General features: G+C 38.8%; 1 protein-coding gene and 1 long non-coding RNA gene across 3 annotated transcripts; one reads left to right on the top strand and one right to left on the bottom strand.

The window, feature by feature from the left end:
- Positions 1–36,747: 36,747 nt before the first annotated feature.
- Positions 36,748–252,230, top strand: PID1 (phosphotyrosine interaction domain containing 1). 2 transcript variants are annotated; one of them, XM_019737408.2, is made up of 4 exons: positions 36,748–37,085; positions 120,803–120,916; positions 139,903–140,049; positions 250,056–252,230. In XM_019737408.2, exons 3-4 carry the CDS (start codon positions 139,915–139,917, stop codon positions 250,530–250,532), a joined length of 612 nt encoding a protein of 203 aa, XP_019592967.2. In that variant the 5' UTR covers positions 36,748–37,085; positions 120,803–120,916; positions 139,903–139,914; the 3' UTR covers positions 250,533–252,230. The 2 variants fall into 2 exon arrangements, with proteins under 2 accessions (XP_019592967.2, XP_019592966.2); XM_019737407.2 differs by lacking the exon at positions 120,803–120,916 and having other exon boundaries at positions 36,749–37,085.
- LOC141567474 (uncharacterized) lies at positions 224,638–484,986 on the bottom strand. Its single transcript, XR_012490114.1, has 5 exons — positions 484,689–484,986; positions 240,241–240,416; positions 237,863–238,024; positions 233,391–233,630; positions 224,638–224,927 (listed from the first exon to the last, which is right to left on the bottom strand). It is a non-coding gene; the product is annotated as an uncharacterized LOC141567474 (long non-coding RNA).
- Positions 484,987–513,322: the final 28,336 nt, after the last annotated feature.

Below are 513,322 nucleotides of genomic sequence, written 5' to 3'. Positions count from 1 at the left end.
GTCTCCGCCCCTCCTACCAGTCTCCGCGTGGTTTCTTCTTTAAATCCTTAGTTACAGGATTTTTGTTTAGCTAGTTTTTAAGCAGTTCTCCAGGTTGGTTGTTCTATAATCAAGATGTATTTTTGATGAGGTCCTGGGAGGAGGTAAGCACAGGGTTTATCTACTCTGCCATCTTGGCCTGAACCTCTAAATCTTTTAGTGCTTATATATAGAATTTGTACATTCTGGACACAAGTCCTTTGTCATTGACCTGTTTTGCACATCTTCAGTCTGTGGGCCACGATTTCATTTTCTTAATACTGTCTTTTGAAGAGCATGAATTTTTATTTCTGATGTAGTTCAAGTATAAGTTTTTTCTTTTGTGATTTTTATGGTCTGTCCTATATAAAAAAAATCCTTGCCTACTCCCAAATCGTGATGTTCTCTTGTGTTTCATTCTAGATGTTTTAGCCTAGACATCTTGATTTAAGTCTAAATCTAGGTCTAGAATTTTATGATTGGGTTAATTTTTGCAAGTGGTGTGAAGAGCCAAGGTTTATATTTTTACAAATGAATATACAGTACCAGTTGTTGGGATGAAAATTCTTTTGAATAGCCTCGATGTCTTGGCCAAAAATCATGACCATATATGGGAATGGGTTTCTTCTTTAATCTTCATTATTTTTTTCTTTCTATAGGTTGGTGCAAAAGTAATTGTGGTTTAAAAGGTTAAAAATATTTGCAAAAACCTCAATTACTTTTGCACCAAACTAAAACTTGTTTGTTTATTTTGCTCTTCTTTTTTCATTTTCTTAAGATATAAGCTAAGATAATCACTTTTAGACCTCTGTTCCTTTCCAATGTAAACACTTAGCGCTGCTAATGTAATTCTAAGTGCTGCTTTAACTATGTTCCGTATTTGGCATGATTTGTTTGCATTTTTATTTAATTCAAAATATTTTCTAAGTTGACTTATTTCTTCTTTGGCTCTGGAACTGTTTAATTTTCATATAATTTGAAATTAGTTTTCCAAAAATTGTTGTCATTGATTTCTAATCTAGATTTTTTGTGGTTAGATAATGTGGTTTTTATGATTTCAATCCTTTTAAATGTCTTCAGAATTTTTTAATGGTTCAGATATGGTCTACATTGGTGAATTTTCCTTAGGCTGTTGAAAAGAGTGTGTACCCTGGTATTGTTGGATGCATAAATGTCAGCTAAGTCGAGTTGCTTCATAAGATTGTGTATATTGATTTTCTGGTTACTTATTTTTAACAATTATTGAGACAGCAGTGTTGAAATCTCTGACGATAATTGCGGATTTGTCTATCCTTTTATGTCAGTTTTTGCTTTATTTATTTTAAATCTCTGTAATTAGTTGTATACACTGTTAGGATTATTGTTTTGTCTGTTTGACACATTGATTCTATTTATCATTATGAAACTATTCTTACTCCTGATAATATTCTTTATTTTATAGCTTACTTTGTACATTATTTGTATAGGTCATTCTAACTTTTTCTTTATTAGTGTTTTCATTATATATTTATTTTCATCATTTTACTTTTAGTTTTCTATGTAATTATAGTTTAAGTGAATTTCTAGATAGTGCATATTTGGGTTGTGCTTTTTTTATCTGACAATCTACCACTTAATTGGAGTGTTCAGTCATTCATATTTAACATAATTATCAACAAGGTTGTATTGATATGTACCAATTATTTGTTTTATACTTTACTAATCTATCCTATTTTTCCTTTTTTCTTTTTTCTGCTTACTTTTTGATTAATCAAGTATATTTTTGTATTCCATTTAGTTTCCTCCATTGTCTTTTGCTTATTTGTTTTATTTTAAGGTTTACCATATAACTTTGAAAAGTCACCCTTTAAATATGTTATATCACTTCACTTCATGAAAAAGATTTACAAAAGTATATTTCTGGTTTCCCCCTCACATGCTTTGTGCTGTTGTTGTCATAAATTTTACTTCTATATATGTTTAAACTCACAAAATGTTACTTTTTGGCTTTAAGTAGTAAATTATCTTTTAAAGAACTTAAAAGTGAGAAGAATTAATTTATACTTGTCCGTATATTTCCCATTTCTGGCACTCCTCATTCCTTTGTGTAGTCCCAAATTTCTATCAGGCTTCAAAGGGGATGGTTTTAACAGTGGGTCTTTGGGAAGGATTGCTGGGAAATTAGGTGAAAGAGGTTGGAAGTAACCAGACCTGAGAAGGACTTTAGTGCCATCTTCCAGATTTTAAACTTTACCTGAAAGTAATGCAGGTTATATGACCAAATCTGGATTGCAGGGAGATCACTCTGGCATCAGTGGGAAAATTTATTTGAGGAGCTTGAGAGCATTCAGCTGTCTACTGCAATAAATCAAATGACAGTGCAATAAATCAGGCAGTGATGCAGACCTGGAGGGATGTCCCCTCTGTGGAGATGCAGAGGAGAGGATCAATCCAAGAGAAATTCAGGAGCTAAAATCAATGGCACTAGGTGGTTAACTTGATGTAGGAGGCGAGGAGCATGGAGACGTATGGGACAGCTTCCAGGTTTTTAGATAGGGTGACCAAACTGATGGTCATGACTCCAGCTGAGATAGCACAGAGCAGCTAGTCTGAGGAGAGAGGTGATGAGTTCAGCTTGAATGTACTGCGTTTGTGCTGTTTGTGGGAGACCTAAGTGAAGCTAGATGAGTCGCAGCTCTGAGAAGACGTCGGAGTGGGGCCTTTAAAATACAAAATATCTGTGAGTATATGTCAGATTAGACTCTTTACCTAAGGCAGAGTTTGTCAGAGTAGGTGGTCCTGGATCGCCTGTGTGTGCTGAGTGAAGGAAGCAGATTTCTGGGCTGCCAGTAGGACCGAGAACCTCCGTCAACAAGCCCCACAGTTGATTCTTATTAGTTTAAATAAAACAACACCACCCTCATTTAAAGAGCAAGAAGAAATTGAATATACAAGGCTTCACTCTCATATTTTTCTCTCCTATGCAAGAGGTGTGTGAAATCTTGAGAATCCAAGCTGGAAGATATGCCTAGCATTGAATGTCAAGTGGAAGGTGCTGAATACAACGTTAGTAAATACATCTGTAAAATGAAATGAGAGAAAGAATTTGTGGTGGAAATAGGTTCTTTTCTTCAAGCCTCAAGAAAAAAGCACGTGGGAGCTGGCAGTAATTATTTAAGAAATAATAAGAGGTGACAAAACTGGTCATTTTAAGCATTAGGATGACTTATGTAAGAAAGTAGCAGTGCAACTAGTTTTCCTAATAGGAAATAATCACATGGCATAGGAGTACAAGGACCGCCCATCTGGGTGAAACCATGGTCGTTTCAGCATCTCTCTCCCAGTGGGAGAGAGGATGAATTCCCGAGCTCCATGAAATCCTTCTTGAAGTCACACCACAAGGTTAAAGTTTCACCTCCTTAAGTTCTCTTTGTGTCCAATATTTATTGTGACTCTATCTGCTTATATAACGGTGTGTATGAGTACGTACATGACCAATTATATAAAGATAAGCAGAGGAAGGTGCTAACCTGAGCTGATCGTGTGTGATTAGCATGAACGGATTGACTTTATTTATGAAACGTAAAGAAAGAAGCCAGAGTTTTCAAATGGTGTAATATCAATTATTGATTTCTCCTTGGAATGTCTTTGGAAATTTCAGAAAGATGAAAACCATGTTTAGCGCATGAAATAATAATTCAAAGGCAGTTAAATAAGTGTATGAGCTATGGTTACCTTTCAGTGCCTACAGGAGTTGTAAGAGACATTGAAAATAATATTATTGAACGTGTTCAATGTCCTGTTTTGTTTTACGTATAATAATTCCTTTAATCTTCCTAAAAGCTCCATCTGGGGTAGGTACTGTCATGATCCCATTTTATAGATGAGAAAGCCAAGGCACAGAAGTCACCCCGGGTCACAAGCTGGGATTTAAGTCAGGGAAGTGGCTAGAAACCTGCACACCAGAATAATGAAGAAGACAATCAAGCTTGGAAACAAGGTAGGATCACTGGGAAAAGAACAAGGCTAAAGAATTGAAAAGATGCTTCAAATAAAATGTTTGGGGCCAATAGGAAACTCCACGAGTAACGGAGAATAAAAGATGAATTCGAAAGACATGTATCTTACGTTAGGAATGAAAAGGCTTACCATAAAGCTGATCGTTCAGGTTCCTTCCTGAAATTCTACCATCTGATGATGCTAATAACCAAACTGTGAGGCAATCTACATCCTCTGATTACTCCGGCATACATTATCCCCTGTGATCAGTCACCAAAGATTTACCTGTAGATACACAGGAACATGCCAAGAAGCAGAGAGCATAAAACGTGATTAAAACAACTGAGGACACAGATTAGACACCAAGATCATCTCAAAATAAAAATGAGAAATAAGGCTGGTGAAGTTTCTCAGAAAATGGGTTCTAGAAAGGCATGGGGGGGTCTTGGAGGTCCCTGCAACTGTTTCTGATAACAAGAAATGAAGGTTTACTGGGAAATCAGCACCTGGGTGGCTGAAAGCTCTGAAGCCTGCTCGCTCTGGGACCAGATGGGCTTACTGCCAGGGGCTGGGAAGGCTCCCTTGGCTAAAGAATCTTCATGACATTTGGGAAAAGACATCTGTATCAAAGTACTTCTTGCCCACTTTATTTAGGAAACAACTACAGGCTCTCTTGCTACCATGGATTTAGATTATACAAATATTTGCAAGCATTTATTGCCCTCAGGCCAGGAAGGCTAGCTGACAGAATGAAGCACAAGGCCCAGTGAGGAAATAAATGAACGGGGGAAGGTCGGCTGCTGAGGGACCTTCTTCACAGGAGGAGGGAAGTTGCCACATGGGGATTGGTGGTTTCCCAGTGGCCTCATGGAGAAAGCCCTTCCCAGGAGCAGGCAAATTGGGGGCCACAGTAAAGGTGGGTGAGCTTACATCTGTGTTTGTGTGTCTGGCTTTTGACTTGCGTGTTTAAGAAAAGAAATTGGGGTCATATCAGTGAAAGGCCAGGTCTCCAGTATAGTCCAGTATAATCACTAGCAGAAGACAATAGGTATATTGAACACTGATGTGGGTGGTCACATACAATGCTAGCCAAAGTGAAATATAGCTTTATATTCAAGAGTAATGGAGAGTCATATTTAATACAATCCAACACAGAGTAATTGGGGAGGAAAATGGTAAAAAAATGTTAGAATACATCAAGGTATAAGAAAAACCCATAAAAAAGGTTACTACAAAATTTGAATGATAAAGAAGATGAAAGAAAGGAAAGAAGAAGGCAGAGTTTTAATAGAGTGATACATGCATGGTGCCGACTGGTTATGTGGCATCTTTGTGATTTTTCAGAATTTGTTTTGATAACTGTAGGGATAATCGGATTCAAAGACAGGTGATATCCACATTTCCTAAAGATTAAAGAGTACAATGCCTTTAAAAATACATTTTAATAAGAGGACTGGGGAATGATAAATAGCGGACATTTAATCTGTTAGGGAGGGACAATGTTTGCAATTTTGTACGAGTCACTCTCAACATCTGATGCAGTGTCATGAACCAGCAGGTAGTTCACACATGTCTATACAAATAATAAATATTTTAGTGAGAAATATCCCAACTGTTAATGCAGGGAGACACAAGAATATTTAAATATGTGTTATTTTTGTTTAAAAAACATCTGCAGAAGAAAACAGATTAAAACATGTTAAGTAAGATTGTATAGTTCGTAAATCAAAAATGGAAAAGCTTGAGGAAATAGAATTACCATTCTGATAATGCAGTAAAGAAAAACATCGAAATGAGTATATTCAAAGCCAAAAACCTAAATCACATAATTTTAAATTTCATTACAATTTTGAATTTGAAGACATTGCTAAGCGTGTTATCTCAAATAGCTCTGTGCCTGCACAGATTGGAAATTTGGGCTAAATGTGCAGCATCAGAAACATCCCTTAGCTCCTCTGGCTCCTGTCCCAGCCCCACCTGGCTCCAGCCTTAACTGGCTATCAGCAGGCCCAGCCTGCCCAGTCTGAACCACTGAGTATCCGGCTTGGACTGTGTTAGTATCTCCTTTATTAAGGATGAGGTATAGGGTAGGGGTTAGGACAGTAAATTCTATAAATTCAGGAGTAGTCCTATCTTGTCATGATGCCCACACTAGCCCTGGGTTCCCAGCTCCCTGCCTGCCCCACCCCCTCCTCCCACCCCCCACTGTGGAGGCCAGTCTGTCCTGAAGTCACTTGTCCATGCCTCTGGGGTTTGGTGCCATTTTACGTCAGCTCTGAGCACAGCCCCGAAGTGACCCCTTCAAATCCTCCCTGTGAGGCATTGCCCATGAGTAGACCCAGTTTCCAGGGCTCTGACCCTCATTTATGTCCCAACTCAAGGTGGCTTTTTCATGGGCTGCTGGACTTTCTCTGCTGGTGGCTACTCTTGTCTCCCTTTCTCATCTCTGGATTTCCAAGCAAGCCTTGTATCAGTGCTTGTGTGTAGCTTTGGACCATCTTTTAATGGAAAATAAGTTATTCTTATTTTTCAGGAATTGATCGTTTTTACTGACAGAAAAATCTTTTTCATCAAGGATCTAGAGCTGTGCCTGTATTAAAATCTGTGTCAGTCATGGCTCTCCAGAGAAACAGAACCAATAAAATATTGTGTGTGTGTGTGTGTGTGTGTGTGTGTGTGTGTGTGTGTAAATATAATGTGAGCACTGGCAAATCCAAAATCTGTTAAGTCAGGCCAGGAGAGCTATGGCTGAAACCCAGTTGACAAACCAGATAAAACACCTTTATTTTCCTACATTCAATAGGGTGGCTTGAAATAAATGCAAAGGCAACTACTTACAATCAGCTATCAATTTTTTTTTCAGAATAAAAGGACTTTTTTTTTTAAAGGGAATCTTCTAGAAAGTATATTCTCTCAGACCTCCCAAATCCGGCTCAAACTTGATATGAGGGATAACATTGACAGAGGAAAATCCATCAAACTGGAAGAGGAAAATGTAGTAAATTATTTATATAAAACTTATTTGGTTGAAAGTGCTATAAAGCTAAATTGAACTGTTGATATAAACTTGAGAATATTCTGTAGATTCAGTTAGGAGAAACAGAATGTACTAAATTTACATATGTAAATATGTAGATTTAGAAGAACGTGTATAGGTCAGTGAGGTATGTGAAGACACAGGGAAAGAGAAAGAGGCTGTCAAGAGTATGTTCTTAAGATCCCAGCATACAAGCGAGCCAGGAACTTCATTTGAATCAGATCAAGTGGTAAGAGATCTCAGTTAAGAAAACAGACAATGTCAGTGTTACTCCTTCCTGCTCAGGAATGGAGTTCTTTCCTCAGGCTAATGATTTATAATGAGCAGAGCCACCTGCAAATGAATTACAAAGTAGTTAGGAATGAAGCAATACTCTTCAAGTTTCCATTTTGAAAATAAGATTTGGGGTGAATTCGGAATGGGTCTGAGAAGACACTATGGAGAGCATCTCGGGCATGGTATGGTGTCACTCACCAGCACAAATAAGCCCAGTCAATTCCTGGCTTGTCTGGCACTCTTTGTGTGGAAGAGGACCCAAGAGGATTAAACAAGATCATGGGTATTAGGCCTATGCTATAATGTTATTTTAGGGAGAAAGAAATCTCTAAGGGTAAATTTGTGGCATTCAGAATAGTTAAGGAGTGTGAATTGTTGTGGCTACACAGAAAGCCTTGAAAAGCAAGCATACTTACAAAGGACTTGTTGGAGGAGTAGATGGATCAAGCAGAACATGGGGAGGGCACTATCAGGTGACTAAAGCTAAGAATTAACTGAGGTCAGAGTAAAAGAATAAAGATAGAGGGTATGTTCAGAGCCAATAGGATGGACAAAGCCCAATCATTTCGGACAGATGATCAGATTCAAACTGATAAGAAAGAAAAGGGAGTGACACTTTTGTTTCTATCTTCTCCAACAAGAAGAATGGTAATAAAACTGGTTGGTTCTATTATCTTTTCACAAGATGGCAAGAAAAGTTGATCATAAGTGGGAAATATTGAAAGCTTTTAGGAATTTTAGATAGCTTTTATTTATTTATATAATTGTTTTATTTTTCAATTACAATTGACATACAATATTATATCAGTTTCAAGTGTACAACATAATGATTAGTCATTTATATAACTTATGAAGTGATCTAGTATGCATCTGACACTGTACAGTTATTACAATATTATTCACTATATTTCTTATGCTATATTTTACATCCCCATGACTATCTTTGTAACTACTAATTTGTTCTTAATCCCTTCCCCTTTTTCACCAACCCTCAATCACCCTTCCAGATGGAAACCATCAAAATGTTCTCTGTATCTGAGTTTTTTGTTTGTTTGTTTATTTTGTTGTTTAGATTCCATATATAAGTGAAATCATGGCATTTGTCTTTCTCTATCTGACTTACTCCACTCAGCACAATACCCTCTAAGTCCATCTATATTGCAGATGACAAGATTTCATACTATTTTATGGCTGAGTAATGTTCCATTGTATATGTATACTACCTCTTCTTTATCCATTCCTTCATTGATGGACACCCAGGTTGCCTCCATATATTGACTATTGTGAATAATGCTGCAATGAACATATGGATGCACATGTCCATTTGAAGTAGTGTTTTCGGTTTTTTTGGATAAATACCCAGAAGTGTGATTACTGGGTCTTTCTTTATCTCTTATTATAGCTTTTGTTTTAAAGTCCATTTTGTCTGGTATAAGTATTGTTACTCTAGCTTTTTTTTTTTTTTTCCATTTTCATAATATATCTTTATCCATCCCTTTACTTTCAGTCTGTGTGTACCTTTTGATCTGAAACGAGACTCTTATAGGCAGCACATGTAAGGGTCTTGTTTTCTTATCCATTCAGCCACACTATATTTTGATTGGAGCATTTAATCCATTTACATTTAAAGTAATTGTTGATAGATATGTAGTTATTGCCATTTTATTATTCATATTTTATTATTCATTTTGATGATTCTTATTCTCCTCCTCCTCCTTCTTCTCCTTCTTCTTCTTCAAGTCCCTCTAACATTTCTTGTAATACTGGTTTGATGTTGATGAACTCCTTTAGCCTTTTCTTTTCTGGGAAGCTCTTTATCTCTCCTTCCATTCTAAATGATAGATTTACTGGGTAATTTTAGTTGTAAGTCTGTGCTTTACATCACTTTGAATATTTTGTGCCAATCTCTTCTGACCTGCAGTTTCTGTTGAAAAATCAGCTGATAGTCTTATGGGAACTCTCTTGTAGATACAAACTGCTTTTCTCTTGCTGCTTTTAAGATTTTCTCCTTGTCTTTAACCTTTGGCATTTTAAGTATGATGTATCTTGGTGTGGGCCTCTGTGAGTTCATCTTGTTTGGGACTCTCTGTGCTTCCTGGACTTGTATGTCCATTTCCTTCACCAAGTTAGGGAAGTTTTCCATCATTAGTTCTTCAAGTAAGTATTCAATTCCTTGCTCTCTTCTCATTCTGGTATGCCAAGAATTCGAATATTGGTACACTTGATGTTGTCCCAGAGGTCCCTTAAACCATCCTCACATTTTTGGATTCTTTTTTGTTTTTACTGTTCTCACTGGGTGTTTTCTTCTACTTTCTAAATCACTGATATGATCCTCTGTTTCATGTAATCTACTGTTGATTCTCTTTAATGTATTCTTTATTTCAGTTATTGTATTCTTCATTTCTGACTAGTTCTTTTTTATATTCTCTGTCTCAATTTTTATGTTTTCTATCTCTTTGTTAAAGTTCTCACTGAGCTCATCTACTCTTCCCCTGAGTTCATTGAGCATCCTTATAACCAGTGTTTTGAACTCTGCATCTGGGAGATTGCTTGTCTCCATTTTGTTTAGTTCTTTTTCTGGAGCTTTTTTCTGTTTTTTCATTTGGGACATGTTTGTCTGTTGTCCCATTTTGGCTGCCTCCCTGTGTTTGTTTCTATGTATTAGGTAGGGCTGCTATGTCTCTTGTTCTTAGTAGAGTGACCTTATGTAGTAGGTGTCCTGTGGGGCCCAATGGTGCAGTCTCCCTGGTCACTTGAGCTGAATGCTCCAGGTGTGTTCCTCATGTGGGGTGTGTGTGTCCTCCTGTTGTGGTTGAGCCTTGGTTTCTATTTGCATGTCAATGGGAAGGATTGACCCTGGGCCTGATTGGTTGTGAGGACTGGTGGTGACTACAGTGGAGGAGCTGTTGTACAGGGGCTGACCCTATGGAGCAGGATTTGCTATATCAGGGCTCTTGTGCCTTTTCAGTTTACCTTTTGGGTGTGTTGCCTGTGGAGACAGCTGAGTGGTGCTCTGGCTTGGTTTGTAGCTGGCCACTGGGCATGCTGGCCCCAGGGAGGGGCCCTGCTGCACGCTAAGTTTAGCTGCAGCCTGTGTCCTGCCCAGGGCCACCTGGCATGAACCACAAACCAATCCGCAGAAGGCAGCCATATGCATTGGGCTTAGAGGTACCTGAGAGAGGCTCAGCTGCAAACTGAGTCTGGCTGCTACTAGTGCCAGGCTTGGGGCTGCTCAGCAAAAGGTATGGGACATGTCAAAGCTGGATGTTACTTGTTTGGGTTTTGTGAGCATTTGAGAGATTTTAGGAAAGTCTGCAACATGAGCCAAGATAGGCCATTTGTATGGAAAAGCCACTGGAAGCAGCGTGCGTGGGCCTACAAATTGGATGGTGTGGGGTCTTAGGGAATCAGCAGGGTGGGATGAATGGTGTTAGCCAGGTTGATAGAGACTCATATATGGGGCCCCTACCATGTCTACAACTCTTGGGAGCAGGAAGGCTCAACAAAGAAATCATGGATTCTGCCAACACTGCTGTCTGGGAAAAAGCTGTCCCTCCCAGCTCTCACCCTAAGGCCAGACAATTCACTGCCTCCCCTCGTATGTCTCTGGCATCTTTCTTTCAAGTCGTTGCCCTAGTGTTGGAGCTCAGAGCAAGTGAGTCTTTCAGCAAGTAAGTTTGTGTGTGGACCCTTTAGTAGAAGTGCCTGGGACTGCAGCGACCCTCAGCTCACTCAGACACATTCTCTGCTGGTTTTCATAGCCAGAAGTTGTGGGACTTCCCTTCCTGGCACTGGAAACCTGGGCTGGGGAGCCTGGTGTGGGGTTGGAACCTCTCACTCCTCCAGGGGCCTCCACTGAAGAGATATCCCTCCCAAGTTTTAAACATCACATGTGGGTGTGGGACCAGCTCTTTCCGTGTCTCTGCCCCTCTCTCCAGCCTTGAGGTGGCTTCCGCTGTATGTCCTTAGTTCTAGGACTTCTGCTCACATAGACTTTAGGCAAGTCTCAAAAATTGTTGTGCTGTAGTTCAGTTTTGATGTGGTCATGAAAGGAGACAAGTGCAGTGTTTACCTACTCCACCGTTTGACTGGAAATCCTCCAGATGACTTTAGTTTATTACTAAAGTGAACACACCTGTATGTGAGTTCGGAGCCATGCTCAGGACTCTGAACCATCTAACCCTGAAGAATGAAAACAGAGCCAGGATATTAGTGATGAACAAATGCTTTACCAATTTTGAAAAAGAGGAATTCGGCAAACTACACACTGGCAAATCTGATTTTATTCCAGGGAAAGCGTCTAAAATAGAATATTAAACAGATGGCATGTGAGCACAGAGAAGAGGAAGCAGTGACTCACTTGGCCAAATCATGCCAAATTCATAATTATCTTCTTTTTTTAATTACACTCCTACATTGGTGGAACAGGAAAAATTGAGGGAAACCTTTAGAAAAGCCTGCTTTTTTTTTTTTTTTTCAAAAGAACATTTGCCAAAGATTCTCATGGTAGTTTGGTAAACACAATAATGAACTATTAGCTGGATGTTGGGATTGTCAGATGAAATTGTGAATGGTTGACAATAACTTCCAATAATTGGAATAGGTTGGTTAATAGGTTGATGTCAACTGGAGGAAATGCTGAAGAGAAATGTCACATGGCTTAATTCTTGGCTGATTTCAACATTTCATCAGTTGCTTAGCTAAGGACATAGAAGGCCACATAAAATTTGCAGATGATACAAAGCTGTGACAAAAAGATCTAATATGACAGATGCAAAAATTGAGATTCAAAATTATTTTGACATCTAACACTCTAGGAAGAAACCGATGAGATAAAATTGAACAACGACAAATGAATGTAAAATTCTATACTTAAAACTTCATGGATACAGAATGTTAATGACCTGCCTAAATTTCCAACCTCTCTGATCCTAACTCTGACTACAGAATCAAATGTCTTTGCTATTTTGCTCCACTGGCATGCCCCTTGAATTTTCCTGGCCTTACGTGGGATTACGAGAAACCCTTTATTTTCAGCCATGGTTGGACTAGCTCTGAAGTTATGATTGCAATCCTTACTTACACAGAGTGTTCACAATAACTGAACTCCTTCCTGTTGCCCCAGATTCCATGGCCCTCATCTCTTTGGCTGTGTCCCTACATCAACTGCTCAACCCTTGTCCATTTGGATCATCATGATAGTTGACAAGATGGAACTCAGCGAACCCCCCTATCCTGGCCCTGCTTCAATAATTATCGTTTATCTTGGGTTCTGTTTGGGCTTTTGTTTGCAGTACGTAACTTCTAAGTTTGATGCAAGATTCATATCACCTCAAGGTCTTTCCTCCCATAGACTTGCTGGAAATACAGACTTAGGTAAAAGGCATGAGAGTCATCAGCTAGGTTGAAGGTGAAGCCAAAGATGTGACCATCATGGACAAGGAGAAGGCATAGAGTAAATGAAGAGGAGAGATAAGAACTGAAGCCCGAGGGAAACCAAGGGATTTGTGATTAAAGAGAGCACGCAAAGCAAGTGGAGAAGAAGCTAGCCGGAAGGGTGGGAGGTAATCAAAGAAAGTTAGTTTCACAGAAGGCAAAGGTGAGGACAATTTTCAGAATAAGGGATTGATCAATAGTGCTAAGTACTGCCAAGATGCCAGTCACGACAAAAGACTTAAAATATTTCAATTGGATCTACAAAAGCTGGATCTCCAATGACATTGGAAAATGCTGCTTCATGGGGAGAAATGGAGGAAAAGCCTAATTGCCAAAGTTTAAGAGGGAAAAGGTTTGGAGAAATGGAGATAGTGAGGATAATCTTCTCACTTGAATAAGGGAAAGAATAACAGAGCAGTAGCTAGAAAGGGATAAATGGCTAGATGAGGGAAGGGTGTGTGTGTGCGCGTTCGTCTACACACTTGTTTATGTATGTGGCAGGGAAAAGTCATTAGAGGGAGGAATGGAAGTGCCATAAAATGTGTTTTTTAAATTTTGATTAAAATATAGCTAACATACAATATTATATTAGTTTTAGATGTACACCATAGTTATTCAACATTTACATACTTAAGAAATGATCACCATGATAAGTCCAGCAACCATCTGACACTGTACCACGCTATCACAATATTATTGACTATATTCCCTATGCTGTATATTAAATCCCAGTGACTTATTTGTTTTATACCTGGAAATTCAGACCTCTTATTCCCCTTCACCTTTTCCTCACTTTAAAAAATTTTTAAGTTACAGGTGACATTCAATATTTTATATTAGTTTCAGGTGTGTACCTTAGTGGTTAGACACATATATAATTTATGATGTTTTTGATAGAGGAAAATCCCTACCGATCCTTCAATATAACTTCCTGTTCCTTCCCCCTTTTTCTTTTCTTTTTTAAATCCCATTTATTCTTCCTTCCTCTCTGACATTCTGTTCCCCTCTGTATCCCTTATTTTTGGAGATCAGGAATTGTGCTATATGTTTTTCTGTATTCATACCACTATCATCCCAGTGTGTTGCATTGACTGGGCTCAGTGAGCTGTCATGCCTGAATGAAGGCATGAGCTAACATTGAATAGGGGCTGCTCAAATCACATGCTGGTAACAGAATCAGGTGTCATTGGCGTGGCACTTTGCTTAGCCTATACAGTGCTTGGCCTACCTTATTTCCATTCCCCATGTAGCTCAGAATTCTGTTGTACCCTTTACCCCGTGCCGTTGGGATCCATGTACTATAATCAGTGAACTCCAGGCTAGCTCCTGGAGCTGCCAGAACATTTGGAGGTGACACAGAGACTGACTGCACACATGAGTAATCTGGCCATTTCTCTTTTTGGTGGGGGAGAAAACGTCAGTTCTTTAGTTCACTTCCCCAATTGGCATTCACAGCTCTGCTGCTCTCGTGATGCTTAGGGGTAAATGTTGCAAAAGAATATTTTCAAGTTCCGCAAATTTTTGTGCTTAAAGAAATTGCTTTCTAATGTTTATTCAGCAACAAAGACTTTGGCAAAACCCATCTCTATTGGGCTGGGGCCACAAACAAGTATCTGTGTAAGAAAAATCACTAAAATTAGGTGTCATTTCTATGGCTAGATGACTCACCTAGTGTCTTTTCCAGGCACATATTGGTTTGCTGATTTCGTATGTTTCCTCTTGCCCTCTTGTTTTATTTTCTGATTTCACTGTTGTGTTCTGCAGTAGTCATTGATCAGGAGTTCTCCAAGCATCAATTTATTAGTTTTAGTAAAAGCACATTTAGTAGAATCATCAAATAAAGGTATCACAAGTGCTATGTTGCTGTAATGAAGATGAAGAAATTGCACCCATAGCAATAACTCTCACTTGGCCCTTTCAAAAGTATAAGATGACTTGAGAAAAAGAAAGGACTTGATATTTATCTTTCTTCACCATTGTTCTCCAAAACCTCCAAGATGACCGCAAGAGCAATTTGCAGCATTAAAACACTATGCATGAGGGCCAGCCCAGTGGCTCAGGAGGTTAGAGCTCCATGCTCCTAACTCCGAAGGTTGCCGGTTCAATTCCCACATGGACCAGTGGGCTCTCAACCACAAGGTTGCCAGTTCAATTCCTCGAGTCCCGCAAGGGATGGTGGGCTGCTCCCACTAACAACAGCAACTGGACCTGGAGCTGAGCTACGCCCTCCACAACTAAGACTGAAAGGACAACTTGAAGCTGAACGGCACCCTGCACAACTAGGATTGGAAGGACAACAACTTGACTTGGAAAAAAAAAAAAAAAAAAAAAAAAAGTCCTGGAAGTACACATCCCCAATAAAGTCCTGTTCCCCTACCGCAATAAAATCTAAAGCAAAGAAACAAACAAACAAACAAAAAAACACTATGCACTAATTTTCTACATCTGAGACAAGACATACTGTAAGGCTCACAGCAGCCAAATCAAATTAAAAACATAGAGAAGCCGGTTACTGTATACCTGATAATTCTATCTAAGGAGTGAAAACTAATCAAAAGATGTCTCAGGCATGTTGGATTCACCCCTTCCTACCCTTGCACTTATGGACCATATATGCAGGTCATATATGTAGGACACAGAGGAAAACAGTAGTGAGAATTATCTGAGTGTGGCATAAACTGATGGATATTGAAGGCCAGTGGCCCAGTTTTTAATGCTACCCCCACCCTTATCCCTGGTTTACCTTCTAGGAGGCTGTGTCTGAGGTACCAGAACAAGTAACAAAGCCCGTACGATGCAAAAGCCACCCAAATTACACTTATTTGTCAGTCTGTAATTCTTCCTTTGTGCTTTTTGGAGGTTTGTCACAGAACTATCTTACATGCAACATTTTACTTGAGTGACTTTTTTCTCTAGCACTGCAATTTAGAGGCGCCACCCAAAGTGTAAACACAGGTCAGAATTCCAGTTTCCTTGTATTTGGGTATTTACTAATATAATGAATATACACGTATGTCTTTGTAACATCAACTAAAAGTTAAGTATATACAATGTAATTTCCTAAATTGATGTGTTGTACCCTTTACAAAGATTTAATGAAGTAAATAGATATGTGGGTTCTTTGTTTTAATTCTGATGATTAATATTGCCTTCTCTGTCACTGTGAGCTTTCACATGGAATGGGTCAATTACAATCTTACCCCAGCCAGATTAGCATGAAAATTTCTCCGCCGTCTCTGTTTTGGTCTCCATTTCTGATTTCCATCTCCTGGGAGCATCAGTTCTGACTGACTACTCCATTTTGCTAAATCAGAGAATGCATATTTTTGACTTCTTTTTTCTTTTATTAGGGAGGTTAAGCTATTATTTATTTACTGTTTTTCTTAGCTCAGATCTTCCTTCAGTATTGAATTAGGCCTGATTTTTGGAGGCGAAATCTGAGGGGTTGATTGGAACTTTAAAAATAATTACAAAATTATGTTATATAAATTCATTTATAAAGAGCCACTATGAAGAGTCCTTGATGGCTGTTAAAATTGTAGGGGTTGTTAGTTTACTTAAGCTGAACAGAAGAAACTTCATCCAGATGGGAACTTATTCAAAACAATTTTTTTGTCCTGTTTTTCAGAATACTCAAAATAAAGATTATAAAGCCTAAGTAGCTTACAAGTGCCTTTAAAGGACATGGTTTAAATGTTTAGCCCAAGGTAGAGAGGAGTTTATATAGAAAGTTGGACAATTAAGTTCGCAAACTCATCCTAGAAAAAGTACTACATACCTCTTGCTGACTATCACTACGGTCACCTTCAAAGTACTCCCCTTGGGAAGCTATGCACCAATGCCAGTACCTAGTCCACCCTTCAAAGCAATTTTGGAACTCTTTTTCTGGAATGGCCATCAGAGCTGTCATTGTATTACCCTTGATGTCCTGAATGTCATCCAAATGTCTTCCTTTCAATATTTCCTTTATCTTCTTGTAAAGAAAGTAGTTATTGAGGGCCACATCAGGTGAGTAGGGAGGGTGTTCCAATACAGTGATTTATTTACTGGCTAAAAACTCCCTCACAGACAGTGCCGTGTGAGCTGGTGCAAGAGCCATGAATTATTGGCAAAAAGTTCAGTTTGTCTAACTTTTTCACGCAGCTTTTTCAATGCTTCCAAATAATAAATTTAATTAACTACTTGTCTAGTTGGTACAAACTCATAATGAATAATCCCTCTGATATCAAAAAGGGTTAGCAACATTGTTGCAACAAGTTTGTGAACTTAATTGTCAGACCTCATATGCAGAATTCTAGGCTCACTTAAAAACTGGCTTTTATTTGATTTGATTTTCATAATGACAAAGATTCTCTGGACTTCAGTGGAACCCAATAGATTGGTCAATGATAGGTGACAAGATACACAGAATTTCTCATGTGGACCATTTACCTGTTTATTACAACCAGACAATATATTAATGTGATTGACCCATGAATGATAACTCAGATTTTTTTTTGATTTTTTTTTTTGACAAAAGCTGTTTGAATTTCAGCATTGTAGATTTTAGTTCATGATACTGAATTCTTTTAACATCTCATATGGTGTTATGGACTTAATTGTGTCACCTCCCCAAATTCATATATTGATATCCTTACCTCCAGTACCTCAGAATGTGACTGTATTTGGAGATAGGATCTTTACAGAGGTATGTAAGTTAAAATGAGTTAGGTTGGCCTCTAATCCAATCTGATGGTGTCATTAAGAGAAGAGGAGATTAGGACACACACCACGGTTGTGTGAGCGCACAGGAAAGACGATATGAGGACACAGAGAGAAAACAGCCATTGCAAGCCAAGGAGACAGGCCTTAGAAGGAATCAAACTGCCAACACTTTGATCTTGGACTTGTAATGCGAGAAAGCACATTTCTGTTGTGTAAGCCATGCAGTTTGTGTTATTTTGTTGTGGCAGCCTTGACAAGCTAATATATTAATCATATCAGCTGTTGATTGGTCTTATTCATAAATTAGGGTGTGTTGGGTTATGCTTAATGTGCAAGAAATTTAGACCAACTTGAATTTCTGAACCTAGAATGAACTAAAAATTTTGGAGTAGAAATTTTATTTTTTTCTAAGCAATCTATGAAAATTTATCCCATCACATGACAGTAGTTAAGATGTTTATTTTCAATGAAGCAAAACTCCCGTCCTACTCTCTACATATTTCTTTCCATGAAGAACCAAAATTACTTGTTTAAAGCAGTGAACGTTTGCTGTTAGTAACACGAGCAGTTTGTAGCACTAGCATTTGTTGTTTTACAGGGAGCTTACTGTATGCACACCTGTATTGGCCAGCTTTCTACCTAGCATTTTTATTAGTCAAAGGATCCATTGTGTGAAACATCCTGGTCCAGAGTGGCTGAGAAGTGCCACCACAATTATCAATGTGGCGAGTGGGCCTAAACAAGGCAGTGGGGGTTACCCCAACATCTGTGGACATTGGTACATCCATTCGCTGCTTCAGTCCCTTTGTCTATGTGGTCTTAGGTCATAGTGGTCCAAGAGCTGGGTTGGACCATCTGTATTCCAAATAAATGGCAAAGTTTGTTTTTTCATTTTGATTTAACGTGCGTCTAAAGGGGAATGAAGCCAGGGAAGTGTCTCTGCAGCTGTCAACCATTTGCAGGTTTGGCGCGGTCTGCCACATGGCCCGCACAGAGTCACCCAACAGCACAAGTGACGCTGCCCTCTGTGCCTGCTCCTTCCGCCAACTCCATGCTCATCCTAACGTTTAACTGTATACTTTAGTATGTCAATACAGTCCAGAGTATGTATGAGCAAAGGATCATCCAAGTGTTTCTGAAAGCACTTAATTACTTAACTCCCTTACGTCATCAGTTAGAGCTTTTAAATGCAAGCACCACAAATGCACTCTGGCTAAACTAATATATACACACACATACATGCAGTGGGGAGGTCACAAGAATAAATAAACAAACAAAGCACAACAAAGTATAGCAACACCAACAACCAACAACTAAAGAACCAGACCAAATAAAAAAGACAAAACAGGCAACTCAGAAGAATCTCGATGGTAGGAACTACTTGAGTTTTGTGAGGGTTTGCTGTTGAAATTAATCACCTGTACAGTTTTGGTGGCTTAATCACTCTCCTATGGTTCTAAGCCTAGGGAGGGATTGGGCCCCTGACATATATGAAGTCACCTGCCCACTCGTTGGCTAGAGTTGCATGGCACCTTGAGTGACAGTTTCATCCACTGTGCTCAACGAGGTGGAGCCCACTCATGAAAAGGAAATCAGGATGTAAATTTCTAAGGAAGGTGGAGAGGAAGAGGACCAGCCAGAAGGCTACAAAATCCTATCTCGAGCTCCTTTTATGGGGAGTTACATTTGAGCATCACATCTTTAGTTTGTGCACACTTGAGCTGGTGCATATTCCCTACAGTGTTTCTAAATGCTCCTTTCCAGCTGGCAGCTGATCCACTCACACTGTCCTATGGACAGCAAGGGTCCTTTCTGCTGTGTTCTCTCTATGAACTATCAGTTGGCTGCTCTCAGGGACAACTCTGGGTGTTCCACTCCAGTACATTTGGCCCTGCATTTGTGGCAGGCTGGTCCTAAAGCACTTTGAGATCTTTTGGCACAATGAAAGCCTTTTTCATATAAATATTATTATGAATTGTTATTATCAGAAATAAGGAACATCTTGATAGCATGAGGAAAAGAGGAAGAAGCTCTGGTTGGGAGCCAAGCAAAGCAGCTGTGTGGAGCAGACACAGAGCGCCGAGCTTTCAGACCTGCTGCAGAACTGTTCCTGACTGTTTGGGTTTTAGCAGAATTTCCTGGGAGATGACACCACAGAGGTTCTTGGTGCTGGAACGCAATTCCATGAGCTTTAGGGCAAAGCAAGTGTTTCCCTTAGGATGACTGCGTTTGCAAATCTCCTGAGGACTTCATTCTATACCTCCGAGGCTTCCAGATGAGAACGTGTGTTCCTGTGGCAGAATATTTCCGCCCTCCTTGGATCTAGGAGTAGGAGCCCTTTAGTGTCTCTTCCTTCTGGTTCCCAAACGTCCAGAGAGTTGGGTCGAAATGGAGGAAGGTTCACCTGGGATTGAGAATCATCCAAAGTCACAACAAAGTCACCATTCCTATTATGAATATGCCAATCACAAAATCTAGTCAAATCTTACAAAATGACACCTCTTTTTTTTATTACACTGTTGCATAGATTTTAAAGCATCCACCTCTTGAAGAAGAAATGGAGTTATATTGAGAGCAATAGCATGAAACAAAGCTATATACTCAGTGTGGTATGCTTGGTGGTTCAACCGTCTCTCTACTGAGGAAGTTGTGAATGGAACCAAGAGCTGCCTGGCTGAACTGATGGACATGGTGTACTTGGCAGAGGGTTTCATGTAGCACTGATGTAACTTCTGCATTCCATGGGGAGAGGACAGAGAGCAGGGAGCTGCAGGAGAGAATCACAGAGTGCTTCTAAGAAGACTGCACTAGGGAACATGGCTGCTCTAAGAAACATGGCTGCTCACCTATAGCAGCAAACCATGGGAGTGAAGTGAAGTCGGGGCACAGTGGGCTTGCACCCGGGGAGTGTCTGAGGGGTCCAACAGCTCAGAGATCAGAGTCCTGGGAGAGCTGGGAAGACTGGGCTTTTGATCATGGCAGCACCATCTAAGGCAAAGTTCAGGGGTGGAAATCCAGAAGAGGAAATTTCTTATTGTCTGACCCTTTCTCTGCCTCCCAGGGCTTAGTTGACATTTAGTTACATTGAACGTCTGGTGAGATTTTCATTTCCAAGCAAAGTTGGTGTTTATTGTTTTTGAGTCCAAAAGAGAGGAGGAAATTTTATTTTCTTAGAAGGGTAATATCAGTCCCCCTGGCCTACAACAGATCTTCTTTTAAATGTTGGGTGAAGATTCTGATAAAGAAGAGAAACTCCTCTACCGCCACTCCCCCCAAAACAACAGCCAAGGGGCATCGTTCTGTAACGCACAAAAGTTCAAGTGATTTCTATGGGGCAGAGCCCCTAAACTATAAGGCTGTTTTTCCTCCCTGATTGGGGAGGGCTGGAGCTCAGAACAATAGAGTGGATTTTGTCTGGAGTGATGGTGATGGGGTGGGTAGAGAGATGAAGTGGGAGAACTCGGAGAGGAAATGTTCAGAGGAAGCACAGAAATGTCTAATGGAGAATTTTATTACATTTTGTTTCTAGTTCCCATCTCTTGGCGAAATTTTCAGTAGAATCTAAATGACTTTCCAATGTACTGTGTGATTGGATTTGTTTGGAAGATTGGGCAATGGGCTTTTGGTCTCATGGAGGTAATAATGGTGATGGTAGTGGTGCTGGTGGTGGTGATGGTGGTGGGGGTGGTGTGTGTATGTGGTGTGTGCAAGCATGGGAGTGTGGAGGAGGGGAGGAATGGGGAAACCAAAGCCACCCAAGAGAGACCTGCCACACAGCTTACACCCTTTTCACCATCTGTCACTCTATGACTACTACCGTGCTAAGTTCTTCATGTGTGTTATCTCATTTAATTCTCACAACAATCCAACAAGGCACTAGTATGTTTTCTGTTAAGTCTGTGTCAATAGCTTCCTTTCTCAGCTAAGAGGCTGTGAGCATCTTGCAGGCAAGATTGTGTTTTATTTATCTTTGTATCCCTATCGTCCATTTTGGGGTCTGGCACATAGAATATGCTCTGCATATTTGTTCAGTTGAACTGAATAGAGAAGGAGATATGATTGAAGATATAGATTGAAGCTAGATTGGTTCACAGATCAAGTTTGGATTCTGTCTTAATTGTTGGGGTGATTAGGGATGTGCCAGGGTGAACCAACAGTGTGGAAGATTTTTGATCAAATAAGTTCGTTCTATTTGTCTTGGCTTATAAGCCTCCAGCAGGTGAGACTTACACCTTAAAGCTCGAGGTGACTCAGGACTATACAGTGCATGAATACATTGTTTTTCTTGATACATTATTTTTGATGATGGATTGTAATGTGAAGTCAAGTTTGAGGCCAACGGGTATCTAGAAGCTAAAGTTTCTCTCTGAGCTGTCCTTTGGTTTGTAAAAGAAATGGATGCAACAAAGCCTATTAAAACTCTGAGGAAAGTTATTATTTTTAACATTAAACTTTCTACAAAAAAATGATTGGTTGCCCATTGATAACAAAGATTATTATTGTGAGCATAACAAGAAGGGAATGGCTTAATATATTTCTTTACATCTCCTCTCCACTGCTATGTTTTCTTCAAGAAAACACCATTTGTTTGTCTTGCCCAATTTGGCAGGAAGAGATGAATCACAGAAGTGCAGAAGTTACAACTGGAGCTGAACCACGATAATCAGCTGTCCCAACGTCTCCCAACTTCAGAGTCTGCCTAGGTGATAATAGGAGTTCATATGCTTATTTCAATTTTTCTAAGAACTGAACAGAAGCCATGCATTTTCTTCTGATAAGATCACACAGGCTAACTGCAATAAGCTTATTTACTTTCGGCAAATATTTTAGCAACTTGTGCTAACCTTATTCATCTCTTGGTGATTATAAACTCTGATTAACTCTGGTCTGTGTCTTGGAACAAAGACATGTGAAGACAATTGAATTGTTATTTTAGAAGCAGTTCTTTGGGTGGTAAAAATATTGTCAAACAAATATTCCTCAAGAAACACACAAATAAAAGTGACCTTTGGAAAGAACTGTTGGAAAGCAATTTCATTCACTCCCCTCACTTTTACTGATGGGGAAATCGAGGTCTGAGTGTTAAGTTGGCCCTGAGGCCAGTAGTTCTTCTTCCCCGTCGTCCTCTAGGATGCTGTGCATCCTTTGCTGAGCTGATTGGAAATGCCTCTCCCCACATGTTTTTGTTCAATCTGAGGAACATATATTCAACAAATTCTGTCCCTGGGTTCTGCCCCTTTCCGTTTTCTAGTGAATCTAAGGAAATGCAAACCCTTTATTGTTGGCACAGTAGGATGGAGACTAAAGGACACCTGGTTGCATGGAACTGTGACAATGTAGTTGAGGTGACAACAAAAGGAAGCCCCTAAGTGTTTGCCAGAAATCTGGTGGGATATTCTTTAATGCATCGTCCCAGGCTTTGTTTGAACACGTTGGGGTGCTTGTTCGCATCTCACTTTCTCACATGTCATGGTCATCGTCTTACTACTTGGCTGTCTGTGAGCCCCGCTGCTTCCTTCTGAGAACTCAGAACCTGAAACCGCATTCCCTATCAGCTAAGACATCAGCCTGGGCAGAGCAGCCTCAAACCACTTTTAAACATTCTTTTAACCAGTACTTTCTCCAGTGTAATGAAAGAAAATATTATGCTTCTTAAAGGAAACAAATTGCTGTTATTTGAATCAAAGGAAAGTACACAGCCAGCCGGCATTTCTGCAAGACAGAACACATGTAAATTGTGGCTAATTCTAGAAAATGAAATGCAGTAAGCACATTACTGGTGTCTGAAGGGAAAGAAAGACGTGTAAAATACTGACCTTTTGGACAATGAAATAGAAATTGTGAAAAACCTTGATAGTTTTTTTTTGCAAGTTATGTGCTTCTATTTTCATTGAAAGAAACTCAAGACCTGAGGACTGAAAGATTTAGGAAAAGCTGAAGGAAGTGAAATATGATGGAAATGTGACATCCTTTTATTTAATTTAAATGTAGTTAATTAATTTTAAAATAAATGTAGCATCCTTTTTCAACAGAGAGAAGATGCATAACAATGTCACTTCCAGAACCTAGTATGTGAAATAAAGAGAGACCTCCTGCCTAGTTCGCTCACCTTAGTGACACCCCAGGCTCCGTGGCATGGTTGCATTTCAGTCAAGTCTCATGACATTGATGGGAGATTTGGCCAGAGCAGGGTCTTACGTCTTCTTTTCTTACTCGACTTTTCCACTTGGGATAGGAAGTTTGTTTTTCAAAATAACTGTCAAGTGCAGTTTAGGAAAGATGAGGTCAGCCAGCTTCTTCTGCTCATGGAAATTAGGTGGGGGGAGTCTTCCCAGAGGTGCTGTCCAGGGACCTACCTCACTCAACAGCCATGGGAGGCGTCAGTATCATTCCTTCCTCAGCATCCATGTGCGTTTCTGCACATGCTCCTTAAAAAGTTGAAAACCAGTCTTTTGAGTTCATCTGGTCTACGTGGAATTTCGTTGTCTAAAAACAGGGCTAGTAATATCTACCTCTAAGCATTCGGGAAGGATTTTGAGGAGACGTGCACCAATTATATCAAACAACATATTCTGCAAGTGCCTTTCTGTCTTTACCTTCTTAACCCTTTTCTGCCTCCACAAATTTTTTTTACAAGGTCTTATTTAGAAATCTCAGTATGAGGAAAAGAAAAGTTAATATAAGAAGGTTAGAAATAGAAGCTTTCTGGAAACTTCCATGATATTATTTTTAGTAAACCCAATATGAAACATTACTGTAAACTTTTTTCCTCAGTATGTTAATTCTCATTTTATCTCCCTGTCAGGAAAAGAATTTCTTCACAATAGACTTTCCCTATCACTCTGGGAATTATTTTTACGTCTCTTTCTTTTTCTTCTTGAAAACCATTGGGAAAGAACTAAAAGCATAGGCAATAATTCTTTGCTTACCCAAAGGTTAACTTTTCAATATGAGAATGCCTTGAAATATACATATACATATACATACATACACATGTATCTATCTATCTATCTATCTATCTATCTATCTATCTATCTATCTATCTATCTATCTATCAATCATCTATCTATCTATCATCTATCTATCTATCTATCTATCTATCTGTCATCTATCTATCTATCTATCTATCTATCTATCTATCTATCTATCTATCTATCTATCTATCTATCTATCTATCATCTATCTATCCATCCATTTGTCTGTCATCTATCTATCATCTAATCTATCACCTATCTATCTGTCATCTATCTATCTTTGTAACCTGGAATGGATAAGGAATGTTAAATTTACCAGGTGGAATTCCAGTGGGTCTCGTGTGAAATCATGTGTTTGGAATTAGCTAGTTCTGGGGAAAGCTGTTGACACTAATACTACCACCATTCGCAGTATAACACCACGTTTTCAGCAACCAAGGAGGAGTCAGTGTTTTATGGGACGAGGCTTCCTGTTTTAATATCTCATCTGCCTTACAGCAACATATTAGGCTATAAAATAACTTCTAATCCCACTCCTTTTCCTCTTCCCTACCCTGTCCCACCCTTACCTACTGTGTTTGGAGTTCAGGATCCCCAAAGGGCAAATCACACAGCTATTCCTACTCTAAAAATAGATTTGAATGATAGTGAAAAAATTTGAAACAGACATGACTGGGTCTTAAAGAATTCCATTAGTGTTATTGATGTACCACATTATACACTTTTAATGGGATCATTAGCCAAAGATGAGAATAATAAAATTTTAAAGCTGGAACAAAGCTTTGGTAAACTAATCCAAACAATTTATTTTATAGATGCGAGAAATGAGACTAGGAGAGGTGAAGTGACTTTCTGAAAGTCACACCTGGCTCGGCTGGGGTTAGTACCCACTCCTGGGCTCTATACACGCTGGTATCCTCATGGATGTTTGAAGACCTTCATTAAAGCTTTTCTACATTTCATGAAGACATCACAGTATTCTGATTATCTAGGGAGCAAGAGATGTTTATGAATTTATGAATTCATGTGAAATATATTGTAGAAAAAACAAAGGACTCTCTTGTTATATACTCTTGTCATCAGTGAGCTTCTTTGGGGGGGGGGGGTATTTAAAAATTATAGCGTGATGAATATCAGCCCTGAAGTTTAATACTGAAAAGCTCAGTAAGTCCCCAGAGACTAAAATCGTAAAACGTTGCCACACTATCCCTTAATTCAACACAATGTTTTAAAATCTGACTTGTAGTTGCATTGGAAATTTGATACCAGAGAAGGGGAGACGGAAGTATGGACTCCCTGTAGGTAGCCTAAGAGAAGCAAGAGTGACTGCTGAGTGTCACACTCGCAATGGGGACATGTACATGGTGCTCAAAGTTTATGTATTGTCAGTGGCAGAGAATGTGGCCTTAAATAAAAATACTCAAAATTATAAAAGTTAGGGGACATTGTGTTTATTTACATTGATTTGGTATTTACAGATGCAGTGGGAATGTTTTTATGGTTTTTGTCTCTGGTAAGTTTTTGGAATCATAGGTGAACTCAGGTCTGTCTGACTCTGGCACTGGAATTCTTACCTGTAAGAGAAAGTTGAGAAAATTATAGAACAAGTGAAAGGCAAAGTTAAAAATCGCCTACAGAACCATCATCTAGAGATAATTGTTATCAGCAATTTGAAGGTTTCCTAGTTTTGTTAGTTTTTCTCTTGCCTTAAAACATTTTTTTTTTTGCTGTCTCTATCTCTATCTCTATCTCCATCCTTACCTTTATTCCTATGTAATTTAAAAAAATCATAGATAGGAATGAAGCTGGGGGATAGAGATAGATGGTGTATGTGTGTGTGTGTGTGTGTGTGTGTGTGTGTGTGTGTGTGTGGTCAGGGGTGTAGGAAGCAGGGGACCTGGGAAACAATGGGTATCTTTGACAAACTGGACACTTTTTGGAAAGTGGTGCCTTTCAACGGTTGTGCAGACTGTGGAGGAAAGGTATTTGACTTCATACATGGCACACTAAGAATACAGATTGCAACAAAATGTGTTAAACACACACACACGTACAAACACACACAGAGCTGAAACAAATGTTTTGTGAAGCAATACTTACCTTTATCATGTGTGGCATACTCTGATATTTGCTCTTCTTATCTTTTCTATCCCATTTAATTTTTTACAATGCTGATCCTGACTCTCTAAACCGATTTCACAACCTATGAAAAATGGATTGAGAAACCCTGAATTAGGGGAAGTAGAGAAACCTAAGTGCTCAGGTAGAAAGAGGGTGGTGGACATGCACTCCCTCATTTTATGTATATTTTCTGAACATGAGGGGACAAGCCCTGACTTCCAAACCATCCCCCTCTGCCCCCACCAGCAGCTGGGCTACATTTCCGACCTTAATGGAAATCCTATGATGTGTTCAATTTTGCGTTTTACTCCTTTCCACATTGATTGTGACTTTGGTTTCAGCTATGAGAAGTAAACACAGAAACATTTGGGAGAAGAGGAAGAATAATACTGGGAAGATATTAGCATACGTTTAACATTCTGGCATTGTGTTTTTCTGTGGTCTGGAGTGTCAGAAGTACACAGCCCAGAAGGGGGCTGGGCTGTCACACCTCCAGGGTGAGTTCTATAAGCAGAGTATCTGTTCCAGTGACCTGTGCATATTCACCCTTGGTGGCACTTCAGCTGAAATGTATTTACACATACGTAGCATAGAGCATTAAGGGAAAAGGGCCGGGTTGAAAATTGCATATATAGTATAATCTAAACTATATAAATATTTATATGAATCAGTTTTCTATCTGTTTATTCAAATGCCTAAAAAGATATACCCAAATGTTTTAAAACACTGGTTTCTTGGCTTGATTTGGAGATGGGAAATGGTTATTTTCTTCCTGATACTATTGTGCATTTTCCAGCTTTTAAAAATTCTGCACGTATTACTTTTTATAATCAGAAATAAAAAAGTGTTTCTTTTCCCCCAATGACTTTTTAGATGTTAATGCTTGATTGCCCTTATGTTTTATAAGAGGACATCGTCACAGTTAATCTTAAAAGCATCTTTAATTTCTCTGAAAGCCCACCTCAGAAACAGGTTGAGTGGCTACTGCTGTCCAGCTTTCTGCATTCACACAATCTCAAGCCCTAAGGACCTCGGTGTATGGTGCAGCCTCTGTCCCGGAGCCCCCTGAGTTAGCTTGTGAAACAGTGGGATTGTGACCATTGCTCAGTGTGTTTGGATAGCATTCTCACAATTTCTCTCTTATCTCATGAGCAAGCAATAGAAAGATTCTCTTTTGTAACTCTACACAATTACATGTATGTACATGTACTCAACAATGTTTGCATGACATGGCGACCATCCCCCAAGCACCTATTAGCGACCCTAACCCCTTGCTGTCTGTTGCCTTTCTTGCTCCCTTTAAAAACCTTGGAAGTTAATGCATTTCACTGTAATTAAACAACTCGGATATTTCCTGCCATTACAAAAAATGGCATCAATAAATTTGAAAACAAAACAGGATAATGGTAGAGGAACATCATTGTAAAACTTAAATTTCTGGAAGCTCCTAGAAATATCCTCTGTTGAAATGTTGAGTTGGAGCCTGGGTGCTGTTTGGTGTGTGTAGAGAGGGAGAGGGAGGGAAGGAGGGAGGATTGTGCTGTGCAGGAAAGGACGTGGTGATACTAACCCCAGCAGTAAGGGCGTATGTAGTCTGAGTAAGCGGAAATCAATTTCACTAAATTCACAGTTTTATAACTTCAAGGTTATCTTGTATCTCAGGCCAGGTTCTCTGACAGACAGACTTTGAAGTGAAGATTTATGTTCGGGAGGTTTATTGGGGCGTTTTCTACAGAGCCACACCTGGCAGGGGCAGAAGCAGGACTGGGCCAAGGAAGAAGCTGAGCAGCAATGCAGTTGTAACTGAGCCTTGGCTGGTTTGGAGGGCACTCTGGAGCTGGGGTGGCTCTTCAGAGATGCTGCCCACTGAGACAGGCCTTTGTATCCCTGCATCAACTAGTTAGCACATGGGGACTGTCCCCAAGGAGGGGACATAACCTTGGGCAAGTCAGCTTCCTGTGGCTCAGGCCGGGACTCAGTTGTGAGCTGTCAACAGTCAACAGTCAGAGAGGAAGGAGCAACTCACTCTGTAAGTTGTATAAATGTCTAACCACTGTATAGCGTGGTTCCCCCAAGATAAGACCTAGCCGGACCATCAGCTCTAATGCGTCTTTTGGAGCAAAAATTAATATAAGACCCAGTATTATATTATATTATATTATATTATATTATATTATATTATATTATATTATATTATATTATATTATATTATAGACCCGGTCTTGTATTACATTGTATTATATAAGACCCGGTCTTAAATTATAGTAAAATAAGACTGGTAAAATATAGTAAAATATTAATTTTTGGTCCAAAAGATGCATTAGAGCTGATGGGCCAGCTAGGTCTTATTTTTGGGGAAACAAGGTGGTACACATGAAATGAATATAATATTGTATGTCAACTGTAATTGAAGAAATAAAAACATGGTCTAAGAAATTAAACTCTTTTGAGATATAATTTACACAGAATTAAATGAATGTATTTTCAGTGTACGGTTTGATGACTTTTGACTCATTACCACCACAATCAAGAAGTAGAATATTTCCATTATGCCAGAAAGCTCCCTCATATCCATTTGATTTCAATTACTGCCCCCCCACGCATACTAAGAAACTACTGATCTTCTTTTTGTCATGATGTGTCTATAGATAAGCTTTGCCTTTTCTAGAATTTAATGTAGATAGAATTATGTAGTATATAGTCTCTTGTGTCTAGCTACCTTTGCTCGGCAGGCTGTTCTCAAAGTTCACCCATGTTATCGCTTGAACTAGTAGTTTGTTCTATTTTGCTGTTGAAATACATTCTGCAGTAAGGATGTACCACAACGTGCTTAACCATTTACTTGTTGATTGATATTTGGATCCCAGTTTGGCCTATGATGAATAAAGCTGCTGGGAACACCTGTGTACAAGTCTTTGCATGGACAGATGTACTCATTTGTCTTGGGTACATATCTAGAAATGGAATTGCTGGGTCATGTAATAAGCATATGTTCAACTTTATAAGAAACTGACAAACTGTTTTCTGAAACGGTTGTGCCGTTTTACACCCCAAGCAGCAATGTTGGCGAGTCCCAGTTATCCCCTTCTGTTCCCCCCTAGATTCTCAAGGTAGAAGCTTAGATATTTGATTCTAGATATCGTTTCTTTTCTAAATATAAGCACTTAAAGCTATAAATTCCTCTCTAAACACTGCTTTAGCTATGTGCAGCAATATTGATAGGCTGATGTTTATTATTACTTAATTAAATTATTTTAACATTTCCCTGGTGATTTCTTCTTTGGTCCATGGGTTATTTAACAATGTGCCATTCAATTTCCAAATATTTGTGGATTTTCCAAGCATTTCTATGTTGTTGATTTCTGAATTGATTCTGTTATCGTCTGCATGATTTTAATGCTTTAATTTTCCTTTTATTTTATTTCTTTTCCTTTTATTATTTATTTTTCAGTTACAGTTGACATTCAATTATTTTATATTAGTTTCAGGTGTACAGATAGTGGTTAGACATATAATTTATGAAGTGATCTCCCCAATTAGTCTAGTACCCATCTAACACCATACATAGTTATTACCATATTATTGACTATATTCCCTATGCTGTACTTTGCATCCCTGTGACTGTTTTATAAGTACCAATTGTAATTCTTACTCCCTTCACCTTTTTCACCCAGCATCCCAACCTCCTCCCCTCTGGCAGCCATCAGTTTTTTCTCCATATCTATGAATCTGTTTCTGTTTTGTTTGTTCATTTATTCTGTTCTTTGGATTCCAGATACAAGTAAGACCACAGGGTATTTTTCACTCTCAGTCTGACTTATTTCCCTTAGCATAGTAACCCTAGATCCATTGATGTTGTCACAAATGGTAAGATTTCATGCTTTTTATGGCTGAGTAATATTCCATTGTACACACTGCTCTTGGTTCAGAGGGGTCACTGAATCTGGGGTGAATCTGGGGATTCCAGATTTCCAAAACCATTGATCTGTGTTCCCAGCAAGACTCAGGATCTCACTCCTTCCCCTAAGAGTCCTGCACTCAACCCAGTACTTTTTGGAGTGGAGAATTCAATCTTCTCTGGAGCTGCACTCCCCATATAACGAATTCCAGACAATCCTCAGCTTTCCCCACCATTTAAATGCAGGAACGTGAGCCTATTTATATGCTAGGTAGGAGGCAGCCTGGCTTTCACACCTTGCTGTAGTCACCAGCATAATTTCTTTGTCTTTCTCCAATGCATCCACAGCACTCAGCATAGCCATCTGACACCATAATCTTCATAATTACTGCTTCGCCGAAACCTCACTAATGACCGAGACACTGCAGCCATCCATGCATTCCGTCCCATTTGTATCCCATTTCAGTTCATTACCACTGTGAAGGTTTTAACCGTCACCCAGCTACAGCGTTCCAGAAATGACCAGTATTCTATCTACTGCCATCCAGCGGGTGGTCCAGCTCCAAAATCCCCACTTGAGAGCTTGAAAGGAGGTGAGGGACGCAGGTGGGGACAAGGAGAGAAGGCTAACTGTGAGGTGGCTGCAACCAAGACTTTGGCTGACCCAGTAGGAGGCCTCCCGCTGGGGTGGCCCTGGCCACTGTCCCCCACTGAGGTGTCTGCACTTCACATTAACTGGACATTGGAAGTGGGCTGTCCCCAGGGAGAGAGCATAACCTTGGGCACATCATGTCTTTGGTTGAAGGCAATATATATAGAGAGAGAGGGTTTGTTGTGAAATCAGCTCAGATGGAGAAGCAAAGAGACAGGAAGAGAGCATAAGGCATGGCTTCTCACCAGCCCTGGTGAGGATACATTTGCTCATTCTTTAGCCAGGACTACGAGGGCACCAAGGACCCTTAGAAACCAGTCTGCAAAGAACACTAGCAGTACAGAGTTGCCACTGTCAGGACTAAATGTGGTGAAAGCAGATCCAAGCACCACCCTCCATTCTGGTCTCACTCCCCAGGCTCTTCCACAGCGTGGAATAGATGTTGTGTTTGCCCATCCAAAAGGATGGGCAGAATGTCGTTTACATGGACAGTGTCTCAGAGAGCATGAGAAGGGCTGCAACGAAGCAGATACCTTCACGTTCATTGCAAACTGTGCTAGACCAAACACTACCTTGATCAGCATACATCTGAAGCATAGTCCACATCCCATCTCCCTTTCCAAAGGCCTTACAAGAAAACTTAGCAAGCATGGAAGCATGACCCACGTATGCTGAGATGAAGACAGAGGTGGGCATGAGGGAAGTGTGAAAGCAGGAGTAAAGCAACAAAAAGGGAGTAGGTCTTTATGTTAGACAGCTGGACTTCATTTTAGTGCCAACTCTGATAAATCAGTCATTAAGAAATAATGAGAATGATGTGAAATTTAGTGGGAAAGACCAACACTTAGTGATGTTTTTCTGGATCATTTATGTACCACTACCTAACATGCCACCTCACAATTTAGGGATTAAAAAAAAACAACCATAGTATTCGCTCATGATTTCGTGGGTCAGCAATTTGGGCTGGTCTCAGCCGAGTGGTTCTTCTGCTGGTCTCCTCTGGGTCCCCAGGAGGCTGCTATCCTGTAGCATGTGACTCAGCTGGTTGTTCTAAGATGAGCTCACTCACGTGCTGTCAACTTAGCCCCCTCCACACAGCCCTCATCTCAAGGAGGCTAGTCCAGCTTCTCCCTATGATGATTTCAGGTTCCAGGAAGGCGACAGGAGAAGATGCAAGGTCTCTTGTGGCCCAAGCTTGGAACTTCCACAGTGTCACAGGTGTTACATTGTGTGGATCAAAGCCAGTCACAAGTCTATTGGAGAAGGTCATGGAGAGGACATGCCTGCCAGTTTATCCCAGAGCTGGGCCTGAGCAATGAGAGCCTCCTCACCCCCTCCCTTGTCTTTGGAATGTACACGCTGCCCACCGTTTCCCACAGTGGGAGCCATTTTCAAGGACACAACCCTGAGAGACCAATGTGCTACTCAGACCATCTGGACTGAATACATGACTGAACCCCATTACGGTCTCTATATAAACTTTTATGATTCTGGCGGGCAGATGCAGAAATCTACAAGCTTTGTATAGAAGTTAGCTTTCTTATTACACCTGCCACCTACCCATCTGGAGTGGTCTGTCTCTTTCTTCCATCTCTTCTTGACCTCTCTACATGGGGGCTGGTTTACAAACCACAATGTCCAGCACAGATTGAAAGGGTGCAGATAAATTCTATCTCATCATGAGAGAAATAGGCAAGGGCGCGACTTCTGGGGGAGGAGGATGTGTGTGGCCATCTTTGAAATTAACCTACCACGTCTCCATGGTGGGTGAGGATATGAGGAAGTTTTGCATAGAATGATAACACACATCCTGGGCACTAACCAGTCCTGTGCCATGTGCCTTTTAACCGAGTTGGCAGATGAACTGTGAAGATTTCATTTTAAGGGAGGAAAGGGTTTATCTTAACACCCTAATAAACACCTATCACTATGTAGGGACAAGAGCCAGGGACTCCATCACTACAGAAAGGTTTAAATGGGTTAGTGACTTTTCAGACTTTTGTATATTGCTCCTCTGAAGCTGTTTTTGGTGCTTTTTGAAATAAGGGTTAATGACACCATCAGAAGGACTTTCCAATGCTTGCTCTGCTAAATATACAATCATAATAAAACTTTCTGGTCATTTGATTTGATTAGAAAGGTAAATGAGCTTAAATACGGCTTGTCATTTTTGTTTGAGAAAATAAATCAAATAATTGGAATCCATGACTATTCCAAATGGAAATAACCACAAGAAACGTGGACCACTTTGTAAGAATTTGATCATTTCAATAATTACAAAGGGGAGAAAAGTAAAGGGATAAAAACGAATGCTTCCTGTACACCTACTGTGTGCCAGGCATGTTGCACACATTCATTCATTCATGACTCCCAGTGATTCTAAGTATTAGGTAGTACTATCACCCTTTATACAGATGAAAAATCGGAGGTTCCGTAAAGCAAATGACTTGCCAAAAGTCATCACCTGGATAGTTCAAAGGCCGGAATTCAATCTGAGTCTCCCCGTTGTCCTAGCTCCTTTTCAATTCTTATTGAGATCGATACGTATTTTATGTATGTATTCAAAGTATGCATTTTAGCTTACCTTTAAAAATCCGTAATTAAACCATAAGCATTTTTCAGCTGCAACACAGCTTCATGATTTTCCTCCTTAATAGCTGCAGAATATTTTAATATTTCTTTGATATGTTGGACATGATTTCATTCACCGTTCTCCTGATTTAGACATTTAAGTTGCTTATCTTAGGACTCAGAATCGTGAAGTAGATTTAATCTGGCTTACAAAAATTTCTAGGGATGGTTGTAGTTCTTTCCCTGGACGAAACTTTATTTTTATAATTCATCAGGGCCTTGTGAATGTTTTTTATTTTTATTTTTTGTCATTTTCCTTGAAATGGTATTTATTAAGGTTAGACCCGCTTAGATAATTATGGAGGATTAAGTAGTTGAAGTTAGGCATATATTTATGTTCCTAACATTTCCACTCATAGCACTCAGACACCTGCTTATTTCAAGAATGATTCCTTGCTCAGAGCAAACCTGTTTCCATTGTGAAGCTGCAACTTCAGACTCACCAGGAGGGTTAGGAGGTCACCAGGTCCCTGAACAGGACTGGGAGAGATCACAATGCAGTCCCGCATCTCGCCAGTAGATGTCTCTATTTCATTCACCCTCTGTTGCAGGTTCCTCCTGAATGGGAAGGCTTGGGAGTAAAATTGATGGGTGGGAGGTTGTCCCATCCCTTTTGTCACCTTCCACCAGCCTCCACTTCCACTCTCACGTCCGCCTCTCCCCCCAACCCCCGCCCCGTTTCCTGATTCGTGGCATAAAGGAAATTGAAACAGGAGTGTTGTTTGAGTTTAAACACATTTTCTACTTTACCAAATCTGTTTTCAGTGGGACTGGTAACTGAAAGGAATCTCTACAGAGCCTAAGACTTTTCTCTTTAAATAGCACCATACTCTGAACTAAAAGCTGTATTACTGAGTCACAATTAATTGCACTCTGAGGTGAGAAGACAGGATTTAACGCTCTAATGCGATGTGAATTTACGCTGTTATCTCATCCCACTGCTATTTAAAGCAAAATCACTTTTCCATGGAGGCATATGCAACTAAGGAAGCTTTCAAAGCTTAAGTCTGAAGACAACTGAATATTCCTGTTTTAGCTTCCTGAGAGGTTATTATGCACATTTGGGTTTTCTAGATTTTCGTCATGAAATGCATTTCTTTCTGCTTTGGGATTTGATAAAAGAGAACGAGGAGGCTGAGAAAGTCTATTATTTTCATCAGGAATTTTCTAGGTGTGGGAGGTATGCAGCATGAGTTATTGGAAAAGTAGAAAATATCATCTCAAAACAGAGACCACATGACCAAACATGTGAGAAGTATTTCCACGTGGGGCTGACACATCAACACCTCATGACAAGGGATTTACGGACAGGTCTAGAGCAAGTGGCAGGGACTGGGGAAGGACCTGAGAAAGTAAGTCCTCAAAGGCTTTAGGCAGGAGGGGGTTCAGGGGTGTGTGGGAGGTGGAGGGGAGGAGTCCTGTGGTCATCTGGGGAGACAGAGACCAGCCTCTAAGAAGCATTTCTGTGGCCTTGCCAGGTGCTCCTAGGGCACTGAGGGTCCTGGGCCTGTCTGGGCGGGTGGTACCAACCAACAACTGTGTGGTCTGGAAGGAGCTGCCTGGGGCCCTGGGGAAGAGCACGGCATCATGGGGGCCCAGAGACCTGGATCTGAATCACCCCTGGGTGACTCTTCTCTGGGTGTTTCCCCGGATCTTCTGCTCCCCACATCTTGGGAGATACAGGTTTCTATCCCTCAGACACTGCTGGGGGGATCTGATGAGTTGAGTGCCGGATTCTGGATTGCTCTGATATCACTCCCTACACTCGATGATGGATAGATCCTTCTGCACAGGGGGTGTTAATTTTGCCAGTGCACAGGCTGTGCACATGTCCCAGTGTGGTGTGCTGTCAGGACCCTTCTCCTGCCAGCCCTGAGGCTCAGGACCCCACGTACACGGTGTTCTCCTTCTCTCTCCAGTCCTTCTGTCCACCTTCTTCCACACTCTTCATCAACCTCCCAGAAGCAGCTGGGCATCCCCATCCTGCAAAGTTCACCTGCCCCCAGCCCCAGATGGCTGCTCTTTTCCCAGGTGTTTCCATGGTCAGAGCAGTTAGAGGTGTGTGACAAGAGCTCTGACCTCAATGACATCTGAGTGTGCACTTTCTAAACCCTGCACAGAGTGACCTGGACAGTGACCTAAATTCCACAAGCCTTATTTGTTCTATCTATAGATGGGACTGTTGATACTTATCTTGCCCAGTTGTCAAGAGGATGTGAAGAGCCAGGCCAGTTTAGGCAAGGTAGTTATTTCAGGGGTGGGGTGGCCCCTGGCTTCTCTGGGTTCAGCAAAGCCTCCTGCAGCACCTGGCTGAGCTCAGCGACAAAGGATGGGGGGTCTTGTGTTGTCCTCCTGCAGCTACAGGCGCCCCAGTCTCCTGTCAGCTGCCATCCCTCAACACATCCATCTTGCGGATCTTACTTCCTAGATTCCCAGGGCCCCCTTGTAAGGACCTCTCCTCTCCGCTTCTTGGCTCATCAGCCCTGATTTATTTTCTTCCCAACATTTATCACCACTTGACTTAGCACTTGTTCGTGTTTTCTTGGTTGTTGACTCTCTCCCCAACTCGACTGAAAGCTCAGGAGAGGAGGAGCATTCTCTTGTCTTCCATTCTGCGCAACTCTAGCCTCAGAACCCAGCAGAGGGACTGGAGCATAATAGGTGCTCAGTTAACTCCAGTGACAGGAATGAATGGAAGTTTGCCGCCCAGTACAATGCCAGGCAAGTCACCGGCGGTTCAGAGATCCCTGCTGCCCAGAAGCCTGGGACCCAGTGTCTGTCTTCTGGATGTCTCACTCTCCAGGCCCTTCGTTTCCCAGACAGTCTGTCCCCTCTCCCAGACCCCAACCCACCCGAATTCCCGCAGGGAGTAGGGGCGCCGGCTTTGGCCTTCCCACTCTCCTCTCGCCAGGATCTGGGGGCTGTAGTCACTGCGTCCCCTGACCCCCCGCAGCCCCGGGGTGTTGGCTGTCAGGCGGGCGCCCGCCCTGGGCATGCTCAGAGCGCGCAGGTCCAGGCGGCGGCTGCAGTGGGGGAGGAGGAAGAAGAGGGAGCGGTTGCCGCCGCCGCCGTGCGCTCGCGGGCCCGAGCGGAGCTGCGCAGTCTTCTCCCAGCCGGCGCGCGGCCGTGCCCACAAGTTGCCGGCAGCCGAGCGCGCCGCCGCCTCTTCCTCGCAGCCCCCTGCGCCTACCCGGCGGAGGTGGCCGGCTCTAGGACGCACATCCCGCGGACACCCACCCCAGATGTAAAGCGGGACAGCAGCCCCTCTACCCCAGGCGCTATCTACTGAGTCTCGCCAGCGTCTCCTGTGCCCAACCCCGCGGCTGGAAGATGTGGCAGCCGGCCACGGAGCGCCTGCAGGTAAGGGGCACCCCGGCGGCCGGGGGCCAGCCTGGAGGAGGAGGTGGCCCAGCCGGAGGAGCCGAGGTAGCGCCTCTGCCCACTTGCAGGGATTTGCCCAAAACCATCGTGTAAGACGCACAGATCAGAACATGATGCTGTCCGCTGAACCCAGCACCGGTCGCCCGGCAGGGGCTAGGGGGTGGTAAAATTGAGCAACGCATCGCTTCGGGCGTCACAACTTTTGTCTTGGGGGTGCTGGTGTGCGTGTTGGAATATATAAGAATGGACTTTCTGACCAGCAATTTTAGATTGCATTCCACTGACACAATTTTACTGGTCTGGGGTGAGGGATTTGTGCATCCAGATTTTTTCTTTCTTTCTGTTTGTCTCCAGGAAAGACAGAACAGATGACTTGTGAAAGCATCCATTTGCCAATATAATTTGGAAATATCAAGCTTTGTTTGGCTTGGTCATGGTATGCTACTTATTTTTTCCCTATTCGTTGGTGCTTTCCCTTCGTCTGCTCTGACCCTAAGCTCCTCCAGATATTTGAAAATCAAAAGTTAAGTTCAGACAGGAATCCTTACATGCGGGTCATCCCCTCGAAAGTTTTCTTCGTTGTCTACTGAAATCCATTTCTTTTGGATTCTGAAGCTATGGAGTTGGGAAGGGGGTCAAAATGAGAAAGCTGCGTTTTCAGAGGGGATACTTGGGACCCTTGGGATTGCCCTGACTTGAGGTTTGATGACTGCCTTTTGCCTGCATGTTTTCTCAAGACGGAGGGCAGGTACTCTGCCAGATGAAATCCACTAAGTCCTGCAGTTAGACATTTGGCAGGCTCAGAGCCACAGTGTTCTGTAGTAAACTTCGAAGAAGTGTTTAAGTGGGAAAATACAGCACCGTTGGAGGCAGAGGGCGTCTGAAGAGGGGCCCTGCCTGACTTGGGAGGTTTCTCATTGAAAATTCAAAGCTCCAGACTGTCTGTCAGACGCGGGGAGAGGCTAACCTGTGAGTTCTCAGACTCAGGATTAACCTGAATAGGGCAGAAGCAAATGCCCTATGGCCCCTGTCCACACCTCTGTAGGCCTGCAATTTGTGTGTGTGTGGGGGGTACGGGGGGGGGGGGGTTTCACATGAACAGAACGTGAGCCACCAGGCCAATCCTCCAGGGTCTCAAACAGACTAAACAAGAAAAGGGACCATTAGCCTAGAGATGGGTTGCTGGGTGACCAGCCTCTAACCCCTTCCTTGTATTATTAAGAGAATATCAACATCGGGCTCTGAATCATGGGCCAGAGGTGATGGAAATGTATTTCAGCAGTGGCACCAGTTGCCAGTTGTGCATTTGAATTCCTCTTTCAGTTTGGAGCGTGGATTCTGTTCTGAAGGAGGGGGTGACAGAGGGGTGGTGGGATCCCCAGCAAGTCAGGAGGGTCGCTCTTGGAAGTCCTTAGGGCTGAGGCCAGAGTTCCTTAAGGTGGTTCTTACGCCTTGGCAGTTTGTGGATTTCGTATCTTGACGTTGTTTCTACCAGCCTGCTCCTCTAGGGACTCCTGTGTGCTCCAGCGCCCGTGACCCTTGGCAGGAGAAAGCTCTGGCCTGTGTTCCGCATGGCGATCGTTCCCTGCTAGAAATGTCCTCCTGGCTCTTCTGTGAAACGTACACGTGTGCATTTGGCAAGAGTGTGGTTTATTACAGTTTGTGTTTGCAATGCACTTATTTCATTTCAAAGTGTCATGTTGAAAGAGCCTGGGTTTTGGCTTTTGGAACCTCAGGTAAACATGGCTTATCACTGACGAAGATCAAGTCATTGTTGGAAGGTACTTATCAACGTGGGGCTCAGCCTCATGCTCCCCAAATTTAAATTAGCAAACAGGCCCAATGCTCTTTTAAAAGTACGTCTCAAGCCCCGTGATTGTCAAAGTGAGCCAAACGGAGAAAAAACTTCGTACGCATGGCTTCTTCCCAAAGGGCAGCTCCACACTTCTTTAAAACACACATTTTGTATGTTTTTACTTTTTGCTGTGGGGGAGGGAGTTGTTGAGTGTGAGGTGGTGAGTGAGCTGCTTGTAATAATATTTTATTTACATTCCTTGTGGTTATCTTTGTCACGGTCTCTGCCGTTTGGGATTTTTTTTCCGTCCCCTTTTTGCCCTCAAGGCACCACCATATAGGAACGCTGGTTTCCGATTCCTCAGTGCATAGAAGGCATTAGCTTGCCCAGATTCTGTGGCCATGGAGATGGGGATGGAAACCATGTTTGGTGGGGACATAAAGGAGCCCCACCCTCCTCACACAAATCTATTTGACCTTCTCGTACAATCTCATTCATTTTTCTTCCTCATCAATTTTTAATGCAAACGTTCTCATTTAGATGAGCCGGAGTGAAGAAAATGCTCTAAGGACGCTTTCCCAGTGTTTCCTATTAGAGCTAAGGAGTCAATTTATTGTACAAATACCTAGAAACAAAAGAGGTGCGGGAAGAAAAGAATGACATCTTTTCTTAGCCGATTTCATTAGTTCCTATTAGATGATGCCATTCAAAGGGTCTGCGGCCCAGGGAGTGTGGCAGAACTTTTCTGAGGCCAAACAGTCACCCTCTGACTAATTTGAATTGAGCAGATGGCATCTTTGATCTGGTTGGATTATCGTTAATCGATGCCCACTTCTTTGCCAAACAAAACGATGCTAATATGTTGCGATTTGAGGTTTCGCTGTTTGACCCAAATCCAGTACAGGCGAAGAGACCTGTTGCCCCAAGCGGGCCCGAGCTGGGTAATTTCTCATTCAGACACACAAACCGCAGCAAGTTCATCTGCTCCCTTGAATGTTAAAACTCCTGTTGCATCCCACTCGAGCCCTCGCTGGGAGCTTCTGCCGTGAAAAATATAATAGGAGCAAAAGGGATGTGAGAGGGTTTAAGTCACCACCCCAACTTTTAAAAATGAATACGTCTGAATTCTTCCCTTTTACCATCTCCTTTGAGCAGCAGACTTCTTTTTCTTGGAGGGACCCAGGAAAGTCATCCATTTTTAAAGAGGCAGATTTGAAACAGGGTCTACTCAGAGAAGTAAAGGGGGCTCTTCAGTGGAAAAAGGCTAAGTATGTTTTTTTTTTTTTTTAAATAGAGATGAGATTACTTCTGGCCTTGGTATTTAAAATTTGCATGAATTTCCTGATTGTCTTAATTAATGGGCTAGGTGGATCCATTAGAAGCGACAGCCTCATCCATGCAAGAGTGTGGACTCACGTAGACGTAAGGAACATGTATTTGTCTGAGCCTGTCTTCAGTGAGCTACGAGATACATTTGTTCTGGAAGTCAGGAAAGTAGGAGAGCTGGTGAAAGATGGAGACTGAGTTCGAAACAAAGGAGCCCAACATATCCTTGCCCGTGGCATGGATATTACATGGATGGAGTAAAGTGGGATAGTAAGAATGTGTGGGAGACAAGTTCTAGCAAATTCTAATTATGGAGTCTATGTGTAACCATCTTATCATGAGGCGTTCGGTAAAGGTTCCAATTTAATCATTTGCTTATCTTCCCTGAGATTAAAATTTCTCAACGGCAGATCCCCAAAATACAGAGCTTTTACCTATAATAAATAGATTTTGGCTTTTCAGACTGGGCCATTTTCTTTCTGCCACCACTTTCTTTTTAACTCTCATTTTGGTCAGTGGCTATATGTTAGCACTTCCAAAAGACGGGATGAAAAGAGGAAGGGTAGGGAGAAAATCAGAGCCTGAAGAACATTTATTTTGTTTTTTTTGTTAAGCTTTTGGCTGATAAAAAAGTTTTTAACCAAATAATATTTGGAGGTTTAGGAGGACAGAGTTCTTCTTCCTCCAGGATTATCCTGCCCTTTCTCTGCCTTGTCACTACTGGTAGATCTTGGCATGGCTTAGAGTGTGGATTGTTCTAGATTTATTTCTCTATTATTATGCCACTTCCACTTTCCCCCTGAGAAGTGAGACAGAAGAACCCTCTAAAACATCAGCTGGAGACTGTTAGACCTGGCCGATCAGGCAGAGAAAAAACCTGGGCAAATATGACCATTCCTAGGCAGACCAGATTGGCAAAGGGAACACAGAACGAAGAAGACAATGACCACAGCCTGCCTATGAAGCAGGCTCAGTGCACGTGGCAGGTACTGTGCTAAGGAGTTTCATTTGAATTATCCAGCTCATTTACCTCCCAGGACCACCACCTTTATGTCCGTTTAGAGATCAACTGAAGGCTAGAGAGTTCACCTGGTTTGCCCAGGGTTGGATAGCTTGAAATGAATGGAGCTGGAATGTGAGCTGGAATTTAGGCTTACGTCTTAACCGCTTCTCTCTAGCGTGGAAGGATAAGAAAAAGCCGGATGCTATACCCATATTGGTACTCTTGTGATTAATACATAGAATTAGAACAGTGGAGTCTCATTGGCTCAGAAAGGCTGCTTTCGTGTTTCTTACTGCAGCAGTGTGCTTGCCTATGTTGGCCAAATGCTACCTACCTTCTTTTTGGTGGCCCAAATCTCTGGGGGAAGTAAGCTGCTGTGTTGTACTTAAGCTGAAATTCCCAAGTGCCATTTAAGACTCTCCTCATTTATTCAAACTAGAGGCCTTGAAAGCTGGTAATCAAGTCTGATACGGCTGCAGGCATTCCATGTTTAGACCAAAATTGGGGAGGGGGAGGGGAAGGGAGGAGGTTGGAGAGTTCAGGAGCAATTGCTTAGAAATAAGCAATAACTACTCATGCAGAGGCACAGGTTTCTCACTAAATCTATTCTAGATTTTGCTATTTATTTCATCCTTCATAGTTGAGTGAGCACGTAGCTTTGGACCGTATGGTTCCTAAAGAAAACTTGGAGTTATTATTAATTTGAGGTCTCGCAGAAGCAAAATGCTATCGTAGGTTGTTGGGTCTTTCTCTGAGTTTGTCAGCAAAATTTCTACCAAGTGAAATTGCAAAATTCTAGCCTTTGAAAAAAACCTCTCTGCCTTTGGTTACCCATTGCCTAACGGGGCTGTTTCATGTTGACTGCACTAGGTTATCTTGGGGTGTTAGGCAACTTTTGCATTTCGTTTGATGTTCCAAGTTCGTCTGTCCTCTCCTCCCCCTTCCCTCTGTATTGACTCCATTCTACCATGTAAATTAGTCCTATAAACTGGACCCTGGAAGAGTACGCCCTGGACAGCACAGAGGCTACTGGAGATCAGGCTTCCTTCCACAGGGCTATTTTCCTCCTCAGGAACTCGTTAGTGGTCAGCAAATAAAACTAGTCCAGAAACCCTCAATGACTACAGTGTGCTTTGCTCAGCCCCCTTGGGCACAAATCTAAACAGAAGCTTTGTTTAAGTAGAGCAAGAAGAAATTGTTGAGATGTTTGTCCATGGACCTCCTTAGAGATCTAGTGGAATTAGTTGCTATCATTTTATGTTAACTTAAAAAAAAGTTTTGATCTCAATTTAGCTGCTAACTGGTGGCAAAGCGTATTCACCGGTCCAAGCCCGCAGGCCAAGAAATGGAAAGGGCAGTATCAGGGATCAGGCACAGACTTGCTTTGTGCCTTGGGCATAGTTCAATGCTGACAAAGTCTCAGTGAGCTCTGTCACTTCATGTTGATGCCAGTTGGGTCACTCATCTTTCCGAGGTCTCTACTCACGCCTGTTGACCAAAGGCCCCCTCTGTCTTCCCTCATTTATGGCCACTGAAGTCTTACTTTGATAAGGGACGTTCCAGTAGTGAGAAACATACTACCTCCTTTTGCTTGTTGAAGCCTGTATATTAGATGGGTTTTTTATTACTTGCACCGTTGGCATTCCTAACTGACATGGCTACTAATGGACCAAGATTCAGATTCAAACCCTGGGCTCCGTGTTTTCATCATTGTTGTGGGTTGATCCCCCCAAAAGATATGTGGAAGTCCTCTCTCCATTACCTGGAAATGTAGCTGTATTTGGAAATAGGGTTTGTGCAGATGGAATCGAGTTAAGATGATGTCATGTTGGATTCTGGTGAGCCCTAAATTCAGTGACTGGTGTCCTTCTAAAGAGTGATTGGAAAACACAAAGGAGACACAGGACAGGAAGCCATGGGAAGATGGAACAGAAAATGGAGTTATGCTGCCACAAGCCAAGGAATGCCAAGGGTTGCTGGCAACCACCAGAAACGAGAAGAATCCAGGAAGTATTCTTCCCCAGAACCTTTGGAGGGAGCATGGCCCTGCCAGCATCTTGACTTTGAACTTCCAGCCTCCGGAACTGTGAGAGAATAAATTTCTGTTGTTTTAAGTCACCCAATCTGTGGTAATTTGTTACAGCAGCCCTAGAAAATGAATATACCGTATTTTGCCATGTATAATGTACATCCCTGTTTTTGGCCCAAACTTTCAAGGAAAAAAAATCTTTCATTTTAATTTTTTAATTCAAATTTTTATTTGTCTACATTTAGGTACTTGTTTTTTGTATTTTAAAGGAATTTTAACATTCACTTTTCAACATATTATGGTATAAGAAATTTTATGTAACAAATAATTACAAAGCACAAGAACAGATACAAGGTACAAGAAATTTTATATACTGGCAACAGATCTACGATATTTACCCATCATAGAAAGCCAAGAACTCTTCGTCTTTGCAAGTTTGTTGTAAGTTCAACAAAACCAATTTTCATATACCAAGGTATTAGTTTGCATACAAATATTGTTATTGATTTTTAGAGTTACACTTTTGACTTGTAAGCATAAATAAAAGAATTAAAAACATATATAGATATGTAATTACCCATGTACGACCCATGTATAATATAATGCACATCCTTATTTTTCCCTCACAAATTTGGGCAAAAGAGTGCACATTATACATGGCAAGATATGGTACTTACGAAACTGTGCTGCATTTCGATTGTTCCGTCTCTGTATTTGTAGAAATCTAGGTATGCTGAATTTTCGTATGCTGGGACAAAATGAATGTGTGCATATAGCGTGCTCTTTTTATGCTGTGTGAATTTATTTACATACAGTGGATTTGGAAAAAAAATGAAAACAGACATTAGAGAACAACTAGACTATTTCTTCTCTCTCCCTCATCTACTTCTGGTCAATATCTGAGGCAAAGGCGGCAAACCCTGCGTGTAACATGGGCTGTGCTGCTAAAGGAAAGGCCTTTGGAAAATACGGTAAATTTACAGTAAAATTACTGAGGAGGGCCTCAGTAAATTTGCTACAAGAGATAGTTAACTTTGGTAATTAAAATTATGGGCTGGGATGTGAGACAGTTACTTCACGGCAGATCTCAGTGATACTTTTCCAGACAGGTGGAGTCCAAAGGAAGGCTGGGATTTATCCTCCAAACAGTCCAGTTGTTGAGTCACCGGCCTCTGGGGTTTGCTCTTCCCAACCAGGGAAATACGTGGTTGACTTTAGAGTCCATTTCGGCCTGCAGGACAATCTAAGCCTGATGGATGATTAGTATCTAGTTGAATACTCTGTTTTGTTTCCACTTTCACTTGGTAACAGTATACATTAATGAAGAACCTATTCCTAGCCTCCAACTCACTTGTCAGACAAAAAATAAATGTGACGAGGAGGCTTAACTCTTGCCTTCCTGGGCCAGCTCCTCTTCAATGCAGTCACCACGAGGGCACAGATGGTTGCAGTCCTGCTATGGGGGAGAGCCTGGATTCCTGCAGAGCTGTCCTTTGGGTCTGCGTTTCTGAGAATGAAATCACTCAAGTTTTAAAATGCAGTCTGAGTTTTCATTCTCCTCCTAGGGACGGAGTGGATACTCCACATGTGCATGGGAAAGGGGGAGGTGCGGAGGGAGAGTTGCCAAGAGAAAGGGGCTCCTGCATTGCCATCCTTCCTCAAGAGTAGATCCACCCTAATCCTTTCATGACAAGTCTTTCCCACAGTTTCTTTGTAATTGTGGGTCTGAGGATAAACACACAGATTCCGGAGCCCCTTCTGCCCATCACATGCTTTGATGCCTTTATGTCAGGACAGGGCCAGCTTTTCCTCGGGGGGTGTGTGGGGGTGACATCCTGGTGTACAAGCCACCTGTAATGTGGGATGGTGGAAGCTGCTGTTTACTTTCTAAGACTTCTGAGGATGTTCCCTAGGCACCGAGTGGAGGCTGCGGGACCATCGTACTGATGGTTGGCTGCTTTGCTTTTGACTGAACTTCTAGGTAGCTTAGTATATTAGTGTCCTAGGGCTGCCATAACAACCTACCACAAACTGGGTGGCTTAAGCAACAGCAATTTATTGTCTCACAGTTCTGGAGGCTGGATGTCTGAAATCAAGGTGTTGGGAGGTTTGATTCCTTCTGAGGCTGTGAGGGAGAACCTGTTCATGCCTCGTTCCTCCTAGCTTCTGCTGGTTTGCTGGCCCTCTTTGGCATTCCTTGGCTTGTGGCAGCACCACTCCGGTCTTCTCATGATGTTCACCCTGTGTGTCTGTCTCTGTGTCCAGATTTCCCCTTTTTGTAATAAAGACCAGTCATATTGGATTAGGGGCCCACCATAATTTAGTATGATCTCATTTTCATTTAATTAATTACATCTGCAATGACCCTATTTCTAAATAAGGTCACATTCTGAGGTATTGGGGGTTAACACTTTCTACATATGTATTTTTGAGGGATACAGTTCAACCCATAACACTTAGTATAGAATTTTCTTTTGAGGGTCCTTCATTCATCAGTATATTTCTCCCTTTTTGAACCAACCATCAGAAAAGGCAATGAGAATGTGAAATGGATGATACAGATGTGAAATGAATGGCACATCTGCTGTGTGTCATGACTACTATTTTACACTTGAGTTGATTAAACAATTATAAAATAATTATCTGTTTAGGGTAACAAGGTAACAACTAAGTTTAGAAGTATGTAAAGAAGTTCATAATCTTGTTCCTTCTCAATTCTACCCATGAAGGAAACTCATGTGATCTGTCAGTTTTTTTTCCAAAACTTTCCCCAGGTCTTTGCAAAAATATACCAATATAAAGATAAACATTTAGGCTTTCCTCACATATTTCAAGAATGAATATATATATATATAGTCACTCTGCAGTTTTTCTTTTAAAGACTTTATCCAGAAAATGTTTCATGTGTATCTTTTCTACTCGGCACAGGTAGATCCAGGTCATTCCGTTTAACACCTGCATGGAATTTTGAGGTGCAGTGGAACTGTAATTGACTCAGTTCTCCCTCTGTCAGGGAATATTCAGGTTGTGTCCATGTTCTTTTGTTTTTCCCCTGTAAATAACACTGTTACCAGGATCTGAGCTTTATCCTGTGCTTGTGTTTCTTTAGATGGAACTGCAAAAATCAGAGTTGCTGAGTCAAAGTGTATGCATATTTTAAATTTCAGCAGAAGACCTTTTTTGAGAGTTCTGCTTTTTGATCATAAGTGTATGTGATTTTGACAAAGGTGCAAAAAAAAAAAAAAAAAAATAGTTCGCCGGAGAAAGGATAGTCTTCTTAACAAAATGATGCTAGAACAATTGGATATCCATATGCAAAACAACATCAACAACAAATCCCCAAACTTCAATCCTTACCTCTTCCATACTGTTTACAAAAATTCATTCAAAATGCACCATAGATGTATGTGTAAAACCTAAAACCATAAAACTTCTAGACAAAAACAGCAGAAAGTCAGTGACTTCGTATATATCTGTGTAAACAATCAAGATGATGAACAGATTCACCTCACCCAAAAGTTTCTTTGGTTTGGGCAAAGGTTTCTTAGAACAAAGATATTTATAAAAGAGTGAAAAGATAAGACAGAGATTGGGAGAAAATACTTGCGAATCAGATATCTATCATAAAAGATTTGTACCCAAGATATATGAAGAAGTCTCAAAACTCAATAATAAGATAACCTGATTTTGTTTTTAATTGAGCCAGTAATTTGAACTAAAGCGTCATATGGATAGGAAGTAAACACATGAAAAGATGTTCAACACCATTGGACATTAGGGAAATGCAAATTAAAACTATAAGGAGACACCACCGCACAACTAAATAGCTACAATTAAAAAGGCTTTGACTGTACCAACTGTTGGTGAGAATTGGAGGAACCGGAATTCTCATATACTGTGGGGAGGGATGTAAAATGATTGAAAACAGATTACTAGTTGCCTGACGCTGGGATGGGAGGAAGGGATTTGAAGAAATGTTTGGGGGTGATGGAGACGTTTATCACATCGATGATCGTAACGGTTTTATGGGCTGACACCTATGTCAAACTCTCAAATTATGCAGTTCATTCTATGTCAACTGTATCTACATAAAGCTGTTAGAGTGTATGTGAAATATTCATTGTCTGCCAGGCACAGTGCTAGGTTCTGGGGAAACTAAACACTATATAGTTTCTGCCTTCCCAGCTGTAAATTCTCTATAGCTTTCATTTTTCTTTCAACCGGAAATTAAAATTCTAATCCAGAATGTAAATAAGGAACTCTATATTTTTCTTAGAGTTCTGTTCCCTTTTTCAAACATTCCTTCGCTTAGTTCTTGAAATGACATTTTCCATCAATCTCAGCTTGCCTAGGACCCTGGTGAAACTAGTAGGCGAGCATAGGAAGAAATGTAGACCAAAAGGTGGAAAGTGGGCACCTAGCTGACCCTTCCTCACCTGGGATGGCCCCTTTCTTGTTTGTGCTCGCAGTGGTGCGTTTCTGACCTCTTTCTAATGTGTTGGTTGTCCAGCTGGCATAGTCCTCGAGGCCTTTTTTAGCCTTGCATCCCAGCTCCTAACCTAACTCCAGCCCAAGTGGTCTGGAGACTCAGGAGACCTTGTTGTTAAAAGGGTGAATTCCTGGGATCATGGCCCATGCTGGAATGGGCTGCCTTCTTGCCATTTCTCCTCATGATAGAAAACACAGAATTCACCGTAAAGAAGCACACGTGGGTCTTGATTCTAGTTTGTGCATGTCCTATGCCTAGCGGGTACAGATAGGGTCTGGCTTTCTTATGAAGCAGTTCTCTTCTCACGAATACGGCAACTAAAAAATTTAGATAGGATGCAGCAGCTTTACCAATGGCCATTGAACTTTGGTTAAGAGCTATTGAGAAGCATTCACAAAAATAACTTTAACTTAGTTTAAAAATGTTGTTCCCCTCAAGGAGGAAAATTGGAGGTGTTTGACACAACATCTTTTAAAGGAAAGGGCAAGGAGGATAAGCCTTTGTTCAGTAAACATAGGGTGATTCTGTGGCATGTGGTCCCATCTGATGTCCAGTTAAGGTGATGGGGGCACCACTGATAATGAACGGGAATAGCAGGCCGGGCGTCCCCTGGCAAACCAGGATTGAGGTCACCCGTGAGTGTGGCGGGTAAAATTCTAGACTTCTCTTGCTAACGGTATTCCCTTTGAGGGTGGAGGAAAGGCATGAAATAGTTGAGGTGAGGGGCAGCAGATGGGGCAAGAAAGCCAGGAAGAGGGGACATTAGGGAGTCAAGGAGGTAAAGGGTTTACTGACGGAAACTCAGGAAGAAGTGGGAGGGAAGAGGGAGTCACACAGGCACTGAGCATGGCCCCTCGCATGTGTGCGGGCCCCACCCATGTCAGCTGTCTGTCACGTGTTTGAAGCAGCTGTTGGCTATTGATACATCATTCCTTTGAGCAAAAGCATCAGATGTTCACAGCCTGCTCAGCGTTTCTGAGTGCTTTACTGGATTATCGGCTTTCTGGGAAAAGTAATGTTTTTCAGATGAAGAGCCTGGAAACTTTGAGGGGAAACATAAAGCATATCCAAAACCACGGGGGTGGGCAGTTTGGGAGAAATGGGAGGGGATGAGAGAATATTTCCTTAGGCTACAAGTCAAGCTACCTGTGGCCCATGTGGACTAGTGAACAGTGGGAGAGGCCATGGGGTTTTTAGTCGGGCAATCATGGATACACATCATGGCAGCCTCACTTACTTCAGATCCACGGATAGTGCCAGGCAGAGAAGCGAGGTTTGGTGTTTTCCAAAGCGTGTTCCATGGAGCACGAGTTCTGCAAGCTGCTCATATGAGCCTTGCCATGCAGGGGGCAGTCTTTAAATAGCTCTGGAAGGCACCAGGTGAAACAAAGGGAGTCTGGTTTACCGTAGGACTTCTCATAGCCTGAAGATGCCAATGCCCCGTGAATTTCCACGGGAGGGGAGAGGATAATCCCAGTCCCTTTGCAAAGGAGCTTCCACCCTAGTCCGGGGCTCTTAGTACAGAACTTGAACTCATTCAAGTTGACAAACTGGGCCTGAGGTTTGGCTCTTGCTTACAAAAATGTTTCCTTTGGCCCCGTCCAGGATGTATAAAAGCTTTACAAATTAGTCTCTAGGATTGAAAAATTAGAGGAATTTATAAAAAAAATCTGGACTTTCCAATTCTCTTAAAATATTGGAGGGTCAAAGCACAGTGGACCTGGATTCTCACTAGTGACCACTGAGAAGCCGCTGCTCCATTGGGATGGAATGTGGCGTCCAGCTCATTTCAGCATGTCTCCTTAATGCGTGTAACCTTAGGGCCCCTGAGGGGACATGAGTCTGGGACCCAGGGCTTGTTTAGCTCCTTCATTTGGCTGATGGGAGAACTGAATCCCAAGTTCATGCAGTGTTGGAATCCGGACCAGATCCTTGGTCTCCTGACTCTTAAAGGCCAAGGTACCACATAATAGTGTGACTAAGTTTATTTGTTTAGCACCATTCATTGCTCCCCAGGCACAAGCCTGGTAGCCCACCTTCAGCTGCCTGGAACCGAGTTTCTCTCACCTCATTTTGGCGAGCCATGTGTTGGAGTTTGTGGGACTAGAGTGGGGAGACACCACTGCCCCTTCTCTCCTGGGCAGACAGATACCCAGGAACTGCAGATTCTCATTTTCTGACCTTGAGCCTGTGGGAGGGCTTCCAGGAAGAAGCGGGAGGCTTCACCGACTTTGCACTCAATGCAAATCTGTTTCCTGCATGTGGCATTCCAGGCAACTAAAATTTCTCATTGTTATGGTATTGGCTCATTTGGGGCATTTTTACTGCCAAACATTGGAACAGATTGCTTCCAAAAAAGGGGGAACTTTAGAAGGTGGAGAGTAGTTTTTAATTCAATGGATTTCAGTGTTTGCCTGACAGATTATCAGCCTATGAAGCACTGTTCAAATGCTGTTTCATTTGCAAACTGAAAGACATCCATAATGGTGGCAACACAATTGTATTTTTAAGACTCTCTATCCACCCCCCGCCACACACACACACACACACACACACACACACACACACACACAAATACCTACTCAAAAGCACTCTGCAGATGTTTCCTGAATCATCCTGGGAGCAGATCTGCTGCTGCTTTCACTTACCTTTCCAGGTATGACACTGTCCTACTTAACTCTGCCCATTCCCTGCAGTTATGGGATTCTGATTATTTCCAGCATTAAATGTACATGGAATGAGCTAGAAAGTGGCTTGATGAATCAGACCTCCCGCTCTAACCATTCTGCTTCGTTCATGAAAGCCCAGAGCTGTGCACTGCTGGTCCCCCGCTTTCTGTTATCCCTCCGGGTTAGGCTCTCTAACTTATAAGTTTGAGAAAGTTGCCAATTGCTCGTTCACTTGCCCCCTCCCAATACAAGTTTATGAACTTTGCTGACAACTACTCTAAAAATTCTCACTATAATCAGACTTAGAGTTAGGTCTATCTATTATTAATCGATCTATTTATTCTTCTATCTAATCTAATCTAGTCTGATCTGTTTTTCCTATAGCACCATTTAAAATCAGAAATTCATCTGAAATAGTTTCCACTGCACAAGGTTAACTTTGCAGTAGCAAACAAGGAGAGGTGACGCTGGCTGCAGAACACAAAGGTCCTGGCCAATCAAAAAGCTCGGAAAACACAATTATACATTAGATCCATACATAGCTCTGAAAAGGTTGACTTTTGGTTAGTAAGGAAAAAAAAATTCAAATGCTTTTGAAATACCTTCAGTAAAAGATAGACGTGCCACTGAAACATTAAAACAAGACTGAGATAAAGCCCCTCAAATACCAATTATATCAGAAAGGAAAGGATTTAACTCTACCTGAAAACTTAGAGTAAGGATAGCTACTGTAACTGAGCCTGAAACTGAAACTTTTAGCTCTGAGCTTCCTAGTAGCCTAAATAAGAAAAACAGTACGATGAGTTACTTAATCCTCATTACCTACCCTCTTTCCCCAAAAATAAGACCTAGCCGGATCATCAGCTCTAATGCGTCTTTTGGAACAAAAATTAATATAAGACCCGGTCTTATTTTACTTTAATATAAGACCTGGTCTATAATATAATATAATATAATATAATATAATATAATATAATATAATACTGGGTCTTATATTAATTTTTGCTCCATAAGACGCATTAGAGCTGACGGTCCGGCTAGGTCTTATTTTCGGGGAAACACTGTAATAGAAGAAGATATATCTGCTTATCTGGAGCCCCAACCTTTCCTTAACTTGAAGACCCCGGAAATTATTATGTGGTTCTTTATATGGGGCATGGTAACAGACTATTGGGCAATGACATCAGTTGTAGTTTTTGTCCAAGTTTTCCCTTGAAGTGGTAAAAGTAAACAATTCGGTAGGAATGTAAGAGTGTTTATGTAGAAGTGAAAGAGGACACCTGTATTTTTTTCTGCCCCGCTTCATTTCCCATCTTCTGGTAATAGCACCTTGGTTTCGCTTTTGGAGGCTGTTCTTCCCTCACTCCACTGGGGGGACTTTATTCAGTTTAAGGGAGAGGGCCTGTCAATCACTGTGCCCTCCTTTAGCTGTGGGGTCGATGTATGCCCCAAATGTCTAGATTAATCACACACTTTCCCCAGAATTTGGAATCCTGAGCAGGGTGAAAAAAAGACTGACGGTTGTCCAAACTGGTAATTTTGACCAATGTGATCTGAAGAAACTCTGTGGTCCTGCCGTATAGACCCCCAAAAGTTGACTGATTCCTGTCCTTTCTGAGAGTGGTCCTTCTGCCCTCCTTTCAATGCAGTGTCACTCCAGTAATTTTATTTATTTTTTGTGCTCGTGTGAGCCAACGTCGGTGTCAGTTATTTGCAGCCCCAAACTCTGATGAATATGCAGGTAGAATTTTCCATGAACCCATTGATGATGTTCAAACCTCAAATTCTGTTTCACAAAGTGTGATGCATGGAGCAGAGCATATGTGCGGGGAAAAGTGAAGCAGTCATGCTTGAAGGAACTCCAAGATACCAACCAGAAACCCATGGGTCCCTTTTTATGGGTTTACTTTCCTTGTAAAAAGTGTGCATGCTTAACTGGGGAAGAAGAAAGTATACAGACTTTTTTTTGCGTTGGAATTTTTTTATGCACAGACCCTGACTTTAGTAAATGCCACTGAACAAAAATAATCCTGATGACACTATCACCCTTGTCCCCAGTGCCCATGTTCTGGCCCATCGTTGGAGAAAGGTTTTTGTCTTCGTCGTTTATAAGGGTGTAGCCCTGCTTTGGTATCTGCTATAAATCTTAAGGTTTTTATAACTTGGATGTCACTCTCACCTCCCTGCCAAATTTCTGTACTGAAAAAGCAGAGTGTCGTTTTAAGTAATGGCGCTTTTACTGTATCCAAGATAAATAAAGTAATTTTGGTACACATTATAAAATGAATCTGTCTTGTCTCTGTGTCGGGGGTAGAAATGGTGTCAGGGATGCAAACAGCTGTTTTGGCCAAAATAGCCAAAAAGACACAGTCTCAGGCTGTCTGAGTCTCAGTTCCTGAGACACATTTGTAGTTGTTGGTTAAAAATGTGAATGGCTCCGTAAGTTCACTCTAGGACAATGTGGGTTCTTTAGCCCAGAAAGTGAAATACCTCCAACTTTGGCAGGCCTGACCTTCTGGGTAGAGAATGTAGTTCCCTAGTTTGTCTTCAAGACCTGCTTTGCCACTTTGATTTAATACAAGGCGGAAATCTTCAAAACAAAGCTCTCTGGATCCAGGAAAGTTCATCTGGCATCGGTTAGCTTGGGCATTCCCCCTCCCACTCCCCCCCCCATATCTTTTCTCTAGGAGCTCCATGCTTTGTAGAAAATGAATGGCTTTGCAGAAGTGCGAATTTGGGAGAGTGTTGCACAACCAAAGAAAATTCAAATTAGTATTCCCCCTATGGGGATCCTTTTGGGGCAGTTGAAATTATATTTAAATATGCACGTATAGTGTACAGCCAGTATCTGTTATGGGATGTTGACAGACTGTCTGAATGCTACAGCTCAATGGTTTTCTGGAAGTAAAGCAGTCTAGGAAGGAAGAATGCAGATTTTGAAAACTTACTTGTTGGTCTTTCCTTTTCTTTTCTGTGTTAATGGTAAATAACACAGACTCAGTGCTGATCTCTTTACTCCTTGGCCCAGAAAACTGGCATTTTTTTTTTTTTCCCGTAATGTAATTTAATGTCCTTGTTGAACAGAGGCTGACCCCTGGTTATGTGTGTGCTGTGGAGAGCGGGGGACATGTGCTGGCAGGGTACCTAAGAGCAGGGCAAGCATTCAATGAAAACTTGGAGGGAGTCTTTTGAAAATAAAACTTAATTTGCAAGGATCTCAACTCTACACATAAGGTAGGCTTACTCTGCGATTTCAGGCAACATCTGTGTTTTCTCCCTTTTTTTTTGACCCTCTTACTTTCTTGCTTCTCTCTTACTCCTTTCCTCACAATTAATGACAGTGAAGTTCCTTCCATTTCTGAGTTTCTTGGAACTCTCTTGCTAACTGCTGAGTCTTTTAGACATTTGTTATAGTTTTCCCAAGGGGCAGTCACCACCTCTCCTTTCTCCCGTCTTCCTTTTCAGTGGCTGTGGGCTCGTGGTGGGCTGGAAGTCACAACTGAATTGGACAAAGACAAATTTGGCTGTTGCTTCAAAGTCATTGCTTTCTTGGGGCTTCTTAACAAATAATTCTTTCTTTTCTGGCTTATGGTTAAGAGGGTATTTATCTTTACATTAGATGACCATCAAAACTCACTTCTTAGGTTGCGGATTTAGAGAACAAATGGATTCGTTTGGATGCAACAACTGGAAGAAATTGACACATTGTTAATTTCTTGCAAAATGAACTTTAAAAAGTCTGTCTTGGAACTTATCAGATATCTGCTTTCTGTATATTAAGGACCTAATGCTATTTATCTTTTTTTATTTCAATCATTGGCCCCTTTAAGTGAGAAATTTAACTTTGATTTGAAGCTACTAATGCCTACTGGTAAATAAAAAATGAGTGATAGAGCAAATTGTTTTTCATCTCTTGCATTTCTATGGGCATCTCAGACTCAAGGGAATTTTTATGTAGCATAACAATTTCATAAGTGTCAACATGTTTTTTTTTTAAAGCTTCACAGTATAAAAAGGAGCAGAAGCCTGCTTTGGAAATTTAAAACTAGATTAAAGTTGGCCAAAGCAGAAGGCAAAGTCATAGTTCTGTGACAACTCACATCCTTGGGGCTCTGGGTAGTGTACGGACAGTGGAATAGATCCAACTGAAATGCTCTTATTATGGATTAATAAGTCTTGACCTATGGATCTTGGAACTCAAGAGAGTCATAGAATTATTTCAAGACATCTGTGAACCCTACGTGCATTTCATATACATTTCCTATAGCCTAGAAACATATACCTTGCAAATATATCGACTACTTTTCAAATCCTGTGTGTTTTATCAAAAGAAACATTTATTTAAATTCATTTTATTGACTCATGGTGGCTTTTGGAGTGTGTGCATATTTTCCGTTAGTGAAAACCAAAGTACTATGTGTAAGCCAGCAGCATTTTGGATTTTAAAGGGACTGTGATATTTGGAAGAGTTGGGCACTATAAATTTGATTAATGCTGATTACAGAGGGGTAAAAAGACATTGACTTTGGTTGTGATTTGTCCCAATGCTTCTCCTTATGTCCCTTTCTCACAGGCTTTACTTTTAACAAATGTTTATTGATCTTTCATTTTTGGCTGAGGCGCCAAACTATAAGGTGGGCCCAAAGAAGGGGTTATATGAACTCCACCTGCTCAAAAAGGTTTTCATGAGTCAAATATAAAGTAGATTGTTATTATGGAGGAAACTTCCATCCTAAGATGCTGCAAATGGCAAAAGATAATCTGTCCCTTTTTATTAGGGACACAACAGCATCTCTCAAGCCCTAACCAGGATTCTAACATCTCAGGAATGAGGACTATGCCACGTGGGCCTGTATATTGCTTGAGAAAGCAAATATTTTAACTGATCACATTTTTGCCCCAAATCGAGTTGGAGTTCCGTTAGCAAGGCCAAAGGGGAAAATGGCAGGTGTTACATTTACCACAGGTGCTAAATTTAAAATAATGGCAGATGTGGACAATATGGTCCCCCCAGATTCTGTGAGCTACTTTATTTGCCCTAGAACCTTCCTACTTTCCCCCTACAGTTTGTTGCAATCATGTTGAAATTGACAAAGTCCTCTGACCTGAACAAGCAGTTGATGGAGGTCTGATATGGTATCAGATGGTTTTCTAGCCCACCTTTCAATGAAAACATTTGTCCAATGGCCTGTGTTGAGAATGAGAATTGCCAAGAGGACCAAAAAAGGAGACTGTGATTAAAATGAAAAACGTATCTGAGTGTTCAGAAGTTTAGAATTTTTGATTGTTTGGACAGATGCTAGTTGGCTAATTTCTTATTTGGGAAAATGTTACTTACTTTGTATCTCTTGTTTTTTCTTCCCTCCTCTTTCTGCAGTCTTTTGCACATTGGATGTGAGAAGATTGTACGGAATAAGGCCAATGAATTAAAATGTCGTTGATTAGGCAGAATCCGTCTTTCCCCCTTCTGTGGTCAGTGTTTGTAAAGAAGTGTCCTTATCAGATGCTAAGGAGTAGCTTTGATGCTTGGGTTCAAAGGCATATACTTATCCTTACCCGCCTCTCCATCTTTTCATGCATCCTGGACTATTTTCCACCCTTTTCTGTTGTGATGTTTGATGCCTTTGCTAGTGTTGCTTCCTTGGTTTGAAATACTCTTCCTCAACCCCACATGCTCTACCCAGGGGACCATACTCCTGCCATAGCAGATGAAACTGCCCCACTTTTGCCTTTCCTGATCTCCAGTTGCAGTCAATCATGCCTTTCTTCTGGGTGTCCATAGTTTCTTCTTATGCTGCAATTGTACCACTTAACCCATCCAGTTTTTCTGTTTATTAAGGTTATTTGTGGACTTCCACCTTGTAAAGATCTCTAAAGCCTCAGAGGATGGCGGCGGGGTCTTGATTCCTCATTGTACGTCCGGGTGCACCTAGCATAATTCTTGGAATGTAAAGCTGGGAACACAATACAAGCCCAATAAATGTATTTATTTATATAGTGCTTCAGCAAACTAATAATATTTTATCATTTATCTGCCATCTCTCTTAATTTCTGTGAAAGAAAAGGTGAAAGGTAACATGACATACATGCCTTTGTAAATCAGTGAGGATGCGAAAAGTAGAGGTTGACTTTTGTATAAGGAGAAAGAGAGGGAGAGAGGGAGAGGGGGAGGGGAAAGGGTAGGGAGGGAGAGGGAAAGAGAGACTCTTGTATTTATCTTTAGAGCCAGCTATTAAAGGTGATGCACACAGTTCTGTGCCCATATTAAGCTCTTTGGAACATATCCTGGATCTCCTTGACATTTAAGTGAAAATATCATACATTGTATCTATCTTGTACCCAAGCTATTGCCTGTTTATGGTAGAGATAAAATCTTTATTATATTTCAGGAATTTCAGGAATGCAAAAGACTTCAACAGAGCTATTCATAATAAAGCATACTTAATTAAAATATAAAATATAGAATGTGCCTTGTTTAGAGTTACATCTGTTTTTCTTTTTTCTTCTTTTTATTTGGTAATTGATTATGGTGGAGTTTTAGATGGGAGAAATAATTTTAGGTTGCTTTTCTTTGTGTTCAGAAAAACTGAACTGAACTATACTTGGGCACCATCAAGAAACCTGGAGGGTTGCAGGGTTGCTAAATACATTATTTGCTGTGCTATAAAACAAGGAAGTTCTCAAAAACTTTTTTTCGAAAGGACACAGAAGCCAACTTGGCTTCCATTGGCCAAATACGGTACATATGGAGCCTCAGAATAAATAACCTGTTGTGGATTATCGCCTGCTGAATAAAATAAGTATCTGTGAGGCCATACTGTAATAAACTGATATGAACAAACAAACAAATAGGTGAGGAAGGAAAGTGCTTCTTTGTTATACAATGTCAACTAATAAATAAGGCAAGAATGATGGAGTTAGAAAAATCACCATTTTGCAACCATCATCATAATAATTTGAATAGGCCAGGACCATTAATGCATACAAAAACTAGTGGATGGATGTTTTACGAAGAACACAATACGTACATCATCTTAAAGTACCTCCCCGCAAATTATCCATTGAAAATTATCCATTCAGTGGAGAAATCAAGTGGGCATCACCTCAAGTAATAAAAGTCGGCGTCACCCAGAATGGGGCAAACCATATCATGTATCTCCTGAAATGGGCACTGAGAAGGATGGTATTCCCATACCAGGTGCCCATATTCTACAAAATAACTGGCTCGTGCTCTTAAAAAAATATCAATGCCCAGAAAGACGAAGAAAGGCCAAGTCACTGTTCCAGACATGAGAACCAAATGCAGTGTGTGGTCTTGAATTGGATACTGGACCACGAAAACAATTGCCATAAAATAGTACTTTGTTGAGATGGTTGGCGACATAGTTGTACTATGGTTATGCAAGAGAATCTTCTTGTTCTTGGGAAATATATACTGAAGGTCTTAGGCATGAAGGAGGGATGCCATCTGTGGTCTATATGTTACTCTCAAATGCTTGTGAGGGAAGGAGGGAGGAAGGAAGGGATGGAGAGAGACAAGAGCAAAGGGAAAGGAAAAGGGAAGAAGGGAAAAAGTGAAGGAATGAGAACAAGAAGATATTAAAAAAGAAAATGTGGTTATGGGTTGATGGTGGGTAGATCTGGTAAAGGCTATAACTATTCTTGCTATGTTTGGTAAATTTGAAAATGTTTCAAAACAAAATGTTGAAGAAAAACACGTTATGTACACATGTTCACAAATGTCATTTCTAGTGGTTTTGGGAAGCAATGGTCACGGAGGACATGGGCTGCTCTATTTTGTTCCTGACCACACACCCATCACAGAGCCCAGTGCCTGGTAGAGGTAGGCAGTTCTTAAATATTTTTGGTGGCTGCGTGGACCCCAGGGCCTTGGAGTTTCTTGAGCTCTGGAATATCGATCTTTGCACAATTGCAAATTCCAATTACAAGTACATATTTTGCTATTTTCAGGTTCCTTTGCAGCTAGTGATGGCCATAGAGCAAGTTAGTTGTAGCGAATGGCATCTCACAGCGAGGAGGCCTGCTTCACCGCTGCTTCTTCCGTTGTCCTGGGAGAAGGAATGTGAATGGAAGGGCTCAAGTTGAGAGGCCCTCTTAGACCATCTCAGGAGAGCCCTGTACTAAGGATGGTGCAAGGATGGCGCTGGGACCTTGATGCCAGGAAGCTGTCGCTCTAGCCCCAGGCTGCTTAGCCAGACTTCATTTACCTGAGAAAGAAAGAAGCGGCTGTCTTTTTCAACCACTATTACTTTGCTTTTTCTTTCATTTGTAACAGAAGCTAATCCTGAATGATACACTGTACTTTCTAAAAATCATTACTATTTAATTTTTGTTCCTTTTCGAGCTTTGTATTCATTTTGCCCCATACACACAGAAATTCTCAGGCCTTTTAAAACATTTCCTTTTTCTTTCTGTTTTCCTGGAGTAGACTCTTGTGATAAGGATTCTGTTTCTGTCCTTGAGCAGGTGGATTCGTTACTGTGGTTTAGGATACTTTTCATGCTGAAAAGTACCCTCCTTTCTCCTCTGTCATGGCAAACCTTCTCCATTTTGCAAATTGCTAAATTGGTCTGAAAGGACTGTGAGAACTGACTTTCCCTGGGAGATTTCTTATCCTGACAGACCCAGCTGGAGACCGGATGTGCAGAGGTAAGCGTTTGGAATAATCAGAAAATAGGAAATTTTAACTATTTCCAGTTGCCAAAAACATTTTACTTCAGTTGAAAGATTCGGAACAGGTTTTTAAAGTGCTCCTTCTGCCTGGTGAGTTTTGTTTAGCAAATCTTTGTACTTTTTGGAATCTGCTCATGTTTTTACTTGTTCAGCGGACAGTTCTTCCTTTGGAACTATTTATTGTCACTAAGATTTGTGGTGTATTTGGTCTCACGGATAATAACTGGTTGTGCGTGCCCACAGCACAACATAAATAGAGGAACTGACTCCCAGCTTGTTTATTGTTAGACTGGTATGTAAGCAATGGGCTTAAGGCCGCAATTACGTGTATATGTGTTTCTGTTCCATGAAATTTGGGAACTCTAAAATGGACCTTGTGAGGATATTGCATGGTGTTCAGTTATTTCCTTTCACGTATTTTTTTTTTTTTTTTTAAAGAAATGTTACATGAATGAAGGTTGTATTTAGTTGCATGATTCCCATAGTAACATTATTTCCTGACCTGGTGGCTCTGTTTGAAGCCTGTTTTGAAGCCTGTTTTCCTCCTGGTGGGCTGTATTGACTACGTGCCCTGGTTCATGTGACTCTGAAAGATAACTGATAATCACTTGAATGTAAAAGATTATATTTGGAATTGCCATGGGTGAGGTCTTCCAGCTCTTTACACTCCAGTTAGCTAGATAGGAATGAGGGATTGCTGTTGTATGCAAATTTTGGTTGTATTCCCATAGAAAAGAGAACAAATAACTCATTTGTCTAGGGTCAACTGAAGAAATCCATGTCACAGTTTTGTCTGCAAAACAAAACAAAGACTACATCAAAGGAAACTGACAACCGACAAACAAACGAACAAACTAAAACCATATTGTAGGGGGGCGCCTGATAAGAATGACTGAAGTAGTCTCTCTGCCTAAGTGAACCAGCCTGGTATAATAGGAACAGAGCAGAGCTAGGAATCAGACATTTCTATTAAGTTTCAGCCCTACTAGATTCTCTCTATATGACCTTGGGCAACTTACACACACCTGTGAGCTTCAGTTTCTTTATACAGTAAAAGGAGTCTGGTAACAGAGTGCTTCTGAATGTGACATGAAATCATATATGTAAAAGTGTTTTGTAGACTGGAAAATATGTTCATGTGTTTTTTAGCAGTCAGTTAATTAAAGGAGTGATATACCCTCCCCAGACCTCCAATGCTGATTTTCCTGGTATGGAGCACTGTAGTTTGTATTCTAGGTAATAGTAATTGTTAACGATTTGTCAGACTTTTTATATAATGTGCAAAAATGTATTCTGATTTAAATGAGTAGCATTTCTGTGCCCTCAGGCTTATTACTGCTAGTGAAAGCTCATGAAAGAGAAAATAGGCAAAGTAAAACAAGTTGCCTTTCTCCCTTGCACTTGAGCATAGATAGACAACAGTGGCATTTACCAGGAGGCCTGGGGTGTTACAAGAAGCATCATTTTCAACTTGGCCCTGCTTGGAATAGAGAGGCACGTGTCCAAGAGAGAAACTTTATGAGGTAGTGTGTTCCAAACAACACAGAGAAAATGGAGTGTAAGAGACTTCGTCACGCAAAAACAGGTGGGTTTTTAAAAGTGTTGTCAAGGAGAAGATGCAAATACCATAATTAGGGTGAACAGCTCTTTTGAGTGTAAAGGAAAACATGCCTACTGGCAGAGATGGGCTGTGTTACAGGACAGACCCATCCACGTGTGGGATTTTGATCTTAGTTGAAAAGCAAGTAACATTCCGTAAGTTCTGGTTATGGGGCCTTGAAGTTTTCCGGGAAGATTTCCCTATATCTCTGAGCACCAAAGTGGCTATTGCCACAGGAGGTTTCATGCCTAATGCTGCCAGGAGCAAAGCATGGGTTGAGGAGGATTTTGTAGGAACCTTCTGATGGGACTTCAGAGAGCAGAATCTGCCTCTCAGGAAGGATTGAAAAAGGAAGAGTATGTGGTTTTACTTTACTGTAAAAGAATGGAGAATTGCTTTTGCTGCTTAGCCAATATGTTGAGATTATGGGGGTGAAAAGATACATCCTTTGGGGAATACAAAATACAAACCAAAAGGAGGAAAAGATAAGCAGTCTTTTTAGGAGCCGTTACATAACTTTAATTGAGTTATAATGAAGAAAAATTAAAGGATTTTGAAGGATTGATTAAAAAATTTTTTTCATGTGGTGGTCTGCAGAGTTGGAATTTCAGGAAGGAGGGTCATGACTATTTGTTGATGAGAACAATCCCGGTTGTAGCTTTGTGGGGACTCCCTGCAGATAGCCTCCATTCCCAGGTTTAGTTTTCACAGCTGGCTGCAGTTGCTTGGATGACCAAAAGAATCAGGAGTACTTGGTTCTGAATTTGGAAAAAATGATGCCAGACTACTTAAAAATGTGACTGGAAAAAAGACTATTGAGTACGAGGTTCTTTTGGACTAGGCTGAGCGCTCAACAAGGAATCCTGGTTTCTCTGCCTTACATTAAAATCCTGTCTCATGCAAATAGTGGTGAAGTGAGGTTGCACTCATTTTCTGTTGAGAAGTTAAAAAGTAACATACTTTGTTTACACAATGCTGGGTTTTGCTTTATTCTTATGTTTGTATTAGAAACGAGTAATTTAGTCCCAGAGAAAGCACACGTGGGGCTTTCTGCCAAAACCCAGTGCCAAACATGAGTTTTGCGATTAAAGTATCCAATATTAATCTTTGCTTGACAAAAACCAAATTAAGGGTTTTTTATTGTTTGTTTGTTTTTCTTTTGTTTTGTTTCTATTATCTAAAAAGAAAGCATTTTAACCAAAATGTCTGAGTTAGGAAAAGTTGAGAGTTACCAAACTGGGCTTTGACCAGTATAGATATGACCTTGATCTCGTCAAAAGGAAAGATTTCCCTTCCTCTTGGTATTAGAGAAATGCAGATAAAGATAACTGGGCTTAATACTAAGCCTCCTTGTTTCTTGTTTTCTTTGATTATTATCCTTGGGTAGTGGGATTTGCTGTCAGGCAAATACTGCGTTCCATTTTTGCTTTCCATCTCTGGGCTTTGATATTCAAATGCCACATACCTGTAGACTGTTAGCTACAGAAATGAAAAGGTGGTGTTCGTATATGAATTCAACACATATTTATTGAGCACCTATTGTGAGCCAGATACTGTGCTGGGCATTGTCTTTGTCTTAAGACAATGTTCGTAGTCTTAAGAATGCGGTAGACGTATAAACATGCCATTATAGCACAGTGGAGTAAGTGCTATCATAAAAACAGAGGGGGCAGTTGTGAACCCTGTCCTAGATGGGGACCCTTCACAGAGGAGAGGGTGTCAGCTATTCAGAGATGAGTGGGCATTTGCCGAATAGAGAAGACGACTAAGGCTTAGGTAAGAACATGTGGAGAGCTGCGAATTCAGGCTTTTCCAAACAAGCGTGAGTGTACCGCTTGAGGCTGGAGCATGGGAGAGGGACTGGGCTGAAAGAATATAGAAGCTGAAGTGTACATGGGGCACGATTGGGAAGGTCTTGTATGGGATATTTCTGAGCAAGGACTTTATCTTTTGTAGGAGACAAAGGACTCAGATATATTGGTCTCAGGAAGATCATTATGGTGGTAGCATAGAAAATGAATGAGAAGCAGTGAAGTGAGGAGGGTGTTGGAAATGGTGCAGAACAAAACGGGGATGAAGTTATCATCTAAAGCAGTGACTGTTGGAGGGGAGGAGGTGGCAGAGGGCCTGAGTGAGTTAAGAGGCAGAATGCACTGATAGTAGATTAGGTAGGAGAGGAAATGTGGAAGGTGATACTGAAGTTCCTAGTCTGGGCAGCTGAGTGGAACGTCATGCTACTTAGGGAGCCAGACAGGTTTTGTAGTAGAAAGAGCAGATTTCAGGTGGCAGGCGGACAGGGTGAGGGGAGAATCTCACGTTTTCCTTTTGGACCTGTAGCTAACTATTTTAGCTTGTGGGCATGGAGTTCTATTTGTGATGTGGAGTATACTGAGTCATAGCAAGTGGTGTGAGTTTTGGTTTTAGCTGGCCTCTAATTAGGCAGAATAGGAAAACTATATTTTACTTGTTGGATTAATTTTTTTTCCTACCTCATGAACTAAAGGCAGAAATCTCTGTCTTTAAAAATAACTACTGAGTACAGTTCTGTACCTGCTATTGTGCTTAAGAGGAAGCTATTGCAAATATTTTGCCACAGGTGAGGAAACAGATGCTTATAGAGGTTACGGAATTTGACAAAAGTGGTGAAGATGGAATCATATCAGGTCTGTATTACATGCAAATATATCCTTACATTTGATTCTTGAAAAATGATAACTTGTGAAAACAATTATTGAAAAAATAAACGATCCTATTTTAATAGCAGCAGATAAATTATAAAGTGTTTTGGTTCTTATTTGGTCATTTAGGCTGGTCATTAAAACTTTTCTGCCCATATGGGAGAAAGTAAAGCTTGATTTAAGTGTGCTGTGATTTCTGTAGTACTTACAAGTTTACCAACTCTTCAGAAAAAATAGAATTTGAGTATCTTTCAGAAATGTAATAGAAGAATTAGTTACCTTGAAAACCTAGGCTCACATAAAGAATGCTTTTTTCCTTGTTTTTAAATTTGTGCAGCACTCAGATTTTCTGTGGCTAGGTAAACAGTATTTTCTAGGCTTTTTTTTTTTTTCTTTTCTCCTGTGTAAAAGAATTTTTTCCCTTGGACTGAAGGCAAATTTGAAATACACCCATTTTGTCAAAGTGTAAAACCCAAGCCTCCACAAGTTCAAGGTCATTAACCAATAACTTAACTGCTTTTTTAAAATAAAAATCAACAGTCCTCTTATCATAGAATGACAATAGAATCCAGAGTCCTAAAATGTATCATCCACCATTATCAGTGTAAAAAAAAATTCTGGCAGGAAATGTAACATATAGCCAAGAGAAAAAGGATTCAATAAAAACAGACCTTAAGGGGACATAGATATTGGAATAGCAGAAAAAATTTTGAAGCAGCTATTAGAAATGTGTTTAAGGAACTAAAGTTTTTGTCATAAGGAGTGAGCAAATGGGGAATCTCAAAATAAAAAATATAAACTATACAAAAGAACCGAATAGAAACTCAAAAACTAAAAAGTAAAACACCTGAAAAAAAAAAAAGGCTATATGGACATAACAGCAGATTGAAGAATGAAAAATAGGGAAATGAACTTCAAAACAGATCAATAGAAACCAACCTAATTCAATAACACAGAAGAATAAAAATTGATTGAAAAAAAATTAAAAGAGCCTTAGCAATTTGTGGGATGCATCAAGAAATATAAGATAGATTTCATTGTAGTCCCAAAAAAAGAAGAAAGAAACTGGGGAAGAAAAAACACACGACAAATAATATTTAAAAATTTCCCAAATTTAGTGACAAATATTAGCTTAGTGACCTGAGAACTTTAGCAAAACCCAAGTGAGAGAAACCCAAAGAAAACTACACTTAGGCAAATTGTAGTTAGAATGCTTAAAATCAAAGTAATGGAAAAAAAAAAAAACAGCTAGAGGAAAACAATCTATTACATATTGAGGAACAGTGATGTGGATTATCACTACTTCTCATCAGAAGTAATCAAGAGCAGGGGACAATGGGAATGACTTCTTTTAAGTGATAAAAGAAAAGAATAATCTGTCAACCCAGAACTCTGTATCCAGAGGAGATATGCCATGTGCCTGAGAACAGCATTTTCTGCTTATGTAGTTTCGGAACCTCTGAAGTAAACACAGTTAAACAGGTTTCTATACTGTTATGACTTCTCAGCAAATTGAGCAGTTCTACAAAAAGGATGTCACACTCCAGTAATGAAATTTGATATTATTTGTTCTTCACTTTTATGTTCATGCTATCTCAGGATGAAGTGATTTTGAAAATAATTGGCAGGATATCTGTTTGTATCTATAACAATGAAAATGTAAATGAAATTTTACTTACATTGTATTTTCTTCACTCTAGTAGTACATTTTTAAGGTTGAATGTCTTTGGGTTGCTGCCACGTGAAATATTTTTCCAGTAGGTCTAAATTGTTCAGTGTTGCATCTTTAGCTTGCCTAGATGTAGATGAAAATAGAACTCCCACCTAGAGTTCTCAGTGCATATTTTATGAGCATAATAGTGCCAGGAATGTAGGTTTGGTTGGATTACAATGAAATCATTATCTTTTGTGTCTCTGTCTTGTGGGTATTTATGTGTATTCCTATGTGGAGTTTAAACATGATGTGTTGTAAGTTAATGCTACAAAAAAGCAAATTAATTGTAACGGTAGTCCAGAACCATATTGTAAATGGCTTAAACCATCTAGTTAAAATAAAATTTAAACTTCTTGAAATAATTCAGTGAAGGATTAAGTGACTTAAATATCATTGCTATTCAACAACGTGACCTTGTCTTTGAGTATATTAGAAAAGATGAAATAGTGCCATTTGCAACAACAGGGATGGATCTTGAGATTATAATGCCAAGCGAAATAAGTCAGAACAAGTAGAAATAAGAAAGAACAAGTAGAGAACCATATGATTTCACTGATATGTAGTATATAAAACTGAAAACAACAAAAGAACAAGAAAAACAAATGAAGAAACAAAACTCTTAGACACAGACAATAGTTTAGTGGTTACCAGAGGGTAAGGGGGGAGGGGGGTGGTAGATGAGGGTAAAGGGGATCAAATATATGGTGATGGAAAGAGAACTGACTTTGGGTGGTGAACACACAATGTGGGATATAGATGATGTATTACAGAATTGTACACCTGAAATCTATGTAACTTTACTAACAATTGTCACCCCAATAAACTTTAATTAAAAAAAAAAAAAAAATATATATATATATATCTCCATTAAAAAAGAAAAGAAAATGGAGGTTAAGAAATCATCATTCAAAAGGTTTGTTTTGAATTTGTTGTCCTCATTGCCTATTCCTAAGTCCAGTCCCAGCTTCCCTGGATGTCTAACATACCCCTGTTCTATGGCTGACATTGAACTCTCCACAAGGACCACATTGAGGCTCCTATTGCATTAACATTGATGGACAGATGAGATTGTGCTTGTCTTCTTGCTTGTGGCTGTTAAAAGGATAACGGAAGTTTGTCTCTCTTTCTCCCTCGTTTCCTCTAGGAATTTGTGAGTCTTAGTCTCTTTCTCCTCTAAACCAAAGATACCTAACAAAAGACTAAAAACTTCTTATGTTACAGTGGCTCTCTAATTGGTGATCGGAAGACCTTCATCATCAATTACTTGGAAACTTGTTAGAAATGCAAATTATTGGCCCCTCCCACTGACATACTGAATCGGAAACTCGGGGAGTGGGGCCCAGCAATCTGTGATCTTAAACTAACTCTCTGAGTGGTTCTGAGTCTCACTGAAGTTTGAGAACCATGGCCCTACAGTAAGGAAACATTTTTGAATAGTTTTTCCATCCTGCTGGTTATTCAACAACAAAGGTAAAGCAGAACCCAAGAGTCATTGGTGGTCGTTGTGGCAGGGTTTTGGATGAGTCCCTTTCAAACCAAATGATGTCTTTTATATAGTAACAATAGTAAGTGCTACTCATAAAAAAATAATAGAACCTGAAGTTAAGAGTACATCTTTCCTGTGGGCCAAGCCATTTGCCCGTCATATCTCCATTAATTCTCACATATCGCTGAGGTCCGTACTAATGTGACTGCTGTTTTATAGTCAGGAAACAGGTTTAGGGAAGAAGTTGGCCAAGGTCAAGATGTTTAATAGGACAGCCAGGATGATGATGCTGGTCAGACTTGTACTAGCAGCAATGTCATGATCCATTGGTAATGTCATGTGACATTTGACAGTGCCTGTCTCCTCCCATCCCTGCCCATATCTCCCCGGTGAAGCTAGGGACCTATTTGTAAATGGAAGAAGTGGAGCCAGAGTTCATGTCTTTGCAGATAAGCTTGTGTCTTACTCATTTGTGACTTACCCCCTCTCACAAAGTAATACCCAAAGTGGCTTTGATCATGTAGAGTGAATCTTATACTTTATGCCCTGTGCAAATAAATTTTTGTAGCCTGTTTTCCTTCAAAAGTTTATCTCATTGTGGAAGTAACCAATTCACTGACCTTTCATCTTTGGGCTCTAGTTTGTGGTTTTTGAAGCTTTCCAAGATCAACTGAACAAGGAAGTGTTTTGGCATTTTAAACAGTTCATACAGTATCAAGCTGGACGATTTTGAAAGTAATTAATGCCTGAATAAAGCCCTTATCCTACTGAGTTATGGTCCTTCCTTTAAAAAAACAAAACAAAACAACAGAACTTTATTGGGTGATTAGAGGCAGCCGTTCAAATTCCATTCCTGGTAAATGAGGCGTTTATTTTATCACCCAGATATTTTTGTTTTCTTGACCAACAAAGAAATAGAACATTTTAAAGAAGTAAGACAAACCATGTTAAATACAAACCATGTTAAATTTCTCTAAATTGAAATTTGATGTCATCATTTTTAAACATGAGAGAGGAAACTGGAATGAGCCTTCAAAGTTACTGATTCATTTGATGCTAGCCCCATGCCTCCCAACATACAGATTTTATTTAGTAGAGGAGTCTAAAAGAAGGACATTAATTAAAGTGGGAATGATTAATTTTATTATGTGTAAGTCAGAATAAATTAATTCCAATGTCAGGATAAATTAACTCCAGTGTTAATAATTCCATAGACCTCCTTTCCATGGTTTGCTTCCGTAGTTGAGTTAATCCAACATTCCTAAGAATTCAGAAAAAGCCTTTGTGTTTTTGGGGGAGAATAAGGAGTGAAGGGCACAAAAATGTATAGTTACTTAAGAAATGTCACTTATACTCCAAATTCTAATTTCTGTTAGGGTAACCTCCAATTTTAAGCAAAATATCCATTTAAAATGATAGAAGTTACTCCTCCTCCGTGCTCTCCCTCTGTATCTATGTCCATTTCCCTCTCTTTCTCTCTCTCTCTCTCACCACATGTAGGTGGAAACAAATGGACAATGTAGCACTTGCCTGAGATTCGAAGACTGTTCTTTTTTTCTATTGCGCAAAGTGGGTCATTGCAAATGATTGCTTCTTCTCCAATGAAAACTGTGTGATAGCTAGAAAATACTATTTGTTAGGTCAGTTTGGTATGGCACTATTTTTAGGCGATGCTCTTAAATGAATAAAAATGGTAAGTGGAAGTGTTCATGTGACATTGGTTTACTTCTTTTGCACCCAAGTAATTTAGAACTGTAGTGCTCTTTTTACGGGTCAGCTGTTCCCTCTGCAAAACTGAGAAGTATTGATGACTGCATATTTTCTCCTAATTTCTTTAATGCGTTCACAGAATGAGTAAAAGCTTGATTTGAGTTTCTGTTATTATTCTTTGGATGTAAAGGGATTTCTTAGTTTCCTGAGTGGATGATTTTCTTACACATGACCTACCACCGAGGTCTTCTATCTGTTTTAATTTATTTATGTTAGGGTGAGATTTTACAATATTTAAAAAAAATTAAGATCATTATCTATATATTAGGTTCAGCAACATATGTATGTGTGTGTGTGCATGCATGTGTTCAAAGGGCTAAGCAGTAAGTATTTTAGGCTTTGTGGCACATTCTCTGCCATAACTCTACTCCAGTGCAGTGTGAAAATGGCCATAGGCAATACATAAAGGAATGGATGACATGGCTGTGTTTCAATAAAACTTTATATATAAAAACAGATAGGTTGATTTGGCCTGGGCTATAGTTTGCTGACCCCTGCTGGATATTAAGAGCTGTGGAAGTATTTGTCCTCCATAACTTGCCTTCCTCCATTTCAACCTTTTGGCCCATTTCTTCTCCTCGAAGAGGACCATGTACTTTCCTTCTTCCCCATCTTCACTCAAGCTGTGCCTCCTGCCTTAGAATCCTTTCTTATCTGTTCAAACAGAATATTGCTCCTTGAAAGCTCCTAGGATATGAAGGTGACCTGGCTGCAGCCTCTGTTCACCAATAATAACCAGGGCTTATTCAGTTGGTCTGACCATCTTGACTAGGCTCCTCCTTCACCATTTCAGGAAGGTCCCTCCTGAAGTTGCACTCTGAGTAGAAAAGCATGATATTCTCAGGAGCAGGAGGCTGTTTTCTTGGTAAGGGGAGAAGCAGTGGTTTTGCTCCATCTCCATGAAGCCCCGGCTGACTATCCTGTCTGGAAATGGCCTTCCCTGTCCCTCAGAATCCCCTCGAAGTTTTTAGACCTATCATCATGAGGTGCTTCCTGCTTCTCCCTCCTCCTCCCTCTGTTACTTGCTTTCCTTTGGGGTGAGTTCTTGTTAGGGGGACCTCTGTTCTTATAAGAGGGCCTCTTTCTTTTAAAAGTGTATACCTGAAATGACCCCTTCAGCGACTGTCTCCATGTATATCGTTTTCTTAAAAGCTGACACCTATTACTGATATGGTCATAGAGTAAATTGTTTGCAGCCTGGTACAGGTCATCTTTGGGGTGATGTGTTGTCACTAGCTCTCATAGGTAGAGTGTTGTTCCAAGATGATGATCATACCTTTTTTTCTCCAAAATACAGGCTTTGGTTTCTCACTCCATGGAAGAACTCCTGAAGAAGAAATGTCTTCTTGTATGTTGCCAATTTTGCTACAAGCTGCTTCTTGTATTCAGCCAACCACGAGGTCCTTTTTCTCTTGCTCCCAGGATGCCTGGAAGCCATCACAATGACTCTCTTTTCAGGGAGACCCTTCTGGTTTAGGTTTCCTCACTTCCAACAAATGACTATTATCTATTTTCCTTGAATGATTTTAATCTCTTATCCTTGCATGCCATCCATTTGAAGTACCTCATTAGTTGACAGTGTCACTGTCATGACCTTATCCCTTCGTTCAAGAACAATGATAACCCTGGTCATTTATTGCCACAGTGGCAGAAAAGGACAATTCCAGTGTTCCAGTGGCTATTCCAAGGGTTAGTGTCAGCATTGAAAAAAAGGTGTTCACAAGTCAGGAAAAATCGGTGAAAATCATCTTAAGTTTCAAATGGAAATAAAAAAACCCTATTGGGAAACATCCATCTGGCTGCTGCCTCTCTTCCTGCCATGTCTCCCGGGAAGCTGCTGCCTCTGCTCTCTTGGTCAGCCCACTCCAGGATTTCCTGCCCTGTCGCTCCCCTGAGTGTAACTTTCAGGACCACAGCCTCTGGGCAGTTCCTCTCCTCGGCCTGCCGCTCTGGATAGCGTTGTGTTAGTTTTGCTTTATTTCTCCTCCTGAGCTTGGTCTTTTCTTTTTCCCCAGTGGAGAGATTTCACTGCTTACAAGGGCTCCTTCTTCTCTAGGTATCAACCTTTGGATGACAGGGGGTCGGGGGTGGAAAACAGCCTGTAGGAGCTGAGCGGTAAAGATGAGCAGAGAAAACTTAAAGGGAGGGTGTTGAGGATGGGAAGGAGAGGAAAGCCTGGAGAGGGCGGAGGGTGGGTGAGGTGGGGGAATACTATTGATCAGAGTATGAAAGGACAGCGTCACAATTAGTATTTCAGCATACTGGATGACCAGGATACTGAAAACTGGACTTTATAGGCACTAATAATGAAAAAAATAATAGTTACTATTTATTAAAGGTTATAAGTCACACCGTGCAAGGTACCTGAAATACCCAATCTGTGATAATAATAATGGCTTTTTAAAACAGATCCTTTTTGACAACAACATAGCCATAAGAAATTCCAGGCTTGTCTACCTAGTCCTGTTAGTTTGCTGTTCAGTAAAAGAGATGAGCACACACCTGTAGGAGGCCAAATGTCCCCCCAGAAACGTCCGCACTCTCATACCTGAAACTTAAGGATGTTACATGTTAGTTTCCTTTTACTGCTGTAATAAATGTTCACAATTTAGTGACTTAAGCAACACAGGTACTATCTTACTGTTGTGGAGATCAGAAGTACAAAAGGGGTCTCGTGGGGTCAAATTAAGGTGTTCGTTGGACTGACTTCCCTCCGGAGGCTAAGGGGCATATCTGCTTCCTGGCCTTTTCTAGTTTCTAGAAACTTCCAGAATTTCTTGGCTCATGACTCCTTTTTATCTTCAAAGTTGGTTAAGACTTTCTCACACTGCATCTTTCTGATACTGACCCTCCGGCTTCCCTGTTTCCCTTGTGAGGACCCCTGGGATTACATTGGACCCACTGGATAATCCAGGCTATTCTCCCTATTTTAAGGTCATGATTAGCAACCTCAATTCCATCTGCAGCCTTAATTCCCCCTTGCATTGTACTATGACATCTTGACAGCTTCCGGGGATTAGGATGTGGACATCTTTGGGGGCCATAAAACCACCTACCATATTACATGGCAAGAGGAACTTTGCAGGTATAATTAAAGTTATGGATCTTAAAATAGGGAGATTGTCCTAGATCATACAGATGGGGCCACATGAATCAAGTGAGCCCTTAACAACAGAGAACTTTCTCTGGCTGGAGTCAGAGAGATGTGGCCGCAGTGAAAATGTTAAATGGTTCAACTTGCACAATGCTGCTGGATGAATCTTTCTTTTTAAAAAAAGTTTTATTCAATTTATTGGGGTGACATTGGTTCGTAAAATTATATAGGTTTCAAGGGTACAATTCTATCATACATCATCTAGATATTGCATTGTGTGTTCACCACCCAGAGTCTTTCCGAGCTTGCTTTTATTCCATCTAGTTTTTGCCCAATGGCTACAGCGAGTGTCTTTTGTCCCTGTTGTAAGTCCAAAGTGCCACATCAAAATCTAGCAGTCCAAACTCCCCTGTGAAGCTTGGATCCTGCACCTGAAGTTTAACTGGTCTCCTTCTGTTTCTGCTCGGGCCCTCCAAGGCTGTGTGTTCTCTAGTCTCTGTCTTGATTACTTGTCTTGCTTCAACATCTCTGATTTCTCATCATCTTTCAAAGTTCATTCAAGTCACACCTTATCCATGAAGCTCTGGCGACTCTGGCCAATATGCCGATTTCTCCCCAGAGCAGGTATAAACTTTGACATACAATATTCCACTTATTTATTAGGTGTCATACACTGTTTTCTGGGTGTTTCTTACATAAATCTGAGCCCCCCCCCCCAAGGTATATACTTCTTGAGAGAAAAGACATTTTTCCTGGATCTTTTAACATGTTGTGTTATATTTTATGCTCATTAAATGCTGATTGGCTAACTGAAAGTGATTCTAAAAAATAAGTGAGACATGTATTTGGTAGGAGAGGCTTTCTCGTTGCACAGTAACCATCAAAAATCTCACACACTGGGTTCTTTTGGTTACTGGGACTGTAAGACCTTCCATTTCTATGACTCTTTTTCTCATTTTAGTCCCCACTCCCACCCTGCCTATGCACATCTAGAACTAGTAAGTGTTTTAGAAAACCTTGTGGTGACATTCTGGCTGGTCTGTCACCCTCTGAAAGTTCTGTTATTAAATTTTATTATTCTCATCCTGTTGCTCTCCCCTGCATATCTAAAGTCTCTCATTCCAGCTTTGACCAAGTAATCTGATTAAAATAATTCATATTATGAAAAACTGATAGGAGATTTTAACCATTTTCATTTGTTGTTTTGTAGCAAAATCTTATTTTAAAATTTTATCTAGAGGGATTGTGGTTTGTGAGGAAGTCTTCTGCCTTCTCTTCTTGCCCTTACTGTTTATAAGAGGATCTTGGCACTTCCCATCGGAACATTTACAGCTCAGCTTTATTGATAAATTGGGCACCCATTTGTTTTAGTGGCCACATGATGATATTGAAAAGCAGACTTAATAAATATATCCTCCAATCTCAATTTAGAGTGATTTTCTGCTGCTTTAGTTTGCATTGCATATTTCACACACATTTTCCAGCAGGTTCTTTCCTACAAGTGTGAATGTGCATAGATACACCCATGTATATGTGAATATCTATACGCACATTTGTATATTTCTGGTGGGGTGTAGATGGGTGAGGTTGAGTATGGGTGGGAGCAGTTAGGAGGCACTGCCTTCTCATTTCCATCTCTGCACATTGATGAGGAGGTGAAAAAAGAGGTGTGGGAAGTGGGGAGTATAAAATGGCATCCCACCGCTGGAATATTGAGATGCGTCAGTGGCAATCCATGTTATTAAGACATGATTATGGAGGAGAAATGACAAAAGTTTGGGAACGTTGATACAGCTGAGAGTGTGCTGCTTTGCAGCCACACAGATTTGGGTTGATTTCTGGCTTTTCTACTTGATCAGCTGAGCGATTTGGGGCAGTTTTCTCAGAATGCTGGAGCTTTATTGTCCTCCTCTGTAAAACGGGTCTAGTAATACTTGCCTTGAAGGGTTAGAGTGTAGGTTAAATACCTGGGACCTGGTAGATGTTAAGTGATTGGTAGGGATTGTTTTGTCCGAAGGTTGACGTGACACATTCATGTGATGATATATCCCAGGAGGACGTACTGTACAAAGGGATCTGCTTTAAGGAGGGCAGGAGCACCATAATATGTAAATTACATAGAAGACCACATTTGGGGCTGGGAGGGCAGTTCCCCATAGACCAAAGGGACAGTTTGGGTCTGTTTATTGGGTTAAGGGCTGTGTGCTGTACTTGAACTAGACCTCGTCTGCGCATGGCATGGTCTCCTTGGCTGTTGGTGGACACCGATTGGTTTGGCCTTGAATATGCTTTCTAGCCAGACAGGTGGGCCGAGGTGCCATCGTCCCTGATGGTTGGTGGTTTGCTTTCTGCTAGAACACCAGTTGAGGGGGTGAGCACTCAGTGCCTCGCATAGCTGTGTTTCCCCATTGCTGGTCAGCCCTTGTCAAAAAGGCAAGAGTAATTTACTGATCTCCATGATTGTCTTGTGAGGAGGTATTGATGAGACTTTTCAGTTTAATAAACATTGCTGAGTGTTCTGTGAAAGAAAGAGAAACAAATCAAGAGAAATGATTGTATATTATTATACATGTATATATACCTAAGGAAAAAAATATATAGAAAGGGTGTATGTTTATGTGTATAAAATATATCCTTTTTGAGATTATAATATACTGTATTTTGAAAAGAAATCTGTGATTTGATATGAAAAATGAAAATATGAACTTTTTTCATCTCTGGTAACTCATATAAGGCTTCATGAACAGATATTATAAAAGCCCCTAAGGCAGCAATAAATTCCTCTTGTTGGTTTAAATCCCATTAGGGTTCAAGCTCGTGAACCAAATGTTGAAATCTTACAGCTGACAAACCAGATGACTTAAAGGGCCTTTATCCCAAAGGGGTTTATGGAAGTTATTCACAGAGAAACTTCCAATTGTAAAAGAGATAAGCAAGCTTTGGATCTGAGTGGTGTGTAATCTGAGCATGCAATAACAGCCAAGAAGGGTTCAGATTGCAAAATGTAGGATTTACTAAGGAATTTCATCACTTTAAAACTGTAATGGTCTCTGCTTCATTGACCAAGTTTATTGTTATTTTTTTCTCCTTTTCTACTGTTGACGTAAGAAATGTCCAGACCTGTGGAGAATTTCTATGAGTTGCCAAACTGACGACAATTGCTGGTATGCAAAATCTCAATGGATTGAGTAAATACTCCAGTTTTACAGGCTATTTGAAAAATGCTATTTGAAAAATGGCAGTTTTTTCAGGTTATTTGATACATTAGAATCAAAAGAGGAGACATAGGAGGGTTATGTGAAATCCATTGGTGCTAGATTAAGGGGGTGGGAGAAAGCAAAGTGGGAACATCTCTGGGATTGGATAAAAAGTAAAACAGTGAGTCACATACTTATTTTGCATTGGTCAGTATAGGATCATTAATAGTGAACATTTATAGCACATAGAGATGGTATTTGGGGAACAAGATAATGAGGGGTTCTGTAATGTTGTGCTCTGGTGCCGTGGGTATGCTCTGAGAAGTCTGGAAAAGGAGTTTACTTTGACATTTCAAAGGCATGTTATCTTAGATGCAAAAGACCATAGACAAGCTCACTTACGGTAAAGACTGACATTTGTCAAGGAAGTTACAGGCCAAGGATGTGACTACTGGCCATGACCCGCTTTTAGTTAGGGATTTTTATGTTCAGACCATCCTATGTGGTTACTTTCAGTCTCTGAGTTTGTGGGGCCAGCCATGCTGGCCTCCCCTGAGCTTAGTATATGGCCCCTTTTTCGTTCATACTCTCTCTCTCTCTCTCTCTCTCTCTCTCTCTCTCTCTTCCTGATGGTGGGAGTACAATATGGCACCTGATTTTCACACCAAATTCCAATTCCAAACACATTTAACTACCTGGAGATACATCTAACACTCCTTGACCAGGTTTTAGAAATGTTTACTCTGTTTTAGATTGGCACCCTTCCTCAGGGCAAGGTTAAATATTGCAGTTACTCAGGAAAGTGTGTAAATAATAAATTAAAGCATCAGAAAATTATCAAATGATTGGGTACACTGACACAGTCAGTTGTTTTACTTCATGAAGTCTTAGCAGAGCTTTCTCCCAGCATGCCTTGTGTCTTTATACAACTCTTAATATGTACCATATGTGTAAATAGAAGAGCTAAATAAAACTTAATAGATCACCTGGGTGAAGTTATTGAATAAAACATCTGCTTTCAGCCAAGCTCACATGTGCTCTTTGTAGAATCAGCATGTTATGATATAGGCTGCATGAAGCAAAGAGGGCTTCTCACTTTTGAAATTTTGAAGGTGAAATGCAGCTTCAGCAAGAAAGAGGCATATATGGGAGAAGTTAGTTGGTAGATATGAGGTGCCCAGCTGAAAATCTGTGGATATCCTACATTTGAGTTGTCTGTTTGGTGGAACATTTTGTTATGAGGAAAATTATAGTACAATGTATTTATCATCATAAACTGACCATAACATCACTTTTAAACATTCCCTTTGTTTGGGATAATGCAAGGATATCCAATCCTTTTGCAAGTTGGGGTAAAAATAACCATGATGCATTTCAGAAAATGCAGTGCTGTGTGACGTCTGGGGGCTGTAAAGCTTCAAGGTTAGCTTGCCGGTAGCATTCTCAAATGAGGTGGTACAGTTGGAGAAAGTATGTGTTCCAGAGCAAAGGCGGGCGAGAAGGTGGGGTGGAGGGGGGTATTGCCAGCCGTTCATTTAGTCACTCACAAATTGTTCATCAGGTCCCATTGTGGGTCACAGTCTTTTCTAAACCCAGAAACTTATTGATGGCCTGAGGCCATACTAGATGACATTGGGACTAGGTTGAAAGGGGAAGTCAGCGGACCATTCCTCCATTATTCTACTTTGATGAGACTTCAAGCTGTTGCCTTCCATCCTCCGCCCCCCTCCCCCACCAAGGACATTCTAGCATTTCTTTGAGATATGGTGTATTTTTCACACCAAATAATATAAAGGACCAGCAAGAGATATGTTCTCTCCCTGAGGAGAATTACATTTTTAACAGGCTTTAAAACTCCCACTTTGCTAAAGCCAAAGATATATTTTGTGGTAAGAGTTCAGGCACCAACAAGTGGTATTTCTGTGTTTAAAGGGATCTTTCCATTAATCTTTAAGATCATTTCAGGAAAACGATTACCAACATAGTTTTAACAGATACTTTTTTGTTTAAATATGAAAGATTGTGAAAACTTTCATCCACATACATTTCCTGGGTGTTTATAAATTTCATATAGATATATATATATATATACACACACATATATACACATATACACACACTCAAAAGGAGTATGTGCTCATTAAAGAACATTTTCAAAGCAGAAAATTTATCCATATGTTTGGACTCAAAGATGTTTGTTGAAACTCTTCAGCGTAGTGCCATTTGACCTATAATTTGTCATCATACTTTTGAAAAATATAAGTTTATATATTTGTAAGATAGATGTGCACATATTAAATAGTAAGTGTAAAATTTAATTTTTGTGGTTATACTATTTGCTTAAATATATGTGAGCCTTGACATGAAGGTAAACAAATTCTTTTTAGCAGTTGAATTGTTCTGTATTTAATGGTTCTAATGACTCGGGTTATTTTAGAACTTAGGATACTTAATTTATAGACCTTATCCTTGTAGATTGATGACCATGACAGGAATATGAAAGCTTCGAATAGAAACACTTCTAACAGTGGTTTAAGCAAATAGGGACGGGATTTCCTCATGTAACAAGTGTAGAGATGAGTCATGGCTGGTATCAGTTTGATTCACTTCTCAGCCATGCCATCAAAGTTGCAAGTTCTGTCTTTCTATTCCGTTGAACTTGCCTTTTGGCAAATCCTCACGCATTTGCCTTTTGGATGCAAGATGGTGGGTGCAATCCAGTCACCGTAGTTATGTTCAAAGATGAAAAAGGAGCAAGATGCAATACCTTTATGGGGAACATGAAAGGTTTCCCAGGAGTTCCCAGTAGAGTTCTATTTACATCTAATTGGCTGGCATTGTATCTCAAGCCTACCCAGCCTATTTAGCATTTCCAGTCTCTGAAAAGGGAGGTTGAGGTAAAGGGGAATGGATAATTGCTGCTACCAACAGGGACGGCAACATTAATATATTGGAATTGCTGCTACTGCTCTGCCATCAGTGAAAATGTCGACGGGCTTAGTGCATAAAGTGAAGTAATTTGACACAGTGCTTTCCCATAGAGCTTCGTGTGATGTTGAAAATGTTCGGTGAGCTGCGCTGTCCAGTTTGGTAGCTACTGGCCCTATGCCGCTACTGAGCACTTGCAATGTGGCTATTGTGACTGAGGAACTGATTTTCAAATTGTGTTTACCTTTACTGCATTTAAACTTACATTCTCATATGCGGCTAGGTTAGTGGCTACCATATTGGGCAACACAAGTTTTATCATTAAATCTATTTGAATAATTTTGGGGAGCAATGTGGACATTTGAAAGGTCAAGTCCTTTTGTGTTTAAGTGTGATCGTATTAAAAAATACACGTTGCAAAATGATTATTTCCTTTTGTGTACATGTTTATTTTATATTTATTGATTTTTGCTTTATAAAGTCAGTACACAGATCAGTTTCTCTGACCAAGCAGAGATTTCTTTGAAAGGAAATTTCCATTCTGGAGATTGCTCTTTTATAGTTAAGAAAATATGACACCATTGCAAATTAAAAAAAAATAAATTCTATACACCTCGTTTTTGTCCACATCAGCACTATTGCAATAACCATGGAACAAAATTATCCTTAACGGGGGTCACTCTAACAGTTTAGCTCCTTGTTGTCTGCTGTTGTATAAACTGTAAATGCGTTTTCTCCCCATGAAATGGTCCCATTTCTGAAATGTGTGAGTTTACTTTGGATTTAATTTTATTCCTGGCAAGTTTCATGAGAAAGAAATCTTCGAGAAGACCAGGGAGTTTTCAGTACTGGGAGTCGCCCTGGTTCTGATTTCCTGGTCTACATGGGTGTTGGTGAACATTCTGGCAGTGCTCTTTGGCCAAAGTTCTGATGGAATGAAAATGTCCACATTGGAGGAGTGCAGACCTCAACTGTACTAATGGGAACCATCACTGGAGCTAGGAGGTCTGGAATCTTGGGTGGGATCACGTGGAATGGGGAACTGTCATCTTGTGGTAAGTTTTGTCAGGCAACATGACAGCAATAAGTCAGTTTATCCCCCAAGTTAGAATGTTCATGCTCCTCTTACATTCAACAACGATGCATCGCTTGCTTTCTGTGATATTCAGAACAAGAGTATTGACATTTGCTGATGTGAAGCTCTATACCCTTAAAAGCAACCCTTAAACCTATTCTAGAAGGTTGGGAAGTGTGAGAAGTGCTTGCGTTTTGACTGGACCACAGACCTGGGTGCAATGTGGACATTACCATTTGAATGCCAGACCTAGAGTACTTGGAAGGACAAGGACAAGTTTGCTTGTCAATTGAAGCAAGATCTAAGATTGGTATCAGTGTCTGGGCTGAAACACAGATGGTGTACTGAAAGGATTAACTGAGGTGACTTGAAGAACAGACTGTCTACGAAGTGGGGACAGGGTGAAGGGGGTGCCTAGGAGACAATGAAGTGTGAGAGACCAGCGTTAGTAGGATGCTGTTACAGCCTCTAGGTCTAAAAAGGACCCAGTGTGTCTGGACCTCGAAAGAGAGGCCGCTGAATAGGACCTTTGTCCCTGGTCGGGGAGAGTAACCACTGAGAAAACCCTGGCGCTAGAAGAAGACTATGAAGAAAAGTAATACCTTTATAGCTTTCTCCACTTGGTTCTCATTTCCTTCCTATGCCTACCATTGCCGGGTGCCTCTCAGAATCCTGAGGGCCAGTGAAGGATACAAGCCACAGAGAGTGGGGAATGGCGCAGGCTGTTAAACACTTGTACACACATTGGCTAACTCTGTCCTCACTACAGCCTTCACTTTACTAGTGAGAAGACTAAAGCTCAGGGAAGTTATGCACATTTCTTCAAATCCAACCATTGGTCAATTACCAAGTTCCAAGTCTGAACTGTTTCAGACTCTGGCATCCAAGCTCTTCTCTGCTGTGAGAGGGACTGAGGAGATTAATAAGAACTTGGAGAAAAATGGAAAACAAACCTTATGGTAACAGGTGTCATCATAATGGAAGAATGTCACTGCTTTTCGTTTCCAGACATCATTGCACTAGACCTTCACGATATTCTTGGGAGTTTACAAGGTGAGGTATTACTCTCCTCATCTTACTAATGAAAACTAGCAGAGGTTCAGGCCAAGTGACTTCCTACAAACAGCATCTCGGAGCTGGCATTTGAATATAGGTTTTGTGATTCTGAATCCATTGGTGAGGCAAGCATACCACATTGCTAATTAGAAAATGCTGGCAACTAGACAGTTTAATTAAATTAAGCCATAAAACAAAGCAAAACAAATAAAAAACCATGCTATACAGATATTCTACTTAAATATCAGTCTCCATTTTGCTTTATGGATCACTATTTCATTTTGCCCACATTGAAAAGCCCACAAACAGTAATGGCCCATTGGAAAAGAGGTAGATAAATAACGTGTGAATCGAAAACATGAGGAAGGAGCATAATAGTTAAAAAAATGAGTAGCCATTTCTAAAGAAAGAGTTAATTTAAAATTTGTATGCTATATCAAACACCAAAATTCATTCCAGATAGGCTATAGAGTGATATAAAAAAAGCTAATGTGTGGAGAGGAGACCAGGAGATGATGTGATAGAAGCGAGTAGTGTTGCTGGTTGTCATGCTTACTGGATGCTAAATGCCGTGTTGGGGCTTTAAAAGGCTTTTCTCATCCAAGTTTCTCTACAGCCTGGCACTGGAGGTTACTTCCCACTTCACAGATGAGAAAACTGAGGCTCAGAAGCCTGCCTGTGGCCTTCTGGCTGACAGTGGTGCAGCCCAGAGCCTTCATTATTCTGACTCCAGGTTCAACACAGTTAACCATGGTGAGGTCGTAGGATCCTTTCCATCCTGGCAACTAGGACACAATGAAGGATGAAATTAGCAGTTTATTTTCTAGAAAACGTGTTAGATTTCCACAAGATGAACAATTATGTAGCTGAAAGCCAACAGTAAAGCAAACTGGGAAAACATTTGCATCAAATGACAAAGCGTTACATTTTACAGCAAATAGTTTAACTGATACGTAGGAAACATCATGTAGATAAATGGATTAAGGGTATGAATAAACATTAGACTATGCTTCGTAAACACATTTGAAAAAAATTAAGCTCATTAATAATGAAAGAAATGCAAATTAAAATAATAATGAGGGGGTATTTTACATGTTTCAAATGAATAATAGGTTTTTTATTTGTTTGTTTTCTAAGACCAAAATTAGGGAAATTACGAGGTTGTCGGTGTGGTGACAATGGAATTTGTATGGCCTCTTTGGAAGAGCAATTTGGCAACAATTATAAAGAATCATAAAATTTCCACATCCTTTGACCCAGCGATCCCACTCCTGGGAATTTATCCTGAGGCAATTATTAAAAAGACATGAAAGCCATGTGTAAGAAAATATTCACTGCGGTCACATTTATAATAGTTCCAAAAAGTTGGAAGCCACCTAAAGGTCCCACAAAAAGGAAATGATTCAGTAAATTATGGGTCTGTGTAGTAGTCATCAGATTAATTACGGAAGCTATACAGTAATATAAGAATACTGATGGTGTTAACTGCAAAAGGAATGAAAAAGTGTATTTATACCATGCCTTTAACCGCAACAAATCTACATAGGGGTTAGCATTGAGAGTAAATACAGAAAAATAAAAATAATGGTTGTAACACGATGAGGAGGTTGGTGGCTCATCTGAGACCTGTGAATGCGTGGGATGTTTGTGGCACTGGCTTGTGGCGTTCTGGCTACAAGAATGGGGACTGTCCCCAGATCAGGCGAAACAGGTAGTCGAAGCCAAGTCACATACAGTTTCAGATACCATCTTAGAGTTTGAACTTTGTCCTGAGAGCCACAGAAATGTCATCGCTAAATTTATGTTTGGGGAGCTCTGACAGCACCTAGAGAACTTCAGAGTGGGAGGGAGGTACCTAAGAGGACTTTTAATGGCCTTGGCAGGGGGTAAGGAGAGCCTCCAGCGGGACTGGCAGTGTGGAGATGCAGAGGAGGGCGGGGAACGACCTGAGAGAAGTGTTGGAGGCCAAATCACCAGCATTTGTCAAGTGTCAGATGTGGGAGAGAGAGGAGAGAAAGAGGACTGTTGCTGTTTTGCTTGATGGGGGCGCTATTCAAGGAATGAGAAGCAAGGTGCTGGGCTCCATTTTGAATGTGTTGGGAGTAAGGTCATTATGAGGCATCCATAGATAGTTGGAATACAGGTCTTGCATTCAGGAGAGAGGGAATGGCTGGTGGTGGGACTTGAACAAGTTGGCTTGTGGGCACAGTGGAAGCTGGAAGAGTGGAGGATGCAAAGGGAATGTGTGTCTCAGGAACAAGAGGACAACTGAGGGCAGAACCCTGGGAAGGTCCAAGGTTTAGAGATGGATGGAAAGAAGAATTGATGAAGTCACTGGAGAAGGAGCACTTGGAGGTAAATTGGAACTGGAACAGGGAAAGTAGGGAGCAGACAATGGAGCTAAACCGGGCTCTAGGTCCAGAAGGCTGAAGTGCCATAGGAGGCCTTGGGTCGGTCATTGGAGCTTGGAGAGTACAGGTGACAGTGGAGCGTGGAGTGGGGAAGGAGGGGGACAGAACACAGGTGACTATGGGGTGAGAAGCTAAAGGGAAGTGATGAGGTAGATACGTGACTCTAAAGTACTCAAGACTTTAGTGGCTCAAAGATACAGTGACGAACTGTCTCAGTTTGTCTGAGACTTGGGGCATTCCAAGACTACAGAAATTTCAGTGTCCCAATCAGGGAAGTCCTGGGCCAACCCGGACAAATTGGTCATCTTACTTACACAAAAACATGTAAGCAAAAATATCTGTTCTCAAAGAGAAATCCAAGCTGGATGAGGAGAGCAGATGTATATACATAATGCAGTTAAGTCGCAACACAAAGGAACAAGTCCATGCCAAGCTGCCAATTTAGTGGGATGGAGAGTTTGCGAATATTTTGGAAAATATTTTTGGGTTGAAGCAATCTGGTGAAATTTGGAGGAGAAAAAGTTGTTTTTCTTTTAAATTTTTAGTTAAAAAAAAATCAAGTCAGAGTGGCATAATAAAACTGTAGGAAGTAAAGCACTGGTGTAAACATTGACAGTTTTAAACGAAATGGCTTCCTTATTTGAGTTTTCCAGTTGCTGCTTTACTTATTTAGTTTTAATTTTACACAACAGGGAATAAAAAACCTGTCCAACACCTCATTAATTTGCATTAATGGAAAAGTGATGTGCTGTTTGATAAGTCAAAGTGCTAAGTTTAAAGACACAGAGGGTCTAATAGACCCCTGGTCCTAGAAAAGACCCAGCTTATCTAGTGGAGCCAACGTTACATATAGAATCATTGTTTTCCAGGCTGGGCCCTGACTGCTGCCACCTCTTGGGTTTTAGAATTCCAGTCCCTGGTCTGGGTCCCCAGCCTCATTGCCTCTTGGTTCACTGGAGAGGATGGGCCATTGGAGTCCTGACTTCCAACTCTCTGTGACTCATTTTCCTCATTGGTTGAGCAATCCTGTTGTTAGAATGAAATGCAATGTTTGTGAAGTAAAGACATCCCTTTGTCTGGGACTCTTTCACCTGGCCCCTGCCACTGGCTATTCTTGTCCATGTCACCCAATGTTTCTGGGCCTCAGTTTTCCTGTAAAAGAACTTTCGAGACACTGTGGGGTTTCAAGTCGATCCCATCTATAGAGTGGTTAACACAGGGTCTGTTCCACATTTTTATTATTCTTAGTTGTGGCCCAACCATTATTAGTCGCGTGACCTTACAAAAGTTCCTCACAATTCATTTTCTTATCTACAAAAAAAAGGTCTGAACTAGGTGATCTCTAGGGACTTGTCCGGTTCTTGAGTAATGCATTTTTTCTAGAGTTTGAAGCTTGGACTGAGGATTATTTGTCTGTTTATATAGTGATTTGAGAGACTGACTTCAAGAGAAGGGTTCAGTTGAACACATCCTGACATTTGAAAATGAGAATTTAGTGGAGGAAGAAAGACTTTAAGAAGGCTACAGAGAAGGGAGTGTGGATCAAGATAAATTAATCCGACTCTGTGGAGATCCAGACAGAGAGCGTCTGTCCAGCGAATTAGTAAATGGGCATTGTTTGCCTGTATCCCTGCTACCATCTTTCCATTTGTCACGCAGCCCTTTCTCCCCCACTGCTGAATCTGGCCTGTGCCTTTGGACCTCAGCCATCTGTTCACTCCTTCTTCTCCCTGAATCCCAGGGCTGCTCTGTAGATGGAATCTGCTTCCAGCCTGGGCCTATCTACTCTATCGCAAATCCTGAACATGCAGTCTGTCTGCTCATCTGTCCTCTAAGACCTGTTTGTACTATCCTGCCTTTGGGTAACCTTTCTGTCTTCCAGGTAACTGCTGACCCTGATCTTGGCCTCTATCCTGCCCTGTTCTATCGCTGCCTAAGCTTCAGCGTGCTTCCATTATTGAGTTCTCAAGTTCACGCAGCAAGATTTACCCTGTGATACCAGCGTGTACAACTTGACAATGTGTGGACGTGGGATGAATAGGATCAAAAGGAAGTGAAACAGGAGGAGATTGTCAGTGGTTTTTCTTTTTTTACATTTCTTTTATTGTCATTTTTTTTTTCTCCTCTTTTTTGTTCAGGGAAAAAATTGTGGGGAAGTTCATTTCCAGTATATGCAATTCACAAGAAACTCTCTGTCAGTCTATGTCATGAGTTTTTGTATTAATATTTGTTTCTTTCGAGCATCTGCTGTATTCCCGGAACTGCCTCAGGGCCATGGGGAAGGAATTGGTACTTTAGTGGAGGAGAAAATAATAATCAGGTAATGAAAAGAAAGGGCTATTACAGAGGTGTGTACAAAGGTTTTGGGGTGCTCAGTGGAGGAGACAGCCAATTGTCTGCAGTGGGGCTTAGGGAATATTCCCAGAGAAAGTAACATTAGGCCGAATCCTGAAGGACTTTCCAGGTAAAGAAAACAACATTTTCAAAGGCTTTGTGGAGTGAAAGTCTGCCTGGCATGTTTAGAAAGGACCAGGTTTGGGGTGACTGGAGGGCACATGAGAAGGGGGTGATGAAGCTGTAGAGATAGAGCCCAGGCCATGTTTAGAAGGACGTGGAATGCTAGAATAAGGAGAGTGTCTGGTGGTGACGGGAATTATTGGAAAAGCTGAATGAGTTAAGTCTAAATGAATGAGATTTGACTCTGAGGAGCTTGGGAAATGACTACTGATAGTTTCATGTTGGTGTCTCGGTATTGTTTGAAGCTTTTGAAGGTCTTGTTTATAAGACCCGTAATCCTGGCTCCTCTCCACACACCATATATTGGTGTTCTCAGCTGGCCCAGCATTCTGCCTGGGTCCCACCTTTTCTTTGGCAGCCTGCCTGTCTTCAGGTGGAGCCCCAGGCCCACCTGCTGTCTCCTCCCCTTGTCTGACTCTGAGGGAGATTAACGAATCTTGTTCACTTCAGAGTCAGGGCCAAAGGAGAGGCTTTGAATAGATCGTTTCTGACTGTATTTCTTCTACGTGCTGTTTGCTCTCCAGAAAGGCACTATCATTAATTAAAGCACCAACAAACGAAGCAAATCCTAAACAGCTGAGCTTCATATTTTCAAAGACCCATAAACCTCATCAGCATAAAATAAATTGAATTTGGAGCTTACCTAGTACAGACATTCATTTGATGGAGTGTTTCAGGCTTTGCTTGACTGTCTGGTATAGAGTTCTCTGCAGTCGTCCCAGAGCTCTGACGGGTCTCCCTGTAGATCCTGGATAGAAATGGGCTCTGTCCCTAGGACCCTGCTCCAGCAGAGAAGCTAGCGGAAGGTAAGGGACACCTATAGCTAGCCTGTCGCAGGAGCCTGGAATATGGACCTCTGGGCTATGGTTGTACAGTGCTTTTATCTATTTAAAAATTAAATCTATTTGTACTTGAGATCTGTACATTTTACTCTGTAAACTACAAGGCAATAGAAATTCTAAGTAAAATATGGTAGTTTATTTAAAAAAAATCTTCTCATTTTTTTAAAAATGGGAACATGAAGGTGCATTTTTGTAGGAGAGAACTTCGAAAACCAAAGGGATAGGGACAATAATAATATCATTTGTGACTTTGGGTCAGTTACGTCTATTTTCTGTGTACCAGTTTCCTTATTTGAGAAGTGGTATGCTAGGTGTTTGGTTTTACTTCTGAATCTTGTTTCTAGTTTATTTTTCCTTCACAGTAGAATCATATTTAGTGAATACTTTGTAAAAAACAGTTTAGAAGGTCAACAGCAGCAAGAGTTACAGTTATTTACTTTTTAATAACTTGAGAATTTGAGGATTACCCCCACATTTTTTTGAAAGATCAAATCCAAAGGCTTTAATCTACTGACTCTTTACATGATAGCATCTCCATCAGTTTTCTGAACTCTTCTCTGGGTCATGTGGTTATTTAGATGTTGATTATCTTGATGGCAGGACGTCCTTCTTCCTCGAGTCCCTATGTTGCTTTCTTGGCCCGCCATTTGGGGAACTAAAACCACAAGAGTCCCTAAGGCACAAGGATGCTGGATGTTAGGCTTGACTGGCAGGCAGTATCATACTCTGAACTTGGAGGAAAAACCTTCGGGTGGATATGAGTGTCTACTTCTCCTTCACAGCTGCCTACGCACGTGGTCCCAGAGCACATAGAGGGGACCAAGTGACAGGCAGTATATTTGCTGTTAACCTTTTAAAAACACTTTGTTCTTTGTTCTTCAGCTGCCTAGGAGCCTGCAATCAGGGTCACAAGGCCAACTTTTAAAGATTTCATCTTTTGAGAGCTCTTCTTAAAGCCAGTTCTTGCTGTCAAAACTGAACAAAGACAGGTCACTGAGGACACAGCCTCTTCCATAGGAAAAGTGGTCTGCTGGCCTTTTCCCGGTCGTCGGTGATTTCCAAACCATGTTCAGCAGAGGTGACTCAGGTGCCCCACGAGTGGTTTTGATTTGGGTTATATTTTTAAAGTATATTTTCACTGCTTAGAAACTGAAATAACAAGGCAGTACAAATGGCCGACTGTATTATAGATCACATTTTAACAAGTGGTGACCACTAGCCCATTAATTGGAGACCACGAGTTCCAGTTCATGTTTTTTTTTAAATTAAAGTTTATTGGGGTGACAATTGTTCGTAAAGTTACATAGATTTCAGGTGTACAGTTCTGTAATACATCATCTATATATCACATTGTGTGTTCACCACCCAGAGTCAGTTCTCTTTCCATCACCATATATTTGATCCCCTTTACCCTCATCTACCACCTCCCGCCCCCCTTACCCTCTGGTAACCACTAAACTATTGTCTATGTCTATGAGTTTTTGTTTTTTCATTTGTTTGTCTTGTTCTTTTGTTGTTTTCAGTTTTTAATTTAATTTTGTGATGGTCCAATAGCAAGTTCCGGTCATGTCTACACACTTTTTGAACTTCCGGTAAGATGTCTTGCTGACTAAAGTTAACTCTGCACAGGTTGGTTTTGAATTCAAGCCTGCACCTGTTCACTATATAACCTTGTCATGAGAACACATGGCTGTGGCATGATGGAGTGTTCAGCTGAATGCTAGAAGGGTCCAGGGGTACCTGCCTGTGCACGTTCTGCTCATGGTCAAGTGGTTTTGTGAGAATAAAGAAGCATGCTGTGATCTGGTATATTTGATTAAGTAAGCATTAAAACTTTGAGGCAGAGTTACCAAAAGATAGGTGATGCATTGGGGAAAATGTAATGCAAACATTTGACCAGCGAAGGGTCTGTTTTTTAACATTCAAAGCACTTTCACAATCAATAAGAATAAGACAAGTGATCCAGTAGAAAAACGGGCAAAAGACTTAAATAAATTGAGTCACAGAAAGACAGTACAAACTTCTAGGAAGCATGCAAGAAGCCTCATTCAGGTAAAGAACTGAAAAATGTAGTAATAAATAGTAAACTCCCCCTGCAACTGCCAGGTAGGTAATGGTTACAAAGTCCAGTGCTGTTGGATAATTGTCACTTTTGTACCTTATTGTTATTTGTAGGAGTGTAAATTGCTTCCACAACCCCTTTTTGGAGGGTTTGGGTGACATGTGTCAAGAAAAGTAAGGCACACTCTTTTGACACAGCAGTTTTCCTTCTATAGATTCATTTCACAGTTGCCCAAAATAAATATTTTCTATGTGATTGTAATAATAACAATATACCCAAACTGCCAGAAACAACCTAAATATCCGTACATGTTTAGTGAAAGTATGGCGTCATGATTTACTGCAACACTGTAGCGCTTAGAGAAAAGAGAGAGAGAGGAAAGAAGGAGAGAGAGAGAGAGAGAGAGAGAGAGAGAGAGACAGAGAGAGACAGAGAGAGAGTATGATGAGATGTGCTGTCTGCTGTTGTTTGGGGAAAATGTACAATATATAGTAAGAGAATAAAGTAAGCTACTAATAAAATAGTCATTTGGTGTGATCACGTTTATATAAAAAAAGGAAACAGAAAAGAAAAAAATCTCATTATGCTTATAACTGCATTGAAAATGTCAGGAAAGAGATGCAAAAGAAAAAAGGAAAACAGCAAAACGAAAACCCTGCTGATAGTGGTTAACTTTGGGATTTGACATTGAAATTCAGAGAAAGCGGAGGGGTCTTTTATATTTCACTATATGCCCTTCTGTGTTAATTCATTTTGCTTTTTACACTGAGCACACTGATATTTCGTGATAGGAAAACTATTTAATAATTAAAAAAACCCTTCATTCTTTTGCAGTCATTCTCTAATAATGCCCTAATTGTTTCCCAGATCTGGTTCTAGAATTCTACTTTTAAAAAATCTTAATACTTGCCAATTTGTTTTTAATTGACCAAGTATGTGAAGACTTCAAGAGCCTTCGCATACTTACTTAAGAAGTAATTACATTTTGACTGTCTTGTCCTGACAGTTCACTGGCCTGTCAGTAGCAGAAACCGTCAGAGCACGAGAACACAGGGTTGTTCCCAGTGGGAGAATCCATGCTGCAGGTTCTCAGTCAAGAGAAATGGTCATGAAAGTGGACACCCAGGTCAGATGTCTTGGGTTTAAGTCTTGGCTCTACTAGCTTTTGGAGATATGCTGTTGAGCAGATTATGTAGCCTCTTTCAGCCTCTATTCTGCATCTGTAAAAAGGGCCTATTTCTAACACCCCGTGCATTGGGTTGTATGAATGCAAAGTCAAACTACTTATAAAACAGAAGGGAGTCTAGAGCACAGGCCTAATCACTCAGATATTATTCTTTCAGTTTATTTTTATAGGCATGATTCCCTCATCTCCACATTTCAATTTTCTTTCATTTAAGACCATTAGACAAGATAAAATGGAAAGTCTCTTCCAGTTCAAAATTTAATGGTTGGATATCTGTATTTCTGGCATACTCTTTACTAAGTCCCGTATGGCTTCAGATTGTATCTAGTTGTTGTGGTGTTTGATAGTGGATTTACTGGCTTGATTTTGTAATCAAAGGTCCTGGCTAGCTTAAGTGATGACACATTACATGATTTATGGGTATTTGTTTTTCATTGACAAAAATCATATATGTTCTCTACCTAGTACTGTCAAGTATTTGTTGTGCTGAGGACTAAGAATGGAAAGAAGACAGTGTCTGTTCTTGAGAGGCACATGGGCATATGATTTGTAGAATTTGGGGGAGGTGCTGCCCATAAAATGGATTATGTCAGTCAACATGTTATTGTTTGAGAGGTGGTCAGAGGATAATTGTGAGCGATTTATTATTCTTGCAAGGGGCCCTGGAGCTTCAGATGGGCAAATTGCCCTTTCCTGAATCAACAGTTTCTCTACCTTTCTGGATTCTCAGTTTTGCCTTTCTGTTTGGCTCAGATCCTCTGAATTTAATTTTCCTAATTAAAAAAGCCAGCCCTTGAGGCAGACAGATGGTGTAGACAGATGTATCCCTTGAGAGAAATGACAGTGTGACAGGCTGGGGAGCATGATGAGTTGGACGAGAGCTGTGGTTGGGTCAGGTGTTGAGGAGGGTGAGAAGGGCCACCCCCTGGGTGCTGGGCCCCGGAGTTGGCCTTATTTATCTCACTTACTTCTCACAGATACCCTGGAAGTTGGTCATTTTAGCCATGAAGAGTGGAAGCCTAGGGGGTTAATTGACTTGCTAAAAGTTACAAAGTTGGTAAATCGCAGAGCCTGGATTAGATGGAGCTCAGGTCTGATTTACTTTTCGACTCATGCGTTTTTCCTCTCTCCCTCTAGTCTCCTTGGTTAACTTTGTTTTATTTCATGAATCACAGAGTATGTACTTAATCCCTTCCCCTGATGTCATTAAGTTGTGTTGTTGGTTACAAAGGGATTAGATTTGAGAGTGAGTTTGGAAAGGGAGCTCGGGATCATGGGGTGAGGGGGAGGTGACTGTACTTAATGGTGGGTGGGCTGGGAAGCACAGGCAAGGAGAACGCATGTGATCTGGGGGTTAGAAATCCTGCCTTCTGATTCTGTCAGCCCCACTTGCCTGGGGGGGGGGCTTTGGGACAAGCGACAGCCTCAGTTTTCTCATATGTAAAATGGGAACAGTATTACCTGTCTGGCAGTGTTTATATGGAAAATAAATGTCAGAAGCCTGTAAAATGGCCCACATATTTCTGGCCAAATCCATTGCCCCCGCTCTGCTTCATAAACCTTCAGATGACATCAGTGCCCATGAGGTCCAGCCCTTAAAAAAGAAACCTCCTGGCATATATTTGTGGACTGTTCCTATTAGCATTTGTACAAGGATATCTTTGCATGGAAGTAGACTTAAAATCGCACATTGAAAGGACACTTCTCCAAATTTAGCTCCCTTTCTAATTTTAAGAGGAACGTAAGAGAGCTACTTAAGACTTGTCTTCAATTCTCATAGGAGTGTCCTCTTTCTGCTGTATGGGAACCTGGGCTGTGTTTTTTTGGACAGAGGAGGGAGAAATAAATCATGTTACATGTGACAGCTAGAAAACATCTTCTGGTGATGGTTTCCTGCTTCATCTTTACATGAATTTCAAAAAGTTGTCCTTTGAAGGGGAATTATGATTTTCTCCAAGAGAAACTTTTAGACACCTGATTCAAGGGCACGGAGGACCAATCTATTTTAAATATGACCTAGGAAACACACTGTCATGGGAAAAAAAGAAATCAAATAGGTAGAACTCTTAACCAGGTATTTCTTCTTTGTTTTCTACTTTTTTCCCAAGAAAATGCAAATTCTAAGAAAAAGAAGCTATAATAAAGGTCTAACTGTAAACACAAACTCAGTAGGTCGGGGTTGTTACACATTATGCCAGTGTGACACTTTGTATATTTGAGAAACTATAAAATTAAAATTGACTTCTGGAGAGTGACCTTGAGACCCATTAAGTTTCTTGCTCATTAGAGAAATCTTCACTTACTTGAAGAATTTTATTCAACCTCAAGTTGACTGAGATATAATTTTCTTAAAATTCCAATTAACTGAAATTTGGTAATAATGCCAAACATTTTACTCTGTGTCACCACTGGATGGTACATATAATTTTGCTTTCTTTCTTGAAAAGTTACTTTTCTGACAACCTCATCCATCCAGAACACAACTAGAGTCTGGCCAGAAACTAGGAAGAAACCCTCTGGGATTCAAACAGCTGCCACAATGCCCATGCATCGTATTCTGTGGAAACAATAGAGTGCTCACAAACGTATATCAAAAATATAGTGTGGCACTGTTTGGTTTAGAGACAGAGAATCATATAGTATTTCTCAATGGCCCATGAGAGCATTTCTCCATTTATGCCCTTTAATATAATTGATGTTCACTTCGGTAGTAAATATGATCAATAAGCAGCTAGATTTTACACACTCTAACAAAGTCACAAGTATGCAAATAAAGATTTTTTGCTCATCACAGTCAACTAAAGATTTGGTACTTGGAGACATCAACTCAGTATTTAGACCACTGTCCCCAGAATAGTTCTTGCCTATAAATGTACTGAATGATTAAAAGAGTTAAGAACAAAAGGAATATAGATATTAGATTACACAGAACACCTCATTCCTCAGTTCTTGCCTAAATGAAGTGTTACTATAATTTCAATCTAGCAAATGCTCCTTTGCTAAACCCTCTGATTTATTGATAACTCCCCCGCAACCAGCCTCCAGTTTTGTTCACACGTTTTGTTGTATAATCTCTTTTATATAATTGTCTCACAACCCACCTACCATCTCCTTCTCCTACTTTTGAGGAAAGAATACAACATCACCACAATAAATATTTCTTCTTTATAAGGCAGCTTTGTTTGGAAAGGGGCTTTAGAAAATACTAGTTAATGAAATCTTCAACATAGGGCTGTCCACAGCCACAAAAAGTATGATTAAATTTTAATTAAAGTATACTTAATTAAATCCTATTGGCTGAAAGTAAATGGAAAAAGTGATTAACCCTCTTTAACAGTTTTCACCCAGCTTTCAGGTGCCCTGCCTGGTGGGTATTCCTCCTGCTGGCAGACACGAGGACCTTTCTGGAGGGAGGGATCTTATTTCCTGATCTGCCGTGGTTCACTACTGGCTTCTAGCACCATATTAGTACATGATGTTCAGCCCCTTTTCTCACTTTTCCAACAAACTATCTGTATGTAATAAAATAACATTCTAAGACAAAAAGCTATGTTCTTTGCTTTTTATCTTTACCTGTATAGCGAAAGGTATTGGGAAAAGTATGTTGGTCTCTTTTGACTCCTCTTACTCTGGGTTTTTGTGGCAAACCCTTCCTTCCAATATAGAATATTCATTTTCCCAATGTCTTTCCATATTTTAACCATTTTTTAAAAGTTCATTTACTCTCTTCCTGATACTGAACTTTCTGGGAGGTCATCTCAAATGGAAAGAAGAGCAATAAGTAAAAAACTGGAAGGGGACTCTATAAAAAGGAATCACCTTGTTTTTGGGAGACATTTTGTGGTTTGAAAAAAAGTGATTATGTGAGAGGATTTTTCAAAATGTTTGTACATTTTTTCCTATAGTAAGCTTCCCTTAATAGAAATGTGATGATTATCCTTTTCTGAATCTGATCATCAGAGCTCTTCTGAGTGCTCTGGAAAATCATAATTTCTGCCCTTAAGCAACTGATAAATAAAACTAAACTTATCTGAATAGGCATGGAGCACCTATTGTAATCTGAATTAAAGATAAACATGTATAGGAGAGAAAAATGAAAGTATTCCATTTACGTTTGAAGTAAGGACACTTCAAGGATAAGGAAGGATCACTGTTTTTTAAATCCAAAGGGGAGACATCCCAGGGACTGTATTAAATAAGTCAGACTAGGTTGCAATAACTAAGAGGCCCTGAAATATAAAATGTGCAATACACTGTAGGTGTTTGTTCTCCCAAGTCACAATACAAAGCCACGTTCCTGGGCAATGGGCAACTCTCTTCCATGTGGTGATTCAGGGAACCAGCCTTCTTCCCTGCTGTGGTTCCACTGCCCCTGTGGGATCAGTGTTATTTGTATAAGTAGAACGATGACATGAAGATACGTAGCTGCTTCTCTAAATTCTTTGCTCATAAGAGGCACATATCCTTCTGCTCACATTCTATGGGCTAGAACTGAATCATCTCTTCATAGCTAATTCCAAAGCAGGTGGAGAAAAGTGGACCAGCCAAGTGTCCAGGAAAGAGGGAAACAGATTCTAGTGACCAGCCAGCATCCCTGCCAGATAGACTATCTAGGTGAAGGTTTGCAAGTGATTGGCCAGTAAGCAACAGTGGGTTTGTATATTTCCTTTGGACAACATAATGCTTGTAGAATTTAGAAATTATAGCAAATACCAAAAGACCAAGAGATTTCATATAAATATCTGGCCTTCTGGCTTCTCTTGGGCAATTTGAGACTCTGGCAGTGTCTATTTCATGTTCTTGCTTGCCACTCTTGTCTAGGCTTGAGAGGCAGCTCTACCTTAGAGTGGGTATGCGTCTTTTTTTTTTTGCCACAGTTCTGGCCCCTCCCTATCATTCCACTAGAAGACCAAGCATCAGGTACCACTTATCATCTTACATGGAGCCGGCTTCTATAAATCCTGTATGATTCCAGGATTGGAAACCAGAGTACTGATTCACAGCTATGATATCAGCTATGATATCTCTCCTCTGTCTCTCTTTTCTTCCTCCTCCTCCCCCTCTTCCTCCTCCTCCTTCTTCCTCTCTCTCTCTCTCTCTCTTTCTCTTTCTGTCTAGCTCTAGCTCTAGCTCTAGCTCTATGTCTCTCATTATACCAGAGAGGTTTTAGCAGACACTCATCTATAACTCAGATAAGCCTAAGAATTAATATTCTGGTTGGTTAGGAAAGGTTTTAGAGAGTTTAGAACGTGCACATGCTATTGGGAGGGAGGAAGGAAGGAAGAAACAGGAGGGAAAGGAGAAGGAGGAAGGGAGAGAAGTGAAGGAAAGAGTGAAGGGAATGTATTCTATGCTTTTGAAAAACACTTCTAGGTCTATGCATAAAAACCCACCTGCACTCTGCATAAATATGTTTTATAAAACGTATTCTATTCTATCTATGATTTGTAATTGGAAATGGGATCTTTATCCTCTAAATCCAGAGTGTAGTAATATAAATGTTTCTTTTTATGACAGTTGTTACCTGGACCAATTATATATATACAGGTGGGAAGTGGTAAAAGATAAGATACAGCAGTGAGCTGAGAGATAATCCTTCCCTTCTGACTGAAAAGGTCACTCACCAAGATCTGTGCACCCACTGTACCAGACATGCACCATCTCATGGGTAGTGACGAGGCTCTTGTCCTACTTTGCAAAGAAGTGTTCGAGAAAACTAGAGTCCAGAAGTCACCTGGCAGGGGCTGACTCACTAAACTCACAGGTAGGAAGACTCTGTAAAGCCATCTACATCATGACGCAGTTTGTGGTGGTGATTAAAAGAGAAAAACATCAGGAACTGGAGCCTTCAATTGCTTTTGATCCAGATAGGGCCAGAGCTGTGAAATGGAGGATGTATTTAGGGGAAGCGCTACCCCAGCTAAGGAGAGTCGCTGTGAGTTAATCCCTGAGCCACCATAGGAAGGTAGCAGTGACTTCGTAGTCTTATATCTGGTAGCAGATTGCTGTTTTCCAAGCCCTGTTGTAAGAAACCCAGTGGTAGGTGGTCGGGCATCGCTGCTGTACTCAAAGTACCTGAGGCTGTGAAAATGAAGACAGTGGTTTCCAGTCTTCACTGCAGATCAGAATCATGAAGGAAGTATTTAATACTACAGATTCCAAGGTTCCATCTCCGCCCTGTTGTATGAAAACAGCTCTGCCTTGCTGGCAGGTAGAGAAATTTGCATTTTTGTGAAGTGATTATTACATGGCCAGCTTGGTACTACGGGTCTGACAATCCCCACCTGAGAAGTGCTGGGTGATGTGACTCGCCTGAGGACAGGTAGCTAATAGCAGAGCCAGGTTCAAACCTAGCAGTGTCTTTTACTGCAGACTGAGTTCATTCTGGTGGAGCCACGGTTAGACTGTTTGATAATGTTTGATAATAATCAAAGACTGTAAGAAAAGAAACTCAGATTTGTTGAGGACCTTCTGTGCTGACGCGCTATTCATGAGCTTTTATTTCATCCTGTGCTAGCACCACAGGGTGAGTAGTTTCCTTTCCCTTTTTGTAGATCAAGATGCTGAGGCCAAGAGAAGTCCAGTGCCACATTCTTGGCCCCACAGTTTTGTTGACTGGAAGAGTAGCATAGGATTCAAATCTAGCTTATCAGTAGGGTGACCCCATAGCAATGCCACACAAGTTATTTCTCTCGATGTCTGCACTTTAAATCTTACTCTAAGTCATGTAAAGCATGTTTATTGATTTAAATTAATAATTATATTAGTAACAGGGAAAGAAAAATTAAACAGAAGAATTTCCATTTTATGCCTAAAGAGAACCATGCTTTTGATCTCCCAAACCCTAACCCAAACACAGTCATCTGACACCTTGATTCTCAAAGTGTGGCCTGGTGTCAGCGTCACCCAGGGGAGCCTTATAGGAATGCGGACGATTATGTGCCATCCTACACCTGTTGACCCAGAATCTGCATTTGAACAAAATTCCCACGTGATTCCTAAACACATACAACTTGAGAAACTCTGCGCTACCCAGAAGTTGTTGGAAGCCAGATGCTTCGTGAAGAAATAAACAGGCTCATAGTCCCATCTCTGCCAGTGCTAATGTGTAAAGTGTTGGTTGACAGAGCCTGGGGTTTAGCCCAGCCGATGGCTTGTAGGTAGAACTAGGGGTACCGATATAGAAAATAAAATGTTTGATTTGGTCGTATTTGCAGAGTTGTCAGTGTATGTACTTAACTTATGAAGTCAGGGTTAAAGAGGTAGACTTGGAGCCATTGAAGTTAGAACATAAAAACATACAGCAGAGTACTTCTTATGGGTGTGTGCGTATCCAATGCTCTTTGATCAGGAAGAGGTTTATTGTTGAAATTCCGCTGGGAGAGTTTATAAACTAAATTTAAGAGACTTGTCAGATCCTAGAGTCTAATTTAAACAAGTTTCTTATGCCCTGGCTATTGTTTCTCTATTACCCAGATCCTTTCCTGATAATGCTAAGACAGACTATAATGAACATTGAATAAAAAAGCCACGCTAACCATTGTTCGGAATAGTTGTTAGGATCATTGGTATATTCTGCAGTTATGCTAACAATAACTTAGTAGTTGTAATTATATTTTAAGCAATAATTTTTAGCTTGCTTTTATGAGGCATGTGCCCAGAATGGGGCTTACAAATGAAGTTGAGCAGCAAAATCACCTTAGTAAGTGTTGTTGTTTTTTTTTTTTTTTGGTATATATTTGTGCTTTTTTGGTCTGAGTAAGAAAAATTTCCATTTCACCCAAAGCACGCGGGGTCTATTTCGGCATCAGCCTGATAATGAGGCAGTAATTGGTGTGTGAGCCGTTCATGCTCCCAGTTTTCTCACGGGGCATAATTTGTCTCTTATTTGTCAGGGATGGTCCTGGGAAACAGCACTCCCATTCACGATGGTCAGAGCCAATGTACAAAAACATTATCATCGCTGGGATTAGCCGTCCACTATGGATTTATGTCAAGAATGTTAATGATTTGTTTATGAATAAGTGGGCCTGTCGCATGGTGAAACAGTAGCCGTAGAATTGCTGAATGGGCAGTTAGTTTACTTGCAGAGGATTCTCGGAGGAAATAAATACTCTTGCCAGGCTTTTTGCATCTCTTAAATTGCCACTGTGTATTGACTTGGGGAGTTGAAATGGTGGCATTTACCTTACAAAGTCCTGCGCTCCCTGGTGCTGATCTTGTAACTCTAAATTGCCTTGCTATCATAGGGAGAAAAAATATCTTCTTAGGATTGAACCTGTTTTTTTTTTTTGGTTTTGTTTTTTGTTTTTTGTAAAAGATTGTGAGACAATAATGATTTAATTAAATCTCTCAGTGAGCAATAGTCCCCTGCCAACCCCAGGGCATGAGTTCTTTTTTGAAGTGCGTGTCAGTCTATGCAAGACATGACTTTGCAGTAGATTTTAATTGCTAGGTAATTTCAAGTATTGCCAGGTAGAGTACTAGAAATGAATAATAAATTAAGATTATGTAATGATTCATATTCACATACTTAGATAGGTTGATGTCAAAATATATATGTGTGTGATGTGTGTGTGTGTGTGTGTGTGTGTGTGTGGCTTGCAGTATAAATGTGTGAGTGGCATTTAATGACGTGTATTCTATCTACTTTATACACATTCACCTTTCTGTAAATGATGATACCGGTATTGACTTTCTCTTAAGAAGAAATTTAAAGTTAAATGTTATTCTATCTATGTAGAGAATATTAACTTCTTTTTGCTTTGGGATAGAATTAGTATAGTCAAGTTTTTCTTGACTTACATTCAAAGGGTCTTAACAACTTAATGACCGAAGTAAGTTTATATCAAGTTCTAATTGTAACCTGAGAAATTTCCTACCACATATATGAATTAAAGGATGTTAACATCTAGGTTCATATATAATCAGAAAAGTGTGTAATATTTGTTTAATAAAAGTGACATCTGCATTTACTAGCCAGACAGCACCCTGACTATTTACAGTAGTCGTGACCATTCTGTGGTTATAAAGTCATCTTAACAGTAATCCTTGCTATTCTGTGGTGATAAAGTCATGGAGTCAAACTTCAAATCAGGACCGTTTGGGTCCAGGTCTTATATTCTTTCTGTTGTCCAACATCACAGGATCAAAGCCTATGTGACGTCATCCCTCATGTCCCCCCTCCCCTCTGTATTACCATCATGATTGCCCAGGTAAGTGGATGAATTTACTGAATCATATTGAAACAAATGGTGGGTTCAGATGGCCCTCCAGGGATCAGAGAACTCCTCGACACAATGTGAAAATCTTGTGTAAATCTGTGCTCTTTGGGTTTTATCTGAGTTTTCAAGGGGTCTGCACTCCCCCAAAGAGCATTTATCCATAGGCCAAATTATTAATTCAGTGCATGTCTAATCATATTGGAGTGATTGAACATGTGTTGTTTTCATCTTTTCTTTGTGTATGTGTGTCTATAAATGTGATTCTGAGGCTAAGAAACTGATCTTGCTAAGTACTCATTAATAAGTTGCTCTCATTCCTCGCTAGTCATACTTTATATAAATTTTACTCCACTCCTAACCAGCAGCTATGGGAATAAGCAACGGATATATAGACTTGCCCTCTTCCGACCATTCTAAAATTCATCACCTTAGAAGGGACTGAATACAAGGCAACTGTGTATTGATCAGGGCTCTTCCAGAATTAAGAGAAGAACAAGTATGGTTTGTCACATTTTCAACTTCATTGAATTCCATTTTAATACTGTAATGGACCACAATAAAGTCTGTTATCCTTAGGCAAGTGGTTGGATTTGGAATAGAGTTGTTAGCAGACAGGTTAAAATTACATCCAAAGGGTATGTGTTGATCATCCACTGTGAACAAGGAATTATTCCCCATGCGTGGGGAGGAGAAGATGGATGAGGTCTGGGCAGGTTGCTCAAGGAGCTGAGTATGCCCCGCTATGTGCAGACTGTGATTCACCTGTGTGCGTGACTCCTTCTTAGTCCACTGCTCTCATTTCCATCCCTTCAATGTTAACGCATGATACATTTCAAGGCAAGAGCACTTTACTAGAAATGCTAAATTATACAGTGAACATTTCAAGGTAAGAACCCTTTACTAGAAATGCTAAATTACAGCAGTCTAACATACCATCTATGGCACAGAATGACTATGTAGTTAGATTATTTATTTTTCTTACATTCATGTACCTTGGTTTTAGGATTTCCTTTCCCCATCCCCTCCATAGATGTGATTATAATAAGATTGATTTTGCAGAGAGCTAAAAACCCATCCCTTTAGCCTGTAGCCTTGCCTCTGTATCAGGAGTTTTTCACCTGGCTCTATTAACCTCAAGGTCTGTCACCCTCAAGGACACTGGCTCTCAAGCACTGGTGTTCATTAGAATCACCAGGGGCTTTTATTAAAAATGGAGACGCCTTTCTCTAACTCAGGAAACTTCTATTATAACCAGCAACCCTAAGGATTCTGATGCAGAGTAGGCTATGTAAACGGACTTTATAGAGGAATGACCACAGACCCTGAAACTGTTTTCTAAATTTGGCTTCGGCTCATTTTTCTGGAGACAGAACCCATTGTTTTGTTTAGATTCTCAAAGGGGTCTGAAATCCAAAAAGTTTTTGAGCTATGATAATTATAACCATATACTTATTACATTTTGAGCTCAGGAGGTAAATGGATTGAATTCACAGGCAGGGTAATGAAATCACATTTTAACTGGACCACTGTTAAACTGAAAAATAACAATACATTTGAAATACCATTTTATGTACTTTCTCAATAGCACTTAAAAGGTAGTAATGGTTGATGACCAGTTGGCATTTGCAGGAAGATTAAGTTGATGTTATAGATGCAGAAGTACCTTATGTATACCTTACCTGAGCTGGGGGTGGTGGAATGTGTGGCTACCTTGTGTTGTTCTGGTAGCATAAGCAACTTGAAAACTCTTTCAGACAATTCACTATCCCATCCCAATACCCCTGGAAGATTTCGCTCATGCCAGAGCCGGCATCTGCCATTCATTTGCATAGGAATAGAATGGTAAGAAGGCATTAAAAACTTAGGACAGACATGGGACTAGTATAGATGAAAGTAATTGACTTGAATGCTAAGAACAAATTGATATTGTGGTTCAAAGAGAGAAGTGAATACAAGCCAGATCAAGGCCTATCCCGATGAGTGGCTTGGTCAGGTCTCTAAAACTTCTTGGTTACAAGGGCTCTTTGCAGACTAGTGATAAGTACCTCATATTCTTCCGACACGTTTTCTATGCACACAGTCAAATTAATAGGTAGTTTTTCTTTAGGGATGAGATGCACTTTTCTCTTTTAGAAATATTTAACAATTATTCCCTGAATTTGTCAGGGTGCTCTTTGCAAGTGAAGACACAAATACTTTAAGTACTAGCTTCACTTCTGTGTCTTTTCACGTAATAGCAGGTGGCAGAGAGGGAAACACAGGTCTAAAAATACTGTGGGAACTGCAGAAATGTGGCTTTGGCTGGTTAAGACAGGAAATATTCTTCATCCTCAGAGTCAGAAAAAAAAATGCCATTGAAGCAAAAGTCAATATGATTTATCATTATGGAAATGAAAATGAAAACTACAATGAGATACCTACCACTTTACACTCATTAGGATGGCTGCTGTCAAAAACCAAAAACAATAAAATCCCAAACAGAAACTAACAAGTTTTGGAGAGGATGTGGAGAAATTGGAACCCTTATGCATGGTTGGTGGGAATGTAAATATATAACCACTGTGGAAAACAGTATGGCAGTTCCTCAAAGAATTAAAAATAGAATTGCTAGTATTCAGTAATTCCTCTTCCGGGTATATTTTCAAAAGAATTCAAAGTAGTCTCGAAGAGATATTTGTGCACCCATTTTTATTGTTGCGTTATTCACAATAGCTAAAACATGGAAGCAACCCTAATACCCATTGATGGATGGATGGATGGATGAATGGGTGGGTGGATGGATGGATCAATAAACAAAATGTGGCATATGTATGGAATGTTATTCATCTTTAAAAAGGAGGGAAATTCTGACACATGTTACAACATGGGCCTTGAGGACATTATGCCTAAGTGAAGCATCAGTCACCAAAAGACAAATACTGATGATTCCACTTGTATAAGGGACTTAGAATAGCCAAAATCATAGAGACGGAAAGTAGAATGGAGGTTGCTAGAGACTGGGGAGGGAGTAAATGAGAAGTTACTGTTTAATGGGTACAGAGTTTCAGTTTTGCAGGATGAAAAGGGTTCTGGAGATGGATGGTGGTGAAGGTTGCACAACAACACAAATATACTTAATACCACTGAACTTTATACTTAAAAATGGTTAAGATGGTAAATTTTATGTTATGTGTGTTTTCCCACAATGAAAAAAATATATGATTTAAAGGTGTTTTCACACAATTAGAAAAAAAACATTTTTTTTTCTTAGTTCCCTGTGTCTTGGGGGCCAGAGACCCCTTTAAAAAGAGAATGCAGAGTGCAGAGATTCAGGTCAGGCTGGGGGCAGCCAATGAAGAGCCCTCAGTGAACATTCAACATGCAGAAATGGCTGCTGCATTTATTGAGCAAATAAATAAACAGCATCCATACAGGGTGTTGGCCAAAGTGTGGATGAAATGTGGATGGGGTTGAACTGAAAACTGGATCATTTCTTCTTCTCTGTGAACATGATACTTCTACCAGGCCTTCTTGTCCAAATAATTGTAATACTCTTAGTTTTCTGGGTTTTTTTTTTTGTTTGTTTGTTTTTTTGACAACAGTGGCATTTCCCTAGTAAGAGATTTCATGGTACAGAAAGATAACGTAAAAGAAAGCAAAACTCGTGAAGGTTCTACTGTTAATTCTTTGGCGTCTGTTCTACAGTCTGTTTTTATACATACATATATAGGCACACACATTCACTTATAAAGGAGGAAACAGGTGAGGAATTCTGCTTTGTGACCTGCTCGTTTGGGTGAATATATGTCATGGAATACATTTCATGATAATATGATTGGTTCTTGGTTTGTGTTTTTAATGGCTGGTAAGAAATTTGAGAGATTGTTAGATGTTACAGTGCACATTGTATCATTCTAATGGTGGGGAGGCAAATTAAGTCCTGGAAAAGGAGCAATGTGGCTGAAGTGCAAGGAGATGGGGGCACTAAACAGACACAGCAGAGTGTGAGCCTCTTGGGAGGTGTTGGAGCTCAAGCTGGTAGCACAGGCAGCGGCAGCTGCTAAACACATGGGAAGTTTGGGGGCAGGAGATCTAGCAGAGGCCTTGTATTCTTGTTGGATGCCGAACCTTGTCAGAGACTTTGGTTCAGAATCGTTTACTCACTTGACAAGCAGGTCCTGGGTGCCTACCATGTGGTAAGCAGTGTGCTATCTCTGGTCATATTGGGTTGGAAAGATCTTTTTCTTTTCCCAGAGGAGCTGCTGGTGTAGTGGGGGAGGCAGATAGAGTCACTCACAATTATGCTGCAGGGGAATATATGTTACATGGAGATTTGGACTAGCTTCTCAATAGCTAGCAAAAGAGGTAGGGGCCTCAGACAGGGGAGAGTTTCTTTATAGCATCTGTATGGTACAGGGCCCATATTGATGCTGATTCAGCCATCTACTATTTTCTTAGACAGTGCCTTTTTGGTGAAAAAAAAGAAAAAAACACTTTGGGTTAAACTTTCCCAAAACAACTTTTTGTATATATCCACTTAATTATTTGGCCTCTGTAAAGAGGGGAGGTGCTGGCAGTTGTGCTTACTTGAGGAGGAATTATAGTAACTTCATTGCTGGCTATGGCCTTCCTTCCTGCTGGACGAGTTGGGGGAGTGAAGCTGCAGAGTTACTACTTAGCTAAATAGCTTCACAAATGAATCAAATTCCCTTCTCCAAGTTCTCTCCAGTAGAATCCTTGTCTCGTGTTAGAATGAGGAGAAGTGGGCCTGAGTTTCAAGTTGACCTTCTAAAAGTGCTGATAATAGTATAATTCTCTTAAAATTGTGTGTGTGTGTGTGTGTGTGTGTGTGTGTGTGTGTGTGTGTGTGTGTTTGTGTGTAGCATATGGAGGAACATTTTGCTGTTTGGTATCAAAAGTAAGTTTCTTTGATACATGATATATGTTTCATCATACACAGAATCTCTTAATTTGCAGGATGCTGAAATATTGCTGGAATACTCTTAGAATTGATTGTCTTTGATGAAAAATATGCTTATATGTTTATGTTTTCTTATTTTTAATTAGAAGTTTCCCATTCATCTTAAAAAGATATCTTCTTTGGGACATTACACCACTTTCTTAAAATTCAGTCGTGGAATTAGTTTATAGATTTCATAAATCCCAAAATTTCCTGATTAAGGAAGCTTACCCTCATTTAACCTTTCTAATCTGTGTGCCTGTTATTTGAAAAATTTAATTTTGTTCTTTTTCTTTTAGGCAACCTCAAAAATGCATATTTATTAAAAGTCTGGTATGTTCCAGGCACTGTTCTAGATACGAGAACAGTGGTTCCAATACAATTGTGCTGGAGAGCCCTGCTCTCCAGAGCTGATAGTGCCATGTTGGGAGACATAAAATAAATATAACAACAAAAATTGAAAATGTAATGTAGCATAATAATCTAATGTAATCGAATGTTATCTCACACCAGGTAGTGCTAGTACTGTGTAGAAGAAAATAAAGAGGTGACATGATACTCGGTGGGCCGCTGCTTTAGCTCAGGAAGAGAAGCAAGGCCTCTGTGAGAAGGTTGCCCTTTGAAACTTGAAAAATGAGAAGGTGGTTGTCTCATGCCTATTTAGAGGTGGCACATTGCAGGCAAAAAGCACAGTACTGGCAAAGGTATTAGGTTGGGAGAAAGCTTGGTCAGAGTGTCTAGAACATTGTGAGGGAACAGGACAGAAGAGGAAAAAGAGGTTGGAAAAGTAGTCAGGAGTTAGACCTTGTCCTCCATGGCAAGAAGTTTGGAAATTTATACCATGAGTGATGGGGAGCTGGTGTGGGTCTTCCCCAGAGAGTGGCCATGGGATCTATTCATTCAGAAAGATCATTGTCTGACTGTTGTTTTGGAGGATGGACTGGAGCAAACAAAAGTGGAGGCAGGGAAGCCAGTTACGAGGCTGTTGCACTAAGTCTAGAGGAGAGATGATGCTTCCTCAGGGGAGATGGTGAGCAATGGCTGCATTTGGGATCTATGCTGAATATAGATCCAGTAGAATTATCAATAGCTAGGGAATGGACCTTTAGAGAAAGAGAGAAAATCAAGAGTGTTTCCTAGGATTTTTGCTTACACAGTCAGGTGAATGGTGGTTCCATTCACTGAGATGGGAAGGGTTCCAGGGAGGAGATGGTGGCATATTTTTGGAGAAAGAACTGTGTATTCTGTTTTGGCCATATTAATTTTGAGGTACTGATTCAGACACCAAATTAAAGATACTGAGAAGGACAGTGTGTCTACAAATCTAGGTCACAGGGGAGAGGTTTTGTCTAGGCATACGAGTTGTTGGAATATAGCTGAGATTTAAAATATAGAGATTATCCAGGAGAGAGTGTGGGCAGAGAGGCGGTCTGAAGAGCAGGGCACTAGTTCTTGAAATGTTGTGCTACCAAATCAACTGCTGCTGAGGACAGATGTTGAGAGTAGATTATTGCCTTACACTTTGTGAATGTTTGAAAGCTCTTTATGCTGCATATATAAATCCTAATAAATTATGAAATCTTTATGCAATAACCTCATATGTTTTACTTTGTATCTTCCTAGTACAATGGTTAGGATAATAAATTTGGGGAGGATTTGTGCATATAGTTTCCCAGAAATATTTGTTTGAAAAGCTGAGATGGCTTTCTCAGTGGGCCAATATTTTATAGACTTCTGTTACTCTAAACCTGAAAGCCATCAGAATTTTTATTTGTAATTGTTTGGATTTGCACCAAAGACTCAGAAAATTTCATTTCAGTTGTTCAGTGCTACCACCACTTTATAACCTTGGATTTTGAACCATAATACTAGATGTTGAATTGATTTTTTTCAGAGTTGTCTTTTTGTTTTTAATAAAAGAATGAAATGCATTTGAAATGGTTGTAAAACAGTCATAAAAGGAAAAATGATGATTGAATAAATAGCAACATTCCATTGTTGGAAGAATTACAAAGAAAATGTACAGCTTAGGCAAAGCATTGGTATCCTCATCCCCCTGCTCTGTGAGTCTCAGAAATAAAAGCAGATGAATTGTATTAGTTGTCCTCTGTTATGGTAAGAGATTTTTATCTTGTCATGGTACCAGGTTGTAATTGTTTACCATCCACCATGATACGTTTTAACACTAAGTGTTCATTGTTTCTGTAATTTTAATTATGTTATATTTGACATGTATAATAGCAAATTTTGTTTTGTTGGTGCTATAAAAAGAGAAATATGTGATTTATAGTATACAATTACATAAGCTAGGTAAAGTATAACCCTAATTACTGTTAAGTGGTGCCACATTCTTATAATGAATCTTTTCTTGTCAAGTTTGTTGGAGTCAGATTAGTATATTAATGCCTAATGATTTTTCACTATATAATGAATGTAATTTCCAGAGGGCTTTAAAATAAAAAATCATGTCCAAAAAGCTTTTTTTTTTTTTTCACCATAGTAATTTTATTATAAAAATTTCTGCAAAGTTTCCATGTACCATTGAAGGCTACTAATTTTGATTTATATCAAGTAAATCAACATTATTATTTATATAATTCAAATTCTTGTGTGTCTTTTTTTCTAGTTCATTCTTCAATTTCTGCAAGTGGTTGATTAGTGTCTCATTATTTTATTTGTCTATCAGTTTCCTTTGCATTCTAATGTATTTTGTGTTATATCTTTTGATTATATATTATTTGACATGTAAAGATACATGATCATTACAGTTTAATTGACAATTGTGGTCTTTGTCAATATACAGTAATAAGCGTTTTTATGTTGTAATCTACAATTAATACTGTCTTACCTCTTGTCGATTTGTTCATTCTTTTATTTTTAACTCACTTATATAATAGTATATCAATGTTACTTACTCTGATGTTCTTCCTTCCCCTTCTCCCCTCCCTCCTTCCTTTCTTTCTGTTTAGAACCATACGCATTTATTGGGGCACATTTTCTGTGGATCAGGAGACCAGGCACAACTTAGCTGGGTGCTCTGGTTAGGATCCCATGAGATTGTAGTTAAAGGTGCTGGCTGGGCTGTGTTCTCATTTAGAGGCTTAAGTAGTGAGGGGTCTGCTTCCTAGCTAATGTGGTTGTTGGCAGCATTCAGTTCCTTGCATGCTGACCGACTCAGGGCCCGGTTTCTTCATGGTTATTGGCTGAGAGAAGCCTCCAGCCAAAATACATCCTTCCTACCCTCACAAAAACTTTGTGAGCTAGGAATTCCATTATATGGATAAAGGAAGTGAAACTCAAAGCATAAACGTGACTTGCACAGATTAAGTAATTAATAATGGTGGAGTTGGGGTTTTAAATCAGGACTGTCTGACCTTGAAGCTTGCTCTACATTGTCTCTGCAGGCAGTTTTATAAGCAATATGACATTAAGTTATATGCAGCCCTGTCTGAGAAACTTTAACAAGGTAATTTGACCCATGTAGATTTATTGTTACCACTGATGTGTTCATAACTATTTCAGTTATCTTATTTTGAGCTTTATTTTTTACATGCTTTTTTATACTGCATGTTTTAATTAATTATTTTAAATTTTGTTTTGTCCAGTAATTTCGAAAGTACAGATAATTTTTTATCTTTGAAGGTTTAGATCTTTGGGTTGTCTTTGAAGAATGTTTTAGAAAAGTTTAACCTATATTTCTTTTCTTATGAAAGTTAACAATGATATTGTATGTTCTTACTCCCTCTAAGTATAAGATGGAATTCAATAAACTTCTATTTTCTTTTCCCCCTTTACTTTCTAGTATTTGAAAAAATATAATGGGTTTATATCTAGGCTGTTATGATCGAATTCTTTTTCTTGCATTATACATCTTCACTTCCAAGAAATAGTTTTGACTTTTACCTTTAGTGTTGTTTTTTTTTTTTTGTGTGTGTGTGTCTGTATGTACACACACACACACACACACACAAACATGAGGTCTGGCAATAAAGTTCACGAACTTGCCACCGTGCGCTTACATTGGCAGCACTGTACAAACAGCTCGGTAAGGTTTCATAACCTTGGTATATCAGTGTCTCACAGCTGTGTTTGTGTCGACGTGTGGGGGTGTCTTGCTGAGTAGCGTTCATTATTGATATTGCTTGCCATTGCTTGAATTGTCTGAGCTTGAATTAGAGCAATGAACAAACATTGAATTTCTTGTTAAACTTGGCAAGAGTGGAAGTGAAATCAGGGATATGGTTAGTCCAAGTTTATGGGGATAATGCCATGAAGAAAATGGCAGTGTACAAATGGATTAAACGTTTTTCTGAGGGGAGAGAACACGTCTCTGATGAAGAGAGGTCAGGGTGGCCAGTAATGAGCAGAACTGATGAAAACATTGCAAAAATTCGTCGGATTGTACATCAAAATCATCAGCTGACTGTGAGAAGCACAGCAGGCCAAGTAAACATCGACAGAGAAGCAGGAAAATCTTAACTGAAAATCTTGGCATGAGAAAGGTGTGTGCAAAAATGGTTCCCAAGGAGCTCACTGAGGAACAAAAGCAATGGAGAGTCGAAGTTTTCAAAGACCTTTTGGAGACGCAAGACGATGTGTTGGGTCATGTTATCACTGGTGATGAAACATGGGTGTACCAATATGGCCCTGAAACAAAGTATCAAAGTGCCCAATGGAAGTCAGCCAATTCTCTGCGACCAAAAATGTGCCGTCAGTACAAATCAAGAGTCAAAACGATGTTGCTAACCTTTCTTGATATCAGAGGGATTATTCATTATGAATTTGTACCAACTGGACAAGCAGTTAACCAAATTTACTATTTGGAAGTGCTGAAAAGGCTGCATGAAAAGGACGAAAACGAGCTGACCTTTTCGCCAACCGTTCATGGCTCTTGCTTCATGACCATGCACCAGCTCACACAGCACTGTCTGTGAGGGAGATTTTAGCCAGTAAACAAATAACTGTATTGGAACACACTCCCTACTCACCTGATCTGGCCCCCAATGACTTCTTTCTTTACCCGAAGATAAAGGAAATATTGAAAGCAAGACATTTTGATGACATTCAGGACATCAAGGGTAATACGACGACAGCTCTGATGGCCATTCCAGAAAAAGAGTTCCAGAATTGCTTTGAAGGGTGAATTAGGCGCTGGCATCAGTGCATAGCTTCCCAAGGGGAATACTTCGAAGATGACCATAGTGATATTCAGCAATAAGGTATGTAGCATTTTTCTAGGATGAGTTCATGAACTTACTTGTCTGACCTCGTATATATATATGAGGTCATATATAACATCTCTTAAAATAAGATAACATCTCTTAAAATGTGTATAAAATGTATACACACTTTAAGAAAGGAAAAAACTGTATTAAAGTTGTAATACTCAATATATACTGATAACAAAAGATGAATACAAAATACAAGTCGTGTATACATTTTTTTGGCACCCCCAATATGTGTGTATGTGTGTGTGTGTGTGTGTGTGTGTGTGTGTGTGTGTATATATATGATAAACCATATATACATATATATATGATAAACCAAAGAACCATAAAAATAGGATACTACTGGGGAAGGAGGAACAGGTAGAGGGGCCAGGGATAGAAACTAGAATTTTCTAAATATAGAAAATAAATGGTGGAACCATATAAATATTTTTACATAATTATAGATAAAATTAAAGCAAAATAAAATATATAATCTCTAAAAACTGAAAGGAAAATTTAAGCAATGAAGGTAACTTTGTATCAAGTTGGTGATTTAACCTCACATAGAACAATTAGTACAAATGACTTTAAAGCACACTTACCTGACTATCACTAGTGAGATATAACCTAAAAACAACAAAAAACCCTGAATCTGCAAAGATCTCTTAAAATATTTTTAATAATCATTTGCATACTGATCTTTTTATAGTAATGATATTGGCATTGTTATTCTGAGCCTATTCATGTATATATGTATGCATGTGGGTGTATAGTATTAATATGTATGTACGAGGTGTGATCAAACAGAATGGTGAATGTTTAAATAAAAAAAATTATTACAGTAAAAGACACACTGCCATTAATCCCCCTCAAAATGTTCTCCCTCACTTCAAACACACTTATCCCATCGTTCTTGCCATTTTCTGAAGTCCTCTTTCGTGAGTGTCTTTAGTTGTGCTGTCATGGCTGCCTCAATGTCTTGAATCATTTTGACTTTGGAGAAGAGCCAGAAGTCACACGGTGCCAGATCCAGTGAATAAGGTGGATGAGGACACACCGTAATGTTTTTATTTGACAGAAATTACTGTATACCAGAAGTGATGTGTGACACAGAGTGTTGTCATGATGGAGGATGATTTATGGCATACTTTAAAATACACTGTCTCTCAACTGTAGCTGACACCTGACTGACTGCACTGAACAAGTTGAAACTTGTCACACACTATTACTAAGATTTGATGCATGGCTTCTTGCATTGAAGATCCCTGCCTTTCCATTGGATGGCACTCAGCAGCAGCATTCACCGTATTTTTTTACCACAACGGAAAAGTTCCGTGTCACACATCGCTTCTGGTATATGGTAATTTCTGTCAAATGAAAACATTACAGTGTGTCCTCATCCACCTTATTCACCGGATCTGGCACTGTGTGACTTCTGGCTCTTCCCCAAAGTCAAAATGATTCAGAACATAGGGGCAGCCATGGCATTACAACTAAAGACACTCACGAAGAGGACTTTCAGAACTGCTTCAGAAAGCGGGAAGAACGATGGGATAAGTGTGTTTGAAGCGAGGGGGAGTATTTTGAGGGGGATTAATGGCAATTTGTCTTTTACTGTAATAATTTTTTTAATATAAATATTCACTGTATATTTTGATCATACCTCGTATGCATAGTATATATTTATAAATAATCATTGTTTTATTCTAATATATTTGATTGTACAATATCCTTTTCTCTATTACTCATTTACCCTGTGTGTTCATATACTCATGCTCACATTTACTAACAGATGTATAGTAGGATATGTATTATATTCTATTATATGCATTCTGTGTCATTGTAAAATAAAACAAATTAATAATTAAAATAATGTCACTAAGAAACCAAGATTTTACTAAATATCCATTTTAAGAATTAAATGTAAACCCTGCAATTCTAAATTTGAATTTGAAGTATTTCTGTATTTAATGTAATTCTATTGTCATTTCATTTCAATTTATATTCTCCTTAGTTTTTAAATTCTCTGTTTCTTAGAAGTGATGTCATCTTATATACTATTGAATTTGCAAAACGGTTTTCTAAAATTTTCTTCATTTCTACAGTAAACAATATGTGGAAGCCTGCCTCTTCATCTAAGTGTTTAGAATGACATTATCTTGTTCTTGGATATTTTTCAAAGACTCTGTGTTGATTTCTTCTTTCTTTCTTTAAATAGAAATGCCCAAGTTCATAAAAATTGAGCCAGTAATAAATCTTAGGTCTTCTGCTACTTTAATCCAATTACTTAGCTTTTTTATGTGTCATTTTTTCATTCTTCTGATCTTGAGATTAACTAGCCATTTTGAAATTGTTTTTCAAAAACTCAGAAAGTTCAATAGACTCTTGGAATAGCTGTGGGTTTGCTCTAAGCCCAGAACAACAAATTAAATTTAATTCCCTCCTAGAATTTTCATTAGGTTTTCTGGACCATCACTCGGTGGCAAGGGACTGGGGATTATTCTTTTTATGCATGCAGATAATAAGTCCTCTTCCGCAGTGCCTTTCCATTCCGCAACTTCCGTACTTCTTCACGCCATCGCTCACCCTCTTGGGAAGCCATTTTGAAAATAATATATGGCTTCCTTTTCATTTTGTGAAACCAATGTTTAATTTGGCTGGGAGCATATTGTCTTGACATCAATTTTACTTGTTTTTATTTCTGTAAAATCTCCAAAAGGTCATTTTCCGATAAGGATACAATATAATTTTATTAAGTGCATACTATTTATTTATTACATGTTCATTACACACACACACACACACACACACACACTTACTCACTTACACATGACATGCCAAATAACAAAACACAGCCCTTTTCTGTAATACCTTAGAGACTTAACTCACAAGAGTGCCAATATTATTACTTGTGTTTGCTTGGGATCTGTGTGGTAGACTACAATGGCTGCACATTAGTTGCTACTTCTCCCATTGGGAGATGGAGTCTAATTCTACTCCCTTTGAATCTGGGTTGGCTTTAGTAATTTGACCAACAGGATGTGGCAGAAGTGACTTTATGAGACTTGTGAGGCTGGGTCAGATGTCTTGCAGCAGCAGCATCTGCCCAGGCATTTTGAAACATACTCTCTGGGAGCTCTGAGTCACCAGGTAAGAAGACTGACTCTCTGCGTCCTTCCTGGAGAAGCCATGTACAAGGGGTCTAGCTAAAAGTCCCACTTGATTCCAGCCCTCTAGCCTCCTCTGCCAAGGCATCAGACATGAATGAAGCCGTCTCCGCCAGCCTGTCCATCAGCTGAATGTCACTGAGTCATCCTAGTCTGCATTTTCTAGAAGAAAACAATCACCCAGCTGAACCCTGCCCAAACTCTTGATTAACTAAATTGTGAAATTTAGTAAATAAAACAAAACAAAACAAAAGGATGTTGTTTTAAGCCACCAAATTTTGGAGTAATTTGTTATGCAGTAAGTGATAACCAGAATAGGGTATGTACACGAATCTCTCAAATGCAGTTTGAATATGGTGAATACATGGCATATTAATGAAGCAGCATGGAGGGAGGGGCTAGATGATGTAGGTCTGAGTTCCAGTTTTGTTCTTAATCATCTGTGTGGCTGTGAGCAAATTACCTGACTTCTTTAAACTTTATTATTTTTTTTAGATTGAAAACAAGAAAATTGAACTAAATAACAACAAAAACCAGGACAAAAGTAATAAATCTCAGTGTAATAAAAGCAAATACTTACTGAATGCAATTGTGCAAGGCACTGAACTGTAACTGTTTTAATGCATTGTCAAATGTAATCTCCATACCAACCTGTAAACTCTCAATATCATTATTATTATTATTATTATTATTATTATTATTAATACCGGTTTACAGATGGCGAAACGGGCTTAGAGAACTGAGGAACCTACTCATATATGTTCTGTAGAATATTTTTTTAACCTCCAGTTTCTATGTTCTATTTTTAAGATTTTTCAAATTATTGCTTGTGAGTTAGTTTCCTATCTGTGATAGTTGAAGAATATTTTTTATTGTACAAAAAGAAAGTTCATAGTCATAAAGTAGTACAAAATCAATCATGTAAAGAGACTGCAAGAGTATTCAGTGCCATTTATCCTGAATTAATATATTGGGATGATAGAAAGAACCAGAAACGTGAAAAGGTTCTTCTTTTGGCCTTTACTCAATGTTGTAAGGAAGTCACACTAGAAATGGAAACCCTTATACATGGATATGTACTTGATGCAGCAATTGACACATAGGCCATGAAAGTGGATCTTGGCCGAAAGAATATAAAAAGTACACCAAGGACGAGGGGTGAAATGTTGTATGTAGAGAAAGAACTATGTCTTCATCTTAAGTTGAAAATGAATTTCTCTATTTGTAGTATTTTTTTCTGTTTTGGTATTTTTATGTCCTCTATCTTCTTCTAATAATTTTTTCTTTTTATTTATACTTGAATCTATAAAGAGTGTGTGTCATGCTCATTGAAGGAAAGAAGGAAGGAAGGGAGAAAGAAAGAAAGACGGAAAGAAGGGAAAGAGGGAGGAAATACATCAGGAAAGCCACTAACATTCCTTGGATAACTTTAGTTTGTCAGGCATTCTGCTAGGTGCTAGCACTTGTTATTAGCATAGCACATATGGTATATGCAGGTTTAAAATTTAAAACATTTAACATTTCAATTTTTGAGATTGGTTGGGTTTTCCTAAGCCACATAGCTAGTCAAAGGTGGGACTGGATTTTGAATCCAACCTCTAAATCCCTGTTTCTGATAACACAGTATACTTGACTTTCTCTCATAAGCCTGCTCTTTAGTTGATGAGATTTATTTTACTTACGTTTGACTTTCCAGTTCTTTAAAAAAAATCTTAATCCAATTTGAGAGTACTGATTCACATATTGCATAGCATTTCCTGGTGCTCTGAACCTTCAGTCAGTTGAAGTATTGAAGTAAGCTCAGGAATGAACTTGCTGAGTGGATTGAAAAATACCCCTAAAGCCTGTTAGGCCTTGGTTGCAGGGTGTGGATTAGCTGTTGAACTCACATTTATTTGTAGTGAAGAGCTCTTTGAGGCACTGATGGATGTGTCATTTCATGTGATTTAGTGCAGATTGCTTTCTGTGTGGAGCTGGGCTCTGCACCATGGGAGAGCAACCTGGTTATATAAGAATTTCTTTCCATTCTCTTGAGAGAGGATGTTCTCATCGTTGGAAGCACCCTCTTCTGAGAGCACTAGGACACCTGGCTGAGTTGCTGGCTGCCTTCATTTGATACCTGTGAACAATTTCCTCTAGCCCAGTTTCTCGAATGGGGCAGTTTTGCCCTCCTTCCAGGAGATATTTGGCAATGTCTGGAGACAACTGGGAGATGCAAATATTATCTACTGGGTCAGGCCAGCTGCTAAACACCTAACTCCAGGACAGCTCCACAACAAAGAATTATGGGGCTCAAACAGCAATAGTCAATCTTTTTGTTATTGTTATTGTGACCTTGAGCCATTTTAGACATTTCCCCCCAATAACCCCTTTCCCAGTGAATTTAATATATTATAATATATAATGGTTTATGTAATGAGTTACATCTGTGCTTTATACATAAAAAGAGTTAAGACTTTTTTTCAGCCACCAAAACCCTTTCTTGTCCCCTTGGGGTCAAGATGGCGCCCCACAGAGAGCTCCTGTCCTAGTGGACCACCTTGGGAAGTGAGAGGCTTGTAAAGAACCCCGTCCACAATAAATCCTTGCATGAGACAGAACACCCCCCCCAAAAAGCAAGAAGAGCCGACAAGCCTAGGAAATTAATGGGAATGCTTAGAAACACAATGTCAGCTCGGTGCAGTATCATCAACTATGAGTTGTAGACAGGTGGATTAAAAAACATTTCTCACATTCTCTTTCTCCTGCCTCTCAGCAGACAAAAATGCTCCCCAAATTCTGCCTTCCCCCAAACAATCGACAGGACAATTTTCATATCCTTTGTCTATGCGCCCATCTCCCTCGTAGACGGTCAATGAGTGAGTGTCTCTGTTTTTGTCGGTTCATTTAAACTGTACTTAGTGACATCTGTTAAATGGCTGGCGGTGTGCCCCTGGGGCAGAGGACATGGACCTGCCCCTCCTGCAGCCTGTCGTGGAGCCCAGTGCTGGTCCAACTCTAGTTATTCGCATAACACAATCAATAGCATTTCGATACCTATGCCACCTCCACAATATTTATGTAACTGTGGGCTAACTGTAGTATTTACTCTCTATTATCATTAAATTAACACACCTTATTAGGTAATAAGTTTATTTAAAAAGAAATATTTATGTCACTACCTTGCATGGGAAACCAATGTCACTTGCCATAAATACAAGGAAGCAATTAAAATAAAGTGAGAAAAAGTACACGAGACATTGTTTTCTGAAGGCTCTGAGAGTGGAGCCAGTACCCTTTGGGCTAAAAAGGAATATTAACATGGAATAAAAGTGTTCAAGATATACTGAGACTTTCTCGCTGCTATTCTTTGAAAGCGTATTGAAGTGGGTATATTTGGGGTGGGGTCTCCCAGGCTTCTCCTTGGTATTCCTGCTTGAGGATCATGGCTGCTACCTGACTGGACTTCCCCAAGAGAAGTTTGTGATTCTGCTTTGGCAAACTTTCATTGACTAGTAGAACTCATTCTGTTTTAGTGCATATTTCAATATAAACGTAAACATTTCACTCAAAACAAATAATCATGAGGTGTTTAAATACTATGCACTACTAAAATTACCTCATGTACCCTGGAGGCCTCTCTCACGTTCTGGAAACACGTCTCAGGCTAAACCCAGTTAACTCTGTGCCCCTCCCTGTTCGGCCCCTTGACTGTTGGCCCCATGGGATATCATCAAGAGTCAACTACAACCACTTGAGCTTCCTTATTTCCCGTTGTGGTTCTGGTGCCAAGCACTGGTTATCTGTCACTTGCATGGTGGAATGAAGATATGTCCTTATTGACCATGCTTGGCCCCAGGTAGTCCAGAGGTCGCATTGGTGAGAATTAGGGTTGGGTGCCGCTCCATGGGCGCACACCTGCTGAGCAGGGCTGTGGGTGGAGATCAGCCTCCACCTGCCATTGGCTGAGGGGTGTCCTTGCACAAGGACAACCTACTCAACCATACCCAGCTCCTCAGTATAAAGCTGCTCTGCATAGAGGAGATGCTGGTGGACGGGAAAGGAGAGGACTTTTGCAGGTCCTTGTGGTTCAGGACTAAGCAGAGAAGCTCAGTTTTTCCAGGTATGCCTTTGATGTATTCTCTTTATTCTGAGGAGCAGTTACCAGCAACTGTCACTGAGATGAACTTCATATAGAAGGAAAATAGACTTTCCATAAATGTTTAAAAGTACGCTTACTAAAGACCGAGGAGATTTAAGGAGCATTTATTTCGTATAATCGTCTCTTATTACAGGATAAGGATGAAAATCAAATTATTTCTTTAACAGAACAGTGTTTTGAGTGGTGCCGCCTTACTTCCTTCCCTTCTTTATTCCTTCCTCTCCCCTCATCCCTCCCCAACTTTCCCTCTTCTTCCCTCTCTTTCCTTTTTTCTTCCTTTCGAGAAGTAAGTGCACTCCAAAGTCTCCAATCATGCAGATGTTTTCCTAATGGGTCAGGCACTGGTAGACCATAGCTGACAACCAGGAAAAGAATGGAAGTCTTTCATAGAAAGTTAAAGCAGGTACGGTTCAAAGTCAACTCTTACTGTTTCTGTTTTATGGATGAAGAAACCTAGAGTGCACGAGTGACTTACCTCAGTCACACAGCTCATGTGGTTGTGCTCGTGTGTATTTTGTAACATAATTTGTGCTGTATATCATGATTGATGAGGTAACTATGGTTTTAAAAGCCAATAGTAGGCATAGGAACGTGAAGGGTTAGAGTCATCCCAGTGATGGAATAGTGCCAGTTTTTTATTCAGCACATATTTTCTGAGCCAGTTCAATGGCATGATGGGGCAAAAGCCTGATTAGGGTGGGTTTAGGAGAGAGTGGAACTGGAAAAAAGGGTAAACAAAACAGAAAACTGAGTTTTGGTATAGAGGGATTGAGAGAACCGGGGAAATAGCTGTCGAGTAAGGAGTCGTGTCACAGGGAACAGGTGGTAGATAAATGGGCTGATGTCCCTGTTTGGTTAAAGAAGGTGGGACTCCAAGGTATTCATGGCAGTGAGCTGAAAATATGAGAGATTGTGGTCCAAGAGTTGGATGCTTAAAATGGAGCCGAGGACTAGTGGCCTCTACGTACCTAAGACTTTAAATCAATTTGCTAACATCGTTCCTCTGTTGTTCTAGGGAGGCTCTTTTATTACTTTCAACGATGACATTGAATGTCCTTGCCCTAGGCAAATTCAGAGGGTTATTAATTTTCATTACAAAACAGTACTCTGTTCATACTGGTGATGCCGGCTCTATTTCTTTATCATTTAGGTGAGAGACAGCTCTGGTAATGTTTACAGAGAGAAAATACAGCAGAATGTCATTTCCGAGCTGCTCTATTGCTGTTCAATGGTTTGTGACTTCTAAATGTAAAAATTAAGATACTGAAGATAGTGTAATTATGAGTTGGAATCCTTTGATTATCAGTGGAGATTCCTTTCGTAGAGGACTATTTGGAGATAAGTGTCACTTCCTGGCTTTCCTGTCATCATTTGTTATTCATAATATGGTAGCAAATCTAATTTCCGAAGGTATTTACTGATGGGGAGATGCTGATCTTGTCATATCCTCCCAAATTCTCATTGACTTTTCATGGCCTGCAGGATATATAGTATATAGTCTTTGCTGACCTGACCCATATCTACTTTTTCCAGCATTGTCTTCTGCTGTTCATCTCTTTGCACTGTGTATTTCAGCCAAATAATAATAAGCTGGTTCCCAAATAATAAGATTTTCTTCTTGCTACTGGGTTTTTCCTCTTCCTGTCCTTGGCCTGGGCCACTAATATCCTGTTACCTCACCTGACCTTCAAGACCCTAGTCAAGGGACACCTCTTTAAGGGGCCTCCCTTTAGTCTTGTGATTCTCAAACATAGCTCATATCGGAATCACCTGGAGGGTCTGTTAGAAGGCAGGTGACGGAGCCCCATCCCCAGAGGTTCTGATTCGTCAGTATCTGAGGTGGGGCCTGAGAACCTGCAGCTCCACTCAGTTCCCAGGTGATGCTGAGGCTGTGAGTCTGGAATCCATGTTTTGAGAACTATGCTAGAGGGTTAAAGTCTTTTTCTCAGCAACATTGATATTTGCGAGACTTTCCCCACCCCGGCACCCCCAAAGCTTCATTCCCTCACACTGCAAATATAATATTAGCAAATAGTTATTAAGCAGTAATTATTTATCTAATGCCTTCTGTATGCACACAGATTATGCATATGGGTTGGATTATTCATGTTGAACAAACCACATTATTTACAACACTTGATATTACATTGAACGTAATTTAATCTTGGATGAGTCAACAGGCACCTCTGTTCTATGCATTGTCGAAGGTATATTATGAATGTCAATCACACTTTTATGGTACTGTAGAAAAAATTAGGTCATTTGAACTTTCTACAAAAGCTGATAAAGCAGAGCTTTAAAAGAAGGAGACTTCACGTTTGGAACTTGTGTATAAATGGCATGTGGACGTAATTATTGGCATTTATTAGAACTACAAGAGATTTAGCAGTCCTTTGGACCTGGCTCTTGTGTTTGGTGCAGAGATGGTCTTGGGCTGGGTGGATACATGTCCTGCGAGGGGCTCTGCTGAGGAGAAGAGGGAGAAGATGAGTCTGGGCAGATTGGGCTGTTTTTAAGCAAAGGTCCTTATGGTCAAGAGGGGTCCAGCTGCTTTGGCAGGTTTGTGTTGCTCCGTTCAGGGCTATGTCCAGGACAAACAAATGACCTACCCGCAGCTGCCATTACTTAAATCAGCTCAGCAGACTGTGTTCTCATCAGCTAGATAAAATCTGGCATTTACTTTGTATCTAGCGACCTTTGCTTTTAGGAGAGTAAAAAAAAAAAAAAAAAAAAAGCTAGGAATCTTGCATGGTTGTTTTATAATAATGTTACATTAAAGGGAAAATACAATTTCTGATAGCTTAGTAATGAGAATGGTTCCTTTTTTTTTTTTTTTTTTTTTAGGGGATGCTATCATCTGTACATAAATGGTGTAAAAATGTCAAGGCATCTTTTACTGAAAACTTCTTTTGAGCGATCTGTCAACCCCAACTTCTCTCTCTTTGGTGTTTCCTGTTCATCACTCCATTTGACTTTATACCTTTGAAAGGAAAGCATTTTCCTAACGGGGTATGAGACCAGCAGTCTGCGGAGTACAGACTGGAAGAGATGGAAGTGAATTAGTTCCATTTCTGAAAGCGCAATGGGGGCTGATAGGAGCCTTGAGGGTCCCCAGTCTGCAGGCTCTCTCTTCTAGAACCACCCGTTCTCTGGACAGTTTCCCTCCCTTTTGCCTTTGCTTGTGGGAAATGAAGGACTTGCAAACCCTCCGTTGTGTGAATAGGCTGGGGCACAGCTAAAGAGAGGCAGTTGCTGAAGGTCTTGGGACCAAGTGGGGAGTGAATTTTCACCCTCTCCAAACATGTGCAAACCGGAGGGGTGAGCATGGGAATGAGCCAGTGGTTAGATGGATCACACACACTTTCTTTGGACATGGTTTTTGTATCCGACCTTTACAGAGAGGGACTAGCTTTGGGTTGGGGCCTTAGTGTCTAAGTCAAACCGAGTCTCACCATGAGTCGGCTTGGCTCTCTGCATGGTCAGTTCACATGTCCTCCTGTCCCTCCGTCTTCTGACTCGTGCCCTGTGCACATGGACGGTCCCATTTCCTCTTTCACACCTTTTTCTGATGTCTCCAGACCGCAAGAGATCCTTTCCTCCTCTGAGTGTTTAGACTTGCATAGTCTCAAGCCCGTAGGTTGGCTCTATGTAGTTGAAACTGAACTGGTAAAAATGAATTTGAATTTGGGCAATTCAAATGTCTTTGTAAATAATAAAATACATTTCGCTGAATATGGTTAATACATTTCGTTGAATGTAATTAATATACAAGAAATAAACAAAATGTTTTTTATCGTGGCCAATTATATATAGAAAGTGAACCGTGGAATATAGGGCATGATTTCAGGGAGGATTTGAGTAAGTGAGAAAGATAGATCTATAATAAAAATTAAAGGTGAGAAAATAGAGTAATCACCAACCAAAGAATTGTTACCAGTACTTTTTTAAGAAACAAAACAAAAAACAAACAAACAAACAAAACCTAATGGAAGCAAATATGCTGAAAGCTTTCTGTACCAATGTTTAATCAGGATGCCTTTTGGCATCACCAGCTCACTGGTTTGGGGTAGACGAGGACTCATGCCAGCTGGAAGGGGCATGGCCTTACCCACTGTGATGGTTGGTTGTGTTGTGGTCACTCTCCAAGGATGGAGAAGCCTGAGGGGGAAATTGCAACCTAAATTGGTGCGCCCCTCAAGTAGGAGAGGTTCTACCTTTCTGCCTTTATTCTGATAATATAAAAACATAGCAGTAGAGGGGTTTGATAAAAAGAATTGGTGGAATATTTTGATTCAGTGGTTATGCAATTTAAGAAAGAGGGAGAAATAAAAATGCAACCCTAGTCTCTGACTTTGACCTTTACATTGATCCTGGGGCCGAGAATGGCACCCTGGGGAGATGAGAAGGTTCCTGGGGAGAGGCCCTGGAGAAGACAAATAGCTCAGTTCTGGGTATTTTGACTTTGGGCTGCATATGGGCTAAATTATTTAACTTCCTTTTTCCTCAGTTTTGAGCTCTGCAAAGTGGGTTTAATTGTAGTTTCCATTTCGGAAGGTTGTTGCCAGCATTTCCTGAGTTATTACAACAAATATAGCACCCAAGACACAGCTCAATAAATGTTAGGCAAGATGATGGTGATGATGATGGTGAAGTAGTAAGACGTCAGGGGTTTAACTGGGTAGTCACCCTCCCTGGCCTATCTGATCAGCACTTTTTCGTGTTAATCCTTTCCTTACCAGAAGTCAGAAATGTCAGTCTGCAGAATTTACTCATCAATTAATAGGTCACTAGTGGAAATATGTCACTTGGTGTTTCAGAGAGGTAAAAGGAAGAAATATTGGAATCAGTGTTTTAATAAGGAAGGGCAGAAAAGTAGCATGATGGCGAATTGCGAGAATGAGAAAAGCAAAAGCAAAAGCAAAGTAATAACCAAAAGAAGAAAAGAAAATAACAATCCTAGTAATGAATGTCATTAATTAAGTAGTAATTATAGCTAACATCCCACCTCGTGCCCTGTGTCAGGACCTGTGCTGGTTGCTCTGCCTGTTTCATCCAATTAATCCTTATGCAGCCCTATGAAGTGTAGGTATTGCAATTGTCTACATCTACAGATGAGCAAACTGAGGTTTGGGAGATTAAATGAGCTCCCAAGTTCATGCATCTAATAAGAGGCGGAGCCAGGATTCAAATTCAAGTAACCCTTGCTGTTGTGGAAGAAGTGGAGCTTCTTAAATGCATTCTTGACCTACTGGTGGATTCTTCCTGGCCCAAAATAGCCAATTTTGCTCCTTTTTGTTAATTACATGACTAGGAAGAAAACACATGAAAATGTCATGTGAATGAAATATTTGGGTGCTCAGCGCTTACGTAATTCCTTCCTCTTTTTCATGGTAGGGTTGAAAACATTAATGGCAACAAATGACATGGTAGATGGAGACTTCCATCAAGAATTGAAGTCAGGCATGGCTAAACGGCAGACTGTATGTTCTAGGAAAAGGTCTTGCATTAGTAAGTATCACCAGAGCTATCACTGTCAACTAGAGTTTTCTAAACTTACCGGAATATAGGCTTTTGAATTTGGTAACCTCGGAACCTAATAAAAACAATATATAGCGCACACTGTACTGGGAATGTGTGCCGAATCCAAGAACTAAAAATCATACGCCCCCAAGGCAGAGTCTGTTGGGTGTGTGACTAGGCGCCGAGGCAAGACAGGGGAGCTTGGAGCCAAATGGAACCAATCGATGTGCTCTTGGATGTGGACCTAAGGTTGTTTACTAAGCCCATTCACTGGTGGGAAGTCAAGTTTCTTTATCCTTCTTTGTAATTTAATTTGTAATTGTCTTTAAAAAAAGAAGGAGGTTGCAGGAACTTGAGGCTAAACTGCAAAAATTCAGATTTTTATGAGCATGTTGAATGCAACTAAGGAACTGTAAAGTTGTTCTAAATTTACATGCTAAACATGCACCTGTTTTGAATTTGTAGCTCTGATTGATATTACTTTTTGGAATAAGTTCAGGGAGCCTGTGTTGTACTTGAGGCATATGATGGAAGGCATGGGGATAGTGAAATCCGTCTTAAGCAATCACAGAATTCCCTCCTGAAGTTCCGGTTCTCATCAATAGGAGATTTTATGTGGGAAATTGCACCCAACTCTCCCAAACTTGCCTTTGTGGTTGCAAATACAGAAAAACCCATTTAGGTCAGTTTCCTGTGAGGGGAAATGATAAATTGTGTGTCATTTGCATCCCACAGTTGTAATGCCATGGTTATTCATGGCAGCACTGTAAAAGTATCTATTCTGGTAACTCTGAATCATAAAATTCAGTGGCCCAGGTTTAGGTCAATATTTGATTGAAGTTGGTGACTGGAAGCAATGATAAGAAACGGTCTTGTTTTATATCAAAAGATAATTTGTTCAAGATCGGTGGTCCTCATAGAGGGATTGACGCAGCAAATCCCTCTTTGGGGAATTTAGTGGGAGTGGATTAGAATCACTTATTTATTTACTCCTTTCCTTCATCCCTCATTCTGTTGTCCTCCAGGATGAAGGTAAGAACAGTGTGCCCACCATTGTATCTGAAAATATTTTCCACTTCTGTCTTGTTCTGAACTGCTCCTTTAGGGCTGGCTGTTTATTTTCTTTCTTTGTAAGTTTGTATTAAGCGTCTTCCTGCTTCTTGGAAATGCAGTTCTGTTGTTCACAGAGACTTGTGATGGTTTCTATTGACAACCTAATTGACTCATCAATAAGAACAGCCTTACTTAAAATTAAAAGAAAATAGATATTTGACAAGCAAAGTATGACCTGTGACCCTAACAATGAATTAGTTCCTTGAGAACTACTTGTTTATCCGATGTTTGCTTGGGTTTCTTAGTATGCGACACAGTTGCAATGACTAAAGCCTGGTTAAGACTGGTTTGTGAATTTGTAGTGACTTTGCTGTGAGACTCATTGGTTGTGGTAGTGTCTACAAGCAGCATTTCCAGTTATTTATCGCTGTATAACAAATCACCTCCCAAATTAGTTGTGCAAATCAATATCACTTACTTTGCTCACAGATCTACAGCTTGAGTAGGGCTCTGCGGTCAGGTGAGGTGGCAGCTGCACTGAGGCTGAAGGCTCTACTTCAAGGTGGCGTATTCATATGGCTAGCAGCTTGGTGATGGTTGTCATCTAGGAGTTGAGCTAGGTTGTCCTGTTTCTTCTCCACATGCATTTCTCCTTGGAGCTGTTGAGCTTCCTCACAACATGATGGCTGAATCCTAAGACTCAGTGTTGTAAGAGACAGCAGCTGGAAGCTGCCATTCTCTTAAAGGCTGAATTAGAACCGGCATAGATCCTTCCTCTGAGGTGAGGGGTGTCAGAAGCCTGCAGCCATCTTTAATTGATCACAGACCAAACTGGACTGCTTACCTTTGTCTCTATAAACTGTTTACTTTCATACCTTTTGGCATTTCTCAAGGTATTTCTTTACCTGTATTGTCCCCCTTTCCTTTTTTTTTTTTTTTTTACCTCATGCATTTTGATTGGGGGTAAAAATTGGTTCTTGAAGGGGAGGCAAAAAGTCTTAGATTTTACTATGGGGCTAGCTATACCACAGAACATAAACGTATACACAGCATGTCTGTGATATGAAAATTTCATGGGGGTAGGGGAGCAGTTAGGAAAAATAAAAGTTTGAAAAGGCTCCCTGGGGGCAATAATGTAAAAAGCTTTAAGAAACACTGCTTTACTTCCAGGTAAGATCTGTATCCTCTCTTCCATAAAGTGTGTCCCAACCCAATTCCAGCAAACTTAATTGTCCCCTTTCTTACACTTGTAGCCATTTCATTTCTGTATCTGCAATGTATTTAAGCTGGTTGTATGATCCTTTCTCCCTCACCTGACTGTGAACTTCGTGGGTGCATATACCATGGACCTGTAGAATGCCTGTAATCAATATTTAGTGAATTGAATTAAAATGGGCTAAGGCGAAATTAGGTTTTATCTTGTTTGGGTTCTTCCAGAAATAGACCCTGAGATAAGGATTTAAGTGTAAGTAGTCTTTTGGAATATTCAGGAAACATGGGGGCGGGGAAAGATGGGGGGCAGGGAAGTGAGACAGGGAAGGTGGGAGCTGACAAAGGGTGTGCTGTCAAGTCAGCCACTGCATGTGAGGGAATGCTCCTGTGAGAAAATGCTCAGAAATGGAAAAAACCAAAAGCAACGCCAAACCAAAACAAGAAAGTTCCACAACTCAGAGTTAAACCTCTTGTAGGGCTAAGGAGCTAGGATATTTTAACTCTGGCACTCATTGATTGAGGCCTCCCAGGTATGTTCATCCACTGCATTTGGCTTCTGGGGCTTTGGCAAAGCCCCAGACAGAGAGAGGCTGGTACTGACGGAGGAAGTCACCTGGGGCACCGGAAGTGGGGAGACCTGAGGGCTAAGGACAGGGCACCAATAGCATCAGCTGCAGGTTTCCTTAAAACATTATGACTAAACTCATCAGAAGAAAGGTGATGAACGGTCTTTGTTTGAAACGGGACAACTCTTACTTTCTCAGTGTCAGTCTCCTCAACATTGAAGTTCAGCTTCATGAAGACAGGAAACGCGCCTGTCAAACCTGTCTACCCAACCGAGTGCCTGACTCAATACATAAGAGGATTAATGAATAAATGGTGAATAAACCAGCCCTGTGATTTAAGAGATGTGTTCTTTATTGTGTTGGAATTCAAGGGAAGTCAGGGCAGGTAAGACACAACTGGTAATGAAAGCTGACAAGTGTCAGGTACTGTTTTCTTTAAAGACCTCTTAGAAAACAAACGAACAACAGGGTGAGTTTGTTCCTGGGGGTGCCCGGGGCTGCTTATTGAACCACTGGCATTTTTGTGACTGAGCAGCCTAGAGTGAGATTCAGGTCCACTGAACTCAGACAGGCCCAGGCTGGGTCCTGACCACTTACTTTGGTGTCTAGTCCTGAGGCATTTAACATTATCCTGGGTTCAGGTGCATTGAAAACAAGTAATATTGACCAGCTGTGGCCAGTGAAATACCTATGAACGTAGAGTCCACATGGTGAGTACCTGTCCGTTCTGTGATGGGCTGAATTGTGTCCTCTCCCCCCCACACAAAAAAAAACGGTCCTAATCCCCAGTGCGTCAGAATATGACATCATTTAGAAATAGGTTCCTTGCAGAGGTAATCAAGCTAAAATGAGGTCATTAGGGTGAGACCTAATTCAATATGATGTCTTTACAAAAAAGGGAAATTTGGACTCAGACATAGACATAAGTGGAGGAAAGATGATGTGAATACACATAGAGAGGAGACAGCTGTGTACCTGGAGTTATACATCTATAAGCCATGGAACGCCAAGGATAGCTAGCAGACGCCACAAGCTAGAGGGGGCAAGGAAGGATTCTCCCCTAGAGTTGTCAAAGAGAGCATGGCTTTGATGAAACCTTGGTGTTGGACTTGTAGACTTCAGAACTTTTAACAGTACATTTATGTTGTTTCACGCCACCCCGTTTTTGGTACTTTGTTATAGCAGCCCTAGGAAAGTAGTACACTTTCTTTTCTTTTTTGACAAAGAGCTTTCCAAATGGTTGTTCCCTGCCCCCCTTCTTCCTGCTTTTCACTTGCTTTCTTATGTGCACTGTATTGATTAGTATTTAACATTTACCTGTCTGTTCTCTTGGATTAAGAAGGTTATTGCATTCTTAAGCTACTGGAGAAGGCAGAGAAGTCCTTCTTTAGGTGTTTGGACCTTTTGGCTGTTATTCAAAAGGTAGTCATTTTCCTCTGAAATGGTTTGCCATCTCTTCCAGGATCCAGTGGGAATGAGCCTTTCTGCTATTGTGGTGGGTGAGACTGGCCTAGGAGAGGCCTATACCTCCTACGTGTGGCTTCCTGTGGTGTTGCAGGCTCAGAGCCTTTCCTTTACAAGGAAACCGGTGTGATTTCATTGAACCCAAGGGAGGCCACTAGTCACGGTCTCTGTGGCTAAGAGTCGTCAGCATCCTAATAAGGCTGGGTATTTTTCTGGTTGTGGACTTGGACCAGAGCTCACTGTCAAGGTGATTTTCAGAATGGAGCAGTCTCATTGATGCTAGCCAGTAGTGATACTTAGTCAAGGAATGGAAGGAGTGAGGTAAGATGAGAACAGTGTGACTCGGGCATGTGTTTAGTTTGAAGGCATTGTTTTTTAATTCCAGTAATGTTTCTCTACACTCACTTAATCATTTGTTTATTCCTTAAACATTCATTTAGGGACTACTCTGTGTCAGGGGCTTTGTCCGAGACGAGGGATACAAAGAAGAGACCACATATAAACAGTATATTCAGGTGTTATAGGTGATGTGAAAATACTGATTATTGTACAAGGTACAGTTTAGGCATAAAGCAGGCAGAGGTGGGAGGTGAGAAGTTTCAGAAAAGTCTTTATAGGTGTGATCATAATTGGAGGAATGTCAACAAAAGATTAGAGTTCCTATTTCCTGCAATGTGGAACTCTCTCTCTCTCTCTCTCTCTCTCTCTCTCTCTCTCTCTCTCTCCTAAAGATATCACATATAGCAAATGAATTCTCCATCCTCTGTGGATGACTTTGCAACACAGAGCTCTCCACTGAGCCCTGATAAAGGGAATTCTGGCTTGCCAAAGCTCTGGCATGTCACTCACCTTCCTGACCACTTGAAGCCTGGGGACACAATTATTTTTAGTTTCCTTCCAACCTGCCAAGAAAATGTTCAATCCTGTATCAACCAAAATGTAGTCCTACAGAGGAATTTTGTGTAGCAAAAATGAAGTGAAAATAAAACCCAATGTGTGTGGATGCAAATATGTGTGTTTATAGCATATCTGCTGAAGAACACGGTATTCACTGACACCATAAAGCCAAGCCCTTCAAATTGAAGCTTCAAGTTGCCCTTGGGGCTCAACTCAGGGACCAAATGATGTTCCCTTAGGGGAATATGAAACAGTCTTTGGGATCTTAAACTCATAACATTTGGTTTGGTTTCCAAATCTTAAATTGTTTTGTCTGACTCATTTTCATTCTTTTAAAAGTGTGTTTATGCTGTTTAGTTTTTATTCTATGCTCTGTGCCCTCATTTATTGCATGGAGGAAGATAAGCAGTCAGCATCTTTCTGGGTTATTCCTTCTAGAGAGAGTTTCAGTGTTCATGCTTCTCCACTAAATTGTGAGGGAAGATAGGGCCAATATCTCTCTAAGAAGAAGCGTCTGGGATCGGAGCTAGGAAGCATCCTGAAGACATAAACACCTGAGCTGGAAAGAAACAGCGTTTGGAGGGGAAGGAACTTTGGAATTTACAGATAATGCTAATATGCCCTTTGTAATATTTTATATATATCTTTCAAACACAAAGCACTCTTTAGTGCACTTAGTTTTTAACTGATTTAAAATGAGTTTGACTCCTGGCTTCTGCATAGGATGCATACAGCTGGAAAGAGCATCACTTTTATCTGACCAACTGGAAAGAGCCAGACAATTTACACAATTAAAACTTCTCTTGAACCCATCAAAGAGCCAGGGTCCTAGTTCTTCCAACTAGCCAGAAATAGAAAACAAGGCCTCCCAAAAGAGACCACTTGTGAGTTATGGCTCACCTGTGGCAGAGCATGGGAGGAAGATGGCCTGCAATGCAAGAAGGTAAAATTATTATTCAGCTAAATTTATGATTTTATTGAATAAAAAATTATTCAGCTGAAATTAGTAGCAAATTTTAAAGGTCAATTGTGGGCCAGTATGAGAGTACAGAACCTTTGGTTGCTGTATACCCAAGTGGAATTCACACCAACTCATAGGCTCTTCTAAACAGACCACCACCACAGGGGCTCATGGGAAAGATTGAGAGCCAGGCTAGAGGCCAGCGCTAACCTCCTGTGATAATATAAGCCTGGAAGAGGAGTGTGGTTGCCACACACACAGACCAGCTGGACTCTTCCCCCCTAAGGATTACAAGACTTCACAGTTAAGGTGGAGTGACAAATCCTGGGGCTCTTCGGGTACAGGTAAAGACCCATTATAATTTGTGGAGACGAAAAGGAAAGAAAATCTCTATGTCTGGAGGAAAGGCGCAAATGCTATAAGGCAGGGCAAAATCAAGATCACTGAGAAAGCCTGACTTTTGAGACTAAAGGATACAGGACCTGCCTAAGACTGAAGTAGAACAAGAGAGAAGAAACTTCTCCTGCCTTCCTCCCCTGCCCAACTGCCAGACTAGAAAGCACTAGTATGAAGCAATTGCAGTCAACCTCTGGGGACAGGGAAAGAGTGAGGAGACCCTCTTTGAGTCCCAGGGATACAGAATAATCTGAAAGCTGAGGGTGGAGCAAGAATATCCTTTCAGCAAACCAGACCCCACCCTAAAGATAAGCTAATTCTAGAGGAATTGAAATCTGTGGAATGGCAGTAAAACCCACACCCAGACTGATTACAGACTAGATTGACTTGGCACACTGCACAAATACCTTCCCAAAAGAGATATGGTCAATTGCAGGTATAAAGGCTATTTACCTCAGACTCTACTGCCATGATGTCCAGAATTCAATCAAAATATATAAGACACACAAAAAAATCAAGAGAAAAACAATCCATGGTGAGAAGACAAAGCCATTAACAGAACCAGACTCAGAGATGATTCAGATATGGAATTTAAAATAATTGTGATTGATATATTAAAGGCTCTAGTGGAAAAAGTGACGAGTATGCATGAACATTTCAACAAAGAGAAACTAAGAAAGAATCAAATGAAAATGCGAGGGAAAATAAGAACAAGACAGCAACCCCAGAATAACAGAGATAAAGGCCATCTTTAATGAGCTTATCAGTAGACTCAGTCAAGCCATAGAAAGAATATGTGAACTTGGAGACAGACTGTTTTGATTGTATTGATTTTCTGTGTTATATTTCATTGATCTATCCTCCAATATTTATTATTTGGTGTCTTCTACTCACTTTGGGTTTTATTTATTCTTCCTTTTTTTTTTTTTTAAGTTGAAGCTGAGTTTATTGAATAGAGAACTTTTTTCTCTTGTAATATTGGCATTTTGTGCTATAAAATTTTCCTTAAGTACTGATTTAATGACATCCCATTTTTGACATGTTGCATTTTCATTTTCATTTTCATTCAGTTCAAAATAGTTTCTATATACTTTTCGATTTATTCTTTCATGCATGGGTTATTTAGAAGTCTGTTATTCAGTTTCCATATGTTTGGAAATTTTACAGAGATTTTTCTGTTATTACTTTGTATAACTTGAATACTAAATTTACTGGGTATTTTTGTTTTTGCTTTTCATACAATCCAGAACTTGGTCTGTCTTGATAAATGTTTTATGTACACTTGAAATCTCTTGTTTTTGGGTGAAGTGGTCTATAAATGTCAATTGTCTCAAGTTGGTTTTTGGTGTTATTCAAACCTATGTCCTTGCTGATTTTCTGCCTACTCATCCTATCAACTTTTAAGAGAATGGTATTGAATTCTCCAATAATATCTGTAGCTTTTGTCTATTTATCCTTGTGGCTTATCAGTTTTCATTTACTTCTTTATATTTGGAATGAATATCTTACAAGCAGCATAGAGCTGGATCTTGTTTTTAATGAATATCACTATATTTGCCATTCATTAAGAGTATTTTTAATACCCCTCTTAGATTAATTTTATAGATTTTAATCCATCCTCTTATTATTTGTTTTCAATTTGACTCATCTTTTTTTTGCATTTTTTCCTTCTATATCTGCCTTTGTTTTTATGATTCCATTTTATCTTTGTTAGTGTATATAAATTTTTGGTTTGTTGTTTTGATCATTGCCTTATGGTTTATAGTATATACATTTAACTTATCACAATATACCTCAAATGATATTAAGCCATGTCACATATCCTGTTAGATTCTTACAATAGTATATTTCCATGTTACCTTTTCTGACTTCAGTACCAGTGTTGTAGTAAATCTTATTTTATACATGCTAAAATTCCTACATTATTATTATTTTTAATAATTTTAGAAACAGTCAAGTATCTTTCAATGAATTTTAAATAAGGAAAAAAATTGTAGTTTTTATGTAGTTACTCTTTTATGTGCTCTTCATTCCCTTGTGTGGATTTGTATTTTCATTTTTAATTTCTGCCTGATTGGCTTCCTTTAACATTTCTTATAAGACAGGTCTGCTGATCATGAATTGTTTCAAGTTTCATATGTCTGGAAAAGTCTTTATTTCACCTTCATTTTGTATACAGAATCCCAGGTATAGAATTCTAGGTTCACACTTTTTATTTTATTTTAGTATTTTAAAGGTGTTGTTCTACTGTCTTCTCCCTTGCATTATTTTCAGTAAATAATTAACTGTCATCTTCATCTTTGTCCCTTTGATTATATTAGGGAACTTGATTATGATGTGCCTTGGTGTCATTTTCTTCATATTTCTCATACTTAGGACTTGTTGAGATACTTGTATATGTGGAGTTATAATTTTCTCAAATTTGGGGAAATTCTAGCTATTTTATCTCAAATATTTTATTTGTTTCTCCATACTTCTCTGGTATTTCAGTTATACATTTATTAGCTCACTGATAATTTTATATCAGTTATACAGTTACATATTTATTAACTCACTGATAATTTTTTCCATCTTTTCCCTCTGTGTTTTATTTTGAATGGTTTCTATTGTTTTGTCTTCAAGTTTACTGTTTTTTTTACTGTACTGAAATTTGTTATTAATCATACCCAGTGTGCTTTTCAAATCTGACCATGTAGTTTTTATCTTTACAAATTAGATATGGCTCTTTCTACATCTTTAATATATCAACTTATCTTTTAGAATACATGAAATATAGTTTTAAACCCATTGCCTGGTCATTATAACATTGGTGTCAGTTCTGCATAGGTTTTGATTAATTTATTCATATCTTCATTATGGGCTCTATTTTCCTGCTTTTTTGCATATCTGGGGATTTTTGATTGGGTGTGAGACATTTTGACTTTTACTTTGTTAGTTGCTGGAGATTTTTGTTTTCCTATAAATATCCTTCAACTTTATTTTCTGGAATTCAGTTAAATTATTTCAAAGCACGTTGATCCTTTTGGATCTTTTTTTAAAGACTTACAGATGGAACCAGAGTGGCACTTTGTCTAGTGCTAATTATTCCCCACCACTGAAACTAGACCTTCTTTAGTACTGTACCCAGTGCCCTGTGACGCATGAGTCTTTCCAGTCTGCTGGTAGGAACAGGGAATATTATTGGCCCTGTGTGAACCAGCACTCTAATCTCTGATCCTCCCACTGGTTCTTTTTCTTGCATTGGTTAGTTTCCTTTTGTGCATACTCTGATTGGCATTCAGCTGAATATTTAAAGAGACCCTCTGCAGATTCTGTCTCTGTGCAGATTGCTCCTCTTTTTTTTTTTCTCCCCAGGCTTTCATCTCTGTCTCCTTAACTCTGGGACTCTGCTGGAACCTTCCTGCATTTCTCTCTGTACTGCAATTTGCACTCTTTCAAGGTAGTAAGCTGGACAGTTGTGCCACTTACCCCATTTGTTTCAAATCTGTCAGGGATTGCTCTCTTTCATTGTCTGATATCCAGTGTCTCACAAACTGTTGTTTCATGATTTTTTCCAGTTTTGTTAATTGTTGTAAGTGTCGGGGTTGATTTGGTCCTTGTTACTCCATCTCGATTGAAAGTGGAAGTCAAAAAATATTGATCTTTAGTAGTTTAATTATATTCTGTGCAATAAGATACACTACCGGGGTATGTGGGAATACATAGAAGAAGAATTGAGTCCTAATTCCTGGAGCATACTCATTGTGTGGAATGACAAACAGATATGTTGGCCTATTTATAGTATTACTTCTCTCTATCATTCACTCACTCACTCTCTTCTTAGTTGAATTTTCATAATTTAAATATAGGTACGAATTAGTTCAGCTGTATGTAAATTTTTTTTTTTTTTTTTCCATGAGTGAAATTTTTGTTCTGTGCTCGTAGCATTTGTCATTATACATCAGGGGTTGCAAATTTCAAGGCCTATAAGGGTCAAACAAATAATATAGGAGTGAAGTTGGTAACACATAAGATGACTATAAAAATAGTCACTTGTATTTAGTATAGAAGAGAATGCTGGCAGTGGGGGAAAGAGAGACCCTGGCAAATTGCAGAGTAAATAAGGAGCTATTTTCTTTTGGTCAGGAAGGAATGCAACTTGCTTTTGTAGATCTTCTGATCTTTCATGAGAAGTGGAAATGCAAATTTTAATCATATATACCTCAATACTTGAATACTACTTCGAATTTAAGCACTCTGTGAATCAAATAAAACATAGTTATAGGCTAAATGTGCCTTTGAGCTGAGAGCTTGCAACCTGTGTTTTATAATACAATAGTTTAACTGTTAATACAGAGGGTGCCCCAAAAATTGTATATACATTTTAAGAAAGAAAAAAACTATTAAAATTACGCTGATGGTAACCACTCTGAACAACACTTGTAATTGCAGAAGTCAAACGTGACTTGTATTCATCTTTTGTTATCAGTATATATTGAGTATTACAATGTTAATACAGTTTTTTCCTTTCTTAAAATGTGTATACATTTTTTTTTGGCACCCTCTGTATATAGAAAAGTAGTTTAGAAGATGACAGAAAACACTTAAACTAGGAAGATAGCATGTGAGTGTGTGTATGTATTTCAGATCAGTAACAAAAATAAATAAGTGATTATATATACATATATGTATGTACACATGCACACCCCCGAGGGAGCGTTTCACACGCCTTGGGGGCTTTTCGCATATTCTGTGGGCGTGGAGTTAGTTATTTTTGTGCCCCTCCCACATAATCTTGAGAGAATCTGTGATATGTTAAAAAAAAAAAGCTTCCATAATTAAAACTGCATGAATAAATATGGGTATATGAACATGAGTTATTTTCAGTTAGTTTAATAATAGCTATCATTTTTATATAGACAGCCTTTTAAATTTATAAGTGTCTGGAGGTAGGCCTTTAAAATTAAGCTGGAACTTTTTTGAATAAGGCAATTGCTAGGATAATTTGGAAGAAGGCAAATGCCATGTTGATATAGGTCTTTCTTTTCTTGAAATACCATCAACATAAAACTGCATTAAAAAATTAATCCTTGAAATCAAATAGTGCAATTTTCTATATGCCTGCTAGATTTGGGGAGACTGTCCAACCCTGTTTTACTTTCAAAAAGGACAAAAATAAACAAAGAAAACCATTTGCATGAAAACATTTAAATAAACGTTGATTTAATTAAGTAGAATTTTCTTTTCTTCACTCATGTAATTACTCTCAACCATTTAACACATTTGCTGTTTAACAGAAAAAATATTTTTCTTTTATTTTTTTATGTGAAAATGATAGAAGTATTTAAAAGAAGAAATCTAATAATTTACATTAAAAACAATAAACAAAAGAAAGATTGTATTACAGGTCTCAAAAGAATAGAACAATTGTTGTTTTTCTCATATTTAGGACCTGATTATGCCTTTGTTTGAAAAATAAGTGCTATAAAACATTAGGAAACCACAACTGAGTAAATTCTTTCATACCCCAAAGTAATTAAAGGAAGTGTGACAATGAACGCATGTCAAAGCCTTACTGATTTTTGTGTGCTTGTATGAGTTGGCAGTTATTTGGGGTGCTGAGGTTTTCCATTAATTTTATTCACCCACTTGTTCCTTGTGGTTCTCTTAAAGAGAACATCTGTGGTATTTTTGAAGCTTGATTAGGGCATTACTGACCCTGTAATTAGCAATTTAAAAATGACCATTATAGCCAGCCTTCAAAATGCAAGGATGAACCAGGGATTAAAACCTTAATGCCTTCCCTTTAATTTGTGTGAGGATAGTGGTCCAAAAAGAGGAAGCAGCATTTGCCTTCCCAAAATGCTTTATATTTTGGATACAGAATCAATACAAAGGTGAGAGCCACCTGATTTGAATTGGTAAAATATGGAAATCCTTGCCTGCTAAACTGTCAGAGATTAATGTCTGAATAGGAGAAGGATGGGCCAACTGTAAAATTATACAGGGCTTGGTGATCCCCCGATCCGCATAATGGGGCTTGATTTAGAGGCTCTATTTTAGGATCACACATAAAGCACCAAATGCAGAAAGCTGAGCTTTGTTTAATTTGTCTGGGGGCAGTGCCCTAATTTTCTACAACACCATTCTCCTCCCTTCTTTAAGAATGAATAAAACATCTACTTTATGGAACTCTGTGCGTCTTTCATTTGGGAACAGTCACTTTTCCAAGCTCCGCTGTTAGGTTCCTCTTTTTATAATGCCACTGGATTATGTATGATGTTTTAGGTTGCATTGTCTTTATTGCCGTTGCATGTTCAAAGAACAAGCACTGTAATTTTGGACTTGATATAACACAGCCTTTTAAAGTTGACCGATGAGAAAACTGAGGCCTAGGCAGTACAGGGCCACGTGGTTCTGACAGAGCTGGTTGGAGCTCTGTGTCTTGGTTACCCTGCAGGAGAGCTTGTCACCAGAACCGGGCATCACTGCAGGTACGCACGCCATGTGGCTGTCTCGAGACTTGGAACTTATCTCATTTTAGCAGTAGCTCAGAGGGCTTTGTCATAGACATGAATCACTTGGGGATTATAATACCTTCTTCAGATTATTATTTGGGGCTTTATCATTAAGGCTCAGCTTGTTCAAATAACTAAGTGCAAGATTCATTTATTTTTTTTTTTAAAGATAATGTTGCTATTCATGCTGCAGTTTAAGATTTATGAAGTCTTTTTTAAAATGTTCATTAGTGGCTCCCATTTTATTTTCACAGATGACTTTTCATTAAAAAGTAATTTGTATTGACGAGATTCCTTTAGTTGCAAGGATCGGACACCCAACTCAAGCTCGCTTAAACATAAAATGGGATGTACTGGTTCATATTCTCAGTGAAGACCATGGATGGGGTTGAGCAGATACAGCTGGGGCCAGGGTTCGGCAATGTCAAATCTCTGACTCTCCATTTCTCAGCCCTCCTTGTCTCTGTGTGGTTGCATTCTCAGACTGACCTTAGTGGTTAGGAAGGTCGGCATCAGCTCTGCACTCAGATCTCCTCAGTCTAGTAACCCTGTCTGTCAGTCTCCTAGAAGAGTGTGTTCAGCCAATTTTGAGTTTCCTCTGAACCAATACCTTTGACTGGGGACAAGTGGTACTCAGATGGTCAGCCTGTGTCACATATTCTTTCCCAATGTCAGAGGATGGGGGATTGTGACCCATAACCCTATTCCACAAAGTAGTGTAGAATAGAGGAGAAGGTTCCCCAAGAAAGGGGACAGAAGAGCGTTCTGTCGATGTAAGAAATGCCCAAACTTGTGAAGAATTTTTGAGTTTATTTAAGCCAAACTGATGACAATTTCTGGGAAGCAAAATTTCAACGATTGAGAAAATGCCCCAGAGAATACAGTTTTGCAGCTTATTTGATACATTACAGTCAAAGGAGGAGACATAATGAGGGTTACATGAAATCCATTGGTGGTAGATTAAGGGGGTGGGAGAAAGCAAAGCGGGGCCATCTCTGGGATTGGATAAAAAGTAAAATGAAGAGACACATACTTCTTTTCCATTGGTGGGTACAGGATAGTTAATAATTAACATGTGCAGCACACAGAGATGGTAATCGGGGAACAAGACACCAGTGAGGGGTTCTGTGGTCTGCTCTGGTGTGTGTGTGGGGTGTCCTGAGGGGTCTGGAAAAGGAGAGCACTGACATTTCAAGGTATGTTACCTTAGATACAAAAAGACCACAGACAGGCTCTCTTACGGTAATGAGTGACCTTTGTCAAGGAAGCCACGGACCTAGGATGTGACTACCCACCATGACCTGCATTTGGTTAGGAATTTTTATGTTCAGACCATCCTATGTGATTACTTCGGGTCTCTGAGTTTGTGGGGCCCGCCATGCTAGCCTCCTGTCAGGCTTAGTATGTGGCCCAGTTTTTGTCGACGGTTCTTATGATAAACAGCTACAGCTATCACACTTCTACCACCTGAAGATTTATACGACCAACTCAGAGTTACATAAAAATGTTAATTTTCTCTAAAAAGATGCATTATTGTAGAATCAATGATTCATCAAATAATTCACATTTTATTTCTCTCTTTACCTTTATCCTTTCACAGTGGGCATAAAGGACAAAAACCATTAAAGAAAAAAAAAAACACTTTTTTGAAAAAGGAATCATTTTCTCTATTTTACTTTCAAACATTGTCTTACCCTCTCTCCTTAGCTCTTCTCACCAACTTGTCACATAGATACGCAGTTGTCATTTGATTTAACAGTCTCTACCTACTGTGAGAAACCCTTTCAAGCAGAGACTAACATTTTACTTCTGTTCCAGCTGTGCCTACACACTGTCTGCCTGAATGTAGGTGTTCAGTAAAGGCATGTGGAATGAATTGGTGAGTGAATGCATGACACACACCTGCCTGGCTGGAGGTGCCAAGGCTTTGAATAGTTATGTAACTGAGGTTGCACAACTCATTGTATTGAAGTTGGAATTTGAACTCTGTTATCTTCCTATCACCAATTTAGGTTTTTAAAATGTTTATTTTCTTTACTTGGCTCCTTAGCCATATAATCAAGGGTGTGTGTGGCGGGTGTGTATGTGTGCCAGTCTGCAACTTTCAGTCTCTCTGTGTGCTTAGCGACTGAACCAATAGTTAGGACATTGGTTCCCACAACAGGGACAGGAAGACACTCTCAGAACTTCTGGGCAGTGTGGTTGTCTAGCCCTCATGAGAATAAAATCACTTCTAGTGCCATCTTCAGGAACTTCCTGTATAGCAGAAGTCAGGCTGAGTTGTGCTGTGGTTTCATGTACCTCTTGTGGAGCCCCAGCAAAATGGCAGACAGGGGAGAATGTCCCTACTTGCTCATTATGTCATCTTCTGGGTCGCTGTTCCCTTATTCTCTTCATCTTGGGGCCTCAGCACTTTCCCACTGAGACAAACAATCTTCAGCCATCTCTCTTAGTGATCCATGTTTCTCCTCTCAGACCACCTTGCAACCCCAAACCCCACACCCTCTGTTGGAATTGATTAAGAACACAGACAGAATCTTCCAGAATAATATGAAGACTTGCCCTACATTTAAAAAAATACAAATCAGGGGGCTGGCCCCGTGGCTCAAGCAGTTAGAGCTCCATGCTCCTAACTCCGAAGGCTGCCGGTTCGATTCCCACATGGGCCAGTGGGCTCTCAACTACAAGGTTGCCAGTCGATTCCTCAACTCCCACAAGGGATGGTGGGCAGCGCCCCCTGCAACTAAGATTGAACACAGCACCTTGAGCTGAGCTGCCACTGAGCTCCCGGATGGCTCAGTTGGTTGGAGCGCGTCCTCTCAACCACAAGGTTGCTGGTTCGACTCCCACAAGGAGAGTTGAACCAGTGCCCCCTGCAACTAGCAACGGCAACTGGACCTGGAGCTGAGCTGCGCCCTCCACAACTAAGACTGAAAGGACAACAACTTGAAGCTGAACGGCACCCTCCACAACTAAGATCGAAAGGACAACAACTTGACTTGGAAAAAAAGGCCTGGAAATACACACTGTTCCCCAATGAAGTCCTGTTCCCCTTCCCCAATAAAATCTTTAAAAAATGCATACAAATCAATACTCACTGGGAAAATAAGGGCAAGTCTCTCTCCCATTTAAAAAAGTATTAGGGCTAGCAGCTTTGTATCCTAAAGGGTGGCTGTATCAGTCAGGGTGAAATCAGAGAAACAGAACTAGCAGGAGATAGATAGATGGATGGATGGATGGATGGATGGATGGATGGATGGATGGATGGATAGATAGATAGATAGATAGATAGATTTATTCAAGGAATTGGCTTATGCAATTATGGGGGCTGGCCAGGCAAGTCTGCAATCCTTGGGGTAGGCTGTCAGGAAGGGTGGATGAACTCTTGGGCATGGACTGATGCTGCTGTCCGAAGGTAGAATTTATTTTTTTGGGAAGCCTCAGCTCACCTGTTCAGGTGGTTCAATTGACTGAGTCAAGCCCACCCAGATTATCTACATAGGATAACCTCCCTTACTTCAGTTCAAATGGTTATGGACTATAGTCATTCTGCAAAATACCTTCACAGCAACACCATGATTACTGTTTGGTTGAATAACCTCGCCAAGTTGACACATTAAACTGACCATCCAAGTGACCAGTTGGAGTTCTAGTAGATTCCATGTGGACTGGTAAACTGTTGTAAGCCCTTGGGATACTTCATGGAGTAAAGCAGTTTCTGCTCCTATGGCATTCATATTTTAGTGGAAGATGACAGAAAATGAAATAAACTACATAAACTTATAGTGGTGATGCATAGTGGTAAGAATAATAAATCAGGGGAAGGTACTAGACAGTGATGAGTAGATATGTGTGAAGAGCTGGCTACATAATTTGTGGGGCCCAGTGCAAAATGAAAATTCAGTGTACTCTATTGAAAAAGTAGAAAAAAGTGTCATTCAAGGTATTAAACCCCCAAACTTGTTCTTTCTTCCATGAATCTCTCTCTGAAATAGTCAGGGTGGTTTTTTGTTTGTTTGTGTTTTTTCCCCCCTATTTAATGTTCTTCTAAGTAAAAAAAAAAAAAAGAAAAAATTAAAATTTAGATTATTAACATGATTTTACCCTTCATCATTATATTGTGAAATGCCCACTGTCCATACAAATATCAGAGCTAAATTACTGAAATTACACAATTTTCAATTCCTGCATTTTGTTCTTCCCAGAATAGTGGAAACACTCCACAAAAAAACTCACCTGTTGTTGTTTCAGTTCTAATAGGTGCACATTCCCCTGACCCTTTACCTTTGGTTTACTGACCATCCGGGTGGCCAGTGAGAGTTCTGGTAGATTCCATGTGGTTAGTGTAGAGGGATGGAAGGAGGGGACCTGTTCATTTTCAATATAAGTGGTTGCCTAATACAGGAAAGTCATACAAATGGAAAGGATATGATAGCGTTCCCTGATCATCCGTGTTTCTTAGAACACAACTGACTTCTTTCTGCATTTGAAGCAAGTTTTAGTTCTAAAGTGTGGCCTCCTAAGGCTGTCAGTGCGCCTGTGTACTGAGTCAGAGACTGGACATGCTTACCTTGCACTCGGTTTGTGTCTTACTGAATTCTATATAGTGGAGGATGCACATATTGTGAGTACCTCCTCTGCTCACGAGGTACTCCACTGTTCCATCAGACTTAGCTTTCAAAACAGAAGTTTAAAGGTAAAGTTACTAAAGCTGTCGAGATGGTGACATGAAACCAAAGGCGTAGACTGCGCACAGAGCCCTCCAAAGCACAGGACCCTGTGAGACTACATAGGTTGCATGCCCATGAAATCAGCTATGTGTATATATGTTCATGTGTGTATGGATGTGTGTGCTATTTTAGATAAAGCTGATAAGGAAGGACTATCTCATAAAGTGACATTTGATCAGGGTCCCCAAGGAGGTAAAGAAGCAAGATTTGCAGATACCTAGGGCAAGAGCAGCATGTTCAGAGGTTTCAAGGCACATGTGGCTTTTGTTTATTTTCAGAAAGTAAGGAGGCCATTGTGGCAGGATCCACGTAGGTGAGAGAGTGAGGAGTAGGAGATGAGATCAGAGAGGCAATGGATCCCTGAATCGTGCGTGGGCTTGGAGGCCAAGGTAAGGACTTAGGATTTTTCTGTGAGAAGAGGGAAGGCTTGAGAGAGATGTGCAGAGGGATGACACTCCATGATTAGAAGTTAGAAGGATCGCTCTGGCTGCTGTGTGGCAGCACTCTGTACAGGCCAAGTTTGGAAGTGGTGGGACTGGTTTGAAAGCCGCTAGACCAAGCAAAGATAGGACCTGGGCTGTGTGATAGATAGTGGTAATTAATATGCTTGGATTCTGTTCACATTTCAGAACTAGTGCCAACAAGCGTTGCCTGTAGGATGGATATTTACTTAGAGTTCTGAGATAACAAATAAAATAGTTCATTAAGAAGTAGTGAATTTCCCAGAGTTCCACAGTCAAGGCATAGCAGAACTGGGGAGGCCGAGAACAGACGTTTCATTTTCTTGTTCATCAGTTCTCATTTTCCATTATCTCTAGACTTTCCCCCAAATTGCTGCTATAGCATCCTCTTTTGAACATCTTCATTGCTTTAGCTGAGTTCGTCATGGATTACATCTCTAGGATTTCTTCTGTATATGTCACCTTGGAAGACCTTCTCAGAACAAGATCGTGGGTGACTTCACCACTACCCCATGTTCCCATGATGTCTGCATCGGGGTTGGCTGTCTCCCATAGTTTCCCTTTAATAATGTCCTGACAGTTTCTCCCCCTCTGTTTCACCAAATATCTTTTAGCCTCCCCTATTAAGACAGAGTTAATAAAAACAAAGATTTTGCTACTGGGTTTGATGTACAATTGCACCACATATAATTTCAAGTGATTTAACTATCTTTGGCTTTTTTTTTTCTGCTTTGCAGCACTTTCAGACCATGCTGAAGTCTAAATTGAATGTCCTAACACTGAAAAAGGAACCCCTCCCAGCAGTCATCTTCCATGAGCCTGAGGCCATCGAGCTGTGCACCACCACACCCTTGATGAAAACCAGGACTCACAGTGGCTGCAAGGTATGTGGCACGTGGCCAGCAGAGGCCTCTCGGTGGGGCAGACCAAAGGACATGTAGCCCTAAGACACTTCTTTCGCAATGGTAACGTTAAAAAAAATGAAAATATAAAATGACTAACAAAATAAGCTCATTGAGTGATGGTAGTATGAATCCAGATCCCAATTTATTTTTCTTAATGATATAATTCATAATTTTGGGTTACACATTAAAGACATAAGTTTAAGGATATGTGATTAAAACAGTGTTCTTGCCATAGTTTTTACAGGCCTGTGGAACTTTGGGCTTCACAAGAAAGTTCTGTCCTTAATAGCAATTCCTCCCTTTGTATTTGCAGTCTGAATAATACATATCTTAACAAGTATAAAACAAAACAAGTTTCTCAACAGTTGTACTCTATGCGTCCTTTGGGGAGTCATTGTGCATTTTTGTTTTGCTTCAGCTCTCAAAAATTATACTAATATTCATGCTTCAGAAGCCATTAAAAACATTTTTCATTTATGTAAGCTATAATGACGACATAGAAAGAAAACTAGAAATGAAATGTATAATTTTGGTAGGCTTTTGGATTCTCACAAGATACTCCTTTTCACATGAGTTGATGAATATAGAAGTTGGTTAAAAAGTAATAAAGGAAATATTTTATGCATATTTTGTCATCAGAAATTTGTTTTGAGTAGTGAAAATAAAATGAGGGGCAGGAAAATGCATGTTTGCATGTGGATTTCTTTTATAACTTTGGAGATACACTCCTTTCCTTATTGCTTTTCAGCTTAGGGAAGCAAAGAAAGATCCATTGCTCTTTCTTGTCGGAGTGTTCTTTTTCCTCCCCAGTTCTTGCCTCGCTGTGGTGGGATTGGAGCCTACTGCAATCACACACGTCCATTCATTCCACAAATACTCATTGGGTGCTCACTGTCTGCTTGACACTGGGGCAGTGTGGGTAAGACCATTGGCATCTTTATGGGGCTTAACTGCTAGTTGGAAGAGGAGGGAGAAAATACAGGTAAACAAGCATCCACTGATGAGAAAGCCAGTCTGTGAAGAACTTGTGGAAGAATCTTTTGGGCAGAAGGAACACGGAGTGCTAATTCTCAGAGGTGGACATGGTCTTGTGTATTTTAGAATGGAAAGCAATGGGCCCATTGTAGTTGGGAAGTGGAGAATGTGGTGATGAGTGGTGGGTCCGGGCGGGGGTCTAGGTATAAAGAGCGTTATTGTCATGGCGAGGAGTTTAGACTTTGTTCTGTTCACTATGGGGAACCATCAGAGGGATTTAGGCAAGTGTGTTATGTGACTCCATTTTGAGAAAAGCGATTCTAAATGGTCCTTTTGCTTAGGTGGATGTCTAGCTTCCAAGGGCAGTTGCCAGTGGCTCGGCTTCAACTGATGAGAGTGGATCCCCACAGCTGACCTTAGATCACAGTGTATGCCATGCTTTTAGTGAATTGATGATGTGAAAGAATAATACAACTGTTCACTAAATTTAAAAGTGATATGAAATCAAATGGGTTATACTTCCTTTAGAGATTTCCTAAAGTCATTTTGAATTCTGTTCCAGTTGGGGAGAATGGTCCCTCAAAGGAAGATGAAATCTATAGGGACAAGTATGAAGAGAAGAGTTTAGTTTGATAAAATCTACTGATTATGTTTTAACAGGAGGGAAAAATGCAGTTACGGAGTAAAGGGACTTGCAATCCAATCCAGATATGAAAGAGGTGTGTGTGTGTGTATTATATAATATAATACAATATATTTTATGTGTGTATATATATATATGTGTGTATATGTATGTGTATATATATATATATACACATATATATATATGACTCCATTTTGAGACAAGCGATTCTAAATGGTCATTTTGCTAAGGTGGATGTCTAGCTTCCAAGGGCAGTTGCCAGTGGCTCGGCATATATATATATATATATATATATATATATATATATATATATATATATATAGAGAGAGAGAGAGAGAGAGAGAGAGAGAGAGAGAGAGAGAAATATTGGCTAGGAGAATAAAAGCCATCATTTTTCTGAAAAGGAGTATATGCTTCAGGATTCATGGCATAACTTTTTTTCCCTGTGTACTGCCTTAGGTCATGTTCATTTATTTCACTTCTAAAAGGATGTTGAAAAAACTAGAAGGCATTCCGAAGAGCACGGCAGGCAGAGCGAGGGTCGGCCTGGCGTCAGTCTGTGTGGCTAGCTAGAGAAGGGCACGTCAGCAAGGCCTTCGCTGGGCACATGGGAGAGCGTCTGCCTTCCAGGTGAAAAGCACATTCCACCGGGCTAGACACACTTTATGAGCTCTCCATCCCTAGAAATCTTGAAGAGGATACTGCAGGCGTAGATCATTATAATCTTGGGATTGGGGATTTGGGCCAAGACCTCTTGAAGTACTTTCAAGGTTTATAATTCTATGTGAAGGGAGAAAACCTCTAAAGCCTCATTCTTCAAATTGTATACTATAACACACTTGACACATTTGAATTTTTGTTTATATTTATTGGGGTGACAGTGGTTAGTAAAGTTACATAGATTTCAGGTGTACAATTCTGTAGTACATCAGCAATATCTCACATTGTGTATTCACCACCCAGAGTCAGTTCTCTTTCCATCACCATATATTGGATCCCCTCTACCCTCATCTATGAAATAAGTCAGACAGAAAAAGTAGAGAACCATATGATTTCACTGATATGTAGGATATAAAACTGAAAACAACAAAAGAACAAGACAAACAAATAAAGATCAAAACTCCTAGATACATTTAAATTTGAACTAAACATACTGGAGTTATGGCCTTTAATTCTCAAGAACAATATTGCATTTGTATTCAGAGTCATATTCTTTCATTGAAAAACAAAAGAAAGTTCAATTTTTGTTGCTTGATATTTTTGTTTAAAATCTTTATCCCCCCTCCCCCCATCATCCTCTGGAACAAAGTGCAGTGTTTCCTCTTTGATTCTTGCGAGTAACTGGGCTCACAAAGTACCAGCTGCAGAAGGAGCTGTCCGGGGCTCACGCCTGCCAGGAATAATGAGCACGGTGGAGCCCGCCCAGCTGCAGGGCCGGCCTACGAGCCCTCCCTCTTCACACAGTCCTCGTTTTTTTGGTTTTGTTTTGTTTTTTGTTTTTTGCCTAACAGCTCTCAAGTTGTATTTGTGTAACTTTAGGTTTGGGGAAGGAACAGAGGCAGGAGGAAGCCGAGGAAAGGGGAGTTGAAAATGGGTTATGGTTAGCACCGTCGAGGTCCTGGCTGTCTCAGATTCCCCATTTTCCTCTGATCTGTATTCTCTGTGGGTCCTGGTGGACTGCCCTGCCAGGCTATTCATGTTGCGGGCAGCTGGGTTTTTGTGTGTTCTCCTCTATTGCTGCCACTTTTTTTTTCTGGAGTGGAGTCCTTTAACTGTACCACCCACTGCATAACATTAGGCCGTTCCCACCAGTCCCCTGGCTGGAGCTGCCGGCAGCATCAGAGATGCTGTGTCTGATTTTGCGTGGCAGCAATGGCTTGTCATTCATGTTTTCTCCTGCCTGGCACAATGGAATCCTAGGTGGCTTCAGCTTGTTAGCAAACATTGGTTTCATTAATAGTCATTGAAAACCTACTGTGTACACGGAATTGTGGGGAAAGGAATCAAAGTAGGTGTTGTGGGTAATACAACTTACAGCCAAGTAGAAGCAATAAGTTGAGAGTACTAAAAAAATTGCAAGGGCTTCTGATATTCGTGTGTGTGTGTGTGTGTGTGTGTGTGTGTGTGTGTGTGAAACCCTTAGAGGGCAGATTTCTGGACCTTCTTTCCAGAGATTTTGATTCAGGCACTCAGCTTAGTGGTGGGGAGCAAGAGCCTCTACTTAGTAGGTTGGTGCAAAAGTAATTGCGGTTTTTATAATGATTTTTACCTTTTTAAACTGCAATTACTTTTGCACCAACCTAATAAAAACAGACCATGTAATTTACATGGTGCCTGGACCATGCTTTGCGTCTGAGGACTTGAACCACAGAGCCATGTAAGTGACATAAGTGAGCACACACCCTGTTAGGTGGGAGATGGAGTGAGAAGTAGGTATGTGTGAGCAGGTGGCCTTTGTAGGGTTAGAACGGGTTTGCCACATAGCTGACCAGGAGGCTGACGTCTAAGCAAGGCCCTTAGGGCCTGCTCTCACCTAGGATGCTATAGTTTCCAAGTGTGGCCTCCTGCTGAGTGAGGCACTTGGCCTGGCCTCCTGAGAAAACTTGTTTATGGCCCTTGCTGTCTTCTTCCCATTGGTGAGGGCAGAAACCATCAAACAACCTAGTTTCCAAGAAAAAATTCATGATTCTTAAACCATAACAATTTTTGAATGACTCTTTTTGAGAGTCTTTGCACTCAGGAGTGGCAGTAGTAGTCCCTTAGTTCTCAGAAGGGATGTGATAGGTTTACAGTTTCATGGAACGGAGAAGAGAAGTTTCTGAGCAGAAGGCTTGGCAGGCAATCCTTAAACCCTACCATTTTGTGCATGTGTCACATGGCCAGTTTACAAGTGAATTCCACAGATCCCACTTATAAGAACAGCGCCTGATTTGAATTTAAATCTGTTGAGAATTAGAATCACTTGTATCTATTTTCTACACTTATATCTTTGTGTTTATTTAATCAGTTACGTATTTAATTGATGAGAATTTTTAGTTATGTTTTCTCTTTTTTTTCTCTCATTTTAGCCAAAGTACCATTTTTTTTTTTTTTTTTTTACCCTTTAACAGAAGGGAGAAACATTAATTATATCATGTTGTCATCCTTATCAAACACATCTTTGCAGCCCTTTGTTGGGATAGGTCATTTCGGGCATTGCCTGGATCCAATTAAGCCAATTAGGCATACTTTCTCCCTGCAGAATAAGTTTCTGATTTTGATATCAAAACAGAATACCAATAAACTAATAAGATATAAAGTAAGATGCAGGCCCATGATCTTTATTGGTTATTTTCCTCTGAATTCAGAGTGGATGATATTTAATTCTCATTTATTTTTCTCTCCATTCTTTCTCAGACTTCCTTGTAAACACCAAAGCACATAATTTCTGCTTGTCTACAAAATATAGGAAGGTAAAAGTTGATACAAGCTGACATCTGTTGTTTAAGAGACAAGCTTTTCTTTGCCTGCAATTTTTACTCTGTCGACTTATAAATTTTCTGACTTTCTCGCTCCCTCCCTTCTTTACTTTTTTACTCCTAATTTTCTTCTTTCATTTCTTTCTTCATCCACCAGAACATACCATACATCCTTAGGATGTTCCAGGTATTGCTAGGAACACAAAGACAAGCAGTAGTTTTGGATGCTTTGGGTTGAAATAACAGAAAACCTAACTTGAATTGACTTAAATTATTGAAATGGATTTGTTTGCAAATATGCAAATCCACCAGGAGGGACTAGAGAAAGAAATGTTAGAGAGGCAACAAGAGTGTTGACTGCAGAAAAGCTAGGCTTAATGACTGGTGGGAGGTAAGTCCACCGTGTGGGTAGGGCCCCGGCAGTGAAGGGAAAGGCAGTGTTTTCAGGTTGTCAAGGCAAGGGTGCCCTTCCCTTCAGTGCTGTAGCCCCACCCCTTCCCCTGAATACTTATGGAGGATGTTATTGCGTAGATGAAATGAGCCTCAGTTTGAGGACAGGCTACTCTCTCTAGGGCCTCTGCACAGGTAGTCATGGATGACCATCAGGTATCATGTGGTTTGACCTTCTGCATTTGCGGGCTTTTGTCTTACTGGTGTGGAGGGTGCTCTCATTCACTGGAGAAATCCCGAGTTCCCCCTTTTCAGGCTTTCCACTCCATGTTTCTAATTTGGCAATCCATTATTCAAGGTAAGGGTAGAGAAAGAGAAGCATGATGTCAGAAGAGATAATGGATTCAGTCTTGCAAAATTTGAGATCATTAGCGGGACCACCAAGGGGCGGCACCCAAAGGGCACCTTGCTACATGAATTTGGAGTTTCATAGATGTCTGTTTCCTCAAGGAGAATGGGCCAGGAGAAGACTGAAGTGTGAGGCAGGCGTGCACACACACAAACTTACACATATAAACATGCACCCACCTCTAATATTTAATGACCAGAATGAGAAAGAAGAATCACTGGAAAAGGAACGTGATGAAAACCAGAACAAGTTCCTCCTCTCCCACAGGCACTGCAGCTGTTCTCAGCTTTATTCCTCCTTTTCCATCCTCCTCACTGCACCCACTCTCCTGACCACCTGCTCTTGTCTCAGAAGCTAGTCAAGCAGAGAAAACGGCTGTAACTACAGGGACAACTGAGGCCCCACTATTATTGTTTTAGGATTGGTCTTTGTGTATATGTTTGAGATACAGACAACAGGCTGCTGCTCTGGTACCTAGCATGGAAGGAGATTTTGTCTTATGGTTTTCATGTGACCTCCTTAGCTCTGAGTCCCAACTGATGACTTTCAATTCTGTACTGTGTTCTTCCCACTGATAGCGTGGTGGCTTCTGCACAATTTTTTTATCTTTCGTGAGCTCACTTTTAATTTGATGACTGAAAATCTTTTCATACTGGAAGTGTCTTTATGTCAGCTGACAAAAGTGTTCAGAATGTACGTTGTTACTCTACCTGAATGCTTATGGAGTGGGAGTGCCAACTTCTTTATAGGGTCACTTTTCCCCATCATTGATGGGCGCAGTAGAGTTATTTCCCCCACTGAGGAATTACTTAGGGATTTCTGACACCTTCAAACTACTTATCTTCTGGTGCCCCCCATACTGAAGCCTGGGGCTGAAAATAGCCATTTTACTCTAGGGAACCAGATTTGGCACTGAAGCTTAAGCTTTGGATTCATGTCAAAGACAGTATCTTTCTGAATCTCCAAATTTGTGATGTCACTGCCTACTTTTGTCTGCTTTAAAAACTCTTGAGAGATTGGCAAAATTTATTAGTGAAAACATGGGAAAACAATCTAAACGTCTAGAAGTGATCTAATAGTTTCTCTCCACAATACTATGGAAAACATGCAGTCATTAAAAATATTGTTGTAGAAGTTATACAGACATGGACATTGTTCATAATGTATTAAGTGAAAAAAAGAAAGGTAGTTGCAAAATGTTATTAGGATCCTATTTTTGTAAAATAAAACCAAAATAATTATATGCAAAGTTCGAAAGAGAAGGCTCACACTAAAATATGAACAAAAGTGATCTCTGGATAGTTAGCTTATGGGTAAAACTTTTGATTTTCTTGCTTTTTGCATTCCTTAAATTTTCATCAATGAGCAAACACTGCTTCTGTAATAAGTTTGTAAAAGTAATTATTAAAGAAAAATATTTTCTTTGGGTAAGAAGTTTGCCAGGAAAGATATCTGTAAGAAACTCCATTCTAAATGAAGCATTTTAGAAAATATTTTGTTTGGCTGGAGTAGATATTCAAGAAGTAAAAAAATTGTGTTCCTTGTATGTCTGAACACTTCATTATTCTACCCTCCTTTTTTGGAATGATTGGCCAAGTATAGAAATATAGATTGAAGTAATTTCTACTTAAAATTGTGAAAGCATTCTCCATTGACTTTTTTTTGGTTTTAGGTGTACAAAACAGTGTAATATAGTTAAACACACCCCTCACAAAGTGATAACCCCTTTTCCCAATGTACTATCCCTCTGACATCATATATAGGTGTTACAATTCCATTGACTCTATTCCCTATGCTGTACTCCACATCCTGTGACTATATATATATATAATTATAGTTGATGTCCAACATTATTCAGCTTCAGCTTCACGTGTACAGCACAGTGGTCAGGCATCTACACCGTCCATGAAGTGGTCTCCCTAAAAAGACAGGTGCCCATCTGACACCCTACAAAATCTTTACAACATTATTGATTATATTCCCCAAACTGTCTTTCATATCTATGTGGCAATATTGTGAACACCAATTTGTGCTTTCTAATCCTCTCACCTTCTCCCTCATCCCCACCCCCCTCCCATCTAGCAGCCATCAATTTTTTCTCTATATCTCTGAGACTATTTCTGTTTAGTTTGCTCATTTATTCTGTTCTTTAGATTCCACATATAAGTGAGATCATATGGTATTTGTCTTTCTCCTATGTCTTCTGTGTCTTGGTGTGAATTTTCCCCTGAATTCATCCATTTGGAAGGTAGTGGGTTTTTTCAATTTGGAAACTCTTATTTCTTGGTATTTTAGGAAACCTTAAGTAAAATTCCTACGTTCCCTCCTAATTTTGGAACCATGTGAGAAATAAGAAACATGGTATAGATAGATTAGATAAAAATATCAGTTTTATAAAACTTGCTTTGGAGCATGTGGCTTAGATGTGTAGACTCATTGAGTTTTCTAAAGCTTCCAAATCTTTGTTGAAACCTCTAGCATGTTACTGTTTCCTCTCCCATTCATTTTGTCCTTTTGTGCTTATGACTTAAAAAATATCCATTGTGGTTAGTTTAGTGAGGTTTGGAGAAGAGATAAATACTGAAGGTTAATTTGCCATCTTTATCCAGAAATCCTCTCTGAATTGTTAAACCTTCTCTAAATGGCTAATTTTAGCTGTTTGAACTTTCCTTGTTTTATATCTTTATCTGAGATGGAAACAGTGATCCTTAATTTACCTTTAAGTTTAAAGAGCTATTTATAAAATACTTTGAACTTTTTGCAAGAGCATAGCTGTATAAATAAAATACTGTTGTTGCTCACATATAGCTCCCCTTGGTTTGTATGGAAAGGTCAATGAACTGGAGACAAAATGGTAGCAGATGAGGTATAGCTATTGAAGTGGCAATAAATAACCCATATCGTAAAAAAGGTCATAAACTTTTCTCTTAAATTTGAACAACTATTCTTATTACATCTCTGAGTATTTCAGCTCCTGACTACTCAGCAAGTAAATTATAAAAAACACTGTAACAACAGGTGCAGATGTGTTCCTTGGTGTGCTGGCTGTTCATTTCTTTGTTTTTACTGAAAATATTATACATTCATTTCTTGGCATGAGAAATGATGTCTGGGCTTCTGTGCATATGAGTTCTCTAAATGAGACATTAGTCAGATTGGCGTTTATGAGTCACCAGCCATCTTCATAAGCCAAATCCAGGAGTTATAAAATAATTTACTCTGGAGGTAATGGGGATAAATTAAGTTTATCATCCAAGGAAATAGGAAAGCTACCTCATGAGCTAAAGATCCTACTGAAATTATTCTTTCCCTCCACATTGATGAATTATGCTTTCTCTTTAAAACTTGTTTTTGTGATGCTTCTGAAGAGTGCTAGAATTCTCATATGTTACTATTTCGCTATGCCTGCAACATTTGTTTGGGCAGGAACCGTGCTGTCCATTATTGTAAAGACATTTTACTATTTGTCTGCTCATAGGATGGTACAAAACAGTTAACTTTTCTTCTTAGAGAGCTCATCAGTTCGTTCTTGTGTATAAACGTCCCTTCTCCTCTCATTCCAAAGGTTTCTTGAAGTCCTTTGATTCCCTTGCTCTTCCTTGCAGCCCCATCCCACAGAGGTCCCTGCCTCGGGGGTAGGGGAAGCCACAGGGGGCTTCAGGGCCCTCCATATAAATCTACAAGATAAACACATCCTTATCTTGATAATAAAATGGAGTCCTTTCTATAGCAGAAACCTGGTTTATTCAACAGAATCTTGATTTTGTTTTTCCTTAGCAAAGGTCAGCTCTCAGAAAAGAAGAAAGAGCTTAGGGAGGGAGATAACTCATCCTGCCATATGTATACTAGAGCCTTGCAGAGAAAAAGAGTCAAAGGAAGGGAATTTAGTGACCCACTGGGACAAAGAAAAAATTAGTTTATTTGTTTAGAGTTATCAAAATCGCCTACTATGGACTTTATGCATTTTTTTCTTTTTTAATTACACATTCTTTTAAACAAAATGAATGCTCACTACTGATAATTGTAAATTTATTAAAATATAGGTTTTATGTACTGGATACTAACACATTTAGATTTTTTAAATATACATAAAATGGAAATTTTAGAATGATCTGAAATAAATGATCGTGTATGTATATATTGTTAATTGTGATGGCCTCATATCATTATTAGTTTAGACAAGGCTCTTCTTTAATAATAGTGGATGTAAAACCAAATTTTAAGTGGCTTTCATAATTTCAGTATTTTTTAGCTCATCCAGTGGATCATCAGTTTTCTCCCCAGAATGAGGTAGAAAAGGTCACATGCCCGGAGAAGGACGTGGCATCAGCTCCACCCTTTTCTTGTTATCTACTGTGTGAGCATTCTTTATAGTATCTGCAACCTGTCATTTATAGGCAAGAATCTCAGCTGGGTTTTGTTCAAAACAGACTATATATGACCCATCAGTCCACTGAGATGGGCACACATGGACTGTAATGTTCTGAGAAATCATGCAGTGAGGTGCCCCTGCCAAATCCTTTCCCACCCTAGAACTCCCACCCTTACGAGACTTCCAGTCCTGTGTGTAACGCTGGGTACCTGACATGTGGCCTGGCTGAGGTGCCGGTGTGAGTCTGTAATAAGTAATGCTGAACTTACGTCTTATTTGAAGATCAGAACAACTGAAAATAGAAATTCGAATGCATTCTATCCCTAACCTGGGGGTTTAGCTTGTGACCCCCTGGGAGTACGTAGTATACTTTGGAGTTGAAGGATTTAGGGAATTGTGCTAAAGACATCGAGGCTGCTTCTTGGCCTGGGTAAGAGGGTGCCAAGATCATTCACTGATGCGTGATTAGTGTTTCGTGAGGAGAAAGTGATGGGCTGGTGTCAGGTGTTTAGATCCAGTCCAAATTCCTCTCTTATACCCCAGGAGAAAACCTAGACCTGTGAGGCTGAGTGATGTTCTTAACAAATGGATGGCAAATTCAGAATTACCGTTTAGCTTTCTTCATTTCTGGACTAATCCTCCAGTGACACTGCTCTTTCTTATTATATCATGGGAGAGATAAGGAAGGAAATCATAATCGCTTGCCTGGATGTTAAAGACATCACAATGAAGTACAGCTCCTCTAGCTTTGGCCGAGTGCTGAGATTCATTGACAACTAGCAGCCAGTTATTATAGCCAAGGGGGCTCAGTAGCTAGGGCAAACTCCACATTTGTAGATCAAGTTTTCTTTTCGGGAAGTAGAAAGAGACTTTCTCAATGCTGGGATATTTAGACTTCGGTGTTTTGTGTGTTGTTTTTTTTTATTCTTATTTTTATTCTTGTTCGCTAGGTCACAGCATATATTCCTGGATGAGAAAGATGCTAAGATCAGCACTATGTGAAATATGGAAAAGTCCAGAGTCTATGAAAGGGGCAGGATGTTATTTTCATTGCATTTTCAGGATAAATAGATTCTTCACCTGCCTCATTAATGCTTCGTGGTTTGTCTTTCGGCTTCAGCTTTGACTCATTAAGTAATGATTATGCCGTCTCTGTGAAGGAGGAGGTGGCATTTGAGACATTGTCTCCTCTTTTTTTTTTTTTTTTTCTGTTAAGTGTAGCTAACGGTTGGCCAAGGGCCTTGACAATGGTGTTGAAGCAAGATTAAGAATAGAAGCATTCCAGGGGAGTGTTGGTGTAGGGGAGCTGTATTTTCTCCTCCTCCACTCCTTTTTCTTGTCCACTCCACGTTTTTCTTTATTTCACCATTTCCTTCAGTCTCTTTTCTCTCCTACCCCTTTCTTCCCTCTTCCCATTATTCTCCTCTACCCCTCTCCTCCCCACTTCCTGCTTCATTCCCTACTCCTACAGCCTGGATCTCATCTGTCCAGCAAAAGCATGGAGGTCCTCTGATTTAGGTAGGTTTAGATCACCTGCCCAGCCTAAAGAAATCATTTGGGCCCAAACGTGGACTATGCCAGCCTGGAAAGTTCTGCTGTGGTGGAGCTGGGCTTGGGCAGCTTGCTCAGAACTAATTACCTGGACACTCAAAGGGAAGTCAGATGTGTTGGGATGGTGGAAAAGGAAAATGGACACTGCAGAACAACAAAAAAGTGTCCACAGCCAGCAGTACCTTTGTTTTGCTGAGGAGGAAATCCTTTACACAATTATATACTGTGAGATGACAATGCAGAGCGTTAGACCTTAGGCCACAAGGTGTCTTGTTTCCTCTCCAGTTTTGGTTCAATGATCACCCAACAGCCAAGTGGGTATTTCAGTGAATGTGGAGATGATATGTAAGGAACTTCACAAGAGGCTCTTGGAACCCATTTTCAAGAGAAAGGATTTCAGTTGGGCTTTGGTGATGGATAGGTAGAGGAGAAAAACTTCATGAGACATCCTGAGACATTTGTGACAGCATGGGTGAAACGGGGTGATATGATGCTAAGTGAAATCAATGAGACACAAACAGACAAATATTGCATGATCTCACTTGTAAGTGGAATCTAAAATAGTCAATTTCATTGAAGCAAAGAGTAGAATAGTGGTTGCCAGGGGCTAGGGGGTGGGAGAAATGAGGAGATGTTGCTCACAGGGTCCAAAGTTTCACTTATGCAAGACAAGTAGGTTCTGGGGATCTAATGCCCAGCACGGTGACTATAGATAACAGTATTGCAGTGATACTTCAAATTTGCTAGGGAAGTAGAGCTTAAGTATTCTTACCACACACACAAAAAGAGAAGCTCTATGAGGTGACGAATATGTTAATTACCATCAGTGTGATGATCATTTCACATCGTGTACATACAGAGGGTGCCAAAAAATGTGTTCACATTATAAGAAAGGGAAACTGTATTAAAATTGTAATACTCAATACATACCGATAACAAAAGATGACTACAAGTCACGTTTTGACTTCTGCAATGACAAGAGGTGCTCAAAGTGGTTCCCATCAGTGTCCAGACACTCCTGATTACAGCAAACTACTGCTTGAGCAGCGTTGATCGAAGTGTCCACTTGTGTACATTTTTTTGGCATCCTCGTATATCAAAACATCAAGTTGTGTACCTTAAATATGCAGTTTTTATTTGTCAATTGTACCCCAGTAAAGCTCAAACACAGTTTAGTAACATTTTGACAAGCACTGAAGTTGTTGAGAAGACAGCTTGCACACCAGGTCCTCTAGCCTTGGCACTTGCTGATGTGGAGGTCACCACAGTCTCCTCCCTCCTGCAGAGAGTCCATGAGAAGGGGCCGGGGCTGCTTTCTGGGTTGATTTGACAATGGAGGCAACAGGCCATTTGCTGTCACTTATCCTGTAGGGTTTTGAGAACTTGTTTGCCTTCCTCCAGGCACGAGGTTTCTCACTACTACTGGCAGAAGGTCCCGTGATTTCTGCTAAATGTAGTGAGGGAGACCCGTGCCCCTTTGTTTGCATCAAGTTCTCTTTTAGGCATCTGCACAAAGGAAAAGCTTTGTCTGCTTTGCGTAGCCAACAGCTGGTGCGTTTCCTTGTGCTCCAGCAATGTGTCTGCCTCGCTTTATTCCAGTTTCTCAAACAGAACAATGGGGAGCCCGTGCAGTGCAGCTTTCAGCGGTCTTGATGTACATATATTTATGCATTAGCCAAGCAAAGTGATTCATTTAAAGAAAGCATAACTCTTCGTGCTGGTTTATGGAGGTTCAATTTCCTGCATAATTAAAGCAGATGCATTGGACATAAACCCACGTATTCCACCCATTCCTCCATGGAAGTGTCTGCTTGTCTTTGTTATTACTTTGCTTATTTTTGTCTGTTAGCCCTTGAAGATTGATTTACTTTACAGTGTACTTAGTTTAAGCCGTTGTTCATTTCTCTGCCTTGATCCAGGAATTATGTTGAAACCATTAGCATCCAATTAGAAACATCAGACTGAATTTAGTGTGTTGATTTGAAATTTAGTCCTCTGGTATGAGATAAATGTCATATTTTCTGTTAGAAATTAACTTAAATATGTTTTACAGTAAAGAATGATAAAATAATAAATGATGATAATTTCTTTTCTACATGTTCAGGACTCCTGTTCTTTTTGTGAAAACATGTATGTCATAATTAAGCTACTTACTCATACAAATATTCATAGTGTATTTAATAGAAATCATTCTATTCTCTCTGTTCTTTTGTTCCTGGGACCTCCTCCATTGTATTAATTAGAGCAACCTTTTTTTTTTTTTAATGAAGAATCAGAAAAGGGCAGTGCCTCATGCAGTTTACTTGAAATTGATGATATATGCAAAGACTTGTGATTAAAACAAAAGAGATCATGGACTTAATTTATTAAAGCTCTTAAATGTAAAAAAAAAAAAATCCCTCATCTCCTCTTTGCACTTTTCCTTCACTGTTATGAGCAAAGCTTAGTGGTAGGAAATACTCATTTGCCTTAAGGGAGTTGAATTTTTCTGCTGCATAGACTTTAGTTTATGGCTCATTTCTCCAAGAGAAACATGTTTACCATAAAGATTTGTGATGAGTTCTGGAATAGGATGTATGAACCTGCTTTTTAATGTTTTCCATCACTGCAGCGTTCTCCATTACTGCAGTATATAGTTTTAGATTGAGAATTTTGAGGGGATGTCTGTCTGAATTTTCTCAGGGTGTCAAATAGTATCAGTAATATCCTTAGGTTCTGTCCCTTAAGTCCAGGAAAACCAGCCAATAGATTTAAATCAAAGAGAGAAAGTGCCAATGCTTAACTGATATTTTAAATGGGGAGTAGAGAGTCCATTATCCTTAATTCATGTAAAGAGGCAGAAGAAGCTATTTTCATCTATAGGAAATTCATTTGGGGGCATTAATATATGGCTGAGTCCAAAAGGGAGGGCATTTATATGTCTGAAATGATTCTTTTCATTAACCAGTGAAATATCGGAAAACTCCATTGTACTAGTTATCTGTTACTGCATAAAAAAGTACCCTAAAGTTTTAAGCAACAGACATTTATATCACACCATCTCTGTGTTTGAGGAATCTGAGTGGGGCTTAGCTGGCTGCCTCTGCCACGGTTTCTCTCCTGTGGTTGCCTTCAAGCTGGTTTCCCCTGGAACCAGCAAGTGAGAGAGCGGGAGAGGATGAGCAAGACAGAAGACAGAGTCTTTTTGTAACTTAAACTTGGAATTGACATCTCAGAAGCCAGTCATAGCAAGGTCCAGCCTGCACTCAAAGGGAAAGGATTATACAAGAGCAGGGACGATATAGGAGGTGACGATAGTTGGGTGCCATTTTAGGAACTGCCTTCCACATTTGCTGACCACTTTTTCAGATCTCATTTCACTAATTCATCAACAAGCATAAATTGAACTTGTTGCTCACAGTCTAGTAATCTAAGTACTGTGATTAACGTGATCGCCCTTTACCCTCCTTAGACCATGTCCATCCGTAGTTTCAGGTATTCCTTGCTGCTCTGAAGTTCCTTCTTGATTCATTAAGATGCTTTCATACCCTGCACCCCTCCTCCGACCCCCACTCCAGTTCAGTGTTGTTTTGAATACCTGAACGTGCTAGACTGGCCTTTCTACAGACCTAGTTTTTGCTCTAATTATATCTTAAGCATTTGTGTAAAGTACTTTTGCATCAAATGTGCCCAAAGAGGATGTCACCCCTTCATAAGGTAGTCTGTTTGGGTATCAATTTAAAGACCACACAACTCACATTCTGAATTTATGATGTACCATTGTTTTTCTTCATGTGGAGCTCCCATTTTCCCATCAAAGTTGGAGGGAGGTGTTAGTGTAATTTATGATTGACTGAACCCAACAGGAACCACGTGGGAGAGCCCTGTCCAAATCATCAGAAGTAGATATTGGTGTCGTTTAACTAGCGAGTCAATGCCGGAGGCATTGGCTAGATTATTTTTCTTGTGTAGTAGAGAAAGAAATAGGCAATTGACTAAGTTGTTGCTCCATTGTGAGCTAATGAAACATTCTTGAAATGTTAATGAAAGTTCTGTGTGAGGTATGTTGGTTTATCAGCCATTCCTGTCTGTTTGCCATTTGGCTATGACATCATGAAAAAATATTTCTTCTTTATCATGAAGAAATATCTGCACTCCCATGTTCATTGCAGCATTAGTCACAATAGCCAAGAAGACGTGGAAACTACCCAAGTGAGGAGATGTTCCATTGATGGACCGTGAGGGTGTTATGCTCAGTGAAATAAGTCAGACAGTAAAAGACAAATACTGTGTGATCTCACTTATATGTGGAATCTAAAAATACAAACTCATAGAAACAGAGAAGATTGTTGATTACCAGGGGCTGTGGCATGCAAGAAATGGGGAGATATTGGTCAAAGGGTGTAAACTTCCAGTTGTAAAATGAATACATTTCGGGGATCTAAGGTACTGCCTGGTGACTATAGTTAATGTACTGTATCATATACTTGGAAGTTGCTATGAGAGCAGATCTTAAATGTTCTCACCATAGCAACAATAACAAAGTGATAATTATGTGAGATGAAAGATGTGTTAATCAACCTAATGGCGCTAAACATTTTGCAATATATACGGGTATCACATCATGACACTGTACACCTTAGACTTCCACGATATTATATGTCAATTATGTATCAATAAAGCTCGGTAAACAAGAGAAACGATTTTTGAAGTCTGTTATATATGCATAAAACTTCCTGCTTTTTTTTTTCCATGATGTTTACTCCCAGCCCCAATGACCTAGCTAGTTAATTCGGATGATTATGTCTCATTTGGCAGAAGGGGGAGTTTAACACTTTACTTTGCTAATGAGATGGTTGTGGATGAAGGATTTAGAATTGTGTGTTCTGTTTTTATCTTATTTATTTATTTATTTATTTATTTATTTATTTCTGCTGAGAAATAGTGCCTCTTTTGAGATGAGAAATTTTAATCAAGCAGACAGTGTAGGGATTTTCTCTTTTCCTAAGTGACTACATGGATGACCTGTGTCTATTCCACTCACTAGGCTAACGCATGTGTGAGGCCATAGTCAAGGATTTTATCCACATAATTAACCTGGACTTGGTCCCTGGCCACAGGATTTTGGAGTCAGAAGCGATTTCTGATGCCACCTTTCAGTAGTTACCTGTCCTTCAGTCACTTAACCATCTGAGTCTCTCTTATATCATCTGTCAAATGGATTGGCGAGGTTGTTGGGAAGCCTAAGTAAGATCGTGACAGGTAGTGGGTGCCCAACAAGATAGCTACTGCTTTTCTCACTTTTATTTTTATTTTTGAAATCAATTCAATTGTTTTTTTAAAAAGCGGTTCTTTTATTAGTTGTTTCATTCACAACTTTTAAAAAACACGTATCATAAAATTGACCATTTTCACCATTTTGAAGTATATCACTGCCAGTGACATTTAGTACATTCACAATGTTGTGTAATCATCACCACTCGTTCCAGAACATTTCATCACCCCAAAAGGAAAGCTTGTACCCATTAAGCAGTCACTTTCCATTCCCTACACTCTAGCCCCTGGCAACCGCTAATCTACTGTCTGTCTCTATGAATTTGCTTTTTCTGGATACTTCATATAAAAGGAATCATACGGTATGTGACATTTTGTGTCTGGCTTCTTTCACTTATCATAATGTTTTCAAGGTTTCCCCTTTTTATTTTATGTACTGTTTCACCAATGTATGCTAGTCACAGGAAGAATTAAATGAGGGAAATAATTCCAAGTGTGTGCTCTCCAAATGGTGGGTAGTATCATCTTTGTAGGACAACAAACTCTGTGAGCCATCCAAAGACAGAAAGTCAAAGTGGGACTGATGCCAGCAAATGCATTTCTAAATCACCTTCTACTACAACAGCTTCCTTTCTTTTAAACCCCCTACCCTTTCCATCCATTGTTCTCTCTTCCCTCTCTTATACCTCCTCATTCCCCTTTCTTTCCCATCCCTTCATATTTTTCCTCTTCTCTCTCTCTCCCTTCCATCCATTCTCTACTCTCACCTGTTTATTTTTTTTCCTTTTTGTCTCTTCATTACCTCTTTTGTACTCTTTGTGTAAAGGCAAAACTACAATCAGTTACTACTTGACTTGAAGTTTCTGTTTGTGGGTATTTATCCCAAGGACATAGTAGGAATCATTTAGGTGAACGTTTGGGATCAGATAAAAAGTTCAATATAAGGAATGGGCATTAAAAATGGTGATACATCTCTTAGAAAGAATACTATATAGTCATGAAAAATCATGCTTAATTTTGTATTAAATTTTGTATTAAGTGACAGAGTATAGATTTAGAGATGAAAAGACGTTTTTACAAAATAATACTGCTACTCATACTGGTCCTCAGATTTTTAATAACTCACCTAATTATTACACGTACTCTGTGTGCATCTTTATGCAGAACAAAAAAGGTATAACATTTAAAATTATAGTAGTCTTATCACAGGGGATAGTTACTAGTGGCTTATAGTTTTCTTCTTTGTGCTTTCACTAGCTTCAGAATTTTCAACAATGCACATACATGAACTTTTAGAATCAGATAAAAGGACAGTAAGCATTGTTATTGCAAGTATGTTAGTGGATTAGCTCAATCCTTGGTTGTGAAGCCAGAGGTCAATCTTTAGCATAAAGGAAGAACACACACTGACTGAGGGCTCTCAAATGGGATGATTTTGTGCCCAGGGGACATTGACAATGTCTGGAGACATTTTTGGCTGTCACGATGAAGGAAGTGCTACTGGCGTTTAGTGAGTAGAGTCCAGGAATTCTGCTAAACATTCTAAAATGCACAGGATATTCTCTCCCCACCATCAATGAAGTATTATCTGGCCCACATGTGGGTAGTGCCAAGGATGAGAAACCTGCTTATTGGCTAGTTAAAATATTTTAAATTAGCTCATTGGATGATATCAGTGGAAGCGGTCACATCACTTGGGTTGTCTCTAATGGGTATAGAGAATTAATTTACTTTCAAGTGACACTATGCTGAGCTAATTATCTAAGGATTTGAGATAAAATCAAACTGTTTTTCTACTCATACACCTGCTATCTGACTGATGTATCTTTTTGTTTTCAATCCTGGGCTCTTTATCTTAAGAAGAAGCCAGGCAATATATTTGAGGTTAGTACGTGGATACTAATTTAGGTCACAGAATTCCATGAAAGAAATGAGTAAAGGTAATTGCCACATGGAGAATCCTTAAGTCGTGCATAATGAAGAGAGAGTTCTGACTGAGGGAATAGTGCCACCTACTGAATTGTGTTTGTGTTTTCTCCAGGTTCTAATATATGCAGGTTTATGCCTGGAAGTGCTTCTTTCAATTATTGATTTTGCACATTTTCTAAAGCAGTTACCGCCAGTACTTTAAACAATATTTAGTTATTATTGGATCAAGGTGTAATTAGAAACAGCTGTGAGTACTGTGTGCCATCCAGCTCCTGAAGTAGCAAAGTCAATTGTACTTGAAGACCTTGGATTGATTAATAGAGATTGTATCTGGCAGTTAAAACAAATCTGTTTCCGGTTTGAATGCTACCAGCCGGTCCCATTTTACCAAGATAACCAGAAACATTAAAAATACATTAAATGCAACATTTCCGAATGTCACCAAGTTTTTAAAAAAGAAATTAAAGCACATAGTGGTGGTCATAACAATATTGTCAGCATTTCATCATTTTTTCAGAATTTTAGATTTGATCTTTACTCTCTGCATATTTTTAAATGGACATTTTAAATGTTCTCATCTTTTGCCTAAGTATTTAAAAAATTTTGTGCATTACAGTGCAAACATTTTGGTATATCTGTTTAATAATGACTGCAATTTTAGATAACTTAGAAAATCATTTTGAATTACATGTTGAACTGGATGGGTCAGCTAATTTGTTACTATGGTGAATCTCTTTATTGGGAATAGTTTGTCTCATAAAATTATATGCTATGTAATATGTTAATTCTTGCTCTTAATCAAACATTTCATTACATAATGAGCTTGGATTAATTTGTATCCTGAATCTAAAAGCTCATTCATACAACATTCAAAATGGAACACACCAGCGAGGAACTAGCATTTTGTTTCAAAGTTTTCACAATATATGCCAATAGTAAACATGAGGATTTGTGACAATTTTCAAGGCCAGAAAAGCATACAGTGACAATGAGGGCAAAAGCTGGATTTCACATGTTTATTTATACTGACTTGTTGGTTGGAAAGCTAGTTTTATAACATTGACTGTTCACTTTATTGCTCTGGAATGGGGACTGCCTGTCACGTGAGTACAGAGGGGCCAGAGTGTGAAGCGGGTCCCTCTTCATAATGTCATCATACTTGGGAGTAGGGGGGCTGTGGTCCACAGAAAATGACTGGAGACTTGACTTTGAGAAGATGGGAAGTGGCCATATTCCTCTCCTGATCCTTTATTGTCTGAGTGTATCCTTCCTTTCCTGTAGCCAATTGTAAGTTTTTCTTCTCCCAGATGTCAGCAGTCTGTGCACCTATAAAAGGAGATGGTCCTACTAAGTGCCAGTAAGTAAATGAAAAACAGGGTACCCTCTGGCTTCCTGGATAACACAGAAGTTAATATTCAAGGACTGGATTCAAGAACAATGCAGATGTCCGTGTCTGAACTGTTCTGTTCAAAGACAGCTACCTCTGCCTCCAGAGAGGGTTTGCACCCAGCCCCAAGGATGATATTACTAGAACATAACTTGCCTCCCCACGCTTATCGAAGTTGTTTGACAGTGATTGATTTGGCGATAGATAAATATTTAGTACTTCTTTTAACCTAGGCTGACTCTTGGTGCCCCTTTCAGAGAACACTGAACCACTTTAAGAACTGAATTTTGCTTGATTGACCTTTTGATTTATTCAGAGCAATGTTGACTCCTGAGACCTTGGCTTTAATTGCTGAATAGGATTAATTAGATTCGTGGCTGGCATGAGTGTTTTCTGGTGCCTTTTGAGAGAATGGACATTTTGCCTGGCCTGTAGTTGCATAGAAAGTGAATCACTCCTAAAGTCTGGCTATCATGGTAATTTTTGTGTGTGAATGGGATTTCTTTACTCTTTTCACATTTTTCTGTTTGCTTGCATAGAACAAGCTAGTGTTTATTTAAAGGTTATTTATGCTCACGTGTTAAGGGTTGAATTGTGTCACCGTCCAAAAAAATTAATGTCACCTCACCTCCAGTATCTCAGAATGTGACCTTATTTAGAATAGGGTTGTTATAAGTATAATTAGTTAGGTTAAGGTGAGGTTATATTGGTGTAAGGAGAGCCTCCGATCAAATATGACTGGTCTCCTTATAAAATGGGGGAATTTGGGCACAGGCACAGGGAGAGTGCTTTGTAACTCTTGGAGTTATGCTGCCACAAGCCCAGGACATTCCAGAAGCTAGGAGAGAGACCTGGAACAGCTCCTTCCCTAGCATGGCCCTGCCCACACCTTGACCTTGGACTTCTAGCCTCCTTCGCTGTGGGATAATAAACTTCTGTTGTTTAGGCCACTCAGTTTGTGGTAGTTCATTATGGCAGCTCCAGGAAATGAATATGTCTGCCATTACGGACACTGCCCTTTCTCGTTAAGTTCCACTAACATTTATGAGCATCTACATTGTGCCAGAAGCTGAGCTAGGTGCCAATGACACAAAATGAATTAAGCCTTCCAGGAACCCAGTCTAGTGGGAGAGGTGGAAAGAAATGGATTGGGAAGTTTGAAGTCCCTCTAAGTTCCTAGTCACCAACTTTAAATAGAGACATGAAATTACCTAAGAAGCCTACTAAATAGGTCCCGAATTAACCACCTTCTATAGTGACTATGCAAGTCACCACTGTCCTCATCTCCACTCAACCAAGAACTTTCTACTACTTCTCTTGTGAGGTTTTTTAAAGATGAGATTTTTAAAGACTTTTAGGTTATTTTCTTTAAAGAGAGTAAACAGGACCTTTCCCAAAGGGCAGTTTACTTTTCTTGCTGTCAATGTCACACAGGCATCGCTTTGCCCCTTTCCATGTGGCCCTGCGCTGCTCATCTCTCGGGTGCATGGCTGGGACTTGCACACTCAGTAGTGGAAGGTCTGCCCGCCATGGGCACATGAGGGCACATGTGTGTGAGCAGGAGTCCAGAGGCACCGAGGGCTATAAAGCTATTGAGAGGACACCCCCTCATGACATCATTAGTTGAGCTTCTAGTCACAGTTCAGTTATAGCTAAGGTTTGAGTGTCTGATGTTTAACAACTTTTAACACCAGCTGATAAAAGCACACTGACATTTATTTTGGTAATAAAGCTGAACAGATGCAGGATTGCCAAGGGCTACTTAAGGGCAAAGTGTCCTTGAGAAATATCTTCTTCTTTATGTGACCACTTCAGTTTCTGGGTGGAGCCAGTCTGGTTCTTTGCTGTAATTTGTGCAAGTGATGTTGCTGGACAGTTGCCATGGTTACTTGAGCCCACTGGGCAGCAGGACAGGTTTTCATTGTAATTAGTGTGAACACCATAACCCAACTGTGGGTACTGCTAGCCACCTCCCTCTTTAACTCATGCAGTCACTGCAAGGGGGATGGAATAAGAAAGAGAAGCAGTCCCTTTTGTATTGTTCCCTCCACTCATATTCATGGGGAGGAGACCATGGCCAACTTGGGGGATAAAGACAAACCAGATTGTTGTTACAAATGTGCTTCTTCGTCATAATGTTTGCATCAGCAACTATCCCAAGATAGTAATGAATAAATACTTTCTAGATAGTGGGGATTCAATTTAATAGACTTATGTACAACTTCATATGTCATCTGGTTGAGAGAACTACACGGCAATGAGATGAAAATAAAAAAAAATATCTACTGCTATAGAGATAATATTTCAGTTTTGGTGTGTAGAAGTCCCTGTGTTTGCCAATACAAAATTTTAAATAATTTAACTTCCTATGGAGCCATCATGGCTTGGTGGAGCTAGCACAAACATGGTGGGCTTTGGAGCCAGGGGGATTTGGGTTCAAGTCCCAGCCCTGTATTTATCTAGTTTTGCATTCCTAGGGAAATCACTCAGCTTTTCTAAGCCTCAATTTGTTCATCTTTTAAAACTATGACATAAATACCTATTTACGGTGTATCTGTAAGCACTGGAAAGAATGAACATAAGTGATCTGAGATTAAATAATAGACACTCAATGCATGATGGTGATTATTATTATTATTATTATTATTAGTTTTTAGTTTAACAATTAATTGAAATAAGCAAAAGCTCACAGTTCTTACTGCAGTGTTGGTAGAATAGTCATTAAATAGCTTTGGTTTTCCAACTATTGTCATCCTGGAGTAAGTCCACTATATTGAAATGAAAGGATTCTTTGGCTTTGAAGTCCCCCACCCCTTATCAAAGATTCTCCTTTTAGCAATGAAAGTAATAAATAAGTCTCTTTGCACATTTCACCTTTATACACTTGGAACTTTGTGTGGTTATACCAGCATCAGAGAGACTTTCCATAATTGCTGAAATGCTGCCGCTAGTTAAAGGGAGAAAATGCAGTGCTGCCATTTGGGCCAAGATTTTTAAATGTTTTTCTGTTTCAGTTTCTAGAGGGAATTTAGAGGGAATGCGTTTTCCTAGGCTTGATCACGCTTCCAAAGAGGGCTCTGTGATGAGGGTGCAATTATTGAGTCTCGTTATAGCCTCCTCGGATATACCTAAAGCTGTTGAGACTACGTGACGTTTTGGGGACTCTCGTGTAAAAATCCCAATCCATTTACCTTTTGTTGGAAGCTTGCTTAGTCATTTACGCCCTCACAAAATGTGTAACTGTGATGTCCCGGGATGGGGGAGGGGGCGGGAGATGCAGACAGAGCCCCTGACGGCTCTTACTGCACAGGAAGGATGCATAGGCTCATCAGTGGCACCGTCACATCTGAAGGAAACATCTGTCCTCAGAGGAGTGTGAGCTGCATGGAAGCTAGGCAAAGGGAAGGCAAGGAGCAGGTAGGTGGCAGTGTTTTCCAGACTGTCCGAGAGACAGAGAGACAAAAAGCAGACAGACAGACAGACAGACAGGCATTGTCTCTGGCATATTGGAGTTTTCCAGCCACATAGTGGATTGGGTTAGTTCATTATACTTTTTCATTGTCCAGAACACTGGTTCTCAAAGATGAGGGGTGCGATTTGGTCCCCCAGGGGACATTTGGCGATGTCTAGAGACATTTTTGGTCTTCACAGCTCGGGCAATGTGAATGGTATCTAGTGGGTAGAGGCCAGAGATGTTGCTAAGCATCTTCATTTTTTTAAGCCGCTAAAATGTGGGATATTAATTAAAGAAGTTGTTGGTCTGTTCTGACTAATAAAACAATGAAAAAGACAAGTGCAAACATGAGGGGACGCTGGCTTGTGGCCATCTATTTGAGACTACGTGGAGAAATTCATCTCAACCATGTGCAAAGGTACAAAATTAACGGTGCGTCTATATGTTCTAGTGTTTATATGTACACATGTTGTCGTTTGAATCATGTTTTAAAATCAAAGCAGCCATTAAAACCCCTCTATCAGTATTTTACATGATGGGCAGAAGCTTATTAATATCTTAGGCAGTTTTTTAGAGACTTCAGGTTCTTAAACCCAGCGTGAAGATTTATAAATTAACAGATTTATAAATTAACATATTATCCCTTAAATGCTAAATGTTGCATGTAAGTTTAGGTTTTAGATGAGAAACGTGGAATACAAAGATTTTCTTTCCCCCAGACCATTCCCAGTTGGTTGCACATCTCAGGAGCCAATGCTTGTGACTCTCCAAGTTGTAATTTAAACTTCCTAAATTACCTCCAGACCCATCTTTTTCATGTACCACAATGGGAAAAACTCAGTGCTTTGGCTCCAAATGTGTTTCTCTTTTATTTTTCTCTCTCCAAAACCCTACCTCCTTTGGGGAAGCATAATTATTATTTTGTGGAAACTGAGCAGGAGCATTTTCTATGAAAGCTTTTTGTTTTTCTGTGATTTTTCTTTTTTTCTTTTTGAGAGACCTTTGCCATTGCATCTGGCAGGTGGTGTGGCTCCTTTGGAGAGTCTTTCAAACTCGTGATGTCGCCACGTTTTAAGATCTTTGTGGGATGGCTGTAAGGAGAAATTAAGCTTTGCAACTATGCAGAGAATTGACCTGGCAAACACATTAGAGGTAGATTATCCTTTATTACTCCCTAAATAGCACCTGGAGAATGTGTTGTGCATGGCCATTTCAGAACCTAGCAGGAGCTTTGTTGCCAAGAAACAGAAAGTTCAGATTTTGCTCAATATGCTTACTACACTTTGCTGGAGAAACCCTCAATGGTATACCAGCTGCCTGCATGAAGACCAGCCTCCCACAGGCATATGAGGCACATAGGTGAATGTATATGGAGTCTACATGTCAACTACGGTAAGTATGCGATGGCCCATTTTTAAATATTTGAGGAATGGGATGATTTTCAGAAAAAATGTCTATTCTCATGTTTTATTTTATTTTCATGAATATAGGGCTCCAATATATGGTTTTAGGGCATGGGAGGAAAAGGAAAGGGGGGTCCACTTATACACCTCAATAAAGTAGAACCTATATTCTAGGCATTTTTTTCTCTTTGGGTTTTCTTCATGTTCTAAGTGTCAGGTTCTACAACATGGTCAGATCAAGTTGATTTGGGTTGTCAGTTGCCTCAGTAATTAATAGAGAATTTTGAAGGGTGTTGAGGAAGAACTGAACCAAAAATGAAAGCAGCTCTTTTTGCTGCCTATAATATTAGTTAGGATGGAATGTCGTGCTATGGTGACAGACATTCCCCCAAGTGTCATTAACCAAATGCAATGCAGGAGCCCCAGGCTTATGGAGACTACTTCATATGGCTTTTCACAGGGCACAGTAAGGAGCAGTAGAGCATGGACAGCCACACATGGGTTCTTTAATGCAAAAAAGAGACACATATCACTTTTGGTCAATTTTACTGGCAAGAGAAAGTCTTATAGCCAAATCTAATTTCAAAGAGAGAGAGGAGTGGGATTGTTCTGTGTACTAGAAATAGAAACTGGATATCAGTAAATAGTAGTTATATTTACTTCGTGTCCCATTCCATTGGACACACACCACATACATACAGATGTTTAACCCTAAGCCCAATTATGACATTGGCCCCCAAGGGAAAATGAAGTCCCATTAGGGGCAACTTTGGGGATGTAGCTCCGAATAGGAGATACACAAAGAGTCAGATTCTTCTGATTCATGATCTTTACTCGACAGGTAGTGGAAAGACATTTTGTTTTAGGGGCCACCCCTCCACCCTAGACTCAGTTATAAACCAGCTCAATATAATCCCTGAACTGAGAATATTTAATTTAGTCATGTCTTTTTAAAAAATAAATAAAGCTCAGATTAATTTTTTCTTTTTCTTTTCTTTTAAAACAGTAGGTCAAATATCAGTGACACATACATCCACAGATGTGAGACACTTTCCCTGAATCTCATTTTCAAGGTCTGTTGAACAGACTAAAGGCAAATATGAACCAAGACAAAAAGACTTTAAACATATACGTATAGAGTTAAAGGTGATACTATCAGAATTTACTGCTGCAGATTTAACCTCCATTTTTTCTTTTTTGTAACTACTTAAAGCACTGAGATAATCTATCAGTTTTTTTTTCCTTTTTCATCTTTTGTTACAATTCTTTTTTAAAAAAGAACTTGTTTACCCAAAATAAGCAAAATGCCAGTTGCCTGGGAGAAGTTGAAAGAACACCACAGCAGTAAAATGGAGCCACCCCAGGCTGTAGGAAGCCAGAGTAGATGGATAGATTATAATGAAGGAATTTGATTGGCTAATATCTGTATAATGCAGCCACCAACAAAAACAAAACTCTGGACTTCTCTTTTCAAACTCCTCAGTAGGTCAAAAAGAAAATAATAAAATTAACTCAGCGTGATGACTCAAGAGCAAACATTTCAATTTTACTTTGCCTTTGCCCCAGGTTTTAATTTATCAAACTCAGACAGAGAAAGTCTCTCATGCTACCATCAAGTCTTGCTGTGTTTTGTGTAACATATAGCAGAGCCCAACAGAAATCTGACCTGCCAAGGTAGCATTCCCTGAGGGACGTTCATTACCTGGTACTGGTCTACTTTGTGCAAATCAGATAGCTGATAAGAGATTTGTATTCAGCATATATAAAGAAATCTTACAACTCAGTAATAAAAAAGACAAATGCCCAATTTTAAAAAAGAGCAAATAATTTAAATAGATATTTCTCCAGAGAGAATATACAAATGGTCAATATGCACATGAAAAGATGCTTAAGGTCTTTCAGCACTAGGGAGATGCAAATCAAAATTACCATGACATATCACTTCACACCCACTAGGATGGCTAGAATAAAAAAGACAGATAATAACTAATGTTGGTGAAGATGTGGAGAAAGTGAAACCCTCATACACTGCTGGTAGAAATGTAAAGTGATACAGCCACTTTGGAAGACACTCTGGCAGTTCCTTAAAATGTTAAATTAGAGTTATCATGTGACTGAGCAATTCTACTTCTAGTAATATATACAAAAGAGAAAAAAATTCCAAAAGAAATGAAAATATATGGCCCTCAAAACTGATACACAAATGTCCATAGTAGCATTATTCATGATAACCCCAAAATGCAAACAACTCAAATATCCATCACTTGATGGCCAGATAGACAAAATGGGGTATATCCATAAAATAGAAAATTGTTTGGCAATACAAAGAAATGAAGCACTGATACATCCTTCGACATGGATGAACCTTGAAAACATCATGCTAAGTGAAAGAGCTAGTCACGAAGACCGTGTATTATGTAATTCCATTCATATGACATTTCCTGAATGGGCAAATCTGCAGAATCAGATAATAGATTAGTGTTTACTTGGAATTGGGTGGGAGTGGGTGTGTAGTGGTGAGTGACTACTAATGGGTATGGAGTTTCTTTCTAGAGGGGTGAAAATGTTCTAAAACTAGCTTGTAGTAATGGTTCCACAACTCTGTGAACATACTAAAAACTATTGAATTGTATATGTTAAACAAGTGAAGTATATGTTATGTGAATTGTATCTCAATAAAGTAGGTTTTAAAAATAAAAGTAAGGTGCATTTCACCTAGCTCCAGTATTGACGCAACCCTGCCTGGCAGGGTTTGCTGGCTCAGTAGTTTATAATGTTGTACAGTGGGTTCCAATTTTTGGTTCCGAGCTGCCTACTAAGGAACTGGTAATAGCACTTAACTGCTCCAATGATCACCTTCTCAGCATCTCCTTCTGGTTCCATTCCACACCATCTACACTGACATGTCTCATTTCTTGCTTCAGGACAGGAAGTTGGCTAAAATGTTACCATATTTACTAATGGTCTTGCTTGAAATACAATCTGTAAGCCCTCAACCCTGATATCCACTAGTGACTATGGTAGACTTGCTTTCCTCCTGGATGCTCTACAAATGCTAGCTGTATGCTTTACCAATGAATACAATTGGCCATATGATGCTGGAACTTTCTAGAGCTTTATCTCATTTGAATGCCATTGGTCTGTGTCTTGGTTTGACTCTAGGGTGGCACCCACTCCCATGGTCAATCAGAATTCCCCAGGCATGGTGGCCTTGGGGAAAAGAGTTGCAAAACCCTTTTGGAGGGAAGAGGACATTCCTGCTTGGGATTTCAGTGAAAAACTAGTCAGCTATTGCTGTGTGCCATTGTACTCTACACAATGCCGGTGGACTTTCCCCTAGCAGAGCCACACATGGATACAACTCTTTTAGCCATTAAGCCTAATATTGTACGGCCTACATTTACTTAACCGTGGTAGGCACATGATACATTTCTTTAAATTAATTAACATTTGTGTAGAAACCATCTCTGTTTTCTGCAAAAGAGCCCTGAATTGTTATAAATTATGTACACATTTCCATTAACTTTTCAGTTACAGAAATTCTTTATTATCTCAATGGATTTTACTGTAAACTATAAGAAAAGTGAATACCGACTCTTAAAAATGTTTATGAAAATTGCTTTTTTATTAGAAATGACCGTCTAGCTATTCGTACAGCTCATTCTTGAACTTCATTCAGGCCTCTTTTCAAATGGGACCTTTTTTAGACTCTTGCCTTGATCAGCTTGTCAAAAACCACAGGGTCCCCATTACTTTCTCTGCCTTTTTCCTTCATTATTTTCTTTACAGCCACAATCACTCCCTGTTTTCTATTATATTTATACCTTTATTGTTTATGTCCTCCATGGAACGCAAGCCGCATTAGGGCAGGATCCTCTTGCTCTTATTTGCTGTTCTGTCCCTACTCCGAGATCAGTGTCTGGCTTCTTGTAGGTACTCAATAAAAATTTACTTAATAAATAAAAAAATGCCAACTCTTTCTCTCTTTCTCTCTGTCTCTCTGTCTCTCTCTCTGTCTCTCTGTCTCTCTGTCTCTCTGTCTCTCTCTCTCTCTCTCTCACACACACACACACACACACACACACACACACACTTCTCTCCCCAAAATATATAATAGTTTGAGAAAAGAGAGCCCCATAAAGCATATAGCAAATGAAGCCCATTTCTCAACTGTACCTACTCATGAGCCAGCTTCCAGAAATCTATTGTCTGTCATGTAGAAAAAGGTAGAGAGAATGTAAAAGTTTGGAAGGGCCTTCTTATCCAACTCCCTTTCCCAATGAGGAGATCAAGGGTCCAGGTGGTGAAGGGCCTTTTCCTTGGTCACCATAAAAGTGAGTGACAGATCGAAGACTATACCTTGGATGATGTGATTCCTAGTGGCATAGTTCTTGAAGTTAGAATGTATAGAAAAACACTTAAGTTACATGGAAATGTTTAGCCCTCCTTACTAATGATGAGGGTTATATTATATTATAATTACAACCCAGATATCAGTGAAGGACCTTCCTCCTTTGAGATTCAAAAATACCTGGCTGAGCTCCTATCTCCTGGGTGATACTCTCTTCAGAGATTTGTCGGTGTAGGAAGAGGTGCATTTCTACTTCCTTCCCATTAGTTCAAGGTCATTCACTTTTTTTGTAATGTGCTGTTTCTTTGCCACCTCACCTTGTTCCCATGGGGTCTCTCTACATATTTTGCTAAACCAAAGGAGAAATTATATCATTGCCCTAGGAAACAAGAGTGGGTTACATCAGCGATGGCTTTAACAAAGGAATAGATAACATGAGGTTAAGTATTTGAATGACTAATCACTACCATTTTAGGGTGATATTTTAGGGTACTAAATTCTTCCTCATTATCCTGATAAAATAATATGTACTCCTATAGAGGTGAATAGTACAATAGAAAGTACAGTCTTCGGTGGGGACCTTGGCCTTGCCATGCACTAACAATATAATTTTAGACAAATTAATTGATTTCTTTAAGCTGTAATTTTCTTGATTGTAAAATGGAAAAAAATAATACTTACATTATAGGGTAGTGAGAATTAAATGAGGTAATATATGTAAAAGTGCTTTGTTACAGAAGGTTCAATGCAAATAATGTCACCATTGCCAAGACACACATTTTTATGGTAGTTTTATTTCTTTAGAAAATGACTACACGCGTTCCCCAAGCTTCCTGTTCAAGGACATTTCTTACTAGCTGAAACTGAAAATGATATTCCCTTTGGAGTGAAAAAGGCAGTTCAGGTAAAGAAAATGAATTATGTGTAATAAATTAGAAAGCAACTTGAGAAATCGTCTGCCCCAACTGGATTTTTTTGAGCAGATAAGTGTATTTTCATAAAATTGGCTAAATACTTTTGTTCATGACTCTTGCTCCTGAGATATACCAGATTTCTTTTCATAGTTACACTGGTCAAGAGCCTAGTGTTTTGCCAACTCAAAAAGACAGCATTTCATAGTCAGAGATCCTGCCCTTTTCAGTAGGATTAAGGTAGTTTGCCTTCTGGATATATTTTACTTAAAGTCCTGTAATGTTTCCCACTTTTCTCCAAACAAACAGCATGTTAACGTTGTTTGAATAGGCCAGCAAACATATATGTGGCTTTTGACTCCTTTCTCATTTGTGTAGTGGTTTCTGGATAGTGGTTTCTCTCCCCTATTCTGTGTCAAAGCATTGTCATAATAGCATCTCACAATATGGGATCAATGGGATTCCCTTTCTCCTTCACAGAAGAAAGAATGAGATGTAGAGCTATTAACTGACTTACCTTAGTCTCAGCTGGTTAGTGACAGAAGTAGGATAGTTTCTTCCCTCTTGTCATTCTTCTGACATACAGGCATGTGAATAACTAGAAATGACAAATCCTTTAAGTCTGGAGAAATGGAGAATATTTTAGTGCTCCTCTAAAATAATATTGTTTATTATCACTAATCCTGTGTGGGGCAGTGATAATTTCCTTTTTCTTTTGTTAACCTATGTTTACATTGGGAGAATGAAAATAGGTGGTTTGAATGCAGAAGAAAGCAGAAAAAGAAATTGAACAAATCTTATTCCTTTCCCATTGACTCTTCCATTTATTTATTTACTCATCAAGCATTTTTTGAGTGCTTACAATGTGCTGGGCTCTGTAAGCTTTCAGGAAATGTTTCAGCCTCATGGCACTTCCCACCTGTCAAGAGAGAGACGGACAGGCAGTGCATTATTAACCACTCAGTAAGTGTGATTGTGATGAGAATAAATGATTGAAAGGAAAGTACAGGGCACCACAAGCCCCTCTAATAGGGCATCTCAGCTGAGCGTGAGAGCTCAGGGAAGTGTCCTGAAGAACGTCCTTTAGCTGAGACTAGAAATCTGAGTAGCAATGTGGCAGGTGGTGGAGGTGTGGTGGCAGAGATGGCGAGAAGAGTCCAGGCAGAGAGGAGTGTGAGCAAAAGTCCTGTGGCAGCAAGAATCTTGGCATAGTTGAAACACAGAGAGGCTTTAAATCCTGCTTTGAAATGTGTAATTTACAGTAAATTTTTGAAGAGAGTCAAATTTTTGACTGGTTTTATAGGACCTTCTTTAATTCTTAAGTACTACACCGTTGAAGACAGAGGAGAGCTGGCTTGTTTTGGTTGATGGGTTAAACTGTTCACATAAAAATGCTACAAGAATTAAGTAAGAACCGAATTCTCCTCTGGATATAAATTCCAGATTTTCTATTATTATTTCAAAAAAATTAAGATGGCTGCAAATCCAAACTGATGTTTTTAAATCTCTTAATAACATGTGAACAGTCATATGGAAGGAGAGACCAAATTTTACCTTTCAAATTAAATAAGTCTATCATTGACTAAGAGTCATTCAGGATACTTGGTTTTTATAGATCCAACAAAACTTTATGGATAATCGACTGTGCAAGTTTGTAGAGATTCATGAGACACAGGCCCTGGTGTCAGGGAGCTCACAGATGAACAGGGGGAGAAGCATGGATACAAATGGTAACATTGGACAGAGGTGATTTCTATCACAAAATGTGTTTCAGGAACTCAGAAGAGGAACATGGAATTGTACAGGGAAGGAAGCACAGAGAATATAACAATGCGAACTGAATCACACTGAATAGTCAGCATTGAGGAGTAAAGACCTCGAGGAAGGAAGAGGTCATTTGGTCTGTTTCGCAGGAATTTGCCTCTAGTGAAATGAAAGGAGATGCCAAGGTAGAGGGGACCTGGATGGTGAAGGACCAGCAAGCCAAGGGAAGAGGCTATGGATGAATTTCAAGCAGTTGCTTGATAGGTAATTTACGTGTGATGGGAGGTCACCAGTGACAAGAGTTAGAGTGGGAAGCACGTTTGCAGACAGGGGACTAAAAAGATACTATTGCAGTGGCCCAGTGCAGAACAGAATGACGCAGTACAAGATAAAATGAGCAGTGAAAGGATGGCCTCACATCTCAGAAGCATCCCTAAAAAGTGAGAGAAAAAGATCTGGGTTCTGATATCAATTTTATAGCTGTATTAGAGTTCTCCAGAGAAGAGAGATAAATTTATTTAAAATAATTGATTGACATGATTGTGGAGTCTGGCAAAATCTGCAGGGCGGTCCAGCAGGCTGGAGACCCAAGGAAGACGTGATGTTACAGTTTGAGTCCAAAGTCTATTGGCAGGATTCCTTCTTGATTGGGGAGGCCAGCCTTTTGCTATTAAGACCTTCAACTGATTGGATGAGGCCCACCCACAATAATGGAGGATAATCTGCTTTACTCAAAATCTACTGATATAAAAGTTACTCTCATTTAAAAAAATACCTTAACAGAAATATCCAGAAAAATGTTTGACTCAATATCTGGGTACCATGGCCCAGCCAACTTGACAGATACAATTAACAATCACAGTAACTAAAGGCTTAGCTGACCTTAGGCAAGTTACTTTCAATTTCTGGGTCCCCTTCCAGCTTCCTCATGTATAAAATGATGACATTGGACTCGATATCATCTAAGATCCTTTCTAGCTTTGAACAAGAATACTTTTGTTTTTTCTTTACCATGGACTTAAGAATGGGTGTTGCCTAATTTATTTTGTGATTCTGTCATTTTAGATCTGGGAGCTACCTTTGGTATCTATGCCAACACATTCATAAAATGTATAAGGACGTACAGTGACTTGCTTAATTCATATAAATAAGTGACTCCATTGCTCTCATTTCAGGATGTGGTAGATATGTTCTGCCAAAGTGCACTAAATCAAATTTCTGTAGCTTAAATCATGTTTGAAATGTGCTAAGAAGCTTTCCTCTTGAAAAGACTCTTCACCTAGGTTCCAGTGGGAATTCAGATGTTAGCATACATTACAGGATTTTTTTGTGTGGTAGACATCCTTGGCATGGAGAGAGTTTTCCATCACTAAAGACAAAGCGAAATACTGTTCATGTAATGAGGCTCAATTAACCAATTTTGGGGAAGTGGGATTTCTTGCACAGTAGTGACATCTGTGAGCTGATTTTAGGGTTCCATTGCTCCCCTCCAAGTGGCAGGCTTTTAGAGATAGAATGGCTCTTTCTTCTTAAAACATGTTAAAACACTACCCTTTCTATTTAAGAGAAGTGTTCTAGATGTGAAGTGCATTGATTCAGCTGAGCATGTTGTCAGGATGGTTTAGAAGTTTTAGTGGTGAATCTTAACATTCATTAATCAACAAAAAATAATCATCGGGAACATTTTCCTGTTACCAGAGAAACTAGGAAAATGTCTAATTGACTGTTTTTGTCCTTTCCTACCTGTTTAGGAGGAGATTTTGTTTAGTTTTGTTTTGTGAAAAGTGTATGTGGACCGATGTGGGCTGAGAGCTTTGCATGGATGACATAGTTGTAGCATGGAAATAATAGAAGAGATACCCTTAACATGGCTAGTGGACATTTTTGAATTAGTGATCCATGCCCTCCAAGAGTTAGAGGAGTGTCATATACATGGCAAGATTTTAGGACCTTTAGAAACTAATCTTTTCCCGCAGTCACAATTCAGGTATGATACTCATCTTTGAAGACTTTGGCCAGCTTTTCTCTTTCCATGCTAAGTTCCCTAGAATTTTGTCTCTAACATTTTGAGACAATTTTTGAAAGATCATTTTAAAGTTATTTCAAATTATTTTCATTCTTATTTTGATGTCATTTAATTTATCACGTATCAAGATTTTAGACTCACTGCTGCCCTTGGACAGGCTGCTTCAAATCTATTTTACTTCTCAATCAATATATTCTTTATTAAAAGGCTTACAGGGATTTAAAATAAGCCCATTAAAAATTTTTAAGCCTCTGTTTCATTTTGTTTCTAATGTTTTGTTGACACGGAGTATTCATTTTGCTTAGGGAAATAAAGGGTAAGGAAAGTAATTTCTTTTCTATTACTTAAGTTGGGGTGTGGGCAGTCAGAGTGGCTCTGCTTGAATTCCTTTGTCTTAATCCTTTATCTTTCCTTCATCCTTTTTTGTTTTTTAAAAGGCAGATTTCAAATAAATAGCCAATGCTTCAATTGAAGATTTCTGGGTCAGACAATATCACTCTTTATCACTATAACTTCTTATGATTTAATTCCTGAGATAATAAAAAATTCAGTCTAATGAAGTGTCAGTTTTGTTATGGAGATCCATGGGGGTGCCTCAGTACTTTTCCTTGAAACTTCTTCTCCACTTGAACCCCATCTGTGCCAGTGTTGGGGGGTGGGGGGTGGCGGGGGCGGAGCTCTGCTCCATCACTGGTATCTGTGGCTCTGCTGTCTTTCCTTGTGGTCTTGGGGGAAGATCCCTCTGAACTGCCTGGGTGAGTCACAGGGGACCTGAGCGGAAAGGACAACAGACAGGATGGAGGGGATGCCCAGAGGAGGAAGATGTGCCATCGCATTGACCACCCATCCTGTCCCATCGGGGTTACTTCTCACACTTCAGCAGGGACTAGACTGTTTCTAAAATGTGAGAGGCTAGAGTGTATTTAAGGTTTCTTTTCTTTTTTTCTTTTTTAATTCCCAGGAAAAGTAAACAAGGTATCATAGTTACGACATTTTTTGTTGTTGAGAAGGTTGAAAGTTCAACCCTTATAGAAATTATCAATTCCATTATTATTTACCTTATGTTTTATATATATTGTTTATAATAATTATTATAGAAGCATTTGCATGTAGATATTTGGGGTTCCTTATTTATCCCATACAGTTAATGATTTTTCTCTCTGTTTTCATGTCAGATAAACACATTTTAAGAAAGGATTTGCACCTCTTTATTTGCAGGTCTGGTAGCTCGGGCAAGCGGGCAGAACTGTTCCTACCTTCCTCGGCCCGTGAGAATGTCCTCCCTACCGCTGTATCTGGGGAAGTGCTCCTTGCTTCTGCCTCCCATCTTCTCAGGGATCCTCTCCTGCCTCCTCCTTCCTCACTTATTCTTGCCTTCCCTCAGTACCGACACTTCCTGTTAGATGGGACTCTTATCCTGTCCTCACTTTTTCCGGGTTTCCCAGCAGTGGGTGCAGTGTCGTCACTCCCACACCCATCTCTGGCTCCAGGATCTCCAGCCCAGCTGGGTCCTGATCTACCCCTGCGGCCAGAAGGGTGCTGGGATGTCCCTAGCACATGCCACAGGGAAAGGAACAAGGATACAGAGCACATAATCAAATGGCCTTGGTACCACAGTTATCAATCCTTTAAAACCGATCCAAGAGTGCTGCTGTGCTCGAAAGGGCCTTGGGTGTGAGCATGGCTCGCAGGGTGACAATCCTGGCGTGTGCCCGGCAGGCGAGGCGGACACTCCAGCAGATCTTTGCAGGGAACATGAGAAGGTGCAGCAACTTCTCCAGTTATAGGGCAGTTAATTGGAGTCTTGCTTAGTATGCTCTGTACGATGAGGTGGAGAACCTTAAGCAGCTGGAGAATTAAAAGGAAAGGAGTCTGGTGTGTAACACAGGACAGCGGCAGTGACTGCTCTGCTCACAGCAGGCACCGCAGCCCAGGCTGGACAGTAGGGGCAGCTGCTGCTTACTCGCCAGGTATGGAGCGGTTGGCTTTGCTTCTCCCATTCCTTAACCCACCCAGGACACTGAGCTATGCCATGGTGTAGTTGATTCCAGGTGTTGCATCCGTGTCCTTTGAAAGTTAAAGGCATAAAATGTGATTGTGCCAAGTAACTATAACAGAAATAGATCATAATCCTATTTTCCATTCATGAGGCTCATTCCACTGACCCACCCTCGGTAACCCTCCCATAGGGCTGATTTTGGGGGTGATACTGATGGAGGTCCTAAATCATCCATCACCTCTTGCCTGATGCCTCTGTGATGAGGAGCCTGCATCTTGCAAGGCAGCTGGCGGGAGGTGACGATAAGTTGGTATCTGTGGACTGGCCCATGCGCCACTCAGCTCCATAACCTTCAGTACATTCCCATGCCAGCTAGTGTGTGTCTGACACACAGGCTCTTCTGCTTCCCTAACCATCTGGAAAATTCCATGTTACTTTTCTGACTTCTTGCCATGAGCACACAAAGGTAGACTGTATTGGAACGCAAGGGTTTCTGCAGCTTGAAGAAGCTGAGTTTGCACATGCCCCAAAGGCCTCTATGGCCTTACCTTAAAAAGGTTCAAAGAATCTCCTCAAATAGGTGATTTGGCTGCTGAAAGACCACAATGACTGTTATGAGGATTTTCTGGCAGAAAATGTTTTCAAGGATTGAAATGCATTGTCTGCTTTTATTTCCAAATAATCACCGGGACCTATAAGCCTTGGTATTAATTATTAGTGAGCTTCCTCTCATAACGTTTTATTACACTGAATTATTATTATTATTATTATTATTATTATTACCCTGAATGTGATCTGACCGAAACATTTCCTATGTTTTATACTTTATCATCATAGCGTTTAGTTGACAGAGGGCTCCCTTTTAGAAGTATCCCAATTTTTGCTGATATTACATTCAGAATACTCACAGTTTCCTTACTCCATTATTGAGCCTGATTTGTGAGACACCCCAGAAAGGGAGAATTCAAGCTTTTTATTTCCTATCAGCAGTAGCAGGACGATGAGCTGCCCATCACTCGTACAGCAGTATCCTGGCTCCTTAGCACGGACCACACAGCTCTCCCCATGGACTGGCCTCTACCTGTCCCTCCAGCTTCATTTCCATCACTCTTTGACTCCTACTCTGTGATCCATAGTTGCCAGAACCCCAAATTCTTTCATACCTCTGTGCCTTTGCTTATGCTGTGCCTTACCCCTAGACTGCCTTTCCCTACCTTATTTGCCAAGATTCCTCTGACTCATTATTTAAGACTGCACAGATAGCATTTCCTCCAGGAGTGACCCCTGGCCCCCACCCCCATGCCCAGTGGGCCCTGTTTGTACCTGGGAACTCCTTCTATTAGAGCACTTCTTCCCCATGCTGAAATAGACCTTGTCCCTTCTCTCTCACCTCTCTTTTGTGCAGGGTGAGGCCACCATTTGCTCATCAATGCATTGGTGTCATCTGTCACCCACTGCAGTGAGCGCATCAGCAGTGGCTGCAGCCAAGCTGTCATGGGAGCAGTGGGCTCTTCTAATAAACTGAATTAATAATAGATCAAAGCCACAGCTGAAAAGATAATTAAAAAACATCCTGCTTCTGATCCCTTGGATTTTTGGGTCTGGACCTCCCCTAGGAGTCTAATCCAGTTAGAAAATAATTGCATTCAATAAATGTGGTGAAACACATAAAATATTCTTTTTTCCTTTTTCCTTCCCTTTTTTTTTTTTTTTTTTTTAAGTTTCAAGACTGTGTACAGTTCTTGCCAAAGTAAAAAAGCTGAGAAGGATAAAGCATTTGTGTGCGTGCGTGTGCATGTTTCATGAGTTTCTTGTTATTCTTGTTTTAAGGTGACATAATTTCATGGCCATCGAAAAAGTTGTCAAATCAACACCCTAGAGGAGAGCATCTCAAATTTGAACGTGCGAACTAAACACCTGGGGCTCTTGTTAAAAATGCAGATTCTGACTCAGGAGGTCTGGCAAGGGGTCTGTGATTGTGCGTTTCTAATAAGCCCTCAGGGGCCATCAGTGTACCAGTCCATGGACCATGTTTAGAGTAGCAGGGCAGTTGCATTCAGATGGTGTTTCAGTATTTTCACCTGGTGAGACTATTAAAGCTGAATTGTTTCCTTCTGTTTCAAAATGCTGAAATGAAAAAGCACCACAGATGATTCGATTATAGGAAAGTTGAGTGAAGCTCTTATTGTCTGTGTAGGCTTACGCAGGCTGTTTTGGAGTCTAGGCAAATGTGAACAAGATGTGAGGCATTCTGACTCTTTCAGCTGTTTTTCCTGGTGGTCAAATTTAGAGTGAAAGGAGGCATATCTCACCTTGCTCTTCAGTAAAATTTCACTCAGAGTATTCGATCATTTTGTGGCACTTCCTAAACAAATTCATTGCCTCCTATTCCCATTGGGTAAGGAGTAGAATATCCTCGTAGGGGGGTATCCTTGTATCCAGAGATTAGGAGGCCTTTCCCAGTGGTTCCAGAAAACCCCTGTGCATTAGTTTCCTAGGGCTGCCGCAACAAAATACGGCAAACTCGGTAGCTTTAAACAACAGAAATTTATTATCTCACAGTTCTGGAAACCAGAAGTCAAAATCGAGGTGTCAGTAGGGCTATGTGGCCACGGTCCCTTCAAAGGCTTCGGGGGAGAATCCTTCTCTGCCTCTTCCAGCTTCTGGGGGCTCCTGGAATTCCGTGGTTTGTGGCCGCATCACGCCAATCTCTGCTGCTGTCCTCACATGGCCCTCCTTCCTGTGTGTCTGTGTGTCTTGATCGTTATCCCGTGTGCCTTGTAAGGATACCAGTCACATCCTAAATCATGGTTTTGTATCCCTAGATTCTTAATTACATCTGGAAAAACCCTATTTGCAAATAAGGTCACATTCACAGGTACCGGGGGTTGGGACTTGGATCTATTTGGGGGGTACTATTGGATGCACAGCACCCTAGTTCCCTGCCTGAATCCACTGTGGATCCAGGATCCCAAGGTTGGTGAAGAGAATAATATGTGCAAACACTGTGTTCCGTGCAGAGCAGGGCGGGAGGCGCGTTGTACCTGTGTGTTGGGGGTGGGGAAGGGCATCAGAAAGGTGCCTACACCATCATTCCAGCCCTCCAAGGAACTTGAATGATACTTAGAGAAACAGCCGTGTTTCTCTAATTATCATTCACAGGTCTTAGATTTGTATATGTGGCAGAGCCTGTTCAAAGGACTTTTAAAAAGTTTTCATTTAATCTTTGTGACTCAAATAGCTGTTATTGAATGATATTGCAGACTGTCTTTCATTTATAAGTTTTCTTTATGATAATTAGCCTCTGTTTATTCATTTCTTCTTTTTCCTTTTTTATTGATTCCTTGTGCCAGCCTCTTTATTACTCTTTCCTCCTCCCTTTCTGACTGCCGACTAACCAAGCTGTCTAGCTGTTCCCCTAGCTACCTACTGATCTATTTAGTTATTTTTACTCCATCTCATTCCAGAAAGCACTAAGGCATTTTTTTAAAAAAATATGGGTTATTAATGCCTGTAAGTCTTGATTTGTTGTTCATTAAGTATTTAGATAGTAAGAAAAAATTAGTAGCCAACACTGATTAATGAGAACATAAAGTATTTCTAAGGCAACTGAGAAAGATCATTCAACTGGTCAAAAAATTCAGTTTATATGCAGTTTTTCAGTGCCAGCTGGTTGTACAAAGCATGATGTATTCCCCTTGTGTAAAGTAAGTTTCATATTTCACCACCTGTCATCTCCTTGGCTAGCTAGTTCTACAGGGGGCAAGATGGTGGATGTGAAGTAAATTCTTAATTGTATCGTTTCTCTAAAGTTTCCTCAAGATGTTAATAAATTGTTCAGCTGTTTGCCATTCGATTGGGAATATGGTCTTATCTTTCATAGCAATGGCTGGATAACAAATGAGTTCATAAGCAGCCACTGGAAAATTCATGGATGGCAAAGTACTTAGTGCCATCAAGGATGGTTCACTGTGTCTTAATATACTGAGTCCCAGTCGGCCCTGAGCCATCCCACAGGATTTAGCTGTTTTGTTTTAGGCTTTCTTTGAGGATTTGGAATCATTTGAAACCAAAATTCCAGGAATCAATATCATTGCATGCAGGGTTCCAAGGCCCACAGAAAGGAATATACAATCTATTGATTGGTGAACAGTGAGAACTAAACCATGATGTTAAATGGCTGCCTTAGTAGCAGAGAATATGTGTCTTATGTCAGACTTACTACTATTGAAAGTTCATCACCAAAGACAGTGTCCTACTTTGAGTTTTCAAATTATTTGGTCCTGACATATGAACTTGAAATTTGGGTGTAGGTAGTATAGATCCTTCAGCAAAATAATGTACAGCCATTTATTTCTTTGGGTACTTTCCAACATATCCAACCTACACAAATTACACTGCACAGAAAAAAGGGGTAACACATTGAACAGCATTGGTGTTTAAGGGTAAATTGGACTCTGACTGCCTGGAACAAATCTGGGCTCCTCTTCTCACCAGCTCTGTGGCTTTGGGCAAAGTACTTCTACCTTCAGGGCCTCAGTTATCTCATCTGTCAAATGGGGCTATTTAGAGTCTCCATGTTATAGGGTGGATGGGAAGATTAAATAAGGAAATGCACGTGAAATAATAAGCACAGACTTACCCTAAGGGCAGTGCCATCCAATAGAAATGTAATATGGACCACACTGGTAATTTAACATTTTTTGATAGCCTCATTAAAAAGTGAAAAGAAACAGGTGAAAATCACTTTAATAATATATTTTAAGTAACCCAATACATTCAAAATATTTTCCTTTCAACATGTGATCAAGATTATTAATATGATGTATTACTTTATCAATCACTGGTTACCACCCCTAGTGAGTCTGACTCACATGGTCTGGGGTGTAGCCCTGGTCTGGGGGTGCTTGCAGAGCTCCCAGCTGATTTAAAATACAGACCAAGAATCAGAGCAGTGTCCTCAGCAAATCACTTCACAACACCCACAAAACGGTTGATGCTGTTGGCTATAACACCTTCACAGTGTTATTGATAGGAATTAAGGATGACACTGATAATGAAATGGACTGTAACACATAAAATGCCACGGGAATGGGAGCGCGGTGGTTATTAATAGTGGAGTCAAAATATGGAGGAGAGGCTGTCCTCAGTGGACTCTCCTCCTGGAGATATGCGAGGGGCCTGTGCTGTCTTCTCTTTGACTCCAACCACTCCTGTCTCTTTCTTGAAAGAAAGTGCATTTTTGTAGCTGCAGCTCATGTTTAGTGCACATTCTCCTTGTGCCAGGCTGTGTGGATAACGGATGGAGCACGTTTTAAAAAGTAATAGTCTTATTCTTTTATTGCTTTCAGTTTTACATCCCACAGATGAGTGAAATCAAATAAGCAGAAACTCATAGACACAGACAATAGTTTAATGGTTACCAGAGGGTCAGGCGGCTGGGAGCAGGTAGAAGAGGGGAAACGGGGTCAAATACATGGTGACGGAAGGAGATTTGACTTTGGGTGTTGAACACACAATATAGTATACAGATGATATAGAATTGTACACTTGAAACCTGTATAATTTTTAACCAGTGTCACCCCAATAAATTTAAGTAAATAAATTAGTTAATTAATAACTAAAAAAATGATAAATAATATTCACTAGATGCAAGTGCCAGCTCCAGCTGCTTACTGGCATTCTCTGGGTCTCAGTTTCCTTATCTGTAATTGGGATGATATGTACATGCCTGGGCTTTTGCGAGGACTGATTTAAATGATGTTCATAAAGCGTTGAGCTCAGGGTCTGACCTCCCTTCCTGTCACTCTGCTGGGCCCGTAGATGTGTGTGCGTCTAGATGACTCGGGGAATTGCCCATACTTGTAGCAATTTAAGTCGCTAGTGTTCCTTGGACAATTATAATAGCTGGTGAGCACACACTTCCCCAGAGCCCGCACTCCTTGGCCCCCCTCTCCCACGCATTTACATAAGAGCTCTTTTTTCCCTTCCCCTATCTGAGCTCCCAAGAGATCTGGTCTAATCCATGTTCAAATGGACTATTTCCTTTTGTCTTGAGGGGAGAGATTGGGTTTAGTGTGGCTGAATCGGTTATTCAGCTTTTAGCTGCCTGCAGCCGGAAGGAAACCCTCTGTTGCTGATGGAATCTCCACTGGTGGTGTGGCGGGGAGGGATACTGCCTTCCTACGTGTGTGTGCTGTTGGACTGAAGTAGGCCCAGATCAGATTGGAGTCCAGCTTACAGGACGTGCCCCCATCTCCCTGGTTTATGGAAATTCCTTCCTATTATTCTAAACTGAGATAAGTTAAGCAATAACATGTTACAACCTTCTGGGCTTTCTTGCACAAAGATGTTTCAAAAGGCCATTGTCCAATAAAAACAAACAAACAAACTTTATTCTACAAAATGCATCCAAGGACATAACCATCCTGTGACTGGCTTCCCACAGATTCTGTTTGGGAACTTTGTGGGGCCAGGGCATTTGGTTCTGTGACGCCAGAGAGACATTTGTGTCTATGCTTTGCTTTACTTTTCTATGTGAAGAAATTCAGGCCTATAGAGAGAGTTGGGGACCTGTCTAAAACCACACACCCATGATATTTACAGCTAGCATTTGTGGAAGGCCTTTTTAGCCAGGAGGGATGTGAAATGCTTCATGTGGGTTATCTCACTGCAGTGCACCCCTATGAGTTAAGTACTACTATTATACCCATTTTATAGATAAGAAATTCAACTCAGAGAGGGAAGTCCCTTCTCCCAAGTTTCGTATCTAGAAGCAATGGAGACAATGAGAACCTGGGACTCTCAGTGGGACATTTCTGTGTAAGCCCTGCTTGTATTAGGTTTGTGTAAGTTGGAAGCTCACTGTGATAATTAACAACCTACTATGGGTTCAGAGCAACTGGGGAGATGCCATAGTACAGTGTATGATTAATTACTAATGAGTGACATAGTCAATAATTGCTATGTGACTTTGGACTCATTTGTGCCTAATTTAGTTTTTTCAAGTCAGATAAAACATTTAGTTGGCTGTAGTCACAGCTTCACAACCCTCTATATTTTCTACCAGGGAGTAAATTCTTAGACTGTTCTTCATAGCATTATCCTATGTGCTACTCACATGAATGAAACAATTCTTGAAAACATTTACATTTACAGTGTTGCTTTGTTAGGCTAATTAATAGCTTGTATGTGCAGGGGCCATTCAGAGGCAATTTAGTTGAAAGTTTGTAACAGAAGCTGAACCAAATAAGCAAGTGACTGTGACAGGAGACGCAAATTCGTTACTGCTGTCATCATTGATTGAGTCCAACACATTCGGTAATGTTGCTTCAGAGGAGGCTGTGGAAGGATAAATTGGATAGCTGCCTCTTGTAGAAAATATAAATAAGCCGGTTAAGGTAGAGTTCTTGAACATGGAGATAAAAAGCCTAATAAGAAGTATCAGTCTCATACAGGAGAGCATCTTGCCTTCTTCGATGATCCAAGGGCAGGCAATGCTTTCAGCCATTGTCAAATCATCTATCTTGGAGAAGTTCCTGGTTTATAAAATCCAGCATATTGGTCCAGGCTATTTCTGTAAACAGTTGCCTTGCAACTCCGGTAACTAATACCTTAAACATTTATTTTGTTTTATTTTATTATTTGTGCCCAGCAAATTGCAATATAGATTGTCAATGAGGGCTCCTCTCCAGGGTCCAGAGACTTAGCTCTTGCCATCTGGTCATTCTGTTCACCATGCCCAGGGGCCGTGGCTTCCTCCCCTGAATCCTTTGTGTCTGGATGACAGACAAAGGGAGAGAGAAAGTGTGATCCCTGTGCCTCCTCCTCAAGGTGACCTACATCAGCTTTACCTTCATCCCATTGGCAAGTGCTGGTCACATGACCCCACCTTGCTACAGGGGGCTGGTGACTGTCATCCAGCAGTGTGTCCAGGTCCAACAAGGGATCGATGTTGGCAGGCACCAGAAGTCTCTCCCACACATAGAGTTGTTGTTGTTTCTAATAGAAATCTATTGTCTCTGGAGCACATGCCACCTTAAAGTGAGGAATCTAAGCCCTAAAGCGGTTAAACTCTGCTAATAATTTAGTGTCTGTTGAAAAGGTTTATTCTCCCCGCCTGTCAGATCTAAAATTTGAACATTGGGGTAACTCCCTCTTCATCAGGTTCCTTGGTCCCAAGAGACTGGCTAAAATCTTTGCTAAAACTGTGAGTAACCCTGAGGCGCCAGTCCCCGAGAGATGACATTTTGTCCATTTTCTTATTGAAGGGAAACCATCCTGTGTTACATGCTGCCTGGCGGATGGAAATCAGTTTTGCTGGCCTCAGTCCTTTCAGAATGCTCTATACCTGGTCTTGCCCACTCTGAGCATCAGTCTTGACTCTAATTGTCAGGTAGAGGCCTCCCAGGACAGATACTGTATACATATATATATGTAACAATACCTAGCAGGTTCTTTTCCTGTGGATTCTAGCAGCATGACAGAGGGATTTGATGAGATGACGGAGCCCTCAGTCAGTGATGAGAATAACAAACATCTCCCTGCCTAGTTATAGTCAGCACCGGCAATGATGCCCAGCAGTGTCTCTCATCCATCTTTGGGTTCTCTTCCCTGAGGAAAGGTGCAAGCTCTGAACTAGTTTGTGGAGGAACTGTCTTTGCTTAGATCTCACCTTTCTCCTTACCTGTGGACCCATGTGGTTCTTCCTCTTGATCAATTTGCTTCAAGACCCCAATTACTACGTCTCGGGCTCTATATTCATTTCCTATTATTGCTGTAACAAATTACCACAAAGTTAATGGCTTAAAATAACACATTTATTATAGTACAGTTCTGTAGGTCTGAAATGGTTCTTGATGAGCTGAAATCAAGGTGTCCACCTGGCTACATTCCAATCTGGAGGATCTCGGGGAGATCACGTTTTCTTGCCTTTTCCAGCGTGTAAAGGCCACCTGCACCGCACCCCTTGTTGTGTGGCCCCTTCCTCCATCTTTAAAGCCAGCAATGGCCGATCAAGTCCTCTTATAATGCATCAGTCTGGCACTCACGCTTCCTTCCTGTTCCACGTGAAAGGATCCTTGTGACTACTTCTGGCCCAGCTGGATACCTCAGGATAATCTTCCTATTTTAAAGTTGGATGATTAGCAGCAATCTGTGAATATGTTACATTACATGGTACAGGAATGTTAAGGGTTCTAGAGCGTAAGATGCACACATCTTTGGGAGGCCGTTTTTCTGTCTGCCATGGGCTCCACAAACCCCTTCGGTCTTAGATGCACCAGGTTGAGACTAAGAGGAGGCACTTGAAGCTGGTGATGGCATGGTCTATGGCATTAGAAGGCCTGGGATTTCTGCCTTCATAAAGTCCTCTTTGTGACCTTGAGCAAACTAGCTTCTCTGGGCCTCTGTTCCTTGAATTATAAAATGGGCATGATCAGAGGACTGCCCTCATAGAGTCATCATGGTTTTAAATGAGATATTACACACAAACATTTTGCATACTGTTTGGGCCATAGTTAGAGGTAATATGCTAGCTGTTAGTAATTATTGAATTATTGTTGATCACCCAGGGCATGGCTGTGTCCTGTGAGCTCAGTTTCTGCAGACACCTGTACTGGCTTTTGCATCCTCTGGGTGGAGGTGAAGTTATTCTCTGGAAGCATGAAAGTGCTTTTAGAAGTAGAAACTCTGTCGATACCTGTTACCCTGTCCTGACATTGCACGATCTTGTTTTTTCGTGCTATGTCCAGTATCCTGTGCTCACACCAGGGCAAACACCCCTTTTCCATACTCCCCAAGTTTCTCTGGGAGGGAAGCCCTTGTTAGTCAGTTTCACCAACTGCTTGGATTGTGCACAACACAGACTCTCTCAGGTAACAGACCACTTGAGGATGTATTCAGTGGGAACAGATCAGCTGTATTTTCTGAGAAGTGAAGATAGTGCACTGGGTCTGTTTGATCGAATGAAGGGCTGTCTAGCTGACATTATTCAGTGACGTCAGACTTCCCTGAGCATCTGGCTTGCCAAGGAGCAGGTAAGAGCAGGGAAGGGTTTCTGACTTTCAACTTTTTGTTGCTGATAATTTCTTGCAGAGGGGCCTGGACTCTGCCTCCAATTTTCATAGTTGCCCATTTCCAAAGCAGGTCTGGGGGAGATTTTATTTGAGCAGCAGGGCTTTTAGTGGACTAAACCACCTTGGGGCGTAAGCGGATCTTGGCTCTACCTCTTATGAATGAGCATAGAGAGTGATTTCTCTAAATTCTGTAGAAGCAGTAGATAGAAGATGAAGGAACCTGGTGGTGTGTGTGTGTGTGTGTGTGTGTGTGTTTAAATATTATTGTATTGTTGCCTGTGCCAGAAACAAGACAAGAAAAAAATTATATATATATATATTTTTTTTATATGTATCTATATTTATATATATGTATCTATTTTTTACCTGAGTTGCACTGTTATATATGAGAAGCCTGTTTTTTTCAATTTTTTTTTATCATTAAGGCGTCATCATTTCCTGTGTAGTTTTCTCATTCTCTTTCCTTGAAATGCTGTTTGATATGATAAAAAAGAATCTATTTTAAATTGTAAATTAGCATATGTAAGCATTTCATTAAACTGTTAACATATGATCTTACTGTAAACTATTACAATCCTATTGAAATCGAGTTTGGAGTATAAAATAAATGTGAGGGTACGAAGTTCTATTTTTACAATAGAAGATGAAAAAGTTTTATAAAGAGGAAAGGGGATGATCACATACTTTCAAATGTGGGTGAGATCAATGAAGTCTATTCCCCCAATCATTTTATATTCCTTTCAATTTGTTCCTTTTAGGCAACGAAAGGATTTCTTGATTAAGAGGTAGGTCTTCTAGTAAAGAACCGCAAATTTCACGTTCTGGTCAAATGATGTGCCTCTCAGGCTGAGTTTTAACTTACATTGAACAGTCACATTCAATCCAACTACCATTCTGAAATGGGATTTTAATTTTTATATTAATGTGCTTACTCCCAAGTTTTAACCAAATGAACTCTCCCACTTCTTGGAATTTCTTCATACATGTTTACTTCAATATTCATGGAATCCTGCGGTAAGTTAAGCTATTTGTGCCCTGCCTCCTGGTATTGACTTTCCTGCCTCAAAATGGTCTGCGTCAAAGCCAGTGGGTACACATCTGCCCATGTAAAGTGGTTAATAAAAACCACATCTGTTGCGTAATATGTAGGAAAGTAGGGAATAAAGTAGGAGTCAATTCTGTTTCTGCCCCACCCCTCCACCTCACCCCATCCCTTATTGGTCTTTGAATTAAAATTGATTTTTTTTTTCTCTTGTAGACACATATTCTAAGAATTCCTCAGCTAGCTTCTGAATTGCTGATTATATAGTGCAAGATTTGGGGAGTGGGCTTGGGGGGAGGTTGACCTTTTAAGCTGCGTCCGTGATTGAATGATTCTAAACTTGTTGGGAAAGAGTTCTGGTTCCTGAAAGTTCCCAGACATGCGCCAACTTCCCCAGTGCAGTACGGTGCACTGGGCAGGACCCCTGCCCCTAGCTGCTTGCTCTGCTCTGGCAGGAAGAGATAAAGCCCTCAGCATCCCTTTAGCCTCAGACAAATGCAGTGGAGCAGAAAGCCAAAAAAGAAAACAAAATGAATTGATGATGATGAGATTCAGTTGGGAAAAGAAATACAGAAAACTGGAAAAAAGCATGAGCACCGTGAGAGCAAATTGCACCAGGCTGCCAAAGAAAATAGTCTGTTTAACTCCTAACTTGCTTTGAATAGGAAACCTGTGGTGCAAATAGCAGGAGAGCTGCTGTGTCAAGACAGAATTAAGGGCAGGAGCTTTGAAAAGGCCACGTGAACTTGAACTCAGAAAGGGGAAGAGTTATGAGATGGGGGTGGCTGCAAGAGTCGACAATGAATGGAGACAGGAACTTTGCTCTTGCATATTAAATTTTACTAGGCATCTATTATTATCCCAATGTCTTCTCCACCAGTCCCAGGAAAGAGCATTTGCTATATATTTAACCACAAGAAAGGTGTTTCTTCTGAAAGAAGTAGAAAATGTGGGGCACACAGTGGGTACTTACAACAAGTGGAAAATATGTAAGAATGTTTTAATACAGTTTATATATAAGTACATTGGACAAATAGACTTATTTAAGGGCACTGAAAAGTCCTGTCATGAAGAAACAGTTCCCTTTTACAACAGTTTCCAAAATGTATTTAACCATGATATCCCTTTCCCTCCCTTTATCTTTTGCTTTTTACAAAGGCACTGGTTGGTGAAACAAACTTAGAGAGAGTGCTTGTCTGTGTCTGTCGTTTTACAAGTGAGGGAATGGGCCAGATGAAAATGTATTTGCTCAAGGTTCCTCGCTCTGGAAGAACTGAGCTTAAGAATAGAATCCCGTGTTTTGCACAGAACACAGCCATTGTTAGCGGTTGGCCGGTAACACTGATAGAAGTCCTAGCCTCCAACAGGAGCACTTTTTGGATGTCATACAACATACACTCATGCTTCAGTGGGACCCTGAAGGATGGTTTTGCACTGAGCAAAACTTGTGTTGGACCCAAAGCTCATGCCTGTGGTAAGAGACCCAAGAAGCCCTGGCAGTATAGAGCTTGACCTCACAGAATTCCTAGCTCTCGTTTCAGAATGATTCAGATAAATCTTGTGTTCCATCTAACTTGCAGCAAAGTTTTTGCTTATTAAAAGCAGATCATCTGAGGATTTCCCATTGCTTCTCTTTTCTGTCGAATCAGACCACCGTGGTTTCAATGAAGGTCCTGTTCAATATCTCTTTAGTCAGAATAAAGAGGAAAGCGATAGGCTTTTTCTTAGGTTAAAAAAGGAAAGAAAAATTTGTAAGTGCTACTTATAGTGGAAAACAATGATTAGAAGTTGCTTCTAAGAATGACTTGATATAACCTAAGTAGCTCCAACAGTTAGAGACCATTCCTAATTGTACTTCCCATGTTAAGATGCCATTTTATTTTTTATTATTTTTATTTTATTTTATTTTTCAGAACTACATGAAATTTTTTTTTTTTAAGACAAAAATGCTGTAGGGTTCATATATTATCTGAGTCTTATGCTTTAGGTGAAGGTAATTGGGAAAGAAACTCAGCAACTTCTGATTAAAGGCATATATCTTCCCTCATAACTACAAAGACAATGTGAGGCATCCATGTTAGCAATGATAATCCCAAATTAATATGCTCAGGTTTTTAGTCAAAATGTTCTGGACCCTGATTTATATCTAGTCTGACTGTTCAATGCATTCAAAGCTCAGTATTCCCATTGGTAACTGAGAGCATTGGTATATAAGATAAGGCATTTGTTACTTCTATGGTGTTCTACTACCGAGTCAAGCTTCTTGAACTCGAGGTTTTCAGTAAGGCACTTGTATCCCAGAATCTAGGGAGATTTCACCTATACAGTCAGTGGAACTTTGTTTTCATAAACCTTCATGTATTTCTAGCTTGAAAGTTCCTTCCAGGCTTCATTTTATCTTGTAGCAGTGGTAGATTTGAAACATGGCTGTTTTTGTAAAAATGTTTTATTTTTTAATCAAACACAGGGTAATATGAACAAGGTATTTTCACAGCTGAGTTCTCAGTGCTGGGGATTTATGGTGTGTTTCATATGTTCTTACTCTGCTCTCCACTCCTGACTTGTTTATTTTTCATAACACATCTGAATGCCTTCGTGTAAGCAGGACTCTCTTCTTGACATCCAACTGTGGGGTTATTAGTACAAGGGTATGTTACAGGGACCCTTAGTGAGGGGTCAAGAGACACAGTTCAGAAATTATTTTCTTTTCTGACCAAACATATGCATGATATTTTCCTCCCATGGCGATATAACCCAGACTTGAATTTCTGAAAGCTTTGAGTACTTAAGACTTCGGTGCTTTTGATAGTACCCGTCTGATGCTGTTCTAGAGCCTCACATTATTATCTTCCAGCTGAATCCCTAGGTGGGAAAGATAAGGAATTCTAAAACTCAAGTAAAGAGTGGTAATGCAGTCCCAAGTCAGGTGTGTAACCATAAAGCTGTCTTCTTTATGTCACGTGGTCAACTTTTAGTGAAATTACCCTATGACACGGACCTTAAGTGGGTGAGCTGTCTTTATGGATGATATGTTAAGGGAAAATTGCTGAGTAAAGAGTGTTTCCTTTGAGTGAAGACTACCAATTATCTTCACTCAATTTGCCAGGAATATTGCCTCCCAAACAAATTATTTAGGCTCATGCTGACCCTGTCCCCAAAGTGCCATACTCCTTTACTCAATAAAATGAGAATATAAAGGAATATATTAGCAAATGCCGGCATTGTGATTTCCTTTCCTAATTCAAATTAATCCGAATTTGTCTAAAGCAAAAGAGGTAAAAGCACAGTGCTTCCTCAGATCTAGCCTCTAAATGAATGTTCGCTTAAATTTGTAAGAGTGATTCTAATGCAAATATGGTTGCTTTGCTTATAGACAATGGTGTTCTACTACCGAGTCAAGCTTCTTGAACTCGAGGTTGTAGACAATCTTGCTTATAAGCAAAATTATAGACATTGCATGTAGACATACCTTTGTAACTTATGGGAGTATTCTCCAGCATCATTTGACATGCTTCCAGATTTCCCAAGTGTTAAAAGTCACATGTAATATGAAGCTCTTATAATTTACTTTCTCTCACATTGGACCGATGCAAAGCTGTTTTATTCTTCTGAACTTCAAAACTTGGAAATCAAAGTTGAGTAGAACCAAATAGATCAGAAAAATCCTGTAATTACACACATTGAAGGGTGAGTAGTAATTTTATGATGATAGATCAGGTGTTTTAGGATGATGTCTCTATCTAGAAGAAGTATTTTTTCAGTCTGTAGCCTTCATGAAGGACTGATGGATGAGTCTGTCTGGAATTGAGCAAATGTTGGGTGCAGCCTGTGTGTGATGACAGATTCTAATGTCATTAATGAGCACCTTTGTATGGATGGTTTCTGAGCTGAAAAGAAATTTGCTTATCAATGCAAGGGAAAACCATTGATATGTTAATCTTATGCAAGCATCCCCTCACTTTCTAATTCACTCCTCCCAATAATGGAATTGTAATTGGATTCCTAAAGGAACATGCATAGAAAGCAATTTAAAAGTAACTTGTTAATCAGAAATTACTCCAAATGTGTGCAACAACAACAAAAAAATGAAGACATGTAGCCTTTGTCCCAAAATACAAAATGGGTAATTTTCCTTAAATACTGTAATTTGATGGAGGCTTACCTACCACAACATGTAAGCCTCAGTGATGCTTTAAATTCTATTGCTGGAGAATGAATTTAAATTCATTCGAATTCATCTCTTTGTGTCAAGCTTTTTGCTCTCACCTTGGCCTTGAGATGGAAAAACCTAAGATAGAGGTAATTTACCAAATCTTTAATACCTTAATCTTCCTAAATGTTTTCCATTGTTGTGTCTCTAAGAGAAGAAACCAGGGTTTTCTCTCTGTTTTTATGGTTTAGGGACTAGGGAAGGACCGGAAGTGCAGCTTCCCTGTCCTTTGAAGCTGGAAAGGGGAGGGAATCACAGCTCTGTGACTCCCTCGCTGTGTGGCTTGGTGTGTTACTTAATTACGCAGTTGTTACTGAGCTTACCTGCAGAATGCTATCTGCCATCAAAGAGGACCTGTAGTGTGTGACTTATGCATCGTTTGTAACCTTGATAGAGAACATTTTCAATAAATGTTCTGGGATTGCAGCAAAAGTCAGGTTATAAGAGAGTGAACAAATTGTGCAGTAGCTTAAATAGGATTTGTAGACTGTTCTTACCCAGAGTCGGGCGAGGAAGAAAAGGTTTTAGAGAGATAGAAAGACACTAAAAAATGTTACTAAAAATGAAATGGTGACAGAAGCAGTGTATTTGATTTTATTTCTTCCAAGGACATATTTAGGCATCAATCTAAGTGATTTGTTTTCCAGGACATCTCCAAGAGCTCTGTTGATACAAATGTTAGCTCCAGTCATGAGCTAAAGTTGCATGTGACTTCAGGAGCTCCCAGTCGGCACTGGGAGAAGAGAGAAAGGTTGAACTGTTACATGATTGACAGCACTCTTGGGTCTTTGCCATCGCACAGGACCCTAGTGGTTCAGCCTAGTGAGAAATAGGATGCACTTCTTCTCAACTTGGACCATGGTGAGAGTGCCACCCTTGCACAGGAACTAGAGAGAGAAGGCATGTGGGGCTGGCTCTTCAAAGAAGGCCATCTGAATCAGTCGTGGCTCTCTTTTCGTTTTAATTGGTTTTACTCCATTAATATTTTCCCTTTGTTTTCTCTTTTTGTGGTATGAACACACAAGGATTGGGTAGTTAGTTGAATTGCTTAAGCGTCTTTCATCCTTGTTTGCCACTTGTTTCAGATAGATACTCTGTGCTCAGCTGTCTGACTCCCTTACCGGCCTGTATACTCCTTATGTCACTGTACTGTCTTTCCATGCTGGACCATCAGCTTGCAGTGGGGACCCTTAGATGACTAGTCACTAAGTAAGGACTTAAATATTCAGACATTAGTTTAGAATTATAAACCTATACTTGAAACAAGTAGGGAAGAACTTGTTGATAAACTTGTTAGATTTGTCTGTGAATGCAACAGGCATTTACAACGACAAGAGTTCAGCGTGGCCCCCGGACAGTTGGCATTGGCTTCAAGAAGAGGTTAGGCGGGCCTGGGACCTTCAAACTGAGGTGCACGTGCAGTGGGGAATCATGCATCCTCGTATTTGTTTATACCAGGAGTAACAGGTTCATGGAGGACAGATCAAGTCAGGAGCGTAAGGGTAATTCATAGGCAGCAAATGCTTTCTACTCACAGGTGCCAATGACAAACCCAAACGGGTTCCAGCCAAAGCGTTATGATTGCCACTCATTGTAAATACCAAGGCTGAGCTTCAAGTTGTCTGGTTAATGCAAGTGTCTGATAAATTTTTGAGAGTGTGTTGATATTTCCTGAAAACATAATAACCCGTCAGCTTTTTTTTTTTTTTTTTTTTTTACCAGAGGGAGGTTTTGCGATTCTTATTTGGAATAGATTTTCTTAGTTATTCATGTCAGCCTAAATACCTTGCTGTTTTTAAAGGGAATTGCATGCCCTTTAGATTGGAGTCTTATTTTCTAGAATGAAAGAATCTATTTTATCCCTAATGGGTAATAATATCACGTGAATTGTGTCTAAATGGGAGTATGTTTATTTTTGTGTTATTAAATATGCAGTAAAAATAATTATTTATAGATACTTAGCATAGAAAAGAAATATCTCTTTGAAAGCCCTACACAGAACTTTCTTTTGTATAAGGTGTTACGCAGGAGAAACTGTAGTAGGTAACAAGAGGATGGGGAAAAGACACAGAGATGGAGGCACACCAAGCAGTTATCAGAGCTTTCAAACTTGGTACACAACGGGAGTCTTAGCAAGAGGGTTTAACATGAGTGGATGCTCCCAGTTCTCTCTTTTACTCCCATCACCACCCTGGCTCTTTAAAAGGTCAAAGCTATTTGTCAGTCCCACAGTACCTGGCATGTAGCAAATGCTTGATAAATATTTGTGTGAATGAGTCATGTAATGAATGCATTTGTGAATAAATGACTGATGACAACTCATCAACTGACTTTTTCTCTCTCATTTCTTGCCTGGCTTCCATGTCAGCCCCAAACTACTGAAATACAGCACTTGTGTATTAACTAGGATTAATTGCAGAAAACAAAACGACAACAACAACAAAACACTAAATATTTTAAGTGAAAAAGGACTTATTGCAGGGGATTGGGTACTTAAAAACTGTGGGAGTGGCTGGAGAGGCAGGATTCCGGAGGCCACTTTTACTGTTGAGTTCGAGAACAGTGATCTAAGGATCCGGAAACTGGAAGCTACAAGCCATTGACACAGTAATTTCCCCTTGACAACCACCCACCTTCCTTGAGGTTGAGATGGAGACACAGCCAAAACAACTGGGCAGTGATCTCCACCACCCTTCCACATGTCAGGAAAGGGTAGAGAGTGGTAGTACCGAATTCTCATCATGACTGACTCAGTGCCTCAAATGCATTCAAGTATTCAATAAAAGTTGGTTAAAATGAATTAATTAAATTAATCTGTTATTCCACAGATTCCAGGTTTGTCTTACCTGAGCATTTATTATAGATTCTGTTCTTTTATTTCTAAGTCGATTAACTTATGTGGTTAGACATAAAATAACAACGAACACATTACTAGTAGGCTAGCATTCAAGGGTTCTGATTGGAAATCACATGAGAAAATTGTTGGGGGTCATTGTCTTTATTTTAGGCAGATTTGAACTGAAGGTCTGGATTGAGTTTGAGCTTTGCACGGTAATTGTAGCTGAGATCAGATTTAACTGGGATAAATTAAATAATAACCTTTGACCAGGAAATAGCAGCAGGAACTGCTCACGTATGTTACATATTTGGGGCGCAAAATTGTTTCAACCAAATGGGTCTTTGACGTACTTAGGGAACCACAGGCCACAATCAATCTCAATTTCAGTCTCCCTCTCTCGTTATTTTCCTTCTTTTTACCCTCTGCCCCCATTTATCCACCATGGAGTGTTTTACTGCTGTCCACACAGAAATATACCTTTCAGTTGTTGATAACTGACATTTTCCAGCTGGCAAAACAGAATTCACCACTGCAGTCTCCAATCTATATCGCCTTTCTTTAGAAACAAAAGCTCCTTCCCTAGACAAATTACAGAGAATGGGTTCGTTAGTATTCCATGTATTAAATGTATCCTTTTTGGTAATTAATTATGTATTCCATGTATGTTTAGCATTGCTACTGTTAATTAATATTCCTCCTAGCACTTTACAGATTTCATAAAATAAAATCTGCAAAAAGAGTCCCCTCATGTAAAGCATTGAGGAAGCCTTTATGTTTTTTCTTAATTAGTATGACAGTAAGAATTGCTCACTTGAAGAAAATGTGAGTCTTGAGATCAAGGTTACTCCAATGGCTTGATTATTGCTTCCTTTTCTTTCTAAAGTAGCCCAGTCTATTCAAGGTTAATAGAACAAAAATCTTAGAAGAGACTAAACCAGTGTAAGGCTTAAGTGATTGAGGCCTAAATGTAGCTCTGAAGAACAGGAGGTACCAAATACATTTTAACCAGTGCTTTTCAAAGTGTATAAATGAGCCAGTGGTTTCAGATGTCTTTAAATATGTAGAGCTCTACCAGTATCAGTAAAGTAATAGCCGCGGGCAAGCAGCCAGGGGGCATCATTGATGACCAGCTAGGGCTACTGATGGCATAGAAAACCAGGAACAACAACGAAATCTCTTCTCTCTCCCCTTCACTCCTTTATTTTACTTCCGAATGTCTTCTAGCATGAAAATCAAAGCTATTTTCCCCCTCTGTCTTCTGTGTGTCAATTTGAAGTTAGAATTGAGATATCAAACAGACTTTCAAGAGCCAAGATGATGAGTCTCCTGAGGAAATTATGGAAGTTGCCAACGCCAACAAAACTTTGATCTTAAAAGCAAAGGATTTATTTTGGTGGTTCTAATATTGTAAGTTATTATGTGGCTTATAAATGTAAGCAGAAGAGAACCTTGACAAAGATAAATCTCTGTAAAGACAAGAAAACAATCTTAGTCAGTATTCATGGGAACCATTGAACTGGCTTTTGGCAATTACTCAGGTGCTTGGAAGAATGAGGCTCCAGTGTATTTGTTGCCCCTGATTATATATATATGTGCATATATATATATATATATATATATATATATATATATATATATGCTTTTTTCCGTTTTGTAGTTTAGGACAATAGACACAACTGGAATTAAGGGCTTGGTGTGATTTTGAAAACTACAGGCAAATTCCTATGTATTTAGCCACTTACACTATAGGTATTTAGCCTCCATTTCAGCTCCATGGTACCAAATCCCTTTCTCTAATGATGGACAGTTGAGAATAAAAGAGTACTTATTGTTCTAGGACTCTCCTTTCTACTAGGAGGCTGTGTTTTGTCCACACCTTTATTCCATCACAAGTATTCTTGTTTCTTTGCATTCCTTTCCTCTCCTTACTAGGGACAATTCCTTGGGCCCAAGGCATTGCTTCCTTCCACATCCTATCCTTAGGCCTTGGCATATCATATAGTAATTGCTCAAGACATGTGCAGAAGCAAAAAAAAAAAAGAGTAAGCGCTGACCTTCCCCAGATGCCTTTCCTCTCACAGAAGCCCACCTGTTTCATTAAGAATCTTTGTAACCTTCAGAGTATATGATGCTTAGAAACTCCCAGAGGCTGTTAGCGAGAGGAGCCAAGTTCTGTCTCTTGGGGGTTAGTTCATGCTCTTGGCCATTCTCATAGACGTCGTGGAAGGGGAAGACCCCTCCATAGCTTCCACTCTGGGGTCCTGCACTGAGTGAGATTAGACCAATGGCCACAGGATTCCATAGTTCTCGCCTTTGGAGCAGGTGTTGACTTTCCCTCTGTGCTTCCATTAGGCTGTCAAGTAAAATGGCTTTGAGGTCAGGGACATCCAAACCCTCTTCTTCCTCTTGGCTGTGAGGCCAGGGCCATTTTCCGACTAAGCCTTCTGACTCTGCCTCCTGTGGCTGCACAGCTATTGTTATGATAACTGAAACATTTAAATAAGGAGTAAAAACTTGGCTTGTGAATGTATCTCTGTTGTAAATGTTTAAGGTCATGACAAACATTTGAGAATCAGAGTGTAAAGGACAAAACCCCTTTGTATTCACTTCCTGTAGACTCTGCTCACTGAGAACATACAGAGGAGAGGAACTGTCTTGATCTCCAACAGCAGACATTGGTTTGCCTATTTTGGAACTAATATAAATGGGATCCCATAGCAAGTCCTCTTTTGTGTCTGATTTCTTTTCTTTACCATCATGTCCTCAACAGTGACTGTTAAAATTATGCTGAGTTCCACTGCACCTGATTTAAAGAATGCATGCATTCTCTAGATCACGATAGACTTATTTATTTTTTTTTTTTTTGTAGCAAATATCTGGAGTGATAATCATATTATGATGTTTGACTCTTCCCACAGGACAAAAACATCTAATGTAATTTGATAAGCAATTATCTAGTGAATTTGATCAATAGTGAGTGCAGTGTGTATAGCTTACAACGGTGAAAACTTAAATGTGTAAACTGTCTTCTTTACTTAACCTGGTATTATTTGTAGTTACGTAGAAAGTTCAAACAGTATTCATTCTGACAGGTTATGGTTGGAAGTTGCATGGTAATCACTGACTGTCTTCTTAACATGCATTTGTATGCATGCATGTGTGCACACGTGTGTGTGTGTGTGTGTGTGTGTGTGTGTGAGTGAATGCGCACTCATGAATGCGTGTGTTTTGCTGTTGTGATGGAAAGGATATCATGTGCATACAGGTGGTGTGCAAATAGGAAATATGCTCCCCTGAAAGATGGTATTTCTGTTTCAAAGAGTAAGCTGTACAAATATTATGTGTAAATCACTATCTCTGTCTTGCCATTCCCACCACCAGGCTTTAATTGGCATCGTTAGCTAGTATATCTTCCTTAATTGTTACCTAGACTTCCAGCTCCCAGTAAGGCCTCAATTAAGTATTTTTAGAGATGAACTATCAGTTTTTGCTGCATTAACAATGATGTCACTTAAATTCTCTGTTTGTTTTACTTTTATAAAATCTTTGAAAATAATAGAAGCTTAGACTAATACCTAGAAAATGCAAATAAGAAATCATCTAAAAGGAATTATATTAAAAAAATAAAGATGAATTGATTTTTTCCATGTCCACTATATTTTTCAATAGGTCCTAAATTTAAATATAATTAAGCAGCTCAAAAAAGTATATGGATTATAGAGTCTATAAAATATTGACTTTTATTTTTAATGTTGTTGATCTGAATATAATTGTGTTTTTGAAATAAAAGGCAATTTTCCCCTAAATTGATTTTCAGAAGCTATAATCAGTCTCTTCTGAAGGCCTCTTCCTGCTTCCAGTAATTTCAAGTTTGGTCAATTTACAGTATCATATGGATTAATACAATTTGGTATAATGCAGATCAACTCAAATTGAAAGGAATTTTGTGGTCTGATGAACCATGTATCTGACTAATTAAAGGACAAAGGAGCATGTCTGATGGGTGAAATTTGCTTTTCCATTTATGTCACAGGTTACTTGTGTTATCAAGATATCACAAATATATAGTTGAAGCAATGTTTGTTCATGTGTGTCTTCTAAATACCATTTGGCTGATGTTTCCACAACAGTCAGTCACGTGATCCTAAAGCTCCTAAAATATTTCAGAACCTGGATGCCATGATTGGTTGGCCCGTCAGCGCTCTCTTGGTTTAATTCAATCTAACACACCTCAGTCAAGTACTTCTTAAAAGTACAAGGCATGAAATTGATGGCAGGAATGCAAAGATGAATGAGACAGCTTTCCTGCCTTTAAAGACTTACACTCTCATGGAGAGCAGAGAAATCTAAAATCAGTGCATTAGATAGTTCATGAACTTCCGGAAGGACTGAGGAAATCACATCAAAACTGTGTGATTAAGTTTCCCTCATTTGCATGAAGACAATGCTTGCTCTTTGTTTTTTGCAAACATATATAGTGTGAGGATGAAAGAGATGTATATGCAGTTGGCTTATTATGGTGTTTCTTTTTAACCTATCTGTATCATTAAAATAATCACAAAAAAATACATGCAATTATCAGTTTATTTATAAAGAAAATGTGGTACGTTATTTTATTCCATTTTACTAGTTAGGGAGCTTTGTCTTAAGTTCTTTAAAGAGAGACATTCAGAATCCAAAAATGATAAAGAAAGAGGAAAGTGGAAGGAGAAAACATCTTTTAAAAAAGAGGTGACTTGATTTCCTACTAGCACAAACCACCTCCTTTGAACTATGAAGGGAAATAAAGCAATATTTTTCTTGGGCTGTCGCCTAAGAGAGACATGAACTGCTTGCTAGCTGTAAATTATGCAGCTTTAATGCACTAGAGAGAGAATCTGTGCTTCTCGCAAGACGACTTGAGAGTTAATGCTTTGCATTTCATCTGACATGTGATGTTATGTTAGAGTTTACCTCCAAGTCCCAATCATACTCTTTGTTGAAATGTTTGCCATGTCTGCTCTGAATTTGGTGAACCCCTTTTTAATGGTTATAAAACAAATGTGGTGATGGTTGGGAATTGGTTGCCTTAATCTTGCTTCAGAGTCTGCGTCTCCACATTTGTTATTAATCAGGAACATAATTATATTTGGAGCAAGGGAAAGGAATCATTTACTGTGGCAGGCCAGGATGAGACAGTCCCAATTCATATGGCTGTAAACCTACCAGCTGAGTCAAATCATTATTGCCAGCTCAATCATTTTAGGTTAACCTGGAGGCAAAGCAGAGAACTGTCAACACCATTACCAGTTAGAAAGAAAATATTTTTTCCTACTTAGTGGCGTGATGAACAGTAAAAATGTCCCATACAGATACGCCAAAAGAATATTTTCACTTCAAATGCAGTGATGGCCATGTAGGCATTTAATAAATAATAATGATGATGGTAAATAACACAAGAGGCGGCCGATAGCAGGAAGATGAGTATTCCTTGGCTTTCAGTCTGACCTTGCGCCCTCTTAACCCCAAGACAGCCAGTGTCATGAGCAGGAAATCCAGATACCTTCAGTTTTGTAGCTCTAGTTTGGGACTTGCTTGGAGCAACCACAGTGATAAACACTGGGTCTGTGCCAGCCAGCAGAATGTAAATATTTAAAGGGTCCGAGTGGCAGTGAGCTGTTTCAAGAGTCTTCTGTTTATAATCATTCACTGAAGTAAATGTTTCCTATTATCCAGACAGCATGTGGTAGGTTACTGAACTTCACTGCCTGGCTAAAGTAACATGAAGAATGTAAAAATCTGGCAGCCATTGCACGTCTTCTTCAATATGCAGCCAACCCTTCACATCATTCTGCCACAAGGGTTGTCCCTCGTGGCAGGTCCCATGTGGCGCTGGCTTTTTGAGCAAATGCACGTGACCGAGGATGTTGCAATCTGAAATACCTTTGACGGCTCCCTGGGGTTTCTAGGCAGTGATTCAACTTGGAACAAACACGTTGACTCTGAAGAGATAACCTTTGGATCCCAATATCTCCCCTGGGTCAATTTCACTTTCCTTGGACCAAGAGATCTTTTCAGAGCAGAATCACTTCTGATCATCGCCAAAGGATGATGAGACACCCACATATGTTGACTGCTTAACTAAGGAGAGTTCTGAATCAAGTATGTGTTTGCTGATAGCATGCTTTTCACTTGTATTTTAAATAATAAATATTTGCCCTTCATTTTAATTGTGATTGCCTCAAGTTCTCTGCCTTCACACTAGTGTTTATGCCAACGTTGATTCAACTTTTGGGCAGACTCCGAGACTCCTTTCCCTTATCTAATTTAACATCCTCTTTGCTGGTAACTTTGAATCTTGTGTTTCTTTTACCCAGCCTGGGCAGTGACAAGCTGAAGCACAGCAAGGGCTTCCATGGGCAGGAACTCAGCATGAGTGTAGTGATCTCTCCATAGCTAGGTATGAAGTAGCCCCTCAAATGCACATTGGATGCATGGATGATGAAATGGATGGGGCCCATATTATCAGAAAATATGGTATTAGTTTAGACCATGGAAAGGAATGGGTTCTCTGAACAGCAGGGCAGAGATTGTGCCCATGGCCACATTTCCTCCTATGTGCTTTTCCCAAATTTGCCATCCTCAGTACTCTTTTCCCTCATGATTTTTGTGGGTGTTTTGGGGTATTTTTTTGTACCATTCACCTGCTTTATGAAATCACCTTAGGATGATGTATTTGCTTGGTTTTAAGACCCTCATGTATATCAATTAATGCATATCAATTTAATAACAATTTTGGGGGGATCGTCTTCAAAACAGCAGTAGTCTTGGAATCCTTTTCTCGCTTCAAATCTCACTGAGTTTTCCCTCTGTCACAGTGGGAGAAAATTCTCTGTGAAAGGACTTACATGGTAAGATCCACCTGGATAATTTCCCTTTGTAAGAAAGTCAACTGATAAGTCACCTGAATGACACTGGCAAAATCCCTTCTGCCCTGTAATGGAACATCATCACTGGAGTAGCGCCAGAGAGTGAAGTCAGGGCTTCCATATCAGAATTAGAATTTTGCTTAACACAGGAGGTGAGGGACAGTGAATACCAGGTTAACTCTGCCTTGCAGGTTTTATCTTTTTAACTCACCAGCTGGGGTGTGAGTTATCTCCTCCTTTTTGACCTCGCACACCTTTCAGCTTCATCCTCTTTGTTTCTAGAGTCCAAAGGAGGCTCCGAGTTGCTTACAGGTACCAGCAGTTGCTCGGAGTTGCCATAGCGGTATTTCAGAAGCTCCTGGTCTTGGCTCTGTGGCAGCTCCAAACTTGGAAATAAAATTTTGGGGTGTATTAAAAGATACTGAGGTTTCATGCACGTTTTCTGTGAGGTTAGGCTGATGCTTCTGTGTTTTCCTCATTTGCCCTAAGTATTGCTAAGATTAAACAGTGTCTCTGAAAAGCCAGATGGGACTACAGTCTGAAAGTGCTTCTGGCGTACTTTGCTCTCACCCATCTCTCCTGGCTTTCAGAATTCAATGGTATTTTTTCTGAGCTATTTGGCAAATTCTTCTGCTTTTAGCTGCTTTGCCCAGTCAGTGCCGACATGCACCACCTTCTGCATGTACAGAAGGTTTGCCCAGCATTTAACTTTATGGAGCATACCTTCCCCTTGATGAAATAAACACCTTTAATAGCAGGCATTGAGGTGGCTTTATAAAGTAGAATGTCTTATTTTGTAATTCAGGACAAGGAAGCTTAGGGGATCTCATGTTGCACCGTCTCTTTGCTCCAGTGGTTTCCTTGTGTTACTGCCAAATGGTTCTTCCTAAAATACCATTTGCATCAGTATGCCATTCCTTTCCCGGGCTCCTCAGTGACTCACTGCTGGCTGCCAAATCAGCCCAATGCCTCCTGGTCAAATTCATTTCTCCCTGTTCCCTAGATTAACTGCTATCGTCTGGGTATATCTCCAAATTTTCTCTCTACTACTTCTGAACCTATTATGTATCTTAGCACTGTACATCTTATGTTGTATTATTATGGCTGTACATATTTGTTCTTCCCTGCGAGACCTTGAGCTTCTTAAACATAGTAACCATGTCTTACCTCTCTTTATAACCTTGAGCTTTGTATAGGTCTAGGTCTGCCATGTAGTAAATACTCAGAAAACGCTGGCTAAATTTACTTGCATGTACCTATCAACAGTTTATTTAATAAATATTGATTGAGCCCCTAGTGTATTCCCATACTATGCTAATGGCTGAAAGATGTAAGATGGATACGATGTGACTTCTGGCCTTGAGAAGATCCTGGGTGCCTGGAGAATTACATGGATTAGATAATTCTACGATAAGATCTCAAATTATCCACTTCCTTCCTCTCTGTCTCCTATGGCTTCAACCTCACTGCCCAGCTCCAGAGTATCTAATTCTGTTTCTGCTTAAAAGCCCTCTTCTTCCCACCCTGCCCCGCCCCACATTATGTTTGGGGAAAAATAAACAGCTGATAGATTTGATAATTTGATCCATGGCTCTGTTCTTTCAACTTCTGGATTTATTAATTTTTGGAATTAATACATCTGATTTCCTTCCATGCCACTATTTATTTCCTCAAATGTAATAACAAGATGCTAAAACTCCCATCCTTGAACTTCAGGGAAGAAACATCTAATACTCAGCCTTCCCTCACATGCCTTGAGTGTCAGAGGCACCGTAACGGCCTGAATAGAGAATTTGAGGAACAAATTATAAAAACCAAAATGGAGCTAGGGAAGATAAAATGACGGGTAATAGAGTGACAGAAGGAAAGGGACTCAAAGGACATGCTTTCATGAAACCTTTTCAGAGTTTTCCCATCTTTTGCTCCTCAAAGGATATATTTTTGACAAGTTGAAAAACAATTTAATAGAATTTTTTATTATTATTATTATTTGGAAAGGAAAACACCCTTTAATTGTTGAAGAGTCCTGTTAAATAGGGAAAAACAGAGATAATGAATAAATATTTTGAATAAAACAAACCTTATAGCTGTCACGGCAAATAAGAAATGTTCCAAAGAAACCTTTCTGGAGCTTTTAATACAATTCTAGGGCCAGTCCTGCCACCCCTCATGCTTATGCTCCCCCTGGGCTTTGATTTATAAATTTGTTTTGGTTTCTGATTTACAATAACTTAGAAAGAAAAACAGATGTAGTTTAAATAAACTCCTTTTTGTTATTTTCAATTTGTCTTCTCCTTTTGTATTTTAAACTGGTGTTCCCACAGGTACTTGATATTGCAAACAATTTCACCTTGAAAACTTAGCATTCATTGCTTGTTTTGTTTAATTGATGTTAAAAAAGCATTTTTATTTAAACAACTTACCTCAGCATTTTCATCAATTTTCCTTATTATGCTCTGCAAAGTGATTTTTTTTCTCTGCAGAGGAGTTGGGGAACAGAGTAAAAATTCATTATGACTTGATATCAGTGTACATTTAATTTAGCAACCAGCCAATAAGATGGATTTTTAAATTGTACCTCCCTGGAAGAACTTTAGTATCACCACATTTCATATTATGCCACGTGAATAGGGCTATTTGGTTGGATCTATGTCTATTTTGCCTTTGAAAATAATATCATTGTATTTGTACAGGTCTTGGATTATATACCACTATCTATTAATATGTTGTCTTCATGTTACATGTTATATCTCCTACTCTAACCCTAGGTTGTCAAGGGCAAGAGCTAAGGCTCTTTGGGTACCTGGCTGCACCCAGAATGGTACTCTGTGTCAAGAAGGTATTCATAATTCTCTGCTTCAAGGAATTCATAAATGTAATTTCCCAGAATTGCAGACATACAGTTCTCAATTACAACAGAGGAGAAACTAGCTTAAGGAAAAGGGGAGTTACAATATATTTTGGACTTACAAAGTGGGAGGGGATGGCAGGTAAATCAGAGCAAGTGAATGTCAAATAGGTCATTTGGTGTCCAGGGCTAGAGTTTAAGGGAAAGATATGTATGTACTGGAGATATACATTTGTCAGTTGGCAATGTGAAAGTCTTGGAGTCATAAGAGGATGAATTCCTTGAGGAAGAAATTTTAGATTTCAGCCACAGAGACCACCCACAATGGAAGGACAAGTAGGAATCAAGGGCAGAGCGAGAGAGAATTAACGAGAGAATGGTGTGTATCATCTATAAGAATGAGAAAAAGAGAGTTTCACGAAGAGCAGCAAAGTGGTCCAGGAGAGAAAATGGGAAAAATGATTTGGGATTTGATAATGGGAATGTTATTGAGGATCAGGGGAAAGAGTCAAAGGATTTTCAGAAACAGAAGCCCTACCTGGGAGGCTTAAAAAGAGAGCAGTGGTTCTCAAAATTTACTTAAGACTCATCTTGGAAGCTTATGAAACACATAGGTTCCTGGGCTTTACTCAAGGAGATTCTGCTTCATGAAGTCTGGCATGGATTAATGAAGCTGCATTTTTAACTAAGCATCCCTCCTGATTCTGGAGTGTAAGTGGTCTGCAGACCCCTTTTTGAGAAATGTTATGGCAGGTGCAACTGGTATATCCCGCTGTTTCAGGAAGTGAGGCAGGGAAATGAAGGCAAGAAACAAAGTGGTGGGTGGAAATAACAGCAAGGTGATGCAAAGACAGTGCCCACCCCCCACCGCCAGGTGAAATGATGCTGATTTAATCACAAGGGGGGAAGGGACCAGTGGTGGAAGGCAAGGAAGACACCAGAGAGGGTAGGGACAAGTATGAGTGCTAAAGATACTTCTCAGGAAAAGAGGAAGGACTGAGGCATTGCGTTGATCCTTATTAAGGATTGGGGCCCAGTTTGAGTGACAGCCATTCACTGAGCTGTCAAAAATTGTCAAAATAGGGCATCAAAAGTTGTAGCGAATGGTGACCAGTTTCCCTGTGATTGTTGTCTTTGCAACCTTGCTCTGTATACAGCAGGCGTTCAGTCTCTCTCCTTCTTTGTACATTTTGCACAGCCTTGTGTCTGTTTTGATTGCAGACATGTTTCAAGCCAGTCTTTAGAGTTTCATTGCATTTATATTTCAAAATTCCAACATTTAAGAGTATGGTGTTCTTTTTCTATAAAAGCAATCCATCAGTGTTCACTAATTCGTGGTATTCATGACAGATGGGCCAGGCTTTTCCGAAAAATATGAAGTGACTAAAAATGGTACTAGTATATTTTACTAGAATATTAATATCGATAAAAACTCCCAGTGCATATATATTATGTAATTATAAATTCTATACCTAGCTATATGGGCGGAAAAACATTAAACACATAAGCAAATAGTGGTTGGACTAGTTTTGTCCCTGTTCTTTCTGAGATTTCTTCAACTGAAAGCTCAAATCACCTTGAAATCTCAGTATTTTGCCATCAGTTTACAGGTTATCGGTCATTTACAGAAAATAGAGTTGTTGGGTTTTGTGTTTCACAACTCATTTACATAGTTTATCATCAAAATTATATTCCTACAAGCTATTTGACATCCTGGACATGTTTTAAACCAGGCTAATCGAGTCATTTATACCTTAAATAATTAAAAATAGGAAAATGCTTTCTAACCCTTGGCATCTATCTATCAAGGTACCTTAATTATGAAAAATCAGGTGATTGTAATTAATGGAGAAAATGATCATCTCTTAAATTCATTAGTTCTTTGTACAAATGTGTATTAGTTTTACTAATAAACACTACCATATTTTTTTTAAAAAATATAAAATGCCCTCATGTTGATTTTGTGTTGCTTGCTACCCATTCGCTCTCCCTTTCCTCCCTTTCTCTCTTTTTCGAATTTGCACTGGCCTTTAATTTTAAGTCCATCCTATTGCTGCTGTTCCACCCCCTTTTGTTGTTGTTGTTATTTCTCCCCTAAGTGAATCCCTTGAGGTGCACTTTGCTCTGGATTTTCAGGAATGGGTCTGTGTCCCCCAAATCCTAGAAGAATGAGTAGCCATTGATGGAAATCAAATATCTTAAACCTCATTAACTGAACAAACTATAGCACTTGCTGAAGCTTCTTGTTCTGTTTTTATAAACAGGTTTTACCATCATATTTGCCATTGGCAAGCCCTGTAAGACCTAAATGTAAAGCTTAATTTGTGAGTGTGTAGCCATTGATTTATGCTCCAATGCTTTCTAAGCTGTTAAAGCCTTCACTACAATACCTTTATTGTGGATGATGAGGGAGTTAATACCGTATTTCCCCTGAAATAAGACCTAACCAGAAAATAAGCCCTAGCATGATTTTTCAGGATGACATCCCCTGAACATAAGTCCTAATGCGTCTTTTGGGTCAAAAATTAATATAAGACCCGGTCTTATTTTGGGGGAAACACGGTGTGGCCTCATGATAGAAGGACATGAGCTTTCTTACAATAGCCATAAATGATACTGTTTATATGTGCTTATACATACTAACCCCCCTGGGTCATTCTGCAGCCCCTGAAATAAGAAAATGAGGCTTATTTTTTATGTAAACTTTCTTTCAGCTTTTTCCCCAATAGCCAAAATCTTTAAGAATGCAAATGTTCTGGCTTCCTTCAAAATTGCCTTAAATGCTAAAAATGTATTCACCAAGTTGGGGTGAGTAATGTTAACTTCAGTTTTGCTTAAATCCAGCAGAGGTGTGTTTTGGATCTGCCATAAGGCTGTTGATTTCTTTAAAAGGTGGGATTCTGATTCTCTTGAACCCCAGGACTTCTAGACTTCCTACTGAATATTTACAAGTTAGGGCGGGGCAAGCCCCCTGCCTACATGAAGGCATGGTGTTAGCTCTGTTAAAGACAGGAGAGTTTGGATCTCCTGTGGAGACGTGCTTCCTCCAAATTCCAGCAACAGAAGCCGGGCAGTTCATGAAACCACAGTCTAATCCTCCCATTTTTTGATAAAAGTTAGTTTTCGCAATAAATTGTCTCTTAGGCCACCTTTAGTTATTTCGTCAAATGCCAGCTTAGAGATGGCAGCAATTCCCCAATTTGTGAAGATGACCTCATGTTAGGCCCTGCAATTTAGTTTAAGCGTCTTGCTGTTCATATTACAGCACTAGGATGATGGAGAGGGCTTTTAAGCTTGGATTCCAGCTTTGAAAGTACTGTGATACCTCTTAGAAGCTCCTTATTTTCCCAGAACATCTTTTGGAACTCAGTTATGATCTTTCCCACCTGATTAAATTCCCATCTCCGTGCTCACGGGTGTATGCAAAGCTTGCATTAAGTTTGGCGAGTACATTAGGTTGAAAACAGCAGAAGCACAACTGCCAAATCCTCAAGAATACGTGTTTTTAATGTGCCAACTTTAAAGGAAAGCCGCTACTAGAACATCAGTGAACCTTAAAGACTGTCACTAGCTTTGAGCCAACATTTGTGGTTTTATACAAAGTTCATAGACATCTGGATATTAAAATTATAATAGTAAAGCTTGTAAGACTTTTTAAAGCTGCCATTTCCATATACATATTATTTTTTCTTAGCCTATTATTGTTTATGAACATTTAAAAGTATAGAAAATTGTCTGGTTCAGAATGAAATAGGGTTGCGTTATTTGATTCCTTGACATTCTTCACGCTGTACAGATGGACTCAGTCCTATTGTGCCTTCGAAAATGCCTGTTCAGAAACTCATAGACACAGACAATAGTTTAGTGGTTGCCAGAGGGTAAGGGGGGCGGGGGGTGGGGGGTGGGAGATGATGGTAAGGGGGATCGAATATATGGTGATGGAAGGAGAACTGACTCTGGTGATGAACACACAATGGGATTTATAAATGATGTAATACAGAATTGTACACCTGAAATCTATGTAATTTTACTAACAATTGTCACCCCAATAAATTTAATAAAATAAAATTAAAAAAAAGAAAAGAAAAAAAAAGAAAATGCCTGTTCAGCTGACAAGAGAAAAATGTCATCATTGTTTGTGTAGATTTGTGCATGATCCCATGGGTGTTCAAAATGATAAAGAGGGATCCTGACCATTTGAAACTATCAAATGAAGAATTTCAGTATCTCGGTGGTTACAGAAATTAAATTACATTTGTATGGAGCATGTGGGAAAATGTTTCCATTCATTGAGAAATGATGTTTAGAAATAAAAAACAGGCTTCCTATAATGGGCCACCATTTATTTTTCACCATAACGTCCTTTGCTCCATAGATTCCAATAGTTTCACAACGCTGGATGTCGTTATAAACTAGGAAATGCTGAAGAGTTTTCTCTTACTGTGGCCTTTCCCCAATAAATAGACTCTTCTTTTCTATAGTATTTCAAAGTCAGAATTATAATTTCCTCTGGGGTGGGGGTAGGGTTAATCACACAAAATACAACTTAAAATGTCTATGAATCCATGTATGGCAGAAAAATGTTTAAAAAACAAACCAAAACATCCCTGCTTTTATATACATACAGAAGTTGTTAAAGAACAGCCTGCTTTTATAGATGATGTATTACAGAATTGTACACCTGAAATCTATGTAATTTTACTAACAATTGTCACCCCAATAAATTAAAAAAAAAAAAAAGAAAAGAAAAAAAGAACAGCCTGCTGGGCTCCATCTGCTCTTAGTTTCCCCCATCTGTAAAATGGGATGATACAGTATTTACTTCATAGGGTTGTTGGTAAATGACGTAATGCATGTAGAGTCCTTAAGTGAGGGCCTGGAGCTCAGTGAGTACTCAGAAAATATTCAACAATAACCACAACAAAAGCAATAGTGACAACAACCCAACAAAATCTCAACAAGGAGAAATATCCTCACTTGAAGTGAGTGCGTGTAGTCACTTATATATTATACTGCTTCAAGGATTCTGAGGTGCTCGAATAGGCTGTTGCAGGTGGGAATGGTGGCTTCTCCTCCAGTCAGTTTGCAGACAATCCACCTGGAAGTCTGTGGATGAAAGTGGTCAACTCACAGGTGCCTCTTGCCCCAGGATTCTTGTTTTCAAACCACAGTGAAGATGCAGTTAAAGAACATCATTTGCTTTTCTTCTTTACTTTCAGTAATATTTATTTATTTTTTTTAAAAAGAACCCAAGAAAATTAAACATTAAAGTGCACATTTGCTTCCCTTCATGGAAGAGATGTGTCTAAATGTAGGTGGAGATTTCTGAAAATTGCAACGTATGAAACATGTGCAGACTTCATTTCACTGAGCCTTATATGGGCTGTTTGGAAGGTTGGTATAGACTTGTAATGAGGCGTCTGACTCCATTTTTTGATGTTTGCTGACAGCTTTTAAGTCTTCTGCCTACACCTGGGTGAGCTGGTAAGAAAGCCTGGGTGCGCCCTCCCTTGGCACCACCAAGAAACCACACTCAGAATCCTCACCCAGTCATACCCCGTCACCACTTTAAAATCCCCAGCCAGTCTCTTTTCCTTCTCTCTCAGGCTGTTGCTGGACCTTCTTTAGAAGCCTCCCCATCTCTCCCCAGAGGCCTTTTCATACCCTCTTGGTGTGGGTGGGGCCTCATCAGTCTTGACGTTGAAAGCCAGTTTTGGATGGAAGCCCATCTTCTTCCTGCCAAGTGGCCACAATACTGGATATAAGGTTTCTTTTCAGAACTTCACATCTGCATTTGATGTTATTTGTGTGTTCTAATTAGTGTCAGAAGGAAGTAACAGTAATAATAATAATAAAGTTTTTACTTTCTGCTAAGTGTCATAGAAAGCCTTTACATACGGAATAATTATCTCATTTAATCCCCACGACAACCATTTGATCCTTATTATCCCAATTTCAATGATAGAATGGAAGTTTACAATGACTAGATAACAATTTCAGTGTCACATAACTTGTAAGTAGCCGAGTTAGGATTTAAACCCAGGCAGTGTGTGTTCAGTACCCCTGTGCCATGTTGCCTTCCTTTTCGTATAAACCTAGTATACAAGTTTTATGAAGTACTTCATTGGGGAAGTCGTACCTGCATTTCCTTTTTTTCAGCCCTCCCTCACATATTTATAAAAGATTATAGCACATATCCGAAGCTCTATACATATCGGGGTCTCAAGCAAATCCTCGTGTGCCAAGGGAAAGACCTGGCTTAACTGGCTTGTTTCCATCCAAGCAGACATTGGTCCTATGCCTGGCAGGTGGCCAACAGATGTTTCTCGAAGTGAAATAATATGGAGAAGTTTAGGTATAAGTGCTTTCTGTGTTCCGTTTTTCCTCTTGACCACTCTGAAAAATTTGTCTTGATTTGACCAAGCAAATTATTGATTCGTGCTCATGAGTGAAATGTTGGTCTCACAGAAATCAGTTTGAATAATAGAACTACCTTTTTTTCCCCAATTATATACCGAAAGCAATACATCCTTTGCCTCATAAAGCAGGAATGATGTTTTGGTGTTTGGCATTTCCATGGTTGCTTGCGTTGCAGGCCACTGGAGTTATACCTATTTGTGTATGTGTCGGGTTTCCCATTCAGATGGTGAACCCAGAGAAAATAAGGACAGCATCGTACTGAGGTCTCAGGCACCCACTAGTGTGAAAGCACTAACAGACCTTCACACATGGCCATTTCTCAGTAACTGTTGTTAGGTTGTTAAAGAACTATCAAACTGTGTCTAAAATGCTTACATTGTACCTGGGAGAAATAGCCACCAGCAACCCTTCAGTTCCATTTGCTTTGTGCTAATCAACTTTGGTCCTTACGACAAAGTAGGACTGTTTTCTTCATTACCTGCAGTTTCATAGGTAGTAAGTTCTAGAACTGTGACTCACTCCCAGCCATCAGTGTCATGTCAACAGCCATACCCTCTGCTGTGCCTGCCACCACTCCATCTTACTACCTAAAGTTGAAGTCTTGAGACACTTACTATCCCTTGAGAGAAATATTTTTTAAATGTATTCAGCTGCATTTATTGTAAACTTACCTGAAAACGCTTTGTTTTTGAAAAGATGGAATATGGGAGAAAATTATGTAATTTCCTCACCTGACCTAATTTCCCCCCTGTCTCATGGAAACCACTCTCATTAAAGGAAGGGAACAAATTTTGACTATGGTTATTTAGGGCATAGCATTTAAAAAAAAAATCATTTTAAAACCATAGTGGGATGGTTAGTGTGAGAAAGATGTCCCTGCCTGAGGAGAGAAAGGGCAGAAGACAGTGGGCTTTTAGGCAGAATTTCTTTTTTTTTTTTTTTTTTAAATTTTATTTTATTAAATTTATTGGGGTGACAATTGTTAGTAAAATTACATAGATTTCAGGTGTACAATTCTGTATTACATCATCTATAAATCCCATTGTGTGTTCATCACCCAGAGTCAGTTCTCCTTCTATCACCATATATTTGATCCCCCTTACCCTCATCTCCCACCCCCACCCCCGCCCCCCTTACCCTCTGGCAACCACTAAACTATTGTCTGTGTCTATGAGTTCCTGTTTCTCATTTGTTTGTCTTGTTCTTTTGTTGTTTTTGGTTTATATACCACATATCAGTGAAATCACATGGTTCTCTGCTTTTTCTCTCTAACTTGTTTCGCTCAGCATTACTCTCTCAAGATCCATCCATGTTGTCACAAATGTTCCTATATCATCTTTTTTTTTTTTTTCTTTTCTTTTATTTTTTTTTAATGTAATTTTATTAAATTTATTGGGGTGACAATTGTTAAAATTACATAGATTGTAGGTGTACAATTCTGTATTACATCATCTATAAATCCCATTGTGTGTTGATCACCCAGAGTCAGTTCTCCTTCCATCACCATATATTCGATCCCCCTTACCCTCATCTCCCACCCCCCACCCCCCGTCCCCGTTACCCTCTGGCAACCACTCAACTATTGTCTGTGTCTATGAGTTTCTGTTTCTCATTTGTTTGTCTTGTTTTTTTTGTTGTTTTTGGTTTATATACCACATATGAGGGAAATCACATGGTTCTCTGCTTTTTCTGTCTGACTTGTTTCGCTCAGCATTACTCTCTCAAGATCCATCCATGTTGTCACAAATGTTCCTATATCATCTTTTCTTATTGCCGAATAGTATTCCATTGTGTATATATACCACAACTTCTTTATCCATTCATCTATCGAAGGACATTTTGGTTGTTTCCATGTCTTGGCCACCGTAAACAAAGCTGCAATGAACATTGGAGCACACGTGTCTTTATCTCTAAATGTTTTCAGATTTTTTGGGTAGATACCCAGGAGAGGGATTGCTGGGTCATATGGCAATTCTATTCGTAATTCTTTGAGGAACCTCCACACTGCCTTCCATAACGGCTGCACCAGTCTGCATTCCCACCAACAGTGTATGAGGGTTCCTTTTTCTCCACAGCCTCTCCAACATTTGTTATTATTTGTCTTGTTGATGATAGCCATTCTAACTGGGGTGAGGTGATATCTCATTGTGGTTTTGATTTGCATTTCTCTGATGATTAGTGATGTTGAGCATTTTTTCATATGTCTATTTGCCATTTGTATGTCCTCTTTGGAGAAATGTCTCTTCAAGTCCTCTGCCCATTTTTCAATTGGGTTGTTTGTTTTTTTGTTGTTGAGTTGCATGAGTTCCTTGTATATTCTGGATACTAACCCCTTATCAGAGGCACTGTTTGCAAAAATCTTCTCCCATTCAGTTGGTGGCCTCTTTATTTTGTCAATGGTTTCTTTTGCTGTGCAGAAGCTTTTAAGTTTCATATAGTAGAATTTCTAGTAATTCTCAGAGGGAGGTGCTGGTACGGGCTTCCCACACCATGGAAAGTGCTGAGACTCTGGGGCCAGACAGTCAGTCTTGGGTTGGACTCTCAGCCTGTATTTTATTGAAAGCAGCAGGTCCTTCTATGGTCAAGTTACTTAACCTCTGTGGGCCTCTTTCTCTTCACCTGTAAAATGGAGAGCTGGATTCTTACTTGCAGGGTTGTTGTGAGGAGGAAAGTGGATAGTACCTATGCAGCCCCTGATTTTCACAGAAGCAGCCCCTCTGCCAGCAGACCTTCCAGTAGAGCAGGTCCCCGTGTCCATGAAACGTAACTCTCTCTCACCCTTTCAGTGCCAGATGTCACGAGAGCTAGCCCACATTCAGACCCAGGCACACTTTTGACCTCAACTAAGACAGAAGGCTCTGTTACTCAGTTTCCCCAGCAATGAAACAGAAACAAAAAAATCCATTCAATCTCGATACCTATAACTGACAAAATAACACAGTGGAGAGGAAGGTTGACACCCTGCTTTAATTACTTGTCACTTTTTATAAAGGATGTTTGTCTTGCAGAGGAAACCATATTGAATTAAAGAGAAGTTGCTGTGTTTATTACAGCTGGAAAATGTAATTTTGCAAAATATTTTTTTTTTTTGCTGTGTGTCACTCTGACTGGTAAAGGTGGAAGGTGGAGACAAGCCTCACATGCCAAGCATTAAAGACAACCCTTAAAGTCATCCTCTGCCTGATGCACTGTACCTCCCTTGGTCACACTCACATCCTCTCTGGAAGACCTCTCTAGCACGGCTCCCTTGCTCAGCACCAGGGCAGCAGTTGGCTTGGCTCTGTAAGCACATGACGTGGCAGTCATGGTGGCGGGCAGCTTTACCCGTGACAAAGAACCACATCCTGCAGTCCACACGCTCCCTCTAAAATGTGGGAGCAAGACATCTAGACTTGCGAGACAGCCAGACTGTTCATGAAGTGGCCTGAGGGCAGTGGGAGTGTTTAGCCCGGGAAGTTACATGAGCACAGACGATTGATTGGGTCCCATTGGGGATTTCAGGGCAGGCTTTGGAACTAACCTTGGCTTCAAAAGGGTGAGTAGAGAGAGCCCATTGCATAGAGTGAGGAAGGCCCTTCCAGCAGATTGAACAGCCTGATCCAAGGCCCAGAAGGTGGGACCTGGTACAGTGCATGCCCAGGAGTGGGATGGGGCTGGGAGAGCATCATGGAACTTCAGGCTGAGGTCACAACCTGGAGAGGAAATGAATGCAGGTTAAGGAAGGTCTTGTTTGCCAGGTCATGGAGCACAGATGTTACCCTATAGATAGGGAGGCATTTAGGTCTCTCGCTGACTTCATGGAGGATTGACTGGAAAAGGGGGAAGAAGGGGAAGGTTGGAAAGAGGCAGGGAGACCAGTGTCCAGCTAGTAAATGATTTCTGTCCTCCACATGAGGGACACTGAGGGCCTGCGGTGGGGCAGAAGGCGCAGGGGGACGGTGCATGCTCTAGTGACAGGAAGTCAGTTGCCCTGACTTTGCATTTGAAGAACAACTGAGTACAAAGTTGATATTCCTCCCCTCCCCACCCCCCTATCAGCTCCTGACACATGAAATTAAAACCCTTTCAAGTTTTTTATAAGCCTGTCATTTCCACAATAATTTTAAACCTAAAACAAAAAAAGGAGTTATTTAAAGGTAATTAACAAACATATTTTAAAATTTGGTTATAATCGGCTTCTATGGAGTTAGAAGAAAACCTATAGAGAGGTTTCTGGGTGTTAAAGGGCCTAACCAGTGTGAGTTAGGTAAACCTCAGTTGGTATGAAGACCGTGATTTTCCCACAGTGTGGCGATGACGAAACTTCAGCCATTTGATGACTTAATGGAGAAGGGATTACCGTTTAATATTCAGGAAGGAGTCTTCAGTAGGCATGGAATATATCCCCCAACAGAAACTTGCTCTTTTTCAAATGTCTGTCTCTAAAGGTCCAGAGGAGCAGGGGTGGAAAATTCTGAGTCTGTTCAAATCCAGCCCAAGTGTCATCATACTTTGTAAAAAGGACTCAGCACAGTGAAACAGTCTTGGTGCCTGTGACTTCAGCCAGGATACCCAGGCCACCGTCACTCTGCCAGTGTTTTAGAGAATTCTTCTACGTCTAAAAACGAGAATGGGTTTCAAGAAGTGAATGTTCTAACTCCTTGGCCAGCTCCTGGGTATCCTTTAAATCTTAGCTCAGGTATTACCCCCCGAGCGGCTTCCTTCGACCTCTCCAGACCCACTGAAACACTTCCCCTCAGTCACATAACATGTGGTGGATGGAATTGGAATTCACCTGTCTTCCTGAAAAATCACGAGGTCTCTGAAGGCAGGAACTGTGTAATTTTTGTGCTTTTATCACCTACATAGTGCCCGGCATAGGTTAGGCATTCGGTAAATGAATGAATGGATAGAATCTTGGATTCCACTCTATGCCAGCTCTTGTTGTGCTCATTTTGATCATTGAGTTCTGTTTATGTGTTGTTTTTTTTCCTTTGTGGGTGTGTGTGGCTTAAAACATAGTTTTATATGATTGTTTCCCTTCAGCTGCAGTGGAGTTAGAGGAAGTAAATTTGCTTGTGAATCATGAGGATTTCTTTGGGTTACATGAAAACAATGCAAATTATGCTGTTTCTGTAGTCGTGAAATATTTCAGTTGGGGACTATCCTTACATTAATAGCTTACCATCAAGCATGCAAATTACTTTCATCCACCAGTGGCGAATACATGTGACCACTACAGCAGAAACCTGGGACGTGTTTTGGAAGAGACTATGAGGTGTTCATGAGAAGGTAGCCCCAGCCTCCTGAATTGATCATTCAGGTTAATGCCTTCTGCAATTCTCTGATTTTTCTACCTTTTGCTGTTTATTTTTTTTAATTACAAAAGGCCCATTTGTAACTTTAGTTTAAAAATAAATATAATGTAAATGGTCTTTTCTCCAGGGGAAATAATGACCTCAGTAAACCTTGGAAAAGTCTCCTTACGGTTTTCATTCTTTTAATTTAAAAATTGCTATGTATTTGTGTATCTGTGTCATTGCATGTGTGTGTATTTGTGTTTTACTTGGATAGGGGTATACCGAGGGGAAGGAGTTAAGACATTGTAACATATGGAGTTAATATTCCTTATGACAGCAGATACCACCCGCTCACAACAAAGCCAACCATTTCTACATTTTACGGAATCTTTGTGCAAGATCTAATTGTGAGAAAAATAGTCACCACTGTTATTTGTCACGTATGTTATATCTACTCTGCTTTGGAAAAAGGATTTGACATATATTTTTTTTTTTTTTTTTTGTCCTGCCTCAACTAAAGAGTGTTCTAGAACTTAACACTGTTTGTTACTGGAAAGGAACTCTGGAATCCTGGATTCTTGCTGGCATTGAAAGAGTTCCCCCTGGGATACTCAAATGAGTAGTTTAAACTGAAACCAGTTTCTGAATGCCCCTAGTACTTACCACTCAGCCAAAGTCTTTCTTTCCGAGCACCTTGAGGAATGTGCTGTTCATCTGTGCAAGCCGTTAAAGTAAAAAGCAAACTATCGATATGGGGCCAGTGATTGGCATCTGGTTATGGCTCTCTGGAGCCCGGCTCACTTGAAAGGCTACTCTAGGCTCATTACATTTCACAGTTTTCATAGTCACCATCTGCTCACTACACGGAATTACCATACCATTTCATGACTCCTACACATTTTCCATTATGCCAGCTTTATAAAGTCTACGATATTCTATGGGCTCTCTTTGCAGTCAGCATCTAAATAGAGTAGGTTTTATTTGTCTTCATGTTTTTAATCTAAGAAGTAAAAGATTAGTGTAGAAGATTCTAGTATCATTATGTCCTGTGACTTTCCAAAATTTCTCTTTATCAAAGAGAGCATGGCCTCAGTCTAAATAATTTTAAGCCATTAATAGTAGTGGGAAGTTGCAGCATGGCTCCTTAAAAACACCAAAAAATAAAGTTTTTTCCTCCCCCTCTCTCTGATGTGGCAACTTCTCTTTGTCAAAAATTGGAGAATTTACAGATTTAAGGAATTAACCCTGAGAGTATTAATGACTCATGTTTTGAGGAAGTTGAAAGAAAGTACAATGCTCACTGTTATTCAAAAGCATTTCTTGAAAAACTTAATCATTTATACGCAGCTCAGACCATCCCCCTGTTCTCTAGAGATAAACAGAGTCAACTTATCCAAGATTGAAGTCTTCATTTCCCTTCCCAAGTTGTCTTCTGTGAGTGGCACTACCTGCCCCTCACTCAGTCAGGTGTCCTAGAAGACATCTCTCCCAATGTCATCACTCTCACGATCACCACCATCTTTGTCACTTGTGAATCAACTTGATTTTACTTCCCACCAATTTCTTCTTATCCCCCCCCTTAATTCTTACCAGTGCCCTCTACTGCTCTGACTACCGCAGTAACCTCTTACGCTGTCTGCCTGCTGCCAGTCCCACACTGTTCACCCCACTGCAACCAGAAGGATGCTTCTCAAATATAAATATCTGTGAACGCTGTTTGCCTGCTTGCAAGCCTTCAGTGGGTACACCATTGAGTTCAGGATGGATTGCAAACTTCTTCATGTGACTTACACCCCGTTTTCTTCTCTAGCCTCCACTTTTTCTTTCATCCCTTACAGTTCTTCAGGTCTCACCTTTGAATCTCTTCCTCTGGGATGCCTCCCTATTTCTCTGAGTTGCGGTTTGGAGCCCTTCTCTGAGCTCCATGGTACCCAGTGTTTCCCAGAACACAGCACCTAACACACTGATTATAAGTGTATGTTTGTGTCTCTTTATCATCCACTAGACTGTAAGCTCCATGAAACCAGGGCCTCTGCTTCCTGTTACATCTTTAGCGCTTAGGAAAATGCGTGGCACGTGGTATTCTCACTAAATATTTGTTAAATGAAGGAAATCTCTCTTTTGGAAGGTGATACATGGTGAGATGAAAAATATCATTCAAAAGATTTTGCAGTTGGTTTATCAAATTATATTTGCTGGAATCCCCATGTGAAGTTAAAGCATCATGTATGGCACTTATATAGTAAACTTGTTAGCTGGGACCATTTGATTTAGTCTTTGGTTCTTAACTCCTTTAACATGGTTGGATATAAGGCACACTGACATTAGATTTTAAAAATGCTTCAGTTCGAGCCCTAGCGATATCCCTTATACTGTGTAACTGGACCAATCAACTGACATGTCTGAGACTCAGTTTTCTCCTTTGTTAAATGGAGGTGATAATGATCCTGTGTGTTCATATGTGAAAATACCTAACTTGGTGCCTGGAACATAGTAGGTACTCAGTAAATGTTAATTTCATGTATCATAATGAATGAGAACTAAGGAATATACTTCATGTTGTTCAAGATGTTTCAGTATTCATTACATGAATTCAAGTTACTGTGTGATAATTTACCAATCTTCTCGTAGTGTCCTCATTTTACTTTAAATACTAATAATCCATCTTTAACCAACTCACACACACACACACACACACACACACACACTCTCTCAGCTCCACCATTTTCATCAATTCTATTGTTTCTTATCCATTTCTTCATTTCTCATCCATTTCTCCCTTTGTATAGTATCCTGTTGCAAATGTATAGTTCAGCCTCAAGGAGAGGAATAATTACTTCTAAGTTAGCGTTGTTTTGAGCCTAGGAATCTTGACTGACTCAAATTTAGATTTAAAAAGTTATATTGACACTAAAGAAAGACATTAGTGTTATTACCCTACAGGTAATTTTATATGTTGTCTCCTTTATAAAGTATTATCACACGTTTTTTGGTTTTTACTATATCACTTCTCATGGATTTTTGAAGCAGTAGTAATGGAACTTTATTCTCTGTAGGCAGAGAATATGGTTGACGAATATATCTTAAGGACATGATCCCATCAATGGGAGGAATAAAAAACAGATTCAGTCTCTGCCCTCATGGAGCTCCTTTTTTAAAACTTACTCTCAACTTAATTAACTTAATGAATAGGATCAAAGACACATCTGTTGACTTGGCACTCTTATTAAGTCTCTTTGAAAGTCCAGCGACACTAAGGTTGAAAGAAGGTCAATGGCTGGCAAAAAGCTGTAGCTCTTAAACATGCACTCAAGAGAACCACGCAAAGAGTTATAGAATGTATGTCAGCAGGGGCGTCTGGCAAAGGGGCATCTTCTCAATGTAACCAGTTCATAAATTTGAACATCCATTTAACCAGAAGAGGAGCCTTTTTCTCCACACTAGCACTCTCCTGAGTTGTATCCAGTAATGATACAACTTGGTGCCTTGTCTGCTGGAAAACAAACAACTACTGCCAGAAGCCAAACCAAACAAACAAAGGAAGAGCATTGGAGAGTTTCTGCTGTGAACTCATCTCTTTTTCTTCTTTTCAGAATGTGGTATTTTCCACTAAAGAAATAGAACACTTTAAAGGTAGTGGGTAAAGATGCTGGATGTGTTTTTGTTGATTTTCTAAGGAGACATTCAACAATAGTCTATTGTGTATTCATCCTCAGATGATGTAATGGAGAGTAGGATTGGGAAATAGTTTTCTAGTATTTAGGTGTCCCTGCAAAGAAGCGGCCCTTAAAAACCCATGGGAATTGTATTTATTCTGGCTACTCTTTACGAAGGGGATACATACCCATTCACCAAGGCATAATTGACTTTGCTAATTGTATCTTGCCACAGAGGATGAAAGACTTTGCATTTCCAATTGCCTTTTAATTATTTTGTAAACATTTGGGTCAATAAAATATCACTGTCCCTTTTCCAATGCATTTTGAATACTAATTTAAAATATCTTCTCCTATTCAGCTCTTAATGAATGTGGGTGGAAAAGGCTATGCCTATTATGCAATGATAATTTTGAGGAGAGCATTATTCTATGTGTGAATTCTCCAATGCCTTCGCAACCTCTCCCTGGAAAATTAAAACAAAGGTCCACAGATAGTTCATAAGGCTGACTAATTCTACCAAGCAATAGAATCTGCCATATCATTTTTACCAGACTCATTCCTTGGTGGTATTTCTAACATAATGTTTAAGAAATTTACCTGCTGAATTCTTACTTTTTTCATAGATAATTTTAGTTATCGTGGTGTCGGGGCTTTATTCAGATTTAATTCTGTTTTCTGCATTTACCTTTATTTCAATGAAGCAAAAAGCAGCAGCTTGTTTTCAGGAGGAAGGAGCCAGAACCAAAGATGAAAAATGAGTGTTTTTATTAACTTTTGTGTTCTTCTGGTTTGTTTGTGTTTGTCTGTTTGTGGTATTGCCACAGTGGTGTTCAGCACATCTGGAGGCCAGCAAAAATAACAATTTCTGTCTGTTATGTTAAAGTTGTGTATATTCCTTCTTATTTGGAAAAAAAATTCTTGGAAAAATACTGTGTCCAGTGAAGCTGGCAGTCCTTGGGCTGAATAGACAACTTGTCTCTTCTTCTTACAAAGGAAGAAACGGCTCCTTCTCTGCTACTTACAGCGCAGGCGAGTCTACCTTCTTTTCTTTCTTTCAGGTGATGAACATCCAGGAAAAAAAGGTCTCTAATATGAGAGTACATTAGAGGATGGACCACTAGGGACACAGATGTGAATTTATTTTAATCATGCTGGCAATGCAATTTATTACCCTGGAAATTGATTTTAGCAAGAAGTACATGAATATCTTTGACGATCAGATGGCATGTTCATTGTACCAGGAAAGGAAAAAAAAGAGGCAAATCAGAGGAAAAGAATTAATTTCATTCTGGGCTGTAGTCAGGGCTAGATTTTTATTTTATTTTTCTGAAGATTCATTTATATTGTATTAGTCTGAGGCCTATTAATGTGCTACACTGAGCATTTCAGAGTCCAGTTTCCTAAAAAGGGACCAATTACTCATACAAATGCCTCCTTCTTCCCAGAGAGGTATGTCCAGAGGTCAAAGACAGGCAGGTAGCATGCCTAACAAAGGACAGAGTATATCAGGTCGTTACCACATAACAAATCAGCCAAAACTCATGGGCTGGTTATGCAGCAATATCGTGGACCTACAATGGGTTTGGCCATTACTTCAAGCCATGAATCAGTCAGTCTCCCACAGGGTGCTCTGTGACTTTCATTCTGCCACAACATTCTCTGGCCGATCTGAATTCAACTTTGAAAAAGATTCCTCAGAACAGCCACTAGGATTTCATGTGAGAATAAGGAACGGTATCTATGAATAGAAGTGCCCGACCACTCAAAATTATGTATAGTACACAGATAACCTGCCTTTTCTGGTTAATTAAGAGTTCACTGGAATTTCAGATTTTTCTGGATTTGAATTCCAGGTCTTACCAACTAGTTGTAGCCACTTAGGCAAGCCACCCAACCTCTTAGCCTCAGCTTGCTTATTTGTGAAATGGGAACCTGGACTCACAAGATTAGAGTTGAGTGGAATACCCTCTGTGGAAATGTTTTGCAAACTTTTAAAGTGCTACAAATGAGTTACCATGATTGAAATCAGGCTGTGTGCTTATAAAAGTTCAAATCCAGCATCGGTGGCTATATTCTCAGGCCTCATCCTGGGTTTTAGAACAAAATTGGTAGATATATTGGTAAGTTTGTTTGTTAAGATGAGCATGTTGTTGTCTTCAATTTATGACATGCTGTATTTTGTCTATTGAAACAAAAATTCATTACATATACAGATAATTTGAAAGACACCAATATTTTGTTTTCTTTTAGTTGGATTCTATGATTAGGAAGAGTCACAGTTATGGTCTGAGTCGATTTCTGATTCTCCACATGTAGAGTCATCAAGTAAGGGCATACCTGAGGCAATTCTACCTTTTACCTTTTTCCTGACAATATTTTCTCCTCTGCTTATATTTTAATTCCCTCTTTCAAATTGTGACTTAGGACACAAGGGAACATGTTGAATTACCCTTGTTTTTCTTACCCTGTTCTTCCTTGAGGTAGGTTGAAACAGAGGAATAACTCACAGGTAGAGACATCAATTGTAGGAGGTCTATGATGTACAAGAAGCAGGGCCAAAAGGAACACAGGGCAGGAAGCTAAAGAGCTTGAATAGCTTTGCCTTTCTCCACACATCAGGCACCTCTGCAGGGGCTCACTGTTTATTGAAGATGTGTAAATTCTGTGAGCATCATGAATGATAAGCATAAAAGACCACGATGATGAGTTGGGAATCATTCACAGTATCCATTCAGTCCCCATGTCTTGTCTATCATTTTCTTCACAGAGTCTGATTTCTTCCCTTCTCACCCTTTTCAATGACTCTGAGCTCTGTCAAGGTATCCAGGGCTATATGACTTTAGCTTCAAGTAGAAATGTCCACAAAAGGCAAAAATTCTGATTTTCATACAGACAGGAAATGAACATGGGTTCAGATTTGGTTCTACTCGTCAACCATTGAGGGAACCAGGCAGATGGTATAGCCAGAGATATTCTGAAGATCAGGGTCACTGGTAGATCAGGACTATTGAAATGAATCTACAAACAGCAGCAAATCATTTTCCCTGCTGGGGTGGGGTGAAAGGGGAATACAAACTGCTTCTGGAAAGGACAGAATTTGCACATCTATGCACAAGAATTATTTCGCATTCCTATGACTTTCTTAAACTTATAGAGTTGTTAAGTACTCCCGTAGAACCAGAATCCAATAACTCAGAGGGCTGTTCTCTAGAGTCTAGACAATGCATAGTTTTCCATTGAGGCGCATTTTTCTCTATAACTGCCTGGTCGCACTGTGGTTGACTTTGGCCACCTCCACCAGATTAAATGTCCATAAATACCGCTTTCTTCATTTGACTCACCCCCACCAAATTTTCCTTGGCTACTTGTCATTGATTCTGTCTGGTCTGATCCCTTCCTAGCCATCAGGTTCTTTTATAATCTTTTACATCTCCATCACTACATGCCACTTTTCTCCAAAATGCAAACCTTACTTTAGCTGAACGACCCTTTTCCCTCCACATGTGCACATGTTTAATTCCTCAGCCGAGTCTTAGATAGAATCTCCCCTTTTTAACCTATCCAGCCCCTTGTTGAAGGCTAGTTCACCTCAACTTTGTTAAACCTTGTCTCGCTGACCTCCTGTCGGTTATATGGTTTCTACTAAACAACCACCACTCACTTAATTACCTTGTACTGTTGGGGAATATTTTGTGTTTGCCCGTGCCAACTTGATCGTAAACTCATTCTTTCTTCGATTATATCCCACCCTGCCTAGCACCACTATGAGCAAATAAAACCATTTATGATATACCTATTGATCTATTGATCTGTAATTATCCTATCCTGGTTACCATTCTTTTGTGTGATTTAAACGAGAATTGAATAAATGGGGAGAGATGAAGAAATTTTTCATTTCTTAAAGTTGCTCTTAGATTTAAGGGAATTTTCTGAATCTTCCTTAAGCCTTAAGCCTTCCCCCAGGAGATCCCGAAAACTTGGTCGTGGGTGTGCCTTGACTTTTCGCTTGGGTTGTCCCTACTAGTTTAACCTTGGAAAGACTGCATTTCTTAGGAGCACTTACTTAATATTTTGTTATTAAGCCCCATTCAGAGCAACAGTTCAAGGTAACTGTTATCCACAAAATTGCATTTTACATTATGTCCAAAAGTGATAGTCCAATTTAGAAAGTAAAAAGTCAACATTTTTGGTATAAAATAAAGTGAATTTGGACTCCATGAGGCTGAGAGGGTGTGCTCTCTGGGCTTGCTGTGTAGACATGCCTTCAGCCTCTGGGGTGGCAGGTGCCACCGGTTTTAGTTTGGTCTACAGCAAATAAGGTACAATTTTTCTCTTCCTTAGTGAAGGCAGAGATGTTTTGTCTGTTTTATTCACTTGTTTACTCCACATGCCTCTGGCATATTTTAGATGCTCAGAAAATGTTTGATGTTAAATGAACAAATCCTTGTTTTTCATCCTCTAATCAGTGTAATGTATTTACAGTTTCTGAATTTACAGTTTTTGCAAATCCTATTTTGGTGGTGTTCAAATTAATCTACTTCCCCTAATAGATATAGAAACTCAGACAAGAATCCCAGTTTTATGAGAAATATCCGGAAAAGAAAAAGAGAAGTTAATATAATTTGAACCAAAATCATGGCATGTGCGTATTACACATTTGTATACATTGATACAGCCACAGAGCTTTTAATCGGTAGAAATCTGGCTTCTACCCAGAGGTGGTTATGTTAATATTATGTTCATGTTTACTAATGCATGTTCTATCATATTTTTGTGGCATGGACTTTTATTCCTCCCACTCATAGTTGACTAAAATATTACTTGAAATCAGTTACTTATTGACATACAATTTTCACAACAATTATATTTGGCACACCTAAAAGAATAAAAATTGTTTGACACGAAGATGTGTTTTAGTATTAGATCCCTTTATTAAATACAGTTCCCACTTAGCAAGGAAACTTTCAGTGGCTTAAAGTAAAATTCTGTGATTTCTTATTCTTAGTCCACTATCAATATCTGCTTGGACCTAGCTCCTGGAATTATTACTGAATACCTTTTCCCTCATGTGAACTAGATGCCAGTAGCCTCCAGGTAATTTTCAGGCTGATAGTTCTTCTTCCTGCTTGAAATGAGCATTTCCCACAGGTCAAATTAGACAGCAGATAACCAAATAAATTTATTTCATGCATGAGAGCTTCTGGAGGAGAAAATGGCTCAACAACAAATTTGTCTTCGAAGCAGCAAGTGCTTTATTGATCTCCATGTGTTGAAAAAGAGGGTCTCTGAGCCAAATTCCATCTAAAACAGCAATTAGGTAGAAAGGCCATTAGTTGCAAGTAGAAATGATCAGTTAGCTCTCTAGAGGAATACAAACTTACTGTAGAAGATTTTTGCTAAATACATTCGTTAAAATAGAACTATCTGTAAGAGAGAAAATTTAGCTGGAGAGTTTTCTCCCATATCCAGCGTTGTAAACATGTCTAAAACTTCTTTGACAGAAGCGCTCAAACATGAGTATTCTCACACGTATACGAATATTTCTATGTGACTTTTCCAGTATCCTCGAGAAGAAGACTTCCTGTCTGTACATTCTTCTGGGCAGTTGTAACCTTGGGATCCACAAATGCTTACATATATAAATTATGTTTATTCCTATCACTGAATATTTGGCATTATAAGAATGTTAAACCATTTTAGCAAAATTATCTTTTAGAAGTAGAACATGGTGGGCAGGAACTAACCAGTATCCTCCAGATGTGATCAACAGCAGGATTCTGACCCAGGAAGAGTCTGGGTCTTTGTGGGATTCTGAGCCCACACACTTCTCTGCCATTCAGTTGAGCTGGAGACTAAAGGACACTCCTGACCTAACACTAGGCAGCCAGTGCTTTTCCGAAGGGAGCTATTTGGTCGAGGTCTGCCTGTAGACAGGATGGGAAGGATTTAGGCCAATGTTACAGGAGGAAAATGTTAGCTACCAAATGGCCTAGAAGGCAGAGAGAAAGAGAATTTGGGAATTGGAGAAGAATCCGAGCTGGACAGCAAACTGAGCCACAGCATACCAATTTGTAGTAATCATAAAGCTACTGGCTCCAGCCGGCTGTTTTTATTGAGACTTTACAGTGTCCTGGGCATGTATTCATGTCACCTCATTTAATTTCCTCTCTGTAACAATCCTGTACCATAAGTATTGGTATTTTTATTATGCAATGGATTGTTAGCATCAATTGTCTTTTTTTGTCCACTGCTGTGTTCTCAGAGTCTGGCAGAGAGTCGACATGTGAACATTTGTTGAATTCATCCTCATTTTGAAGATGAGGCAGCCAAGACGGAGTTATTTGCCTAAGACTGTGCATCAGTTATTTAGCCCAACTACTTGTTATAAAGTCCACGATTCAGATAACGATAAGGATTCAGATATCTTAGGATCCAAACCTGTTGTTTATTGTATATTTATCTGTTTAAATGGATTAAAGATTTCTTTCTATTCCTTTCTTTTTTATAAAAGTCTATAGACAGTTTGATTTTATTTCCTACATGCCGTAAGAAAAAGGAAAAAAAAAATAGGGATTTGCATGTGAAATAGTCCCTCAGTGGGACTATGGTTCCTGAGGTGTCCAGGAATTGTGGTGACAGTTGGGAAGGAGTGCACGCAGAGAGCCCTAAAGGAAAATTAGAAACTCGGAGACACTAGAGTCAGACCACTTTTTCAATTGGCCCTCCTGCCAATTTCTGTTTTGACTTACGGTATATTGTATGCATTGCTCACCTGGCAGTTTTCTAATCTATTGTGGATAGAAAATGGTTATTTTCTTCAAAGCAAATCTTAGGAGATGCTCAAAGACTTATCATTTGAAGAGCAGTGATTGGCATTTCAGCATGTGATTTTTTGGGGGTCTTAAATTACGACCCTGAGCCCACTGCCAAACTAGTGGGGGGTATCGTGGCTTATTCATGAGAGGGCCTGCAGTGACTATATTCAGCTTCACTACTCGTTTGAGGTGGGACTCTGGATGGCTTCATGACTAATAGCAGGACAGGTGTGTCTCTGAAAGAGACTTGTGCAAGTACAGACAGTCCCTGACTTGCAGTGGTTCAGTTTATGTGAAAGCTATGCGGGTGCAGTAGAAAGCGCATTTTGAATTTTCATTTAGATCTTTTCCTGGACTGGTGGTATGTGGTATGGTCCTCTCCCATGATGCTGGGCAGTGACAGCACTTCAGCAAGCAGTCAGGCAGGTGACCACGAGGCAGCCGATACTCTACAGTGTGTTGTGTTGCCAGTGGTTCTTTGAGATTGTGTTCTGAGCACGTTTAAGGTAGGGTAGGCAATGCTATGATTCCGGTAGGTGAGGAATATTAACTATTTTTGACTTAAGATATTTTCAACTTACAATGGGTTTATCGGGAAGTAACCCCATCATAAGTCTAGGAGCATCTGTATACTGTATGTACCCCTATACACCTGGAATTTATGTAGAGTGGCCACAGCTTCCTGAAGTTTCCAAATCCACCATTATTTGGCAGTTACCATGCTGTGAACTGAGAGTTTAATACGAAATGTTGTTAAGGACCCATGATTCAATTCGGCATAGCCTAAAACCTCTCCTGATGTGTATAGTCTGTTTCATCTCAGAATAATGAATATGCTGCCACAGCAGTCCCGAGCCCTTGATTCCCCAGTTTAGAATGGATGCAGCTTAAGAACTCTGCTGGATAGGCTATACATTTTGGCAGCTAGAGAAATCTCCAAGGTTTTCATCAATCATGACCCTCACTTTCCATTGTAATATGTAAGGGAGATGGGAAGCTAATGGCTGCCTGAGCTAATGGGGATTTCACAGATATGGCTGCAGTGACTTTTGTATGGTTAGTTATGCTTTCACAGTCTCGTCTTGCTTTAGGAAGTGAACTTCTGTTGAGATTCACAAAGAGATAACCTGAAGAATCGGGAGCCATCATTTTGCACAAATTCTATAGCCAAATGATTTATTGTTTTGACCTTCTTTCATAGTTTTCCTCTTCCATAATCAATATTTATAGGATTTTGACTGCACAAGGTTAATTATACATGAATGTGTGCATGTAGATATGAATATGTATGTATAAATACTTATATATGCATATACTTGTATATATGCATATACTTCAGCGTATAAATTTTTTCCTAAGATAGTGATAAACTAAGTTGATTCTAATTAGATACTTCTGGGGAATGGCTGTTCAATATAATGACACTCTAATGCAGCAAATCATTCCCAGAGTTATGTGTGTTCTTTGTAGATGACTTTTTTGGATTCCCCCTCACACTGCCCCTTGAATTTTAAAACAGCATGAACACAGCCAGAAAATTTCTTATGATCTTTTGAGTGCTAGAAAATTAATATCGGGACTTCTGAGATGTTAAACTTGGGAAAGAAATTAAAACATGCCTCTTGTATTTTCTTATACTATCGTAAGCCCTTGGCTATCAGTTATGTGAGCTACTGACAATCAATCACTAGGTAACACAGAAGTTGTTGAAATGCATTTGGCTGCTTATATTTGCTCAGGGGTGTGTTTTTTGGTATTCTCGAATTACCCTGCATTTCAAATAAATTCAGGCTACAGACCAGGATTACCATTACCACAAGTATTATCTATCTATCATCGTTATGGATTTATTGGCCAATGGAGTGACGTGTAAAACAAAGTGAGATACAGATATTGGAAAGAAGGTAACCCTGTGCAGCAACAGGAAGGGGCAAAGAAATTAAACAGGTCATTTACTAAGGAAGAAATAAAGATGTGCATTAAACATATGCAGCAATTTAATCTTACTAGCAATAAAAAAATAACAGGGTAACATTTTTCATCTGTCAAATTGGGAAAGACGCTAAAAATGATGGTCGCCACTGTTGAAAAATGTCTGGTGTGTGGAAAGAGTCTCATGAGTAGCTATTGGGAATAAAAATTGGCAAAATGTTTCTGAAAGGCAATTTTAAAATATACATCAAAATCTTAAAAAGTGTTCATATTCATTGCTTTCATAGTTCATAGTTCTACTTCTAAGACTTTACTATGGGCAGTGCCCCTTCTTTGCTTTCTAATCCCTTTGAGAATCTGATTAAAGTGATGACTCCTTTCTAGGAAAAATGCAAATGTACGGTCAGGTTTGCATTGACTTTCTCAAGTCGTATTGTGATTGCCAAACTCCAACAAAATGATAATACCTTATACTACAATATTAATTTTTATAACACCCCAAATACTGTTACTTTAAACATTATAAAGAAGTCATAAAATAAAATCTGTGAAACATCTTTAATATATTTCATGCGTAAAATTACGAGAATTAAGCATAAAGTAAAATCTTACCTTTATAAAAATAAAAAAAGCATAGCATATGTTATCAATTTAATGCACATTATTAGCCACTGCTTCTGCTCTTCCCTCTGACTTCTGCCTGCCTGAGCTGCAGCCTCCATAGAGCTTGTTGGCTGTCAGCTCCTTCCTGCCCTGGTTAGTGCCTCTCAGTGGAGCTTTCAGGACAAATCTAGGGGGCACTGCTCTGCGCTGGCCAGCACCTTAGAGTCACAAGTTTTGCTTTGTTCCCTCTTTTCTACCAAGGAAAAGTACTTGTGAGACAATAGATAAATGCCTGCCCAGGAGGATTCTAACTCCCTTTGTAAGAGAGAGACCTTCACGAGGCCCTATCACCAGCACCAGGTGCAGCCTTTGGTTAATTTTTTAGGGAGTGAAGGCTACAATGAAAATTGGGTAAAGGGGATCAAATATATGGTGATGGAAAGAGAACTGACTCTGGGTGGTGATGTGTAGATGATGTATTACAGAATTGTACACCTGAAATCTATGTAACTTTACTAACAATTGCCGCCCCAATAAACTTCAATTAAAAAAGAAAGAAAGAAAGAAAGAAAATTGGCAAGATGACACAGTAGGAGCAAAGCTTAGTACTAAAGAGTTTGAGATATGTTGTTGGTGCTCTGCCAAAAGGGGCTCGTTCTTAGTTTAGGAGGCTCTATGACTTAGGTCAATTAGCAGGGCTTTTGTGAATGATGGGGAAATTGCTGGATCTTATTCAATGTGGCTTCAGCTCATTTATTCACACACAGGAAGAAGCTATCTTAGAGTTCTAGAGTGATTATTCCTGGTGTCACGAGCAAAATGTAACCTGTCACCCTAGGGCTCACCCTAAAATGCAAAATCTGATTAGGTTATGTATTATACAAAGTGCAAAATCTAATTAGTATGTATTATACAGGGCCTTTTGGTTTCTTTGTATCCCCAATCTTAGTATGTAGAGTCTAGTGCAGGGGTGTCCAAACTTTTTTCAACGTTTTTTACCAAGGGCCGTATGCGGTAAAATACACCAACAGCCGGGTCACGCACTCGAGGTGAAGTACGCATTGCCTCACCTGGTTTATTTAAGTAAACTAAATATATTTTTGGAATTTGCTGCAGGCCAATTAATAATGGATTGCGGACCGCAGTTGGCACGCGGGCCGCAGTTTTGACACCCCTGGTCTAGTGCTTAAAATGTTCCTCTTATGGTGGTACCATCTTTAGTTGAGATCCTGCTCCAAGAAGTAGAGCAGAGTCTTAAAGCCCTGCCTTTCAAAACTTTTGTTTAGGCTGTTGAGTAAACATGGAGAGTGTTTGAATGCATATCCTGTTTTGATTCAAATAAGTGATGTGAGAGGTGCATAAGAGCTGGGTTTTGAATCCAAACTGCCTGTGTGACTTCTGGCACAGTGACTTAACCTCTCTGTGCCTCAGTTCCTTCTCTCTACACTAGGAATAGTAAGAGTGCTTATCTCACAAGGCTGCTGTGAGAATGTAATGAATTCATATATTAGACACATAAAACTGCTTGATAGTTATCACTCCATAAACGTTAGGTGCTATTATTATTTTTACATTTTGGAATTAGAAGTCTTGACAAATTTGTTTTAATTTACTTTCCTGGTGACATAAAAAGACATATCGTCTTTTTAAAATTTCATTTTGTTTTTATTCCCCCCTTTTTTCCTAATCCGATTATTGCTTAGTGCAGCACTGATTTTAAGTGAAGAGGGTTATGCTTTGTTTTGTTTTTTTCTTATCGTGGGGTCAATAGGTCACCCATACCTGGCTGAACTGTGGCCCAGACCTGATCAGTACAGAAATCTCTCCCTTGCCTGCCCTGTCCAGTGTCTGTGGGCTTCTGGTTTGTAACTGGAGTTGGGTGGAGAGATTTGCTTTGGGCATTTTGGCCCAGAAGGAAATGGAGGAGGATGGCATGACATCTTCATCCAGTCCAGACTTTTGGCCTGAATTTGAATTCCTTTTGCTGGAAAAGTGAGGGCTTGATAGAGGGATCAACTCACGAGCAACTGCACTTCTCTGAGCCCAGAATGCAGCTGTGTAGGTCCAAGGGAGCCTTTTCTCCCAAGTTGATTCTAACCCCACATGGTTCTAGAAGCCCCCAGTAGTACCATTGGCGTGAACATTGGTGTTTGCCTCATGGACACAAAGCCATGGGCAGGGCACACAGGAAGACGTGAGAGCCAGACCTGGGGTGGAAGCACACAGGGTTGCCACGTGGTCGATTGCAGAATCTGTGAGGACAGAATGGGTATCTCCTGAGGACACCGAAAATCTTTTATTGGGAGCAACTTTGCAGCGATCAAGATGAATTGAATTAATTTAGGTGTATATAAGCTGAGTTTGTCTTTTTTATATAACCACAGGCTAGAGAGGATTGGGCGATTTAAGTTTCATGGGAAGTCGAGTGAGTAGACATCAGACAATAAATCAAAAGGCTTAAATTGGTAGGATGTCCTCTACATTTTGAAAGCAAGATGACATCATCAAATTGTAAATTTTTTGTCTAGACCAAAATTGAACAGAAGAATCAAGTATTTCGGGGGTGACTCTGTTTTGAGTCTTTCTTTGAATCTAGGCTTCTAGTTGTGTGTGTTATATGCCATTGACTCCGCTCTGATTCATGGCCACCCTGTGAATGACTGACATCCACAGGGTCCTATCCTGCTCAGCTCTGGCACAGAGTCATACCTGTGGCTTCTTTCCTGGAGTCAATCCATCTCATATTTGATCTTCCTTTTTTCCTGCTGCCTTCTGTTTTTCTCAGCATTAAAAGAATAAATATTGTATCAGTCTTCTGCTTTTGGAGGATAATTGGGGGTAGTGGTGAGTTTAATTAGTTTAGAAATAATTTTTCATTATCTAGGGCTTCTATTATGTTTCTATTTCATATTTTTCTGAAAGAAATTAAAGAGAAGAAATAAGGTGTGTTTTCCATGAGATTTAGCCAGGTCTATTAATTTTCTCATTTTATACTTGTACAAAAAGAAAAACTAGAACGTGTTTCTTTGTGTCACAAAGTGCATTTTCTTAGTGTGTATGTTTCTCTCTCATATTTGCGTGCATGGGTGCGTACACACACACACAGACACAAAGTTTGCAGACAAAGAATTTTAGGCAGTTGGTGGAGTTGTATATCTATATATTAGGACTAAGGTTTGATTGTTGGGAAAATGTAGCATCTCTCCCAGCTTGTTTGTTTTTTAACTGAATCTGTTTGTTCAATGGGAGGAAATATTGTCTTGCTGCAGGGTGGTTCCTGGTAGGTGGGTGAGTTCTTTGATGGAATCAATGAGACGCTTCAAGCGCCATCTTTTCCTTTAGCTACTGGATTGAATTGCCACCAAGCAGAGAAGACTAGATGGAGAGAGATGGGCAACATCCAGTTTGAGTGGCTCTGTGGACACTTGAGGCAGGCAGTGGAGGACTCCCTGGCACAGAAGCAGCTTCATCTGCCAGCTCTGTGATTGCACGATCAAGGCATGCTAGGCAGACAGCGACTGAGAGACAAGGTGATAGGAACTGGAGGAGAAGGCTAATCCATGAGGGACAGTGCTGGGGAGGCAGAGCGTGGGCTTCAGACATCTGTGTAGTTCCGGCCTGAGTCCAAGTTCACAGGTAGGAGAAGACAATGCCGCAGCTGAAGACAGTCAGGCAGCGAGAGCAAGTTCTCCCTTATCCCTTTTATTCTATTCTGCCCCTCCATTGGGTGGGCTCACCCACGTTGGCCAGGGCAATCTGCTTTATTCCATCTCATGATTCAAATGTTAATCTCATCCAGAAGCATACTCACAGACACACCCAGAATGTTTGAGTAAGGATCTGGAAACGCCATGGCTCAGTCAAGTGACACAGAACTAACTGTCACACCACTTTGATAGGATGAGGAGGAATGAGCTGAACCAGCATCAGCTCTGCCACTGTCAGGTCCACATAGGTCCTTTAGGTCCTTGGAGATCTTATCCCATTAAGCATCTCAGCCTCCCTGTGAGGCTGGTGATGGAGAGAAAGTGAGAGTGTGGAAGTATAACAGAAGGCGATTGGGAGAATAGCAGGTGAGCTCAATCAAAGAAGTCAACATACATAGACCTGTATGTAAGATCCAGTGAATTTATAGGGAAGATTTTCACCTTTGTAAGGAGGGATCTCCTAAAAAAATGAAAATAAGTTGTTCTTTAAAAGGGATGTGCTTTCCTAGCCTGAATCTGTGAGTCGTGGTTTCTGAATCTTTGTTTTAGGTGTATGAGTCTCCGGGGTCCAGAGCATCAGGCAGTCACCTGTCAAAGGGTTTTGAAGGATATGGACTGGACATTTTCCTTGTTCCTTTGCTGGCCACACGGACCTCCTTTCGGATGCTGCTCACAGGTCTGCACCCTGTGATGCATTTTCTGCTTACCTGGGCTTATGGCCTCCATGGCTCTCTCCTTCTGCTGAGCAAATCACAGAGAGGCAATTCTGAATCTTTCTGCTGGACAGTAATTGCACACTTTTCACTGCTAGTAGTACTGCACTTGGCTGAAAGTAAGACTCTCTTGACTGCTGAGCAGGTGCTGCTTGAAAAATAAGGGAGGAATGTCTTGCTTTTCCTTAATCCATCAACATTTGAAACCTTTGCTCCAAAGAAAGTGCCCTTTTCCTAAAAATAAATACACTTGCTGAAGTGATCATTCGTTTCAAAACAATCCTAAGACTCTGCTGTATTTCTTATTCTTATTCTCCCAATATTCAAAGAGAAAGAAACTTCCTTCTTTTTTCTTCTGGTAACAATACACTCATCATGAAACCTATATAATTTTACAAACCAATGTCACGCAATAAATTTAATAAAAATTAAAAATAAAATCTAAATGCTAAAAAAAAAATACAGTTATCAGCTGTGACTTTAACTAGACATCCTTCAAAACTACAAATACACAAGCCTCTATATTTTAAGTACCTGCTTCTGTATATTCCAAATATTTGATATCATTTTATTTTCTTAAATCTAGTAGGAGAACCCTGTAGGATATTTTTTCAATGTGATAATTCTGATATGGAGACAAATAGTGACAATATTATCAAATCGTCACAATATTTCCTTGGGTTGAGCTTAGTAGTTAGGTAGCAAGAGAGCTATGCTCCCAAGATGACTTTTAACTAAGAATATAAAAATGTGATGGGACTGGTCATTAAAAATTACTTTCACATCATGCACTGGTTTCTATTTAGAAATAAAAGGTAAATATGACATTTATAGCTCTTGAATGATGACAAATGTGATTGCCAACAGTGTTACTTCACAAGAGCTGCTGCTTGCATATGGAGGGTAATGTAACCTGTCACACTTCCTCTTAAATTCTTGGGTATAGGTGCACCAGGAGAATTAGACTAGGATTTTTCACATATCACTAGCATAGATTGATCCAATCAGCTTGAAGGGGTGGATTTGATCACAAACAGGATCTTGGCTGGATGTATCTTAAAACTAAATTTACTCTTCAGTATATGAACGTTATTTAGTCAGTTGCATATGCTTATGGAAATCTTTTTATTTTCAATTTAAATTAGCATTGAGCCAAGGGCAAATGTATTTATTCATTGATCTTCTTTTTAACTTTTTAGTATAAAATAATTTCAGACGGAAAAATGTTGAAAAGCTGTTTAAAATATTTCCATATGTACCTTTCACCCATATTTCCCAAGTATTTATTATGCCCCTTTATTTTGGAGTATAATTCCTACAAACTAGAATATTCTTTTGTGGAACCATTCTTATATATTCTTACATGTTCTCTTATATATCCTTATATAAGGATATTCTCTTATATAATTATAAAAAGCAGAAAATTAACATTTATAACATACTGTTATCTAATCTATAGACCTTATATATATTTTCATATTTGTAAAAGAATGTACTTTAATCAAAAGAAAAATAAGTGATAGCCCAGCATCCAGTCAAGGATTACATGCATTATCTCTTTTGTGTGTGTTAACCTAGAATAGATCCTTGCTCTTTCTCAGTCTTTCTGGCCTTCATGTTTTTGAAGTTTCAAAAATGCCCCTCCAGTTGGGTTCCTCTATAATTAGGTTCAGGTGATTGGCAGGGAGGTCACAGAAGTGATGCCGTATCCTTCACTGTCCACACGACTTTATCATGTGGTTGTGACAGAGTCTTCTAGGTTTCTCCACTGGAGATTTATTATTCTCCATTTATAATTAATAGGTGTCCTGTGGGGAGATACTTTGAAGCTGTATAAAAGTCCAATTTTTAATTAACATTTAGTGTTAGCATTCATTGATGCTTCTTTCACTCCGAAAATATCTATTACTTTGGTAGTTGCTAAGTGGTGATTTTCTAATCTCATCATTTCTTCTACCTTTATTGCTTTGCATTCTAAGAAATTTTCCATCCATTAGTTTATCTGTTTACCTATTTATATCAACATTAACTCATGGATTCTTTCTTATTTGGGGGTTGTAATTGTTACTATCATGATATATTTTGGTGTTCAATTGTCCCCAATTAGGCTAACAGGGCCCCCTTCAAGCTGATGCTCCATCCTTTGGACAAGTTTCTGTCACTCTTTGAACACTTTCCTACTGTGTCACAGCACGGTGTTGCAGGATCATCTCATACTTTTCATGTGCCAGCCCTGGAATCAACTATTTCTCCAAGGACAGCAGGTTCCTTTCAGTGGGGAATGATATTTAGAAACCAGGATTTGAGCTTTGGTATGCTCGTTACTACTGACACGTCACTGCTTACAGAATCTCTCCGTGAGCACTGCTAAGAAATATATGTATGTGGGTGTATGAATGCATTTATACACAAACACACCTCTATGTCAGTATCAATGTCTGCCTGTCTATATATTGAAAACCACAACTTGTTTCGATTACTCCCATTCCAGTCTAATGCCACTGGATTCTTTCTAGCCTTCTTCCTTTTTATTTACACTTATAATTCCCTTCTCCAACAGTGTGAAAGCTGGTTCTCAATATTTACAATAGAGTTATTTTTCAGCTTAATCCTTTAGTACACATGAAGTAAGTTCAGAATTGCAAATTGATACCACTTTGGAAAACAAGTTTACTAACTAAGTCTCAATATTGGTTTAGAGTTCTTTCTGTCTTTAGCCTGAGAGCATATAGTCAAAATACTGTGTTAAAATGTTACTTGTGTTTCTTTTTCCTCTCTTCACTATAGTTATGTTTTTAATTTGCAGTAGGTTAGATGTACTCATTTTTATGTTTGTTCCATTCTAAATTTTTTTTCCCATCCCTCTGGATTACATTACTTTTGTTGATATGATTTTAAATCATAACTATACAAAAAGATATGCTTGGAAAAATGTCACTTTTCCAATCTTTTTACCCTATTCCCTCACCCCCATCATTTTAGCCCTGTTCCCAACCACCTCCTGTTGGTAACCAATCCCTGGTTTTCCCTCTTGTGTTTCGTTTTTCATAAAGGGGCAGACGTAAATATATATATATATATATATATATATATATATATATATATATATATATATATTTATTTATTTATTTATTTTTTACTTACCCTTTTTGCTTATGTAAAATAGATAGGTTTTGTTCAATTTGCTTCTTTTCACATAACATACCCTGTAATTCACTCCACATAAGTACATACACTTTTTTTTCTCATTCTTTTTTTACACATCTGTAATAGTACATGAGATGGATGTGTAATTTAGTCAGCTGCTCTCTTGTATGAGCATTTAGATTATTTTGCACATGTTAGAATTACAAATAGTGCTATAATGGATAAATTTGTAGTTATATATTTTCATATTGATGGAAGGTTTTTTCAGGGTAAATTCCTAGGAAGGGCATTGCTGGGTGAAAAGGCATGCATAGTTTTGTTATATATTGTCAATTCCCTTCCAAACAGTGACTATATGAGAGTGTCTGTCTCTCCACAGCCTTGCTAACACAACATGTGCCATACTTTTTAATTTTCACGAATCTGATGGGTGAAAAAGATGTGTCAGTATAGCTTTAGTTTGCATTTCTCTGATTATAAGTAGATCTTATAAATAAGAATCAGGTAAGACAAATTCTGGGAGTTTCATTTTAGTTTTCTACAAAATATATCAGTATTCCAGTCGACCACACATTTTTTTAAGTCTACAGCAAATACTTCCCTCATATGTTTAAAAGAGTTGCAAAGACTATACTCTTGTATTTTAAATACTGTAATTTTAAATAAAATTGCTACATTAATCTTTTAAATGTAGTCAGTATAATCTAAATATCAAACTAGCATCCCTTTTTAAAAAATCACAAACAAGCTTTTCTTTAACAACCATAAATTTTATAACTTTTACCTTTTTTTCCTGGTCTCTAAGAGCCTTTCTGTTTCCCTTCCACTCCACCCCCCACCAAAAAAAATAAAATAAAATAAAAAAATAAAAATAAAAAATAAAGTCATCCTAATATAAATGTATGCTTGAAAGTCTTCTATTGATTGCCCTATGAGATTACCCAAAGAATTAGATATTCAAATCAGAAATCTCATCAAATACCAAACTTTACTAATAATTTCAGGGAAACAAATAATCAGAAGGCACCAGCAAAACATGGTGAGATCTAGGGCTGTGAGTATAGCTCTTTCTTGCAGCATCATAAGTTGGTCTAGTCCAAATTAACACAGAAGATACCTATGTAGTTATATTATTTATGCAGAAGAGAACCCTTTTAATCTTGAAATACCTTTATGTTTTACTTATTTACATAGCCTATGAGATGTTTTGCTGGGAGCCGTGTGCTGCGTAACTCCACAGATTTCAGGCTTGTTGACCACGAACAATTCTAGGTAAGCAGGTACATCCTGCAAAAAGCATTCTCTCCATAAGGACTTACCTGCTACCAAACAGCAGAGGGTCTGCCATTAAGTTGACAAGGAGATTAGCCTACAGACCATTTCTTTCATTTCTGGATCACCTTCCTTTTCCCCAGTGAAGGGAGGAAATGGATTCTAGAACTGTTATTTAATCATTTATGTCCCACCTTATCATATTTCCTCTGCAAGAAAACAATATAAATAATTGACATTTTCAAAAATTATTTCCTGTGACCGTATGTCATTAAGTTTAAGTATGTCTCTGATTTGAATTATCTATCTAATTAGTATACATACCCATTGATCAGAACAATATAAATATATCACACATTTTGATAAATAATTATAAATAAAAGGTTGTTTTGTTAGAGAAAAATAACTCTGAATGAGATGGATGAGATGACTTTTTTAATTGAAATTTTTGAGATAATTGATTTGCACACAGTTGTTAAGAAATAATGCAGAGAGGTCCCATAGACACTTTATCAAGTTTTCTCCAAGATAACACTTTACAAAACTATAGTATAGTATCACATCCATACAATCCACCGATCTTATTAAGATTTGCTGTTTTACTTGTACTCACTTATGCATGTGTATATTTAGTTCTATACAATTTTCACACGTGTAGATTCATGTTTCCACCCCACAGTCGATACTAAACATGTTTCTCACAAAAATGACCCCTCTTGTTGCCCTTTTATAACCACACCCACCTCTTTCCCATCCGTCACTCCCATCCTTACCCCCTGGCAATCACTAATCAGTTCTCTGTTTCCAAAATTTTGTCATTTCAAAAATGGTGCATAAATGGAGTCAGTATGTAACCTCTTGGGGTTGGGTTTTTTGTTTGTTTGTTTATTGTTCACTCAGCAGAATTCCCTGGAGATTCATCCAATTTGTTTCCTGTATTGATGGATCATTTCTTTTTATTGCTGAGTAGTATTCCATGGACTGGATGTACCACAGTTTACTTAACCATTCACCTGTTGAAGGACATCTGGCATGATTCCAGTTTCGGGCTGTTACAAATAAGGCTGCTGTAAACATTTATGTAAAAGTTTTTGTTTGAACGCAAGTCTTCATTTCTCTGGAATACTTAGTAATTTCATGTTTAGTTAGTGGCCAGGTTACCTTTCTCATTTCAAACCTCTATTGACCTTCTATTAAGAGCTCTAGACTTGTAGCCAATATTTTATTACTTCCAACCAAACGTTGTCTCAACATTATTTTTTCTAAATGTTTAGTGTCTTCGCTCGTCTGTTGCTAACAAGTTGTGCACTAAGGAAAATGAATTGATAAAGTTCTATAAGGACAAAAATTGGTTACCATTTTTCCCCACCACATTGTTTGTCCCTTAAATCCATTTGTTAGGATAATGCTTAAGCAGTGTGCTTGCTATCGATTTATCATGTAGAGAATTTTCTCACTGTGAACATTTTATGATGTAGAGAACGCCACTGAATTTATTTACTTTTCCAGTATATTCTACTGATCAGAAAGCAGAAGGGGAGACATCAGACTTAGCATGAAATAAATTGTCCTTGTGCCATTGAATGGAAGAATGCCAAATTTAGCCATCATTGGGCCAGCTCACCAAAAGGGGTTGGATGAGGGAATGTATGTTTCACTGTGGTGTCATTTTTATTAAGTGATTTTGTCTTCAGGGGCATACATCGGTGCCTTTCAGATAAATCCCTTCTGTCTTTGACAGTGACAATGACAATATTTTTAAGCTTCACACAGCTAAGAGCCAATTGACAGGACAAATTGCACATTGGGACTGCTTTGATAAGCTCAAGATGGGATGCACCATTTCAAATCAATCTGCATCATTGGAACTAAGTTATAATATGAATAACAGATACAAATCTGTCACATAAATACCCAACTGTGAGACACATGCTGTATTTAACAGCTGAAGCAATGTTAATCTCTGTTAGAGTGCAGATAGTACTTAATTATTCCTCGATATTGGGTCTTAATAAATTTGCTTTTCCCCCCATGATACACATTTACATAAAAAGAAAATGTATCCCTTAGTTATATTTCTATTAATATTTTATAGATGTTATCAATATAGCCCATGCAAATACTTGGAAAGAACTGCTAAACAATAACAAATATTCTCAATATCTGTAGCCTTCAGACAGTTACTGGAATTTAAAAAATATATCATTAAACAAAGGCGTATGTGTAAATGTGCCCCAGAAAATATGCACTTTAGAAAATCTGCATTCTACTGCCAAAATTGTTGCTACTACTTAAAAAAAAAACCCCAAAAAACAAAACATTAAGAATTAAGCCTGTAAGCCTTTCTGGGCCTTACCATCTCCTTTGGGGTTAACAAAAGTATTAAAGTTCAAGTTCAAAAGTGTTAAAGTTCAAGCAGACTTACCCCAGGCAGCCAGGCTCACCTGCTGCCTCTTGATAAGCCAACCAAGCCAGGTCAAGCAGATATGAGACAGAAGACTTTGACGTGTAGCCTTATAGCGAACAATAAAATTGGTCCTCAATCCAGTCTAGCTGCAGAAAAGCTGGGTCAGCTGTCACTCTGATAAGGGTAAGGTAGATCTGCAAAAGAAAAAAAATAGATCCCAGAATGAATCACTCTGGAAAAAAAATAACAAACCAAGTTTTGGTTCAGAATCACCTGGGCTTCTTGGGTATGACCCCCAGACGCGTGAGGGGCTAAGGAGTACGACCCTGGAGCTCTTGTAACCAGGAAGGATGCCAGGTCTGCTGGAAGATGAGTCTAGACCTCTGAGGCTGGCCTGGAAGCCTCACAACTGCCTTTGTAAGGAATGTGCAAAGTCCTGCCCACCATGGTAGGAAAATCCTGCCCACCATCGCCTTTGGCACCAAGAGCAATTCTGCATCACATGTTGTCTGGCATGTTGGTACACGACCCAAAAGAGCAGGGTTGGGGCCAACTTAGCACATGTTTAATATTTGCTCTTTCAAATTGTTGTTTGAAGTAGGGACTGTTTGCTTTGTAAAGCACCATTTCCAAGTTCTTTAGGAATGTGATGTCTGATTATTAAGTATGCATTCTTATCTCCCTCTTTCAATTATTGATGCTAACAGCAGAATTTAAATCTTTGGGCTATGCGAACACATCTCAGGATAAGGACCCTTTAACTCTGACTCAAAATCCTTTTCAAAATGTTTAACAAGCCCTGGTAGAGTGTCTGTCAGGTCCACGTCCTTGACCAGGCCATGGTCTCAGGGTGGACACTTGAAGAAATGGCCAGAGAGAAGGTAGATGATATAAAAATGAAAAGTAAGGGGCCTGGATGATACTCTTCAGGGGGATACATTGCAGTAGTGGAAAGAGCCTTGGTCTTGAGGTGGAAGACTGTTTTATTTTTCCTTTTCTTCAAAAAATAATTATTTATTTTTATTAAATGTATTGGGGTGACCTTGGTTCGTAAAACTATATAGGTTTCAGGTGTACATCGTCTATATATTGCATTGTGTGTTCACCCCCCAGAGTCAGTTCTCCTTCCGTCACCATACATTTGACCCCCTTTTGTTCCATGTCTTGCTCTCTGAGCAAGATGATTCGGGGTAAGTGCTCTCATCTCCTTGGATATCAGAATCACCATCTCTGCATCAAAGACATGGTTTTCGCTGGGCATGAATGGTACCACTTAGCTCTAAAAAGCCTGTAATGTTGATGATAAACCTTTGAACCATCAGGAATTAATTGCAATGTAATTACCAGTACTTTGAGTTTAAATGCTGGAAAACTTTGCTCGTCAGATTTCTAAAATAGAGAACTAAGACCCTGAAGAAAAGTAGAATAGATGCTGGGCAGCCTCAAACAACTTATAGTTTTGTTACAAGATGACAAGGAAGGCAAATTGGGTTGATATGCATGGAACATCCTGAGAATGAAAATGCGGGTGTCGAGTGTGGCCAGGTTCCCCATCTGTCCAGTCACAGGGCAAATGTAAAGTCACCGATGACATACTAGCTGCCAATCCATCTTGTTTGGGAGGCAGTGTCTGCCTTCAGCTCTTACCTCCATGTCTTCTTAGCTCCCATGTGCCTTCTCCCTCTCCCTTTGTCCTCTTCCAGAACCCTTCAACTGCCTGGCCTTCTGCTTTAGGAGTGTCTCAGGAAACCAAACCACAGTGAGTGTAAAGACAAATGAGCCTTCATGGGCCACAGCTTGAGCCAAAGAATAAACTCCAAATGAGGATTTGACTTTTGTCCTAGTTGTGCCCTGTGAGGGGAAAGGCCTTTTGAACCCAAGAGAAGTTTTCCAATTCATCGAAAGTAGTCACGGAAGCACATGTGTGCCCATCTCCCTAAGGCCATCCTTGCCTATGTAATGTTGGGTTCTGTAAATTTAATGGTGGGCATCATCTGTACACTTGGAATGTAAGCGCCAAGAGGGCAGAGCTTTACCGATTTTGTTCATTAATATACCTGGTTCCTCGTAGGTGCTCAACAAACACTTATCAAATGAATGTACAGCTAAGGAAATTTAATTTTCAAGCCCAAAGCTTATATCCCGTTTACATTTCACATAATGACTTCATAGATTTCACTGTGAACAGCATTCAATACCTTCTTTATGGCTTAAAGCATGTAATACAGGTTAAAGGTCATGATTAGCATTATATTTGTGTCTGCGTTGTGGGTGGTCAGGTACTTGGCATGTGGATTCATCCCCACTCTCCAAAGTGACTAGTGAGTTTGTGCTCCTCTGTAGCTGGCAAGGGAGGAATAGATTCAAGCTGGGATCATAAATCTCAGGGTTTTGTCATTTCCCCTTTCTCTGAAATGTGCAGGTGGGAATTAATAAGGGAGCAGAAGAGCATGACTGGGGTATCTGGCCCCAGGTTAATAGCAGTTTTTTGCTCATCTTCTGCCTTGTAACCCGAAGGCTCTTAGGATTCCCGGTTAAATTGTCTCCATCCTGTGTTCATATCATGTTATTTTATGTCAGCTGGGGAAAGGAAGTCTCCTACAGATAATGAAAGAACACCAAGACCTTTTATATCCCCAAAAATGCTTCTGGAGAGACTTTGCTCTTGATGAGTTGCCCTGGAGAAACCCCACAGTAAACTGAACCAAAGCCGGGCTAGTGAGGTTGTAGAGGTTTATCCAGCTGTGAAGGTTGAAAATCCCTAGGAAACTAGGTGCTTAGGGTCTTCTGTCATCATCCATCCCATCTCACATCCTTGTTTAGGGACCCCTGTCATTCCATCCCACTGCCGTTTCTAGGGTGAGGTGAGCCAGGGTCCTAAATAAGGGTTTTTCAGGTCAGAATGAAATATGGACCAACCACCAAGAGGAGGGAATGGAATGGCACCAGCTTAGCCAGAAGGACACATGTCAGGCAACTCAGGTTTGTTTTGCCACACAGGAGCAGGGAATGGTGACTCAGGAATGGGATGCTGGCTTGGGTGTTGGAAAACTCGTGGGTGGGAAGGAGAGATTCTGAGGACACTAGTCTCTCCTCACCTGTTGGTGTTAACGCTGCTGAATCTGGCGGGCGCATTGGTTCCATGGCCTCCATGTATTTTCACATGCTGTGAATATTCTCAAATAGTTTTTTTTCCCACTGGGATTTGGGTAAAGCCCATTCACACATATTGCAAACTTCTGTGTCTGGGGCATCTTTATGCCATTGAAAGACATATGGGGAAAAACTTCCAGTTTTTTGGCTCTGTTTATTTCTCTCAGAATGATTCATTCTTTTTTTTTTTTTTTTGCAGTGGGGGAAGGGGAACAGGACTTTATTGGGGAACAGTGTGTACTTCCGGGACTTTTTTCCAAGTCAAGTTGTTGTCCTTTCAATCTTAGTTGTGGAGGGTGCCTTTCAGCTTCAAGTTGTTGTCCTTTCAGTCTTAGTTGTGGAGGGCGCAGCTCAGCTCCAGGTCCAGTTGCCGTTGCTAGTTGCAGGCGGCACAGCCCACCATCCCTTGCGGGACTCGAGGAATTGAACTGGCAACCTTGTGGTTGAGAGCCCACTGGCCCATGTGGGAATCAAACCGGTAGCCTTCGGAGTTAGGAGCACGGAGCTCTAACCGCCTGAGCCACCGGGCCGGCCCAGAATGATTCATTCTTAGTAAGTTTCTTGCCCAATGCCTGTTTCTGCAACCATAGAAAAGATGCTAGTGTTTATTGGCTGCATATTTCCAACTGGTTGTTACTCCTTCTGAAGACTCTTCTTGTTTTCTTCCAAGTCCCTTTATTCTAACACCCCGGGTGGTGACAGCTTAAAATAAAATCTGTGTATGATTTTGGATATTTAGTGACTGGTTTCTTGAGTCGCTGTCTCTTGTCTCCTTTGTGGTGCTGGAAGATTGCAGCTCTTAAGGATGAGTCTCAGAGGGACTCGTTCATCTAGAAGACATTCACCTCTTTCATAGATGGGCAGACAACGACCCCTCATTAGCCAGACCTGACATCGGTACCCAGGTCTCTTGGTGGTGGAACCTCCCGAAGCAGCCTTGCACATTGAGTCCTGTGTTCTTACTCACAGCGGGGGCAGTACCCACAGAGCGCTGTGGAAGGAAGTCTCCCACACGAGGAAGACTCTGGCAAAAAGTGTGGTCTCTCTCTCTGCATATTTAGAGTAAATTCCTGAAAGTGTTGACATAGAAGGATACAGGAATAATGTCCCTATTTCAGGGTTTCTGTTTATTGAGACACATGTACTCTGTGGTCCCATATCCACAGAGGGCATGCCTGCACGCACAGCATAACTGAATCTGTGTTATTTTGAGACAACTAATTTTAAAAAAAGCTCTTACTCTCTCTCCCTTGAAAAGCAGAACCATAGGCTATATTTCTACTGAGACAGGTAGATAGATAGATAAGATAGATAGATAGAATATAGATGATAGATAGATAGATAGATAGATAGATAGATAGATAGATAGATAGATAGATAGATAGACAGACAGACTGCTTCAGGAGGTTCCACCAACATCGCTATACACCAATGTCAGGTCTAGTTAATGAGAACATTATTCTCCTACCCACCTGTGAAAGAGGTGAATGTCTTCTAGTTGAATAAGGCCCTTCTGAGCCTCATTCATTTATGTACATACTCACCTTTTTTTTGAGTGTGAATAGTTTTTTGTTTTATTTCTTTTTTTTTCAGTGGCTTATAGTCAACAATATGGGTTAATGCCAGGCCCTGGAGAACTTAATGGGAGATTTAGAAAATATGCAGACAGGTAGTAAATAACTGACTTATTAAGGGAAAGTACACAGGCACAGTCAGGATTCCAGAACATGGGCCATTAGGGATGGTTGCAGAGCTGATTTAAAGGGTTCATTCTCAGGGGAAACTGCCTTGGTACATCATTTTATCATTTTGCATTCCTTATTTAAGGAAACTCTGTTTAGATAATTCTTTTTTTAATTAAAGTATATTAGGGTGACAATTGTTAATGAAGTTACATAAGTTTCAGGTGTACAGTTTTTGTTTCATTTCTAGAGAAACTCTATTCAAATATTTTTTCCTATATTTTTTTAAGAAGTGCCAACTTGTTAACATTATTTCTTTGTATTTATGTAATCTCATGGGATTTTAGGCAACATTATCAACTCCACAAAGGTAACAAAACAAGAATGTCATTGAGTTGCAAGGTTCACCCAGTGGCGTAAGTTAGAGCCTCAGACTCCTGTTTAGTGGTGACCAGATCCTGCAGGAACCAGAGAATGGTTCACTATTGGGACTGTTTTGGAAGGCTTAGGTCCTTTTAATCAAATAGAAGACTCAGACAAGAGCCTTGTCAAGGCCATTGGTGAAGAGACCACAGTGCAGTCAGGCAGCAGGACTGGAGCTGCTGTCACGAGAGAATCAACCCTTCTCTGGCATTTCAGGAGCACATATGCTAGTTCCGTGCTGGCAGGAAGGGCTCTTCTGTCCACCACAGCCTCTGTGGCCTCCACTGCAAATTCCAATTGAGAGCAGACGAACATGGTGGGTCCCCCGGTGAACATTTGGTGCAATTGTCGGCCCTCGTCAGTATCAGTGGAGAGGAGTCGAGACATAACCCATTTTTAGTGCCCCTCCATCTGCAGGCTTGGTGATGTTTCGCAAGATGAAGCTCATGGAATATTCAGAATGAGTACTGTAAATTATGTTTATGCTTCTCTTTTCCCAGAAAGCTTTTGGAAAAATGCTAAAAGTCTGGAGTTCTTGAGATTAAGTTTTATTTTCTTTGATTTCATTTTAAATCTATTATGCATTTAATTTTTAGTTTTAGAAAACATATATTATAAAGAGGTAATATATGTATTATATATTAAATATGTATAATTTATAATAATATTTTATTATTTGTGCTCCATTTTACCTGAGAATTTTAGGTTTCTGAATCTTACTTTCTGCAGTTATGAAACAAGAATACAAATTTAAAGAAATGCTTAGGCCTATATTGTCATGGAAAAGGGTGGCGTTTATGAAAGTACCAGACAAAGGAATGCTGCTCATTCTTTGGAAGGACCCACTGTATTTGGATGCTCATATGAATTCAAAATTTCTCTTGCAGTCCAAAGATGGGGGAAAAATGAATAAATAAATGGCTGGAAAGTGAAATCAAATGTAAATAGCTCTCATCTAATGGCAAAATGGCTCAGGAGTTCCATAGGTGTCTTTTTAGGCTGTCTTTTCTATGCAATTTTCTTCACAAATTGTCAAATGTTCCTGAAATCCCAACCCTTGGCAGTATAAACTACATATCCCAGGGTCACCTAGTGACCTAAGGTTCTTGTCTTTAAAAATGGGTTAGTGATAAGAATATTCCATCCTGACTCACAGGGTTGTCAATGGATCTAATAGACACAAAGTGCTTTTGCAAATATTACTATTTAGTATCTGTGTGGCTTGATTTGGCTGTGGATATAGGCACAAATGGTGACTTGGCTTTATGCTTGAGGTGTGATGTGCTATTCAGGTGACACCAGTGAAACTGGACCACTGAATAAAGCCTACTTGCATAATAAGTTTAATACCAAGAGATGACATCTCTGTATTATATTGTACTTCAGCATTTTAAAATTGTTTTTATAGAAATCTACATATTATTAACTAGCTTTTATTATTTTCTATTAAGTTTTTGAGCTACTAATCTCTGCTCCATTCTTCTCTCAAGCACACTTCAAAAATACAACTTTTTATCTCTTAAAATCTTTAGTTCTTAAGTAATAAGTATTTATAACAGAGGGATACCTTTCGTCTTTATTGTCAAAATTTTACTACTATGAAATTGCTTTCCATGGCAGTGAATCATGAATCATTTACAACTTCTAGTAACATTCTTTTTTTTTTTTTTTTTTTTTTTTTTAGTAGTAACATTCTTTAAACTCATCTTTTAGTTTTGTCGCAATAGAAGGCACTGCATAATTATTTAAAACTTGTATGTGAGGGGAAGTGTATACAAGCTTTGGGCAAATCAAAGGAAAGTGCCTCCTTGCAAAGGATTTTTATATCAAATGTAAAATTACTTCTGGTTTCAGTAGCTAGTAACAAAGAATATACTTCCACTTCAACACTGAAACTAGTTTTTCCCATTTGCTTTTAAACTTCCAAAAGTTAATATGTCATTGAAAGGAATGAGGTATTGACACATGGTAAAACTTGGATGGAACTTGAAAGCATTATGCTAAGTGAAAGAAGCCAGCCAGAAAAGGTCACATATTATGTGATTCCAGTTATATGAAATATGAAGGCAAGTAAATCCATAGAGATGGAAAGCAGATGGGTGATTGCCAGGGCCCCAGGAGCGAGGACGTGGAGAGTTCCCGCTTAATGGGTACTATGTCACTTTTGGGGGGATGATGAAAATATTTTGAAACTAATAGTTAGAGCTGATAGTTGTACAACATTTTGACTACTAAATGCCACTGAATCATATACTTTGAATTGGTAAATTATATGTGCTGTGAATTTCACTTCAATAAAAGGAAACAAAGCTGTTAAAAATAATGAAGGTATCATAAAGTAACATATACAGAAAGTGCATTTTCAGTAACTTTATTCAAGGACCCTGGACTGTGCATTTTCTCACAAAGCCACCTTTATTATGTGACTCTAATCCAGACCAGGAGCCAACCAGTTGTCCTCGTTGGGGAGGACAGGCTCACAATGTCTGTCTGAATCATTTTCCCCTTTAATGTATTGGCAAGTGTCATCAGTTTTATCTCTGTTGTATTGCTCCCATCTGTCTCATCCTGTCCTTCCTCACTCCTTCCACTCCTAATGCAGGCCATCCTTGCCTCCTGGCTGTGTTGTTGCAACAACTGGTTGTCCGAGCACTCTGCTCTTAGTCAGCCCTCCCCACCCATCTTTCCTCATGGCATCACTCAAGTCCTCTGAGTTCACAACCTTGATCAAATCCAGGCACTGCTTGGACCATAGATTTTCAGTGGCAATCCATCAAGAGCAGAGCAGTCCCCGCTTCTCAGACAGACTGCATGCAGGGCCATCCCAGTGTCCAGCCTGTTTTTATCCAGTGGTCATGTACCTTCTGTCTCTTCTCCAGGGCTGCCCTGCCACAAACGAATGTGTGGTCAGGCCAAAGTGGCCTATTTGCCAAAGAGGTGGGGACTTTCCCCACTGCAGCCCTTTCTGTTGCCTCCTTTTCTCACCACCTTGACTTGCCGGGCCCCTATCTATATGTTGAGGCCCCGATGCCTTGAAATCCAGTGACTGTCCTCCCTGAGGTCTTGTGCCAGCAGGATGCCATCACTCCCTCTGATGAACGCTCAGGATGCTTTGTGGTACCGTTTGCCTGCCTTTTTCATGGTCTGCCTTGCATCATAGTTCTGTCTCTGTGTTTGTAAAGGATTAATGCTGTGGCTAGAACCACACACCTGGTGACCTGTGGAGCTAGGGTTTAATTCTCGACTTTCCCCACCTCAAAGATAAATATCCAATTCCTTCCTTCCTATTGATTTTTGGACCTCTCCATCTTCGTTCTTCCCCTCCCACGTGCCCACCTGGCCCACAGCCGTTGTGTATAATAGGTTCCCAGTAAATATTTCTAGAATGTGCAGCACTTACGACTCTTTCCTAAGAAGTTGTATTTTTCAAGGGATTACCCAATTAACTCTTGTTTAAGAGATAAAGCATGAGAACGTGCAGCAGTGTTTATCTTCTGTGTTCTGAAATTTTTGTACATGGCCTTTATGGTCCCACTAAATATAAACATTCATTTGGAATCCCTACGGCCAAGTATCCTTTCTCAGTTGTCACCATTTCCATGGGCTTTTTTCCAAGCCTTTCTTCCTCAAATTCGTAGTATTTATATCTGTTCTACTAATTTTGAACTTAATTACATACTATTTTGTATTGTTCCTTAAATGATTTCTTCAATGTTATGCATTTCCATAATGGTAGCAGTTACATCTATTTTGATGAATGAAAAAAGAGTGAAAGAATGAAAAGCCCTTCTTGGTAGACCCTAAGCAGGCTTTTAAAAGGACACTATTTGAATAACTTGGAATTACATTTCTTAGTTTTAGTATCAAACCTAGCTGTTTGATAAACCAGCATGTTAATCTTACCCCATCTGTAGGTCTTTCATATATTATCCCTATAACCAAATGTCCCATCAGTTCAAAAACTGTTTAGATTGTAAAACCTATATTTTCAAAGATTATCTTAGATGGAAAATAGTCACGTTTTAGGCCATAATTTAAACAAATCATTTTTTTATGTGTGTCATTGGCATTTGCTAGAAGCAAGTAGCTTAAGTGAAATCAAACACTGAGAGATATGGAAAGAGAACCAGGCTAAGAGATACGTTTAATAAAGATTTTGCTTTCAGACTACCATCCTTTTGATTCCTTCTTATCATTAAATTCTGCGTGTTGTTTGGTTGCAAATAAACTTCAAGAGGCTCTATAATTTTAAAGAAATGTTGAATTATGCAAAAGATCATAATTGGTCACTCTCATTTGGGTTTAACAGGGTGGTAGGAAGAGGAAGAGTAGTTTTCTACGAACTGGATTTTTAGAATCCAACTCTATTGAAAGAATTTCAATACCTTTGCCAAACAGGCAACTTGTTAAGGAGAAAAGGTAAAAGTGCTGATGACAGTTATTTGTTTAGGGAGCAAGAAAGATGTCTCTCCACCTTCCCAGGGTGACATCCTGACTGAGAACATCCAAATGAGCAACTGGGATGAAGAGCTTATGGTTGACCATCCCATTTTTCTTCCTCTCTTCCCTCTGCAGGTTACCTATCTGGGCAAAGTGCCCACCACAGGCATGCAGTTTTTGTCAGGCTGCACAGAAAAGCCCGTCATTGAGCTCTGGAAGAAGCACACACTAGCCCGCGAAGACGTCTTTCCAGCCAACGCCCTCCTGGAAATCCGACCATTCCAAGTGTGGCTCCATCACCTGGACCACAAAGGAGAGGCCACAGTCCACATGGATACCTTCCAGGTGGCCCGCATTGCCTACTGCACTGCCGACCATAACGTGAGCCCCAATATCTTCGCCTGGGTTTACAGGGAGATCAACGACGACCTGTCCTACCAGATGGACTGCCACGCTGTCGAGTGCGAGAGCAAGCTAGAGGCCAAGAAGCTGGCCCACGCCATGATGGAGGCCTTCAAGAAGACTTTCCACAGTATGAAGAGTGATGGTCGGATCCACAGGAACAGCTCATCCGAAGAGGTTTCCCAGGAATTGGAATCCGATGATGGCTGAATGAACTTAGGGTGCTTCAGAAAAGGCAGCATTGGTCAAGGGATTCCAGACGATAGATGAATAAGCAATGATTCAAATTTGGGATGAAAGACTGCCAAACTATTGGCTGACCAAGCTTTTTAAATTCAGAAGAGCAATTCTAAATCTAAAGAAATGTATTATTAAAGTAATTACGTTACATTGAAATCTGCTGCTGCTGTGACTGTGAGGAGGGGGGGAGTGTGGATGGGGAGGAAAGTTCTAGACTCTCTTCTTTTTTGTTTTCCCCCTCATTTCCCATTGCCTCTCTGTAGAAGATCTCCATGCTGATTTTCACCACTCTCAGGCAAATACACTGAGGCTGTAATCCGATGGACCATTCCAGTTTGCCTTATGCAACCCAACAAGAATGTTAGATGCACCTATAGGATCCCTACTCATGGCAGGGGTTGGGGGGTGTGGCAGTCTCGGGGCTAAAGGAAAACCTCAGGTGGATCTGGTCCTGAGAGTTCCTCTCCTATGGCATGTTTTAGATTCTCTCCTCAGTAAGCAAATCAGCACAGCCTTCATTGAGCTTTACAACTAACATCCTGATAGTTGACAATTAATTCACAGTTAAAGATAATGCTTTTATTTGCATAAATATATCAAGTAGTACCCTCTTAGTGTATTCATGTCATCTATTTTCTTAGAATCCTTGCAACTACTACTAATAAATGGTAGTTCCCTTCTCCTCCCCCATCCACCGTCTTTCCCCTTCCAACCTGTGCCAACATCCCCACAAGGACAGACTCTTAACATACACTGCAGGACACCAAAAGAAAGGAAAAAACCAAGCAGATGAAATGAACCATCAAACCCGCTAGCTGTTTAACACAACCACCACCACAACAGAAACCTTGGAAAAAGGGAATGAGTTATGAGCAACTGAACAAATTCTATGCTGGCTGTCCTTTTTTCAACCCTGATTTACGGTAACTTATTGAGTTGATGGTCCTTTCTGATGAATCTTTCATGGCAAGCTTCAAATCTGACTTGGTATCACCAAGGAAGGCTTGCCCCCATCACTCAATGTTGCACTCAAAGAGGGAATGAGTTCAATCAACGTGGCTTGTCTAGAGAACCTATGTTCATCTCAATCTAAAGAGAAATCTGACCTTGTTATCTTAAAATTGGTAACATCTCAGGGTCAGGGTTGCTAGTGTGTTCACTATTTCTAATGGGAAGTTCTCACTGACAGAACCTGAGATTTTTCAGTTTCATGGCTCTTTTAATGTTGTAAGCAATACGAGTCAATGTTAAATGAAGTTGAAAGTATTTGTTAAAATACATACATTTAAGGCTGAGAGCAGATGGTTAGTTTTCCAGGTAATGCTGCTCGTTTATAAAGTCTGTTCTTACCCCTGGTGATATTAGGGGTCCTGGGGCACCTTACAGCAGCCTTATGTGAGAGCTAATTGCATCCGGAGAGCAATGGTGTTGGTGTTTTGGTCTGTGTATCTGTGTGTCCCTGTATGCGTTTGTGTGTGTGTACGTGTGCCCCTGCGTGTGGGTCCGGGTTTAAGGCATGTGGAATAAGCATGGAGTCATATCGAGGAGAACACGCCTCTTGGAGATACGCTTGCTGCTTTCCAACACATGTAAACTATTCTTTAGCATAAATGCATTCATTCTTTAATAAAACATATGTTTGCATTAATAAAGTTGAGGAGTTTCGTACTTTGTCTTTCCTTTTTTTAAGTAATGAAAACCTGAAGGACAAAAATAGACCAAATTGAGTAAGTAGGAAATTCTATCTAAAAATATGTTCAAACTTGGTTACAAATAACCCATTCCTTGATTGTGTTTAAAAATGGTATTTTATTTTCTAACACTCAATTTATATTTAATTACTGCCCCTTAAATGAGATGGTAGTGTGTCAACAATGGGAAGAGTTATTTAGTGTGCTCAACTGATTTTGGAGGTGAGTCTTCTGGAACATTTTGCAAATGATTGGTATTTATAAAATCTCACCTCCATCTTTGGAGAACCTGCACTGAAATCCTCGAAGGTAAACGTGGAGTGATTCTGTCTGACAAGACTCTTTAAAAATGTCTCCTCCAGGCCATGATTTCTCAGGAAGGCCCCATTAATCGAATGAGGCAGGTGGCCATGGAGCCTGTGTGCCTTGAGCAATGCCCTTCATGGAATCAGTAACAAATAGAAGGGCTTCTGCAGTGGAAATATGGGTGCCTGCTGAGGACATGAACTCTAATAAGAATTACTACCTTCTCCTCTGATGAAAATGGCATTTTCTCTCATGTTGAACTTTTTCCAATTTTGGTGTTACTCCATTGTCCTTGAATATACTTCTAAGAGGGGGAGAAAAGGAAAAGAAATAAAGAACCCAGCTGGTATATATTTCCAAACAAGGCCATTTTCTCTCTCAGTAAAAGTTGAATCCCAAGAGTACATATGGTAATATATTGCAGAAAGCAGGCGTCAGTATTTTTTTCAGGGAACTAACTATGATGTGCTAAGTAATTGGCTCTGATAATATTGGCAGGAGCTTTTAATTGAGATGATTAGTAAACAATTTAAGGATAAATACACAATGACATCTTTCAAAAGCTAATGAAGTCTTTTGAGAGAGCCAATACTAAATCCTCTCTGAGGGCGGATTCAGACCTGTTTTATTATTTTTTGATGCTTTGTTCTCTCCCTTTCCATACTATACAGGTACTTTCTGTACTGTCGGTCACAAAGCGCTGTCGTATACATTGACTCATAGGCCCCTCAGAGGGATCCAATAGGTGGGTGTGGCAGTTACTTTAGGGATAAGGAAAGTGAGGTTCAGAGAGGTTGCCTATCTTGGCCAAGGCAGCATGGCAAGGGAGTGTGGGATGGAGACTAGAACCCTCGGAATTCTGGTCCAGGGCTGTTGCTCTGTTTAGTCAAGACCCACCTCTTTTGGATTTTTTTTTCCAATTTTTATTCCTTTTAAAACCCTCTAGCTTATTTTAAAGGAACATACTAAACCACTATAAATAAACATCCTTTGCTATTCATTTTTGAAGTATTTTTGATAGCAATGGAAATAATTTTAAAAGCAAACAAAGGCTTGGGAAGTTTTATTTGAGCACAAATCATATGAGATTTTGCTTAAGTATTGTGTTGGCTGTGATTAATGGACAAAATACTCTCTCCACCCCTAAGAACCAAGATGCCTGTTTTATTTTGTTTTTCTCAGGACAACTTAAAACTCTGACTCAAATCCTTCTATTAAAGGAGTCTGTCGCAGCCTGTATTTCCCTTCATGTTGTTCATTGTAGTTTACAATTATATATTTATTTGCATAATTATGGAAATATCTGTTTAAACCTCTGGGGAGAAAGTGTCTTTAAGATGGGGATTTTGCCCCCTGTGTTCACGTTTTATCCCCAGCTCCTATCACAGGACCAGGCACATACGGAAAATCCAATAAGTTTCTATTAGCAGGACGGATAGACGGATGGAAGGAAAAATCACTACGTGAGCCTTTGATTTGCAAGCTCTGGCACAGAGTCCTAGACCCTGGAAGGAACTGTAGAGACTTCCTGCACACTTTCTGTAAAGGTGAGTGTTGGCTTTTTACTGAAGGAAAACATCATCCCTTACCTAATTCCAGAAAGATTTGGTGGCTACTCATAGAACGAAGCATAATGTTCAATGTCAGCTTCCTGATCAAAATAGAACAAACGTGACCCCTAGGAAGGAAACGGATAATGTGTTTTAAGACACCTGCATTTAGTAGATTGCAAATTCTTATCATACATTTGTTTCTGTTTCTTTCTGCTGCTGAAAAAGAAGAGGGGAGAGTGATGGGACAGAGCATTTTTATTTTCTGTCTGAAGCATATGAATTTGACTGGTTTCCCGCAAAATTTATACTTTAAAAAACATTATTTTCTTTCTCGTCTCCTCTGCTATTTTCCACTTTTCCTTTCCTCCTCCCCGCCCTCCTTTCCTAATGTAGCTATTTAATTGTTTACATGACACCATTCCGCACTTTCTCTGATTTTAGCAAAGAAGAGCATATATGCTCTACATCTGAGAGCACATGTTTGGGTTCATGATCCATTGGCGCAAATTTTAACAAGATTGTTGGACACTGCAGATCATCCTGAATTGCTCCTATTTGTTATTATTTTTGTCAGATGGGGCATGGTGACAATTTGATTCTTCGTAGCTTACTATTTCTCGAGCTTTCCAAATTGTGCTGTCTTCTTCTCTCCTAGATACCCTGGACAGAACTGGAGTGAAGATGAAGGTCCCCATTATTGCTAAATTCATATTGATCTTCAAGAAACTTCTTGTTAGATGCCAAGATTTGGCTTTTGGGGTGCAGTGTTCAACTTAAGAACTTTGGGTGCTTTTTTTTAAAAAAGATTTTATTGGGGAAGGGGAACAGGACTTTTTTATTGGGGAACAGTGTGCTCTTCCAGGCCTCTTCTCCAAGTCAAGCTGGCATCCCCTCAATCCTAGCTGCGGAGGGCGCCGTCCAGCCCCAAGCCGCCGTCCCTTCAGTCTTAGCTGCGGAGGGCGCAGCTCAGCTCCAGGTCCAGTCGCCGCCCTCCAGTTGCAGGGGCACAGCCACCATCCCCTGTGGGAGTCGAAACCGGCAACCCTGTGGTTGAGAGGACGCATTTGAACCAACTGAGCCATCCGGGAGCTCAGCAGCAGCTCAGCTCAAGGTCGGTGTTCAACCCCAGTTGCAGGGGGCGCTGCCCATCATCCCATCCCTTGTGGGACTCCAGGAATTGAACTGGCAACCTTGTGGTTGAGAGCCCGCGCTCCAACCAACTGAGCCATCTGGGAGGCAGCCCAGCTCAAGGTGCTGTGCTCAATCCTAGCTGCAGGGGGGGCGAGCACACCATCGCCCACGGGACTCGAGGAGCTGAACCAGCAACCCTGTGGTTGAGAGCCCACCGGCCCACGTGGGAATCGAACCGGCAGCCCTCGGAGCCAGATGCACGGAGCTCCAATGGCTCGAGCCACCTGGCCGGCCCTTGGGTGCTTTTTTTGAAGAGAGGTGCCAGCTGATAATAGTCACCAGAAGAGAACTATGTATAGCACAAAAACCTGAGTTTAGAAAGAAAAGCAACGGGATGAGTTAAAGCAAATTGCTAAGAGGAAGAAAAATCTTAACCATGTTATTTTGGACATTTACAAATAAACTAAATTTGCTGAAAATGAACCTAAGACGTACTCTTGGATGCTTGAGCAAAGCTGACGTTCACAAAGAGATTTGGGGGAAATGTTTCTCTTGGAATGTTCTAGTAACAGTATCTTGGGTTTTACTTATGCACCCAAAATTGGCCATTAAAAAAGAACCTGAAGAGTTTTTGCTTAGGAAACTTAGGACTTTCACTTAAAAATAGTTTCGAGTTCCTATTAAGTTCAGCAGCTTGGCTTAGAGTTTCCTATATGAAAGTACTGATGTGATCTAAAAATGGACGCATATTTTCAAACCCTTCATATCAAATTATAGATAATTATCAATGCTTTCATGTCTGTACTTCACAGAACAACTGCTGTCTTAATAAAAGTGTTTTTATCCCTTTATCTAAACATACATATTAGACCGGCGTTGGGTCACTGGAAAACGTTATGAGATTTGTGAAGTAAAATGTGATGCTTGTTTTCAAACCTGTCATTATGTGGTCCTGGTTGCCATGCCAGAATATTCTTTGTCCTTTGGAGGCAAAGCTTAAACACTTAAGGAAACACTCACTTGTAAAGAAAAGCCAAGAGTTGACTGCAGTCCAGGGTCACTTTTTAATGTAAATTTGCGATCAACCAAAACCAAACTCATCACAAATATGAGCATAGTGGCTCTGGTTCTGATTTTTTCCCAGCAAACCAAATCTAATAATAATTTTCATTATATTCAAAATTAAATCATCTGAATGTAGATGCTATTATGGGTATAAAAATATTTTAATTGGGGGCTTAGGATGGAATTAGGCCTTTAATTCAGACTTTGCCAAATATCTTACTGCCTTTCTCCATTTTAACGACCCCGGCTTTTCCTAGAATTTAGTACTACACTTCTAGAAATTAGTACAGTAAAACCTCATTATTTTAGAACTAATTAGGAGCTTGTGGGTTTGGCCTTGTAAAGCTCAAGTTTTATGCTTATTTTTAATAAGCAAATAAGTAGGATGAATAACATGGTTATTGGAAGTGTTTGCCTACTTGGGAAAATACTGCGTCTGCATATTAAAATAACAATTTATGAGACATATTGTAATTTCAGTGTAAGTAGAAGCTGGTACAACTGAAATTGAGGCTTTGATGTGCTGGTTTCAAGCCATTCTTCTTTATTTATTAAAGTGGGTTCTCCGATAAGCAACAGATGTTTAATGCAATTCTTGGATTCGGAGCCCTCGGAGGTAATAAAATTCCTTAAAAAAATACTTAACATTTACATACATTTTCCCCTTCAGTTAGTATAAATGTTTGGTCTTATTAACCACTGCCCCCCCAAAAAAAACACACCAAACAAACAAACTTCAAGTTACCAACTTTTTCTGTTTCTCATAGAAACATAGCTTTAAAATAATTAAAACTAGTTTTCTGATCATCCAGATTTAATAAATTTCTCATTACTACTAGTTTTCTTTTTCCTTAAATCATCAAGACACTAAGTTATCGTGGATCACTGTAGAAGCTCAGTGCCTCATTAAGATCATCTAATGAGTCTATTACATTTAGTGGCCTCTTTTGTATTTAGAATTTTACACTTTATAATTTTTCAGATCTGTGAGCATGTGGTTGATTTGCAGCGATCCACCAGCAATCTGACCATCCTGCTAGCTCCATCTGAGTGGTATGCGATTCTGAGAGTGACTACACAGAGTGGAGCTTGTGTCCTGCCCAAGTGCACATGAGAGGGAGGTCCAAGCAGGCTGCACTGGAAACAAGTCCCTGCTCCTCCAGCAGAACGTGTGTCTTGCCAGCAGGCGTGGTGTCGGTCCAGAGGAAGAGGCACCTTTTTGTAATCCATTGGTCAAGAGAGGTGACTGTATAATTATCTTCCTAGAACGTAGATCATGTTTCTATCAGGGTAGAAACTTCTTTACAATGCACCTTAAAATAGCAGCTCTGAGTTTTACCCATATCTTGGTTCTTAATGTATATTTTTCAGACATGAAATATGAGATGATGGACACTACACCACATGTTTCTCAAACCGAAACAGGGCACCTGGGGACCACCAGAGAACTTCAAGGGACCACTGATAACTCCAACGTCATATTTTGGAGAAGAGCCATCGAATCTAAACTTGCCTAACTTTCAGATTTAGGACTAAAACAATTATGAGTTTTGAATCATCACATTCTATGTGCTATTGTATAAAAAAATTGTTTTAAAGAATCAAAATCATTATTTCCGTAGAGCCATTTCTTCTCTATTACACTTGAGGGAAAGGTGTGATGGGTCCCACATATTAGGCAGCCTCATAAAATGTAATAAAAATTCATTCTGGGGGCCTGAGAGATGCCAAAATGCTCTGGAACCTGAAGGTGAAACCTGGCATCAGTCTCACGCCCGAGGTGGACGTCCATGGCAGAAGTCTTATTTCTTCTACTGTCTCAGTCCTGCGATTGACACACGACTTTCCCATGCCTGCAAGTGTCATGGCAGGAGTGGGTTGATGTCAAGCTCCTGAAGAAAGGAGAGAAGACTTGGTATCACCCACAATTTGACTTCAGTCAGACCAGCTGTATCCTCAGAGCACTCTGTCTTTTGTCTGCTAAGTGCCTCCTGAGAGCACAGCATCCTTGAAAGTTCAAAGGAACAGGAAATTCTCCCAATTATTCACCTATTTCCCAATGACGAAGAGAATCAGCTTCTTATGTGAACACAGAATCTCCAGCCTCACCACTCTTCATGGCCTCCTATTGTTCTAAAACTCAAACGTGATTATGCCAGACTCTTGCTTAAAATATTTCCATGGCATCCTGTGGGGGCAGAGCCTCAGAAAGTAGTTTCCAGGCTCTCGGCCTCACATAGACAGGTGCTGGCTCAGGTAGTAAATGGCCATCAACTGTGATGGGATGGCCATCAGCTGTGGCTAGTTGGCTGTCAGCTGTAACCAGTGAGCCATTGTCCACTAATATAACTGCTGTGGCTACACTAGTAGGAAATGGGGGCTAGCAAGAAGATGGTGGCTGAGCCTGCAAGCGGAGCAATGAGGGTTGAGAATTGTATGGCTCCTGTTTCCTGTTTCTCCAACCCAGCCACCAGCGAGAATATAGTGGTGTGACTCCCCCATCTATGGCTCCGTGGGTGTTCCTTTTTGGCCTCACCATGTCCTGCGTTCTTATGTGGGGAGCAGGAGCAGAGACCACGCAGGCCGCCCTGCATTACACATACTCATTGTGTGCAAGAGAAACTAATTAATGTCCTCCTTCCCTCCCTTCCCGCCTTCCTTCTTTAATTTTATGTTAGCATGATGTACAAACTCATTTGAAATCTGGCTCTCACCTGTTATTTCAGGCTCAGGTTTAATCCCTTCTTCTGCATTGCCCTTGGCAAAGAACTTAGCATCGCAGACTTTAGTTTCCTCATCTGTAAAATGAGAATAAAATGTGCTAACTCACAGTGCTGCACTGAGAATTAAACACGTGAATACATGTAAAGCACTTAGCTCAGAGCTGGCACCTTGCGAGTGTTTAGTTAATGCCGCCATATTGGGTTTTCACTTTCTCCTCTCACTCCTTCACAGGGACTGATAGGGTAGCCTAAAGAGTTCTTTGCAATTCCCCAAAAAGGCCAGACTCGGGGCCTTGTCTTCCCTGGTCCGCCATGAGGTTGGGATTTGCCAATAAGGCAGAGGTTTTCGTGCATGACTGCGTTTGCAGCTCCAGGTCATATGGTTGTGTCTCGCTTTTTCTCGTCAGTGTGTTCTCTGTGCCACACTGAAGAATCAGACTCCTCTCCTCTCTCTGGAGAGGCACATCTTTCCCCAGCATTTAAATAGCATCTCTAGTGCCACTCTCTTAAGATAAGCCCATAACAGCATTCGACTGGCCAGCATCCAAAATAATTCTGCGCAGCTGGGATAATTTATTACTAAGAATTATTTTCTAAGCTAATTACTTAATTCTGTCTTTTAAAGATCAGGCTCCTTCTCCGAAGCTCCCACAGACTTGTAAAGACACCTCCAGTGCTGCCTTGACACAAGGCTATGATTTGCTTCTAAGTTGACCACCCCTGGTCTGAGAGCTCCTATGGCTATGCTTTCCTGCATATCTATACCACCAAGCACATGTGAAATTTTAAATTTTCTAGCAGCCAAATGGAAAAATTAAAAAGAAACAGAAGAAATCAATTTTAATAATAACCTTTATTTAACCCAAATATCTAAAATATTATCATTTCAACACCTCAATACAAAATACGTTAATGAGCTATTTCACATTGTTGTATAAACGCTTTGAAATCTCGTATAGGTTTTAGACTCTCTAACACATCAAGGGCTTGATAGCCACATCTGACTCGTGTTACTGTATAAGACTGCACAGTCCAAGAGGTGACAACTGTGGCCTGTTCTCTCTGCATCTACAGAGCCCATCTAGTAGCTGACACATCAGAGGGACTGGAAAATGCTTGTGTGGTGAATAAAATGGTGGACACGAACAGCTCCATCAAGGATGTCAGCATATTAATTTGCCAGGGCTGTCGTAACAAAATACCACAAACTGGGTGATTTAAGCAACTGGGACCTCACAGTTTCTGGAAGCTAGAAGGCTGAGATCAGGTGTTGGCAGTGTTGGTTCCTCCTGAGGATGTGAGGAAGAATCTCTTTGAAGGCTGTCCCCTAGCTTTCAGTGGTTTGCTGGCGATCGTTGGTGTTCTTTGGCTACCATCACCTTGCTCTCTGCCTTCGTGTTCACATGGTTTTCTCCTGTGTGTGTGTGTGCGTGTTTATGTGTTTCTGTCCCCAAATTCCCCCTTCTATAATGATATCAGTCATATTGGATGAGGTCCTCATCTTAACTAATTATACCTGAATGACCCTAGCTCTAAATAAGGTCACATTCTGAGAGACTGGGGATTAAAATCTCAACATATGAATTTGTGGGGCTGTAATTCCACCCATAATGATAAGGCAAGTCGTAATGTTGAGTCATACTTCAGGGCTATGGCTTAGAAGGGCAGAGCAGGGCTTTCCTTCAAAGTGTTCAATTCCAAATTCATCACGCTTTCTGCCCCTGCCTCTGTGGGGAGTCCTCCTTTGTCTGGGCTAGCCAGAGTTGTGTTTGGGTTGTCAAGGTCAGAGCAGACAGTTCTTTGAAGTATACTTTCATTTAAAGTTCTTGAATTTCCTTATGAAATAAAATTAACATGGTCCTTAAATATACATGCATTTCAAGGAGATAAAATTCTCCTGGAGTTGCCCTTTTCCTGTCTCTCATTTCTCCATTACAGTTGTTTCCTTTTATTGCGTTGGTGTCTGGTAATCACGGGTTTGAGTTGTCTGATGAGGGAAATGAGATTGTGAGGGAGAAGCAGTCTGAGAACTAAAGAAATAAGGACGTTCAAAGCAGGCAGATGGCCCTTTCTGTGTGTGACATTAGCCAACTCTCAAAGCCAAGTTTCCCAGGCTGGGCCGACCCTGGTCTACGCCAATGCCCACAAGTCCTCTCTTGGAACCCCTTGTTCTTTTTCTGGGGATTTGGTGTTTTCCAGGCATCTTAGTATGATGCAACCAAAATCCCCACATCACAAACAGAAGGAGCCTTTGAAGACCAGAACTTGGGATTTGCCAATAAGTCAGGGATTGTGGTGCGTGGCAATGTCTGCAGCTCTAGGTCATGTGGTTGTGTCTCGCTTTGTCTCGTAAGTATGTTCTCTGTGTCACACTGAAGAATCAGACTCCTCTCCTCTGTGTGGAGAGGCACATCTTTCCCCAGCATTTAAATAGCATCTCCAGTGCCACAAGGTTAAGATAAACCCGTAACAGTATTTGACTGGCCAGCAACCAAAGTAATTCTGTGCAGCTGGGAGAATTTATTTCTAAAAATTATTTTCCAGGCTGATTATTCAATTCTTTCTTTAAAGGTCAAGCTTTGTTACATTATGATTAAAGTTTCCTTTTTAGAAATCACCTTTTTTCTCCACAAAGGGCTACCACCAGAGGACTTGGAAAACTTTTTCTTTCTTCTTTTCTCTAAAAAGTTAATAAGCTTTGCAATTCCTTTCAACTTAATAGTTTGGGTAGCGCCAAAGTTTCTTTTCTCTTTTTAGGCAAATCCGACTGACATCATAACATATCCAGTCTCTTTGGGGGCTGTTTCAGGAGACATTTAAACATTAAGACATGGGATTGGAAGCAATGTGTTCTAGGATTTCTGTTTTAGGATCAAAATATCCTAGAAAAGAAGCTCAGGAAAGCACATTTGCAGGCTCTTCCTGAATTTGTTCCTGGAGGGACAGTAAGGTGCATGATGCTGATTAAAGTTATTTCATTCACGCTCAACACTGCCCATTTGCTGCACCAAGCACTCCCCGGTGGGCAGAGGCTGAGGGTGCAGGTTAAAGACAGAAGAGCTAACACCTCTGAGCATATATGAGGTGTAAGATGCTTTAAAGGCATCGGCTCCTTTAGTCCTCACAGAACCTTACATGGTTGGAATTATTATTCCCTTGTTATGGATAAAGAGTTGACTTTAAAAACGCTTAAGGCACTTGGCTAAAGCCCACAGTTACTAGGAAGCAGAGCTAGGACTGAACTCGGAACACTCTGATTCCAAAGCCTGTGATTTATCTACATGTTCCAAGGACAGTCCTGACTCACTCCCACCTGGTTGCAGTCCAACCACGTGGCCTTTAGGTCTCCCAGATTGGGTCCCGAACTTTTCCAGCAGACTAGAGCACCTCATGCTTAGGTCCAGACCTGAGAATTTAGTGACTCTGTCTTGTAGCTGTTGATGGACCAGCCATTAGTGACTTTTCACAGCCTCACCCCAACACTGTGCTGCCAGTGACACCCCAGAATGGCTCCTCCCCAGTAGAGCTCCCTTTCACAAAAGCACAATGCTTAACTTGCCCTGGACAATTTTGAGGGCTGTTTTTAGTCCCTGCTGTGGCGCCCAAATGTATTTCCCTGGTCCGATCAGAAAACACATTTCATTCCTCCTTTTCTTCCATGCACATCAGGAATCTGAAACCCGAGTCCTGTGAGATTTAAATGAGGTAAAACTAGAAGCAAATGTTTACTGAGTGTTTACCGTGTATCAGACTTTAAGTTTTTACTGTCATTTTCTAATTTTATGGGCTTTGCAAAATGCATATACAAAAAGAACTACTATTATCTTTATTTTATAGTTGAAGGAAGTTAAGCTATTTGCTGAGTCCTCGTCCTAGGGAAGTGGTTTGACTCCTGAGCCTGCAGGTCTTATCCAGCATCTCAAGTGAACAAACCCCCTTGGCCCAGGGTCTGCCTCAGTCCAGGTAAGTCACAAGGATGTTTCTGCAGCCTTGCTCTCTCCTAAGCCACTCTGTCAAGCCAGCACCTTTCTTCTTGGTAAAATAAATTACACCTTTGGAGCCCACTTTAAAGGACAAAAGATAGAGAAGAAAGATCTACCAAAGTCTTGGACATCTTTACCTATTTTAATACCAGGTGGTGTTAAAATTTTTCAGATCAAAATACTGAGACATCCCCAAATCAAATGATTTCTCCCACTTTATACAAACTTAGACTGAGACACAATGTGCTCCTTCCTCCCGATTCTCTGTATGGGTGGCATCTTCTGTGACACGGAAGAGAGTATCTCTAAATTATTGGGGTTATGGGTATGTAATATATACCATTCTTTTGATGTGTCCTTAAAATATTGATATTTCATCTGGGAGTTCAATAGTGGAAATGTAGACTCCATCGTGAATCAGGGGCTCTAGGCAAAGGGAGCTACCACATGTACACTCTGTCTAGTGTTACTATCCAAATAATTAGAATATATATATATATATTTAAAAAGAACCGAAACTCTACTGGGCATAGTTAGATCTTAATGCTTGGATCTTTGGTTGTTTCCCAGACTCTTTCATTATTATAAATGCAGTGCCATTTAATCAAATGTATACCATTTACTCCAATGAATCTTGAAAGATATGATGCTGATTTTCATAACTTCACTAAAAACGTAGGCCACTGTATCATAATTATTGTTCAGTTTTTGAAAGCCTACAATTTTCAGGACTTATTATATCTATCTGCCATCAGCATTTTTGTACATATCAGCCTGAGAACGCCCTCTGGTTCTTCAGTATTAGCTCCAGTATTTTATCTTTGGTTTCCCAAGTTTAAAAGAGGATGTTGATATTTGCAACCAGGTTGTTATTCTGGGGTGTGGGGAGATATCTTAGCTCTGGCTTTGTTTTGTGGCATTCTCTTCTATAACTGTATTTTATAATCTAAGAAGACATGTTTATAACACCAAAGAAAGGAAGTAGTAATCTCAATACATTATCATATCAAGAATGACCTTCTCATGTTGATTTGATTTGGGAATCATAGTTCCTTTCAAAATTTTTCTCATGTTTGTTAATGAACATGGAATTCCATACATGTAATTGAAAAATTACTTCTGTTGCTCTTTAATTTCTGAAAAAACAAAGCGAAAACAAAAGCAATGTGGGTTTCCCTGGTGAAAATTCTTCCCAGAAGACACACTATGGCATGAGATATTCACTAACAGCAGGTACTATACAAAGCCATTTCTGCTGGAAAATATACCATCTGGAGGGAAAACAATTTGTGAAAACGCATTTCAGTATGATTGTGTTATCCTAGGTTAATGATGATGGTAACTGCATCATCAAAGCAGTTTTCTAGTAGGGAATGAAGGAGCATTTGGAAATAACCATTATGGATAGCCTTTGGTTAAATTTTCTGGCAACTGCTTCGTGCAGAGAAACTGAACCAAGACAATGTGCTATTACCAAGTGCTAAATACAATGCAGGAAGAGGGGTAAAGGGAGACTTGGGTCTTAATATAACTGAGAAAACAGTTTCTTAGAGTTATCCTGGAATAAACCCATGATGAGCTGACCATGGTCCCGTTGTTTTCTGTGCCTCAGTGTCCTGGTCACCTTCTGGTTCCTTTATACATGTTGTCTCTTCTGCCTGGAGCAGTGCCAGCTTCCTGTCCTCAGTCCCCCATCTTAAACCCATCCCTCATGACATAGATAATAGATCTTCAGCTGTTGAAAGGGTGGTCAAAAGCCCCACACTGTACTCTACTTGTGTAGCACCATGAGCGTTTTCTTCCTAGCATGTATCATAGTTGTAATTGGGTTTTCACTGGAGTGTTAGATGAATAATGGCTGTCGAGTCTCTGCTAGACTGTAAGTTCCCTAAGTGCCTAGGACAACCTCATGTAGAGGGGGCCCACGAATAGTTCCTGGATGAATTAATGATTTGGTTTTAGAGTAGCGATGGCTGTGGCATTGGACCACCTTCCTGAGGTTCACTGCTAGTTTGACTAAGCAGCAAGGGCTGGGCTGGGGGGTCATGTGCTTTGCTGGCTGCGGTCCAGGCATGGTCCGTGACTGTGGAACGGAGATTTCATCTGTTTGAAACTATCTGGGTTGTGAGGGGATCAAAGTCTGGGGATTAGAACAACTGATTCCTTAATCAACAGAGCCAGAATGACTTCAAAGAGATTTCTTCATGGGAAAGATTGGGCAAGACTACAGAGGAGGGTCAAAGCCTGGATGTAGGAAACGTTAAATCTTCTGTTCTGACTTTATGAAACTTTGTTTCTACCACATTGCAAATGTTTCCAGTTTAGTTACAGGCATGTGCCCAAAGAGAACAGTAATGACTAGAATTACAAGTTTCAAGAACTAGGAAAGGCCTTAGAAATTGGTTTAACACTTTTTCCCCAGATGGAGACCTAGAAAAATCCAGTGACTTGCCCTCAATTCCTGGACTAGTGACAGGGTCAGGTCTGGACTCCAGCATTGTTTCCATCTGTCTAGACTCCTGCTTCTTATGATAGTAAGTCTGCTCCTTATATGCCTGGAACCACTCACTCATATGCTTTGCTGCCTAGAAGAAGGGTGAACTGGGCCAGCTACTTAACCTTTTGGGATTTCAGGCTTTGATTTCCCACATGTAGAATAATGGGCCATGTAAGATAATGTCTGAAGTACCTTTGAATTGCATATCACTTCTTATTTTTTACCAACCCTCTGCTCTTCCCAAATTGTGATTCCTTGGGTATCATTTGTAAACCCAAGTCCTGTACTATAAAATGCAATATGGAAGTTCAACATTAATATTAAGTCACACTTACATTACAATGTATTAGACACAGTTCTGTGTTATGTACAGTAACAGATTTAATCCTCACTGTGAGTTTATGGGAAACACTATTAATTATTTACTCCCATTTTACAGATGGGGAAACTGACAGCCCAAAATCTTGCATGTCGTACCCAAGTATCATAAATTCTAAGTAGCAGAGCTAAGATTCAAAGCCAGGCAATCTGACTCCAGAGTTTGTGCTGTCTTGGTTTAGAGACAACAGTCTGTGCAAAGTGGACTCATCTTTTATGTTTATTTGTTTATATATTACTCCCGTTCCAAAAGAATTTGAAGTCTCTTACAGATGAACACATTATACCACATACAAAATATGTGAATAAATAAAGGGAAAGGAAAATCGATGGATAAGATCAATACCAAAAATCTTTAAACACTTTACTAAGTGTAGGCTTCATATTTGGCTCTGGGTGTCCTAGATGTGAATGCAAACAAACAAACAAAACAAACAATTCCCCTAAAATTCCCTCCATCTATCTGAGACAGGACTTGGAAAAACAATTTTTAAGAATCTCCATTGAATTGTGGCAGTCTCTTATGCATTTTGGAGATTAATCCCTTATCAGATATATTGGTTGCAGATATTTTCTCCTATTCCATAGGTTGCCTTTTTCATTCTGTTGATTGTTTCCTTTGTTGCACAGAAGCTTTTCAGTCTGATGTACTCCCACTTGTTTATTTGTGTTTTTGTTGCCTGTGCTTTTGGTTTCATATCTATGAAATCACTGCTAAGACCAACGTCATGAATAATTTTTCCTATGTTTTCTTCTAGGAGTTTCACAGTTTCACTTATGTTTAAGTCTTTAATCAATTTAGAGCTGATTTTGATGTGTAGTGTCAGAAATGGGTTTAATTTCATCCTTTTGCATGAGGATATATATACAGTTTTCCCAACACCACTTGTTGAAGAGACTATCCTTTCCCCACTGTGTATTCTTGGCGACTTTGTGGAACATTGTTACCTCTCTTGATCCACTCCCCAGCCTTCCCTGGAGTGAAGATTACATCCTTCTGGCTCACTTGCCCTCTGGCGGCATCTGGTTTCAACTGATGGGGAGCAGTGGCCAGAACCTGGGCGGTGAGAGAGGCTGATGACAGTGTATTAATTCCCCTGGCTTTTCCCCTGCAGGGTCATCCTCAGCAAAAGTAATAAAAAAGAAAATTTCCCAAGCTCTTTGTCTTTAGTACTATTATTTTTTATACACAAACCTTCCTTACATTAGATTTCATTTTTATGTAAAATATGAGGTGGGGATCCATTTTAATTTTTTCTACATGCATACTAGTTAACCTACCAATCTGAATCCAATTATTTCCTATTGTTGTGACATGTTGTCAGATACACAATTTGTCAGTTTAAAAATTTTTTGTTGTTGGTTTTATATTTTTGTGATGTGTTTATATTTTTCTTCTATTGGTTACTGTATTAAATATCATTCTCTAATACACTTAATTCTCTATTTTGTTAGACAAAATTTATTCCTTCAATTGAACAATAATGAAATTTGTAAATATTTGATTCTTCCTCCTTTTCCTCCCCGCTCTTTCACAATCTAATTTTAACTAAATATATTGTTTTTCTTAGTGCTTACCTTCATATCTTTAAATCTATACTTACAACCCTATTATTTGACTTATTGGTTTTAAGTACTCTTTTTTGACCACAAACTATGAAATAATTGGAAAGCAGCATATTCATGTATCCATCCTACCTTCTCTCCAACTTTCCCTCTTGGCTTCTATTTTAATTTTGTATTGTTGAGGTTTATTATGTATACAGATTGTTCTACACTCATAGCTGGTCTTTGGCAAATTTCTGTACTTCAGTATAAATTAAAGCTCACCTCGAATCATTTTTCTGTCATTTTTTTCTGTCTACATATAATATTTTCCTGAGTTTTTTTTTTTTTTTTTTAAATCAAGAAATTTCTTGAAGAAGAGCTAATGAGCATATTATTCCCTGAGTCCTTACCTGTCCAGAGTGTTTCTTATCTTTATTCTTGAATACTAGCAGTACGTCTTGGTATATAATTTGTGTTTAATGTTTTCTTTCCCTAGGACTTTGTAAAGAGTATTCAACTGCCTGCCTGCACTGGTCTTCTAGACCTGATATGGAACGATAAGATGGTATGTGGCCTGCCAGATTTCTCCCCTCATGCTGATGTGATTTTTATATCGGCTGCCTAAATGTTTCCTTATCACAAAGATAAATAACTTATGCTCAATACCCTTAGTTTCAATGTTGAACTTCTATTCCAGTGGTTACTTGGACATAATCAACCCCTTTAGTCTGTAGAGACATTTTTTTTTATATTTGGGGGAAGTTTTCTTTAAACATATCTTTAAACGTTTTTTTTTCCTCTTTCATCATATTGGCTCTCTTGTCTGCCTCTTCATTTTGTTTTGCTTGTTTCTTTCTCAGTCCTTTGTTCTCTGTGTTTTACTGCATTTTCCTTCGGGTTGCTCTAGAATGGACTTTCTTTTAGGGTTAGTTTTGTTCTCCTTTGGTTTCCCTTTCCCTGAGTTTTATTTCATCTTTTAATTTCCTAAACTCTGTTATCTCAGTTTTGATATCTTGTTTTATAGAGGCGATAGTGTAAGTTTTTTTCTTTTTTAAGTTCACAATAATATGTTTATAGCTTTGATCTGCTGCTTGGCTATATAATTTTGATTAGTGAATATTCATCTACCAGTTTTTTCTGTTCCTTTTTGTATTAGTCAACTCAAGCTATTTTCTCTACTTTGAAACAATTCTGGAGTCGGGAAGTCTAAGATCAGGGTGCCAGCATGTTTGTGTTCTAATGAGGACTCTCTTCCCGGCTTGCAGAGACACCTTCCTCTGTATCTTCACATAGAAGATGTGGCACAAAGGGGGAGAGAGAGAGGGAGAGAGAGAGAGAGAGAGGGAGAGAGCTCTGTGATGTCTCTTATAAGGGCGTTAATCTCATCATGAGGGGCCACTCTTAGGACCTCATCTAAACCTAATTACCTCCAAAATGCCCTGTCTCCAAATACCATCACAATGGGGATTAGGGCTTCAACATACAAATCTGACGGTGGTGGGAGCTAATATTCAGTCCATACACTTTCCTTTTCCTCTTTTGTAATATCTTCATATATATACTATACCTGTTTATTTTTAATTTTATAGGGAATATAATGTGTCTCCGTGTGGTTTGCAGAATCTTGGTGGTCCCGGAGAATTTTTATAGGGGTTCTGCAAGGTCAACACTATTCTGATAACAATGCTAAAACCTTATTTGCTTTTTCATTGCTTTGACATTTGTATTGATGGTACAAAAACAATGGTGACCAAAACTGCTTGTGCCTTAACATGGATTACGGCACCAAAATGTACTGGTATAATTAATTGTCATCTTCATAGCCACAAACTTACAGTTTAAAAAATTCTCAGTTTCAGTTTTCTGTAAGAATGATCTTAATACAGCAGAAATCATTGTTAATTTCACTTGGATCTATTTCCTTGATTACATGTCTTTATAATATTCTATACAATGAAATGGGAATTACATATAAAGCACTTCCACTGAATATGAATCTATGATGGCTATTTCAAAGAAAATAAGCTCCTTGTTCATGGAATACCATCTTTACATGAAAGGAATAACTGACAGAGAAACTAAAGTTTTACAGATTTGAGCATTTGGCAGATATTTTCTCGAAAATGAGTCAAGTGAGCCTGACACATCAAGAAGATCAGTGACAATGTTTGTTGCCAATGAAAAAAAATCAAACTTTCAAAGATTAGAATTTTGGGAAAATTTTGTTCAGCATTCTGAGCTTCATTGTTTCCGAAAACTTAATGAATTTTCTGAAGAGTTTATTAGTGATGTTAACAATATGATTTCTCAATAGAGCACAATAAAATGTGTCAACGTTTAAATTTCTGCATTATTCAGTGAACCAAATGACCAATGTGTGACATTACCAATGACTCATTGGTAAAAGATTCATTCAAAGTACAAGTTGGACCAGTGGGCTTTTAATGTAATAGAGTAAACAAGTTCACTGACATGCTTTCATATTCCACATTGCAACTATCCTTTAAGAAACTACAACTCTTCCATTTTTTGTCATATTAATAAGAATTCCACAATTATTTGAAAGGGCTTATATTAAATTACTGCTGCTTTTCCAACTACCTATTGGGTAAGGCCAAATTTTCTTCATATACTTCAACCAAAATAATGTATCGCAACAGATTAAATACAGAGCAGATACTAGAATCCAGCTTTTTTTCTATTAAGTCAGATACTAAAAGATTTGAACAATGTAAAAACAATGCCACTCTTCTCACTAATTGATGTTTTGGTTTCAAAAATATAGTATTTCATTAAAAACTTCTTATTGGTGTTAGAATTTAATGGATTTATTATTATTAATTTTAAATGAATTAATAATTTATAAAATCTCTTGGTTTGTATTTCTAAACAAGTTTGTAAATCTCTTGGTTTGTATACCTATACATTAATAGGTATAACCAACAAAAGTAAAAGCTGTGTGGGATCTTAAGTAATTTTTAAAGTATGACGAGGTCCTGAGACCAAAACGTTGGAGATCTGTTGATGAAATGGTTAAGCGCACGGACTCTGGGGTCAGATTACGTGGGTCAGAATTCTAACTACCCTTTCCAGTTACATAACCCTGGGCGATGTATCTGATCCCACACACTAGGGTATTTAGCCTCTCTGTGCTTCAATTTCCTCACCTGTCAAATGTGGATAATAAGAGCACCGAACTTATAGGACTGTTGTGAGAATTAAATATTTGTAACATGCTCAGCGTGTTGCCTGGGATATAATATGTATTACCATGTGATTCATAATATTAATAATCATTCTATTACTTGGATCTGAGTGACACACACAATTGTTCTTGAACAGCTATTTTATAAAAGGCAATACGCAAAGGCCATGCCAAAGTCTGGTGGGAATTCCCCTCCTAATTCAAGGGTGTATATACTGACGGTGCCTAAAAATATATACATATGACTTGTATTCATCTTTTGTTGTTGGTATATTTTGAGCATTACCATTTTAATACAGTTTTTTCCTTTCTTAAAATGTGTATACATTTTTTTTGGCACCTTCTGTATGTGAGTTCCTTTAGACTTTGCTCCTTCCCCGCTGAGAGGAGCTGCTGCGGTGTGTCCCCCTGGTTCCCTTGAGTAATGGCCTAGGGATTATTAGATTGACCAGGTGATTCTTCATTCATACCTATTTCTCTGCTTCTCAAAACTTTCTGCCATAAGGGTTCAAGGAAGCTGCCACTGCTAACCTGTGTGACCCTACCCTACCTGTTGTCCCCATGAGGAGAATTTGGATTTGTCACTTGCTTGGGGGAACTGTGCTCTCTGGCTCTTCTGCCATGAGGGTCCTCGTCCAGCCACACCTCTCACTTCTCTTGGTTTTCACTGAATCTGGCGGCACTTCTCCTTGTATTCCCTTAGGTGACAATTTTATCTAGTTTCATCACTGATGGATTTTAAATTTCACCTTACTACTCATTCTCTCATTTTTCTTGCCACATTTGGGACCTTTTCAAGATGAAAATTTGAGCCAAACAAACAAATCTTTAATCCACATGTAAGACAAAGCACCTGTTTTAATATTGGCAAATTCTGTGTTAACACAACTCTTGGCATACATTCTTTTCATGTTCTGAACATGTGTTTTGAGCTGCTGAAGTGACAGAAACCATAGGAGAAGAGTAATATAAATATTTTCTCTTATTATTAAATGGTGTTGTGGCTTGATACTACTCTCTCAGCGAACTAAGTATGATGTGTGACTTATGGTGGTTTCAGCTTACGTCACTGTCCTCTAGGTCTGGTCACATGTATCATATGGAAACAGAAAAGCAAAGCAAACATTTTCTACCAAAGAACTCATTTTGGGGATCTTCTGATCCTCATCCCAATGTTACTGAGTGTGAATTCCATGTTGTATGTCTGTCTCCTTTTCTTTCACAGAAATCACATTTTTCATCTGACCTCAGCCATGTCTCTCTCAGAAAGATATGGATGAAGGATAGAAAATAAATAAAGAAATGACTTGGAAACATTTAAAAGGGAAAAGAAAAATTGGATGATTTTAAGAAGGGTGTTTAATTGAAATAATTTCATTGGATGATACACCTTTGCTTTTTTCTGGTGTTTCAGACTTAGAAAACATGGTTTTAATTTTGAATACTACCTGTTATTAAATGATTTTCCACCAAAAAAATTAAAAAAAAAGGAATACGTAATGGATTCCAGATTCAGTGCAGCTTCAAGAAACACGAGATATTTCAGAGCCCTAGAGGATAATGAAATGCTAGAAAAACTTCAAAGCAAGCCCAAAGAGACATGCTCAAATTCACATCTTGACCTCTCTTGGCTATTTTTCTAACCACAAGAGAGGTCGGCCTTACTCAACCATAGAAACAGGTGAAAAATGAATAGTCAACGTAGCCAAACACTTTCCACTGCTACACTTAAGGTTGCTTTTCACTTTCCCGCCAACAAATCTAAAGCTAGAAAATGATTGATGACTATTCTATACTGGATGCAGAAAGGGTGCCAAAATGAGATTTAGTCATATTGTTTAACCACTATTCTGTTCATGTGGCAGTGACCCCTGTGGGGGTGGGCTGCCGGTCTAAAGAGGTAGGCCAGGCAGGGCTGGTCGGCTTCTGTGGACAAACTTGTTCATGCTTCTTACTCCTGATCAGTGGTGGGAGCTCAGGAGAGGTTGCCACCTAGGGTGAATCTGGATTTGCTTTTTTAAATTGGACCAGATGTCAACTAGGCACAAATATGAGACTGATGACCAACACTACTGCTATAGGTCATAAAAGAAATGATAGTGTCAACACTTAGGAGAGCTGCAAAAGGAGAATCTCCTGCCAGAGAAAACCAGTTTGATTGGGAGAGGTAGATGTTGACAGAGACCGCTGGATCGTTTCTCTATAAAGGTTCATCCAGAGCTAGAATATTGTCTGTCCCTACTTTGAAGTGACCTGCCATGTTCCCTCTCTGAGGGGGTACTAAAGACTTCTGAATTTCTAATAAGTGGGATTAGGTAACTTAACCCTCACCTTTCGGTCCAAGTTCTGCTAATGACATTTTTAGGGACCTGGTCACTGCATATATTGGAATTCTGTGTTGCCATGAAGGTGGCTATGGAAAATAAAACAAAATGAAACAAAACCTCCCAAGGCAAGAGTGAAAGAAGGGAGTGGTATTAGGTGATATTAGGTGGAGAAGGAAACTGAATTACAGGAACTTCAATAAGAACTAGATGGTCTATGACATACCATCCCAATGCCCCTGGCTAGGAAAAAAATGATGGTCCCATCAACTTAGATGTCTGTGAATCTTGGGACCACATACACTTTGGTTCAAAATCCATCTCCACTACTCATTAACTAGGTGTTGAGTACATAAGACCTCTCTGTACCATCTTCACAATCTTTCTGCAAATTTAAAAAACTATTGTATAATAAAACATTTATTTTAAAATGCGGTTCCTCTTATTCACAAAAGTAGGACAGGGTTGGGAGAAGTGATGGACAAGAGACTGTCTCAGTGAGGCAAGAAGACAAAGAGAAGGTAGAAAATGGGCTCAGCATGAGCCATGGCACCAAGAGTTTGGTGCATGCTCCATTCTCCCCAAAGACTTCATTTACAAAAGCAAAATTCAAAGATAAAATCATTAAGAATTTCAAGATGGTGACTGCAGAACATGAAGTCCAAGCGCAAGGTCCCCTTTTGAGTACGGGGTCATGTGCTGTTGCACTGGTCACGTGCCCACGATGCTGGCTCTGCTCTAAGTACATCCTTACCCTCGCCAGTCCTTCCATTATCTCCCCAAAGAAAAGTGTAGAATGAACCACTGTTTGTGAATTAAAGCAGGAATTCTTAACCTTTTTTGTTCTATGGGAACCTGGTGAATCCTATTGACCTCGTCTCAGAATAATATTGAGGACATTTAGTACATTTTGTGAAGTATCTTTAAAACAAACCCCTCTGTATGATCATAGTTTTCTCTAAAAATCCTTGTACAAAATATCTGGTCAACTGTCATGTAATTCTGTGCTCAATACTCCTTTTCCACCAAAAGTTTCAGCCACATGTTATCATAATGTCTACAATGTATTCCAGTGTATCTTGTCTGTAATCATGTGTTGACCAATATTTGGATATAGTTTAGTCTACAACCATTCCACAGTATAATGTTCTTTTTCAAGTGAAGCAAAAAGAGTCTTTACACTGTCCTTTAAAATGAACATGACTCTGAAGCTTTGGAATTTCAATTGTTTTGGAGAATGCAAAAAAAAAAAAAAAATGGAATTCATAATCGGCTGGATTTCTTCAGTTTGGCTGAAATTATATGATTAAAAAATGAAGATAAAAGAAGAAAGAATGTAAAAAAGAGTGGAAATAAAATGGGGTAGAAGAAAATAATTCATTTCTGAAATTTCCTGAACAATATTGTAAGGTGAAAAGAAATCGGCGGGAATTAATTTATTTCAAATAGAAGTTAGCTAATAATAAAGGGACACTTTTACTATCTAAATCAATGTAATTTTATCCATAGACAATTGAGAGTGGAGAACCCTTCATCATGAGTGTGCAAAAAATAGTCCCATGACGGGCAGGCATGGAGAGTCCCACCCCGTCCTCCTCTTCCTCCATGTGCAATGGAATACTTGACCGAAATATCTGGTCATAGTAAAATGAGCGGTTAGGTCATTGACAGCTGGGCCTGTAATTCCAGGTGATGGAAGTACCAAAATTGTCTCCTGGGAAGGTGGTACTGAAGAGCCGAGACTAAAATGCCTTGAGTGAGGGGAGCAACAAGAACACCTTTTTGAAGGATCTGGTAAAGTGTGATCATTTATTTGATTGATTGTGGTCTTGGCTGTTGAGGCCGAGCCCATTTTGTTGGCCTTCAATAAGGACTGGAAAATGCATCGAAGAGAGAAGATAAAAACTCATTTTCAAATCTCTTCATTCCTTGCAGGAACACCATCATTTCTCATTCATATCAATTCTTTCATCTGAGGATTGTGAAGCATGACCTCAAATGTTTTCCAGATGACTCGTGGAATGTGTGTTGGAGGAAAATAAATTTATTTTGTTTGGTGCACAAATGCAGCTCTGTTACTTGTATTACAGAAGAAAACAAATGGGATACGAAAGCATCTTTTCTACTGTATATCACTTGATATAAAAAATAGTAGAAGATATACAGTAATACAGAGGGTACCAAAAAATGTATACACAATTTAAGAAAGGAAAAAAAAAACTATTAAAATTGTAATGCTCAATATATTTCGATAACAAAAGATGAATACAAGTCACATTTGACTTCGACAATTGTAAGAGATGCTCAAAGTAATTTTAATATAGTTTTTTTCCTTTCTTAAAATGTATATACATTGTTTTTGGCACCCTCTGTATATAGTCAGAATGAAAATGTTATCCAGGTATAAAAGAAAAAAAAACAACAACTTTATTTATAATTCTCTCTTTGGTTATTTTTGGTCCTAAGTGTGAATCAACTAGACCCTTTTTGAAGTTCTTCAGCTAATTAACTTATTTATCATCTAGTAATAAAGTTTTCTTTTGTCCTCATACCAGTCCTACCCAAATACTTTTAGTGTTACTTAGTGATATTACTTAGCTATGGTACCTAATACACTTTGCTTTTTACAATATTAAAGATCTGTATCATAGTTACTTCTAAAAGGGCTCAAGGCAGCTGGTAACCTTTATGAGTATAACCAGGCCATGGTAATTTTTCTCTCTTCCTACAACATGGCATCCTGTCTGTCTCCATGAATACAAATTATCTCACTTCCTGCTGTGCAGCTGATGAGGGGGTCATGAAATTCAAAGGAAAACCATTCTCCAGTTCTTCAAACTGACATCATTAATTCCTTGACTCTTTGAGACTTGGCAGTCAAAGTGTAAGGTAATATATTAAAAAGGAGAAATCCCAACCTTACATAAAGTTGGCTTTCTATATTTCCATGATATGGCATGATGTCCCCCCCCCAACTATAAAACATGTTGAGTCATCTGGCTCCTTATTTACTCAATAATTCCATTATTTAATATGATAGGCTGTCTGAAAGATAATTTATAGAGTTGTTGGAAGCACATTGACTGCAAGTCTTGAAGCCACCATATTTTTCACACTTCAAGTGTTGAAGAAAATGAAAATGGTTCATGTGAAAACAGTCCTGGCCACCACATATAAGTGTTTCCTTACTGATTCCCCTTCAAATGTTCCAGTCTAAGCAATGTGAACTTATTTCTGCCTCATCTGGGCCATACTTCAGTGAATATATTACAAGGAATCCTTCAAAATAGAGCTGCCACTTTAAGAGCAGGAAGCATTAGAGAGGACAGGAAAGTAGGGAGACATGATGAGAAATGTTTTAATTCTAGACCTAGCTTTCGCCGGACCCCAAGTAGGTCACTAGTGGTTTTAGCCAACTCAGTTATTTGGTGGTAACATGAGAACTACAGCATGGATAACTCAAATAATGCTCCCATTAATACCTAATTCCTAAAATTTCCCTAAGAATGATTTCATAGGTCCGTGCTTTTAAAAATTCAGGAATAGATATTACTATTATTCTTCTTAGTAGAATCCTAAGTGCTTGAAAAAAGTGGTTATATATTTTTTATTATCCATAATATTGTTGCTTGTTGTTCAGGAAAAGAAATTCTAAGAAGTGAACTCCAATGCGTATGTCTAGAATATCCATAGCTATTTTCACCACCATAACATTAGCCACACCATAATAATATCAAACCAACAGCAATAGGAATGGTAATTGCTACCACTGAGGACCCACTTTACCCTAGGCCCTGAGCTACGTGCAGCATTGTATTGTTTTTATCCTGTTAGGTAAACAATGGAGCAAATGCTCGGATAATTTGAGCACAATGTCAGTGAAACTCAGCTAGTTAATGGCCAAATGGGCATTTCAGCCACGTGGGTCCAGTCCACGTGTCCACCCTCCTCTCTATCGTGACTCCTTTTATTTTGCAGTGTCAAGGCGTCCCTAGAGACGGCAATTTTAACTAATGGTCAGGCCTCTCAGAGACTATGAACAACCACAAGTGCAATAATAGGGGATGCCACCCCTCTCCCATCTCCCCCACACACACATAGTACCAACCTCAGGAACTTTCCATAAGGCTTAAGGAAAATGGAAAATTATTTCTCTCTCTAGAATAACATTGGAAACCTAACTCCCCGAAATTAATTAAATAAAATAAAGAAGAAATAGAATACTCCACTTAGAGACGGAGAAAAGTTGTGAGACTCTAGATAAGAGAAGCTTAAGATAGAAAGCTTAATAATAGATGTTCAGTTATTGGGGAAAGACCAACTATTTCTCTTTTCCTCTGTAAACAGGAACAAAAAGAATTTGGCTTAAAATATAGCATGAAGGCAATTAATTAGCTGTGGAATTAAGAGCTAAGGTAGGATATTGATGATGCGTGTGGAGTCACCAACTCTCTTAGCCTTAACAAAACAGAGAGCTCATTGTTTCTTGGAAATGATTCCTTAATACTTAATAGTGCATCACAGTGGTTGAGAGTCAGGCTTCTGTGATTTGACCAGCTGGTTTATCTCTTGGCTTTACCACATTTATGAGCTGTGCGAATTTGAGCAGGTTACTTAACCTTCTTAAACCTCTTTTTTTTTTTTTTCATTTCTATAGAGGGGATAAATTATCCATAATAAAATGATATAGTGTGTTTTAACACAGTGTTTGGAACATAAGTAATATATCTTAGCTATTACTGTTGCTGTTGTATTTAGATATGGTCTGGACTCAAAAGAGGACTGTGGGTTCCATTGCATTTCCACTTCCCTGCAGGCAAAAAGACATACAATGAACATTTGTCATGCTTTGGCTACCCAGAACTTAAATATCTTTTATACTTGGTGGGAATTGTGAAATTGGTACAAACCACATGGAGGCAGATATTTCTTCTCCCAACTTCTTGGCATTAGAGTGGAGACATGTGACCTTGGTTGGCTGATTAAATGCTCCAGCCTCGGTTTTGAATGTGGAAGAGTGGAGAGGTGAATGAGAGCAGAGGTCAGTAGAGATTACTTCCTGGGGCTGTGATAGGAATGAAAGTATAGTGGACTCTTAGTGTATGCCTAGGGATTGTGGAATATGGTGCAACAGTGGCCAATCTATGGTGGTAATGGCATCACCTAAATAGACTCTTTCTGTAGTGGAGTCTTGGCCATTCCTAGCTTCCTTTGGTTCTGGTCTGTATTCCCAAGCTTGATTCTCTAGTCATTTAATGATTGTACGAGGCACGTATCAGCTGTATCCAGTGATTCTGCATGACAATTCTCCATGCCCCCAGCCCCCATTAAAAGCTCCATGGCATTTAACATAAATACTTGTTTCAAACTCCTATAAATGCAGGTATAGGATATTGGCTCTTCTACGCTGGACTTAATGGGGCATGGATCCAAGCTGTGCTTAAGTCCAGGTCTGCTCCACATTTTCCTCATCTTCCATGGACAAGCAGCTATTGGAGGCATGTCCTTCTGATGGTGAAAGGCAAGAATACACAACAGCAGGTCCAACTGACCAAACACATTGCAAGTATCTGCTAACATGCCATTGGCCAAAGCAGGTCACATGTTTAAGCCTAACATCAGTGGGGCAGGAAAATACACACTGACTCTTGTGGAAGGAACTGCAAAGTCACAGGAATTTTTTCCTGCAAAATCCAAGTCTGTGTATACAAAGAAGGGTGAAAAATGGAGGATAGTAAAGGAGTTGACCACATACCCTCAATATCTTTCCAACACAAGAAAGACTTTTCTGCTTACATCAGTGTTTATTTCTTTTCTTTCCTTTCCTTTCCTTTCCTTTCCTTTCCTTTCCTTTCCTTTCCTTTCCTTTCCTTCCCTTCCCTTCCCTTCCCTTCCCTTCCCTTCCCTTCCCTTCCCTTCCCTTCCCTTCCTTCCTTCCTTCCTTTCTTTCTTTCTTCCTTTCTTCCTTTCTTCCTTTCTTCCTTTCTTCCTTTCTTCCTTTCTTCCTTTCTTCCTTTCTTCCTTTCTTCTTTTTGTAACAAAATACCTTGATGTATAATACAGAGACCATTAAGGGAGTGAATTGCATTTCTTTATAGAGTTTGGGAAATGTCAGATTGGTATCTGGCCTGCACTACAATGAAGGCAAGGGAAATCTAGTGTCTTCCAGTAGATGAAAAGATAACAACATCGCAGCCTATGAGACACAGTTGCAACATGATTTTTTAAATTATTGTCTGCTGTGACCTGGAATGGAGTCCCTACTGAAGACCACTAAGTGTTTACAGCTATAGAGCTGTATAAAAGACATACATCGTTCAAAGAATCCAGGATGGGGTATTCATATTTAATAGCACTGGATAACTTAAAAAAGCATAATAAGCTCAGATCATTATGTTTTTGTTTCAGGTCACAAACTAAAAACCAAGAACTTTCTATGACTGCTAAAATAATCCGGTTTATTCAGTTTATACCTGCAGTGCTGAGGTCATGAACTGAAAATACAGATAAGATTCTATGCTTTGTCAATTTGTCACATTGGCTAAATGTACGGTGTTTCCAAATCTCTTAGGACATTGATTTGGCAAGAGAACGTCAATGGTTACTCATGTGCTAGAACTTGGAAGAACTAGAGCTCCTCCCCAAGCTTCACAAGCTTGCTAAGCCTGCTTTGCCCCCTGAAACAAGCTCATTTTCCTTGTCTAAAGAGACTGTTCCAGCTTGGCTTAAAGACACCATGTCTCCCTGGCATATGTTGAAAAAGGACATCAATTTCCCCATTCTCTTCTCTCTCACCTCTCATTTTGTGCAGAACTATAGGTAGAGTCAGATTACAACATGACTCTGGGTCTGAAGAAGTCTCACACACAAAGGAAATTGCACTTCTTTGTATCAGAAAAACAATCTGAGCAGTATGTTTGGAAATAGACTCCAAGGATGCTAAAACAAATAGGAAAGAACATAACTATAGATCAGATTAATTTATTTTAAAATATGGAAAGCAGAAGAGATTCTGGATTCAATATGCTGGAGCAGTGGGAGTGGCTCTTAATGTGGCTTGAGATGCCATAAATTCTATATAACAAAGAGCGAGACATGCTGGAGTGGAATTATTGTGTGTAATCCATTCACCACTCATCTTCTATCTATAGTTCACAGGAAGGCCGAGAAGAGATGCCCTTTCTGAGGCCTTAAAAATGTCACTTGTGAGGAAAGCACTAGCATTTTTGAAAAACATTTTAGTGATACATTAGTTGCCCTTTGTCGTTGGGGGATTCATTCCAAGAGCCCCGTGGATGCCTGAAACCATGGATAGTACTGAACATATACTATGTTCTTTCCTATATGTACATAGCTTTTTCCTTAAAGGAAGCACTTCATGGGTTCTTTTTGGCATACCTGAATTGCCAGTATCACCACTCTTGTGCTTCGGGGCCATTCTTTAATAAAATAAGGACTATCTGAAAACAAGCACTGCAAGCCCTCGACAGTAGAGCTGATAACTGAGGTGGCTACTCAGTGCCTAACTGAGTGGATATACTGGACAAAGGGACAATTCCCATTCTGAGCAGGACAGAAAGGTACAGCATGAGATTTCATCATGCTACTCAGAACAGTACTCAATTTTTAAATTGGAATTTACCACTTGATACTTTTGGACAAAATTTGACCAAGGTAACTGAAACTGTGTAAAGTAAAACGATGGATAAGGAGGGACTACTGTCTTCTCTGTGAGTTGATGATGCTGGTGGAAGACAATACAGTCAAAATGCGTTCTCTGATTTCAATGTTATGAAAGTAGTAGGATGTCAGACACTGATCAATAGCATCTAATCACTAGGAGCACAGTGGAAAAGGTGCTCACATATTAGGATCAGGGTGATGAACTAAATGGTCCTGGCTCAGAGTGAGACGTGATTATGACTTTCTTATCATAGAGTCCCAGGATCTGAAATTAAAGGTTAATTTATTTAGCTTTTTGATTTGTTTAACTTAAACAAAAAGGAAACAAAGAAAAAAACAGAGATCTCCCTGAGAAACCTAGCTCCTTATCCCATTCCCAGATATGAATCAGTTCCAAGGCCCACAAAGAAAACCTCCAACAGCATGGTTTGCGTATGCATTTGATTCTGCATTCAGTCTTCCTGAAAGAGACGGCAGCCATTTGACAAGATAACACTTACAGGTTCAGGGTTAGCTATCACAGCCTTAAAGAGCCCCATAAAGAAATTTCAGTCATATTGGGAGTTTAAAGAGTCAAGTGATACCTGGAAATTTGACATGAGTCTGTCTCACAGTAGGTCTATATCTGAATTTATCTCACAGTTATTTCCTTAGTTATGAGCTCTGGATACATATGCAAACATTCAGCAAAAGTTCTCACACTCATTTTCTGATCCACAGAGTAAGTAGTATATTTGTAACAAAAGCTCTCATTCTTAGCAGTATAGTAAAAATTCTGAGTAATGTAAGCAGTGGTGGGCACATAGATCACCATTCCTATCTTCTCAAACAAGTAAACAAACAAACAAAAACAAAACAGCATAAACCTGTACCCCCAGCATAACTAGAAAGTATAGAACATCCAAAGTTCAAATTACTTGTAAGTAAAAAAATAAAACCAAATCCTAGTAAGCTATTTCCCGCTGCTCTGGCCACATAACTAGAGTAATACAAAGACAGTTCTGGGGGAAAAAATGCACTAAAGAGAGTATAGGGGAGTTCGTGGAAAACCTAAAATTGATTTTAAAAAACGCCTAAAAGAACATCCACACAAATACAAAAATACTAACACTGTGTGTTTCAGAGCACAGTCTACAGGTTAAAGGTTAAAATACTTTGGGGGCTTGGGAAAGTAATGTTTCAAGGGAAAAAAGTAAGTTAGGAGGAATGGAAGAGCAGCTTTTGGAGACTGAACAGAAAAGGGAAAAATAAGCAAGAGGAGATAATTCAGTGCCTTTCAAGATTAAAAGCTAAAACGTACACAAAACTCCTTTCCGTATCTTTTCTCTCACCTATACCCATCCCCTCAAATCAGTAAAGAAACAATTATTTGCTAGCATGCTTTTGAACCTGGAATCTCATAAACCATCCTACCACCAGTCCTGTCCATAGAATGCAGAGGGCAAAAACAGTCTATCTATCTATCTATCTATCTATCTATCTATCTATCTATCTATCTATCTATCTATCCAACTATCTATCTGTCATCTATCTATCTATCTATCTATCTATCTATCTATCTATCTATCTATCATCTATCTATCTATCTATACTTTTTTTAAAAATCTAAAAAATTTAAATCCAAACAAGTCAACTAATGAATATTCTCCTAATAAATTAGAGTGTATTGAACTCAGAAAAGTAATTTTAAAAAGACAAAATAATATCATAAAAGAATATTTAATTAAATGTTTAAGTTGCCTAAGAAAGAATACATGTAATTGAAAGCACTATATAGGGTATTTAAGAAAAACAGGAAAACAGAAGATAATGAAAATTAGATTAATAAACAGCAAAAAAGATCAGAAAGAAAGTGGTTGAAATGAAAGACAAAGAAGAAATAACATGTGTATAATTAAAGTTTTGAAGATTAATAAAACAACAATGGAACAGCAAAAGCATTTAAAAATATAATTTGTTATTTCCCCTGTCACTACTGACTAAGAAAGTTCAACCAAACAAACTCTTCTGCAGACCACAACTATAAACTATGAAAAAATGCAAAAAGTAGTTAGTGGAGAGAGAACAGAAGTGGGCAGATTTTATAGAGTCCATGCTTGGAAGCAAGAGTTGTATAATGTGAGTTTTCTATATTTGTGCTTATTAGCCTGGGGCAGGTGAAGGTGTTAGGGATACTGATGGGAAAATTACAGTCTTTTTAGCTAGAGAAACAAGATGATTTATACTGGGAAAGCCATAGCCACTAGAGAAGAAGAAATATTTCCAAATAAGAAAGAGCCAGAGAAGGAATATTTGATTTATACCTGTCCCAATCTCTGGATGATTTATGAACCATGCATGGTTGGAGCAGGTTCAAAAAGGCTTATCTAAGAAAAAAAGTTTTTATCTGATATTAGGGCTAACTTCCAGAAACACATTTGCAGTTCAAGTCCAAACAAGTTAAATATCTACTAAAACAAGCAAACAAACAAAAACATCAAAACCTAAAAATGAACACTCATCAGCAAAAAATATCTAAACCCAGAATCTTCTTAATTTAACATTAATAATGTGCAAGATACAATCCAAAATCTAGGAAAATAGAACCCATTCTCAAGAGAAAAACAACCAACAAAGACCAAACTTAAGATGACGCAGATTCTAGAATTAGAAAACAAGTATTTTAAAGAAGCTAGTATAGTATACTTGATGATGGAAAATAAAATACGCTTGAAATGAATTAAAAGACACACACAGATTGAAAGTGAAGGAATAGAAAAAGATATTCCATGCAAATGGAAACTAAAAGAATAGGGCTAACTATACTTATATCAGACAAAATAAACTTCAAACCAAAGACTGTAATAAGAGGCACAGGAATTCATTATCAAATGATATAGAGGTCAATCCAACAAGAAGACAGAGCATTTGTAAATATTCATGCACCCAACACAGGCACACCTAAATATATAAAGCAAATATGATCTGAGGGAGAAATGGATAGCAATACCATATTAGTGGAGGTTGTCAATATCTTAATTTCAACAATGGATGGTTCATCCAGGCAGAAAATCGAAAAGGAAACATTGGAATTGATGTACACGTTAGACCAGATGGACTTAACAGACATGTACAGAATATTCCATCCAACAGCTTCAGAATACACATTCTTTCCAAGCACGCATGGAACATTGTCCAGGATAGAGCATATGTTATCACCAAACGGTCACAATTAACATTACCAGTAATGGACTAATCAACAGCATTTACCTTCTGATGTTATACACTAAAAAGGCAATCTCGTTTCTACTGTAGTCCTGACAACGAGGCATAACTTAAATCTAACCATAAGGAACCATCAAACAAATATGGATTGAGGAACAGTCTATGAAATAACTGATCTATTCTGTTGCTTTTTGCTTGTTTCTTATTGCTCTGAAGGACTTTATTGTAGAACTGTCAACATCTGAGTCATATCTGTGAAATGAGACAATGTATCATTCATGTTAATTTCTTGATTTGGATAATTTTTTCTATAGATATATAAGAGCATTCTATATTTTAAGACAATGTACACTGTAGCATTGAGGGGTCAAGGGGCACTATGTGTGCAATTTCCTTTTAAATGATTAAGAAATAATAAGAAGGAGAAAGAAGAAAGGAGAGGGATAATGGAGAAGGAAAGGAAAGAGAAGAAAGAATAAAATGATGCTGGGTGAAGAGCATCAGGGTTTTTTGGTGCTATTCTTGCAAAATTTATGTAAGACTAAAATTATGTCAAAAATAGAAGCAAGAATAAACATTTTCAGTGGGAGAAAAGTATTATGACATAGATGCTGAGGGAAGGCCCATCATGCAAGATCTGAAAGCTGCATGGATGGCATCACAACTGTGTATCCATTTAACTTTTACAGCTTGATCAGCGGAGAAGATAGATTGGTCATTCAGAGCCCATTAGTAATTGCAAGTTTAATCAAGGGATGACACCCATTAAAGCTGCTGCTCCATATGTGGCCTCCTTATTAGAACAAATCAATAGAGCCCCTGGGACCTGGCATATAGTTAATGATAATGATTTTTTTTTCAGTGTTGATAAAGAACAGCTACTAGAGATTACAGTATGAATGAGTACCTTTCTTTACAGTAGTGTAAACCACCAGCTTTGTCTTAGGTAAACAACTTGACCAGCAGACATGTTGTTTCAAGTCAATGAGAATATGAGATGGGTATTGGAGGATGGAAAATTTTATAACTAACTGTTGCGTTATGATAATTGCAGATATGAGGACTGAAACGTCAACCCATATTTTCTTCCTTAGTGTGTTAATCATAAATCCATACATTTAACTAATTTCCTTTTTATTTTTACTCCTTTTCTCTTACTATTAATAGCAGATTTACTATTGAATAATGTTACTATTTTGTTCATAGTGTGTGATGTCTTCATGGAATTGCCCCATAAGTAGAAGAGGAACAGATATCACCTCAGCAGGAGAAGAGGCTGCTGGACTTTGAATAGGACGCAGGGACTCATGAAGCATTATCATCCTCTCCTTGGGAAAAAAGTGAGTATATTTTCAGTTGTATAAGTGATGGCTGAATTTTAGTGGAAGATTTTCTTTTTTTTTTTAAGCGTAAAAGTAAAGAAAAGGATGTGTAAGACTATTCCATGTCCAAAGGTAAACTGTGGAGAGAACATCTATCATTCTTGTCTGCCTAGCATCTAAACTGCGTCATTGAAGAATGGTTGAAAAACGGAGGTTATTCAGGGAGCATTTGTTGTTGGCTGCCACAGACTCTAGCATCAAAGGAGAGCAATGACCTCAGCAGCCTGTGGTGGGATTTTGGCTATTTCCTATATCCTTTCATTACTGACTGTTTCCCAAGCCTGGTTTGGAGCATTACTAATCATTTTGTGAAGTACTCAACATAATTCTAATAAATGCAGTGTCTGATTAAATTAGTATATTGTGTAAATACAAGCTAAACTGCAAAGAATCTCACAAATAAATTATTTTTCTGTCATGTCAGAATTCAGCCGCATGTAATTCAGAACTGTCAGTCAGCTCATCTTCCCGACCTCTTGCAGGGGATGTCAGCATCCTTCTGTTTGGATGTTCACATCTTGGTGTAGTTCTAGTCTTTGTATTTGAAGCTGGGTCACCACCACCATGTTCACATTCCACCCTAGGGAAGCGGGGGAGGGGGAGTAGTGGAGGGCAAGCAATTTCTTTGTAAAGAAAGGATATAGAATTTGCAGGGATTTTTTTTTGCACTTGAGTTTTGAGAATGTAGTCACATGACCACTTAGTTATAAGGGCGGGGGCAAGAAATAGAGTTATTAGCTGGGATGCTTTGTGCCTTGATAAAATTCAGGACAAGGAACACTTTTATTGTTAAAGCGACAAGGGGCAAATGTATCTTGGGGGATACTTATAGTACTGTGTCACATTTGGATAGAATCAATTGCTGTTGTTTACAACCAAAACCCCCCTGAATAGTACAGTCCCATAACAGCCGTTTTAACTTTAAGTTAACTGTGCAAATATTTGAAACTATGAATCTGTTTTTTTGTAGGAAGTAATGATCAATATTTAAATATTCTCTAGCACCTCCTTTAACTTTGGTGAGTGTCTCCAATGCACTTAAAAGATGATTCTGTAACTCAGAAAAAAATATGAGTTTTTCACAATACAGCTGGATAAGAAAGACTTTCCAGTTCATGGAGGGTTACTAAATATTAGAATAAATTATGAAAGGAGAGACCAGACTCACCTGCATGAGGGATTGTTTAAAACAAGATGTATTCTTTGTTCTCTGTTTGCATCAGTTCACTCAGTCACACAGGTATGTATGTATACCATGCCTATTCCTAAAAGGATTTGAAGTGGCTTAAGATAAAAAAATAAATAAATTTTAAAAAGCAAGTAAATTAAAGCCAAAACTACTGACACAATAAAAGATATAATTAATGAAAGAGTGGAAATGAGGATGAGGTAGGAAATCATGTAATCGGAACAAGAAAGTTACCACAGAGTGTACTCGTGTGTGTGTGTGTGTGTGTGTGTGTTTGTGTTCCAAAAGAACAGGACTGGACAAGATAAGTCATAATAAGTCAACTAATCACCGCAGTCCTCTTAAAAATTTGCTCAGATTATTAAAAATGAGGGACCTGGGAGAGTACTAATGTATCACAGGAATGAAAGACTTAAGAGATACTCATTAAACACTTGCCTATGATGTTTATTTGAAAAGCTTTTTATTTCGATATGACCCTCTCACATATAAATCTAACCTGTCCTGTTGTCCATCAAACCACCTCCCTTCCTTCCTGTTGTAGCAGCTCATCCTCAGGCAGAGCAATGGAAGAGCTTCCAGGGAGCCTGGAGAATTAGACGCTGCCTGTGTGTAGTGCTGTGCTGGTGAGGGTCTGTGTGTGTATACACATGGCCTCGCTCTGATGCTTTCATTGATTGTAGAGAGAATATAGAGATACTCACATTATTTAAGGAGTGAGGAGGTGGGCAAGAAAAAAATAACAATATTTTCATCCCAGTGATAATTTGTTATGGTTAAGTCACTTTTACATTTATTACCATAGATGAGATTCTTCCGGTCCTGTTCCACCTCTAATGGGAAGGCTCAGTTTGCCAGATGGCACTTCCCAATTGCAACGTTGAACTGAGCTTTTCATTTCATTGATGTCATCCTATAATGGAATTATGAGTGTCTCAGCCTCAGCTCATTTCCCTCCACCCTGTAACTTGTTTCTTTAAAGCACAAGTGGAAGGGTTGTAAAGGAAAGGATCGTCAAGCTCTGGGTGAGTCCAGGCTGGGCTTTGACAGTGGACATGTACCCGCAGGAAAAGTCCTACCGTGAAATTTTTAATTGCAACAGGGTCTGTTGATTTTTTATTGTGATGTTGCCATTCGGTGGCTGGGCAAACTGGATTTAGAAAAATGTCTGCCTGACGTGGCATGAAATTGAGTTATTAAAAAAGCATACAAGGGCACAGGAGCCTGAATGCATTTAGTTTTCCTTGGATGATTAATAATGTGAATGTCCTTTAAGAGCAGCTAGATTGTCCATTATTAAAGGTTTTCAGTTGGATCTTTGAAATATTGGCAAGAATATCCAAGAAATTGTTACTATGTGGAAAAGTCCATTTGGTGTTTTTCTTTAAAAGACGGGTATATAGTAATATGAAGACCTTTGAGATTTAGATTTCTAGAACTTATCTTAAAACTCTCACATGTTCTCATTATTTAACATCATAGAATTTGTAAACTTGGTTAAGGATAGGGTTTAATAATCAAGTTCATCAGTGGAAATTTTAAAGAAAGAGAAGTTAAAAGATTTCATGTGATCCCAGATTAATATTTGACATTCTATCATCTATTACCTAGTCAATTTCTCTAATATATAAAGATAATTTTTAAAGGTAAGAATTCTCCTGTCACATCCTCCTTAAAAAGGGTTGTATATATGGTGGTCATATATTTTCAAACAGGAACTAAATAAGTGGTCCTCTTTGGTAGAGTATTTGAAATTTGAAATACTTGAATCTGAAGTCGGAATCCAGGATAACATTTTTAATGTGAATTCATGTCGTGTGAGTAAATGATATCATGTTGATTCCTGAAACTAAAATAAATCCATTCTTATGAGAAAGGACATTTATTTATTTTTTTGTTTGAATAGCTTTGCTAAGAAGTTCTTCCTATAATGGTTGTAGAGTGATTTCTCTCTCCCTGCTTGCTTTCTATATTCTATTCCTCCTTCTTGTCTCTCTGTCTCTACCTTCCCTCCTTTCATCTTTCCTCTTTCCTCTCTTACTTTTCTTCTTCCTCACCCTCTGTCCTCCTTCTCTTCTGTCTTTACCTCCTGATTTCCCTTTCTCTGTCTCTATCTCTCTATCATCTCTCTCTATCTATCTCTATCTCTATCTTTATCTCTATCATCTCTATCTCTATCTCTATCGCTATCGCTATCGCTATCGCTATCTCTATCTGTCTCTAATCTCCATCATCATCATCTCTCTATTCATGGTTAATGGAGAGAAAATTAAAATGGAACTCAGCCGACTAAGTTGGAGGAGAGAGCACGCCATATCCTGATACACCTCTCTAACTCAAAGTCCCTAATTATATAAAAACAAGGTTTCATTTCAGCTTCATGAATCAATATGTTAGAGAGGCAGATTCTTCTCTGAAGAAATCGTGTTGCACGTCTAAGTTTGCTTTTGGAAAACAAACAACAGATGCGATGACTATCTTTTGAGTGACTTAGAATATTTTCACAAGAGACCAAATTGATAATGTTTATGAACACATCTTTCACAAACTTTCCTAATGGAAAAACTCAGATCAGATCTTTAGAGCTTATAGCCAAGTAAAGGAAGTAAGTTACTAATATTCGATAGTGGATGCTGGTCTTACAAACTCTTATGAGAATGACCTCGTGATTCCTTTAAAAGAATTTGCTATTTCCAGGAAAATGAATGCAAACAATATCAAAAGCTATGCTTTTCCATGAGATTTGGTCATAGATTATAAAGTCATTAGAGTTACGTTTAAACTAAGACACGTAAATCTTTTAACACTTGGAATTCTCTATATGCTCTCTTCTTTCTGGAAAAATCTACTTGCAAATGTTGTAATTCAAATTAATGCCATGAGTATTCAGGGACAGAGCTGACTGAGTTTGCAGCAAGGCCTGAGATCCAATGTGGAGTTGGGAAGCACTGCTACAAACTTGCTCTCCAGACTCTGCTTCAGAAGATTTTTAAAAATTATGTGTATGGAGGAGGACGTACTTATATACTCATTCAAAACCTTTTATCTTATTTGAAATTAAAATTACTTAGTGAATAATGCTTTCATATTTGTGAAGAGACAAATTAAAAGCTCTTACTAATTCTGCAGAAAGTACTGCTAGAGACTAATAAAATGTCTTTGTTTTGTATATGATCCATCTTTTTTTTTAAACATTTCTTTTATCCAAAATATTTAGGCAGGTGACATTTCAAACAATAAACTCAATTTTAGGGCACTTTAGATGTATACAAAAATTATGAATGTCCTGTATCCAGTTTCCCCTACTATTACCATCTTAAAGTAGTACAGTGCATGTACTTAAAGTTGTATGGTACATGTGTCACAATTAACGAACCCATATCAATGCATTATTATTAACTAAAGACCATACCTTATTCAGATTTCCTTAGTTTTTACCCATGTTTTATTTTTCAGTTCTGGGATCACATTCAGGATGCCATATTATATTCAGTCATTATGTCTTCTTAGGTTTCTCTTGGCTGTGACAGTTTTCCAGACATTCCATGATTTTGATGACTTTTATAGTTTTGAGGAATTCTGGTCAATTATTTTGACTCAACTGGAATTTGTCTGAAGTTTTTAGCATGATTAGACTGAGGTTACGGATTTTTGAGAGGGGCGGGTTTCTCTATGGTAGTCACTCTTTTATTTTCCTCTTTCCAGACTGTCCTCTTTGGAAAGAAGTCACTATGCAGTTCTCACACTTGAGTGGGGAGTGATGTTCCCTTCCTTGATGGTGGGATATCTAGATAAATTATTTGAAGTTTTTCTGCATGGGAAATTTATCTCTTCTCCCTCTTTATTTATTTATGCAATGTTTATTTATATCTGTATGGACCTTGGAATATTTATTTTATGCTTTGGGTTATAGCTCAATAATAGGCAGCTGGTATTCTCAAAAAGTTTTAATGATACATTGTGAATTTATTTGTAGCAATTCAATGACATTTCAAAGGCATTTTGGGGTCTCAGAACTAGGATTTTAAAGTCAATATGTACATTTCATGTCATAAAGCTGTTAATGGTGTAAAGTATTATTTATAAACTAACTAGATTTTTCTACATCTGTATAATATAGTTTACACATCTTGTGGTATTGACATTACACAAAATTTAGAGTGTTAAACATGCATTTAATGTTTATAGGAAAAACACATTTGTGGCCATTAAAATATTTAGAGACAAGGGCATTGCATTTCAATTTTTAAAGATCTTTTTACTTTTACTATATCATTAAGAATATTTTATATAATGCCAAATCATGGCTGAGGAAGCTAAGTTTAATAAATATCAAATAGATGTTTTGTATTAAACTTAAAAAAATAAAAAAATAAATCTCAGCCATTATCCTCTGGGACCATTGCACTAAACCCCAACTACCAACATTTCATACAAAAGAACTCTCTCAGTTTTTTAAGTAAGCAAAATATCTTTCAGATTCTATGAATATCAATAATTCTAATAACTAATGGCAAATCTCAGAAGAAAATGAGCCATGCCAAGGAAGGACTGATTAAAAAGCCTTGTCTTACTAAATCATCTGTCATTCTAAGTGGATTTTCTTGTCTTCTGCTACTAGAATGCATCAGCAGTCTCCCAGAACTCACTCCCCACGAAGTGTGGGTAAGAGGAATTGATATATCACTGCTAATGAATCGTCATTATTCACACATTATGAACATAGACTGTCAAGGCAGTGGCTCTGAACCCTTTTAATATCACAAGCTAACTTGAGACTTTGAAGAAATCCATGAATCGATTGTTTCCCAGGAAGAACATTCAAAGCATTAACTGGCTCCATGGGCCCTCATAAGATGCACAAGTGGCCCATGAATCCCGTGTTAAAATGGATCGGTCTAAGTCATTTGCCATACCTGAGCAGGGATTTGTGCTGATGAAGGAGCTTGGGTTTCCCTCTACAGACCTGTGAACAATAGACCCTAATTTCTTCCTGACCTTTAGGTCTCTTATCCTCCCCCAAAGAAATCCCTAACACTGAGATGGAAATTCCATGAAGACAGGTATGGAGGGTACCCCTAAGCTCATCACATTGCCTAGCGTGAGCTAAACACTCAATAAACTTGTTTGAAAAAAAATGCTTAGATTAATGGATGTATGGCTGCAGTAGGACCCACTGCTAGTTTTCCTATTAAGTTCATAATACACCTCCACCACCACCACCACCACACACACACACACAGACACACACACACACACGTAACTCCTGTAACTTCTCTTTATAAAACCAAAACTAATGTAGGACAGTGAGAAAAAATAAAAACCCTACAACTTCTAAGATTGTATAGAATGAGATGACTAAGACGTAGAGTTTGGTCACGCTGCTTCTCATGCCACTGTCCCACTCTTGTGTCAGTCCAGTCAACTAAAGTATCAGGATTTGTGGGTTAGGAGGAAAAAAGTCTTAGAAATATCACAGGAAAACAAAATCCACTTGTTTTAGTACAACAAGCAGAGGATAGGAACAGGAATAAATGCTCTCTCATACTCCCCCAACTACGCTAGGGCACAGTGCTTATGTTTTTGTGACTCACAAGACTTGACCTAGCAATCCTCAGTGTGTACCACTGTTCAAAGCAATCACCAGACCTGGTCCTTGTTATTTCTAAGTCAAAGCAGATTTATATCAAGTCATCGGCACTTTATAAGTAAGCCAGATGCCAGTGTCATATTTTCCTGAGCTCAAAATATCCAGGTCAAATGATGAAAACAACAGACACATTTTCATATTTACCTTTCATAAATAACTCAGATTCAGCCTTTCTGAAAAAATACTACTGATAGTAATTCCTGAAAAAGTTTTTCCAAAGAGCTGAACTTGTTCACCAAATGGTTAGAAACTTAGAATAGGAAAAGTTGTAGCAAGAAGAGACTGGCAGTGAGTGTTAAAATCAGTTTCATATGTGTTTATGCAATTGTAGGAATATGATATTTTAAAATGATAATATGATTATTTTTAACTTTTCATTATGGGAAATTTCAAATATATACAAAAGGAGGAAAAAAAAGGATAATGAAGTCCCATATACCCATCACTCAGCTTCAACAATTATCAATACAAATCCAATTTTGTTTTTGTTCTATATTCCAACCCACTTTCCTCAATACCCATCCCCTAATGTTGCATTATTTAGAAGCAAATCCAAGGCCAAATACTTTCATTAATAAGTATTTCAATATGCGTATCTAAAGAGATGAGGACGTTTAAGCCAAACATAACCAAAATAGTATAATCACACCAAAATGTACAAAATAAAAGCGATCACTTAACCTTACCTACTATCTAAGAAATATGCATATTTGAGAGGAATTATTTATTTTTCATTTTGAAGATGATGGGATTAAGTCAGAAGTCTCAAATGCACTAAAGTTATTTTATTTGGGAATGGATATTAAATTTATTGTTTTATTTTAATATGTATACATAATGTACATATGTTAGTATAAATTTGCTTTTTAATTATTATTTTTGTTTTTGCAGAGGATAAATGTAAACAAGACATAACTTTATTACAGGGGTAGAATTAAAAGGAACCACAAAGAAACAAAAAGATCAATGTAGTCGCAGGAAATAGTGGGCATTCCTGTCTGATGAGATCTCCTTTCTCTGTGAAATAGGAGATGAGTTTATCTGCTAAGAATGGGTGGAGATGTGACAGAGGCGGAAATTTGAAGAGACTAGAGGAGGGCTAAGTAGATATCTTGTTAGAAAGAAAAACTCTTGAAAACTTCATCTCATGGCACAGTCTGGACCCATGTCATGAAACAAATATAATATTCTTGATGTCAAACTTCAAATAGATTAGTAGATGAACAGCCAAAGTGTACTAAACTATTCATCTCATATAAAAAGGACTAAAAATGAACACTTTCATTTGGTCTTTGATATTTAGATAAATGTAAGTTAAGGAGTCCTTCTGAAAAACTTAAAGAGAACTATTAGAATTATTACTAGCATATAGACCTTCAAAAACACTGATTAATTTAAGCAAAACAACCAGCAACAGAAACCACAACAACAAAAAAACCCATAAAGCACAGAAAAAAAGATATCACTGAGCAATTAAAGGAAAAGAAGGAAACTTAGAACTAAATGATTATAATAACAAAAGTAAACTGATTAAATCCCTCAAAAGTCAAAGGTTCTCAGATCAAAGTACAGCAATTAAAAGTTGCTAACAAGAGACAAATTTATAATAGAGACTGAAATTCAATGTCAAAAATAAGGAAAGTTATATCAGAAAAATAAAAAATAAAAAAAGTAGAGTACTGCAGTATTAATGTTGGGAATTCAATACATATAATAAAAACCAATGGGAAATTTTCATTAAACTAATTTTTCAAAGGGCCTCTTATAATATTAAATAACTCAATTTACAATGAGTATATAACTACTGTACTAAAAGACCTTATCACAAAAGCATCATGTTGAATTCCATGCATAAAAATGTGTTCATAGTCAAGATGAAATACCACAAGTATAATAGAGATTTTATCTTTCTACGCAGTTATTGAAGATGAAGCAATTAAAATATAAATGAGTTTATATCAGATTGATACCATAAACATACATACATACCACTTTTTTCAGCATCTACACAATTTTTACAAAATTTGATTATATATTATTAAGCCATAAATAAAATCTTAATAAATCCTAAATAGCTGAATTTGCATAAACTCCACTTTCTGATCACAAAGGCTTTAGAAAAGGTTACAACAAACACTAAGTCAAAAATAAACCCACTGCTGTAGGATCAAAGAAACTCAAACACGAGGTCAAAGAAGCAATAAAAACTGTACTTGTTTTGATGGGTCACCTGCTAATGCATAACAAGTTACCCAAATCTTAGAGACTTAAAACAACAAACGTATATTATTTCACAGTTTCTGTCAGAATTAGGAAGCAGCTTGACAGAATGTTGCCTGCGCAGGGTTTCTCATGAGGCTGCATTAAAGATGGGAGCTACGGCTACTACTGTCACTTGCACCTAGACTGGAACTGGAAGGTCCACCTCGAAGCACACTCGCATGGCTGGTGGCAAGAGGCCTCAGCACCTTGTCATAGAGGCCATCACATGGGCCTTTCCCACAGGGCTGTGTGCAGCACAGTAGATAGTCTCCCCCAGAGAACATGATGGAAGAGAGAACAGGAAGCTTTCATGACCTGTCTGAGAACTTACCCCCCGTCCCTTTCACCTTATTTCTTTTTTAATTTTTAGGAACTCTTCGTTTTCTTTAAAAATATTCTTGTAATTTTCATTATTATTATTTTTGACATTCAATATTCTGTTATATTAGTTTCAGGTGTACAACATAGTACTTAGATATTTATATAATTTACAAAGTGATCCCCCCTATAAGCCTAGTACCCACCTGGCACCACACATAGTTATTATGATATTATCGACTATATTCCCTATACTGTGCATTACATCCCACCTTATTTTATTCCTTCTAAGTGACTCACTGAGAATAGCCCACACGTAAGAGGAGCCAAATTAGGCTCCACAAGAAAGTGTCATGAGATTTGTGAATGTATTTTAATGGGCCACATAAAAACTTTTTAAAATAATGATTGTAATTACATGCCATATCGATATTTGTGTAATGTGGCTGAAGATTTTATTATTTAATCAGAAAGAATGAAGAAGAAAGAAGGAAAAGAAAGTTTTCAATTCAAGAGACTAAGGAAAGCAGCGGTAACACATTTTTAGGGAGAATAAAAAGGCATTAACACAGATCAAAGCAGAAATTAATGAAATACACAAATAAATAAAAGAGAAGGAATATTGTAATGTATGAGCTATTTTAAGTCTCAATGCTCTGAAAAATACCATAAAGTGGGCTGATGGTCTGAGAGGTAGAATGAGTAATTATAGACATGCTGCTTTAGAAATTTGAAAGAAGATATAACCACAGATGTAAACTGGTTTTATTATGAAAGAATACTATTTAAAATTTATGTTAATACATGTTTAAATTTCAGTTAAGTAAGCAAATTATTGAAAATACAAATTTATAAAATTGCTTCAAGACTTTTCAAAATCTGAATTGACATGTCATTATGAAAAAATCGAAAATAATTATTAAAAAAATACTGTTTTCTCTCTTCCTTCAATTATTTTGGGTCCAGAAAGGTTTACTTTGAGTTCTTTCAGATATTTGGTGAGTTGATTATTCTTGTGCCATTTAAACTTCCAGAACTGAAGGAATCTGAAAAAGTTTTAAATTAATTTTAAGAAGTAAATACAACTCAGGTATCCAAAATGATAAGAGCAGAAAAAAAATAATCAATTTGTAAATCAATTTTAATTATAAATACATATAGAATATCCTGAATGATATCAGAGGTATATGGGAAAACAATCTGAATTCATTGGACTTTTAAAATCAATTCAACAATTATTTGCTTATAAGAGATACATTGAAAACAAAAAGACACTGAAGTAAAAGAACGGACAAATGTAAATAGGCAAATGTAAGAAAACAACCACAAAATAAAAACAAAAAAGTCAAACAAATTTAATATAAGAACATTAAAGTCGGATAAAGCAGAATTAATTATTAGGAAAATATTTACCAGAAAAAAATGGAAAGTCACATTTTATTGATCAAAGGGAAACATTGTAAAGACAGTCTAGTCTGATATCTTTATGAACTGAATACATGACTTCACAACGTGTAGATTTAGGAGAAAATGATCGATACAGTATTTGTAACAGTTGAGGAAGCAACTCCGCAATTATATTTTGGGAAACTTTGAAACGTTCTGGTCTACTTATTCTACTTCTCAGAAAATCTATCTAAAGAAAAACGATCCTATGTAAGGGGAGAAAAAAAATTTTGTACAGGTTTAGTCAGTATAGAGTAATAATTATAAAAAACACGGAGTCAGAGGTCAGATCTCCTGGGTTAGAAACCCTGCTCGGCTATCATAGCTGCATGAACTCTCCGTGCCTCAGTTTCTTCATCTGTAAAATAGGGATAAAAAGCACCCACTTCACAAGGTCTCCATCCTTCAGATTAAATGAGTTGTATATATAAAGTGCTTATAACAGTGTATCTCACATACTAATCAGTATATACTGTGTTTCCCCGAAAATAAGACCTAGCCCAACAATCAGCTCTAATGCATCTTTTGGAGCAAAAATTAATATAAGACCTGGCTTATTTTACTATAAGACCGGGTAATATAATATAATATAATATAATATAATATAATACCGGGTCTTATATTAATTTTTGCTCCAAAAGACTCATCAGAGCTGATTGTCCGGCTAGGTCTTATTTTTGGGGAAACAGGGTATATGTTTGCTATTACTAAATTTATCAGTAGTAGTCATATTAATGGGACAACAATAGGAAATAAAAAGTAACTATTCTATATGATAAGAGGGAAATTTAGGATTATCTATTAAAGAAATGCTGTGCTACCATTAAGAAATGATGGCTAGGAAGACAACTTTGAAAAATGCTAATGATATAGCATTAAGTAAAAAACAAAAACACAAATGATAATGTATGTTACATGACTACCATTACATCTGCTAGATTTCTAAGAGCATGAGAAAATGGAAATTTATGCAAATATTATTGAATCTTCAAAATGGGTAATTTGTTTACCCATTACTTATATTCACTTTTATATTTTTTAAACTTATCTTTTTCCAATTAAAAAAACACAAGTATTTCTTTTCTAAAATAAAATGTTCAGATTGAGTGCTTCACAGTCTTTCTTATCAAAGTTGAAAAAGGGTATTTTGTGAGACATTTCATTTTTTCCTTACCTTTCTCTTGGTGAGATGAGCACGATGATTGAAAGAAAATTGAGATCAGGATTCAGAATTAGAGAAATAATTATTTTATTTCTGTCTGGATGGTTGGCCTGGCACTGGAACTGTAGCTGCAGAAGCAGCTTGGCATGACTATCGTGATTTCTGGCAAGTATGCACTTAAATGCCCCATTTTTTTCTGTTATATTGTTAGAACTGAATTACACATAGTTGCAAGTTTTTGCTGACTCATTTATGATTTTCTTTTTCCTTTTGCCACTTTTATTTCTGTATATGTTTGCTCTCACTCTACTAAGGAAAGTGTTTGAATGGGTGTGGGGACAGAACCCCAAAAAGCAGTTTCCAGGCTCTCGGCCTCACATAGACAGGTGCTGGCTCGGGTAGTAAATGGCCATCAACTGTGATTGCATGGCCATCAGCTGTGGCTAGTTGGCCGTCAGCTGTAACCAGTGAGCCATTGGCCACTAATATAACTGCTGTGGCTACGCTAGCAGGAAATGGGGGCTAGCAAGAAGATGGTGGCTGAGCTAGCAAGAGCGGATTGCAGAGAGGCTGATGCAGCAGCGAGAATATAGTGGTATGACTCTCTCATCTATGGCTCTGTGGGTGTTCCTTTTTGGCCTCACCATGTCCTGCGTTCTTATATGGGGAGCGGGAGCAGAGACCCCGCAGGCCTCCCCGCATGACAAATGGCGCAGCGAGCAGGGTCTCCCGCACGACAATGGGCCATGCTGGAAACTGATGGATTCTTTTTACTCTTCCATCTTTTTTTGGTAAACATGTTCAATACCACCAACTGTTCAGACACAAAGACACCCACACTTTGGATGTTTCTGAGATGCAGGTTCTGCTCTGACCTGATTGGGAGTCATGTTGGTGCAATGTGCATTTATGCAGCTTTGGCTGTTTCCACGGAGGGGTGGACCAATGCAAGGAGAGACAGCTTTTCATGAGCATTTCATATGGGTTCCCTGATAGCTCAGCTGAGCAGTATTGGCCAAATTTGCATCCAATAGGGACAATTCTATGTCATTTTTCACTTCAGATGGATTGTCATACTCTCCTTTGTAAGCTGCTGCAAACGAAGAACGCTTCATATCAGGACACAGAGCTCAGGCTGACTTCAGCAAGTCTCCTTGAGATAAACACGTGTAACCAGAAGAAAATGGTTCAGTGAGTGGTGAGGACACTTGACTTGGCATTAAATGATGTTTCAGATACTTCTTGAGGTATGCTCCAATTTGGGCACAGCAGTCCCAGAGATGTAGCTCAGCTGCCCTTTTATTGATCACAGACAATTCTGTGTATCTTATAAGTCTTTACAAACTGGCTGTGAATTGAAACAGCTACTGCACACGCAGGAAGGTGACAGAGCCCATTTGGCTTCTTGGGAAGAGTGTTACTATTGTTTCATGGAGAGGATTAGAGAAGCATATCTAATCTAATTGTCTTCCAATAATAGAGTCACTTTAAGACTGTCTGTTCCGATGGAATTTTGTTCCTGGCCTTTTAAACAGTGCCTTCTGAATAATCTAGAGAGGCTGATTATTCCGAGTGCTGTGTGGTTGGAAAAGTGAGACTGGTTCATGAGTCTACTTCCCAACACCAACCCCTGTCCCTGGTTACTGTCCTAGGTCCTTTTGTGGGTGGGGTGGGAAAGATTCCTCCCACTCCCAGAAGGTTTTGGGATGGGTCAGAAAAGTCAATCAAATTCCATGGCTGTTTGTTACCCATGGCTAAATTTTGTTCCCTATTGTGAGGCGAGACCCTGGAAGGTTGGAGTATAGGGACAGAGTCCTAGAGAGTAGTTTCCAGGCTCTCAACCTCATGTGGAAAGGTGCTGGCTCAAGTAGTAGATGGCCATCAGCTGCAACTAGTTGATCATCAGCTGTAATCAGTTAGCCATTAGCCACTAATATAACTGCTGTGGCTACGCTAGAAAACGTGAATTATGGCTAGCAAATGCAGTTAGCAAGTGGATTGTGGATTGCAGATCGTGTGGATCCTGCTTCCTCTGTCTCCAACCCAGCCGCCAGCGAGAATATAGTGGTATGACTCCCCTATCTATGGCTCCGTTGTTGTTCCCTTTTGGCCTCACCATATTCTGTGTCCACCCGCTGAGAGTGGGACCAGAGACCCTGCATTACACCTATTGTATTTCTGATCCCAAATTATGTCCAGACATCTACCTGCAAATTAGCCTTTCGGAAGTTGTCAAAGAGCTCGTGTTATAAGCATATTCCAAAAATAAAGTGGTAACATTAGCTATCTCAAATTTGAATATAAGTTCTTTTTTGTTGTTAATTTCCTATGGAAGACTTAGGTTACCTTATATGTAAAGCAAAAAATAAAATAAAATAGTGATTGAAGTAAAAAATGAGGGTAGAAGGAGAAAATCTTGGTTTTTAGCTTCTCCATGATGGTTGTCAGTCTAAGCCAGTGACCAACCAGGCTCCATGACCCGTGAACTTAACCTGACATGGTAGAACTTTCTCAGTTGGAGGTGAACCTCAGTATTCTGCACTTACCTAGGTAGTAGGGCATCTCTTTACTCAAATGTAGTCACAGAGCAACACTGCAACTTTGCTACTTTCTTGCAAAGCTCAGAAATTTGCATGATGGAAGCTCCAATAACGAGGGTTAATTTGAATCTTTTTTTTTTTTTCCATAGTCAAAGTCTCTTTATTTTTATTTCTCAGCTCTCAAAGACTGGGTGGACTTCAGGATTGATCCAGTGGCCTAACATTCATGTACCCTTGTGAGTGGGTGTATAGTTTTGCCAGAGCTGCCATAACAAAGTACTACAGCAGAAATGTCTTGTCTCACAGTTCTGGAGGCTGGAAGTCTAAATTAAGGTGTTGGCAGGATTGGTTCCTCCTGAGGGCTGTGAGGGAAGGACCGGTTCCAGGCCTCTCTCTTTGGCTTGTATATGGCCATTGTCATGTTCACGTGACGGTCTCATTATATGTGTGCCCATCAATCTCCAAGTTTCCCCTTTTTATAAAGCCAGCAGTCCCATTGGCTTAGTACCTCTTTGATTAAAGTGATCGCCCAAGTCAAGACCTTATCTCCAAGTTAGCCCACATCAGTGGGCAGCTTCAGTCCTGGGTTTATCTTGCTATGACCTAGGATGGTCCTATGCTAACTACCTCCCAGAAAAGGTTCCCCTTACCTCACATGTGATCCAGCTGGGAAACGGCCATTTACTGATTCCTGAACTCTAACTGCTCTTGATGCTTCTGAAACTCAGAGCTCGGGAGGCCCGTGCTCCCCAAGCCCTGTGGCTGTTCAGTCTGCCATGCCGCTCGTGTGGTAGTGGGATGTGCCTTTCAGGTTTGCTTTCCCTCTTCTATTTCCTTACTTCTGTCCAAATGATCCAGATGAAATGTTAACAGTTTTCCCTGCTATTTAGGGTGGTCTTCTCTCTTCTCTAACACAGATGCTGTCTGCTGGAATGAATATCTTTTTTTCCCTTCTGTGCTTTCCTTGATTCACAGTGTTTCCCAGCTTCTGAACCTGTGGAAAAGCCACATGAATCCAAGATTGGTCTTGCCACAATTTCTTCCTTGGCTCTAAAGGCGGGATGAAATTTGGGGCAACTTATCTAGCACTAGATTCCTAGGCCCAGAGCTAAACGTTTGAGCGTGAGCCTCACTAATGCTTTGTAGGTCATGGAGAACTTGGTGACTTCACCTTTTGAAAATGGCACCTATTTTTCTGTTCACTAATGCCTGAAAGGTCCATATATGAAAAGTTACTCTTCCCTCTGATGGCTCTTTGCCTCGGCTATACTGTCTGAAAAAAAGGCTTTCATATATTTATAAGTCAAGCTATGGCCTTATTCTTTGCAAAGGCCACCTTCCTATACTTAGTTTCGGGGGTTCAGTCTCTATTGAAGGGTTTGAGTTTACTCAAAGCAGGTAAGGTCTGAAAGGTTGTTGCTTTAGGCCTAATGTGTGCAGCCCAAGCTCTCTCAAAACAGACACTTGCCTGTGAACAGAGCCGTCATGCAACTGCAGTGATTTGCCAAAATGAGACTTGGAAGTGATACACAACTCATCTTAAACCCACCCACCACGTCTTAAGAGTAAAGGTCAATTATAAACTCAGGTTGCATCCAACCTCATGGTTCGATATAAGTCTCTCAAATTGCAAAAGTACATTACATTTACATTAGCTTCTAGTTTACATAATGAAATTGAAGGACCAAAGAAAGCCATGTGACTCGAACTCACCCATATCTGTCTATGTGCTGTTTTGATGCAGTGATTCCATTCTTTCTTTCTCAAAGTTTCTGGCCTTGCATAAAAATAAGTTGAAGCTTGAGAGGGTCCCAGTGAATAGCACCCTTCTTCCTCACCTGGGTTTGGAACCAACTAGGAAATAAGGTAGATGGCAGAGGAAAATCCTATCTTAGTTTCAATAATGCTGATTAATAATGCAGCATTAATTTTAATAATGCTCGTTTCAATAAGGTGGACTTGTCTAGGGGCAAAGAAACCTCAGAATGAGACAGATAAATCCACCATTCACAGGAGGGATGGACCATCATAGTATTCTCACAAAGGTCAGCTGTCGCTGTAACATGTGTATGGGAACAGACCAGAATCCATGCTTTCTGGGCCTACAACTCTGGAGAGCAAAGGGAGAGGAAGAGACAGCGCCATAGATGTCCAGTTCCCTCTTGACCTCATCAGTAAAAGTTCCCCCCTTTGCAGAAGGAGACAGGTAGCATTGTCACAAAAAATGGAGGCCTTCTACATGGAAGGACCCATCAGGCATTGGAAGGAGGAGATTCCTGGCAACCACCCCGCACTCATCGCTCACAACAGCAAAACAAATAAACCAAAAAAATATATATATATATTTTTCGCCCTCCACTTCACACTAGCCATCTTTATCTCCTATTTTGTGCTATTGCATCATTTTCAGGCTCTCAGGGATTTGGGCCTGTGTCTCAGAGATCTTGAGTGTGGCACCCCGTAGAGGTCCGTTATCCCCAGGAAATACCACCCTGTTTCTTGAACCCGCTGTCAGGTGTACCACGTGCTTCCCAACCTGGAGTGCACCTTGTTGGTGTGAGGGGGAAATACAACCGCGACAGCAAAACCACGTTTTTTTCGATAGTGATAAAATTCGTTCTGATCTTGGAATATAAGTAAAAAGGTACATGGATTTTTAAAATAAAATGTAAGAAACATTGATCCTGCTTTGAGTTATTCTCCTAGAACCATCAGGACACAGTCACTCTCTGTTAGTGTGTGTTGGGGGTGGGGTGTACCTTGGTTCAATGTTGGGAAAAACACTAAAGTGGTGGAAAAAACAAGGACTCTTGAGTCAGATAAATCTGTGGGCAAGGCCCATTTTCTAGCTAAGTGACAGTTTGCAAGCAACTTAAATGAATTGGGGCTCAGTTCCCTAATATATAAATTGAGACAAAATTAAATTTTCCCACCTCATAAAGTTGATGTGAGAAATGATGGAGCTAATATCCATTTAAGTCATCAGTGCCGTGACTGGCCCATAGTGTGGGCTTCCATTAAGAGGGCACTGGCTCCATTGACTTGTTTATTCGTTTGTTTGTTTATCCATTTAGCTGACCATTAGTTCATGTGTTTACTCATTAACTCACATCCATAAATCTTTCAGCATCTATTCTGTACATAAATACTTTAAGTCAGCATAATAAAGACTAACGCAATTCATTACCAATTTCAACAGCACCAAGCCCATAGCAGGATTGCACTAAAAGCATTTGGAGGTACAGAGGAAAAGAAAATAAACATCTTAAAAATGTCACTGATATTGCTATTAATTATGGAAGTTAATAGAAAGGGGTGAATGAAAAAACATAAGTTATTTTCAGAAATTTCAAGGAATCTATATGTTTTGGAAAATCATTCTTTGAAAAATTATTATATTTTAATTAATGGAATATTTAATAATATACTTATTGTATTCATTAGTCTTTATTATACTTACATATGTTTTAATTTTTATTAAATTTATTGGGTTGACATTGGTTAGTAAAATTATATAGGTTTCAAGTGTACATGGTTGGATCTTGAGATTATCATGCTAAGCGATATACTTACACATTATACATTATAATTATTATATAATTACATTATATAAATATGTAATACAATATTTTAATATAAAATTAATAAATTACATTATTGAAACAGAGGCTCCCTATTTTTAGTCCGAGTTCTTCACAGATCTAAGGCAAGTTAGGTTCTTCAAACTCTAGAGGCATCAACATGAATTGGGAACAGTGTAAATGGTTTTCATAATGGGATGATGTTTGCTGAACCTTAGTGCACGACGTGGTCTTGGCACTGAAGATGGGGAAGCCAAAGGTGGTGGTGATCCATCCCAGAAGCCCCTGGGGGTGGGAGGGGCAAGGTTTGCACAACCCATCCTCAGAGGCATTACAGCGATGGAAGCCCGTAAACCCTAAGCTCTCAGAAGCACTCATTTAATGTATTTGCAAAGATGCCTTAAACAGTAATTAAGTGAGCAAAGGCTGTGGGAACTGTAAAGAACTCACGCAGGTGGCAGTGGAGAGGGATCTGTGGGCATGGGCAGGGATGAAATATTGCTCTGGAAGATGAAGGCTGACACCTGATGTTCCTTCCTTGTGCGTGTACCACGCTATTACAGTTCTAGCCAAGGTTGCATTATTTTGAGTAAATTATTCTGTTGTTTAATTCTTCCTGTAGAGTCCTGCACAAAATCCAAACTAGGGCGCTTTATAGCCTATGTGGCTGGTCCAGTTTCCGTGATCTACACTTGACGGGAAGGGACTGGTCAGATTGGGTCTGACCTACCTTACAGTGGTGTTAAATGATGGTAAACCTTATCAAGATCCTGTTCCCTGCAAGAACTCGGTTTTTGTGACGTCTCCTGGCATCTTTCCAAGTCAGATGGTCATCATTTAAGAGGGACTGGTGATTGGCCAAAAGAAACAGAATCTCAGGTAATAAACACTGAGAGGAGGAATCACATGGGTGAGAAATCACATGGGCAGACTCCTTATTTTAACAGCCCTGAGTATTCATGGGTGGGCACTGAGGAAGGTGGTGGACAGGCTTCTGGGGCATTCTTCTAGCAAGTCCAGTGACTCAGTGACGGAGGTTTTCTGTGATGGCTGAATGAGATGGGAAACATGGACTAGGAAGCATCAGGGAACAGCAACTGCATGTCAGTCCAGAGTAATTACTGACTGTACCTGAAATGTGGGCAGGTGAGGTGGACCTTGCTGAAGAGATGGGCTGTGCTGGCATGACCAATGTTCTTGGTCCTGATGGTGGCATTTGTTGAGTGCATGCTGTGCGATGGCCACTGTGGACTCTGCTTTATGTACTTTGGCTTTGGCTCATTTAGCTCTCACAGCCGCTCTCTGACAAGGCAGATGGTAGTCTTATGGCATTATTTTTCAGGGAAGAAAAATGAGACATAGGTTCAAGTCATGCAATTAGTAAAGGACAAACTTAGAATTTCAACCCGGATCTAATGAACCCTCAAGAGCACGTTTCAAGTCACTCCTCTGAACACCTGTGAATACTGTGAGTGCCTTTGTGGAATGTGGCTGTAGAATTGTTGAAAAACTCCTGCTGCTGAGCTCTGACTGCTGACGTCCTGGAAGGAGCTTAGTGTTTTGGTGGCACTTAGAAAAGAAAATTTGCATAGTGGTGAAGAGCAAGAAGGAATCAAAGCTCTGAAAATGATGAGTCATGTGAGATTGTGCCATTTGGTAAATCTCTGTGTGTCAGGTCATAGGGGAGATAATACAGTGGTCCCCCCTTATCCATGTGGGAATATATTCCAAGACCCCCGGTGATAGCCTGAAACAATGGATAGGTAGTATCGAACCCAATGGCTAGTACTGAACCCTATATATACTATGGTTTTTCCTATACATATAACACCTTTTCACTTAAAGGAAGCACTTTACAGCTTCTCTTTGGCATATCTGAATTGCCAGCATCACTACTCGTATGTTTTGGGACCATTGTTTTTTTTTGTTGTTGTTTTTTGTTTGGTTGGTTGTTTTTATTAGTTTCAGGTGTACAAAACAATGTAATAGTTAGACATTTAAGACATTTATCATTTATATCCCTCACACAGTAGTAACCCTTCTCCCCCCATCTACTATCCTTCTAGTAAGGGTTACTTGGACGGAAGCACTGTGATGCTGTCACAGTTGATCTGATAACTGAGACGGCTACTACATGACTAATGGGCAGGGGCCATATACAGTGTGGAGATGCTGGGCAAAGGGACAATTTAAGTGCCAGGTGAGATGGAGCAGGGCAGCTCAAGATTTCATCACGCTACTCAGAATAATGCTTGATTTAAAACTTAAGAAATGTTTGTTTCTGGAATTTTCCATTTAATGTTTTCAGACCTCAGTTGACCAACGGGTAACCAAAACCTTCAAAAGGGAAAGAAGAGATAAGAGGGGACTCCTGTAATTAATATTATTTCCTTCATGTATTAAAGATTAATTGATACTTTAAATGCTTAAGTCCATGCCTGTTCTCTGTAAGCCCTTTTCATATCACAAGAGATGAAAGAGTGAAAATGAGAGTGGTTTAAAGTAAATATTATTTCTCCATAATTATCAGTTAGTACTTAATTTATATTTATTAGTTAATGTTTACTTTTGATTGCAAGTGACAGAAGCTCAAGTCAAACCACCTTAAGTAAAATAAAAAAGGGCCTGGGCTTCAGGTGAGGCTAGAATCCAAAGGACAAATCATGCCACCGGTTTCTCTTTCTCTTTCTCATCCTCTCCTTTGGTTTCCTCATGGATGGTTTTATCCTCAGGCAGCTTTCTACACACTATCCCAGATTAAAATGAGACTAGCCCTGAGATGAGAGAGACTGATGTGTGACCGTTTGTCTGACAGCTCCACAACAAAAACGGAGAGAAGGAAAGTCCTTCAATGAAAAGGTTGATGGCAGACAAAGGCTAAATAACACACCTGAACCCACTATTTGCCTTGTATAATGGACAAGAGCTTTACACGGCCTCGTCTTTTTTTCCTGTAATTTAGTTTGGTATTAGATATGTGATAAGTGGTATACATTAGGGTGTTGGAGATGTATCACCAGTTTGGGAACGTTTTGGGAAAGAGCCTCTTCCTGCACGAGACCCTTTATTTGCTACATATCAGTCAATAGCCAACAAGTCTTTATCGACCAATTCCCATAACTTAAGAATCCTGCTCACACACAGCACAGATCTAATCACAGCATAGTCCATACCACGATAATGCAAATCTCACAGGAAGCAAAGCCCCGGCCCCAGCTGCCAGCACCTATTCTGTGGGGATATTGGATACCACTGCTTGAGACCAGTCTGAGAGGATGGGTCAGCTTTGTAATCAATGTATGGCCAGTTATCTACGTGTGGTTCCTCTGTGTGGTTACCACTGGCTTGTCAGACAGAGGAGGATGCACAGTGGCTTTCGTAGGGTGTGTCACCGTCAGAGGAGTTATAGCTGCTGAGATGAACACAACCTCCTTTGCCTACAGAAAATTGTGTTGAGCGTATGCTAGATGACAAGTAACTGCAGACTTCAAGCTCTGCTTGGCTTCAAGTCTTGCACTGGGAGGGTGGAATCTGGGGAGGTAGGCAGGGCCTGAGCCTGCTAGGGAAACTGGCCTTCATCCCAGCTCTGGGAAGCAGTCAAACCATTTTGAAAAAGTGATCAAATAAGATTTGCAGTTGAGAAAGAACGCGTTGGCAGTGATTGAGGAATAAACTGGAGGAAGGCAAGCACTTTTACTCTATCCAGAGTACAAGCCAGGGGTCTGAAAGTACAGAACATAAAGTGGTGTTAGGCATCCCGATGGTAGATGAAGTTCAGAGCCAACTGCATACACTGGTCCCTCAGTACTCACAGGATATTGGTTCCATGACCCCCTACGGACACCAAAATCCCCGGACGCTGAAGCCCCGTATATAAAATGTCATATTTGCATACAACATCCTCCTGTATACCTTAAATCATCTAATACAATGTAAATGCCATGTAAATCATTGTTGTGCTGTATTGTTTAGGGAATAATGACAAGAAAAAGAAGCCTGTACGTGTTCAGTACAGATACAACTACCACAGGACTAACTGCCTAGTACACATCAGCAACAATGTAATATTATTTTTCAAGTATTTTCGATCTGCAGTTGATTGAGTCTGAGGATGTGGAAACTGCCAATATGGAGGGCTGACTATTTCAGCAGCGGAGTGGGAGAGCTGTGGAGAGTGGAAATGGAAGCCTAGATTACAGAAGGCGCTGTTATGCTGTCACACAAGATTTCACAGTCAGCTGGACAACTTGTCCTGCTGTCACCCTCCCTGTCCTTCTCCTGTGACCATGGACCCTGGGTGCTGGCAGATCTGCCTCTAGAGGCAGCGCAAAGGCGGGGGTCACCACCCAGAGTTCCAGCTCCTTTGGGAAGGCATTGGTGTCTGTGTTTGCAAGGTGCTGCTTGCATTTGTTTTTGCACGTGGGTGTGTCTGGCCTGAGAATTTGCAGTGGATGAGACCACGAGGCCATGCTGAGCTGACCTTGCAGAGAAGGAGGTAAGAAACCACACTTTGTGTTTTCACTTCTGAAGCCACCTGGTGATCCAGCCACTTGTTCGCAAGCTCTCTGTTTTAAAACACACATTTTGAGAACATTTCTTCACTCTCCTGAATTAAAATAATAGATTGTGGAACTACTTACACATAAATGTTGAACATCAATACAATGCCCTGAGTGTACTTTGAAGTAGGCATAATTGGAATTAACTCCCAGTGTTATATATTTCAACATACTTGTACTCATGTAACTGCTTGGGAATGACTATCCTTGACGATGAGAAAACAAAACAAACAAACAAAAAAACACTACTACATCTTCACAAAATACTTCCTAGTGGCCTGTACTGCTCCTAACGAAGAGCCACTGGCCCAATAACTTATTTAGAGATGAGACAACTATATTGTGCAGAGGTCGAGTAACTTTCTTAGGACATACCAGGAGACAGAGCCTGCGCTCAAGACCCCCAGCTCAGCACCATGGCCGTTCATCAGCTCCATTTCCCCTGAATGGACTCTTGGCATTGAACACCCAGAGGCAAGTTTAGCCCCGATTGAATAGTGTCTAGAGCAGGAGGAAATACCATGGGCTTCAGAGCTTCTCTCTTTGTCCATTGGAGTGGAGAGAGGGCCACAAAGGAGGAGGCCAAGAAGTCAGCAAAGCTGTAATCAGGCATATCAAGGACCTTCACAGTTCATTTTCTTCTGTGTTTATTCATTCATTCATTTACCCTGAACTTTCAGGACTCTCTCTGCTCTTGTGTAGTTTTTATCCCGGTAGAATATCTAATAAATCATGTGTTGATAAGTGCAGTGAAGCAAATAAAGCAGGAACCAGAGAACCAGAGAGTGAGTGGGCACTGGGGGTACTTGTGATTGGATAATTAGAGAAGAACTGTCTGTACTGAGGCCATTTAACTGAGTCCTAAATGATGTGATGGAACCAGCAAAGCTAAGATCTGCATTCCAGACAGGCAGACCAACACATAAGGGCACTGAGGTGGGATGAATCTTGTCATTGGTAAATGCAGGTGGTGGGTATCATCATCTGTTGTTTTTCCTGCCATCGTCCCAGAACTATTTTTCCTCCCTCCCCCACCCCCAAAGTTGAGCACATGACCCAATTTTGGCCATTTATAGCTTCTTCCTGCAGACTTTCTGAAACTAAGATCTTCTGGGCTGCCCTGGGTGACGGCAGTCATTATAAGACCTAAGTGTTCAACTTTCTGTTTAACTAAATGAGTAACCCAAGACCATTCCAATAATCTATTTTTTTGTGCCTTGTTAGCCAGAGCTGGCTTCCTTTCTGTTTTGCAACTGAATTGCTAAAAAATTAATCTTTCGCTCATCTTTCACAGAGATGCCTTTAGAAACTGATATTTAACATCATCCACTAGTAAACAGCAGAGTGGTTGCACATCATATCATTGGGCTAAATGAAAGGGGTTGGTTCAGCACAATAGATATTCACAAAATCATCCCGATCATCATCAAATAAAAATAACAATAACCCATTTCCTAGATTCGCTTTACCATAATATGGGCACTTTGTAAGCATTATCTCTATCAGCTTGCTCTATATCAAGTGGCAAGAATTTTTTTAGAACTGAGTCATCTGTGCACTAGCCTTGTTTTCTGTAAGAGTGCCAGCCAAATAATCAAAGGCAAATTGAATCAATAAAGTGTATAATAGGCCAAATTTATCCTAGGAGAACTATCATGCTCAAGAGACAATTTGTTTGCATTTTACTTAGCAAAAAATAAAGGTGAAGATCACACAACAAAATGTCAAATGAATCTTTTTTGGAAGATACTCAGAGGCCAGGTGCCCAGTGGAGACGTGTCCAGCAGTTAGGTGTGCAGGGAAGGTCTTTGTGGTCCCTGGATGTGCTTGGAGTACTTTCAAAGAGAATCACTAGATAAGCACCAATAGCTTTTTATAAAGCAAATTTCTAAACCATTATTTAAAATAGTATTTTATACTATCACATATGCTTTGGGAAGCAATCATTTTTATACCCATAATTATCTCTTTAATTTTTGTTTTCTTTTTCTGCTTTCCTAACTTAAAGGCCTCCCTCTTTCTACTTCCATATAGTCTTTGCAAAGCTAAGAATCTCCCTGTTCATTTATTTTCTTCATTTTCTTCTGGATTGTTAGTTCCCAGATTTAAGATTACTCTCAGGTATTCTACCACAGGTAATAGGGAAAATATGTTAACTTTATAACACTTGGCTTTCAGTTTCCTTTAATGTACGGATCTCCAGTAGCATAAACATTTCCTCTGCTCATTTTAGAAATTGGTTTAAACCTCTCTCTGAAAATAAATGCATTTTCCCTGAAATATATGTTATTACTTTATATTTAACATTATGCTTCAACCAGCCAGTTTTCTTTTGTCTTTCTGCTAACGTTTCCCTTTCTCTTAAACTTTGCCCTGTTTTTTATCCATTTCTTTTTTCATCATCATTCACTATAAAAAGAAAAAAAATCCCCTTTTCTGGCCAATAAAGTAAAAGGAGCTGGCTGTTCTGAAGGTTCTCTTTACAACACGAAGTCCTAGTGGCAGCAGACACACTTGTTTCATCAGAGAAGAATTTTGCTGTTGGCATCACCAAGGGCAATGCTGTTTAGGTCAATGAGTTCAGTGAAAACAGTTAGGGCACGGGCAGTGCAATGCCAAGCTCTTCTTTATTCTTTAATGTATACAGTCTCCAGAAAAACCAATGAACTAGGTGTTTTCATATCCACTGCATAGTGTTTAGACTACAATTCTTAAAACATCCCTTTTGGCCAATGTCTCTCAAGTGAGTCATGGAGGGTTCTGGCCTAGGACTCAGGGCTCCCAAATTGTATTTCAGTGCTGGTTTGTATGACAATGGGGGCTCTGGACCACATTAGACAGACATGTGTTCAAATCATGGCTTGACCACGCATCGAGTTTTGTGCCTTTGGGCAAGATTAGTAACTTACCTTCTGCATCTTCATACTTTCCTGAGGAACTATTGAATTGGACATGATGTTAATGAAACACACAGACCATATGCTTTAAAAATCATGGTTATTATTATTGTTACTATCGATGTTATTATTATGATAATGTTTTCCATCATGTGAAATTACCCAGTGCTTCTGTTCGGCAATAGGAGTGCAATGTAAGTTGATTGTTTCTCCTAAAAAAGTTCAAATATCTTTAAAGATATTTAGAACTGTGATTTCTGGGCATTGAGGTGACTATGAAAAGAGAAAATATAGGAAGGCTCGAACTCATTTGGTATTAGCCTATGTATTTATTGCCTCTACTTGGATATCTAATGAGCATAGGGAGCGCAGTATCCCCTAAACTAAATTCCTGGTTTCTGTCCCCTCACACCTGCTCCATCCCGTCCTTCCTTACATGGTTGCTGGTACTTTGATCCTGCCAGTTGCCCAGACTGAAAGTTTTGGAGCCATCCTTGATTCCTTTCTCTCTTGCCTCATATAAATTCCATCAGCAAATCCTGTTGGTTCTACCTTCTCACCTGGATTGTTTTACAACTTCCCAACAAGTTTCTCTATTCTTGGGAAAGGCCTTGGGAGACCAAAGATATCCTTTTAAAAACATAATTTCGATCATGGCTTACATTTCCTCAAAAATGTACAACGATTCCCATTGTATCCAGAGCAAGAGCCATAATCAGCTAAAACCTGCCAGGCCTACGTGGTCTGGCTCCCTGCCCCCTTTCTGTACTTTTCTATTGCCCCACTTCATTTCTCTGTACCCACCATGCTGGCCACTCTCGCTCTTCTCCATCTCTAACTTAGGTCTTTGATCTAGTTGTTCAGTCTGCCTTCATAGATGTACACAAAATAGCTTTATTGAGATATATAATTCACATACCATACAAGTCACCCATCTAAAGTATATAATTCAATGATGTGTCGTATAGTCACAAAGTTTTGCAACCATCACGATGAAAGAAATCTCATAACGATTCTTTCCCAGTCCCAGGCCTCGGGACTCTGAATCGACTTTTTATTTTTATGGATTTGCCCATTATAGACATTTCGTGGAAGTAGAATCATGCAACATGTGGTCTTCTATGACTGGTTTCTTTTACTTAGCGTACAGTTTTCAAGGTTCCTCCATCCTGCAGCTTATGTCAGTACTTCTTTTCATTACTGAATAATATGCCACTGTACTGATACACCACCTTTTATTCTCCCAGTCATCGACTGATGAACATTTAGGTTGTTTCCACTTATTGGCTGTTATGTGTAATGCTGATATGAACATTCACGTACGCATGTTTGTGTAGACGCATGTTTACATTTCTCTAAGAGTGAAATCGATGTGGCATATGACATCTATGTTGAACTTCTCAGGGGCTGCCAGACTGCTTTCCAAAGCATCTGCACTATTTTATATTTCCACCCACAGTGAGTGTTCCAATTCCTTCCCATTCTTGCCAACACATATTATCTGTCTTTTTGATAATAGCCTAGTAGGTGTGAAGGAGAATCTCACATGGTTTTGATTTGCATTTCCCTGATGGCTAATAATAAACATCTTTTCACGTGCACTTAGTTTATTGCTGGCTCATTGGAATCTTTGTTCTAATTTCACCTTCTCTACGAGGTCTGTCATGAACATCTTATTTGAAATTTAGCCCCAACCCCTGCATTTTCAAACCCCTTTTGCAAACCATTTGTCATCATCTTGAATACTGGATGATTTATCTATTATATTTATGTTTATTGTATAATTTCCTCTTTTTACTCTGGTCCAAATGTGAATAATTAAGGAGAGTAAGGATCTTTGCTTTGATTATTGATTATATCCCAAGTACCTAGAAAAATATATTAAAAAATGGAAGGCACTCTATAAATATTTATAAAATAAATGAGTGAATGGAGAGAAAATTAGGCCTAGAAGAAAAAAGCAACACTTATGGTCAACTGGAAATTGTCCAAGTGGAGATTGGGTGGAATATCCATTGCTTTTGCTTCATGCTTGTAAGTGACACGCTGGAACCTTTGCCACTCTTTGGGCTGGGCCACTTTTTAAATTGATGTTTATGGACTACCTTCTCAAAGGTATTTAAGGACACATCTAGAACACATGTGCCCTGAGAATAATTTTAAAAGAGTCCCTGGAAATATCTTTTTTGCACCTTTGACTCTTTTGCACATTTGACTTGGTGAAAAGATGGCTTGCAAGTGACAAGCATTTTTCATGTCCATTGAAAATGTGCCAGGGATGACAACCTTGAATCATCATTTTATCTTTGAGGTGAGGAATTTTATTTATATCATTAAAACATTCATTCAAGATTATTTTTTTACTAAGAACAAAAATGGAGATGGGGTTGGAGGAGGGCAGCGCTCATAAACCAGCTATGAATACCAGAACTTACAATAAGATGCTGTTCACCAGCCAGTATTTATATCTATGTGGTCTTTCAGATGTAGTACCGCTCAGGTCATGTGGCCCATATAGCAGCTGTGGATATGAGCACATTCTTCCATGCCTTTTGCTTTTCCATATCAACTTGCTGCAATGATTATTGGAGTTCATGTGTTCTAAAAATAGTGATGAGTACCTTGTGGAAGTAATAACCATCTTCTTAATAAAATTCTTGATGATTGTTTGATGCTGTTAGGAACAAAACATTTCCTTCCTTTATAAGACAGAACAGATTACTTATAATTAGTTTATTGGTAAGAATGCTTTTGATCTACTATACACATTTATGAGGATAATAGCTTTTTTGGCTACTATGTATTTTTAAAACATCTTTGGCATAGTCATGCTCATGTAGAACTTGAACTTGTGAACTCATTAACTTCTCCATCTAACAAACTTTCCTAGGTTCATTTGTAAGCCTTTCAGTTTTGGTATCAAAATAAAACAAAAGTCCAATTGTAATCTCAGAGACGTGATGCTCTATGGGAAAAAACACCAGCATGATGGCAATAAGGGCTTTGGAATTACTACAGAAATAAGTATCCACAAACAGGATACAATTTCAGATTTCAATGGGCAAATTCTCACTCACTGGTGGCTTTTCTCTAATTACCATCATCATCATCAACTTTCAGTGTAAAGGATGGAGTGAGAGCTAGACTATGGGATAACTAGTGATAAAATAGCCACTGATGGAAAGTTCTGACCGAGTGGGCATAAGAGTGAATCCAATGAGTTGGAAGTCAGACATCATGAATCAGTTATGAAGCACAAAACTCAAGGACGGGAAGACTGGTCAAGCTTTCTTCCTCAGACTCAATGTGAGTCTAACCTCAGTAGTGTAACCTAGCTTTTGTCCTTTGTGTTCAGTAGGAAAAGCAAGTTGGGAACTGAATAAACAATTGAGTAATTAAGTAAGCACTACAGTAACAAAAGGCACTTACAGACAAACTTCTCCAATCTTGGGGATTCCTTGCCTCTCCACTGCACTTACTTGCCATCTGATTAGCTTTCTTAAATCTTTTAAGAGAACCAATTAAAAGACACTTTAAGTAACGTTTGCCTCAAATATCTATGTATTCACATACTTTATGATTTGGGTGTTGCCATGCTTGGTGATCATTCTCAATACTTCTCCAATCCCCACTACTGCAACGTCTTGACCAGACCCATGACTGATAAATCCATTTTATTTTCCTTTTTCCCAAGGACTGCCTACTGATCTTTCTTGGTTCTTAAAGTGTGACATGCTTTTCGAATGGAGAAGAAACCAATCTCCTCTTATTATTATACCAATAGCAGGAGAGTAAATGTGGATTTGACCCACTCCAGTTCAATTTACATTTCCTTATCTCTTACTAAAGGCAAAATCTGCCCAGTCCTGTGGAAAATGGGGTGTTAAACAATATTCTGTGTTATTTTATCTTGTTCTCTAAGGATGGAATATTGTGGCAAGCTACAGAGAATATGAGTCTCCAAAATCCTAAGCTCCATTTCAATTTTTACAGTAGCTTTCCTTCCCTTCGTGATGCTATGGGAGAGCTCCCTCACAATAGAAATTTTCAGTCTCCTTTTCCCTAGTTTCTTAGCTCCTTAGCCCCTGGCTTTGATTACTCTTCTAATCAGTTTCTGAATCCTAAAGATTGCTCCTAGCCTGAATCACAGAAAGTCTCTCACCCCTGCTTCAGATAACTACTTAAAAGCCTGTGACTTCCCCACACCCCCAAGCCATTCCAGACCCTCCAGGCCAGTATAATTGTTGATTGTAATCATTGAAGCCTAATATTCTTTCCAACCCCTTCTGAGCCCAGCTCCTGGAAAATTGATGCCACCTGAATGACTGGGTGAATGGCCACTGTCTCTACAGGGCTAACAGATTTATTAATTGAAATCTATTTTTCCTCATTCAGGGGCCTTGGGGGATACAGAAGATACCCCAGCAAGATTGCCAGTCACAACCAAAGAAGCCAACATGGTCTTCCAGGCAGATCTCGAGACCCCTTCCTCTCATGTAAGATCAAATAGGGCGAGAGTTCCGTGAATCCCCAGTAGGTAGGGACAGCTCTATGCCCCTGCACAGCAGGAAGCAGATACAGAAGAAAAGACCTCCTGTCCCTCAACTTCCCATAGACATTTTATGGGGACCACGTCTCTCAAGGGGAAAACAAAGCAGGAAATTAGAGACAGGCATCGGGTCCCTGCCTTACCGCCCAAAAAACCTCCTCACTCTGCCCAAAACTTCCCCTTTTCATTGTAATTATCTACCCCTATGAGGAAACAAATGGGTATGAAATACCCAACTAGATTAAACCAGCCACTCACACCTGCGCTGTAAAGGCTTCAACAGCATTCATTTCACCTGGGCCTTATTATACTTCATTATAATATTATACATATGCACGGAAATTCATTATAACAGACTGAATTCTGGGAAAAAAACATGCGTAGTCTAAAAAGATGATGTAATAGCCTCTTGTCAATCACAGGTGTCAATCAAGTGGTCCCACACACAGAAAGGAACAACCCATTCTAGAGAAAAAAGGATAAAATCTCCAAATCCTTGCCAGTCAGGCAAGGATTTTTTTTTTGAGCCTGGGCCCTTGGCCCTTTGGGCCTCTGGACCTTTGAGCTTTTTTAACTCTTTTTGAGCCTCCTGAGCCTTCCCTTTGCTTGGGGCCTGCTCCAAACCCTTTGGAATATACTTTTTCTCCCAATAATACCACCTTGGGCCCTTGAGCCATTCTCTACTGTTCGGTCTGCTCCTATTTCTTTGAAGTGGACTATCTCTTCTAACAAACTGCTTTTTCACCACTTACTTTGGTATCTCATTCAATTCTTTGCTCACGGCGCCAAGAACCTGGAATCCTCGCCGAGGAGGGCCCACTCTCCGGTAAGAGTTTATAGCATTTAAAGTTACTTTTCTCATATTTTCTTCTTGTTCAGTAAGTAGTTTAGTTCAATGGTATGTAACATATTTCCAAAGATGGTCTAATAATATCTCCATCTGACCTCATCTTTGGTAATATGAACATCCTACTTTCATATTAATGGGTGAAATCAGATTCCTCTTTCTTTCAAACTGGGCTGGACTCAAAGACTCACTTTGCATTCTATCAACAGAAAAACATCAACAAAATATACCGTATCTAAGATTTCAGGGGACAACAGGAAACGGTGGAAGTAAGACTGCATGACTCCTAAGGCTGGGTCTTAGAACTTCCACCTGGATCTCTTGCAAAGTTTCCTCTCCTGATGCTTCTTCTTAAAACCTAGCTTCTATGTTACAAGAAGCCCCAGCTACATGCACAGAACATGCATGGATGCTCCAATAGACTATCCCAACTGAGCACAGCCTTCAGGTCTCCCCAGTATTGGTATCAGACATCTAATTAAAGAAGCCTCCAAATGATCCCTGTGACTTGCCATCTGAGTCACTTCTAGTCCACTGAATATTCTCAGCTAAGACCCAGGCATCATAAGAGGTGAAATGCCATCTCTGCTGTGCCCTTCCTAAATTCCAGACCCACAAAATCCATAAGTGTATCAAATAGTTGTTGCTTTATGCCACAAAGTTTTACGAGTGGTTTTAATGCAGCAATAGATAATCATAACAGCATTTGGTACCAGGAGCAGGGTGTTCAAGTAACAAAAGCTTAAAACATGTGTCACTCTTAGGGATTAGAAAGTGAAAGGATTTTCAGGCTTTTGTTAGGAAGAGTTGAAAGAACTATTCATGAAGGCTGCAAAATAAGTTAAAATTTATTATGGGAAGTTAGGAAAAAGTTTGACAACCAAGCAAGTTATGTGTGGTGACATAGAAAATAGAAGAAAATGCCCAATGAATCAGTGAATTTCCTAATGAAACTTCTAAGCAGAATATTCAAAGTGCCAACTTCTCTTAGTCGTGTATCATAAGATATAGAGAAAGAGAGAGATCGGGTTAAAAAAAAAAGTTTCATTTTCAAGAAAAATTTTGTAGCAATATAGTGAAACCAAAACTTTTTAATTGATTCTAATTCCCATCCTTTCTAGAAGGCAAAAGATGCTCAAAGTAAGAAAAGACCTCAGAGCAATGATCAAATCCGGGGCACTGCCAGAAAACATAGTTTCAGGGTAAAACTAGGGACAATAGTGTGACTGTAAAACCCCTCCCAATTTGTGAAAAACATTTAAGATGGTGCTTCAGGGTTTTTGTTTGTTTGCTTGCTTGTTTCAGATGGGCAAAAGCCTTTTAAGCATCTAAAGAATATACCTTACAGACCATCTCTGCTAAAAAAATAGGGTTTTTATTGAGCCCCAGATAGAGAAAGGTTATTTCAAAGAGATTTGTGGATGACAATTTTTTTAATGGAGGGAACAACAAAACAATTATTCATAAAAACACTATAAAGTCTTAAAGAAATTATACTGGCAGAAATACCAACAATTCAGGGTAAAAGAGACAAAGACAGCACAAAATGAAAGAGGTATTTGACACCTGTTCTTCCACAATCAGGAGATCGGATGAGAAAACTACTCTGATCAAATATAAGCTATTTTTCAATACAAAGGCAGGAAGACCTAGGACCTACCGAGACCCCAGAGGGCAGAGTCAAGAGACACAGGAATAGACACAGAACAATGTGTGTTTGTGTTGGGGGAAGTTTTCATCTAATAGACCTTGCAGGCTCCCTCTTAAGTAGTTTTGAAGGACCAGGGGCTATGGAAGGAAGATATTGATTGGCTTACGGGATTCACCACTTTTCAGGGTCTGGATCTTATTCCTCTCCAGAGGCTCACAGACAGGACTTTGTGGGCTCACTGAGCGTAGTTTCATTATCCAGGGGGCAGACTTGCATTAGCCTAGCCCATTCTATGACTCATCAAATCAGAATTCCGAGTCATCAATTTATAATGAGAAGACACTGTCCCTGGAAATTGAATACTCAAAAACTGTACTGATCAGAAATTTCTCTCTCTGTTGGCAAAGTCTTTTTCACTGTAATATAAGTTGAAACCAGGAAAAAAAAGTGTGTGGCTGGATGGAATTAATTAGATGGGCTGAATGTACAGTGGCCTCAGGCTTTACCTCATTTTATTATCTCATAATAAGGGTGGTTTTGCACTGTCTGTTGGACTAAAGTTCCTTGTCATCATCTCAATATTGTCAATACCTGCCAAAAGGGCTAGGACATGGGAAATACAAGGTTAAACCTTCCTTTTCTCGGTGCTATGCTTGAGTGGAAGCCGATGGTTTTGCCCTTCAACTTTCATTTACTCTGCTTCCCCTACCAATTAAAACATTCCTCTTCTGGACATGTCAATAAAGTCAACCAAACTATATTGAACTCTTTCATGTCTGGGGACCATCTTTATTCTCCAAGTGTGTATTTGCACTTCTATTTTTCTTTACATTTTGCATTTCTTGTTACTTCAAAAGCCTTTATCCTCCACCTGTCCCTAGAGTTGTACCACACCAAGGAATGATCCATTTATCTATGATTCATTGTGTCTATGAAGTTTTCTGCACTTTTAAAATATTAATTCAGATGCGATGCCATGACCCACTGAAATTTTTCTCAGTAGCCTGACATTCTGTAATTTTTCTGACAAGCCATGCACCTAAATTACTCCTTATTTCTTAATTAATCAAGTCAATGATTGGCCCAATTATGATAATGGCATGTCTTATTCTTTGAAATTGCCAGATTTCATTGGGATTTTGTCACATAGACAGTGAAATTTTATCTTTTCCAAACCCCTTTGTTTCCAAGCATTAAAAAATCTCTTGCAAATAGATATTTAAAATGAGGAGTTTATTGTTGCTTTTGCAACTGAAGGCTTGATCTTGGCCTTCAGATTCTGTCATTGCAATGCTGGATGTTGTTTCTGTGCGTTTTTTTATTTTATTTCATTGATCTTATTCACTGATATCTACAGATGACCTCATTCATGTAGCCTTAGAAGATGGTTCTTAAATCCCACTTTACCTTATCTTTGTGGCCTCCCTCGCATTTAAGAAGAAGACAATGTTTTCTTTTTCTCTACCAGTTTGCATACATAATCAAAGTTTTGTAACTCAGTCTTACCCTTGAGCTATCTTCTTTTTTCTTTTTTTTTTTCTTTTTGACTAGTAGAATGGAACAGTTCTCTAACAGTACAGGCCACTCTAGAGTAATAGAAAATATGACGGCCACACACCAGGATCCATGTAATGAGAAGGAGTCGTTTCTCAAGGGCAGACTTTTATCAGAGAATGGAGAATGATACTTTGGGAATGATATTAACAGATAGCCACATATTTATATAAATATGCTTTGCCCTAATTTGATTGCAAAGTCACTTAAGATTTCAGCTTGACTCTACATGTGTGTGATACATGTAAAATAATTGTGAAATTATCTGAAAACATAATATGTGAACAACATAACTCTATTACAGGGATTGGCAAACTCTAGACCATGGGCCAAACCTGGTCCTTGGACTGTTTTTGTAAGTGAGGTTGTATTGGAAAACAGCCACACCCACTCCCTTATTGTCTTTGGCTGCTTTCACTCTACAATAAGAGAACTGAGTAGTTGTGATAAAGACCATTCGGCCTGCAAATCTGAAAATATTTACTATATGGTCCTTTACAGAAAAAGTTTGCTGACTGCTCTTCTATTAGAAATAAGATTTTCTTGTTCATTTGAGTCTCTAAACAGTCTCTAAGAAGAGGCTGATAATTAGTCTGATTGATTGATACAGTAGAGGTAATCGGTATGGGAATATAGTTGACAGCTAAACAGTCTTTAGATTTGTCTGGATTAAACTGAGATTAATTTATTAGGGTGGATATTTGTCTATTTTTCCTCTTCCATCTCAGACACTAAGTCTGTTCTGAGACATTTCCAGAGTAGGAACTAATGGGTCAAGAGTAGGGATTTTCTGAATGTTGTTGTCTTCAGGGGATGTAGAGATACCTCAATGGAGTTTCAGATGATAGCTCCAATAAAATTATCTGGGGAATCAAAACTGAAATTGAATCTAGAACTTGCAAATTCATTAATTTCCACTTCACCAGTTAACTTCAGCTTGGGCTGCCATAACAAAATACTGTAGACTGAGGAGCTTAAATAACAAACATTTATTTATTATGGTTCTGGAAGCTAGAAGTCCAAGATCAGGTGCCAAAAGACATGTTTGCTTCTGAGGCCTCTTTCCTTGGCTTGTAGGCCGCTGTTAGCATGCTTCGGGGAGAGAGAGAGAGAGAGAGAGAGAGAGACAGAGACAGACAGAGAGACAGACAGAGACAGAGACAGAGAGAGAGACAGAGAGAGAGAGACAGAGAGACAGAGAGAGAGAGAGAGAGTCTTTTCTTAGAAGGGCACTAATCTCATCATGAGGACCTCACCCTCATGACCTCATCTAACCCTTATTACCCACCAAAGGCCCTATCTCCAAAGACCATCACAATGAGCCTTAAGCCTTCAATATAGGGTTTTTGTTGGGGGGGGGGGGGAGACCCAGAAAAAGCAGTTCGTAACATTTCCAGTGTCAAAATTTATATGTGCATGTATGTGACTGATAGTGACCCGTGGTCAGAAAAATGGAGAAGAAATTATTTTAATAATTCAATAAATACTTATTGAAACATCATTAGATGTTTTAGTTTTTATCCTTCACTAATATACATTTATTGACATTAATAATCCACAGTAAAACTCATAATTTTCCAACCCAACTTATTTCACTCTTAGAATTATATATATTCATTGTGTAATAAAAACCAGAAACTTAGAAGTCATCTTAGTACCTCCTTCTTTCTCACTTCTGCCAAGTCTTGTCAATTTTACATCCAAAATATATTTCAAATCCATCCGCTAATTTATTATTAGTCAAGGAAACCAGGAATCTAAGCGTGTATATTAAAATGAATCTAAAAAAAAATTACTGTCAAAGTAGCTGAGCATTGTTTGTAATTTTATACTTAAATAAACTGGAAAACACGCCAAGAGTCCTCTTTAAATTTTTGCAAAATAAGATACAGAAAAGAACTTACATTCTAACTGACATATTAAGACCTAACATTTGTATGGTACTATACCATTTACAAAGATGTGCCCTTATGGCAAGTCACATCACATTTCTTACATTTCAAGGAGTAAATATTATCACTGGTTTAGGGATGGGAAAATAGAGGGAACATGAAATGCATTGCCTTGCCAAGGTCCCTAGCTCTTGACCAATAGCATCAAACCTTGAACACAGGTCTCTGGACTCCATATTCAGAATGTTTTCAACATGCTGAGTTTCACACCTTCTGTTGTAATAGCCAGTATGGAGCCTATACATGTGATTGGGGCATCAGCAAAGCAGGCGTTCTCCACATATTAGAAAAAGACTTGGAAATAGATACATATTTTTAAAGTTTTCGGTTTTGTATTTTGTGAAACTTCCTATACTTGTTTGACAGTTTTATCTGTTTTCATTGATATGTGTGGGGGTGGCACTGTGAAAATTTTCAGTTTTTAAACTCTCTAAAGATCCAGAGGTCTAAACATATGACCTTGCGTGTACCAACACACGGGCTTGGCAGAAGTAAATTCTTGGGACTTACATATATCAATGATAACTGTTAACACTTGTTCTCTTGGACTTGAAGATATCCCGGAAAGATGGGACCACACATGGAACAAAAATAATGATTTTGTCTTTATCTCCACCATTTCTTGGCTTTAGTGCTGCTGAGGGCAGTGGGAGAGTGAGTATGAAGCATTGAAGCTAATGACATTTGACTCACATGGCCCTGCACCCCTACATGGAGGCTCGTCAATTCCCCTAAACTATCTCATTCTGGCAAGCAGACGCCATAGATAATAACTCAGAGTTCTTTTTCATTGGAGCCAATTCTGAACTGGTGGTCTGGAGAGGAATTCTGTATTGAATTACCAACTAGTTCCAATAGAATCATTTCCAACAGTAATTAGGGCTGATGGAATGCCCATTCCTTAAAAAGCAGTACCAAATTCCAGATTTTTCCAAGAAGAAAAATTAGAGCTCAGCTCCCTTGCTTGCAGTCCTGTTTTTCAGAATGTGGAAAGATCTGTTTGCAAGAAAGTAAAGCATGCTCTTATGTGCCTGAAGGATGCCTCCATGTTTCCTTCCTTTCTGCTACCCTGCGCCACCCATGTATTCAGGCACATAACGCGGAGATCTGAGACATCGGAGAGGTTGACAACTCTTGACAGGAGGGTATCTCTAGCTCGATACATAATGTGGCATCTTGGCTTTGTGGTTCACTGGTAGCTACATATAGAAAAGTTTTGTGAATCTGAATCAAACTCTTTTGAAGAGAGAGTTATCTCAACTGATAGATTGAAAAGACAATGTTATCTGCTGGACTACGATACTTGGCACTATTCTCATCAAAGGAAGAGAGAGCATTCTATTTAGGACAAGGATGACATAATGGCAGTTATTTGCAATTAGAGGATCCATTCTTAATTGTTAGCGTATGGCTGGGAAACATTCTGAGTCGTTGGACTGACTTGATAATGGCTTAATAATCCTTGATGAGAGACTAGAAAATTATAACAAAAGAAGAGGTTATGGATCATATATATTTTAATTGACCGGAATCCTTTCTTCTTGGGTTTATAATTTTTTTACTTTTCATAGCTCTAAGATGCCTAACAGTAGCGACTGGATATACCTTAGAGCAATAAGGACCAGATGGGGTCTGGTAAAGCAAGCTGAAAACACATGTGTTTGAGAAGCTGATACTAACATTATAAGCCATTTCTGTTGGCTTGAAAAGAGAGAACCACACTTATGTTTTTGAGCCAATTCTCGCATTAAGTAATTTCTTGAAGAAACTGGATCCTTGCTATTTTTCTCTTTTTACCAGATAAGTTCCAAATGAACATCTTGTCCCAGAGCCTTAAACGTCAGAAATGCTTTTATCATACAGCTTATTTAAATAAGTCTCCCTGAGGTTCGGATATTCTCATTCCAGGAGTAAAAGAACTACCTGAGTTAACAGTTTCTATCACCTAACATTGGCACATTTCTCTGTTTTTGGTTCTGTTGGCCCCGTTTAAGGGATGAGTGCTGAGGATTCTGCAATGATCATATTCAAGGCAGAAATGCCACTTTAAGAAGAACCAACAATGAGTGTTTATAAGCTATGCTTATTTGCAAATGCCCTCACAAGCATGTGAGAAGGAATGAAAACTGGAAATCTTGCTAGATTATACAAATTGAAAGTTCATCCATAACACTTCTGACCCCAAGGTCCATCTGTAGACTGAGTCTCACTTTATATGACACTGGAAGGTGATACATCCTGACTTGTGTTGAAAAGGAGAGGGAAAGCTGATGCATCTAAACCACTAAAGATTAATAAAGAACAAAGAAGGAGGCAATTTGACAGCATGGGCTTCTGTGTTCCATACTCCGGCTTGATTCCAACCTGGAGCTCTTCACAGCGGTGTGACTTCAACAGTTTGCTTAACTTCTCTGGTTCTCACTTGCCTCAGAGAATAGAGTAGGGTAACTGGGGCCTCAACAGTGCTGGCGTTAGAACCCACTAGCCTGTCTTCAAAGCCCGGCTCTGCCACTTACTGTGGCTAACTGTGGCACCTTGTGCAAATTGTTTCATTGAGATTTCCTAGCCCTCAGTTTGCTCATCTCTAACATGGGGATAAAAATAATGCTCACCTCATAGGGCCTCTGCGAGGATTGTGTTCATTAATCCGATACTATTTATAAATGTTTGAGACAGTACTTGACGCTTAGTAAATGAGCTATGCATGGAAGCTGGTGCAGTTAACCTACCAGAGTCTGGCTTATCAAGAAAGAGAACCAAATGACAGTCTGTTCATGTCTGCAAACCCTTCTTCTTTTAACTGACCATAACATATAAGGTTTTAGGCTCCCTGGAAGTCAGATTTCATAAAACCATCGTTTCCATGAGCTGGTCTAGAAGGTTGGGTATGAGTAACAGTTTTGAATGCAATTGACCTGAGGATTCCACACACCATTTTCTTATGAAAACTCTAAGTTTCTGGAAAGAGGAAGTGCCAAGCCCCATAAACAGCTGCCTGGTGATCCTAATTGTGGAACACACTAATTGGGCCATTCATTAATAATACAGTGGTAATTGACATTAATTGAGTAAAGATGCTATTGACTCTGGGCTGAATTGCTTTCCCTGTCACTTAATCTTCACAACCTTGGGGATGGCACCCCTCTTTTTTGGGGGATGAAAGCCACATTCCTTAACCCAGTCTATGCAGTCTGCCTGCCTGTTTTCCGATATCATGAAATATCACCCCCAAATTCCAGCAGATCTGTGGTTTGTAAAATTCTTTGCAAAGGCTGCAAATGGTTCATATTTAAAAAAAACAGTTCTTTTTGTGAGATTCTTCTGAAAACCCCAAGATTGCTGCCAAAAAAAAGTCATTTGAGACTTAGCAGACACACACACACATTGAGTAAAGCATTTCGATCTCGTTTTAAGAGTATTTACATATTCCAGAGGTAATTAAAAGATAAATGAGTGTAAAGTCTTTAGTAATATATATTGATTTTTTGTGAACAGATCCTTAAAGTAATGGAGAAAATGATGGCTTATTTTCTTACAGAGCATTTACAGCCATTCTGATGCAGGAAGGCAGAAATGATGTGTTTGCTATTTCGCTGACTTGACTAGATCTAATTAGGTATTGATTCTGAATTCTGTGTAAATTAGAGAGAGAACCTGAAGGAAGTTAATGGGTGAGGGCTCAAACTGTCTTCAGCTCCCCCACAATGAATTTTTGAGTTATAGTAAGAAATTAGTGACTAGCCATTTCTTAAAGAAATTGGGCAGCAGGCTGATAGCAGTGTCAATTAGTACAATATAAAAGTTCACTTACTTGTCAGCTTCAATTCATAAGCCATCTGAAGAATGACATATTTCAACACACTGCCAATTATTGGCTTCTAGATGTAGCCACTAAATCAAATCCAGACTACCATGGTTCTAAAGGAGTACATTTTGAATAGACTTATTTAGAATTAGAGTATTGATTATTTATTTATTAAACATTTGAAAGCAATTTGCTTTCCTAGAGATTTTAAAATATCAGCCCCATTTATGATTTGCATCTTAAAGTTACTTAGTAAAATACCTTCCTGATCTATAAGGCATAAGATACACCAGGCTAAGCACGGTCTATTAATTGAATTTTCTAATTATTTGTATGTCAAATAAAGCAGGTTTTACTATATTGAAAATGACTTTAAGCCATTACTTTACTTTCTCTAAGACTATGTAATTGCTCTACTTTGTAGCTGAAGAAGATATCATTCTCACAGTAAAAATGGAAGGAAAAAAAATTAAGAGAAGAAATATATAGCCGACATTCTCCAATCTGTTTGTGTGGCTTCCAACAATGTCATTTAAAACAACTTACATAAAGCTATGGTACAGACTGGGATGAAAGAATGTGACAACATTTTCCTAGCTCTGCTCTAAATCTGCATCTTACTTGACGAAGGAATAAAACCCAAAGGAGGCTCAAATTTTGCTCCAAAAATATGCTGCTTCTTTCCATATGCATTTCTGAAGAATGTCTCGTTCCATAAAGAAAACCCAACATTGGAGTGATACTTCCTGTACATTAAGCCATATTTTAAATGGCACCATGGAGTCTTCATTAGAGAGTGAACTTCAGATACTGAGCTTTAGATTTCCTAGAAATAAAGCAGGAAAAGGAAAGTCTTCGCAGTGTCTATTGAACAGAGCAATTCTGAAGGAAATGAGATGGTCTGCGGATGTGTTTTCAATTTCCTGGAGGAAAAGAATGTTTATCTGAAATTGATTTTATGGATGCTTTTTGAAAGCTGGTAGATCCAGTCACTTCTATTTGACCTATAAAATTGGCATTGGGCATATGCACACTTACCTGGACCATCCTTCTTTTTAGACTTTCAGCCACACTAGGCTAAGCAGACGTGCACATCAGCCTACAGAAAGCTCACCCAGAGACCATGGGAATCAAATAAAAAGGAAATAGTAGAACCAATGCCTTAAAGTTTTCTACTAGATTTCCACTAAGTCCATCCTATTTGTCTCAAGACAATAGCATCAAAAAGTGTGATTTTTGATTAATTAATTAAAATGTGATGATCTAGAATTGTAATACATTCTGCTTGCCAAACAAACAAACAAACAAACAAAAAACTAGCATGTGAAACATAAGTTGGGGAAAATTCTAGTTTCTGCCGTATAGTAACCTAGTTAACAGAAACTTATCTCCCACTACACACATATGGAAATATTGGGTAAATTATAACAAAAAATATGAGCAAATCTCATCTTAAGGAAAGAATGGATAGCCCAGGGTGCCATAGATGAACAGGGAAGGCAAAGCCATGATGGTAGAAAGCAAGCATTGTCTGATGGTTAAGTATACAGACTCTGGGCTAGAAAACCTGGGTCCAACTCCTGACTGCCATTTGCTGGCTCACTCCAATATTAACAACGAAAATAACAAACCAAACTTTTAAATGACTTATTGGTCAAATTATATATCATAATGGAAGTTGGAAAATATTTAGGAATGAATATAAATGTAAACACCACATATCAAATCAAATGGGACGCAGCCAAAGTGCTATGCAGGCAGAAATTTATAGTCTCTAATGTATGTTTTAGAAAAGAAAATTAAAAGTAGTGAGCTAAGAATCCAAGTCAAAAATAACAACAAAGCTATGGGAAATGAAAAAACTAATGAAGATAAGAACAAAAATTAACAAAGTAGAAACAAGGAAACAATAGAGAGGATCAACAAAGCTCAAAGAGGATGCATTAAAAATATGGATAAAATATACAAATGTCTGACAAGATTGATCTAGGAAAAAGAGGAAAGAAGGATATTAGTAATATAAAGAGCATTATAAGAGGTAATGTAGAAATATTTTAATATTATGAATGTATACTAAAGAATTCTATGCTAACACATTTGGAATTTAGAAGAAATCATAATTTTCTAAAAATATATATTCAAACATATATTATCACAAGTGATTTAGGAGAACATAGAAAATCTATAGTCTTGTAACCCTTTAAAAAACCAAATTAGTAGTCAAAACAGCACCTGCTTTTCCTCCTGCAAAATGCACACACACAAACACATACACAAATTACAGTAACAAATAAAAGTAACACAAGCCCCTGACAGTAAAACCAAGTTATAGCAGGTAGTCAAGGAATAAGCAATTCAAGTTTGATACAAAAAAATAAAGCAAGTGGGAGATTTTTCTATCTCACTTTATGACGCTATTATGACTTTGAACATTGGCAGTTTAAAAAGAAATTAGAAGGCAGTGTCACACCTGAATGTAGATGCAGATGTCTAAGTAAAATCTGACCAGTCTGAACCCTGGGTGACATAAAGTAAATAACATACCAGCATCAGGTAAGGTGTGTGCTTGGATGCAAGAACGGTTTAACATTAGGAAACCTACAAGGGTAATTCACCACATGTTAGGATACCTTTGGCTTCAAAGTAAGAGAGAAGCCAATAAAAAAGCATGCAAAACAGGAGGCCCTGGGGGTTGAATGGTTTCAGGGTGACTTCAGGAGCACTGCTGTGTTATCAAGGAACCAGGTTCCATTCACTTTCCTCTCTGTAGTGTCCAGTGTGTGGATAATTTCTTCATAGCTGCAAGATGGTAGTAGAAATACTTAAACTATTCAAAAAAAGGTGGGGGTGAGTCCCTGCCATGTACATTTGCTAGTCCCCCAAGCAGAATAAACTTTATGTATCATTGGCTAGGATCATGTTACTCATGTATGTTTAAACCAACCACTGAGAGAGAAAACAGAATTACTATTCTTTGTTTAAGGCTAACTAAAATCCATCTTAGGAGCTGGGGAGACGTCCAGCCTGTGAACTACATAACCTCCCTCTACCTGAATAAAATCAATTTTCTCTTAATAAGGTAGACCAGGAATAATGGTTTGGGTACAGCTTGCAGTGTTGACACATAAAGAAGAGAATGTAAAATCAATTTAATAGTTGTAGTAGAAACGATGGATGAAATTTCATATTCCATCCCAAGTAAAAGCAACAACTATGAAAAACACTTTAAAAATTGACAAAGGGAAAGGAACTTAACAGGATAGAGGCAATCCTCCAAAACCCTAAATATCTTAAAACATACTCTTTTATGTGAAAGAACTCATCAAGCATGCCAGCTCTTCTCACTTTTATTAAATATTTTAATGCTATCTTCATCAGACATCTGAAATGATATGAAAAGAACCTGAAATGAAAAGGATTGTCTAGAAAGAAACAAAAATACATATTTATGCGATATGATTTTCTACATAAAGGTGTTAGAGAATATATTACCAAATTAATATAATACAGAAACTTGCCAAAAGGGTTTCTGGACATGACATCAATACACATCTATGCCCTTTACTTACATAGCTAAATTAAAAATATAACTAAAACACAAAAAGATCTCATTTACAATAGCAACAAAAGCAGTGAGACGTTTAGCAATAAATCCTTAGAAATCCTCATGGAGAAAATTATGGAACTTTATTGTTGAAATTAAAAGGCTTATTTTCTCAAATTGTTAGGTAAAAAGGAAATAAGTATATTGATTTTATAAGATTATTTTAAGGATTAAATGATGTGATGCATAAAAATCATTTATCACTGTTCCTTACATAATCTCTCAAAAAGAGAAGGTTTTAAATAATTTTTTATAAAAAATATTTTGTTTTTTAAGAACTTATAAAATAGCTCCTCAGAAGTGTGGTGTTCCCCGGAGCAATTTGAAAACCACAGGATGGCATTTATAGTTCTCAAGTAATCTAAACCAAATCCAACACCCTTTTCCTGACCTAAACCAAAGCTGGACGTTTCCTTTGGCTCTGAATTCTCTTAACACTTATGTATGTAGTATGCCACATCACCACTTGTCAACTTATGTTTTTCATCTTTTTAGTTGTATATTTATAGGAATGTTTTGTTTTCCCAAAAAGAGAACCAATTCTCCTAGTTTATGGATTATCCTTTTTCTTTCTTTTCTAACCCACGCAACATTTGGTATTCATTCATTTGTTACAGAAATATTTTTGAGTGACTACTCTGGGTTGGTCACTTCTCTGTAAGTACTCTGGCCCAGGCTCATGGGAGAAATCAATAAACAAAACCTATAAAATCTCCTGCCCTCATGGAGATTGCATTTTAGTAAGGGAAACAAATATTGAACAGCAAATCTATGAAATTGGCTAGTTATTGTGGCAAAGATTCCTAGTGGTCCACCAGAATTTTATTTCCTTTCTTCCTGGGCACAGAGCTAAACTATAGTTCCCAGATGCCCTTGCAAATAGGTGTGCTCATATGACTAAGTTCTCACCAATATGATAGGAAGTGTTGTGTGCCATTTCCTGGCCAAAGTATCAGTCACAAGGAGAAACAGAAAGGAGCAAGCAAACCAAAAATCAGAGCAAGTAAATGGGTGTGGGATGCCAATGTGTAGGGTGGTTGCAATTTTAACTAGAGCACTTAAGGTAGGCCTCATTGAGAAGGTGATATTTCAAAAAGTCTTGAAGAAAGTGAGGGAATTATCCAGGCAGATCTCTGGAGGAAGAACATTCCACTAATTCCAGCATAATGGCTGTAAAGCAGGAGTGTGCCTGGCGTGTTCAAGTCATCCCTGGGAGAACACTAGTGATAGAGTTTTTATTCTGAGTAAAGTCAAAGCCAGTGGAGGGTTTTGAGGACTGAGACTGATGTAAAAGGATCATTCTGGCAGCTTTGATGAGATTATCTGTAAGGGTAGACCGAAGAAGACTAGTTAGAAGGCTATCACTGTAAACTAGATGAGAGTGACAGTGACTCAGTCCAGGCTAGTGTTGGAGGTGGTGATAAATGACCAGACTTGGCATAGATTTTGAAGTCAGAGACAGTGGTATTTGTTTACAAATTGAATTTGGGATACAGGCAGAGAGAAGAGGTAAGGGACACTTCAAGGTTTGGGGCCTGAGCAACCAACAGTTCTGAACTCACCATCAAATTGAGGTGGTGGGGCCAGAAAAGTTGATGAAGAGGAATTCTGTGGTGGAATGATTAGATCTGAGGTGTCTATTAGTTTTATATTAGTGTTGAACCATATGCAATTGCTGATATTCAGTCATGTATAATTGCAAAAGTGGTAATGCTGTAGCATTCAACCACATACAAGTCTGGAGTTTAGAAGAAAGGTCTGGAAATAATCAGTATAAAGGTAGGATTTCAAGCTCTGTGGCTAGATCAGATCACTGTATTGGTCAGGGTCCAGTCAGGAACCAGAAACCACATTAATTATTTTAACTGGAGTATGTAATATAAAGCGATGTTAACCAGGTATTAGGGAACTGAGAAGGCAATAAGAAAACCCCACTTGAGGAAGCAGTTATCATTCCTTGGCTGGGGAAAAAAAGGAAGAAGTTGGGATAAATAAAATGTAAAGGCTGAGAAAAGGGGCCCATAGGGCTCAAACCTCTGAGGAGATGGCATATTTGTCTGGTGTTTCAGAGAGAACTGATTCTGGGAACAGAGGGGGAAACCCTCTACAAATTGGGGCAAATTGTTTCTACTGGAATCAGCTGTCTCTTCCCAGGTGATAAGCCATTGCCATTCAAGGTCCTTCTCTCTCTTTTTGTTAGTCTTCCAGTTTACCTCTTGTGTTACCTGTTGGCAGAACTTAAATGGGGCCAGCTGGTAAAGGGGACTGTGGTTTGCAGAATCCCCAGGTCAGTATCACAAAGTCCAATATAAAAGAGGAGCAGGATCTAAATAACCACAGTCACCAAAGAACAAGTGTAGAGAGTGCCTCAGGCTCTGGAACACTGTATGTGACAGGTCAAGGAGAATAGGGAAAAATAAAACATAGAGGAAACAATTAGTGAGGTCGGAGGAAACTTAAAAAACATGCATCCTTGATATCCCAGTAAATAAAGTGATTCAAACAAGAGCTGTTCCTCAACTGTCTAAAACGTAAAAGATCAAGTAAGCTGTGAACTATCAATTGATTATTGATTTAATAGTGTAAAGTCAGTGGTGACCTTGATCAAAGGGGTTTTGGTGGAGCTGTGAGGACAAAAACAAAGGACTGGAGGAGAAAAAATAGATACTAACATATATACAAAGTATTGGGGAGTTTTGTTCAAAAAAAGAAGCAGAGAAATAGGGCAATATTTAGAAAGAGAGGTCAAGTTGAAGGGTTTCCTTTTAATAATGGGAGAAAAGGTAGCATGTTTGTATACTAATGGAATGATCCAGTAGAGACAGAAACATGGATGGCATAGAAATATAAGGGAACAGTTCCTGGACAATGCTCTTGGGATGGCAAGACGGGGTGGAATCAAGTGCGTCAGTGGAGGGATTTGCTCCAAGTAGGAACATGGGTAGTTCCTCTCCAGTAATGGAAAAGATGGTGAGTTCATGAGCACAGAGGCTGAAAAGCACGCCAATGTGGGGGTGGAATTTGTCAACATTCCTTCCCAATTGCTTAAATGATGCTTACATTTTTTATGTCATCAGCTAAACATGAAGATGGCAGAGAATGTATGTAACAGTGAGGACAGCAAGAGTCATCAGATGAGGACAGGGGTTGAAACTAATTCCTAGAGCCTTGGTTTCTTCATCTGAAAAAAAATTAAATAATAATGCCTTGTGTAAAATAAGTGCTACTAAACCCTTGAAAAATGAAAAATCTAGTACAGATGTCAAATATTATTAATGATAAAATCTATAAACACAAACTGAAATACTTTCTTAGTAAAAAAATAGCGATGAATACATATAACTTGAAATTTTCCTAAAAATATGATAACATGAAAAATCATTTATCACTTTCTATTTATCACTTTGCATTTTAAAATTGGTCTATTATACATGCATTCTCTAGGAATAGTCTTTTAATAGATTAAAAATTAAATCTTTAAATTGAAAATTTTCTTGAAATCAGGATAGCTTGTTAAGTCTTCAATATTAAATGGCAGCACCTCACATATAGTAGGACATCAGTAAATACAGAGGGTGCCCCAAAAATATATATACACATTTTAAGAAAGGAACAAAACTGTATTTAAATTTAATGCAATGAACGATGCTAGCATTCATTTGATTAACGTCATTACAGAGCCATTGCCATACTACACATTGCTACTGGAATTCAACCTTGAAAAGTAATACACAGACAACATCTCTTAAAATGAGCACATTTTTTTGGCACCCCTGGTATTTTGGAATAAATTAATATAGCAATGTTAGTCTTTCAAATACTGTTTATGAGAGAGGTAGGTGGGGTGGAGGGGAAGGAGAGAAGGAGGGACGGAGGGGGGGAGAGAGAGAGAGAGAGAGAGAGAGAGAGAGAGAGAGAGAGAGAGAGAGAGAGGATCAGATAAAGTCACATTCTATGTACTATTGACCCTTTTCTTCTGATGCAATGAAATGTATCCTAGTGTCCCTGAAGTTATTTGTAAGTCTAGTAACAAAATGTCTGACAACTAAGTATGTAGGAATGCTCTCTCTTCTTTGAGCTATGATTAGATTTAAATTATGGGCACATAGGCAATCTTGAATAATTACTAATGGGATTAATTAATACTTCAGGTTTAATTTTCTCATTTAAAACTTCATCATGAAGAGGATACATTCTTTGTACATCTAGGTCTTAGATGAGATGCTGAAAGAAATGGCAGCCAAGATTAATGAACAAATAATCGTTTTTGCTGAAGAACTAATCTGGGAAGACAGCATGATTATTTTTGTTTGGTCCATGGCAATGCTGTCATTTCTACTAACTGAGAATTAGCTGTATGTGAATTACATGCTCAGTTTTGACGCAAAGGGACTTTTCACATTTAGGTCATGATTCTTGATATTTATCTTGTTAGATGTCCGAGACCATGACTATATCAGATCATTCTTTGGAGAAAAAATAATATTTTCTTCTGGTGATACTGAGGGATAAGATGAAGGAACTGAGAAATTATTTGTAAGTCATCTGACTTATTGAATTAGTATTGAAGAAAAATGTCAGATATTTCTTATTTTTAACAACTTCATTGAAGTATGATTTATATGCCATTAAATTCAACATTTTTAAGTGCAATTCAATGACTTTTAGTAAATTTACAGAGTTGTACAACCATCATTACAATCACTTTTCAAACATATCTGTCATCCCCAAAGACCCCAAATCCCATTTGCAATCAAGCCCCATTCCCACCCCCATCCCCAAGGAACCACTAATTTACTCTCTGTCTCTAAGATTTGCCCTTTCTAGACATTTCATATACATGGGTCTTACACTATTGCAGCCTTTTTTTGTCAGGCTTCTTTCACTTAGTATAATGTTTTTGAGGTTCATTCATTCTTTAGAGGTCTTTCTACATATATTTTAGATTCTTTAGAAGTCTTTTCATAGAGACTTCATAGCACTTACTTTATTGTGATTCATAGTTTCCAGCATAAATCACAGTCTTCCCCATCGGATTGCAAAGTTCTTGGGGCAGGGACTCTATATCATTTCTTACAAACTATCACAATTTAATTTGCTATGTTATTGACACTCAATTACTGTTGTTGAGTTAATGAATGAATGATGGGAAAGTTGATTTTTACCTTCTGGCATTTGCTCCTTATTGTAGATTATCTGCTTGGGAAGCAGATAACAAGATGAAATTTAGTGTACAGGATGTTTATTAGGGAGTAAGTACCCTTGGAAGGGAGGAGGAGGAAGTGGGACTGGGCCCAGGGAGAGTTGAGCTGTGATGTATACCCTATCATAACCTCAGCAAACCCCACAGGGAGCTCTGATGCTAAAATGACCTGTCAGAGTTGTCCCATGTTGGGTTGAAATGGCCCAGCCTTCATAACCCTTTTCCATTAGTCAGCCATTGGACCTGGGCCAGCATGAGGAGGGTGTAGCCTGGGCCCAGTGGCTTTCTGCAGCTGAGGGAATCCCCAGGGGAGCTGACAGGATGTCCTTCCTTGTAGGGGACCTGGGCTGTGCAACTCTGCATCCATCGAGCCTCTGCAATTTCTTTTTACCAAAACTTTAGTTAAGGCAATGTCATAATCACATTCTGCTGTGTCTTCTAGATGTTCTATTTCTGTTACAAGAGATTGCTGTAAGGTATGTTAAATTCTGCTCAAATAGCATTGTTTTATGTTTAACAAATATTTTTTTTTGAAGTTGTATCAAGTCCTTGTCAGAAATGTTCAATAATTTTAGTTAAAAATTAAGAGCAAACAAAGTTTTAGAAGACAAACAGGTTTTCTAATCATTTTAGAAATATCCTAAAATTATTCTGTTTCACATTTTTAATAGATAGTTCTTCCCCTGTCAACATATGTGGGAAAAGTTGTTTTAGATTATTGAAACTTTTGGATGAATAATTTATCAAATTGTCAGCAGCTGTTTTTCTAACAATAGATTTTAATGGATTCTTTCATTTTTCCAACTTTTAAAAAATGTTTAAATTTGCCAAAAATATATTCATGAGCCTTTTCTACAACTTCTTCTGTAATATCAAATTTGGCAGTGATTTTTTTTTTTCAGTCTTCTTAAGAGCTGAAAGAATTTTCTGTAAATACTTAACATTTTCTTTTCAAAAAAATAAAATTCCCATTTGCATACAACCTACTGACCCTTTGGCTTAAAAAAACTTCTCCCTTTTTTAGCATGCACCACAATTAGTTATAAAGTTATTTGTATTGAAGGGGTTGGGCCCCTTCACTTAGTTTCACATTGGGCATAACCTAGGGATTGTTGGTGGGTCTCTTGTTGCTACGGATGTTCTCATTCAAAGGATGTTCTCATTCAAATAACTATTGAGTGCTTTGCATACCCTGGTTCTTTATTAGGTATTTTCCAGGCGGTTTAGCTAACCAACTAAGAAGACTTTTGTTCTTTTTTGTGCCATCTCAATGACAGTATTGGCCATTACTAACAATAGATTTTAATGGATTACATTTATTCCGAAGACTCCATAAATTCTACTGTCTTGGGGGAGGGAGGTACTATGTTTATAAAAATTTATGTACATTATCTTATATTAATTCTAATGTCAGCTTTATAAAGTCAAGCACTCCCCTTACTCTAGATAAGAGATACTTGAAGTTCACAGAGTTCAAGTGGTTTCACCAGCGTCCTGTAATAAGAAAATAGCAGTCCTCATAGGCCAAAACTGAGGCCAACTTTCTAGTTATCATGTTCTCAAAATTTGAATTGTGCCAATATAGAGTTACATTTAGAAAAGGTATAGGTGTTTTTCTCGACACAAGCACAGGTGGTAGAATTGGCACTGGTTAATCCATTGACTAACTTTGGATTGCATTTTAGAGCATTATAAGAATTATAAAAATAAATATGAAAATTGCATTTCATTATTTAACTCAGGTCTGAATTCCCATAAGATCAATTATCTTGTAAAATGCTATGATAAGGAGTCACACTAAAACAGGATAGATTGAATACATGCCTTTATTCCCCCTGAAGAGTCCACTAAAAAGAGAGTGAAAGAACCAAAAGGTATTAACCCCACTCATCCAGAGACTGGGGCAACATCCCCATCTGCCCTGTGTATTGCAAGTCCTGTTACATCTGTTGGGTCATATAGTACAAATGACAAAGCAGCTTGCAGAATAATATGGGAACTGTTACTGAGATACGTCTTACTCTGGGCCTCCATCAACCATCCTAAACTGGCAGCCTGGCAGAGTACGTGGTAAATGATTTACTTCATACTCAACCTATATGAGTTGCCTCCAGAATTCAGACAGGTCTTCTTGTAGTGGAAGAAGATATAAGATGCAACAACTTACCCTCTACTTAGCTTGCCTCAGACCTCTGAAGCCTCAAAAATTTCACTGAGGATTTTGTTGAATTTATTTCCTACTCTCTGGTATGCATGTTTTCCCAGGATATTTTTACTTTCTTCTCACCACATTTAATCAGCATGCTATCATTAGTGTGATGGATTAGCATAATACCTTGTGGAATGCAACGTGATAAAAGTATCTCTAGATTAATTATAACACAAGACTATATATCTGATGTATACACAAAGTAATACAGTGGAAGGATATTGCTGTCTTTGTCAGGTAAAAGCAAACTATTTCTGGTAGTATGTATCAATAGATATAGGGGGCAAAAACAAAACAAAACAGTCATTAGACCATTAGCTGTGTACTTGGTCATAGAGACGAGTCTGATTGGCTCTGGCAAAGAAACTACATCCAAAATATCATCTTCAATTTAAGTTGTCACATGATTAAATGTTCAGTAATCCATTTCATTCCTCAAGAGCCATTATTCTTGTACACAAGCTAAACAGGGTAATTGAAGGTGGATGAGGTTGGGATTCTGAAATCCATTTAGAAAGGAACAGTGTTGATTTTGATGTACTCTTTTGACAGTCAGAAGAAGTTCTAGAGGCTTCCACTTGGATTTTCCTACTATAACAGCTCTTTCTTAGTAGGTCAGGAAAACGATGTAAGGATTCTGCCAGTTGCTGAGTGTGTCTTTTCCAAGTATGCTTTCCAAGAGTAGAAAAATAACCATACACTGGGTTTAGGAACCCAAGAGATCATTTGCAAGCTTGATTAAAGGCAAACTCCATTAATCACCTGGATTTCATAGGCCCCTATGCTGACTGATGGATCTTAATCTTATTTGAGCCCCTAGGAATTAGCGGCGTTCAAGTACAGTAATTAAGTCTAGTCTAGTAAGTTAAGTCAGTATCTAGTAATCCCTCCAATTTCTGAGTACTTTCCTTTATTCAGTTTACTCCCCTGTGGAGTGATTTTGGATCCCATTGGAGAGTGCTAACAAGAAAATATATAATGTAAATTCTTGGCATTATATCAGGGTATTTCTTTAAGGGAAGCCAGACATCCATCCATTCAGCATCAGTGAACTATGTCACATCTAGAAATTAGCTAAGGAATCATGATTATCTTGTGGTGGCTAAAGTCGAATTTCTGTTTAGAAGACCGAGTGCATCACCTATAGAAGCCAAGTAAGACTTTAGTAGACTGTCTATGTATTTTAGCCCTAGAGATACTACCAATAATCCTGCGAACTAATTCATTCTGATTACTGCTTCAGTCTTGCTACCCCTTATAGAAACCATGCCCACCTTGTCTTTATAGGTTAAGTCCCATCACTTGGCTCCCGTCATTCTGTAATCCCATCAATCCCATGGGATTCATGAACCTCATTTTATAGTGACATCTCATACTCTATTCCTAGCTTAAAGATATCATTCACTAGAAAGCTTTTCATGGATTCTGGTACTCCCCTCACAAATATATTTCTCGAAACTCAGGTGAAGGGTGTTATCTTCTGGAATCTCCTGGGTGTATGGTTAGAGTATGAGTAAGTAGGTAATAATGATAATGTTACTCAAACATTCTTATTTCCCATAGCCTTTAGATATTTTCCTAAAGCCTTCGATACCTTCCTAGACTGAGTATACTTAGGAATTTCTGGCAGTACAACTCCATTTACTATAGATCACTGCTGTCTTCAAGAGAACTACTAGAGGCATTCCCTACTACTCAAACTATCTCATTGCATCTAGACTATCTGTCTTGTGTACCATATCAATAAATTCAGCTCAATCCAATATTTTCATATTTTTACTCTAGTTTTTAGGATCCATTTTCATATACAATATCCAGATTTTTTCCAATATAAAATGGCAAAATTTTATTGTTTGTTTGTTTGTTTGTTTGTTTAATGTTTATGAGACCTCCAGCTAGCTCATACATTGTTCCTGGCCAGCTTGAGCTTGCTCAGATGTGAGTCTGGTTTAAGTCTAGAAACAGTGAATGGTGGTGAGGGTGAACTTGAGTAGGATCATTATTCTCCCTCCAAGTCAGCTACATCAGAAGAGTTTAATACAAGTTCTTGACAAGGGGGAGTTCATGTTCTCAGACAAGAAGGGAAGGGCTGCTCCTACCCTCAGGGTGGCATGGTAGACTTGGGTGTTCAAGGTCTTCATTTGTATATACCTCATCCTGATTTTCAGAACTTCATTCCTTTCTAATCAAAACCCTAATCTCAACATGAGAGGCTCTGTAGGATACTATTTTCAGGGTTTCTTTTGTTTTGTTTTGGTTTTGTTTTGGTTTTAGAAATTTTGGCTCTATGGCTACAGGAGATAAGGACTTTCTTCAGGGAGGTCATAAGAGAGCTATGGTTCTTTATCTGAACCTCAGCCTAGAAATTTTCTGTCTTGAAATCATTCTTTTTCTTATTTTCCATCCACTGGTTCATTCAGAAGCAATCAACCAACCTCACAGTTTTACACTATTACTGCTATAGTATTCTATTAAGTCAAATACAATATTTTATGTTTAAAAGACATATCTTCTAACGGGCATTTTATTCCAGTTGACTAGAAATGATAATTGAAATTTCCCTATTGTTGTTCTCCTGCTGGTCATAGGACTTCCCATTTGCCACATGACATAGACATACGTCATTATTACTTTTACTTTGGAATCTAGTTACATCAGAGAACCACACCCAGATTCTCATCCTTAAAGCTCTATTTCCCTGAAGTGAATTCCATTACCAACAACCTTATCAGTCAGGATTTGGTCAGAGAAATAGAAACCACTCTTTCTATTCTGGACATAAAATGTTTATGTAGAATCAGATTGTAATACTATTGGGAGAGCCGATTGGGTGGCAGAGAGCAGTCATCAGTAAAGCTGCTACCAAAATCCAAGGAGCAACTGCAGAAAGGTGGGAAATATGACAGTCATGATCTGTGTGAAGCAGTAGAGTGACACCTGACACCTTTATGTCAGGAAGCCACTGTGAAGTTATGTCTGCACACACATCTGACCACCGCACCTCCTCAGAATAATAGATTCCGGTACACTTCTGCTCTCCAAATCTCATGTGATAACAAGCTCTAACCTGGACCACATAGGATAGGAGACGCTGGAAATCACAGTCCTTTGTCTTTAATGGGTATGGTAATGGTGCTTAGGGGTTGACAACAAAAGATGCTGCATAATGTCTAAAACTAAAAAAATGAAAGCAATGTTAGGAATATGAACAAAGTATTTACAATATATAGCTAGATGCTGCATATGATTTCCTGAGTGCAGATGGGGGGTAGAATGACATGTGGTAAGATACTGTTTGTCTTATAGCCTTTTAAAACTATTTGATTTTAAAAGAATGGGCAAGTATTACTTTAAAAATATCTAGGGCAACAGGGCTAAGGAATATAATTTTTCAGGTAAATTAGAAGATTTTACTCTGCAGATTTAAAACATTCTTATGTAAATTTAAAATAATTTTATGACTCTTTCAAAACAAATGGAGCATTTTGGTTGGTTCTACTGCTATATTGGCTCAAACTTGTTATTCTCAGAACTGGAAGAGGCATAATGTCCTCCAATGACCTGCATGCTAACTGGGGACACATTGCATATCAAGGACATTATGTTTCTTCTGGTGAAGCCATACAGAGCAAGCAGCTTTTCCTCCAGGGGCGAAAGGTCAGGTGTCAGTTCTGCCCCCAACACTATCTTGGCTGGCTGTTCACAAGGCTGGGTAAAGAAGGGTAATTTCTGTTTTCCATGGCACATTCTGGACCTGGTTTCACTGGAGGTTCCAACATAGCCTACATTGTTTGGAAGGAGATTAAGTGCTAACTGTAACTTTCAGCTTGAGGTTTTGTTGGAAATCAGAGCTGGGAAAGCTTGGCGTTTTACGTAGAGGTTATAGAAAGGACTATATAGAACTTATTTTAGACCCTTAAGTGTTAACTGTCAAAGCTTGGAAAATCTTTTGCTTAAACATTCTTTTGGAAGAGGTGACTTTGGAATGGAATTCATTGAGTTTTATTGTTGTTGAAGGTTGTTTTCTACATCTTAACCAACAGTGGTTCAGCAGCGAAATGACAAGTTTTTCAGAGAAACCGAATTGCGTAATGTATTAAGCATGCATGTTTCAGAAACAGGTCCCTCTGACTTTTGCTAGCCAAATTGCCCTGGAATTATTTTATAATAGTTATTCATTGGTTTCTCTTGCTTTAAAGAAAGCTGATACTCCCTATCTCATAGTATTGCTAGGAGGATTCAAAGACTTCATAGTGCATGTAAATTGTTCAACAAAGTTTCCAGTACGTAAAACATTAGCTATCATTATGAATAGGTTTAGACTTTTTTTTTTTTTAAATATATCACACAAAAGCATGTTTATACAATGTGAGGGAGAATGTGTATATGCTTAGGTGAGAGCTTAGGAAATTTAGAATCATGACATGATAATATTTAGACTCTATCTTTTGGTGTTGTTTGTAGGGTAGATGATTAGGAACCCTGTGTATATAGTTATTGAAAGGAATAAATAAAATCATATAAATAAATTCTCTTTGTATATCTGTGGAGACTTGAATACAATGCAAACAGATCTTGTAGGGCTACATTTGATAGTCAGATGAGAGCAATAGCATCTACTGTCTTCAATAGGTTTGGAACATCGTTATGAGTAGTGCCAGAGTTTTTTCCTTGGAGCCTGGGAGAGCTGGAAGGACAATGGTTTTAGCTGCCTTGTTTCCCAATATGTTAATATAAGAAACCTATGCGCATAGAATGCCTCAAATAACGGTTCCCTCTTATTATGATCCTTGTCATTATTATAGGATAGAACAATAAAAGAGCAAGAATAAATATCAGAGTTCTTTTAGTCCAAGTTTTTTTCTTTTACTGATAAGCATGAGACTGGCTGGAGGTCCCAAAAGAGTGATTCCCTGAGAGTGTACTAGAATGAAGGCTTCCCCATTTCCTGTTCTTCCCTCTTCTCCATATTGATGCTAACTTACTGTATTAGTTTATTAGGACTGCTATAACAAAATACTACAGCCTGGGGAGCTTACGCAACAGAGATGTATTCTCTCACAGTTTTGGGGGCTGGAAGTCGAAGACTGAGGTGCTGGCAGTGTTGGTTTCTTCTGCAGCAGCTCTCCTTGGCTTGTAGATGGCTGCCTTCTCACTGTGTCCTCACACGGTCTTCCCTCTGTGCGTACACATTCGCTTCGTAAAAACACTGGTCATATTGGACGGAGGCCCTACCTGTATGACCTCATTGAACTTTAATTACCTATTTAAAGGCCAAATACAGCCACATTGGAGGTTAGGGCTTCAACATATGAATTCTGGGGAGACACAATTCAGTCCATAACACCTACCCATGAAGATATTGCTTTTCTAATATCACACTAATGTTCTTCTTCTAAGTTGAAACCTTTGCTGCATATGATATGTCTGTGTCCAGATCTATGCTTCTGGACACATATGTTAAACCCAACCATTCCATCTTGACACTTACCATTCAGGGGCCAGGTCAATCTGCCAGGCAGAATAAACAAAAACTGTATTTTCAGAACAATTTAAAATTGGGTTTAATTTCAATCGTAAAACATCAGCGATCTTTGTTATATTCAACTGAGTAGAAAATACATCTCAGGTAAAAAGGAAAAAAAAATTTTAATTGTATTTCTCATAATGGTTTTATCTTGGAACTAATATCAGTGAAAAATACTTAATAGTTTAATAGAAGTGAAAAGTGCTTCTATATAAGTGTTTTCTACATTCTTAAAGCTTGATTTTCTAGGGAGAGCCTTTATCAGAAAAGGAAAAATATAAATGGGAGGCATGATCTGTGTGCTATGAGGAGGTATAGCTATAGATAGAGACAGAGATTATAGAGACAGGGGAGGGGTAAGGGGTAGGAATACAGACAAAGGTAGACGTGGACATAGATATTTCTGTGTGGATTTATAATCTTTATTGTACAACAAAACATTTTATTCTCATTCATGAGTGTAAATAAAGGGAAGTCCATCTCTTTTTACAAACTTGCGTCTGTGATGTGAGTCAAGCAACTTACAGAGCTTGATGAAGGCATAGAAATTGCAGGATTTTTAAAAAACAAATACACATAAATGGTCTAACTACCGAGAATCACTTTTTTCATGAAAGAACCCAATAGGTGTTTTACATAAATATAATAATTATCTTATACTGTAGTTGAGATGCTTAGAGTTTTGGTAACTTGGCCAGAGCTGACACTGGGGGCACAGATGTGCCCAGGATCAGACTGGGTATCTGACTCCAAAGTAGGCACATCTCCTTCTACCACAGTGCTTGGCTCAAGCATTGTTCAAGCATTTTGCAGAACAGGAAAATGAAGCCCAGGAAGATGAGAGAGTTTTTAAAAATTCAACTAATGAGGAAGTGCTAGAGATGGAAATGGAAGCAAGGGCACTTGATTCTCATTGAATGAGTTGAGTTCCACCTAAGCTATAAATTACTACTTTTCTCTCACATCCTCTAAATCCATATCATTGAACATAAGGGTCTGAGAAGGGCTAGTAATTTCTGAATCTGGAAATTCCGTTTTTGTTTGGCTATATTGAAAACTTTGGACATATTCTTTTCTTGTACAGAGCTGCCAGCTGGTACAGTTCCCCTTCTCTACTTGGGTTAACCACATGTCACTAAACTATAAAACCAAAACCAAATCCTCAGTGTCTTTCTCTGAAATATGATACAATTTAGTGCCACTGATATTGATTTCTTTGTCAGAGAAGAGAGATCTTTATTGCTTAGGTGAACAAGGCAAGGAAAGAAAGAACAATTGAGAATCCATGATCCACCAAAGATACATTTTAGTGCTTGGGTTTAACCTTCTGCAGTAAAACATTGCCCATAAATACAGTCTTTCACAAAGAACTACAACTGGTTTTTGTTTTGTTTTGTTTTCCTTTTTCTTTTTTTTCCCTTCTCTGAGCTGCTTACCCTCTGGAGGAGATACTGGCAGGTAATGAGATTGTCCTAAGACAGTTTAGTGGCTGGAAGAAGAGTTCTATTAGGTTGGTGCAAAAGTAATTGCTATTTAAAAGGTTAAGAATAATTTCAAAAACTGCAATTACTTTTGCACCAACCTCATAGATGAACCGTAGATGGGGAAAAGTGAGTACCCCTAAATGATTGGATGTGATTTTACCACTGTGCTGTTTGCTTTGCTACACAAGCTGTATAGCATTACATGCTAATGCGATGTCAGCATTTTCTTTACTATTTAGACAAAAGAAACCCTAATGATATTTCTAAGCTTGCAATGAGTTTCCATAGCAATCCTTGCCTTGAATAAAATTAGGGTAAAGAATTCCTCAACATGACTTTAAAATCTCAACTAACTTACAGCAAAAGGTTTCAACCACAAGACAGACAATTCTGTTGGGAATACTGATTTGATCCAGCATCCACAATAGAGAACTTTATTTAGCGGTACCATCTGCAGTCATAATTAGTTTGAACTTGTGAAAATGAAGAGTTTGACAGGAGTTATGAGATTAACTTCTGAGATAGGAAAACTCCCCTGTTTTGCATGAATGAAAGCACAGAAATATAATGAAAAGGCATCCACAGAGACACTACAGGAACTTGTTAGGAGCTTTTAAAGGTTAACATAGAGAGGGAGAAAACCGGAAAATTAACTTGGGACTGCAAGTCAAGTTAGTGAAGCAGCTGACTTAACACTTCTTTCTACTAAGATAACTTCTTTTCTGATGGGAGCCAAATGGATGTCTTTCTTGTGAACCCAGAAACTAGAGCTCCCCCAGGATGTAGATGAGGTGCTAACCAATTGTCTACATCTCCTTGGGCACCTAGATCTCCATGACACAGACCTCTGACAAGTACTTTAGAGAAACAACTGGTGGAGACCAGCTGACTCTCCACAACTTCTTGAATTTCAATGAGCACACCCATCCCTGGGAATCTTGTGAAAATGCAGATTCTGATTGGTCTGGGATGAGGTGGGGTTAAAGTCTGCATTTCCAACAAGGTGATGCTGCTCCCTACTTGGAGTAACAATCTAGGTCATTGAAAATAGGAGAACGAGGAGGCTCATCCATGGCCACACTCCCAGCCTTCACCTCAATCACAAAGTAGGCAAGAGAGCACTTTTTCATCAACTTCTTACTGTTTTGGTGCCCTTTATGCCCCTGTCTCACTTGATGTTTAAGCTATCCAGAGGTTTCCTGGGAACTATGGGCATGAGGCAGGAGAGTGTGGAAGAATCACAAGGGGTGATTTTCCCAAGACCAAAAGAACCCTCCCTAGGAATACTGAAAGCCCATTTCTTATCCCTTACGTGTGTCTGGGGACATAAATTTTTGTCCTTGGCTTTAATCCCACATACCCGGATTTACCAGGACAAACTTTTGACCACTCCAAATAGAAAGAAATTCTTGTTCTTTTAATATCACACACTAAATTTAATATGTTGTAGGCATTAAATGTAGTGTTTGTGATTAAGATAAATCACTACTTTAAGAGAGACACACCTTCTTTTTTCTTTTAAAATAATGACTACACATGTTACGTAACATCCTTATGTTGTATTAAAGAAACACGCTATCTAATTGACTTTCTACTGGGTTGGAATTCAGGAGATGTGAATTTTGTTCCTTGCTTAATCTGTAATTTATTCTGTGGCCTGAAGGCAAAACATTTAACTTTCTGGGCCTCTCTTTCCCTATTTTGCAATGTAAATGTTGGATAAAGAGATTGCTGAGGGGCCTTCTGAAGCTACAATTCTAGAGACCTAGTAAATATAGTAATTGAGTTAATACACTGCAAGAATAAATTTCATTTTGGCCAACATTGTATATTTTGGAAAATTACTCAATTTTCACCGCTTTAGTTTTCACATTGAGGTTGAGGTCTTCATTAGCAGCATATGTAGCTCAGTGAGAGCTGTGTTAATTCTAATCTTAATACTTGACCATTTCTTTCTTAGTGTGTGAGCATTCTTCCATTTTGAAGAGAAATATGCAGAGTTAGGAATTATAACACGCAGTAGTCTCTGTTAAGAAACTTTACTTTAAAAAAAATAGCAGCTTTATTGAGATATAATTCACATACCATAAAATTACATAATTCACCTTTGTGAAGTGCACAATTCAATGGTTTTAAGTATATTCATAGAATTGGGTAATCATCACCCCACTCAATTCTAGAACATTTCATCATCTCACATAGAAATTCCGTACCCACTAACAGTGACTTCTCATTTCCCCTCAAATCCCCCATCTTCACCTCTAGACAAGCACTAATCTACTTCCTGTGTCTATGAGTTTGCCTACTCTAGACATTTCATATAAATAACATCATACAGCATGTGGACTTTTTATAACTGGCTTTTTTTCATTTAGTATGATGTTTTCAAGGTTCATTCTGTTGTAACTCGAATCAGTACTTCATTCCTTTTTATTGCCAAAGAGTCAATTATATGGCAGTGCCTCATTTCATTTCTCAATTCATTCATTGATGGACATTGAGATTTTTCCACTTTGGGTTATTAGGAATAATACTGTCATTAACACACATATGTATTTTTGCGTGGGCCTGTTTTTGTTTCTCTTAGATTCCTAGAAGTGATATTGCTAGGCCAAGTTTTACTCAGTATTAACTTTTTAAGGAACTATCAGAGTGTTTCCAAGGAGGCTGCCTCCTTTTATGTCCCTACCTGCAGTATAGGGACATAAAGGGTTCCAGTTCCCTCATCCTCAACAATGCTTGTGATTGTCTATTGTATTGATTAGAGTCATCACAGGGAGTGTAAAGTGGTATCTCATTGTGGTTTTGATTTGCATTTCCCTGATGGTTAGTGATGCTGAGAATACTTTCATGTGGTTATTAGTCATTTGTGTATCTTCTCCTGAAAAGTGTCTGTTCAGATCTAGGCCCATTTTTAAACTGGGTTGTCTTTTTATTACTCAGTTTCAAGAGTTCTTTGTGTATTCTAAATACAAGTGCCTTATCAGATGTATGATTTGCAAATATTTTCTCCCAGCCTGAGAATTATCTTTTCACTTTTGTAATGCTGTTGTTTGAAGCACACAAAAAATTAATTTTGACACAGTGCAGTTTATCTCGTTCCTTCTGTTGGTTGTCCTTTTGGTGTCATATCTAAATAAACCATTGTACAAACATTTACACCTATAAAGAACTCCTACTCTCGATAGAAACATTTTTAAAATTCCTAAAAAATTCAGAGTTCCAGAAACTGGTATACTAAACATACAAGTTGATAAACAATTTAGAGTAGTGTTGACAGAAGGACAGCAGGTCACTTGGGAAATTTTTATATCCGTTGGCCATATGACACTTTGTCCATTCCCTCTGTCACATCATTAGGCCAGATTGCAAAAACACATTAAAAATGTAAATGCTTAATTATTTGGGGAACAACTTATCTCCTAAGGAATATAAATCAGTTGGAAAACATGCTGAGCATAAAATTTATAAAGCAGGAATCTTGTGTGTTATTTCCCTATGATTAGTCCATCCTGAGAATCTTTATAATAGCATCTAAAACTTATTGAATATTTTAAAAAACTTAATTAACTGAAGAACAGCTGGATGTTCATTTAACCCTGTCACCTCTCTTGATATCTCTTACCCTTCTGTCAAGTGATACCTATTAATTTAAATCGGCATCATATATCGCCTGGTGCTTTATATTACCTAGACCAAATGAAGTACTTTGAATGAAAATCAAAATTACTCACTATTTTTCATGTGTTGAATGCTTTTCTTTCCAGTTGCAAATATATGCTTTGATACCCTAAAAGTCAAAAATGGATTTTCTCTACTATACAAATGTTATTATAACAACATTAAAAAAGAAAACTAAATGTTTCCTTATCGTACCAATGGGACAAAATATTTCATTTTGCACATTCACCTCCACTCTTTGCTTCATACATATATATCATCTTTTTATGAAACATAAACAGAATGAATATTATTGTTTTTTCAAAAAGGCTTTTAGGATTCTCTAACACCCTAATGTGTGGAGAGGCTGGTATCTACTTGTGTAAGAGGGTTACAGATGTGCAAAGTGACATTGCACAAGGTAGCACGGTTCTATTTTTAGAGGTGCATTCAAAGTGGGAGCTGTATCTGATGACCTCATTTTCCCTCTGAGTTGCATGAGCATTGCACACCTTCAGACTGCTACCCTCCCCCTTCGTGTTGAGTTTCCTGTCTTCCTACTCTTTCACAAACAGGGAGAGTTGGGGCCATCTTTTTCCCTGCAGTTGTCCCCTGGTTACCTCTCAGACTTCTTCCCACACCACTCCTCCTTAGCTGGCTCCGCTCTAGACACCATGACCAAGATCTTTCTTTCCTTAAAGCTTTACACTCACTGTTCCTTCAACTGGGAACATCCTGTGCCTGGATCTTGCACATTTGGCTGCTCCTTCACCTTCGTGGCTCAGCTACGCGTCATCGCAGGGAGAACTTATCCGAACTGAAAGTTCCTCTCCTTCCTCCCTCCACATTACATCACTCTGTCTTATTTTATTTATAGTGCTTATTATTGCCCATGGGAATCTATAATCTAAAATGTGATATTTACATATATTTAGTTGTTTATTGTCTGTTCCTCCTCTGCTGACAAATGGATACTTCACGAAGCAGGAATCCTCTCTTTTTCTCCCCTATAAACTGGTACCTCTTACCACACTTGGCATATTAAGTCCTCCATAAATATTTACTGAATGAATAAGTGAGTAAAATTGTGCACATAAGCAAAGCTTTTTTCCACACTAGTGTCGTTTCTTCCTCACTTTTTCTTCTGAACTCAGTGGGAGCAGAATATTTCTGTTTTTATGATCTGTAATAGGTGTGAAAAAAACAGCAAAAAGGAAAGCATTGAAAAACACATGGATGGACAGAAGTGAGGTTAACAAGTGCATGCTATCTTTGAGGAGAAGCTCAGGTGTTATACAAGGCCAAAGGTTTGCCCTTGGGAAATGTTTTCCAATACAGTTAGTCAGGCTAAACTACGGTGCAATAGTAACTCGCTCGATAGATGGATGGTTTGCCTCAATATTGCTTGTTACAGAAAAATATAGTAACGCTGCTTGGATATCATTTGGTGCATTTTCTGCCTGTTTTTGAGTCTTGAGAAAAACTGTTCAGTGGTAAGTGTGAAAAAAAAGTCCCCCAAGTCTTTCAATTTTAAACTTGATGACAAAAATAAACCCAGTTATGACTGGGTTTCAAAGGGATTGAAACTCTGAGAGTAAAGTAGATGGCTATCACCTCTGAAAACTTTAGGCAAAGAGCCATGTATTAGGAGGTTGGGCTCATCAAAAACTGAATTGTTACTTCTATGCCAACTTGAACCTCAAACTGTCTAGTTATTAATAAATATGTTGTCATCCTAGATCGACCAGATCTCTCAGAAAAATAAATAAATAAATAAATATCAAAGACAATGTTTGGCCTGGTCAAATAAACTGAAAAACTGTAGCCCAAAGTATTTTTATTGTATTTTTTTAAAAGAACTGGGTCTCCTTTCTTTCCCCCCTCCCCCCACACCACTGTCCTTTGAACAAAACAATCATCTTCGCATTCCCTTCAGGAGTTCTTTCTAGCACTCAATATTATTTCCCTATTATCCTGTAAGCCTTTTCCACTTCCCTATTCAGGCGCTTCCCCAGCATCAGGGACCAGCTGTAAGAGGATTCCGCAGGTGTCTATTTCATCTTTCATTTCAAAGTGGGAAATCCTTGGCAACAGGAAGTACCCTGCTGAGACGGAAGAATAAAGTGGCAAATTACAGGTCTACATGGAGGCTCTGGTGCTCAGTTTTTTGTGATGGTGGCAGCTGGGGATCAGGGAACAATGTAACTGGGGGCGGGAAGGTGGAGGGAAGCGGGGAGAGGGTGGAGGGAGCATGCAAATGTTTCAAACTTAAGCATTTTATTATGCTCTTGATCACATGGAATTTTAATTCTAAATTAGCATGTGCGGTACAAATGTAAGAAGAGAGAAAACAGAAGGAGAATAAAAGAGAGAAAGAGTAAGGTATTAGGTGGCCATTGGTAGACTGAAATAGCCACAAAAAGGAAAACCCCATCCTTCACCTTGGAATTCAGAGAGTGAGTAAACATCCTGACACCCCATCAAAGAGCATGAAAAAATGTCGCAAATACATTGTATATAATGTTTATTTTTAAAGAAAATGTCTTCGGTTTTTAGAGGAATTACCCAATGTTTATGAGTCACTTATTTACAAACCTGCATCAATGTAAGTATAATGCGAAAATCCTCTAAATTAATGCAACATATTTCAATCTGATCATAATATTTAACTTTTATTAATTGCTCCTTGCATATCATATGTTGTTTTGAATGTCTTACTTGTATCACTCGTTTATTCTTCAAACCCTCTCTATCAGGTTGGTCCTATAGTTATCTTCACTTTGACATAAGAACACTGGGCCATGGAGTAGATGAGGAACTTTCTCAAAGATGGTAATGAAGTCTCTGGGAATGGACTGTTGAGGCTATGAGTGTATTAGAAGATGGAAGAAATTATTATACCCAAGAAATTTGACATTGCTGTAATCATGATATATGATACACAGTCCATCTAGACAAGTATGTGAACTCTGGAGACTGAGTAAAGTTAATCTTTGAAATTGGTCCAGGACTAGATTTATTTTTTCTGCTTTGATTGGCTATATTAGAAAGGACTGTTTCTTAAAATGCATTTTGTCACATCCAAGTGTGAAGAGGGATCGCCCAGTTTTTCTTTTGATTTTTTTGGGGGGATAGTATGAGTTTGGAAAAATACTCAAAATACCCAATGTTTGGTCACACCCATTCAAGAGCAAACTGAAAAACTCTTTGCTTTAGGGAGAAGAACATAAAAATTTTTCCAGGTAGCTTGAAGAAAGAGTCATTCATTCATTCATTCATTCATCAAGTAATATTTAGACACATGTTATGTATCAGGCACTCTTTTATATACTAGGAATAAAAAGATGAACAGCATTAAAATATGTATAATTGTCCTAATCTCTTCCCTTAACAAGGTCAGTTCCCTGAGAAGACGAACTTGGGAAACAAGAAATTACAACACAAATTGGTGAATATTGTCACAGAGATGCTATGGAAGAACAGAGAATGAAGCACATCTAAGTTTACAAAGAGAATCAGGGTGGTAGTGAGAGGTGGAAGACCTTTTAAGCCATCAGGACAGTTATGGGAAAAGGCACTGATTAGAAACCATGTAAAATGACTGGAGATCAGTTAAACAGGACTGAAGATGTTTCTGGAGGTGACTCGTCCATTATTGATACTAACATGGCATTCTAGAGCCCCGTTTGTTATTGTCCTGTTACATAAGAAGCTGTATTCGAGACATCTTCCTTTCTCCAATATTTCCCGTCACCACAACAAACCTGGAACAGCACCTTCCCTTCCCTACTTCCCTTTTGTTATAACGTGCTGCATCATTAAGATTTACTGTAAGAAAGGCATAAAGCTAAACGATTTATTCCTTATCTCATTTATCTTTGGAAACCCTCCATGAGGTGGTTTTCATGATAATGGCTCTTTCACAAGTGATGGAACTGAGGCCTTAGAGAGGGTAGATTTCCAGAGATGGCTTAGTTAATAAATGGCACAACTGAGACTCAAAGCCAGGTCAATTTCATGCTAAAGCCTATGTTTTTAAATCGACACTCTTCTGGCCCCCTTAAGAAGCAACTAAACTTTTTGTGATACGCAAATTGCAGGCTATTAATATGAGTAGGCAAACAACTGCCCAGAGTTGAGTGGATAGCCTGAGTGTTGATGCTTGAAGAGAGTAATGCATTCTCTTTCTAAAGAGAAACATGATGGATTTTTTTCACCCAAGTTTACCTGGTTAAAATATAAGAGGATGATGCACAGTATAAATATCGTTATACAGCACATTCCCACTAAGAAGAAAGGGGCCTACTTCCCACCAGTTCCCTTCTTTCACAAGAAGACACGTGACAATGTTTATTGTATCCTCCATGCCCAATATTCTTCATTATTTGATAGGTTATCTTTTATTATTCTGTTGTAGTACTGCATAGGTAGACTACATAGATAGGTATATTTATGTCTCCTAGTGTCCTATTGTATATTTTATTATCTGATGGATATATGCCAGAGACTCAAATAGGAATAGCCATCTTTTGGGTTATCTTGCAATTCAAAGCCTAAAAATCTATTGAAGATTGGAGGTCAGAAAATTAATACGAAAGAAAAGGAGACCTGAATTCTGGTTCCAGATCTTCAGTTAACTAATATGAGGTGATGTTTTAAGCATCAGTTTCCTAATCTATGGGATGTGAGGAATACACAATTTCTAAGGTCTTTTCCATGTCTAGAATACGGTGATTCTAATGTTTAAGTGGTTTCCATTCCCATGCTAGTAAAAAGCAACTCATAGCCTTTTTGTTGCTATCGTTGACAACTGTTAACTCTTTTCTTTAACCTTGGCCAGATGGAATGAGTTGCTCATATCTAACAAGCCTGAGAGAACGAGACACAAGACTGGTAATTTTTAACAGGCAAAGAATGATCTATGTGATCAATGCACAATCTGAATGGGTCCCGGAGTGTCCTGGTGGTCAGAGAGCAGAATGGGGACACTGAGGAAATTATAAATCTCTGCATATGATGCCTCAGTCTCAGACTAATCCCAAAGCTTCCACTTGGTTAGCAAAACCACAATGCTGCCTTGAGTAGCCAGATGGGCAACAATCCAGGTGTACTTATGTGCCTGCAGAGATGTAGAGTAAATGCATCCATAGAAAAATGAAAGGAAAATTCAAATCAGTTTAGGAGTGACACTCCCTTTTAGTGAAGGGGGAGAAAATCAAACACCCTTAAATCTCTCCTTCATATCCCAAAGGGGGTGGGGGTTTTTATTATGAGTCAAGGCAGAATTTCCTATCTTGAGGATTTGGAAAAAGTGCAATGTAGATGAAAGATGAACTTTCTGTCAGGGAGATATGTGCTACCATTAGCAGAAGTTGATGGAACAGTTTTCAAGAAGCTATAATTGACTTGAGCCAATAGCACATAAAGCACAGTTCAAGCTTCTACTTCTACCATATAATTATTTGATAAATTTTAGCCTCAATGAACAAGCTCAGGGGCCTTAAACAAGTATTAAGCTCAGTCCCGTTCACAGCAGAGCTCACAAACCGGGTTTATCGCCCCTATGTAAAAAATGTGAGGCATGATTTTGGGTGCATTCAAGACATAATCCAGCAGCCTGAGAATACATGAAATTCAGGCTTGCAGCAGATGTTTAAGCAATTCACAAATGTACCGCAAATCCTTCATGACATGTCAGCCTTTGCATTAAGGGAGGATCTGGTTATTTTGCAATGGTCTTAGAAAGTGATGATCCTTTCTAAGTTAACCTTTAAGGAGCACGCTGGTCACTCACTTAGCATAGAGTTCACATTCAGGGAAACGAAGGCATTTACTATTTCATAAACACTGGAAACAAACAAAATGATTTGGTAAGAAGAGCAAATTACAGACTTCTGTGGATGAATGATTTCACCAAGTTGAATGGGCAGCCTGAGCGTTGTTGCTGGTGAGAGCAACAGATTCTGTCCTTCCATTTTATGGACATATGTTGATAAATGGGTATTTAACAATATATAAGTTTACCTTGAACAACATGGGTTTGAACTGTGTGGGTCCACTTATACACAGATCTTTTGTTTGTTTTGTTTTTCAATAGATACCTATCCCTATACTCTTTTATCTCTGTGGTTGGGAGTCCATGGATGCCGAGGGCTGAATGTATACACTGTTCTTCACCACTTTTTACAGACTTGGGCATCCATGGATCTTGTTGTCTGTAGGGGTCCTGGAACCACTCCCCCATGGATATTGAGGACAACGTAAGTTTTTGAGGGGTCAAATATATGTGAATTTTCAACTGCCTAGGGAGTCAGTGCTTCTAACCTCTGCGCTGTTCAAGGGTCCACTGTATTTGTATATGCTAACCATGAATATGCTATATTTCACTCCAAAATGATTTGACGTTTACAACATATAAAGTGATAGTAAATGAGTATTATAGAAAGTGAAAACCAAGGGACAAAGAAATACCCAAGTGTGATGACAACCTAAGGTTTAAGGGAGTTAGTGTAACCAACTTCAAGTTGGGCACTGAGCTTTCTGGCACCTGGGCACTGTTTTCTCACTGTCTATTCCTGACATGCTCTGTATTGGCTGTGTGCTTGGGGGGGAAGCTCGAACGCTGCTGACAGCCATTTGGCTCAATCCTTCTCTCTTTGCCTATATACAAACAGTTGGTCATTTCACTCTTTAAAAGTACTTCCACTACAAAGAGAGTGAGTGATTACAATAAATTATGCACAGCAATAAACATTAAAAATGTATTGTTTTAGAAAGAAGATTTCGTTTACTTTTGCAATAGGTAATATCTGCCATGGCACAATATTCAAAAGACAAAAAGCAATGTGCCATGGAGTTTGTCACTTGCTCCTGTGTGTGTGTCCCGTTATCTCCCGAAATACTGGGATTTTTTAAAAGTATACTTCCAGGGATACAGTATGCATAAGCAAGTATATACATATGGATATATGTAACCCATTAATTATTTTACACTAGCGGTGCAATTCTACGTACGAATTCTGTCCCTTACCGCTTACATTTAAATTGCTATCCTGAGGATTGCTTCATGTTGGTGCCTGGAGAGTTGCCTTATTTTCATTATAAGACTCGTTATGATACCATGTTGAAACAGCACAATATGGTGGTCAAGTTCATGGACATGGAGTCAGTTTCTCCTGGGTTCAAATACCAGTCCTACTACTCACTATGTGTATCTTCTTGGGCATGTTGCTTAACGTCTTTACTCATATGTAAACTCTGTTAATAGTAGCATTGTTGAGAAATGTGAAAAATAGATGGAAAGCACTTAGAATATTGAATGGCTCAATGAAACACTATCTGTGTGTTTGCTTTCTTCATGGTATTGCATTGCATATATGCCATACAATTAATTCCACTACTTTACCATTCTTGGATATCTAGCACTTTAAATTCCTCTGCTATTATAATATTGCAGTCAATATCCTTGTCTATCCATTATCATTGCACTTATGTGTGGATATCTGCAGGAAAAACTTCTTAGATTTGGATTTACTTGTTCAAAAATTGTATACGTTTTCAATTTCAATAAGGGTTGTTGTAATTCATACTTCTCACAACTAGGTACCAATGGGTCATAATAATTTACCTCTAACAACAATGTATAGAGTGCCTGTTCCTATTACAGCCAACAGAGTATTACATATACACTTTGATCATTCAAACATGATAGATCAAAACCACTATTTCCTTGTAGTTTTAATTTCCATTTTTTAAATTAAAAGTGAGGGTGACAAAGCCCCACTTCCACTAATGGTAGCACAGTTTATATCAGACCAAACTTTCCATAGATAGCAATTATAAAGTGGACAAGACAATTATAAAATCTAAAGGAAAGAAAAAACTCTCCGAAAGTGTTGGAATATAGCAAAAGCTGGACGTGAGTGTATACTTTGAAGAAAGGAAAAACATTGAGTGCCTGTGCTGTTTTTGTGGCTCTTTGACTTAAGGTAGGCTCCAGTTAGCACCTCACAATGTGGCTAGAACTAAACAGAAACCAAATCATAGGACAGAGTCCAGGCTACTGCCATAGCTAGAAAATGGAGGGAAACCGTAGAAAGGAGAGATTCAGAGATGAGGAATCCTAAATTCTATGTATAAGATATTTTCAAATCTCTGACTGATGCTTTGATTACACATTCAGGGGACAGATTCCAAGCAGGCCAGTAAGGACTGAAAGCAGTGAAAAGAGATTTCCATTGCAAGCTGAATTCCATTGCAAGGAAAATAGAGTGTGGAGTTCAGTTCAGCCAAGTTAACTGCCTGCTGATTCAAAATCCCACTGTCCTTAAGAGGAACATAATAGGATTTGTAGTCTCTTCAATGTATACTTGAACTATATAAGATTGATTCCCAAATTAGTAGACATATGAAGAAGCAGGAAAATGTGACACATATTGAAGAAAAATAAACTGATATCAACACCAATATGATCTAGGTGTTGGAATAAGCAGATAGAATTATGAGGCAGCTGTTATAACTACATTCAAAGACATATAAGAAAATATATTTATAATAAATAAACAGATGGGAAATTTCAAGAAGGAAAGACATGATAAATAAGGGAATCAAACAGAGAGCCTAAACTGAAAAGCGTAATATCTAAAATAAAAATTTCAGTGGATGGACTTAAGAGCAGATTGGAAACAACAAAAGAAAGTCAGTGAATTTGAAGATAGATCAATAGAAAGGATGCAATCTGAAAAATAAAATGAACAATGATTGATATAAAAAGATCAGAGCATCCAACACAATACTGAAGAGTCCAACACTGTGGTGGCTATAAATATACACCACTTGTATCTCCTTCAAGAACCTGCTGTAAGGTGCATAGACGACTGATAGCCCCAGTTACCTTAACTTCAGATCTGCCCTGACATGTCACCAGAGTCCATACCTCTCTCCAGGCTGTGCCCAGCCAGTACCACAGTAGGGTTACTATAGCCCGGTCATTTCTGCTCAACATTGGACTCCTTTGACAGTCTTTGCTCTGGGGATGGGGATCCCTATAAAACTGGATGAGATTTTCTCAGAGTTGGACTGTAATCCGTGTCTCCTCCTACATGATCTTCCTTCCTTCTTTCTCTTTCACAGATGTTAGAGCTGCATTATGGTCTGAAGGCTCTCTCCATCTACTCCTGCTTCCTCCACTCCTTTTCACTCACAAGTCTTTTACCCATTAAATCTCTTGACTAACTAATTCTGTAATGTGATCTGCTTCTGGGAGGAATCAAATTGACACATAAAGAATCCAAAATCTCTTTATACTGAAAACAGATTGTCAGACTCAATTAGCGATAAATAGAAAATCTTTATTAAAAGTAACCAGAAAAAAACAAAAAAAAACCCCAACACATTGCATATAAGAGCACAATGGTATAAATGATAAGAATTATTGTTTACATAGCAATAATAAAATCTAGAAGGCAGTGGAGAGTCATCTTTAAATGCTGAAAAAACAACAACTATGAATTCATAACTATATTTGCACCAAAAATGTCCTTAAAGAGATTTTTCAGATAGAATTTGTTGTGTGCTCTGTAAGAAATGCTAAAGAAAGTTCTCCAAGTTGAAGGAAAATGGTACCATATGTCTTAGGAAGGGGTGATGAGCACCAGAAATGGTAAATGTGTAGGGTACATATTTTTAAAACGATTTTTCTCTTAATTCTTCAAAATACAATGACTCTTTAAAAGGAAAAAAAAATGTGGATTGTATTTTGGGATATATAACATATGCAAATGTAATATGTCTGACAACTATAGCACAAAGGATCAGGATAAATGAAACTATATGGTCATAAAATGCATGCATTTTATATGAAGTGTTATCATATTAACTCTATATTGCAAAAAGTTAAAGTGTATTGTAATCCTTAGATTAGTCACTAAAAATAACCACAGACTCTAATAGAGACATTAAAACAAAATTCTAAGAGATTTTCAACTAGCCCAAAGAAAGCAGAAAAGTAGACAGAAAAAACAAAAAGGAAAGCAAATGGGACAAACAGAAAACAAAAATCAAAATGGTACACCTTTATTCAGTATGTTAATAATTACATTGAAAGCAAATGAACTATACAATCCAATTAGAAAACAGATTGTCAAACTCAATTACAACAGAAAAAGCAAGATGTAACTGTATGTGGTCCACAAGAAGCACAGTTTACCACGACACAGATAAACTGAATGTAAATAAGTGGAAAAAGATATATCCTGCAAATACTGTAGTGTCTATATTAATGTTGTATAAAGTACACTTGGTGACAAAAAGTTTCCTCCATAAAAAGGGATATTTCATGTTCAAAGTGGTAAATCATCAGTAATAATGACAATCACGAATATGTGTTTATGTTACTAATAGTAGAGTTTCAACATTTATGAAGTAAATATTGAAAGAATTAAAATGGATAAAATCAAATGCCTGTGTAATTATGACAAATCTACCACTATAGTTGGAGATTTTAACACCTGTCTCTCAGTAATTGATAGAACAACTAGATAAAACATCACTAAGGGCATAAACAATCTTAACAACCTTATTAATCAAATCAATCTATCTGATAATTATAGAACACAACACCCCATATATATTTTTTTGAAGTCACATAGTACATTCATCAAGATGGACCACATCCAGAGTCATAGAACAAGTCTCAATAAATTTTGTAAGATTGACAAATTTTAGAGTAGAATTCAATAATAGTGAGAGATCTGTAAAGCACCCAATATTTGAAATAATAGACATCTATAAAAACCATAAAGAAGCTATTACACGGGAAAGTAAAAATATTTTGAACTAAGTGATCATGAAAATACAATATAAGGAAAATCTAAAATTAATAATGGAAGGCTCTACTTCAAGAAGCTAAAAAGAGAGCAAACTAAGCTCAAAGTAGAAGGAAGAAAAAGAGAAGTGCAATAATCAATGAAATAGCAAAGTTAAGACTGGGCATCTTTTCAATGTGTAGGACACATTTGTACTTCTCTTTTTATGCTAAATTATTTCTTCAGTTAGGCATCTTACATTTTTTTATTCGTATTGATATTCTTTGAACATTAAGAACCATAACTTATTGCATTTATTGGTCTGTCTGAGTTGTTTTCTTGAATTTTATCTTTAAATATATTTTTTTTCTTTTTAAAGTTTCATTGTTTTAGTTTTCTTCACTAAGGAAACCAAATCACCATTTGTGGGGATAGCTTTGTATGACTTTTATAATTGCCATTTTTCTCTATTTTTTGAGTTTGTTTATTTCAGTTTCATGTTGCTTATTGTTTTTCATAATCCATGCCATCAAGTTCTTCACCAGGTGTTGAGATGTGTCTATTTTCCCCTGCTGCTTCTAATGAATCTTGTTTCCTACATGTTTTTCTGCATCTTACGTGGCAGCTGTAAGTTCTTATTTACAGACAGCATTTGATTCATGCCATTTACTAAGTTTTTACAGTTCATGGTGATATAGCTGTCATAATTTCAGTTGTTCCAGTTCCACATTATTCAGAATTTGCTATTTGTCCTTTCCCATTTCATTTCCTTTGAGTGAGGGGCATGTAGTACCTTTTAGGTGGGTAGGTTTTTGATCATTGCACATAATTAAACAAGTTAAATTCCTCGTAGACCTATTATTTTCAGTAGACTTGTGGAAACGAGGGCAAGAGTCATGCTTTAGGCCACAGAAATTCTTTTATGACATACAGTTTTATGGGAAAGTGTACTTACCTCCTTTGTTAAGGTTTTTATTAAAATATAGCTAACATATAATATTAGTTTCAGGTGTACACCATAGGTTGGTGAACTTACCTTATTGCTATTTTCCCAACCACTAAATGGGTAGCAGCAGTGTTACTCATGAGGCAGAGCATTTTTCCTCCCCTTCTTCATTGGCAGACTGCTTCCTGCAAGTACGGTGCATCGGTGTGATGTCTGTGACTGACACTTTTCTTTCATCCGCTTCCTATCAGCCTGGGTTTAGGGCAGCCTCTGCCACAGGTCTGTTCTCCCACTTCCATTCTTCACTTATTGGTCTTACGTTGCAAGTTTTTTTCAGAATCTGCATCTGCTCCTCTCAGCTTCTTCTAGCAGCCCCGTGTGACCTTCGCTTCATCTGGCTGTCTCTTGCTCCTGTTTTGTTTTTGGTATGAAAGATGTCTCGTCGTTTCGTCAGACGTGAATCTGTTTTTTGTTCTCCTGGATGTCTGGCCAACATCATCTTTACCACCGTGGTCAAATCACAAGAGTAATATTTTTGTTGTTACTAATTAGTAATTCTGGCATGCGGTTTTGATGTTGTCAAGTGACCCCATGAAAGCAATGTCTCATCAGTCTCCCCTTTCTCAGTCACATCACACATTAAATAAAAGGACTGCCTCATTAATCATTAAATGGTCAGCTCCAGTCCCATAGTCTGTTCCTTTCCTGCCAAGGGACCTCTGCCATGAAGCCACTGCCTCCCCTGTCAGTCTCCCCCACTGATCCAGCCATTTATATCCTGAATATAATATTTATAAGATAATATGTCAGTGGATTTTGACCTAACTCTCCATGTAAAGTATGTCACCAAAGACTGGAAAAAGACCTTCTTACCCCCCATCGTGCCTGGCTGTGTGAGCCCCTCTAAGATGCCTTCTACTCCTCACCAACTTTTCCAGAGCTTCCCAATCTTTCAAAGCTCAGCAAACGTCCTGTCTTTTAAAAAACACTTCTCTTACTGTGAAGCACACAGCCCATCCCTCTTCTCTGAATTCTTGAACTGCTCTTTCCTTCCTTCACGTGTTGGGATATTGTGGGAGTTAAAACTGCATCTACAGATGGACTGTGTGCAAGGAAGTCTCGGTTCTGTGAGTCCCCAACTGGGTAACCTGGAAGACCTAGATTCTCAGTGTCCTACTTAGAACAAAGGACACTTGTGCCTTATTTGTTTATATTTATTTTTTAAAATGGTGATAAAATTTGCCTTATAGGCTTTTTTTATTATTAGGATTGTGCAAAAGTAATTGTGGTTTTTGCCATTGTTTTTAACCTTTTAAACAGCAATTACTTTTGCACCCACCTAATAATTGAATTAAATTAACAAATGATGCTGGTACATATTAAGCGTAATGTAAGTACTAACTATTATTTAAAACTATGGATTTTTCAACGTTGATGCATAGCAGAACATATACCAAACACTGCTTTAGGTGTCTCGGCCAGTGCTTTTCCTTGGGGGGAGGTGAGGTTCCAAAACTCTTTTTGAGAAATTATATAGTATGTCTTATTTTTTACAACCTTCCTGAGGCATAACTTTTGTACAAAATTAATGTACATAGTTAAAGAGTACAATTTGGTGAGTCCTGGGAGATGTATACTCCCACAGAACACCGCCAGGATGGAAGTAACAAATATGTCCATCACGCAAAAGTTTCCGCAAGCCCTTTTGCAGTCCGTCCTTTCCACTATCCATGTCTCCAGGCAATGACTGTTCTGCTTTCTGTCCCTATGGATTAGTTTGCATGTTCTAGAATTTATATAAATGGACTTATACCATTGCTTTTTGTGTCTGTTTTCTTTTCCATTTAGCATAGCAATTTTGAGATCCATCCAAATTGTGTGCATCAATAGTTTGCACCTTTTATTATTAGCGGTATCCAATTGTTTGTATACACCACAGCTTGTTTATCTATTAAACTGTTAATGAACACTGGATTGTTTCCAGCATTTGGCTCTTACTAATTTACCTGTTATGAACATCCATGTACAAGTCTTTCTGTAGTTGGTTTCATTTCTAATGGAGTGATACTCCTGGGTCATATGGTAAACATACATTTACCTTTTTATGAAACAGACAATCTGTCTATCACTGCTCCAATTTTTCTGTGGCATATTTCTCTTCCTCATAACATAATATTTGGCAAATAGATTTTGAAGGAATTCCAGGTATAATGGAAAGCATACGTCTGTGGTACACAAGAACAAAGAAAACTTTCCAGTTTCCCATCATCAGTTAACTCAAAGCCCAAATAAATCATAATAAGCTCTGTAAGTGCAAATGATCTGGTCCTTCTCATCCACGATTAGAGCCTTCATCTTCCAGGCAGTGTCTGGTACATGAGAAGCTCATAGTAACTGTTTTTGGAATAAATGTTTGAATAAATGAATGTTTCAATGTCTGAATACCTATGTATTTTGAGGTCAACTTGTATATTGATGTGTAAAATTGTTCCTGACAAATAAACAGATCTGGAAATTGCTTTTAAAAAATGGATTTCAGATTGATGCATTTACATGTCCTGTCTCAAAAGATAGCGGTGACATGAGCAATTGTGATTCTTATTTCATTTGTCATTTTCTGTGTGGCATTGGGTTGTTTGGGTTCTATACAGATGTGTCTCAAACACCCCAAACAAAATATAATTTCCTTGAACATAGTTGTTCATTATTTTTGTCCACGATGGCACTAAACACACAACCATAAATGTTGTAGGTTGTCATTATATGTTTGCCAACAGATTGACTGTTAATATCTATCATTGCAGGGCTATTCAAATTCATTCATTCAACACTTATTTATTGAGTGAGTACTATATTGCCAGGTACTGTTTTAGGGGATGTGGCAGATCAGAGAACCACAAAAGTAAAAATCCTTGCCCTTATGGAATTTAAATTTTAGTGGGGGCGGGGGAGCTGGTGGGCAATAAACAAAATAAATAAATACTGTGTTTCCCCGAAAATAAGACCTAGCCGGACAATCAGCTCTAATGCATCTTTTGGAGAAAACTAATATAAGACCCAGTCTTATTTATATTATATTATAATATAACATATTATATTACATTATAATATGTTATATTATAATTGCCTGTTATTATATTATATTATATTACGTTACATTATAGACCCGGTCTTATAGTAAAATAAAACCGGGTCTATAATGTAATGTACTATAATATAATATAATGTAATGTAATAATAATATAAACAGGTCTTATACTAATTTTTGCTCCAAAAGACACATTAGAGCTGATTGTCTGGCTAGGTCTTATTTTCGGGAAACACGGTAATACATCTGATATACTACATGGCAATGAGTGTGACGGAGAAAATGAAGTAGGAAAGCATAGTGATGAGGAAGAGAGCCACATAGACCCTGGTGAAAATAAAAAACACTTCAAGCAGAGACAGCAGCATGTGCAAAGGACTTGAGGTGGGAGAGTCCCTGCAGGGAACATGTTGGATCACAGCAGGGAGGCCAGTATGACAGAAGTCAGGTAGGGGTGAAGTAATAGGGGTGGAGGGCAGCGGAATTTCAGGGGATGAGGTCAGGTCTTCCTCGTCAGCATAAATATATCGGACTTCACTCTGAGTGAGCTGGGAACATGTTGGAAGACATTGAGCTGATAAATGACAATCTATCTTATTTTTTATCAGGATAACTTTGACTATTGTTTCAAGAATAGACTGTGGAAGGGAAATTGGGCCTCAAGAAGATGGTTGGGAATCTATTGTAACAGTTCGGGAGAGAAGTTTCCATAGCTTGGACTTGGGCGGCATCAGCGGAGGAAGTGAGAAATGTGAGCAATCAGGTGATAATTAAAGCACGTTATTGAGAAGCTTGTAGACATTGGAGTGGCAGTGTGGAATGGCCAGTTAGATATGCAAGTCTGGAGCTCAAGAGAGAAGGATGGGGTGGAGATCTCCATTTTGGAGTCAGCATGTAAAGATAGCATATGGGCCTGGGTTATGGTACAAAAGGAGTGCAGCAGTTAGGGCAGACATCCAAAGCCTGAACCTTGGAGGATTCCAATAATCAAAGGTCAGAGAGATGAAGAGAAATAAGCAAAGGAGACCAAGAAGGAGCAGCCAGTGAGGTAGGAAGAACACCAGAGAGTGTAGAGTTTTATAATGTAAAAAGTGTTTAAAGAGGATAGATATGAGGTCAATGCTGGGATTTTTAACAATGACTGAAGGATAATGGTATGGAAAGGCAAATGATGAGCAAGCAGAGAACCCATCTCACTTCCATAGCCAGATATAAGGAAAAAACTCTCGTAGCTCTTGAGACAGTGAGGCCTTGATTTTCAGTTGTAAATTACTACCCGTAGAACTGGCTTAGTGAAATCAAGGATGAGTCTTACCAGCTCCCACATTTCACAGTGCTAGGGGAGCTCGTGATGGTTGTGGGGCTGACCATTTTGATTTTAAAATATACTGTAAATAAAAATCAAGGTGGTGCTTCAACTTATAAATAACATAGACTGGCTATGAGTGCCTGGAGAACCTGTTGGGAGGGAGAAGTACTGCATTCCTCCTCAGGTTCAAGTGTTCTGTGTGTGGTCATGGATTTCAGATGAGCTTCTTTGTCTAGTCAGTTGATTTAAGCTACAGAACCAAAACCAACAGGGAGGGACACATCAGAACTAAGAATTTTGAGGGTTTAAAAATATTTCCAAAAGTCTTATTGGGTGTTCCTGGGATGTTTGATTGTTGAAGGATCTAATGTCTGTTTTAAGAGATTATTTTCAGAATCATAATGAACTTAACTGTGGTCTTTTTTTTTTTTTTCTTAATTTTTTTTGTGCTCTCAAAGATGTATTAATCTGAAGAGTATAAGAGGCTCTTTATTCTTTGTTTTAGTATCACTCATTTTATAAAATAACACTTGAAGCAGAAATGAAAATGTCATCGAATTCTGTTTTATAGTATACATATTTAACAAGAAAGAATCTGAATTTCATTGTGTGAAATCCTCTGTTGCTTTGACATCTTTGTTCCATTTTAATTAAGTTTTCACAAAGTTTACACATCAATTGTGATATGCTACTGACATTTATAATAAGATAGTTATTTTTTTTTAATTCCTTCTTCTTTATATTTAAAATTTAGTTGTGAAAACTCCCAATTTCCATGAGCATTCACCGTAAACAGAAGTAATTCTATATCTACAGTAATATTGCTTTCAAATGTATCTTCCAAAATTTACTACTTAAAATGAAAAAAAAAGAGAAAAGTAAAGAAAGAATTTAAAGAATTCCCAGAAATTGCAACAAGGTCTACTTCTGTGCTGATGAATGGCTCCTTGAGGAAAGTCAGCTCTCTTATTAATATAACATCTGGCTTGCATCTTGCATAAATAAAAACACAAGAACAGGATAGAAGGAACGGAAGAGGGAAGAGGGAGGAAGGAATGTGGGTTTTCGAGCATAATAATCTCTAACAGCCAAGAAATCTAATTAGAAGAAATGTCATCTAATGAGACTATAGTCAAAAAAATTTCGCAGGAGAAGGCAAAGCCTCATGGGACCATGAGAAAAATATTGAATCAGTTAGGTAATTAAAAAACAAACAAACAAACAAAACCAAAAACTAAAACAGCGTGCATTGACTGCAGGACTCCATTTAGTCAAAATGGCGATTATCAATGGCGTCTCTCGGGACTATTTATGACTTTAACCACAGAAATTCCATGGCTTGGTTAGTGCGTTTTAAGAGAAACTCTACTGTTCTCATCCACATGATGAGATTGCTGCCTTTTTCTTTGTGCACTGTCAGTCTGGAAGAAGAGAACACGCTTAATTAAAGATATAAACAGAGGCTAATTCTCATGCTATTACATCGGTGAGTGGAACATTTCCTCCTCTTCAGGAAATGCCATTTCCAACAATTTTGTTAGAGGTCAACTTGATATTAAAGTTGAATGTCATTTTCTCTTAACTAAATCTTGTTGTTTGATTTTTCCGGATCTGAAAAACTGAATTGAAATTAAGTAACATTGACTAGTATCAAATAGCAAACACTCAAAATGATAAAATAGTAAAAATCAAATAAATGAAAACTAGACTGAGGGTTTTTGGTGGTGTTTATACCGTTGTTGTTTTAAGAATTAGTTAACTGCTTTGAGCACGACAAGGCATGTCTGGTGTTACCTTTTATCTATTTTGGCTCCATGTTATCTGAGAAGAAAACATAGCAAAGGAAAAGTCAGTTTCTATGCCTCTTAGTGAATTTCCAAGATTCTGGAGACATAACCTGGTCACTTAGAAGAGTCACACAAACTAATCCATATAAAGAAATAGATGATATATAAAATAAAATATTAGGAAAGTGGAACTCTTATTAAAAATAAAAAGTATAATCTATGATACAAAATATTTATTTCTCTAGGTTTCCTAAAATCAGATTCATTAATATGAAGTTTTTTCTCTGCCTTTCTCTCATTAATAATTTTTATTTATGACTTGATAAGAACTTTGCTGATATATAAAACCAATTAGCATGTCAATGATATTTTGGCAATAAATATACATTTCCCAATTAAATGTACCAATTAAGTTAGTATGCCTTTGAAAAGGAAGGATTCAAACAGTAAAATCCAGAATGTGAAACTTCTATAAGACAAAACACCCAGTTTCTTAAAATAATAAATTGAAAGCAGGTAAAAGGAGAGAGAAACTGATAGAACTGAAGAGTTATGAGACATATCGACCCAATGCCATGTGTGGAAATTTTTCAGATACCAATGAAAAAATTGGAACTGCATAAACATTTATGTGTGTGGCAATATTTATGAGATATTTGGGGGAAATTTGAATGCTGACTGGGTATTTGAGGAAATTATGGATTTATTGGCCGTAATTTTAGGTGTAAAAATAATGTGTTTATGCAAAAAAAAAAAAAAAAAGGAAAATTTTCTTATCTTTTTATAGCTGATTTCTTAGGTGTCTACTGATGCAATGATACAATATCTTGAATTGGATCCCAAATATTCTAGGGCTATAGAGAATGTCGGTAGTGGGTGTAAATAAAACAGGATTGACAGTGTGTTGAAAGTTATTGAAATTGGATGACTGACAATGATGTGTGGGATCTTTCCCAATAGCCTTTTTATGATATCCTAGCAGATCCTAAGATTGTGACTTTCTGTTCGACTCATGGCCCTCTGTACAAGCCTTTTAGGCATTATTTAGATAGTGGTTAATGTTGATGGGTGGCTCTATTTCTCCTCTGTTATTTAATACAGGTTTTAGTGGTAGCTAAAAAAAATATTGGCCATTCTAATTACCACCAGGAAATCAAAATCTGTAATTAAGAAAAAACCATTAGCATTAGCCACTGAAGTGGATGGATTTTTAGAAACAAGGTTGATTTTTGATATCAACCAAAATTGCCACATAATAGATATTTTTAAAATGTATTCATTTTGTATATCCAATGCTTGAGATTTTAAATTTGGCTTTTAACCAAATAAATATATGCAAGATTGTTTTGAGCAGTGATCCAAATTTTGTGGAATAACCTTGCTAATTTTTCTCTCCCCTTAACCTTTGGTCTTTGCAAATAGAGCTCGTGAATGGGATTTAGTTTCGATTCTCCTACAGGTTAAACCCTTCCTGTTGCTGTTGACCTCACATAGTGGGCAACTGAAACTGTTGCCTTTCAAGGACCAGGAAGAATTTTCATTCCATTTATTTTCAGTATTCTCTACAAATTACTGGACTTGCTGCTTAAGATGACACCTCTTAAAACAACAATTACAAACTCCACAATGAGCCAGAGTGCACATATGCTTTCCCACCTTCGTAAGCAATGTACAGTAAACCTTTAAAAATTGATTTGCATTTCATCAAAGTGGCATGCATATATACTTTAACATGTCCAAAAGCACTAAAATAATTTTAACAAAACCCAGTGGTTTTTCTCCCCATTCTTCCTATAAATAAATGCCCTCCAGCCAAAGACCACCAAGAACACACCTAGTTGAAAGAGGTAGATTATTATTCCTTGAAACAGGGAGACCACACACCACAGGGACCTGTGGGAAGGCTCGGTCAGAGGGTGTTAGAAAAACCTATAGGATTTGAGTTAGTGTTGGATGATTTGGGGAAAGGTTTAAGGAGTCTTTGCTGGGGATCAGAGGCTGTCTGCAAGCAGGGGCGATTCTATAATTGGCTATCTTCATAAATTTTATCTAGGAGGGAAGAGTAGAATGAGGTTAGTGCTTTAATTGGTAAAGAAGCAGCGGTCACTCTTTTTTTTTTTTCTTTTTTGCAGCAGTCACTCTTATTTGCCGGGGAGTGGGGGGTACTTGGTCCACTTGGTGGCTTGCACAATGCATGTTCCGTACCTGTTCAGATACGATTACGGAGTGCTCTTGCTTTTGTCTCCATCTGTCATGGGCATAGAATGACCTCATCTGATGTTGGTATTCTGTGAAGGGTATGTTCCATGGGAGATCACCATGCCTACCAGCTCCAGGATATTGTGGCAATTCCTCTCTTTCTCACTCCTCACTTCCTCAAGTCCTATCTTTTGCTTCTTTTTCCTGAAATTTAAAAAATATTCATCTAGATCATAGGCACAGATAACCTCACACTGATTTCCTCTGATGATGAGGATTTAGCTCTTACCCACCACCATCTCTCTGTTTCTCTTTACTCCCTTCCTAGTAGATTTATAGGACAAATTTTACTTACATGAATATTCAGTGTTTCTTTTAATGCCTTTGCAAGTATTATTCACAGTGACACATTTCAGAGAATTACAATAGTTTTCTTCTTTATTTTCTGTTTCACTTGAGATTAAAATAGTACCCCCCCCCTTTTTTTAAATTACTAAGCTATCTTTGTACTTAATGCTAATTTTTCAAGCATCTAATAGCTTCAGTGGGACAATTTTCCATTAGGTCAATAAGATCAGTTAATCTATTCAGACTTTTCTTTCTTCATGAATCCTAATACCTCTCCTGGAGAGCTCACTACCCTCTTCAGGCTGCTTTCACCCCAGGTCTGCTGCACACTGTCATCAGGTTACTGGGAATTTACTAGTCCGGCTTTGGATTCTGCGTTTTCTAAATGTCACGCCTTCCTCTTTCATGGCTGGAGCACATCCTCCAGTAGTTACACTGGGTTAAAGATGGTGTCGCCACAGAGGGCATGGAGCTGACTGCCGTCCACAGGACTGCCTCCTGTGTCACACTGCTCCAGTAATGTCTATGTCTGGGGTGAAGTTGTTTCCCTGGGATCTCGCCCCACCATTATCTTGAAGATGCTCATCGCTTCTCTCCTGGGTTGTATGTATCTCCTCTGTGATGAATCCCTCATCATCTCTTTTTCTTGGTCTTCTCTCTTTTAAGGTGGAAACCATCTTCCAATAGCCCCTTTAGAAAGTGTGTGCTGGAAGTAAATATTTTGAGAACACCAATTAAGAAAATATCTTTTGTTCTACTCTGGCAGCTGATAGTTTGAATATAGAATACTAAGTAGGAATTAACTTTTCATTGTAGAGGGATTGTTCCATTGGCTTGTTCTTTTTATTGCTAATGAGGAGTCTAAAGTCATTTGAATTCTTGATTTTTTGTAGGAATTGCTTTTTTTTTTTTTAATTTTTTTCTCTAGAGTAGAATTGTTTTAGTCACTGCTAATCTGAATTTTCACAATTTTGTTCTTTTATGTGGATAAATTTCAGTTCATCATGCTGTCTTATTTCCATCTGACATTTCAAATCCTTCTGTTAAGCTAAATTTTAGTAAATATTTAATTGGGGATATCTGCTCCTTTATTTTTTGTATTCCTATGTTCTGTAACACCTCTTATTCAGATATCTGATGTCCATGACTACTCCTCTAATTTTTTTTATCTATTCTATTTCCACCTTTGTCATTCCTGCTCTATTTTCTGAATGATTCCCTCAGATGTATTGAAGTCCTTTTTATCAATAGCTTTTAAAAATTCTCCTACCGTGTTTTTAATTTCTAAGAGCTATTTGTAGTTCTCTAGATGTCCCATTTTGTACCACCTATTCCTGTTTCATGAATGTATTATCTTGACTTACTGCTCTGAATGTTAATAAACACTTCCTGTTTTCTTCACCATGCCTTGTTTCGGTTTCCTTCAGTTCTCTTTTGTTTGCTGTTTGTCCCATGCCAGTGGGTTTACTGAGATAACTAGTCCTCGGTTATCTACTTACGATTAAATAGTTCATTGAAATGTTGAGTTTGTGATAGAATTTATCAACTTTAAATTTCGTTTTGAAGGCATCTCGGTAAACTATTTATTGGGATGGTCAGGTTCTTGCTTGAAGGCTAAGGGTCTGGCTGCCAAAGGTAGTGGAGCCAAGCGAGGATGAAGCAGCCAGGGCTTCAGTATTAGAGTTTCTTTGTGTAAAGCATCTCTCTTCATCCTTCTGGTTTTTTCTGATAACTGTGTTCTCCTTTGTGTTGGGAACCCCGACAAAGAACTCTCAGTTTTACTCTTTCCTGAAAACAAACTTCCGGGTTTTTGTTGGTAGTGGAAAAGGAACAATGCCAAAAAATATGGAGTCATGGAAGAGATGTAGGAGTTTAACTGCTTTTCAAGAGGCTCTCAGTAAGTTCTCATCTTAGCCCTCCACTTTTCAACCCTAACTCCAAAATTAGGGTTGTGACTCCAGTTCATGTGCCTTTTGAATATTATTCTATGTAAAGCACCCTGGTTCTCTGCTTTCCCTGCTGCTCATTTAGGATTAGGCTTCTTTGGGTCCACCCCATCAGGTACCATAAGCACCACCAGTCCCCAGTTTCTAGTTGTTCCTGTTATCTCCAAAATTGTTCTTTTTGCCCCTGTAACTTAAAATTTTTGGCATCAGAGTTTTAGTAGAAATTTGGGGAGGAAAAATATTTGCATGACCGTTAGCAGTAACAGGACAAGTAGAAACAAGATGCAACATGAAAAACACAGCATCATTTTTCTAATATTACTGCCAAAGATATGTAACCTGAATCTAATATTGATAAAATATCAAACTCAAACTGAGGGACCTTTTACAAAATAACTATCTTATAATTTTGAAAAGTATAAAGGACATGAAAATAAAAAATAAAACTAAGAAACTGATGTAGAGACATGGCAACTAAATGTACAAATATTATTCTGAACTAGATCCATTAGCTATAAGTGGCTTACTGGTATAATTGGCCAAACGTGAATAGATTATCAGGATTAGATAATAGTATTGTATTGATGTTAATTTCCTGATTTTGATGGTGGTAATATCATTATATAGGAGAATGTCCTTATTTGTAGGAAATACATCCTGAAATATTTGGTATCAGGTCAGCAACATACTTCCCAATAGTTTCAGGGGAAAAAAAATCTTTGTATTGTACTTAATATGTTTCTATATGTTTAATATTAATATTGTTTGATAATAGAAATAACAAAAAAATATATATGCATATTTAGTCCAGTGTCTGAATCTGGAAAGCGCAAGCTGAATTTTTCATCACCATGTGATCATGTACACAATGATATCTTGAGTTGTTCTAGCTGTAATTTATTAGTAGGGAGTGTGATTGCCAAGGTTTTCTTGTGTTTCCACATCTGGGTGTTCAATGCTGCCTTATTACGTTTCTCCTTTCTGGTGGAGTACTGTCTTGCTAAGACTCCCCACGTCCACGGTGCCAGGAGTAGTGTTATCTTCAGAGCACTAACAAAGCGACCTATTTTGACCTCAATTTATTGGTGATGCCTCATTGAAACATTATCATGCCTCTCTATTTTTTGGGCAAGGATCTGATATTTTACCTTTTCATCATGAAAAGCAATGCTGTTTACATTAAGTACAGTGCACAAACAGTGGCCCAAAATAAGAAGACAAGAGCTCAAGAAAATAAATGCTTTCTAGGTCAAGGACAAACTGTTCTATACTTCGAGGTGCAAGTCTAAGTTGGCAAATGTGTGTTTCCAAAGATTATTCAGAATTTTTTGAATCTAAGAAATTTAAGAATTAATTAAGACCACGTAAAAAAGCCAAACAGACATCCCCAGAGGTGAGTATCTATGCAAATTGGGCAAGAATTATGTGCTCATCAGTATGTAAAATATCAAAATGACCTTGTAAATAGCATCATCTCCACTTTAAAAGTGGAGAAATAGGCTCAGAGAAATGAAATAACTTATTCAAGGCCTTTAACTGGTACAAGATAAAGGGGTGATTTAAACTCAGGTTTGTGAGTCTCCATTTCATTATTTCCACTATATGTTGAAATTGTCCTAAAGGAAATGAAATTTTACTATGTGGTATAAATTCCACAAAATGCCTGGGAGTGGGATATGTTTCCAACTACTGAAAATTAATTCCTTAACATGTAACTGAACCCATGCCCTTTAAAATTGAAGAGAAAATAGTAGACCCAGCCAATTAAAAGAAAAAGTATTCATTTAATTGAGTAAATTAATAAGTCTTTATTGAGCATTTGCTATGGGTAATAGGGTAAAAGTCTATGTAATAGAGATTATTGTTTCTACTTTTTAATAAGTATTCAAAATGCAAGATACAAGCATGAAAGGTAGATATATTTTTAAAGTTTATATTGATATTATATATATATGTAATTGATATGCAATATCATATAGACTAAAGACACTGGAAACAAAAAGGAGACATAAACTCCAGTATGAAAGGCAATCTTTGATTTGTAATCCAAAATTAAACCTTCAAGTCCTATTTAGGTTTACAAAATTTTAAATACACTTTTTAAAATCTTCAGTTTACTTAAGCTAAATAATACAGTTTTTGGATGGTGTTTTCTAGCAACACTGTAATTGAATTGGGGTATCTGAATATTATGTCTTGCCTAACTACTTAGGGAAGAATCTAGATAGCTTTCTTTCCTTCAGCCTTTGAAAATAGTTTTAAAAAACAGATAAAATCAAAACGTTTAAAACAAGTCATGACTATAGCAGAAATGATGAAATAGGACTGGCCACATATTAGATAATGTATAATTTTATTTCTATGAGTGAATAATAAACTGTAGGGCAGTTTTGACTTGTACTGGGCAAACACATTTTGTCCTTAGTTTGTGCAAACAATGGTAGAAAGCATAAAGCCACGCTTGATTGCAGTTGGCCTGTAACTACTATTTTCATTTCCAAGAGGACTAAGATCTTACATTCTTGGCTCTGAAGCCAGCACAAATTATGCTCCTTGTGATTAAAAGAAGATATTGGCCATCTCTCCCTCGGCCTTGGGGTTACCTTGTCCGGGCTGTGAGTATGAGACAAAGCTTATAGTCCTTCTCATTAACATTTTACCATTCCTAACAGAATTTATCTTCTCAGGAGAAAAATGGCAATTAGTCTCCCCACCAGGTTAAAGGATAATTACAAATTCCAGTGTTTCTTTATTTAAATTTCTGAACTTTTTATTAGAGAATTCCTATGTTAGATTGAAATGAGCTATGACGGATTTTGCTCTTGGTTGGTATGTTAGTTATCTATGGCTGCCATTACAAATACCATAGACTGGGTGACTTAAACAACATACATTTATTTTCTTACAGTTTTGGAGGCTGAAGTCCAGGATCAAGGTATCAGGAGATTTGATTTCTTCTGAAGACTCTCTCCTTGGCTAGCAGATGGCCACCTTATCACTGTATCCTCACAAGGTCTCCCGTCTGTGCACATTCCTGGTCTCTCTCTCTCTCTCTCTCTCTCTCTCTCTCTCTCTCTGTCTGTCTCTCTCTCTCTCTCTGTGCATGTGTGTGTGTGTGTGTGTATCCAAATCTCCTGTTTTTATAAGGATGCCAGTCAGATTAATTAAGGCCCATTCGAAGGACCTCATTTTAAGTTAATCACTTCTTTAAAGACTGTCTAACTACAGTCACATTCTGAGGTACCAAGGGTTAAGACTTGAGCGTATGAATTTTGGGGCACACAATTCAGCCCATAACAACTGGATTGTTCATTTTTCGAGTTACGCAAGACATATTAGAATAAACAAACTAAGCCTTTTTGATAAAATATTGGCAATTCTACTCAAGTTTAGTTAGTAAAAATATTTCTGTATGTTTTCTTATTAATAATCTGGTAACTATTTTCTTACTTATTCTTTTGTAGTGGATTTACACTCCTAACAAGTTCATTACTTTTTATCTATGCACATGCTAAATTCTTTTCTAATCCTATTCCACCATTTTGTAACACCATACTATTTATTTTTCATTGTATTCATATAGACACTACTTTAAGATTTCATACATCCTACTTTATACATCCCCACATGGGCAGCCCCATACTTTTATGTTTTACAGCTACTTCACAGAAGTTATGTCTATTAGTATCTCTTTCAATAATCAAAACAGCACAGTGGGTTCCACTTCCATTTAAGATGGAATGATCCCCACTTCCAAATCTGTAGCAAGAAAACAATGGATAAACTAAAAATCATACTTTTTTTTTTTTTTTTTTTTTTTTAAGCCACCAAAGTGTGGTGGATGGTCAGAAGTCTAAATAACTAAATTCCCAATGGAAGATACACCCTTCATAGAAGAGTAAAGAACAGCAGCCACTTTCATGCAGGGAACCATTTCTTATCCTTCCTATTGGCTAGAACTAGGGGCTGTGCTAAGCAGAGGAACTTCTGGGCACAGAGAAATGAGCTAAGGCCTGATTGGCAGAATGAACTGGCTTGACAGAGGTCTGGACAAGTACACGTACGAAAAGAAATCCCTCATTCTGAAAATTCTCATGCTTTGGGAATCTTGCTGATTTAGCATGAGTGGGGAAATAGCAGGAGAGCAGAAGGAGATCACACCACACACAAGACTGTTATTTAATGTAGAGGTGAACTGAAACTAACCCACCTCCTCTTAGCTCAAGTTCTGATAGGTTGAAGAAATGAGCTCCTCAGAAGGCAATAAGGGAAACTCAGAAGATGGGCTGCAAGGCACAGAGAGATTTATATAATCTCATTAGAACCAGATAAAAACTGAAACTAATTAAAGTTGTGTCCTATGATGGTTTCTAAATGATCAGCCTTCACCCTCCTTGCCTAGCAGAGAAAAATATGAATTCTCTTTGAGAAAAACAAAACAAAAATGTATTACCTACTTTAGTTTCTACTGTATCTTTATACAAAATGTTTGACATGCATTGAAAAATTATGACATTTAAAAATAAACAGGAAAATGTAACCCATAATCATACAGAAAGATGATTGATTGAGGCAGACTATGGATTACCCTGATTTGGGAATAAACAGATAGGAAATTTTAAAACAATGATTATGAAGTAGGTAAAACATTTAGCAGGAACATGGATAAAATGGATTAATCGATAATTTCAGTAGAGAAATGAACACCCTAATATGAAACCAAGTAGAAATTCTAGAACTGAAAATTAAAGTACATGAAGTGAAACAGTCATTGGATAGGTTTAATATGATTCTAGAAAACAGAAGAAAGAATAAGGAACTCAGAGATAGGTAAATAGAAAGTAAGAATAAATAAAGAGACTACAACTAGACACATCAGAGAAAAACTGCTGAAAATCAGAAAAAAAGAAAAAAAAATCATAAAATCGTCCAGAATAAGAAATGACATTATATTCAGATGAACAACAATAAGAAAACAGCTGGCTTCTCAACAGAAACAATGGAAGCCAGAAAACAGTGCAAAGAAAAAAAAATCATTAACTCATAATTCTATATCTAATGAAAGCATTCACCATGACAGTAAATAGAAACATCCTCAGAGTAACAAAAGCTAAGACAAATTATTGCCAACAAAACTGCATTACAAGAAATGCTAATGGAAGATAAATAGAATAAAAGTAAATGGTACCAGAGGAAAACATGGCTCTCTAAGAAGAAATGAAGAGCACAAGAAATGGGAAATAAAATTTTAAATAGACCATTGATTGTTTAAAAGTAAAATAATAAAATGCTGTAGAGTTTTAAAAAGATATAGAAGTAAAGCATGTAACAATGATGGTAGAAAGAGTAAGAAAGTAAAGGAAACGTTATTGTTCTGAAGTTCATCAATTATACACATGTTATAATATTTAAGTAGAAAGTGATAAATTAAGATGCATACTGCAATCTCTAGGAAAAACATTAAAATTGGCACAAAATGGCAAAGCTAACAAGTCAATAATACAGAAAAACATGATTAATATTTTTAAAAAGGAAGAAAGGAGGAAGAAAGGAACAGAATAAATGTGAACAAATAGTAACATGGTAGATTTAAATTTAACTATACTGGTAAACACATTAATTTAAATGAATAAGCACTCTATTAGAAGACATAGGCTTGGGGTGGATTAAAAATACCCTTATATATGCTCTTTGTAACAGGACATTTTAAATATGATATTTACACTGAATATAAAATTATGGAAAAAGACATGACATGGAAACACTAGTCATAAGAAAGCTGGTGATGTTATTTTAGTATCAGGCAAAACAGACTTCAAGATAAGCAATACTATCATAAAAAGGTATCTTTCATGGTGATAAAGGGAAATTCACTGAGAAAATATTAAAGTTCTAAATGTGTTTTATCTATTGACACATATTTATAAAAAAGAATCAATATTTGACAGAACTAAAGGAGAAATATGCAAATCCACAGTTCTATTTGAAATATTCCTAATTCAGTAATAATTATGCAAAAAAATCTGTAAGAATTTACACAACACTTTTAAGCAAATTGATGTGATTATTAGTAGAACACTTCACATGCAACATACATAGTTGTTTTACTCATTCATGGAACATTCACCAAAGTAAACTTATGCTGGATTATAAAGCAGATCTCAAATGTCAAAGAATTGAAAACATGCAGATATGTATTCTGGGACTAATAAAATTAAATTAGAAATCAGTAACAAAAAGATAACTAGAAAATCCCCAAATAGTTGGAAAGTAAAACCATAGTTCTAAATAATCCACAGGTCAAAGAATAAATCCTAAGAGAAATTAGAAAATATTTTAAACATGTGGTAATAAAAATACAGCATTATAAAATTTGTTGGATACAGTTAGATTAGTGCTTAGTGGGAAGTTTATGCTTTAAATACATACCGGGGTTGCTGAAAAAATGTATACACATGACTTGTATTCATCTTTCGTTATTGGTATATATTGAGTATTCCCATCTTAATACAGATTTTTCCTTTCTTAAAATGTGTATACATTTTTTTTTTTTTGGCAGCCTCTGTATGTTAGAAAACAACATAAATCCAAAAATCAGTGATCAGAGCTTCTACTTCATGGATCTAGAAAAATAGCAAATTAAACCCAAATAAGTAGAAAGGAAATAATAACAATAAGAGCAAAAAGCAATTAAATAAAAATAAAAATGAACTTCAAGAAAATTTAAAACAACTACAAAAACAAAAACGGATTCACTGAAAGTATTAATAATATTAATAAACCTCTAACAAGAGTGTCAGAGAGGGAGAGAGAGAGAGAGAGAGAGAGAGAGAGAGAGAGAGAGAGAGAGAGAACATATAGATATTGTCTGGGATGAAAGAAGGACCTCAGTACAGATTCTACAGATTTTAAAAGGATAATAAAGAGATACTGTGAACAACTTTATGCCAATAATACTCAGCAATTAGATTAAATGAACAAATTCTTTGGAAACCATCTTAAAAAACTAACACAAAAAGGTATGGACATTTTTGAATAGTCTTATGTGTTGTAAAGATATTGCATTTGCAAAGACCAAATCACTCATCAAAGAAAACTCCAGGTCCAGGTGACTTTGTTAGGAAAATCTCTACCCAACATTTAAGAAAAAAAGATACATATTACCGATAAACACTTTCAGATAGAAAAAGTAGAAATACTTTCCTCCTATGAGGGTACCATATCACCTGTGTAGAATATTACAAGAAAATAGCATTACATCCTGTGAGGCAAAAATCCCTTTAAAATATTATTCAACTGAACCTCGCAACATATAAGAAGAGTCGTGTGACTAAGTGGCATTTATTCTGTCAATGAAAGTTTTGCTGTTGTTTTTGCAAGAAACTTTTTTTTAACATTCCAAAACCAGTTGGTTTAAATCACAACACACCCGTGGACACGCATACATCAGAATAAATGAGAGTAAATATTCAGTTCAATAGAGGCAAAATTTCTATTTGACAGATTTCAACACCCATTTATGATGAAAACCTCTTAGTAAAGTATAAATAAATTAGAACTTCCTTACTCTGATAAAGCATATTTACACAAAACCTACAGCTAGTATCATACTTAATGAGAAAATATTGAACATGTTTTCCCTAGGATATTGAACAAATCAAAAGTGTCTACTCTCACCAGTTGGGCTGGAGGTGCTAGTGAGTTCAAGAAAGAAAGTAAAAGAAATAACGGGTATTGAAATGAAAAAGGATGCAGTAAAATTGTATTTATGTACAGACCATATAGTTGTATACATAAAAAATCCAAAGAAATCCTCAAAAAAATACTATAATAAGTGACTTTCATGAGGTCCTGAGCTACATGGTCAATAGAAAACATGTATTTCTATATACTATCAATAAGCCACTGGAAAAAGAAAGTTTAAAGACAAAATTATTTACTATAGCATCTAAAAACATCAAATCCTGGAAACGAAATATAGTGAAACATGGTACATCTCCACACTGACAACTACAAAATATTACTGAGAGAAATTAAATGAGGACCTAAAGAAATGGTTTGGAAGAATCAATATGTTACAGTGTCAATTTCATTCAACATAATTATAATAAAAAAATCCCAACACTCTGTAAAATTTGATATACTGGTTTTAAAATTTATGTATAATTCCCAAGGATCTAGATAGACAAGACAATCTTAAAGATAAATAAGAAAGTAAGATTTACTACACCTGATTTACTATGTGATTCCATTTGTTAATCGAAAAAAACGAGAAATCAGAAGAATGATTGCTTAGAGGGGAGACTTTCTGCAAAGGAAAAAGAAGGAACACTGTGGGATGAAACATATAAATTTTCAATCTTGTCCAACTGAAATTAATCTTTTCTTCCTGCCTGGGACTAGTCCAATACTTTAAAATGAAGTAAGGAAATAATGAAGAACACCCACAAGGCATTAATCAATAGTTTTTAATGGAATCCCTGTTTTCTTTGAAATGTATTCTGAGATTACTTTTTCTGTGCACTGATTTGACCCTTTTTAATCTTCTTCTGCTTCAACATAGGGAGAAGAGCACTTTCTATACTTTTCTGAACCAGTTCCTCACCTGACAGCTTCTATATACCAAGTAGACTTTCTTTTTCCCTTTTCTTAATTTAAGTGTATAAGCATAGTTGGTATACAATCATATGTTGGTTATATTAGTTTCAGGGGTACCTTGTAATGAGTCAACTCTTTCATGCCTTACAATGTGATCACCCCACTAATGCTGGTAATCATCTATCACTGTGCAAACTTATCACAATATTATTGACTATATTCCCCTTTGCCTTTTCATCCGTCCCACCATCCCTCTTTTCTGGTAATCATCCTGTGGGTCTCTGTTTCTGTGAATCTGTTTTCTTTGTTTGTTTTATTTTATTGTGAATTTTCCTGATAAAAGCTCATCTGAAGGTGAGTTCCATTTATAGCAAACTGCTACATACTAGCAACCCATTGGGGCTGAATGCGGTATTTACAATAGTTATTATTCAATGTCCCCCCAAAGGGTAAATTAACTTACTACATGCTCATGGCAAATCACAGGTTAAACTCTTAGACTTAAATCAAGAATGACGACAGGGAGGTTGATAGTTGTTTTGAACAAAAAGGATATTTGAGACTTACAGCTAACCAAAACTTATGAAGTATACGGAAGGAATGTTATTTTTAAATTTAATTTAATTTAATTTTTGGAAAACAGTTTAGGAGAGTTAAGAATATATGTTGTCCTGCAGCTTCCTTGGTAACTTTGCATTATTTGATGCACTTGTTGGTGGTCAGAAGCTATACATCACAACCAATGATTTTATATCTGACCTGTGCCTATTTAGAGCGATATTCTTAAATCATGGTAATTGGGTACTTTGTTTTCCATCAGAAATCTTGTATAGGAGAGAGTGATTCCTTTACTTCCACCATGTCTTCCTTTTGGCCATTCTTGTCTCCGATTAGGTTAGATAACTGTCTCAAAGTCATTGTTTGGAAATTTTGCATTATATATATAATGCAAAATATATATTTTTATGCATTTTATATATATATATATTATAAAAGAAAAAAACATATATATATATATATATATATATATTTTTTTTTTTTTTTTTTTTTTTTTTTCTTTTCTTTTCTTTTTGGCCAGGGAATATTTTCTTGAGCCATAGGTAATCAGACCTTTTATCTCTTCCCTGTGGCTTTAATTTTTTAAGCTATCCCAGCCTACATTTTAAATTAAGGATCACATCTAACCCTCATGATCAGGCCTATATTTCATTCTTTCATATAGAAAGAGTATTGCTGATATGAATTCTAGTGAGCACATTGAAGGAAATAACTCAAAGGAAAGCCTCAAACACTCTTTATGTTGAGTTCTGAATAATAGAATCATTTGACAAATCCCAGCTAATAAACTCATATCCAGATCTTGTGCTCTGTGAACTCCATGATCCACTATCACAGACACCAAATGACTGCTGGCAATGGTGCAATGTCAATTTTGCATTTAAAATACCTCCCAATTTGTTCCCTAGTGGCATACTGTTTTCTCTCTCTGTACCCCGTCTATAATTAAGACTTTAGAGAAGCTCCTGTTAGACAAGAGGCAAAGGGGAAAAGCTCACCCCTTGTCTTGGGGATCTTGGAAGAAGACAGACAGGGAGGGCAGAAAATTCAGATAGTGAAATAATGAAGCAATGCCTTTAGGAGATGCCCCACGTGGTCATGAACATGAATTCAGTCTTGGTGGCAGGAGGTGTTTGACTATGAACCAGAGATAGAGTTGCTGATTGCTTCACGGCTTATGCAGGGGAATCATGGAATTCCAAATGTTCTGACTGCTCTGTGAGAAGGTGCAGAGAGCTAGAGAGAAATGGCAGACCAGTAGGAGTCTGCATTCTGGACAAAGACGGTTTCACTTGGGAGAATTCACAAGTGGTCCACCAATTAGCTGGGACCACAGATCCAGTAGTGGGTGCCAAAACATTCTCAAAAGCTAGCTCTGACGAGCCAGCTCCCAGTACTCACCATTCCAGAGAGCAAACTAGACCAGCTGTTGCACAGGACCCCCCAGAGGATCCAGAGAAGGCCAATGGAAGCAAGACCAGCTTCTACCCCCAACCCCTGCCATATGTAACCTTAGCCCAAACTCCCACACATAGCTGGACATCCTCTGAAGAGGACATAATATCAAAAGAGACTGCTTTAGACTGAAAAGATAGAAAAAAGAAAGAAAAATAGATAAAGAGACAGCGTAGACTAGAAGACATTGAGATAGTATACACTGGCAAGTCTAACCTTTCATTGCTCTATGGGATAGGGACTTGTGAAAAAGATCAGGACAGTTATATGAAATACACAAAGCTACAGTTTCTTTGGACAGCTAAGTGTAGCATATTTATGACCTGCCTACCTGGAAAAGAAAGCTAGAAACATCCCCAGACTGGAAAGCAATTGTCCGCATTGTTAACACTATGAGTCTTTGGCCTGTAGGTCAGTAGAATTTTTCTTGAATTTTCTTGTAGTGAGAGGCATTGCAGCACGTAGTGGCTGACAGCATGGGCTCAGGAGCCAGTTTCCTCATCTGTAAAGGGAGGCTACAGCTACCAGTATCTACGTCACAGGGTTGTTGTGAGAATTAGAAGAGTTAATGCACATAGAACATAAAATGCAGTACGTCATAGTAAGCACTCAATAAATATTAACAACTGTCATTTACAACTATAAATAAAATGCATGTTCTAGGAGTTTAGATGAGCATGAGGTTACTACAGAGTGAAATGGTCCAGGAAGTGGAGAGTAAGCTGCACTTTAAAGAGAGGAAGATCCACAGGGCAGAGTTAGTAGGAGGGGAGGTCCTTCCACTCAGTTGAGAGCTGACACACACGGGCTGCAGCAAACAAGTGGTCCTTAAGAAAAAGACAAGTGCCATAGGTTTCTAGGTCTTGAACTACTTAGGTATGCACTAGCTTCTGGAAGAATGGCCTGCATGCCATTTCTTCCCACCCATTTGTCCCCAGAGTTTCAGAAAGCGCAATTCCAGACATATTTCACCAGATCAACAGGCTCCCCAGGAAAATACACCTCTAAAATGGTAAGAGTCAGCTTGGATTTGTCCTAGATGGTACTAGGCCTTGGGGTAACAGTAGAAGTTTCCCCACCCCTAGATTTTGTGGTTCTCACCAAAGCCCACAACCGGGAATCCTGTGCCTGTACATAAGCCAGCTGGGCACATCCACAGGCAACCACAAATCATCTTTTCTGACAATTCAAGGCATGCATAAAAAGATCAGGAACAAAAATGGAATAAATGCATTAAAAATCAGGTTAGGAAGAAAGGGATCTCTGTTGCCTCATGTTTTTTTCCTCATCATTCTGAGTCCTTCAAATTATACGCTGGCACATCATAATGAATGTTTGTTGAATGAGTGGATAAAGGAGTGGGGGAAAATGAAACTGTTTAGGGAACAGAGTTCTCGTGAATCTAGTATATTATGTAGTCCTTACATGCAGCTCAACTGGCCTCCGTGAACACATGCTACGGACAAGGTTAATAAGATACATGGAGTTATGACCTTTAACGGTCTTCCCTGTTGCTCTGCTTTGGTCGTGGCCCTTTCAACGAAGGTCATTCTCTGGGATTCAGCAAGGTGACCTTCCCATTAACCCTCCGGGCCTGCTGCCCTTGACTTCCTCATTCCGCCCCTCCAGTCATCTTTGGGGTGTATTCGGGCTCCTGATTCACATGTGTTTCGTGATCTTTTTTGGACCTATTTATCTCAAATTTTGACCTTATTTCCTCTGCACTCAATGGTTGATTTTAAATGAACACCTCCATTGAACTAATGAGGAGGAAATGGAGGAAGTCAGAAAGACAATTTTTCAGGACTTAGAGATTGATTGGATATGAAGTACGAGCATTAGTACATCAGTACAACATTTTGGAGCCTTACTGAAAAGAGGATCTTGGTAAAAACAGGGGAAAATGTTTGGAGGTGAGAAGAGATGTTGATGATGATAACAATGATGATGACGATGATGATGATGATGATGATGATGATGATGATGTTGATAGAAAGAGAGAAAAGAGAGAGAGAAAGAGAGAGAAACTAACAGTTGGATACGGCAAATGAATTATGTCTCCCCTTGTATCATATTTCAGTCAATCTTTTGATATGCATTAACTCATCTCAAAACATCTGTGTGAATTAAGCACTGTCATAACTACTTTGTAAGGGAAGACACTTAGGTTCAGTGAGTTAAAATAATTGTCTAAGATTCCAGAACTAGCCAGGCCTGCTGCAGGTTTTATTTCACCTTGATTGAGTTGGCCAGTTGACTCTAAGTCAACTACTCTACTGGCATGTAAAGTGAGTAAGGAGCTTCTATCTCTGTTCCAATATTAATTCAGGCACTCTCCACCGATTCAAAGATGCCCAAGGATGTACTGGAAAGAGTTAGGAAACCTGGTTTCCTCTCTGCCACTAGGGTATTTGATCTTATCAGTTAAATTCTTGCTTTGAGCATGAGAATTCTAAATTCAGTCTGTAACATGACTGTCCTGGACTCCCTTATCTGCAAGTCCTCTTCCTGTTCTAACAGTCCCAGATTCATTAACATGATGTCAATAAAAGTTGTATGTGAAAGAGCCAACATACAAGACAGGAGAAGGTTCATCTCCAGGGCTGTGAAAGACTTCCTTGCAGTTCTGACATTGTCAAGACACTAATAATATCAAAAATCTTTAAATAATAAGGAAACCCATGAGAGGTGAGTTACTTATGCCGGATGACACTCTGAGTCAAAGGAAGGACTTGGCACACAACTCAAATCAGAATTCAGAATCCTGCTGTAACTGCCGGAACTCACTACCACTGGTATATTAGCCATCAAAATAAAAGCAGCTGGAATCTATTGATATTTGGACTCTGTTTGGAATTTCTTTGTTTCTAATGTATTCTAAAAGTATTTTTTGAAAGCTCTCTTAATAATGCAGGACACTGAAAATGTTTTCTGTGGGCTGTTTGTAAATGTGGGTTATATGATACACATCTGCAAACTGCATGATGAAGTATTTTGTATTGTATACTCCACATTTATCATCTTCTTAATCTGATGTTTTGGAAAAAAGAACTGTGTACTGGGGTCTTGTGTGTTTGCCGGTGCTGTTCAGCTTGTTTAAATTTTCAGATGTTTTTACTAAATTATAATTGCCTTTTATTAAGGCCAAAGCACAATTTGGCTTGCAGCAAACAAGCCTCATCTGGCTGTTGAAACACGAGGAGATGATTTTGATTCAACAGATTACAAAGAAGTCATTCATTTATAATCATCATAACTAACACTTTTGGTATTTCTTAACAGCATTGGTAAGTAAAAATTTGCAACAACTTACAAGGTGTTGATTTAACCAAACTTTATGTAAAAGACTTGCTCTAATATCAAATTATATTTATTTAAAAGATCTAAAGATATGTAGAGGTTCTAAGGGGAGAATTAATCTACTCATATCCTCCACTGAAGAACAGTTCTTTAATTGAGGAGATCTTGTGCTTGTTTGTTTTGTTGTTTTGGTTTTTTTATGAGGAGCAGCTTTTGAAGTACAGTATATAAACAGTGTAGTGAGAAAGAGCCACAAATCCCATCCAGTGGGCTCAACTAGCTATGACATGAACCCAGCCTCTGAAACAACACTTGTATAAACACACGTACATGGGGAAGGATTTCTACCCTTGCTATGTAATCTTTATCTCATGCGTTTCGTACACATGTGTTGAAAACAAACTATGGGTAAGGCATTGCAACAGGTACATGAGGTGAAAAAGGTGTAGGTATTGGTCTGTTTTCAGGAGCTAAGATGATAAGGACCCCAGTGGAAAGCCAAGTGGGCCAAGTGAGAATGGAGGAACGTCACAGGGCTGCCCCACAGTCACAAGCCAGAAGGGTATAGAAATAATAAACATTTTATTTTGTTCATAGATCTCAGTTCCTTGACAAGCACCCATTCTAGCTCAGCAATGAAAAGCTTTTAGAACATAATCTCAGGTAAAAGTTCAATGTCAAGTCCCTATTTTTTTAGTCTAGTTCAGTCCACTGTTCTATTCCCAGCTCTTGCAGACCTGTGCTTGTGTTGTCCAGACAGATGCGTCCACTGTAGTCTCTCTTGTGTGACCGAGAAGGCATCTGATGTTCACTTTTTGCATGGGGCACATTAAATGACCTCCCAGCATTTAGCCAGGATCCTGCCAACCTCCTGGGAATGGGTGCTACCTCAGAGGAAGAATTGCTTCTGTCTTTCATCCCCAGAAGAGTCCTTTCCAGGCTTTCCTGAAGGGCTGTGAGCAGGTTCAGGATTTTAGCCAATTTCCAATGTATGGTTCTCGCCCATGGAAAGCTCTGAAACCCATGGGAAGCTTGACAAACAGCTTTATGGAAAACAGGGTCCGACTTGGCCTCTCCCTCTTACTGATGCTACTCTTCTACTTCGCTATTTTCCCTTCCACCCAAGCAACACTGCCACTCTGCAAACTTGAGATATCCTGAGTCTCCCATGTTCAGAGTCATCAGAAAAGGTCAAGGGAGAATCTCTCAGTTGCCTCCCACTCCTCTGTCACCACCAAGTGGGGTGGAACAGGCATGTTGTTCTCATCTCCTTCGCCACATTCTTCCATTCCTCTTATAGCAACCTTTCCAGTCAAGAGAGAGAAATCATTTTTGTTAATGTCACATAACTATATAGGTCTCTGTTAAATGTAGTCATTTTCATTCTTAGTTTCAAGCTGTCACCATAGCAATCATACACATGTAGCTTGTGTGCCAGAATTAGGTGGCTAGGGAGATGAGCGATGTAGAGAAGGGACCAGCCAGTAATACAGGGAGCAAGAAAGGAAATCCTCCATTGATATTTCACATGATTGTGTTACAATAGGAATTTCTTGGTGCTCAGTGGTTGGGTGGTCTGACATTTTTTTTTTGCCTGGGAGAAATGCAGTTTATTATAGCTTTTGTTCCAGTGTTTTCTTTTTAAAAAAAAAAAAAAAAAATTTATCATGGTAAGAATGATTAACATGAGATCTACCCTCTTAACTTTTAATTGTATAATACAGTATCATTAACTGTAGGGGCAATGTTATAGAGCAGATCTCTAGAATTTATTCATTTTTCATAATTAAGAATTTATGCCCACTGATTAGTAACTTATTTCCCCCTCCACCTCAGTACCCATTCATTGAGCACCCATAGTTTATAATGTATAAGATTTTGATCCTTTTGACGGACTGACTTGAAAAATATCATACTCACATGTACCCTAAGCTCAAATGCTAAAAATATAGCCAAACTTTTACACTCCCTTTCTACATCTAATGGTCTATACCAGTCCTTCTATTATGTGTGTGTGTGTGTATATGTATATATATATTGCATATACATATTCTATCTATCTATCTATCTATCTATCTATCTATCTATCTATCTATCTATCTATCTATCTATCTATCATCTATCTGTCTATGTATCATCTGCTGTTTTATCTCTTCTGGTTAAGGGCAACAGAATTCACCCAGCATTGGAAGACTAGAAATTTGGGGTTGTTTTCCACTTTGTTCTTTCTTTCAGTGCTATGCCAAGATTATCATCATGGTGTGTGTACCTTTATTCACCCCTATCTGTATCACAAGCGTATCCTCTAGTACATCTGCCTCTAGAAGACATCCGTTTCAGACCCTAGTCCTCTCTCACTTAGATCATTGGCAAAGCCTTCAAATCTTCTCTGTAGAGACTGCCCTGACAGCATCCTTCACACACCCTGTCACTAGAGTGACCTTTCAAAAACAAAACTTTCTTATCTTATCTTCCTGCTTAAACATTTTTTTACAGCATTGCAAATGTATGGAGTGGCGGTTCTCAAAATGTGGTCCTGGACCAGCTTGCATCAGTATCTTTGGAAATCCTGTTTCTTGGGCCCCGCCCCAGACTTACTCTGGATCTGTACACAGGGTCCCAACAATCTGTGTTTCAACAATTTCTCCAGATAATTCTGACGCATACTGGTATAGAGGCTAAAATTTTCCCCTAGACAACTTCACTTGTTTTTCCTATTCCTCCAATGATATTTCTCTATGTATTTGTACATAGAGAAGTCTCCTTGTTTGGGATGACCATTCCCTCTGGGTCATCTTCTACCGTCCTTTCAGATCCAATATAATTAAGATCTTCTCTAAGTGTGCCGGCCTGGGGTAGGGGTGATATAGTCAATGTGAAACGTCTCTTGTCCTTCTAATGTGGTCCTTCTCAGTGTCTGTGCTCCAGGGGTATTTCAGCTTCATATCTAGATTTTGGTTTTTTTCACAATGGTGTCTTGTCTATGGATAGTTGCAAGTGAGTCTGCTTGGGAAGGGAACTGAGCTTGGAAATAACTTCTGTCACTATCTTAATGACATCTTCTTAATCTAGGTCCAGTTAATTTGAGTCTTTTCATCAGTAGCCAGTGATGTAAACACTTAAACCTGTAGCAGCTGTAGCAACATTTGTGGCCCAGGGTCATTGGCGATGGTGCTCATGGGAGAAGCCATGTCCAGTGCCTGCACCAAAGTGGGGCTCAGGGGGTGGCATTGATGACCTCACCGGCTGGTTCTGTGCAGCGAATGAGGCTGTGCTTTGTCTGCCTGTGTTTCCCTTGTTCTTACTCATTTTCCCAGCCCACTTCTCGAGTTTACCCAGTGATTCTAAGTTTTCATACCTTCTTTTATAGCTTCAGTTGACCAGTTGTTTCAGTTGACCTATTACTTGCAAATAAGAACTCTGGCCAGTACATTTCTCCACTCAGTCTTTTAGGATATGTACTTACATTTTATTCCATTGTTTTTATGGTTTATTTACTTACTTTTTAAACTTTCACATCTTAGAATAATTTGGAGTTTTATGGAAATGAGAGATGAGGTAGAGAACACAGCTTCTTTTTCTTCCTTTTTCTTTTTTTACCCTGAATAGCTGGACTTTGTCCCAACTCCCCTTATTAAACATTCTACTTCCCCCCAGGGATTTTAAGTGCAAACTTAAACGTATAATATAAAGTCCCAAATGTATTTCTATACTCAATTCTGTTTCATTGATTGCTCTGCTTATTCTTGCAAAAATATCTAAATTTTCTCTCTCTGTCTCACTCGCACACATTTTGGAATTCTTGGGTTATTCTTATCAGCTCATTTTTCTCAATGTCATGTTGCTAAATCTCTAATGAATTCACATAGCTGTTTGTATGAGTTGCTTTCTCTTCGTAGATTAAAATAATAAAAATTTGAGCAATTGACATCTTTATACATGTTGTCTTCTTATTTAAGAGCAAGATAATCCTATTCATAGTCTTTTGTTTAAGAACGAGTCTTTGCATATTTTTCCGTACAGAACATTCTTCTTCGTTACTCTCTCTACCCTCTCTCTGTCTGATTATAACAATGGACTCATGGGTTTTAAAAAAATTATGTGTGTTGTAATCCATCACTGTCATTCTCTTTGACACCCATATATTCTCCCATTTGGCCAATGGGAGCCCCTGCAAGCAAGTTCCTCTGTCCTTTTGACATGGTTCCATTAATCTTTGAACACTGACCCCCATTAATCCTCAGGCAGCATTCCTACTATGGGTGGGAAGTTGAATTATGTATGATTGAATTATAGAATGGGATAAAATGAAATTGGCTCCTCATGTCACCGTAGCTTATATATAATACTGCATCTAATACTATAGGCATGTTTTTCAAGATTGTTTTACTCCATTCTGTCCTAATCGCTTCAACATATTGCAGGCTTCAGATTACTTCTATTTTTACTAAGGTTCACTATATCTAAACAATCAACAATAATATTAACTGTTCATTTGGAAGATCTCTGTGGCATATAAAGCCTCACCTATCGAGTCTTGGATTTCCCCTGATGTGGGGGCAACCTGTGTCATCTTCAGCTTCTCCAAGAGGTTTTAGCTAGGATAAACTGAAAACTATAAACTATGTAAACTGAAATTGGTATTTGTACGTGGTCTATTTTACAAAACTGACTTGTTTACATAGAATTTGATTGGAAATGTTGTGCCCCCCCCCAAAAAAAACACACTGAATTGAATGTTTTTAATTTACCATAAAAAATTAGTTAAAATAATATCCACTATGATTTAAAAGCACATTCATACAGAAAGACTTTTAATGAAAAGCAACCATTCCCTGCCCTATTTTTACCCCACCCCCAGGTTTGTCTCCAGAGGAAACTGAGTCTGTTTCTAATAATTGAGAAAGTTACTCCCATCTCTCTAAACATGTGTTTAACACTGCTTCTTTATTTATCAATTTTAGATATTCTCTCTTGGCTCTTTGCTTTGACAGAAAAGGACCAAGTGAACGGAAAGCTCCGGCTCCTTTTCCCTACTTTTCCCAATAAAGGGATATAATGATTCTCAGGTTCTTTATTGGTCAATTTGTAACTAAGCGATATGGTTAAACTAGTTTGCTAGGGTTACCATAACAAAATACTACAACCTGGGTGACTTAAGCAAAAGAAACTTATGCTCTCAGAGTTCTGGAGTCTAGATGTTCAGAATCTCCGTGTCAGCAGGGTTAGTCCCCTTTGAGGGTTACAAGGGAAGGATCTGTTCCAGCCATGTCTCTTTAGCCTGTAGATGGCCCTCTTCTCTCTGTGTCTTTCCACGTCATCTTCCCTCTATGCATATCTGTCTTTGTGTGGAAATTTCCCCTTTTCATGAGAACACTGGTCATATTGGATTAGGGTCCCCACCAATGGCATATGTTAATTTGATTACCTCTGTTAAGACTCTATGCCTAAATAAAATCACATTCTGAAATACTGGGAGTTAGGACTCCAGCATATCATTTTTTTCTTTGATGGTGTGGGTGGGAGCACAATTCAACCCATACCAATAATTGTATCTTTATTTTCCATTTCATAAAGATTAGAAATTTTCTCTGCACACTCCACTTTGTAAAATGACACTCTTAACATCCTGCCCTTCCCTTAAATTCTTCTAAATTCTCCATCTCTCACAATCTGTCTTCTGTATTCCACTTTTAATTTGCCAAAAGTGATCAAGTTTATATCCTGTTCTATAAACATATTTAAGCCTTTCACGTTATGTCTATAGCTTGACTCAGTTTGAAAGTCTATAAATAGTGTTTTTAATATTATGGTCATATAAATGTTATTCACTATATAACCAGGTAATGTACTATGATTGTATTTCTTTTTTGTTTTTTCCTGGATTTCATGGTTGATTTTTGTATTGTCTGTCTTTACTGTATTCTGATTTATTCTAGAGTCTTTCCATATAACATTGTTAAGAGTACACTGGGGTCTAGCTGCTTGGGTTGAAATCCCACCTTTCCAGATATTAGCTATGCAATCTTGGGCCACTTAGTTGATCTTTTCATACTCAATTTATTCATGTATAAAATGAAGACAATGATAATAGCAGTAACTGACTTCATAGGATTGAATGTGTTAATACTTACATAGCTATTCAAGAAGTACCTGGCACACTGCACTCTTAATGTGCTTTAGCTGGCGTTATCAGACCTTTTTGAAAAAAGTATACAATCTCTAAAATTCCCCTGTTCTGGACTGAATTTTCTCCCCCACCACCCGCTCTCCCTCCCCCACACCGGCCATTCATATGTTGAAGCTCTAACTCCAATGTGACTATATTTGCAGATAGGGCCTCTAAGGAGGTAATAAAGTTTAAACTGGGTCATAAGGGTGGGGGGATAATACTTCTTCTTTCTTTAAGAAGAGGGAGAGACAGCAGAGATCTCTTTTCACACACACACACATACACATACTCACACACACATGAGGCATGTAAGGATACAGTAAAAAGGTGATTATCCACAAGCCAGAAAGCGTGTCATCACCAGAAACAAAATTTACTGGCAGCTTGTGTGTGGACATCTAGCCTCCAGAAGTATAACAAAATAAATTTCTGTTGTTTAAGCAACCAGGTCTGTCATATTTTGTTATAGCAGTCCCAGCTGACTAATATGCTCCCTTTCCCTAGATTTCTGCCCATGGGAAGTATCCCCCTACGAGCTCCATGCTGGACGTGTTCTACCCACCTAGGACACAACAGACAAGGTGAGATTTCCTCTTTGCTCTACTGCACTGCAGCTATGTATCATTTCCCAAGTCGAAGCCCCCTTCTTTATAGTTTCCTCTGTAATTTCGCTGACATACATCCTCATAGAGCTTCCTGAGATAGGGTGTTTTAAGAATAAATGTTCTGAGTCTTCGAATGCTGAATCTATCTCTATTTTTCTTTTGCACTTTATTCATAATTTGGGTCAATAAAGAAGTCAAGATTGAAAATATGTTTCCCTCAGAAAATTTCCTCAAATATTGATAAAATGTCTATTTCCTATACACAATGGAGAAAAAAATCTGTTTTTTGTTCATTTATTTGTTTGTTGTTTTTTAATCTGGAAACTTTTAGTCTCTCATTTTGGTGTCTTTATCTCACAATAAGGTACCTAGGTTTTTATATTTTTTACTTGTTTTTCTATCCATTTAATATGGATAGGGGCTCCTAGAGGTCAAAATTAGGACAACTCAAGTATCTGAAATAAAAATGATGATAACAAATACCAACACATGGAATAAAAGTTAATAAAAATCTATGAGTCCTTAATGATAGCTGGAGGGAGAAGGGGGAGAAGAAGAGAGGGAGAGAGAGAGAGAGAAGATAATAAGTGTAAATGGCATGATAGAATTTGAGACATAATTTTGCTACTCTCTATATAATGATTGATTCATAATGGATTATCAGTGGGTGCTAAAACCAATAAATGGATGGAAAGTGGTTGTGAAACAGGATGTTCACAGGCTCAAAGTAATACCCCATGGATTATTTCCTAATTACCTCAGGGAAGCTATACCTTCTCAATAGATACATCTAATGTTCATCACTTTAATCAGATAATTAAACTTTGCCTCACCAAATTTGGAATAATATTCTTAATGCTCAAGACCTCTTTATTATTTTCTGTTTTCTCCTTGACACTGTTTTTTTTTTTTTTAATTTTTATAAATGTAGTCATTCTCAAATATCTTTGAGAATACTAATTCGTTATTTTAATTTCTCCTCTGTCCATAAATAATCTCTCTTTTCCCCAAGGATATGCTTTTCCATGATAATATTGGTCTATTTTTTGCTTTCTTACAGGTTTTACTCAAATTGCTAGTATCTCTTGGTAGCCAAGAATGGGGCAACAGCTGACCCTGATCACTGCATACCAAATGGGACTTCTTGACCATGTGAGCTTCGGTTCAGTGTGAGTTCTGGAAGGTGAGGTGAGCTGCTGCATAGACTTTGAGCTCTCTGGTACCGCAGGGTCCAAATTTTCTCCCAGGTTCTGCAAGACAGGTCGCTTCTCAACCTGGTTGGAGCATTCCTTCATGTTTTGTAAGCCTAGATTTCATCTAAACTGTCCAAGTAAACACTTTTCCAACAACCTTTAACAGTCCAGAAATTTTTTTCTTTTTGTCCTCAGATGGCCTAGCTATAGTACTTTTTTATTGTTGCAGCTTTATAGCTTTTTCCCCTCTTCTACTGTTATTTTTCAGTCAGCTTTTGCTGTTGTAACCACCAACCGCATTAACTCAGTGGCTTGCAACATAGATTGATTTCCCACTTATGTTGTATGAGGGCTCTGGGTCAGCCGCTGTTGTGCTTGATAACGCTGGCTTGGCTGGCCTCCCCGTGTCTTCTCATTGTGGCACCCAGGATGAAGGAGCAGCTAGATCTGGGTCATGGTGTTCTTACAGCAGAGAATAGGAACATACGAGACACACTGTCAAACCACCTAAGCCCACTTAAAGTCTCTACTTGGCATTGAAATTTCCACCCATATTCCATTGGCCAAATAAAATCGCATGGCTAAACACAAAGCCAACAAGACAGTTAAGTACACACCATCTAGATGGAAGCATGGCCACAATTCAGCAGGAATGAATAATTGTGAACAAATAATATAGACTTTACCACCATTTTAGTGAATCTTGGGAGGGCGGGGGATAAAAAGAGTACCTAATCCATGATTCATATGAAATTGGCCAAGTTACTTAATTTCTCAGTTCCTTCAAAGGTAAAATGAAGATGAAAACAGCATTTTCATCGAAGGACTTTTCTGAAGATTTCATGAATAACATAAGTCAAGGCCTTAGTTCAGTGCCAAGTGCAGAGTAAGCACTTACTAAGTGTTAGCTATCATAATTTTGACTCTGACCATAACTGCCATACACAAAAAGGTCTTTTTGGGAGCCTTTAAATAATTCTTTGTAACGGATATCCCCCAAAAAGAACATGAATAAATTTCAGTAGTGGAAAACTATACCATTTGAAATATATATAAAGCATGTATGTATGCTCACACTTTAAAAACCACTCTACTTTTCATCACCACTGGAATTACAGTGGGAAATACTAAAAAAAAAACAAAAACTGGGGAATATGGAGATTTATATCTATTTTCAGAATATACAGTGATCAGTTAAAAATGATTCAAATTCAGAACCCTAGCACTTGCAATAATTTTGCTTCTTTTGTTTATGTTGTATGAAACTTAAATATTAAACAAAGTTGACAGTTTGGCAGGGAAGCAAAGCTTCATTCTGCATCTGGTTTCTCTGAACAAAAGTATGTAAAGGAAGAGGAATGTGATTATTTTTGCTCCATTATTCTTGGAAAGATAATATCAAATATTTGAGAGTTTAAAATGATTTTTCCCAGCTTGAGGATATACTTGTTCCTTTTCATTTTTTGTTTGCTTTTGTGAAGTAAAATGTATTTAGTGTATTTTAATGAGTTTACCATTTTTAGTAATGTGTTTTTTGTTATGTACCCAGATTATCTGACTTTGTGATGAGTCTCTAGGAAAGGTGTGTTCTTACCACTGCCTACTGCAAGTTCAAAGACACCATGAAATTCACAAAGCTGCTCTCAAATTCCTGCTCCAAAAGGAAATGTATATGTTACACACACACACACACACACACACACACACACACACACACGATACAAAAATGCTTTTATGTAATAATAGTAAGAAATTTACATGTGGAGCTACCCGAAGTTTGATTATTCCTGATAAGACATTATTTTCTCTTGGGGCAGAATGGTAAATTATTTGTAAACATTCTGATAATAATGTTATCAGATAATAATGAAACCAAATATTATTAGCCCTTTAGCTTTGGAAGTCTTTGAAGATAGGTCTAAAATTGACATTCTGGTATTTAAAACCCAATAGACTTTTCAGTAGGTTTGGAAAAAAGGAGGCTGAATAAACATATCTACCTCCAATATGGGGGAGAGAGAATCTGGAATTTGAAAAAAGCAAAAATCAAGTACTAATTTAGAAGTTTCTAAAGTCCAAAGATTGTTCCATTCACTAAATATCTTGGGGAATTAGCTAGGGATACTTTATAACAGCAAAAAAACCACTCACAGTAGGCAAATTTTGGATCAAATCTCAATTTCTGTGACATTTGAGTTTGCCTTGGAAATGATCAAGGAACGGATGGAAGCTCATTGGAAAGGAGTACCAAAACATTCTGTTTGTAAACACGAAGTTGGTGAGGGAAGAGTCACAGGTCATGTTCGGGCAACTGGGTTTGGGACTTTAATCCTCTTTGTCTTGCTAAGTGATTTTCCTACTTCATACCTCAGCTCTTCTGTCAAGTATGACCATTACTGATGTTTTCAATGATTGTAATAGTATTTTCAAATGTCCTACATGCTATGTAGCTTAATTTTTTCATTGCACATTTGAGTTTCATTTTACAAGAAAATCTCAAATATATGTTCATTCAAGAGTTTTACTTAATTCTTCGGAAAACCTAGTGTATGTCATCCTACACTGCGCACTGATATCTCTAGTACGTATTTCTTGACAAAAAAATGTGCACATTGTTACAAGCTTTGTCTGTCACAAGTATTAAGTCAAACTGGGTTACAACAGTGCTATCATCAGATTTTCCTCATATCCACTACTCCCCTCAAATGAGAAGATACATATTTGAAGTAACTACAATCAAGGAGACACCACCCTCCCACTCAACTTTTACAATTTCCTTCAGTTTCTAAGGTCAGGGAAACACATTTGAGCTGGTTGTCGACATATGGTAATTTGTAGGGTCTTGAAACAATCACATTAGCCTTGCAGAAAGGTAATTGAATGCAGACAGTGTTCTCTCACTGCACAACTATGCATCCTACAGTAACGTTTGCTTTGCAGAAGAGGATCTGGCAGCTTCTGTCCAGGATGAAGCATTTCAGCTGCACTTGTCTCGACGCTTTGGTAATGGTGACCTCACAGACAGGATGGCTGCCTTGGAGGCTAAGGATGTAGACAACCAAAGAAGGCAGAGTTCCTATTCTTTAAGAATATGGAACACAATATGCTTCTTGGAAAGCAAGGGGGGAGGGGGAAAGAAGTTTCTGAGTTCATGTCATACCCTGCTGGGTCTACTTGAAAAACAGACCGTTAGTTCATTGCATGGATCACATAGGGCAAGGAAAGAGGCAGTTGCCTCTACTTTTAAAATGTGTCCACATCCATACACCCAGCTTTAGGCTAAAACTATTTCAAGTAACAAGGATTAGCTGAGGACCCACCATGTCCTAACACAGTGCTAGGCTCAAGGGGCCCAGTAAAACACAAATAAACCCTGACAATATAAAGTAGTAGGCAAATGGCACTCTCACACACCGCTGGTGAAAATACAGAGTGGTGTATGCAGTTTAGAGCGACTGCGTCTGGTAAAACAGAAAAGTACACACCAACGAAGGACCAGCCATTCCATTTTTAAGAGTTTAAAATAGAGCAGTTATTGCACACATAGCTAAGGAAACATGAACAAGAATACTGATTTAGCATCAATGGTATGTGTAACCAACTGGGAACAATTCAAATGTCTACACGTAGAAAATAAACGAATAAGATGTGGCATTACTAGGTTTATAAGAAGCCATATGGCTAGATCTCAAAAACAGAATTCTGAATTTTAAAAGTAAGATAAATAAAACAATATTTATGTAAGGAAAACTCAAACAAATTAATACTGAAGAGTGTATAAAGATATATTTATATAAAAGTACAAAAACTAACTATAATGATAACTACCTAAGTCATTGTTCTGGTTGTCTCTGAGGTGGGGAGAAGTTGGATGAGATAAAATTTAAAGTCTTAGATTATTTGTAATGGTATATTTATTTAAGGACTATTGGAACTTTAATACTTGCTAATCCTGTGTCATAGTTCTGTGGTTGTATTTATATCAGCATTTTCACTATTCTTTATTTCATAAACATTCATTGTCCCTGTCCTCATAGTATTTACAATTTAGGTTTGGAACTACATCTAACATACATAAAACAATTGGAGAATAATCAAGTGCTAAACTCTGCTATAGGGTTTCCTAAGCAAAAACATTTTAGAGGAGAAAGAGAGTCCCCAAGATCCTTTCAGGGGAGAACAAATCAAAATAATTTGCATAATAACACTAAGCTGGCATTTTTCATTTTTACCCTCATACTCTCACAAACATACAGTGGAAAATTTCAGAAGTCATATAATGTGGGATATTGCAACAAATTGAATGCAGAATCAGATAAGAGAATGCAACTGTGTTCTATTAAGCCAGACATTTAAAAGATTTGTGAAAATGTTGTAAAACAATGCAATTCTCAGTAAAGTGTTTTTAACTTGGAAAACAGTTATTTTTTCAATAAAAGTATGTTGTTTACGTTCACGTATAATGGATTTATTATTATGTTAAAGAAATAAATATGGAGCTTTAAACTTTTCTCAGTTTTAATTTGTTATAACAACAAATATAAATAACTATTACCCATGTTAACAAAAGCTCTTTTAGATTCTCAATATTTTTTAAGAGTGTAAAGTGGTCCTAAGACTATGCCTGCTTGCGTTAATTATACTTGGAAGTGATTCTACTGGAGGTGGCATCAAATTCAACAGAGGAAAATAAGGAACATGTTTCAAAATGTTTTATGCTAAGAAACCGAAGAATTGAATCAAATTAAATTAAAAGTGATGGATGGAATTTTGCATGTGAAGGAGTCACCTAGAACAACAATTTTTAGTTGTAGTTATTCAGTAAACTTGTTTTCAAAATTCTGTGCTAGGAACTAGGACACCTATAGAAAAAACCAGTCTCATTCTCTGTCCTGTAACAGCTCTTAAAGAACTGTGATAGAGATCGGTACACTGTGAAATGAAAGAATCCAACACATTATACGTTGGTCTTTTATTTTTTAACTAGTATTTTGCTACTTTATGAAAGTATCCAGAAAAGTGAAACTCTGAGCTATAGCTTCGGAGAAATGAATATAAAATTGCATGTTTGTTTCAGTTCGTTTGCTGTTAACTCCTTGAACTAGATCTGTTGTCCTCATACCCAAGGTCATGAGCATTGTATCAGTCAGGATAGACAGGTTAGCTGCAGTAACACACAACCCCCAAATTTCAGTTACTTAAAATGACAAATGCTTCTGTCTCCCTCATGCTGTGTGTCTGTCCACTGCAGGTATGTGGGAGGCGCTGCTCTATTTATTCCACACCACTGTTAGGCACCACGGTCTCAACATACATCATCAGGGTTCCCTGTGACTGGGGGAGAAAGGCTGGAAAGTCAAGCTCCGGCAATAATTATGAGGCTTTCCCGGAAGAAAGGCATATAGCTTCCGCTCATGTTTCACTGGCCAAAACTAGTGTCATGGCCTTGCCTCACTACTGAAAGCAAGGGATGGGGATATTGGTGGGGAAGTAATATTTTGTGTAACTGGACGTAGAAGTGAACCTGATAGGGGAGAAATCTAGAATTGCCCACCACAAGTGTTGCTCAAGAAAAATAAGTTACAGTAAATGCCTAATTCTAGACCAGAGAATTTCTCCAGCTGAATCAAATTCAAAAATATTTCTCCAGCTGAATTAAATTTCTTCAAGCTGAATCAAACTTCCCATGGTGTCAATTTCCTTTCCTCCATAATCCTTTTAGCTTCATTTCTTGGCTTTCTCTTATGGTTTAATCACTCTTAGACTTGCTAGTCCAATTCAGACTATTTACCTTTTCTCCAAAAGGAAAACTTTTTGTGATACCATTTATGTTAATTGCCTCTCAGTGCTATGAACTAGAATTGTGGGCAAGAAGTACTGAACTTTGTCACCAAGCCTATCATTGCTCTGCCCCAGAATCACCACCAGCCAGAACCATAATGCCCAGTCTCACCATGGACAGGAGATTCAGAAGCTTCTAGTTCACTGGTGTGTATATACATCAATTCTGTCTGGAAGTATGCAACTGTAATCAAATCCTTCCAATGTGGAATTTTTAAAAATACAAAACAACGATGGCATATCCCACATCTAGTCATGGTGAGTGCTCAAGAACTTTAACCGTATTTTTTTCTCACATAGGTAGAAATCTCAAAGTTCGTGGTAAATGTTAGCTAGTACTCATTTGCTGAGTTAAGCTGACAGGCTGAGAAATCGAACTTCCATTGCTGACTTTAGCCAGTAGACAAATATATCTGGAAAGCTGTGTGGGACAGAGATTCAGTGCAAAGGCTCAGATAGATTTGGGTTTGGCAATCGGATCCACCTTGGATAATCTCACAAGTAAGAGAGCCATATAAAACTTCCAATCTTTGATGAACCTATCCAGGTGGGCAGGAGACCAGAGTCAGATTCTTTTGGATCATCCAAAGTCAGCAGCTGAACATATCAGAAAGTTCAGTTCCATGGCGTTTTCCAGGGCATATGGGCAGAGATGCTGTTATTTTCACTTTTTATTCATTCTAGGAAAAAATAAAAACTTCATCCAGGAAGAGGGTATGAACCATGAATAACAGGCCAAAATAATAGAATTCGAGAAGAGGATCTCAAAAGCTAATTAGTCCACCTCCCATCTGATGCTTGGATCTCTTCTGCAGCATTCTATCCAAGTGATCATAAGCTGAAAACTCCCCAGTGGCAGCAATCACGACTGCTCAGTGCCATTCATTCTATATTGGAAAACTCTGACTGCTAGAGTTGTATTTTATTTTGTGCCAATGTCTATGACTTAGCAATACAGATATGCTTTCATAGTTGAAAAGAACTATGCTATTCTGATTCCTGAAAAGATTGATTGTATTATCCCATTTACTTCTCCCATCAACCCCAGAGAGTAAGTATTATTATTAGACAGTTGAGAAAACTGAGGCTTGGTGAGATTAAGTCACTTGGTGAAGGTGGCAGTATTAAGTTACAAACTGGGAATGAATGAATCATTGCACTTTCAAATATCACTGTCGTAGAGAAAAATATATATCATTAATCTACCCGAATACAAACACATTTGTACATGACAGTGATTTCATTGGTAATATAATATTTTATGAAGAACGTGTAACATGGTCTCAAGTAGACCATCTATGGCTACCATTCTTGTTATATCTGCCATTGCTAGCTTTTAGATTTCTTGTGGATAATTACTGTTTTTCCAATCTTTGGGTAAAGCTCAATGTTGGCCAAAAAGTGCTCCAAACAGAATTGATGAATGAGTATATGCATAGAACATTCTTCCTATAAACTTTTAACCAATGGTCTATGATTTTTGCTGGAGAATTTTTTACTTTAATAAAAATCAGAGCCTGCACTTAGTCTGGGGACCATGTGTCCAGAAGGGCAGCCATTTTTAACTAAGTATGTATGAAATCATCAAGAGATACAGCCATCTCAGGGGTCATTTCTCTAACACAACATGTTCAACACACCAATCAAACAATATCCAATCAACCAACTCCCCAAAAACAAGCCAAGCTCTGAGTGACAGGTAATTCATTAATAATTCAATCTATTAACATATTACCAGCTTTCCTGTGCTGCTTGCATATCCGTTTGCTTTCCCTGAGACACTATACTAAATCAATATTCCTATATCAAAGATATTTTTCAAATGGTGGAAAATGTAAACCCTGGCTTCCTGTTCCTGGGACAAAATCATTTCTCCCCACTAAGGCTTAGAAATTGGATCACTTTGGCTAATTCCCCAGGAAAGCAACAACAGGTGTGGTAGGGACCACAAAAGGAAAGAATGTAGCATAGGTCTACTTTATTCTGGCATGCAAGGAAGGATCTGGGATTCTCACTTCATTTATTCTTGTTTTTATTACTTCTAACACACTTTTTTTTCTTTACAAATTCAACTTTCTGCCATGAATTGCACACCCCTGGATGGTTATATTCAGAGAGGTTTAGGTTTACACTCAATTTTGACCCAACGTTTCAATTTCATCCAGCACAAGCTCAGCCTGGTGAATTCCTATATTGTCTGGAGTCTTTTGGGCCCATGAACTTCTAAACAGAAAAAGCCAGGTTTTTCCATTGTTCTGGAGGAGAATCCCTGTAGCCTGTAAGTACACGAGGCCACAACTAACCTCTTTACACATGTCCCTTTGTCCCTTGAATGATCCAAGTTCATTATTCCAAAGTTTTAGCACTGTGGGGTTTAAGTAGTTGCCAACGTGAATTTAAAAAGTACACAACATTTTAGTTTCATCAGACTAATACTCCTTTTAAAAGGGAAGATGGATTGGGTTACAGAAAGCTGTAATCAATAATAGTAGAGAAATTCCATTTAAATTCTTATTTAAGCAGAATTAGAAGGTAAAATGTATTTTAGCATGCATTTGGTCTACATGTCAATGAGTGATTTTTTTTGTTATTGTTTTGTTTTTTTGCCTATTGCTTTAAGGAATATATTTTAAAAAGTCATGTAACTAATTACTTTCTTAAGATGACAGTCTTTAAATAGCAACTGTTTTACTACCTTCTCATCCTTACATTTCTAATTTCTAATTCTAATTCTTAATGTCAGATCACTTTAAAATCCATTCTTTGCTTCCTCCTTTGAATGCAAATAACATTTATTTACCTCTATTTTTATTCTTTGGGGATTTTTCTCATTTTCCCCTTTTCTCTGTCATTATATTCTCAAAGGATGCTGTAAGACCTCTAGGATTCATTGACAGGCTCATTAGAGAAAACAGTTCAAATGAAGAGATTTGTTTTTGCATAGGCAAATTACTTATTCTCTTTATGCCTTTGATTCCCAGTCTGTAATTAGACTAATAATAGCATCTATCTCAAGGGTTTGTGATGCTTAAAATGATTTCTATCAAGTGCTTTGTACAATGCTGGGCGGGTAGTAAACTCAATAAATATCAGGCTCATTACTAACATCACTTTTGTCTTTGTTATTCAACAAATTCTGTATAAGACATTGAGCTAAGTGCCATTAAGGATACAAAAGAATTATTAAGACATGATTCTTGCCTTCAAGAAAATACTGGTAAAGGTGAGACCTATGCACAGATAGCTAAGATGAATAGACAATGCTGGAGGTGTGCTATGAAGAAGTCCTTGTGTTTGGGAGATGGGTTAGGAGTTCTTCCTTTTGGAGAAGTCATTGAAAGCCTTAATAAAGTGATGACATTATATATCTGAATCTTGACAGAGAATTTAAAAACACCTGAGTATCATTATTATATATTATCTATAATTTTCATAGGCAAAAATAGTACACGCTTTAATTTGTATACTCTTTATCGAATGAGGGTAGTAAACATGTTTCCATTGGTTATTTGTATGTGTGTGTCTGTGTGACTTGTCACTTTATGTCCTTAACTTGTTTCCCATGAGAATCTGTGCATTTCTTCCTATTGTTTTGTAAAAGCACTCCATATGTTATAGGTGACAAATAGCATGTAAATAGATTTCTAAATATTGACCCATCCTTGCATATCTAAAATTAACTAAATCCACTAAATTTGGCTGTATTCCTTTTATGTGGTGCCGGATTCTATTTTTTCATTAATAAGATGTTTAAGTGAGACTCTGTCTCCATTTCAGCAGTCTCCCGAAAAACCAAGGGTGAAAAATGATGCATCTTTGAGCTTCCAAACTCAGGTGCTAGGCTACTTATAGAGGATTTGCAAAAAATGTAAAGACCTGTTTTGCCTCCTTAGCCCAACACCCACTTAAAAGATTGAAAAAAGGCCTAAGTTGGAAGTGGAAAGTAAAAGAGAATTTCTTTGGAGAGTGTTGTTTGTGGCATTTTTTCCTCCCTTCGCTCCCCACATGGAAGGGAGGATGGATCTGTTTTTCCTTAACTCAAGCTAAGTGACAAGAACCTGGTTATGTGGAATCTGTCCCTAGCAATTTGGAAAATAAGGAATTTGGGGCACATTGTATTTTTCTAAAAAGGCCAGAGTAATAGTCTTGTCCAGAACACGACTGGTTACCAGGGAAGGGAGGAGTCTCTTTGCCCTCCCATTGAACCTGGGTGGGATGTGACTGCTCTATTAAAATACAGTGATGTTATGTGACTTCTGAGCCTAGATTATAAAATGGGGTAGCTCCACCTGACTACTTTTCTTTGAGATGCCTGTTCTGGGGGAAGCCAGCCCCCAGGCTGTGAGGAACCCCAGCTTATTCCAGACACAGGCTATGTGGAGAGGAACTGAGATCCCAGCCAACAGTGTATAGGCACTGCGTTAGTTAACTTGGGTTGTCATAACAAAATGCCATAGATTGAGTGGTTTAAGGAAGAGAAATTGATTTTGCTGCTGTTCTGGAGGCTGTAGGTCCAAGATCGGGGTGCTCACATGGTTGGGTTCTGTTGAGAGCTCTCTCCCTAGTTCGCAGATGGATGCCTTCTTGCTGTGCCCTCCCATGGCAGATGGAAAGAAATCAAGTTCTCTGATATCTCTCCTAATATGGGCACTAATCCCATCAGACCAAGGCCCGACTCTCATGACCTCATATAACCCTAATTACCTCCAAAAAACCCCATCTCCAAATACCATTACGTTGGGGCTTGGGTCTTCAACATTTGAATTTGGGGGCACAAAAACTTTCAGTTCATGACGTGTGCACATAGACACACATCAAGGGTGGCTCTCAGATAAGGTGAAATTTGATCAGAGGGCTAAAAGAAGTGACGTAATAAGCCACTGGGCTAGCTAGGCAAAGAACATCCCAAGGGGAAGGAAAACAGGCTCACAGGCCTCTTCAACTGGAGGAGTGTGCTTGCTGCATTGCAGGCACTGTGCAGAGGCCAGCGTGACTGGATGGAGTAGAGAGAGAAAGGAAGGGAAGAACAATAGGTGATGAGATTAAACACCAAATTAGTGCCCGGATCCTGTAAAATCTTGCATCTTACCTCAGTGAGCATGAAAGCCATAGGAGACTTCTAAGCAGAGGACTGACACAGCACAAAAGCTAATCTTTATACAAAGTGACATGATGATTTAGGACCATATGGCATTATGCTATTATGAAGTTTTTGAAACATTCCCAAAAAACAGAAATATAAGAGTTGTGTGCTAATGGAAATGTTTATGGAATTACAGCTTATAGAGATATTCAGTGTCTTTGGTTCAGTTAATGCTGATATTTAGTCACTGTAGTCTTTGTTAAGAAAAAATGCTTTCCGCAATACACTCCCTAAACAATCTCTCCCCATTATTGTGAGACTTCATTATTTAAATGGAATTTGTCAAAAGGTCAATATTTAATTTAACATAAGTGAATGAGTAACATTTTGATATTAATATTAAATATTGATTCAAATGTAAATGATTGAATTTCATAACTTATTGCCTATATATTACCGTGAAGAAAAGCGATTTTTCTTTGACATACAAAGCAAAGAGGATGTGAAGTGTTGACTTAAAAGAAAAAGACATTTTCCTTAATTATTTAATAAGAAATAAAAGATATATCAATAAACATTTTTTTTGATGTGTATATTACATTTTATCAGATTATAGCAAGTTACAAAAATGTCTGATTTTTTTTTCTGGAATGCAATTCGGATGGTGTCTGTCATTAAATAAAAAAAAAAGGATTGAAAAAATCAGCATCATTCCTCTATTAAAACAGCACTAACTAGATTAACCAAAATTAGTCCAATAGCTAAGTAATTACAAATCATACATATATTTATTTCATAGTCTATTATTTTTTATAAAAGAAAAATGGTGGTGGAGTTTTAACAATGTGATAAAACAGGCTAAAGAACATCCTAAATAATAGAATCTTTGTCCTCTGTCAGCAGGTGGCATTTGTTCTACTATCAGTCATGACAGTGGCCTCTAAACTACTCCTAACCCAGTGCTCTGTTAATGACACCTTCACTGCTCTGTGCAGAAATGGGTTAAAGATAATGTGGTTTGTTTTGCTTTCCAAAAGAGCAAATATAAACAACTTAAAGAATTGTCTGTTATTTTCATATTGTATCTTTCCTACACTTTTGATGTTAAGAGGCATTAAAATATTTTTTTTCCTTTAGAACATAGTTAACCTTTTTTTTTTTTTCCTTTTTCCCTTTGGAAATTTCTCTCAGCTGACTTTCTCCCAGTTCTCTAATTTGCTAAGATTTTCAATGAAGACAGTTTCGTTCAAAAGGTGACATTTGGGCTTCCATTTTTGTTTCCAATCTTTTTTGCTCTGCTTTTCAACATTCCCTGTTTTAGATCATTAGCTTATAGGAACTAAGAAAAAGTAACATTATCTCTTGTCACTCCAGATTTCTTTTCAGAAGATTGTATTTCTCTTGGTAAAATATTACCTTTTCTCTCTTTATGTTATAATACTATCTCTGCAGTAGGTTAAATATTCCTAACCTGTTAAATTCAGAAAAGGCCACATGATTTACTTGGATCAATGGAATGTGGGTGGAAGTCATATTTGTCAGGAAGGGCCATTTCCTTTTTCCCTATTTCTCTGTCTTGTTAAAATCTAGTTTATTATTTTCTCTCCATTTAAGAAGTCTTTGCTTGAGTTAAAGTGTCAAAGTTATTATTCTATGTTTTCTTTTAGAAATTTTAAGCATATGTTTAGGTCTATAAATATACCTCAAAATTTTAAATTTAATTTTAATTTAATGTTGTGCATGGTGTGAAGTAAATGTCAAGGTTTCTTTTTCTTTTCTTTTTTTTTTTTTTTTTGTCTTTTGGACATTTACTTGTTACAACACCATTAATTGGGTGTCATTCAGGCTTTGAGTTTTCCTTGTCTCAGCAAAGAAGAATACTGTAAAAATGCTCACATACTTTGGAGCAATAGTATTTTCCTATGGTTATATATATTAATAATGCACAACTCAGCATTATTGGATCGCTCTTCAATGTGATGAGTCTTCAGAAGAAAAAGAATTTCAAAATTGTATCTAAGTAAATAGATTACTTAGTTCAGTATGGGAAGACAACAGTGAAGAAAAAGATTGGTAAAAGGGATTGTATAAATGGGAAGTTGGCAAACAACATCTAATATGAATAAATAAAAAATTGTAGTATAAATGTATGGTTTAGAAATATGGATTTAAATGACAGAAAATATAACTAAAACTTTAAGGCTCCTCCTGTTGTTTAGGGAAATCAGTGGCAGACTTTTACTCTTTTGCTATGAAAATCTTACAATACATTGATATTTCTGCAGTTATTTGATAGGTATTTGTGAAATATTTTCAAACCCAGGGGGAAAAAAACTCTGTGGCAATGCATCCCAGTTTGTCCAAAGTGATATCCTTTAGAGAGAGAAGTTGATGAGAGACAATACTTTGACTCTGTTTTTTTTTTCTGAGTCTCCTCAATATTCATATGTTGATGTCCTAATCCTCAATGTGACTGTATTTGGAAATGGGACCTGTGAGGAAGTGACAAAGATTTAATGAGGTCATAAGGATGGGGCCCCAATGCAATAGAGTTGATGACCTTATAAGCAGAAGAGGAGACACTAGAGCTGTCTCTCCACCAGGTCAGGAGGCAGTGAGAAGGTGGTCATCTGCAAGCCAGGAAGAGAGTCTCACCAGAAATCAATACTGTTGTACTTTGAGATTTCCATCCTTCAGAACTGTGAGAAGATAAATATCTGTTGTTTAAGTCACCCAGTATGTTGTATTTTGTTTTGGCAGCCTGAGCTGACTGGCACACATGTTGTAATTTTATATTTTTCTCTTAATGAGCATTTATCATTTTATGATGAAAATATTTAACTGTAGAAAAAAGAGTTATGTTATAAATATAGCATCTCCATATTTCAGAAAATTTGGCAAACTGTAAAAAGGAAGAAGAAATCCTATGTTCTTTTTAGTCCTTTGTCTTGAAAATTTATATCTGTACAAATTTTACATAACTGTAATTATATTTTGTTTATGTTTGATTGAATATTTTGTATTTTATACAAGATGAATATTAATGTTATTACTAATGTTTATAACTAACATTTAAATGACTGCAAAACATTTAGTTGAGTTGATATATTTTAATTTTTTTAACCAGTATTTTATGGCTGAACATTTTCATTGTTTATACTTTTGGGCTATTATGGAAGACTGTGTACTACATACAGCCAGGCATATGGCTTTTTAAAGTTGAACTTATTTCCTTAGGATAGATTCCCAGAATTGAAATTACTGAATCAAAAAGTACAAACATTTAAAACATTCCTTATATGTTTTGCCAAGTTGCAAATTTGACAATATTAATCAATTCATAATTCTAACAGCAATTTCTGAAAAAGTTGGTTGTACTTTACCTTGGGCATTATTGGGCATTATTTATTGAACTTTATCCTTATTTTCATAGATATAAATCAGATTTTATTTTTTAAATGTGCATTTCTCTTATTGCTGCTCTAATATAGTTAAGAGTGGAATTTCTTAGAAATTAGATCTTTGTGGTTCTCATTTTTATCCCTTGCAGAGATGTTCCATGAATGTATATAAGGCACCAAATGTGAGGTTTATGTTGTATGTGGAGGGGTATCTGGTCAATAAATGAATGTTGGCAAGTTAGTCATACATCTAAACTAATCCTATAAAACATTGTGAAGGAGATTAGAAATGACAGTGGAAATACGACTTTCCTTCTTGGCAGTCCTTCTCCTGAATTATGTAACAGCATTTATGCTAGTCAGAGTCAATCTATTTAATATCACACCCCATCTTCACTTCCCTGGTGTACTGGATGCTGGGTTTAAAATAAGCTGAAGTTGGATCATGAAAACTGACACTCTTCTAGATATTTTGAAAAGGAAAAAACAAAAAAAAAAAACAACAACTGAGTACCAAAAAATAGGTGTTTGCAGAAGTACTGGAAGGTTTGGGAAAGTGAAGGTCAGGGACCACAACCACTAATATTTAGAAAATCAGGAATTACAGGAATCATAGGATGCTGCCTCCAGCTATCCCTGCTGCCTGCTGTTGTAATTCACAGAACACCTGGAAGCCCCAAACTCCTCGTGACTGCAGTCATCCTCAAGTTTACTGGCTGCTGCCAGAGGAGAATAATAGCTTCTGTTTCTCTTCTGCCATCCACATTTTACATAATTGTCTCTTTTTGGAAGACTTTGTACTATTATCCTATGAACAAGGGCTTCTGGGAAATGTAGCTATAGAATTTTAGCCTTTGAAATGTTGGGAAGAGATGGCGAGATAGGGATGGTGCTGAATTGACAACAGATTGTAAATACAGTTGCCTACCTCTTATCCTTTCCCATTTCTTTCTTTATAGCAGAACCCTAATTGTGTTCAAGCATCTACTTCACTTAGCTTTAGAAAAGGATAGAATTTGGTTGACATGGCGAACCCAGTGACAGTGAGTGGTCTAGGGGTGGGGACATAATTTATAGCTTTAAACTTTATGTGTACAGAGCATGTTTCTATGTCTCTGCCTTCTATTTAACACACACAAGAAAGCACGTAACTTAAATCTTCGCAAGCAGCCATTTTGAAACCATGAAGAGACCAGGATGAAGTTGATAGTGAGGGATAAAGAGAGAGGAAACAGGAAAAAAAAAATCTTTTTTAAATGATGTAATGCTATAAATCTTCATAATATGCCTGAAGACTGCCCTACTTCTGAGTCTCATATGTGTAATAATAATTTTCATTACTGTTTAGGCTGGTTTCTGTCCTGCTTTTTGTTACTTGTTGAAAGCATCATAATGAATAAACCTGCCTAAATCTCTGTGCTGTGGAATCTGATAAACTATACTCCAGTGACAAAGGAGGTAGCTAATAAAGTATTTTCAGGAATTTCTCCAAATGCTTATTCCCATGGTGGAAAAACCAGGTACGACAGCAAGCCAAACCTTGAGAGGGTCATTGAGCCCCTCAGGCTGTACTCATATATCCAAGTAGAAACAAAATCACATCCCTCCATACCTGTGATTTACAGGAGTCTCTGCTATGAAATCTACGTTCTCGTTAAGCAAACTGAGCTTGAAGACATGAATGAGACCTCCAGGGCAAGATCAGACAATAAATGTCACCAACAGTGGAATGTCCCCAAGTCATTTATGGAGTGCCTTTGCAGATGTTGTATGTCACTAGAGTGCTGTGCACTGGAAGCATATTTGTATGGTACATAGCTGTGGTTAAGGAGTTAGAAATTAAGTGACCTAGTCTTAAGGTGCCTAATGCATCCTGGTTTGCACAGAAATTTCTTGGCTTTAGCACTGAAAATTCCACGTCTTGAAAATCCCTCTATCCCTTGCAAACTGGGATCGTTGGTCATCCTACCTAGGGCTTGGTCCCATATGTCATTTGCCAGTCATGAATCCTTGCAGACGTGGGATGGGTTTACCTCTCTGGGTCTCTACTCCCCATCTGTAAGCTTGAAAAGCTGGTTGCCAGCCCCACTCCCAACTCTGAGACCCTGTACTTCCTTCAAGGTTTGCTTCCTCTATTTGAGAGAGTTAAACTCACCACAATTCCTTAGTTGTAACCCCTTAGACTCAGCACAATCGCCTTAGACAAGGAGACCAAGGCTTAAGACGTTAAGTGACTTTCTCAAAGTCATCCAGCTGATGTAGAGACTGAGCCTAGGTTTTCTCACCCTTAAGTTAGTATTCTCTGGATTCCAAGCTGTTCTATCCTCACATCAACTAAAAGTTCAAAGAGTTTAATGATTATTCCTATGACAAATACTCATGGACACGAAAGGCTATTCAACTGAGTTAAACACCTGCATCTATTTTTCTTTAACTCTTCAGACGCACCTCTTCTCTAGGCTGTTCTTTGTGCGATCACCAACCATATTTACTTTCTGAATGACACGGTGTTGACTCTATATGTGGGCATAAACCAACTAAAGTCAGTCTTGTGTCTCTGCAAAGAACTATTTCCTTTCTTCTCCAGGCTTCTTGTAGCTGTCATTTTATGCAAATAGCAGTAAAACTCCCTGAATAATATTGTGTGTTTTTTTAACCTTCTCTGAATCCCTAAGGTCAACACATACTTCTGAAAGGCTTAATATGTTTATTGTGCTTCATGATTTCCCATTTTCTTTGATAAACATAAAAAATATAAAATATTGTATTAGTGCATTTTTGCACTGACAAAGCTTTATTAATCATGGTTTGCTTCAGGAATGGAAAAAGAAATTTCTCAGTCTTAGCTTTTCCCATTTTAACTTCAGAGGAAAAAAATTATTTGCTCTTAAACATTCTTACTATGAATCTGGTACTTAATTAGACCACATTTGTAATCTATATCTGCTTTTTATCCTTTAACATATGTCCCACAACTAGCTACACAATTACTTTTGCATCAACCTAATATTTCACTGGACAGTGACATTCTGGTGGTATGAGGTTTTGTTCTCTCTATTATATAAATATCCCAGCTACATGCTATCACTTAATTATTATATTTAATACAACAGGGACTTGGGAAGACTAAAACAAGCTACAGGAAACTTTATTTTCCAAGTATTCAATATAACAAAATCTTTAAATTTTAGGTGTTTTCCTCTTATTTGTCACATGGAGCTGTGGTAATGGACTGTGAATATTATTCTTTACTTAGTATATCAATGAAACACATTTGGCTGTGGGTAACAGAGTACCTGACAGGTGGTGGCTTAAATAGCAGGTATTGCTTAATCTCACATAACAGGCCCTTGGGGGGTCAGCCATTCCAGGCATCCATGACGCAGGCACCTGGTGTCACCCTGTTCTGACACTTTCCGTGGTTTATCACTTCATAGCTTCAGGATGGCAAGAGCATGACATTCTCTTGGCCAGCATCCTAAGCAGAAGGAAGGTGGCAACAACAGAGAGGCTCTTTCTTCTTGTTTTCTTTTGTATCAGGAGGAAAACACTTCCCAGAAATCCCAAGCAGACTTCTTACATCTTTGCCAGAACTTGGTCTCTTACCCAAACTTTGAATTACCATGACTGGCTTGGGTTAAATGCAATTATGGTGGATATTGCTACTGAGACAAAACTGGGGGTCAACAGGCAAGGAAGAAGAGCAACCAACAGCTACACCCCTTTGGTTTTCAGTTATTGAACTCAATCCTTTTGATCTAACCTAAGCTGATGAGCAGAGGTTAGTTTTTTTAATGTGCGTAAACTTTGACTTTTCACTGAATCAATGCAAGTGTTTTATTTGCAAAAATGTGTTGTGGTGCTAGAGTGGAGATGGCAAGCAAAGATGTTAAAGGCTCCAAAATCAACAATTGGGCACTGCTGGTTGCTTCAGAAACACGTCACCTATCTGAACTCTCAATGACTCAGATTCTTTACCAGAAAAACAGGGCTGGAAATTATTTTTATCATCCCACTGAGGAGTGGTAAGGTATGTGTAATAGCTTTGAAGTGTTACCGTGTTTCCCCGAAAATAAGACCTAGCCGGACAACCCTCTCTAATGCGTCTTTTGGAGCAAAACTTAGTATAAGACCCAGTATAATATTATATTATATATTATATTATACTATATTATATTATACCTGGTCTTATGTTATAGTAAAATAATACCAGGTCTTATATTAATTTTAGCTCCAAAAGATGCATTAGAGCTGATTGTCCAACTAGGTCTTATTTTCGGGGAAACACGGTATGTAAATGCTAATAGAACGAGGAAGAGGCGAGCAGCTTGAGCTTCCAAAGGCACTGGCAAGCGTGAATTAAGAAAACACAGGTAATGTTCCAAATGCTTTAGATGGAGTGTGGCGTGGCCTCTGTTGCTTCACAAGAATAGTTGTTTCCACCCCTCTCTTTCTTCAAATCTGTATCTCATCTGACTCATTTGCATTCCAAACCTATGTTCAGAACAAGCCCAAGGTTTTTGCTATGACTCACAAATGATCAATAACAACAAGAATGAGAAACCCAGCAGGATCCTCTCTGAGGCAGTCATTTCTTACAATTTCAGGATGAGTGCCAGGTATTTATGCTATAAGGCTGCTCAATTTGGGGAAAATAAAACAAAGAACAAAGGTACATCAGCCCTGCACCATCTTATTCCCTTGGACACGGCATATTTTCCTGACAGCCTGCTCTACTTTGGAAGATGGAAAAGTCTCAGCAGAACACACCAGCTTTGTACCTTCAAAGCCTCTTTGATTCCCGAATTTTGGTGCTGTCACCCGCAGCGCTTGTTTCCTAGGTTCTGTCCCCAGACATTCTGCTTTAGTGGGATTGGGATAGATCCTGAGAATTGGAATTTCCCAAAGTTCCTCTATGATATTGATAGTAATTTTCCCTGAACCATGGCCATGGAGGGCACCAAAGTGACTTTCCGTCTTGGACTTGAAATGATATGAAACTAATGAACCCTTAGCTTGAGGGTGAGTGAAGGCTGTCCCAGGTAGTGGACACTGGCACCCTGACCAGCACTGCTCACTCGTTTCTTTTCTGTTACACACTGGGCTACGGGAGGCAGGAGCCAGCAGCGTTCACATACATCTACTGACCTGTGGCCCTGGTCAGTTAAGTCCCAAGCTCATGGTGAGTCATGTGGCTCTCTGAGCTCATACTGGGAACTGAGGTCACATTTTTACTTCATTGGTTGATAAGTCAAGGAAGTAGCCAAGTACAGGAATAAGAGGTAGACTGCGGGTGAGTGCTCTAAAAAATAAAATTGTTTATTTGATGTGTGTGTGTGTGTGTGTGTGTGTGTACATATGTATACATGCACTTATACGTATGTAAAGAGATATAAAATATATATACACACATATGTAATCATATATAAATATGTATATACATGCCATCATAAGTATATATACACAATCATATTTAAAATGTATATACATGTATAATTGTAAATATATTGCAATCATATATAAATATATACATATAGCATCATATAAATATGCATATACAATTATATGTGTGTTAAAACATATACAATCATATATATGTGTGTATATGAAAATGTACTAATGGGTTGCTTATGTATGTATGTATGTGTATACACACATGTGTCATTGTATATACACACCACACATACAGTATACAGTTATTTAATTGCCAAAGTGCAGTTTAGTGAAAGCAGCTCTATAGAGGAAAGAATTAAACAGAAAACTTCTCAGATTATTCCTATTATTCTATCGGCTTCCCTCTTGTGAAAGATTCATTTCAACAAAAGTGAAACCATGGGTGGGAGAGCTCTGAGTTGTATCTTGACATTTCTAAAGTTGGGCTGCCTTGTGTGAAGGTCAGGTGGCCTTCTATTTAGGTGTATAGTCTTCTCCGACTTCTCAGCTTTCATAAGAAACTGTCAACCTCAGCCCAAGGTCTAGCTCTGCTCTCTTTCAAGGGTTTGTCAGGGCCTAAGCCCCAAAGCCCTGACACTCAAAGCTCAGTTCAGGGAATCTTATTTGAAGAGAAGCTTCTGAACATGTTATTGTCTTTTCCCCTAGTTTCTAAAAAAAAAATATTGTTGATTCGTTAATACCAGCAGAGAAATGTTATTAGATCAAGATTCTGGTAAAATTATTTTAACCCAACAACACTTTTAATTCATTAGATATTATTTTGTTTGGGATATATTAGTAAGAGCAGAAGGGGTCTACTTATCCCACCAGTTGCATTAGTGTCAACAAGAATAAAGTTCTGAATGGATCTTGGGAGCTCTGCAGGATTCTCTCCTTTTAAGTGAATCTTTGACTTAATGAGACTTAATTGGTGCCTTGCATTTCTATACCCATCAAGTGAACTGAGGTTAATGCAAATAAATTTATGATAATGAATTAGGAATTCAGCAATCAAATTTTTATTTTGTAACTCATGAAATCCAGGAGTCCACATCACCCTATTTTGTTACGGAATCATATTCATTGAAAGCTGTACTGTGGTATAATTGCAGAAATGCAAATCTTTAAGTCATTTGAAAAAGGCACTAAAAGGAAAGTTTATTGTTTGTGCATTGTAAACTTTCTCCCAATCTTGCCTTCTGTCTCTAAGTTCCCATACTCTTGAAACGAACAACGTGACAATAATAAACTCTCTCCACTGTCATTTTCTCTTTGCCTCCCCAAATCTGCACCTCCCAGCTGTGAGTCTCTTTCCCTCTCTTTTCCATACAAACCCCTCCCTATCACACTGCTCCCCATGCTCCTTCTCCATAATGGGTTCATGGCTACAGGAAATTGCAACACCTGACCTTTCCCATTGCACATGGCCTCCTGGGAATTGTAGTTCATGCCTAGTTCCAACTACTTTTCAGAAAAGAAAGCTATTCTGGAATTCCGGAATAACATTTTCCCTGTGGAATATTTTTCATGTCCAGGTTGCAGGGCTGGCTTCAGGGTATGCGACTGTGCAATTGCATAGGACCTTGCACCCAGAAGGACCTGGTGCTTGGTTTAAGGCTTTATTGTGGACATCTTGAAATTCTTAAAATTTGTGGAGAAGGACCCTGCATTTTCATTTTTTACTGTGCCTGGCAAATTATGTAGCTGTTTCTGCCAGCCTGGCATTCCTGGATCCTGATGTGTTTGAGCAGTGAGTTATCAACCATGTGTTTATGAGAGAGGAACTGGAGCTGGGTTCAAGGCAAGGGATGGATTTATCAATGTCCATTCATAGCCCTCTCCCCACAGGTCACGGGGCTTACTTTTTGGTGCTTCAGTGCTAGAAGACAGAAGTTTGTTTTGTTTTGTTTTGTTTTCCTCCTCATTCTGCATCTGAGGCTGAGCATTTAGACTTTAATAAAGATTATTAGCCACCTCAGAATGGCTATCATTAATAAATCAACAAACAACAAGTGCTGGCAAGGATGTGGAGAAAAGGGAACCCTTGTGCACTGTTGGTGGGATTGCAGATTGGTGAAGTCACTGTGGAAATCAGTATGGAGGTATCTCAAAAAACTGGAAATAGAACTACCTTATGATCCAGCAATTCCACTCTTAGGTATTTATCTGGAGAAACTCAAGACACTAATTTGAAAAAATATATGTACCCCTATATTTATTGCAGCGCTATTCACAATAACTAAGACATGGAAACAACCGAAATGCCCATCGGTAGACGACTGGATTAAGAAACTGTGGTAAATTTATACAACGGAGTATTACCCAGCCATGATGAAGAATGAAATCCTACATTTGCAATGATATGGATGGACCTAGAGAACATTATGCTAAGTGAAATAAGTCAGACAGAGAAAGACAAATACCATATGACCTCACTTATATGTGGAATCTAAAGAACTGAATAAGTGAGCAAACTAAACAGAAATAGTTTCAGAGATATGGAGGAAAAACTGATGGTTGCTAGTTGGGAGGGGGGTGGGGATGAGGGAGAAGTTGAGGGGAATACAAAGCACAAATTGGTATTTACAATATTGTCATGGGGAAACTACACATGTGGTGTAGAGGAACTCTCTGTACCATCTCCACAATTTTCCTGTAAATCTAAAACTATTCTAAAATAAAAAGCTTATTTTAAAAAAAAAGGAAACATAAGTTTTACCCCATATTTAGTCATATGAAATTACTGGAAAGCTTCCTTGATTGAGTTGTTTTTGCTGAGAAACAGAAAGACGTGCTTGGTGAACATTTCATAACCAGTTTAATGATGATTGCCTCCTATAAAATGAGAGGGACCATGCTGTCCCATAATGAACCCGCTGCCTCTAGCAAGCACTCACCTCGGATTGGAGGCGGGGGGCCAGAATCAGAAACAGCACTGGTTCCATAAATTATGGCATGAGCAGATGGTGTCTGATGACCAGGCTGTGACTTCAGGTCCCCGGAGCACCCAGCTCCCCTCTAAGTGCCTACCCTTCCTGAAGCAAGGGCTGAAAGAGCCAGTGGAGTTCAATTCAGTATGTTCCGAATGAATTAACGGGTGACAGTATTCTATCACATTAATTTTAATGTATTCTACATGTCTGATGTAAAAGATTCAAACTGACCTTTCCAATGTTCCTAATTAGTTCTCTCAGTACAACTTCTTTATCATTTCTTAAAAGTGGCTTATGTTCCAATTTTAGCAAATATTATAATTTGTAATTTTTGCATATGTAATTGAGGAGTTGAACAAGGGGGTATCTGTGTGGAATCATCATAAGTAAAATAGTCCATTGAGGTAATACAGTGCTATTAAAGGTTTCATGTGACTTTCTCGAAGACACGTGAACCACAAATCTTCTGTGACAGAGCATAGGTACATACCGGTATCTTCCTGATTGAACAGTGATTGAAAAATCTATGCAAAACGTAAGATAAGAAAGTTGTCTGTGTTTTTAACATCAAAATGGAAAATTAACTATAGGTATAAGCCAATAATCTCAATTCTGAAAACAATTCAAAGATTGTATTTTTTAATCTGATATTTAAACATTACTTAAAGAAATGGCCGGTGACATTTTAAGTCCCATATTGTCATGCCTTGTATACCTTTCTAAATTGTTGGAAACTAGTTTTGACCATGTTTCTTGTGACTAAAAGAACACACATTCTAAAAACCTGAATTTGGTTATCAATATCAGAAAAAAAAATGCATGGTCTGGTAGCAATTCAAGTCTTAGAAAGCTGGCCTGGTGTTTTCCGTTTTTTTGTGTGTTTTTAATAACAATATAGCATAAACATACAGAACAGTCTCAAAGGATATGTACCTCAATATATTGATGGTGATTATATGCGAGTTATGTGGTTAAGGATTTTTTTAACTTCACTTTTTATATATCTTTTCTTAATGTTATCCTAATATGTTTTTACCCTGAACATACATTGCTTTAACAATTAGAAAAACAGTACCAGTTCCATAAATCATAAAACAGCACAATTGAAATGTGTTCTGTTAAAAACTTACTCTTCAGTATATTTACAATGAAGAATACTGTGAAATTGTTAGTTTAATCATAATAAGGTTAAGTTATATTACTGATATTATAATTATTGCTATGGTATGGTACAAACTTTTTAATTCTGAATCCAATAATTACCATGTTAGCAAGAAGATTATCTTTGCCTTGCTGTTAATAAAAGAAGAATTTCTAAGCAATCTAATAGTATTTCCAGGTTAATCAGTGGATGTTAATATACTTAAGAGAATATTAGGCTTGTTAAAATCCTTAATAACCCTTATTTGCATATGATTATTTCACATACATTCATTTTATGTACTGAAGACTATACCAAAACACTCTCCCAAGTCTCATTTTCCTCATAAAGTGCTTATGACTAAGGAAATATAGCAGATTATTCTGTTTTGCATATATTGTAATTGAAGAATAAAGTGTCAGAGTGCACTTATGTAAGGGCCAGGTTTCCAGAAAATTCCCCTTGCCTCCAGCATTATCCTCCACCTCTTCCTGATACTCAAGATTTCTTTTCTACATAATAATTGCCTTTCATCTACAATAGAACAATAGTTTCAAATATAAATATCTCAGGGATAGTAAGTAGGAAGCACAGCAGGAAAAATACAATTAAGGAGAAATACAAAGGAAAATTGGCAATTAACATAAAGAACAAACTGGCTTCTGAACATGCTTACTTGGGCCTGGTTGATCAACTTGCTCAAGAAAATGCAAAGCAACTTATGAATAAAGATGGTGGAGTAAATGCATGTTTATTCATTCCTGCTTAAGCTCACCCCAAATAACAAATAATGGAAAGGAGAAAAATACCAACCTCAATGAAATAAGGAAATGGCCATAACCCCAAGTCATATTCTCTTTAAGGCCTATCTTCCCAATAATGTGAAATCTACACTAATACATGTGAAGAAACTCAGTGCCACACATATATCCGCAGACCTTGAGCAGGAACAAAATTAAGTTTACCAGTCATGATTGCCCTATCTACAGAGACCTTGATTAGACCTTGGAGCTCTAGAGTCACTGTTGTTCTTTGGAAGACTTAGGAAGTATCCTGGTGAAAATCACAAAATTGTGGGGGAGGTGCAACTGAAGGAGAAGCCACACCACTAATGCCACTTCTACTTGAGTATGTCCCAACCACCTACCGTAGGAAGAATCACAGGAGGTGAGGTGGTTACAACAGGAATGGATAGAGTCTGTCACCTCAAAGACAGTACTGGCTCTTAGATGCACAAAACTGAGGAAACATGTACTTGTATTCCTATACCCAAAGAAGGAAAGTGAAGGAAGATGCCCTAACCGTGTCTGATTTGATGAGATGTTAGGGATAACCAATCCCAGTAAGAGCTCAGACTCTTCCAGTTTAATTCCCTACCCATAAAATAGAAGGAATCAGTATGGGATCTATGAGTAGATACTGGGAGGGAAAACACAAAGGACAGAAACATAAAGTTGGATAAAAGATGAACTCTGAATAACAAGGAGACTTATTCATTAAAAAAAAAGAAAGAAAAATGGCATTTCATAGTCTTAAAGTAATTACAAGCAACATGATTTATGACCCTTTATTTTTAAAGGTAAATCTCAAACAGAAAACTCAAGGATTCAAAGAAGGGATTATAAGACAACACCAGGAGACAAAAAGAAAGCTGGTTGTGTACAGAAAAGCCAAAGGAGCATAAAGCGAAAAATATTAGAAAGATGAAAAAGCATGCTAGAAGCAACAGAAGATAGAATAAAACTAAAACCATTTTCCTTGGCCTCTCAATGCAAAGTCAAAACGAATAAAGAACAAAGACAGAAATCTCATTATGGAGAATATCAATATATGACATAGGGATCCAACAAATAAATAGAACAATGGAATTAAAAAATGCTGAAAGATATAATAGGAGAAAACTTTCCTGAAATAAATTTGTTAAAATGCAGATTGAAAATGCACAGGGTCTGGGAGAAAAATAATTGAATTAGAAATGATTAATAATGAGACATACCCTGAAATCTAAGAACAAAGGAAACAATTACACAGTCATGCAGGCTAAAAAAAAGTCACATATGGGGGGGGTAAAAAAAGAAATATAAGGTTGATTTCAGAATTCTCCACAACTACACTCACTACTGGAAAATCAGGAGTTAATATTTATAAAACAAACGCTGACCGTAGGGAGAGGGGGAGAGGAGCAAGGAAAGTATAACCAAGAATTTTATATCTAGCTAAGCTTTCATTCAAGCATAAAGGCAAAGGACAGATTCTCAAGCATGGAAGAATTGAGCGTTCAGGAAATATAACACCAAAGAGCTCTTGAGAAAGAATACTACTGGCATCAAATAAGTAATTCAGAAATGGAAAAGCTAAGCAGTGTGGATGAGCCTTCACCACTTTTAAATATAGCATTAGGTTTAAATCACTTTGAGAATTGCACTTACAAAAGAAGTTAAGTGCCATTAATAATAATAATAATAACAATAATAATAATAATAGTAATATAAACATAAAATCAGGATGGGGAGTGGGAGAAGCAAAGCATACTTGTTCCCTCTTCATTCATAACAGGAAGTCAACAAATATGTACTAAAATAATAAACATATGCAATCCTTCTAATGTTGTCATGAGCTCCTTTTTCCTTAAATTTCAGGAACAGTTAGTACCTCTCATGATGGAGAAAGATGTACCTGCATTTCAACAATTCCTTTGTTTTTACTGCAACTCATTTTTGCTTCTATTAAATTCAAATACAATTCAATATAAACCTCTGTAAAGTAAAAATGGCAGGGATGGTTTGATCTGAGCTTCTAACCAGTTTTTCTACCCTTTTACAGGGGCTGTGGAATGTCGTGGTTAATGGCATACGGAGTAGACGCTGGAGACAGGTTTCAAATCATGAATCCACCTACCATTTATATCTCCTTATACAAGCTGCTTCACCTGCTGTGTTTCAGTGTCCTCGTTAGAAAAATGAGGGTGAAGATAATATTTACTTCATGGAATTTTTCAAAAGATGAAAATGTCCAAAACTATCATAGTGCCTGACTTATTGTAAGTGCTAAAAGTCACTTTTTATGTGTTGTTTTATCCTTGTTTCTTTTAGTTTAGCTCAGATGTATATGGAAAATAACCTCATTATTTATATAAAAAAAATAAGTATTTTTAATCCAGTGAGAGACAGAACTAGGACATCACCAACTTTCCTGACACTCAGTCTCCTGCCATCATGATCCTTCAAGGAAGTCTTCTCCAAGACTTATTGGTATACAGCGATTCAGCATGGCTGAGGAGTTAGAACTCCATCAGTTCCATAAATATTTCTTTTGATCAATTACATTTTCTCCATCTGTCTGAATGGCTGGAAATTTAACGGAAAATTGGTGCATACTTTGGAGTAGTTTACCCTTGCATTTGGTACTCCGTTTTGTATCTCTTCCCTATGCCACTCAATGAACTGACCCCCAGCGTATGACAAATATGAGAGGTAAACTTTTACACAGCAACATTAATGGGTCCATTATATACCTGTAGTGACATGGTGGGTGTTTGTAAAGAAAATAATTCAAAAATAACTTAAAAGCCATTCAGAGTTCAAGTGTTGCTATTTGTTAAATGAGACTGTGAGATCAATTCTAATGTTGAGAAACTTCCATCTGTTTCTCTAAACAGCATGGTGTCAAATTACCAAATCTTTATGATTACTGGCATTTTCAAGAGCAGTTCTTAAAGTTAATTTAGTGCCATTGTCTGTTGCTAATTCGATATGAAACGACCCAAATATGTTTGGCATCTGCACATGCTTGCCCATCTCATGGGAAATTCTAGAACTAATAAATGGTACAGCTCGGGAAAGTATATTCACATGGGCTAATGGCATAAATAGATGGCATTATGGGGATGGAAGCTTGCTAGCCTGACAATGAAACTATAAAGTTCTGAAATACATTGAAATTTGAATGAACTTGCTAAAGTGTAGAACTTGATGTTTCATCCCCTTCGACTCTACATGCTCTGAAGTAAAAAGGTCCCAGCTGCACTGATATAGTTCACTTGTGCCGATTGTGTGAAATTGGAAGAGGCACAATTAATGAAAGGAGAGATGATAGCAGAAGGAAACATGAAAAAAGTAAGTAACTGAGGCAGTTCAGAGTGTTAAAACTGCTTCTTACTTACTTTTTCAATTTTTCCACCTTCATAGGAATTTAGGTGGGAGAATCACAACCTGAGGTACATGCAGATCTCTCTGTTTTAGAGAAAAATGTACAAATAATGGAGAATGGTGACGTTGAGAGAAACAGTAGAAGGCCCATATAAGAAAACAAAACCTTAGGCATTTGAACCTTTCACAGAAGGTGTTTAAATTCTGAGCTGACTTTATTATTTATTTATTTATTTTAATTTGAAATGGCTGAACTTATTTTTTGGAACCCTACAAACCTGAGTACTCCATTTGTTGGGCATCAAGATGGATATCTTTTTCTGAGAAGGCCATAAGCATTCTCAAAATAGCCAGTGTTCATTTATTTTGGCACAATTTATCAAGGAGTTGAACCATCCTCTGCGTTGGTCTAGAGGTTGTAACTGTTCTCAGACTGTCTGGAAATGTCTACATTTAGTTTTCCATCAGGTATCTTCCTCTAATATCTTTCATGCCCATATGGTATATTAACAACAAAATAAACCAGCCATCATCTCCGTGGAAACAAGCACAGATGTTTTGAAATATGCCTGCAGAAAGTACTCACCAATGAACAACCCCGTATTTCTTTAATTAATTCAAATATTTTGCTGTCAGCTCTTTCTCTTTGAAACCACAGATTGTATTTCATTTTGAGATTTGCTTTCTTCCTAATAATAGAAACAGATATGTCTCTTTGGTCCCACTGTCTCAAGATTCAGAAATCAGATTCCTCTTGAAAATCCCAGGCTATGGAGTAATTCATCTGTAATCACCATTTGGTGCCTTTTATCCTCTCAATGAAGGTCACCTCATAGTCACATGAGTGCCGTAGCTCTTCTTTTGCTATATCAAGCATTTTCTTCTGGAAGCATTTCTCATAGATGGGCCAACATATATATTTCCATTGAATAAGTGTTCAGAATTTTACACAGCTCTGTTGTATCAATTATGCAAGCACCACTTAACATTTTTCTTACATTCATCCAATATGCATGTTTTCCTCCAAATATTACCGCAGGCCAGAAGACCACAGACATTTTTATTTTTCTCTTCATTTTATTGTTCATGTGGATATACTGTCTGAAATCTGACATGAGAAATAGATTTTACCTGCCTGGATTCTAGTTTAGGAATGGATTTCATTTTTTTTTTTTTTTTCTGCAACTGTTAGCCTGTGTTAAAGGAATATCAATCAAGCTATAAGACAAGTAGACTGAAGTTTAACACTGAAAGAAACTCCCATATGGATTTATTTCATGGCATCAGAAAATTATTTTAGAGGGAATATAGTTTTATTAATAGCCTATTAGAAATATTAATACACATTATTATTATTTTTTTTAGTTTACTGATAACATTCATATGAACTTGAGTGAACTTGAGTCCCCTAGAGATCACATGTGATGGGGATGGAAAGAAGCTTAAAGACAATGCAGATTAATGCAACAGGTGAGGAGGAAGCTTTAATAATGCTATTCTGTTTGCCAAATGGTAGCTTCCTGGAGAACTCAGTAGTGGAAAGACAAGCTGCTCACACAAAAATGCTATGAATACCCCATCATCCCCTTTCTGGCTCCACATGAGTTGAGACAAAAAATAAGAGAAAATAAAAATTTTACCGCATCCCCCTTTTGTAGCTGGTTTCTGTCCTATGGAAAGCAATACAAAACAAAACCCCCCAAACCAAAAGGACACAGTTGTAGGTCATGGGTTTTATCATGTGGTGAAGATGTTGAAATCTAATCACATGAATCAGACTCTTAATACTTTTAAAGCTGTGTATCAGTAAACACTGATTTTGACCATTAGTAATACTAACAAGAGATTAGAAATGCTTGTTATAAATTATAACTCATTAATTCTATAATAATTCTTAAAAATTTTAGAATTTGTTATTATATTAGGTTGGTGCAAAAGTAATTGCGGTTTAAAAGGTTAAAAATAATTGCAAAAACCGCAATAACTTTTGCACCAACCTAATAATAACTAAATTTATCTTATTAGATGAAAGCTCATGGTTCTTAAGGAAATCTTGTAGCTCAAATTATTATTTCACTAGACTAAATCTTACCTTCAAAGTGTGTAAACAACAGTTTCATTTTGGGTGGGACAAAATGCTGATGTGCATTTATGGAGTTTTCCTAATATATCTTGTGTATAGCTCAAAAACCAGTCAGCGTTATTTAGGAAAGATGAGACAACACATTCTGTATGGAGATTTTACCCCAGAATTTCAGTGCTGTCATGATCAAGGAATCCACAAGTTTCTGCCGTCTGGGACATCTGGAGCTACAAGCCATGCCTCTGGATTTGATATTTTAACAAATGTCTAAAAATTGTAAAGGTTGTTGTATGCCTATGTCCCAGAAATCCTAAATATCATAGCCCCCAAATTTCTATACTCCAACACTACACTGAACCAATGGCAAACTAAACAGACACTGGGAATTCCATGAGATTAGACGAAGATGGAAAAAATTCTGTTAGAATTTTAATCTTTTGGACTCTTCCTATTTATAGAGAAAAGGATACAGATCACTTTTAATGTTGAAGGACAATGTTACAATGCAGATACAATTCATAATTAATAGTTAGCACTATGCCTTAATCTACATAGTCACATGGTTTACCAAGAAGTTATCATTTGCCATTCACTCTAGGTTTGGGAACTGAATTGAGTTGAGAAAAGTGGATCATTACTAGCTAGTAATGTCGGAGTAGAGGGCAAACCATGGACATGGTAAGGAAGCTGAGAGAAGTTTCCTGGGTGAAGAAACAGGAAAGGAGAGAAAACTCATCTAATCTGCACAGTGGGGTCTGTCACAGTGGTGTGGGAAACATAACAGGCAAAACTTGTCTATGACCCCGAATATGAGTCAAGGAGCTGGGCTCTATGGTGCCATGGGATCCCTCAAAGAAAGTTGTGGTGTCCCCTTGTATTTACTGGGGTGAGTGTTGTCCACCAGACCAGACAGAAGTTTTGGGGCACTCAGGCAAAAAGAACCTAAGGAAAATACTGGTTCATGATGCCATCTTCAAAGAACGGTTACTGCAATGAATGCTATCAGAGGCCACAGGATAACCTCACTGGTGAAGAAATGGAAGGGACAACCTACAATGTCCTAAGCTAAATAAAAACACAGAGTTCTGAAGAGTTTAAAATACCCAGCCTGCTTCTTCTACTCTCGTTTGTTCTCTCTAATCTACTCAGGCAGCAAGAGAGATTTGTTGAAAACCTAAGTCGGAGCTGGCCACTCCTCTGCTCAAAGCCTGTGATGACTCCCCTTCCACTCAAAGTAATCATCTAAGTTCTTACATGATCAGGCTGTGTTCTTTTTTCAGACTGTCTCCAGCCACCTATCTCAACCTGCTTCTGCCACTCATTCTGTTTCCCAAGTCACGAGCGCAGGACCTTACAAGGCTTTTTTCTCTTTGTCTAGACTGCTCTTCACCCAGATGTCTGCTGGCTACATCTGTCACCTTCTGTGTCTCTGCTCAAAGGGCACCTTCTCAATCATGTCTAACCTACCATCATGTTTCAAAATTGTAACCTATACGCCCTTTCCCCCTTCCTGCTATTACTATTTGGGTTTTCCTTTTACTTCCCAGCTTTTGCCATCTTCTTACAAACTATGTAATTCACATATTATGTTTCTTGTCACTCTCTCTTCTCCCAGAATGTAAGCTCCATGAAGATAGAAATGTCTGTCATTTTGTCAGAGAAATCTCTGTCATTTTGTTTGAGAAATGTGTCTCAAGTACAGTATTTCGTGCTCAATAATAAAAGGGACATAAGCAAAAGGTGAATGAATGGAATAAATGAAGGGATGAATTAGGTGACGATTGCACAGTAGGTGAGTGGTGGAGACAGGATTTGTATTCAAGTCACTTTCCACCAGTCACTCATTTGATGTGGGCTGAGCTATGTTATTGGGTGCTGGAGACATAAGAGATTAAGCCACTTGTGCTGCTCCTGAAAACAGCACTGGCTACAAAAGGGCCTTAAACCCTGAACTGTTAGATTTAAAAGTACAGCAGTTTAAAGAATAAGACCTTTGTTTTTGTCAAAGAGAAGATTATGATTCCCTTATGGATCTCTTGTGGTCTTTTCTTTCCCAGCATAGATTGTACTTGAACCTTATCAATCAGAGCAACCTCTCCCCTGTAACTCCATAAGCTAATTACATTAGTTCCAGATGCAATAATAAAACTGTCATCAACTGAAAAATCCAAGCTGCTATTCTGTGAAAGCATTCCTTCCAGCGTCTGCTGTTAGCTGTGTCAGCCTCCATGTTGTCCAGTGGTGACAGTGTGGGGGCAGGGGTGGGCAGTGGACCTAATTAAATCATGCAGCTTCATCACCATTCTTTTGAAACTAAGGAAAAAGCCTGCCTGAGAAGTGATTTGGTATTAATATGAAATATGGATCTTTTAAGATGTTCTCATTCCATTTTTAGAACACAGACATGCCTAGCTGAGCACACTCTAGAAGGGGAACTAAATGATGTCACTAAAAGGCGTGCATAATTGGGATTAAGCCCTCTGAGGAACGTGATGCTGATTCTTGTAATTCTGCCCAAATGGGAGTGTCTCTTTAGCGAGCCAGCAAGCCCAGCCTGGCATGGCATAAATGAGATTACTGGGTCATGACAGCCCAGGCTCTCTTGCCAATAACATTTAAGCCACTTAAGTCATTTGGGGACACTTCAGCCAAGGCCATCACCAGAGATGGACTTCCACCTAACAGGGAGATGTAGAGCTTAGATGAGAGAGTGAAAAAGTAAAATGATGGTCACCAATCAAAGCAGGCCTGCTGTAACACACAAGAGCTCCCAGCCAGGATCCTTCAACCTATAAGCAAAGAGGGAATTTCAGCATTGTCTTTTCTCCTTATCTTTTCTAAATAATTATTCTAGGAATCTAGGCTGAAGGTCCTTCCTTTTTCAAGCATCTTACATATTTTTCTGGTCCCCGTGACACTAGGAAAATGCATTAAGTGAAACAACGAAGGCTTATTTCTGTCTTCAATCCCCATTTACAGCAACAATTTTTATCATCCCTCACAATTCCCTTTTCATGGGGTTTTGAAGGAGGAAGTCCTTCTTTCCCATGTACCCCTTACTGTTAGGGCTGGAGTCAGAAGGAAGAAAGGAAACCAACATGTTACAGACTTGAGTCCTAGCAAGATCCTGGCAAAGCAGATATTGGTATTTCTAAGTGCGTCAAAGAGCAAAGAGTTCAAAGTGGACATGGAGACATTGGCCCTGAGCTGCACACCTAGAAAGCAAGAAGCTGGCTTCACCCTCACCTCCAAGTGTCACCTTTCTATCTTCCAAGGGAAGACTCAAGAAGCCCTATAATTATTCCTCAGGTTGCCACTTTCACCCTCAGCTTAGTTTTTATAGCTACATAGGTAAGGCATAAGTCAGAGAAATGCTGTGGAGTCCAGCATTGAGAGACAGTCTCTAATTTACAATGAGGTAAAATACAAAAATCTAAATGACCAGATTCCTCTGCCATAGAAACAATTGTGCAGAAAATTTAGTTGTTGTTGCTTTTGTTTTTAATCTGCGAAATTAGAATAGAGGAAACTATGAAGAGGTGAGAGTAATTGACAATAAAACTAGACAGAAGGGCTGGCCTGCCTGTCTGTCCAGGTCACACATCCTTAGTTTTCCCCTCAAAGTTTTGCTCAAACTGACGGATTCTCCGTTCAATTTTTCTAGTCCCTGGAGTTTCATGAAGCCAAGATTTACTTAGTTTGATAAGCATTCACACTAGAGAATGCAGGCACATCCAGGTATTTCAAGGGGCTATGAGTCACTGACTTACCATGCATTGATTTTAGAAGATGGCTCTAATGCCTGTGTGAGTTCACTTACATTGCGGGAGTTGGAGTCAGGTTTGGACGGAGAAGCGTTCAAGGCATGATATACACTGAGTTGAAGCAGAACTGAATAGAACAAGCATCCCTAGTCTCTGGGAGGACCTGCCTGCCCCTGCACAGCGGCAGTGCACGATGCCTGTAGGAGATTTGAGGTCAGAAGAAAGAGAGTCGCTGTATACTCCACCTAGCAATGGTGGATGGTCTGGCATGAGGCAAAGGTGAACCATCTTTTCCAAATGAGGTAAGAAGAAATGTGTCTTTGGGCCTTTCATGGAGCAATCTTATCCATGCTTTTGGAAGATGACCCCAGTGACCCCAGACCTCTGGCCTTGGCCCAGGGTGCCCTCTTGCCTACCCACCCAGCCTTCTGTGCCTGTTGCTATATAGTCTTGGCTTTTCTCTCTGTAACTTCAGCCTTGTGCCTTCAGGCTCAGGCCCCTGAAGCCCACCTCCTCGTTTCAAAGCTCACCAGAAAGCTCTTCTCTGGCTCTGGATCTTGGCCTGCTCTTCTCAGATCTTGAATTTGCACACACCTTTGATTTTAACACGCTCACTGTGCTGGGAGACCTTGGGAGGCAAATTTTAGGCTCTTTTCCCCCCAACTTCCATGTCATCAGTACTTAACATTTCCCAACACCCAGTTATACCCCAGTATTCCCCATGGCAAGGTAGAAAACCCATATACCAACCCCACAAGTTTTCTTCACTATTGTTTTCCTTTCTTCTTGTAGTTGTTTTTACATGGCGCCTCTGTCTTGTTCTGTAAGTACTTTTCAGCCTTAAATAGACTTTTGGCTTACCGGGGAACCAGGTGTTCATATTTCTATGGGAAATTGTGTTTCAAGTAGAAATAACTGATTTAGAGATAGTTTTTTTCTGACCCAACTTGATTGTAAGTTGAAGGTTATCTGTATTAGTTTCCTAGGGTTGCTGTCACTAAGCACCACAGATTGGGTGGCTTAAACAACAGAAATTAATTTTCTCATAGTTCTGGAGGCTAGAAGTCCAAGATCAAGGTGTGGGTAGAACTGGTTCTTTCCGAAGTCTGTGAGGGAAGATTCTGTTCGAGGCCTCTCTCTTGATTTGCGTGTGTGCATGTCTCTATGTCCAGATTCCCCCTTTCTATAAGGACACTCGTCATATTGGATTGGGGACTACTCTAATGAGCTAACTTTAACTTGGCTACATCTATAAGGACCCTACGTCTAAATAAGGTCATATTCTGAAGGTACGATGGGTTAGCATTACAACATGTGAATTTGGGGAGGACACACTTCAACTCAAAACACAATCTGCTGATGATACAGCTGTCCTCACTGAAAAGCATACATTTATTGATTAAAGAGAACAGCAATGGATAGATGATGGCTGTAATAACTTAACAATAGCTTAACAATAACTTGCCACCTTACAAATAAATCCGTTTCTCTAATACTTATGTGTAAGAATGGATTTGACTCTGCATTTTGGTAGAAGGGATGATTGTGTAAGTAGTATAAATAAATACCCACGAATTTGCACCATAATAATAGGATGGCTTCTTTATTTTATTTAATATCCTCTCATTTGGGGATTCTTTTAGAATGTTTTCCAAAGTCTCAGAGAGGGCACAAAAATTCCTTTTAGTTTAGTTTACTATCTCTAATTTGACTGCACATTAGAATTACTTGAGGGAGAGTTTAATAAAAAATGGATGCTCCAAGATTCTGATATAATTGATCTGTGGTAGAGTCCAGGCATCAGTATTTTTTAAAAAGCTCCCCAGTTTATTCTATTGTACAGCCTAGATTGAGAACCACTGCTCTAGCTTAAAACCATATAATGCTAAGGATTGGTTCTTGAGTAGAGGATTAAAAATGGTGTTTTTAATTCACCCTCAGCATGTGAACATGAAAAGTGAAACATATTTCCTTTGCTGACGGAGGAAACATCAGCTGGGATAGAAGGAAAGTCTCAATGCTTTCAGAATGCAAGAGGTGGCACCAGTGCTAACAAATTATAACGGAGGATGTTGGGACAGATGTGCTTTTGATTAGGCTGCATTTTCTAATCATTGGGTGGAAATTGTGTTCAACAGACTGTGTCTGACTATATCAGAGGATGGAAGAGTACGTGGAACGAATATGTGAGAAGACTGCCTCTAGAAAAGCCAGAAAAGCATGAGACTTAAATTCAACATCTGGGATAAATGTAAATAGTAGTGAAACAACATTATATATATATATAACTAAGGGCTTTACATGAACCACACAAACAACACCCTGGGCCCTAGGGAAATGAAAATGAGTGAGGTTGTTTCTGCTTTGTTCATTTATTTTCTTTTTTAGATTCCACGTATAAGTGAAATCATATGGTACTTATCTTTCTTGTCTGACTCATTTCACCCTCTAGGTCCATCCACATTGTTGCAAATGATAAGATTTCATTCTTTTTAATGGCTGAGTAATATTCCATTATATATCACATCTTTTTTATCCATTTGTCTATCAATGGACACTTAGGTTGTTTCCATATCTCAGCTTTTACTAGTAATACTACAATGAAGATAGGAATGCACATATCTTTTTGAATTAGTGTTTTGGATTTTTTTGGACAAATACCCATAAATAGAATTGCTAGCTCAAATGGAAGTTCTATTTTTAATTATTTGAGGACCTTCCATATTGTTTTCCATAGTGGTTGCACCAATGTGCAACCCCACCAGCAGTGCACAAAGGTTCCCTTTTTTCCACATCCTCACCAACACTTGTTTGTTGATTTATTAATGATAGCCATTCTGACAGGTGTGAGGTGATATCTCATTGTGGTTTTAATTTTCATTTCCATGATGATTAGTGTTGTTAAACATCTTTTCATATGTCTATTGGCCATGTGTATGTCCTCTTTGGAAAAAAGTATTTTCAAGTCCAGTGCCCAAATATAATAGTATTATTATTATTATTATTATTATTTTTGTGTGTGTGTGTTAAGTTTTGAGTTTCTTATATATTTTGGATATTAACCCTTTATCTGATGTGTCATTGGCAAATCTCTTCTCTCATTCAGGAGGTTGTCTTTTCATTGTGTTGATGGTTTCCTTCACTGTGCAAATACTTATTATGTTTCATGTAGTCCTATTTGTTTATTTTCTTTTGTTTCCATTGCCTAAGGAGACATATAAAAAAAAAAATCACTGCTAAGGGAAATGTCAAAGATTTTACTTTTAGGATTTTAAGCTTTCGGGTGTTACATTTAACATGCTCATAGATACAGAGAAAAAACTGATGGTTGCCTTATGGGAGGGATGTCGGGGTATGGGTGAAACAGTTGAAAGTGTTAAGAAGTACAAATTGCCAGTTATTAAAAAAATCATGGGAATGTAAAATATATAAGGAATATAGTCAATAATATTGTAATATGTATGTATGGTGGTGTTGTGGGTACTAAACTTATCGAGGTGATCACTTTGTAAAGTATATAAATGTTTAATCAATACGTTGTATACCTGAGACTAATATAATATTGTATATCAATTGTAACTGAAAAATAAAGTTTAAAAAATGATTGAGGCACAGGCCCTGTTGTTGGGGGACCTGTCATTACTGATGGATAGACAACTACACGAGTATAACATAAGGTAGAAGAAGAGGTATCAGCTGGAGACATCCAGAGAGAGGTAAAGGAATGGTTAGAATGCTGAGAGAAACAAAATACAGACAAGAGGGCTCAAAACCACACACAGCTATGTTTTTATTCTGCCAATTTTAGCCACTTAGTATATATGTGGCCTTTTAATTAAGACAATTAACCTCTACCTGAACCTCAGTTTTCACATGGGGATACAGAAACCAAGCTCCATGTATTGCTATAGGGACTAGTAATTGTGGGCATGATATACCCACCACAATTAATAGTATTCTGAAAATGGTAGCTTTTGGGTGAACACAGGAAAAAGGGACTAGTACAAAGTTAGTGTGACCATGTAATTTATTACCCAAATTGGGACACTTTTATTATAAGAGGTGATGCTTTGATAATTATATTGTGATAACAAGCTAACTTGGAAGATTTTGGACAACCAAGATATATAGTCACTGTATAAATGATGCTGATAAGGATGGCTGCCAGATATCATTGATTAGGGATTTAGGGCATAGGATTTATAGCAGACTGCCTGTGTTCAAATCTTGTGTAGGTCACTCAGTACCATGTTTCCCTGAAAATAAGACCTAGCCAGACAATCAGCTCTAATGCATCTTCTGGAGCAAAAATTAATATAAGACCCGGTCTTATTTTACTATAAGACCCGGTCATAATATAATATCATATCAGGTCTTATATTAATTTTTGCTCCAAAAGACATAGTAGGGCTTATGTTCAGGGATGTCATTCTGAAAAATCATGCTAGGGCTTACTTTCCAGTTAGGTCCTATTTTTGGGGAAACATGGTATGTAACTTTAAGTCAGTTAATGAGCCAGTTTTAATCTCAGGTCTCTCAATTACAAAAAGAGGATAATAATAGTACCTACTTCATAAATAAGTATGCACATTAAATGTATAATAATTGTAATGTTCTTAAGGTGAGTCTATAGGCTATTATAAATACTCAGGAAGTTTTAGTCAATGTTATTACTACCAGGAATGGTGAAAGATTTACAATCAGAAATAGAAGCAGAAGAAAATGAAAGTCAATTGTTGCAAAAGAAATAAAGAATTCAATTTACCAGATGTGGAAACTAGGGGAGCAGTGGGGGCTTTTGAGAGAATAATATACTAGTGTAATGGGAGCTAAAGACTGATTGTAAACATTTGCTGAATGAGTGAGCAGGAAAGAAATGAAATCTTTGCCTGTAGACCAGTCATCCTAAAATCTTGGCAGTGGAAAATAGAAGCCAGATGGTTGGAAACTGAAGGAAAGTAGAATTGAGGAAAGGGAGTGGATTCTCTTAGGCCTTCTTAGAGTCCAAGGGGAAAGTATTAATGGAGAGTGTGGACCAGAGGTACAAAGGATAGTAGGGGTAATTGATGATCAAAGTTCTTGAGGCAGGGATAGGATCAAGGTCATATAGGTCAGATCCAACTTTAGAAAGATGGGGAGAAACTGCCCTTATGTCTACTCATTATGCTTTCCCTTATTGGAATGAGTGAGCAAAGAATGGAAAGGACACAGAGACATGTTCATATGGAAGCCCACCTTCTCCCATTGGTTCTTGATCCTCTGCAGCTCTCCTTGGGGTGGGGAATGTTTCTCCATAATCACTCTACAGTGTCTTCATCTCCTCCCTCTACGTAGGCAAATTTGCAACAGCCCGTTTAATTTCCTGTCACCCTAGATACATCGATGAGTAATAAAAAGAAATAAACTCCCTTGAGTCTACATTTTTTGGCTGTCAGGTAGACACTCTCCTCTTCTCATCCAAATGTTTAAATAATCAATCCAAATTTGACTTACCACTTTGCCACTTCCCGTTTGTTTCCAAGCTTGTTGCTACCTGACTTCTGCCCTCCCCCGCACATGTTTTTCATAGTTATTTTTGATGGGTCCACCAATGACTTTTACATTGAGAAGCGAATGGAGGGTTTTCAGTGCTTATTGTACTAGATCCTCCAGCAGCACGGGCTTTCAATCTCCTCCTTGAAACTTTCGCAGTTTATTCTCTTTGTTCTTCCTCCACATCCCTAACTGCTGCTTCCTTCTTATTCATAGGCTTTCTTATTCTAACCATAGCTTCAATGTCTCTATTCTTCAGAGTTCTGCCTTAAGCTCCTCTATTTCTCAGTCTCTACAGCATCCTGCATGATGTCACTTACTCTAATAGTTTCAGTTTGTCCCGTTACATTCATGATTCTCAAATCTCTAATTGTATCCAAAGCTTCAAACTTGTATATCCAACTCAATGCTTAAGGAAGACTCTGGGATCTCACACAGGTACCTGAAATCCAGTATTTGTAAAATGGAACGCATCTTCAAATGGCTCCTTACCTTCCACATCCCCGTAAACACTGCTTAGCAAAAGTGTGAGCACAGGTCTGAAGTCAGAGTGCCCCAGTATGAATTTCAGCTCCATCATTCCCCATCTTTACGACCTTGTGCAAGCTACTTGATATGTCTGTACCTCTCATTTTTCTTCTGTACATGAAAATAATAAATGTTATCCTCTTTGAGATATGAGGATGAAATGGAAAAAAGTAAAATTCATGTTGAAGAATGCCTGGTATGCAAATGTTCTATTAATGATAGTATTGCTGTTTCCGTAGAAATCTCTCTTTTTGTTGGGGCTCTACTGCCTACCCACTAACTCAATCTACAAGCCTGGGGGATGTGTCTAATTCTGCCTTACTCACTTTCTGTATCTAATCAATGATTAACCTTCATTGACTTTATCATCTAAGCATTTCTTAAATTTGTATTGTCTTTTTATTTCTGATATTTTTCCCTAAATTTAAACCTTCATCAAATATTTTCTGGATTACTGACAGTCTTCCAAAGGGCCTCCTGGATTACAGATGTGTCCCCCTCAAATCCATTTTAAACTCAGACTCCAGCATGACTAATTTAAAAGTCAAATACGACACTGTCACATTCAAGTTTAAAACTCTTAGACAATCCCATGTCTACCTAAGTAAGTTAGACCCTCAGCATGGAGTGAGAACCAGGAGTTTGATATCAATCCCCTGAAGTACATGTTGGAGTGTCATGAAGTCCTGGACCTGAACAAAACATAAAGGCTAAAACAACACTGACTCAGATGGAACTTCCAAAGAAAAGAGGTTGATGGTTGATGTGGAAAGTGTAAAAGGTAACAGTCCCTTCTTCCCTCACTCTTCCAAAATGTCATGATCCCAAGTCATGCAGGTATGTGTGTGTGTGTACGTACACGCACACGCACACATAGACACAAGTGAATAGGAACAGTGGGAGATGACCACTCTCTACCGATAGTGCAAGTGACAGTATGATGTCATGGGAAGGCAGTTTCGACTAGGAAAAAAAGACTGAAAAAGGTTAAAACAAACAAACAGAAAGCATTGGAAATAAAGCTCAAACTAGAAATAAAAGGAGATGGTTGAATAAGGTCAATTGGAAAATAAATAATGGTCATTTTGGCCTTCAAAGAACTTTTAAATATATACACATATCTTACATATATTATCTATAATGTTACATATTATATATGTGTATGTTATACATAAAAAAAATAAATCTAAGTAAAAAATTTAAATAGAGCTTGAAAACACAGAAATAAGTTATTTAATCATTGATTTAAAAATGTTATCAGACCTGCATAAGACTTGAGGTAAGCCACCCTAATGCAGCTCAAGAGAACATGTCGGAGACTGAGATATGAGAGGAAGAAAAGAAGTTGGCTCATGGCTTTACTTGGATAATTAATGAGAACCTAAGACAAGATAGTCTGAAGATTTGTGCCCTAACATTAGTGTAAGATCTGATATGAAAAACTCACATCTCAGTCAGGTTCTGGTTACAGTTCTGATCTTCAGAATGAAGTTCTAATTCTAGGACAATGGTACTTTGCTATTTTTTTTTTTTTCGTATTTATGTTACTTTCTACCTCTATGAAGTGAACCTGTGGGCATTCATTCCAACAAGAAGCTAATCAAAGATCTATCAATGAACCCTGTCTTGATAAGAACAAAAGGTGGAAATCATCTCATGTAAAATTAAATAAGGGAAGCGTAAGGTGATTTTGGCTGCAAATAACCATGAGCCTACAGAATTAGTTTGCTCAGCAATGTGACAACATCATCAAAGACCCAGTTCCTTTCCATATTTGCACTCTGTTGTCTGCTCCATATTGGCCATCATCATCTGGCTTGTCCCTTCATGGTCATGCATTGGCAGCCATGCCTTCAGATATCCCACCTTTACACAACTGTCCACATACAATCTTGCTGAGGGGCAGAAAAAGGGAGGCTCTTCTTACATCTTTTTGTAATAATAAGTAAAACCTTTCCCAGCAGATCTTGAGCAGATTTTTACCTACATCCTGTTGATAAGAATTTTTATCATATACATATTCCTGTACTGATTATCAGCAAAGGGCATGAAATCACTACGATTGGACTATGCTCACTGCCATTCAGCAACTGGGGTTATGGAGTAAGTCCTGTTTCTGGGCCCATGAGAGGGGAAGGTGGGACTAGGAATAGGGCGGGAATGACCAGCAGTCAAGTTGGTTGTGTTTGTCATCAGACTGTTTCATTTAAAATTGCAACGGTGGGAAAGAGAATTGCACCTGAATTAAAAACCTATACTTTCTCTCCATATTGTGGGGTTTGACTCCTACATTAGTTAGTATTTCATACAAGTGGGGATTGGGGACATTGGCCTGGCATGCCCTGTCATTTCAACGGGACTTTGCAGCAACAAATTGGGGGAGAAGCAGATTGTTGGACACTGACTTCATGGCTAAAACATGTCCAGTCTTTTTCTAAATTGCAAAAGCAGAAATTTGAAGTGAATGCACTTCCAGACATATCTCTGCAAACCAAGGCTGGAAATGTGCTTACCTGAAATTATCAGATGGGCTCACTTAGGTGGAAAGACAGTCAGGGCAGGGTGAGATGATTTCAAGATGACCGCAAAACGTAGAGCTAAGAATTCATCATTCATATAAACACAGGTAAGTGAAATAGCTTGAACAGAGTCAAATGTCTGGTGATGGCCTAGAGTAAAATTTTAATTTCTTTAATCACTTGAACAATGGCATTACATGTTTTGGTAATCTCAAAATTAATAAGGAAAATAACTGTAACTTAGTTATAAACTTCTAAACTGTTCCTGTCTTGCAAAATACATTGTAGTGGAAGTTATTTAACCTGGTGCCATTTAAAGTTTACTGTGCGTAAGTCTCTGATATTCCTGGTGCAGATATTAAGCCAACTGTTTTTCACTCCAGAATATAGCCTTGGAATTTGGTGGCAGGGTATAAGGGGAGTGGCGGTGGGGGTGGGGGTGGGGAGAACTGTGTTTTCTCCTTAGCATCAAATATAAAACAAAACAAACAAACAAAATCCCACAAACCCTTGATTGATTAATGGATGGTGTTGATTATTTGAATTCTAGCTGTTTGAAATTTGACTTAAGGTTTTTCTTTATAGTTTCTACTCCATCCATGATTCCACTTTCTTAAATTGGGATGAACTCACTTTCATGAGTCCATATGGATTTCATGTCACACAGAGATGGCCCAGGTATTTCTCTTGGTTTTGCAACTTGCACTTGACCATCTGTGCTTTTATATGTATTGTTTAATCTAATTTTCACAGAATCTGTATACATTTAACAGAGCAGACATTAATATCCCCATTTCATGGATGAGCAAACAGAGGCTTGGGTTTTAATGAGTTCCTAAAATCACACAACTACTAAGTGGCAAGATTGGGGTTTAAGCCCAGGTATTTTATCTCTTAATAAAGAATTCTTTCCACTCCTGGTACAAAAATTCAATTTATAGTGTCCAATCCCAGTTTGACATATTAAGTTGGAATTACTGCAGCTATTCTCAAACTTGTAAGAATACGAGCATGGTTTCTTTAGACTGCACCAGTACTATCTATGACAGTAAGCTGTTGCTCTCCTCTTTCTTAAATGTGGACACATTCCTAGAGGAGGTTTCAAGGAGGCAGTTAATTGAAGTATTGTCTCCCATCATCTCCCACCACTTTCAAAATAAGAGCTAGAAATTGAACACTATTGTTGTTTAACATACATACAAAATTGGAGATCCAGCAGCAGATTTGCACAAGACTCAGAGCTCAGGCTGTGTAATCACAGAACTTCCCCCAAACCTCCCACCCCCACCCAACTTTGCCCCGTCCGCAGCCCTGCCACCGACTCTAGACCCTGAAGACTAACTTAAAGTCCTCAGTTTCATCCTCACAAAATTCAGCTAATCATAGTTAACCTATCCTGCTTTGATTTACAACACTCAACAAATGTAGTTTGAATATTGGCACGAAGGAATCTAAGCAAATAAATTAGCCTCTAACTTTGCAGAAAAATAAGTCATCTGATAGACGTTCCCAACATATGTACAGACACCACTGTATTTGGTGGTGCATCTTTTCTTCTCTCTGGATGTGATGCAAAAGCCACCGTTTCATATTCTAAAGGTTATTCTTTTGAGTTTCCAACTCTCTCTCCTCCTTCTTTCTGAGAACCTTCTTTCTAGTCATCACCTTTTCTTTGTATGTAGGTTCTTTCCTGTCAAATTTTACATGTGGTCTTTATAAACACCCTCCGTCTTTTCCATCACTTCTTCAGATAATCCCCTTCTCTCTCTTCTCTGCCGCAGCCAAATCAAAGAACTGTCTACAAGTATGCTGAGTGTGTTTCTACTTTCATTTCTACAACTCAATTTTCAACCCACTGCCTGCTAGCTTTTGTGCTGTCCAATCCCCTGAAAACTAGCATTACCGTTTATCATCCAAAATGGGACAGTTCTGAGAGTGAAAGGTGGGCTATTAATAATGACACCTTTGTGACATAAATCAGACCTTTCCTGGGCTAACTCATAGGAATTTTACAAATAGGCACTTCTCGGTTCTTGTCTGACTTGATTATTTGGGAGTATTGCACACTTAAGCCCTCTTTTCTTTAAAGTGTTCTTTCCTACTACCTGTGACAACATACCCTCTGGTTTGCCCATATATAATATATACTATAGAATATGATATAGGATAATATATGATTATTATAAATAACCTCCCTGGGCTCTAATAGAAAGTCTGGAATAATAATATTTCAGTTGATCTCTGAAAGGTTGATAAACTTGAACATTCCAAGTTGGGAAAGACATTCCAAGAGGAAGGATACCACATAGCAATGCACAGAGTTAGAAAATTCAGGGACATGAATAAGAGGCTGTAACAAGTATGTATTGACAGGAATAGTAATTAGGCTAAACTACAAGACAATAAATCTGGAAGAGAAAGAATTTAATCGGTAATAGGGGTGAGAAGGAACAAGATTTTTGATGAGAATCTGAATATTACAAGCCATTCAGACTGATTTTCTGAATATGCCAATGAAAATAAATCAACAGAGAAAAGAGCCAAATCATTTTGTGTAGTTCTTTTCTGGCTGACAGCTTGACACACTATTAGAAATTGAGAAAGAACAAGCCTCTATTACATAGCAAGTATCCACCCATTATTGGTACCCTTTTCTATCAGCACAAGGCTGATGAAGTATTTTTGTTTTCCAAAATGGGAGTAAGATGTTAGCAATTCATGGACAAGCAGGCATGGTTGATAGGTTACATATTTTGAAAGCTGTGTTGCAAAGACTTGGATGCAAATGGTATTATTATCAGTTTTGTCATATATACAACCATCTTTCTTCTGAAATATTAAACTAAACCTTGAGCATTAAAGTTACAATTTAAATAAGTCTATTTTGGTCAGTTAATAACTTTATTAACAAATAGAAACAAGTGTCTATTTATTCCAAGCCACTGAAAATAATTATAAAATGTCTTCCTTTTCAGATAAAGTGTTTCTATTAGAAAGAAGGAAATCATCAAAAAGTAGAAATGGGAAAATAACCACTAAAGGTTTTTTTTTTAAACAAAAAAGTGCCTGTCACACACCAGACACTCCATATACCTCTATTGAAGCAGTAAATGGAAGTGAAGATGAATTTCAGGTGTCAGAGAAGTGGTGAGGAAAAGATTTGGATTTCTTAGTGTTTCTGAAATTACATTGCACACAGGGAAGCTGTGCACCAAAATCACTTATTATCACAACCCCCACCCCCCAATCCAACCTCACCCTTTCTGAAAAGGCAAAACTTCACTTCCAAGGAAGAATGAAAAAGGCAAGACAGACAGACCCACCTTACCCACCATTACTCACAAAATTTCCCGACACACTTTTCAAATGAGGGTCACACCCAATGTGCCTATCATCATCATATTTCATAAAAAGTAAAACAGAATAAAATAGAAAATGCAAGCCTGAACCACATATTAGAAGGTTAACTATTGCTCTGTAAGCGTTTATTTCAGTCATGTGTGTCTATTTGTATCCGTGCATATGTGTGTATGTTTGTGTACGTGGATGTGCTTGTGTGTGGTTTGACTGCGTCATAATGCAAAGTACAATGTAAAATACATTGTTTTCAGTCAGTCATAGTAAAAAATATTTGAAAGCTTCTGCCCATCCCCAGCCAGCTCCTTGTTCTGCTCCACATCCAGCAGAGTGTGTTACCGCCAGAAATTTCCACCTTCATGGAAACTTTCCTGTCTGGTGTCTGCTTCCTTTAGCACTGGTGATGAACAGTGGCTCACTTTATAGCTTGTCTGTCTCAGTGTTGACGAACTAACAGGAGCAAATGTGCTTTCTATTTGCCTATCTTGTGTCTTAATCCAACAATTTTCAGCCACCAAATTCTTTCAAATAAAAAATGTACGCAAAGAGTCAGTCCTTGTTCTCAATGTACAATATAAACTTGCTTTCGAGAGTTAGTTGTCACAGAATTTTACTATTTGAAAAATTGAAGCTTAAACAGACCCTCACATTATATTTTTATTTACTCTCTGCCTGTTCTCAGCCTTCCTTTCCCCATTCATCCATTGGCTAGCTTTGGATAGTTTTGACATTCAGTTTCCAAAAACAACTTGTCGAAGGTTGTATTGGTGCAGCCACCAGAGATTTCAAGGTCATAAGGAAGAAAAATGTACAAATTACTAATGGGAAAACATTTTTAAATACCTAAGAGTTTGAAATTAAGGTAGAAATGGTTTTGTGAGTGGTACAATGACACAGAATCCCAGTTCTCCTGATCCTGGAGGATTATAAGCTCCCTAATTAACGAAGAAGTTTGATCATTGCTTGGTATCACAGCCCTGAACTGAGTGAACACCTTCCCCTGAGTTTATCCTTTAGAAAGAAGAATTTAATCGGGTCCTTTTGGGTGTGCTGACTTAGTAAAGGCCATCTCAGAGCTGCTTCCTGTCAATCCCTTTGCCGATGGTGGCTAAGGTCCATCTTTGTGAAGCAGTCCCTGAGCCTGTCTGCTGTGGTAAGGATTGCACCACCTGGGTATTTACCTTCGTCTTGGTCTGCTCCAGCTGCCATAGCAAAATACCACAGACGAGGTGGCGTATAAACGACAGAGATTTATTCCTCCCAATTCTGGAGACTGCATGTCTGAGATCAAGGTACCAGCCTGGTCGCCTCTTCCAAGTCATCACATGGTGGAAGGGGCAAGGCATCTCTCTTGGGCTTCCTTTATAAGAACACTAGTCCCATTCATGAAGGATCTGCCCTCATCACCTAATCACCTCCCAAACCTCCCATCACCTTGGAGGTTAGGTTTCAACACATGAATTTTTTGGGGGGAACACATTCAGACCGTAGCACCCTTTCCCATGGGTTCTCTTTTGAAGGGGTAGCTGTTAAAGCAGAAGAAAGCCAGTTGGTTTACCAGACAGTGACAGTCACCAAGGAGTTATGGGTCCCTCTTTCAGTTCATTCAGATCAAGAGCTCAGTTTGCAAGTGGGAATGAACAGTGCAGACCATGGAAATAAGTAACAGCAAGAGATACAGGAGCTGGAATGATGAAAGGCCATGACGTGACTCACCTAAGACCTAGGGAGTGATGGTGGCAGTGCTTGCATCTGTGTCTTCCCCCAGAGCAATAGTGCGTTCATCTCTTTGCCTTCTAATAATAACATCAGAATATTGCTTTATAGTTTGCAAACAATGCCACCATATATTATGTATTTCCTTCTCTCAACAACACTGAGCGGTAGAGGACTGTTTTATCCAGGCTCCACAAACGAGAGAATGAGAATCTGAGAGATTAAACTCTTTGCCCCAGTGTCACAAAGTCCTTTGATTTCAAGGCTGAAATGCAAATGAGAAGCTATGTAAAGTGAAATACCTTGCAAAATACCAAGGGGCCAAGGCTGCCAATCACTGAGATTTCATTCAAATAGATGACAGGTTGATAAAAAACACACCTAGAAATAGCAGCAATGGGTTAGGAAAAGAGGGGCCTATGTTATCAGTGACCCCAGGGTAGGAGGGCAGGTTGAAGAACACTTCAGAATGTGTAAGAGAGGAAAGGAAATGGCAAATGAGCCACATACTAGAGAGATGGCTACCAGGTTAGCATCACTCCGGTAATAAAATGCTTCAATAGTCAATGTCAGTTTAGATTTCCCTCTACTTCCCATGGCAGCCTGGTAACAGAAACCTTTCAAATCAGCCTAGCTCTCCTGAAGAATTGTCACTGTCTCATTCCTGCCACTTCTGGGAACTCACTGCTAATGAGCTAAAGCTTCGGTCCTCTCCTGGGTTCAGCCTCACGCAGAATCTGTTATGCTAGAAGAATCTCAGGATCCTAAAGCTGCCCACGGGGCGACCTGCACCACGTGTCTGAGTTCTGGAGCGAAGTCCTCAACTGCCACAAGTGGTGCCCAAGAGTGACGTCAAGAAATAAGGAGAACTGACTCTGGGTGGTGAGCACACAGTGTGATATATAGATGATGTATTACAGAACTGTACACCTGAAACCTGTGTAACTTTACTAACCATTGTCACCCCAATACACTTTAATAATAATAAAAAAGAAATTATAGCACAAGTTCATGATTTCTAAGTATATTAGAAACAAAGCTGCTTCTGGGAATGGATGTGTAGGAGGAACGAGAAGGGGCTGTGTGTGTGTGTGTGTGTGTGTGTGTGTGTGTGTGCGCATGTGTGCATGCTTTTGCGCATGATTTTAGTGCCATCAAACGTTTTCAGCTCCATGCATGCATTACTTTGAGAAAAATGTGAAATTAATTTTAGAAATTATAAACAAAAAGAGCAGATGGCAAATGAAAGGCAAGGTTATAGAAAGAAGGACTCACAGAGAAGTCCTAGAGAGCAAGTCCGTGCTGGCCCAAGTACGAATCTAGGGAGGGAGCTGGAGGACTGCAGTCTTGAAGGAGAGGGGGATTGGACTGTGGGACTCTCTCCATTTTCTTGTGGGCAGTGTGTGGGGAAAGAGTACTTTATTAGAATGTAGAAAACCTACATGTTTGATTCCCTGTTCACTCATTCCCTCATTCATTAGTACTCAATTCGCCAACATTTATGGAATGCCTACTATGTGCAGGCATATCTGTATGGGAAACAAGAGAGACAGAGTTCCAGATCCAAAGAAGTGGACGTTCTAATGAGAGAGATAATTAATAAATAAGGACATAAATAAACAATATGGTATAAAACAATGTTATTTTAAAAAATTACAGCCCATGAAGCAGGAGTTTTGCCGCTCTAATATGGTCCGAATGGTGTGAAAGGCTGAATTTTGAGGTGGCCCCAAGATCCTGTCCACCCTGGATAATTCCCTTCCCTTGAGTGCTGGTGACACTTATGAATATGATGGGATTTCATTACATTCATTTTATTACAGTACATGGCAAAATGGATCTTGTAGATAATATTCAGATCCCTCATCGGTTGACTTTGAGGAAATCAAAAGGGACTTAACGTAATCAGGTGAACCCTTTAAAAGGGTCCAGGCCTTCCCAAAAGTCAGAAGTCTTCTTGTGCTGGCCTGAAAGAAAGCAAATATCCATATTTTCAACTATCTATAAATGGGGCTGAATTAACTCGGATGGCCTGTAGTTGTTGAGAGCTACCTTGGTTGGCAGACAATTAAAAAAAGGTGGGGGGTGGGGCTCTATTCTACAACTGTTAGGGCCTGAAAGATCTTGAGAGAGGATAGCAATCTCCAGATGAGATGGCAGCCAGCTGACATCTTATTTCAGTCCTGGGCAACTCTGAGCGGTGAGCCCAGTTATCTGTGCCTGGATTTTGGACCCACAGAAGTGTTGGGATTACAAATGAGTGATGTTTAAAGCCACAACATTTGTAGTGATTTGCTAGGAAGTGATAGAAAACTAATACAGCAGTGTATTAGCAGTTACCAATTTTGCTTTCCCCAAAGGCAAGCCAAACAACTTGTAAACATTCCTTGCCAAATCCCAGTTGTCCAAGCTTCCAGAATTTCACTTTCAAGGGAAAAGGCAGAGAAGGCAGAGCAATCAGAAGCTCAGATGGGATAGCCTTTCTATAATTACATTGGAGAATACCTGCCAGTCAGATGATGGTTCTTCATTGGAGCAGCGCCCACCCCTTGCTAACAAGCCCTGGCTTACCACTTCATGGGGACTCCGCTGCTCATCAGACACAGGGAGTGTGGTAAAGCTGTATAAACACTAACTCCTGACTTGACAAGGAGGTGAGGGGGCTTGCTTTGTCTCAAAGCTTCTTAGCGTAATGAAGTTTTATGGCTCTTTACGACAGCCCATTACCTCTCAAAAGGGAGGACAGCAGCAAATGAATATTTTATTGGCTTTCATACAGTGAGTATGGCCTGAAGTAAAAATAAATGTTCTATGACATTCATCTTTATAAAACGCATTCTCTGTAACCATAAAAGGGATCCAACAATTCATCTTTTTACGTTTCTCTCAGCAGTAACAATCGCAAATAATTGTGGTTGTATTCTTAGATGGTTCTTGTGCTGGGAAAAATTTTGCTCAAGTAGTAACAATTTTCTCTTTCGCAAAGGAATATTATGAACATACTGGATGGGGATCTGCTTCATTTCAACATTGCTGGTAGGTTTTTCTCTGTCAGAAGAGGACTGAATTTTTCTCATGGGACGATTTAGGATTTTCTGCAGAATAATGACTTTTAGACCTCATTATCTCAGAAAAAAATATATAAAACAATCATTTAAATGTCTGAAATGTTAAAAATTTATTTTCCTGCAAATGGCATTGAGAGGGTGCCAATCACACTGTGCAGGTACCATTGACTAACTAACTGGCAATGGCTGTGAGACGATTATCCAGCAGGTGATAAAACAAAGGAAAACAAGAATAGTCAAGTCAAAGGGGAACAGTATCTAAAAGGTATTCATGTTGCAGGATGGGTTGAAGTTTCAATTGGGACAGATTTTGATTTTTTTAATCCTATAACCGATTCACTTACTGAACTCTCTTTTACGCTGTATTAATTTTTACTTGTTGATCTTGGATTTTCTAGATGGAAAATGTTAAGTATTTTTATTAATTTCTCAGCATAATTTAAAATGATCTACTACTACTTCTTTGTGGAAATATTCTCTTTTCACATCTTCTCTCCCTCCATACTCTCATTTCTTTTCCCAGCACCTTTGGCTACTCATTCTCATTTTATTCTTCCAGCACTTTCTCCTCTAATAAATCGTTCAACTTTGAAGTTGCTTAGGATTTGTCTATGAACATATTTGCTTCTCGCTCTACATTCTGTTTCTCCTACGTTTTATCCACTCCCTTCACTTCAGTCACCACTTATATTAGGAATGTAGTTGCAATATAGCTGTTGTATCTCCAGCTATATCATGGTTGCTTAGGCAGAAAGGAAGGGGAAAGGCAAGTGAGCAGAGAGTTGTGTGTGTGTCTTGACAGCAAAGACCTTCCCTGTAGCTCCCAGAAGAGTTCCTTATGTCTCATTGGAGCAAATTGAGTGGTTAACCATGACTCTGAGATAAGTCTGAGAAGGTATAGCATTTTCACTTGGGCATATTATCTCTTTGCACAACAATAGAGTCCTGTTAGCAATGGAGAAGGGTGAATAAATATTGGGTAGAAAATTACTCCCAAATCTGCGTCTTCAGTCTTCATCTGATTTTGGAAATCCAAACCAATATATCAAGTGTCTATTTAACACGTTCAATTAGATACCTTTGAATACCTCAAAAAGAACTGGTCCAAGGTGATATTGTCCACTAAACTTTTAAAGCCTTCCATTTTTTCCAATGTCAGGAAATTGTATGTCAATCACCTGGTTAGTTAAAGCCAGAATTTCAACATCATCCTTACTTCTCCTCTCAGCAGTTCCCACCATCCAGAATTTACCACGTCCTGTCTTACCTTGAATATGTCTACTTCTCTCTAATCCCAATGCTGCCACCCTTGTCCAGGTTACCATCCACTTTTACACAAAATATTGTGATAGTCTCCTAACTAACCAATCTCTTTTCATAGATTTTTGCTCATCTCCAATGCGTTTTTTATATTTTTACTTTGGATAATTTTTAAGAGTGTGAATTTGATCTTAACCTTCCTTGGTTAAAGTCAATGAATAGTTTCCAAAATCCTTAATCTAGACTAAAACTCCTATCCAATATGGCCCTTATTTTCTTCTCCAGATTCTTATTTTTCCATGGCTTACTTTCTCCACTTAAACCCTTTGGGATTTACCTCAAATTTTTTAACATAGTAAACAGTGTTTTATTAGTAAACTAGTTATTATGAGAATTAAGTACATACATTGTATAACCAATAACTGTAAATGTTGCTATTGATAACTACTATTAAAATATTCACTTTAACTCATTTGTAACTATTCCCTATGGGAAATCTTTAGTCCAAAGTTAAAGCAGGACTCAACATTTTGTCATCCTAACTACTCTTCCACAATCACACAAATATGCACACACAATTACTCACATTTCTCCAAACATTAGTGAGTAATATATATTCTGATGACTATTTTGTGAGGAGTCGTGTGACAGGTCTTACACTGACTACCACACAGGAAACTGCATAAGAACTACCCCTGGATGAACCTGTACGTGTTGTGTCGTCTGCCCTCCAGGAGTCTTCTTCTCTCTGACTAGGAGACCACACAGCCCTCATCCAGCTTTTCTTCCTTCTCCTTCCTTGATTGTTTATGGTGCCAGCCTTACCTCCACATTAGGCTTATCAACATCTCAACCAAGCTTTCTCTGTCTTCTTTCTTCGTGTTCACAGTTGGGCTCTCTGAGCTTAGAGGTGTGGTTGCTCAAGTGACGTCTAAGTTATTGAGGATTAGACCCCCACTGTAAGAGTCCAGTTTTCCTTGATGCTATCTATAGTACGCACCGTGCTTTAGCTGCCATTTTTCCTTCAACTGGGGAGGTGAGGGTCCTCTACCTTTCACACTAGCCACAAATTATTTGAAATTTGCTGAAACTTACAGTTTTTATCTTCTAACTGAAGCTTATGAAAAGTTATTCAAAAATGGTTAACCAATATTTGAACTAATGTATCGGACTTCGGGCACCATATTAAGCACCACACTGTTATAAATCAAATAACAATTAATAGTGCAAAGTTAAAAGATGAGTTACCACTTTTTGACAAAACAAAATAAGTTATGGGCCGTGTGGATGGGGTAATATTCTATTCAGTAGAATCTATTTCTAAGCTGTTGACTTTATTTTTTTAATTTTAGATAGGAGGAACAAGCTTTAAAATAAGGTTATTTGTTATTTAACTTGTCTATCCTAGATCAAGTGAGTGAATTACCTTTTTGAGATATGGAAAAGCAGATGGCTGCTAGTATTAAGCCAAAGTGAAGGTTGGAGATACTTTATTGGAAATTAATCTTAACTCTAATCTCAGAGTTTTAGGAAGTTGATAAAGAACTATTCAAGGATGTCTAAGCAATCATAGATTATAAGGTGGCATCAAACGTCTTATAAAACAAGTTTTAGAGAAAAGAAAGTTTATAAATAAAGGTACCAAAACATACGAATGCTGAAATTCATGAGGTTTTGCGGTGCTGTTTAAGATGGACTATTCTGATGAGTTAATTTGTGCTGAAGGAGGTGTTGATACTTATGATTAGAAATCTGCATCTTGAGCAGAGATGCCTTTCGCCGTCCAGGTGGAACAAACCCATTGCTCATCCTTTGGGACCCAGATCCTAAGACCCAGAGGACAACATGCTACCAAGCTGCAAATTCAGTGATCTTCGTCTGGAACTAAATTTCAGTTGGGAACTGACAACAGATAACATGTTATTTAGCTTTTCTTCCTCAGAATGTTTTGCTTTTTCTCTCCCACATATCTCTTTTTTTTCCCCCTCAACCAAAATTCTTCATAAGCAACTGAAAGATAACATTTTCATATGCTTTTCTATCCATAGATGCATCATAGCTAAAACTGAGTTCCTGATATTCTGCTCCAAAACACATCCTCCAACACTTCTTGCAGGCTTACCCATAACTTTATTCATCTAGATGCTAAAATCAGTAGCCTGATTTTCCCCATTGACCTTTCTTTTTCTTCCACAGTCCATATTTTTTTTCCATCAGCAAATATTTATAGTTATGCTTTCAAAATATTTCTAGAGTATGACCATTTCCCACCACTGCCAGTGACACCATCCTGATATAAGCCACCCCTCCCATTGAATATTACAACAACCACCTCCTCAGGCTCCTGGCTTTGCCTCCCCAGAGCAACCAGATGGGATCTTGTTTTTAAAAGGAAGGCAGGTTATGTCATATCTCTACTCACAACTCTTTATTTCATCCTCATCTCACTCAAACTATCATGACCTGATTCACTGCTGTTCCCTTGACTTCATGTCCATCCTGTCCCCACTTCTGGAGACTCCAGCCACACTGGGCTCCAGTGTTGGTTTGGTTTCTCCAAGAAGCAGACACCAAGATGAAGTGAAATGGTCAAGAGATGTATTGGTAGAAAGTGTCAAAGAGAAGCGTAGTTTGACATTAGTTAAAGCAGTGAACACGGATTTTATTCAGTAACTGCTGACTGTAGGGGAAAGAACTGAGCTCCATTCTGATTTGGATGTTTTAAATGGACAATGATTGAGAGGGAAGAGTGAGGGCTCAACAGGGATAGAGGCGAAAAATAGCAAAGGGTTGGTCAGTGTCACTGCGATAGGGCCAGCTACTGTTTGCTAGCCAGTAGTTCCTAAAGTTAGAGTTCTATCCCCTCCACAGAAGCTTTGAGACAGAGGGCCTATCTTTCCTGATGATAACATCTTAAAGGAATGACTCTTAGGTCCTTGAGCAGGATGTTTCCGAGTTGCAAGAGACACATTCACAGTTGTAAGCCCTTTTTAGAAAATGTCCTAAGAAAGGGAGATCTGGGACTATCATCAGTTGCTTTTTTTACTATTTACGAGAATAAGTAGCAAAATTTCCTGGCAGTGTTGAGTTTTCTCAGGCAGGCATTTTCATGGTTGTGTGTGCCAGTGTGTGTGTGCGGGGGGTAGGGGTGTTATCCTAGGGACACAGCTCTATGCTGCTAGAAGTCATGCTACATTATGGTCAAGTGTCTTTGTACAAGGCTTTGGACAGAGTAGCTGTATGCCTACTCAGAGTTCTGCAGTTCTCAAAATGCCTGTGAACTAAGGGCAAGAAGCTGGAGTTGGTAGGCGAGTGTTCCCACCATGAAGCAGGTCTGAGATAAGGACACGATGCAGGAGACAGGGAAGGAAGGAGGACTGGGGTAGAATACGGTCTGATTGCTGAGCCAGTCTAAGAAAGTTCTGACCAGGCTGATGGGGAATGCTCAAAAGTCATTAAAGTCTTCAGACTCATGATTAGAGGAGTCCCCCATTCCACAGGAAAGGGCCTGCCCTAGTGCCCTCCCCATGGTCAGTCGTTGGCTGGGATCAGCCCATGGGAAGTGTGGCCTCAGTGTGAGTGTGTTGGTACATCTGAGGGAATGACAGCCAGGGCTGTAGCCAACTATTGCCCTCACAGCAAAAAATCTGAGCAGTCTATTTCATGGCCATCATACCTCCCTACTGTCCCTAGAGCTCTCCAGGGTCATTCCTGTCTCAGGGACTCTGCACATGCTATTTTCTCTGCATGAAACACTCTTGCGCTGACGTCCATAGAGCTCTAGTTCACACAGGAGAGGTCACAGGCTTACAAAACATCTCCACCCCAGGGAAGCCGCCAACCCACCCTGTCTCAAATGTTACCCACCAACATTTTATATACCACTTTCCTGAGGTATAGTTTCCTTCCTTAGTACTTGTTAGCATTTAACATATCTTATATTTGATTGTTTTTTGTCTGTCTTCCCCACCACTAGAATATAAGAAATTTTTGTTTTGATTATGACAATATCCTTAGCGCCTAGGATGGTATCAGAAACATAGTCAGTGCTTAATAAAGGCTTGTAAGAATAAATCAATTTTAATGAAATAATGTGACTATAGTCTTCACCTCAGAACATTCTAGTCTTCCTACTGTAGCTTGGTAAAAGAATATTGATAGCTTCTCATAGATCTCAAACAGGGTTGGCACTAGGGTTATTCACAGGCTAAAAGCTTTGGGCTGTGTCCAAGGCTGAGTTTGTCATTTCTATTTTTTAATCTTCAAAGCTAACTCACCAATTAAGCAAATGCTAACTTTCCACTTAATAAAATAGCTAAGTATTAGGTTAATTTCTAGAATTATGATCTTCTATGGAAACCATCTGAAAACCTACAAAAGAATCCCAAACCTACATCCACTAGAGAGCTTACTCTAGGATTATTCCAGGATTTGTCTTCTTCCTCTGATGTGAGGGGTCAGAGACAGGGGGAGGAAGGTAGTTTCAAGATGCTTACTCAGTTTTACAATTAGTTTGCACTTTTAGGTTTGCTAGGCTTTGCACAACCTTGTTTGCTAGATTGTTAAAAACAACAAAAAATAAAAAACTGAGCAATTTTTCCATAGAGTAATATTGTATATCCATTGCTACTTGCTACTTTAGAATCTGCATACGTTCAGCATCAAGGTTCAAATTATTGTGTCATTTGGAATTCAGAAAATACTCATATAGCTGACTTACCAAGATAACTGATGAGGATGAAAATTTTTTTAAAAAGCAAAAAACCTCCCAGCACAGTTAGAAGAAATCTTTTTCTTTTTCCCAATTTCCAGAATGAAAGACAGAGAGAAAAACAATGACCTCTGGAAGAAAATATTTCTCTTTTAGATTTTATTTTCAACTTCCGAAGTAGAACTGAACCCAAACAATAAAGTAAGTTTGACATGTATACTGCCAGTCTGTTTATGAATGCCCGTTTTGTCACAACCCAAATAGATAAATAATAGAAGCCCATAATGCTTGTCTCTGAAATAGCAGTTAAAGTGAAACTCAGTATGCAGGAAACAAAAGATGAATGGTCTTTCATAAACATGTTTTTATAACATAATCTGCTCATATAAACAACTGGCAGTACATCCTTTTGGGATTCTTGTTAACCAGGATTGTCAAAGCTACAATGAATGGTTTGAGTTTCAGAATTATTTCTCAATTTTGGGCTGTTTTGGAGGAAACATCTGTTTACTGTATGTAAATGAACAAGACATTCTGTTCTTTTAGGGACCCAACAAAGAGCCCTTCCAGGAGGCCAATTTGGCAGATAAGGAAGCATAACCTCTTCAAAGGACTGGCTACACATGATGTCTAGAAAGAGATATTGTAAAGATAGTGGTTATTTTTTTCTGTTGAAAATTTCTATATTTGGACCAAAAGAGGAATTAGCGTTTCCCATTGATTAAAATCCTGTCCAGAGCTCTTTGCTCTTTTCTCGCTTCTTTGTTTCTCCTCTGGTCATCAGACAGACTGAAGTTAGAAAACAGATTTGCCTCATGGAAGAAGTGTGCAGCAGACAGTGAGGAGCGACTAGGCAGTAAATCTTGGTTCCGTTAATATTTCCACACGTCTGGCAAATACCCTTGGAAGGCCAGGAGTCCAGACAGTTTGAAGCAGGTGCCTCAGCGTGCGACTTCCTTTTATATTCTACTTGGCTTCTTTGTACCAAATGGATATGCTCGTCTTGTACATACTAATTTTTCATGAGTGAGCTTGGCTTGAGGGCAAGGAGTCGTCCTAACGTGCTGTTGTCTGGAGACTACTGTGAATAACTATGGAGTCGGATCCAACTTGTGTGCAAAGACAAATAAAGACTCTCTCCTCACAAAGAGCTTATGAATGTGGTCTTGTAACTCAAAAGGAACTGGTTGCTTTCTTAAATTCTACGAGCATTTAAGAATTTAAATTTTAACTCTTAAAACTGAAAATGAGCATCATAATGATGCCTGAGAATTTTGACCTTGATTCATTACACTTAAATATCTCAATTAATCTTTAATATTTAATATATGAATACTACTGTGTCCTAAGACTGCAGTCACTATTTATACAATAAATATAATGCACTGTAATGAGAAACTTTTAATACTTTCTTCAACAAATACTGTGGGTAACTAGTTGATACTCCCCCATGTTTTCCATTTAAGAAGACATTAGGCAGCCATGTCTTAGACTAACATTTTATTCATGGTTTCCTTTAAACTGGAGGTGATACAGGTTATTGGTGTCCTGAGAAGTTAATGAACAGTTTTGATAAATGTCTCTTGTTCTGCTCTTCCTGCTCTTCCTGGTTGCCCTGACCCTCAATGATGATTTTATTGAAAGCTGACTATATGAAGAGCCCTGCTTTTTAGCTTCTGGACCCACCTCATCTGTCTGTGATTTAGACAAATGTTCACATAAGGGTAATGGAAACTCACCTCAAATTATATTTTCTTTTCAATACTGATAAACTTGAAGGAGCTCTATTTTTTTTTGTGGCTACATACCAGCACACTTACGCTAAATTTTGGTCTTGCTATTTATGGTTTTTAGTTTCTCATTCTGAACCTCCTCTCTGAAGGAACTGTGTGAATGATCTTAAAACAATATGGATATCAATGGGGAAATCAGCCAAGGAAGAAAGAGCACATGTACACAATAAGTAGTGTACATGTCTCCCCTTACCTCAGAAAAAAAAGGGGGGAGAGAGTTTGGATAGAGAGGGAGAGGGGAAATAGTTGATACACAGCTGTCTATAAGTGTGTGTGTGTGTGTGTGTGTGTGTGTGTGTTTGTGTGCAGGAAGAAAAATAAATCCACTTACTTGATGAGTAAGTTCTGAATATGCAACATTAAAGATCGAATTATTCATTGAAAAAGTTACATTTTTTATGATATATGAAAATAAGTATCTCAGATTATAGTTTATAATATTATAATACTATAAGAAATATTTTAGTCTAAAATGCCTTGTGTTGAATGAGGAACTAAATACCTTATGTAACTCACCCACAATCACATAGTTAATATTTGTTGTGAAAATACCTGCTAATGGTACCAAACAAAATAATAATAGAAATAATAATAATAAACAAAAATTATATCGGTTTTAGCAATCACCAAAATACATCTTCAATCAGTAAGAAAACATTTTATACTGCTCAGATTCAACCAGAATGCTCGTGGGACTTGTAATTACAGTGACTCACCCCAGAAATAGTTGTTATGAGTAGTTGCTGTTCCTACAATAGTGCATTGGACTTTGCTTATAAAACTTCCCTGAAGTTAAACCAACTTAGAGGTGATGATTTTGAAAGCAGAAATTATTACATCAGGTAAATTCATCAAGATAGTGTTTTGACATAATGGATTTTGTGTTTTCTCTACTTCTTAAGATTCCTTCTGCCTCTTCCTTCCAAACACAGTGTCTACTTACACAATTTTTTCTATCCCGTTGAAATTAATCAAGCTCATGGATTTATTGAGAAACTGTTACCTGTCTAATGAGGCTTCATTGCTTAAAAAACAAAGGTGTGCAAAGGCCACCTGTGTTTTTCCCATATCAATAAGTGAAGGTTTTCCCTTTTCTGGACCTTATTTTTAGTGGATTTAATACTATTATTTTCAGAAGACGCATTCCACTGCTCATTTGCAGAAATGTCTGAATTTAAAAGAAAGCATCTGTGGAATTTTCTCTTATATGAGATGGAAGTTATCTTCTGATGACTACCTTAAAACATCCTTCAAATTACTTACAAAACATGTATTAGATAGATATAATCCTGGGTAATGATTCTTATACACACTACATTTTGAGAACCATTGTGCTAAGTTAAAGGACATGACAACTCTATACATATGGATGCATTAGTCAGACTTTTACTGAGAAACAGAACCAATAGGATAGATAGAGATAGAGATAGAGATAGAGATAGAGATAGAGATAGATAGAGATAGAGATAGAGATAGAGATAGAGATAGAGAGAGATAGATACATAAGAGGAAATGTATTATAGGAATGGGCTCACATGATTATGGAGGCTGAGCTATGCCATCATATGCTGTCTGCAAGCTGGAGAACCAGGAAAGCGGGTCGTATAATTCCATCTAAGTCTGAACTGATGGTGCAACTCCCAGTCTGAGACAAAAGGCCTGAGAACCAGGGGTGGAGGGGGATTTTGGGTAAGTTCTATAGTTCAAATGCCTGAGAATCAAGAGCTCTGATGTCCTAGGTCAAGAAAAGATAGATATCCCAGCTCAACAAGTAGAAGTGAGAATTTACACTTTCTCCATCTTTTGTGTCCTCAATGGATTAGATTGAAGCCCACCTATGTTGGTGAAGGTCATCTTCTTTACTCAGTTACTGATTCAAATGCTAGTCTCTTCCAGAAATACCCTCACATACACATTCAAATATAGTTTTACCAGCTATCTGGGCATCCCTCAGCCCAGTCAAGTGGATCCATGAAATTAATCACACTGAGCAGTTAAACCAATGTGTCCTTAAAACAACTGTCAGGTCCATAACAGCAGGTGGAGATGCAAAAGCAAATTTACCACAAGGCTAATGAGACACAAGATACACTGTTTCTCACTTGCAGGAGGGGCCATTTCCAAGGCCCTGGAAAGAACAGTAGCAGTGTATTCTTGTGGTTTTGTACCAGTCTGAAATGTGAGATCTTTAATTCCGATTGGTTAAGACTGCTCCTTCTTCCCACCTAACTGATCCTCTGTCATACTTCCCCTATCTCTTGGAAGTATTGTCGTGGCCAGGCACCATTTGGGGATTTAGTTCAGGGCATACTAAGTTGGGGCACATATTGTTTGAGTTTGGCACTATATAGTTACTACGGTCCTCAGTCATTTCCGGGGTAGAGTTGAGTTCTTGCCAGCTATTCCAGTGCAGAAATGGCTTCCAGGAATTTTTCTACCATCCACCGTGCCAACTCAGCAAGCATCAGGTATGAACATGTGGGACCAGAGGTTGTATGTGAATATGCATATGAATCACATAAAGGTAATTACTATAAAAAAGTAATTAAAGAGGGGAGAGGGAAACCAGGCTTGACGTTCACAGAGCCTAGAGTTAATGGGGTAAAATCTTTCCAGTCATCAGACATGCAATATTTTAAGCAAAGTATTTGTCTCTCATTGACACCTGATCAAAGCAGTGTGTTTAAACACACACATACACACACAAACACACACACACACACACACGGAAATCATGTGAAATTGTTTGGAATAGCTCGATATCAGAGATACTTGATAGTTGTTTTCAAATTCAACAACAATACTAAACATTTCATCACATTACCAATAGCAAGTTGCAAAGTTAAAAAGCATGTTTTCTAAATTTTCTGTAATAAAAAACAAACTTTGATCAATCATACTAGATAAATTTCTTAGTGCTTCCATAACAAAGTAACTCAAACTGGGTGACTTAAGACAACAGAAACTTACTCTCACAGTTCTGGAGAAGTTCCAAAAGTCCAAAATCATAGCAGGGCCATACTCCCTCTGAAACCTCAAGGTCAAGATCCTTCCTTGCCTCTTCTAGGAACTGGCAGCCCTAAATGTTCCTTGGCTTGCAGCAGAGTCACTCCACTCTTTGCCTGCATCTTCACACGGTCTTCTCCCTGTCTCTCAGTGTCTTCACATGGGTGGCTGTAATATTGCCTTAGGGCTCCACCTTATTCTGGTATGACCTCATCTTAATTAATTACATATGCAACAACCTTATTTCCAAAGAAGACCACATTCTGAGACACTGGGACTTAGTATTTCAACATCTTTCTTGGGGGACACAACTCAACTCATAAAACCAGAGAACAGACTAAACTATTTCTTAGTTCTCTCTGTAGAGAAGATGTTACTAAATTGTCATACAAAGAGGTGACCAAAGGTGTTTGGTGAAAAATATTGTCCATTCCATAACCCTGCCCCCAAAAGAGTAACAAACAAGTGCCAGGCACTTAAGAAAGTAGTGTTTTTAAAATGTGTTTGTAATGTTTGTGTTATTTAAAGCATTCATTTGAAATTTGTTATGATTCGTTGTTCTAACAAAATTACTTTTACAACTAATTTGTATTCATAAATCCATATCCTTTTTTTCTTTTAGAAATTCCCCCGCACCAAGAAATTATGTAAGATTCAGGTCAAACACAACTTGGCTCCACCTCTAGGGCTCAGGTAATCTGTTCCTGTTTGCTTGGGTGTATTCCGTTTTACTACACGTCCGTCATTCTCATGCATGGGATGCAGAGCCCTGGATCCTACCAGGATCTGCCCACAGTCTGCCATAGCAGGTATCCATCTCATTCACAGTGAAAACAAGGTCCTTTCAAAGCTTACGAAGCTACGTTATCCATCTTCCTTCCCATCCTTATCCTCTTCCTCTGCCTCGACTTCTCCCATCCCTTTTTGCACCCATACCTTTCTTGCTCTCTCTGCTGCCACACATTTACTGTTCAGACAGCCTGGCCATCCTGCCTCTACCCTTGCCATGCTCTTTTCCTAGACTGCTCTCTCCTGTTATCTGAGGCGACTGCTTTCTTTCCTTTACATTTTGCTCAAGTCCACTCATCCAAAGGTGACATCTGATCAACCCCATTACTGGCTCCTGCACCAGCCCTCCTTGGCCCCTACCCAACTCATTTGTAGCCATTGACATACGATGCATTACCAGGTTTCATCACCATACACGTGTTGACTTGTGTAGTTGGACATTGTCTTTCACTCCCGTTGTACTGTAAGTGCCACAAAGCAGGTCTGTTTTAATCACCGTTATGTTGTCTTCCAGTGCCCAGAACAGTGTCAGATGCATATTAATCGTTGTTGATAACTGAATATAGATGTTGTTGTTGTTGTTGCTAAGATCAAACCAGAAATAGGAGCCTTATTTTATTTGGCTGTTAAAGTTGGAAAATAAGTTAAATTGAATTGAGATGTGACCTATATGCTCTAACTTCATTTTTCCAGTCACACTGTGTGTGATGCTGGGCATCATTGAGCTGTTCTTGTTTGTTACTGTTTTCTTTTTGGTAGTTTTCAGTAATACTTTTACTATTATTGTTATAATTATTATTATTAGATTGGTGCAAAAGTAATTGTGGTTTAAGAGGTTAAAAAATTGCAAAAACTGCAAACATTTTTGCACAACCTAATATTAGTGTGTGTGTGTGTGTGTGTGTGTGTGTGTGTGGTGTCTGAAGAGGGTGAAGCAGAAGAGGGTCCTGGGAGGCAGGAGTAATTACCAGAATGAATCCTTGTCTCAATTTGACCCCCCGACTCACACAGAGAGCAGAATTACAGCTTCTCCATGCTGCTCACCCTCCCGAGGAGATGGCCAGGATTTGTGGCTGAGCGGCTTTAGCAGACACAGTTGTCTGAAACAGCAGGGCTCCTCTGGGTGTGGCCCCTTGTTATCGTCCTGTTGGCTGGAATCAGCATTAATTGCTTGGAAAATGAGGGCACAATTTAAAAAGAAACCTGCAGGGTTCCTAATGCTCGTTTTGGTACCAAGTCCAGCTGCTTTCATCCATGGATGCCAGAGAATAGTTAGGCTTCCAGGCACGGTCAGAACTCACCATCATTCATAATGCTAGGAAAGAGACACAGTGTCTATTTTTTTTACAAACACTTTTCAGCCTGGTGGGAAGTCATCCATCTTCCAAATACTATGATGTAAAACTGGAACAAATATTTTTGTATGATGAACATCAAGTCTCCTGATTATCTCAACTTCGCTTTTCTGCTAAAATAGTTTTGTATCAGAAACATGGATCTTTAAATGCCTGTGAAATGAAAAAGATTTTGCTCTCTTTCTTTTTCTTTTTTTTTTTTAACTGGGCTCAAGTTCCTTAACTTTTGCTTCTTGTGCTGACTGATTTAATTTGTGTCAGGTTGTCACTCTGCAGTAGTCTGTATACATTTTTGTGATCCCTTCGACTCCAATTCCAAATTTTAATTACCGATCTAGTGTATCCTTTTTGAGTGAGCAAGGTTGAGATTAGAGCTTGAAACATTGGAAGTGCACTATAACTCATTGTGCAAAAAAGGGGTCTGCGTGTGCTGGGGGTGGGTAAGAGCCAGAGGTCAGCAGCACAGTTATCAGATGGAACGTAAGGGGACCACTGCATGAATCCTAGAGTACAGATAGGGCATTTTATCTTGATTTTTTAAATTTTTGGTTATATTCAAAAGACACGTGCTTATCTCTTTCAAGAATTATCAGTCCTATATCCTATTTATTTTTTTGTTAAGGCTTTGAGGAGTTGCTAAAAAGTAACAGTAACAACAACAACAAAATCTTGACATGTTTCCTGAGGAGTCACTGTATTCCAGGCCAAGCTGACTGGTTAGGAAGTGAGTGCCATATCTCCATGATAACCTTCCTGATTTGGGGGCAGGACATCGTCATCAGATTTGTTAAGATCCAAACCCCATGCATTATGCAGTATGTATGTATGTATGTATGCATGTATGTATTTCCTTTTCTATTTTCTATGAGGAAAGAATAAATGGAAACACAGTGACACAAGAGCCAATACTTTAAACACTTTCTAGAAATTAGCAAACCTACCTGTTCTCTATTAGGAAAAATTGTCCAACAACGTTAGAAAGAACTGAACAGTATTTGGTAAAAGCATCAACAACCATCAGTGTAAACAACTAAAGAAAGAAAGTAGGCCAGGAGACCTGGGATGGCTGTAACTGTACCTTGATAGTGAGGAGTGAGCAAGTGCTGATGGGAGAGCAATGGGGGAGGAGGACCTTCCTGACACCCAGACAGCCCATGCTTCCTTGGACAGATCACTTTTAGGAAAGAACTCATAATGAAGAGTCAAGGATCTGGATTGTGATTCTATACGTCTATGTGTGCCCATGCCAACCTTGGAAAGTTTGGTTGCAAACTCAGAACACATACCAGTGTACGAACCCCGACTTTAGAAGCCTATGTCTCCTGTTTGGTAAAAGCCCAGACATCCATTTAACTGGATTTGGGCTTTGATCTAGTCCTTGTCATATTCTAGATCTGAGACATTGAATAATGTACTTCATTCCTCTGACATCAGCAAAAGGGAATGAGTGATACCCACCCATCAGTGTTGTTGGGAACCTTAAATGAAATGATCCATATAATACATTTAGCACAGTGATGGCCACAGCTGAGAGCTCAATAAATGGTCATTAGCATAAACAGCAGTAAAACTACAGAGAAAGAGAGAGAGACACACATGCACACACATATATTTGTGTGTGTGTGTATATCATTTATATATATATGTGTATATATACACATATATATTATATATACACACACACACACATATATATATAAACAAAATTAGTGTATGTAAATTCTTAGCAGGCCTATCCTCAGAAGCACACGTATCAATCCTAACAGCACACATGATTTTATATTCACTCATATTTTCCAACCAAATGTTCCCAGAAGACAGACTGTAGGTTTGCAAAGTTACACTGATATTCTTTTCATCTGTGCCTATTCTACACCGCAAATCCTAGCAGTGACCTCTAACCCTTGAATGTTTTTGCAGAATTAGCATTGGCTCTACCTACAGACCACTCACAGGAAGCTGCACAAACACACCCTATCTTTCATACCGACTCAAGCACATTCTTTGTAATTTATTACACAGTGTGTAATACCAGTAATGCTTTACTGGAAATGGTTCTCATTCCCAAATATTTCAGATAGCCAGCAATGATACTAAAAACATATACTTTAGAAAAAATACATTCATATGCTAAGTCCAACTGTGTCAGCATGGTTACCTTACCCAACTGCCTAATTTTAAATGTGATAAAAGTTCTCTACAGCATTGAATGAAGGTAGAATATGGTAGTAAAACAAAGTGTTATGAGAGAAAGTTGTTGTTTTCTTTGTATGCCTGCCATTCCCAAGTTGTGTGTCTGGCTTGGATACAAGACTAAGACACTGTTGGAGTGCCCTTCCCATCCACTCCCCAATGTCACCTTGAGAACAACACAATCACTGTCACCATCAAGCTGAGGCTGATCCCAGAGACCCCAAGGCCATCTGCTTTCAAGCAAGTAAAATATTTTTGACACTATCTTAGAGCCTAATCAACTGAGGCTATAGAAGTGATGACCGAGTATAATGTGCTATCCTGAGTAGAATCCTGAAAAATAAATGGGTAAAAAAAATAAGGAAATCTGAAAAAGTATGGACTTCACATAATAAGAATATATCTATATTGGTTCATTTATCATAACTAATGTACCACACTAGCATAAGTTGTTAATAATAGGGGAAATTGTGTTTAGGATATATGGGAACTCTGTACTACACGCACATTTTTTTTTCTTGTAAATCTGAAATACTCCTAAAATAAAAAAGTTTATTTAAAAAATACAGTGGCTTAAAACTATTACTCAGTTCTGTATTCTGAAGAGGAATTACAAAACTGACATTTTACTTTAATTGGTTAGAGCCTCTTTCATGTTACAAATGCTTAAAATATCAAGTGTGCAAATTCATTGCTTGAAAGTCTATCATCTTGATCCTGCTGAAATTATGTCTGTTCAAAGTACAGACAGGATCAGCTGTAGGCTGACTACACCCAGGACTGGGTCTGTTCCCAGGCTCCTGGCATCTAGGGAAAGTCTCTTACTAAAGATTCTCACACCCTAGAGTTACCAGCCAGATCCATTGCTGTCATGACCCCTGCCCAGAACGCCTCAGCTAGTTCTCTCCAGAATGAGGATGCCTCAGGGCAATGAGAACGCCCCTATGGAGGCTACACCCTCAGGTGCAGTGTAACCTGCAAGGCCTTGGGTCGTTCCCCTGGTCTCCACACCACTTTGCCTGGATTTCGGTCTCCTCCATTGCCAGGAAATCCCAAAATGCTACACCGTTAAGAATTTGCTCAATGTTTCTACAGAAACTTGGCAATCTTTTAATCCAGACCTCTCACTCCATGGCAGAGGTAGCAGAGACCAAGAGTAACGAAGTGACATTCCCCAGGTCACACAGTCAGCCAGTCACAGAGCTGGAAGCAGAATGCAGGGACCCAGACAACTCCACTGTTGGGGAAATAACATCAAGAAGCTGGTGTTTTAAAATAGAAATACAAAATTGACAGTTATGGAAAAGTACAGGATGGTTGGCTATTTTTCCTTCTTTTATTATTTCAGATAAACTAATGAATTACTTTGTGAGGGGACTTAACATGGAAAATCCTTGAAGTACTGATTAGAATTTCCTTAAGATTACAATTATTTCTGAGAAAGTAATACCTAGTCTTTCTGTGAATGTTAGGGTTTTCAATTTATTCAGCTCCCTGAAATTATATACTTCTGAAATAGAGCTAGATACTGCTATATGATCCAGGAGTCAAATAGGAAATTATAATTGACATTAGAACAGATTTTGAACTAAGTGATAATAATATTTGGCATATCAAAATGTATGGGATGCAGCTAAAGCAGTGCTTAGAGTGAAATTTATAGTTTTATATGCTATTTTAGCAGTGCCTTTTTCTTGAGCTATTTTACAGTGTTATTGTTCATTTTTGGTTTAGCAGTATCTCTATGTATCAGTCTGTTTTCCTATCTAATATTCATTTGTTGCCAGGAGAATACTTCACTCAGGTAATAATGATGGGCCAAAGCTTAAAGATTGGTTGAACAATGAAATACAGGTTAAAATAAGTACTATTTTTACTATATAGTGCTGTTAATGATAGTTTTTATAGATACACATAAATAAATAATAATTTATTTATACACAGAATTATCATTGTCTAAAAGCACAGAGTAAATTTGAGATCACTTAAAATGATGGAACAAGGTAATTTATTACCTTATGAAAGAGTCTTACGAGATTTTGACATGTTTCCATAAGTTTAATACATTTGGGTTTTCACAATTGCCCTAAAAATGTTACTTAAATTATCCTAGGTAATGTGTCTATCATTTGGGTATTGTCCTCAGCAGCTTACATTGATAATATTGACACTTGTAAGTATTTGATTAAAAACCAGTAGCAATATTCAAGTCACATGCCATTTCCAACAAGTATACAACTTAAAATCATTCAATATTACTTACACAGTACATATTTATTTAGGAAATTGGATAATAAACACAAATAGAAAAAGACATCTATAATTCCACCACACAAAAGTCATAACCTTCAATAATTTGCTATACAGCTTTCAAATTTTATACATTTTATATTAACTTTTCAAAGCAGCAGATGAACTACTCTGTATAAAATGCTTTAAAATGGCACTTAAGTTAGAATGTGATTTAAAGAAATACCTAGGTGCAAACTGTTGTTGTCACTGAACACTAAGCCCAGCTGTTATCAATTACGTTTGTATTAAGCCTTTCTACTTTAAATTAAATTTTACAGATCTGAGTTCTTGGCTACAAACAGTTAAGCACAATGTAAGACAATAGTTCCCCCTTTATCCAATGGGATACGTTCCAAGACCTCAGTGGATGCCTGAAACTGTGGATAGTATTGAATTTTACATATACTATGTTTTTTTCTCACTTATGATAAAGTGTAATTTATAAATTATGTGCAGTAAGAGATTAACAATAATAACTAACAATAAAATAAACAATTATAACAATATACTCTAAAAGTTATGTGAATGTGGTCTCTCTCTGACAACTGATGTGATAACCAAGATGGCTATCACATGACTAAAGAGGGGGGAGCACACACAGCATGGATATACTGGACAGAGGGATGACTCATGTCCCAGGTGAGGCGAGGCAGGACAGAACGAGATTTCATCATGCTACTCAGAATGGCAAGCAATGTACAACTTATGAATTATTTATTTCTGGAATTTTCCATTTAATATTTTTGACCATGGTTGAGCGCAGGTAACTGAAACCATAGAAAGCGAAACTACAGATAAGGGGGAACTGCTGTACATTGGAAGGCTGATAGGAAACATTGAGATGGAGACCCAGACTTGAAAAATGATTAGGGACCTAAAGAAGCAAGTTGGCAGGAATTGCTACAACGCCATGCCACAGCACTGGCATGGTTGCCACAGTTATCACCAATGCATATGCCACGCCATCATGGCCACCACCACATCTGGCCTCCAACACCACTGCGTCTGCTGTCACTGGACATCAGACATTGCCAGATCAGACTATGAAAAGACTCCATCAAATTCAAAGAAGAAACAGCAGAACTACTTCAGGATGTGAAGTATCTATTGGAATGGCCTCAGTGTGTCATTAGAGCTAGACAGAAACTTCTTTAATGTGCAGGAGCCATAGTAATGCCATGCCACTTAACAAATTTAGCTCTAGTCTTAGTGGAGCTTTCAGGCCTTCTCTGGTAGATGGAAGAAATAGACGATTCTAATTTTTAAATTTGGGGATAAGGACTGTGTGGGCTAGAAGAGCAATCCTCTCTTAAAGATGTGGACATAGTGACCATAAAAAGGGACTCAGCAGGTATCATGCGGGAAAATTTTCCTGTGCGTATAAAGCGCCAGACCTCAAACTCAGCTGAAATCCACGGTCCATAAATAACCTCAGTCTGCAGGATCATTACCTCTCCAGGGCATAAGTATCTTTTAAACCTGGAAAAAGCTGACCTTCTATGGAAACATTTAGAGGAATCAAACTGATAGTATTAGATTTTTTTGTGTTAAGAAGGAGTCTGTGTAATTTAGCATGTCAAATATTTGTAACATCAAAGATACTATGCTCTGATAGAGAAATTCAAATTAAAACAGGTTTTATTGGGTAATTTACTTGGTTGAAATTTTATGTAGACATTTACTATGATATTGGAACGTGCATGTTAATTTAGGATTCACCACCATGAGTAAGAGAATTGGTCCGATCCTGACCTGAGGCAGAACTCTGTGGTACGTTGTGACCAGGAGCTTCTTCTGGGACGTAATTATTAACATACATGATGAAATACTTGAATAATTTTCTGATAGACATTAATTAGCTTAATAACCTCTTCTAAGAACACCCCAGCTGATGTTATACCTTCTGAAATGCCTCAGGACTTTTAATCACTATTTATCCCATCTTACACTGTCTCCTTAACAGGAATTTAAAAAATCCAGTCTAAAATGATTCACTAACCACTGTTTCTGCTATAAAATGCTTCTACTAAGTTGAATTCTTTGAATCGCTTAGAAAGCCTGTTTACTTGCTTCAAAACTTTGACCCAGGCTGTGAATTAATTTGTCTGAGAAGTTTATTTAATAATATTTATATTTAATTCATTATATTACAAAATTTATCATAGTATTGGAGATTTTTTTCCCGTCAGTCAGAAAATAGTACTTAAAAAGAAAATCTGCAATAGTAAATTTATAAATTTAGTTAACATTGTTTCAAAGAATGAGATGAATCTGATTTGTAAATAAGACCAAATGGTTACCACAGCCCCCCTTAAAAACTGTTAGCTAAAATTTTGTTGATTTATAAATAGAATAATTAGATTCATAACTTGAAGTTAAAGTTTAAAGATGAACTAGGTTTTTGGATTTGGAGTTTTAATAATTAATTATTAATCCTTTTTAAAAAGGTTGTCTCTTGACTAATCTTTTCAGTACACAAAACCTCCTACAAAGGCATTGAAAATGCAGACACTGATCCCACCAAAACGTGCATAATGAGGGATTTGGCAAACATAGCAAAGGAGCTTGGATACTGAGAAACCAAAATAATAACTAATGACTGTGATGAGAGATTTTTTTTCCCCCATTAAGGAGACTGCCATGGCTCTTTTTAAATGCTATGAAAGCTTGTTCATTCCTTCAGCCGTTTTCAACTATTATCCAGAATGGATTCATGAAGCAAATCTTTTCTTAAAATTGGTACTTAAATCTCCTTTTCAAGCTATGTCCTCCAAGGCAGAATTAACATGATCAGCTTTATGTCTCATTCCTTTTTTTTTTCTTCTTTTTTTTTTATGTTCATTCTTTCCATCATGTACAGAGTAGAAATAAAAGTTTTAAAAAGGAAGGCACTTGGGCCTTCGGATGGCTCAGTTGGTTAGAGCAAGAGCTCTGAACAGGGTTGCCGGTTCCATTCCCACATGGGCCAGATTGAAGGACAACGACTTGGAGCTGATGGGCCCTGGAGAAACACACTGTTCCCCAATAGTCCCCAGTACATTTTTTTTTTTTTTTTAAATGGAAGGCACTCAATGTATTGTGTCTTCAGTTTGAATGTCTCAGTATTAAACTGTAGGTCCCACAAAGACATTTTGGAATTTTTGTCTCCTCACCATTATGTTCCTAGAATTTACAACGCTGTAGTCACTCAATAAATACTTGAGTGACAGACTGACACACAGAATAAATTACTAAGAGATTCCCTTAAGAGCTTCCACCTTTCTACTTGTTCAACTTTATTTTCACCGACACAAGGTCCAGTACATCATTTCTGGTCTGTGGTTCACCTTAGAGACTCGCAATACCTAAATCCATTACTGGGATACAGACTGCCCTGTAAGGTTAGATTTTTTTCCCGAGTCCCAAGGGCAAAGCTGGCCCCCAATAGGCATCAGGAGAAAATTGCAGAGGTTTCAAGCAAGGTTGAGCCTGTGAGTCAATCAGAAAGCCAGGTTTGGCATTTAGAGGGATTTAGATGTGAGTGGCAGAGCCCTGGGCTGACAGCAAGATCTGTAGATTGGAGTCTGCAGATTCTAGCATGCAGGGGCCTTTGGTTTGGGGTTACCTTGGCCCAGAAGAAACAGGCAGAGGAAAAGGACAGACCTGGGATTGAATGAGATCGTGGAATCTGAACAAATATGTTGCATATCCACACAAATGCATCAACTAATGCATAATGGTTGACACTGGGTGTGAGCTGTCTGCTTTCTGCTCTGGGATTCAATGAGCGTCTGGCCTGCTGAGGGCATTTTCTAGATAGCAGGCATGGACTGAAGCTGGAAGGAAGGCAGCTGTCTGTGGTTCTGTTCCCTCCTGGATCCTACAGCATTTCCTTGCTCAATAACAAGAGCAAAAAATAAGAAACCATATATTTTGATGACTATCGGATTGTTTTTTAAAACCTCATCGAAGGGGGTATAGCCTTTTAAAACCTCATCGAAGGGAGGGTGTCAAATGAATGCAACACAGAGGTTAAAAAGACCAAGTAAATATAATGAGAAATGCCTTTTAAATGAATTACCATCTTCTCTTTTTATTATTAGTTAAGATGGGATCAAAGCTATATTCACAAATTTTATATTATTTTCTGGAAAGAAAGGCTTGTGGGGTCCAGTGCAAAATGAAAATGGGGGTATGTAACGTATAGCAAATATTGTAGCAACTATGTATGGTGTCAGATGGGTACTAGACTTATCAGGGTGATCACTTTGTAAGGTATATAAATGTCTGATCACTATGTTGTATACCTGAAACTAATATAGTATTGTATGCCAACTGCAATTGAAAAAAAAAAATACATGGGAGTCTCTTGTTCCAAAAACTAGAAAAATGTGTCATTAAGGTACTAACGTATAAAGCTTTTTCCTTTCGTCTGTGATTTCTCTCTTGACTTTTCATGGTGCTTTGACTTGTTATTTCATTGTCATTTGAAGTAAAAAAATAAATAAATTATTAGTATGAGTTTTTCAGTTCATCTTTATATGTGCAAGACCAGAGTTGGATGCATATTTTAGAGCACTGACTGGTATGTGGAATCGTCAAAATGACACAACCCCTATTTTTTAACGTGTACATGCATGTTTATTTCATTCTTACCAGAATACTAGGTGGACAGCCTTTTACTGGATATTCTGAGTTCCTTTTCCATATGCACCTCTCTCTGAATAGAACATTTTAAGTTTTCGTGCTGTTATAAGAAGATAATTTAAAAATCTGTTGACCTGTGATTGTTGGAGAAGCTGACATGTGTAGGCCCTGTGCACAGTCCCTTCTCTAGTTATGACCTGATGATAAACTAGAAATGTAAAAAAAATAATAATAAATCTGACTCAACAAATGTGTTTCCAGCCAAACAAGACTATGGAAATAAGAAATGAGGAAGTAATAGTCACATGTATCAAAAGATTGACCTATCAATTCTCAGAACACCAATGTTAATAATAATGGCTAATATTTATGTAGAGTTCACTCAACTTACACAGGCACTAAGATATATATATATATAAATTCATTTAATCCTCACATCAATCCACTGATGTACAAATTTTTGTATATAACATTTTAAAGAGGAATCTACAGAGTCACCAAGATGTGAAGTAATTAGACCAAGCAGGTTCCAGGTAGTGAGGGTAAAATCCATCCTCTGCGTGTCTGATACCAGGGCAGCCTGTCTCAGCATTGTGTTATATTTTTATGTTCTTATTTCTGACATTTTTTTACATTGTTGATGCTTTTCTGAATCATTAATATAAGAGTTAGTATCTTTTTTTGTTATTTTTAACTTTTATTAGTTTCAGGTGTACAAAACAATGTAGTAGTTAAACATTTATCATTTATATCCCTCACACAGTGATAACCCCCCTTCCCCCCATCTACTACCCCTCTGACATCGCATACAAGCATTACAGTTCCACTGCCTCTATTCCTAATGCTGTGCTCCACTTCTTGTAACTATATATGTATACATATATATATATACATATATGTATATATGTATATATATTTATATATGTATATATGCATATGTGTGTATATATGTATATATATACATGTATATTTCATATCCATATCATAGAATTATATATATATAATTGTAGTTGACATTCGTTATTGTTTAGCTTCAGATTCAGGAAGAGTTAGTATCTTAATTCCCAATTTAATATTATGAAGGAGTGTTAGGCACGGATGTGTACTCATTTTAAAATAAAACCTACTGACCTGTTATTAATAACTATAAAACACTTCATATCCATATCATAGAATTAGAGATATTTGCCCACAGTAAAAATTTGACTTGATAGGAAGTGAGAAATAATGCCTATTCATCTCAGGTTAAAACAATTTAACTTTCCTCTTTAAAACCTTTTTATCAACAAAGACAAAAAAAATTATAATATTAGGATTTTTAGTTATTCTATACTTAACTCATCCACAGGGTAATGTAAATGAATTTATTGAATACCACATAAGATTTTTTTTCGCCGTTAGGTTTCTAAATAGCTTGTAAACTCCATATCTTAAAAAAAAGAAAAGAAAAGTATACCCAGAATCAAGCAAAGTTCTTCACATATAATATATCTCTTAAAGATTGTTTATGAATTAAATAAATAAATCACTGCATACTAATTATAATGCATAGTAATTGTTTTAAAAGGAATTCAATAAAACCTGCATTGAATGTTGTATCACTACTTGTGGAAAACTAGAAGAAAAAAAAAAAGCATCAAATTTATTTCAGCAAGAATTTGAAATGAAGAAAGAGGAATATAAGCTGCAAACTACATCAAAGTGACTATTTGAAAAAAATTAAGATTTAAGGACATAGAGACATGAAACTGTAATGAAATGGAAATAAATTTCTCTCGGTTGGTTGTAATGGATAGTGTGGGAATACGCATTGAGATTTAAATAAAGTAGCTTAATCCAAAGTAAATATAGTCATGCAGTGGTTTTACCAAGGAAAAAATGGATTTCTCAAAATAAAAGACATCCTTTATAATAGTGGCACTAAACCCTAATGGAAAATAAGGGTGCCACTCTGATGCTTTTTGAATATCACGGAGTATTTTTCTGCTCTATGCCAAAGATGGTTATTCTCTCTTCAACTAAATCAAAAAGATTCACTGCCAGGGACAGACCTAATATTTTCTGAATATCATAGATTAGGCACTGTCTTCTCTGCTGTTTCAAAATTAATATAGTAAGCATGTGTTTCTTCTTGATAATAAAATATATAATATTTTAAAGTAAAACTAATATTCAAATTATAAAAAGATGATTTAACATGTGCTTTAATATGTAAAATTGAGTTATGTATCACTAGGGCTTTAATTTTTAAGTTTTCACTGGATCTAAGGGATATACACGCATATATATCAATATCATGGTTCAATATACAAAAATTCATTTTTGTCAGAGGAGAATATGAATATGTTTTATGGCTCCCAAGTGTCATATATATATGCTATTTATCCTTTTTTGTGTTCTCTTCTGGTTTATATTTATGCTCACAACAGTATCATTTTATTTATTGCACTTTATGGCATTTCATTTTTGAATGTGTTAGAAAAAAGCCTCAAGCTAAAAGTCGACTATAGTTTTTTTCTTTAACGTTTTGCATCATGCTGTTTTTTGCTACCCTACCTCACCATTTCTTCTAGCTTTTTCCACTATATCAAAATGGCTTGAAATATTTTAGTAAAAACCCAACCTTCTCCTCACATCCCTCAGTTTCATGAAAAAATATTTTCTCTCCTGAGCACCTAGAATGATGAAAGTACATCTCTGCTTCTGAAAGAGATTGGTTTCTAGTTCTAGAAATTTCATTTCATTTTAGCAGTTAGCTTGGGGTCTTATAGAATGGGGAAGTTTACTTTAAAATCTTAATCAAAAAGGCCACTGAAATAAAGCAAGCTGAATCTTTAGGAGAAATAATCCACTGAAAACCAAGAATGTGATTTGAGAATGGAATTTAACTATAATATCTTATGGAGGTACACAGAATTACAACCAATTCAGAATGCTTTCAAAATACATTAAGAAATATATGCATTCAACCCAAGTAAAACCTGGCAGCAGGTGGATTAAGACATGTTTTCAAGTTCTAATAGTATAAGAAAAAGGTTGTGTTAGGGTGTGATTCTCAAATTCTATAACCGAGACAGCAAGGATTTCACATTTCCAATCTGCAATTGTGATACTGTAATATCATTAAAAAAATAACATATTTTGGTCTTTGGCCCTGGCTCCTGGTCAGAGCTCCTTTTAAAGCCTTTGTAATTTCCTAAATGATAGCAATGTTAAGATCATCTTTCATTCTAATATCTGGCCTTTGATCCTGGTTCCTGACACAGAAGTCCTAAATCCCTTGGAATTTCATGTGTGATTGGAACACCTCTTGGTGGGCTTCTGGATAGCTTCAGAATGGGGGCTGGTCACCGGAAAGACCAAACCATGATGAGAAGCTTAGAACTGTCAGCCTCCTTCCCCACCCTTCAAAGAGGGAGAGGGGCTGGAGACTAAGTTAATAATCGATCATCCCTACATGATGAAACCTCCATAAAAATTCTTTAATTACAGGGTTTGGAGAACTTTCAGTTTGGTGAGCATATACATCTGCCAGGAGGCTGGTGGACCCCCATCTCCATGGGGACAGAAGCCCTGGTGCTTGGAACGTTTCTGGACCATGCTCTATGTATCATGCCATCTGTTGCATAATAAACCAGTATGTAAGTGTTTCCCTGAGTTCTGTGAGACATTCTAGAAAATGTTTTATCCAGTTTATTGAACCCAAGGAGGATACATCTAGACAATGGAATATTATACAGCACTAAAAAGAAATGAGTTATCAAAATATGAAAACTTATGTAAGAACCTTAAATGCATATTAAGGGAAAGAAGCCAACCTGAAAAGGCAACATACTGTATGATTCCAACCATAATAACCCCCCCTTCTCCATGGTTTCACTTTCTGTGGTTTCAGTTACCTGAGGTCAAATGTGGTCCAAAAAAACTAAATGGAAAATTCCAGAAATAAACAATTCTTGAGTTTTAAATTGCTCGCCATTCTGAGTATCGTGATGAAACCTTGTGCCGACCCACTCCGGCCCAGGACATGAATCAACCCTTTGTCCAATGTATTTACACTGTATGTACCACTCAGCCATTAACCACTTAATAGCTATCTCAGTTATCAGATGGACTGTCAGTGTATCACAGTACTTGTGTTCAAGTGACCATTATTTTACTTAATAAAGACCCCAAAGCATAAGAATAGTGATGCTAGGAATTTGGATATGCCAAAGAGAAGCCATAAGTGTATGTATGTGTAGGAAAAAACACAGTATACATAGGGTTCAGTACTATCCATGGTTTCAGGCATCCACTGGGGATCTTAGAATGTATCCCCCATGCATAAGGTGGGACTTCTGTATATGACACTTTGGAAAAGACAAAACTATGGAGATGGTAAAAAGATCAGTGGTTGCCAGGCTTTTGGGGGGGAGGGGATGGATAAGTGGAGCACAGAGAATTTGGGGGCAGTGAAAATACTCTGATACTATAGTGGTGACTACATGTCATTATGTCTTTTGTCCTAACCCACAGAATGTACACCACCAAGAGTGAATGCTCGTGTGAACTATGGACTTTGGGTGACTATAATTGTGTCAATGTAGGTTCATTAATTGTAAGGCATGTACCACTCTGCTGGGGATGTTACTAATGGAGGAGCTTTGCACGTGTGAGGGCAGGAGGTATACGAGAAATCTCTGTGCCTTTTGCTCAATTTTGCTGTGACTCCAAAATTGCTCTACAAAAAGAATTAGTCCTTAAAATAAAATGTCATTTTGTATTGTACTCACCACAAACCACCACATACAAGTGAACTTATTTAAAACATAACAGAGAGTATTATGACAAGTTATTATTATATTAACCTTAATCATTCTCTCCTTTTTAATATTTAATAGTCATCTATAAACGTTATTTGTATCATAATGCTTTATAAAGAGCGTTTACGGCTTGCATTAATCACGGATTTTATGGCAGACAGTGTTTGCTTTCCATAAAATACCTGTTGCCCTTCTCCTTTGCAGGAGAACCTTGATTTAGTTTGGAGTGGTAATTGGCCCAGCCCCAGTCCTGCGCACCTTGTCAGATGTATGATTTCTTTCTTATTTTGCAACTAGGGATCGTCACATGATCCAGTTCTGGCCAATAAACCTGAAGCGGAAGACTGCTTGGCAAAGAAGGAGGGCACAGAGTGTTGTGGGAAAGCTTACTTTTAAAGGCTATACCAGATATCTGCCTCCCGATGGAAGACTACAACACCAACTTTTCCAAACATTTAAGAAAGGAATAACATCAATGTTACGTAAAGTCTTCCAGAGTATAGAATAAGATATGACTGCCCAGGACACTTTTGAGGTTTGCGTGATCTTGATAGTAAAACTGACAAGACTTTGTAAGAAAAATCACAAACTAGTATTATTTTTCAGGAACATAGGCAAAAATCCTAAATAAAATTATGATAAAGAAAATGTAATACTATATATTAGGGATAATATATCATGATCAATTTGGTTTATACCAGGAAACCCTGCAAAGATTAGCTTAACATTAAAAAAAATCAATAAATACAGGTCACTACATTACAGACAAAATAAAGAAAACACCATATGATTCTCACTAGAGAGTTGTATTAAAGATCAGCAAGCTAGGAAAAGGAACTTCCTTAATCTGATTAAGGGTTATCTACCAAGATACTTCAGCTAGAATCACATTCACTGTGGAAATACTAAACTCTTTCCCCTAAGCTTCCAACCAACGTGAAGATGCTCATCAGTACTTCTATCCAACATTGTCTTGAAGGCCCTTGACAATGTAATAAAGCAAGAAAAAGGAATAACATGGTCAAAGTTTAGGTAACAGGAAATAAATTCACAGGTATTCCCCAGTGACATTGGAAGAACCAATATTATATATAAGTGTAAATGAAATGAAATCAAATTTATTATTATTATCTTTATAGGTGGGAAATGCAGACTTGACAAAATGATATGAAAATCTACTTTGGGAAAAAAAGTGGAAATTGACAGAGGAGACCAGGGTGGGGGTGGGGGAAGAGAAAGAAAAGTTAGTGGTGATTAGGTTGAACATTTATCAATATATGTTTTCAAGGTATAATCATTAAAACAGTTCATAATTTGTAATATGGAAAGATGACACAAATATATTATTAAATTTTAAAAAACACTGCTTTTATTTAAAAAAAATGTACTCTTTGTTAGTCTAAGGACACTCATGTGTGTGTTAAGTACATTTTTTTTTTAAAACAATAAAAAATTGCTTATAGTGTTACTTTGGGGAAGCTAGAATGGAAATGCATAGGGAGTTTCCATTCTTAATTTTGCACTTTACTGTTAAATGTTTGCTTTAATTTCACTATTACTATTAAGAAAGGTGGTTATGTAGTGAAATTATGAAGTATTATTTTCTTTTCTTCTGTATACATATCTATAAAAATAAATGCATTTTATAATAAAAGGAAGGAAGTTGAAGAGCTGATCTGGAATGATCTTTAAGTGACAACACTACTTAGGCAGTCTATATAATTCAAGGTTATAATAGTGAGATGTTAAAGATATACATATATATATATATATATATATATATATATATATATATATGCATATGTGTATATATTTATATATTTATATCTACATAAAACATTAAGTGAATGAAATCAATGGCTTTTTGTTTTGATTTTTAGTTTTCCTAAAATAAATTTTATTCAAGGGGTCTTTGATCCCTGAGACCTTTGAAAACTCTTTCAGGGGTGTGACATCATAAAAATGGCAGCGTGAAGTGAGCCTCTTGAAATCTCCCCCGGAATCTACAACAAATTGAACAGCTATAATTCCACGAGGGACTCCCTGCACAGTAGACAGGCAAGACTAAGAGACATACAAATGAAATCATCTAAAGGTGGGCAAATTGGGCAAGCAGAGGAGGAGAAGGGGGGAGGTTCAGAGATGCAGGCTGTGTAGGCACAGGACACAGACCGAGCTCAGAGTTCTGAGCTCCCTCCATTCCAGAGCTACCACAGCCATGGGAAAGGGAAGAACTCAGACTGCTAGTGCTATGATTATGGCCCACAGTCCGTATAAGGGATCAGCATATAACACGGCTGAACCCAACGCTCATGGCAGAGACCTCAGAGCAAAAACTGAGGGTAGAAGGGTGAAAATGGAGGTTTAAGTCTTCACTGCCAAGCAGAGGATGGAAGGCTTAGGCACTGAGCCTTGCCGCCCCCCCCACCCTCCCTGACCTCATCCTACCCTCACCCTCCCAGTGCTAGAAGCAGAACAGCAGCAGTGTCAGATCAAATGAATAGAATATTTGCAGTTCTGAGAACTGTGGCTCGCAGCCACAGACTCACAGCCCAACTAGTTCCAGCAAAGAGGAGGGAGCCTTGGGTGCAGGACAGGCTGTGGTGGTGGTCGCAGCCATTGATCTGGGCCACCTATCACAATCCAACCCACCTCTGTCCTCACCTATCTGAGCGGATCCCTGTAGGAGTAAACAGAGCTGCTGAAACACATGGGCTCTGAATCTGGTGCAGGAAGAGCTTTGGAAATTCAAAAGCTCTCCACATCCCCCCACGGAGGTGGTGCCCTGTGACCCAGGAAACCTGTTCATAGAGGAGAAACCCGCCTTCCAGGGAATCCCCCCATTGTATGAGAAGCTGGAACAATACAGAGAAAATATAACACTACAGCGTGAGGGAGAATAAAAGGTTACAGTCAGAGAGAAAATAAAACATTCTACCAACACCTACTGGAAAACAAAAGAAAGACCTCTTTCTATGAATTTGTTGCAGAACCCACTCCTGTAGATGCCTAGGAAGAGAAATAATAACTCACTAATTGCCATGAATAACCAAGGTAACAAGACAGCCCACAAAGAAAATGAAAAGTCTCCAGAAAATGAACTTAAAGACATGGAAATATGTGACTTAAATGACAGAGAATTCAAGGTTGCAGTTCTGAAAATACTCAATAAGATGCAAGAAAACACAGACAGGCAGTTTAATGAACTCAGAAACACAATCAAAGAACAAAATGAACATTTTACCAAAGATACTGAAATTTTAAAAAAGAACCAAATAGAATTTCTGGAGATTAAGAACTCAATAAAAGAAATGAAGACTGAAATCGCCAGCTTAGATAGTAGAGTTGACCAGATGGAGGAAAGAATCAGTGACATTGAAGATAGAAATCTGGAAATGACACAGATGGAAGAAGAGAGAGAATTCAGAGTTAAAAGAAATGAAAGAACTCTACAAGAACTTTCTGACTCTATCAGAAAGAGCAATATAAGAATAATGGGCATACCAGAAGGAGAAAAAAGAGAGAAGGGAACAGAGAATATATTCAAACAAATAGTCGATGAGAACTTCCCAAACTTGTGAAAAGAACTGGATCCTTGAATCCATGAAGCAAAGAGAACACCTAATTACCTCAATCTCAATAGGCCTTCTCTAAGGCACATTGTATTGAAGTTGTCAAAAATTAACAACAAAGAAAGAATCCTAAGGCAGTCAGGGAAAAGAAGACGGTAACCTACAAAGGAAAGCCCATTAGATTATCATCAGATTTTCAGCAGAAACTCTACAAGCCAGGAGGGAGTGGAATCAAATATTCAAACTATTGAAAGAGAGAAATTATGGGCCAAGAATAATATATCCAGTAAAGGTATACTTTAGATATGAAGGAGGAATAAAGACCTTTCCAGACATACAGAAGCTGAGGGAATTTTCTAACATAGAGACCTGCACTACAAGAAATACTGAAGGAGGCTATTCGACCTGAAACAAAAAAGCAAAAGAATACAAAAACCATGAGTAGTATTATGAACAGATAGAAGTAGGAAATGGCAATCCCTACACCAAATAGACACTATACACTTAAACATAACATACAGGGTAAAGAAGAAAAAAAAAAAAAACACTTAAAAAAAGAGAAAAAAGACAACTTGCTACTGCAGAGCAGAAATCAACTCACAGCATACATAGGGATAACTTGTGATGACAAAAACATAAAAGGGAAGGAGTAAAGGTCTGAACCAGCACAAGGGAATGGAGAAATTAAGCATACTAAAGAAAATGGTATACTCTACATACGAAACTCTCTTTTACATAAGTAAAAAGTAACCACTCAAAAAAAAAAAAAATCCAGAACTGAAATATATAACATAACTAAAGAAGAAATAGAGGGAAAAATAATAGAATACCACCACACTGAAATAATTGACAGCGACAAAAAGGCAAAGAAACAATGAAGACACCATTCTACCAGAAAACCAGAGATAGAATGATAGGACATTCTCATATATTAATAATCACCCTAAATGTAAATGGACTGAACCCACCAATAAACAGGCACAGAGTAGCAGATTGGATCAAAACACTAAACCCAACCATATGTTGTCTCCAAGAGACACATCTCAGCTACAAGGACAAGCATAGACTCAAAGTTAAAGGGTGGAAATTGACACTCCAAGAAAATGGTATCCAGAGAAAATCAGATGAAACAGACTTTAGTATAAAAAAGGTAACAAGAGACAAAGATGGACATTTCATAATGATAAAGGGGACTATACAACAAGAAGACATAACAGTTACCAATATTTATGCCCCCAATCAGGAAGCACCAAAATATATTAAGCAACTACTAATAGAACTAAAGGGAGAAATTGACCAAAACACAATTGTAGTAGGGAACCTAAATACATCATTAACAGCTACAAATAGATCATCCAAACAGAAAATAAATAATGAAGTAGCAGCCCTAAGTGACACATTAGATGAAATGGACATAATTGACACTTATAGAGCACTTCATCCTAGATCATCAGACTATATACGCTTTTCTAGTGTACATGGAACATTCTCAAGGGTACACCATATATTAGGACATAAAACTAGCCTCAGCAAATTTAAGAAGATTGAAATCATCCCAAGCATATTCTCTTATCACAAGACTTTGAAATTGGATATCACCTGCAAAAAGAAAGCAGGAAAAACCACAAATATGTGGAGATTAAACAACACACTTTTAAAGAATGACTGGGTCAAAGAAGAAATAAGAGGAGAGATCAAAAGATACATAGAAACAAATTAGAATGAAAATACATCCTACCAAAATTTTTGGGATGCAGTGAAAGCAGTTTTAAGAGGGAAATTTATATCATTACAGGCCTATCTCAAGAAAAAACAAAAATCCCAGATAAATAACCTCACATTACACCTTAAAGAACTAGAAAAAGAAGACAAATGAAACCAAAATTCAGCAGGAGGAAGGAAATAATAAAAATCAGAGCAGAACTAAATGAAATAGAGAACAAAAAGAAAATAGAAAAAATGAATGCAACAAAGAGTTGGTTCTTTGAAAAGATTAATAAAATTGACAAACCCTTGGCTAGACTCACTAAGATAAGAAAAGACACAAATAAACAAAATCAGAAATCACGGATGCCACAGAAATACAAAGAATCATCCACCAACACTATGAAGGATTATATGCCACCAAAATTCAATAACCTAGAAGAAATGGACAAGTTCTTAGAAACATATAGCCTTCCTAGGGTGAATCACAAAGAATTGGAAAATCTAAATAGACCGATCACCAGTAAGGAAATTAAATCAGTCATCCGAAATCTTCCCAAAAGCAAAAGTCTGGGACCAGATGGCTTCACTAGTGAATTCTACCAAACATTCAAAGAGGATCTACTATCTGTCCTATTCAGACTCTTCCAAAAAATTAAACAAGAGACAATACTCCCTAATTCATTTTATGAGGCCAACATTACCCTGATACCAAAACCTGGTAAGGAAAACACAAAAAAAGAAAATTAAAGGCCAGTACCTCCGATGAATACAGATGCAAAAATCCTAAACAAAATTTCTAGCAAATCGAATGCAAAAATGCATTAAAAAGATTACACATCATGACCAAGTGGGGCTCATCCCAAGGGCACAATGATGGTTCAACATCCGCAAATTGATCAGCGTGATACACATAAACAAAATAAAGGACAAAAATCATATGACTATACCAATAGATGCAGGAATAGCGTTTGACAAGATACAACATCTATTTATGATTAAAACACTTAATAAAATGGGTGTAGAAGGAATATACCTCAGCATAATAAAGGCCATATATGACAAGCCCTCAGCTAATCTCATAATTAATGGTGAAAAACTGAAGCCCTTTGCTCTACGTTCAGGAACACAACAGGACTGTCCCCTATCACCTCTGCTTTTCAACAGTGTTGGAAGTCCTTGCCAGAGCAATCAGGCAAGAGAAAGAAATAAAAGGCATCCAAATTGGGAATAAAGAAGTTAAACTGTCACTCTTGCAGATGACATGATGCTACATATAGAAAACCCTAAAGATTCCACCAAGAAGCTATTAGAAACAATAAACGAATACAATCAAGTTGCCAGCTACAAAATCAATGTACAAAAGTCTATTGCATTCCTATATACTAACAATGAAAGCTCAGGAAAAAAAAATTCCTTTTGAACTTGCAACAAAAAGAATAAAATACCTAGGAATAAACTTAACCAAGGATTAAAAAGACATATACACTAAAAAATATAAGACATTTTTAAAAGAAGTTGAAGAAGACAAAAAGAAATGGAAAGATATTCCGTGCTCATGGGTTGGAAGAATCAATATAGTTAAAATGGCCACATTACCCAAAGCAATATACAGATTTAATGCAATCCCCATCAAAATCCCAATTGCATTTTTTACATAAATAGAACAAAAACCTTCAGATTTGTATGGAATCACAAAAGACCCAGAATAGCCAAAGCAATCCTAAGAAAAAAGAACAATGCTGGAGGTATCACACTCCCTGACCTCAGCTTGTACTACAGGACAACAGTAATCAAAACAGTGTGGTATTGGCAGAAAAACAGACACACAGGCCAATGGAATAGAATTGAGAACCCAGAAATAAACCCACATAAATATGGACAGAGAATTTTCAACAAAGAAGCCAAACCATACAAAGGAGAAAAGACAGACCCTTCAATAAATAGTGCTGGGAGAATTGGAAAGCCATGTGCAAAAGAATGAAACTAGACTGCTATGTGTCACTGTGTACCAGAGTACACAAAATTAACTCAAAGTGCATCAAAAACCTAAACATAAGACCTGAAACAATAAATTGCATAGAAGAAAACATAGATACCAAACTTATGGACCTTGGGTTCAAAGAACATTTTATGAATTTGACCTCAAAGGCAAGGGAAGTAAAAGCTAAAATAAATGAATGCTATTATATCAAACTAAAAAGCTTCTGCACAGGAAAAGAAACCATCAACAGAATAAAGAGGCAACCAACCGAATGGGAGAAAATTTTTGAAACAATGCCTCCGATAAGGGGCTAATATCCAAAATATATAAGGAACTCATACAACTCAACCACAAAAATAATACAAGCAATCCATTTACAAAATGGGAGAGGACCTGAAGAGACATTTCGCCAAAGAAGACACAGAGATGACAAATGGACATATGAAAAAATGCTCAACATCACTAATCATCAGACATGCAAATAAAAACCACAATGAGATATCACCTCACCCCAGTCAGAATGGCTATCATCAAAGAGACAAATAGTAACAAGTGTTGGAGAGGCTGTGGAGAAAAAGGAACCCTCATACACTGTTAGTGGGAATGCAGACTGGCGCAGCCGTTATGGAAGGTAGTGTGGAGGTTCCTCAATAAATTACGAATAGACTTACCATATGACCCAGCAATCCCTCTCCTGGGTATCCATCCAAAAAATCTGAAAACATTTATCCGCAAAGATAAATGTGCTCCAATATTCATTGCAGCTTTGTTTACGGTGGCCAAGACATGGAAACAAGAAACATGTCCTTCGATAGATGATTGGATAAAGAAGCTGTGGATATACACAATGGAATACTATTCTGCCATAAGAAAAGATGAAATAGTACCATTTGTGACAACATGGATGTATTTTGAGATTATTATGCTAAGTGAAATAAGTCAGACAGAAAAAGCAGAGAACCATATGATTTCACTGATATGTGGTATATAAAACTGAAAACAACAAAAGAACAAGACAAACAAATGAAGAAACAAAAATCAAAGACACAGGCAATAGTTTAGTGGTTACCAGAAGGTAAGGGTGGAGGGGGGTGGTAGATGAGGGTAAAGGGGATCAAATGCATGGTGATGGAAAGAGAACGGATTTTGGGTGGTGAACACACAATGTGATATATAGATGATGTAATACAGAATTGTACACCTGAAATCTATGTAACTTTACTAACAGTTGTCACCCCAATAAACTTTAATTAAAAAAAAAAGCCCTTTCAGAAACCCTGCCTTTCCCTCAAGTATTATCAACCAGAGTTAAGAGTTCTCTGCACCCAGTGTACATGTTCCTTTTTGATCAGTGTATAACTGCAAAACTCTTTGAGAATATTTTACCAAAAATATTAAATTACTTCATCATCGCAAGGCCCCTTTGTACTTTCAGATTCCAGCAAATAGCCTGGTAACCTCACAGGAGAGCAGGAAATGAGCTGAAATCATAAAATGTAATAAACATTTCAAATGAGTTTGTGTCTCTGTGCTCAGAGTGTAGAGTGTGGGACCCAGGCAGCTCACGCCAGAAGAACTTAGATGATTCTATCAGCCTCCTGGTGACCAGGCAGGAATAAGAGACTTCACGGAGTTCAAAACAAGAGCCTTTGCAGACGGATAATCAGAGAAGCTGGGGAGCATGCAAATAATTCAGTCCTTTAGCTAAATTACCTAAATGGAAATTACTCACCCAGGAGCTCCATCCCGCTGGAAACTCTTGGTCAATGAAGAAATGAGCAGTTAAAAAAAAATCAAAAAAAAAATCTCCAGGCTGAACATTTTTCATTTTGAAAGTTTTATAGTCCTGAAACTAGAGGGAAAGGTGGAGTGATCCTTCTAGAATTGTAATGAATTTGACTTTGTTTCTTTGTTTACCTTTTAAAAACATCTTAACTACCATTTTCAATGGCTTTTAGAAAACACTGGCTGAGTCAGTGAGTCTGATTCAATCCAAAATGTGCTGCCAGGTTAGGTAGAAGCATCAGGTCCATCACTGATGTCATTTAAAATGTGTGTGTGTGTGGGGGGGGGAAGTATCTGTACTTGTTTAAAAGGGAAGCAAAAATAATCATAAAAGCAGTACAGGTAGTCCTCATATTTCAAGGCAAGTTCTGCAAAATATATGAGTCACTATTTGAAACTTGAATAAGTTTTTCTCATAGCAAGAATATGAAATTGTGTGAAGGTTCACAGAAAACACAGCGCTATTCTACGACCGTTACATAATTACTATTTTCACATTTGAGAAAATATATCCTGGGAATCTTAGTGAAGATTCTTATGTGCAAGTCACAGAAAACAGCTAACTAGCTGACTGTGAAATGGGAACTTATTAACATGTTATCTCTTAGGAACTCAGGAACACTGACTGGCAGTGTGGAAACTCTCTGTAAAACTCTCATTGCTACACCTGTCTCTTATCTCTGCCTCCTGGATCCTAAAGACAGGCTTTTGTTGTCCCCTCCATGTATGACAGGCAGTGCAAAGTCTCCCAGTAGCTTCTGAGGCTCATCTACTCCCTTGGAAGAGTTGATATTAGGCTGACCGACTGGGTTTCAGTTCTAATTCCAAATGCCCATGTAATTGCCCTAGTTTGGGTTGGGTTCTATCCAAAGTCCAATTGGATGTGAGGATCTCAATCTTGTGGCAAGGAAACAGTTCTTAGAGAAAGCAGTAGTCTTAAGCAGTGCAGACATTTACCATGTTGAAACGCATGGCATCTGAAGAGGATCCCACAATCCAATGGCACAGTGGGTGTCGGTGACATGGAGAGACATAGGGCAGTGTGGCTCAGGACAGGACTGTGCAGGGCACTTTTTGTTATTGCAGACATTGTTGCTGGGGATTTTCATGCAAATGTTTCCTTGGGGTGTCTGCAAGGATGGCTCTAAAGTCCACACCTGGAAGTCACATCTCATGAGTATATTTGTTACATCACAACAAAGTGTTTTACAAAGTCACTGTATTCATGCACTTACTCCACTGGCAGTGTATACCGAAGTATTTTATTTAGTTAATGTTGTTTCAAACATTTGAAAACATTACGTTTTATTTATGACCTATCGGATGGATGTGAAGTGGAATTTTCTTGAGGTTTTCATTTTAATTTTCCTGATGACTAGTGAGGTTGAGAATCTTTCCATGTAATTATTAGCCATTTAGGTGTACCCTCTCTGAACTGCCTAATTCTATTTCCCCATTTTCTATGGGATTGGTTGTTTTTTATGTATCGATTCATACATTCCCCTTACATGTTCTTTTCAGCTTTTATACTGAAGTTACTTGTGCCTTTGTAACTTTAAATGCATATAGTCTGAAAGGTTTTGCAGGCTATGTAATATTTTGTATTCATTCATAAAATCAAACACTTTCCTCTTACACCTGCAGATGTTGAATAAACAAATAATTTTCCCAAGGACACTTAGACATTCAGTGGCAGCCAGGTATGGAACCTGTATCTCCTACACCTTACTCAGAGCTTTTCCAATTCTATACAGCAATGTTCTCAAGAACTGACACAGGCCCAGCGTGATTCTAACCACTGAGGATGCAAACACGAATACCACTGCCAGCCCTCATCATGTAACACTTGCCCACCGTGCTGACCTTCCCAACAGGGCAGACACGCCAGCTACTTGAGGTTCTGAAATATACACGGTCTTCCATCTCCTGGGGCGTCCACATACATCCCATCTTTCTGAAACAAACCTTCTTCTCCTTTTTTTCTGCCACATTTATTCTCCCTCCTCTTTCCAGATTCCACTTAATCATATCCTCATCTATCAAGTTTTCCCTTAACTGTCTTAGGCACTGTGCTGGGCACTTCCTCCAGCAGACTGCCCTTGGGGTCTTCTTCAGTTATTTCAGGTCCATCTTCCTCAAATACTGTGATGCTGGAGGACAGGGCTCATATGGTTTGCATTCCCAAGTACCAGATACATGACAGGTTTGTAAGAACTGTGTGTTGACTGAATGAACAAAGGGTAGAATAAAGAAAAGCTGGGGGGGGGGGGGCAGGGCATCAGGCCCTATGCAAACAACTATATGTTTCAACACAGTAAATGCGATGAGCAAACTTTAGGTGATAATGCATGCTACCCTATGTAGGTATACTGTCACACACAAAATGGTTTATTCTCATCTCAGAGTCTTTCAAACCTTTTTTCCTTTCCTGGACCTGTCACCTTTTAATATGAGACAGATTTCTAATGACTGTGATCCATGAGTATTTGACTTATTGCCACAAATATAATTTAGAAAATGGTTAGCTCCAAAAGACAAGCAATTACTTAAAACTTGCTTTAGATTTGAAGACTTAGCTTAATTTGCTCAGAGGTCCTTTGGAGATGCACGCTCAGCAAAAATGTTAAAGACGATCCTACTCCAGCTAAATCCATTTCCTACTGAAAGTGCATCTGGCAAATGTCTGAAATGGTAAAGGTAAAGTGAAATCATCACCTACTTTCTACAGCTGCCCTGGGTGAGAAAGTGACAAATAGATTCCCAAAAGTATTGTGACACTCTTGATACATATAAACCTTTTTAGATTGCTTTCCTGCTTGAGAGTTAGCAAGACCATTCTGCTATAATTTATTGTGAAATCAGACATCACTCAGTAACTTCAAGGCCAAAGTCACCTTACTTCATTATTGTTTTTATTATATCTAGTTTAATGCTGTTAAGCATTTTAGGTAGTTTGGGAATGACAAATATTTCCACCAAAATATATTAACTAGAAATAATTTTCCCTCACTCATTGCCTTCTCAAACTGCAGACATCACATAAACATTTCCCTAAAATTAAAACGATTGACTCAAATACGGTGTGCATCTGAGTCAAAACATCCTAATATATGAAGCTACCTCCTGCTTGCAAATTAAGCCCCTTTGGTTGTTGCGTAAATAAAACTTAAACTCTATGACGAGTAACATGTTACACTGTACATTGTTCTCTGCTGTATCCTTGGTACCTGGAACAGAGACTTGAACTTACATGTATTATTGAATGAGGTGGGGAATACTATAAAACTCATCTGAGATGAAGAAAACACAGTTCAGAGAAACTAATTAACATTTTCAAAGGTCAAGTGCTAATTGCAACCCAGGAGTCTGACTGGAGATCAGTTCTTCTTATCGGCTATTCTCCTTAAGCAATGAGATTTGTTTTATGTAACCAAAGCCTGCTGCAATCCTGCAGTCTTTCGGATTCCCTTTCATGGCTCCTTCAGGAAATAGGTTCTATCCTAGGGTAACTTCCTAGGAGTCTTATTTTAAAGGAACATTCTTTCATATTTCCCACGTTATTTCTTATCACTCAGACCCAAAGAGGTGACTGACATTTGCCCAAGAGAAAATGTCAACAAATTAGCATTAGTGTGCTAATTACTCCACTGGACACCATGTACCCAGAAAAGATGGAAATCAGCTCCCTGATATCATATCCCTGCTTGTCTGCTGCCTGATTACACTGGGCTTCCCCCAGCTGTGCCTCACCTTACCTTCATGGATCCTTCTTAGAAAAGCTTGGTTTTTTGTTCTTCTCTAATAATTGTGATCACACACATTCTGCTTTGTCCTAATTGACAACCGTGCACTGTAAAATATTTGGGGCTTAATAGTTAAAATTCAATGGCCAAATCACAGAATTTTCTATTTGCAAAGGAGGGGATATATACATATATATCCCTTTAATTTTACCCGGTAGAAAACTACAGCTTAAGGAAGCAAGGTGAGCCAATCAAGGCTCACAGGTGTATGACTTAGGTATTAAATAGTATATTAGAAGTTAATAAGAGCTATGGGGGAAAAATAAGGTGTGGGAGTGGTGGAAAGTGGCCATAATTAATAGAAGAGAAGGGTTCATTGAGAAGACAAGAGCTGAGCAAAGACTGAGACTGCAGTTGTCCTAGAGATGAACAGGGTAGAGTAACGTGGGCAGAGTTGACAGGGCAAAGAACCTAAGGCAGGAGCATGCCTGGCGCCTTTTTAGGAACAGCAAAGAGGTTGGTGTAGCCAATGTGGGGAGTGCAAATCTGAGAGCAGTGGCAGAGTAGGGCAGAGAGGTGGGTGTGTGGTGGTGAGGACAACGACCTGGAGCCAGGCAAGTGACTTGGAGGGCACTGGCTTTACTCTGAATGCAAGGAGGGGCCACTGCAGGATGTTGAACTGAGGGCTGGCATGATCTGATACACTTTCATGGCGTGTGTGTGTGGTCGTTAATATTCCCCACTCACTGGGCGATAAGGCAAAACTCAACACATTTATAAGGACAAATCACCCACACTCCTGGATCAAAGAAGAAATCATAATTTAACAATACTTAGAATGGAGTCAAAATGAAAATGACGTGTAGCAAACCCTGTGGGATGCACAAAAAGCAGCCCATTTTTAAAAACTGTACCGTCTTAAATATATCAGGAAAAAAATAATTGAGTTAGGTGTCTATCTTAAGTAGTTGTAAAAAAAAGCAACACAGAATGTATTTAAAGAAACGGAAAGAAAGTATATAATAAAAGTGAAATCAATGAACTAGAAAATGATGATCTAGTCAGATCATTAAAACCAACAGTTGATCCCTTTAATAGATGAACGATAACAAACTTCTGGCAAAACTAACCAAGAGGACGTCATAGGAATGGCGGCAGCGAGGTGGTCTTCTTGAGTTCTCCTCCGGAACTTATCACAAATTGAACATCTATAACCCATCAAAGGACTCTCTGCTCATCACACAGAACAGCTAAGAGACTCTACAGGGATTACTTGAAAGTGGGCAAATTGGGCGAGCAGGGGAAGCGGGAAGGGAGCGGAGTGGAGATGCTGCCCGCATCCGCATCTGTGGCTACAGAGATGCAGGGGATCCCAGGACAGAACAGAGACCACAAAAGCCGGGAGGTGGGCTCTTTCCCTGCTACCACAGCTGATCTCCCTGCTGAGAGCAGCATATCCAGCCTTTGAGGCAGTAACCTCAGCTGAGACCTCCAGCTGGGCCCTAGGTCAGACAAAGGAGGTAAACACCATACCTGGGCCCCTCCCCTCCCAATCCTACCCCTGCCCTTCCAGAGACTCAAGCTGGCCCCTGAACTGAGGAGTAGTGTCAGAGTACAGAGGAGCCATAGCCCTCAGGATCTAGGAAGACCCGGCTTACAGCTATGACCCAGGAAAGAGACTGGGAAGAGTGTGACACTGCTGGGCTGGGAGACGGAAGACCCCTCGATCCCCAGCCCCCACCTTTTCTGATTTGCCCTATGGCAGGGCAATTACAACTGGGGAGACACACCCAGGGGTCAGCAGCAGGTGGAAGACGCAGGTCTGAGCTTTCAGCAGCTCAGAAATCTCCCTCCCCTCCCCCCCCACACACACACGGAAGAAGTGCCCTAAGAGTCAGGAGACCTGGGCACAGGGCTGGTTGTGTTACTCTCAATGCGCACATGTGCAGGCAAGAGCAGAAACTGCACTGACTTTGTAAAACTACCATCCAGACCCCATAGCCCCACTCATCTAGAACTGCAGTCCCAGGGTCACTCTGGGCTCTGCCTGCACACGACGCAGAGGACTCTTTGGTACAGCAGACGACAGCCTGGAGAATATTTGGTGGGCTTACGCCAAGACTGTTGCTGCTTTTTTTGTTTTGTTTTGTTTTTGTATTTTCGATATTTTTGCCTGTGTTGAGTGTGGGTTATCAGTTGTTTTTACATGTGAATGTATTTGGTTTTTTCTTTGTTGTTGTTGTTGGGCTTGGTGATTTGCTTTGTTCTGAAATTGCCCTACACCAGGGCCCAGCCCAAGAGGCACAACATTCAACACACCCAGAGGCCAACTCCAGACCAAACCAGAGTATTACCGGGTTTGACCTACAAGTGACACACTCAGAGGGAATTCTCTACAGGCACAAGAGCCCATAGAGGCCAAACCTCATTTAAGTGGTCAACCCTCATGTAGCAGGACATCCACTGTGGGCAGAACCAAGTCTGACAACTAGTCAGCCTAGGAGTCAATCCCACCTACTGACAAGCCAAAAGCAATTAAAGATCAACTTTAACAGGACAATATACACAAAACTAACCAAGAGAAAATGAGAGCAGTTACAAGTATATTAGAAATGTAACCTAGGAAAGAACTCTGAGTAAAATTAACCATAATGAGACAATATCATCAACAATTTTTAACCATCAAATATCAAAACACAGACTAAATAAACAAATTCCTAGAAAATGTATCTTTCCAAAGTTGGTCCAATAAGAAATAGAAAGTCTAGATGATTTTAGAAATGTTAAAGTAATTGAAACAGTAGTGTGGTCTTTCAAAATAAATACTAGACCCAGGTACATTTCCAGGTATTTTCTACCAACAATTACAGTTTTAGATCATTCCCCTCTGGAAATAAAAAAGGAAGGAAAAAGCTCCATCTTATTGGTATAATTATGATTCCAAAGCCAGAAAAAACAGCTTAGGAAAAGGAAATTATCAGCCCATATAACTCTTGGCTACAGATATAAAATCCTAAACAAAATATTAGCACATCAAATCAAACAATGTATAAAAAAATATAATACCCACAACCAAATGACGTATAATTTAGGAATGCAAAAAGAGTTTAATTTTAGCAAATTAAAAATTCCATTCACCACATTGACAAATCAAAAGAGAAAATCTCTACTCACACATCAAAAACAGAAAAAGCATTTGATAAAGGCCAACATAAACACATGAAAAAAAAAACCCTTTGTAAATTAAGGGTAAAAGCGAATTTCATTTGATAAAGGGTATCTACACATAGCATAGCGGCATCCTAATTAAGGAACCATTAGAAGACTTACCTTTAAAGTCCATGCTATGAAGACGTCTTGAATCAAGGATTTTGTGCACCAGAGGTAAAGCAAAAACGGCTCACCAACAAGCTTGTCTGGTGCTGGGAACTCAGAAAACCTGATATTTGGTACCCTTGAAAGCCAGTGCAAGGACCAGAAATTAGAAACATCTGATACCAATGTGTCACAAAAGCAAATATCTTATTTTCAGTTTGGTAAAAACCTCCACGTTGTAGCTCTTTTCTCTAAAGTAATAATATCTCTTTCTGTCTTCACTCAGTGTTATACTCTGATTTACATGCCTTTCTGGTGCATTACCACGTCTAATTTCAAAGAAGATTAATGTTGAAGCAGAGGAATGAGGTTTATATGTCAAACTTTCCTTACATTTCCCTGAAGACCACTCCAAAGGAGAAAGAAATGGGGTAGAAGATAGGAAGGAAGGGGGGCCATTTAATACATTATTATCTAAAGAAAACAAGTGTGGGTTGGGGAGTATTGCTCAATCATGGTTGAGTGAGTGAAAGATTCACCAGTTATCTGTTCTCTTTCAATGGTCCACCCACCCTATCCTTCTCCTTTTCCACTTGACCTTGGAAATACTAAATCCTACTGATTTGCAGTCTGAAAGGCCTGGCATCCAGCTCTGGCTCTGTTAGCAATTGTGGGACTCCCGACACTTACTCAATGTGTTAGTTTCTGGTGGCTGCTGTAACAAATTACCACAAACTGGTGGACTTAAAACAACTGAAATTTGTTCTCTCACCATTCTGAAGGTCAGAAGTTCCAAATCAAGGTCTCAGCATGGCCATGGTCATTCTGGAGGCTCTAGGGGAGAATCTGTTCCTTAACTCTTCCAGCTTCTGGCAGCTGCCAGCACTGCCAGATTCGTGGCTGCATCACTTCCAGGTCAGCATCTTCAGATCTCTCTCTGGTCACTCCTCACATTGCATTCATTCTCCTCTGTGGATGGTCAGATCTCACTGCGCCTTTCCTATGCAGACACATATGATTACATAGAGGGCCAACCAGCATAACCTCCCCATCTTGAATTAAGATACTTGATTTAATTGTATCTGCAAAGACTTTACCGTAACATTTACAGGTTTCAGGGATTACGATCTGATTTCTTTAGGCACCACCCACCATTCAGCCCACAGAACTTAATCCCTCCAATTTTCAGTTTTCTTAGCTGCCAAACAAAGATAAGAATACCCAACCCATAGGATGTGGTGTTCTGAAGGTTAAATAAGAAGCATATAAACATGAACTAATACAAACACAATCTCAGCCTGCTCAGTAAATCGCGCTTCATTTACAGGAGACCATAATTTATCTCCATAAAGCTTTGTGACCTATGAACATTTCTTAACTCGGAATCTCCTAAATCCTTACAGATATAACTAATGTTACATTCCATTTAATTTTGTCTCCCTCCATAGCCTCTCACCTTTTTCCTGGATGTTTTGCTTGTCTGTGTCCAGAATTCTTAGCTAACTATAAAGTAATATATTACACATTATCCTTGTCAGAAGGAGTTCTTGCCTGGAAGAGGAGACAGATATATATGAGATGATGGACATTGTATTTTTTTAATGAATCAGATGTGTTGGGAGAACAGAGAAGATGGTTACTAATTCTGCCTGGGTTTTGCCACAGGAGATGGCTACTGAGTCAGACCTGCCCACTGGCCACAAGCGCCCACATGTCCTTTAAGCCAAGCTTTGTCCATCTTTGCTAGATTCACTGTGATAAGGGAAATCTCAATCATGTTGACATTATCTCATAAAAATGTCATCTGGGCACCAAAAGTAAAAGTAACTGAATCCAGTGTCTTTCAGATATGTTTGATTGCTTCCCCATTAACTTTCTCTTATTTTGTTTTCCACAGATCACTTCTCCTGAGATGCTAGTTTCTCTGCTCAGGACAAGAGTGGCAGACAAGGATTCTTGCACTTTGGGATGAGAGCTGACACAGCCTGACCAGACATGAGCTGGAAAAATGACAGAGTGTCTACCAGGAGACAACGATTTGCTGCTTGTTTTGACTTGATTGAAGATAACCTAAAATGCGTCCATGTGAAGAACACATGCATCCATAGGTTCAATGGGTCTGATAGTAGATGACTGCTCAAACTACCAGCAGGGCCATCAACATCAGCATTTGAGCACTGAATCCATCATCTTTTTTCTTGTAGAAGCATTTCCCACGCTGTGCTCCGTGCTGCTAGGATAAGAAAATGCAGTAAACTCTGGATTATTTGATAGCTGCCCAATGTACTTCTTTCTTCTTGCATTCACACTGCCCCCCTGACCTCCACTTTACCATCAAAGTTCCTGAAATAATGGTCAAAACCCTGTGCCTCAGACACCTATTTGCATTGTAAGATTTTGCATTCGGAGTTATCAGTACACTTATCACACCTGTACTGATATTACCAAGCTGAAATCAATGGATGAAAATCACCACATGTAATGACCTTTCACAAATCCTTCATCTTTGGTATTAATCTGTCTGTCACGTTCTGTACAGTTTCTAACCCCTATCTGTCCCCTCACGTTCCTTCCTCCTCACCTGTGTGTTCCATGTCCACCTCCTGCACGGTTCCAATTCTATTCTTTACTTTTTCACTTTTTTTTATATAGTTTTATTCCTCCTTTTGGAACATTATGTTGTAATTTATTACTCAATTCTTATATCTTTTTCTACTCTACCCTTCACATCTACTCTGGTTTCAACAACCATGGCCATTTTGGTTTGAGGCTTACATCTTTCAGCCACTGCAGTCCTTTGGTGAATGGGGAGGCTGATGAAAGGAGAGACAGAGACGTTTTCCTGCCCTGATTTTTTTCTCACATCCAGACGCCCTCTGCACATCTCTGCTTGTGTGTCCTATTGCGATCTTCAACTCAACATGCTTAAAAAAGTCCATGATCTTGACGTTCAAACCCATCCTTTCTCTTCTCCATGTCTATTAATGACACAGTTCATAAGTCTTTCAATCCCTCTGGTTTAAAAGCTCTCATTCATCTGTAATTTTCCTTCCACTTCCAATCAATCATAAAAATCTACAAAATCTGTCTCCACATGGCCATTCACCAAATGACTAAATTTACTCTCCCAGCCTTCTTTTCTATCACTTAAAGATAAAAGCTAACATTTATCTCAAGTCTTATAATGTCAGAGAGTATACATTACTTGATTTACTGATTTTAAAAAGGAGGATGATGTTTCCATTATTCCCACTTATCAAATGTACTTTGGAAAGGTTAAGTAACTTGCCAAATGCCACACCTGTAGTAAGTGACGTGAGGAGGAGGTTCCAGGTCATCTCCTGCCAAATATCCTGTTTTGTTTTTGTTTTACAATATAAAATGATGTTTTCTAGCTGTTGTCTTACTCCTTGTATCCCCTTACAAATATTCTGACAAATATACACCCTAGTAAAAGCAAATATCTTTAGCTTCTTTTGGAATCATTCCCATGTTCAATCATTTCCACCCCAAATGTTCTCCACCCCAGATCCCAGGTGGATTGACAAGTGTTCCATGCAGCCCTTTCTCACCAGAAGAACTGCTTCCTGTTGAACTTCTATTGCTCTGTGTTTACACTGCTTTTCAGGCATATAAGACACAAGACACGTGTCAGAGTTATTTGAGTACTTAACTCATTCCTTTTATAGTGTTCAGATTCAATTCCCGTATCTCTTCCTTTCCCACAGAAAAGAAATAACTGTCTATCTTGGAGCCTTGGCTACAGGAGGGACATCATAATTCTTTGCAGAGTGAATCCTTCATTACTTGATGGAATTTTGAGTTTTTCATTCGAATAGTTTGAACGTTTAAATCTTTCATGAAATATTTTAGACAAGCAAAATGTGTACGATGATATGGTCCATACCCGTCAACGCACTCGCTAGCTTAGAAAATAAACATTACTGATTAGAGTTTCTTGTGCATCTCTCGCTATCTACCTACCGACTCCTCTATTCTGATTTTGATGTGTCTCAGTCTTATTCGTTCGGTTTTTTCCTACTTACATACGAGTCCTCAAAATTACAAATACACTCCCTAGTAAAGGCGAATTAATTCACAGGAAGCAGAAGAAACGGATGATACATTCCTTCAAGGCTCACTGACTCCCTTAGATCTGCACTTGGATTTCCCTCAGGACATGCTGGACTCTTTTCAGTTGAAACATAAGGCTAATATTTATTTTTAGTCTAGAAAAACATATATGGTCAGCATCTCAGTTCCCTCGAGAAAAAACAGGAAAATTTCTGTGGCACCAGCTGTTTCTTTGCCTGAGAAGGCTACTTAGTTAGATCCCTTTGTTTCTGTTCTTCACTAATATATTTGTATCCAGAAATGAAGTATCTGTTATAATATCTTCCTTGATGAGAAACTAGACATGCTATATAATAAGACTTCTTCAAACTGTCTTTCTTATACTCTCAGGATATTGTTTTAAAGTATCAGGACAATTTTCATGGAATTTAAGACACACTTTACAAAACTAACTATGATAATATTAAGGGATTTTGTGGCATGTAAAATGTAATGGAAGCATTTTAGATTTTGATATTTTATTTGTGTATTATTTTTATCTATTCCCCTTTAATTTAAAATATTTATGTTCATTCAAATAAATATTTTTAAAAGAATAATAATAAAATTAATATCCATGAATTTGCCACTCAACTTAAGAACTCAATTGTTACTAATATATCAATCTGTCATAGTTTCCATATACTGTCCTTTGTTCTCATTACTCCTTGAGTTTCCCATTAATGTGTTTTTATTCTTATAGTTTAATCATATTTGTACATATTCCAAAACACTATATTGTGAATTTTTGCTTGTTTTGAGTTTTATAGAAATGTTGTCACACTGTAGGAAGTCTGCTACAACTTTTTTTGTTACCAAATGTTAAGTACTGATGCATGCAGCTATAGTTCAATTTTCATTACTCTAGAATATTCCTTTTTGTGACATAAGAATTTATTGATTTAGTCTCCTATATTTTGCAGTAATTTCCATTTCTTGATGTAATTGGAATCTATTGAATCTTGGATCTATTGATTCATTCTCCTGTCCACATGTTTTGCTTTTCATTTTTTGATGCTACAACTAATACTTCTATAAAAATTCTTACACATGTCTCCAGGTGCACATGTGGAAATGTTTTTCTACTATTAAGAGTTACTTGTCTTTTCTTAATGATTTTTAGGAGTTCATTACCTATTTTTAGTTGTATGTCTTAATTGTTTTATATACTATACGTCGCATCTCCCAATTTGTGGATTGTCTTTTCACCTTCTTTATAATGTCCTTTAATGAATGAAATTTCTTAATTTTAATATAACCAAACTTATCAAATTATGATTTCATGCCCCATAATAAATATTTTCCTATATTTTCTTCTAAGAATGTTTAACTTTGCCTTTTATTTCTAAGTATTTATTACATCCAGAATTATTATTGTCTGTGGTGTGAGTAGGAATGTAATGTCTTATTTTCAAGTTTCAGGGTTCCCAGCAGAATTTCTTGACTTGATATTTCCCCATTATTTTCTAGTGCCACCTAAGTTATGTATATATATCAACTTTACATAAATATTGCTTCTTAGCTTCAAACTTAAATGTTCAATTTTTTGCTATAGGCTATATATAGGTGCCCTGCTGCTACCTCAAACAGATGTTCAGGCTTTAACCAGAGTTTTTGTGTTATTTCTCCTTCAGGCTTAACTAAAATACTTTTTCAACTAAGCAAACTACCAGTGGAAGTATTATTCTTTACTCCTCTTAATTTAAAAATGTTAGCCATATTCAGTTAATTTTTGTATTTTTATGGCATTGCAAAACCATCCTTCTTTGTATTCTTTTTGAAATTGTCCCCTTTGAATTCCTTCTCCTTACTATGATTATTGCCACGTCTTAATATCTGTGCTACTCAAAAATGCAGAGAATTAGGGGAATCAAGCAGATGGAGATCAAAATATCAGTTGCTACAAGAAGTCTGCTTTTAATATGGCCGAGTAAGTTCTTATCAGACTGACCAACCCACGTAACAACCACAAACTCTGGAAAAAAAATACAAACAAACAAACAAAAAAGCTATGTGAAGGCATTAGAGAGTGCACAAAAGTAGGCAAATTCCAGAGGCAATACCAAATGGATACTAGAATATTTAGGAAAAGTGAATGCCAGCCGAAAGGTAAAATTATGGGTAAATACAAAAGACTATATATTCCTTTCAATTTTTTTTTAAAGCACATGACTCTTTAAAAACAAAAATTATAATATTGTTATGTAGAGTTTACATTATATGCATTTTAATGCATATGACAAATACAGCAAAAGGATATGGGACTTTCTACATTTAACAGGAACTGGTATAATATTAAGTCTAAGTAGGTTCTTAAAAAGAAAGAATTAAATATCAAAAATAATGCAAAAGAGTATAACTGAATGGCAAATAAATAGATTACTGTAGAATTCTAAAATTATTCAAGTAAAAAAGGAAAATCAGTAAAAGAAAAGATAATCAAGCAAAGGGGGAGAAACAAAACAATTAATAAAATAGTAGACCTATCCAACCATGCCAAAAATTACATCCATTGCAGTGGTCCAAGGACTATGACTAAAAGGCAGGAATTGCCATAAGAAAATGCTGCCTATAAAAATGCACTTTAATCACATGTAGTTGAAGAGTAAATGGATGACAAAGGATGTAGCATGCAAACAGCCTAAGAAGGTTTGTATTGGCCACATGTATAGCAGATAGAACAGATTTAAAGAAAAAGAGTATTTCCAGAGATAAAGAGGGACATTTGACAATGATAAAACATGCCTAATTCTTCATAAACATGTAATAATCTTAAATATATGCAAATCTAGTAAGAGTGTTCCGAAAGAGTATGAAGGAAAAACTGACAGAATTCTACAGAGAAATAGCCAATTTTATAAGAGATTTTAACTCCCCTATTTGCAACTGACAGAACAAATAGATACTATCAGGGGAAAATAGGTAATCTAGAAAATGCTCTCAACTACCTTACTGCTGATATTTATAAAACATTACACCAAAAATTGCAGAATACACAATTTTAAGCGTGTTTGGTAAGTTCACCAAAACAGACCATATGCTGAACCATAAAACATGCTTCGTGAATTTAGAATAACTGAAATCACATAATCTCTTACCAAGATGGAATTGAATTAGAAATACATAACAATAATATATATATAGGAAAACAGAATATTTTTAAGTTAACCAATATAAATGGGTCATAAAAGAAATCACAAAGTAGGAAATATTTCTAATTAAATTATAGTGTACATACATTTTAACATTTGTGGGATGTACCTAGCTACATAGAGGGAGATGTACAGCTTTATATGCTTTTATTTGGAAAAAGGAAAAGAAAATCATTGACCAAAGATTCAACTTTAAAAGACCAACAAAAGAATTACAAGTAAACTAAAAGTAAGGAAATAATAATAATAGCAAAAAAAAAAAAAATCAGTGAAATATAAAAAAAGATGAATAATTGACAAAGTAATCAAAGTATAACAAAATGGTGTTTCTATATAAAAATCTAGAAAACTGGTCAATCCCAACCAGACTGACTAAGAAAAAAAGAGAAATAATACAAACTAATAGTGTCAAGAATGAAAGCAGGCTGTGCCCCCTGCAACTAAGATTGAGCTGAGCTGCTGCTGAGCTCCCGGATGGCTCAGTTGGTTGGAGTGCATCCTCTCAACCACAAAGTTGCCGGTTCGACTCCTCAACTCCCACATGGGATGGTGGGCTGCGCTCCCTGCAACTAGCAACGGCAACTGGACCTGGAGCTGAGCTGCACCCTCCACAACTAAGATTGAAAGGACAACAACTTGACTTGGAAAAGTCCCAGAAGTACACACTGTTTCCCAATAAAGTCCTGTTCCCCTTCCCCAAAAAAATAATAAAAAAAAAAAAAATGATGGATCAATTGGAGATATAGATACATGATAGTTATATGTTAAAACATGTTTAGCAAAATGTTAGTGGCATATGGGCATTGACTACAAAAAACATTATGTTTATCGTTGGAAATTTTTATAATAAAATGTTGAAACAGTAAAATTAGAAATGAGACAGAGATCTAAAATATGAAATTAATTATAATAATGATCATTTCACAATATATACTGTTAAGTCACTATTTTGTACACATGGGACTAAAATATGGTTCTATAGCAATTATAACTCAATAAAACCTGAATTATAATAAATCAGCTGGCACAGACATTGGAGAACAAGACTTCAGTGAGTTTTGCCAAGTGGGATTGCTAATAGTAAATCTAGATTTAGACATTACTTCCAGCAATCAAATTTCTCAGGACCACCAGAGACTTCTTCCTGGGCAGAGTTTACTGTAAGGATGGGAGATAGCCAGGCATTTCCTAAATAAAAAGAGAACACGCGAGCTGAGTTGCACATTCACTATTTTTTAACCTAAATTGAGAGCCTTCTCCCCTGGGGAGGGTGCAGTGAGGGGATGAAAAGAGACCAAGAGGTGCTCAAATTAATCTTCCTCCAGATCAAAGGAAATAGCAGGAGTGAGGGTTTTGTAGAAACATTGAAGGCTTTAGGTTCCTGAAGGGGACCCTTACCATCTTAAGGAAATCGAAGCTTCCAATGATTGGCTTCATACTGCATTGATGAGTGGCTTGTGTCCACCCCAAATTAATCATGAATTTTGAATAGGTAGTAGGACATTTTGAAAAAGATCAAATAGGCAATTATGCAATATAGAATTTAATTTAGATATTCAGTGAATACTATATGGATTGGAAAGCCATGAGAGTAAATTTCTGATAACAGAATAATTATCCCCAAATTAAGTCTTAAGGGATGCTCCCCATGAGGTGGTAGAAGATACGAAAGGATTCCAGAAAAAGGAGAATCAAAACAGCAGAATGTCAAACTAGAAAAGGAAGGAAAGATTTAGAATCAAATATTAAGAGAGCGAAAGAGAAAAAGGGTAAAAAAAAAAAAAAAAAAAAGCATTGCTGACTCAGGTGACTAAGTAGTCCTTGGTTTCTTAGAGGATAGAGAGTAAAAAAGGTGACTGGCAGTGTCTTAGTCCCTTAGGGCTGTTATAACAAAATATTACGTACTGTATGGCTTATAAATAACAGAAATTTAATTCTCACAGTTCGGAGGCAGGAAGTCCAAGATGAAGGTGTCAGCATGTCTGGATGAGGGCCCTCTTCCTGTTTCACAGCCAACACCTTCCAGCTGTGTAGAAGGAGCTAGGGGACTCTCTGGACCTTCTCTTTAGAAGGACTAATCCCAATCATGAGGGTTCCACTCTCATGTCGTAAGCACCTCCCAAAGGCCCTACCTGTTAATAATATACTACTAATCTCCACCTAGCTTTGGGGTTTAAGATTTCAATATATGAATTTTGGAGGGACACAGTCAGATCATAGCAGGTACAGGGGACATGGGAGAGGCAGATGTTGGTTGCCTGGAGGTTTCGCCTCAAAAAGATGGCTAGTCACCCAAATCCCTAATTCTATCTATCATCCAACAGCCTCCTACTGAATAGTGGGGAAACACAGCTTTTACAAGGAAAATAACCCCCTGTCACCATGAAAAAGTGTCCTATTTATTAATGTTGTACCCAGGGCACCTTACAGTATGCAGCCTCCACAAAGCAATCCTTTTGTGAATGGAAATCTCAGGGACTCACATGTGACTCATTAGACTGCACAGGCCCAGAAACGGGGGAGACGTGTCCCTTACTGCTTCAGTAAGTTGTGTTCAAAGGGAGAGCAGCCTACGCTTAATCTGTTTGCTGCGGCTGCCAAAACATATTACAACATATAAAGGAGACAGTCAGTGGAATTCTAAGTGAATCCCTTTCTTGGAAAATGACATCTCAGCACAGTCTGCCAAAAGAGCTGCAGAGATACTAAGTCACGCCAAGGAAGGAAGGCTGAAGAACACAGGGACCATCTTTCCTGTTTTGTGTGAGACTGGAGGGTTTCAGCAGTCAAGCGGTTAACCTGAATTTATGTGGGGATTTGTAATCAGTACCACCATGCCTAAACCATGAAAATGTAGACCTTCAGGCAGAGATATACATATACATGCTTTGAGGGAGGGATAAAGACTATGTTAATAAAGAACAAAAGCCAAAGAGGAATTACAGAAAATAGAATCCAGCAAGCCTTTATTGGAAGGTTTGCATAAGCAATCCTCGTGTGATAGAGGAGACGTGGTCTTGCCTTCTAGTCAGTTCTCATGCAATCGTGATGTTGGGGCCCCAACATAGCTCTCACCCTCTTCAGTAAGGACTTGTTTAATTGAGTAGATAATTCCTGACACTGGAAGTGGATGGAGGAGAAAAGCCTCCTGAGGAGAAAAACCTGTGAAAAAAAAAGAATGAAAGCAGGATTGGGCAGGGGGAGCCATCCCATTGTGACACAGACTGACGGAGCGTCTGCCTCCCAAAGGGGACGCTCCAGAGCAAAGCTTGCCCATTAGACATGACCTGCCTTAGGCAGAAATGATTAGGCCCTTGCTCAGTCAGGGTCTAGAGGCAGCCCTGAGCATGGCCTGGGGCTGTGCTAAAGGGACAGAGCTGGAGGTCATTAGCTAGTGACAGTTCTCCCAAGGAGGCAGTCCCGAAGGGGGATCTGAGGGGCATATCTCTGTGCATGCGTAATCCCACAACACAAATAAGAACCCTCAGCCTCAGCTCCTGTAGCAGCTAATGAGACAGAGTAGGTTCCCTTAGGGCCGACTTAGCAGTTCACCCCAGAGACAAAAGGAGAGTCTGACTGGTCCTCAGGAATCATAAATGAACATGAACTAGAAGACTCTGGCAGATCGTCACAGGCAGAGCCCTGGTCTACCACCACCAAGAAGGTCGCTGTGCCAACAGATGGTCACTGAGCATCCGCCAAGTGGAGAAGGAGTAGACCCGCTAAGTCTTCACTCTGAGCATAGCTGGGCTCTGTGGATTCAAGGACAGGAGTTCTAAGGACTGTGGGCTTCCGTTAGTGAAACGTGTCTGACTCACTCTTGTCCACTTGTGTGAGCAATCTTCTCCGTGCCTCTTCTCAGTAGGTGAAGCTATAAATATAATGTTGCTTCTGAAATCTGCAGAGTTCTGGTAACTCTGGGGGAGCAAAGGATGCCAGTCCCCAACACTGAAAGAGTTCCCCTACCCCTCCTCAGGTCAGACTTCCAGGAGCAGTCACCACAGGGGAACCTGAGCGCCATAAAGGAACCAGTTGTGTGAGCTCTGGAAGCAACAGTTTCCATAGGACACACATTATCTAGTGTACAGAATGCCCACAGATTAGTTGCCTTTTAATACCTCCTATGTTTAAACAAATTCTTACTTAGTTCCACTTATACTAGAAAAGTGTGATGATAAGAATGCAAGGTACATTCCACCATTAGTACATCCACCATTGATCTATAATATCCAACAATATTTAAGACTAATACTATCTAAAGATGGGACTGATAGAAAATCAGACAAAGGGGGTGTTTCAGGTTAAGATAACTAAAATAGTACAGTTACATTTTATCGCCAACCATAAGTAGGCAGATTCTTTATTCAACCCTAAGTAGGCAGATTCTTGCCCTTTATATTTATTTTTAGAATTATCAGGGAAGACAAATAGACACTGACTACCATGCCTGTTCTATAGACTTTGGAAAATAACCAGCAAAAAAAAAACCCACCCAGGTTCCAACAGCCAGGGCGACATTATGAAAGGTAAACATTTTTCTATTTCACACCCTTCACAAGGCTTTCTTATCCCGATGATGGACCCCTGTTCTCAGAAACAACTTCTGCACCGTTTGGGTCACAACAAAATCTGCTCCCTCCTACACCTGTATCTTTTCTCACCTTCTCCTAGTTCTTTCTCCTTCTCATCCTCTTTCTTCCTGCTTTTCTCCTATGTCTCGTCTGTTTCCTTCTCTGTCACTGAGTGCCTTCTACAGACATCATGTGACATGTTTAATCCTCACGGGCAAGTTGGAATGCAGGGATAGGATCCTCATTTCAGAGATGAAGAAAGTGAGGCTCAGCGTCACAGAGGTGTGCCCACGTTCTTTCCCCCACATCATCTCCCTCTGTTTTATTTGCCTTTCTTATGTATCTCCATTTTAAAAGTAGAGCCAAAAGTAAATTTTAAAGTGTCAGGCAATTTATTTAAGTATCTTCCTGACATATTCTTTTTAACTGATGATGGACATTAGTGACGTGACTGGTAAGTATTTAAAAAAGCAAAATTAAAGGAGGAAGAAGTAGAAGAAAGAGGATGCATTGGTCTGAAATGAAGGATGTACTCAAGGTAATTAAAAGCTGGCAGATGCATATTGCTATATGAAAGAAACCAGTCTGGAAAGGCTATATATCATATGATTCCTACTCTATGATATTCTGGGGAAACGAAAAACTCTAGAGAGAGTAAAAACGATTGGTGGTTTCCAGAGGTTGGGGTGGGAGGATGAATAGATGGAACACAGGGATTTTAGGACAATGAAACTATTCTGTATGACACTCTAATGGTGAACGCATGACTATGCATTTGGCAAAACCCATAGAACTGTACAAAACAGAGTGAACCCTAATGCGAACGACGGACTTCAGTTAATAATGATGGACCAATACTGATTCATCAACTGTAATAAATGTGCTACACCAATATTAGAGGTTAATAACACAGGATATTGGTGGGGGGGGGGAGGTAGGGTATGGGAACCCTGTACTTTCTGCCCAATTTTTCTGTAAACCTAAAACTTCTCTAGAAAATAAAATCTATTAATTAAAAAAAAAAAAATAGCTGGTACAGCAGGAGGGTTGACCAACGTTCAGATGTCAAAAGATATTCCAATAGTAGGACCTACTTTAAAGTTGTGAGATAGGTTGCCTGCTAAATATCTGTGTCCCAGTAAATAACACCATGTGGCTTTAAATTATGAACAAAGAACAAAGAGAAACAATTCTAATATAAATTTCCATTTTTCTCTATTCGGCTCAGACAACATGCTTGTGCCTTTAAGTTGGGGACAGATGGCTCACTGACAGGCGGTGGGTATTCATATGTGCAGGACTGCATCTCATTACACTGTAACAAGAAGATCATAATGGAGACAATCAAAACCAAGTCTGGCTAATCATCTGTAAGAGGCACTGATTTTTTTTTTTTTTTTTTTTAACTCAAGGCAGAGACATTTTCATGCAATCTGAGAAATGTGATAACGAATGTAACTTTCATTACCTTTATTTCCTCTGTCCTTTGAAAATTTAAGTAAACCAATTCCATTTAAAAACAAATTTCCAATTAAATTACAGTTTTCTTATTATTGTGTGTTCCCTCAATATAGCATAGGCGAGACCATCTTCTTATCGTTATGATCTTGCTGGAAGTCCTTTAAAATGTCTGTTATAAACCATGTTCTATCCCTTAAAATTCACACAATCAATCAAGAAAAGAGAGAGAGCATAATCCACCCATCTCACCATCAATATACTTACCAAATTTCAATATATAGCGGACTACACAGGTCTTTATTTCAGCTTAGAAGGTAAAGTACATGGTATTGATACAGGATAGTTAGCATGTCCCTAGGTAGACAGGGAGGTCCCTGGTGAAATAAACCAAGACAGTCATATCCTAAAACTCCAGGTTTTGAAATCACTCCTTCGCTCCAGGACATAATGTAACAAGGCCTTGAGATTAATCATAAAATTCCTTTTGGCCTGACAAACAGAGCTCATCTGATAGGTAAAAGTGGGTTGGTTACTTTGCTAATTCCTTCAGGATGGGCAAGCAGAACAAACTGGGTAGACGACTTTCATTAGAAGATTCCAGTTCCCTTCTTCAAATAAGTTCCCTCTTCAAAGAGCTCCCCTTCCCCAAGCAGGGAAGGGAAGGTAGAATAGTAAGAGCTTTTGCCTTAGTCACGGGGCACCCCCCCCATTCAGGACCCCCTCCTGCTCGGGAGCTCTGACTCTTTGCTATCAATAAACTATCCTCTTTTTAAAACTCTTTGCCTCTCCTGGGTCCGTGTTTCCATTCTTCAGTCTCACGAGACGCCATCCCGGCCCACACCCAGAAACTGCAGGCAGATCCAACATCACCTGCATCATTTGGGGAATCACAGGAAAATATTCCTCCATCAGTATGAACCAGACTTACTTAAAAATGCATTGAAAATACTAGCAATCTCATATGTTTGTGGAACTCATTTAATTAAGAATATGCATCCATGCAAGATTGTCTGGGCGATAGAAGTAGTGAAATGTTTTTTGTTGCTGTTGTTGTTCTTTCAAACATTTTAACAACTTTAAAAGTCCAGGTCTATTTTGAAATGATTACTCCGTGGTCTGTAAGCAACCTGGGACAGGTGGGATTTCAAGAAACTCATCCATAACAGGGAACAAGCTTAGAAACCTGAAAATGCTAACACTCCATGGGCTGTAAATATTTGTGAAAGAAATGAAGTCAATACACCACAAGCAAGGTAAAGGGATAATGAATGTTTCTCCATGTAATTGAGGGCTCCAACAGGGTACCAGGGGCTGATGGAATGAGGGAGGCTGGATGGACATTAAAAATCAGAAAAAAATTGTTGAGCATTTGTTGTATGATTATGTGTTGCGGTAGGTGGGTTTAAGATGGGGTTAGTTTGTATAAGAAGACAGACTAATCTGAAAACATCTCTTGAGACACATTTACAGAAATGGAGGTAAAGTGACACAAGCCTTATTTCCAATACATCACTGAAAGGCCAAGACAGAAGGGAAACCCCAGAAGTTAACCACAGAAAAAAAAATCTGTGAGTAGAGGTACAGCTTTCCTGGAGGGGTGTCAGGGAGTGACATGGCCACAGTAGGGGACTGGGCTATCATTTCTTTGTGGAACCAAGAATAGAGGCCTTCAGACTGCACAAAGCCCGTCGTGATTACGAAACATCTGTACCCTCAAGGAAAATAATCCACCTAAAGAAGTTATTCGCCCACCCACATGAGCCGGCAAGAAGCCTTTGTCTAGCCTTCGCTGGCTTTAGGGGAAAAACTGCTTCTTAACCCCAGTCCCATCCATTAAGATGGTTTACAGTAGGAAAGTAGACATATCTGTAATCCAAGAACACAGAATATGAGAAATTTACATAAACCAGGTTTGCGAGGCCCGAGGAGATACTACTAGACATTTGGCAAAAGGCAAAACTGCCTTGGATCCCTGCCATCTGAGATAGAGCTCTGCCTAAGTTAGAGTCACAATTGAAAATTATAAAATATGCAAGAGAACAAGCCTCCAGAAGCAAGAGACAGCACATGCACACAAGTAGGAGTAGAATCCCCGAGTTTATGAGATTTAATCATCCAATAGGAGCTACAAAATGTACAGATTAAAAATGATTCAAGGTATTTATAATGTAAGTAAATGGTGCTATGAAAAACGACCAGATTTAAAGAGAAAGAGAGAGAGAGAGAGAGAGAGAGAGAGAGAGAGAGAGAGAGAGCCTATATATAAAAAGAAAGCATCATTGTTCAAATTTAAATCTCAACAAGTGGGTAAAATTGTAGATTAGATACACCTGAAGAAAGACTTGGTTAGAAGAAAGATTAATCTAGACAGCAGTTCTCAGCCTTGGGTGCTTATTAGAATCTCCTGGAACTTGATTACCATTTCAGTTTAGTTCTATATTTTTTGAGTGCCTTTTCTGTGCCAGACACTGGATAAAAAGATCAACGAGACACAAAAACTAAGAATTTCAAGTTGCATCTTTAAGCACAGCTACCACAAAATCCAAACCAACTAATGTGTTGCTTTTAGTCAGAAATTAGATAGCAGCTGCAATTTAGTTGTAACTTGGAGAAAATAGCATTGCAGTAAAGGCATAGTCAGAAATCTGAAGGCATTGGGGCATGTGTGTGGAAAGTACTGTGTTTTCCCTAATGTACTCACCCTGTTCTGCTGTATTGAACCTCGTTGGGCTACAACCCTCCAGAGTCTTTGCTCCCTCCGCTGTTGAGATCCTAGCAGCAACTGAGTTCCCACTGCAACTGTGGTCAGCTGTCCCGTGTTTTCACAAGTGAGTTTTTTTGGGGGTCTCCTCTTCCCTGGGGGAAACTTACCCCGGGATGCCACTGGGAAAGCAGGGAATGATCTCCCCATGAACACCGATGGAGGGAAAAGGTGGGGTAGTGGTTGGTGTTAGAGTCTGAACCGGAGCCTTGCAGGAAATCCGTGGAAAGGTGGGTGAGCTGCAGTGATAATAATTCTCTCGCTTGAGAATGTGTCATCCTCTGCTTTAGGCCATCACCTGAGAGTTTGGGATCACTGGAAACATCTCACACTATGCATGCAATGACACCAGTAATACTTCACCAGCCCAACCTTAAAAATAAATTAAAATTGAACAAATTAACAAGCTTTTTTCTCTTGCCAGATCCTTTCCTCACAAAATGTAATTCATAGCACCTATTTTTTTTAAAATAAGCATTGTATTTGATCATTAAACTTTTTCATTAATCCTCTAAAATTCTTGAAATGTTGAAAAATCCCATTTCAATTGTTTCCTAGAATGAATTTCACTGTAAAGTATAACATGTTAACTGTCTTTAAAGAGTCAGACAGTGATATGAGTACCTTCTAATTCACTAATTTGGTATAGTTTATATTGATGAACTAATTCACATTAATGATGATGTGACAAGGACATCTCATTAGGTCTCCGGCTACAAAAACCCTAATTTCTATGATAGTCTGCATTATACTGCCACCTAGTGGCTTATTTTATTACGGTACTCTAGCTGGAACAGTCTGCCATTGTCAGCATTGTTATTTTAAAAAATCCAGATATTAGTACCTGCTCACTAGTATGCAGCACTGTTCATCTATCTTGACAAACAATTCACGAAGTTATTTTTTAAAATCACAATAAAATAGAAAATCCCAATAATTTCATTGACCTCATTGGGTTTTCACTATTTAATAAAATCAAACAATATTTTACAACATTTTGATAAAAATGCATAGAATCTGAAAGATAGAGGTTTCCCTATAAATCATTTTTTTAAATTTGTCATTCTAGATATGAGACAACTTAGGCCCAGAAAGGAAAACATATTATAAGCATTCGTTACGGGTCTCATAACTAGTTGGTAAATTCAGATTAAAACCTCAGGAATTGTGGCTCACAACTAGAGATTTCTCTGTAATTTGGCTTTCTTCATTAATAAAAACGTCTCACTAATTTATTGGAAAGAGCATTAGGAAGTCATGGAGATAATTAGCTGGATGAGAGAAGCTCAATCATCATTTTATGGAATAAAATTAAATGTCCCACGAGACAATACTATGGGTATAAAGTGAGATTCACTGTATGGAAAGCAAAAGAAAGTCTTAGGGGACATAAACTCAGAATAGAGCTTCAGCTCAAAGTGAAGTTCATTAGTTATATGTCATATTTCTAATATTTTTTAAGACAAAATATCATGTTTATTCTATTTTTTTCAGTTATGTGAAAGAAAAATATTCTGTAAGCCTCAGGAATTATATGAGAAAAATAGAGCAAGGCTGAATTATCTTTGGTGTTAATATCTCCTTCTACAATGAAAGAAAGGGAAAGAGACTGCTAAGAACAGTTTTTACTTCCTTTTTCACCCAAATTTTTGTATCCATTTCTACACAACAATTTCTCAACATAAAAACCTGTCACCATTTCTTGAGGTTTTTAAAAATTATTTACAGTGCTAAATCATGTGTGAAATTGACAACTCAAAGTCATATTTAAAAAAAAAAGATCTGAGTAGTCCTTTTACTAGAATAACTGAAGAAATATTACTGAAGTTATTACTTTACTTTCCTTTAACCTGTTCAGAAAATTCCAAATTCAAACACGAGGATTTTAAAAAAATAATCATATATTCAATTGAATGGGAATGATCTTATTTTAAAAAGTCTAAATATGTGCTTTTAGAAAGAGGAAGTCTCCCTGCTGCTTATATATAATAACTAAGTTAGAAGTGAACAAATGGACTAACACCAGGCTACTTCAGTGCAGTCCTGACTATAAAACCAAGAGTTATTTAAAAAAAAAGATGCTGTGCGGTAGAAAGAAGCCACCTGAAGGTAAAGGCGAAGGAAGCTTCCCTTGGGACTGACGCCAGCAGCAACACCTGGGCGCTGGTAAGAAAGGTGTATGAGCAGGACCCACCATAAATGTCCTAGGTCAGAAGTTTGCTTCACATCAGTAGGATTTGGGGCTTTTACATTCTCTAGACTAGATCAAAAATGTAATTTTTGAAGTTTTTGTCAGCTCTAGAGAAGCCACTTCTCCCTCAGTGGCTCTCCTCAGCCTCTCATTTCAGAATGCCCTTCCTCTTCCCAAGACATAATAATAACCTACCCTTGAATCAGGAGTGATCAGGAGAGATGTGTGTGGCTGGTATTTAGACTCATGATACAAAGATATCTCTTCCTTTCCTTTCTCTAAATGAAAAGGCTTTATTTTTCTCAATAGGACTTATTACTACGTGACTGACATACTATGTCCTATTAGTTAATTTTCCCATGATCCATCTCTTCACCTACCCCCTAAGTTGCCAGATAAAATACAGACATCTGATTAAATTTGAATTTCAGATAACTTATGAACAAAAACTTTTTAGTTTATAGATATTCCATGCAACGTTTGGGACATACCTATAGTAAAAATATTGTAGATTAGTGTAAATATATTCCATGCAGTATTTGACATATACTAAATAACATTTTTTGTATGACCCAAATATTGGATGAGACATAGTTATACTAAACACTTAGTCATTGATTATCTGAAATGCAAATCTAACTAGGCATTTGCTTTGCCCTCAACCCACTCTGCGTCCTACACTCCCCCAGTACCTACAATGGATATTTCAGGAGGAAATGTGTTTTCCCTTTTTTTGTTACTGTTGCTTTGCATTTCTTCTCCCCCCCGCCCCTTACAGTCTAGAAAAGTGCATGTCACGCAATAAGAATTTGACAGATATTTGGAATAGACACACTTAGGTCTCCTGCCAAAATGGTGGATTTGCTCTCCAATCAAAGTCTATTCTCACAAAGCTAGAGAAGGGCAGAGATTCAGATGAGAAGTTACTGGACACACAAGCATCCACTCCACCTCCCTCAGGCAATTAGTCCTCTCCATTGCCCCCCCAAACCCCTTGGAATGATGGACTACAAACTAGGAGAATGTTTGCCTCCAAAGGCCACCTATTTCTAACTGGTGAAAGTGAAATCCTTACAATGGGATGGCCCCAAAGAGTGCCCCACAACCACCCATGAGCTGCAGCAGTTCTGTGCTGCTCTGGACTGTGCCTGAGCCACCTCACGAGAGGGTGGACTTCTTTCTGTCCCCACCATACTTCGTCAGCCAGAGGAGCTGGTCCTCTCCTTGGAACCTGAGCTCAAGGCCCAAACAGCCCCCTGGCTGAGGGGTCCAGTTGCCCCACAGGGAAGATGAAACACCTGTGGCACAGGCCTGTACCTCTGCCACAGAATTATTGGAACATGCATTTTAAGATTTTAAAACCAGTCTTGGAAACATACTGGTATAGATGAGGATGGAAATCAACTATAAGAAGAAACATTATCAAGTCATTCAAAAGAATGCAGTGGAACCAGCAGGTATTCAGGGTATGCAAAGTCTAGAACACAGAAAGTGTCCCAAATGAGTACAGTTGGCAAACAAATGACTCAGCGGAACACTCTCAGGGTCCCCTTTTCCTTTGAAACAAAATGGCACTCTTTATGCTGGCATACAGGTGGCATTATCAGGTCTCTTCTACACTTCTGGCCTTGGCTCTCACCACTGCCATTTCTATTTTCTGCTTCAGCAAAATCAAATCAAACGTGCGATGGTTCAACGAGGACGCCATGCCTCTTCCTTCTTCCCCTCCTTGGATCACGGGGTCTCTACTGTCCAGCCATCCTTCCTTCATTCCTAAAGCAATCCCACTCCCCTGCTCTCCCCAGACAACTCCGGCTTGCTCCCCACTTTTGGGAGTACAGTGCAGGGGTTAAGGTCCACCACTTAGAAGCTGGGCGAACTTGGACAAAACACTGAACCTCTGTGGGCCTCTCGTTCTCTATCTGAAAAATGGGGATAACAAGAGTGTCCAGAGCATGGGGCTTTTGTGAAGGTTACAAATGACGCGTAGAAAAAGCACGCTTACACAGTGCCTGGTATATTCTAAGATCTAAACAAAAGTAGCAGTTAATTATTTTAAATGTGGCTAACATTTTTCTAAAGCATGCAACCACTCATTCAGAGAAGCTGGGCTCTGGGACTATTCTGTGATCTGACACAAATGTAGCCATAAAGCACAGCCTCCCCATTAAGGTGACCAGTCAGTTGCAGATACAGGGAGGGCCTGAAGCGGCTGGGACGGACACGATAAACGGGCTCAGGTCGCCCTCTAGTGGCAGCAAGGGGAAACTGCTGGAGAGGGAACCATTGTTCCTGCTCACCTGCCAACACCCACTCAAGCTCCACCCCACGCCAGTGTCTCCGGGAAGCTCCACGGCCACACGCAAATAATGTCAGAATACGGTCAGCAGACCCTCACTGTGCTAGGTGAAGCCTGCAAGCTTCTGCTCCGCACCTCCCGCAGTGCCTGGACGATATCTACTCATTGGTTTGAGACTGAGTTGAGGGTCCCCTTCTGGTCTCTGACCTTGCTGTCCCAAGCTGAATTAGGTACACCTCCTCAGTGTTCCCAAAGACACTGGGGATACAGTTATGGAAGCTCGTGCATGTTTGCAGAGCCCTCTCCTTGTGTGAGGTTTTACCCAAGGTCCTGGGGACCCAGGATGTTCCTCTTAGACTGAGCCCAAGAGGGAGGGACACATCCGGATGCAAAAGCCTGGAGCGCTCAGGCTGTGTGTGACACGTAAGCCCAGGGCCCTGGGAGCCCAGAGGAGGCAGCAGGACACCCGCACACGGGGCGGGCTGCGGAGGGTCAGGAGGGCCTTCTTTGAGAGGAGAGGAGCACTGGAGGGGAGGTCTGCAACAGGAAGAGGAGCTAGTTAGCAAAGAAGGAGTTTATAGTGTCCGCGTGCAGAAATAAACGCGTGATCTAAGACGCAAGAGGAAATATATGGTCCCGCTTGAGATTGTGCGGCGTTTGAGATGAAATCAGTTTGTTTCACTGATGCCTGGAACACAAGGTGATGAGTCAAGTGTCTGGACGCTCAGCCCGAACTCTTTCTATCACTAGAGGCTTCAACCAAAGTGGACTGTGATTTCCCATCTTTTAGGAAACTCCTTCCTTCCTTCCCTCCCTCCCTCCCTCCCTCCCTCCCTCCCTTCTTTTCTTCCTATTTCTTTTTTTCCTTCGAGAGCTACCCATGTGGACACTTGGGGGAAGAACATTCCAGAAGGAGAAAAAACAAGGACAAATGCCCAAAGGTGGGAGCAGGCTGATCTTGCTCAAGAAACAGTACGGAGGCCAGTGCAGCTGGTACAGGGCTCTTCGATCAGATGCAGAAAAGTTTTATTTTGGGTCTCCTGACTCCCACACCGTGGTTGTTTCCATGACACCCACCAAATGAGTGAGAGGATGCAGGACCAATTACTCCAAAGGCCAAGCCAACAGACGCCTGTGGTGATCGTTTGATCGTAACAATAACAAAAGAGCATTTGTGAGGGGGAATATTTATTTATTTGTTTGCTTGTTTTTAATTTATCTGTTTGCTTGTTCTCTGGATCTCTGTGACTGTGAGATCATTGCCAAAGTACCTTCTGGCACTGAATGCCATGCCTGTGGGTGGCTTCACCGGCAGGAAGCAGGGGACAACCACTGTCACTCCGTTGAACACTTTATCAGGAAAACAGTCAAATCTCACAAAAACATGTTCAGATGCCAGGTTCTCGGGGCAGAGACTCTGCTGTCTCACCTCTGAAGGACCAGTGCCCAGCATGTGTCTGGCACAAAGAGACACTCAGTAACTTGGAACTGAACTTGGTTGAAGCAAAAAGGAGCATTTTGTTAATCCAAGATGAGGCAGATAATCCAGCTGAGGGTTCCCAGTTAGCATTTCTAGGCAGGAGTGTGAACTGAGCTGTGTGTGCTGGCGTTCCCTGCATCTTTACAGAAACTTTCAAACACAGCTGCATGCCTGGGCATTCTCAACCAGGGTGGCTGCAGTCGGGGGCCTGGGATTCCTGCCCTTCCCATACCTGGCCCGCAGCACCGCGAGCCCAGTAATTCAACTCCCAATCTGCTCCAATCCCCACTGGTAACCACCAGCAGATGCCTCAGGAAGAGACGGCTTGTTTGGTTTGGCCGTAAACTAAATTGGTTTCTGAGCTTTCCATTTCCCTCTCCCTCTCCCCGCCCATGGGAAACCTGACCATCCAGCTGTGTCCTGGAGAAAACAAGTGCCTACCAACTGTTGGTAGAAATGCGGTCTCTGGTCCGAGCTATCCCAGAAAAGCTTGCAGCGACCAAATGAGTTACAGATACACAGAAAATGTGAGTCCTTCCAAGTGTGGTTCTATAAATGCCAGATCCAGTCCATGCATTCACTCCTGGGGTAACTGGTAAATGTTAAAGCAGGAAGGTTTTAGGTTTTGTTCATTACAGAGTCATTATGTTTCATATAGTTTTTTCCTTTAAGTTGGTTCATCCTGGATATTGACATTCAGCTGGTGCTCCTGCCAAGACTCAGAGTCATGGAAAGAGAGGGGGGATCTGCCATTCGCTGCTCACAAAATGTGAACAGGGCATGGAACCTCCTGGTACTCATTTTGCACATCTGGAAAATGGGTGTAATGAGCCCTCTTCCCAAGACAGTACAAGGATGTATGTGGACATTTACTTGAAAAAGTAAATCAAAACTTAAAATTTCTGAGATGGTACACAATCATCAAGCATTTCCCTGGCCTAGCTGCCCTGTTGCTTTTTAAAAAACCGGTTTCAAATTTCTTCTACACTTCCTTTCCTTGATTTTAGACTCTTGGTCATATTTAATGATGCCTTAGAGCCCAGATGCTTCACTAAACAAATAAACCAATGAAAACGAAACAAAGACCCCCAATACATATACATTTATGTGTATATATATATATATATATATATATATATATATATATATATATTATTAGTATGTTTTAAAGAGTTAAACCACTAAAATCAAAGTTAAATTACTGGCCTCAGTTTTCTGGATCTCAGTTTCCCCAACTATAAATGAGAGGGACAGATCACGGGACCTTGGAAGCCTGTCCAGTGCTCAGAGCATCTGATTTTCTGAAGAAGCAGGTCTCTGACCCTGTCTGTCACAGTTACACATGGCACATACTCACCAGGAAATCATGTCCTGTGTTTCTCAGATGTAACCACAAGGTTCTCCCGTTTTAATACCCACCTTCCCAGGCTGGGAAGTCCAAAGCTCCAGGAAGCGGGCACTGTTCAGAAGCAGTGGTTTTGTCCAGACTCAAAGCCATCATATTTCAGTCGACCTCTGAGTGCCTCCTGGACGCTCCCCTCCATGGAAGTCGCCATGGGCAGGTCAAACTGGTTTCAAATTTCTTCTACACTTCCTCTCTGTTCTTATAAAAACATATCTTTGTTAAAAAGTATATGAACAAGTGAGACTGCCCAGGAATTTAGGAACTGGCTCTGATATTAAAGGAGACTATTGATAATTTTGTGGCCCTACCATTCTGCCTTGGAGTCCTACCCTTCTAATTGCACAGATGGGGAAAATGAGGATCGCTATATGAATGGCAGAACTACTAGTTTTGCTATTATCTGGAACTTTCCAGAGTTGCTTATGGCTGAACTGTAAGGCGTGCCTACTTGACAGACTGCCTTTTCTTCATGCATCCTCCTTGCTTGCTCGCTAGTGGAAGCCGGCACACTGCCTGTTTCCTTTGTTTTTCTTCCCTCTAGTGGTTTAAATCAGGTACTACACACTCCATCCTTCAGGTAATAACTGAGAATCACAAATGCAAGGTGACCTTGGGTGTACCACAGGTACCGCAGGATACCTGTGCTTGCAAATTGTGACAAATGCCATAAAATAGAAAAACCAGGTGTCATGATACCTGATCTCTTGCTATTCTAACTCTTGATATTAAAAGTCAGGACCCTGATAGATATGAAGACATTTTCAGATCTGTCTAGTGCCTGCAAACTTTTCCTTCTCACTATTCAAAAGGTAGAAATAAATTATGTCCAGATAAAATAATATCTCTCATTGAAAAACTCATGAGTAGACTAGAATTGCTATTAAAAAATACTTATATTGATCGTTTTTTGTTTACTTTTTAATTTTGTCTCTCTACTATAAGGGCAGGATACCTTTCGTTTACTCTTGTGTACCTAGTGCCTTGCAAAATGTATAACTGAATGCATAGATGGATGAATGCTGCATGCCCAGCACACATTTCTCCCACTGCTCTAACGTTTCTCAAAGCTTTTCCTTGTGTAACTGACAAGCCTTGGTTGCACTGTGCCTATTTCTATGTCTCTTAATTTTTTAGTGTGTTGATTTATTGATTTTAGTGTCAGTCACTTTGGTCTCTGAATGGATGTATCAAGATAGAATCTGATAGGAATATGAGAGAGATGAGCTCATGGTTTCAGAATACACTTAATGTATGTTTATACGAGACCTATCCATTTTTGAGGTCAAGGCATCCTGCAGAGAGCACAGGCATGGGACAGGGGAGTGCCCAGCAAACTCTTTTGACCTACTCTTTGGGGACTGCTTTCTTTGCTTCAGAGTCTGATGCATGTGGCATGTTGTTCTCAAACATCTTTCCCCTCCCACTCCATCCATATTTCAATTAGTCAAACTTCCCTCTGGAATTTAGCATACGGTCTTCTCTTACCCGGATACTACAGCTGGTATTTGTTGTTTTGATTGTCAGATACGCTAAAAAGGAAGCTCAGGAGACATACATCAGATGTATCTAGTCTCCCATCCCGCCATTGCTGAATCCCAGGCTTTGGTCTGCATTGAACTGGGTTGGGATGTGTTTGTAATTGTGACCATAGAAGTGGTCTGGCCTTTCCGATTATCCAATTGACCTTCAGAAATGTCCTACATGGAGTGTGGGAGATGAGATGATATGATTCACTGCCAAGGGACACTGGCTGACCGCACAGATCAGAACTGATTTTCTGTGGTGTGAAAGTCAGTGTGCACATGGAGCTTACACACAGCTGCACAAAAGGGAATGCAGGCCAGCTGACAGGTCCCGAGGACCTAGAAAGAAGCCAGTCATTTCCCCCATTAACATTTCTAGAAGCAGATGGAAATTTAGGGTTTCCTTAGAAAATAGTGCTGGGTAAGAAGAGGAATCCAAACTGATAGATCATAATGAGGGGTAAATAGAGTCACGCTGAAGAAAAGACGAGGCTCCGAGGGAACAGGCATGCTGGTGGTCTGTGTAGTCATGAAATCGTGTTCTGGAGTTATGTCTGGGCTCCAGAGCATGGGAGCCATTCAGGCAGAAGGGCCAACTGAGAAAGTACACATTTTAGAAGACTGTTGAGCAGAACTCACTAGGTGCTTTTCCAAAGAGCAGTGATAGTAGAATGAGGCAGATCTGTGAATGTCCTCATGAGACTTGATGTGGGATAGTGGGCCTCTGTTGAAAAGACTGGCAAATTTGGAAGCCACCTACTGTGTTTCCCCGAAAATAAGACTTAGCCGGACAATCAGCTCTAATGTGTCTTTTGGAGCAAAAATTAACATAAGGCCCAGTATTATATTATATTATATTACATTACATTACATTACATTACATTACATTACATTACATTACATTATATTATATTATATTATATTATATTATATTATATTATATTATATATTATATTACATTACATTACATTACATTACATTACATTACATTACATTACATTATATTATATTATATTATATTATATTATATTATAAAGAGCCAGTCTTATATTATAGTAAAATAAGACCGGGTCTTATGTTAATTTTTGTTGCAAAAGATGCATTAGAGCTCATTGTTTGGCTAGGTCTTATTTTGGGGGGAACACAGTACATTTTCCAAGAAGCATTACAACATAGCTAGAAGCTGAGTAATAAGATAGTCTCAGGAGAGAGAAGGGGAAGGCAAAAAGAGCCCAGATTGGTATCTATGTGTAGAGCATATAAAATGTATTATATATGTTGGATTGAGGTTTGCAAAACAAGTTGTTTACTAGTAGGGATACGACTAAGGCTGCACATGTGTGAGACTGATAAAAGTGAAGTGAAAAAGCATGGTTTTGTGTGAAACTGAGCATAACAAAGTTGAGTGATAAACACGTTCACCAAAACAACTTCTGGTTCTCACCTAAGAGGTAAACAAGTCCAGGAAAAGAGAATAAAAGCAGAGCTCCAGAGCAATGCCATGTGCAGTCTGACTGGGCGCTTGGCTAAGACCCTCCACGAGGCTCTGAGCCAGACACTACCCGACAGAGTCCTCTGCAAGGTGCAAACCGTGATACTCCGGGCCTCTCCGAAGTTGTTCCTTGCAAGACCAGCTCGCCTCAGACCCGTCGTGGGCCAGTTGTCTCTCCTGGACCAGAGACCTTCTCCATCCTGATTTACTCTAGGACTTGGTTCATTATTAAATTATATTCTACTCTGTATAACCTTCTGTGCTTACCAGAGCATTGGATTCTGAAGGGACATTGGTTCCCAAATAAAGCTGTGTTACTCACTCTATCTGAACCTGTGTGCCAGGACTCTGTTCCCCACTCGCGTCACGAGTATCATGCAGGGACGTGGGGCCCTGCCGAGGGGTTAATGTTCCCTTGACTTTCAGGAATAGACTGAAATATGGCAACTGCCTTACAGGCACTCACAATACTACTCAATCAGGAATGACTTTTGAGAATGTTATGGTTTCCAGATGATAATCTAAAGCAGAGAAGTCTGCATTCAGAATGTTCAAGTTGGGCTGTGTGGTAGTTACCTGAGATCATTTAAAAAAAACAGATTCCTAGGTCCCATCCATACTCACAAAATCAAAGCTGTCTGGGATGTGTGTGGCCTTGTTACCTGTACGTTGTTTTTTTTTAAATTTCCAATGATTTTGTTTCATAGCCAGGCACAGGGATCTCTGATATACAACAACAGGAATATACAAGGGCATCTTGAAAATGACAGATCACATTTTCCTAATCCACTTTAATGGAAGAATTTAGAAATGTTCACATTAAATTGTATATTCTTCGAGGTCAGGAATTGATTTATATTTCTTTGTATTTTGCCCATTATTTTCAAACCCATTTTCTTAAATTATTGGTTTCATCATATGACTCCCCTCCATAAAAGTTTATCATGATGATTTAATGTCAGGCCATGATACAATGACATGTACCAGACTTTTGCTCAGTTGTAAGCAACTAGAAAACAAGACAAACTATGTAAAGTAACTGTTTCCAGATATTGGTTATCAGGCATCATAGCAATGCTCCCTGGGAAACAAAACAAATGAGGTGAGCGTCGTCATAGTTGGGGCTTTGTGCCTGCACACACACACACACACACACACACACACACACACACATTGGACCTTGCTGCACAGGGTTGTGACCAAGCATATCTGTCTTGTTGAGTAGAGTTCACAGTTCTGTGAAGCTGAAATGACTGAAAATCGCGGGGCAGAGTTTAGGATAAGTGGGAGCTAGATAGAACAATAGTCCTAGAAAAGTCCACAGAGGTCTGCTTGTGCCTGTGACTGAATACTGAGCCACACGTATATAAGGTGAAACTCCATGTGCCCAGGCAAAGGACCTGGATGCTAGAAGCTGAGCAATTCTGAGCTCACACAGGGTAAACACATATTCCAGATCTGACAAGCCAAAATGGACAGAATTTGCTAATCTCTGGGACATCCAGTAAAGACCCCAGAAGGATGACATCTCAGCAGCAGGGTTAAATTATCCCTAAAATAAAGGCTATTCTAGACCCAACCTAGCCAAGCTTAAGCACAAGCATCAACATGTTCAAGCTATTAAGTAACTTAATTATCATCCAGGAAAAATGTCCAACATTGTATTTTTGAAAAGTCCAAATATTCAACCATGTAATATTTGGAATACCCAACATGTAATAAAGCATTAGCAGACATACCAAAAAACAGGAAAACGTGAACCATAACTAGGAGAAAAATCAGTCAATAAAAATGGACCGAAAATGACAGAGATGATGGCATTAATGGTCAAAGATTTTAAAAGTCATTATAAACAAGCTAAATATAAACTAAGATTGCAAGAAATATATAAATATAGCGATGAGAGAAGTGAAAGATACCAAGAGGAATTAAATAGAACGTCTAAAGATAAAACTACAACAGATGAAATCAAAATTTCAGTGGATATTTAACAGCAAATTAGGCACTGCAGGATAAAAGACCAGTGAACTTGCGCATATAGCAACAGCAACTGAGATGAAATGGGTCTTAAACAGTGTGTATAAAATAGTTGTTACTTATTTGAAAAAAAATTGGCATATATATGTCACCCGTAAAAACATCTTGGCTGGTAACTTCTGGGAAGTGAGGGAATATTTTATAAATAATTTAATGGTGACTAT

The sequence above is a fragment of the Rhinolophus sinicus genome, linkage group LG01 (assembly GCF_036562045.2).
Source record: "Rhinolophus sinicus isolate RSC01 linkage group LG01, ASM3656204v1, whole genome shotgun sequence".
Lineage (NCBI taxonomy): Eukaryota > Metazoa > Chordata > Mammalia > Chiroptera > Rhinolophidae > Rhinolophus > Rhinolophus sinicus.
This window is presented reverse-complemented; position numbering and strand designations above follow the sequence as displayed.

Excerpts from the sequence above, each read along its gene's own strand:
- PID1 (XM_019737407.2), top strand. The coding sequence starts at position 37,056 with ATGTGGCAGCCGGCCACGGAGCGCCTGCAG. Across the intron at positions 37,086-139,902 it reads CGGCCACGGAGCGCCTGCAG|CACTTTCAGACCATGCTGAA; the intron begins GTAAGGGGCACC and ends TCTGCTTTGCAG. Across the intron at positions 140,050-250,055 it reads GGACTCACAGTGGCTGCAAG|GTTACCTATCTGGGCAAAGT; the intron begins GTATGTGGCACG and ends TTCCCTCTGCAG.